The sequence below is a fragment of the Desmodus rotundus genome, chromosome 6 (genome assembly GCF_022682495.2).
Source record: "Desmodus rotundus isolate HL8 chromosome 6, HLdesRot8A.1, whole genome shotgun sequence".
NCBI classification, from domain to species: Eukaryota; Metazoa; Chordata; class Mammalia; order Chiroptera; family Phyllostomidae; genus Desmodus; species Desmodus rotundus.
Genome location: NC_071392.1, coordinates 25,595,319 through 26,133,165, shown reverse-complemented (window position 1 = coordinate 26,133,165; position 537,847 = coordinate 25,595,319). Strand labels below are relative to the sequence as shown.

Below are 537,847 nucleotides of genomic sequence, written 5' to 3'. Positions count from 1 at the left end.
TTCACTCCTAGGCATGTACCCAAGAGGAGTGAAGGCCTATGTCTGCTCAAAAACTTACACGTGAATGTCTGTAGCAGCATTATTCAGAATAGTCAAACGGTGGAAGTAATCCAACTGTCCCTCAGTGGATGAATACAGGAAAATATAGTATGTCTATACAATAGAATATTATTGAGCCTTGACAAAGAATGAAATCCTGGTGCATGTTGTTACTTAGATGAACCATGAAAACATTATGTTAAGTGAAAGAAGCCAGCCATAAAAATTTATATGTTATACGATTCCATTCACATGAAAGTCTAGGATGGGGAATTCTATAGAGACAGAAAGATTAGTAATTGTTTAGGGTGGGAGAGGAAAAGAGAATGTATATATACATGTAAATAAATACATAAATGTATAAATGAACATATATAGACTCTTCATCTGCATTAACACGAGACATTTAGTGGACTGTTGATAGATATTTTTATGGTCTGAATACTCCTTATGCGCTCCCCCAACGTGAGCAAGTAAGGCAGAATACCCCTCTTCCTGGGCACCATGGTGCAAATGAGAGCTCCACCGCCCAGACATATGTATAGCATCCTACTGCTCCGAAATCCTTCCCTTTTCTGTCTCATCTTTGACAGTACTCATGATTTTCTGGAGTATGATGCTAAGGTAGAGCTTTAGCTATTGTTATCATTGTATTTAAACCAATCCACATCACTATTAAAAATTAAAAGCTAAAAAGAAAAAGAGCTATACATATAAATCTATATCTCTTTAAAGCTCAGCTAATTAATAAGAAAAAAATCACTTTTCCTTCAGAGTTGCTGGGAGATTAAAATTAGATACTCTATAAGAATAAAATTAAAATAAATTATTTTTAAAATTGTTAAATTCTGTGATTTTTATTGACGATAAAAATGTAAAGAAAAGTTAAGCTAAATGTTATTGGCAAAATGAAATCACTTATTTCCTGTATTGTATGATACTTAAAGAGGAATTAGATGTACCCAAGAACATGGGCTAAGTATCTTGACCAAGTTTGGTTTAATTCTTGTAATCAGTTGTGCTCTCTGCATAGCAGAACAAAGCTTCTATTTTACCCTCAGCAGAATTAGTTATACCTTTAGGCAAATTTGTGTATGCATGTGGAAATAGAACAAATGTTTAATTAGTAGCATTACATTTTGTTAATTAAAATTAACTTCCTTTCCCTTCAAAAATAAGGCTACAATGAAGAGAGAAGGCTTATTTTATGCTAAAGAGAAAGGTAATTATTTTCACTGTCAAAGCGTCTTAGATTTCTGTATAAATAACGCAGTTCCACATCACTGTCATCCATTGGAACTTTTGCCATCTAGTGTGATCTTGCTCCTGACTAGCAACTGTGCTGGGGTTTGGGCAAACCTTAACCTAGAGTTTGTAGCTGTGTCCTGGTCTTGGCAGTCACAGGGCTCGTGACTCTTCAAAGGGTCACTGTCCAGTAAAGAACAGGACTTAACTGAAAGATTTGGATGGAACTCTATAGGTGTTGCTCTCTCTCTGTCTCTCTGTCTCTCTCTGTCTCTGTCTCCCACCCTCTCCCACTCTGCCTCCCTAAGAACTCAGGTGCAGATAATCAAAATAATTCAGGGGAGGTGTGAGTCAAATGTTTGGTTTAGGAGGCTGAATTGGGACTATAGCCCATATATTCTAATTCCTGGTCAGAGGCACTTTTCTTTTTCTCCTTTTAACTTTTTAACTAATTTGCCTTGGCAGAGACCATTACTGTATTTCACCATGTATGATGCGCAGCCACATTTTTGGCCCAAACATTCAGGGAAAAAATATTTAATTTTAATTTTTTAATTCAATTTTTATTTCTTTACATTTGGATACTTGTTTTTTATTGCACTATAAAGGAATTTTAGCATTTATTTTTAACATATTATGGTATAAAAAGTTTTATGTAACAAATAATTACAAAACACAAGAACAGATACAAGGTACAAGACATTTTATGTACAAGTAACAAATTTACAATATTTATGCATCATAGAAGGTAGATATAGAATTAGTGCTACCCATGTATAATGCACATCCTTACTTTTCCCTCAGAAATTGGGGCAAAAATGTGTGCATTTTACACAGCAAAATATGGTAATTATTTCCCAATACTTTTCCTCCATTTTTCCTACAGTAATATAAACTTCAGCTGAGTACATTGTTACACAGCAATTGGCTATATTTTCTAACTTCCTTTGCTGCAAGGTGTGCCCATGTGACCAGGTTCTGGCCAGTAGGATGGGACTGGAAGACACACATATAATTTTGGGGTCATGCCCTTGAAAGAAGCACACCTTCACCTTTGCTCTCCCCCTTTGCCGCTGGTTGGACCACTTTTGAGCATGCAGGTAAGGGCAATACTTAGGGGGTAGCAAGGAGCCTGGATCCCTGACCACCTGATCCGCTGTACTGCCCTCGTTCTCCTGAGTGTACTGTTTTATGAAAAGGAAATACGGTTCAATGTTGTTTAACCCGCTACGTCTTCCGGTATTATTATAGCCCAGCTTTTATTGTGATTAAGCCACCTGCTCCATGATGTTGGATTAGCTCTTCATTTCTCATGTTTATATTTTAAAACAATCCCTGGGTCACAGCACCATGATGGGTTTGGTATTAATGCAAACAATTGCGGGATTTGAATCTCTAGCAATTAATGCTGCAGATAAAACACCTGCTTGACACATACTACAATTTTAAAAATACATATGATGTGATCATAAAACAAAATTCTTGAAATGTAGGTATGTTGGTGATAAATCTTTCAGTTTTGTACATCTGAAAAGGTTACTTCACCTTGGTTTTGTAATATTTTTTCATTGGTAAGGAACTCTAGGTTGACGTCTTTCCAATACTTTAAAAATATAATTCCAACCTTGCTTCTATCTTGCATTGTTCCAGGCTCAAAATATGTCATTCTTATCTTTGGTCCTCTGTGTCATTCCCTCCGCTTGGCTGCTTTTTAAAGACTTCTGTCCCCCTTATCATTAATTTAAAGAAGTTCGATTATCATGTTGCTGGAGTTTGGGGAGGGGAGAGGGTTATTGAACTTGGAGCTGTGAATTTATAGTTTTAATCATCCTGTGAAAAATTTCAGCCACAAGAATAGCTACACAGTATTATAGGAGAGAAACAAAGTCAAATAACTGACATGACCTGACTTCAAGAATTACTCTCAAGCTGTGGTAATCAAGACAGTGTTGTATTGGCAAAAGAATAGACAAATAGATCAATGGAACAGAGGCAGAAATTCGATAATCATCTGCTCTTTCACAAAAAGTTAAGGCAATTCAGCAGAGAAAGGATCGGTTTTTCAACAAATGGTGAAGGAGCACCTGGACCTTCACATGCCCGAAAATGCTTCTAGACACTGACCTTATATTATACCTTCCACAAAAATTAACTCAAAATGGATTATAGGCCTAAATGTAAAATGCAAAACTACAAAACTTAGAGGGTAACATAGGAGAAAATTTAGACAATCTTGGGTTTGGTGAAGACTCTTTTGATACTACACCGAGGCACAATCTATGAAAGTAAAAATGGGTAATTGAACTTAAAAATTAAAACTTCTGTTCGGGAAAAGACACTGTCAAAGGATAAGCCACAGCCCTGGCTAGTGTGGCTCAGTGGACTGAGTGCCAGCCTGTAAACCAAAGGGTCGCTGGGTTGATTCCCAGTCAGGGCACATGCCTGGGTTGTGGGCTAGGTCCCCAGTAGGGGGCGTGTGAGAGACAACCACACATTGATGTCTCTCTCCCTCTCTTTCTCCCTCCCTTCCCCTCTCTCTAAAAATAAAAAAATAAAATCTTAAAAAAAAGATAAACCACAGACTGGGAGAAAATACTTTCAGGAAATTTATCTGATAAAGAACTTTATCTAAAATATAATCTTTAAGAAATTATTGTTTTCTAAAATATACATCTTTCAGAAATCTTAAAACTCAATAATCAGAAAATGAACAACCCAATTAATAAATGGGCAAAATTCTGGGCAAACACCTTACTAGAGATGACATACAGATGGGAAATAATATAAAAATGTGCTTCATATCATATCATTAAGGAATTGCAAATTGAAACAATGAGATACCGCTGTGTACCTATTTGAATGGCTCAAATCAAAAACATTGAAAACACCAAATACTGATGAGGATGGAGAGCAAAAGGAATGTTCATTTACTGCTGGTGGGAATGCAAAAGGTCCAGCTCTTACTGTACGATCCTGCAATTGCAATTCCTGGCATTTACCCAAGTGAGTTAAAAGCATGTCAACCCAAAAACATGCACACAAATATTTATAGCTGCACATAAATATTTATGGCAGCTTTTTTAACAATTGCCCAGAATTGGGAGCAACCACGATGTCCTTCAACAAGTAAATAGATAAACTGGTGCATCCACACAGTGGAATATTAATCAATGTTAAAAAGAAATTTGCTATTAAGCCATGAAAAGACATAGAGGAAGCTTAAAAGTATATTGGTAAGTGAAAGCCAGTCTAAAAGTAACGTAAAGTGTGATTCCAGGTATGTGACATCCCGGAAAAGGCAAAATGAGAGAGACAATAAAAGAAATCAGGTGTCAGCGGCTTGAGTGGAGGGAAAGAAGGATAAATATTATTTCCTAGTGTCCAATATTTTGAGTTGTATTTTGTTTTATTTATTTTAAGTGGGAGCATACATTTGGCGCCTGTTATTTCATCTTAATAAGAAGTAGAAGTCCCTCCATTAATGAATTAATAGTAACCTTGCATTTTTTATTTTCTTGATTAATATATATTATGTGTATTACTACTATTTAGTAGGGCGGGGAGTCTGGATATTTCTATATTAAGGGTTCTCATGAACACTCCCACTGCAATGTGGGCAAAAGTCAAGGACAGACAATTTATAAGACACTGAAATAATAAAAATTTAAAAATACAATTTTTCAATAAAAAATTTTCAACTTAAGCACTGGTTGATGTGGCTTAGTTTGTTGGAGTGTCATAACCAAAAGGTTGTGAGTTCAATTCCAAGTCCTGGCCTGTGTGGGAAGCTGCCAATCAGTGCTTCTCTCTCACATTGATGTTTTCCTCTCCCCTTCCTTTCTCTCTAAAAGCAATGAAGAGAATGTCCTCAGGTGAGGATTAAAGTTTTTCAACTTAAAAACATTTTCACCTATCGTATTGGTAAAGATGAAAAACAAAAATGCTAAAATGCTCAGAGTTAATGAGAATTTGGGAAACGGACCCTCATAAAGTGAGGATAGGACAAAAACTTTCTTTTCCAGTTTTATTGAGAAATAAGTGACACACACCACTGTATAATTTTAAGTTGTACAAAGGCGATTTGATTTACTTATATTGGGAAATGATTACCATGATAGGTTTAGTAAACATCCATCATCTCATACAGATGTAATTAAAAAAGGAAAAAATTTCTCCTTGTGATGGCTGTTCTCAGGACCTGCTCTTCCAACAACTTTCCTATAGGTCACACGGCAGCGTTAACTATCATCATCATGTCGCACATTGCATCCCGAGTAGTTAGTTCTCTTACAAAATGTGTACCTTTGATTACCTTTCTCCAACTGCCCCTCCCTCACCCCACCTCTGATAATCACTAATCCGATCTCTTTTTCTATGAGTTTGGTGTTTTTTTGTTTTTTGCTTTTTGTTATTTTAGATTACACATATAAGTGACATCACACTGTATTTGTCTTTCTCTGACTTATTTCACTTAGCATAATGCCTTCCAAGTCCATCCATGTTGTCACAAATGATAGGATTTCCTCATTAATCATGGCTAAATTACACATATGTTTATGTGTGTATGCGTGCGTATATGTATGTGCACACATGTATATCTATTATTATATATACACCACAACTTTTTTATCCATTCATCTATTGATAATGGCTTAGGTTAGAAACAAAAAATTTATGCAACTTTACATAGGGCAATTTGGCAATACATGCATAATGTTAACTGTATATACTTGTGATTCTGCATTTCCACTTTTAGGATATTTTCATGCAGAAATACTTAGGTGAGTGTACAAAAGTGAACATGCGAAAATGAGCATCATGACACTTTATAACATTAAAACTGACAGGGACCAGAGAGGAGGGAGGGGAACATGTACAAAGGACCCCTGGACAAGGACAATGGGTAGGGCGTTGTCTTTGGGAGCAAGGGTTGGACAGGGCAGGGGAGAGTAATAGGTGGAGGAGGGGAATGGGGACAACTGTAACTGAACAATAAAAAAAAATAAAACAACTTTGAAAACAATCAATTGTCCATCTCCAAGAAAGATTGTTTAACTAAATTACGGTACACTTACATATTAAACACTGATAGCTGCTAAAAAGAAATGAGGTCAAGATTTTATACAAGTGAAAAGAGCAGCTTGCACAACACAGCATGAAATATAATTCTATTTAAGTATTTTTAAAATATTTTACATTAAATTATAGGTTTCTAAAGACATTTACTAAAATGCTAACAGAGGCTGTCTCAGGGGAGTGATCTTTTTCTTTGGCTGAGTGAGGTTGGAGGTGAAGGAAGGTTGAATTTTCACTTACACTCTTTGGTAATACTTGGCTTTTTTACAGAGTACATACTGTATTTTATAATTTGCAGCTTCCCCTGCTGGTCTGGAATCTGTCTCTCTGGGGCTGTGGTTCTTCAACCTCGGTGTGCTTCAGTGTACACTCCATCTCAGGCCTAGTAGATTAACCTTCGGGTGGAGGCCAAGGATTCTGCATTTTAAGCTATCTCTTTGAGTTATTCTGATGTACGCTAAATTTTGAAAGCCAACGGATCTATGGATCCAAGAGGCTGGTGTAGCTTTGGGAAGGTAGAGAATACTAAGGAAGGGATCATGAGATCCAGATGCAAAACTCTGTAAGAAACTCTGTGTGCCCTTGAAGTAGCTTCCACTGTGGGAAAGGTGGGCACAGCACACATTCCAAGGGCAGGGAGAGGGTAAGGAGCCTCTGACTACCTGAGCCCAGCTCAAGGGTCTGCCATCAGTCACATTCTCACACTGGCCCCTCCGACAGTCCAGTCAACAGGTGTGTTTGCAGCAGCACAGCCTGTCAACCCTTGTTGCCAGTCTCGGCATGGGGCCCGCGCCAGGGAAGATGCAGTAAATACTTACTGACTTACATTGAGGAAATACTCCTTTTTCTTCTCATTTTCTGTCTTTCCTCCCCTCCTCATTCTGACCTCTTCCCATCTGTTATCTTTTTTCCTTAGTTTGTGGGTTTGTGGTCTACTCTTGAAGAAACATCCATCTAAAACAGACCTAGATGCCAAAAAAGAAAAAAAATCCTATATCTGAAATCGTATCAGTATCACTTCAATCCCCCAATTCATCAGGTTGTTCCGATACCACAGTTGATCATTTACTTGGGTTAACTATTTTCCCTGTTATGTGTGATTGTATTTGGCCCATCTTTAGTTTCATGACTGTGCTTTTATTTGCAAACGTTTACTTCCACTTCCTAGCATTGTGATACATTGAGGCATCGTCTGCCTTTGATTTCAGATAAACTGTTCTTTCTGCACAGCACACAGTAAAATATGTTGGGTTGGTAAGAACGCAGAAGTATGGATCATTGGCTTTTCATTTTTGGTATTTTCTGTCTTAAAGAAACTCGTGAATTGCTCATTGATTTTTATGTTAAGTCAGTATTGAATAAAGCATTAGCTTCAGCAGTACTTGAAGTCAGTAGAATCTTAAAACAGAACTTAAAAAGGTTAATTATGATAAAAGAGGGCAAATTGATTAATCTTTTTACAAAACCTTTGCTTAAAACTGCAGTCACATGTACAGCTCTTTGTTCCTTTCCTCCCACCCCCTTCTCCCAGAGACAAGTTGTGTTCTCTACTGGGATTCGAAAGGGACTAACTGCAATGGCTAGATAAGAGCTTTAAAATTACCTGTACCATCTCTACCTCTGTTTAAACACTCTTACTTCTCCCATGAATTTTGGTGATTGCCCCTCCCCCCTGAGCTACCCTCCCAATCCATTCTCTAGCCTGAGGCTTTGGCAATCTTTCTACAGGACAAATTTAATTATTTCTCTCGATTTGCTTATCACCTGTTGGTCCCCTGTGCAGTGGTTATCTGTTGTTCTGGCCACCCGGAACAACTGCTTTATTTATGGAAATGAGATTCTTAAATTTAATATTGGAGGGAGCATTTCCTTCCTGGGAGTGGAAGCTAAAGGAGGAGAAGTTCAAGAGCTGTCAATGGCCATGTTTTCACCGTGTGCTGGAACCCAGTCGACAGTGAGAAAGCACATAGCCAACCCATGGGGAGAAGCATGGATGAGAGACAGGGAGCAACCGGCTGGTGGTACTAGAAGCCCTGGTTCGAGTTGTCCCTAAACCTTGGCTGTAGTCTGTCTTTACACAAGTTGTTTGTTCCACATTTCCTTGCACCACATGGGATACTCCAGTACATTCTTATAATGTCTCCCCTTTCACCTAAGCCAGCTGGAAATAGGTGTTTGTCACAAGCAAACAAAAGGGCCTTGATTTAGAATAGCTTGTAAGGCCCTTCATGCTATGACCCCCGCTTATCAATTCAGTCTTCGTATAACCCTTCGGGAGATGCCCAGCTGCAAGTGCAGAACACTGGCAAACAGACTTATGTAATAAAGACATTTCATTCTCTCACACACCAAGAAGTGTAGACCGAGATAGTTCCAGGGATAGTTTATTAGCTCAACTAAAGGCTAGTGCCTTGGTCAGCTCTTCGCAATTCTTTGAGTCTTTTCCTTGATCACAAGGTGGCTGTAGCAGCTTCTTCTAGGCCATTTATTTCTAAGGCTTATGTGAGCATTCCAGACAGAGAAAGGGGCGACAGCTTTCTCTTTGGGAGAGTCTGATCTTAGCCCAAAAACGTTCGGCTGACTTCAGGGAAACTTCAACTGACTTCTTAGAGCTAATTGGCCAAAAACTCTGATGCTAATTAAAGTGAACTTACCTTCATTCATTCCCTAGAATTCCTTAAATCAATGGATCTGTGCCAACTTTCTGAGATTCTGTTATTTGAGAAAGGGAATTGGGCAAGAAACCGTGTCCACCACATATATGTTTCCATTATTCTCTCACTACTGCCGTCACCACTGCCCCAACTCTAAGAGCCACACTTACTGAGCTGCCTTTGGTACCCAGGCACACTACGCTCTCTGGTTTCTGGGTCTTCACGCATAACGCTTGCCCTGCCCAGAACACACGCTCTTTCCTTCATGTTCTAGCTTCTTGATCAGTGTGGCTCCTACTTCCTTTTCCCTTTAGGCCTCAGCTTAGATATCACTTTCTTCGGAAAGTTTTCCTGATCCACAAGACCACAGCACCTTCTTGTAAGTCCTGTCTTAGAACATATCAAACTACACTGTAATTTTCTGACTGCTTATTTGTAGCCCCTACTAGACCGTATATTGTGATGGCTTATTGCCTATGGTTTCACACAGAACCTACATGTGGTAGATAATCAATAAACACTTGCAGAAATGAAGCCCTTTTTTGGGTGCACTCAGAATCAACTTATGATAAAATCACTGAAAAAAGTTTCATAGGAACATAGGTGTTTATTTATTTCTGATTTTTGCTAAAGGGAATAGACAAAAGAGTGATTTGTTTAGAAAAAATTCTTTTTTTTCTTTTTTTGTTTTAACTTAATTTTATTTTTTAAATATATTTTATTGATTATGCTATTACAGTTGTCCCATTTCCCCCCTTTTATTCCTCTCTGCCCTGCACACCCACATTCCCTCCCTTTAGTTCATGTCCATGGGTCGTACATATAAGTTCTTTGGCTTCTTCTACATTTCCTATACTATTTCTAACTCTCCCCCTGTCTATTCCCTGTCTATTATGCTACTTATTCCCTGTCATTTATGCTACTTATTCTCTGTACCTTTTCCCCCTCCCCCCCACTCCCCTGCTAATAACCCTTCATGTGATCTCCATTTCTGTGATTCTGTTCCTGGTCTAGTTGTTTGCTTAGTTTGTTTTTGTTTTTGTTTTTAGGTTCGGTTAACAGCTGTGAGTTTGTTGTCATTTTACTGTTCATATTTTTGATCTTCTTTTTCCTAGATAAGTCCCTTTAACATTTCATATAACAAGGGTTTGGTGATGATGAACTCCTTTAACTTGACCTTATCTGGGAAGCACTTTATCTGCCCTTCCATTCTAAATGATAGCTTTGCTGGATAGAGTAATCTGGGATGTAGGTCCTTGCTTTTCATCACTTGGAATACTTTCCAGCTCCTTCTTGCCTGTAAGGTTTCTTTAGAGAAATCAGCTGATAGTCTTATGGGCATGCCTTTGTAGGTAACTGTTTCCTTTTCTCTTGCTGCTTTTAAGATTCTCTCCTTATTTTTAATCTTGTGTGATGTAATTATGATGTGCCTTGGTGTGTTCCTCTTTGGGTCCAACTTCTTTGGGACTCTCTGAGCTTCCTGGACTTCCTGGAAGTCTATTTCTTTTGCCAGATTGGGGAAGTTCTGCTTCATTATTTGTTCAAATAAGTTTTCAATTTCTTGCTCTTCCTCTTCTCCTTTTGGCACCCTTATGATTCGGATGTTGGAACATTTAAAGATGTCCTGGAGGTTCCTAAGCATCTCATTTTTTTTGAATTCTTGTTTCTTCATTCTGTTCTGGTTGAATGTTTCTTTCTTCCTTCTGCTCCAAACTGTTGATTTGAGTCCTGGTTTCTTTCCCATCACTGTTGGTTCCCTGTTCATTTTCCTTTATTTCACTTTTCATAGCCTTCATTTTTTCCTCTAGTTTGTGACCATATTCAACCAATTCTGTGAGCATCCTGATTGCCAGTGTTTTGAATTGTGCATCTGATAGGTTGGCTATCTCTTCGTTGCTTAGTTGTATTTTTTCTGGAGCTTTGATCTGTTCTTTCATTTGGGCCATGGTTTTTTTTGTTTTTGTTTTTGTTTTTTTTTTATCTTGGTGTGCCTGTTTCATAGTAAGGGGTGGAGCCTTAGGTTTTCACCAGGGCAGGGCAACCCACGTTGCTGCGTTGTGATGCTGTATGTGCAGGAGCAGTCTGAAAGGGAACAGTGCTGCTTGCTCCACTCTCTGCTGGCTTTCAGTCACTTCCTCCGCTACCCACAATCAAATTGGGCCCTTCTGGTGCTGATTCCCAGGTAGGTGGGCTTTAGTACATTCTGGGACCCTGTGGGTCTCTCCAATGAACTCTCCTGTGAGGCTGGGAGTTTCTCCCACTGCTGCCTCAACCCCCAAGGTGTTGTTAAATTTTTTTTCTGATAGACATTTTACATTTGAAAGTCTTGGCTAAGATGGCCTCCAAAGAACTTAGCAAAGGATGATTTCCTGCTTAGGCGAGGCAATCTTTATTCTGCTTGTCTCACACAAGAGCTACACATTCTAAGAGCTTTTGAATTGTCCTTAAATAGTTTTACAAATATGGCAGATTTCTGCATATAGATTCATAACATAGTAAATGTAGCTAAGTGATGAACTCACCTGAGTATTATAAAATTCTGTCTTATTCTGCAACTTCTTGCTACCATTTTTTATTAAGGAAAAGCAATAATGAGACATAATAGAACACTTTCAATCCCTTCTCTAAGTAGATGGGGTTTAAATAAGGAATGAATGAATGAATGAATGAAATTAATTGGGTGAAATATAATCACCAAATTTGATTACTATAATAGAGTGGCACTTTGACATTTTAGCACTTTGATGTTAAAAATACTGAGTTTATAATTTATATGAGGCAATGAAACATTCATCCACAAAGTTTTAAATGAGAATTTCCAGGCATAGTGAGTTGAGGCCTCTTTGGATCTTAGATGTGGTAAGATATTGCCACTTTTGGGTGTCATATACTGACTTTTTCTGGGCAGCCACCCAATAGCTGCCAGTTTGGAGTGGGGCCCAAAGTGGGCAGGGGCTCTGCAGCTGGCCCTTGTGCAGGGCAGGCAGCTCCACCCGGGCCGTTCGCTCACGGGTCCAGTGCTGCTGGAATTGTCTGGGGCCCATCTGACATGGAGCCCGTGACAAGCCCCAACGAGAAAATGCAAAGGCCCCTTTAGCAGATGACCCTTGATTTTGAGAAATGACTCCTGGCTTGCGGCTAGTCTCACACAGGGACAGAATCATCAACCATATGGCATAAGGTGTCCACGTTACCTTGATAACTCCCATAAAGCAGTGTTGTCTCCGACACTTAGCCATAAAGCCAGGCATTCCCAGCTGTCATCCACATCCAGTGGAGGGAGAAGGAGGAGGGATGTTTGAAGGCCGAGCCTATGAGAAGCCTGAAGACTCAGGTAAACTGAATGAGCACACAGCTGCACTCCTATATTACTTTCCTTCTTGTGCCTTGAACCATGACGAGTGGATCAGGGATAGAGTAACTTCAACCTGGTGTACAGATGGCTGTGCATGATGTGCTGGCACCAGGCAGACGAGAGGAAGTATTCCTGTGTTTCAGGGTGGCCCTGAACTACAATTGAGAAGGAAAATGCTTACAATGTTAAATTTTGAGAAGTAATTGCATTGTCCACTTTGGAAGGAAGGAAACATTTTATTGTCTATTTCACTAGGATCAGGATCTACACCAATTCTGGAGCTCATTATTTGGCACAGAGGTGCTATCCAAATCTGTAACAAGTAAGGCAATTGGAATCTAGCGCTGAACACCCCTTGTTGTGCCAGACATTAACTCTTTCATTGCTGGATTAGGGGGAGGTTAGAGATGTCTCTGAGGGAGGGACCAGGGTGACCTGGGCGATGGTGTGTATTCTGGGGCAAGGAGCTTGGTAGGGACAGGGGCAATGTCGTAGAGATGGAGAAGCCTGAATCAGCACATATGAGGTAATTTCAGTCCTGGCCTGACTAGATCGTCAGGGGCTTAGAAGGATCAAGACTGGAGAATTGATGATTAGGAGGTTTTAGAGAAGGGTGGATGGACTATTGAGAATAGTCCCAGACCATGAGAATATCTGTGTTTATGTGAGTGCACGTTAAGAGACCATCACTGTAGAAGAGGCTCTTAGTAACTAGGAAAAAAATGATTCCTTCTATAGGAGTCAGTCACTCTCCTTCTCCAGCTAGTCTGTTGGTTCATGGACCTAACAACTATGATGGACAGAATGGAGGTGGTGCTTGGACTCAACAATACAATCGAGACTGATTCCTATACTGTTAGCAACAGCGACCAGCAATGTACTTCTAGGGCACCTGGTCTACTACTCTGTGGCAGATCAGTTATTTTGAGTTGGGAATGCCCCTTTATCATGAAGGAGCAGCAACTTATCATCATGAATAGTTTTTATGGGTTTGGATTTGCTTTCTCTGCTTATGTGCCTCTAAAGCAGGGATGTCCAACCCGTAGCCCGCAGGCCACATGCAGCCCAATATGGCTATGAATGTGGCCCAACACAAAATAGTAAATTTACTTAAAGCACTACTTAATTTTACTACTAAGTTTTATACTACGTTAGATATGTACATTTACTATATTAGTGATCACAAATTTGGGACCTGCTTGACGATTTTAAAAGATTATCAAGAGGGCCGCTGCATAATTAGGGTTATTATGTGAGGACTTTTTTGCTTCTCTGTGGTGGCGGATATCATGAAAGTTATGCATGGACCTTTTTTTTGCTCATCAGTTTTTGCTAGTGTTTGTGTATTTAATGGGTGGCCCAAGACAACTCTTCTTCTTCCAGTGTGGCCCAGAGATGCCAAAAGCTTGGACACCCCTGCAAGCATTGCAGGATTCCATGCATGGCTTCTGAATGATGAACTTACTGCATCGCGACACAGGCAAGGCAGTCGGCTACTGACTGCCTGGCCTTACTGTTTATAATATCCAATCATCCTCATGACGTCAGGCTTCACTGGAATGAAGCCACACTGGAAATTAGCCACAACACCATCTAAGATGTATTGTGATATTGGTGTGCTTTGCTGTAGAACACAAAACATGAGCGAAACCAGTGACCGACACATTTAATATTGTTTTCACAGAATGGAATGCAACCTAGGACCTAGAGGTGAAGACACCTCTTGCAATTACACTTATTCCTTCACTCTCAGAAGTTTTGCTTTAACTCTTTAAAAATACTTAACTCTTGTAGCCTAAAGAATTCCATCCTCAGTGGAGAAATGCTTCTTCCAATGGTTAAAAAAATGCAGGGTTTATTGAATTGGTAGCTAAGACTGCCACCTGGACTTGCTGGATTCTTTGTGCAGTCAGGGCAAAGATCCCTGGCAAGCTGGGGTACTGGCTGGAAGCCAGAAGAGCTCGGAAGAAACAACGAAGGAATCTCTCACATGTCAGCAGCAGTCTCGTGAATGCCTGCAGAACAGAGGGCAGTAGCTTGCACCAACACTTCTTGACTAAGTACACTACTGATTCTCATGTTTCCTTTTTAGATGAGAATTATAATAATAACTTTTTTCCTTCTCTTTTTTCAGGAGTATATAATGTTATCCAAGTAATGGTTGAATTGGTCATGTAGTCCCTAGGCTGGGGAATATTGAGATGGGGTTATGACAGAACTGAAGAGGAATGACTATGAACCAGAGGTCCTGCACTTGAAGGCCAATATCTCACCTCCGAGTGCGATGGCTGGAAATGACTTTGGTTGTTTCCCACTGCTGTTGTGTGAGGGTGGGTGGATCATGTGTTATGGCCATTTATTTTGGATACAGAAAGGGGAAGGTATGTGGTGTGTGTGTGTGTGTGTGTGTGTGTGTGAGTGTGTGAGCATGCTGGGCAGCCAGAGGGTGCATTGTAACTGGTGGCATTTTGGTAGCTATATGGTAAATGGTGATTTCAATTTTCTCAGAGAGATTATTCCTTTGAACACAGAAGATCATGTAGGCTCTGAAGATCACATCTGTGCTATGTGATATCATGTGACTCTATGTGGCCATAGATACCTGTCTGGGAGTTCCTACCTGACCATGTACTGCATCCTTATGAATAACATTTGGAATAGTGAGACAGAGAGATGAGAAGCCACTTCATCCAAGTCGCATTCACAGCAAATTCTAGAGAGAGATCTGTAAGCTCCTCAAGGCCCTGGAGCCTTCCCACTTCTTGGCATTATGAGCCTTTGTCCTTCACTCTTTCCTTAGAATCCATGAAATGTTCTGGAATCCTTCTCATAATCTTCCATTTTTGTCTAAGTTAGCCAGAGTTGTTTTATGTTCCTTGCAACCAAAGAATATTAGTTAACAACTATAGCAATTGAAGATTCCCTACGTTCAGGTTTCCCTTGCTGTCCGAAAGTAGAGCATCCCATGAAAACTTCCATAAACTGAAATGGCATAAAGCAAAGAAGCAATTACCATTAATTAATATGGAATAATTTTTGAGCATTTCTAGGCCCAAAATTCAAAACACACACAATGCCTTTATTTTGTTAACCTTGATGAAAATGCTGAATTGCATCCAGTTTTATGCCAAGGGTAACACTCTTAGGAACTCTCTCAGGCTTTTCTGGCACCTGGGGACACATTTTGCTATTGGATGCACAAAATAAAGCACAGATGTTCACAGACTCAGTTCAAAGCTATGGGGGCTTGATGCTGAGGTGCTGAGTGTAGTTCTTGGGAAGTAGCTTGGCGGGGCCACTCTAGCTGCCTCTACACCAGTTCACTGCAAAACACGAAAGGCTATTTTCACTTTTCACCTTTTTTTTGTAAGAGTGAAAATCCTCTTAGGATTTCTTTCAGTTAGTGAAAGCAAGTATTTCATAAAGGCAAGGTGGCATAATGCGAACTTTCAAAAGCAGGGCATACCTGTATATGGCGATCCTGGATGGGGCTGCTCAATTTTAACTAAAAAATCACCAAGTAGTTGTGAAGAAGAAAGTTACAAGAAGAAAAGAAGACTTCCAGGTGAACCTCTTCCTCCATGGGGTACACTGCTCTTCCCCTTTCCTTAATTCTTTGGTGGAAAAACTCAGCATGAATTACTGCAATAATGATATTAATTTTTCTAAAGTTACAATTTGGATCTATAGAGGGTGGCATGGGGAAGGATAAAAAACAGCTGTCAGAAATGATTCATTTTTATAGGTAGCCGGGCATAGTTGGTCTAATGAGGGAATGGGTCAGATGGACAGGGTGTGAAGATACTTGGACTTGGAATTACAGCAATCAGGGCGTCACAGCAAATGTCCACACGGGAGCCAGACGGAGCCCTCCTGTGCTTCCTCATATCCACACTGTTTTACTCATCTTGCTGCAGCTGCCACAAAGACAGATGTTCTGGTGGCAGTGGGTACAGGGCTTAAAGAAACTTGCCAAATAAGCTGAATTCCATATTGGTGGCTTTAGGTATATTACTTAATGTCACCTCTTCCTGTTTGTTTTCATCCACTGGTCTAGAATCTCCTCATTGAAATCTAATACCCTCTGCTATGTATTAACGCAGTGGTTCTTAAACTTTGGTAATCCTAACCATTACTTAGGGGTGCTTGTTAAAATGCCTATTCCTGGGCCTGCCCTTCTGAGGTCCTAATTTATGAGGTTTGAGGTAGGACCCCAGTAGCTCTACTTTTTTTCAACATTTATTTATTTATTTAGAGGGGAAGGGAGGGAGAGAGGAAGAGAAACATCAATGTGAGAGAGAAATGTCTGTTGATTGCCTTCTGACCAGGGACCAAAACTGCAACCCAGGCATGTGCCTTGACCAGGAAGCTAACCTTTTGGTTAGTGGGATGACACCCAACCAACTGAGCCACAGCAGCCAGGGCATCAGGTAGCTCTGGTTTTAATAGCCAGAATTTTCAAATGCATTTAGTCACTGGATAGTGACCAGATCAATTATGTATATTTAAAACCAGGACACTTTAAAAGTGAAATATGTTGCTACTAATAAATACTCTGGAATGACAGACGCCAAGCAGCACCGTCCCAGGCAAACGGTGACACGGCCAGTCATTGATCACGGTTGAGAAGCACTGCTAAGTGAAAGGAAGCTTCAGTCATAACAGCTCAGGGAATTCACATTTAAACTGCTGTGGCATTAAAGCCCTTACTGTATATGAGAAACTTTAGGCCTCAAGAAAACAGGTGGAAGTCCACTTGTGTTACAAGCGGGGGACTGCTGGCCTACTGTGCCTCAGACAATTTGTATAACCTTCGGTTGGCTTGTTTTGCTCAGAGATTTTTGAGCTAATTCAAGTACTTTTAAATCACAAAATTCTGGCCTTGCAGACCCACCACCGCCTCGCACCTTCCCTCACTCAGCCGTGGTCAACCCCACCGGGCTCTTCGACATCGCTGCTGATGGCAAGCCTTTGGGCCATGTCTCTTTCAAGCTGTTTGCAGACAAAGTGCCGAAGACAGCAGAAAACTTTCCTGCTCTGAGCACTGGGCACAAAGGGTTTGGTTATAAAGGCTCCTGCTTTCACAGAGTTATTCCGGGATTTATGTGCCAGGGTGGTGACATCACATGCCACAGTGGCACAGGTGGCAAGTCCATCTACGGGGAGAAATTTGATGATGAGAATTTCATCATGAAGCACACAGGTCCTGGCATCTTGTCCATGGCAAATGCCAGACCCAACACAAGTGGTTCCCAGCTTTTTATCTGCATCATGAAGACCGAGTGGCTGGTCGGCAAGCAGGTGGTCTTCCACCAGGTGAAAGACTGCATGGATGTTGTGACAGCCATGGAGCGCTATGGGCCCAGGAATGGCAGGACTAGCAAGAAGATCACCATTACTGGCTGTGGGCAATGCTAATACATTTGGCTTGTGCTTTATCTTAACCACCAGACCATCCTTCTGTAGCTTGGGAGAGCACCCCTTCACCCCCATCTGCTTGGGATGTTCTAGAATCTTCACGCTGTCAACTCAGTTCATGGGGTTTCATGTTTTCCTGACCCCTTCCAAGTCTAGCTGGTTTGCAGAGTTAAGTTTGTGATTATGAAATAAAACTAAACAATTGTCAAAACCCCCCCGCAAAATTCCTTCCCTTCTTCCATCCGTCCCTCTGTCCCTCCCCTCCATCAGGCATCTATTTATTGGATAGTCACTGGCAATCCAGAAGACTGAGAAAGTCAGAGGCTGGGAGAATACAACCACAGATCCTCATTCCTCTTACTACTTAAAAAATGCAGAGACGGTCGAGCTCTGCAGCTGGTGGGATTAGGTGTGGTTCTGCTCAGCTGTTTAGAACCAAAAAGAAACATGCATTTTGCTTTAATGCTAGTTTTGCAGTTACCCAGAAACACTTTAACCTTGAACATTCAAAGGACTAGTTGCTTCAAAGCATTTGTAAGTGATGTTAGACCTAGACTGTAAGTGTAAAATGAGGTCCCTTTTGTCTGGCATGATTGTCAGCGTGTTTAGAATCACCCTGGTTGGTGGAGATAAGGTTTCATTTTGTTCCTTTATAGTCAATTTTGAGTTTGCACTGTAGAGACCAGATCAAGTGTGGCAGAAAAGTAGGCACCTGCCAGGTACGAGGAAAGCATTAACCATTTCAGGCCACTAATAAAATACGGTGTTTACTGTAAATGTAAATTAGCAAATTATACTCATGGAGACATAGATACATTAATATTCCTTTAAAAAGATTGAATTAGTTGCCTCATAAAAATGATTTCCTTACCCCGGCCGGTGGCTCAGTTGGTTGGGCATCTTCCCACAAACTGAAAGGTCTCCAGTTCAATTCTGGGTCGGTGCCCATGGCTAGGTTGTGGGTTCGGGTCTATGTTTCTCTCTCACACAGATGTTTCTCTCCCTCTCTTTCTCCCTCCCTTTCCCTCTCTTTCTCCCTCCCTTTCCCTCTCTTTCTCCCTCCCTTTCCCTCTCTCTAAAATCAAAAAGAAAAAAAAGATCCCACTCCCTGATTTTTAAAGCTAAGAGTTCTGGTGAGCTTAGAAGAACTCTATGATGTTTACTTTTTCTCTCTTTTATATAAAAAAAAAAGAGTGGGGATTTACTTAGGAAGATAATATCATTCTTTGATCTTTGTTGATACTGTGTCATCTTATAGATTGTTTGAAAAGACTTGGAACAACATGAAGCACTTTGATGGAGAGATACATATTATTTAAATGTTATTTTTTCTTCTTTGACCTTTCATCTCTCATAGACTAATTACTGTAAACACAATTTAAAAACCGTAAGTTGAAAATCTTTATTTAGATTTAGCTCTCCTTAAGGAATTCAACAAAAAGCAAATGTCAACTCTAAACAAATCTTTCTTATGCATAGGCCAGATGATGATGCGTGTATTTTCTATAAAATAAATGTCACTTTCAGCTGTTAACCCACATTTCTCCAGGAAATTTCCTAATGGTAGTTTGGACATTTTCTCTTTCTGTAAATCTATTATTGTGAAGCTAATTCCTTCCTGACTTCCTGTTATGTTTCTCTGCTATTGCATTATTAGTTTTTATTGTGTTGGAATGCTCTGTCTTTATAAATTAACTTTGTCTTTATTTTAAATATTTTCAGTGTTCTTGATTTTTTCAACTTATACTAGCATTTTTATTATTTGCAAAATTTAATTAAAATTCCCTCCTTTCTCTATACTTTAAAGCTGTAACTATTCTTGGATTTTAATATTTCCTATTAGTTCTAATTAATAATGGAGTATAAAGATATTCATACGTTGATCTAAATGATTTTCCTTGACTTTCCCACCTTTCCAGCAACTATTTGAACATTATTTATTTTATAATCTTTTGGATCCCTTGAACATATAAACACGTTCCTCTATATATACACATACTTATATATCCTACATTGTGTTATTTTCCCTGTGATCATTCAGCCAGATATTTACTGAGCACCTTTTATGGGTTGGACACTGAATTAAGTTATGTTTATTTATTACTGTTTCCTTCCATTTGCCATTTTTTGGATTATATTGCTAAGGCTGCCCACAAAAAGTAAGCTTACAGCAGACTTTTTTGTTCTGACTTGAACCTTATTTTCTGGCACAGTTGATTGAACTTTACTATATTTATAGATTTGAGAGACATGACTACTGAATACACTAATAGTTCTGGTAACTCTAACTAGTGAAACCTATTCGTACGGTCTTTGTTCATGTATAAAATTTCACTGAGATCTGTTAAAAATACAGAAAACTTGATGATCTTTATCGGCAATAACTTTATTTAAAATGGCAAGTTAAACACAAGTAAATGTTATAACTTAATATCATTTATTATGCACCAACTTGGTCAAATCAATAATTTTATCCAACATAGAAAAAGCTAGACACATGAAAAGATGTTGGCAGTCATGTTAAAATTGTTACATTTACTAAATATTGACCTTCTTCAAATAAATTTTTGTTTTTAGATCTTTATAGATTACTCTGTAAGGAAAGAATCAGGAGAAAGAGGAAATAAATAAAAAATGGACACTTTGCTCAGTCAATGTAATTAACTGGAAGCCATTGCTGTTAAGCCGGCTCTGTTCTGTCAGGTTTGGCAGAACAGAAGGTTCGGTCTAGAACAAATGAATGCACCCGGAACTGCTCGCTGTGACAGCAATTCCTTTGGCTTCTGCTGCCCCCGGTGCTCACATTTTGCCTGATTGGACCCAAGTCAGGTGAGTATTTTATGACTTTATGCTGATTTATAAGAAATATACATTTGGTCTTTGTTCCTTTTCTGAACAGAGCTCCTAAAATACATGGAATTTCCCAAGTGGAGAGAACCAAAAAGGCATCTTTTGTTATGTTAGTGAGGCAACACTCAGCCCCACCCCCCAATCTCCAGGAGGAGGATTTGTTGGATCAGTCAGTCAGGCTGATGTAATGAAGAAGCCTCCATAAAAACCAAAATGACAGATTCAAAGAGCTTCTGGTCTGGTGAACACGTGCAGATTTGGGAAGAGTGGTGTTGGGAACTGCCCTGACTGGTTTCAGAAGCTGTAAACCCCCTTGGCTAAGGCTGAGTGAGAGACCTTGGGACCCTAAGCCACTAAGGAGACAAAGCTTATCTCCCTAACAGGGGCGCTGCCTCTGCCCCCCTTACTTTATCCTGCTTGGCCCTGAGCCTGACCAGTTAGCCAATGATGGGTAAAATTCCTCAAGGGAGGGACGACCTAAGATAGGCATGGTCACAAAGAGGCCCTCAGGGAAGGACTTGGGGGCCTATAGAAAAAGGGGGTGATGGACCCTTGCCCCTCAGCTTTGACATAGCCTGAGTCCTCATTCTGTCTGCAAGAAGTCTCCTAATCTCTTGGCTGCCTTACTTCCCCTGCCTGATTTAAGCCTGAAACAATGACAGAGGGCGGTGCAGTCCTGTGCTAGAAATGGCAGATTCCCCGGAGCTATCAGGCCTGAGAAGAATACATAAAACCCTGTGAAACCTGCTTTGCTAAGAATGCCCTTGATTCTCTGATAAGGGTCTGAGCATGAAATGTGTTTGTTTCCCAAAGTTTTATGGTCCTTTAGCTAACTGACCCTGACTCAGAATAAGCCCTCCTAGTTCTTTGAATGTTATCTATTGTTTGATCCTTACTGCCTGACAATGATTGATGAGCTTTACCTGTATTCCTGTGCAAATTGAACCCAATAAAAGCCCATTGAGGAAAAGGCTCTTGGCCCTTCTCCTTTGAGAGATCAGCTACCTTTCCTCCCCAAGCAGATCATGTCTTGGTAGACTTATTCTCATCCATGGTGGCTGGGGGTGGGGATGGGGATGGGGGCCCTGCAGGCAGAGCCCCCCATAGAGTGGTGCACCTGGAATGGGCCCTATGCATCTCTTCACTGTGGCTATTTCTGAGTTGTATCCCTTTATAATAAACCAATAATCTAGTAAGTTTGTGTTCTATGAGCCACTCAAGTAAAATGTTTGTGTTCTATGAGCCGCTCTACCAAATTAATCAAGCTCAATGGCTTATGAGAACCTCAGAAGCACATGAACTTGCAACTGGTATCTGAATTGAAGGAGGGGTGGGGTGTCCTGTAGACCGAGCTCCTTCACTGGTGGAATTTGATGCTATCTTTGGGTAGGTAGTGTCAGAATTGAGTAAAATTGTAGAACACCCAGCTGGTGTCCTGAACATTGTTTGGTGGTATCGGGGGAAACCCCCCACCATACAAGTATGTTGGCATCAGGCGGTTGACATAAGACATGTCCAAACCCGTAGAGACTTTTATGAGTTTATTTGAGCCAAACTGGAGCATTTGCCAGGAAGCAAAATTTCAAGGGATTGAGAAAATGCTCTGGGAAATGGCAGTTTCACCACTCATTTTATGCATTGGAATCAGAGGAGGATATGGAAGGAAGTTACATGGAATTCATTGGTGGCGTATTAGGGAGGCAGGAGAAAGCAAAGCAGGGGAATCTCTGAGATCAGATAAAGAGTAAAATGAAGAGACAATCTTCTTTTACATAGGTGGGTGCAGGGTAGGTAACAGGATAACAATAAAAATGAGGGGCTCTGGGCCTCTGCCCCAGGGCAGTGATTGTGCCCTGAGGGGCCTGGAAAACAGAAATTGCTCTAATCTTCCAAAGGTATGTAATTGTAGACGCAAAAAGACAACAGAAGGGCTCGATTAAGGTAAAGGTTAACTTTTGTCAGGGAAGGTACCAGCCCAGGACAAGAGTACCCACCATGACTCACTTTTAGTTAGGAAGTTTTAATTTCAGACCATCCTATGTGGTTAATTTAGGTCTCTGAGTTTGTAAGGCCCACCACGCAGGCCTCCCCCGAGCTTGTCAGGTTTAGCATGTGGCCCCTTTCTTGTCCACCGGGCTCAGAACCACTTTAGACTCATATGTTTAAAAGCCTCATTATAGGTTACTCCTGAGAGGTTTCTTTATGCAAGAACAAGATATCCTCCCTAGTTACCTAAAGATGCACCGATTTGATGAGACGTGAATTAAATGTCACAGAGAAAAGCTGTCAATTAATCACAGATGCTGGACCCAAAAGGTCAAATGGACTTGAGAACTGAAGTCTGCATTTAGACTGTTTCAAGTTGGCGTTCTGAGAAGTATCTGCTTCCCAGCAGAGGAAGCCATCCTATGTGGGGTGGGTGGTGGGGGTTAGGGGTGGGAAGCTGGATAAAAGAAGAAGAATGGAGCTGATAAGCAAGAGAAAAAGGAAAGAGAAGAGAAGAGAGAGACTATTTAGCTTATCATGACTAACTTCATTTTTGCCCTTCCTGGGGGCTTGTTTTATAGCTTTTCTCCCCTTTCCCCTGCTTTAATTTTAGTGACTCTACTCCATGAGTTCAGGAGACCCTAAGTAGAACTTCTACATAGAATCTTGATCAGTACTTCTGACACTACATGGAGAGAAATTTAATCTATTCCCTTCTCACATGGCAGCCTCAACCAATGGAGAAGGTGATTCTAGCCACTCCCTCCCCCCACCATGAGAGGAGATACTTGGGAGAGGTTTTTCTTTTTCTTCTCTAATCATATGCTAAGGTCAATGGTCTGATCTGGTGGGTTAGACTCTCATGTTAATTGAGCCACCTTTTTACTACTGGGCAGGGTCTCTACAATAGGCCATAGTTCATTTTTGGTGTTCAGTGTTTACTCTCTTCTACTGGCTAACATATGCTCTGGTCCGGTAAGAGAGCCAGAGCCCTTCCTCCCTGTGGGGGAAGTAGCCCCGCCATGACGTCTCTGCATTTGCTGCTGGCACACAAACCAGCCATCGTATTGGCTACTTTTCATCTGACATCCTACCAAGGCAGTGGTGCCAGCAGCTGCCCTTCGAGCTTCTCTATGGCACCCAAGGCCGACAAGAAGAAAGACTCCTGAAAGTCAGCCAATACTCTTGTTTGACAAAGCAACAAATGACAGACTCTGGAAGGAAGTTCCCAACTCTGAGCTTCTAACCCCAGCTGTGGTCTCTGAGGGACTGTAGATCCATGATCCCCCAGCCAGGGCAGGCCTTGAGGAGCTCCTTAGTAAAGAACCGATTCAAGTAGCTTGAAGGACAGAGCTCAAGTCATTTACACCAGAAATGCCAAAGGGGCGGTGCCCCAGCTGCTGGTGGGGATACATGAGCAACCATCCCAGCAGCTGCACGTCTTTAAAAATAAAACTTTATTAAATAATTTTAAAAAGAGTATTGGTTCATTCCCAGGATTTCTCAAGCTGTGTTTTATTTCCTAGCCGCACTGGTCTGTTTGCTCTCTTAGTGGGAAATACTGGAGGGAGGCAGAGGAGTGGCGTCCGGCTTCACAATTAGCTTTTATTTCATTATCGCAAATAGAATTTAGATTGAAATGATATTTAAAAATTATTTTAGTATTTAGATGTTGGATCTTCTGTTTTAATAATGTGACAAACTATCACTGAGACTTTTTTAAAATAAAGTCTATTTTATTAGTTTATTTTTTATTAGAGAAACACACACACACACACACACACACACTAAAAAGTCACACTTGATTCCAAAATCCTGTGATACACGATCATCTGAACAAACTTCTAGTCCAGTTCGGCCTCCTCCATTGAACAAATATTTACAGAACACCTGTTCTGGGCCTGGCAGAAAGCTGGGGACGCAGGTGACTCACCTGAGTCATGAGCAAGGGCTCAGCCATATTTACACTAGGTTTAAGGTTTGTGGGGCTCTGGGAAACACTTTGAAACTCTGTTACCAGCTCAATAGGATGAAATACAATTCTGAGCATTGTTCAAACACTTGACAGACTGTGTTTTCCAATGCTTATTTCCTAAAATCCAGAGAAGTTGCACAATCTCAAAGAGGCCGCAGGCTCTGCTCCCACGTCCCATCACCTTTCTCCTTCGTTGGATCTCTTGACTATCTCTCTTCTGATAGGAAATTCCATCTTCTCCTTTCAGTCTACAACTCTCGTCTAAACTAGGTGTATACATCTTTGTCGTAACCTGTGTTCCTGGGACTTAATATTTTATTATTGAAAGTATAACTTTTTTATGAGACTTATTTTTCACTTGCATTTCCAGCCTTTATTGTTGAAAGTACCTACAAAATTTGTAGGTTAGATCTTTTTTTTCTTTAGTTGTTTGCCTCCCCAAAATATACAGGTTATAAAGTCACTTGCAACAGAGGCTAAATTAGTTTTGTTTCTAATCTCATACCTAAAATAGTGTCCCAGCTCTCTACAGACTGTTGGTATTAGTTTTCTCAGTTTGATTCATGTGGCTTTGGTTTGGTAGAACTTGAGAGTCTTGTTCCATAAAAGTACCTGATACAAACAACTCATCATTGAGCAGGATGAAATGACTGGTTGTGGTTATCAGTGTGGTGTTTTGTGGACTTGCTCAGGAAGAATCAAGGCACTTATAGCTCAACATCCTGAAGACTTCAGCCTGTAAGTAGGAAAAGCTACTTCTCACCGAATGGAGTTTAAAAACTCTGACAGACAGCCTATTCTAAATCAGATAGTCTAATATGGGAGCTTTTTTCCCCTAGAAAATAAAAAATGAGAAAATAATGGACATAAATATGACATGATATATACCTGTCATTTCCTACTCAAACAGGTTTTATTATGAAGAGAATTGTTATATGTCTAGTCCTGTGACAGCTGCTGTGGACCCATTTCCATTGGCATCATAAGTGGATGGCCCACGTCGGTGGACTTGGATGCTGAGCAGAACAAACAGCACGCCTTTTGACTGTGGCCCCCATTACAGAATTTGTTCTTAATGAAGCCTATTTCTAGTTGGATATATTTGGATTAAGTCTGATGCTTGCTAAGTGTTCAAGACATGATTATTAGAATGAATATACAAATGAATGAACAAATGAACTTGAAAGTAGAAAAATAAAGCTAACTCTGTGCTTGCCTCTAAGAATAATTTATAGAAAGAGATGATTTAAATTACCCGCAGACACTGAATCTCATAGGAACAGGGGTGAGGTTTAGGCAAATCCAGAACAATGCATCTAGGGTGAGGGTGAGGAATTAAAAACATACGGTGATTTATTGGGGACTTAGAATGTACCCACATTATGTTACAAACTTCCACAGATGTTACCTTCTTTAAATTCCATAATAATGTTGTAGACCAGGCGTTACTACTCTTATTTTGCAAAGAAGGATAGATGGGCTCCAAAAGTTAGGTAACTACCGAAGATTACACAACCTAGAAGTGATGGAAACCAGATTTAAACTTCCAACGCCATAGCTGGTGATCTTATGATGATGGTCTTGTCTGGATTTCAATGTTCTGCACAGTGGAATCCCCACAGTTATAAGGTGAGAAGAAAGTAAAAAAAACCTGTATAAAGATTTCATTCATAGGGATTTAGGAATGCAAACTGGCCTAAGAGATACAAATTCCAGAGCAAGTTATTTCACTTATTTGTTAATGATTTATTTATTTATCCAGTAAATAATGATTTGGTACCTTCCAGATACTATGGGCCCACTCTGCTCACACCTGGCATGGGCCTTGGGCACCTCTCGGGTACCATGCTGCATTTTATTTGGCTTTGCAAAGTGAAATCTACATTTGCAGGTTCTATCTTTGGCTTTACACACTGAAGCTCACATGGTGCTGTGTTTTGCTGTGGTTAATGTGCCCCCGTGCTTTTTGTGAGCATTATATATGGGATTATCATACCCATGGTATGTAGTCATACCCATGTACAATACACATCCTTATTTTCCCCTCAAAAATTTGAGCAAAAAGTGCGCATTATACATGGCAAAATGTGGTAATTTTCCTCTTGATTTGCAGCAAGGGGCTTCTTCATTTGTGAGAGAGGCTGATATAATGGAGAGTGAAAATCTAAAAGATCCATTTCTGCTGCTAAGGCCACCCAAGCAAGTTTTCCTGAGGCTACAGTAATCTGGCAAGCTGCCTTTCATTTATCATCCACAGAATCTAGAAGCTTTGGACATATTGCAAAGATAAGCTAATGAGCATATATTACCCAATAACAGCGGCTGAACTATCTAATCTTTCCTTGATTTTGGAAGGTGGCCTAGGAACACCCAGGTGTGAGAGACAGGCTTCTTTGTCACTTGTCTAGCCAGTTGCCTGTACACTAAGTGCATGAGATAACAGGTGAATACCTAAGCCAGGTTAAAAAAGTTAACTAGTTAGCTGTGAGTACAACAGACGTAAAGTGAGCTTTGAAAATTCCAAAATGCTGTAGCATTCTTGTTGCTATTATGAGTCCTTTATGATGGACTTCAATGGACTGGTTATGTCACCATTAGCAGGTATTAAATTCTCACGAAGACTTTCTTATGGATGGCTGAGTGGCGTAAGGCCATACTGCTCTAACTTTAATATGCGTATGAATCCCTTGGGGCTCTTGTTTAATGCAGGTTCTGATTCAGCAGGTCTGGGGTGAGGCTGGAGATTCTACATTTCTTAAAAGCTCCAAGATACTGTTGATGCTGCCAGCTCATGGGTCACACTTCGAGTAGCGTGGATGTAAAATTAAGGGTATTATCATCTGTCAATTCACAGGAATTTATGAAACATTCTGTCATATATATATTAATAAACAGAAACCTCATTTAAAACGGAGTTGGGAGGCTAAAAGAGAGAACTCTTGCACGTGTCACTCAGCACATACTACTGATCTGAATGGGAAGATGTACCTTGTATCTCTGACAGGAAGTGATACATACCTCAGCAGGAGAAAGAAAAGATTCCTCCTTGCCTAGTAACAGTTCAGCCAATAGGAGACTTATAACTCAACCAATGAAGTCCTGCGGTAGATTTTCACTACCCTTTAGAATTTCAGTTTCTGTCAGTGGACTCTTCATTTACAGCAGTTCTTCCCAAGTGCATAGAAGCATTCCTCTTCTTTGTTTCTCCGAACTTAGACTACATGTCCCGAGTTGCAATTCTTTGTTTTTCCCAAATAAACCCATTTTTCTGGAGCAATATCTGGCTGTTTATTTGTTAAATGTCAATAATATATAAAATGTACCATGGTATAACTGCAAATCATCTTTATTTTCATCTTTCCTGCCCATTTAAAATTCACTCAGTAATCATTTGTACCCCTGGATAAAAATTTCCCCAGATCCCATCATTTTTCTGTTTATACTTAAGTAATAGATCATCTGACTGTCAATCAAGATCACGAACCAGGCTCAATTCAGTAATTACATTTTGGGGCCCAAGGTATGAACTAAGCCCTGAACTTGACTTAATAGGCAAACCTCCCTTGGCCCAGGGTGGGCCTACTTCCACTGCAAGTCTACGCTGGGAAGGGGCCCTCGTTAGCTTTTCTCTATCTGCCTATTTTGGACCTTTCGGTGTAGAGCTGATTTTTCTCTCCCGGGGCGCATTTGTGGAGCCTGTGTGATTCCAGGTGCTGGAGGCCTCCCTCCTGCAGTTTCCTGGTCTGGTAGAGCCATTTGGTCTCCAGGCAGCCACTTGCTCCTCCTGCTTTGAGTCCTAGGAATCTGGCCTCACTTTTAGCTTCTTGCCGCCCCTCCCTAGGATCCCTGCTGGGCCAGACCCATGCGGGCCCTCTCTCATCTGCTGCCCACCTTTGGTCCACAGGAAACTGTCTAGTGTCCTGCGCCATGAAAAACTCTGGGAATGCTGATGTGTCTGCCCCTGGAGCAGGTATTCACCCACCCCTGGCCCTCTAAGTTTCCAGGCAGGAGGCAGATGGCAGGCCTGAGGTGCCCAAAGTTCAGGAATGCACCACACCCCTTCTGAAGGCCGAATGGACCCATCTGAGGCCCTCTCAACAGAGTGGAGGTGGTGGAGACTGTTAACAAGGCGACAGCTCTCTTCAGAGTGTTCTCTTCACAAATGTTCCCTCTTCCTCTCTCACATCCTTTCGTATTCTCAAAAGGGGTCAGAGGGTTTAGAAGTCATGGGATAGATTTTCAGAAATTTCCTTTGAAAAATTTTTTTTACAAGGAACAAATTTTTTTTATTGTTAAAATATAGTTAACATACACTATTGTATTAGGTTCATGCATGAACATACTGAACTTATTCAACATTTGTAGACCCAACAAAATGATCACTGCAATAAACCACCATACATAGTTATTACAATATTATTGAATGTATCCCTTATGTGGTACAATACATCCTGTGACTTATTTATTTTCAGACACCTTGTTTTAAAACTGGCAAAAGGTAATGATAGATAAAGAGTTCTTAGGGCTGCCAGGGAAAAAGACAATAACCTACGAAGGAAACCCATCAGATTACAATTAGATTTTTCAGTAAACACCTTACAGAACAGGAAAGAGTGGAATGATATATTAAAAATATTGAAAGAGAGAGAACATCAGCCAAGTATAATATATCCATCAATGTTATCCTTTAGATATAAGGAGAAATATAGGCTTTTTTAGACAAACACAAGCCGAGGGACTTGACCGCCACAGGACCTAATTAGAAAACATGCTGAAAGGACCTGATCTGCCCTAAATTCTTTACATAAAAATTTGGTTCCTCACTTTCAAATGTCTCCTGTCACTATCATTGTAACAGAGAGTCGGCAACCTAAGTTTAGCAAGAACAGCATACCAGGAGGAAGGCATGGTAAATTTCCCCATTCGACAAGCGAAGAAACCGAAGCACAGGGAGAGTAAGTAAAAAATGCCGGATGTGAAGCTACTACGTTTTGCTCCTGAGTCTGTCATCGTAAGCACTCTGCTAGGCCTCTGGTAGAAAAATTCCAAATATTTGAAGGCAATATAATGATGTGTCTGAAAGAGAATATTAAAAAGCAAGTGGTATGTTAGACCTGCAGAATAAAGTCTTTGAGTAACTTTTCTTTTGTGGTGATTGTTCTAGGTCTTAATTATTGTTGCCTTAAAGAGCCATCCTGGGGTCGCACTTTCTGAAGGGTGTTCCGCGAAACATTAGGCCCACGGTCCCTTCAACCACTCAGCACATTCACCGCACGCCACACCGGGAAGTCTGTCCCTCTTGGAGACCTGCAATCTATTACCATGTTCTAGATTCTGAGAAATCCTGTGAAAAAGAAAAGTATGTTTAACCCCAAATTATTTCACATTGGATATTTTTTCGTTTGACTTTTTTGTTGTTGTTGTTAACACCAATAAGATTCTGTGGAAGTTCCAAAGAATTGGCTTTTGGGAATTTTGGAAAGGATCCGTTGATTAATATAGAGATGAGTGAAGGTGCATCTACTAATTGTGTATTTTCCTTCCTTGGGCTATATAAAAATGTTGAGTTTTCAGTCACCTTTTTCCTTAACTTAGATTTTTCCCAACACATTTTGAACTTAACTCAGAACTAAACCCCTTTATAAGCAACACTGACAATGACAAAGCAGTAACGTGTTAATACCCGTGGGTGTGCGATGTGGGGTTTGATGCAGTGACTGATTCTCCGCCTCGTCTGCACACCAGAACCACCTGGGAAGCTTTGCAGTGTCTTCTGTTCAGGCTGCAGTCCAGGTCAATTCAAACAGTGTCCTCTGGGGGGTAGGCTCCAAGGACCTCATCCAGGCTCTGATTTGACCCTTCCACACAGTTCATATGATAAATCCCTGCCCACTTAGGAGAATCCAAACTACTTCTGAAAAGGTAGATCAAATGATTTGACAGTAACACATTTAGTGTGGCTGAAATAAAGTGTTCAAACATGTAAGATTTTCTTTATTAAAAAATGCACACTACTTAACCTTTCTACATTATAGCAATTATCGAGACTGTTCCTCGATTGAGGTTTTGTAATTTATGACCTTTTGTGTTAAGCCCCCTTTTCTCACTTGGCTTGCATTTGTCAATTTTATATTTCCAAACTGCACTCCACTAAAAATAACGAAATTAGATCAATGTAGTTATGTTAATGGATGTAATATGCGGCTCATTTGAAAGAGAATGGCAATACATATTTTCCTAAGTTCTACATTACTCGACTCAATGACCAGAAGTGTTTTAATGATATAATGCTGGTATTTTGAATGACTGAGAATTCCGTTGATGGCACCTTAGAGATAAAAAGCTACTTAACGTGCATGAAATTGGAATGAATGTCAGCAATGAATATATTTAGATGACCTTTAATGTCCTGTTTTTAGCAGCAAATTTTATTCAAACTCTACAATTATTAGTCTTAGGACTTAAATAAATCAACTATGCATTCTTGTTCATTTTGGCTCACACAATTCTTTGTCATTTTGTTTGAATAGCAAAATCACGGAGCTATAAAAAAGCATGATGCCGAAATCACGTGATTTAATAAGAACGAGTCGGGAGTAAATTTCTATGTGGAGTGTTCCTTCTTCAGATGTGGGTTGCACACACTTCTTTGCTCTTCCTTTTGGCCCTTGCTCTTGTCATGTATTGTTTCTTGGTTTGAGATTTCCGTTTGTGATGGGAAAAGGAATACTGGTTTCTACAAAGTAGGGAACTTACAAGATGTCTTTGTAATATCTTTAGGAAATAGAAATCTATGTGATGTTTTCTCCATCAGAAGGCAGATGTTGTGAGACTAGGCAGGAGGAAATAGGAAAGTAAAAGAGTTGCTTGTTGGAATATTTGATGAGGGTGGGGATGCCTCAAGTGTCTTGTTGGAGAGAAGATGGATTTGTATCAATGGAAAACTACTTGCTTATCTATAGAGAGAAGCCGAATGACTAACAACAAAAGATATTAACATTTAATCTTTATACTTATCAAGAAATAGAGAAACTAAGGAATCAAATAATCCTGAGTACATCTATACAGTGAAAAAGTCGTTTGTAAATTTTAGGTAGGAACTGCCTCTAGGGGCTACTGTTTAAATACTGTCTACCTAAAAAGAATACATTTCATTGGACTTTCGTTGGCAAGTTCTTCTTCACTTCCTTTCCCTTCATGAAAATCTGTTTCATCTGGCAATACCCAAGAGTGTGGCATTTTAAGAAGGGAAGAAAAATGAGCAAACACTATTGCCTGGATCCGAGCCCTGTGATACAGACAAATGTTTTGATACAATTCTTCCTAGTTGTAGTTTACTAACCAAAAGAGCTTCATTGAACTTGTTTCTTTTTTTTTTTTTTAATAAAAATACATGAAGCAGAGAAAGCACTAGAAAGGGAGTTCAAATATGCTAGACTGAGTCCTAAGTTCTCTGTAAATACGTAGGAACTAACTGGAGGCGTGGTTTCAAGAACCGTCCAGGAGGAATGCCATCTAATCTCTCTGGGACCTAAAATTGTATGAATTAGCCAAGAGCATATTTGCTTAAACCAATGGTGACACCTGGTGGCTAGATATGCTAATGACGGCTTTAGATCTCTCCAGGCTTTCCCAGGGCTAGGTTAGAGCTTGCCTCTTAAAAACGGCTGTCTTTTCCATTTGACAATGTTCCAAAGGCCCGTTGGAAGTTCTGTTGTTCAGATTTGGTCTCTGTAATTTATTGTTTGTGAGTTGGAAAAAATTATGATTAGGTAGGTGAATGAATGTGTTTTTTAGTGAATGGCAATGTGATCATCTTTATTGATGAGAGAGAGAAAGAGAAACAGTGATTGCTTGTGTCCATTACACACCCCAACTGGGGATCTAACCAGCAACCTTTTGGTGTACGGGATGATGCTGCAATCCATGGATGTCAGCAATGAATATATGTAAATGATCTTTACTGTCCTGTCTGCCAGGGAGATAATCCTTTTCTTTTAAATGCAACATTATACAACAAAGCTCCAACTTCCTCTGGCCCTGGAGCTACTGCTCTACAGCAGATTATGCTGATGAATGCAATTGCTTGGATTGGTCGGTCCAGGCTGTTTGAAGATAAACCGAGGCATGTTAAAAAGTTATTTGAGCAAAAGTCAATTTGAATAGATTTTGGCCAGAACAACAGTAACTATTCCTGGCAGTATTAAACCACCCCTAAGGGTGCAAAAAGGCTTCCTTAGAGAAGGTGCAACAGACACTACCCCGAGACCCTGAGCCACTCCCAAAGATGACCAGAAGAAATAAAGACAGACAATTGTGAGAGTCTACAACCGTCATAGGACCTTAGCTGCAAGTGGGGTGCAAACCACATTTCTGTGCGGCCATAGTTTGGGGCACCCCACCTGACGGTTGCCAAGCCACATTCTCAGGATGGAAATGAGATAAACAAGATGGTGTTCGTGGTCCCTGGGACAGAAAGGGCCAACATCAATGGGTACCCAAAAGCCAATTCAGGAGCACAATTCAAAACTCTAATTCTTACCATTTTTTTCTTTTTCTTTTTGGCCTGCTGACCAGAATTTGGAAATTTTATTTTCCTCTCTGGACCAGGCACCACATACACAGATCTGGGAAAGCTGATGTTGGTAACAATTCCCACCCTTTCCCCGCTTCTGCCTGTTTTCCCAGGATCCTGTCTGCAGGCTCTGGGCTGGATCTCACCTGGTCATCAGAAAGCTAGAAGAGGGAAAATTTAGTTTCCCTCTACCCTTTACAGCGAATGCTTCACCGAGACCCCTTTTTCTCTAGGGCACCTCTTAGGTGCATAAGCTTATCTAGGTTAGAAGTAGAAGTTCTCCACTGTGGCTACTGTAATTCAAGATGATTTTTGGTAAGGTTAAGCTGCTTGTTCAGCCTTATAACACAATTCTATTCACCTGTGGCCTCAGTCCATCTTAAGTCAAACCCATAAGAACCCCAGAAGGGTCTGGTTCCTCAGCCAGAGTCAGTCAGTCCTGGACCCAGCCCGGTTCCCCGTCGGAACCAGTCTGTCCTTGGATCCAGTCTTTTTTCCAGGTTGGACTCGGTCAGACTCTGGCCAGTTTCAGGACTCAGCCCAGGAAAAGAAAAGTTCAAACGAGGTCAGAAAGCTGGGACCTGAGAGGGGCTTACCCACCTTCTCCCGTCTCCCGAGGCATGAGGAGCTCCTTAACAGGTACCTTGGGCTGGTTGCTGCGGCTCCTGGGAGTGGCTGGGGTGTCCTTCAGTTTGTTCTTCTGACCCCAGAACTGTTAAAAGATAAACTGAGGCATATTAAAAATTCTAAGAGTTATTTGAGCGAAAATTGATTTGAGTTGGGCAGCATCCAATCTAGCAGCTAGAAGCTCTGAAGAGCTGTACAAAATGAAAGACATAGGCAGAAGGGAGAGGGAACAAGGGAGTTTTTTCTAAGGGAAAAAGTGGGGTGGTTACTGCAAGGTCTGTTTTTTTTTTTAGAGGATCACTAGTTAGCAGATGGCTTAACCAGTGTTGACCCTGTGATTCCTGATGGACTGGTTTGATTCCATTTCCAGGAACGACAAAACTATAACTAAGTCACATTTGGTGATGTGGGGCTTAGCATAAGCAACTCCATTTTGGGCCTGTTGTCTTTTTCTTTTTTAATTCAATAAGGCTTAACCTGAAAAATAACTTGTGTATTATTAACTCCTATTCCTGTGTCATCCTCTGTGCTAGACCAAACACAAAAGCGCACCCCTCAGCGACTGAAGCCTGTGGAACGAGCAGCACACCGACCTGGCTTTGAGCTCCTTTTGTACACATAGACGGCAGAAGGGTGAGTTTCAATTTTCACTTTGTCGTTATTCCCTGCTTTGCTCTTCATGGTTGTGAGACCTGCACTCCTGCCCTCTGAACCCCAGCTGTCCTCCTCTCAGACGGCTCTTTCCTTCTAAGCACACTCTTCTGGAATGCTGACTACTTCCTCCACCTTTAGTATTGGCAATGCGAGATGTGTAGAGTCTTGACATCCCCTGACTTCAGCTCAGGCAGTCCCCAAACTGTCGGCTGACTCAGGGTTCCGCGGTCTCAGTCTCTTGGCCACAGTGCTCTATTTAATCTTTTTCCACAGCATTCAACATTGTCTATCTGTTGTTGGTTCCCCCCCACCCCCCGTACAATGTAAGATGGGGAACCCGAGTCTCAGCGCAGTTACAACAGTTTCCCTGAGACCTGAGTAAGGGGCAAAGTGAGGGACCTCACTGAGGTCTTTAGGCTTCGTGGTCTGGAGTCTTTACCATCCACCGCAACTGCATTAACTCCCGGAAGGGTGAGACCCTCCCCATTCAGTTCCCTCTTTTTATGCTTCCTTCTTCCACTATCTGTACTTTGTGGGATGTCTGTGGGAAAGAAAGTAGATCCAACAAGAGCGGATGTGGAGAGAGCCCCTGTATCCTCTATGTTTGTTCCCCGTGGCTTGGGAAACAGGAAGGGAAGCCATAAGCAGGCATACTATATTCAGTTTAGTCTTCCCTGGAACAGTAACAGGTGGTTCAAACAGAAATCTGAATTATTTATAAATGACTTTAGGCAAATATTTACTCTGGGAACTCTTACTATTTTATGCTGAACTCATTTATTGTCTCTATTATGTAGAGTTGCAGTTGGCCTTATCATTTATTTATTTGTACACTGAGTCAATGAGCCTTCATTCAGCGGCTACTATTGTGATGACCCCAGTATTTTGGAAAACATTGCTCCTTCACTCGTGTTTGCCTAGATAGTCTGGGGGAGGATGAATTCTCCACGGATGTGAGGTGAACACACACCCGTGACGTAGGGGATGGCCTGTTACCTCCCCGAACTCTGAGGCGTGCATTGGTCAGCCCCTGACAGTGACCGGCATATGGTAGATGTTCTGCGTGGAATTGTTAACTGACTGCCTGAATTAAGATGATGATGACGCCATCTTTCTGCTTAGAATCCTGGGCTTCCTGTTGTACATACAACGAATTCCCATCTTTGACTCTGACCTTCAAGCTCTGTGTACTTTTCTAACCTCACTCATGGAGCCCCAACTGCACTGGTCTTTTTAAACTCTCTCGTATCCAAGGACTTTTGCATATGTTTTCCCCTCTGCTTGAAACACTCTTTTCTCTGTCCTTCAGGTCCCCCTTAAAATGTACTGGTCTCAGAAAGGCGTTCCCTGACTCCCTGTTTACATGGGTTCCCCTAATACTCTCTATTTCAACACCTTGTTTGTTGCCTTTGTAGCACTTATTTAAATTTTTAATTAAAAAAATATTTAAATTCCTATTTGCCTTTGTTCCCCCAGACAACTCCTGCCTATAGCAGATACTACTGGGATAGCAATACAGAGACAGGGCAGTGAATAAGTGAGCATAAGTGAGGTTGCTGTGTGTCTTTTTCAAACATCTGGAGAGAATATGCAGGTAAAACAATTTTTTTTCTTGTCATACAGACCTCTGATTTTCTCTTATCTTCTGGTATTAAAGTTTCTTTAATCTTCTAAAGGGTTAAGACAATTTCTTCTTGGTCTATGGGTCATATAATTCCAGTTTCCTATTTTGTAGATAATCTGTCTGCTATTAGAAGCTTCGTTTTGTAGAAGCAAAAGTACTGGTACTTAGTTACAGCAATTTGAACAGAGTAAGACACCAACATTCTCACCTCTCCCACCATCCTCCCTGATTCTAGGTCCCCATCATCTCTGGCCTGGACCGTTCCTGCCCTCCTATATTCTGTCTGCCACATTGCAACCAGACTGGATTTTTAAACATAGGTCAGTTATATAGCTTGTCCTGGCTCTACATATCCAAGCGTCTGGGATGATGTTATGAAATCTCTCTGGTCCCCAGTTTCCTTATCTGTAACACAGAGACAGTAACAGCATCTATCTCATAGAAATAATTAAGTGAATTCATGTTTGTAAAGCAATTCATGTTAGGCCAGTCCAAGGACAGAGTCAGCGCTATGTTCAAACTTTTCAAATGTAATAACTAAAACTCCCATGGCTTCTCATTACACTTAAACTCCAGACTCCTTACTGTGAGCCTCTAAGGAGCCTTATCCTGTTTCCTGCCTCTCTCTTCAAACTGACTGCTTATGATTCTTGCTCATTATTCAGCCACTTTGGCCTTGTCCAGCCTTTGGGTTTTAAAACCTGCTTTTATCAAAGCCTAGAACCCTCTTCCTCTGGGTCTGTGTTTAGTTCTTTCCTCACCAATTCAGGTGTCTGTTAAAACACCTCCTCCAGGAAGCCTTTCCTGACCACCTTATCCCTCACCTCTCCCCCTGTTGTACTCTATTCCTGTATTCTGTTGGGTTTTTCCCTTAACAGTTGCCATAACCTGCAATTATCTTGTATATTGAGTTATTTCCTTATTTTCTATTTCTAAGATAATTCCGCGATATGAAGTACTTTATCTGCTTGGTTTACCTTTGTATCCCCAGGATATAGAACAGTACCTGGCACCTAGGAGATGCTCCATAAATATTTGTTGATTAAATTGCAAACAGTCTTATAAGTGCACTTTGCCATATGGTAGGATTATTGTCATTTCATGCTCCTTGGCTAATGCATAAAATCTATAGTGTCATTTAATTTCCTTGAATTAACTACAAGCACTTAGTTGGGATTAAACCCATTCTAAACTTACATGATTATAGTGCAAGGAATTGTTTTGACCTCTCATAGTTGCATGTTTCAGGGGTTTTAAATGTATTTTCAGTGCCCTGAATTATTTAAACAGGTCTGCCGTGTAATTTTTTTTCAGTCAGTACCACTTTTATGAAAGCATTATGTAAGAATGCGATCTCTGGTCTGTCCTGACAGATGAAATTTAAATTCTTTGGAGTAGCTGAAGAAGACAAAGAAGGAAACAGGCTGGTTGGAGCATTATCCTAAGACTTAGAGCCCAACTGGCCTGGAGGAATGTGTATTCTGATTCAGGCCCATCTTATCAGCTCGGTGAGAATGGAGAGCAGCGGCAACCCACTGCAGTGTCGCAGATGCGATTGTAAAGGAATGTGGAGGATGGAGGCATTCACCTTGACTGGACAGAATACTGGTGGGATTAAGTAGAATGAATGAGATAAGCATAATTTCTCCTCATTGAAAACTATAGGGCCGTTCTGGGAGGGCACTGCTAGCATTGTGTACTTTCTCAAAGGGTGACTACAGCAAACCTTATGTGTCTGGGGGAAAATTTAGTGCCTATAAATACTCATAACCTTCTAGAGTGTTGCTTTGGTTCTAACAGCCTGGTTCTATAAACACGCTGTGTTGGCCTGTACAGCCAGGCATCTGTCAGAAGTTGTCCCAAGGCGATGTGAACCAAGAGCTGCGTAGAGCATTCTCAAAGGCTCCCCTCGGTCAGGACATTCGATCACGTAAACATGACCCCTCTCCTCAGCTCTAGCCCATAATAAGAATACTTCCTGGTTGCATGTGAGTTCTTAATGCCTTCAGGCCTGGTTTTTATATGTTTTCCAGCATTTTTTTTAAAGAGTGGCATATTGTGTTGGGAATATTTCCTTTACTGGATCCATCGAATGGATCATTGTTCGCTATTTACCTAGAACGATGTGCAATGTAAAATAGAATATAGAACATTTTGACAAACCCTCCAGAACACCCTCTGTGTTCTATCTCCAACTCCTAACTAGGTGCTAGAAGCTTTGAGTTTCTAGCTTATTTATTGCTGTAATGGTTGGATTTTTAATAAAAAAACAGATTATATTTATACTCATGACAAAACACATAGTTAATTTAATCAAACATTAAATAATGTGGTGGACAGAGCCAAAGGTGTCCCCCAAAGTTTTCAACTTCCTGGTGTCCACACTTTTCTGTGATACCTTCCCTTAGAGTGTGGGTGCCTGCGACTTGCTAATGGGTAGAATATACCAGAGGTGATGGAATGTCCCCCCTGTGATTATGTTATATGGTGACAAATTATTCTACATGGGCCATACTTAATCAGATGAAAAGACATTCTAAGAGAGACTGAGCCTTCTCTGAGGTGAGAGACTGTTTTGCTGGACTTGAGGAAGCAGGCTCTTAGGACGTGACCTGCTTTTTGGAGAGGGCCACCTGGTGGAGGACACACAGTCCTACAACCACAAGGAACTAAATCCTAGCAGTAACCCGGTGTGTTTGGAAGAATATCCCGAGCTTCAGAGAGGAACACTTTGATTGCAGCTTTGTAGAGAGGACCCAGCTAAGCTATGCTCAGACTCCTAAAACAAGAACCAATTTTGTTCACACACACACAAAACATCATTGTAAATGAGTCTTGTGAGGTGAAATATAATGTGACTACCTTATATGTGAGATTTATTATGTAAGAAGTATTCTAAACTTAATGTGGGGAATATTATGATATGATACAGGGTGGGTGAGGGCAAGGTATCTGCAAAATAAAGTCAAAGACAAATTCCTAATTCCCATCCTTTACTTCCAACCGCCCAGCACACCTCCCTTCAATAAACAGGCACCTCAGTAAGGCTGGCTTGGCAATTATTACCCCTTCCGTAAAGAACTGCTTCAAGGTGGCCTGTGGCTGTGACTCATTGTGGCCAGTTATGCCTTGGAGGGCAGGTACCCACAGACCAGACCTGGCTGGAGAAACAGTAAGTGCCCTTCTCTTTACCTGGCAGTTAAATGCCAGCCCTTTAAATCTTTAACAAAGGAGCTTTCATACAGTTCCAGGTATAACTGAGAGCCCTAATAAGACCATTGGAAATCCAGCTGAGGATTTCCGGTGCGTCTGAAACTGAGACTAGGAGATATACTCTGCCCTGATACCTTCTTTCTCCTCCCTCACTTGGGGGGAGGGGGAGGGGTTGGTAGAAACCTGATCAAATGAGGCTGGCCTAATAAGAAGGAAACATTGCAGAAATGCAAAGGAGTCCAGTGCAGCTTCTCACATGCAAAATAGGACAAATTGCCATAATTAAATGACTAAAAAATTTAAATAAAAATGAATGATTATTCAGTGCAGATCATTCAAGACATAGGTCAATATTCAGAGGATGATTGAAATTCCATTTAGAATCATTATCTTAGAAACGCCTGCTTCTAAGATATTCATATGTGGCAAGCATACGAATCCTTAAAAGGTGGAACTTAACCTCAGCCCATCCCTCAGTTTATTCTTGGCCTCACATCATCTTCAACCTCAGACCCTGAATCCTGGAGATGGAATGAAGCTCATCACTGAGTAGAAAACGAAAGGTGGAAATCTGATGGTGTTTTTAGGTGGTGTTGCAATGTTCCTGCTTCCAAGAGTACCCTAAGATTGGTCTCATCATGCTATCTTGGCGTCCAAATGTCTGCATCTAAGCAGTTTCGTCCATGATCACATACTCAAAATAGAAAACAGGCGCATTACCTCAACACAAGAGTAGTTGTTACACCATCTGCTCTCTCGAACATGTCTCGCTGACATCCACGGTAATTAAATCAAGTCGATTAGAAGTCAGCAATGACCTAATTCCACGTCTAGCACATAACATCTGCTTGTTTATGTCACTTATCAGAACAGGGCTGCGAAGCTGTAAAAAGTAATTTAGGTGGCACTTTATAAACAATGAAGATCAGTTTAAAGTGGATTTACTGTGGTACCTGACTCATGGTGGAATAATGAGATCAAACTTGTAGTAAATAATGTCTGTGAAGAGAAGAGAAAGTGACAAGGGTAAAATATCTGAACTGAGTTACTAAAATTTTTCAGATGAACCCATTCAGTTAGCAACTATTTATTGAGTGCCTACTACGTACCAGGCATTAGGGGCACAGCAGTGAACAAAATGGAGAGAAATTTCCTTACCTTCAAGGAGGTCTCATTTGTGTGAGAAGGGCAATAAATGCATTGAAAATTAAACATGTAGTATATTAGAAAATAGTAAGTGCTTTGAACAAAAATAGTGCAAGAAAGGAACATTTCACCTCTAATCCAGCAGCAAATTCCGATAGTTTTACTTTCCACATGTGTTCAGAACCCAATCACTTTTCCTACTTTTTCTACCTGGGCCAAGCTGCCAATTTGTCTGAGGCAGAATAACACAGTCGCCTCCAGACTGGTACCCTGTTTTAACCTGAACCCTTTCAGTTTATCCTTAATACAGCCTCCAGGGCATCCTGCTTTAAAAAAGGCCAGATCATTTCTTTGTCTCCTCTAAGCCCTCCTGTGGCCTCGCAGAGTAAGAACTCAAGTCTCTGTAACAGTCGTCAAAGCTCCGCATCATCTGCCTTTGTTTTCTGTGCTCAGGTCTTCTTGCCCTTCTCTCTGCTCCGACCTGCTGCCCTGCTTGCGTTCCGTGGATATTGCGCATCTCTGGCCTCAGGGCCTTTGCTCTTCCCAGAAATCATCCAGTTTGTTTGTTTATTTATTGTTGCTGCGGGTGTCACCAGCTCTCAAATCACCTCTGGTGTCTGCTGTACTGATGGTTTCTTCACAAAGCAGGACAAGCATGGATCTGATCCCTATTGTCACCTTTTACTGGCTTTGCCTGTCACACTATCAAGCACCATGTGGTGTTGTCACCATATTAAAAGGGTGACACATCTTACCTTGTTCTGTTCATCATTCCCACCCAGTTAATTACTAGAATTTTCTCATTTCCCCCTCACCTTACCCATCGGACCTATGCTGTTATCTTCCTGGATTATACTCCGGGCGCCACCACACGAGGTCCCTGCCCGTCTGTCTGGTGATGTGCACTTGACCTGCCTGACAATGCACCTTCCTTCCGATTCAGATCCAGGGAGCGTTTCCGACGTCACCAAGCTCAGCCATGCCTCATATATAGGGGGCAGGATTTGAACATCACTGGCTTGAGAAGGCAACGTCATTTTAATGTTAGTAATACCTAGGAAAATGGGGTGCAACATACATAATTTTACCTTTGAGCTGGTAATGGCCCTCAGGGTGGAGTGGCAGTTCTTTACTCAGCTCTTTATTCTAGAAAAAGCTTCCTTTTTCTCATCCCCTCCTCACTTTGGAAGAGGAGGGAATATAATTTTGATTGGATCATTAATCAGGCCACTCATTCTTTCATGAATTCTGTGTTCCAAAATCTCGTAGGCCCTTGTTCAAAAAATTGTGGCTCTTATTCTGACATACAATTCTAGTAGGAGTGCATGTGATGTTAGTCAGCGGATGGCAGATTATAAGCAGCCGGTTAGACACTCAAGGCTTTCTGCTGCAGGCAGGTGGATCGATAGGGCAGGGACTGTCAGATTTGTACTGGGGCTTCAGATTTATTTTTAATCATTTAGAGGAAGTATATAAATCATCACTGCAACTCAGAAAGAACAGCAGTGTGAACTGTTGAATGTAAGAATGACCAGATCAACACAACTCATTAGCCTTTTAAGATAGGGAACTATGGGAGGGGGTTGATTTGATGTACTAGTTAAGGACACAGGTTTTGTGGGGAGACAGTCAGGCTCTCATTTCTAGGCCTATAACTTAACAGCTGTAGAGCTGACTTATTGGACCTACCTCTAGGCTCTTTTTTTTTTTTGGATGGGAGGGGGAGAGTAAATGAGGTAATGTCTGTAGAGCACAATGTGGACGGTAAGAGCTGATAAACAATCAGACCATCTCTGAGAGTCCACTGATGACCCTGAGTTATAAAGAGAAGGGCACGTCATAATACATGTACTCGCTTACCTAGAGAAACTAGGAAATGTGCCATAAATGTTATGAAGATTAAAATTACAAAGATTATAAAGTAAAACATTTGTATCAGACACGGTCCCGATGGGAACCAGTCCATTGGAGTTGGGGAATTTGGAGAGTTCTGCAGGTAGGTGGCAGGGTATAGGGAAACCACGGGGTATAATGAAGTAGAGAACAGGGCAGGAAGTTGTGAGCACCCCTAGGTCTAAGGGCGAGGGCCCAGGGTTACCAGGCCTTAGACACAGTGAGGCTATGTGAAGAGGGCTGCTAAGACCTTTGGAGGAAAGATGCAGAATTTTTAGTGCCCTTACTTGGCATTTCCTTAATTTCTTCCTGGCTGGATGTTTACCACTAGTCCATTTACCGAGTCTAACAACCTGTGCCTGGAGGAAGGAGTGGAGGTTATAGACTGAGGGCTGGCCCCATCACAGTCTTCAATAAATGCAGAGGGTGGAAATCAAATAACATTTGTTTAGAACCTTATATCCACCAAGTTCTCTTATAGATATGGTCTCGCTACTATCCATCGCCACCTAGATGGAGGGTTAATGTTGTCCCAGTTTTATACTTTGAGAAACGGAGGCCCCGAGAGGGTCATGTGGCTCATGTCAGACAGCTAATGAAGAGAGGGAGCTGGACTTTGGACCAGGGTTCATCTGGCTCTTTGCCCCAGACCTCACTATCTTTATTTTAACATACTCTAACTTTTGAATTAATTCTTAGAAGCTCACAACACTTTTTATTAGAATGTCACAAATATTTCACAGACCGTGATGTCTCTAACCTCAAGGAATGCCCGAGTCACACAAAAATGCAGACGGAATGTATTTCCTACTCTCTCAGAACCTTAAAAGAGTTAGGACTGGTGCCGATGTTTTCTTGAATGACCTAGAAAGTGAAAGGACATGATGGAATCCATTGAGGAGAAATTCACCTTCTACTTTCTCTCAATTTCTTTTTCCTTTGAGAGGCTGAATTTGTGGGGTTATTTTGGTTATGATCAATAAACTTTGATTTTTTTTGTGGTGTGTGTGATAAATTTTTGACATGAGAAGGGTAAGGCAGGCAAAGGAGAGTTTCAACTTTAACTGGGGAGAGATTCATTCCGGTTGGCCTGAAAGCGAGTCTCTCCAAATGTTTCGATATTCGAGTCCTGAGTGCCCACTTTGTGTTGACCACCATGCAGACAGACCCTCCGGAAGACACCAAGGGAAATAAAAATATGGCCCGTGCCCTCGGGCTGTCTAATTCCAGGCAGGACTTAAGCTAATGCATATGAACATTCTCAATTTTCTTTTTTTGTAACCGTGGTATAAAAAACAAATAACAAGAAACTATATTGAAGATTATTAGACAAGAGGAAAGGGTAGTAAACTGGATGATATAGGATGTTGAGGTTTTTTTCTTTTCTTTTTAAAAAATTGTGAAATATAGCACATACGGGAAAAGGCCTAAAGCATAAACATATAGCTTAAAGTAATATTCATGTAAAAACTGCCCACGTCAAAAAAGAATGCTGTCTCTAGGAAGTGACGGCATGCCTTTTTGCTATCAAACCCTTTACCTTGCTCCAGAGGAGATCCTTATCCTGATTTTTGTAGATAGGACTCCCTTGCTTTCTTCTGCTTTATGGTTTTATCTACAGAGGATGCATTGCTCAAGGCTTGTTTATTTATTTAAACCACTTTTGAGCTTTACATGTACAGAATCAAACAGCACGTACTCTTCGATTAGTTTTATTCCTTAGGTAATTGATATTTTTGTTGCTATTTGCAATCATCATTTGGGTTGCTGTAAATACATATTCTTAGCAACGGACGGCATCCAAACAGAGAAGTGCACATAATACAAGTACCCAACGGAATGACTGATCACAAACAGCCCTGGTTCCCACTGTGTGGGGCTCGAAGCAGAACGTGACCCACACCCCGAAGCCATTCTCATACCCTTCCCAATTACGATATCCTCTCTTCCCCAGAGGTATTCTCTGATCTGGCTTCTAATGTTACAGTTTTACATGTTTTTTTTTTAAGTGTCAGATAAGCAGAAGTGTGCAGTATGCATTCTTTTTTATTTGGCTTTGCCTCAACAATGTATTTTTGGTATTCATCCATGTTCTCACATGCAGCAGTGGCTTGTTCATTTTCATGGCTGGTAGTTCAGACTTACCCTACTTAAAGACTGCTTAGTTAATAACTCTTCATTTATGTGGCATAAACATGTGTTCCATTTAAACATGTGTTCCATTTTTTGAGAGTGATTCCTTTTTATTCAATACAGTGACTTTTTCAACCATAAAACATGTTAAGTGAATATGCTATAGGAAGTGACGTTTTAGCATTATGATTTTAGGCAGACGCATTCACCGAAATTCTTGTTCCTAGTCCAAGATAATCATGTGGAATGAATTCCGATTGCGTGCTATAGTTGCACGAACCCAAAGTGTGTAGCTTTGCCTGTGCCCACCAGAAGTGAGGCATCGTCCCCGAGCCTTCAGACTGCTGTGTGAATGTTGCATTTCTCCTTCCTTTCCAGGGCTCTCGCGTTCACCTTTATTTTGCTCTGTATTTTGTTTTACTACTTTGCTTGTAGCAGCAATTTCAGTGCAAAAAACTGTAACTCCCCAAAGGTGAAAAAGTTGTTATAAAAAATGGTGCAGAAAGAGGAATAAGAATGAATACGATAAACCTTTTATCACATTACATTTTATGTGCAAATTACTTACTTTTAAACTGTTGTTTATTGTTTATATGAACATATAAACTTGTTTTCATTATTCAATTGATATTTTCTATCTGTGAATATTATTTGGGTCTTTGTGACTGGAATAAAGTGCATTAGTTCTTTTCATTAAAAGTAACAGATGTTTTTCTTTGAATGTTTTTGACTTAGTGGCTGAGATACTGTGATTTATAATAAGAAATATGTATTCTTCTTCCACTGTTCCTGGCACAGAGCTCCTAAACCCGTGGCTTTTCCTAAGCGATTAGAACCATTGAGGTGTCTTTTGTTATGTGGAGCAGGTGAGTTTTGGATTTCGTCTAAGGTTTCTGGGAGAGCCAATCATGTGGCTGGAAGGTAGGAACTTAAAGTCCCATCCTCCTGACCTCCAGAGAGAGGAGCTGGAAGTTGGCTCCAGGGCCAAGGGCCAGTCATGCTTATGTAATGAAGCCTCCATAAAACCCCAAAGGAAGCAGGGTTCTTGGAGAGCTTCCAGGTGGGCGATCACGTGGAGACTGGGGGAGGGGGCATAGAAGCTCTGCGCCCTTTCCCCATCCTTTGCCCTGTGTATCTCTTGCATCTGGCTGTTCCTGAGTTATATCCTTTTACAATGAACTGGTAATCCAGTAAGTAAAATGTTTCCCTGAGTTCTGAGAGTCACTCTAGCAAGTTAATTGAACCCAAGGAGAGGGTCATTGGAACCTCTAATCTACATATAAAGCTAGTCAGAAGCATAGGTAATAACCTGGGTTGGCAACTCGTGTGTGACCTTTCCATGATTGAGATGTATGTGTGTAGTCTTAGAGGACTGAGCCCTTAACCTGTGGATCTCACGCTCCTTCCAGGTAAATAGTGTCAGCATTGAGTTGACTTGTGGGACACCCAGCTGGTGCCTGAGAGTTGCTTGGTGTGAGGTAACACCCTCCACACATTGGAACTGGTAATTGAGTCACTAGTGGTACTGTTTTCAGGAATGAATTAAAGGCTCTGAGCAAAAGATGGTATATTCCATCTTATAACTGTACCCAAACTTATTTATCCATTGTTTTATTGGTGGATATTTTGGCTGTTTTCTGATTTCTGGTGATTGAGAATAATGGGGAAAAAGAACGATGTTCCTGTAAATACCCTGTACATCCTGTACAAATTGCTTGTGTATATCTGCTCACACTTTTCTTGGGTATGAGGTGAGAAGTGGTTTTAATGGGTCACAAGCATAGGTTTAACTCTGATAGATAATACCGAGGAGTTTGCAAAACTGCTTGTACCATATTACGTTACCACAGACAAAGCCTGAGAGTTACTCTTGCTCTAACCTTTGCAAACACTAGGTATTGCCAGTCTTTTGAATTCTATCCATTCCAGCAGATGTGTAGTGATACCCCACTGTGGTTCTAACTTGCATTAAAAAGTCGAGCATCATTTCACATGTCTACAGGTCATCTGGACATTCTCTTGTGAGGTGTCCATTCAAGCCTTTTGTGCAGTTGCATAGCATGGAAATTGACTGGTGGGCATTACTTACGAATTCTACATACTGCCCTTTGTTATCGGTGTTACAAATATATTCTCTTATCCTGTGACTTGCCTTTCTACTCTTATCAGTGGTGTCTTTGATAAGCAGGAATGGTTAGTTTCATTGAGGTCCAGTGTATCAATCTTCCCTTCACAGTTAGTGTTTGTGTGTGTGTGTATGCGTGTGTTGTTAAATAAATCTTTGCCTACCTCAAGGTCACAAAGTTGATTTCCTATGTTATCTTTAGGATGCTTGATTGATTCACCTTTTACATTTAGATCTGCAGTCTACCTAGAATTGATTTTTTTGTATGATGTGAAGTAAGGGTCAAGTTTTATTGTTTTCCTTTTTTAAAATATTTTATGTATTTTATTTTTAGACAAAGGGGAAGGGAGGGAGAAAGAGAGGGAGAGAAACATCAATGGTTACCTATTGTGTGCCCCCTGCTGCAGACCTGGCCCACAACCCAGGCATGTGCCCTGATGGGGAATCGAACCAGCGGCCCTTTGGTCCTCAGGCCTGTACTCAGTCCACTGAGCCACGCCAGCCAGGGAAAGTTTTACTGTTTTCCATGAGGATATCCAATTGACCCAGCCCCATTGTAAATATGACCCTTTCCCATGGCTGTACCAGTGTCACACTGGTTATAAATCAAGTGACTGCGTACATGTTTTTTCTGTGCTCTTTATCCCATCACAACCTATTTGTCTGTTATTGAATGAGTAGCACACTGGCTTTCTTCCTGTAGTTTTATGATAAGCCCTAACAATAGGTAGAGTAAATTCTTTAACTTTGTCTTCTTTATGCTTGCCTTGGCTGTTCTTTTCTGTTGCATTTTATAAATGTTTAGTGTCAAGTGGTCAACTCTCTCTCTCTCTCTCTCTCACACACACACACACACACACACTGCTAGAACTTTGATTGGGATTACACAGAAAATATAGTTCAATTTAATTTGGGGAGAATTAATATGGTATATCCCTTTATTTAGATATTTAATTTCTTTCAACAACACTTTATCATTTTATGTGTAGAAGTCTTCTTTATCTTTTATTAGATTTATCTCTAAATATTTGACATGTAGATGCTGTTGTTTCAAAACCTTCATTTTTCAGCTGTTTGATACTAACGTAGAGAACTGCAATGGACTTTGGTGTCATATCCAGTGACCTTGCTAAATTTGCTTATTAGTTCTAATAATTTATTCGTAGATTCTTTAGATTTTTCTGCATTCTGGATTATATTGTTCATGAATAATGGTAGCTTATTTCTTTGGGATTCTTCTTATTCCAAGGGTGGAGCCTTTTGAGGTGTCAGCCTAAAGCAGAGGGTAGGTTAACAAGCCCCCCAGCTTCGAAGGGCCTTGGGCTTTCATCTTTTGCCTCCTCAGACCCTCTCCAAAGAGACAAATGCTGGTAGGCAAAGGCAGCCCACCACATCTGGGTTCTTTCCCACTTGGCCTGGTTATTCCTCACGCTCTTGTTAGCTCCGTGATGCTTTTAAGAAGTTGTTTTAAAACTCTTTTGTCCAACATTTTCTAGTTTGTTTTCAGTGGAAAGATTGTTATTGATTATTGAATTTGCTATTATTAAAAGCAGAGGTTTATTTGATGTTTCTCCTTAGGAGAAAAAGGGTGTCGAGACTGAGGACTAAATTTTGATGTCTGTCTGGGAGCAGAGGAATGAGTCATGGCCGAAGGGGACAGTCAGAGGCAGGTCACAATGACCTGCTGGCTTTGGCTGTGATCTGGATTTGCAATGATCGCGGACAAAACCGAAAGTGTAGAACTCTGTCTTGGGGATGGATGGGTGTCTTGGGCATAGGTACAAACGGAAACTTGTTTCTTATCTATGCTAAACACAGTGATTGGAGTTTACCCAAAGCTTCTTCTCCCTCAAACAGCCATATTATTTTAATTCCTGGGACTGTAATAGAAATAGAGTTCTAAATTGGATAGCTTGGACAAGTAGGTTTGGTCATGATAGAGACTGTCTTTTACATGTTCAGATACCAGGGATGTCATTTATTTGTGTTTAGAGAATTTGCTAAGTCAGATTCACAGTAGTTGGCATATCGACAAGCTCTGTTCTATTGAGACCTTACTTGAAATGGTATTCACTATAGTGGATTGTAACTATGGTAATTCTGGGCTGGATTTTCCCTGTATAATATGCATTCCAACAAGACTAGCTGAAAATATATAAAACCTTGAGCAAAGTAGCCCACCCTTACAGAGGCCGAACCTGGATGTGCACTGTTACTGAGCCTTTTTGAAATGTTGTTTCTCCCCTTGCCTTCCATGTTTAACCTGTTTGGAAAATGCTTTATTTCATTAAGAAGCATTACCTCTTTAACATTTTTTTCTACAAAAAAAAAGATAAGAAATCCATCCTTCTCTGCTCATGGAGCTGAAGGATCAGCAATCAATTTAAATTTTCATATGAAAATGGCTGAAGGCCTCTGGGAGTCTCTGAGTCCAACACACATTCAGCTTTGGTTGATTCAGGGACACTCGAGCACTGGAGAGCCTGCTCTTTCTCTTTCTTTGCTCCCCAGGAGTCTAGGACTTTGTACATCCTTGATTTGCTGTTATAAAAATACAGTTCTTATCTACATAAGCATTTCCCATGAAGTGGTGTTTTGCAGTGTTATTTGAGGCAGCATTTTAAGGAAAATGAATATTTGTAAGAAAATTGCTGTGAAGTCAGAACCAGTCTGGCTTAGGTTATCACTAATCCTATCACTAATCAATAATCCCACATGACAAAAATATCTGGATGAACTGCCACAGCTAATACTTTTTCAATGAGATTCAAGCTAAAGACTGTCTGTCCTATTAGGGCTCTTTTGACAAGAACCTACACTTTGTACCCGAATTTTGGAAACAAACCTTTAATCAATAGCTATCAATACAATATAAAGTAGTATCTCCTGAATGCAGAAAATTCCTTTCAGGCCATGAGAACAATTTTAATAAAATCAAACCATCAGGTGTGAGAAGGAATAAATAACAACAATAGCAGCAGCAACCACAAAAGCCTCAGATAAACACCACCCATGTACATACTTGTGAAAAGACTTCTTTTCCTTCCCCCACAAAATTAATTTAATTAAATGGGTAAACCTTAAATGAAATTGATCTTGTATACCATTGCCTAAGAAAACCTCCTCTGTTTTATATGGTGAACACACATAAATAATAAGTAGGCCAGAGCAGAACAGAACGCGTTTATATTTCTAGTTGGTTTAAAAGGGTTTATAAATTTTGTGGGCTTGAAAAATAGTGAAGAGTCTATGCTATTGGCCTGATATTTCAATGTCAATTGAAAAATCCTGTATGTACTTTTTGTTTTCTACTACTATTTAAAGAATATTCCCAAATAATGGTTTTCAACAGGGAAGACTGAACTAAGGCCATCAGAAAGAAGGGAGACATGATTCTCAGATTAAAGTGCCTTAAATGGTAATGAAAACAATAGAAGCATTGGTGTAGCACCTTGAGAATCAATTAATAGAGAAATGTGGATAAGGAACAAAGTGGTGGTAAAAATCACAAATTATAATTTCTTTGCAGTAATACTACATGCAGTGTCAAAATATGACAGGTATTACTGTTTTGCTATATGGAGATACCTTGAAGAAATATGTTGAGATAGCATTCTTTTTTATTGAAGCCAGATTTTTGAAGTTTACAGCCCCTGTAATGTATAGAGACATAGCACATGATTAAATCAGCTCTATTTGGAGGGAGTGGAAAGGGAGGAATGAGCATGGATGAGCATAGGTGTTAATGGGAAAGAATGGGTAATGTTATTTAAATGTGCCTAATGGATATAGAGCCTTGGAAAAGATGTTCCCATGACTTCTTGTTGTAGTACCGGTGTTCACACCTCTCCCAGATCCTCCGATCTCTGATCAGGGCCCTGAGGATTGCATCTGAAATAAGTGAAATTCAAAAATCATTGTTTTACTTCCTTAAGATATCAGTTAATCCTTGTTTGTAAGCTTTCCATCCAGTGGCTTTGCTTCCCAAATCATTGAATCTGGTGGGAACATATTGACATTATGCTTTGAGAACATGTAGACTAGAGGTTGATATGTGCTTACATTTCATACTCTCATTTAGTCCTCACATCTGTCCTACAAGATGACAGTGTTTTTCCAATTCCAGAGTTGATGAAATGGGAGATCAGAGAGGTTAAGTGACTTACTCAGATCTGCACAGCTAGTAAGAGATGGTGCCAGCACCAAAAAATGCAAATCTTTTGATTTATTGGCAGTATCCTTTCTACTACACTACACAGACATGGGTGTGCATGTGTGCGTTGATTTAGTGAGAGAGAAGGAGAGGAAGGCAGAGGACATATAGTAGAGAAAAGGAATGTAAAGCAAAGTTCAATAAAAATCAGGGAGTGGGGAACTGACAATTTCTTTGCTTTCAGATGCTTCATTTATGTGTTTCAGGCATTCATCCTTTCGTTCTGTCCACCTTTTCTCAGAGATCCTTAGACTCTCAAAATTTCAGTGAAATGCCACTTGATGTATCCACACAGGTTGTCACTAAAAGGTCCAGCAGACGGGGGAGGTAATGGAGCCCAGAAATCTACTGTACTATGGTCAAGCACAGCACCAGAGTTACAATTTCCTTGCTGGTAATGAGCTGAACTTGCTTTATGGTCTAAAACAGACCCCTGGTACAATGCTGCTTGAGGCAAATGACAGCAACCGTGAATGGCATAAATGTGAGGCTGACTTAGCTGGGGATCCGCTGCGGCACAAGCATCACTAATTAGAGTTTGAGTCTCCGTTTCAGAGGCACTGGTGATAAGGTACAGGACATGGGTAGAACTCTCAGCACCGCTGGGATGACAGTTCCTTCCACGGTCAGGTTCGGGTGCCAGCTGAAGTGCCTGAATTTTCACAGCGCAGTGCTGAATTCTTACCAAGTCGCACAGACACCAGACCCTTTCAGGTAGGGCTCTCCTCCAGCTCTTCTGTGCTTTTCAGAAGATATTTATTTCTGCTGATTGAGCATCGTTGACCAAGGATTAAGTGGTTATTGTTCTGTCTCTGGAGAGGAACAAAGTGGCAGCTGGACATACCTACAAAGCTCAATGACACCTTTCCCTGGTTGTCTTGCTTAACCATGGCTGTTCAAAGAAAGCTAATTAATTAGTTCCTTCCAGAATTATCCATCTAAATCTGCACTAGCCGAATCAAAATACCTTCGTAAGACAGCTTTCCAGGTGCAGAGGGAACACGATCCTAATGTCTCTTTCCTCTGGGATGCCGTGATTTGAAAACAGGAAATGCCGTTTCTGTCAAGTATAAAAAATAAATTAAAAAAAAAGTCTGTCAAAGTATTAAATGCATAAGTAATAGCAAAATAGTTAAAACTCTGCGCTTACAGCAGACTCAGGGTCATTACTTTTGATGAATGTTTTCCTTTCTAAGAGGCATAGCTAATATAAATAGACCAAAGAGGACATTTAAAATATATCCATATATTGCCTTTTGTTAAGATCTTTAACCCTGGAAAATCATGTCCATAATCGTAGCTCATTATCTTAATTAGATCTGTCCTACATTATTTCACAATTTATTCTCATTACTTCATAGGTGATCAGCCTTTTGAACAAAATGTGAGCAGAAATTTCTGATTTGTATTGTGATAGTGTCTGTCTTCTCTTTCAAACTCTGTTTAGATCTTTGGGGTGTTATAATGGTGATGGTATATTTAATTAAAAATTACATTAGGAAGATATTAATATTCATTCTGATGAATGAACACAGGATTAACTCAAGAATTAAAATCTCTATAATGGCTAATGAAGTGAACTATGCTGGGAAGCCCATAAAAACAGAGATGAATCATAAAAATGGGTAAAAGTCTAAGGCTTTTCTCCCTATTTTCATGCTCTGTGTATAGGCAGCAGGCCTCTTCAGTAACAAGTCACTTCAACATCTTCTTGACCCCAAGAGTGTGATGACACCTGACGTTCTTGCCCCACCAACGACCTTCAACCTCCAGCCCTTAGAAGAGATCAAGATTATTTTGCCAGAAAGCTATACCTTCTCTCTTTCTCTATCCCTCTCATTCAATTTAAAAACACAAGGAATAGCTGTGCTTCTAATGGTTTGTCTGTTAAAATGAGTTTTGAGGTGGGAATAAGTACTGTGCTTCCAACCTTCTGCATTGTAATATAGATTGTGGAGAAAAACTAGAGTTGAGGAAGGCAGAATTGTAGCTACTTATGCAAAATAGGAGGGCAGAATTGCAAAATTAAGGTTATACTAGCAACTGTTTGTGAGGACAGTTCTCTCAAGACCATAAAATACGGACATTGTTAGGCAAATGATGGGACCCGCTGGTTGGTTCTCTGGGGACAGTCATGTGACAGGGCAGATAATGAGATTATGAGAGTTCACTGTGGGAGAGGGGTTGGGCATGTACTCATGGGAAACAGGGTAGTCCCAGTCCGGCGGGACAGGGCCCCAGTGAGGGGACCTAAGAGGCTAAGTCTTCATTGACTCTTTTGGTGAATATCTAGATAATTGTTTTATAGCAAATGTGGTGGATGAAAAAAAATGGAGAGCAAAACCATATTTTGTTGTATCCTAAAAGTGTCCTTGGAAGAGAGGTTAATACAGTGTGGCGGGAAGACCTCTGAGCTGAATCAGAAGTAATTTCTAGTCGTCCTTTGCCTATGAGAAATTAGTCAAATTGCATAGCCTTTCTGGGACTCAGATTTCTTCTCTCTGATGTTACAGGGTTGGAATAGACAATGGTCATTAAGATCCTTCTGACTTTAGAGTTCTGGGAAACTCATGGAGAGTATCACCAAGTTTCCCCCATGCAAATGGCGTCATGATAAAAGCAATAACCCAGACATGATGGATTGATTGTCAAAATGGCTCAGTCATTTCCCTCTAAGTGTCTGCCTCCTTCTCCATTGACTTTGTAGATTTTCCTATCAAGAGGTGGAGTCTGTCTGTACCCCTTAAATATGACCTGACTTGTGATTTGCTCTGACCTATGTAAAGGGGTAGAATTGATGGTGTTCCAGATCTGAGTCTAGGACTCAGGAAGTTTTTTTTTTATTTTTTGTTCTCTCTCCCTTGGACCCTTGCCTCCATTATAAGGGCAAACCTAGGTTAATTCACTGGGGGGATGTGAGAAACATGTGGAGGAAAGCTGAGTCATCTCAGCTAAGCCCACCTAGTTCAGCAGATCCCCAGCTAACCTGTTAGCTGACACAGACACATGAGTGAGCTCAGATGGGATAAACCCAGCCCAGTCCACATCATCAGCGCTGCCTAATCCACCTCGACTTGTGAGAAATAATTAATGATTATTATATTATGTCAATAAGTTTTGGAGTATTTTTATACAATAAAAGCTAACTGATACATGACATATCCTTGACTCTATTCTCTACTCATTTACCCAAGAATTAAGTTACTGGTAAAGTTCTCTCTCTCCAGCTCTATTTCTTGGGGTCCCTTGGCAGTGTTTCATAAGTGCTCATGAAGTCTCGTGATCAGCTAATGGCAGCTGATCCCACCCCCCTTTCTGCTGGATGCTGCGGTTCCAGCTGAGTGTTGACACTCATGGCAGCCATGGCTCCTACCTTCTGCGAGCTGCTACTCTGGCTTCAACAAGTGCTGCAAGGTGCCAAAGCCTTGTCATGGGGAGAGTGGCAAAGTTGTAGAAATGCCTTGCTCCTCATTTTTTGTTATTCTCTGTTACATGGTGATCAAAGCTATGTCAATATACCTAATGTTTTGAAGAAGTTTAAATTAAATAAAATTTAGGTATTATTTATAGCCTTCTGTCTTCCCAGGGCTTAGAAACTGGGCCAGGGAAAGAAGTGAGTGAAGATGCCATGTCAGGTGAGACTACTTCTCTCCAAAGATTAAGGCTTTGCTGTTGGGTGAACTTTGTCATGCCGAACTCTTTCCTTCCTAAGGATGAATTCTTCCCAAGGAGGCTCCTTTGTACTCCCAGTGAACATACTTAGGTAAGTTTGCTGTACCATTATATGAAATATAACCAGTTGTGTGAAAATGTTGGCCTGGGATGCAGCCGGGATATCCCATTGCAACTGTTTTGAAATCTGCTCTGTTGAGAGAAGAGCATTGGGAGCCATCAGGGAAAGGAAAATACAGGAGAAGGTTTAGGTGGGAAGTACCTTATCCCTTTTGCTCATCTTCTACTGGCATGATCTAGTCACACAATTCCATTTACACAGGTGTATGGGGGCTTGGAAATGTAGGAAAACACTTGAATATTAGGTAGGCTTTTACAGTCTCTCTTCACTGTCTGCCTTTCTAGTCATCAAGTTTCCAATTACTCCCTTCTTCATACACATAATACATCTCAACCCAGGCTTAGGGGATGCATCCCAAAGTCCAGTCAATTTACTACATAAAACTATATGGTAAGTGGACCTGGTATGCATGAAGCTCTTCTTGTTTGGATGAACTATGAACTAAAAGGGAAATGATCTGAACTTCTTTCCTCCACTGGATATACATTGGTAGAAAGGATAACCTTGGTACCCACTCCTACTTGAATAAGATTGGGAATACACTGCAATGATGAAATCCCACTGGAAAAACATAGTAATCCTGAATTAGACCTTAGTTCTGAAACTTGAGAGTTCTTTCATCCACTGTCCTCCTGGGCTGCAAGCTGCACCCTCTGAGATGTTCTTTCTTATCCACTATTCTCTTCAGAAACCTCTAAAGTGGGTATCAGGGAACATGGTTTCTTTGGGAGCTGTACAGTTTTCTCAGTGAACTTCTTTGTTGGGGAACCCTGGGGACCCGAGAGTTGCAAGTCTCAAATGCCAATGTCTTTCTTTTTTTTTTTTTAATTACAGACTCATGATTTCCTCATCAGCACAGTTCTCTCACAAATACAGTAGGCTTTTGATGTATTTGCTTAAGATCCATGTGCTAGTAATCACACCTAAGGTTCTTTTTTGGACAGAATTCTAAAATCTGCTCTTTGCTTCATGGCATCTTACTTCCATGCGCTTCTCTGTCCACTTTATGGCGACTACCTGGAAGATGTCTGAATTAAGGTGAGCAATTCACACACTGAATCCGATCGTTGTCCACTGAATCTTTTCATCCAGTGGGGGAGTTTCACTGTGATCCATTGCACACTGTTTTGAGATCCCAAGTTTTATTGTTTGGGCTCTAGAAGCAGTCACTTCAGTTTGAGAGTCTCTAAATTTCTGAACTATGATTCTGCATCCTTTTTATTTCTGTTTTTGGACCAGCCAGGGTTTTCCTGAGTTTATTTCATCCTTGTAATCTTTTGTCAAACACAACCAACATTCACTTTCACCATTCTTTCCCTAAACTAGTGGGCTAGGAGCACATGCTCACCTCCCAGATTCCCACGGGCAATAATCTGACCAAATGCTTTCCCACTGCACGTAGTGGATTGCCATTTTCCAGGCCTCCAAATCAGATTCCTCATTGCTCTCTAATTGCTAAGCCATTGCTATACATTTTAGGTTTCTTTGTTATGGACTCTTTTCACTGGTGCAATTTTTAAATTTGTTAGGATAAGCTAGACTATGCTGTGGAAACAAGTATTCCCATCCCAACCTAGTTGTTGAACACAGTGAAGTTTTATTTCTTTTTCATGCAAAACCTCCAGGGTTCTGTCCCATTCCATGATAGACCATGGTTATAAACTACCATCCGATCACATGGGTATAAATTATGAGGAAAGTGGGGAAGGAAGTTCAAGGTGCCATTTTGCTTAGCAAACTGGGATTACATGCCAGTATTATTGGTTTAGGCATACTTATTTATGTTTATTCAATGTGATTAAGAAAGTTTATAGTGCCTGAATCATTGGTTTCCCTCCATTGAGAAGAGCAATTGGCAAGAATAGGAAGACAAAAGTAGTTTATCAGATTTACCAGAATGAAAATTAGCAGAAAGCTTGTGCTAGTGGACATACAAAATAAAATCTCCTCTGAGTAATAACCATATTTAATTTTTCTTTGCATGGGAAACTAAATGACTGCTGCACTTTCTTCTGGTGGTTTATTGCTAGAAAACAAACACAGATGTTTTTAGTTGTTTTATGTTATACAGCAGTGCTTTTAGAAACCTTGGGAGGTAGGCATAGCTGGTATAATTATTACCTTCACTTAATGATGTGAAAACAGAGTAACCTGCCACATTTCCTGGCACATTGGGGGTCTTAAATAAATGTTGTTGAATGAATGCACCAGTGAATAAAAGACTGAATGAGTAAATAAAGCAGATTATACAACTAGTACTGGACTGGTTAGTAAGTGGCAAAATCTAACCAAGTTTTCTAATGTTCTGTTAACCCTGCCTCAAAACAGCTTCAGAATGCAAGCTTACAGTTCTGCTATAAATATTTTATTTAGAGTTTTGCTGATGAATTGAAGTTTCATAACAAAAAGAAAGCAGATGGCTTTTGGGAGGAGCTCATTATTGCTCTTTGAACTGTGTTTCTGTTTTGCTTGTTTATGCAGAGTGTGCATGAAGGTTGCCAGAGCCTTAATTTCAAATCGCGTCATTTAATAAAATACAATGAGGAGAATTAAGAAAAAAGGTTGCAGGGGAACATACTGCTTATTATTTCTGTAATGAGAGGGCTATTTTTTCCTCCCATCAGTGCCAGTGATGGGTTTTTTTGTTTCCTTTCGTCTGGGCACGATTGTGATATTCGATGAGAAGAGTGGGAAGTGCCACTTTGAAGCCAAACATTCAATTCCTCCTAATTCACAAGGGAGAGAAGGATCAAGTTGTGCAGCTGGGAGGTGATGTTTCTTCCCAGCAGCTGTCATTGAAGAGACACGTGCAAACCATAGAAGTCATTTGTCACAAGAACCCATCCAGAATTTGCTATGTGCGTCTCGCTTGCTAACGTGACATGAAATAGTGAAGCCTTCAAAATCAAGCCCGGAGACCTCGTTGTGTTGACATGGGCAAAATGAAATGGAGAGCTGAGGCAATTAGGTGCATAAGTCAGGCTAAAAATATCCAGCCATTGAGGGAAAGAGTTTCTTTATCTCGAATTATTCAAAGCGACTGTCCGTGTTCATCAGTTTATCAGGATAATGAATTTTATCCTATACTTTACGTTGTCACTCCAGATATATCTTTAGTCTATGCATTTGAATGACTGTGATATTTTATTTCACTGTAAATTATAATAGGAGTTGAATGAGCAAGTGCTATGTTAAAAGATTGCTACTGTAGCCATGAAAATAGCCCAAGAGAATTTAAACTTCATTATTCAGTAGTTAGCAGATAAGGCTATTGGAACAGGGGTAGAGAGGGAGGTGGGAACTCTGTTGAGAATCAAATGCTTCTAACTAATCTGTCTCTGCCATTTAGCATCCCATTATCCTAAAATACCTTGTTCTGCAGCTCCTGGCTGCTTTCCTGGTCATTTGATAACTGGTTAAATGAGCCTGAAGACTTCAGCAGGTTTTATATAAGTAATAATATATTATTATGTTATATGCACAGGTGTATCCCTTTGTGTGTTTTTAATACCCTTTATTTATATACAAACACGTGAAGGATAAGCAAGGTCAGTTCCTATGTCCACTTGTGCCTTGGCATTGAGCTTCCTACCTGGAATCCTCAGCATGCTCCATCTTTAACTATTCTTCCTGTTTCTTTATGCTTCCACAGCCACCAAAATCATGGTCTGGAGGCCCAGTGTCTCCCAGGGGATGGAGGGAGAACTTCTGAGCACCTAGGTATTACCTTGGGTGGTCTGGTCCTGCTAGTCTCCCATATATCAGGGACAACTAAGTCACTCAGAAGTTACAAATCATGAACACGTGCATTGAAGTAATAGAATTCTATATAACAATTAAGTGCTTAATATTGACAAACATTTTTATCTTTATCATAAAATTATAACATGAGAAAAGGCCCAGAAAAATGATTCCCTGCTTCCAGTGACAGTAATATTGTAAAATTTTGCATGTGCTTGTAAAAGCAGTACATTGTATAAAATTATTATAAAATATAAAAGAGAAAATAAAAATCAATTAGAATTCAATTGTCCAAAGACAACCTCCTTTAATGGACTAAATGTTCAGACACCCCTCCCCCCTTAATTCATAGGTTGAAGCCCTAACCCCAATGTGATGGTATTTGAAGATGGGGCCGTTGGGAGGGAATATAGTTAAAGCCCTAACCCAACAGGGCTGATGCCCTTATAAAAAAAGGAAGAGACATCAGAGCTCTCTCTCTCGCTCTCTCTGTCTCTGTGCCATGTGAGGACACAGCAAGAATGAGGCCATTCACCAGCCAGGAAGAAAGCTCACCAGAAACTACATTGGCACCTTCATCTTGGATGTCTAGCCTCCAGAAGTGTGAGAAGACACATTTCTGTTACTTATGCCATGTAGTCTATTGTATTGTTATGGCAGCTCAAACATACTGATACAGACTAATATTTTATATACTTTTAAACTTTTATACATGTAGACTAAAACTATATACAAATACATACATATACACATATGGCACTACAGCCAATGGCTTAGTGAACTCCTGTCCAACAGAAATATATTGCAAATCACATACATAATTTAAAAATGTAGTGGCCATGTTAAAAATATTTAGCAGGGTGAAATTAATAATATTTTTAGTTAGTTCAGTATATACAGAATATTGTCATTTCAACATGTAATCAATTGAAAAATTACTCGATACATGTTACATACTTTTTACATTCTAAGTCTTTGAAACCTGGCGAATATCTTGCACTTTCCACCGGCTGCCTTTCAAGTGCTGTGGCCACCCTATTGGATGGAGCAGGTTTTGAGTTGGGACTGGGTTTGAGTTGCAACTGGGTTTGAGTTAGGACTCTGTGCCTTATTTACCACATGGCTTTAGGCAATTTAACTAACCTTATAAGCACTGGATTCCTCGTGTTTGAAATGGAACTTAGCAAAGTGTCTATATCAGAGGGTTGTCATGAGGCCTGATTGATAGGATATGTAGAACATACACGCCGCATGATGATAGCACTCAATAAATCTGACAAAAAACCTCGTGTACTCAAGAATATAAATTTTTACCTTATAATAAATGCTAATTTGTATATTTGAAACCATTTTCTTAACTAATAATATCTTTCCATAAAGTGTAAATGTATAGGCATGTGCCAGCGAGTGAAATGTGTTACCATCAAAGCTCATGGCCTCTCTTTGCACTGTGTGTGCGTGTGTGTGTTTCTGCCCACAGTCTGGGAAGAGTACAAAGGTGAGAACACACTATAACAAAAGTCTTCCAGGGGCGAGATGTACCTTCACTGCACTGGATTCCGCAGTATAATGGGTTGCCTCCCGGGGAGAGTTCAGGCAATATTTATCATGGTGGTGAATGATGAAGCGTCTTTTAATTTCTTGTTGACTGGTATCATATTACCCCAACCACTGCCGAATTACATGGCCGTTTTTATTTATTGACAATCTCAGCAAAAAGGCTAGAAAATCAATTCTGAACATGAATTATAGCATTTCTTTGGATATCAACCATTTCTAAGTTTCTAAAATCTGCCCCATGGTATCCTCTCTCTCTGAGTGGTAGTTATTAATGAATTCTGGTTGCACCTTTTTCCGTGCTTGTTATAATTTTTGTCAGAAAGATAATAGCAGTTCCTGACAGAATAACCTTTCCAACACTCTGTAAGTTGATTTGCTGACAATTCCTATCCTCAATTCTCGTAACTGGAGGAGAAGAGGTGAAGTGGAAGGGTCAGTGAAGGGACAGAGATTATCAAGAAAGTTCAAATAACTAAATCATTAAAATGCTGATATCTTCCCACATGACAAAGGTATTAACAAGAAGAGGAAATAGTGTAATATGAAAGCATTTTTCTTGAAATGAATATAATGGGATAGGAGAGAGGAAATTATACCAACCAACTTGCATTCATTATAGTCTGAATATTGGCCTTTCTTACTCATCTTCATGTGTCCCGGTTCCTGTTCTCATCTTCTCTCAAGAATAGAAAATCAATACGGCATTTTTGTGAGGACCTGAACTGGCCTGACAACTATGTTCTTTTAAAAATAAAACAGTTTTTTAAAAATTATACTTTATTGTTTATGCTATTGTAGTTGTCCCCTCTTTTTTCCCCTTTGCCCACCTCTACCCACCCCCCTGCACACCGTTGTCTGTGTCCATGGTCATGCATATATGTTCTTTTGCTAATCACTTCGCCTTCTTTCACACTTGTCATTTTTAAACGTATCCAGTGGAAGCTGATTTCAAAGTGATTTGATATCTACCACCATCCACTTAAAATGACTAGAACCACACAGGCCAGGCAGCTCAGCTGGCTAGAGTGCTGTCCTTATATGGCAACATTGCAGGTTCGATGCCCAGTCAGGGCCACACAAGCATCAATCAACGAACACATAAATAAGTGGAGCACCAAATCAATGTTTCCCTCTCTCTCCACTCTACTTTCTCTCTCTCTCTGTGTCTCAAATCAATAAATAAAACTTGAAAATAAAATTACTAGAACAGACTCCAACATTTTACATTGTTCTCTTTTCTCACATCCCCCACAGAATTTTATCCCAGTGAAATAAGTAAAATTTTGACAGTTTTTTGGTCACCCTATAATATTTCTCTGCTACTAAAATAATTTATAAATTGGAATTATTTTTTCCTAATTTTGCGAGGCTCTGTGAATTAAAATGTTTATCTCTATTGAGTTCTACCTTTTTTTAAATTAATTACTAATTTGTAAAACTAAAGTAAACATATTAAAATTTTGTTACATTATTATTTCAAACCGTTAAAAAGGATTAAAAGCTCATTTCTTAATGAGACAAATTTTTTAAAATTTTTATTGTTATTCATAATGAGAAGAATGTTTTCTCTCTGTGTGTCTGATGGGAAGGGGAGCTTAGGGGGTCTCAATGAGAGAGGGCTTCTCGGAGAGCAATACTTCATATTATCTCCTGAGGCAGTACACCATGAGGCGGTGAGGTCTGAGTGGGAGGGCGCTCTTCTTTTGTAAAATGGAAAAGAAGAGCTGCAAGGGGCGTGGGGTGGGGAAAGGAGCCCCCAGAGATATCACTGCAGATGTATTCTCCCACAGATCAGTTTTAGGGAAGAATGTACTGTATGTGGCAGCTGAGGGTTTGAGGAGGAATTTGAGTTTCTTAAAATGTCTGTGCCCACTTTTTTGGAATAATCTTGAACCCCAGACGCGAGCAATCCCTTTTGGAAGACTTGGAGCGTAACTTTCCCATGATTCCTAGTAGGACATTGATGAGTGGAAAGGGTTTGAAGAGAAAACCACTTTCACGCTCTCCGTCATCCAGTGTTTTGAACGCAGGGCAGCGTTTGGCAAAGGGCAAGCGCGGTCAGAGTGGTGTAGTGGGAAGACCCTGGGTTTGCGGGGCCGACTTCGAATTTTTTTGGTTTTGCTGCTCATTAACAAACTGCCATTGTTGTCATTAGTGAATTGGGGCAATCTATAAATAGAGGTTATAGAATTGCTGTAAAGATTCAATAAAATAACACCGTTAAAGCACCTGGGCCTTAAAACATATTGTAGGTGCTCAGTAAAATAACACTAAGTTTACCCAGGTTAACTCAGGGATAGTCTCACTTGTCATTTTTTTGGAGAAAATATGAAGAAATAACAACCCACTGCTCCCCTAAACGCTGCTTGAGAAATTGTTGGAATTTTCTCAGCCATCTGTGAGCACAAGACGACAAATGCAGAAGCCACTGAGAGAGAAGGCCTCTTATTCTAGACACTTATCAGCTGAATACAATGCCCAACAAACAGCTAGAAGGTTTCATTTCACCAGGGAAGAGCTCTTGCTTTGAAATGTTTTCAAAGTTTCTATGACAAAATATTCTTTCACAGTCTCTGCATCAGTGAGCTGCTTTGTATTTCTAGCGCAGCTAAGCAATTAAAAGAAGATGAATAGATGTATCCCGGCACGTGCAATAACAAATGGCATACTTAAGGTGACAAGGTTTTCTGTGTTAACTGGCTTTGCAGTCACCCGCAAGTGTTGAAAAATATTCTCTTTTATTGAAGTTTTCCCTGCTTAGCTCAACTTAAAAGCTATTTTTTCTCAAAGCAAATGGGGGGAGGACTTTTCAAGTCATCTTTGACGGGACAAAATATATGTACATATTCCCTCTGTGCAAAGGAGCTGCTGCTTTTTTTTTTTTTTTGACAGCTCAAAATTGACTAAAGTTTTACGCATCAAGCTGCTCACCATTACAAAAGATGCTTGCTCATCTTGGCTTAGAATGATGAGATTTCTGCAGGAAATTGAGGTGGTCCGTTTAAATCGCTTTTCTATGGCTCATCCTTTTTGCTAAGGTCGGTGCAGACTAGGAAGGCTATCAAGCATCTTGGACTCAAGATATTTTTGGATCTAGACCATTCCCAGGAGCAGGGAATAATGGGAATTTAGATAACCATTTTGGTTGCAAATTGACGGAAAGAGAAGCAGATGGTATTAAAGCCCCTTTAATTTAATCTTCAGTCTCATCGAGCTTGTCTTATTTTTTCTTGCTCTTTTGGAAAATTTACCTACCCTAGCCTTCAGTTAGGATCGCTAGTTCTTTGAGTTTATGTTTATTAAATTGGGTCATTAGAATCACAGGGAATACTAACCTCCTGCTTATTTATGTGCTTTTTTTTGCAGCTTCAGGAAAAAGTGTGGTGTAAGGTAACATATGCCAACTTGGAGGAAAATGAACCTGGGTTCAGGTTCTGACTCCGATAGTTTTGGCTCTGGCGCCATGGGAAAGTCACTTGACCTTGTTTAGGTGCCAGTTGTGAAGGTAAAATGAAGCCCTGGGGTTGATCGCATTTCCTGGGCATGGTAACATTGCCTAGTGGGTAGAAACCTGCTTTGCCCCCAGACAGACCTGGATTTGACAGACCACTTCCCCTACGTAATGGTGAAATCTTGAGAATTCTATTTAATCATCCTAGACTTGCTAATTTCCTTACTTTAAAAGTCATTGAAATGTTAAAATAATAATAATTTCCTTAGGTGGTTGTGAGGATTAAAAATGATAATACATGTGCTTGATAAAGCGTAGTTCATATTAGCTGAGAACTCATTCTAAAAACCATTTCTGTACTGAAAAAAAAAATCTCGACCATTGTAAGGTCATTAACAAAGACTCAAATCATAGAACATTGGGACTCAGGTGATCTAGTCTAAACTCCTGATTTTATAGATTGAAAAAAACAAAACAAAACAAAAGCCAAGTGGAAGTTAAGTGGCATGCTCCAAATCCCGCACCGATATCCCAAACCCGACTCCACCTCCATCACACTGAGTACCTGAGACACTTCCAACAGACATATATGCTGTTCACTTCAAGAAACTCCAAACATGTCACCCCCAAATCAGTGAACTCTCCAAAAGAGATCTTTATGATCACTGTATTCTCTTTTCTGCCTAAAATGTCATATTTTCAAAGAAATGGACAGATAGAGGGTTCACCTTCAGCAGAAGAGTTAAGACTTTTACTAAGGTAGAGACCTTTGAGAATCCATCTGTGCCTTGACATAGATGAAAAAATATCTGCAGACCACTCATCAGAATTGTGATGAAATTTTACACCGAATGGTTAAATTTTGTGTTGCAGTTTCTATCCTTGCCATAGAAGCTGTTCCCAAACTTCTCAAAGCACAATTCCTTCAAGAATTATTTTTATTGTGCTTTCGCAGAAACATTTGTCCTTTAGTTCCACTTTAGACGCTTCCCTTCATTCAGCTGAAACTAACTAGGGTTCCTAGCGGAGAAAAGGGAAAATGTGAACATTTCATCATAAAACAAATATGTATTTTATGACCTGCACTTTGTGACGTTACCAGGCTGGCTGTGTATTCTGGCTAAATGATGCCTTTAGACATAATGAATCTTACGGTCTGCCAGACCGCTTGAAGAGGTCAGAGTGCATTAAACCTCTCAAGTGGGAGCATTCAATGACAGGTTGCCTTCCAGCGTCGTTACGGCTTGCCTGGCAAACGCATCTTGCCATTTCACAGTTCTGGGCATGGTGTCTTTTAAAGATATCCCTTTCACTGCTGTCCTCACTCCCCACTCTTTCCTCCTGCACTGGAAAAGAGCCTGTGCAAAGGCACAGAGAACAAATACTGTACAGGATTTATCTACAAAGCACATTGAGGCTGGAGCCGTAATGTTTACCCATATTCTCCAATCTCCATCTGAATAAATAAAGTGGCATCGCGAGATAGGCTGCTCTACAGATAACGAGTTTTAAACTCATTCATCCTGAGAAATTTCAGCTGATAGAGTTTGCCTATCAAATGGATTTAAAATTGTGTTGTCACTGCACTGCTTTCCATGGTGATTGCTTCTGCTCTGAGGTGCCATGCCTCAATAGACAGTTTGATTGTGTGTATCTGTTGCTTTGTTCATATGATTGTGTTTGTAATGGTCTGTAATGTACAACCTTGCTCTCTAGTAATAAAGCTGAGCACCGCCCCTTCCGTCGTTTTAACTAAGGAGTTCATCTGTTTCTAGTGCTATTTTCTGATGACTCTTTTTTTTCTTTTGGTTTTTCTTTCCCTTCCTTGCCCCCCTCCCTCCTTTCATTTCTTCCTTTCTTTCTTTGGTATGTGTATTTTGCTTTCACAGTTTAGGTTGATGAATATTTCTGCTGAATTTTTGTGGAGAGAAGATACATTATCGATGCATTTTCTCCATAGTTAATGGCTTCGGTAGCCTATCATTTATTATCTGAGCACTGTGTGCCTTGAACAGGCGGTGGAGTACTTGAAGCAGGCTTTCACTTGGAGATCTGCCCCCAACTGTCACGGAATAGTCTTGGATTTTTGATTGAAATCAAGGACTGTCATTGCCTCATACTTCACTGGTTCTAGGAAGGGGGCCAGGATGTTTTCCCTTGGAAAGCGAATCAGCTATATTTTCTTCAAATGCCTAGATTCCACTCCCAGGCTCAATTATCTATAAAAAGAGCTTTTATTGCAAAGAGACTTTACTACAGAGAAATGATGTTACGTCAAATGGAATATAAAGAAAACCATATTCCAAACTCTCTCTGATAAGTAATTTAATATTAACTGAAATCTGCAGTTGCAGAATATAAAAAAGAAATAAAAAATAACAGCTGCTTTCTCAAGGGAAAGATTACTAAGCTGTCTTGCTGAAGTTGGCTCCTATGTCCTTTCCACAAAATCACCCTCTTAACCACTCTTTCTGACTCAAATACTTAAAACATCAGGGTAGGTATTACAATTTCATTAAATGTGATGCTGACTCAAAATGACTAAATGTAGGACATCATTGAATTTCAAACTGACCTTGACATGTGGAAGAAAATGGGCAGCTATAAGCAGGTTGAAGTGGTTTAGTCTAGATGCAAGGTGAGGCAGGAAGACTGTGTGTAGAAACCAGGGGGCCAGAGCCTCAGGTGCACCGAGCAGAAAGCAGGTCAGGAGCTACTTCTTTCCAGAGCCTTAAATATTACCTCCTCAGACAAGACTTCTCTGACCACCCATTCCGTAGAGAACCCAATTAAAAACAGATCACTCTTCATCCCTCATACACTTCCTTTTCCTGATACATATTACTATATGTTGAATGTACATTATAAATGCATATATTTACAAATGTGATTATATGTGAATTTTGACTCCTATAAGCTCAGTGGATGCAATAACTTTGGTTTATCTCTGTAGGCTCACAACCTAGAACAGTACTTGATAGAAATTAAATATTTGTTGAAACAATGAATAAAACAAGGAAACCATAAATTGGCTATATTACACTGTAGCTGGAAGGTTTCATTAGGAGCACTGATTGTTGGTAATTCCCTCAGTCACTCAGTGTTTTAGGCTTTATACATGATGGTGTGATGTTGGAAACTTGTTGCAGATCTTGAAAAGATAGATGCAAAGTACATGTAATTCAGTCTTTATGAGAATTTCCTATGGAGTCTATTACATTTGGGGAAGTCAAGGTGGATTACCTCTGGGAGGAAAATATTAGTGAATATTTGTAGAAATATCTAATATTTAGTGAACAACAATAACATTTCTAGAGTGCCAGATAATATTTTAACTCCTTTACACTTATGAGCTCTTTTAATCTTTAAAAACAGCCCTTTGAGGCAAGTTTTGTCATTGGGCCCTATTGTATAATGAAGGCTTCACTGCCATGTCTTCCTGAGTCATGGGAGGGAGCCTCTCAATCCTTGGATTTTCTATAGAAACGTCCTTGTTATTTATGGTGGGTCCTGGTTGTTCATGCCGGTGAGATGACTATGGCAGGTCCCTGGAAAGGCAGTTTTGGAAAAGGGGCTGACTGCACTTGAAAGCAGTTGGAGTGTTGGGGCTTTGAGCCGTGCCATATCAGCTCATTCTCCTGGGCTGGGAGTAGGGCTGGAGATGGAGCTCAATCGTATGGTCAGTGATTCGGCCAATCATGCCCACATAATGCAACCCTACTGCAAACTCTGGGCACCGAAGCTTGGGTGAGTTGGATGACGTGTCCTGACTCCGCATGGTGAAGACATGAAGTTTTGCATTTGGGACCCTCCCAGACCCTGCCCTCTATGTCTCTTCACTGTTTCTGAGTTGTATTCTTTTTCTTTAATACAGCTGTAATAGTACGGCACTTTCTTGAGTTCTGTAAGTTGTGTTAGAAAATTATGAAACCTATTAATGGGAACCTCAAATATATAGCCAGTCAGTCAGAAGTGCAGGAGGCTGGGAATCCTTGAGCTTATAGCTAGAGTTTGAAGTAAGGGCAGTCTTGTGTAGGCCTGAGCCCTGGACCTGTGAAATTTCACCTAATTCCAAGTTGTTAGTGTCAGTATTGTATCGTAGCCTCACTTTAAAGGTGGAGAAGTGGAGGCATGCAGAGGTCAAATAATTTGTGCAAAATCTGACAGTTAATGATAGGCAGCATCAGGAATTAAATCCAAGTTATCTACCAGCAAAAAAGAAATCTACTCGTAATCATTATGCTATTGTCTATTTTAATCAAAGAGCTCTTTTCAGTTTTCAATAGATGTAAGATTGGACAGGATCGATTAGAATGTATCACCCTGTCCACACTTTGATTTTGAACTTCTGGCATCCAGATCGGTGAGAGAATAAATTTCTGTTGTTCTAAGCCACCCAGTTTGTGACAATTTGTTGCAATAGGAGTGGGAAACTAATACAGTATCTCCAACTTAATACAACAAATATGATCTATCCATATCTAAAACCTGCTTCCCCTTAGTTTTGCTTTTTCAGCAAATGACAACCTTATTCATCCAGTTGCCAAAATCAGAATCTGAGGAGTCTTCCCTGATTTCTCTTTCCCTTGCCTCCCACCTCTAACACCTTGTCAATGACCTACATGTTGCCTTTATCTTCATAACAGATAAGCCTTTTCCACCCCCATTTTTCTCCAGCTCCATTGTTACTACCTTGGCTAGAACCACCGTCATCTCTGATTTGAACTCTGTAACACCTTCTTCCCTGGTTTTTCTCTCTGTGTCCTTGCCTCATCACACTTGGAATAAAATCCAGACTTCTTTCTCTGGCTCACAAAACCGTACCTGATCCGACAGGTGCCTACTTATGTGAATTTACTGTGCCTCACTTTTACTCACTGTGCTTTCACCAGATAGAAACTCCTTATGTTTCTCAGATAGACCTCCTCGTGCTTCCTGCAGGCCTTTGCACTCACTAGTTGTTTCCCCTGCCGGGAAAGTACTTCCCCTGCTCCTTGCTCTTGATGCAACAACTCTCCTTTGGTAGAGTAAATCTCTACGTTAGAGTTACTTCCTCTAAGAGGCCCCTTTTTTCCCCTGATCACCTCATTTAACTAGCTTCCAGAATTTATTATCTGTCTTGTTGGCCTATTAAAACTCTTTGCATTACACTTTATCATCGTCTAACTTGTTATTTGTCTATCTGCCCTTACTAGAATTTAAGCTCTATGAAAATAGGGAACTTGCTTGACTGGGTGACCATTGCATTGCTAATGCCAGAGCAGTCCTTGGTGTACAACAGGAATCCGGTAAATATTTGCTAAAGGAATAATGCCCATTTTCCCTGCCCCTTGCAAATAATATTGACACAGGTGTTCAAGCAGAGGGCCTTGAAAGCTTGGGCAAATCCGTAAGAGAAGGGTGAACAATCATCCAACGTGTTCCTTTACTTTCTGTGTAAGAGTTCTTTGTGCACTTTGCGACACATGCTGACCACCTAATTGGGATAACTACACGTCAAGGAAAGAAATACATATTTATTTCAAGAAAAACATATGGGAGCTCTAAGTTAGTACTGGGGGCTCATTCTGTAAAATAAATGAGTAAATATGGTGTTCCATGACACCTGTGACCCATTAAGACCCTAATTTAATCACTTAGTGAAAATAATTTACCTATAGCTTTAGAAATTTTTATTTCCACTAAAAATCAATGAAAAATAAATCAGTAAATTTCTGAGTAAATACAATTTCCTTGTATTTGGAAAGTCTTGCCATTCAGTGTAAGACGTGAACTGCAATAGCACGTATTTCTAGAGCTGATTAGTAAAACTATTCTTCCCTAGACTACAGGGGAGCAGGGGACGTCTTTGTTACGGCATCTATTTACATTCAGGTGTACTGTTCAGTCAAACGTGTGTTCAGAAGTTCTTGGTGCTCTGACGCTGGGAAGAATGAGGAAGTTCCTGAGCAAGTAGGAAGTTCTCTCTTTCACTCCCCATCCAACTCAATGAGATACTTATTATTTCTATCAGAGGGGAGGCAACAGAACTGCAGACAGATTAGGCAATTTGTCTGAGACACCGGAAAACATTGTAAATTCCTGTGCTTTTTTTGGAGTCAGGTTTATATAGTAGTGAAAGATATAGACAACACTTTTACAGCTAGCATAGTGCTGAACAAAGGCAGGGACAAAACCTAAAGATGGTTCAGACCCAGCAGGGGAAATCTCTCAAGGATGTCCGTGCCAGAACAAATTCTCAGCCTGTATTGTTTCTCTCCACACCCAAGTCTAAGAGATTCCTGGATGTGTTCCAGGTTTAACATGGCCGAGGGCTGAGCACCGGGGCATTGGAGTGGAAGGAATCAGAATGGAGTCTCTCCTCTGGCAAATATATTTCAATGGATCACAGACACCATACCAACTTCCAAATTTTAAAAAAATCTCAAAATAGACTTGGTGAAGGCCTCTAAAGTGTACTAATATCAGGAAGAACAGCTTGGGTGCTGAGAGAAGCTCTGAAGTCTGACCTTTCTCAGCTGTACTGTGATGACCCCTTCTATTCCAGGTAGAGGATAACTTCAGATAAAGATCCATGCTTTTGGTGCACGGAGCTCATATATGGCCTTACAAATGCACATGCTGCCCGAGCGGAGAGCAGCCAGGTTTATGTGGGTCCTGACAGTCACTTCTGCAGCTCCAGCTGGAAAGGCAATTCAAAAGATAAAGGTCTAGATGGCAGCCTTTGCCAGTGTTAGAAGGAAATGCCTCCTTCCTCTGGTCTCAGCTGTACTCGTGTATATGAAATGATGTATTTATACACACACATTTTTTTTCCTTTCTCTGAAGAATTTGAGAGCTAGTTGCAGTCTTGCAGAATCCATGACACTTCCCCTTCTGCCTGTGTCTTCTGAGGAATGAACATGCTTTGATACAACCAAACATTATTGTCACACTGAAGACATCTAAACAACATAACACTACGCTCTAATACACTCTGTATATCCAAAACTTCACAATTGGCACAATAATGCCTTTTATAGGATTAAAAGGTCTTTTTTTTTTCTTCAAAATTTAAAAATCCAGGGTCTAGTTAAGATTAAACACTGCATTTACTTGTCATGCTTCTTTAGAACCTTTTTAGGACAGTTCCTGACCCTTTTGGGGCATATTTGAAGAGTCCAGGTTAATCATTTTTGCAGCTCACCCTTTAATTGGGATTTATCTGTTTTCTTGTGGTTCAGGTTCAACTTTTTTTTTTTTTTTTGCAGGAATACAAAGAGGTGATGTGCCTTTCTCAGTATATCTAATTAAGAGACATGTTCAGAGGTGTCCAACTTGCAGCCCATGGCCGCAGGCAGCCCAGGATGGCTGCAACACAGAATCATTGGGCCATCAATATGGCCCAACACAAAATCATAAGTTTACTTAAAACATTATGAGATTATTTTGTGATTACGTGTCACAATGTATTTAATGTGCGGCCCAAGACAACTCTTCTTCCACTGTGGTGCAGAGATGCCAAAAGGTTGGACACCCCTGTGTGAGTTAGATCATTATGTCCTATAATGGGTGAGCTTAAGTTTGATTGCTTAATTAAGGTAGGGCTCGTCAGGTTTCCCCACTCTCAAACATGCTTTTCCCTCTTTGAAATTAATAAATAATCCATAGAGTTACACTTTCAGGCTGTATGGATATTCTCTTCTCCAACAATCCTTCACCCATGTTTTGGTATCTATGGTTGATTGTTACCAGAATCAGTTATTACTACGGTGGTTTGCCAATGTGCTTTTGTAACTTGATTGACCCTTCTACACTTATTAATTAGACTTCCTCTATAAAGAAGAGCTTTTCTTTTTCCACCTCACTTAAAAATCATATTTATTTATAATTGTACATTCATATGCATAAATAAATACATATAAGATGTATTTTACATCTGTATGGACTGATGGATTTAAAAAAGCTCATTGAGTTATATTGGTTTCTGCCGTTCTTTATTATGATATTCACATTAGAATCAGTTTAATTTAGATCCACACTGACTTAGTCCTGCTGCTGAAATCTGTGTAATTGTGGATCTAACCTGGACCAGAGCTCTCCTGAGAAATATGAGATTGTGGCCCTTAAGAGCTGGAAGAGATCTTAAGCATTACCTTCTCATGGACAGTAGGAGTCGTCTATACAATGTCTTGTATCCATCTGTGACAAGTGTCCACACTGCATACTGGCTTTCTCTGGAATGCCTGTATTCCCCACCAGGATGTCCTTATGCATCTGATTCATCACACATCTTCTGCCACCTGGTGGCAGGTCACTGAGCCAACAAGAGGAGACCAGGCACCCACAGCCCTGTGCTAAATTAACCCTCATGAAGTTCATGAGGTAGACCCTATTGGTTAAATATTCTGTCAATGTCAGGCGGCTTGTAAGTGGTGGAGCCAAATCTGAACCAGACTTAACTAACTTTGAAGCCTGTGTTAGTGTGTTCATCTGTGTGTGTGTGTCTGTGTGTACGAGACAGAGAGAGAGAGAGAGAGAGAGAGAGAACTAATTTTTAATGAAATTAGTACTTAAGTTACATCAAGTGGGAGATGATGAAATTGAAGTTAGAATAAGCAGGATTTACTTGCATAAAGTCAAACAGAGAGTAAGTGGTATAATTACAATTTGACTTAATTAAATATTTTTATGATACTCTTTTATTTCTTATATTGGCTTGAGAACGATAGGTCATTTTTAAAAGATATTGATCTGGGAAAAAACATGCATACTTAACTTATAGTTTACTTAGAATCAATATTATATAACTTCCCATATAATATAATAATTATACTTCCATTTTCCCCCTTTTAGCCTTTGAACTATATTTGTCATACACTTTATTTATACGTATGTTATAAACCCTATGATATATTGCCAGTAGTTTTGTTTAAATAGCAAATTCTATTTTAAAATGATCAAAAAAATAAAAACAAAATCTTATATCTTCATTCATGTAGGCCCCTTTCCTAGTAGCCGGCATTCCTTTGCATGGACCCTATTTCCATCTCATATCATTTGCATTCTGCCTCAGGGATTTCCTTTAACAGTTTTTCCTAGTGCACGTCTTCTGGTGATAAATTCTTTCAGCTTTTGCATGTCTCAAAAAAAAAAAACCCATTATTTTGTCTTTAGTTTTTGCAAAATATTTTTTTTTGGTATAGAATTCTAGGTCAACAGCTCATTTTGTTTTGTTTTACCCTTTTGGCATTTTAAAGATGCCGCTCCCTCGTCTTCTTGCTTGCTTTGCTTTGTCTGGGAAATTTAGTCTCATGCTTATTTATTTGTTTTAATGTAACATGTCCTCCCTCTTCCCACTCCCACCCACCTTCTCCTGGCTGCTCCGAAGATGTCCTCTTTATTACTGGTTTTGACCAGCCTGATTACGGTGTATTTTGACAGTTCAAGTCATATATCTCGTTCATGGGGTTTGTTGAGCTTCCTGGATCTATGAGTTTATGGTGTTCCTCATACAATTTTTTTGCAGTTCAAAAAAATTGGGGCTGTCTTTTCTTCTATCACTTTTTGGGTTCCTCCTTCCCAGACCCTCTGTTTCAAGGATTTTAATTACGTAAATATTAGGCCACATGTAGTTGGCCCACTACTCACTGAGGCTCTGTTCATTTTTGTTAATTCTTTTCTCGTTTTGTGTTTCATTCTTGATAATTTTTATTGTTATTTCTTCAAGTTCACTATTCTTTTCCTCTGAAATATCTAATCTCTTGTTTTTCCCACCCATTGTAGTTCTCATCACAGCCATGGCAGTTTTTGTATCTTATAGTTTGATCGCCCTAGATTTCTGGCTTCAGAGAAACTCTCTTTAAAAAAATATTTCTTGTCTCTATTTAATATATTTTTAAAGATTTTATTTACTTATTTTTAGCGGGGGGAGGGACGGAGAAAGAGAGGGAGAGAAACATCAGTGTATGGTTGCCTCTTGAGCCCCCACTGGGTACCTGGCCTACAACCCAGGCATGTGCCCTGACTGGGGATCGAAGCTGTGACCCTTTGATTCACAGGCCAGGGCTCAATCCACCGAGCCACACCAGCCAGGGCTCTATTTATTATTTTGAACACATAGAATATAGTTATAATAATTATTTTGGTGCTCTTGTCTGTTAATTATAATGTTGGTCTTAGATTGGGCCAGTTTCAACGGACTGATTTTCCTCCTTTTTAAGTGTTGTATAGCCTGACTTCTTTGTATTCCTGGTGAATGTGGATTGAATGCCAGACATTGTGAATTTATCTGGTTGGGTGCTGAATGCTTTTATATTTCTATAAATATTTTTGTCGTTGTTTCTGTGATGCAGTCAAGTTTCTTGGAAATCATTTGAAACTTTGGGGGCTTGCTTTTCCAATTTGGTGGATGTGACCAGAGCATCATTTAGTCTAGGGATAATTACTCCTCGTGTCTAATGCAATACTGTCTGAATACTTTACCCAACACCCTGTGAAAAATGCGGCCTATCATCAGGTTGTGATAATGGGCACCGATTCTTGTCTTGTGTGACCACTGGCTACTGTTCCCTTTAATTCCTTGGCCTCTGGTAATTTCCTCCAATGAATGTGCAGAATACGTGAGGGATCTCTGGGGACATTTCCATGCTTCAATTTGTGCAACTGTCTCCTTTCCAGTACTCTGTCCTTCAAACACCATTTGCCTTGTTTTCCTTAAACTCTAAGCTTCATATTCTCAATTCAGAAAGCCTGATGGTCTCTTCCTGGTTTCTCCTTCCCTGCTAGTGGCCCGGAAACTCTCAAACCAGGAAGCTGAGGCAGTCATGAGGCTCATCTTACTTATTTCCTGTCTCTCAGGGATCATTTTCCTTTGCCGATTAACGTCCAGTGTCTTGAAAACCACTGTTGCATATACTTTGTGTTTTTTCCTTTTTCTTATTTTAGATTATTTGTTCCTCTTGGCTGGAAGCAAGTAGTCCCTTCTAGCACTTTAAAGATCTGTCTCGTTGTCTTTTGGCCACTATTGCTTTTGATGAGAAGTCGCAGTCATCCCTGTTATTGTTCCCGTAGGTATGGCAATTTCCTCCCTTTGGCTGCTATGAAAATATTTCTGTATTTTTGGTGTTTGTCTGTTTTACTATCATGCGCCCAACTATGTTCTTCTTTGTATTTGTAATGTTTTTGGTTTGCTCATCTTCTTTGACCTGTGGGTTGATGTTTTATACCAAATTTGGGGAAATCTAAACCATTAATTTTTCAAGTATTCTTGTGCCCTGATCTCTCTCCTATTTTTGTGAGACTGATTGTATGTCTGTTAAATATGAGGTCTGTCTGGAAAAAGTCCAGCCATTGTTCCTATAATGAGAACAGTTTGTGTGACATCGATGTAACCTGGCAGCCAAGGAGAGTGGGCTGGTATGCACGTGTGTGAACAATGATGACTTCACTGTACTAGTCAGTGGGGGTGGCAGGTGCCATGGACTGAGCATGTGTACTGTGTGGCCATCTCATTCAAAATGACTGAGTGAGTAGAGCAGCGAATCTGCATCAGATTTTACATTAAGCTTGAACATTCCTCTGCGGAAACCGTTTGATTGATTCAGAAGTCTGCTGCTATGGGAAACTGGTGATTGGCAGCTTCATCGCGACAACGTGCCCATTCACACATCACATGTCGTGCAGAGTGTTTGTGAAACATCAAATCACCCAGGTGGCTCAGGCCCCTACAGCGCGAATTTGGTGCTCTGCGACTTCTGGCATTTTCCAAAACCGAAATCACATTTGAAAGGGAAGAAATTTCAGACCATCAGTGAAATTCAGGACAGTATGGTGGGGCAGCTGATGGTGATTGGGAGAACTATGTGAGGTTCCAAGGGGCCTGCTTTGAAGGGCACTGAGGCGTCATTGTCCTGTGTACAATGTTTCTTGTATCTTGTATCTTCTCATTTTCATATCTCATGGCTGGATACCTTCTGGACAGATCTCGTGTCTTCCTACTGTCCCACAGGACACTGAGGTGCTGTTTATTTTTAAAAGTCACTTTTATCTTTGTTCTTCAGTTTGGGTAATTTCTGTTGACTTATTTTTAAGCTCACTAATTCTTTTGTTTCCATTGTTCAATTTTCTGTTAAGCCCATCCAGTGAGCTTTTTATTTTATCTATTTTATATTTTAGTTCTGAATTTAGTTCTTGAATTTCTATCTGGTTCTTTTTCTGTAGTTTTCATGCCTCAACTGATATTCTCTGTATATTGACTTATTCTATCCATAATTTTCTTTAAGTCATTGAACATATTTATAAGAGTTTTTAAGAGTATTTCTCTGATAATTTCAACACCTGCATAATCCTGGGGGACTACTTTTATCAACTATTTTTCCGTTTGACTTTAGGTCATAATTTTTTACCTATTTGTATGTATAGTGATTTCTAAAAGTGTATGCTGGATATTATGGACAAGAAATGATTTATGGATTACGATACTTTCTTTAAAGAATGATGAGGTTTTTTGGGTGACAGTTCATTCAGGGTGATCACACAGATCTTGCAGAGTGGTGGTGGTTTTCAGCCAGGCAGAATTTTGCTTCCACACCCAGGAGACATTCGCAGTGCATGGTGGTATTTTGGTTGCCACATTTGGGGGTGGTGATGGCATACAGTGTGCAGAGGATGGGAATGCTGCTAAACATATCACAGTTCACGAGAAAAGCACTCTACAACTATTTCAATAGTGCTGAAGTTGCCAAACCCTACTGCAGATGTTTTAGATATTGTTAGAAAGGATCTATTTCAGTTCCCCACCCCCCTAGAGCACATCCCTCATTTTAGGCCATAATACTTATTCCCAATGTGTAGCCTTCCTGGGGTCTTAACAAAATGCCCAGAGTACAAACTGATGTCTTTTTATTCCACTCTGACTGGCTGGAACTGCCAAGTCTCCCAGCACTTTGCACCTTTCGGTACATTCTTTCAGAAATCACTCCCCAGCAGCCAGTCTCCGGTGCTCTCGCCGAGTCTCACCCTGCACAGGTGCAGTCCGATGCTCGGCCAAGGTCCTCTATGCTGAGCTCTGGGGGCTCCACCTTTTATATCTTCCCCATCTCAAGTAGTGTTCCCTATAGATCGTAGCCTCCCAAGCAGCCCTAAATTCCAAACTCTGCCTCCTCTGCCTAATGAGACTGCCAGTTGCTGTACTTCACTTCTGAAAGTGCCTTAGATGGAAATGTGGGGTCAGCTTACCTCACATGGTTCCCTCTGTCAGGGGTCACAGCTGCGTTCAGTTTGTTGGCCAGTGCTTGACAGCAACCGCCTCACACATTTTGTACTGTTTTATAGCTTGTAATAAGAGTGTAATTCCCATAGCCGCCATTCCATCGGGACCAAACGCAGATATCTCGGTACTGGAACTTAAATTCAACTCTAAATCTTAGGTTTCTCCAGCATTCTTTGAGAGAAACAAGATATTCTTTTAATCACAAGTAATTCTTTGATAATATAGGAAGATTAAAATGCAGTTTTCTTCTAGAAAATACTATAGTGGAACATTTTTCCTAGACCTACCTTATTATCCTATTCTCCAAGGTCATTTTAATGCCTAATATAACCATACAAATGATGCCTTCTCTCTACCAATGATAATAGCTATTTTCTATCACATCCTTTCTATTGCCAGGCACGGTGCAAATAGATTTACATACATTTTATTTTACTTAATGCTCTCAGCTGCCCGATTTTTCCTGTTTTACTTACAAGGAAACTGAGGCTCCAAGAGATTAAGCAACTTGCTAAAGTTTTTACTAATGAAGTGACCGAGCTGAAACAAAGATCTAAGTCTCTGACTTTAAAGCCTCACATGTGTATCCGTCAGGGTAGGCTAACTGCTGTACCCAAAAAACCCCGAATCTCAGTGGCTGAACACAGTAACAGCTTATGAAAATGTTCTTCTCATTTGTATCACATTCCAGCACGGGATGGTAGAAATTCCTGCCTGTCACAGTCTTTCCCTCTAGTGGCTCCATTTCCCCCTGGGGCCTTGGACTTCCCTTCTCCTTTACTTCACCAGAAGGCAAACAAGAGAGTGTGGAGATTCAAGCTGGAAGCTTCTCAGGGTGATGAGGGGAGAACATCACTTGTGACCACATTCAGTTGGGCAGAAGTACTTACAGAACACCTCCTAACTACTGTGAGAGTGGGAAATAGTCTGGCTATGTACTCAGGAGGAAAGAGAATGGGTGTTGATGAACAGTAAGCTGGTCCCAGCTGCACCATAGTAAGCCAAATTCTCCCCTAAGTTTCTCACTGGAAAATAGTTACACATTTTCTAAATGCAGCTTTCCTAGGCTGCGGACCTGGTTTAGTGCCACAGATAATTCTCTAGCTGGTGAAAGGTAACACAAATCATATTCCTGAGTAGATTTGCATCTTAGGTTCATGTACCCTCCTCCTCCTCCATTTTAAACAGTACATTTGTATACTTAATTTTGGACACTTTCATCTACGGGTGGTATCAACATTATTTTCATTAAGACTCTGTACGTGTTCTTCCTCTTGTCTTCCTGTTGTGTGCCAGACCTGGGCCACCATGGACACAACGTCTGTTTTTTTGGCCTTTATCTTGTCCCTGCTCTGGGCTTTCAGAACAGTGTTTTCCAGTGGAAGCTCTGAGTCTGTAAACACAGATGAGGGCCGGGAACTTTCCAACTACCCTGAGGACACTATCAGTGTGAAATTAATAGTGACAGTATAATCACAGTCACTTCTTGGCTTTTTGGCTAAGATCAGGTGTCATCTTTTCTTATCAATTTAATATCTAATACATCCTCTATCTGAGAACGATGTATTAAGTGGAGTTTTGGAGCAAGGAAATGGAATAGAAGCTTGTTCCGTACACTGCATGCAGCGAGCTGGGATTGCCATGCTTCCAGGAAGGATGCGCCCCCTTGGGGAGCAAAATAATCACAAGTGTGAGGGAGGCACTTCCATAAAAGGCTGCTTAGGTGCCTCTGGGGAATTGTGGTGACACCTGGCAGATCAACAGGTAACTTAGAAAGAGGCAAATCTGCAAAGCGCGTTAGTCAGGTTGCTTTGTTCAGCCTACCCGAGCCTTCCTTTTGATCTGAGTGTGTCTCAACCATCATTTTGTTTGGAGTGTTGCACAAATTTTCCAAGTTTCATTCCAACTGTGTCTGTCCTCATCCAGGACCTCCCTTGTCTTCCTTAGGACATTTCCAAATTTTTCCTGTCTTTTCAATATCTTCCTAACTGCTCCCACAGAGACTGCCATTATCTTCAGAGAGTGCAGTTCACATTCTGTCTTACTCTTGCTCCGCCACCGTTGGTGCCTTTCCCTCTCCGTCTCCATATCACCGCTCCACCTCATGCCTCTAACTTTGGCTCTGGTTTCTCCCTCACCCATGCCCTGATCCAACCAGACGGGTGCCCATTGTGTGCCTGTGTTCCATGCTCTTCCGGGTGAAGATCCCTGTGCCTGGGTACCTTCTCATCCCCATATCTACTCTTCAAAGTCCTACCCAGTTTTCAGGGCCCAAGTGAAAATCAATCTCTTCTATGATGCTGGTACCCATGTTTCTGGTTAAGCAAACCTCTCTCTTGCTTGTGCTTGTACAGCACTTTGTATAGTCGCAGTCTGCTTTGTGTCCCCCCTTCCCGACAGGTCCCAAGCTCCTGGGGAGTTAGTGTCTTGTGAACCTCCCTGTCCATCTCCCACAGAGCCCAGCACTGTTCCCTGAAGATGCTTAAAACACTGATTGGTCAAAATCAAAAGCAGGATGTGACATCAACTAAAAGAAGCTTCCTGTTATATCCCACCTATGAGTGAAATCATATGGTTCTTAACTCTTTCTGAGTTATTTTGCCTAGTGTGATATTCTCAAGATCCATGCATGTTGTCACGAATGGCAGTATTTTATCTTTCCTTATGGCTGAGCAGTGTTCCCTTGTATATATGCACCCCATCCTCGCTATCCAATCATCCATCAAATGGCATTAAACTGAAAGCAATGAATAGACAAAGAAGAAAAATTGAAAAGAAAACCTCACAGCCACAGACAACAGTACGGTGGTTCCCAGAGGGAAGGGAGTGGGAGGTAGTAAAGGGTAAAGGGGGTCAAATACATGGTGAGGGAAGGAGATTTGTCTTTGGGTGGTGAACACACAATGCGGTACACAGGTGATGCATCATAGAATTGCACACTCAAGACCTATATAATTTTATTAATATCGCCCCAATAAATTTAATTAAATAAAAGGTTAAAGTGTATAGATAATGGTAAAAAAGAAAGAAAAAGAAAGAAAAGAACTATACCCTGAATGAATCCGGAACTAATAACAGGCTGTCCTCAAAATGATTTGATAATATGACTGAGATAATCTACATATGTACAACCTAGAAGTGTGCATTTAAATGGCCTTTTGTAAAAAAAGATACAATTCCTTCAAACTGTTAACTTTTAAATATATCTGTAATATCTTTCCATGGTCTGCATTTTCTAAAAGATAATAAATATTGGGTGCACCAATTAGGTCAGAAGGAAGGTTGGAATTATCCCTGTACAATGTATTCTGATGATCAGTTTCCACAAGGCATCTTAAATAGTAGGTACTGAGGGGGCCTGGAATCTGCCCCTGGGGGTGGTGTCTTCAGCATGTCCCAGGTACAGTTTTGCAGTGGAATGGCTTTGCGTCAGGGCAGCACATTTTGGTGGGAAAGCACAAGGTCTACTGTGTGTGTGCAAGGCCTTCAGAGAGACTGGGCATCTTCTTCACAATTCTAAATGCGTTGAAGCTGTCATTCGAAGAGTTAACATCTGGGAAACATAAAAAATGCAATGGAGAGGTTTCAGGCAAAGCATGGGGAGACTGATAAAATTATCAGTGAATTAAATTCAGACAGATGGCTTTGGAAGGGAACAAAGTACGCAAACCTTATGTAGAGTATAATGACTCTCAACTCACTCTGACAGGGGCTTTGTCAACAGGGTAAGCCTTTAAAAAAAAAATCTGTATTTTAAAGCAGTTGAAAAGAAAATTTTTTTTTCTGAAGGTGTGGCTTAGTACTCAAAGCAACAAAAATGACAATAGCATCTAAAGCTCCCTGGCCAGCCTGAGACTGTACAGCGCCCAGTGTAGGTGCCCAGCTCGGTGGAGGACACATGGTGGGCCTCGTGCTTGCTGCTGCTCCTCGCTGCCCTCGCGGTCACTGCACACATCAGTGCAGTTGTTCAGGTATTTCCACAGAACACAGGCCAGCCATTAGCTGTGCTGCTAACAGTGGGGTGACGACAAGGGAAGCTTCCAGCCATCAAATACGTGCAGGCTCATGTGCCCACACCCAGAATAAAGGCACAGATAGACTGATTTCTGCTGTTTCAATTTTCAGTTTTTATTGTTGGTCTCATTAAAAAATAGAGCTCCTACTTTCTAAAAATAGAAACTATCCTAGTTGATAGTATCCCCTTACATTTAGAAAAAAAAAAAGATGAGAAAATAATGCGTTATTTGTCTCTCAGGATTTCTTTTTCCTTGTGGTTTCTGTTATCTTCACTTATTTTGCTTCAGGAACCCCTCTTTCAGGTGATGGGCCCCTGCACATTCACGCTTGGATGCAGATGGCCAGGCTGCTGCTTAGTGATGGACTTTGCCTTTGTTCCAGACCAGATGTTCTGTTTCTCCCTGGTAACAATTTGCATTGTGGTACCTTATTATACGGGCGCGCTCTCTGGAACTGGTGCCAGAGTAGCCTCTGAATCAGCCAAGAGCAGCGCTGAATCAATGAGACAGCTGGCGGCCTCCCTGGGGAGGGAGCGTTTTTTTACCTTTTTGATTCACGCAGTCTCCGCTAGTTCAGATCCAGGATGCCATGAATGATTTTTCTTAGCGACAGGTGAGAACAAAAAAGCTTTGTAAACCTAATTCAATAGAAGCTGGAGACTCAGCGTGCTATTGATTACAAGGAGAAGAAGGGGAAGAAGAGGTGTACACACAGTCTGGTTGCATTTTCTCCATCATCAACTTCTGTACTTCTGCCTGTGTTGGAGTTGTCAGGTTTGCTGGGAGGAAAAGCTTGGAAATCAAGAGTATAGTGTTTATTGACCTAGGATTAGGATTTTAATCATGTCTCTGAGACTGCGTGTTATCTACAAACACAAGACAATGACTCCTTCCTTAGTATTTTTAGCTATAAAATTCACTGATCTATTGCTAACTTTGCTAAAAATTCAAGGTGACTTTAATAGGATTACTCATATCATCTAGGTTTCAATGTTTGGGATGTGCTTATTTACTAGGGATATGGATTTGGGTAAAAATCATCCATGTTTACACGCAAGCAAAGGATCACAGCTCAGTGTGGGCCTTGCCCTAGGTCATGCCCTTGTCAGCATACTTTCTGAGTCAGCAAGAGTGCCAGACCAGCACTTCCTGGTTTCCCACTGCTCTGTGAAAGCAAGCCCGTGCTTGAGCCACTGTAGTTAGAGGACCATTATGAGACAAGCTGGCACAACACCTGGGAGCTCCAGTCCTTGTGTGGCTGAGAGGCAAAAATGTGACAGTAACAGAAGTCAGGGACCCCGCAGTGCATCATCTCCATCAATCACAGCAGACGTATTGGCAACATGATGGATGATACCCAACCCTGACCTTGGTGGGTTAGCCTTTGTCACATAAGTAACAGAATAAGTCAAAGCAGTGGGTCTACCTACCATCCAACAGGAGTGATAAGCTGTGACAGCAGCAGAGGGAAAATGAACATTAGTGTCAAATGTTGTTTATATTTCTGAGCCTGGAAGAGCAGGTATCTTACTGTTCAACCATTGAGTGAGATGGGTTTTTTTCAGGAAGGGGGAAAACTAAGTGTCGTCATTGCATGATTATAGCAGTATGAGTTTCTCTCTCTCAATTCAGGTATAACTCAGACTAGAGAGTAGTGGGTCTGCGGAGCAGACACCCTCACCAGGTGATAACTTACAGCATGGATTTCCTTACACTTGAAAACACTTACCTAACCAATGAGCAAATCCCATCAAAACTAATGTCTCCACTCCATTTGAAAAACACGGGCTCATATGCATACAGTTTAACATTCAGTTGGTGACAGGGGGGTGGCGTGGTTCGGGAATAGAAATAAACGAGTCTTGAATTCCTGGTGATTTTCTCACGTTGGTGCTAGGACCTGTCTCTCGGTCCATCTCCCAAAGCTTCACAGTTACAAATGACTTATCCCAAGTCCCTTTTCTGAGTTTAAATATTACTTGGTTGGTCATAAAACATAAGGAGGAATTCTCAGTAAGATGTCTCAATAATAAACAGTGGGATCTCTGGAGGGCTGGATGGCTAAGAGGATCAAGGAAACAGAGAAAAAGATAGTGATCAACTTGCTTTTCATAAAAAAATGAGATTAGAACAGACTGAAGCAAGATCTGCTCATTTATTTTCCAGTCGGCTTTATGCCAAGTGGTAAAGACTATGGTCAGCTTTATCAAAGAAGAGAGTTAGCACCCCTAACCATGCCCTTAATCCAATGAAATCACTGAAGATCTTGTCTTATCTCTTTTGGAATCAATATTGAAAAAGCAAGAGGCCCAGGTATCACGTGCTTCTCACCCTGTCCACGCCCAAACATTCACGCTGGAATCCTAAGGCACCCGGTGGTGCACTTACATTGAGGGGTCAGACCCTACATATTTACAATTCAGCCAATTTCGAGTTGGTAGACATTTTCCCCAAGTATCTTGTGTGTGCTTACCCCTGTGCCAGCCACATGTAAAGGGCTTGTTTTAAAGCAGACACAGGAGACATTATTTATCATAGCAGACTTTATAAGCTCTAAGAATTTCAAGAGATGGATATAAGCTGAAAAATGCATTTGGGTCAGGAAGGATTTAGGGGGAAAAGAGCAATATCATATACCTACTAGCTTTGTTAAGGAAAGGAAATCTAGAGATGTTTCTAAGTCAACTTTCCCCCTTTTGAGAATGGTGTTGGGGAGGATGAACTTCTCTCTCCAAGGATGGCCTGATGATGTAAGCCATTTGTCTGATCCAGCAAGACACTTCTTATGTTCCCTAGTTCTTGTGATGAGACTAGACACCAAGAAGTCAAAGCATCTGGATGTGCTGTGTTTGGCTGTGTGGACTGGCGTCTAGAGAGAGGAGCTAAGGTGTAAGCCCTGACAGTATCTTGGATGTGTTTCTTTCCTCTCTGGATGAATGCCTAAGATGCTGCTAGACTGAAAACCGAATTAGTTCTCTTGGTAATCTTTCCCATTCTTCTGGACTGCAGGATTTATAAACCATTTCTCTTTGGGTCTATGTATCACTTGGAGATCACATCATGATAACTCTATCATGTGTGTGTGCAGGGCAAAGTTGCAAGGGAATTACTCAGCAGGGCGGGGGAAAGAAGCAATTACCAGAGCTCGCATTAGCGCCGCTTGTCAGAGCGAGCATCCCTCCGGCACAAGGGATGCATCAACTTGGGCAGTGTCCCTTTTTGGAGGCTTAATTTAGTTTTTTCTTCCTTTTAATTGTGTGATTCCAGTATTTTAGCTACAATCCCTGGACTGTAAGAACCTTTAAACAGCTCTTTATTATGAGGCAAGACATGGGCTTTTGACGAGATTAAACAGAGAACTGCATAATTTATAGGAAAACTGCACGATGGACTTTTTCTTCACAAGGAACATTGGGGTTACATTGGCACAAGCCAAATACCTTTTTAATGAATAGTCAGTAATCAGCAGCAGCTACTGTAAGTGCTTACCTTTTTTTTCTCTCCTGTGCTAGGAGTGCATAAATTAAGCATCTGATTCTGATTGCTGCGTGAATGCATAGGCCCATTGCTGCCCGCCCCCACTGCTCCCATCCCCTGCATCAGCTCTTGCTCAGTTTAGAGCATTATGGAAAATGGAAGGCAAGTCTCTTTGAATGTGTTCCATTTCCATCCACTTTAAACACGTGGGGAAAATGTTGGCAATACATTCCACTTGCCGTTTTGGATCTAGACCACAGTTTGTGTTTGAAGACAGTGGCTTCATGTTCCAGAATGTAAGAAAAAGAGTTTCTACCAAGCCATTAAAATAAACTGAATTGCCAAGGTGTCTTTTTTTTTTTTTTAAAATTTTAGCAGAGCTTTATCAAAATTGTAGGCTTTCAACAGGCTCATTCCTCTAAGATTTTGAACATACTACTTTCATCACTTGCAATGTATTCCTTCTCCCCCACCCCCCACATTTTCTGCTTCTCAATATTTCTAATTGTAACAAAAACCCAAACAAAATACTTCAGGAAATTAATTCTTTTCTAATTTCATCTGCAGCCAGATCCTACTTACTCCCCCATTCAGTGGTTCCTTTGTTTCTGTGAAGTTAGTATGGATAGCTATTAATTTATAATTAAGATGCTTTCAAAAAGTTTAAGAGTTTTTAAAAATCTAGACATATTTTATCATTGGAACAATGTTGTATATTGTAGTTCTAGCTCCAAGCCAAGCCACAAATCTATTTAACCCGAAGTGTGGATTAAGTACAAATATTTAAATTTAAAAAGTAGCATCAGAAAATACTGTTGCAATATTGACAATAAAATAAAATATTAGAGTTCTATGTATGCCAGCACTGTTTTAAATCCTTGAGAAGCATTAGTTAATTGGCTTCTATCAGTTTTTCTGCAAGGCATGTACTATGATTCTGCTAATTTTACAGGGGAGGAAACTGAGGCACACAGCAGTTTCAGCAATTTCTGAAATTCGCTTAGATAGGTTGGGAAGAGCTGAAATTAGAGTCTAAGGAACTTCAACAAACAAATGAAAACCCTATGACTTTAACTGAAGTGTTAATTTTGTTCAAGTTTAAAAATTTTTTTTCTTTGATAATTGAGTTATAGTAGAAAGAAAGCTTAGAAGACAACTTTAGGAGACATATTCAGAAGATAACTTTGAGACATTGTTAGGTGCTTTAGATGTTGGCCAAACAATGCTGTTGAAGTCCAGCCAGTGGCTGCTTTCTTATCAAGGTTTTTTGGCTTATGCAATAGAGAGAAAATGGTGTAAAGAAAGCAGGAGAAAGCAAGTGGAAAATTTTCTATATGAATTTGGTAAGAATTCAAAACAGACAGAAAAGAGGAAGGGAATCAAAGAGAATTTATGAGAAACAGATTTGAAAAACCTAAACAATGAGCATTAAAAGAGAAAAACATGGAATTGTAACATGTCCAAGTTCTCTTTAACTGATCCAAGAAAGAAGAAATCTTCATAAATGTGGGATCTGATGGTTTTCTCACAGGCCCACAGGGGGGCAGTGTTGTCTGAGACAACTTTGTGACTGCAACTACTTAGCCAGGGCCTACCTAGGGTTTGCATGGGAAGTAAGGTGATAAATATGTATGGGATGTTTATTATCCAATTGTTACAACTTGGAGAAGGCCTTATTAATGATGGTTACTTGTTATTATGTTTGAACTTTTTGAGTCTCTTTATGTGTTCCATTACTTCAGTGAATTATAGTATTTTAGGGACAGAGAATATTGTACCTTTCCACGGCTCCTGCAGTTGCATTTCTCACATTTGGAGAAATGGCAGAAGTCATTCCTACAGAGTGCAAGAGCTAAACCTTTCCTTGGGAGAATCACCTTCCTGATCAAGGTGTTACTTCACCCAGTAAGTTTCTTACCTGGTAGTATCTGAACATGATATTCACCCAAACCTAATATTGTAGAATAAATGTCATCCAGCGTTCAGAATCTTGATTTTTCTATCTGTTGTGTCATTCCATCAGATGAAAGCAGTGAGTTTTGCTGCTTTCTTTTGTATTTCACTGTTATTTCCCTGAGGAGGCCACCCTGGCGCAGGGGAAGAGTCCTTGAAGGTCCTTCTGAGCGCTGTAAGTATAAGGGAAGTATGAGAAGGGAAGTTGGAGAAGGCAGTTTTGTATCGAGGTGAACTGCTGGTCCCCTGGCTTATGCGGGGCAGGCAGGGATGGAGCTGGGGACTGGGGGAAGCTACAAGAGTGGGAACTGGGTGGAGGGTGGGACGGGAGACACTGAGTGGAGGAAACCCAAGGGATGATTTGGGTAGAATGTAAACACTGTGGAGAAGTGAAACGTTTAGCTTTGCATTAGGTAAGCAGAATTCCAGCAAGTCAGGATCAGCACATTTGTGCGATGTAAGCCACTTCCCTTCTGCGGCCCACTCATTAATTTTCTGAAGCCTGACAGAATGGCTAAAAGGATGATCAATTTCAAGTGTCACTCCTGGGGTGTTTTTAGCCTTATGCAAAAGGAGTTCTTGACAAGTACTCTTAGTGCCCTCAAAATGTCTCCTATTATTAAATATTGGGAATAAGCTGAAATAATGAAACTGCCTTTCTCCCGTCACGAGTGATTGGTTTGGAAGATATGGGATTAGGGTCTGGTACTGACTTTCAGGGGCCTTCAGCAGCCAAAACAGCAAAACCTTGAGAGAAATGGACACATTTTTGGAGAACTACTTTTCCTTAGTGGAATTGTGTTGAAAAATGGGATATCTTGACTCATTTCCAAGTGATTTCATAACATTGTTACCTAGTAGGTAAAAATCCTCTCTCCTCCTACTCCCTATCCACTCTTATTCTAATGTGTTGCTTCAATCCTGGGCAGGTTTCTGGTGTCACTGAGCTGCCTCTGTGAGAGCGGTGGGTGGCACTGTGGATGTCTCTACCAGAAGGACAGTGTGTCTTTCCTTCCTTGTGTCTCCTCTCTTTCTCCTCACTCACTCATTTTTCCAGTCTTCCCTGGATGTCACATTTCCTCCTTTTCCTTTCAATAACATCTTCCACCATTAAGTCTTTTCGCCAAATCATAGGCAATGCCTGGATATTTGGCTGTCTCTTGGAACTAGAGCATTTGCTGATGTTGGCCTTAATTTCTTTTATATTGAATATTTGATAAGTTCAGTTTCAAGTCCCTTTATATCCTAATATTTGACAAAATGATACTATTCCCAGTGTGCTTGGTGCGAAAAAGAGATGGTTATCGTAGAACCAAGTTACAGAGTATCTGCCACCAAGATGTGGAAAAGGGAGAGCCTTAAGGTCAGACCCCGCATGGCCCTACAGAGGATAAGTGATGGCAAATGTGTGTGCTGCTCACAGGGGCCAGGCGGTTGAAGGAGGTTAGTCAATGGCACAGGCCCTGCACGGTGGGGAAGGATGGGAGACCTGTTCGTCTTTTCAGAGGGGCTGCAGCTGCTCCACTCCGTCTGCCCTTCAGAGTGTGAGATCTACGTGAATTTACTTGGTTCAATGCTAACTAATCAAAAAAGTATCCATTGTCTGGAGAGAGGGAGAGGGAGAGAGAGAAAGAGAGAGAGAGATGTGAAAAGAAAGAAAAAGAAAAGGAGAGACAAGAAGAGGCCTAGAGGCAGCTTGTTTGTGACTCCTCCCAGAAATACTATAAATGCTGGAGATAGAGAATTGTAATTTTGTTACACCTGGGAATCTTAATGCTACCACAGTGTTCTGACAGAAGGCTGAACACAAACACTTTTCTAGCTGAATGTTCATCCACTCATTTGAAACTCTTAACTCATGAGAATGTGAAATTCTGAACTAAGGCTAGAAACAATAAACTAATTAAATATCACCTACTGTTAAAACACAAAGAGCCCTTAATATATAAATTGATTGCATTGGATCCAGCTAAACTGAAACCAGAGTTACGTTCTAATGGCTCTTTTACTGTAGCAAATATCAAAGACCATGAAATGATATTTTCTGGTGACAATCTAACAAGCCATGCAGGTCTTCGGCAGAAGCCTGTCGCAGAACAGTGGCGTTTGCAGGAGTCAAGGCCAGCTTCACGGAACTGACTGAGTGCGTTAGGGGACGAGGGTTTGCAAAGGGCTGTTAAAAACACATCCTTCACTCCGCATTCATTGCTACTGCTAATCTCATAATGTGTTTCAATAAATGTTTTCTGGAATGTCCCTTGAAGTATATATTTTACAAGTTGTGTTTCATTCTTTGCAGCAGTTACGAATTGTTTCTTTTGTCGGAATAGAGCTGTCAGGCTGTTGATAATCACGTTGGCTTTGATGTCTTTCAAGAGTAGTCACACAAAGAGAAGGTTGGGAGACCTGACTGACACGGCACTCCCCCACTGATGCAAAGTGACTGACTTAACCGAGTGGAAGAGCACGTCCAGACAACGTGACATGGGGCAGAGGACGCACAGTTTCCTATTCTGAAGGCCCGCTGATGTCTGAGCACTGCACTGTGAGCACTTCCGTTCGGAGGGGTTTGTCACCTATTTGCTTTCAAGGTGGGCCTCAGATCTCAGGTGCCCGTCCTTTCATAATCCGAGTTGAAACAGCCTCATATGGACCGCGCCTCATTTCAGTTTTCCTCATCAGTGAGTTTCCTCTAGCTTTTACCCAAAGCCTTGAAGCTGTGCGGCCTGCTGAGCTTCCTGGGAGTCGGGAGTGCACCCTCGCATCCTCAGTTCCCCACAGTCCTGAGGGGAAGCATCAGCTGCCGTGTAGAGCTCTGCATGGAGGATTGTCAGAATGCTAATCCCCACGCACTGCGGGCTCTCAGTGAAGCTAAATGTCACCCAGGGTGGTGCTGAGTACTTACACAGGACTCTGGGGCCTGACGGGTCAGGGCTGTGTCTTCTGGGCAGTGACTGGCCTCTGGTGGCTGACTGGGAGTCCTGAGTCCTGTCCCTGCTGGTCCCCTGCCTGGGGACCCAGGCTGTGCAGGGCACCTCCACTTTTGCAGCTGCCCGCCGCTGCTGGCCCTGATCGTACACCTCTCAGGGTGGGTGACTTTCACCTTCTTAGGCTCTGTTGGTTGTGCATGTGGCCCAGTGAGCTTTCCTTCACATCTCTCTACTGGGTACCCGTTTACACGCGCACACTGTGTCAGACCCCTCGCTGTGTCTTTTGCCTGCCTTGTGTCAAGCACAGCTTGTCAGCAACCTGTCACCCACAGTTCAAAACTGATGCTCCTGCTCATTGTTCCCCGTATTCACCTCCACTCTGTCTGGCATTGGACGGAGGCTCAGTGCCCGGCTCAGTGCTCGTGTGGTGCGCAGTGGAAGGTGGGGTCAGGAGGAGCTCTGAACTCTTGTCATCTGTCCAATATTACGTCTTTATGAGGCAGTTTCAGCTAGGCTTTGCTACATGTTGCTTTTCCCTGCATCCTTCCCACTCTACTTATCACGTATCCCCTGCCCACACGTGAGAAATTTTGGTCAATATGAAGTGGGATTTTAAACTGGACAACTTTAGGACTTGAAAGGTGAAGGTCAGAGACAATACCGATGCAGTGAATGGGAACTAAAAGAGATGGCAATTAAACTGTCGCCAGTACACCTCCGCGGGGAAGGTGCTAAAGAAAAAGTGGGCTTGGAAGAAACACCCGTAAAGGACTCCTTTAAGGTTTTGCACAAGACATGAAATAATCGATTTGGATTTAAATATAGGTGGATTGCCTCTGAAGCCTAATGGTCTTCTCGTGGGACCACACTTGAAATATTTCATCTGTCTCTTTTTTCCTGACTAGAGTTAGAAACATACTTCCTACCTTAATGGCACTAAAGTCACTCAAGCTGAATTTCCTCGGCGGTAAAACAGCCATGTAACCACAATATGTGTGTGACGGGCGTGTATGCCATCCCTGGACTCGTCTCTCTGTGAGCAGTGAGTGTGAACGCACACGCACACGGCGCACGACAGCCTCTGCCCTGTCTTTGCCTAGATAGGTAACGTCTTCCGTGCGTGGTCTGCAGTGAACTCTATCACCTTGGCAGCCCTCTGCAATTCTTTTTCTCAGTGCCATTGTGTACTGAGTTAGCACAAGATCAAAATTTTTCCAACAATTTTTATTCCTTAATCTGTTAACCCATTTCCAGACTGGGACATTTAAAAATCTTCCCTTATTCCTTTGAAATCTTGTCTTTTCCTTCAACTGAAAAACTGTATGATTAGGTGGTATGATAACATCGGTAAAATTAAAAAGAGTTTCTCAAGATTTAACCCATTATGTGCTACCTTCAGGTAGAAACTGGCAAGGTGCTGGAGAATGCATGGCCCGTGCATTTATGTTTGAATTGCATTTTTTTTTCAGTAATTGAAGTAATGGTTCGTGTGCAGACACAGATTATATAAAGTTCTGTAAGAGTTTCCAGTTTGTTCACATTTTCATCCTTGTCGCCAGCCTCTGCTTTATTTCCCAGCTGCAGCGGCGATACTCTCTAGAAGCTGTATGAGAATTTCACCTTCTCTCTTCTAGAGGACACAGAAAGATCGACAGATGAGGCTCTAGGGGGGTCATTTTGTTATGTTCCCATGTCCCAGTCAAGCAGTGCATTCTGCCCTATTTAAGTTTTATAAGTCACACAGGGAGAAGACACCGTTTTGTCTTTTCTACCTCAGGTGTGTATGCCAACAGGTATGTGGGTGCTTCATACTCCGAGAGGAATTCTCAGTGCTCATTGCAGAGAACTTCTTTGTAAAAATGTCCTGGGAATAGGATTTTTATTATAGTTTAGTCTGGAAACACAAGCTTTGCTCTGGTTCTTCATTGTCTTCTTTTTTTTTTTTAATGTGTATGGAGCCAAAGAAAGTCTGCAGAAGTCAGAAGCCGTGTCTTCCCATTGCCTTGTTGGGGGCCAGTTGTAGAGGTTTCTTATTGTAGGTTGTGCATTTGGCATCATCGTTACAAGCGTGACAGACGTTTCCACTTAGTTACAAGATGTGTTTCTGAAGAAAAATTAGATCTTTACTACTGAGAGCAGAGAGAATTTTTTTTCAGCCAGAAAAGATCTCATTAGCTTATGTTATTAACAGAATCCCCTGTGTTACCGCAGAGCTTTCTCACTGTGCATCTCCTGAAATGCTGCTCCTGTGACTGGGGACAGGGTGCAGTCAGGAAGCTGGTGGTGTGATTAAATATAGCCTTGTACTACGTTGGGACAGCCTGGAGCCAGAATCTTCAGAAAATACGTGTAAACCTGCTCACATTGCTGTCATTTGAAGTAAACAGTGTAACACACATACATTTCCCAGAATTGGGTACCCCACCCACCCCCTAAATGTCCTCTAAATATTGTTGTAGGTATGTTAAATTCTCATGATTGATCAGAAATTCTAAATAAACATACACTGATTGCTAGAAAAATAGTTTTGTTAAAGGATCCAGAGGGTGAGGTTGAACCAGGGGCCAGTGAAAGGCCTGGGCTTGGTGGCTCATAGGTTGGGCGCCCAGAGACAGACTCTGAGATGGGGATCAGGGTGTGAGTGATTTTCCAAAGACACACTCCCTGGACAAACAGAAAGGAGTGAGGGAACCTGGGGTGTCATTCCCTGCTAGGTCTGTCTGAGCATTTAGTGGCCTTTGGATATTAAAATTCAGCAACAACTTTTAAAATGCAATGTCATGAAGCCCTGTTTGAGGGCTGGAAGGGTCGCTTCAGTGCCTTTAGCAGCCCCTGAGGTGCCATGACCAGGCTCCAGGCCCTGGCCAATGAAGTGACAAAAATTATCCTGAAAGGCCTGATTCACTTTCCCTCTCTCATCCCAGAAAGGTAACAAGTCCTATTTTAAAATTTGGTAGCTGAAAATTTGAAAGCTCAAGTACGGTAGGCAGAATAATGTCTCTCCCACTCCCCACCCCTCAAAAGATGTCCCTGTCCTAATTTCTGAAATCTGAATATTTTATTTTGCATAGCAAAAGGGACTTTGCAGACACGATTGAGTTAAGGATCTGGGGGGGGTGGGAAATTTTCCTGGATCATCTGAATTGGCCTAATGTCATCTATCACAAAGGTCCTTATAAGATAGAGTCTGGAGGGCAGAGTCAGAGAAGGGGTGGAGATATGGGGGAGAGGAAGGGGTTGTAACACAAAGAAGGAAGGTGGTCTCTAGAATCTGGAAAAGGCAAAAGCGTCCCCCAGGGTCTTTGGAAGGAGCTCAGCTCTGCCAAGACCAGTGTTAAACTTTGAACTTCAGAACTGTGAGATAATACATTGGCGTGGTTTTAAGCACTACATTTGTGGTTCCTTGTTGCAGCAGCAATAGAAATGAACACACCTAGGGTCTAGGTGTGTCTCTCATTTGGAGGTACCCTTTACATTTCCTTTTTCATTGAGCTGTTTAGAGGTTTCCATGAGCTGAACAGGGACAGTAAGAAATGCTACTCCAGAGAGGAACGCCACATGAGACTCATAGATGCTCAGAGAACTTTTCTGTGTTGATTTATTTACCCGAACAGGGTTTTTTTTTCTTTTTTTTTAATTAGAAAGGATTTTATTCTAACTCAGCTCACAAAAACACTAACAGTTTCTGGTATATAGAGTGTTTTCAAATTTTATCTTCCTGCTAACTTGATTTTTACAAGATGAGTATTTTCTATTATAAATGAATTAGGTATTCATTATAGAAAATTAGGAACAGACATAGAAGAAAAAAAAGCATTCATTTTTCTATTATCAGAGAAAGCCACTCAACACTTTTATATATTTCCTTCCAGTGCTTTCTGTGCAGTTTTTAAATAATTATTGCACTCATTTATGTATATAACATTATGCATCTTGCTTTTTTCACTTAATATTATATAAATACTCACTGTATGCTTGTGAACTTATTGTAACTATACATTTTTTTTCTCTTCTTTAATTTGGATTCTTGGATAAACCCAAGCCTATAAGGGTTCTTGCACGCAAACGTACATTATCAACTCTGGCTGATGAAAACAGAAGTCATTGTATTTGACTACAGAGTATTGTATTTGAACAGAAGACAGAGTATTCAGGTGGCTTACGGAACAGATGGGAAGACTGAAGACTCAAGAGAGACAAGGTGTAGCTGAGACCACACTGCTCAGTGTGCTTGGGGTCCCGGTCAGGGCTCTCTCTCTGACTGTGCCGTCCTTAAATGTTGCCTCGATACCCAAAACAGTCCAGGAAGCATTGTGCCCTTCTTTGTGGTAAGAGGCTCCTCACATAGCAACTTGTCCTTCACCTTGGAGGGAATATTCTGACATCGGCTCCCATAAAATTCCTTACATTGGCAGGTCTGTATATTTTTAGGGATTTATATGCCGCTCTGTGTCATGCAGTTTTTATCCCAAGGTTTCTTGGATAATGTCCACTCTACCTTGATTCCCAGATCATATCACATTATCTATATAGGGGACAGACATGATGATAGGGGAGAGATGATTTGAATATGGTTCATCCATTCCAGTATTCTTATTTCATGAGCTCTTTATGTATGTTCCTGTTTATTATACAGGAAGTGTTTTTTTTCTCAGCCTCATTTAGTGTTGTCCACTGTTAGCGTCCAAGTGTCAGGAAAACTGTCCAAACACCAATTAAAACAAGCTGTAGTTGCTTGAATTAGTTTATCAAACCCCAGATCTCTGGTGAACGTACTCATGCTGACTACTGCTTGTTCGAGCACCTTCAGAATTCATTTCCACACTTACTTCCCTGATTCTTGTGATCTAAAATTACAGAGTGCAGCCATTCTTTTGCTGTATAAATCTCCACATGTATTTGACTTGGCAATCATATTCCCAAAACATGCTGGGATCTGACTCTAGCAATAAGACCAGTGGTGGAGAGAAGTGAAGTGTAAAGCAGATTGGCTTTTTTTTTTTTTTTTTTTTTGCAAAGCAACTGCTTCATTTGAGGTTACCAGAGGGCCATCAAATACACTAGGATAGCTTCATCAGACAAGGGTGACAGGTTCAAGGTGCTTAGAGGTCTCCAAATCTTCCCGGTTGTCTTAGTCAGCTGAGGCTGCTGTAGCAAAATCCTGTAGACTGAGTGGCTTACATAACAGGAATTTATTTCGTACAGTTCTGGAGGCTGGGAATCAAAGACTAAAGTGCTGATTCAGTTCCCAGGTGAGGGCTCTCTTCCTGAATTTCAGACAGCTGCCTTCTGTGTCCTCATATGGCAGAACCAGCAACCTCTCTGGCGTCTCTTCTTATGAGGGCACTAATGCCATCATGCGGCCCTCACCCTTATGACTTCAACTAAACGTAATTACATCCCAAAGACCCCACCTCCAAATCCATCACATTAAAGATTGCAGCTTCAACATACACATTTTTGGAGGAAAACAATTCAGTCCATAGCACCTTGTATCCTCAGTATAATCCTTAAAATCCAACTGTATTCCTATTAATGTCCTACTTTTCACGTGTGATGCTTGGTGAACCTATGAATTCAAATGATGTTGCAGTTCAGTAATGTCCAGGGTAAACATCCTCAATTATTGTTATTTCCTATTGTCCCCTGGTTCCTTGTTTCACTCTTTCAATACGAAAAATTCCAAATGGCCGACCGAGCCGATGTTGCAGGCACCTGCTGGGGGTTGTTGTCCACTGTGGGAGGTGCGGCCCTGAATTCTTTCCCTCTTGGGATTTCCCGTAAATTAGAAGGGTGTCCGTGTGTTGCATAGCCAAAACCCCGATTCTTCACTATAAAGATGTTCAGATATCTTTTTCCCATTTTCTTGACATTTTAAATGCCACTGATAAATAGCAAGGTTTTCAGTTATTTCCTAGGATGGGTCTCCAAAGTAAAGTTTTGGTGTAAAAGGTTTTATACACATTTTTAGGATGTGTAATAAATACTGTCAGATTTCTTTTAAATTGTTTTTGTACCAACAGCCTCTCCCCAGCGATGTCCGTGCGACCCTGTGACACTCTGTCCCCACCGACCCCATGATGCAAGACATCTCTTTTTCTGTCAACAGTCTAGTGTATTTTCTTGAAAACACCAACTTTTTGCCTTTTAAAGAAACAGTATTTTCTCATGCCAAAAGGAAAAAAAAATCCTCCTCAATCCTATAACCCTCATGCAGAATTACTCTGAGCTACTCAGAGCATCACACTAATTTAAGTATTTCTACATTTTTCAGATTGTGCCCAATGGGCAGCAGCCCCCCATCTCTTTATGGCTTACTCGGTCCATTAGTTCTCTGGTAATCACAGGCTCTGAGGGGTGCTCTCTTTTGGATTGCACGCTTTGGGTCTCTGCGGTGCTGCCTGTGTTCCGCGATGAGGGGTGGGCACCTGCTCCGTGTACAGTGATATAATGGAAGACACGGCAATGACGGGCTTTGGCCCAGGAAGGGCTTTTATTTCCAGATTTGCTCTTCATCGCCCCGTTTTACTGACAATCTTTCTTCACCTGTGTATGGTGGGCTTGTTGATTTTTCTTAAGCCTGTGTCCAAGGCTTATTTAAACTGCTAGGGACCTTTCTAAAATTATGCAGTGAAACTCCCCACTCAGCAGCCTTTCTCTGCTACCCATCATGCTCTCCTGTCCCCCAGCCCGTCCTCATCCCGCCAGACCCAACCACCTTCGCACAGCTCCTCGCGTTTCCCAGAAAGCGGATGAAAGTCCCCATGCAGCATATTTGATTATTTTTCTTACTTTCTCCTAACCTTCTTTCTCTGAAAAAAAAAAAAAATCACAGACAGTTACCACTGTGGGGAACTCTCATGCACTTTGTTGCCGACCTATCACGTTCATTTGTCTCAGCCATGCTTCTGGGTTGCTCCTGCTTTCCCTTGCCTGCCTCCTGGCGTGGACGCACGTGGCCGGGATCAAGGTGCTTGCTGGCCTCTCCTGCCTCAGGAGAACATGCTCACTGATGAAACTTCTTGATGGTGCTTGTATGCCCGTGGACATCATTATCACTGTAAGATAGCTGGTCCGGATGAGTTTTGCTCTCTGCCCTTCAGTAAATGTACAGCGGCCTTCGCACCCAGCGAGCGTGGCCCGTGGATCACTGTGTCAGCAGTTCCAGGCGGGCTTGTAAAGTGCACCTTCATTTGGCTCCTGTCAAACCTACGGTTGAGCCAGAATCACTGAACTCGTGAAGAAATCGTTGCTTGTTTGGACTCTCTTCACTCTTCTTGCATCCTTGATTGAAATATTTTTTGAAAATATAATTGAAAACTAAAAAAGAATGTTTACTCAGAATTTGAAGAAAATGTTTGATGGCAAGAATTTCCTGGGAGCGCTTTCTTCCTAGACCTGTGACTGTAATTGGCGAGATAGAAAGTTTGAATCTACACTCCTGGGCATGTAGGAATATGGGGTGCTTCGATCCTTCTGCAACCAAAGGTCACAAAGCAAATAAGTAGAAATGCTAGGAAGTGATGGAGGCAACAAGTGTAATTGAAAATAAAAATAGAGACCTGGCTATTCTTAAAGAAAGAAACCTGTGCTCCTTCCCCAGGCCCACAAGCTCTGCCCTTCCGCTACAGCCACACCTCCTGCTGGTCTCACTCCAGCCCACCAAGCTTTGGCCACCTTGAACAATGCCAAGTTCTTTCCCATTGATCCCTTTTCTTTGTCTTTGCTGCTTCCTCTGCCTGAAGCACTCTTCCTCCAACTTCAAAAGCCCAGCTAATACAAAGGAAAAGCCACTGGGGAGTGAAACCAGCACAGAGGGAAGTAAGCAAAGCCAAGAGGTCAGGAGAGACAATTCCTACTGATGTCATACAGCACCCAGGCTATCAGCTGCATGAGAGTGGAGACCTCTGCCTGCTGTACTTCCTGCCACACCTGGTGTCTGGGACTGGCCCGGCCCGCTGGATGCTGGCCTTTTTCCTGCAAAACCACATTCATTACTGTTGGGAGTTCCCGTAATTAAGTCCAAGTACTACATCACTACATACTTCTCAAACTGGAGAATGCACAGCCTCAATTCTCTGCAAAGAGGATAAAAAGCAGAGTGTCCAATACATCTTTTTGGAGCATCAGGTTTATGACAAAATTTAGAAGAACAAAATACTTTAGTAAGAACCCCCCCAAACATGGAAGAAGAGCAGGGAAGGGGAGAAGGGCCTCAGGAAAATAGTCTCTGAAGTTTCATTCAGGTGAGGGCTGAGCGGCGGACCCACAGCTAGGGCAGTCTCTCCTCTTGGCCCTCTGGGGATCCAGGCTGTCCTCTAAGCTAAGCAGGTACTTGTTTTGGATAAGATGTTTCTGAAGACCATGGAGGTGCTGGACACCCTCCTGACGTGAGTCCCTTGTGGAGAACACCATGGCAGTTGGCACACTTCCATCATCTGTCACCTTAAATACTCCAAGAGATGTAATCCAGAATGAGTATGACACACATTTTATGAACAAAATCTTTTTGGAAGGCTGGCAATATTATAGCCTTCGCCCATCCAAATGAGGCAGCAAGTAGAATGGGACAACTTGATGTTGGGCGGAGCTATGGCAGGAGAGGCAGTGGGAAACCACCTGCTCCTGACTCTCACCAGGGAGTGGAGAGGAGTGCATTGTCCATGTTTTGGGGCTATCATCCCTCCTCAGTCAGTATCAGAGATTAGCTGTATCAGCCACTAATGGGGTCCACAGCACAGGGTGTGGGATTGTAGGGATCCTGAAGGAGAACATACATTTACACTTTCGAGATCCAATGAGAACAAGGGAGCAGAAGAAGGAGTAAAGGCAGAAGAAATAAGTGGTTGACTTGGAGAAATATGGCAGATCAAGGCCATTGGAGATGGGAGGTTTGGCTCCTCAGAATGGCTTAGTAAAAAATAAAAGAGACGGAGTATGAAAATAGGTGAAGAGGGGTATAAGGAACAAAAGACATTTAATTAGTAGAACCGAAAACAGTAGAGAGGAAATGGCTGCAGTAAATCAAAGTAACAGAGGGAGAGAGAGAGGGGAGAGAGATGCATGTGCACACACACAGGGCAGACACACTTGTTACCCTCCGCTCACTCCTGCCCCGGGGTCAGTCCTGCAGGAAGCACTGCCTAATCTCTCCAGGCAGAGCTGACACCTCTCCTGTCCTCCCCGCCTCCCCCCACATCCACCGCAGCCTCCTCACGTGCATGCAATTGTTCACTTGTCTGTCTGCCTCTTTAGCGTGTTCATTCCTTGGAAGCAGGGGCCTTGGCTCTTTGTATCAGTGTCTAATTCAAAGTAGATTCTCAGTGAAGAAATGTTTTATTTTAATTAACTATTTTTTCCATGAAATGAAGGTGAATAATAAGTCCAGAAAAGTCAAATACAGAGTGAAGTAGTTATGGCTGAAAACACACCAAAGCATAATAAAAATATGAAATTTTTATTAAAAATACAAATTCTTTGTTTTCATACCAAGAGATAACTTTCTTTTTAAATTTAGTTTAATTTTATGCTTCTTACATATTTTTATTTCTAATAAAGTAGATATCTTTTTTTAATATTCCACATAAACAAAAGTCTTTATGGATGTCCTTTTTCCTTTCCTTTCCATTCCATTCCATTCCATTCCATTCTTCTTCTCTTCTCCTTTCTTTTTCTCTTTCCCTCTCCTCTCCTTTCTTCTCCCTCCCTCCATCCCTTTCCTCCCTTCCTTCCTTCTTTCCTTCCCTCCTTTTCTTTCTTTCTTGTAAAGAGGTCTTGAGACCAAAACATGAGAAAACCTCTCTGGTTTCTCTCTAGCAGGGATTGATCCATTTCTTGCTCTGACCTCATAGGCAGCCATTGTGATGGAATTACAGGCACCTCCTAGGTAAGGCCCTGGCTGGGCTGAGCTTTTTGTTCTTTACAGCCCAGGAAACTTGAAGGCAGGATTCAAGGTAGGGCAAATGTAAGGTATTGAAACACTACATGTTTGAAAGGATATGAGCTAAGGAAAATTTGCAAATACGGTCAGAAAGGGCTTCCAGATTGTGTGAGCACTTTTATAGGACACCTCTTCTGTACCACTTTTCATTTTAGTTATTTAGGTAGCTTCTCACAGGTGGCACCTGGTAGCACCTAACCTCAGGTGCTGCATCTACCTTTCTTCCTGCCCCTGAGCTTCTCTAGTGCTAAGATCTTGATCTCTATGCATGTGCATTCTGCAAATGCATCCGTGGAGTCACCCTTGACCATTGGAGATGGAAGGCAATGGACAAAGTGCATCTGTTTCCCTTTTGTCCCCTCAGTGGGCAGTTCTGACATTGCTAAGGCTACTCAGAAGGTTGCAGCAGAATCAGGTAAGAGTCACCTGTGGTAGTGGCGAACTCAGCAATACATCTTTGTATTGTTCTCTCCCTCTAGTTCACTCTCATTGATCCCTCACTGCTGCTTCCCAGATCATATTCCCCAAGTAAACTACCTGTACCAAAGACTTTCTCTCAATCTCCGCTCTCAGGGGAATGGCAGACTGAGACATCATGAGAAATTGTAGTGCATAGGCTTAATAATGCCACGCTTCTCTTTTTCCACTGTAGGAATGTTGGGCCCCTTATTAAAGTACCAGAAACATATTTCTTTTCCTTTCTCCCTCCTCACATAGTCTCTCTTCATTGTTTTAGTCAACAAATACTCACTCCAGGGGTGCCCAACCTGCAGCCCATGGGCTGCATGCAGCCCAGGATGGCTATGAATGTGGCCCAGCACAAAATTGTCAATTTACTTAGAATATTAGGAGATTTTTTTTTGTGATTATGTGTTGCAATGTGTTTAATGTGTGGCCCAAGACAACTCTTCTTTCACTGTGGCCCAGAGATGCCAAAAGGTTGGATACCCCTGAAAGCAATCACATGTACTCAGCATTATGCTACAATTTTGGAATATATCAATGAATAAAACAGACAAATGTTCCTGTCTTTGTAAAGCTTATACTTCAGTGGAAGGGGCCGGGCAATAAGCAGTAAATTCCCATGTGCTAAGTAAACCACATGGTCTGTTGGAAGGTGATAAAGCTAAGAGAAAAATAAAAATTGAAGGAGGGTAAGGGGAACTCAAGCATTCTAAGTGTTGGATGGCAGTTGCAAATTTAACTAGGATGGTCAGGATAGGCTTATAGGGAAGATGACAGTTGATTAAAGACTTGAGGGAGAGGAGGAAGTTACCTGCGCAGATAACGAGAGGAAGAACTTTCCATCAGAAGCAATTGCTGTGGACAGGCTAAGAGAAATAAGCCGTCAAACAAAGACAAATGCTGCATGATGCCACTTACAGGCAGTACCTAGAGCAGTCACATTCATACAGACAGAGTAGAAGGGTAGTGGGCAGGGCCAGGGGCAGAGGAGAACAAAGAGTTGTTTAATGGGTATAGAGTTTCAAACTTGCAAGCTGAAAAGAGTTACAGAGATTGGTTGCACAGCAATGTGAATGTATTTAACTATGGAACTGTATATTTAAAATGGTTAAGATAGTAAATTTTGTCTATCTCACCACAATATAAAAACATGTAGTATCACTAGAAGTTTCAAAAGGCTTTGATAACCGGTTTACGGATGTTACTTAGAGAATCAACAGGAGAGAGCAATTATCTGAATCCATGACCCTGTTGCCAATTTGTTAATCCAGAAGCTAGACTGTGTAAGGGTCTTCTGGCCATCCAGGAACTGTGCTAGTGAAAATAAAACAGGGGGAGAGGGAAAGTTAACCCAAGGCTCAGGTGATCGGTTGAGTCTTGGGGTTCCTTTCAGGCCGGCAGCTCAGATCTATGGAGGAATTCATAAGCTAAACTGTGTCCTGGTCCCGGATCCCTTTCAAGTGGTAATGGATTCCAAGGACCCAGGGAGAAACTCCGGGGCCAGATTCTCCCCAAATTGGAAGATGTAATGATCACACTAACAGAGGCTGGGTTCTTGTTGAGGGTACAGATTCTACATTTTAGAAATGGAACAATGAGCACTCTCACCAGGTCAGCATGGTTGCACAGTGACCAGTGTTTATAATGTGGCACACAGTGTGGTCGTGTAGGGTTGTGCAGTTTGCACACGGCCAGAGGTGCAGCTGGAGAATGACTGGGGGCTGAAACCCAGCCCACACTATGCACCAGAACTTAGTCTTGTTGCAGGGCTCCACCTACCTAGAGGAAGCAGCAACCTTTATCTTGCACAAAAGTGTTAACTGCTTGCCAAACCCGGCTTGAGGATTCTCATCTTCGCATCTTAATAGAAGGACCTTTTCTAATTCATCTGTCCAGATAGGGAACTTTAAAAAATATATTCAAACATATTATAGACTAACATTGACTCTCATTCCAAAAGCAGGTTATCAGATTAAGTGATTTGGCTAAGATTCAATTCAAACTGAAAATCCAAAAGTGTTTTTCAGACCTTGGGCAGGATGTGGGGGAATGGGGAGAGGGAAGGAGGGAGGCTGAGATGGTTACTAGTTGAAGGTGATGGAGCAGCAAGGGGAGGAGTGGGGGAGGGTGGCCAGTGTACCAACAAAATACTTAGTTGACATATGTCTTCATGAGCATGGCTGTGTTCATATCCTATCATTTCTATGGTACCATGTGGGCTGAGCTTTTTAATGGGTGCAGACATGCTTTGAAATGCTCACACATTTTGAGTAGCATTTTTATCATTCCCTCTATACCAAGGCTGCCTAACTGGGTCCTCAAATTGTACCCCAGAGTTAGAGAGTATGTAATTATATGTGTTATTTTTTTGGGGGGAGGAGAGTCCATATATTAATCAAATTTTCAAAAGGATTCAAGACCCAAGACAGGTCAAAAACTTGTCTCCTGGAACTCTGACGGGTGCACTCCCATGTCCAGTGCCCTTCCAGCTCTCACGGAGGCCACGTCGTTAGCAAAGTGGGTACAGTGATTCTTCCCTTTCTACCGTGTTGGTCTTCAAGAGTTTCTGCTGGCATTTTTCCAAAATCTTTAAAAAAATTGTTTACAACCTCACATCTAAAAATGGATATATAAATTTTATGTCAAGTTTAAGTAGTTTCAAAAGATATATTTTGGGCATATTACATATTATATTTGCATCAAAATTTTTGAGTCTCAAACATAGCTCATTCAGCTGATTCAGTTGTCCAACATAAAATTTAATTAGCATAGTCAGTCCTTGACTTTGAACCTATCAGCCAAATCAAAGTTATTTTCTGCCAGAGAAATGTTAGATTTTCTTTTTTAAAAAATACAAATCAGTGTATTACCACACTCCTGGGGTGACCTTCTCAGTCTAAATTAAAATTGTTAGGATGGTAAGTATATTGGAGTAATTAAGAAAGTAAGACTGGGGCTGGAGTACCTGGAGAGAGAGAAAGGGAGGGAGGGGGAGAGAGAGAGGGAGGAAGAGAGGAGGAGGCTCTGGTCATCATTTCTTTCTGTGCTCTCTCCGCTTTCTTCCCTCTGCTCCTACTGGACTCACCCTCGAAGGCGTTTCACATTTGTTGTGCTCTGCAGGTGGTTTTACAGTTTTACACTCGGGCAATTTTCCACAGCAAAATTAAGTATGAGGAAGAAGCGTGTTTTCTTTTGTCAGCTGGGAAAAGGGTCAGTGTGAAAGGTGAAGAAAGAAAAAGAAAACTGTCTGAAGGAGAAGCACTCTTAAGCAGACCCACTAAAATTTTTGTTTTATTTGGGAGTAACTTTAGATTTATAGAAGAGTAGCAAAAACAATCCAGAGAGGTTGCATATTTCACCCAGCACGAGAATGCTGAGCTCTCTTTCTGGCTCCTCTGCCTATGACTCCGGAGTCCTGTCTCACTGTGGGCTTCAATTTTGCTCTGAAAGAGAGATGGCTAAGGGATCCATAAGTCCTGTCAGGAAATTAGGGCGTCCCTGTTCCCAACAGAATGGGTGACTAGCAATCAGAGAACTATTTCTAGGCCAGGTCAGAGAGGAAATTCTCCCCACTACGGGAAGCCCATATAGACGTGAACAGCCTGAATCTATTCTAAACCAATAATTGACCTCTAGGCACCTGCTGTTATATACTTCTGCTACTTTCTGAGCAGATCACTGCCCTGTAACCCACCCACCATCGCAAAGGGAACAAAGGAAAGGAGGTATTGGTTCAGCCATCGGGTAATACAGTGCTACAGCTATTCCCCTAAGTGACTTAATCTTAGGGCAAGCATAACATCTAGGATAGTCTTTGTAAGATTTCTCATCTGACCATCACCCCCACCCTAGTTTCTGGTTTCTTGTCTCTTTATGGTAACTGGTTCCTACAATTGTATAAGCATTATTATTTCCAATGAAAATAAGGGTGTGTCTTCATCAAAAAAATCTGCAGCTCCTGCTAATGTTAATATCTACCACCACTGTGGTACATTTATCAACACCAGGACATTCACATGGGTACAGACTTTATAGACCTTACAGACCGGTACACATTTCACCAGTTTTTCCTTGTGTCTTCTTAAACTCTTCAATCTCTGACAGTGTCTTAGTCTTTCCTTGTCTTTCATGACCTTGGCACTTAGGAAGCATACTTGTCAGGTATTTTGTAGCATAATCTATGAGTTTGGGTCTGTCTGATGCTTTTTCATGGTTAGACTGGGGTTATGCATTTTTATTAAGGACACCCCAGAGGTGAAGGGCTCTCATCTCATTGCATTATAGTGGGGTACTTGATTATCAAGCTGACCTGCTGTAAACTCGATCACTCTGATAAGTGCTGGATGTCAGGTTTCTCCATAGTAAAGTTACTATTTTTCCCTTTTCATTTTCTGTTTGATAGAAGAGACTCGCTAAGTCAGCCCACACTAATGAGGAGAGAAATTAAGCTCCACCTCCTGGAGAGAGGAGTATCAGAGAAGGTGGATGTACGTTAAAGCCACCACAGTAAATAATACAGGGTCCGGCAGAAGTGACGCCTGCTTGAGTGTGGTTGGAAGGGTAATAATGTGAGTGTAAAATTTATAGTTTTAATTTGAACATTAACCTAAAATGTCATATAGTGTGCTTGTGCATGATATTATCATGTTACAGAATGACATGCTTATGATTTTGTTAAAAAGAAGGGGTGTTCTTTGTGCCGGGCCCTGCATTTTGGAGGAGATTCTTTGAGGCTATTCACCTATCCCATTTCTCATTAAAGTTCTGCCCACTAATTTTAGCATTAGTTAGTGGATCTTATCTGCAGCAGTTTTTACTGTGACATTATAATGATAATTTTCTATTTCACTCCTTCCTTCTTGGCTTTACTCATAGCCAAGTAACTATAAAAGGAAAACTTGTCCTCCACTTATTTATTTATTCAATCATTTTTTTTTTGTATCACTACAAATTCACGTATCTTTATTTTATTCTTTGGATTATAAACCAATGCCATTGTTATTTCTTTCATTGAGCAATTTCTTCTAGGTTTGGCTTCTTGAGAACTCTTTTAGGTTGTCTTTTTGTGATATATTCCTATTTTCTCTCCCTCTCTCCTTTTCTCCCTGCCTCCCTCCTCTTTCCCCCTTCCACTTCCTTATTTTCTGGCACTAAAAATTATTCCAGACTCATCTGGTATTTTCTCTGCCCCATCCCTAGAACAACTCTTTTCTTAAAGGGGCCTGGGTCCTTTTATTGGAGGACCCAGTGATGTTTAGAAACCAAGATCTGAGTGCTAGCTGAGCAAATAGGTTTTAAGAAAGAATATATGTGGAAGTTGAGGATCTTGAAATGGATTCCTTTAAAGCTATTTATACCCACATATGCTTAAATATTCATATGTGTTGAACATTAGGTATGTAGGAGACTTAAAGATGTAATGTGAGTAGTACAGTCTAAATATCTGAGAGGTAAGTTTTATAAAATGTTAACAGCAAAGACATTTTCACAACCTATGTTCTATGTGATGGCTACCGTGCTTTGTTAGAAATAAGAGCAATGGCAGATCAAAGCTGGGGAGGAAAAATGAAGCCCGCTAACTAAATGCCATGGATTAACCCCATTTCTTTGTTCATAAGATTCCTTAAAGCTAATCAAGCTCAAATCCATAATTAATTAAGTGGCATTTCACATCTTGAATGCTTGCTCTGAACCCATTAGTCTCTGTTGCAGGGCCTTTCGGTAGGTATTAAAGTCTCTGCGTCTTTGCCTGGTACCCTCTCACGCTTCCTCTCTTCTTTCAAATACGTCGCGTTAGCAATTTCCTGCTTCACTGCTCCTCCCAATAAAACAAGCTGTAAGGTTTCGCAGTCTTACAGCAGAGCCGAGTAACAGCACTTCCATTTCTCTTTATAAAAATTAGCCTTCTTCTTCTTGCCTGGTGTCTGCCTTAGCACGGTCACTCAGGCTTTGAGGGTATTTAAATGGTAGCAAAGGAATCCAAGAAAACCACCCATTAGCTGATACTAGCGTAGCACCCCTCTTCGTCCTCTCGACCCTACACTGACTACACGTGCCCCAGGTCTGTGCTGTGGCAAGTGTCTGAGATCCGTGGGCCAGACTGGATATACACATGTAGAAACCGTGGGAGTGATTGGGCTTTGCTGGCCTTCACGCCAAATTCTGTGGGCTTAAAGAAAAATTTGGCTCTGTAGGAGGAAGCCACTCATTTTTTAATTTTTAGATTGTTACGGCATTCCTCATCGAAAAACAACAGTACCTGAACTTCTCAGAAAGGGCTAAGATAATTAAAAGTTTTACCCAATGCAGAACACAAGCTAAATGAGGATCATCTGCATGACATTTGGTTTACTATGCTCAGTAACTGCTTACCTTGCCTAACAGCACCAAATTTACAGGTGAGCTCTGACACCTGTTGAAGACATTTCTAACATTTTTGAATATAAAGAAACATTTTTAATGCCTCCCAATGTCTAAATATCCCAAAGATAGCAGCTATATTTTTAGGATCCTTTGAGAAAACACTTACTACAAAAGCTGTTATGAATTGAGCAACATTTAAAAATAAATGTGTATTTTTCATAACAATGAGTACAGACATTGGAAAAATGGGTTACACAATATTTATTTAATCTATAAGTAACTCTTGGTTCACATACTGATTCTGGGACTCCTTACAACAAGCTGGGGGCCAGGGTCAGAGCATGGTAGTCCAGCAGTTGTCAACAGTAGTTAACTTACATAACTGATCTTGCCAAGAGTTTTTACTTAATTAAGGGGTGGCGAGCAGACCAAGATTAAGCCATAGGGGCAGAGGCATATTCCCTCAGAAGACTTGTTAAAAAGAACAATACCTTACAATATCCAGTGACACACACTTTTTCACTGTTTAATCAGATTCTTAAACAGAGAGCTTAACTCTGTCTTTTTTTAGTCCTTGCCAGAGGACATGCTTATTGATTTTTAGAGAGAGGGGAAGGGAGGGGGGAAGAGAGGGAGAGAAACATCAATCAGTCGCTTCTCTTAGACTGGGACCAAACCTGCAACCCAGGCATGTGCCCTGACTGGGAATCGAACCTATGACCTTTAGGTTTATGGGACAATGCTCCAACCAACCGAGCCACACCAGCCAGGGCAGAGCTCCACTCTTTTTGAAATCACTTACTACTTGAAAGTATAGGGAGTTGAGTGAATTAAGTTGTGGTTGGTCATAATAAGAACAAGACTCAGTTCTAATTGCCATTTGTGGAATAGAGATTGCTCTTAAACAGCGATATTAAAAAGTGGCAGTGAAATAACCCCTCTGATAATATTTCAGAGAATAAAATTAGTACAATTTCCTATGTTAGCAATTTGGCAAAAGGCTTTGAAAACCTTAAACACCTTGGCCCAATAATTCTATCTCCTGGAGATACAAAATAAATTTCAGTATTTTTTATGTTGGTAAAGAAGGTAAAACTATCTACATCTTCAACAATACAGACATAGTTAAGCTGGTTATGGTTTATTGACTAAGGCTAGTAAGCAGTCACTAAAAATGAAATTTATAGAGTATTCATTAGGTATACAAATACACAGATGTTATTTAAGCAAAAAATGGTCTACCAAAAACTGTACATATAGTATAAAATGACTACTTAAATACATTTTCCAAGATTTTATAATAAATTTGATTATCTTTTATAATGAAAACTCACTACATTTGTTACTTTCAAACTGTGTATTATAAACTAGTTACCCTTTTTCTAAATAATGTTGGAAAGCCGTATGTAAAATAGCAAGATCATTGCCTTTCAAACCAGGCTGACTTGGGTTCAAATTCCAGCTGCAGACTTGGCTGATGTGTCACTTGGGAAAAGTAATTTAAAAAATCTGATTTCAGTCCCCTTATCTATATAATGGATTGTCACGGAGGCAAGATGTAATAAGACACATGTAAATTGGCTGATGTAAAAAATCGTAGCTATAGGGTTAACAATGCAGAAATTGCTGTGCATGTATCCTGGAGCTGAGCAAGTGAGTTGATAGGTGGTGGGCGCTGGAAGCCAGGTTTTCCACTGTTAGAAACGGGAGTTTTAGATAAGCAAGGAGCCGGCACAGGGGGCTGGAATGAACCACGTGATACTGAATGAAGTAGGGACAGAGCCATCGGTGTGAAACTGTGTTTCACTTACTGCAGATAAAGATGGTAGATACAGAAGTAATTATAGATATGTATAATCCACACACATGGGCTGGTACACACATATACCTATATATCTAGTTCTGTCTGCTGAGAGGGCTTAAAAAGCAGTGATACTCCAGTAGCAACAAGCATGCTCAGAGCACAGATCTTGGATTCTAAAACTATTTTCTAATGAAAGGAACCATGGCTCCTAGGATTGGGGATGGAGCACGGAGCATCTTGTTGTAACAGAAAGTAAAAAGTGCTAAAAATAACCCCCCAAAAACCAAACCCCACAACACACCTAAAAGATAAGACCATGTCTCAGAGACACAAAAGGCAACCCGAAAGAGTAGCGCCTGGCCAAAGCTGGGAGGATCTGAACGTCGAAAAGAGCAATGGTAATGCTGGATTGTAACCCAAGAACAAAGTACTATGCATGAGTCTGTACTGACATAAATGATTGGCTGGACAGACAAATAAATAGGAGAAGAGACAACTCTTCCTTACAGAAGAGCTCTAAGTAATTTTTGTAGATACTTCCTCCTACAGGACCGGTGCTCACGTCCTCCCGCCCCCAGTACGGGCCATGCTTTCGAAGAGTGGGTATGGGAAGGGGGAAAAAGTAACTATAGGGAGATGGCCAGCAGACACTGCCTCAGCCAGGTGGCCAATGTTACTAATATTATTACTCAAGAGTTATAAGTCATATTAATAACATGGACCCTTGATATAAGGTTATTAGATATGACACTTGACCTCTGTGGTCTTTCTCCCCCAAACCCATAACCCCAGTCTAACCATGAGGAAAACTACAATTTTTGAACTGACAAGTTCAAATAGAAGGACATGTTACAGTAGATTCCAAAACAGTCAAGGGCATCAAAAACAAGGGAAGCCTGAGAAACTGTTACAGTCAAGAGGTGCCTAAGCAGTCAGGACAGCAAGGTGCTATCTAGTACCCAGAATGGGGCCCTGCCACAGAAACAGGACCCTAATGGCAGCGCTGGAGAGTCAGAACAAGGCGTGTTAGGTTCACAGCAATGCATGAGGTTAGTTAGGGTGTCACCTTTGCTGTGGTTTCAACCCTAGCAGATGGTTGAAAGTTTTTTCTTGAATCTTCCCACCCCCAAATTGTGGGAGTCTGTTTCAGCTTTGGTTAGATCTGAAGATTAGATTATCCCCTCCTCAGTCTCCTTCATCTATCCAGTTCCCACTAATCCTACACCTTCAGTCCCCAGGCCAGGGCGTTAAGGTACCTCAGTGGTGACAAGGAATGTGGCCTCTGTTTTCTGGGGCTGATTTGAAAGTGCATTTGTACAATGAACAGACACCTATTTCCACAAGTGTGGCCCTCTCTTTGGTGCCACAAAATATATGGAAAATCAAAATTATCTCCAAATTTATGAATAAAATGACCATGCTTCCCCTGGGCTTCCTCTGGACAAAATGCCTTCTTTTTTTTTTCAATGTTTTCTGAAATACATAGTTTCGGATTCCTTCTAAATCCTGTTTATCTTCCAGTTTTTTCATATTCTGCTTGGGAAATGAAGTTCACAATAATTACAGTGGTTATTATCTACCTTTGCTCTTAGTTGTGTGACAGACTTTCATGGAGAGTTTAGTCTTGATAACCTCAAAAGTTGCTGTCACCTCCTGTTACTGAGGAGAAATTAGTACTTTGGTCAAGGGCATTAATTCATTCTGCAGGTAGTTATTGTGGAATGGCTTTGTACCAGGCACTCCTGAAGGTGATGGGATTAAAACAGTGAACAAAGCAGATTAAGCCCCTGCCTAAGGGAGCTTATTGTTCTAGAGCAGGGGTTGGCCAAGAACCGGCCACCGGCCAAATCCAGCACCGGCTACCTGATTTTGTCAGGTTGTGCTGGAACAGCCACTCCCCTGTGTTTACATATTGCCCATGACTTCTTTCCTTATAAGGGCAGAGTGGAAAAGTTGTGCCAGTTGAAGAGTTATGTCCCACAAAGCTGTAAATATTTACTGTCTGGCCCTCGTAGGGGTGTCCAGCCTTTTGGGGTATCTGGGCCACACAGGAAGAAGAATTGTTGTCTTGGGCCACACATTAAATACACAAACCCTAATGAAAACTGATGAGCCAGAAAAAGGTTTTAAGTAAATTTATGATTTTGTGTTGGGCTGCATTCATAGCCATCCTGGGCTGCATGCAGCCTGTGGGTTGTGGGTTGGACACCCCTGTATCTAGAGGGTTTGAAGGAGTTGGGTGGCTAGGCATGGAGGGAGATAAAAATAAAGAGTTACGCATGGCGTCAGACGGTGATGGTGGAATGGAGCACAATGAAGCAGGGTGAGAGGGACAGCGAGTGCAGCAGCGGGGTCAGTGGGTGTGTATGAGATAATTAGGGTTAGAGAGGACCTCCCCGGAGTGGTGGCCAGAAGTACAGTCCTGAAGTCACTGAAGGAGTAGACTGCGAGGGTATTTAGGAGACGCACGGGCCAGTCGGCAGGAACTGGAAAGAAGACCCTGGGGCCCAGGCAGAGAGTATTCCCAGGTTTGAGAAGCAGTGCTTGAGAAAAGAACTGGAGGGAGGAGGAGAGTGGAAGGAGGTGAGGGCAGAGTGGAGAGGGCAAACCGAGGTGGTGCCAGGCCTGCATGCCTGCCGGTCAGTTTACTTCTCTGGCTTCCAGCCGGCTGACTTGGGAAGGTGTGAGAAGGTTAGGGCGAAGGAGCGGAGAGACCAAAGGATCGCTCTGGCTGCTGCACTGAGGACAGAGAGGAAGGGCAAGAGCAGAAGCAATCCGTGGCTATGGCAGGGATGCAGGCGGTGGGACATGGTGGCTGAGACCACAGTCGGACTGGGTGACGGGCAAAGCAGACCTGCGGTCCCAGTTCTGCCTCCCCCAGAACCCATGCTCTGTCAAACACCGATTCTAATCACCGAACTGATCCTTCAGGCCTGGGTCACGCAAGGCAGCAATTACCTGCAGTTCTATTTCCTAGGTCATATAAGGCAGCACTTATCTGCCAAAGATCTAACCTTCTCAGGTGTCCTTTCAGGAGAACTGGCCACTCTGATGGATTCACCCATAATAACAAGAAAATTGGAGGGGCCAGTTGAATCCTGTGGGCAGTGCTCCTCAGCTCTTTTGTTAGAGCAGAGGCACTCTTGAGCATCTAATTAAAGCTGCAAAACACACTTTCCAGAGGGGGTAAAAAAGAAGTTACATATATATTCACAATGTTTTGCATGCATTTTTCAAGGGGGTTTATGACCTCTGCCTCTGGGAGTTAACATAGAGAACCTGTTCCTTTGGGGTTATCTAAATCAGAGCACTGTCTTTAAAGTTGAGAATTTGAGGTTCAGCAGAAGGGAAGATGGGGGGAGTGAGTGAGGGGGGAGACACAGAGGCACATGTGAACATTATGGTGTCCTTGACGTCAGATGGAGCAAATCACCTGTAGGGAAGACCTATTTTAGCTTGGGTGTATCTCCTATTGTAGCGAAATAAAATGGTATATTTACTAATCATTTGTTAATGTTATAAAATATTGTAAATTTTCTTTGGTACAAAAGTCACATGTCCCTTTTGAGATATTTAGAAACTGAGTACAAAGTGATTTCCTAACTCCCCTTGAGTACAAAAGGCCTTTATTACCTTTCTGTGCTCATTCGTATTTTGTAAATGAAGAAATTGAAGCAGTTTTACAAGGATCCCCAGAATCTTCTCCCTTCATTGGCTCGGCGGGAAGTGGGAGGAAAGGCCACGCAGGCCTGTATGATGCGCTCTCTCCTTCCTCCTTTGTTCCCTGCCTGGAGCTGCACTGCACAATGTTGGCTTTTTCACGAGCAGACTAAGCTGGTTTACCCTGCTGCACGCCTGGGTTTGAAAGATCCAGGCTGCAATTCTATTTCCCTATACAATGCATTTTATCTGACCCAATCCAAGCACTTATCCAGAAGCAAAGACATTTTTCTGGTCGTTGGATTGCTTTGCAAAGAGACTGGAGAAAGAGAAAACCAGGACAAGAATAACAGGATATTTCCTCACGGCACACACAGGCCCTCTCACTCCCATGTGTGTTCAGGGACAATGGAGTGTATTTTTTTCTTCGTGGTGTTACGCTGTGACGTACCTAACATTCGATACTTGGAGGGGGTCCTTTTTTTTAACATCACCTTTCTTCTACCAAAAAATTATTTTCAGTAATTATCATAAAAAATTAGAGATCTTAGCTCTTATCCATGAGAATAATGCCTAAAGCTTTACCTTTAAGAGGCCCTCTGTCCAGGTTGCCTGGTGCTGATCGTAACATAACAAAGTTCTGACTCCAGGAGGTTGCACATCTGCCTCTTTCATGGGAGGTAGTTTTTTGAGCAATGAAGGGAGCTGGGAGTTTGTTAAATGTACAGAGTAGTTCTGTCCCTGCTTGCTATGGAATATTAATGCCTGTATGTGTGGCATAGTTTTATCTGGGGCAAGCTTTCATTATAATTCTTGGTGATGAGGATGTGGGGAGTAGCAGCAGCTGCCACCTGCCTTAACCTTCTTTGGTGACCACTGTTTCTACTAACAAGAACTTGAGAGTGTCTTCAACCGATTTTAAAGGAGCTCACACAAACTGGGTACTCAGTGGTCGTACTCTGTTTCCAGGTTTCCTGGGCTGTTTCTGTGAACTCAGCACTTACATGTGTAGGTCTGCCACTCTGAAATGCTCAGATGAATCAATTATAAAGTGACTCACCTTTTAGCAAAAACAGGGTCCACCTCACAACTGTATCAGGTTGCCAGGAAGCAATGATCATTAGGCATTTATGAATGGGAATGAACCCCAAAGATGTCAAAGACTTCCAGTTCAACAAAAACGAGAAGAGCCATTCAACAATTTAAAACTACTAAAAGGATAGAAAATATTTTGACCATAAGATTTCAAAATCCCCCTATGAATTCTTCCTGTTTCCTTTTATTTAGGGCATACGATGCCTTTGTAAGAATGTGTTACTTTGGTTCATAGGTGAGCTGGGCTACAGCAGCATGTGGAACACTAGGTGGCGTTGCAGGACTGTAATAATTGCCCACAGCTGGAGCCCTTTCCAAATCACATCATTGTCAGAATGAAGAAGAGCACGAAATTTTACATTAAAAATGATGTGGCTAATCAGACTTCTTTCTCTTTTTAGTAGGGTTTCACTCACCAAAAAGTTCAAGTGCAGTTTTTTCCTGAGTGCTCACTGCTTACCCTGACAAAGAGAATTTTACTGGAGAACAAACACCCCTTTGGTGGGGCGCTCCCATTTTCAGATTCTGTTGGTCCTCAAAGTCACGGTCTTAGTTTGGTGAGTAGTCGTCAACTCATTGTGGACCACCCACAGGAACATATGCTTGAAGGTCATCTCTCCAGTGACTGACAGCTTCCTTGTTTTGTGCGGCGTTTTAAAAAATTATCAAATTTAAAGGGTCACTGTAAATCTTGGATCACATGTAGCAGAAGCAGAAACGATGGTGAAAGATGAAGGCTGTGCCTTCATCCTCCATTTGCTCATGTTGTAAAAAAAGAGTGAAAAATCTCTCCTGAACAAGCCGGTCTTTTTAGTGTTTTATCTTCACTCTTCAACGGAAAAATCCATTTCATAATCCATCATTTCACTGACGGTTCTTTTAAAAAAAATTTGGTTTGTTTTAGTAGAAAGGTATCCACTTTCTGGAAGTCACTTAGGATTTGACAGGAGAGAAAATAGTACGCAAGGATAATTATCATTACATTTCTATTCTCTTTTTGAAAATGGTAAAAGAAAGCGGGTATCTGGTTTTTCAATCAGCTTGTCAAATACCTCTCTGTTTCATGTGGAAAGGTTCCATTCTCATTAATTAATTCTGAAACCTGAGACACAAGGTAGAAGCTAAAATTCAAAATCTCTACATTGCAGATTTATCATTTATCATGAAAGCAACCAAAAAACATTTAGCATTAAATAAGATGATAAAATAATTACTAATATACAGTTAAATTTATGAAATTATTTCAATTTTATATTTATTTATCAAAAATAATTTAAAAATTAAAAAATAGCAGTTTGGTTTTATATACAGCTCCTCTGAAGATCTCAGTGTAACCTCAGGTTTTGGGACAGGTGATTTTAGGGTACATCCTACAGACTAAGGGCACCCTGGGGGGGTGCTTGGGACACTGAGTGAACTCCTTGGATGCCTTAACTAGTTGTTCCTTATTATAAGAGAATATATTTCCTTTATAGCATCAAATGTTGCCATATGACTTTCACCTTTTAGGAACTATGATCAAAAGTAAGGCAGAAGGATTGCCAGAATTTTGTTGTTAACCTTGAAGTATTCAAATATATACCTGTTACAAAATTATTTACTCTAATCTCTAATGGTGCCCCAGCGACCTAAGGGGGTTAAGAAAGCTTTCAAAATTCACAAGTGTTTCCATACTGAGGAAATAAACAACATCTTTATAAAGTATGTCTGAGGTGTGGAGTTCATATAGGCTCAATAAACTATGTTGTGTTCTCTTAAAGTCAGAAATCTGAGAGGAGTATCTTGTGGCAGAAAGAAATCTACTCTGAAGAGGAATTTTAGTCTCAGAGAACACCTGTATCTGATTTTCAGAAACTCAAACTTGTAAACCATTCCTGTTTGAGTCAACGGTAGTCGGAAAAGTCTTTTTAGACGTAAAGGATCGAGAGCAAAGAGAGTTATTAAGGAAACTTGCGCTTTATTTTGTTGACATTTTAGGTTAAATAATCAAATTAATTGTAAGGCTAATAGTTCATATGTATTAAAGAGAGAAAAAATAGAATTTAAGAACTATCATTTCATTGAAAAATAAATTAAGCAAAACCTCATCAATTCTAAGTGAAAAGTCTTGGAAATAACTTCGAATTAGGTTTTCAGTGATTTTGTATTTTTATCCAGGAAGCAACTAAAGTGGAAAGAGGAAAGGGCTGGATTCTAGAGTCAGAGATTTAGGCTCCAATGTCCTGGAATAACCTTGGGCAGGTCAACTTGTTTAAGCCTGATTTCATTATAATCTTATAAAGTGTTTACCACCCATGTTCTGTGAGTCCTGAGAAGACTGAAGAAGATAATGTTTGATGTACAAAATAACTATGCAATAAGAAGCCCTTTTAATCTACCTATCCATCCATCCATCTACCCCTCCATCCATTTATATATCCATCTATCATTCATAATATATTCATTCTATCATATATTGATCCTTCGTTATGTCTTCATGTGTGGTAATGTTTTGTTTCTCATTTGATTTTTTATTGATCCTGGAAGTGTTATTTGTTGGATAGAATAAATAGAAAGCTAAAAGTGCTAAGCTTGGTCTGAGATACTTTTTAAAGTGGAAGGTATATAAAAATAGAGGTTTTGAACCCTATAGCTAGTACGAGAAAGACCATGTTATTGAGGTACAGATGGTAAGCCTAAGATCTAGAGAACTATATATATTATAGCAAAGAGCACCAAAAGGTGAGATTAGGGGTTTTTCTTGGTTAGTTTTTGAAATTACAACAACAACAACAACAACAAAAGAACACCCTTGAGTTAGAGGAGAAATTTCCAGACAGAAAATATAATTAAGATGACAGAACAAAGAAGCAGCCTCTTTACAGGAAATGGTCAGTAACTACCCTAACTACAGCCAAGGGCGATATAAGAAAATCCAAAAAGAAACATTTTGGGTAGGCCGATTTTAAGAAGGACCTTAAAGGTCAAATTGAAGAGCAGGAATTTGACCTACAGGCTGTTTAAAATTATCATCAGGCAAAGAGTTAGAAAAGGGGGCAAACACTATCATTAGAGAAATACGTATTTAGTTCATCATGTATTTTTGAAAACTTATTCTAGGCACAGAATTTTGCAAAGCACTGAGGGGAGTGTTGCAGTGTAAGATTCATTTTAAAGAAGACATAAACATAATGAGGAGTTAAGTATTATTGAGAATAAAATGGTGAAATGCTAAAATGAGCAGATTGCTGCTGGATGGTATAGACTCAGGGAGAAGGAAATTGAGTGAATGGAAGATTATCTTGAAACAGTGGTCTGTACTCATTGTGTATATGTTCTCTCTCTTTACATTTCTTCCTTGAATCTACTACATTCAGCTTCTCTCTCAGCTATCCATTGAAACCGCTCTTGTCAATGTCACCAAAGACTTCAGCATTTCTAAACTTAGTGGTCATTCCTAATCTTTCTTAAATTATCAAAGCATTTGACTGCATTGCCTACTCCCCTTCCTTGGCTCCTCCTACATCAGTAAGTGCTTCTTCTCAGCCTCTTTTGTTGGGTCTACCCTACTCCTGACCCCACTCCTGACCACAGCGAAGTGTTCAAGGTCTCTTCTTTAGCCACACTGATTCCCTTGGTGATCTCCTGTTTTTAAATACTATCTATATACTAATATCTAAGCATTGTCTAAATTTATATTTTCAGCCCAAATATTTTCCCTGAATTTTTTGACTCATAATACTCAACATATCCACATGGATGTCTAACACACCTCTCAAACATGTCACCATATGTCAAACTCAGCTGATTTTTCCTCTCCTTCCCTCTACCTTCTCCTCTCACAATCTTCCTCATATTAATCAGGGAACTCAGAGCAAAACTTTGGAAACAACAGTGTCTCTCACACTCTACATTCAACTCAACAGCAAATTATTTCCTCTTCCTTCAAAATCGATCCAGAGTTGGCTCCCGTCTACCACTGTCCACGCAGCAAGTCATCATCATGTCTTGCTTGGATTATTGCAACAACCTTGTAACTGTTCTTCCTGCTTCTGCTCTTTCCCCCAGAATGATCCTGTTCAAATTTAGTCAGACACGTCGCTCCTTTGCTCAGGGTAAGGACTTACGAAGTCAAGTCCTTCCAATGCCTTTCAGATGCTATTCAGTCAGTGATCTCTGACCGCATCGCTTCGCCACCTCCTCCTGGCTCACTCTCCTCCAGACACATTGACATTCACACCGTCTCTGTAACACATGAGAGTACTCCTGTCTCAGCTTCTATTACTTGCCATTCCTTCTTCCTGGAAAGCGCTTACTTGAAATACCCACAGGAATTACTCCCTCATCTCTTTTAATTTTCACTCAGTTGTCTTCTTCTCATGAGGCCTTCCCAACTATGATATTTAAAATTGTTTTTACATTTTCACTCTTGTCATTCTCTAGCTCTCTTTTATTTTGTATTTTCTTCATGGAACAACTTATCCCTATCTAACTTACTATAGGTTTGACTTTTAATTTATTTACTGTCAACCTCCCTTCATGAGCCTATAAACTCCCTGAGGACAAGGATTTGCATTTATTTGTTCACTGCTGTACTCATAGAACCTAGAACCATGACTTACTCAATAAATTTTTATTGAATGAATCGATGGATGGATAGATGGATAGATGGATGGATGGATGGATGGATGGATGGATGGATGGTTGGTTGGAAGGAAGGATGGATGGATGGGAAAGCATCAAGGAGGAAGACCTTGATCTAGGTAAAGAATAATGATTGGATTTGGAGAGATTCAGACAAAGAGAAAGTACATAGAGAAGGGCTCCAGTTAGGGGGAGCAGCACAAGAAAGAACTTAAGGTTTGAATTAAGCCTACTATGACTGGGGAGTCATAGGGAAATAAACTGTAGCAAATGTTCCTGGGAACATTGTGATATTAAATCTCGATGAGTGAGATAAATATTACACTTTGACAGACCTTAATTGCCACCATTAGAGGTTCAGAAGACATCCTGTGAGATAAGGTTTTTAAATTGCAATCTACCACCTTCTCACATAAGGTTTCTCAAAGTGTATTCTTCTGACAGTGTTCGTTGGGGTCACCTGAATGCTTGTTAACATGCATTCTTTTCAGGGTCAAAGCCCAGACCAATAAATCACAATTGAAAATGGAGCCTGGTAATGTACATTTTAATAAACCCTCCAGGTAAAAATTAAGTAAACCGAGGCTTGGAAACTACTGTGTTAGGGTATCCTAAACAGTTACTATCTAAAAGATTGCTTGGGGATGGGACAGAGGAAAGGAGGTGGGTGGAGAAGGCAATAGGTGTGAATTTAAACATTACAGCCCAGATTCAAGAAGATGAGGTTTGTGTTTCTATATTACCTACCGTGCTTTTGAATGAGGGTTCTCTTAAAGAATAGGTTTCTTGGAAAAAATAAATGCATAAAACAGCCCTGCTATAGACATGAGAAGATAAAAGAACTTTTGTTTGTTTTTTGCAATGGAATAACAGGGCAAATGTGTTATTTAAAAATAATCTGGAGGTGGCATAAGGAATTGATCAATGCATCAGGCAAATATTTTTGGGGCATCTACTATATGCTAGGTACCATAATAGGTGCTGAGAGTACAAAGATGAATAAGACATAGTCCTTACAATCATGGTACTCACAGTAGTGAGATTAATGGGAACCGGGAAGCCAGTGAGAAGGTAGCTGTGATGAATATGAGATGATGGAGACCTGGGCTTTATAGGAGGCCAGACGAACTGTCAAAAAGGTAAAGGAAGAAACCTGGGAATTACGGTTTTGTGAAGAATTGATATGAAAATTGAGAAAGGCCATTGAATTCAGGTAAATTAGGCTACTGGTCCAGGTTACTGTAGAGACCTGTCAATGGAGGGATGGAAATGCAGTTCAGGGCCAGTTAGTGGGCCCCTTGGAGAGCATGAAGCAGCAGTCATTGTGTGTATTGTCAGAGGACTTTAACTGTGGTAGGAAAAAGCGCTAGTGTTTTTCCTTGACCAAGGACCTCACAGTTATCCTTTCTGCCAAAAAAGCTTCATTCAGAGGCCCAGAGCCATAAGGCCTAGTGTCCTGTTTTTCTGTGGGTGTGGTAACCCCATTAACCAGGTCCAGAGTTGGTGGTAGTTTTAATGGTGTTCATGTTTCTTTCTTGAGCTCCCCTCTCTCCATCCCCTTCCCTCTTCCATCTGTTCTTGGAGGCAGAGGGAATAAGGTGGGGCCTGATTACGATAAGTCTTTGGATGAGATACTAATAAGGGATGAAACAACAGAAATTTGCAGAATAAAACTATAACAGGAGCACATCTGGGGACATTTTGATACGAAGGTATGCTTGGCACTAGAAGTGAGAGGCTTAATGAGTCAGTCACTGAGAAACCCGTTCAGACTAAATTTCTCATTCAGTGCCTGATTCTGAGCAGAGTCTTTGAGGGTGTTTGGGGTGAGGGAGCTTATGCCTTCTGGCCTAAGCATCCCACTCTGGTCCTGTTTCTTTTGCTCATTTCACCCAGCCTGAAAACTTCTTGCAAGTCTGCACTATTTAAGCATGTCATAGGTGAAGACTTGCTATTCCAAAGTGTCTGGTATGCTTCCTTGCAAAAGGTGCGCTAGGCAGTTCTCTGGACACTGTGCTTCTAAGTGTGGCTGAATGTTCAGCTCAATCTAGCCCAAGGCAAGGCAAGCATTACAAAACTGAATATAAAAATCTAGACAATATTTATATATTATCAGATATAGATGGTATTTAAAAATAGGGGATCATCAAAGGAATCAGTATAGATAAGGAAGAAACCTTGAGCACTTCATGGTGGTCAGGAGTGGGGTCAGGAGTGGGGTAGACCCGGCAAAAGAGACTGAGAAGAGGCACTTACTGATGTAGGAGGAAGCCAAGGAAGAGGGGTAGGGAACACATCAAATGCTTTGAAAAGTTAAATAAGGTTGGAAACGGCCACTAAATTTAGTGGAGATTCTAGTAGAGTCTAGTGGAGAAGACAAGTGTATAAACAGCATGGTGTAAATAACTTAGTATTGTGTTTTAGTGCAGAAATCTCTGAGAAAATTCATTGACAGGACTCTGAGCAGAAATTTATAGGCAGAATAGTAGTTCACCATGAGTTTGAGTTGAGAGGATTCAAAGTAAAGGAAAGAAGGTGTAGAGAACCCACGCTGAGACATGCAGTCGTGTGTTGGGAGCCCTAGGGGTCTCGTGCCTGAGGGATGTGGAGTGTGTGGCCAAGCGAGGGCCAGGAGGCAGGAGATGGAGATGGACAGTTAGAAGCCAGCTCGAAAGCTGCCTTCTGTGCTGAGTTAAGGAGTTTGACTCGATTGTGTGAGCAATGGGAAGTTGTGGAGAGATTTCAACAAGTGTGTAATGTGGACATATTTTTGTTTTAGTTCGTCATCCAGGTGGCACTGCGGAGGGCATTGGTGTGGAGGTAGAAGCTGAAAGGGGAAGACCAGTTAGAAGGCCATTGCCATGGACCCGGTGACCAAGGATATGAGCAGGAACAGAAGAGAGAGGAGAGATAGGACAAGTACTTAGGTGAAAAATTGACAGGTGTTAGAAGTTTTACTTTTGATGTGTAATTGTATATTTTAATGTGGGGGGGGTACGAGGGAATCTGGTAGGTAGGTTTTCCAGAGTGGTAGTAGTGTCACTAATTAGTCGCCTCTGGCCATGTTAATGCTGCAAAACAACCCCCAAATGTCACGATGGTTAAACAGTCAACATTTATTTCTCATTTCTGCATCTGCAGGACGGCAAGTCAGCTTTGGTGGCTGTGCTCCAGATCACAGGCCAGATTCTGGGCAACTTCATGTATTTTCTCATTTCGGGACCGATGCCTAAGGGTTCAGCTGCTACCTGATGTGTGCCGTCGTCCTGGTGGCTAGAGGAACGAGTGGAGACATGCTCTACCTCTTGAAGGCTCTGATTAGGATTGAGAGGAAGCCCAAGGAAGGACTTCCTAGGAAGTGAGAAAGAAAGAAATTCAGTACTTTCACATATATGGGGCGGTATACTTCCTTACTGTGAGGTCACTTGGCAAAGGGCATGGGCTTAATCTTATTACAAGTCGAGAACTCCAGAATCTCTCACACCAGCTAACAGAATGTGTGTGTACTGTAAAGATGTAATGTGTTCAGTTTTAGACATATTAATTTTAGGTATCTCTGGAACATCTGAAGATGTTCTAGATGGACATAAAGACAATCAAATAGTTGAGCCAAGAGAAATATCAGAGTTGGACTTAAGAACCTGTTGGTCATTGGATGTAAGTAATAAATAAAACCATAGAAATGACAGGATTTCCTAGTTAGAATAAAATGAGAAAAAGAAAGTTACTGATGAAGCCCTGAGAAGCACCAATGTTTTTTGTATGAAGATGAGTCAATAGAAAATCTGAGAAGGAACATTTAAAGGGTTAGCTGAAAAACGTAGAGGGATTGACAGAACTGAAAATAGAAGAGAGTTCCAAGAAGGAGGAAGTGGAAGTGAACGGTCCAGTGACTTTCAGATTTAAGTTGGCCTTGATGGAGAACTAATGTGAAGAAGGTGGTTTTATCTAATCTGAGATTTCCTTTAAAACAAAATTTCAGATTGCTGCTCTAGCATCACTGTGGAGACAGTGGGGTAATGTAAATAAAACCCAGGATATGCTTCCTGACATGTTCCTGGCACTCAGTAAATGGTAGTCATTATTATCCTATTGAAAACTGGGGAACACTGACAAATTACCACCAGCTTAATAAAAAATTTGCTGTTATGCCATTTTTGCTTTGAATTGTGTCAAAAGCATTTTATTATTAGATTCAGAAAAGGCAGAAAAATGTAATGTTATGTGATTTTTATGGCACAACCCTTGAAATTAACTGGAGTGAAATTCTGGGGGTAGTTTTCATTAAGTTGATGTTAAAAAGGGAAATTGAGAGGGTTGTTGCATCCTCGTGGTATCTGTTATTCAAAAGGTGTCTCATCCCAGGCATTCTTATCAGTCTACTATTTGGGGTGAAGTGGCCATTTGTTCCCCACATATATAAATCATCTTGTTTTAAAGTTCTGTCTTCATATTGCCAAATCAGGATGAAAGCCAGAAAAGCATGTGTGTTTCAAAATACCCAGGTACTTTAAGTCATGGAGATGACATATGCATTGGCAGACTCGCTTTCACTTCTCAGATAACCGCAGAGCTTGTCGGGCCTTTGTCCTCATGGTTTCTTCCATCCCCACGTGGTTCAGCGTCCCAGTGTGCTTTCTGGCTGAAAGCAGATACTATATGTCGCTTTGGTAACAGAACAGTAGTTATCAAGTTCTTTGTTTTTAGTGATTCTGCTTTAGGGGTGTCAATTAATAATCCCTGGAGGGACTACCATGAAGAATTTCTGTAATTAGATTATAATACAAAGGTTTGCTTATTCACAATATTTAAAAAGTTTTTAATTATGATTTCTGGGCAATGACTCCAATCTTCCCATCTTTTACATTCAGCTGTCTTTTTAATGCTGACTTTCTTCAATTTTTCTTATTGTTTTCATTCTCCTTTTAAAGTTTGTGAGTATAATTGAAACTGCCCTACCTTTGAGAACCCTCTGTCCTCATATAGCAGAATAAATGAAATATGGATACAAAGACTGAGCATATAAATTACCTCTGAAAAAGAAAATGCTTTCCACATAAAGCTTTTTGATTCCCCTTTACCTTTTTTTTAATTCCCGAGCTTGACGGCTATTTTTTCTCTCTAGCCCAGTGATCTTGTTATTAAAGCATTCTTGTAAAGGTAATTTAGCACACATGCCTTACAGTTATTAACCAAGTTCTATGCTCAAATACCAAATTTCTTTGCAGATGATACTTCCTTCTTTCCACTAGCAAAATAGCTTGGGGTGTGGAGGGGCCAGGGGCTTTATTAGTTGTTCTGAGTGACATTTAAGAATTCTGCAAGAGTAGTGAAAATGGCTTTGGGTCTTCTTAAATAAGTATTCATAAATAAGTATGCCACTCCGAGCGTAGATTTTCATAAACCAATGACATTAAAAACATTTGCAGAATGACTTATATCAAAAAATGATATAATTAATACACTTGAGTCAACCCTTGACCTGGAAGAAAGGTTATGAGGGTGGAAAAGAGAAGAAATGCATATAAAAGGCCTTCGTGCAAAACCGCAAACACAGTTCTCTTAAAATCTTTGAAATGCACTGAACAAAATATCGTTTTTTAATTACAATATCTCTGAGAATGATAATGCAGTGTGCAGTTGTTATTTGTGAAGTAAGTTCTTAAAGCCAGAGATGACTTCAGGTTCAATCATACAAAAACAGAATAAAGGAATTTTAGAACTGGAAGGCACTTGGCCATCAGCTAACTCTACTTCCTGGTTTTACGAGTGCAGGCGGCAGACCCGAGGCCAGGGGAACCTTCTGGCACTGGCCCAAGGTCACAAACATGCAAGTTTTGCTAAGGTCAGGGCAGAAGGACAATCTAGGCTTTGTAAGCGTTTTTTTTTTTTGTGTGTGTCACTATTTGGGAAAAATAGATACAGTGTAGTATTATATGTAGAAAGTGATATAGTTTGGCCTGAAGTTTAAGCAAGACCACAGCTGGATGATTTATAACAATAGTTTTCTGCTTTTAGTTAGATTTTAGGTAAAAGATAATGATATTCCTGCATTTTAAGACAGGGTTATCTTTGAGGCAAGCTCGCTCTTTTTCTCTTCTTTCCAGCCCCAAGATAATTCATACTTTTAACTTATGCCCTCTCTCTCCCTTTTGGAAAAAAGAGAATCATACAAATGAACCAAAGCAAATCAACCAAAACAGCTAATTACTGTTAACAGAATTATCAGTTTATTTCAGTTGAATTCTAATTTTAATTTCTTCTGGTTTTCAGGAAAATTGTTTAATATAATCATTTTCAGGTCAATTCCTTTACATTCTTTTAAAAATATATATTTTCTGGAGAGAAATATATTATTGCTTTATACTATTTATCCCAGAACAGATCAGGTAGCCTTCAGGAAGAGCACTATTCTCCTTAAGGATAATCACACTTTTGTCCTATCCCAACAGTAGGGCTGATCGCGGATGTGTTCTAAGAGTGCATTTTAGAGTAGGGTGATGCTTTAAACAGAAGCGTGTAGGAGACTCATGTCCTTATTGGTTTTAGTTCTTTTTAAAGCAAATGATAGGAAAGGAGCAGGGTGACTGAGCCATCCTTGTCTTCCTATCCCCCCAATATTATGCCATTAAAATTATATTTAGCAGAAAAGTGATTAAGTTTCTTTATGTTACTTGGCTTAGTGTCCTTTTCTGATTGACCACTACAGGAAATGAAGACTGCTGCAGAAATACACACACACACACAATGATATTCTGCTGCTGTTTTATATCTTCGGCCAAGTGTCTCACAGGATACAGTAAGAGTTGCATGTCTGGGCAGAAGGGCAGAAGGTCTCAGGTCATTACCATAAAAGCCCTTTGGCACCCGGTGTCATAGAACAAAGAGTCAGACCAGTTCCCATTACCAGGTGCCTGTGGTGCTTTTCTTAAATAATCAGTCGCATTCAGGCAGAGACTTTAAGGTCCTTGATTGTCTTTCAATTTCACAAGCAGTAATTTTTTAAGGCTAAATGGCACTAGATGTAGAATGTTTTTGAAGTCAGGTTAGAAGAGAACTTGGTATATTCCAAAGCTGGCCTGATTCTTTCTCGTTTTTCCCAAAGGCCTGATGCAAGTTAAGATCTGATAGAATGCACTTGGGCATCTGGGTAGAGGCAGGCAACGTTGACTCCTGCTCCCCTGTCCGCCTGAGAGGGCCTGGGAGCTCATACAAGTGGAGATCAATTTTAGGGTGGCCTCCTACACCCCAGAGGGCGAACAGACAAGGCTTGCCTTGCCTTACTTTGACCCTTCAGCCTCAGATAGGAGTGCCCTGAGACATTTATATTTCTTCTTTATATGCTTTAAGAGCACGAAAAACCTGGTAAGTGAAGAGATCCAAGATACCATTGCAAGTATGCTATATATAAATGTGTATTTTTTCTAAAGTGCATTCATTTTTCAGAGTCCCAATTAGAAAATGTGCTTCACGGCCTTACTTTGCATATGCCCCAATGAATTCCAAGGGGTCGTGGTGGTAAAGTACAACTTTGAGATTAGAAGAGCTTGCTCTTTAAAGAGCTATTTTTAGCTGGAAGGGAGAGTGTGGGCCTCAAAGTGCCTGGCAGCTGGGTCCTACAGAGGGAATCTAAATTGGAGGTGTGATTCTAGGGAAAGGTCTTTGTGGGACTTCCCTGTTTGCTCCAGAAAAGGGTGATTATACTGATAGTTATTGCTATGTTGGGGGTGGGAGGTTACAAGGGTTCCCCAAGGGAACTCAACCAGTGGTCCCCAGGACCTGTTGTGTGGCGCATACTTTGTGTCTAGGCCCTGCACTGATGGGAGCGGAAACCAGAAACCCTAGAGCCTAAGATGTCATAGCCACATTGGAAGAAAGGACTCCATAAAACCCCTTAAAAACCATGATTCTATTCTGATGCCACCTATTTGGGCTCCTGAGATACATTTCAACCCAACTACAGATTAATATCAAATTGTCATCCTGAGAAGTGTACATCATTCCGGGCCAGGCTCTGGTGAAGAGCAGCCTTACAGTAGTAACTGGAGAGGTTGTGTGTGTGTGTGTGTGTGTCGGGGGTGGTGTGGAGAAACACGCCCTCAGCTGAGCTGGGACTGTGGACTGAGTGTGAGCACGCTGAGGAGGCTCTGGCCTCCCACAAGCACCAACCGGAAGGGTCTGGTCCCGGGATCTCACCAGATAACCGGCGAGCAGTGTGCTGGAGAGGACAAAGGGAAGAAGAAAGGGACGAGGTCTGAGAGGGAATGGCAGGGGTGAGGATGAGACGGACTTACAGAGATGGAGAGACTCAGAAATCCTGAGAGAGACACGCAGAGATAGTCGCGGAAGACAGTCTTGGAGTTCAAGAAAGACAGAGAAAGAAGGTAGAAAATATGCTGAGAGGCAAAAACAGCAAGGGAGAGATTGAGAGAGACAGAGACAGACAGCAGAGAGACCAAGACTGGGAGACGATGGCTGAATAGGAGGTGTCAGGAGCGAGACAGGTGGCAAAGTATCCCTCTTCGTACCCCCTCCACCAGCGTGTCGCCCCCACCCCCACCCTACTCCTCCTCTTGCTTTGCCCAGCCCGCGGAGAGGCGTCAACCCACAAGGTCGCCTAGTCCTCTCGGCTGTTGCGTGCTGAATGGCTGGCGGTCCGCAGCGCCTCCGCCTCGGCCGGGCAGCCACAGGTCCGCGGTGCCCTGCGTTGGTGCCGGAGGCCGGCGAGGGAGACTTGCACTGCCCTGCGCCCATCCCTGCCTTCGGTACTGCCCCGCTCGGCTCCCCGCTGCTCCTCTGGCGGCAGCAGTCCCCTACTCACGCCCCCCCGGGGAGGGGGCGCTGTGGCCACCAGAGACAGCACAGGAGCCAGTTCTCCCTGCGGGCCAGACCCGCTGAGAGCCTGGGTGCGGGATCTATTTACACGAGGTACCAATTAATCTCTGAGGCATCGTTTACCCACGTGCCAATGTGATTGCCGGTCTCCGGGAGTAGGCGCGCGGAACCACGGACCTACAAACAAGCTCCACCCGGGCTGCGCCCCGAATCACAGCGCACTCAGGAGCGTCCCTCAGTGGCTGGGCAGGACCACAGACAGCACCTGCGACTCCGCTCCGGAGTCGCTCCAGAGCTTCGCAGTGTCGCGCGGCGCAGGGGTACAGCTGCTCCCTGCGTCAGGAGCCTCCAGGTTCTGCCACCCTACCCCTCTTTCAGAAATTCTGTCTGCTTGCAACTGCCGTGTGGCTTTTTTTCTGCGGAAAGGCCAGTGTCTTATCAGGTTCAAGTTCCGAGGACTTGCTCAGATTCCTCCCCTTAAGTCATTTCTACGATCCTCCGGCAGCCTTGGGAAGCTGACAGCCGTGGACTGCTCGTCCCAGAGCCAGCACTGGCATCTCAGGCGGTCCAGCGTTGTATCCCAGCGCATTTGCCTCTCTCCTCCCCTCTTCCTCCCTCCTTCCCTCTGTTTCTTCCTATACTACCCTCTTCCTCTCTTGCCTCTTAAGTTTCCTGCGCCGTGAATTCAGCGGTGCCAAGCCTCGGGTCTCGTGGAACCCACCCTGAGCGCCACCCGGGCACTGGGACGCCGACTCTGCCGAGGCAGGACGCGGCAACCGTACGGGTCCACACCGGAGCATGGAGACCAAGCGCCAGGGAGGGCATGTCCGGGGCGCCGGAGACGCCAGGCCCGAGTAGCTCCTCCATGGAGCCTGCCCAGAGCGGTCCCTGCTCACCGGATTCGCCCCCAGTCCAGTGCGGTACGTTACGTACTCTTAGCCTCCACAGTCCCGGAGGGGATACCTTCGGGCGGGATGGCGGGGCACTGGGAAGGGGCGGCGGGGAGGGCCCCTGGTTGGCGGACAGAGTGCTCTAGATGGGCGACTCTCACGGACCCCGGCAGACTTCCGCTCTAGAAGTTAGCACTGGCTGTGCCCCTTGCTCTAATAAAGTAGAGCCAGAGGGGTGTGTGTGTGTCTCTCTGGAGGTGCAGGGCGCTCAAAAGGATAAACTGAGCCTGGCTTTCCTGTTTGCAAATTTTACACTCCCTTTCCCCACCCCCATCCACCGAATGTGTGGAGATACCCAGCACCTAATCTTGGTCAGCTCTATCTACCCATTCCTCTTCCTGCGCCCCCCTCGCTCAGTCTCTTTCGCTTGCTCTCCCTCTCGCTTTTTCTCTCCATCTCTCTCTCCTGGTGTGTACGTGTGTGAGCACTGCCAGGGCTGGCAAAGAACCAGCCACCGCGTTTAGTCTGAGCCGCCCCGCCATCAAACACTAGGGCAAGTCTCGCTGCCAGAGACGCTTGGGCTCCGAACCAGCCCGCACGCGGCTCTGTGCCCTGCCACCTCGCGTCTCCACAGCCCGGAACTCGCACCCGAGGAGCACAGGGTGCCAGGAGCCCTTCCTCTTCCCAACCTCCTGCCCGCCCGCCTGCGGACCTAGCGCTCGCTGGTTTCAGGCTCTGGATTTACTTGCTTTTCAATTTTTTCTGTCCCCGCCTCCGTGGTTTTTTATTTATTTATTTATTTTGTTCACCCCTCCCCGCCACGACCCCCTTTCCCCGCTTGGTCGCCAAGCCTAACCTTGCCCGCGTGGTCATGGGATGTCTAATTTCATTTGTATCTAGGCTGCTGAGAGCGCTCCCTGCTCTGTAAAGTGGATGTCAGGTGGATCTATGTTTTTGAAGGAACAAAGACTCAGCGAAGGCACCGCCAAGGAAGTTTGAGACGCGGGAGGATGCAGGCTGCGTGTTGGTGCGTGGTTCTCCTCCTGCAGCCCACAGTCTACTTGGTAAGTCGCCGCTGATCCCAAGCCCCCACCCCCGCAACCCCACCATGACCGCTAGGCCCGGCAACTGGGGGTGCGCGGGAGGAGGGGGAGACCATCAGTTCAGCGAGAGCAGCGTTCCTAAAGACTGTGTTGGAGCAACTTTGGCAAGCTGGTCTCCGGATTCCTGCGAGATTTTCCGGGGATCCCATCCCCATTTCCTTCTCCAGTCCCCCCTCTCCTGCGCATGATTCGGAACTGTGCCTTAGGGCACCCTAGACACCCAGAAACCGAGGAGACAGATAGTGGGACAGGATGATTTATTACAGGAGAGGGCAGAGAGAAGGGGTGGGAGGCAGGAACTGTCACTGATTCATCCACAGAGTTTAAACAAAAGGAAAGAGGTGGAGAGTGGGGAACTCGAATCTGCTCTGTGACTTGTAAAGTCAATCCACCCACTTAGCACTCCACCACTCCATGAGTTAGGAGCATCACAAGCAGATCAGACAGAGTTAGATCAGAGATACTCTGGCAAACATGTAGCAAGCAGCTCCCTCTCCTTTTCGTAACTCACCTTTTCACCAAATAACCAAATCCAAACCCCAGTTCCAGGGCCGAGACCCTTAGTAGGGAATAGCACAGGTCGTCTGGGGGAGAATTTTAGCTAAAGCCCCCGTCCCAGTTCTCCCAGAGCTGTTTCTGGGGGACTGGACTTTGTACACTGTTGTAGGGGGGCGGGGGCGGGGTGGCGAGAAGCGCTTTATTGTGGTGGCTGTGGATTGGTAGCTGTGGGCACCGCGCGGAACTGAGACGCACGCAGAGTGCTATTTCTCGGTCTAGCTTCAGGGAGGGCTATGCGCACTCACGCCCTGCTGGTGAAGTTGCGCTCACTGCCCTGACCCCCGTTTGCCGGTCTGTGGGCCACGAGGGTGCACTGAGGGCTCCGTGTGTTCCACTTAGGGACTAGGAGTGCTGGAGCCGCCCGAGATCTCTGACGGGGCTGCATAAATGGGATGGGGGGCAATGCTGCTCCGTAATCCCGAGAGCTTCAGAACCGACACGTCTGGGAGCAAAGGAGTTGCCACCCCTGCAACTGAGAACATTTCTCAGCCATTGCCCTAGTGCATGTGACAACAGGGCTGCTAGTTGTGTGAACTCTGTGCAGATGAGTGTGTAATACGTTGTGTGAATATGTATGTGAGGGTGTGTGCATTTAATGGGCGTCCCCTTCAATCCAAGAACCCTGAATGTTGCCCGTCTTCGCACTTTTATCGCCTGACCGTGGCAGCTGCAGACGCCAGAGGGCGCTGCGCATCAGTGTCCTCGCCTACAGGACACCTTGGGGTAAACAGGTGAAAGCCGGGGCAGCCAATCCAAAAGAACAGCCTTTCTGACTGTCACCGGAGTCTGTGCCGGCTCTGGCTGGAACGCAGAGGCAATGCAAAAAGTGTCCTTCCCACTTCCCATCTTCAATCGTTCTTGCCCCGACCTGTGTCCTGTAAACCCACTGACATTGACAGCCCGGAGACCGAGGGCAGAAAGTTTGGCCCGAGGAAATACAGAAATTATTTATTGAAAGAAAGGAGAGGGACCGCAAAGTAAAAGCTACAGAGGGGGAACACTAACCATTCCCTCGATCGTGGAAACCCTCTTGCGTCTCTCCTCGGCGTCCCTTTACACTTGACCTGAGTGAGTCTCAGGCCGTTCTTACGCCCTGGACTGTGCTCTCTCACACACACAGAGGGACACGCGGCAAAGGCTCGCGGTCGCGGTTCAGTTTATTGCTTGGGGCAAGTTTTTTGATATTCTGGAAAATAATCTATCAAAAGCAGAAGTGAAATCAATACGTTGTGTTAAATTTTAAATGTGTTTGTTGGCAGTTAAACCGTTTTCCACTCATTACAACAACAGTGCTGGATTTATTCTAATGCGCTGCGTTCTCAACAACAAGCGCATTAATTCTCCTTTAATTGTAAACTGGGAGCATTTGAAAACCGTTCAGTGTGCAAATTATGCTGATTCAATTACTGTTTAGTTACAGACTTCATTACCTGAATGCCTTTGGCAATACAGAGAAAGGAGACAATTTTTCCAGTTTCACTCAAAACAATACCAAATGTGAACAATAAAATAGAGAAGGTGATTTACAAGTTCATTCTTTTCTTTCTGATCTTAAGTCGTTTTGTGTGTTGGGGATTAGAATCCACACCCACCACAAAAACCAAAGACTGGTGGCTCTGACCCAGGGCACTATTTCCAGGGATTGTCATCCCAAAGTTATTTGCCAGCAGAATCCTGAGCTGTTTTCTTGGAGGAGCTGGAAGCTGAATTTTATCATGGAAATTAATTTAAATGGGTGAATTGGGCAGTCAGGACAGTTTGGTTTTAGGCAACTAACGAAGTGAAGAGCCCTGATTAAAGCTCTAGGGCAATGAGACAGCCTGAGAAGTGGCCAAAGCTGCTCTCTCCATCTATTTCACTAAACATCAGATACAGTAACTGAATTTAGCATTTATTGGTGGCTGCACCCTGGAACATCCAGACCTTTGCGAGCAACTGCAATAGATGCATGCATGCTGTCAGGAGCTCATTCAAGTTATGCTTCAGGAAGGAAGGAGTGGCAAATCATTACAGCATTTTATTCTGCCCCCCACCCCTTGAATTGACATAAGCAAGGGAGGAGTTTAAGGAGTAATTTTTTTTTTTTTGTCTTTGTGAGCTCACACCACACGTTTGGTGACAGGGACACTCTGTTTATGCACTGCCTCCTAGCCGGTACCACAGCACACCCTTCCCTTTAAGCTCCTGGAATCCCAGTTATGTTTTCCAGGGAGTACTCACCACATTATGCATAGGGAGCAAGATTTATTTAGGCATCCCCTATATAAAAGTCTTTAGGCTTCTGCTTATAGAGAAATACAGTAAATACTCCCAAATTTGGGAGGCACTTTTTATGAAAAACGACTCTCTATCCAGCACATCAGTGCTCCATATTTAAGCCACAATTGTCTGCCTGTGTGTTTGGGTGAATGTTCTCAAGATATGTTTCTTGGCCTTGGGTTCTTTGAATGCTTGTACTAAGTTGAGGATTTTGAGTATTTTTTGTGTGTGTGCTTATTGAGAAATGGGTCTGTCCTATTTCAAACTAGAAGCTTATTTTTACTACTGTGATGGGAAGTTAATTAGAAATATATCTGCAAAGTTGCCTTCTAAAGCATATTAGGATACTCAAAAAATTACCATAGTGTTTATTCCAGTCATAAATGCAGAGAAGTGGGAAGTTATTTTTTAAAAATAAAGAGAAGGGCGTCTTCTGTTTATTGAATGTTGTGTATTCCAGGTTTAAAAATCTGAATTCAGCAGGAGAGACACCTATGGCATAAAAATACTTGTTAAAAATAAAAAAGTCCTGCAATTTTTATCCTTCTGTCAGTTCTGGACTGATGCCAGGATATTTTCAATATGATTTCATGGGGTAACAGGACTGTAGCCTTTTAACTGAATTGAAGCACACACCGGATGAACTAGGGAAATGTGTTTCTGGCTCTAAGGACTGGGCATCCTAAATTGAGTTATTCTTCATGGGTCAAGCTAAAGGATAGGCCAGAGCACACGGGGAGAGCATCTCCCTGCCAAAATCAAGGTGTTGTGTTTGGGGGCTCACCTGTGGCAATTTTCAGAGCCCAGAATTGAGTCTAATGAGGGCTTCCTGGGCATGTCAACCAAAAAGTTACTCAGAAATTGAGTCCAGAGAATCTGCCAAGGGGTTGAATGATGTTACTGTGGCCACATCGCAGTACTCTTCTAATGAGAAGAGATGTTCACCCTCTAATTTGGGTGCTACCAGCCAGTTCTGCTAGGAATTAAAATTGCTAATAATCTGGTTGTTGTTGTTGTTGTTGTTTAGCCGATATGAGCAAGAGTAGAAACTTCTTTCTAAACCTTGTGCTTGAAAAACATTTTAAATCATCTATTCCCTGAAATTTAGGGTATCCTTAAAATGTGAATTCCACAGCAATTGTTTCATAGAGATCAAAGAGTGATTAGTATATCCATGGAATACTATCTCTGCACCATTGAAAACCAGACCCTCTGGGTGAATTCACTGGTTATGAAGGTGGCTGTTAAAAAACGTGGGATCTGGGGCAAAAGCAGCAGGACAGAGAGACCAGTAGTATCTATCCTTTGGACTAGGTATGTGTGCTTCCCATCCTTTGCCAATTAAGCCAGCTGCCAATTAAAAACTAATCAATTTGAGCTTATACCTGAAACACACACACAAATTAACTACCTAACAGTGGCTACGCAGTGTTCCCTATTAAGTACTGCAATTCTTGGAGGCAGTACTAAAATTCCCCCACCCAACTGCATTCCCTTACTCTTGTGCCTCATGTCAGCCTTCCTGCCATAGGATTAAAGCTAGAGTTTTGAACCAGCCTATGCCCCAGCAGCACATGAGAAATCATCAGTCCCAAGATATATTCCAGGGCTCTGTGAGAGAAGTTGCATTTTCCTAAAATGCTCATCTCTTCACTGACCAGGAGAGCAGCTCTCTGGGTGTGTGGCAAGCCCTTGGGCAGGTTACTCTTCTGCCTCAGTCCCAGGAGGATTATCATGGTCTGGATCCTTCTGGTGATAGCTTGGGAGGGGGTACTGTCTTCAGTATTAGAAGGGCTGAATCAGAATTGCCCAGACTGTCTCAGCCCATACTTTCCCCGGAAAGCCATTAAGTTCGTGGTTCCTCTTTGTGCGAAGTTGATTTCTATTTGGCATTGAATTGTTGGCGGCTATTTCCTCCTTAATGAAAGCGTTGTCTGGGTGAAAAATATATTGGGTGGCAGAGAAATTGGTTTATTTTTTTTTTGAGGTAGGTGCCCAATGGCCTCCTTTTCTATCTGCAGGAAGATTTTCTGCAGACTACAGAAATTGACAGCATTGTCCAGGTAATAACCACATCGACAATATTTTCAAAAGGACATTTGAGTGATGAAAGCATTTGGGTATTGCCTTTTCAAATAAACAATTTTCTGTTTTGGGGATTCTTTGATTTTATAGGGGGTGGGGAGAAGGGGTCACGTTTTGGCAAAGGGATGGCTTCCCCATTGGGCCCAGACCTAAAATACCCAGGTGCTTGTCAGCTTCGCTTGGAATTCGGAGGTCTGAAGCTTCAGCCCTCCGTGAGTGCGGCTGTCCCAGCGTTGATGTTAAGGGTCAAAAGGGAATCCCAAGAATAAGGAATAATGCTCCACTCGCGCTCCTCCGTGCATAAAGAAGGCCACTGTAAGCTCTGAAAGTCTGTCTGTTGTAGGGTGGCAATTTAGGAAGTGTGCATTATTTCTGTTTTTTTTTTTTTTTTTTCCTTTAAAGAAAGTGCCTAGCTTTGATTCGATTCAGGAAAAGTTCTCTTAAAGCAACCACATCCTTTAGGAGCTTCAGATCTCATTCAAAGATCCTTACAGTCCTCCTCGTTTTGATTATTGTAATAGAAGGAGGCGGGCCAGTCTACTGTCCGGGGAGCCGAGGGGTCAGCAGGTTCCCAGAGCAGCAGGCGGCTAAGTGGGGCTGCTCGCTAGCCATCCCTTACGTTCTCCTAGCCACCCTTCGTCTAGACCCGCCTCACGTTCGCAGGAATTTGCGGGCTTGATTTATCGGCTACTTAAGCTCGCGACCAGCTCTGTTTCTCTGTGTCAGCACTAACTCCTCCCGGAGCTTGGGAAACACGGCGCGCGCATTTTTCTGCTGCCGATTGGCATGTTGACGACGCCGCTTGAAGGAATGTGACAATAAAGTGAGAAACCAAAGCTTGGCAAGCACTTAATCAAGGATAAAAAGGTTCTGCTGTAAGGATGTCACTCAATTTATTGTGAAAGTCGAATGAATTACGTTTAATGAAAGTGCTCCCCAGATGAATATTACCAGCAATTTCCTGAGTTGGCTCTGTCAGCTCGAGATGAGGAAGTGCCAACCCAGATCAGAAAAGAGCGCCCGTCTCAATTACTATGCAAGCTTTCCAAGAGCGGCTTTTTATTGAGATGATATATATTGGCGGCTTCTTCAGGCCCCTCCGCGCACCCAGAAGTGCGATTGCGCATTTTCCAAGTTTGACGTCTACGCTCGCGGGTTGCTGGCTGTTGTTTAAACTTCTGATGAGCGCGCAGCGTTTTTGCTTCGGGCTGAAAACCTAATTACCTCCTCTGTAAACAGCTCTCCCTAGTTCGGAGGTGGGGACTGGCGGGGGGTGGGTGGGGGTAGGGCAGGAAGAATTCCCTTGCTCGGGTTCTCTTTGTCCTAGAAAGTTCCTTCAGCGTCTAGTGAGGGGTTCCAGAGGATGGGAAGCGGGTGGCGCCTGCAGCGGGGGCGCTGGCACAGCGCACACGGCGGAGTTCCAGGAGCCTGGAGAGTGCAGCAAGTGCTTGCTTCTGCGTCTGCGGCTACAGAAAGACCTTTTCGCGCTCCTACTTCCTTTAAATCAATGAGGGTACTTTACTTGTTCAAGACGGAAATACGATGGGGAGGGGGATGCAGAGGCCGCAGTCTGAGCGCATCGCCTCATCTGCATGAGAATGAAGGACCAGACGCTTTTCTTGTATTGTTCCTTCCTCCCACAATAAGACAAATTGCTGCTTAGAAAAACCGAGTGTTTCCTTAGGAACTGGCTCCTGGGAGCTCAGCGCACCTTTGCTGAACCTGACTCTGGCAGGGCCTCGCCCAACACCTCGCCACCCTAGTGGATCCTGGCGGGAAGGATCCGAGGCTGCGGCGGCAAAGGGTGCAAAGGGAGGTTGGGCACCCTCGCCCTACCCGAGGGAGGGGCCGTCTCGCCCCCTGTCCCAGACCCACTCTCCACCCATTGGCTTAAAGGCCATTGCAGGTCGTCTTCTGCAGGTAGGAGCGAGAAACTTTCTTCGACATAGACTTCACACCCTCGACTCAGAAACTCGGTCCTCTGACCGAAGCTGCGGAGTGTTCGGGCCCAGGGAAGTTTCCCAGCAGGAGTCGCTGCCTCCACAGCTGCGCGCTCTATCGTCTGCTTTAAGCCTCAGGTGACTTCGAGCAGTCCCTACTGATTGATGAAAGCACAGGTGCAGCCCTCTCGTTTCTGGACCCAAGCCCTCACACCAAAGCGTTGCTTCTGGGGAACTTCTCGTCGACGCCGCCAAGCTTCGGTGCTCCGGACGCAGCAGGCAAAGTTGCAACAGTTCTTCGGATGGAGGCCGCCGGCTGGCATCGAGGTTGAGTGGGGCAGTGGCTGGCTCCTGGGCCAGCCGGGTTTCGCGGAGCGGTTCTTCAGCACCACGGACAGCACCGAAGCTCCGCGGGGTCTGGGTGTCCGCAGCCCCACCCATTCCCGGCGCCGCTCAGACGCTTTAGAGGTGGAGTAGGTGCTCTCCGCAGACACATCCTTACAGTCCAGTCGTGACTGTAGGACCCGACTCCCCCACCCCGTCATCTGGGAGCACGAGCTCCTACCGCCTCTGGTTTGCACCCCTGTCCCCACCCACTGCGGGGCTGCGGCGTCACGTGATCACCACTGAATGCAGCCTGCGCCAAGGTGAATTCTCCTCTCCCCCACTTTCATCTCCCCTGCTCCCAGTCCTTCGCACAGTTCCCAGACAGAAACGTGCATCCTGTAATGCAGAGCTGTCCGCGTCCTTAACAGCCTAAAGGCCTCCTTTGGCAGATAAGGAAACGGAGGCACGGAGAGCGGGATCAACTTTCTCGCCAGAGTAAAACCAGGTGGGGAGGAGTAACTCCTGCTCTGTCTCCCGCCTGCGCAGAACTCGGCTGGAGCCACTGAGAGGCCCACCACGACTGGGCGCCTTTAAAAAGTGGCGCGTGTGGGGCTGTGTGGTGTGTGTGGGGGGTTCCTAATTGTTATGAATTTCTAAAGGAGCAGTAATTATTCACGGGGAGCAGGACAAACCACTGCCTGGGTAAGGGAATCGATGTATTTGCTATCGAAAGTGCCTGGCTCGCCTGTAATGCAGACGAATAGGAATGCAGACTCATTATTTTTCATGGTTAAACTCCCCAGCGTGGGGCCTGATGCAGCGCGGAATCTATCATCCTTAGGCCGGAGATGGGGTGGGGAAGTTTCTATTTATTTACTTACCAAAACGAACACCCCCAAAGCCCTAAACAACCCCCCAAACACACAAGCGCAGCCATTGTCCTGCCTCCCCGGCCCCTCCCCCACCCCCGGCAGCCGCTGCGGCGGCCCACTCCCCGGAGCATCGCTGAGCGCTCCTGGGCAGGCACTGCGGTTACTTAGAAGGCGCGCAGTGCCTCCTAGGCGGCGGTCACTCGTGTGGTTGGGTCCAGAAATAAACCAGCGAGTACCGAGCATCGGCGCTAGGGGTTCTCTGTGTCAAAGGCGAGGACTGTCTGGGAAGTTTCGTCCGTTTTTCTCGCCTTATTTAAGAGTCAGTCCTTTCAGGACACCGGGTTCTAAGCATCCGGCAGTACTGAAAGGAGCAGGGGTCTGGCAGGGAGTGCTCCATCACCCCGCGTGAGACGCCACTCGGAGAAAGGAAAGCCCTCGAGGAGAGAAGGAATCTGGATGTGAAGCGAGGTGGGGAATTGAACAGGAAGGGAGGGAAAGGCTTAGGTGCGTCGCCACCAGGGTATTATTCTCTGAGGCCCCGGTGACATCGGCCTGCTGCTTTCTCCAGGCGAGACGCCTTCGGGCCAGCCCGGCGCTGTTTCACAGGACTGTGAATACGCCCCGCCTCCACCCGTCGAAGGCGGTGCACTGTTCAGGGTCTGCTTACTGGATATCGCAGCATCCCTCCTTACCCCCACCCCCCTGTCTTCAGCCTTCCGCAGCCCGCACTCCTGGCACAGCCTTTCTCATTCTTAGAAGTTGTCTGACGCCCCCGGTGGGCAGCTGTTGGGACGAAATGTGTACTCTTGGACGGGTGTCTTCCCTGCTGTCTATAACGCCATAGTTCTTCTGGCCAACAGAGGTGTGTGTGAGTGTGCGTGCGTGTGTATGTGTATTTTTGAGTGCTTGGCGTCCATCTGGCAGGTTCCTCCCTCATTATAGCAGATCAATTATTGCAGAGAAGACAGGGCGTGGCACTTAAAAAAGAACTTTTTAATTGCAGTCAAGTTAATTATAATTATAATAACAATAATGAGAGCAAAATTAAAAATTGTGGACTTGCAGGCACTAAGGCAGTAATAAGGTCCTTCTCCCCTTGAATTTTCTTTTCCTCAGCCCAGACTTTCATGGTGTGTTGTGATTCCCTGAGTGTCTTTGTTTCCTTGCCTTCAGAGACAGCCAGCCAACACAGTACCAGGACTGTATGACCTACTGGAATCATTTCCTCCTGCCATGTTCATTTTTAGAGGCTTTATAATTAAACTCTGTGAGATATATGTAGCATACATCCAGTGGAGAGTCTTTTTATTTTTATTTATGTAGCATGCTGAGAAAGGAAAATTAAGGAAATGCTTATATTGAAGTAGTATGCTTGCTTTGACATTAACAGAAATGTTCTTTTAATTTACTTTTTTTTTAAAGTCTAAAAGACTCTTCCTGTGAGACCATACCCCAGAGTCATGCCTTTTCCAGGAGTGATCCTGATCGAGTGAAAAAGACATATATTAACTTGTATTAACTCCGTGGAACAAAAGGCCAAGCTAGCCACTCACTGGAAATGCACACAAGGCTTAGCATGGCAAAGTTGCAGTATGATGCGGGAAGCTGAGCATAAAGAGCTGGCTGGAAATGGCTGCAAGCCCCCCCATTTTTCTGCCTCTTCCTGCCCCTAACCACATCACAGTGCACACGATGACACACAGGGTCTTCCAGAGCCAGCACAAAGACACCGTGCTGCAAACCAGCGAGAATCCTAATAAAACTGAACTTCACAGACTCCAAGGCAGAAGGCACAGATGTCCTTCTTTAAGAGAGGTTATTGCCAGAAAAAAATTATACTAGAAAGTGTTGGAGAATGTTTCCTGGCTTAGAAGAGCTTTTTTCATTGTTAGGTTAAACACACATACCCACAACAGACCAAGACTGGATATGTATTTGTACGTCTACTCTTTGAAGGATTCTATGGAAAATTTTAGGAAGGGAATCTTTTGTTTTCATAAATTGTTGGCCTTGACATTCCAACTTGGGTTTGACAGTACCGTTTCCTTGATAGGAATCTGGTACCAGACACTGTACGGTTGTCCTATTTATGTCACTATTTTCAGGTCTAGAATGAAAGCAATTTTGGTAGAACTACTGGCAACATAGTGAGAATTTTAGTTATGTATACATATGCCAGCCTCTCCGACTGAACTTTAGAAAATGATACTTATCCTTGTAACCTTGTAGCTGAACATTATTAGAGGCCCACAGGTACATAAAACAGCTTATATAAAATTAATGGACTGCTTTACATTCGCAATCTATCTCTTACTTGTAAAGCCCTTGTAGAGTATCACATCTGTTTAAAATAAGAAGAATATAAAATCAGGTTTTGTGTGCAATCAATAGTTGTAAATGGTTTGGTGAAATATTTGTTTTGAGTGAGTTTGATAACTTGATGAAAATTTATTGTCTGCCATTGTTCACTGATGTGCTAATCATAAGGCTGCCCCTTATTTTATGTACTCAACCAGTTTTTAAACTAATTGTCAGATTCCCAGGCAACTTCAAAGCATGCAGTCAAATTTTCAGGACAGATGCATCTATTGACTTACCAGATTCCAAACAGATCCATGGGTCACTGTGAAGCCACAAATGAGGAGGAAATAAAAAACCCTCCAACATTGTTTTATTATTTTTAAATGACTAACAACAAATTTATTGGAGTTGTATACTATGAGTATTTAATATGCATTTTTGAAAAAAGAAAAATGAATAAAGGTTTTAGTTTAGTATCAAACTTCATGAAGTGAAATTTTCTGAATATAGTGAAATTATGAAAATAAGTCTCTTCTTGTTTTCCATAGATGTGGGCAAAATTTAAAAATTGGAGGTCCTTATTCTTTTCTTCCTCAGAACATATATTAAAGGGTACACTTCTCTATATTCTGTTATTTGGCTTATGGATCTCTAAGACATGACATAAGCCCTACTAAGAATTCCATTGTCCTTACAGTGCATTTTCATTTGGGGAATGTATCATTTTTTCCCTCCTGTTTTATTGGACTGAGAATTATCCATGGTTCAAAAGCATAGTGACATTTTCAAAAACTTTGTCCCCCTTCCCCCTATTTCACTTGAAGGTTACCTAGTATAGACATAAAGTTCTCTTTTTTTTCCTCCTTGTAAAGATGGCCACTAGACTATTGTGTTAACACCTGCTCTAAATAAGGAACAATGCCCTAACTTACCAACCAGCTACATACGTTGCTCCTGCTGCTCAATACTCAATGGAAAACTCTTAAAGACATGGACTGGATTATGTGAGATTCATTGTACTCTCTGTTTGAGAAGTTTTCAATGAAAATGCCATAATTAATCCCAGGTTTGATCTGAAACCTATTTGGAGAATGAAGAATTGTGATTTGCTGTGGGAGCAGCTGTGGTGTTTGTAATAGGGCTTGTCTCTGGAATTGAAAATATAAAATACCTTTACTCACTTATGTTCTTCATTTTGTGTGTGTGTGTGTGTGTGTGTGTGTGTGTGTGTGAATAGTTTCTTGCACCAGGGCACCATCATTTATTGTTTTACAGAATGAAATGCAGAGAAAGATGCAAACCACTGCGTATGAAAGGAAGTTATTCATGCGCAGTCAGTGTAGTATTTCTCTGGTCTTGATGTGAAACTTAATTGCTATTGATGTGGAGATTTTGCAGAACATGGCAGAGTTTTTGCCTCTTTCACAAGAAATATGTAATTGAATGATGAGTGCCTCATGCTAGATTTTCAACCTTATTTCTTTCAGTTTAACGAGGCAGAGTTATGAACAGCTGCACCAAGGGGGAGCCACAGCCTTTAACCATTACCAAGCTAATGCAGATGAGCTGAGCTACCACTTTTCAACCTGCAGCTCCACTCTCACGCTGAAACGCTCTGGAGTGAAGAGGCGTGAAAAGTGAATGATTTGACCCAGGGTGTTTAATCCTGCCTTGCATTCTTGACTGAGATCTTTCACAATTAGAATGGATGTAATTAATGTGTGGCTAGATACATTATGCATCTCCCAGATTGATGGATTCCCCCCTCCCACACACACTCCCCTTACACAAGTGGTGAAAAGAACAAGAGGCTTTAAATGCAAATCCACTTACCAGAAGATGGTTGATATCCAGAGAAAGACCAGTACTCGCAGCTAGGTGGGTAGGTCATGGCTCTCGAGCAAGCGTCAACACTGATGCGTGGTAGAGATAGATGAGCTTGACGAGACAGTGGGTGACTTCTTGGCTCTCCAATCAGGACCTGGCCATAGGAGGGAGAAAACAGGTCCTTTTTAGTCATCCCCAAATCAATCAATCAATCTTTCTCTCTCTCTCTCTCTCTCTCTCTCTCTCTCTCTTCCATCCCGCTGCCCGTCCCTCCATCACTTACTTCTTAAGGGAAGCAGCATTGAAAAACACATTAGGAGAAAGGAAGAGAAGATAATGGCAAACTATTTTTTTTTATTCCGTGACCTTAGGCAAACTTTTTAACCTCTTAGACCTCAATTGCCTTATCTGTTAAAACAGGGCTAACAACCCTTACCTCACAGAGTTGCTGAGGTTTAGCTGCACTAACGTGTAACAAAGAACATAAAAAGGTGCCTGGCATGTAGCAGTGGTGAACTAGTAAAGAAAAAGTCTTGCTCCCCTCAGGGAGAAGTGTTTCTGGACCAGGGTACCCTGTTCCCAGGCCAGCCCTTAGAGATGAAATGCAAAACCTAATCCTGCCCTAGGACCATTCAATCTTTTGTTTTCCTCTTGGAGCTGGTTGATTGCTGTGTAGTTGCCCAATGTTGCCTAGAAGCCGTATATATTTAATGTGAATAGTAATCACTGAGACTCTACCAGAAGAAAGCGGCCATTTCTGCAGCAACTAGTCAAGTGCTTATAGAAACGACGAGACACGTCATCGACAGGTCCAATGAACAGATTGCCTGGTTGAGATGAGAATTCTGGTGATGTTTTAGTTTCATGTGGTGAATGCTGTGGATGTTTGTTAAGAGCTGATTTAAAACACTGATTTATTTGTGAGAGGTATTTGCTTTGAATAACTTTTAACACCTAGAATTACCTGAAAAATTTGCACACAAGGTAAGCAAAACATAGACTACTATGCTTTGAAGTCAAGGGACCTTTGGCCAGGGTATAGAGGCTATTTTCGTCACTGAAGTTTATTATAGCTGGATGTCTGGATGTAACAGCACCTTAGCTCCCTGGAGTACTAGAAAAAATACTTTGGTGGGATGAGAGCCATAGCACCTCTCTCATATTCTGCTCAAAATATCTCCTGTATGCCATTGTATACCTCCTGCCAAGGCATTACCCTGGGTACCCAAGAAAAGTTCCTATTCAGAAACACAGCATTGTCTCTTGAATTTGACAGGAGAATGGGGATGGTGTGGAGCTAATGGCAAAGGGCAAAATATTCTCTTTCCTGTTTACACCCTAAGCCATACACTGTGTCAAGACATTAGCATGATTTTTTAAAAATTTAGTTCTCATAATAACCTTATGGGATGATAGGTACTACTGATATCAGTAAGATATATTGCTAATGTTAGTGTATTAATATACCCAGCCTAGTCATATCATTACGCACATCCCATTTTACAGATGAGGAAATCGAGGCGTTGAAAGTCTGAGTGTCTGGTGCAAGGCGGCAAGGTTCCATCGCAGGCAGTCTGTCCTGCATCATACTGTAGTGCGCGCACAGGCACGCAAGTGCCAGCTTGGATGCATATAGTGGCTGGGGGAAAAGGGTGGGTCTCATTTAAAAATGTTTTTGAAAGGAGAAACTATGTTACTTTCCATTCTAATGAATAGTTCTTCTTTCTCACTCCTCTGGGTAGATCTTACTTGGGTAACTGGAGTGTGCGGTTGGTGCTGCTGTAAGTTAGTGGTTTTATTAGATTATTCTTGAGAGTCTGCCCATAAATAGGGAAGACAAGGCAGCAAATATAGGCTTGATACTGATGGTTGTGACTCTGGCTCGTGCTGATGGTGTGTGGGACACAATCTCTTTAGGAAGTCCGCATCTATTGACCTGAGCGCTATGAAAAATGATCCCTGGGCCTCAGGGTACTGTAATAAGTGAGACCGGGGCATAAAGCACAGCCCTCACAGTCATTTGTGATGGAGTTTAAAATGATCCATAACATCTGTATCTCTCCTAACAAATCACACACCTGCTTTTTGAATTACTTGTCGTGTCTGGGCAGGAGTAGGTGGGGAGAGGAGAGGAGAGTTTATTTACAAGGGGATGACTCTGTGTAAGAAGCATGACCTCTAGCTTCTTTCATGGCATTGAGTCTCCTGAGTCCAGTGATTCTCACAGCTTCCCAGATACAAAAGAGAGATGCAAATCCATATTCTTTCAAAAATAAAATCTTTGCACAATGATGCAAACTAAGAAACATTAGAAAATCTGTTTAGCTTAACACCTTCTAGTCAAAATAGTCCAAAACATTCAACTAGCTTAGCAGAGGCATTTTCACTGTAGTGTGGATATGTGACTTAAAGACAAAATAGAAAAATGAGCAAAACATTTTATAGACGTAACTCAGTCTAGGTGTTGGGTTTAGGAATTTTCTATGTCTGAAGAGTAAAAGTAGATCCAAGATACTCCTGCCCAACATGGAGGCCCTCTGGCAGGAGATGAGTGGGGAGAGTCTGGCTCCATTTCAGTCATGTACTGCATTTGACCTTGGAAGAGCTTAGTTATGCCTTGGGGCAAAAAATTAAATGTTCCATTTTGCAGCAGTGTCATCTTTCACCTTTATGTGGATTTAAAAATGTAAATAAAATTGGTTTCTGTAAATGGTATACATGAAGGTCATATTCATAGTCACTGCAAGAATTCAAAATGCCATTTGACCCATCATTGGCTCAATAGATAATACTGTTTTCTATTAGTTTCTAGGAATCTACTTTTTAAGCATTTTATGACTCAATATTTTTATGCCTAGTTCCTAGTTTGTGGAATAGGAAATCAGAAATAAACCTTTTAGCACTTCATTGTAGATTTGTTTATAGAGTATGTGCTTTCAACTTTGAACTTTTAAAAATGCCAAATCTTCCCAGAAAACAGTTTCTTTGTTATAAAACTGGTTTGGCTGAATATCTGCAATGAGAGAAGAATGTGCTTGTGAAAAACTTTGAGGGCTCAAGCTTATTTCAGTTATCACTTGTTTCCCTTTTCCTTATTATTTTTCTAGTAGATCAGTCAGAAAACAGGGTTTGGAGACCCTGATAGCAGAGTGCAACCAGTGGACTTAGAAAAGTAACTGATTTTCTCTGAGAGATAGAGATAGAGATACAGATGCTAGAGGTAGAGATGATAGAGATAGAGGTGGAGATAGAGATACAGATAGAGATATAGATGATAGAGATAGAGATACAGATAGAGATAGATAGATACAGATGATAGAGATAGAGATAGAGATGATAGAGATAGAGATAGAGGTGATAGAGATAGAGATACAGATAGAGATAGAGATACAGATGATAGAGATAGAAATACAGATGATAGAGATAGAGATAGAGATAGAGATAGATGAAAGGAAGGGAAGGGAAGGAAAGGAAAGGGGAGGGAATGGAAGGGGAAGGAAGGGAAGGGGGTTTGAATTCTTTTGGTTGGAATTTGGATAAAACCCTGAGGATCCTTTTATTTAATTGTCATGATTTTGATTGTTAAGGACTTTTGATTGCTTCTTCTGGAGGCACCTGTCAGCTGTTTCTGAGGCACAGATGGCTTTATCAGCCACAGTAGGAGTTTCTTTTTCTTACTAACCTTGATCTGAACAAATTATTTTGGGAAAGATGAGTAGACAACGACATCCCAAGTTTTTCTGTGTTTGGGTTATTATTTGGTTTGTTGAATAATGAGTTGAGATCACTCTGTTTCAAGTTGCTAGTTTTTTTTTACTGTAAAGAGTATTAATCCTCTGAGTAGATATGTAATGAATATTCAACTAAGGCCATAAAACTGAGATGATAATACATCCCTGTTTGCTTGGACAGTCCTGCGCTGTGCCTATTGTCTATACCGAAAATACCTTCTCCTATTTTCAAAAGTGTCTTAGTGTGGATAATAAATTATATACTTATCTTACATAGGACTCAGTGTTCAAATGGTTGATGAGAAAGGTTGGTTATAAGCCTTTGTGAAAGGCTGATGATTATGAATGATTGCTGAACAGGCAAGAAGAGCATTCCCATCTCCATTTTATGCTCCCTTTCTCATGAGGCATTGACGGTACTCACACACGTGGATAGCCGGTGTTCACCAGCATGATGTGCTGTGTGGAATGTATTCCACACTCTTTTGTTTAAGAATTGGTAGTTTTTAAGTTAAATATTGTGCATTACACAGTCGTGGGAGAAGCTGGTAGAAGTCTGGCAGCTCTTGCAGGGTGGTACCAGTTTGGCGAAGTTGCTTTGGTCCAGGGCTCTGAAACTGAACTTTGCCAGTGTTTCTAGAGTTAATACTGAGAAATAGACTCATTGTCAGAATATGACTTTGATAATGGCATTGTCTTATGAGAAAAATCTCTTACACACTATTTGGAGCACATTCCTTTATACACACACACACACACACACGTATATATATCTTTCTTTGAGGTAATTTCAAAAGAGACCATGGCAGAACCCAAAGTGGAGTTGAAGCTTCCTTTTTTCTGTCTTGTGTCTTCCTACCCTTTAGAGTGTGCATCATCTTACTTACTTCTCTGAATTTCTGTTTCCTGTGCTGACAAAACCATTTGGTCTTTTTTGATATCCTTTCCTTGAATGTGCCACTATCACTGACAAAATGCTAAACAGCCTTTCTTGTGGCCATATTTTTTTGTTGATGTTATTAGATCCCCTCGAGGTTGTTTGGCTCTCATATGGGTTCTTAATGGGCTGGAGCTTCACTGACACCCTTAACTCTACCATGTTTCACATTTCTTTTTTTCGGGCTCTCTAAGGCCTTGAGACTAGTAAAATAAACACATGATGTTAATTTAATAGGTTTCTTGTTCACATCTCAAGGATTATTAATGATGGATAATTCAAACAGACTCCTAGGCAAAACCATTTTATGTGTGGTGGCAGGAGGGAAGAAGAAAGCATTTTCCATGCCTCTGTTCAAATGCTTGATCTGTTTTCTGTTTGTTCATTTGTTTTATAGTAGGCGTCCTGTAGACATGTCCTGGTTTCTCTAAATTTCTTGAGATTATAGAATTTGATACCTGGTAAAGCATTAAAAAGAGTAGGGGGTGGAGTGAGTGGCTATGGGATTGGCAATAGAGCTGTTTCACAAATTCTGCTGTGTGTCGCAAATGCCCTGGCAAAAATGAACTGGATCCTCCCTGGGAGGGGGCATAAAGGCGGATAGCTCCTTCTGAAAGCTCAGGGGATGGGTTGCAGCCTGCTTAGCTTTTCTGGGAAAATCTCATGAGGAACTGTTCCCTAGGGATCTAATTTGTGCAGGTCTCTGGCAAGGATAGAGGTTGTGGTTTTCCCCCCTCACCTGGGGATTTTTTTTATTGCTTTTAGAGAGGGAGGGGCAGAGAGAGAGAGAGAAGAGAAACATCCATTCAAGACAGAAACATCAATTGGTTGTCTCCCTGCCTCTGTTCCATGTACAACCAGGGACTGAACCCACAACCGAGGCATTTGCCCCGACTGGGGATTGAGCCTGCAGTTCTGCAATCTTTTGGTTCACAGGATGACACTCCAACCAACTGAGCCATACCGGCCAGGGCAAGGATAGAGGTTTTAAAAAATTTATTTATTTTTATATTTAATTGTAGTAAAATATGCATAACATAAATCCATTTTAACCAGTCTTAAGTGTAATAAGTTCATTTCAGTGGTGTTAAGTACATTCACATTGTTGTTCAACCAGATTCCAGAACTTTTTCATCTTGTAAAACTGCAGTTCTGTACCTATTAAACGGCAGCTCCCTATTTGCCCCTCCCCCCAGGCCCTGGCGACTACCGTTACTTACTGTCTTTGAATGTGACTGCTCCAGACACCTCCTGCAAGTGGGATCATGCAGTGTATGTCCTTTTGTGACTGGCTCATTTCTCTTAGAACAAGGTTCCCAAGGTTCATCCATGTTGTAGCATGTGCCAGAGTTTCCTTCCTTTTGAATTTAAGATATGGTCATATTTATCAGTCTTTTTATAGCCTGCTGATTTGGAGTCATAGTTAGAAAACTTTAGCCTATACATGGTTAATACAGGAATTCATCCATACATATATGTGGTTTTATTTTTTCACATTTATAACCCTTATCCACTTGGAATTTATATCTTGTGCGTGGTGTGAAGTATAGTCTTATTTTATTTTTTCAAATGGCTAAACAGATATCCTAGTACCATTTATTTAAAATCCTACACTTGCTTCAGTGATCTGAGATGACGCTTTTCTCATATACTAAATATCCTTGCATCTATTTCTATTCGATTGTTCTGTTGGCCTCTGTGTGTACCAGTGCCACCCTGGGTTAGTTGTAAAGGCACTCTAGCTTTATTTAATATCTGCTGGAGCTGGTTCCCTCTCAGAGCTTTTCTCCAGCTTCATTGAAATATAATTGATAAATAACATTATGTAAGTTTAAAGTGTCCAATGTGACGATTTGGTACACATATCTAGGGAAATACTTAACAGAATAAGGTTAGTTAACATTCCTCTCACTTCACATATTTACTGTTGTTATGCTGAGAAAATTAGAGCTCTCCTCTCTTAGCAGCTCTCTGGTATGCAACACAACATCGTTGACTGTTGTCACCATATAGATCCCCAGAACTTACTACCTCGACAACGGAAAGTTTGGGCCCTTTGACCAATACCTCCCCATTTCCCCCACCCCTCAGCCCCTGGCAACAGCCATTCTACTCTCTGTTCCTTGAGTCTGATATTTTTAGGTTCCACAGATCAGTGAGATGATACAGCACTTTTCTTTCTGACTTATTTCACTTAGCACAAGGCCCTCAAAGTTTATCCATGTTTTTGCAAAGGGCAGGGTTTTCTTTTTTTAGTGGCTGAATAATACTCCCATTTTATATATGTCACATCCTCCTAATCCATGCATCTGATGATCTACACTTAGGTTGTTTCCATATCTTGGTTATTGGAAATAATGCTGCAATGAACATGGACATGCACGTATCTTTTCAAGTTAGTGTTCTTTGTGTCTTTCAGAGATATACACAGAAGTGGGATGGCTGGATCATGTGGTGATTCTATTTTTAATTTTTTGAGGTATCTCCATACTATTTTTTATAACAGTTATACCAATATACATTCCCACCAACACACTTCCCCCTTTTCCACATTCTCACAGTATTTATCTCTATTCTTTCTGATAAGACCCATTCTAACATGTGTGAGGTGATATCTCATTGTGATTTTGATTTACATTTATGTCCCTGATGATTAGTGATATTGAGTGCATTTTCATGTACCTGTTGGCCATTTGTAATCCTTATTTGGGGAAATGTCTCTCCAAGTCACCTGCTCATTTTAAAATCAGATTTTTTTTGCTATTAAGTTTTATGAGTTCCTTTTACATTTTGAATATTAACTCCTTATCTGATACATGGTTTGTAAATATATTCTTCCCTTCCACAGATTGCCTTTTAATTTTGATGGTTTCTGTTGCTGTGCAGAAGCTTATAATTCAGTGCAGTCATAGTCCCACCTATTGATTTTTGCTTTTGTTTCTTGTGCTTTGGAGTCAAATCCAAAAAATCATTGCAAGACCAATATCAAGAAGGAAGGAAAAAGTTAATATACTATGCCAGGAATTTTGTTCCAGCCTGGAAACTAAAATGGACTAGAAGATAGAAATGATCAGGTTTCTTTTCAAAGATAATTTTTTCTTTCTATAGAGTTGAGGGGGAGAAAGAGGGAGAGGGAGAGAGGGGGAGAGAGAGAGAGAGAAAGGAGAAAGGAGGAGGAGGAGGAGGAGAGAAAAACATTTAGTATTTGCATCTATTCTGTGTTTAGAAACTATTACCCTAAAATATTATCCTTTCCAATGAGCTGAACAGTTAACATGAGATCCTGCCTTCTTAGCCATTTAACATGTGAAAATGATTCTAAATATTTTTAAAAGATTTTATTTATTTATTTTGAGAGAGGGGAAGGGAGGGAGAAAGAGAGGGAGAGAAACATCAATGTGTGGTTGCCTCTCATGCACCCCCTATTGGAGACCTTGCCCAGAACCTAGGCATGTGCCCTGACTGGGAATCAAAATGGTGACCCTTTGATTCACAGGCCGGCACTCAACCACTGAGCCACACTAGCTAGGGCTGATTCTAAATATTTTAATCCACAAGAAAGAGACCAAAGGAACCTCCCCTCAACAAAACAAAAATCATGCGCAACCACCGAAAATGTTATGGAAATGTCTCATTGGTTTTGGAGATGGGTGTATGTCCCAAACAGGGCATTCTGCAGTGAGGTTGTTTTTCAAAATATAGTAAACAGGCAAATATACTCTTAAGAGCTGTAAAGAACCATTTGCTTTAAAAAAAGTCAGTGTTTTTTATTTACTAAACTTTCTTGGATGAGGAACTCCTGGATTGTGCATGGTAGAGTTGTTCTGAAGACGACCGTGATACTGATACCAGTGAGTTCCAAAAGTGCATGCCTTTTCTCACACATGCCTTATACCAAATTTTGCAGAAAAACAAAAGAGGACTGGCTTTGGGCCTGGTGGATTGCCAGTGAACAATGAGATATGGCTGAAATAATAGATGATTTTCTATGTCTTAGTGTTTAGAGTTTAGAGAAGATGATCAGTTTTAACTACTACAAGGTTTTGGACAAAGCATTTCTCCCCTGCATTGTGTCCCACACTTCCCTTGCGACCCGATTCTTCATCTTTTCCCAGCTCTTAGTTCTTTTCCACTTTTGGCTTCTAATGACTCGGAAGGTGGGAGAATTAAGACCGTTCATGGAGCAGAATGTGGGGGATCCTCTGATGATGCGTTTTGGCCACTAGCTCCTCTTTCTGACCCATACTTTATCTCTCCTCACTCTATCTGGGATATACTCAAAATTAAGAATGAATGCAAAGGGTTGCATTTACAAAAGATAACATGGTTCTAGAGAAACTTTGCTGGTTCATGGTAAAGGTAGAAAGGATGAGCCAATTTTTCTAGCAATCAGCATTCACTGGAATCCCAATATTGGAACCAGAGTTCACATCCCTATTGAGTGATATAATAGTTTTTGTCAATCATGAATTTCTCCATTCTCAGGGGCTATCACAACTAGACATTCATCTTTCCTAGGAGTCACTGCATTATATTTATGTGCTCACGGTAAGCTGTGTTTGAGAGACAAGAAATGGAGATATGAAGAGATTATATAGAAATCTGTTTTCTTTGGTAAATGCAAAAGACAGGACATTAAAAAAAATCGAGTCCAGAAATCTAACTTACGCTACTAATTTCATCATTTGAATTGCCATGCCCTACAGGACGCGTGAATCATGGGCCACAGGGGCTGGGCATCTGTGTCTTAGAGCATCAGAGGTACCTTCACAATGGTATGCCACGCCATTACTTACCATAATACTCCAAATGAATCAGTGAATTATTTCATGAATTATATTGTTGGTCTCCTATATGTAAATTTAACAAAAGAGGACTAAAACTGTGTTTGCAGAACTGTAGCATGGGCCTGAAAAGAAAATGAATTGGCTTAAAATAAAGATCAGCTCATGGTCACTTTAAAAGACTAATCCTGACACTAATCAGCTGGCATAATATTCCATGCCTGAAGAAAACTGATGAACTGTATATTGTGTCTTGGTGAGTAATCTGTGGTCCTGTTTTTCTTTGTGGTGCCATTGAAAAAGGAAATGAGTGGGTCTTTCAATGGAAATCAGGGCTGTTACAGCTTTAGCAGAAGGGTAAAAGGTAAAGCTTTATTTCCAAGCCAGGGCATTTGCGCCCACAATGAGAACAGGCTTCCCTTTTTCTGCACACCATCTGCACAGCCCTGTGGCCTGAGTTGCCATTTCCTGTCTGGAGAGAATGGCGCTTCTCAGAAAGGATCCAAACTTGAGCGATGTTCCAGCCTAAGATTTTAACATTCACAAGCCGTTTGCAAGCACAAGTTGGGAGGAAATTGCCTGATTCTTATCAAAATCCACTTTTTGTCACTTCTCCCAAAAGTGTTTGGGCCAATATTCAATATCAGATGCTGTTGGAAGCCACTAACCTATAAAATATTAAGTGGTTTGTTACAATGCATATTGGTGTGCCTTTTATTCATTCAAATGAAATATGAGATGCAGGGTTTTTTCCCATGTGTCCTAAGGGCTATTTCATGCTAATTGTTGATTTGCTGACCTCTACAGAACTGACAGTTCTTTGGAATGGTACACATCATTCTTGTGAAATCCTCAGGCACTTTTCTAGACATAACTTGTGCTCTGAAATGGGAAGGGAGGGAAGCCAGGTGCTGGTAAGTGATGAAGCTGAGGCACAGGATAGTTAAATGTCTTACCTGAGTCACACATGTGGAGTTAGAATGCTATTGGCTTTTCTTGCCAGCAAAAGAAATTAAGAGCCACGGGATTTCATACTATTTTTATCACCTTCTCTATATATAAGGGTGAAAGTCTAACATATTGAGTTAGGGGATCTTAACCTAAACGCATGTTTGTAAGGGAGATAAAGAATTCTCTTCATCCTGGTGGTAGCTGATTAACTCATTGATCCCTGGCTTGGGAACAATAAATAATGAGTAATTGTTGTGATCGCTCATTATTATTTCTTAATGCCAAGGTCGCTGTAGTTTGGGCAGTTTCATGAAATAATCTGCCTGCCTCTTTAGAATTCACAGAGGCTGTGGGACCTTGAGTCTGGTCCAAGTGGCTGTGTGTGCTCAGCATGTGACAAAAATGATGAATGGAGATGCAGGTTCAAGGAAACAGGGGTCTTATTGGAATGACATCTGCTTCTCTTCCAGGCCAGACATGGCATACCAGGGATCAGTGAGTCATGGTGGAAGAGGAAATCGACAGGCTTGAAAACATGACTTTCTTTCTGGTCTATTTGATTTTGAGCAGGAAAAAAGTCAACAAAAACAAAAGTAGTTTATTTTCCCAAACTTTGTACATCCAAATCCATAAGGCTATATTATATTAGCTGTAAAAGGAAATAATTTTTTGTCTTTAGGAGACTTATAATTTAAGCCATGGTTACCCTTTTATATGTATTCATTTATTAAGGCCCAGCTTGGTGAAAGCAACATTTTCTTTTGATTTGTATTTTCAATTTATTTCTTTGCCAATGATTTCTAACTCTCTATTTACACCACTCTCCCTATTATTGTCTAAATACACTCTCAAAACATTTTAAAATTATATTTTATTGATTATGCTATTACAATTGTCCCAATTTTCCCCCTTTCCCCCCTCCACCCAGAACCCACACTCCCTCAGGCCATCCCAAGCCATTGTTCATGCCCATGGGTCATGCACATAAAGTTCTTTACCTGCTCCATTTCCTCCTCTGTAATTCACATCCCCATGGCTACTCTGTAACTGCCTATTTGTACTCCTTAGAAGTTCAAACCATATTAAATTGTCAAAATGGTGGCGTATTATCCTAAGTACACTTCCAGTTACTATACTCACATCTATAACAGAGAACCTCTTATTTCTACAAAGCTCAATTGCATATTGATGCTCAACAGGTAGACTTTGAAAAACTCTTTGTGGAACAGTGGATTGGATTCTGAATATATTTTGAAGGTAGAGTTAGTAGGATTTACTGACACACCAGACAAAGGAATAAAGAAGGAGATGAGAAAATAATTTTACTAGGAATTTGAGGTTAAGCAATTGGATGACAGGAGTCGGGGCCGTAATTCAGTCACTATAAATGTATATCATTGTAATGACCAAATCAAGCAAATCATTTCTGAAAAGTGTGCTAAAATTACTTAATAATCTGTATCTGTTAGAAAGTATCAGTCAGGATCTGCGGAGTGTATGATTGACAAAGAAAAACGAATTATATCTGGGTGAAGAATATGATAATTATACCACTAAATTTTTCCAGTTTTAACTGTGACATAATAAATAGATCATTTACTTTGCCTTTGAAGTTTAGGCTAGGAATATAAATGTCATTAATAATAATTATTATATTCTCAGTAAACTAGATTACTGTATACACATGTAAAAATTACAAATATTTAAACAGAAAAATAATGCGATATTTTTGTTAATATTGTATATTTATCACCCAGTATTATAGAATATTCATCTGTATATACTTTAAAATTTTTTTCCAGCATAGTCTTTTATTATCTGTCCATATAATCACAGATTTGAAACATCATTTTCTACTGGGTGAATATAAAGATAATTTGATCTTTCTCTAGTTAGTTAATCAAATCTTATATTTTATACTTGAGAATTTAGAATTACTTTGTTTGTTCATAACCAGCAGAGGTTTTAAGTCCCACTGTGATAAATAACAGTATCAAAATAATACCATAGCCCCACTACGAATAATAAAATAGTTTTGGCATTATAAAAATACTTTGTGGGAGCTATGAGCTTTTTCATTTTAAATAGCTTTTCAGAGGTATTTTCAAACTCTTTGCTTATGGAAGAGGCATCACTTCTTGGTGTTTCCACTTGATTTCTGGTGGGATTAAAGAAACGCTCTTTACTGTGCAACCATTTTACAACAGTTGGCAGCTGATGCAAATGAAACAAACCTCTGCTTCTCTGGCCTGCTTAGTTTATTTCTCTTAGGCAGTCAGAGCCTCTTCCTGAACAGGGGAAAGAAGCAACCCACAGAAGCAATCTGTGACTAGTAGATGCTGGATCAGAAGTGGTACACCAACGGAGTAAACGTTCGTCAAGCTACATGCAACTTAGAATCTTGGAGCCCATGGCAGCTCAGCCTAGAGGCCCTCATTTCTCAGCATAGTTGAGAAGCGGAGGGCCTAGTCACACACCGTAGTTTTCATTGGTAGGATGCTTTTCATTGCCTTAATTCCCGCCAAGTTTTCTTTAAAAAAAATTAAAAAAGCATTGAAAGGGAAACTGAGAAGGCAGGTAAGCCAATTTCATTGGCCCATTAGGCCTCATAGCTACTGGCATTGTTCCCCATTGTTCGCACTTAGGTTTTCCTCAGCATCTCATCATCTGTTTGGATTCAGCTCTTGGTGAGGGGCTGGTGAAGTAGTCCCATACCTGTGCGTTGCTTCTCAGCCTGCTGGCAAACACTAAGCGTGGACTGTTTTCGACACCCCCACCTGTGTGTGCGTGTGTGTGTGTCTTTGAGACTAAGACAGCCATTTCTATCATCTTTGCTGCCATCGATTAAAATACTTTTTAAAATTTTAGAGCTATAAAAATTTAAAAGTTATTAGACCAATTCCAGTTCACTCACTTGCTTGCATTCGGATGGTAGCCCAAGGTCTGAGCTGGGTCCCAGAGCAGTTCTTAAGGATGTTATACTAAATGTTTTTATTTAATTCTTTGAGGCCTCTTTGAATTGAATCAATATATTTTTAAAAATATAAAAATAAGTGCTGGTCCACAAAAATAATAATAGTGGTCCTAGTGAATTGGTGTCTAATGAGGTTGTTCTTTTTCTTTCATGGTCTGTAGGACCATGCCCATAGGAAAAGATAAAGGTGTTCCAGGAGGCATGGAGGATCTTTTATTTTTGGGTTTATTGAGTTGAGCAGTGGAGAAAGGACCAGATGAGTAATCGAAAACCTAATTCTGATTCTCTCAGTCGTGGGCAAGGCTTAGAAGTTAGAGTTTGAAACATACCTTAGAGTTAATTAACACTAGCACCTAATCTTAATGCTAAGGGAAATGAACTGAGGAATAAAGGAACTAATTCAGGATCACATAGTTAGTTACCGGAGGAAAAAGGAATAGAATCCTGAACTCCTGATTTCAAATCCCTCAGTATTTCTCCTATGCTAAACTGTTCTCAAAGTTACACAGCTTCTCCAAATCTCAGTTTTCTCATCTGTGAAGTGATGACTGTAATACTTGCTTCAGTATTTGGTAGGGCTGGAGAAAAGAATGACATGCAATAAATGAGACAGAAAGGGAGGAGGAGGGAGGAAAGAGGGAGAATGTTACCATAATTTAGTAGAATAGGAGTTATGAGTGAAACATTGCAAATTTAGCAGGTTGAAATAATCTTGATGGAAAGGATCAAGTTACATGACTTTTTGAAGACACAGTGTCTGGCCTAAGGATGGAATTTGGGGGCAGGTTTGAGGAGCAAATCTCAATTTCTTTTCTTAAACTAGATTTATAAATTAATTATTGTCTGGGGGAAGTTCTTATCCATAAACTGATAATTACATAAAACAGCCTTCTTACCTTATAGTAGCTTTATGATGCTGATCTATTAAGGAGTTTTCTTTGACTTTTTTTTTTTTTTTTGAAACAGAAGGAGTTAATTTAATGAACATCTTGGGTTGTCTCTGTGGTCTAATAATTTAATGCTTATCTAAGAATTTTAGCATTTTTCAGGCAAAGTGGTTAACGAGCACATAAAATTATTCATTTTTACCTGAATTCTAGATGAAATGATATGAGAGAAGGATAATTAATTTTATCAATCACACAGAGGCTTTACTGGATTTTACAAATTAAAGCCAAATACCCTTCACAAAAGTTCTTGGAGATGTGGCAAACCAATTTATATTCCATTAATTTAAATGTCTTTAGGCAGAATCATGGACTTTTGTAATAAAACATACAATTAATCAAATTGCTCAATAGTTTAATTACAGTTTCATCAACACTGAAAACAGTTGAAAACAACTTTGAGGAGCAGAGTTGTGAAATGTTAAACTGCATTTTTCAGTTCAACTTGGGAAAATGTGTAATTGTGCGCTGCCCTGACATCTTCTGCCTTCTAGAAATATTGACGCAAACACACACTACTTGCCCCTGTTATTGCCTTCAGCTTTGATTCCAGGTTTTAAAACTTGTCTACTGCAGGTTCTAAAGGCTGAAAGAAACTGTGGGGTTAGGGAGTCAAAAAAACATCCAAATAGAATGGAAAAGTAAGGGAAATTTAAGGGGAGAGAGTAAGGACGTGTAGTAGATATGAATCCCATTGTGCAGTCTGTGTGTCTGTGAAGAGAATGACAGAAAGCAAGGAAGACCTAGATAGGCAAGAAATACTTATTACATGAATGAGTTCACGAATGAATGATATAGTGCTGGAGACCCCTTGAAAATCAAGGCAACTATGAGGTACACAAAATATGGAAGCTTACCCAGATTGAGCAATTCTGGGATGACCCACAGAGTTTAATAAAATGAGTGGCTTTCCTTAGGATTACAGTTCAAGGTGTGACATTTCTGGTTTTCACAATAAGTCCACTGTTACTTTTGTTCAGGTTAGTAAATCAGATCTTTGCGGATAAGAGGAACTTAATAATATATCATTGTTTACCCAGCCTCAATTTTTAAAGTTAAATGTTTATTAATTTTTTTTATCATTTATCAGTTTTGCATCTCTGTTCTTTTTTATTTATTCTCCCTAATGGCCACAGACTTCCCCATTCCAAAGGAAGATGGAAGTGAAGAGAAGCTCTCTTTATATCTTTTCTTGTCCCCCTAATTGTTATTTTGATCTTGATTCTATGAAGGATCAATTTTTAAAAAATGAAGCAGCAGTGTACAAATCTAGGTATTTGAGCCTTGATAGCAAAATTGATTCCTCTTTGAATGAAACTTTGTTTAGGAGTTTCCTAAAGCAGATCTGTTATGTTGCTAATAAAATAGGATTAAAAGGAAGGTGTTCAGTGGGAAGGCTAACTTTCAGACCTTGCATTGACCGTGGGACATGCCTGGCACTGATCTTTCCAGATGAAAGTTTTGAATGGATTTTACTTCTTGCACTCAATTTTTTTTGGCCTCCTGGCATAATGGGAAGTGGAAAGCAAAACAGTATGAGCCCTGGCCGGGTGACTCGGCTGGAATGTTGTCCCATACACCAAAAGGTTGCAGGTTCTGTCCTGGTCGAGTTGCGTGGGAGAGGCAACCAATGTTTTTCTCTCACATCGAGGTTTCTCTCTCTCTTCCTCTTCTTCTTTCGCTAAAATAAATAAGAAACATATCCTCAGGTTAGGATAAAAAAAGAGAGAGAAAAAAGGGTAAATGAAATTAATTAAGGAAACCAGAAGACACTGGAAGGCCTTAGAGAGACTCTGGAAATAGTATCATTAATTTGAAGTAGATAGTATTATCTAGGTCACTGAATCCGCCCCATCCAAATAGCTTTATTTTTTGCTGACTTTAAGAATAACACAGACGGACTCTCTCTTTCATGCATATGCTTTCATGTGCAAATAGAACAATACGGCAAATTCTTAGATGTGGAATTGGCCAGAAAGCATGTACATTTAAAATGATGATATTTACAAATTGTCCTCCAAAAATGTTGGCCCAAGTTATATCTCTACAAACAAAGTATGAGAGAGAACTATTTATCACATCCTTACCACGTTTTTGATCATTAGCATTTTCATAGATAAAAATAGTAACTTTTTATTATTTGCGTTTATTTAATTTTGACTTGGTTTGACTATCTTTCATGTGGTGAGAGCCAATTGAATTTCCCTTTCTATGGACTGTTTATGTCCTTTTTAGGGGTTAGTCACTTCAGCTTTTTTAAACTTCAGTTTCCTCATCTGTAAACTGAGTGTTTTCAGGACTAAATGAGAATCTAAGGTGGTCTTGCACAGTACCTGGCAGAAACTAAGCAATTAATGAAGGTTGACTGTTATTATTGTTTTATTATTTCCACATATCAGCATCTTTTATTATCAGTACATATCAGCATCTTTTTTTCTCTGTCACTTGGATTTATTCTGGAGTTCCAGATTCATATTTTTATCCCTCTCTTTTGCTTAAAATGGTATATCCCCAGAAACTTTTCTTCTCTACCTTAGTGGCTAATTCATGCTCCTACATAATCAGGTTTGACCATTCTCAGAGCTTTTCTTCACTCTTCCCTTTTTCTCCTTCCCATGTTGAATCAGGTACCAAGTCTTATCAATTCTATCTCAATAATCAATCTATTAGTCTCCTTCTTTCTTAGCTCTCTCTAGACATTTCCTTTAGGCCCATTGATAGAACTTTTTTTTACCTTCCTTAACTGTGACCTCTTGCTTCTTCAATGCATTCTACTCACTGTTTCGGTAGTTTTTCTTTGTATAAAACAAATCAATTATTATGCATCTTTAAAAAATTATTTGATAACTGTCTGTTGTCCACAAGTTCAGCCTGGCCTTCAAAGTACTTTTCAATTTCAGTCTTCCTGTCTTCCTGGTACTTAACCATACTAATTGCTCTGTTCTCTCACCCCTGAACTTGCTCAAACTGTTGCCCTCTACACCTACCACTGTCTGTTGAAGCCTTATTCGTCCCTTACCCTTAAGGGACAATTCAAATGACAGGCCTTCCTGTAATCCCCTCTCCTCACTGTCCCCTCCCCCCTCCCCCTTGCCAGGGGGAGGGGGGAGGTGGGGGAGGTGGGGGAGGGAGGGGGGTTCGGCTGGGGTGGGGTGGAGGGATGGGGAGAAAAGGCACACAACTGTAATTGAATAACAATAAAAAATTAAAAAACAACAACAACAAATGCCAGGCCTTTAAGTGGTATTCTCACATGTTTGTGGCCAGAACTGGTTTTCTTTATGTGAAAACAGTACTTTGCACCCATTGAGACCTTTTAAAATAATGTGACTTGTTTTATGATAGGAGTGAAGCAGATCTAGGTTTAAACCATAATTTTGTTAAGATGACCTGGAAAAGTTATTGAAACTGAATTTCATCATTTATTAAAATCTAGAATAAAAATAGTGAAATGATGATTGTCAAAGAGTTTAGTAGAGTGAGAGGCACTCAGTGGATCTGTAAGGCATGCAGTTTTCTTATCCTTGAAGACTGTCCTTGACAGCTCAGGCGGACGTCTCCTGAGAATTCAGATGGTGAGCGTGCTGCTCCTTAGGCTGGAACCATTTGTTGCCAAGCATTCATATGCACATGCTGGGAGGGCCTTAAAGTTAGACCAAGTAGTTTAGACTTTGGACTGTTGATGTTTTTTGAGTACAGGAGGGACATGATCGAAGTATACTTTGGAAAATTAATTTGGTGGTATGATGTAGGCCAGATGGGAGAGGAGACACAGAGACCAATTAAATGGCAGATGTAGATGCTAGAATGGGTGACAGAGGGGGAGAGGGAAGGGAAAGAAGCTCTCACTGGAGGAATGCTGGCACTTATAACAGGAAAAGATAGAGAAGCAAAGTTTTCAATTGCACAAGGTTTTTGTTTGATGGAAAAACATGAGTGAAATCCGATGAATGCATCCAGAGGATTATAATGGCATCCATACAGAAATACAGGTTTTCCTTTAGAAATTCTCATATAGCCTTGTTTCAATGTGATCTATGTAAGGAATTTAGAAGAGTGGAATTTCCTACTTACTCTTCTGCTCAGGTGACATTGGGGATTGTTTCTCCTGGAGGATTAATTACTATAAAAGGCCTCTCACCCCTGAAAGCCTTCCTTTTAGGTCATGGTCCAGCTCAGCCCGGGTCGAGCCGGGCAGGCTTGTATATGGGATGCCTGCAGTGGCCCTGACAAGTAGATAGATGAGCTCTCATCTCCCGTATTGTGCTATTAGAGTCCCGAGCCAGTGTAGCGCGGGATACCAGGGAAGTATTGCAAAGCGGGGGGCATTGTCACAGTGCCTTTCCAGCTGTTGGCTGTTAGCAACAACATCCATTCTGCTGCTGACACCCTGCTCTCTCCAGTGGCGCTTATGCTTAGGAATTATTTAAACTACTTAAAGACAGTAGAATATTTAAAAGTCAAAATGCCTGCTTTCTAATTATTCCCTAGACCTCACTTAGCAATAGCTGGCTTCATGTCACACACTGTGACTCTCGTGGGGATTTCAGCAGCCCCCCGAGGAGAAGTGATGGTGTGGCACACTATTAACAAAACTGGAGACTGTTCTGCTCTCAGCCTTGAGGAGGAAGGTGAGATGCCCCTTGCCCTTCCCCATGCACTCCAAAGTCTCATCGAGTGGACAGGGCAACCTCAATGGGCTGTTTTAGGTGTTCAGGGGAAATCTCGATTTGCTTCACTGCACTCAGTTCATTGCTAATGAAATGATCTGTGAAAAATGGGAACCAGTGAAACAGGATTTGGTACTGTTGGCCTCTCTTGACCTTCCCTGACTTTCGTGGGCATCTTGAAAAGTGGTAACAAAATACAAAGGAATCAATGAGTTAAAGGAAATCAAGACCAGGACCATCACATTGTCAGGAAGTTTGTTGAATGGTTTTTTGAATTTGCTTTGTTACCTCTTGAAAATGGCATTAAGCAGCTAATGGGGTTGATATATTAAATACAACCCTAGTCCAATACAAAATGGACATGAGCTAATTAGTGATTTGGTACATCAATTGATATGGGAAAGATGAGCTCTTTTTATTAGGTCAGCAGAACCAGTGATGTATGGAGGCACTAAAACAGGGGAACAGATTAGGCTGCTCTTTGCAATTTTAATTATGAATGCTTATGAATAGAAAAATAAAACGTAGACTGGGAGAATAAAGGTGTACACGATGCTTGCTGGAGTTCTGATCTCTTTATGTTTCATTTTTCTTTAGATAAAGATTCGAAAGGACATTATGAATTCACATATTCTTAGTTTTTAATGTATTATTAGGAAGACGAGGTGTGAAAATCCTTTTATCTGATTTTCTGTGATATTACTCATATTATCCATTAAAAAAAAGTTTTACACCTAGTAAAAACTTAGGAGATGCTGAATCCTGGTCCTTTGTTCCCCAGTCCATTTGTTTCCCCAGGTATGTGTGCAGGAGGCAGTGCAGAGTAGTGGTAATGAGCTCAGGATCTGGAGTCGTCAGGGCTGATGTAAATCTGGGCTTTCCCACTATGTCACCTGGGACCCTTTCCTTAATCTTTCTCAACTGTAGTCGTTTCTACATTGGTAAAATGGAGATAATAGCTCCCCGAGGGCTGTTTTGAGGATGAAAAACTATAAATGAGAGAAATATAAAACCTTCAGCACACTGCCTGACACTTAGCATTGTGTGACTGTTTTTTATTATTTGGGTATGAGTCCTGCAAAATCCTCCTATTGTGTAGTCGTTTTTCTATATGGAAGTTTGTTACTACTTTGGGCCTTTTCCAGTACGGGCAAGTTTAACTCAAATCTGGTTTAAAAGGTCAGTGTATTTTATAGGTCTATGAAAGGGTATTAGTAACTAAAAACTGGTAAGTGAGGACCTATAGAAGCATCAGGTGATGAGGCCTCTTCCAGAGTCTCCCGAAGGCAATATCATGTAATTTGCATATAATTGGCATATGATTTACAGACGCTTCCTATCTGTTCTGAGATATTTTCAATTTAGGCTTTTATTATAGCTCCCCTTAGGACACTAATTTCCTGAGTTTCCCTAATCTTCTTGCAGACCTTCTTATGTCTTTTGTTCTTGATGTTAGTTTTCTAAAAGCATGAGCCTAAGACAGGAGATATATAAGCGAAGTGAGGGGTAGAGTGGGGGGCCAGCATAAACCTTGGCCAGGGCATTTTAGCCTATGTCTGAAAGTGTTGAATTTTCAGTCTAGCATCTTTAGTGTTGCTAGGGCATCTTGGAAGTTCATGGATATCAGGTTGTAATTAGGACCAGTTGGTTAATATGGTGATCAGTAACAAGATTTGCAACCATTCTCAATTTAGAACTTTTTGATTTAAAGTGATTAATCTTAAATAGACATTTTCTTAGAAGAAAGGAGTTACTGGGCATTCTGCCTCTTCTCTTCTAGACATTTATTACCAAGCACTGCAATTTATTTTGAGTCCAATTCCAAGTTTTTTCAGGCATCTCATGTAATCAACATTATTGATTGCACTTTTTAGGGATGTCTGTAATTTGTATGCAGTTAATTAATAAAGTTTATTGAGCATTTACTTGTGAAATAAGTTGCACAAAAACAAAAAAGATAAAAGAAATTGTGATTTGTCTATACCCTATTTAAATGAAGCAGAAAAAATAGGAAAGGAAAGTGCTTTGTACCATGTTTTAACATGCTTCCACTAAAGTGTGTAAAACAAGCACACAGGTTAAAGACAAATGATTAACATAAACCCTTCCAGACTATAATATATAGGATGCTGTTTGAAATCACATCTTGAAGTTGGCTAGAGCATTACAAATAAAATTGGACAAATGTCTTAGCAAATGGCCAACAAAGAATAATATTATTTTAGAGTTTCTTCTGACGTGGTTATGCAGATGAGTTTAGAGAAGTTGAAGAGGATTTGAAATCAGTTCAAAAATTAAAAATCCATTTGCATTTTATTTTTAAAAGCCTCATCTTTGAAAATGCTGACCACCAGATAAAAGCCGTGCTTGTCACAATCTGCATGTATTTTCTTTCTTTTTTTAACTTAAAAATGTTTATTTTACTTTATTTTTAATTGTGATGAAATACCCATAAAAGTTGTCACCATAATCATTTGTAAATGTACAATTCAATGGCACTCAGTACATTCATATTGTTATGCAACCATCACGATCACCCATCCCCAGAACTCTCTCATCTTGCAAAACTGACACTCTGTATCCATTCAGCAAGTCCCCCATTCCCCTCCCTCTGCCCCACCATTCCACTTCCTGTCTCCATGAATTCCACTACTCTAGGTGCCTCACACAAGTGGAATCACACTGTTTTTATCCTTTTGTGACTAGCTTATTTCACTTACCATAAATGTCTTGAGGTTCATCCATGTAGCATATTGTAGAACTTCTTTTCCTTTCATTTTTAACTTTTAAGCTTTATTGAAGTATAATTGACAAGTAAAACAGTTAAAACTTTCTATTGTTTTTCTATTACAGTTGTTCCAATTTCCCCCCAAATTTTTCCACCTTTGTCTTCCTCCACCCAGCTCCCTCTCCTGCTCCCACAGTAAATCTACACACCATTGTCCATGTCCATGGGTTATTCATACATGTCCTCTGACTAGTCCCTTTCCTGTCTTTCCACCATTATCCCCCTCCCTTCCCCCCCACTGGCCACTGTCAGTCTGCTCCATGTTTCCATGACTCTGGTTGTATTTTGCTCATCAGTTTGTTTTGTTCATTAGATTCCTCTTATAAGTGAGATCATATGGTATTTGTTTTTCACCGACTGGCTTATTTCACTTAACATAAAACTCTCTAGTTTCATCCATTCTGTTGCAAAAGGTAGGAGCGCCCTCTTCCTTTTCATCACATAGAATTCCATTGTGTAAATGCACCACAGTTTTTTGGTGCACTCATCTGCTGATGGACACTTAGGTTGCTTCCAGCACTTGGCTATTGTAAATTGTGCTGCTATGAACATAGGGGTACATAGGTTCTTTTGAATTGGTGTTTCAGGGTTCTTAGGGTATATTCCCAACAGTGGAATTGTCAGGTCAAAATGCAGTTTCATCTTTAATTTTTTGAGGAGACTCCATACTGTTTTCCATAATGGCTGCACCAGTCTGCATTCCCACCAAGAGTGCACTAGGGTTCCCTCTTCTCCACATCCTCACCAGCAGATCACAATACCTGGTATCAAACTATACTATAAGGCCTCTGTAATCTAAACAGTCTGGTACTGGCAAAAGAACAGACACATACATCAATGAAACAGAATAGAGAGCTCAGAAATAAACCCAAGTCTTTATAATCAATTAATATTTGACAAAGAGGGCAGGAGCATACAATGGGGTAAAAATAGCCTCTTCAATAAATGGTGTTGGGAGAACTGGCCTGGTACATGCAAAAAAAATGAAACTAGAACACCAACTTATATCATATACCATAATGACTCAAGATGGATAAAAGACTTAAATATAAGTCATGATACCATAAAAGTTCTAGAGGAAAACATAGGCAGTAAAATTTCAGATATCCCACGTAACAATATTTTTGCTGATATCTTTATTTTTGAAATAAAGGAAAAAATAAACAAATGAGACTGCATCAAATTAAAAAGCTTCTGCGTGGCTAAAGAAACCATCATCAAAATAAAAAGGGAACCAACTGTATGGGAGAACATATTTGTCAATGACACATTGGGCAGCAGTTTAATCTCCAAAACATGTTAAGAACTCAGATGACTCACCAGGAAGACAAACAATCCAATTAAAAAATGGGCAAAGGACCTGAACAGACACTTCTCCAAGGAGGACATACAACTGGCCCTTAGACATATGAAAGGAAGCTCAACATCACTAGCCATCAGAGATGCAAATTAAAACCACAATGAGATCACCTCACACCTGCCAGAATGGGCATCATTAATAAATCTTCATGTATTTTCATGTTCTCATTCTATCTATGAGATTTAGTCCATGAATAGAAAATCTTTTGCTTGGGTTTTGATCTTGAACTTGTGTTGTGTCACCTAAGATGTGTCCCGCCTCCTACTCCTCATCATTACTCAGCACTGATCAGGGCACTGTGGCCTCGGATGCTCCTCCACACTGACTGTCCTGCACTTTCCCTGGAAGCCTCTGCGATAATGCTGGCTTTAGAAGGTTCAAAGCTTTGGGTTAGGTTTCCTTGTTGCTTGCAGGTGATCAACAGCTGCTAAGATACTTTTTGTCTCTTTCTTTGTTAAGCCTTTCCCTGGTAATTATGTCATCCTGATAACTTTGGTTCTTAGATTTGAGCTATAATTCTAACTGTGTTAGTGTGAAAAATTGCCTGAGATAAAATTCTGGAAAGGTGGTTTCATGTAGAAAAATTTATCTCATTTCTTTCTATTTTTGGGAAAACACGTAAGGCAATTAATCACTTTTTAAAGATTGTTACATTTTATCTGTGGTTTTAAGACTATTTCTCTTGCATGATATTATTATAATAATTTTGTTTTTAACTAAATGCTTACGTTGAAGTGCTTATTTTTAAAATTTATAAATTCAAACCTCACCTAAGAGTAAATGTTTAAGTCACAAGTATCTTTAAGATGTAGACAAAAGAAATATAAAAATCATGTCAGTTTCCTTAGGAGTTTCATGTCATACAAAAAAAAAGGAGAACACCTTAAAATTTTTTAAAGGTATAGTATAAATTTTTGACATCAGCAATCTCTAAAATTTTAAGACCTGGGGTTTCCTAGACTTGCACGCTGAATTTATATAGACTTTTGAGAATGACTTCTCTTACTCTGACCAGTTTACTGTCCGTGATAATAGTCACATGAACACAAACATAATTTTTATTTGTCAATGCATTTATATTGAGTACTTAGCAGGTGCCACACCCTGTGCTGAGTGTAGCTCTAGCCCAGTAGCTCTCGGTTTTGTGAGGACAATCGTGTAACACATAACGATACAGAGAGACAAATATGTTTTTGGGTTCTCAGCTGTTTCTTTTCCGAGTCCTGTTTCTCCCAGTAATGTATCCTTCTGTCTCTCTCTCCTTAATCTTTCATGAAGCTATTGGTCTTTCATCTTTCTTTTTCAAAGTGTGGTCACAGGAAGCAATCAGTCAGATAATTAGATAATTACATCTAATCTTGAATAAATTAACTATGAATAAGTAAAATAAGTGCCCTATGAAGGCTCACAGGATCTTTACACTTTACTTCTAATTGTAGATTGAAATGCACACTGTGGCGAGGATAAATTATACCCAGTTACTCTTATTGCTAGCTATAGAAGTCCCTTGTATGTGTATAGCTTCTAGTATAGGCTAGCCATTATGGTGAGCATTTTTATATATTATCTCAAACCCATGCAAACACTTCTGTGAAATATCATTATCATGACTCTAATTTTATATGAGGAAGCCGAACTTCAGTGATACTGGGCTTGTTCAAGTCCATGTGGCCTATGATTGGCAGAACTCCAATTCCATCCAAGTTCTGAACTGCTTCCAAAGCCAATGCCCCTCACACTCTACTACCTGGCCTCTGAATATATCTTAATTTTGAAAATATTACATAGTGTGGATTGTATGTTGTCTGTATAAAGTGCATGTTATAGAAATAAAGTGCATTATAGAAAGCCAGCTCAAGTGCAGTCAGATTGATTGAAAGTATTTTGGGGCTGAGTTTAGCTTAAGAATCTAGAGTTAGCCATGGCGCAAGGTGCTAGACTTACGGAAAAGACTCTGTTTGCCATTTATGCTGTACTTGCATTGCCAGACAGATCACGGGGAGATCTCCATTGACCACTAGAATGGTTACATGTAGATTTCAACCGTTTGGTGCATGTGTAAGTGATGTTATTCAATAACATATAACATCTAAGAATGAGAGGGATTTAAGGGGTTAAGCTTTTTATAAGTGGTCAAGACTTACAGCCTAACATTCCTAACAAATCCTGAATTGGGTAATAATTTTCCTACAAGGGAAAACATTTCACTTTATTCAATGTGTGTTGTTTCTAAAATTCTCAGAAAATTTATAGTTTCTTTAAAGCTGAACCACGTTTAAATATTAGACCATGTAAGCCCGACTTCAGCTTTGTAGGGAAACATGCAGAGCTGGAGATAGCTCTCGGGGAGGGAGACCCAGTACCTGGCTGGGTCAGTGCGGAAGGGGCAGACCTGTCCTGCAGCTGGTCAGGGGTGCATACAAAGCAGGCATCCACTCTTAAGATCCTTGTGGATGCATTTCACAGTCTTGTTTTCCTAGGGATTTTTATAATGGCTCTTCATCAAGTTTTTTCAAATATCCTTTAATAACCATAAAAACCTTGTTGCAAGGTGCTGCTTTTGTACAATGCTTTCAGCGCCAATGATTGTGAACCCTGCTTCTCTGGGATGATGAAAAAAGATCTTTTTAATAAAAAAGAAGGAAATAGCAAGATGGCTTGGTCATGGTGAGGGGTCTTACAAAATTCTGTGGCTCAGAAAGTTAACTAGAGGTTAAGACAGGGGCAGGAAAGGGAATAACTACTTGGAATCTCTCGGGTTTCCTTTTGGGCCATCAGACAGAGGGAAGATGCAAACTGATGGTATCTGCACTTCCTGTGGGTGTGTATCTGAAAATCAGAGCTACTTCAGCAGGCCTGGTTTTATCCAAATTGAATCTGAATGATTTGCATGTAACTGCCAACTTTAACATCTCAGAATTAAAGAGAACAAGCAATGAGACATGATCATTGAATTTCACTCTTTCAGGTGAATTTCAGGCCACTGAAGCAGCACTCTGTAGTAAGGGTTGCATTTAAGGAAATTTAAGTAGAATGAGCCCTCCCTCTTAGAGGAAGGATATGTGAGGAATAAAAACTCTGGGTCACAGGTATCATTAACATAAAAGATATTCTCACAAAACTGACCTTTCCTTCAAAAGAAGGACGAAAGGACAGAGAGGGTTGAGGAAGACAAATATTAAAAGTTATGGTATCTCAGTTTTGCAACTCAGGGTAGTATCTGCTGAGTCAGTGACTGCTTTGTAACTAGATTTTAAATGCAACAGGAGTCACTTCTCTTAGGAACTCATTTTGCTGCTTACTACAGAACAGATCTTGACTTGGCATGCGACATTAGCAGGATGGGTTTGTTCCTGGCCTTCAACTAACTGGAGAAACCACTTTTAAGTTTTTCATTCTTGAACTACCTACATTTATTCTTCTGTTCCTTGGAGAATAGATCAAGAATTTTATGGGGGCTTCCTTTTCTTATGAAACCAAGCTCCTTATTACTATTTCATATTTCTCATTAACATGGTTCACAGACATAACTTTGTTGGAAGATATAAAATAATTTTAATTCTTACTCAAAATAGCAGGTTACAAAACAATATATAGACTATAATCTCATGGTAAATGGTATTTACCATAATGTTAACGCTGATATTTTTCTTGAGAGAAATAATGGGAAAGTCTTACTCATTTATTTATTTTTTGCTATCTAGAGTGTGGTCATAAAAACTGAAATATAAAATACTATTTTATCAAGTTTAAATGTAATAACAATTAGCCATTTATTATGTATTCTAGGCTTGGTGGCCTCTCTGATTATTTCCCTTTATTTCTATAGGTGATGTGTCTTCTTTCTGTGCTAAGAAGAAAGAAAAATAAGTTATTAACATGTTTTCAGTCACATTGGAATTGTACTAACTTTTTAATAACTGTGCTTTGACTTGTATAGAAGCTCTGCTCCTGTTTGACTTTGTTCCAGTCATTCAATCGCTTGGGGACTGTTTCCTCATCTGTATAATAAGGGACTGTACTTACTGATCTCTGTGATTTTAAGAGCGACCATTTTTCAAAGTACTTTTATATTCATGACTTCCTTTGATTCCCTGACCTCCCAGTGAGGGAGATTAGGATCATTGCTGTTTTACAGATGAGGGGCTGAGCCACAGAGCAGTTGATTGGTTTGTCCAAAGTCACCCTGGATCAGTATCAGAATCTGTGTGAGGCTGTGGCTGTCCTTCTCTGGGTCCCTGTTTCTTTTTTTTTTTTATTTTAAAGATTTTATTTATTTATTTATTTTTAGAGAGATGGGAAGGGAGGGAGAAAGAGAGAGAGAGAGAGAGAGAGAGAGAGAGAGAGAAACTTTGGTGTGTGTGAGATACATTGACTGGTTGCCTCTCACATGCCCCTAACCAGGGACCTGGCCCGCAACCCAGGCATGTGCCCTGACTGGGAATCGAACTAGCGACCTTTTGGTTCACAGGCTGGTGCTCGATCCACTGAGCCACACCAACCAGGGCTGGGTCCCTGTTTCTGTCACCAGGCTGCCTGCCTCGTTGCCTCTAATGTTCTCAGAAGCACTGGCGTCTGGAAATACTGTGGATGCATTCCTCCTGGGTGGGACCAACTGCCTGGTAGGAAAGAGACTCTGGCTGGGACACTACATCCCAAGAGTGCCCCCATGGCAGGAGAAGAGATAGAGGAAATCACCAGGCCACGGTAGAGGAGCTGTTGATTGCAAATCATCCCTCTCCGCCTAATAAAAAGTGAAACTAGGCTGAGAACTGAACAAGCTCCTTAACCATGATAGATTCCATTTGCCTACTGGAGGCAGAAGGCTTGAATACAAGGATCTGGACTGAAAGGGGGGAACCTCAGGTGGTTTTAGAACCTACTCTGGGCCTTCCCACAGGTTTCTAAGAAGTTGGAAAGACCATTACCGCTCTGATGTTCCAATTTCCCATTAGTTCAACAACAGAGCTAATTGACCTCCTCACCGAAACACCACCTTGCAGAACTTACATAACAGGTGTTGATTACTATTTGTTTTATGTGTTGTCCTCCAATTCTAGAAGCAGAGAATGATCCATGGGTAAGAGCCACTTGTCTAGTTAGGGTGTTCAGACATGGTGTAATGATGACCCTTTCCATTCTTTCTTACGACTACCATAGTTGGAATTTTCAGGGAACACCTTTGGTTTAATTATTCAACATAGGCACATGGCCACTGTCACGTGCTTAGAACTGTAAATGCTTTAGCAGTGCAACTGTTCCTATCCAAGGCTTGCAAATCATGATGCAGACCGAAGCAGGCTGCATCATCTAAGGTAGTTGTTTCCATGCATCACACCCAGGCTGTGCTATCCATCATAAATGTACTAGAAAGCCTCTTTCCCACAGCTATTGATTTTCTTATGGTGACTAATTTGTCTGCACTCTTGACAGGATGACAGTTGGCTGACATTGCTAAGCTCTGGTGTCCTTTTATACCTCCTGCTGTTTAAACCTGGTGCGTGGGTGGGAAGATTCAGATTAAAACCCACTTAAACAATTGCTCCTGTTTTGGATTTTCCTCCCCTATCACTTATTGTGTTGTACTGTCAGTTCCAACATCTTGTCTTCCTCTGCCAGACTTTAGTTCTATTTTTTCAGTAGTCCCTTTTCCTTATGCTGTGTTTTCTATATAAATAAGCGTATATTGCCATTTACTAGATTCCAAGGCAGTCGACAGTGACTTGAGGTAAATACGAAAGTGCCATGTTTTTCTAGGAGAGAAGGCAAGCTGCCACACTCCAGCAATGAGAGACCTTCCTTTTAGCTAACTTCTCAGAACAATTTGACTAGTCTCGATAAACCTGCCCCAACAGAACAGACGTTGCCAGCTTGGGTGGGACGTCACTTCCCTTTATAGGCTACTCAGATTTCATTTTCCACTTGGACTGCGGCAGGTTTCCTGCTCTCCCTTCAAGTTACCCAGGGGCTTGATGAATAGCTGGATTCACCAGTGAGTGGACAGCTCATTAGCCAGTCTTGGAGGGCCTGCTGTGACTGTTCTGAATCAAAAAGCCAGGTTTCTAATGGTGGATAACCAATTAACAGCAAAATGTACCCTCATGAATTTTAACTGTTGCCTTGTCGGAAGTCTGTTTGATGTTCTGTTTCATAATGTTTTGTGATGTTCTCTTTCATGATGTTTATTTTTCTTACTGAAATTGAAAACATGCGAGGACTTGGTTAGAATTAAGAATCAGGTGGTAAAGACAATTTTAGGATTGTGATGATTGTTATACATGCTTTGTGTTATTTTGTTCTTTTTCTTCAAAATTGTCGGTGCAAACAATTTTGATCACAAGTTTTCATGTGATGGGTTCTGGGAGAAAGGATATGGAAAGAGAACTAGTAGCAAAACTTCCTTGTTTTTATTAATTATTCTTATTATTGTATGCATGGTACAAAATTGGAAAATATAGAGAAGTGTAAAAATGAGAAAAATCACCCATAATTCCATTACACAAAATCAACGCATGCTTGCTTGCTTTCTTTTCTTCCTTCCTCTCTCCCTCCCTCCCTCCCTTCCTTCCTTCCTTAATTAATTAATTAATTTTTGCTACATTTGCTTGTCTCTTGACCTTTATCTCTAGTCCCATCTCTTTTTCACACACATCTCATATAATACATATACAAGTATAGTAAATTCTACATGTTTAGACATATTCACAAAAGTATGTAGATACTCTGCAAACTATCTGTAACCGGCTTTTATAGTTGACCATATTGTGAACATCTCCCTCATATCATTACATATATTAGGAAAATATATGATTTCAATAGTTGAATAGTAGCTCATAGGGTTTTACCTAATCCAGCCCTAATTATTGTTCTTTTTTTTCATCAGTTCACTTCATCTAAGCCTTTTCATTTTTATTTTTTCCAACCTCACTTTCATGCTCCATCCCACTGGCCACTTCCCACTGGCATTTTCTTCCTTCTCAGTTGGAGTTCAAGGTGAAGACAGTATGAAGTTGTGGCCACACTGGTTCTTCCATGACCTTCTCCCAAGGTGAGCAGAATAAATGCAGCTGAGGCATGAATATGAGGATAGATGCATCTGTGAGAGCAGGGATGCCACTGGCCAAGTCCTGGAAGTCACCCCTACTTTTGGAAGGTCATCCTTGGCCATGCTCTCTGATTTGAAGGGCGATTAGGCATGGCTTTCCTGCAGCGTGTTATCCTCTTTGCTTTTGCTGTCACCTTCTTAGACTCCTTCTTCAGAAATCCCTGAACTTTAGTTGTTTACATTTTGTGCAGAGAGCTCTGGGGTGTGAGGCCTGATTCTCATTCTGGCCTGTCCCCCATGGGCTCCATCTAAGCTCTTCTGCTTGGTCTCCTTAGAGGGAAACTCAGGAACTTTATGCTTTTTCCAATGTTTCCCCTTTATTTTATTTTTTTTAAATAGATTTTATTTATTTACTTTCAGAGAGAGGAAAGGGAGGGAAGGATATGTGAAAGAAACATCAGTTGGTTACCTCTTGTTCACCCACAAACGGGGACCCGGCCCACAACTCAGGTGCGTGTCTGGACAGGGGATTGAGATGGTGACCTCTTGTTCACAGGCTGGTGCTCAATCCACTGAGCCACACCAGCCAGGGCTGATGTTTCCTTTTAATAGGAGCTTTCCTGTTCTATAGCCAAACTATAAAGTTATGCCATTTATCTTTGCTTGAAAAGTAATAGGTCATCTGGGAATATTTGGCATTAGGTATATGGAGCAAATTTGGATGTGATTGACAGTTATATCATGATTACAGAACACCATGGCCTGGAGATACTTTATAAGAAATAGCAATAAGCCCACTGAAAAACCAGCTAGACCAGAATATAACCCTTTATGAATCACGTGAAGCTGATGGCTACATGTGCCGCTGCCCTCTGCTGTTAGAGTGTGGTAATCAGGGCTGGTTATGGGGAACATTTTAGTGCGTGAGGTTTTTCTTTTTCGGTGGGAAGCTCTTTCAGGGCCTTAATGCTAGCATTTTCCAATATTTTTATTCTTTACTTCTCCACCCCTCTTTCCTTACCTCTTTTCCCCAATTAAAATAAAGAGGATCTGATATCACATATATAATTATGGGTTAGGGACTGTTAAACAATTTGACTGAAGTAAAAGTTACGGTAAAATGGTGTCTCAAACCGACATTTGGATCTTTGATCTGTATTTCTAATTTTTATTCCAGATAATGGGCATACCATTCACCCCTGTCCAACCTCTCCAACTACTCACCTTGCCAAAAGGGATATTTTAGTTTGTTTTTAGGTCAATGGAAATCTGAACTGATACATTACTCTGTTATTCTGTAAGTAATTTACATTCTCCTATGGCAAGTTTCTCAATATTTTTGTCCCTTATCTGAATATGAAAATATTCACAGATTCTTATTTTCTTAAAAAAGATTTATTTATTTATTTTTAGAGAGAGAGGAAGGGAGAAAGAGAGGGATAGAAACATCAATGTGTGGTTGCCTCTTGCACACCCCCAACTGGAGACCTGGCCTGCAACCCAGGCACATGCCCTGACTGGGAATCGAACTGGAGACCCTCTGGTTCACAGGCTGGCACTCTATCCACTGAGCCACAACAGCCAGAGCTGGATTCCTCATTTTAAAGAATTTGTATTGCCTTCTCCCATTATTTATGCATGTAAAGGAAGTTTACGAACCCTTGTCTATGGCACCTATTTTTATCATCACTTTGAGTGGTGTCAATGAATGTGAGAAAAGCATGGTTCTTTCTCTATAAGCTGATCATTTTCTTTCCTGAAACACTTGACCTACTTTATGTAACTCTTTTCTATTCTTTCAGGCCTGAGTTGGTGTCTTCATATCCCCAGCTCTGATGTGCCCTTTGGCTCTCTTCCTACAGAACCTTATTTCCTTAAATCATTTCTTATCTGAGATCAAACTGAATTCATTGTCTCCCCTTTCAACGTTATTCAAATCTTAGCTTGTTTTCTTTGCCTCGAGACTCCTAGATTCATATTTGATGTTATTTGACACATACAACATTATTTTGGTATTTAATGATATTTTTACACTCTACTTCCTCTGCTCTGACATCCTTAAATGCAACTCGGCTTTAGTTGTTTTCTCTACCTACGCTATGAAGTGTGTCAACAAAAGGCGTGCTTTCTTTTAACAAGTATATTCACATGTTTCACGCTAAAAGACCACGAATCTGTCATTGCATTTAAAATCTAACAGCACTGCAGAACTGTTCTCAGAGCTGGCTTCTAGAGCAGATTACAAATGTTCCTCCCTTCTTACACCCACCCCCGAATTTATTCCAAACTGAAGATTGGCTGGGATTTTAGCTAAAGGAAGGTATCTAAGTTCACATGTGGTCACATTTTTGTGAGACTTGGAGCCTGTCTATCTTAAATCTTACCCCAGAATGCATTGTGTCTACATAGTTGGGAGAGCGAGCAGAGAATTCCTCCTCTCCTTCTTCTTGGTTCTAAAATGGAGACAACAGTCTGAGGCACAACTCTAAAACGATACTAATAAAGAACACTTTGCTGCCTGGCAGATGACCTGGGGCAGCAAACTCCCATAGTTCCCCTTAAGCAACAGCAACAGTAAAAATCTGGTCTGCCCCAAGATGTCTCCACTTTGATTGTTTACCTTTCTCATTTCTTTATAATTATGTTAGAGGGCAGGTGACGGATGACTCTAGGTTCTCACGTCAGCTGGATAAGTGTCTATCTCCGTGAAGATGAGGACGACTGGGAAACAGCAGTAAATCTCTTTTCTCTAGCTTTTCACCGAGAAGCACATATTAATGTGCTGTAGGACAGAGTGAACGATATAATTAAAAAAAGGAATATGTAAATGTGCCTATATTTATCACATCTTTAATGGGCTCTTTAATGTAATTCTAGGGTTAGTGGCAATTTAGTGTTTGAATTAGACCAATGATCCTTAGTAGGAATCATTTCCTGCTGCAGGGGTGGTGGTGGGGAGGATGGCTGTATCATGAGGAGAACTGTTTGATGTGCTGCCTTAAGGGAACGTTTTCTGAGCTGAACAGTCATCACTGCCTCTTTAACCTTTTGCCTGTTGATGTTCTACCCCTCATGTATGTTATGGCAGAAAGAGTTGAGGACCAAGGAGGTATATTATCTTCAAGGACTTTATTGTAATTACTTGTTTGATTTTCGGATTCCCCTAATAGGTTGGAAATCTGTACAGGCATACCTTGGAAACATTGCAGGTTCCACACCACTACAATACAGCGAGTATTGAGATATAGTGAGTGATAGCCTTTTTGCTGGTGGGGAGTCTTGCCTTCAATTTGTATAATGTGCAAAGTTTGTGAAGCACGAAGAAGTACAATAAAATGAGGTGTGCCTGTAATGGCCTGGATGATATCTGTTTAATAATCATCTTGTTAATCATTAATAATCTTATTAATAATTTGATCCCATTGTCATACATGTAGTAGGTGCTCATTAAACATTTGCGGAAGGAAGAAAAGAATGAAAGCATGATACCTGGGGAGATATTGAAGATAGAGATTTCTCTGAGGTTTAAGTTGGATTGTTTAGTTAGAAGTTAGTTTGCATTGGGCACTGGTAAACACTTATCACTTCTTCCTATCCCTCCAAAAAACTGCCAGAAAAATAGTTAAAAAATAACATCAAAACTGATATTTAAATTATACATGTAATTTAAAAATAAGTGAAAACGTTAAGAAAATGGCTTGATACATGGATCAATCAAATTAAAATGAAACATACTTGGAAATGAGGGGATATAATGCAGGAAAGAATCAGAAATAAAAAAATCAGCTCAGAACTAAAGACTAAAGTAGAATTAACACAAAAATGAATCAACAGAACAGATGCTTTAGAAGAAATATAAGGTAAAAAAGAGGATGATTTTAAAGATCAAAAGAAATGAACAAAGAAATAAAAACTTTGAAAGAAAAAAGATCCAACATAAGTATACTAGGAATTCCTGAAGAAGTAAATCAAGAGAACAGAGCAGAACAAATTCTAAAAACTAATTCAGAAAAATTTTCCTGAATTTTAAAAAAGACTTAAAACTGTACAAGAACAGATGTATTTGAGATGGTCACTCCAGAACAACTAATGTCAAGACGTATTCAAGTGAAATTTGCTGAAAAAATCATTTGAGTGTCTTGACAAAACAGAAAGTGACTTATAAGGGAAATAAAATTAGATTACCATCAGACGCCTTTATTTTTGACAACAACGCTTTCTGTGAGAAGCAAATAAAATAAAATCTTTAAGAGATTCAAAGAAAGAAAATACAAGCCAAAATTTTTTATAGCTAGAAAAACTGACCTTCAATTGTAAAGAATACAGGTTGTCATTAATGTATAATGACCCAAAGATGATGGTTCCCAGGAGATTCCTTCTGAGGAATTTACAAGAGAATGAACTTCAGATAGTGAAAATAACTAGAGAGACATTGTCATTAGGAGTGGTGATGAATATTGCACATATACTTACTTGTGGGACAAAGAAGAACTGAGGCCTAATGGAGCAAGTATTTATAAAATAGCAATATGCTGTAAAATGTAGATAATAAATAACTGCAAAATTGGGGAAGTCATATGCATATGCAAATAAATGTTTAAAAACTATTCTCATCAATTGTATTGGCATTGGTACTAGTAATTAGCATTGTTATTTGGAGACAATTGTGCAAGTAATATAAGAAAAAGTAAATGAGAATTTATGTGATTTTCTAATTCTATCTTCTTATGTGTTTTGAGAATTATAATTTTTGGTTGGAAGAAAGGAGAGGTAGAAGTAATCTTGAAATGATTAACTAAAAATCTCCTTATTCTTGAATTAGAAATATCAGTATGAACTTATGAAGTTTTGTATGTGTAAATATATGAATGTACGTCTATGTCCTAGCTCTGCCTGCTGAAGAGTTCTAGAAGCAATGAGCAAACCAATAGCAAAGAGCACACCTAACATCCATATTGAGGTGGCTTTGAAATATCATTTTCCATAAAAAGAAACTAGAACTTGGAGAATTGGCTAATTCTAGGTCTGGGGCCAGAAATGCACAATATTAATTTGGCACGTCTTGTCATACCATACAGCTAGGAAGCTTTCAGTATCTACTGGGGTAATGTCTAAAGAACTCAGGAACCAACTTTAAGAGCTTCACATTAAGACAATTTAAGCTTCAAAACAGATAGTAATTTTAATTGAATGAAACTTATAAATTATGCTTAAATTCATGAGTACATAACTGTAGGTTAAAAATGTAGCCATCTTCAAAAGATTCTAAAGAACCAATTCATTTTCTTGAAAATGGGTCATTAAAGCAAAAGAATCAAAGATTTATCCTGCTTTTCCAATACGAACCACTAGGAAACCAAATAGTAGATGAGGGGAAGCATTTATTGACAAAAATATTTTAACTAATGAAAGAAAAAGAATGGATGAAATTTAACTATCACCATTTTACAAACCCTAAATGAATTACTAGATTTAGGCATTAGGCCTCAACAGCTGCTAACAGGAAAACACAGAACCAGACATTAAGTGCTTTTTGATGAAAGATCACACTTATTAAAATCTTTGCAAAGGGGTGGGACCCCAAACAAGTCAAAGTTTTGGATCTGGCTGCCAGTTTGCAGGAAATACACAGGGCACAGGGCCTACATTGTACCACGTCTGCCAGCAGTACCTGCACTGTGAGAAACTCTGCAGGTGAAATGCTCCAGATCTTTGGACCAATAAATTGTAAACAACAACAACAACAACAAAAGAAAAACAAAAAACAAAAAACAAAAGAGGGGGAGACTTAAAAATATGTCACATTTAATAAGATGGGCAAGACTAAAATATTATGTCCAGGAACGTGTACTTATATGATAAAACTATGAAGAAGTGATTGCAAGTTAGGAGAGTGGTTAATTTTGGGAGGAAGTGGGGCTTGACATATGAAAGGTGAGGTGCATCTTAGGTGGCTGTCAGAGGTCTTTATCATGACTTAGTGATGGTTGCAGGGTGTCTGCCTCGTATTAACTCATTAAGTTACACATGAGTTTTGTGTGGGTTTTTGTGTTTTTTTTATAATTAAAATGTTAAAAACAAAAAGGAAAATAAGATTGGATGGGATTCTTTTTTGTTCTTGCAAGTAAATTCTGTGATTCTTTCTCTGCTCCTATATGTGGTCTGAGATCCTATTAAAGCCAAAAGTCCAAAGACTCTTAAAGTGGAGGTCGAATCCATCTTTATGTGAGAGTATGCCCAATGATCCAGAGAATCGACATGGTTCAAAACAGACATATTTTCCTTTTGGAATCCAGCATTTTTCTCCATTTTATTTGCCTCCAGGGAAAACAATGTGACTTTAAAGTCTTGTCATCAGTGAGAATAGCGTCGGGGAGCTGGGCAATAAATCTCAGCAGACTAAACCACTGCCCTAAGTGGCTTAGCACTCCCTGAATAGCCGCTGACAATGATTTCGAGCTGTACTTTCCAGAAGCTGGAGTTGATCTGTATTTAATCTATCCATCCATTGTGTGAACTTGTCCACCTGAGAATTGTAAGAAGAAAAATGAGTCACCAAGACTCATGCGTTGTGGAAGGCAGACTCTCCCTCCCCCGAGAAGTCCTAGAACTTAAATCTTTTTTTCCTTAGTGATTCACTAAGTGTTTGCAATCATGGTCCACACATTTAGTTTTTGTCAAGATGGATGTTTCTAAAAGAATTATTTTTTTCATTTCATGGTGAGATTCTTTCTATCTTCCCGACACTTCAATTACTGGCAGAAACTGGACATGAGAGGCTCAAGTAGCGAGGTTTCGTTTGTACATCAGTGCTCAGGGGGGAGGCCACACGCATGCGGGGTTGAGTCCCCCGCCTGATGAGCCACAGCAGCCTCTTTCGTGACGGGGGTTTCTGAAACTCCATTCAGGGTCTATTCAGTCAATACCTTAAACAATGAAAGAAATACTCAGCGATGATTACCCCAGTCAACTAATTTTTTTCTTCTTTACAGAACTCGTAAAATAAACTGCTTCGTAAATAAGGACCAGAGTGCCTGGGGAGGGCTGAAGGCAAATTATTTGCTTTAGGCCATGGAGCATGTATATCAGAGGGGCGTGTGCAAAGGTACAACCTTTTCCGTTGCAGCGGTGATCAGATGGGTGTAGAAACATCTAGAGAGAGGAAAAAAATTCCATTAAAACATTTGTTGGTGGTTGGGAGAGATTTCTTGATCTGAGGGTTTCAGAGATTGGGAAATAAAATAAATACTGTGAAATTAAACACAGCGGTCCGAGGTGAAATACTGGGCTCATATGCATTATCTTCAGAATCTTTTGTAATTTAGAGATATTTTACCGAGAAGAAGAAAGTATGCAGAGTAAGTTGTGTAACTTACAAAGCTGAAAGACCAAGCCTCCGCTTCCAGAACAACGCTTTCTCTTGCTTCGATGACTGCTTTTTAAAATGGATCCTGAGGACCTCCGTTTCAGGAGCCCCGTGGAGGTTTTGCACAGGCCAGACTCCGTGCCAGCAGAACAGGCTGACCAGGAGCCGGGGCCCCCTTTGGTCTGCTTCATTTTGGCCTGTGGAGCCCTGTTGACTTTTTACAGAGCTCACTGTAAGACTGGCTGGGGAGGCCCTGAGCATCTGGCCGATGTAGCAGAATCCGTGGGCTGGGACTATGCAGAAGTTTTGGCCCAACAGAGTGAAACTGCTGAACTTCAGCTTTTTCACCAGTTTGCTTCACTTTAAAGAGCAGTCTCAGCTTGAACAGCTGGGGCTAAATTGCAGGGGAGAGTGTTTCCGTGAGCGGTGCCGGCTTTCCCAAGTAAGTGTGTGGAACCTGGCCACTGTCAGCAGTGCCCAAACACAACCGTCTAATTGTGCCTTGGTGAAATGAGGGTGGTTTTATTTCCCTTTTTAAAGTCCATTTCCCACACAATCAAACCTCCTCTCGTCAGGCCCACTTACTTCTGTTTTTAGCAGGGAGCTGTTTAGGCGAGGGAACTATCTGGAAGCACTTATTGCTCATATGACTTTGGGGGGTCTTTAGGTCCCCTTCTGGGCTTCCTAAGCCTAAACTGGCAGATAATGTGACTTAAAGTGAAAGTTAGCTTGCACTAGCTCAGGACCTAAGTCTTAGCGTTCCAGACTTTTTTTCCTCTACTGAACTTCTGGCCTTTTAAATCACGATGGTGATGATTTGCCATCTACGCCTCTATTTCTCTTTTCCTTTTTTCCATTCCATTGCTCATGATCACTGAGTCCTTTCTGCTAAATCTGTACTTGATTTCAGAATACTTATTAATATGGCCAATTGATGAGTCAGCTATGTGTCAAATCCTCTTTCCTTTCCTTGGTCAGTGGTGTTTGAGTGACAGTGGAGTGGAGTGACCCACGAGTCTGGTGGGCTGTCCTTGCCCCAGCATTGGAATCAACAGTCTTGGATAGAATGGTTAGAAGTGTGTTCTTGTTTCCGCTCTGCCATTTATCAGTTAACTACAACTATACAGGGTATGGCAGAAGTAAGGATTACTTGAGTGTGGTTGGTGGATTACGTTAACGTCATGCATGAGATGGACAGCAATTTGAACATATCACTTAAATTGTCATACGATGTGCTTGAGTGTGATATTGTTATGTTATAGAATTACATGCTTATGATTTTGTAATAAAAAAGGGGTGTTGTTTGTGCTGGACCTTGTATTTGATCTCTTCAAAACATAGTTTTCCTCATTGGAATAAATGGAATCCCTGCTCCAATACTTTGAAGTTTGTTGTAACTCTGTAGGAATAAACAAATGGATGTGGATGTCTTTCACAAACAGCCTCGTGTGACATACATAAAAATTGTAACATAGTATATTGCAAATTTCTGCTTCCCTACCTCCTAGACTCACCATAGCTGTTAGGTGCTAGTTTCTCTAACTAAATACCTAAAATTTCCAGTATTGATAGTGCTGCGGAGCAAGCAGTATAATGGTTCTGAGCATAATTGGGTTTTTGTCTATATTCTATAACTAATTGCTTACAAAATTTTGGGTGTTTAGGTCCTACATCCATATTTGTAAGTTAGAAGGTTAAATTACATAAGTAGGTATAAAGCATTGTTTTTAGCACTTGAAATCACTTTGTAATAAAGTGCTATGAAACCATAATATATAAATGAGCTATATAAAAGGAGTTGTGCTGAATCACAAGGGGGGGGGGTGTCCAGATGCCTGACTATATTTCACCTCTGCAAGTGTCCCAGAGGCACCCTGGTGGTACCCTAGGGTCCCCTGGAACATAATCTCAAAACCAGTAGACCAGGTGTTCTACAAGGTCCATTCTAATCTTTAACATTCTGTGATTCCCTCTGAGCAAAGGCGAATATTCTCTCAACGCCTTGATCAACTTTCTTATAATCCTGTAGAAACATCTGGAAATTTCTAGCCATGCCTATGCAAGCCCAGCCAGCAGTTAGATTAAATGACACAGCCATTCCTTTGTTTTCTTTTAAAAAGTAGACTGTAGAGGACATCTGAATTGTCTCTTACTGTCTGTGGAGCTGGCTGTTTCATCAAGCCTTGAATTCTCTATACTCTCTCCTGCAGCAAACTCAGGTCCACAGGAAGGTGGTTCGTGTCATCCATGTGCCAGGTAGGGTGCTGACACTAGCATTACAAAGGTCACTAAAACACAGCTCCACCTCAAGGCTCTCACACAATCATAAAAGCTTAAAAATTGTGCTCAACAAATTATAGCTGAAACTTCATATCTTGGGTCTTATGTACCAAGATTTTATTTGGTTTTGAAGGGTTGGTGCAACAAAATAGTTTGATTTTTGTACTTGAAATATTTGGTCGGCTTTGTTTGCTGTAGCCTGTCCAGGTGTACACCACGAAGCAGGCTGATGGAATGAATGCCTGTGGCCGAGGCTCCAGGGATGGCTGCTGCCCAGGAAGAGGTTTGGGCCCTGTGTGTGATTTCTGCAAACATCTTGGACCTCCTTTTTAACAAAAATAAGAAAAAATTAAGTTCAATATTTTAAAAATGTTTTAAAAAAATTTCTAGAAATTACAGAAATAATGAAATTAGTCCCAAAACAATATTTAATCTCTGTCCTATGTGACTTCCAAACTGTGTAAGCTTCTGACCAAAGGAATAAAGAGACAGGTGAGGTCATTGTGAGCATGAACTGTAGCAACCCCAAAACTGAGATCGAACTACATGACAACCTGCGAACTCTTCCTTCAGAGCGTCCTATTCGTGGAGATCTCAGATGTTCCTGTGAGAGGAACTTGTGATTTCTCATTACCTTTGTTTGTTCCACAGAAGGAAGACACAAAGAACTGCCCTATTCCCCAGGCCCCGTGAGATTCCACTTTCTTTCAGGAGGTGGGGAGGGGGGAACGTGGGGGAGTGGCTCAAAAGACACAACTTTCCGCTTGGCAGCCATTTCCTGTGGTTTAAATATAGTGTTAAAGAAAGGAAACCTATTTTCCATCTTCAGGCTAATACATTTCAAGGGATACATCAGAGATAGAGTGCGAGAGGCAATAACTACAAATTATTTTTCTGACGAGAGCCTTTTTGGATTCAGGTATTGATTAAGACCCTCTGTAAAAATGAGAGGAAGCTAGGACTGACGAGCTCAAATCAATGTCATAAAAACAGGAACGGTAGCTGCCAGAACCATTTGCGGGTTATACTCCACCGGTGTTCATCTGACATTGACTCAGATCATAAAGATCGCTTTCAACCTACCGGGTTTTCCTTTTCCAGCTCGACTAGTTAGGATAACGTGCTTAGAAGAAGTTAGTCCTTAGATTTAAAAAACATATTATAAAAGTTGAAATGCCCCATAAATATCACTTATTCCCCACCTGAGTTTGGATCAGCTGAGACAAGATGTGTCAGGAAGATAAGTCCAAAAACTTATCTTTATTTCTGATAAAACTGATTGTGGAGAGTGTGGCTTATATCTGCCTGCAAGTGTGCTTTTCTCATTTTGAAGGCAGAAATAAGCAGCATTCTCATCAGTTTAAGGTGGCAAAATGGCATCGTATGGCTCCTGCTGTAAGACAGGGAAGCACACAGCCAGGAGCCCACGGAGAGTCCGCTCTCCCACTGAGCTGTGTGGGAACTCAGATAATTAATGAATGTTCTGAATCTTTGCTTCCTCACCTGTAAGGTACACAATAAAGACCTATCTCTTTCACTTAACTGATGGATAGAATAAGCTAGATCTACACTGTCTACCTCTCCAAAACTCACCTCGGTCTGTCCCCACTGCTATTCTCAGTGTTCCAGCTTCACAATCTTTCTTTCAGCCCTTGCACACCTTAGGGTCTCTGTTGCCTCCTGATGTTTGGTAAGCAGTTATCTCTACCTGGATAGGCCCTCCCAGCTTTCCCGATTCTGGTTGATTCCCACTTATTCATTAGTTCTCAGACTCATTAATTCAGCCTTTCCTGACCTCCTGTTATTACCTGCCTTTTATTACTTTTCCCGTATAGCTCTTATAATTCAGAATTTATACTTATTTAAATGATTATTTGTTTAATGTCTATTTTCCCTGACTGGATATTATGCAAATGAAAATGGGTTTATATTGGTTACTACTGTATATTGGGAGCTTTGCAGAGAACCTGACATATAATAGTTACTCAATAAATATATATTGAATGAATATGTTAAGTGCCTAGCATGCAGTGTTCCATAAACATTAGTTTCCTTTTATTCCTCCTCAAAAATCATCAGCTCACTGGTTTACGTGATGGTATTACTGAAAAGCTTTTTCCTTGTCTATTCATTTTATATCTCTACCTCCGTAAGTAGGGTACTTATGAATTAGTACTGTATCTCTTTAATCACTGTGGAAGACTTTAAGTTTCTTGAAATATAAATCTTTTTATTTCACTTTACTCCCAAGCTTGTCCTGGAATAAGTAACTCTCTACAGAATAGAAAATCTTAGAGAATAAAATTTTGGAATTCACTTAACAAAGGAAACTTCCCTATCTGATGTGAGACATGGGAATTTGGGACAATGTGGGACAATAGAGAGACTTAGTATCAGATGTGATTCTGAGTCCTTCTTCCAACACTGAATCACATGATTAAATCATTTAAACTTGACAAATCTTAATTTCCTCATCTGTAGAATATCAAGGGCCACAGGAAATAACATATGTTAAAAAACACCATAAGGAGCTATCATAAGGCTTATAGGGGTCACCAGTTGTAGCTTGGTGGGATTAGGTATTTATCAAGTCTACTAACACCTTTAGCATTTTATGTCTCACAGTGTCTGTTCATTTGTTTAATGTTAATAACAATATCTAACTTATAAGACTGATGAAAATACTGCATGGGAAACATCAGCCTATTTTAGGTGCTTCTGCTATTTCTTTTCTACCATACTATGCTCTGGTACTCCATAAATATTATTACTAAATATTTATGTACTATCAGTTATAATGTGACATCAGTTTACAAATTATTCATAATTATAATAACAAGCTTAAAAAAAGTAATGACTTTCCCTCTTAATACTTATTACATTTGGCCATTTAGTGAGTGGTTAACTCTAAAGATTAAACTGATTAAGTGATTTTCCCCAAAGCATAAAGCAAATCTCATAGAAATCCAAATGACCAAAACCCAGGCCTGGCATCTCTTAGTTTTGTGTTCTTTCTTCCAACTGTGGCCACTTATGGTGCTCCCAGAAGGTACATGATTTGTCTTTTACTTATAATCCTATTTTGTGTCTTTTATTCTAATTTAGATTATTTTGACCTTCTGACAGTTAACAGAGGACCTCTCTTTCATATAACCTTTCCCTTTGGCATCTCTAACTAGGGCAATTGCCTACTAGCTGTGAGACCTGACGCAAGTGACTTAACCTTTTCCAAACTGACTTTCCTCATCTGTGAAATGGGCAGATGGCAGGACTAACCTTAAAGCTGATGAAGGTTATGTGAGGTCATCTATGCCTCACACATTGTGTAGTTTCTAGTGGACCGTAAGAGCTCAGTAAATAACAGCTGTTGATTCTGCTATGAAATTGTCCATCAAGCTATCTTTGAATATCCTATCGGACCTCAGTAACTGTCCTAAATTCTGTAGTAAGTCTTTCTCATCTCAATGTTGGTTCTGATAGAGGGCTTCAGACTCAAACCTTTCAGAGGCATTTTATTGAGTTCCTTGAATTTGCAAATCATACCATATGGAGCTCTGAAGGATAGGACCTGGATATAGAATTCCTGCTTAAGGGGATTTCAGGTGATTGGCAGCCTCATTACCAAAGGCTGAAATGTGAGGGTAACATCCCAGTGACATCTGCCTCCCCATGTGCTAGGGTGGATTTGGCCTGTCTGCTTGTGGGATGTTCTCTTCTCCCCTCAGTTCTCCATATGGGATCTCTGGAAGGTGAGTGGCCTTTCCAGATGGACGACAACTCTTCTGCATTCAAGGGTGAGTTTTTATGATGTCAGTAGTCATCTGTTCCAGTTCCAGAAAATTCTGGTGCTGTAGTCCAGGGCATTGAACCACTAACCATCAAAATGAAGAAGGAGGAAGGGATTAAAATTTACTGAGTGTAAAATTTACATGACGAGCTTGGGTGATTTAGAGCTATTCTCACAGTGCCTACAATAGCTCTAGAGGTCTAGCAGGGGCTCATGGTTGAGTGGGTGGCACTGTTACTGTATCTGAAGATCGATTCATTCATGAGTCCCTGGGCTGTGCAGTGGAAACACTCTCTTAGCTAGCAGTGGCCCCTCCAAAAATGGTTGTCTGTCAAATATCAGGAGTTCCCAATTTAGGATGAAAAACTGAAAATTTCTGCCTTGGGATTCTGATCTACAAAGTCACTTAGACTAGAGGCTTGCTAGTGTTATGAGTGGCTTGTTGAAAGGGCCTAGCACGACATTCTCTTGGTTCCCTAGCTGGACACTCAGTCTCAATTCTTCCCTCTATGTTGAGGGACCAGTTTAATGATTGGAGGATTTCTCTGAATCTCAAGAGTGTGGCTGGATCCTAGTTTGAATTAATGTCTGATTCAGGGTGATTAGAATTTTGATGTAATTAAGCAGAATTCCCCCTCGTTCTCTGAGCCTGTACCTTGGTTCCTCCAGCTCTCACGTCCTGTTGCATCCTCACTGGTAAAGCCAGGAGCTCTCAACCCTGAGGCCCAGCCTTAAGAGGCGTTCCTTCTGAGTTACTACTGACCTAATCTGACCTACTGACCATTTTTCTGAAGGTAAACTCATTCAAATTTCATAAATCTCTGAACATTAATATTACAACATTAATATTAATATTCTCTTCTACTAATGAAAAGGGCCTTCGTGAATGGTTGCTTCCAGAGAAATTAACCAAATCACTCTGGTGGCTCTTCAGGTTAAGAGTAAATAACAAAAATAGATCAAGAGAAAAGAAAGGAATCCATGGATGCTATTCTAATGAGCACAGCCATTGCTGGACTGACTTTTCAGTTCACTTACTCCCGTGTTCCAGCAGGAGGTTGGGGGCGGGGAGTAATGGTGTTTGTCCTCACATATGCCCGGGTTGTTCTTCCGACACACGTGACTCACCAACCGCAACTTGTAAACAGACTTTCTGCTTGGTACTTCACGGAAAGCGCCCGATGTTTCATTTTTCTCAGCCCTGCGCGAGTGGGGAAATGTGGAAGTGATGATTCATCATGTGGGGTGTCACACCGCCGGGAGAGGTCTGCTGCCTGTGAGGCAGATTGGTGCCAACATTTGTGAGAACACCTTGACGACCACTGTTTACTAGTATAAAAACCTGGGTTAAAAATGTGAGAATCATTGTTTTCTATGTGAGATGTCAACAGTTTTATAATGGCGATAAATACTTAAGGGAGGAAGGAGGCACGGTGTTTAAGTTATTCTAAAGCTTGACATCTCGAGCTATATAATTTAATCACAATGGCTCCACCCTCCAGTTCTTCAATATTTTACCAAATACATTTCATGAATAAATATTAGCCAAGTACTTCTGGAGTTTGTGATTAAATATTAACAGCGTTATTTTTACAAAGTGCACAGGAACATTTTATAGGATTGTGTCTATGAATTTATCATCATCAAAAGGTGTGATTTTTACCAGGGCAATGAATAGTAAAACATTTTGTAATTTATCCTAATAAGCTTGAATGGGAATCTACTTGCTTTGGCCATTTCTAGCCAGGCATAATTTATCCCCATCCTTGGCTGTGAAACAGTGTGGATCTTCTTAACTGAGTCCCTGACAGATGGTTTCAGCATTTTCAGGACTCCATTTCCAATCATTTTGCCCATATTGCAAAATTGGCCTTGAAAAAGGGTAAAGAGTTGTTATGCTGCATTAACATCCCTTCAGAATTGCCTGCTGTGAAGGGCATGAAGAAATGAAGGAAATCAAGAGACTAATGCTGGAAAAATATGCTTCTGGAAGTTAGAAATGTTAGTGACATATTGATGGTCCCCGATTACATCACAATCTCCATTTAATTTCGATTATAAATCTCAGACACATTAAATGCAATAATAAAAACACAAATACTCAGTTCATGTGGCTCATAAGACATCCTGATGGCTTCCATAATGTGAAAAGTTAGAAAGGACTCTAGTTAAGGCTGGCTTCCTGTCATCTTAAATCCTGCTGATAGGTACCCCCAAGGACTATTAGGTGAACAGAGATTCTCATAGTACCGTTCAAGCCTTGCCACCGCAAGCACTCAATATCTACATTCATTTTCCAAGAAACATGAATTGATCACAATGAGCATGCCGAATTTTCATTTTCTTTTGCAGCTTTAGCTGACTGACTTCTTCATATAAAGTGCCGTTTCTTTCTTTTCGTCGCCTTTTAGTTTATGATCAAAATCAATGAGGACTGAAGCTTTCCACAGCCATCTATAAAATGCAATTACTGTATACAACACACAGTAAAACTCCTGTGGTGTGTATGTGGAGACATAATTTATGCCACTTACCTCCAGAGAGGTATCGATCTTTTTCTGTGAATGTTTTACAAAAGGGTCTCTTGAGTGCAAGTGCAAGGAAATATGTGGCTACTGGGGCTGATCTATAATTTGATTAATAATGACCAATCTCTTGAACTTGACTCCTCACTGCACTTTTATTGTGATCTGACCTTAGATTGTTTTGTTCTTTTGCAGTTCTTTTCAGAGGCATGGCTAATTCCTACATTTTGACATGTTAGTCTTGTCACTTGCTTTCTCCGTGATATAGCTCTCATTAAGTTTATTGGGGGGTGAATACTAAATTTGTTGTCAGGAGACCTGAGTTTGTTTTCTGACTCAGCCTGTTAATAGTCTGTACCTTGGGCACACTACTTACTTCCCTGAGTTTTCAGTTTTATCCTCGGCAGCATGGAACCAATAAGGCACTTCATGGGACCTTGTTCGCCGAAGATTAAATGAGATATTTAATTTATTTATTCAACAAATGTTAAACCTATCGGGTACTTTGGCAGGTGTTGGCAGACATGACGGTAAATAAAACAAACAGGATTCCTGCCCTCATGGAGCTTACATAATCAACTAGCATGTAACTACGTTACACCCATGGAAGGTGACATCAACATCATCATTCCTGTGTGTTGTTGTTGTTGTCACTCCTGAGGGTGGAAAGCAAAATGATGCTGATGCTGTTCCCGACAGTCGGTCCCATTGGTGGAGGGAGCCGTTAGAGCTAATGACTTGGAAATTGTTATAAAACTGCACGATGAGCCTTCTTAATGCTCCAGAGCTTGGCATTTACTAGTTTATCCCCTTACATTTGTCTGGAGGCTCTATTTATTACTTCCCTTGTAGTCCGAGTATTGTAAGTGAAAGAGACAGAAAGAAAAAGAAGAAAAGGCCTTTTCTTTATATTGTAAGATGTAATCTGTCAGAGTCAATGTGCATGGGAAGTTCATTTTCAAAGAATAAACCTTCCTGTTTCAGCCATGATCCCTCAGGGTCTTCTCTTGACTTACCCTGTGATGGATAATCCACTGTCATCTCAACTGCCTTCATGAAGCAGGACGGATCTGTGGTTAAGGGTCATGGGCCTTTGAACTAGAAAATTTCTGTCATCGTCAGGGCTATATGATAGAATTTTATATTTCCCAAATAATGTGGGGATGATGGTTAGCTCACTTGGGGGGAGGTCCCCTCCTGAGCCTTCACTACTAGTCATGGAAGAATATGCGCTTTAAGTTACTTGCAGTTTTAACTGTACAGCCCTGGCTATTTCAACACTGCAAAATGAAAGAAAGGTGGGGTTCAAACCCAGTGCTTGGCTGGCATAAACAATGGCAGCATATAAGTAAATGAAAAATGGTCAGACCCCCTTATGTATTGACTTTGCTTACTGCTCTTCCCAGAACTTCCTATTCTCCTGGAATAGTTGTCTGTACCATGTGAAGAAAGAACATTTTGTTCTGATAGAATGAGGGAACAGTTCAGGCTAATTTCCCTTGAAGGAACCTGGAGAGTAGTATAAACTTCATTGTTATATGACTACAATATATTTTCTCACCTTGACCTGGAGTTAACTGTCCACTTTTGGGATTAGAGGAAAATTAATTGCCTCTTTTCGGCTCACTGAGGTCAGCAGTATAATAAAATGCTCATATATATATGCAATTGGAAAGATTATATGGTCAAGGAAACTTTCCAGCGAGGTCAAGGTCTACCTTTTGGCTTATGAAGAGAAGTCTGGGAGGAGCCACTTCTAGTCAGGTGAGATCCTCATATGTAAATGAAAGTGAGCTCACTCTCTTTTTTTAAGTTGAGAGAATTTCCTGCATGCTCGAGGTCTCAGGAATAACGTGAGGATACTGCTGGGTAACATCCATAGAATGGGACATGTCGTTTGCTTAAATAAGAGTGAGGGTGCACCAGTAAAACGAAGGAAAGCACAGGGAGCAGAGTTGATTTTTAGAATCATTTTCATGTTGGGAAGGGTCATAGCTGTGAATCCTGGATTCCTTACTGTCTGCAGCGTTGGAGGCCCTTACTGAGACTTGGGAAGTCAGCAGGCACGCAGCAGGTACGTAATGGCACGCTTTGTTGTCGATTTCTTTCTTGAATTTTCACAGCAAAATACAGTTTTTAGGCAGAGAAGTATAATTTCTCTAGGCAGATATTTATTTCTACAAAGAGAAAAAGGAACTAATATTTCTTGAATACATAGATTGTGTTAACCTGTGATAACCACTTTTATATATATTCTTCAATTTTTCTCTTTGGAACAAATTTTGAGGTAGGTATCATTTTATTATTAACTATCATTTTACTGCTGAGAGATTATTTTACTTTATTGTGCAACCTTACATGACACCTGGAGCCTCAGTTGCTTATTTATTAAATGAAGCTAATAATACCTTCTTCACAGATGTTTAACAGTATAATGCATAAAGAGTGAAGATCACACATAGTAAAGATTTTGGAAAATGATTACTTAATTTTTTTTTTACTATTTTTACATGCATATTTCCTCCCCAATTGCTTTGACAAGGCAAACAAAATGTAGTCAATCATCTGAATGGTTTGTCTTCGTGAAGTGCCAACCAATTGGTTCAATCAAGTAGACAGAATTATCTTGAGCTTAGATTGCTGAATTAACTGTTCTTGTTCTAGGCATGTGTAATTTCATGGATGAGTCCACATGTGAGATACAACTGATTTAGTGGTTCAGCCTTGTGGGCATGTGGTGACACTTCCGGTGGTGAGAACATGGTCCCTGCCATCACAGAGACCTGTTCAGATCCCAGGGCTACGTCCTGACCACACCTTCACTGGAAGCTACCTCCTTGGTTAAGTTTATACTTTTATTTCCTTATCTCTAAATTGGAAAGTCTAGCTTTTTGTGAGGTTTGAAAGGGATGTTAAAACAGAATTTCAACCAATGTCATGTATTTGTCAGGGTTTTCCAGAGAAACAGAGTCAATAGAATGGAGATATATCTATATATCTATATAGACATATAATCTATAGATGTGTATATCGCTATATATGTGTATATCTATATGTGTATATCTATACACATCTATAGATTATATGTCTATATAGATATATAGATATATCTATAGATACCTGTATACCATAGATAGATATCAAATTTTGAAGTAGATATTATTATTAATTATTACTTTACTGCTTTGACATATTTATCTTATCTATCTAAATATATATATATATATAGAGAGAGAGAGAGAGAGACAGAGACAGAGAGACAGAGAGAGAGAGAGACAGAGAGAGATTGATTTACAGATACTGATTTTAAAGAGTTGGCTCACATGGTTGTGGGTGTGGGGACTGGTAAATCTGGAGTTTGTAGGGTAGGCCAGCAGGCTGAGTTGCTGATGCAGGAGTTAATGTTCCAGTCCTGAGTCCCAGGGGCAGTATGGAGGCAGGATTCCTTTCTTCTTGGGAAAGCTTACTTAGTCTTACTCTTAAGGCCTTCAACTGATTGGATGAGGCCTACCCACATTATGAGGGTGATCTGCTTTACTCAAAGGCTACTGATTTAACTCTTGGTCACATGTAAAAATATACCTCTGCAGCAATATCAAGGCTAGTGATTGAACAACTAGACAGCATAGCCTGCACAAGTTGACACACAAAATTAACCATTATACATTATGATACAATGTTTGCGAAATTCCAAAGCTAGGTTGAATTCACAGGATAAATGATCTAGAGCCAGTTTCACACTTTTGTAACCTTTTCACACTCTGAAAATACGAACAGGTCCAGGGATAAAGAGGAGGAGGCAAGATTTGTGGGGAGATGTAATTGAAGAGAGGTACAGTGTGTTGTGGCTCCATACTCCCTCTCACCCTCCTTACCTCAAGGAAGGGGGTGGGTGTTACCTCCTTTGCCACAAGCTTTGTGAGGAGATTTCCATAGGTCTACTCGGAGAACTTGAATGTATTTCTTGCAGTTGGGAGATGACCCAGAGGACCAGGACTTACACATGTGTGAGAATATAAGTGGCCTGTGGCAGCAGCATAAAAGTGACTGCATGGGATTGGTGTGAATTCCTGGAATTTTTTTGAGAAGGTGTGATAGTGTTTCTGGTGAACCACAGGAGAGAAAGATTTATGTGGGTGGTCGTGGTCTCAACAGTAAGGCCCCCTGCAGAGACAAAAAGAAAAAAACATGGCAAGAAACTTGAGGATGGTCACTAGATTTCTAGGAGCTGAGGAGGGAAGAGTTGGCAGTTAGTCAGAAGAGATACATATCAGAGGACTCACAGTATGGAGATTCTCCAAATCATCCACTAAAGCACCCACTGGAGGAGAGTCAGCTTCAAACTCTGCCTGACTGAGAGTGTGTGAAGGTCGTTACACACAGTACCAGTTCATGCAAGGTCTCTCTTCATCCTTTATCTTTCTTTTCTCCACTCCTAAGACTTTTTCCATCAACCATAGAGATGCTGCTATGTGGGCTAGGGGGGAGCACAAGGCAAAGAAAACAAAAGCCAGCCATGCCCCTCTTTCGCGTTCTGCTGCCTTTAAGACAAAAACCTACAGAGAAAAGGAGGAGGAATTTTAGCATTAAGTTCACAGTTTTGATTAAGCTCATAACCTGGACATTCTACTTTCTAAATTGAGATTATGTTTATAATTTCGAGCAATTATACCTGCAATTTCGAAGAACCCAATGATGAGCAGAAAAGCCTTGGGACCTGCTCGTTTTCATCTGGGGTCAGTGGGAGTCAGAAGAGAACCACGTCTCAAGTCCCTGACAAGTGGTTCTCAGGGTGTGGTCCCCATCCAGATCCTTCACTTCGCTGTTGCCTGGGAAGTGTTAGAAACACAAAACAACCCCGCCCCCCACCGCACCTCTGCTCTCACTGACTGACTCCGAAACTCTGGGCAGTGGGGTTCAACGGCCTTAAGCCCTTCGAGTGATTATGATGCATGCTAACCATTGAATTTTGTTCAGAATTCTGTACTAGGATAAATGTCTGGCGATAGCACAAGAAAAAGTAGAGTCCTCCTACCAGGCTCAGGTAGATCTACTTAATGGCCAATGTCTCTCACAGCAAACATCAAGGAGATACGTAAACAACAAAGGACTTCACCTGTTTCCTTACAGCAGTACTGTTACCACTGATGTTTCTTCTTCTATAGGAGATAACCGTCTCTGCTCTACTGACTTTGTGAGAATATTGTATGCAATCAGCTAATATATTTGAAAATGCTTTTTAAACTGTACATATGCAAGTTATTATTATTACAAGTACTTTATTTCCATGGACATCAACTTCATTTTGAAAGTGATATCCCTGGGGTTTGCTGGTCATTTTGCTTTCATTATCACACCTGTCAACCAGTTCCTACCACTAACCAATTAGGTATCAAGCGGAAGAACCAAATCAGAGGGGAAAATTTGTCAAACCATGGCTGAATGCTTTAATTTGAGTGAGGAGGAAAAAAGTAGAGTTGATGAGTTTTGTCAAAGCTGAAATTGGATATTTAGAATAACTTAATGACTACTGGTTTATCAATCCCTATTTTTGTTCTACCCTCCCCACACCACTCCACTTTCAAAAATGTTTCTGCCCATCATACAGACCCAGTCTTGGGTGAGGTGAATTATTATAACATTTGCAAACCCAAAGGAATTTAAGGATGAAATTGACCCTTTTTGAAGTTCAATTTGTGAAAAGTTTTGTCCATATTGAAAATAGTCTCTTACTTTGCTTATTCTTATTGGAACAACTTTTTTTCAAGTTCTATTGGGGAATTCGCACACAGCAGAATTTTGCTTTTATACATCCTGGTAATTGTGAGTCATGAACTTCAGTATTGCTGGCAGCCAATGATCACACTATTTTGAAAAGCTGTTTTGCGCCAAGTCCTAGGGAAGCTATCAAATGTGGTAGTTGCTCCACGTTGTTCTTAGAGCTCAGCTAGATTTGGACTCAGGGATAGGAAATGTGATGTCAGGCAAGAGAGTGGTATGAACCAATAGAGTCCAGGTTAGGACTGGAAAAATGATGCGTGGGCGTGGGTGACCTCATTGAGAATTTGGGGTTTCATTATTTATTTATTTATTTGAATCACTTACTTTTTAAAAAGATTTTATCTATTTACTTTTAGAGAGAGAGGAAGGGAGGGAGAAAGACAGGGAGAGAAACTTCAATGTGAGGGAGAAATATTGATCAGTTGCCTCTCACATGTGCCCTGTCTGGGGGACCAAACCTGCAACCTAGACATGTGCCCTGCCCCGGAATCAAACTGGCAACTTTTTGCTTTGTGGGATGATGCCCAAGCAACTGAGCCACACAGGTCGGGTGAGAATTTGGGATTTTAGCTCTGATTAGGTGGTATACATTGTGTTTAACATGGTGGTTGGAATACCAGCAGCTTGGACTTGTGACTACTTAGCACGAAGTACACAGATTCTACACAGTGTAAACCTCATATGAGGCAAGGTGAGAGGAAGCAGTAATGCCAGTGGGAACCACAACACTACAGCCAGGGTGATGCTTAATGAGGAGAGACTGGAAAGTATCTTTGGGCTGAGTCAGGGGAGGCTTCTTTTTTAGATCCTACATCAGGCAGGAAGAGGCATTCTTACAGACCCTTACCATCCCCACTACAAAAGGGAACAAGGTGAGTGTCAGAACGCTCCTTCCAGCTGAGACAGCTCAGATGGGATGCTCAGGAGATGGGGGTTCACAGTAAACAGCCAGTACTCCAACACTGCTCTTGCGTTAAATGCCCAGGCGAAGACCGAGACTTGGTAATAAGGGCCTTGATATGAACAGCATAGATTTCAGCTGAGCTACGCCAGCCCACTAAGGCAAGAATGAAACTTGGATTCAGTTTAAGTTACTTGCAATTTGGTGAACTATTGAGCTGCTAAAGGAAGGAAACAGTGTGAAGATAAGGATACAGTGAGTGAGTGGGCACAGCACCTTCCCCGGGCCTCTCAGTTCTGCATAGAGATAGATGTCCCCAAGTTTTATAGTTGATGCTTATGCCTGGGGGTAAACTGGGTCAGAACAGCAAAAGCTGGGCTCCTTGTGAGACCAGGCTGGGGAAAGGCCGAATCAGCCCTCAAAGGTCTGTTCTGGGCATCGTCACTCTCCAAACCGTAGCTGCAGACTTCTGAGTGTGGGCCTGCGCAGCTGGCCTAGCCAAGCTCCTGCACCATCCCAGGCGTCTCTGGAGAGGGAAGGACTGGACCAGCAAAACAACTCCTTCTGCAACCAGTTAGTTCTAGCTAATCTCCACTTCCATTATGAGCAAGAACCATAGACAGAAAACTCTCCACATTTTGGGTGAAGTCAGTGAATTATAAAATAAAGTGAATGATGTTTTTATAGTAGAGTGTGGGTTTCCACATTCTGAACAAAATTTTCTGTCATTTCCACATATATTAGTTAAAATGCTGCATCCAGGTATTGTTATGTACAGACTTGCACTAGCAGAAGTTTCCTGACCATTAAGGTCAAGATTCTGGAACCAAAATAAGACAAAACAAGGCAAGGCTTTTTTAGTGTCTGTGTGTGTGTGTGTGAACTTAAAAAGATGGCAAAAGGCTGTGTGTTCTTGAGTAATGGTCATTTTTGCATTTTAAATCTTGATTTTGCTTCGACAGCATCAATTCCCATCTGTCAAATAGTCCCTGATAGTAACAGCATTGGATTTGGTATTTGAATTTTTATTTATAGTTTCTCTGTAAAACTTATGACTCTATAAAACGTATGACTCATTGATTTGCAGAAAGAATTCCTGATTGGGAATTTTTTTAAGTTTGGTGAGCTGGGGAGAGGCAGTATATCATGGCAATTAAGAGGACAGACTTTAGAATTGGACTGCTTGAGCTTGAATCCCAGTCTGGCATTTCCTAGCTGTGCGACCTTGAGTGGGCTGCTAACCTTTCTGTGCTTCCGAGATGGTACCTGCCCATTAGCCTGTTGTGAGGATTGAGTAAGCTTCTGTGCTTTGAGCCTTAATAAGAGTGCCTAACATGTAAATGTGTGCTATTCCAAACACAGGCCTCCTCTTTTGTGAAGGGCCCCATGTTGTCTAGACTGCTCAGGGTTTTTCCTGCTGCCGCAATGTAGAATTTTTGAAAGAAACTTGTTTCTTAACTAGAATGATAATAACACTGTCTATAGCCATCGGAACCAGCTCATGTATTATCCATAATCCTGATAGCAAAATAAAAATTCAACACATTTTACTTTTTTAACCTCACCTTTCACAGAATCATAAAATTTTGATGCAGACCTTCTCCAGTCGGATCTCCTCATTTTTCAGACAGATGACCAAAGGTTAAGTACAATAAATACGAACAGTCCCCTAGCTCACAGTTACAGAGTCCGAATGTGAGTACTAGTCTCAGTGCCCTTATCTCTAAGAAGTCTCCAATAAAACAGCGTTCAAAGGCAAATACCACAAGTGAGGTCTCTGTAACTCTAATTAGGTCTGTGATCGTGGAAGGTGTCCTATTAAATCCTGTAATGATACATATTTTTGAGTTGCAATCTGCAGCATATAATTTCAGTTTTTTGCTTTCAGAGCTTTCAAAAAATCTGTCAGCTGTCACGGATATGATTTCTGTCGTCTGGCTCTTTCAAGCACTGAGGACCTGTCGTGTCTAAATTCCATAATAGAATGTGGCTATCAGTTCTCACTACTGAACTGAAGTGGGGCTATTCATGTACACAATGCAAAGATGAGAAACTGTAATTTGTTATCAAGTAGTGAAATGGCAAATCATCGGTTCCCAGAAGCTTTTAGGACTTGTGAGATCCAAGATATGGCTGTAAAACAATGAGCCCAAGTGCCGGGAAACAGTGGTTCTTACACTCAGCCGCGCAGCCCCCGGCTCCCAAAACCTTTTAAAATCCAGATTCCGGGGCTCATTCAAGCCCTTGGAATTAGTATGTCTAGTAGGTGAAACTGTTAAAAAACACCCTCCATGGTGATTCTGATGAACTACTTTCCCAAATGATACATTAAAACAGTCTTAAAACTTTGGCCTCATATTTCAAATATTAGAATCAAATCACGTGGGGGTTGGTAAAAATTTAATGTAACATGCAGTGTAATTCTACATTTTATAGGTAAACAAAGTAAGATTGAGAATGGCTTACCACTTTTAGGATGCTGGAGGTTTAGAGGAGGAAGAAGCTCATAAATAATCTATGTCATTAACATTTTAGAGATGAAGAGACAGAGCCAGAAGGGCTGAGTGCCTGGCCCCAGATCGTAGTCAGAGGGGTAGGCTGAGATCTGCCAGAGCCCCCAGCACAGAGATAAGGGAGCTGTAACAGGGCACATTCAGCATTCTTCCAAGGTCATGGACACATAGGCAATGAGGACAGGAATCAGAGGGAAAGGTCCAAGGCCTATGTACCCGTCAAGTTGGTCTGCATAAATCTTCTAAACTTTTTTTCAGTATTTCACATTTGGAGGAAAAAAATAATTTAAGATGTCATTTGAGGTTGGATCAATCTTGATCATTATTTTGGGGGAGTTAACAGTGGAGAAAAAAGGTGCTCGGTTGAGAACGGTGAGATCGGTGAGATCTGAGGTTTGTCCCCACACTCATCGCCAATTAGCGCTGTGGGATGGTAGGCGCGTCACTTGACCTCTTCTAGTGTCATTCCCCTACATCAGAAACCAGAGGGGCAGGGTCTTCCCCAAGTGCTTTACAGGATCACTAGGAATATAAAATTTTAAAATGCACAAGAAAAAACTTTCAGAAGTATAACATTTTGTACATTTTAACCTTGTTATATGGGAAGCTGTTTAAATAGAAATGCCTTTTTATGAAATTGGGGTATGTTAGTAAACAACTTTGATTTATCATCCAGCCAGTGCTAATATTTCCTACCAATTAAAACACTAAGATATATGTACTTTCACTATATATTTGTTTTTAATATCAATTATTTAATGTAAGTCCCTCATCTTTACCTAGTATGGCAGGCAATAGGTTTTATTATACTGGATACTACATTTAATGGCAAAAACTGTGATAAAATAGAAGGAAAACAAATAGTTTCTCTTTTCCCAATGATGCCAAGTCATAGGGGACATGGATATGATGCTAGATCTGAAACTACATTATTTCTTTCTTTTCTGGCTCTCATATTAGAAGATTACTATAATAAATATATTAAGAGTACTTATTATATATAAGGCATTGTTTTATACTTAACAAATAAGATTTTATTAATCATTCTACATCAGTCAAGTTCCAACTAGGAGACAGAAACCACAGTAATTTATTATTTTATTTTATTTTATTTTTTTAAATTCTTACCCAAGGAAATGTTTATTGATTTTAGAGAGAGAGGAAAGGAGGGGGGAAGAGAGAGAAACATCGATTGGGTTGCCTCCCATACCAGCCCTGACCAGTAATCGAACCCACAACCTAAGTATCTGCTCTGACAGGAAATCGAACCCACAACCTTTTGGTGTATGGGACAATGTTCCAACCGAGCCATCTAGCCAGGGCAGAAACCATGGTAATTTAAATAGTGCAAGTAAAACATAGATCATTAATAACCATAATGTGGGATCAGGGTAATAATGAAAGATTGGCTAGTAAGCAGTAGAGAGTACTCTCATAAATATAGCAGTAGCAAATACAGGAGCAGCCACAACCCTAGGCTGAGATAGAGCTCCCAGGGAAGAAGCAGACCTGAAAGTGGTCCCCCAACTACCCAGGATTAAGATCCTGGTCTCAATGGAGAAGGTGTGGCCATTGCCACTGGAAGGCAGAGGAGAAGCCAAGGTGCTGCTCTGGTGGAATCTGAGGGAATTCATCCTCTGGGGGTGGGGGCTGGGGAGAAAAGAGTTATGTGTGAATCTCAGAACTTGCTCAAGGAAGTCCTGGGGTTGGGGGGAGGCTGCTGGGTGCTGGGTGCTGCCGTCTGCTGCATGCTGCAGAAGCTGGGCACTTGCATTCCCTGCAAGATACTGGAAAGACCATGAGCTCCAGGGGCCTGCCAAACTGGGAGAGAAACCCCTTCCTCCTCCAATGTTTCTGCAGTGACCTCTAATGATGATGTGTAGTTATCATGCTACTTAGCAAAGGAGAAATACTTAAAGGTCCCTGCTATAATTTTGCAGAGCAGGTAACTAAGGTTGAGTTTAGAGCTTTGGGGGAATAAATTTCTAACTGGAGCACACCTTCCGACAGTTCTGTGAAATAGGTACTACTACTACCACCACTTTATAGACAAGGACACTGAGACACAACAACGTGCCCAGGAAAGGTCACGTGGGTAGTGAGTGGCAGAGCCAGGTTTAAACCCTAGCAATCTGGCTCTGGCATCTACTCTATGTTACTCTCCTGTGAGGAGTACAGAAAACAGCCTCTGTGTGTATTTTCTTGCCTGTGGTGGACTTTCGGTGTTCTCCCGTGGCTTCGTGTGCAAGCCTCACTCCTGTCCCACTTGATGATGGGTTTCTACACTTATGGATCACTAGATACAATTCTTAAACTTGGGCACAAAGTTTTCTTGTTGCTTTTTCTTTTTAACTATTCTTGTTTTCCATATTTCTTCAATTTTTTCCTAAAATCGTATATACAAACCAAATCTCAAACCTATTCTCTCTTAACATTTCCTGTTGTGTATGAGGGAGGAACTGTGGAGGAGCAGGCTGTGGGTGCTCTGTGTAACATTTTTGTATCCATACGTTCTCTATCTATACATTCTCTTCTGTACAGTCTATATCTGTACATTTCTGTATCTGCTTATGCTTTCCTTCTCACTGCACTAGTGCAGACCAGGAGAGCCATACCCGCAGACCCACAGTGCCTCTTACTCGACTGTGAACACAGCCTGTCTGCCACCAATCAGAGGTCTAGTTCGCCTTGAACACCATCACCACACTAGCCTTCGTGAAGAGGAGTCCTGGTCATGTCTCCATCCTCCTCCATCATCTCCAGTGGCTCCCCATTCACTACCCCATTAAAGCACATTCTCTCCATTCAGCCTGCCATGCCCTCTATGTTGTGATCCCGACTGAAACACTTTCCAGCCCTAACTCCCCTCTCTTCTCCTAACTGCCACTCTCCTAGCTGAAGTGGCTCCTCGGAGTCCCTCCAACATTGCTTCCTGCCCCCACCCTCTGTTTCAGGTATGCATTTTGCTGGAGGCTTTTCCGCTCAGCTGCATAGGTCAAGTTTCACCTCATCTCAGAATCCCCACCTTCCACAAAGCCTGTTGTATTTTCAAATAATCTTTTTCTCTTTCGAGGCTCCACAGCGCTATATTTTCTCATATTATATCTTTTTGGAATAGCAATATTATTCTTGACCATTATTGAACCACAAATTCCTTGAAGGACTGACCTTCCTTCCTTCCTTCCTTCCTTCCATCATCCTCCATCCACCCATCCATCTATATCCATCTATCTTTCTACCTACTCACTTAAATGATTGATTATAGTTTCTTACATAAAGAGACCACTAACACAGGTTTCCAAGTCTGGATCATCAATCAAGTTCACAAGACTCCATTAGACTTCCTTAGCCTCGAGTTTACTTTGGGAGGATGTAAAACAGGCAACACAACTGTGTCCAGCAGCAGCGTCACAGAGGCTGTGGACATTCAGATACAGTTTCTGTCTCACAGCCAGTGCTGAGACATGCTTCTATCAGGATCAGTAGTAAATGAATGAAAGCAAGTTGTGTCAGAGAGATCACTGGTTCTTCTCTGCTACCTACATAGCCCTGAAAGTATAAAGAACATTCTGTAGCATGGTACCCTGAACACAGCAGGAGATTTAAATTAAAAAAAAAATTTGATTTTCTGTCATTTTGGATTAAATATTTTGATTTGCTCTGCACTGAGGAATCAACGTTTTCCTCCGTATCAACAGAATGCTGAGCCTCTGACCCTCCGCTGGCTCAGCTTCTGTCTCTACCTACCTGTTTCTATATAATTCCTCACCTCGTTCACACCTACAATTTGATATTCAAAACTTCTCTGATGACCTGGGCTCATTTTCAAGGCTGACAACCTGCTTGATTCTTAAAGGTTTGCTCCAGCTTCCTAACCAGTTCTAGGTCCTTAATGTCTATAATTTTCCCCAGAGTGACCTGAGTAGATGAAGCTGTCATTTATGAGCCCTGCGCCATTAGAGAGCCTGTCTCTAGGAAGGAACATCAGAGCTCAGCATTGCAGATTGGCTTCGCGAGCCACTCAGCAGAAGTCCCTGGTGGAAGCAGTGTAAGAAAAATAGTAAAATCATATTTTACATTAGCAAACTCTAGAGATACATAACCATGTATACTTATTAGATGATTTTCATAAAACTTTTTGTAAAACTTGCCCTTTCTGTGCCCATAGGTTTCCCGCGTGACTGAAGATTTCAGTGCGCACTAAAGTTTTGCATACACTAAACGTTTAATAGCTGTTTGTTGAGTAACCGTGTAAGACACACAGGGTTTTGTTCTCAGTTATTGGAAATTTCATTGTTTGCTAGAAAACTAACTTTGAAGAGCAGGCAGATGTCTCCCTGTAAGGTCCTACCAGGTGATCAGCCTTCTCCTTGAGGACGCCTGCCTGCTCAAAGCGCTCTTGCTGCACAGAGATCACTGGTTCCGAACTTCGATGCGCTTAGAAGCCACTTTCCATGCAAATTAAAAATGTAGGTTTCTGGGACCTCATCCCCAACCATTTTGTCAGTAGGTCTGGAAACGGGCCCAAGCACCTGCATTTTTAGAGCATCCAGTGTGGTTCTCATGCATGTAGTGTGATGACTACACTTCCTGAAGCACTAAATTTGTGTCTGGGGAAAGTGAGCACAGTTTTAGAGGGGCTTTCTGTGTTGAACTCCAAAAGAAGACTGAGGACATTGTGGTGATTTTCAAAAGTAATTTTACTGAAGTATAACTTACATGCCATACATTTCACCTACTTTAGTGGACAATCCAATATTTTTAGTATACTTGACGAGTTGTGCAATTATTATTGTGATGATTGGTACCTTCCCTCCTTTGCCCGGGTTGATATTCAACCCAGCCCCACTATGCCAATGGGTGACAACATACACTACAATGTGGCTTCTTATTTGGAAAGCAGCAAAGTGTTTTTGGGGGACCAGAGAGTCAAAAGACTCAATTTGAGCCTTGGCAATGGACGTGGCCCTTATGAATATTAATCACCTCACTTATAAAATTGGGATAATATTAATATCTCTTCTATAGGGCTCTTGTGAGAATTAAATGGGAAAAATGATTTGGAGTGCAATTTGTAAGTGTATTAAATTTTTCAATTAGTAAGTACCTACCTGGGGTTGCTCAATTACTGATCTAGGAAGCAGAGATGCATGAGTGAGTAACAGACCTATCTCTGCTTACCCAGAACAGACAGTAGATAAAATGAGCATGGCCCTATGGGGGTTATAACAGAGAAATTTGACTTGAGTGGGGAGAGGGGAGCCTGTGTGAAAAGTTAGGAAAGTTTTACCCAAGGGAGAAATATTTGAGATGAGAGCTGACAGATGGACTGGCTTTAACTAGGCAAGGGGGTGATGGTGCCAGCATTCCAGGTGGAAGGAGTGGGGGACGGCATTGCAGAGGCTACATGGTACATTGGAAGGATGTGAACAAATGCTGTAGTAGCTGGAGGGCAAAGCTCAAGGGAGAAGGTCCACTAGGGAGCGGACATCAGACTTTGCATACTCTGTAACCCAAGTGAAGTTTCAGTGCCTAAACCTTGAAGGGTGTCCAGTGTATGGACAGGTGTGTGTGTGACATGACTAGATGTGCATTTCCGGTGCCCACTCTGGGAAGATGAGTGGGGAGTAGTGGGAGGGCGGAGGATGCCAGAAGGCCAACTGGGAAGCTGTTGCTGCAGTTCAGGTGACAGATGATGGGCTAAGGTAGCAGATGCTGGTGCATTTGAAATAGATTTAGGGGATGAAGTTGATTGGATTTGGCTATGGGTTATATTTGGAGGGTATGGAGAGGGTGGTATATGGGTAACTTTTAGATTTCTGGCTTTTGTAATCAAATAGTGGTGGTTCATTCATTAGGATATGGAACATTACAAAGACAAAGAGCTAAAAGGTGAAGAGGGAGATCATGAATAGAGCTCATCTAAAGCCCCAAGAACAGCCTGGCTGATCAATGAGTGGGTGGAACAAGGGTGGTGGCGATGGTTTCAAGATGCCGTCGAAGCTCTAGTGGGTATCTTGAGCTGTAAGGAGCTATACAAACACTGGCTATAAGTATTATTTTAGTCATAAAATGTGTCAAGCAATATCTTAATTAAAGTTTTAATTTAACTTATACTTCAAAATCACTGATAGCATTAATCGCTTCCCCAATGGTATGAAAGTAGGATTTTTACTGTATTAAATTGGAGCCCTTGTTTCATAATCTTCCAAGTTTATTGATTGAAGCTGAAAGCTTCAACTGGATCATTCCTCAAAGCTCCTCTAGGGAGTGTTACATCAGAAAGATAACAGCAGGCTTGTAAATTAGTACAGTTTACCAACCCACAAACATTTGTCACACTCCCCCCTCCTTGAAAAAGAGCAGAAGGAGAATAAGCAGTCTTTCCTCAGTGCCTCCTACCTCATGATTTGTTTGGCATAAATTGCTACCTGCCTTGTGGCTGGGCAGTTAGCTAATTTAAAGGCTGAATGAGAAAGCTCTGAAAACAGCCAAAAGTGGTCTATTGAAGTAAGTAGCCAGACAATAGGGAAAAAGGGGGATAAGCTGGTTAATGATGAAGTCAGGAACACACTTGGAAATAATCCTTATGCTTTGCCAAACTGGTATAAGTAGATATCATATCACTGGTCACCTAGTGCCCATCCACTGTTTCTGATTTCAACTTTAGACAATTGCCAGTTTAATCATTATTAAATCATGGCTGATATTTTTCAGTGCAATAATACTCAGGTAATTGTGACTTGGCTTTTATTTTTCTATGATAAATTTTGTTGTCTATCTGAGAAACAAAATCATAATTAGATGAATATTTACATAGTTATAGCTGTATTTCAACCCAGTGGAATATTTCAATGCTTTTGCCTAATAAACTTAGATAGGTTGCTAAGGGAACATGGAGTTAGTGGTTCTTTGGTGTCTGTCTGATTTAGGTTAGTATTCTGATGGCTTCATTAGTTGTGTGGCATTTTCTATGTTGAGTTACCTCCCTAAGCTTTGCTGTTCTCATCTATAAAATAGAAATGATATTATCTTCCCTCCCTCATAGGGTAATTGCTAGAATTAAATGGAGCAAATATCTGTTGTAAATATCTGCAAAATGCTTTGAACAGTGGCTACCACATAAGTGTTTTAGCCCATCGAGGATGCTATAACAGAATACAGTAGCCTGGGTGGCTTACAAAGAACATATTTCTCTCAGTTTCGGGGGCTGAGAAGTCCAAGATCAAGACACTAGCAGATTCAAGCTCCGATGAGGACCCACTTGCTTGCTATTTCATTGATGACTCTTCCTGCTGTGTCCTCACATTGTGGGAGGGGTGAAGCAGCTCTCTGGGCTCTCTTTTATTTATTTACTTGTTTATTTAAAGATTTTATTTATTTATTTTTATTTTTTCCCATACCCCAATATACTCTATTTTTTATTGTTGCTCAATTACAGTTGTCCCCATTTTTCCTCCCATTGCTCTCCCCTGCCCTGTCTACCCCCTACTCCTACAGTCAATCCCCTCCCCACCCCATTGTCCTTGTCCATGGGTCCTTTACACATGTTCCTTGACTTGACCCTTCCCTTTCTTTCCCCTGTTATCCGTCTCCTCTGCTATTTATTTATTTTTAGAGAGAGGTGAAATCCATTGCCTATCACACATCTCCAGCTGGGAACCTGGCCCACAACCCAGACATGTGCCCTGACAGGGAATTGAACTGGCGACCTTTTGGTTCGCAGTCTGGCACTCAATCCACTGAGCCATACCAGCCAGTGCTGGGGTCTCTTTTATAAAGGCACTAATTGTATTCATGAGGACTCCACCTTCATGATCTAATCACCTCTCAAAGGCTACCCCTCCAAATATTATCACATTGGGGATTGGGTTCAACATATGAATTATAAGGGACATAAACATTCAATTGATTGTGATATGCATTCATTTGGCGAGGGCTGTGCTTAGTGTTGGAGTCTCTTTCTAGTGCAACATGGAGAGAGAGAATGCAAGTGTTTTTCTATTGTTGGTTGAGCATTGTGGATAGAGTATGAGCCAGACCAAAAGAAATTGCCTTTCTACTTATGAGATCTCATATTTGCTCAGCATCTTTTTTTCTGTCTACAATGTGGATCCTGGGGGACAGAAGTTTCATCTGTTTTTCTTTATAACTGCCGCGTCTGGCCCCATGCACTGTATAGTGTCAATCAATGTATGTCGCATAAATGAATACAGAGCACAGTGATCCTTAGGCTTTTCATCGGTCCTCAGTGTCTGTGGAAGGGAGAAGTCAGGGTCTTCTAAAAAGAGAAGAATCAATCCGAGGCTGTCATTACCATTCCTGTGGCCACTGGGGAAGTGGAAGGCAGTACAGAAAATGGGACTGGACCCACGGCAAATAGAAAGCTGGTTCTTGCAACACGATTTCTTATTATTGTCCCAACAAGTGATATTTGTAAAAACAACCTCACACTTGTGGTTATTTCCTCATGTTAGATGATCAGATTTGCCTGAAGTAGGCAGGAAGCATCATGAAGCAAACATTCCCACACTTTGCATAATTCTGATATCTTTATTGAACGAAATTATCCATTAGTGCATGGCTGCTGGGTCCACTGTTTACCAGCCTGAGAGGAGCTGCAAAACTTACATATATTATTTAAAAATTAAAATGTTGGTTACACCAACTTATTGAAAAATCCAAGTCATGCTGATTTAATATTGTAAGGTGGAATTAATTTCAGAAAGCATTTGTATAATTTGAGTAGCTTGATTCCACATTAATAGATACGTTGTGGTGTCTAGGATAAACACCTAGCTTTGGAGGAGCACATTTATTTTCCAGGCAGGGTCAACTTCTGCCCAGTCATTGAGAGTAATATCATCATATGTAGATGTCGTTTTCTTTCTTTCTTTCTCTTTTTTTCACTTTTCTGTCTCGGAGGACAAGCATCTTCATTCACTAAGGGTCTACAATGTCAGAGTCACCCTGAGAAAAATGGTAGCGAGTCTGATTCTCCCTCTCTGTCGTGTTCTCCCCACTTTTCCTGTCTGGGAGGGTTTGTAAGGGAGCTGGCAAGGGTCTGCTGTGGGCAGAGGCTTGCGTTTTATCTGAGGGAGAGGAGAGCAGTAAAAGAGGGCTGGGGAAGTTCAGCGTAACTGGGAAACTCAGTGCGACCTGAGTTTCTTTTGAGGTTTGTGACCAGGAGCTTCACGAAACTCCAGTGAAACAGTTAACTCGGCTGACAAAAGCAAAACCAACGTGGGGATGTCTCATCAATGTCTTTGTGTGGTGAGGAACAGGAAGTATGGGGGATGACATTTTATCATGTAGCTGAGAATTAGCAATGATTATTTCTTCTGAAAGCATCTGCTTAATGACAGCTCTTTTAAACTTCATCAGGGAAGAGTTAGCGGAAAACTCTTAGTTATCAATCTTCCATTGAAGGGGTATATTTAGATGTTTACTGTTTCAGAATCACTAGCTCTGAGCTAATCCCAAACTTGAGAATGTTGAGTGCAGACCCAGACACACTAAGTGCCAGGCACCACTCTAAAGGGTGCTCCTGCATATGGCTAACAAAGTCCTGAGGGACAGGGGGGCTGAAAGCCAGGTGTGTCAGAAGGCAAGAAACATAAACTTGACATTTTGCCTCTTCCTGGCCCTGAAATGACTGTAAGTCAGAGATGAGTGCAATCGTATCCTTCTCAGCAATTCTTAATGTGCATCACTGTAGTTAAGTGCAGTATTTCCCACAAACATTATTCATGTATTCTCACAACTACTCTGTGAGACAATTATTCTCATCTCAGAGATGACAAAATTGAGGCTCAGAGAATTTGAGACATTTGTCTGTAGTAGAATCGAGACTTGAATCCAGAAGGGTTTTGTTTGTTTATTTTCATATACTTTGCACGTACAATCCTAGCATTAGCCCCATTAAAAATATAGAGTCTCAGGGAAAGGTATAAGTTTAGAATGTTTTTGATGTTTGATGATTAAAGAAATATTACATTTTATTTTTAGGTAGAATGAGACTATGAGGACCAAAGCATGAAAAACCTCCTTTGGGAGAAATTATATAAATATATACTCATATAAAATGTAAGAATGTATAACTTTAAAATGTACTTATGTATGCATATGTTCATATGTGTATGTATTTAAATATACCCATCATTAATGTTTATTTTAAATATTTTGTTATAAGGTCAAAGTGAGGAAATAGTACAAATTTAAGGTACGTGTTACTCCTAGCTGGAGCTCTGGCCTCTCTCAATAAACAGTTGCCTTTTGGCTCCAATTTATTTAAGTTTGAACTTCTGTTCCCTTTCACTGGAAGGTTCCATTTATTTTGTCACACGATCTGGGGAAATAAATATCTGCAGTATGTGGTACTGGTTGGGTCTTTGGTTCTTTGACCTTGGATCAATAAAGGTGAGGCTGCAGTAGTTGTTCTCAGCTTTGCAAACAAACCTTATTTTCAGTAGAACAATGGGGCTTGGTTTTAACTGGAATCTGCGAAGAGTCAGACTTCAGTTACAACTATAGACAAGTGTTCTGAAGAAATAAGGCATCGCGTATGGCATAAAACAATCATTCTAGCCCTTAATGATAACAGGCAAACTGGGACATTACGAATACCTCATTTATAACTCCTTTCTGTATGACCAGGCTTTGTATTGGTGCCTTTCTGAATTAATTCCTGAAAAGCTTATCTCCTTTTCTGTAGAGGCTACAACTTTTGGGTTGGAGGCTTCAACCAAAATTTTGCATTTCCTTCCTAACTGTGGAAACTGTCCCTCCTATGACTATCGTCCTGGAGGCCCTGCATTTCAGATTTCTGCTGCAACTGGTCCTGGGCCCAGCGACATCTGGCACCCTGCCCCTTCTCTCAGGTGTGAGGCCATTGTGGGCAGTGTAGACTGATCACTCATTCAGCTAGAGACCTTGAAATGTCTCCTTCATTTTATAAAGCCTGGGGATAAGCAGCCTTATGGAGAACCGTAGGGGAAGCTGCACACTGTACCTAAAGAATGTGAGGAAGACATTCCTACCTGCACCGACCCTCCGGCTGCACGCAGAGCACGGGTGAGCTGTGTGCCACTGGCAGCAACACAGTACAGCTAATAACAGTAATTTCTGTTCTGTGCTGCATTAGATTCTTTGCTTCACATCCTCACACAGCAGGTCTGTAGACCCTGCTGAAGATTCTGGCACAATTTCAGTGCTAGTGCAGGCAGTTTCAATAAGACACGGGCCAGGGGACTGAACTGAAGGCATATTTCCTTTCATCAAGGTTGACTGAAAGAAAGTAGCCACCAGGAGGTTCTAACAGCCCAGGGATGGGCGACCCTGCCCCAGTAGCTATGGCCCTTGGAGCCCAGCCAGGCCAGACGCTAGAGATGAATTTCACCACAGCTGCAGATGCCAGGGCTCAAGAAGCATAATCCAGAGCTTGACAGCTGCCAAACTAACCCCCCGAGTGCCCAAATGAGTTGGCTGTTCTGATGGAGATGACAGGAAGGAACCAGAGGGATTGCTGTGGCGCCTCTCCAAAAACAGCATTAAAGGGAAGCCAAGAGAACATTACAATTTCCTCTGTAGTTTAAGAAGCACGAGGAATCATACAATAATTTGAACCCAGTGTCTCATTGCGCTACCTGGAGGAGTTTGTGAGATAAATCCTATATATTTTTGTGTTCCTTTTTGGTTCTTAAAAGTATTCATTCATGTAGTCATTCAACAGATGCGTATTAAGTGCCCACTACATGGAATGAAGGGAGAATAAAGAAGCTAAATAAACATATAGTAAGTTACCTTAAGGCCGTGGTTCTCAAACTTTTGGAACACAGCCCACTTAGGAGGGTCTGAAGAGTCTTGGCTCACCAACCCTGTCCTTTCCCCCCCTTTCAGTGGTGGAAAATTTGAGAGGATAATTATGATGCAGTTACTTTGGGATTAGTGATATATGTGGCTCATTTTTTAATCATAATGCATAGTCTAGTAATGTAAACACTATAAACTAAGATAATGTTTTATCCTTACTTAAGGACATGCTCACTGATTTGAGAGAGAGAGGAAGGAGGGGAAAGAGAGAGAGAGAGAGAGAGAGAGAGAGAGAGAGAGAGAGAGAGACATCAATGTGAGAGAGAAACATCCATGTGTTGCTTCTCTGCATGAGCCTTTACCAGGCGGGGGCAGAACCCATAACCTAGGCTTGTGCCCTGCTGAGGAATTCAACCTGCCACCTTTCAGCTTACGGAACTACGCTCCAACCAACTGAGCTAAACCAGTCAAGGTAGACTAAAATAATTTTGATGCAAATACACATTTCTTCACATTATAGGATGACCCAAGTAACCTAAAGTAAATTCATGATGATGAAGTTAAATTAATACTAATTTTTTACTCCTTGTAACAAATGCAAACTATATCCACTTTATAGTACTAATAATGTGTTGGTAACCCAATGTTTTTCCACATGTATAATTCTGTCTATTTGCCTGTATGTGTGCAGAGGAGGAGCTTTGCAATGTTAACCAGCACTGCACGGCAGCCAGAATTCTTAGTAGAAACTGAATTTGCATTCTAAGTACACTCTTAAAAACACTACTTTTATTCTGCCAATACTAAGTGTTAGAATCTTCTGGCACACTTGACACTAGCAAGTAGCCCTTAGTGCTACATTAAGGTGAAGGTGTATGGTATTGACCTTCATTATCCTTAAGGACCTGGAGAAAGGTATTCTTTTTGCCTGTGGAAACAGTCAATGTGAAAATTGCTGAAGGAGAGGTGTGTGTGTAGAAGGTATTGTGGAAGAATGAGGGGACAGTGTCCAAAAGCCTAGGTAATGAAGGAAGGTTTCTTGGGGTTGGTGCTCTTCGAACTGGGTTATAAACATGGCATAGGAATTTTCTAGGTGGATGAGAATACCCAAAGGGCATGCTAGGCACAGGAAACCGAATGTACAGGGATATGGAGAAATAGAAGGGTCTACAGGTCTCTTACCTGCAAGTCTGAAATCCCCATAGCTTTAAAACCTGAAGTTTTTCTTAACTCATTTGGCAACAAACTGACCTGAAGTGATGTAAGGCTACATGTAATTTTTGTTTATCCCCATTAATGTTAATATTCATACCTTTAGATGCAGAAATATTAAAGTGCTGATTATAAGGCTTATTACTATACCCCACTGGAAGTTTTGGGCAACTAGTGATTGGCAGCTTCATCATGATAATGCGCCTGCTCACACGTCATGTCTTGTGCACAGATTTTGGTGAGATATCAAATCACCCAGGTAACTTAGTCCCCTTTCAGGCCAGATGTGGCACCCTGTGATTTCTGGCTTTTTCCAAAACTAAAATCACCTTTGAAAGGGAAGAGATTATGGGCCATCATTGAGATTGAGGAAAATGCAATGGGGCAGTTGATGGCGGTTGGGAGAATTGTGTGAGGTCCCCACACAGTTCTCCTAGTTGCTGTCAACTGCCCTGTTGCATTTGAAGGGGACTGAGTCGTCATTGTCCTAGTACAATGTTTCTTGTATCTTGTATCTTCTTCAATAAAGGTTTCTATTTTCCGTAGTGCATGGCTGGATACCTTCTGGACAGATCTGGTAGATGTCATATGGTTTGCGGGACTTGCCTGTACCTTGCTCCATGCGTTAGTTCCCTAGGACTACCATAACAATGTGCCACATCCTGGGTGGCTTACAGAGGAATTTATTCTCTCACTGTTCCGGAGCTAGAGGTCTGAAATCAGGATGTCGACAGAGTTGGCCCCTTTAAGGGCTGTGAGGGGGAGTCTGTTTCACACCTCTGTCCTCGGATTTGGAAGGCTGTCTCCTCCCATGCTTTTCACATTGTCTTCCCTCTGCGCACGTCTCCGTATCCAAACTTCCCCTTTTTGTGAGGACACCAGTCAGACTAGGGCCCACCCTAATAATGACTTCATCTTAAGGTGTTTTACAAATTACATCTGTGAGATCCTCTTTCCAAACAAAGTCACATTCTGAGGTACCGGGTTAGAACTCAACACGTGAATTTTGGGGGGTATACAATTCAACTGTAGCCCTCCGCATCTTGCCTGGTCTCAGTTCCTTCTGTTTCTTTCATTACTAGACTGAAGATGTGTTGCTTCTCCCTCATGACCACACTTCCTCTTCAAGCATTTATTAAGCCTTTAATATTCACAATAATTGTACGTTAATTATTATTAACCTGATTTATAAGGAATACTCAGAGAGGTCAAGTAACATCCCTATGGTTACACAGTAAATAGTGAACTTGGGATTCAGTCTTTGGCTTTTCTACCTCTATAGGAAAATGGTTAAACCAAAAAGAAGAATCTACCCCCAGACACTACCTCAGGACGGCATATAAAACCTCACTTACCCCTCTGCTGCTCACATTATAGCTGTGAACTGTAAATATACCCTGTAAATGTTACGGGGTATATGTGTCAGATGACTAGGACCTACCGTCTCTTTGGCGTTTTACACTCTCGACTCTGATCCAGACAGACATTCTGCAAGGTGACATGTCAAAGTTTCCACTTCCACACTGTTCTGTTTTACCGGATGGATGTTCAACTCACCCCACCTCCTACCCTCCTGCTCCTCCTCTCACCTCCCTGGGCTACAAGTCAGTGTCTCACATAAAATGATGTCATACAGATTACATACTCGACAGGAAATTTACTGTCTTATTTTCCAGTGTTTTACAGGCAGTTTAATTCATATGGCCTATATGTCCTTGCCCCACACAGAAGCAGCTGCATGCTTAATCCTCTTCTCCCTTTGCAAAGACCATCAGAATAAACAGAGCATTGCAGAAAGGGCTGTGTGCACATGCAGTGAGAGCAAGGGTGAGAAAGAAAGACCGGGGAGAGGGAGGGGGAGAGGGAGAGGGAGAGAGTGGAGTGGGGGGGAGATGCTTTGTTGTTTACAAAACACTTGGCAGCTACAATGACCTTTTTTACTAGTGTCTATTCTAGCTGGGCTGAACATGTTTCCCATGGGGACTGATTTTGAGTGAGGTGAAAAGCCTGCATTTCTGGGCAGATGTGTGTCTAGGTGGGAGGTGGGATAAATAAGCGAGCAGTTCTGCAGATCTCCCACTAGTCTGTGTGATTCTGCTTCATCATCATCAGTTAATATTTATTGAGTGATAGATCATGGGGCACATGGCACTGTGCTGTTCCAAAGGGTAATATTTTATTTCCTGCCACGGGATCCTGGAGAGTTGCTACATTTCACATCTAAATGGGAGAGATTTGAACAGTTGGTTAAAGGGACTCATTCATATATTGTTTATAAAATTACTTCACAGTCATTGGAATCAAGAGAACATTTTTATAAGTATGTATCATTTTTAGCTGATTTTCATAGAGAGGAAGAAGAATGTATATATTAGAGGAAAAACTAGATTATTCCCCCCTGCTAAGAGTACAGAAATAACTTAACTCATCAACTCCATATTACTTTTCAACAATGTATTCTAAAGTGCTTTAGATAAGACCTAATATGTATTTCAAGTCATTGCTGGGAAATGTGTTTATTGTAGGTATTATCACTGTCGCCATTCAAAAGGTGGGAGAACTGAGACACTGAGCATTTTAATGACATCAGTAAACTCACATATGGAACATGGATCTGATCACATGGGCCCTCCAAACCAGGGAAAATTGAATAAAGTATACATTTTTATTTCTTGTGGCCCATGAGTTACTTATTATTCTATAGTCTTATCTCCCTCTAAATCTCCCCCTTCCTTTCTTACTCCCCCACCACAGCCCACACCCCACACTCCCCTCAGCTACTCATACACTCATGCACACATATCCGGAACTCTTGCCAAGCTAGGCTACTCACAGTGTTCCGTGTTAGCCATATATTTTGCTGCTACCAGACCTTTGCTGTTATTGCTTTCTCATCTGTAACACCATATGCTGTTACCCAAGTTCTGCTTGCTTAAATCTGGGCCTTATTTAAGGACCTGCTGGAATTCCATCAGTTCTTTGGACCATACATTCTAACTTTCTCTCTCCTCCCCAAATTTCTCATGCTCTATCTAACTGAGATTTGCTTGTTAATTCCCAAATATCTCATGTCATTTTCTGGGTGCTCTCTGGGACCATGAGGCATTGCAATGATCAATCAGTAAGGCAATAACTTAATCAATCAATCAAGAATATTTACTCAGTTGTCCACCATGAAGTAACAAAACAAATACAGATCAAAGAGCATTATAGTGAATCTCAAAGGTGTATTTAATACATTTTTTTCTGATTAGGAATTAAGTTGTTTTGTATGAAGTATCATTTGAAACATTTCTGATATTATTTGGAGCCCAGAGATGGCTTGATTCTACTGATATTTTCATGAAGTTGACCAATAAAAGTAATGTCCACCAGCCCCCCCCCCCCCCCCCGCCCCCAGCAAGGAAAGTATTTTCTTAAGATCAACACTGGAGAAGTGGAACCACTGTATTTAAGTTATTCCTGTCCTTATGTCTAATTGCCAAGAGGTGGTAGAACTTTTGAATCTTTTGCATTTAGAACTTGGAAGTAAGGAGAGAAACAGAATGAATATCTTGTCATTTATTCCCACTCAAATGGGTTCTCTGTCAAACAAAACCATGATAACTGCAGACAGGTTCAGTACCAGGGCATAGAAGGGTAGGTGGAAAAGAAAGAAGGCAGATATTTTTCCATCACGAGCCATGTTTGGCCACCATAGGGTTTTATTCCCTTTAAAGTTAAATTTCATAGGATTTGTCATTTAATATTTAAGAGAGCATGCATAAATCGATACATTATTAACAAGCATTCGTTTATTGATGGATTAATTCAATCCACAAATATTTACTGAGCACCTACTTAGTGCAAAAATCATGCGAGGCAGCAAGAGTACAACAGTGAGAAGGTAGAGGCTGCATTTGCCCTAGCCGAGCTTGTAGGCCAGCGTGCATAACAGCAATTTGGCAGTGGGCAGCAGCGGAGCGTGACCAGGCCGTTACAGGGGAATGACAGGGTGCTACAGGGGCATAGAGAGCTACCTCACCCAGATGTGGGGGCTAGTAGGAAGGTCCTGTATAAAATGGGAACCGAAGGCTATGCAGGAGTTAACTGGCCAGAATGAGGAGACAGCTGTGAGCAGAGGGAAGGGCGTGGGAAGGTCTGGGATGAAATAGAGCGTGGTGGGCTCAAAGGTCCATGCGGCTGCAGCACGGAGGCCCGGGAACACAATTCCATGCTGCCCAGATGTGAGGTTTGTGTCTGTGGGAGCCCCTCTCCTGGCCGGGGCAGAGAGAAGTGGAGTCTGAAGTGGTCATTGCACAGTGGCTTTTACGTGTGTTGCTTGAGACCTGACTCTGAGTTTGGAGCAGACCGATACACAAAGACTAAAGAGGTGCTCTGATCATTTCTCTTTAAAAAAATCACATGGCTCTGGAATGCTGTGCCCTCCCCCAAAGAGACCTCTGCCGGTATTTGTGCCTGGGCTTCTGTTTATAGGGAGAGCAGAGCAGGGCTGGGGGTGGGAGGAGGAGGAGGAATAGCATTAATTTTTTTTAATGCTCTGCTAGGGATGTTTACATGGAGGCAGACTCTAGCAATCCTTTGAGACAACGTAAAACGTGCTGGGGAGTTGGCTACAGAGATGATCCTTGACGTCTTTAAAGAACTGTTAGAAGTGAACAGAGCTGCCTGGGACTGTGTTTGCTGAACAAAACTGTATTTGAATTTGAAAGTTTCCTCTGTGTTTAATGACCTGAAGCAGTTTCTCTCCACCATTGCAGCGTTTGTCAGACACACAGATAAAAGTTAGATGGAAATAGCAATGCTTAGTGCTGAATTTAGCCGTTGTGTTGTGGGCCTCTGAAAGCCTCAGGTGTGCCCCGTCTAGATTATGACGCAGTCCTTTTGCACAGTAGGTGTGCAAAAATTTTATTGAAATGGGAAGACCACAGAGCAATATGAAATTCAAGGAAAACTCCAGATTTTCTCTCCATATGAAGAATGATTTATTTACTTCTTTGCACTACTCCTCGTCCTGAGCCGGGTACTGGGTGTGTGACATTTGTTGACATACTGAGGGGTGTCGTCCTGGTGAGAGAGGCACAGGAAACGTTTTCATTGTCCACACAGTTATCAGGGCGGCTCACTGCTTCCAAGGTGTTTTTGTGTGTGCTTGTCCTCACTCACAAGAATAAAAAAAGAGGAAAGAATGTTGATAGTAAAAACAGAGACAATTTTGTAAAATATACATTTATTTATTTATCTACAAATAGCTCTTTTAATCTATGGGTTTTAGAGCCATACAAGTTTGTGCTTAAAGCTAACTGTTTACCCCTGGGAAGAATTTGGGGAAAGTTCTTGAATTCTTTGTGTCTCTTTCCCTAGGTCCTTCTACCTGCTGACCTTCTTTTTTCCCTTTCAAAATGAAGATAATATCCATTTCATAGGATTTTGTGACAATACAACGAGATATGTATTTTTATGTAAAGCATGTAGAGGAGGGTCTGCTCAGAGGAGGTATTTCATTGTTATTGTTTTCTCTTCTCTCCATTACCTTCTCCTTGGCTCTGGAGATCCAAGCTTCAGAGCTGTATTAGTATTATCTATGTATTCTAAATTATTTATTATGTTGCCAGGGACAGACAGAGGTTTCCTTTATATACACTATAAGGGCAAGGTTTCTTAAATAGTGTCAAGAAAATTATAGGAAATGTGTTAAATACACTCAAAAATACCCAGTTTTAAATGGTGAAGCAAATGACACAGGTATTAATTAAAGCTGCCCCTTCATGTATAGATAGTCCCTAAAAGAGGCGATTAAGTATTACACAGTCTGTGATTCACTTGCTCAGATTCAGAATGCTTTACCATATTCGATTTAGTAGTAACCTTTCCTGGCATTACCAATGCTATTTTGTTTTTAGCAATGAATATATTTAAACTGAAAGCACATTTGAACTAGGGGACTCCTAGGAGAGAAAAGGAATAGACTGTTTAAAGAAAGAGCTGTAATATGAAACAAACGCATTCACCGCTTTTTGTGTTGTTGTGAAATTGAATTGTCAATGCTCCTATCTTGATAAATTACAAAAGAGCATTTTATTTGCTTCTGCTTTCTTCTCTCCCCCCATCTTTTACCTTTTCACCTTTGTGTGCATTACTTGAAAAGCCAGCTCTGAGCTGAAGAATGTTATAGTAGAGAAAACAAGAAATTGGTAAACAAAAGCTCATTGATTTTCACTGTTTTGTTAACATGAAAGAATATATATTGGTGGGCATGTACTTGCATATATATTAACATATAAGTTGAAATGGAAAGTTTATGAAAAAATATGTTAAAAACTCAATGCCACATCATCAAGCAGATATAGATACATGTGCTAGTGTTACTCCCAGCTGTCGTCATGATAATGCTTAATCATGATTATTTATATAAAAGTGTATATGGTATTCAGGGCCCAGCAGAAGTCACGCCATGGTGTGCGGCTGGCAGGGTACGTGAACGTCTCGCGCGAGATGGACAGCAATTTGAACGTTTCACCTGAAATGTCACAGGGCCTGCTTGAGTGTGGTGTTGCTCTGTTGCAGAATTTCCTGCTTATGATTTTTTAAATAAAAGATTTGGTATATGGATCACCAGCTTATAAAAAGGGGGTGTTGTTTGTGCTGTACCCTGTATGTTTTTATTATATAGAGAACTGGGAGTGTGACTGCCAAATTTAAAGTTGAGAAGCCTGGACTGAGAAGCTCCTTGGCTGTGGTGTCATGCGGCTCCGGAATCACTTTCCCTCTCTCTCTGACCCAGATGAGGTGCCGAGGAACCCCATTGCAGCGATCCGTCCTCCCCTCCGGTAGCTAGACAACCTAAAAGAAAGGGTTTTTTTTGTTTTTGTTTTTTTTTTTGCAAGTCACTATCTGACTTTTCCAGGCACTCAACATTTTTTTTTTAAGGAAAAAAAAGCAGTGTTTGTTTTCCTTCCAAGCACTTTTGTTGTACGAGTGAGATGACATGGGTTTTGGACTGCTCCCTGCAGGAGGGGAAGCCAGACGGAAGGCAGCTTTCTCTCGGTGCTGGCAATTATAACCAAGTCATAAAACCCCAGGTAAATGGGGACTCTTTAAACATTTGCAGATATAAATCCGACACAGCAGGAAAGTAACCCAAAGGGAAGTGCTTATTGATCCGTTTTCCCCCAAAGCTGTCAGTGACGAATGAACATCATCTAATTTAATATGAACAGCTCCAAGCCAGCAACCTTGCCGGTGCTCTCCCTCGCTTTTCTTGGGTGGCTGTATGACTATGACCAGCAAACTTAACCTTTTCAGGTTAAGTTATCATTTTCCCCATCTGTTAATGAGCAGAACCCTGTCTGAGCTCCGAGCCTCTCTATCTAAGGCTGCTCAGGGGAAATGTATTGTGCAATACAAACGGGTTGTATTGTATCATAAACATACTTCTTGCCAGGTTTTGTCATTTCATTTTTTCCTCGGTAGGGTCTTGTCTATCATTGTTGGTTTTATCCTGTCCCAGAGTACAGACCAGTGAAGGGAGAAATTTCAAAGTTGTGGCATTTGCGTGTGTCAATTGAGACAGCCACGAGGAAGTCTGACATCCTTGCTACATCGTTTGTCTTGTAAGCTGCACTTTTTCTGAAGCTAAGAAATGGGGCAAAGAACTATGGAGGAGACAGAACTTGATCAGATATGATGTTTTCCCCGTCGGTCTTCAGGTTAAATCTGTCAATGAACACTCTAAGGTGGTTATAGTACATACCAGGTACAGTCTAGGAGCTCTGGCAGGAAGCCAAGGATGTGCAGGATGAGTGCCTTCATCTGAAGGACCCCGGAGAGCTCAGGCAAGCCAACCCCTTGCCAAACAACTGAAGCTCTGCCTAACTTGTCATCATCACTGATGTCCCGGGCTGTCTGGGAGACCTGATGTAAACTCACTGCAGTGGAGAATACTAGGCCAGGGCTCACACACACACAGTCTTCCTGTTCTTTTGGAACATTGGGAATGATATAATTCCTAGCCTTCTTGTTGATCTGTGGTCTGTGTGACTAGTCAACTACATGTTAGTGATTGCTACTAGTCAACTACATGTTAGTGGTGTGTGTTGCTTCGATGCTGGGGCATCGAAGAACTTAGACAGCTACCTTTGTGCTCTCTCTTCCCCCCTTATGGGTTCTTTGAGGGTCAGGTATTGAGATGGCAACATCCCAGGATGGAAGGAACTTGGATCTCTGAGTCTTTGAATGATGGAGAGACCTCGATCATCCTCATTGGATTTTATGTGAGTGAAAAATGAACTTCTGAAGGATTACACAATGAAGATGGAGGGTTTCTTTTTTTAGACACCACAGCATAGTCTGGGCTATCCTGCTTAGTGTTATGTTAAACAAAACCCTAAGAATTAAACGTCAATATAAGACAATGACAAAGTAACTGTTACCAGGAGGTATAAGAATAATCACCAGATGCAAAGTAAGGCCAACACGTTTCCTCAGCACAAGGAGGGATGAGATCTGTGTTCATGGAAAGGGTTTGAAAGCTATGGAAGATCTGAATGGGAGGCGGACAGGGGCCGGAGGCGCCATGTTGCAGGAAGGCAATGCTAGCAGGCTGCTGGGAGCCAAGATGCCTCAGGCCGTGCGGGAGAGCTCAGCGGAGGATGATGGCACTGCTGCCTCGGAGAGGAAACAGGTTCTTCTCATGAAATATTAATCGCTATAAACCCAGACACATGCAGGTAGTTGTTGTTCTTAATTAAAAGACAGTGTTTCAAATTTTGGGGCTGCGATACTACTAACATTCAAGGGAGAGAGTATCAGAATTTATTATGTGGAAGAGAACAAGACAAGTTATAATTGAACAAGGACAACAAGACCTCTGGGCAGTAGGAGGCCGTTCTTGTGAAATCAATGAGGCCAGCGTGAGTCTAGCTCCATCTCTTGGGCCCCCTCTCTGCTGCACTAGCTTTCCAGAGGTCTGTGGTTTTGACAGCACCAGCATTCATTTATGACATGTGTTCAGGCCTGTAAATCAGCTAGTTCACGCCACTGAATGGGATGACTAATTATACCACAGCATTATTGAAAGTCCCATGGAAAATGGATCTAATTTGTTTTATGCTGTTAATATTATTTTATTGAGTATGCATTATTGATTTTATAGAGTAGACAATTCTTTGCGAGATATGATCATGAATTTTATCAACTCCACCATCATTCTTTTAAAGCAGGGAGGATGCTGGTGAGGGACTTAAAATTTCAGACTGCATTTTGCGATTGTTAATGTTACTCCATTGTCATCTAGATTAATTTCCTCCTAAGTTACAGAAAACAAATTTTCCCATTTAAAGTCTGCATTGCCAGCTCACGACCGGTTTTCTGCAGCCCATATCTTCCCTCAATGGCCAAAGCTGGATTCATTGCTGATCCCACCTGGGCCCGTGTGCACCCCGTTTGCCTGTGAGAGAGAGTGGTCATGCCAGGCTCTGAGCTCCAAGACCTGCAGGCTCCGCAGAGTCTGCTGGGCACCCGGGGGACTCCTGCTTGGAGAGTGTTACGAAGCGACACAGAGCAATCATTGCGTTTGGAGGCAGGCAGGCCTGGATTCAGTCTCAGCTCTGTCACGATTTAGCTGTGTCACTTTGGGCAAACCTAGCTACCTCTACTTCCTTTAATTTCCTCAACTGTAAAATGAAAATGACACAAGGATGGTAGTTGTGAAAATTATAAGAGAAGGTGTGTTTTATGTTTGAAGATAACAGGCACTCAGTACGACCACGGTATGAATGAACCTCACTGGCAGTGCTGCCAAGCTGCTCTCCCAGGACTTCCCTGTAGCCTCCCGGGGCCTGACTCAGGGTCCACCTTGAGCCTACATCTTCTGGAGTGCAGGCATAGAGCCGATCGCTGCCTCTCACTCGGGTGCCTTGTAACAAACACACCCACAGTTCCCTGACATTTGACCTCTGCGGTGTCTACCTGTGTCTTGAAGCCGGGGGCCTCCCAGCCAAGATACCACTGTATGAATTTTCTTAGTTTTTAAAAAAAATCTCAGGATTGTATGAAAATAACTGAAGAATCTGATAAACATGATGATACAATTGCCGTTTCGTGAGATTTAAGTACAATTTATTCTAGTATTTCTAAAACTGTTCCCAGGGAATACTAATTCTCTGAGATGGTTTAAGTGTTCTTAGAAGGAAAAAATAGAATTCTAAGGATTAAAAACATTTGGGGAAACTTGGGTTAGACAATTTTTTAATCCTCACCTGGATATGCTTTGTTGATTTTAGAGAGAGAGGAAGAGTGGGGAGAGAGGGAGGGAGGGAGAGAGAGAGATCGGCTGCCTCCTATATGTGCCGGGACAAGGGATCAAACTCACAGCCTTTTGGTTTATAGGATGATGCTCCAACCAACTCGGTCACCCAGCCAGGGCTTTTTTCCCTTTTAGTTCAGTATTTCTCAGAGTTTGTATATTCTAATTTGTGCCATGATGTCGAAGAGACATGACGTAGAGCAGACAGGCAGCAAATATTTGTTCCACGAGTGAATAAATAAGTGCACGGCCTAGATTGCTCTTTCTGGTCCAGTTTCGCACCTCATCAGCTTCCCTTCACCCCTCACATTTCATCCCTTCCTTACATGGGCCTGGACCTGACTTGCTCCCCTTCTCCACTAGCCACATGTTTTTGAAGCACTGTATGCCCCCGCCCTGATCCTTGGGTTGTGAGAGAAAACACCTGTGCTTCCGGTGTGTTAAACATTCAGGAAAGCTATGTCCATGCTTGATAGGTCTTCTATTGGATGTAGTGACCCTGATACTTCTCAGTCAATATTGTCGTGAGCCCTTTTCCCCCTGAGATGCTAAGCTCTTAGAAGGAGCACCTCAGGCAAGAGTTGACTCTAATAATGGCCAGTCATCAAGTCTGCTTCAGAGGCTCACCTGTCCTGTCCTTTTCCTGCTTCCTTGTACTGACTTGGCAACTGCCCTTTGGAAATCACAGAGTGGCTTGTTGGCTTGTTCCCTACTCTTTGCCCAAACAAAGGGCCCTCTGAGAAACTGAGCACTGCCTTTGCTTTAGAGAGACAATGCAGAGGTGTCCCACCACAGGTAAATGTATTGGATCACATGGGCTATCACAGCTTTTAATTCCTGTTCTTCTAATACCAGCCAGAAATGCTACTGTTACCGAGCAAACCAGGACTCTGCCACCTGGCACCTTGGTATATGACCCAACAGTCAGTGTTAAAGGAAACAGGATTTTACTAACAGGCTTCCAGCCTCAGGGGGGCTGAGAGTACTCCTGCTCAAAGCCCTCCTTTTCCATGAGACCCAGAGTCTCCCTTGCTCCCCAAAAGTGTAAGTCAGAACCATGCCCAGAAGTTCCCCATTTCCTTATCTGTCCTTAAGCCGGTCGTGCAACAGGTCTCCACCCTCACTGGAACAGGTACTTGTGGGTGTCAGAGCCACCATACTCTTGCAGCCGCTCTCTCCTTCAGGATCTGGGGTGTGCTGTTCTCAGCCTCCATGTAGTGGTCCAGAAAATCATGTGCATGTAACACTGGATTGTGGTGGAGTCCAGGGAGGCACATGTCTCGAGAGTGGTGTCTTCACACGTCCTTCAGAGAAGCAGAAGGACGTACTTCCTCTCCCATTCTAGACTGCATGGCTTCTCCCCTCTCTTACTCCAGACTGTGTGGCTTTTCTCTCTTCTTTTTCAGTACACACTCATTTTAAATGCTCGGCCTGGAACTTCCTGAATGATCTCATATCTGGCCTTTACTATGGTGTGTTAGTGTATGCCATTTTTGCCAGTTCCCCCATATCTTTTACCTTCTCTTCACTGCCATCTTTATCAGGGCAAAAGTTCCCAGCAAGGCAGGGACATCCAGGGTGGGCATGTGCCCCCTGCCTTTGGTAGCAGGTGTAATCCCCCCTCCTCCCACCCCTGCTATGTCACAGGTCCCTGAACATTGTCACAGTCAGTACACAATTTGCCCTGGGGGGCAGCTCTCTTTCCTTCAGGAAGGCATGGCTATTACTTTGCCATTGTTATGCAATGTATCTTAAATGCTGATTCATTGTATCATTCACTCTTCCCTTCCCCCAGTCAAGGATTGTGAAGGATATGCTCAGCACCTTGTTACACTATGATGATAATATCTCATGAGGAATTTCTTCAGAGTTATTTCCCAATAGAACTTCCAAAAGAAAATGCACAGAATCTTTCTGCTACCTGACAACCCTCTCCTCTCTCATTATGAGCTGGAGAAATACAGCCACTGGGTAGGAGAAGGTGAAGCTTCTATTCTGCAGAGATTCTGGTTGGGGTTATTGTTGTCAGGGCTCATATATTGACCTGCCACCTCATGTGCAGAGCACCAAGGACCAAAAGCCCAATCCATGCAAGATGATGGGGCAAGAGACAGGGAGGAGGAGGCTCCTGAGGAGGAAGATCAGGTGGTCTCTGAATTGTCGCCAGGACCTTTTCTTCAGCAAATTCATTTGGTATTCCTGCTTAACATTCTGTCCTTTTAGATAAAAGTAACAATTCTCCTCATTAGAAAAATGACAATAAGTGTGGCTTTGACAAATTAAAAGAGAAGACGAGCCAAGTCCACACAATCAGAAGGACGTTAGTTCAGACCAGGTCTTAATCATTATAAGTTTGGCGTGAATAGTATACAGGTGGTCCATATTTTTGAATGCGATTCTTCTCTGATCCCCCGAATGTATATATTTTCATGAGGACCATCTCTGGCAAGGAGAGAAATTGACTGGTTGGATTTGCCGAATCTTTGACATGTCCTCCAAACGGCTCATTCATCCAGGATCCAACCCCAAATCATTGAACAGACACTTCTCCCTCCATAAGAGGCCTAGCTGCAGAGATTTAGCATGACAAGAAGATACACACAATGTGATGCACTTTTTAGTTAGGGAAAAGAAGGAGCACGGGATGTGGGAATTGACTGAATGGATTTTGATTCACTATTAATGGCCCATGGCACGCTAACTACCTATTCCTAACTGTTTAGTGCACAGAGTTTCCTGGGGAAGAGGCTCCCCACTGTAGACTATTTTCTTTGCTTCATCTTCACATTGTAGCTGACAGAACTCACAAGGGTGGTTTTCTGACCCGGCTCCAAGAGCACAGTAACTGGAGCTTTGAATGAGACAGGAGCGGTGGTGTGCAGGAGCAGTTTCATTTATAGAAAACAGAGGTGAGAGGGGAGCAGGAAACAAAGGCTTCGCTTGCAAAGGGCCCTTCCTCCCCTGAAGGGTGAGCTTGGAGGCCTGAGGCCGCGCCCAGCACCAGCAGTACAGACTGTGCCCTCCTCGCAGTGCCTGGGCTGCCTGCCGTGCAGACGGCTCTGTGGGGAGCTGGTGTGGGCCAGTGCGCCACCCCCAGCCTGGGGCTACAGGCTGCACACCTTTCAGGAGGATGTGGTTGGATTTAGTCATGACTTTGGATTACAGAAATGCTCTCGTTTTTCCAACAGATTGTATCCCACAAGTAAACAACGTGCACAAACACATGATTTGTTTTAACATGGAATCTGCGCAGATGAAGTGCAAGGCAGGGACCATATTGAGTTGTCTTTGTTTTAAGACTCTTTGTCTGGAATGATGCCTTATTTGCATATGAGAAATATGTTCGTTTTTTTGCAGTGGTCTCTTCCCTTTCATTTTTCTTTCAAGAAACAGCTCCGGTTTTCCATTGAGAAGCATAAAATAGAGTAGAGTAGAGAAGAGTAGGGTAGAGGTAGTGGCTGAAAGGGGAGACATCGGGGAAAATTGCACATACTTGTTTAAGGGTGAAGGGGGTCAAATATACGGTAATGGAAGATTTGTTTTGGGGTGGTGAACACACAGTATAGTATACAGATAATGTATTATAGAATCGTACACTTGAAACCTATATAACTTTGTTGGCCAATGTCACTGAAATAAATTTAATAAATTTAATAAAATTAAACAAAAAGTTGAGCTATCTGTTTTCTTATTTCAGGGGGACCCTGAAAGAAGAGTAGGAGCTTCCAAGACAGAAAGGGGTGTATTTATTTTTATTGCTGCCATCCTAATTACTATAAATTTAACAGTTTAAAACCACAGCCGTGTATTATATCGTAGGTCAGCAGCTCAGCAGGACATGGTTGGGTCCTTTGGTTAGGGCCTTTCCACCCTAAAGTCAAGCTGTCAGCTGGGGCTGCAGTTCTTATTTGAGATTCAGGGTTCTGTTCCATGTTCTCTGGTTGTTGGCAGAATTCAGCCCCTGACAGCTATAAGACTGGCTCCTATTTCCTTGACACATGGCTCCTTCATCACTAAGTCAACTGTGCTATGTTGAAACCTTCTCAAGCTTTGTATGGCTCTGACTTTCCTCCCTGTTGCATCTGTCTGACTTCCTTCCCTGCCCTTCTACAACATGCAAGATTTGTTTGGCCACAGGAGGTAACATATTCATGGGTGTGGCTGGGTTGGGGGAATGGGGCAAAATTCTGCCTGCCATGGTGAGGGAGGAGGAGATTCAAGGCAGGAGGCACAGCATGAATAAAGGTATGGGCCTGGCATACATATATATGTATGTAAAGGGAGACATTATTAGTATTTTCAGTGTTTTTATAATCATTAGTATGGTTGTATTTTGGAAAGAACACTGGAGATAAGATTACTAAAGAGTTATGATGGGGATCTACCATTGGCCAGACCCATTATTCATGTTGGCAAGGAAGGGCTCCCCTACTAGAACAGTGTAACGGGTAAGTGCAAACTGACAGAGCAGATGTCTGGTGTTCAAGTTTTGCTTGGCTTTTCCATTTATTCAATTTACTACCTTGGTAAAATTATTTAATTCTGCTAAGCTTGAATTTTCTCACACACATGATGAAGATAATAATACCTAGTTTATAGACATGTGGTAAGGATAAATGAGCTAGGAATATCCTGGCATATAATCAGTGGTCAGTACATGTTTGTAATTTTTTTATTGCCTCCTTCTTTTCCTGTATCAGAAAAAAATGGTTCAGAGTAATTCACATCAAGTTGGCAATGATTTGGATTTATTTTTTCTGTTTTTTTCTCTTCCATTAGCTGTGTGACCCTCCCTTCTTCGTGTCACTGTTTTATCACTTTTAAAATGAAGGTGAGGTTAATTACGCTAATCATGTCAAAAGTAAGTTGGCGATGTCACAGCACTTTGAAATAATCACTGGTTATTTATGAAATGTGTATATTATCTAGAGAAAAGCAATCCTGATTTCTTTGAGTTCATTCTTTATTAGTCACCCTACAATGAACAGAACAGGTCCAGAAAATTTCCTGTCATTCAATCAGATGTAGAGAAAACCAATCACCATGAAGAACATGTTGGAAATGGACACCCCCCATGGGTAGGCAGAGTAACTGTCTGGTTAAGGGATATGAGTTGAATGTGAGTTGAGAGGTGCAAAAACGTCAAGTGTGCCTCCCCCACCCTACAAGTTCTTCTGTCAATCTTCTATCAAATGCCCCAAATACTGATTTCAGAGATTTTTTTTTTTTTTTTTACCGAGAGCAAGAAATCTTCATTCTAGTTTGGTTCTAGGACTAATTAACCATAAATCACGTATCCTTGCTGGGTCCCATTTGTGAATGACAAATGCTGGTCTAGGATGATCTCTGGGGTCCTTTCTTTAAGATTCTATGAACTAGACAGCTGAAGTGGTGGATTTGTAAAATTTTTTATCTTCGTGCATAAAAGTTGGACAATCAGTCTGGTGAGCAACACGTGCTCCAGAAGGACTACTCTGAGGGGCAGGCAGGAAAGGAGGCTGTTGTAGGGTTTCTGCAGGCAACAGTAGGGACTGACCTGGATAGGGTTGGAGTTCAAGGGGCATGAAGGGGAGAGGTGATCAATGGAGGAGATGGTCTCACGGGAGACAATGGAGGAAGGGATGCCATTCGGGCCATTGCCCACTTTCCCAGCCTTGCTGACAACCTCTGACTGGATCATCTATTTACTGAATTCTGTTGGTGAAAGCTTCATCTATACATGAGGCTAATGCTAAATTCTTTGTCTGAAGGCTGGAGGGGGGTGTCAAGGTAAATAGCTCTCTGTTTATTTATCTATGAGATAAATTTATTTCAGGATGTACATGATCTCATTTGCCTCACCACAAGAAGACAAAGAATTTAATCTAATATTTCATAGGTCAGGATTTAAGGAAAAATAGGATAGAGATCAGAAAACCTGACTTTAGTGTGCGCTCTGACAGTAACCAGAGACGATGAGAATATAGGCACCTATAACTCATCTGGGTGCTGTCCATTATTAGGGATGTGGAAATAGTAATAACATCTGTCCTACCAGCCCATAAGGCTATGTGAAGTGGTCTGCACAGTGCTTGCATTTAGTAAATGTTCCATAATTATTAGCTCTTATTGTATATTTCTAGTCCTAGTACAGTACTTGGAAGACTTGAAACAGTCAAGAAGAGTTATTGAATGAATGAATGAATGAGTGAATGGAGAAAGATGTGTGGAAAAAAAGAAAACAGATGTGAAGTTCAAAGTAAGTCAAATAAGTTCAAAATAAGTGCCCAGTAAGAACGTTATCCTCTATTTGTTGACCAAGCAACAGTTTTCACACACACACAGCAACATTGTAGAAAAATCCTCAAGTTTTACACATCTCTCCCTACCTGAGTGAGGTAGATGGCATATTGCTAGTGTGTCACGCTATATCAGTGATACCTTCTTTGACTGCCCCATCTAATATAGAACTCCCTCCCGTTACTCTCTACCCTTTATCTTGCCTTTCTCCCATCTCAGCTCACACTATCACTTGGCAAGTCTATTTTTGTTTGTTATTTGACTCGCCATGCTGGACTGTGAGATCTGGGAAAGCAGGTCCTTTGCCTGTTCTTGTCTTTTCTCCCTGGTGCCAACTGCATTTGTAGAACAGTGCACGGCACATAGTACGCACACAAAAAAGATGGTGGGTTAATAATACTTTTCAGGAATTCTTCAGCAATGAAAAGAACTTTTCTTAAATGATCAAGCCCTTTTCCCTCTACCCACCATTACTCAAAGTCTATAATATATCACATCCAGTTTTAAGGCAAGAAAAGCAGTTATCCTTTTGGGAGGCTATAGTGGGAATCCCTGCATATGGATGGGTCTTATGAGCAGGACCTGGACGTTGTTTGTATATGATCGTTTATCTCCTTAGAGATGGTTAGGAAAATTGCTTCCCAAATAGAGGTGCCCTCAGTCCTGACAGCTACAGAAGTGTGTTAGTTAGGAGCAACACCAATAATTCTGCTCGGTGCCCCATAAAAAATTAATGGCCATTAAAGTCAAATTGGCTTCCTCACTAGCAAATGAACTTTACTACCCGCTTTAGCTTACAGACTCTTAGTAACCAATATGTAAAAAATACCAACCAGGGAAAGATATTTTCCTGCTTTATAGGCTTTAAAAAAACCATTTAATTCAATCTGGCACCCAGGCTGAATGTAAAATAGTTGCAAAGCAGTATTGATGGGACAACACGTGATATAATTAAATCTATGTATCAATCCGTCAAATGTAAGATAGAAATCAATCACATGCAAACAGACACCTTCAGGCGGGAAAAAAGGGCAGGCATTTGCTACAGCCTTGTTCCTACACTGTAGCCTGTTGGTCTTTTCTTGGATGTTATTCTCACCAGCTGTAAGATTATTTTTTGGTATTTTCTGAGCTCTTGCTTTGTGCAAGGCTCGGAATAAAATCTGAATTTCTGAGTTTACATGGAGGTTTTAACGTTAACCATTTCTGGAAAAAACGACTAAGTGACTTTCCCTCGTAGATCGCCATGAAGCAAAAGGCAAAGAGCTGGAGCCTAAAACCCACCTGGGGAAGTCGGTAAACTTGTGGATTTAATTCTGATTATATTTAGGGTGGTCCCAAACCCTGGGTGAGAATCCAGGCTCCATCATGCACAAATCCTGTGGCCTTGAGCAAGATAATGGATCGTTTTCTAAACCTCAATTTTCTCACTTGTAATTGAAGCTTATGGATGATTAAAGTGTGCGGGATACATTCTCATTTAATCCTGCTTTATAGGATGGTGTAGGAGTAAATGAGGCAATATATATAAAACACTTACCTCAGAGTCTGATAAATATTGCACTATTGCTACTGCCAGCAGCTAAGATGTACTGCTTACCGTCTGAGGGGCCTATTATAAGTGCGTTACGTTTATTCACTTTTTCCCCTTTATTTTTATTGTTGACACTGTTACAGATCTACTCCCATGTATCCCCCTTTGCCCGCCTCTGTCCATCCCCTGCTCCCCTTCTCTCTGGCCTTCACCATGCTGTTTTGTCTGTATCTATGAGTTGTGCTTATATACTCTTTGCCTGCATCCCAGGTAAGTACTGCTTTATGCCCATTTTATATGATTGAGGAAACAGAGGCACCAGGAAATTACGTAACCTGTTTTAGGTCACACAGCAGGAAGGTGGTAGAGCACAGACAAGAATCCAGGTTAGTGAGATGTTGGACTCCACATGCCTTATCGGCTATTACTACTTCTTGTCGGCTGGAGCCCACCTGTCTGTTCTTTTTCTAGCTTTACAACTCGCCATGGTCAGTCCCACCTTAGTTTTGTCTTCCTGGTTCATCTTGTTGTTCCTCTAGATGTTCTGGCGTAAATACATTTATTAGTGAAAGGGAGCTTTTGACATATACGTTGTAAAATAAAAATGTACATCATAGAACTTAAGAATTGCAAAAATCTGCTATTCCAAATATATGTACATGTGGATAAAACCAGCATTAGGTGACATATCACAATAATCAGCATAGATATTTTTAGTTCAGGGTTATATAAATCCTTAAGAGAAATTGGTGAGAAAATATTTAAAAACCATATTGAAAATTTAGTAGTGTTTATGGCTAACGATGGGATTGTGAGTCATTTCTTTACTTCTTTAGAATTTTGGCCTTTTCTGAGTTTTGTGCCACAATGAACTTATATTACTTTTGTAGTCATAAAAAAATGCTTTCTTCCAATAAAAGGCAAATTGATTGCAAATAGAAGATCACAGCATCAGTCTTGTTCATTGTAAATAGAAGCTCTCAGCATTATTCTCGTATTGCTTCAGGCTCCTGCTCACTCCTAGGCACGCATCCCAGTCACCTCCATGGGACCATGAGAGAAAAGCTGATCAGTATTTTGGTGCCAAGGGGAGGGGGTGGTGAGAAAGGGAATGTTTAATAACCCTGCGAGCTCTGTTAGAAGTATGCCTCAGTTCACTGACCTTGAAAATTAACCTAGGGTAACCAGAGGACTAAGCCCCAGAATAAACAAACAAGAAAGAAAATTCATCTCCAGTTTTGACCAAATGTTAACAACATGTTGTGTTTCCACAATGCTGAAACTTACTAATCTAATGAAAAACATCAGTCAAGCCATTGGAAACACTCAAAAATCAATATGGGTGTCATTTTATAGATTAAGCTATGATTTTATAGATAGAATTTCTTGTCTGTTCAGGTGTTTGTTTAGCTATCACCTGACATAGTTAGAGGTCACACTGGATTCTGAACGGATACTGGTGTCTGAAAGAGAATAATTATAAAAATGCCAAGGTGCAAAAGGAAATACACTGAAAAAGGATCTTGTACCTTTCAGGGCCATAAAAGACCCATCGAAACATTTCACTTTCTAACAGAGTGATTACTAATTTTTTATTTTATTTTTTTGATAGCACAGTGCAATCCATTTACTACTAGGTTGGAAACCTTTGGATATAAAGAAATTGTAGATTATATGGAACAATACTCCACACCAGTAATAATCTCCCAGCTACATCGATCCATTAAAACTACTTATAATAAGAGTTGCATAGTAGCTACTGGGAAAAGCGGCTCTGGAACTAAGGCATTTCATAATCTTTTCTATGAAAGCAGAGTTTCTGAAGTGGGGAGAGACGTTATTGTTAAGTTCTTGAGAATGTGGAGAGGAAAAGGCTATTATTTGTGTACGCCAAAGAGGAGATACCATACAGTAATGGGGTCTTACATTGAGAAATTATAATACTCTCAACTCTTTGACATGTTTTCAGATCTATTTTGTCACTTTATTCCTGTCACAACTCTGTACCGTGAAGAAACTGAAGTACGGTTAAATCATTTGCTCAAAGTTACTGACAGAATGAAACTTACAACCCAGACCACTATACCCACTAAGTTGGGGCTTACACACTGTAATCATCTGTCTTGAGAATTTGTTGTTATGGCACAAAAATATCTGTATGCAAAGTAAAAGCAAATAAGCAAACAAACAAACAGAAAACCACCACCCGGTTTGCTTTGTCTGAATAACATTTACTATAGAGACATGCCCAAATCAATGAATGTGAAGTGCGGTGTTTTAAAAAGTTTGGGTAATTGACTACTATTTTCCTTCTTATCCAGATGCTTTGACACCATTTATGCCCAGCTGATGTTAAGATATGGCTAGACATTGAGACACAAAGCAAAGATTAATGGGATCAAATTATGTATTCTATACTAGTTGTGATTTAGGTTTGAATACACCTAGATGATTGTCACCTTTGAGGTTGTTTGCCAAAAAAACAATCGGTGGAAATAATGAGGACAGATTGAGAGATACATAGTAGAATCTCATGCTTCACTTGGGAAATTTGAAGTACTTTTTAAAAAAGGATTTTCCAATTTAGGTCCTTGATGATGTGTTTCTCACTACCCTTGGCTATTAACAGGAAAAGAGATTGAAAGGAGGCAACTGGGATTCCTATCATAAGGACCCGATGTGAGTCTGAGCTGAAGCTGCCTTAGTGACTGTGATTGACTGGGATGCAGCACAGAATGAACAAAAATAAGAACAAACCAAAACCCTGCTTGCAAGGCACTTAAGAGCCTAGTGGGTGAAGAAAAAGCAAATGCATGCCATTTCAGGTGGTAGTCAGTACTAGGATGGAAAATACAGGTAAGAAGAAAGAGAAGGGAGTGACTGGGCACTACTTCAGATAGGGTAGCTGGTTAGGCAGGGCCTTTTTTTCTTTGACAAGGTAAAATTCAATAATACATTTTAATTAATTTATGGTTATGTAAAAACACTGAGTTTTTCAAAGACAGTAGACAGGAAAAGATTAAGACAAAATGTGATGCAAAATCATATCCTGCTCATTTGTCTGCCCAGCTGCTGCTTCTACTGGAGCTTCTCCTTGGCTCCGCCATCCCACCCAGCTCTCCCCTTGACCCACAGAGTTCTGGTGACTTCCATCTATCTGTTCTTCAGGTCACAGCTTAGATGATCCCTTGCTCAATTCTCCCTAAATATCCTATACTTCCACTTTGGAAATAGTAATCACACTTGTAATTTTGTGTTTAATGCCAGTCTGTCCCACTGATTGAGTTACCAGAGTGTTAAGATCATGCTTCCCTGTTCAGCTTTGCATTTTCTTTTTTCTATCTCTAGAAATGTGACTTACAATAATAAAATAAGAACTTATCTTCTATTTGGGGGAATTGGGTTCCCATGTGTAAATACATACAGTAACATAGAATACTCGAAGTTCAGTTCTTACCACATATTGAGGTGCTGGTAAGTGGGTTCTGGGGTGATAAGGGAATGATTTTAGAACATTTCTGTTTTTGCATTGTGAAGATTTAACTAGCCATGAACTTTTCTGCTGTTGCTTTCTGCTCTGTAAAGAACCATATCATGTAATATATTATGGTAACTGAAGTCATGAATAGGCCTTTTGCTAGTGGTTGCAGCTGACGAGGGATGCTAGTCTCTCCTTCTTGAGTTTATCTGAAAAAGCACTGATGAGCTTAGTTTTAATAACAAAAAATGGGCTAGCATGACCATTAGTAGGCTTAACAAAAGGAGTGACATCATCTGGTTCACCTGTTTTTAATGACATTTTGCTTGCAAGGTAAAGAATGGATTGTAGTAAGAAGAGAGACTATTTAGGAAAATATATTGATAGCCCAGACAAGAGAATAGGGGGGCCTAGACTAGAGTTGTAGAAAAAAGTAATGGCTTTATTTGAGATGCATCTTGGAAGTAGCAGAATCAAGAGGATTTATTTTATGAGTTGAATATGGGAGGTGAGGTTTGCCAAGAGTAACTGGGTAAAGGGTGGTGGTACTTACTGGGATGGTGAAGCTTTGCTGGTGAGTGAGTGAAACTGAGAGTTCCATTATGGATACTTTAAATTTCAGATGCCAAATTGTACATTCATTCTCTTTTTTGGACTAAATATGCAAATAATTACATTTATTATAACATTTTAAAATAATTTCTTAACCTGCTGTTTTTTTTAAAAATTTATTTTTAGACTGTGAAATCCTTCTAAGGATAAAGGCTTTTATACTCGCTTTTATACTCACTTTTATACCCCTTGTATTTCTGGGGCCTGCCACTTAGATGAATGAATGAAAAGATGGTGGTAGAGACTTCCATGTTCTTTATCACTGGGCCTTGCCTCTTTCTCTGTCTTCCCCTCCCCACCTCCCCACCCGCCATTAACTCTCTGGGCCATATCCTGCATTCTTCCATTGAAGAAAAAGCATTGAACTGGGAATTATTACTTTTGGGCACTGGTCTCCACTAACTGAGTGACTCTGGAAGCTCCAGTGAATATTTTTCTGAGGATTTCTTCATTTGAAAATTCTGTAATTGGCATTTTTCTCTTTGAGATGTGCAAATCCAATAAGCACTTTCAAGTTTTTATAACTTTTTTAAAGAAATGTATTTTTAGAAACACAATTTAGAGATGATTCATTCAACACATGTGAAAGGTATGGATGTGGAACCCTGAGATGTGCTTCTCCACTTATGAAAGGAGATTGAAAATAATAAAATAATAATAATAGTAATAACAACAACAACATGTACATTGACAGATTCTTGTGGGACTAAAATGAGATAAAACATCAAAAATGCCTATTTAGGAATAAATCTTCCAGAAATGTTTGTTCTCACAATATTGGATCATTATTGGTAGATGTCATGTGACTTGTCCAAGAATATCTGACCAGCAAGTGACCCAGCTGGGACTACATTGTTTCCTTAAGAGGCACAAGCCTTCCACCCGTAAGTGGAAACTAATCAACAAAACAAACAAACGAGCAAACAAGACCCAGAGACATAGAAATAAAGAACAAACTGACAGGGACCAGAGGAGGGGTAAGGGGATTAACAGGGGAAAGAAGGAGAACATGTACAAAGGACCTATGGACAAGGACAATGGGGAGGGGATTGTCTTTGGGAGTGGGGGATGGATGGGGTGGGGGAGAGCAACGGGGGTAAAAAAGGGGACAACTGTAATGGAAAAATACAGAAAGAAAAAGAAGAAATAAAATAAAGAAAAAAATAAGTAAAAGAATGAAAAAATAAGTAAAATAAAATCAATTAAAAAATAAAGAGGCATAAGCCTTCCATCCCTCTTCCAGGCCCTTCCTGTCTTCTCCCCCAGCAACCAGAGCTGAATATATGCTTCAGGCACTGTGAAGAGGGTGTGCTTAAGTGGCTATGGACACACCTTCAGAATACGATAAAGCAAGGGTTTGAAAGCAGGTTTTCGTAGCCTGTGCCTGTGTGATATTGGGCAACTTGATGAACGTTCCTGAATCTCAGTCTCCTCATCTGTAATATAGGGATCATAATAATAGGTGCCAGTCTCAAAGAGATGAGGAGAGACTAAATGATGTAGTATATATCAAGTGCTTGTCAGTGTTCATGGCATGGATAAAGTAAGGAAGGAAAAAATCAGGTCTCCTGATTTTTTGGGCCCCCCCGCCGCACCCGGCTCCCAACAGCTCCACCTCACTAGGTGGTGGAGTTCTCCACATTGCCTACATTGAAGTTGTTACATGTAGTCTTGAAGTAAGGTCTAGACACTGCCAGTCGCGGCCGACAAAGATATTCAATTCAAACACTGCCCTGGAAATATTGTCAGAGCAGCTCAGTCCGGATGTTGGGAGTGACAGTGCCTAAGGCCCAGCCAGTAACTGGTATGGACTGAACAGGAGGATGGAGGCCACTGGAGAAAGGTCTTCAGGAAAGAGACGAGACATCTGTTAGATTATCCAATGTAAATATGAAAAATATTATTGCTGTTTGGCAGATGTGTGGAAGCATTTAGAAAATATTAGTGATACTTCATGTAAATCTAAGTAAATGAGACAAGTAACTTTAAGAAAATATGGATAGTAAAGACAATGTCATCATTGTATATCATTGGCTCGATGAACAATATTATATGGTTAAAATCATTTAAGCACTGTGTACTCCAAAGTAGTAAATGTGTTCTAGTGGGAAAGGATTGAGGGTGGTGGTGAGTAAGAAGAGCTAAATTCTCTTCTAAAATGACAAGAGTCAAAGGATAATATCTAAGCTTAATAAATAAGGCAGCAGTATGTACTTAGATGCAAACTTAAAGTATTGCTAGTGTTGGATATAAAGCTTATATTGATTATACTATAAATAAGCTTATATTAATACATGACCAAGTCTATATTTTCAAACAAAATGTTGTTTGCAAATTTTTTATAGATAGATGTCATGATAATACATAATAACACTTCTTATTCTTTTACTATACTTTTAGCTTGTGAAGGGCAGGAACTGAATCTTTCTATTTTTGATAACTCTCAGAACCCAACATTGAATGGATGAATTATACATTTCATTAGTTACTTTAATTACATGGCACTTCTTCTTATGAATTTATGCAAAACAGCAAACCTTTATAATGATTTACTTAGTCAAAAAGATGATTTTGATAGGCTTGTTTGGTGTTTTATACTTTTCAGAAAAATATAACATCTTATCACACATTAATTTTATATTATTTGTTTCTATAATCTTAAAAACAATATATTAGTTAATTTTATTTGGAGAAATCAGCAAGTGATGTCACAGTGCAATCAAGTCACATGGGAAGTAATTTGAGAAATTAACTTACTTTCCACCTTGAATATTCAACATACGTCTCCAGTACCATGAGGGGCTTGGTGGGTGGTTCTCATAAGGATCTGAGAAAAGTGCTATTTGAAAATATTCCCTAGGTTGTTCTAGTAAGACATTACTGAGAACTACACTGTAAACTCAATCTGTCATTTCCATGGTTGTAATAAGAGCTGGCATTCTCATAGAAGGCTTAAAAATACTACTAATGAGAGGAAGTCAAATTATTTTTAGGCATGACAATATCTTTAAAGTAAGTCACTTGAACTGAGACTTCTGCTTTCAGTAAAAATTAAGTAGCAGGGGCCAAATGTATACTTCTACCTCAAACAACCAAAGATGGACAAAATGTGTGAAACAAGTTTGAAGAGGTTGCAGATCATGTTCCAGACCACAAAATATCTGCATAAATTTAAAAGCATTCAAGTCACACAAAGCGTATTTTCCAACCACAATGGAAATAAACTAGAAATCAACAAAGTTGTAGTTCATTTAAAAAGTAACAAATGGAATTATTCATACTATGCAACAATTCAAGTGAAAATATTTTGGGGTTTTAGAGGGAAAAGGCCTCTCATTTCTCACCCCTCAAAAGAAAAAAAAATCATGTTGGAGTACATACAAATGGCCAACTTAGGAATATCATTTTGTTCATAAATTTACACTGGCAAAACAGTGTGTGTACTAGAGGAAAATGCTTATGCGGCCATAAATATGTGCTCTTGAGAAATGCAATGAATCAGGAGACTCTGAGATCTAGAAGGTGTAATGCAGGGGATATTTGTATTTTCTTCTTGCATTGCATATCTGGCCAAAATTCAGTGAGACCCATTTCCATCAGATAGCATTTAAATAGGATTTGAAGTTTCTGAACGATTTCTTTTTCATGATGGTTGTCCTTTGGGGGAATAGACACTTTCAAATTGGTTCTACCATACACGTTTGCAGCTAACTCACGTTATCAATTATTTCTGCTCCCCATGAAGACTGTTGTTTTGGGACTCTTCATCGACTTGCACTTACCTCCCATCCACTCCCACTTCTGTGCTGTTGCTCATGTTGCAACTCCACGTGAGTGCCTGTCCTGGCTTTCCACAGCCTGTCTATTTAAGCTCCCATCTTACCTGCTGTGGACTTCCCTTCTACTCTTCTGACCCATCTGTAATGTTCCTTACTCTGAATCTTACAGAGTTTCATATATAATCAACACCATGAAGTATAATACAGACTCCCTTATTGATAAATTTTTAATTCGGTGGGTTTTAAACTATAGTATACATCATAACCACTTGAGAATGATGATAGTAATACAGGTTTTGAGCCAAACCCTCAGAAATCCCAAATCCACTATGACTAGGGGATCATGAATTTGTGTTTTACCAAAATTGCCAGGCTATCCTGAGGTGCTGGTTTGCATATTACCCTTTGGATACAACCCTCCCCATTTTAATAGATTTCAATTATTTAACCTGGTTCACTCATAGAGATGCAGTGTTTAATTTTTCTTTTATATCTTTATATTAACAAGTCACAGTGCTAAGAATATAATGGATGCTCAAGAAATGCTCATAAATTTATTGAAGCCATATAGTTCCACATTTAATGTATGTACTCTTGAGTTACTTTTGCTTTTAGTGATTGCATAGCCAGGTATCTTAATTTAAATTTTTTTTTCCTAAACTTGTGATTTGACTTCTCATTTGAATCATTGAATTTTAGAACTGAAAGGGATTTCTAGAATTAACTTAACTTGGTTCTTTCATTTGTTGATGGAGCAGCTGAGGGCATGAGAGGTTAAGTGACTTACCCAAGTTCACACAGCTAATTACTGAGAGAGCCATACCTACAGGAGCCAAATCTCCAGCCTGCTCAGCCTAGTGTTCTTGCTGCTGCACATGTTACCCCTTACTAAGGAATTTGCTTGTAACTACTGGTGGTGATGCAAGTGATACGTTTAAACATGCATTTCTTCATAAGTTAAGTGAATGAAAACTTCATATCTTTCTAAAGAACTTATGGCGGCTGTTGGCTTTCGCTGATTTGGCCTGGATAATTTTGGGTCAGATAATTCCTTGTCTTGGGCCTGTCCTATGCATAGTAGCAATTTTAGCAGGATCCCTAGCCTCTAATCACTAGTTGCCAACAACATCCTTTTTATTCCAGTTTGGCCAATAAAAAAGTGTCTCTAGAAATTGTCAGATATTCCCCAGGAAACAAAATCACTCCCAGTTGAAAACCTCTGATTTATATGAAAACATAGATTTTTGTGTTCTTGGATTCTTGGAGTGTTGGAAAGACTCATAAGAGGTCTTTCAAGATCCTTTCAAGACAGAGATTTGTGCAGCGGAGGATGCTTTGCATTTGAAGCGATCACTCTCTGAAGATATCATACACATGTTGGAAACAAAAGGGTAGTGATGTTAATTAAGAGTGCAGTGCAGTGTTATAAAGTATTGGAGAATGTACTAAGGCATGTGATGATAGGATTTAGATGCATTTTTATGACTTTTTTATTTATACGAATTTTTATTTTGCTTCCTTTTATTCTCAGTGCTATGGCGCTTATTATTTCTTTAAGTGGTATGTTATGGTATGGTATGAAGAATGGTTTACATGTATAAATGATGGAGTTGGACTAGATGATCTTGTCTAAGCCTGTATTGCACATTTATAGTACAAATTCCAATTATTATGTGCTCAGAATAAAATAGTTTTCAGCAGAAAGAAGAAAAAGAGTGCTAGAGAAATGTTCCATGTAATAATGTCAACTTCATCAGGAAAACTGTCCTGTTCTAGAGTCGAACATGGGATTTTACTTAGAGGACATATGCCCATAGAGACCTCATACACAATAGTTCTAATTAAAATAAAATACTAACCTCCAATGACTTTCTTGCTCTATGACTAAAACAAAATGCTGCATTTGCTCTGAGCAATATTCTGCTCAATTAGGTCCATTAAGGGTTTAACACTTAAAGGAAATAATACTCAGCATTTAAAATATTGATGATTTTCATAATTAAAATATAGAAATTACAAATATCAACTGCTTAGACTCCAATTAGCTTATTAGCATGCAGTAGGGAATACACACTTGCATTACTGATACCACTTTTCTTACTCAGTCCATGGCAACGAAACACTGTCAGCTCTTAACAGGACTACGTCAAGCCCTCATACAAGCTAGCTCCTGGCCGAAGTCTGACACAGGCAATCGATAGCTGGTTTTAATTATGTGGACGAGCAAAAAAAGTCACCTTTTTGTAGGTAGGCTAAATGCTCACTGTGTGTAGGGAGCCCGCAGTTGTACTTCTGATTTCACCCTAAAGATTGCAACAAAAGGTCAGGGAGCTTTTGATGCGAACGAATGAAAATATTAATGATACGTGTACCTTGTAAGCTTATTCTGGGATCAGGGTGTGAGTGTAAAGCAGAATTTCTTGTTCATGTATGTTGTGACTGTACCCTTTAGGGGTAAGGATTACCCCGAAGGATTAGGGGTTAGGAGTAAGGATTTAGATGTGTGAGTGCCAAGAAAATGGACACTGTTAGCCTTTGTAAGAAGAGTCAGGCAAACATCCCTGCAGTTGTTTCTTCCCCCCTTGACAAAATTGAGTACATTAATGTCTGTTCCTCCTAGTCATGCCAAAGGGCATTAGAGTTTGAGAAAGAACATTGCAAGCATGGAGAAAAGTAGGCTCCATCACGTCATTATTGAAACCAGGCAGGGATATTCTTCACTGAGGGTATCAGGCCTCTAGTCAGGTATCTGTGGATAGCCCAGCTGAATTAATTGAATTAGCTTTCTTAGAAATTTTTCTTCTTAGAGCAAGGTGTGTTCTATGGACTCCCTACCTTAGAGTCACCTAAATTTCTTAAAATGCATACATCCTGGCTTCACAGCCAGATATTGTTTCCACAGGTCTGGGATAGAGCTCAGAAATATATCTACATTTCTAACAAAATGTCCAGGTGATTCTGATACTTTATTATTATTTGCAGATGACATGATACTGTATATAGAGAACCCTAAAGATTCCACCAAAAATTGCTAGAATTGATACATGAATTTAGTAAACTAGAAGGATACAAAATAAATATCCAGAAATGAGTTGCATTTTTATAAACCAATAATGAACTATAAAAATGGGAAACTAAGAAAACAATCCCATTCACAATTGCTTCAAAAAGAATAAAATGTCTAGAAACACATTTAACCAAAGATGTAAAAGACCTGTATTTGAAAATTATGACACTGAAGAAATAAATTTAGGAAAATACAAATAAGTGGAAGCATATACTGTGTTCATGGACAGGAAGAATTAACATCATTATAATGTCCATACTACCCAAAACAATCTATAGATTCAATTCAATTCCTATCAAGATACAAATAGTGTGTTTCATAGAATTAGAACAAATATTCCAAAAATGTATATGGAACCACAAAAGATCCTAAATAGCCACAGCAATCTTGAGAAAGAAGAACAAAATTGGAGGAATCATGCTTCCTGATATCAAGCTATACTGCAAAGCCATAGTAATCAAAATAGCATGGTACTGGCATAATATATATATATATATATATATATATATATATATATATATATATGTCAATGGAACAGAATAGAGAACCCAGAAATGAACCCACACCTTATGGTCAATTAATATCTGACAAAGGAGGCAAGTACATACAATGGGGGAAAGATAGTCTAATCAGTACATGATGTTGGGAAAATTGGACAGATACATGTAAAAAATGAAACTAGACTACCTGCTTATACCATACACAAAAATAAGCTCAAAATGGATTAAAGACTTAAATGTTAGACTTGGAACCATAAAAATCCTTGAAGAAAATATAGGCACTAAAATCTTGGGCATTTCTTGTAGTAATATTTTTTATGGTATATCTCCTAGGGCAAGGAAAACAAAAGGAAAAAAAAATAAACAAATGAGACCAAATCAAACTAAAAAGTTTTTGCACAGCAAAGGAAACCATCAACAAAATGAAAAGACAGCCCAGTGAATGGGAGAACATATTTGCTGATACATTGGATAAGGGGTTAATATCCAAAATTTATAAAGAACTTATAAAATGCAACACCAAAAAAATCAAACAGTCCAATTAAAAAATGGGCTAAGGACTTGAATAGATACTTCTCCAAAGAGGTCTTGTAGATGGCTAATAGATATATGAAAAGATGTTCAATGTCACTAATCATCAGAGAAATGGAAGTTAAAACCACAATGAGATATCGCCTCACACCTATCAGAATGGCGACCTTCAATAAATCAATAAACAAGTATTGCTGGTGATGTGGAGAAAAGGGAACCCTAGTGCACTATTGGAGGGGATGCAGACTGGTGCAGCCACTGTGGAAAACAGTGTGGAGTTTTCTCACAAAATTAAAAATGGAACTGCCTTATGACCCAGCCATTCCACTTCTGGGAATATATGTGAAGAAACCTGAAACACTAATTTGAAAGAATATATGCACTCCTATGTTCAATTCAGTGTTACTTATAATAGCCAAAATTTGGAAGCAGCCCAAGTTCCCATCAGTAGATGAATAGATAAAAAAGCAGTGGTACATTTACACAATGAAATACTACTCAGCCATAAAAAAGAAGAGAATTTTACTGGTTTTGACAGTATGGATGGACCTGGAAAGTATTATGCTAAGTGATATAAGCCAGAGAAAGACAAGTAGCATATGATTTCACTTATATGTGGAATCTCATGGACAAAAAACTAACATTATAGAAACATACTGATAGATTCAGAGAAGAGACTGACAGCTCTCACAGGGGAAAGGGATTGGGGCTGGGTGAGAAAGGTGAAGCCATTAAGCAAACAAAAAAAACCCTCATAGACACAGACAACAGTGTGGGGATTACCAGAGGGAAAGGGGGAGGGGAAGGTAGAAGAAGGTAAGGAGGGGACAAACGGTGATGAAAGGAGACTGACTTGGCATGGTGAATACACAATACAATAGACAGATATAGAATTGTACACCTGAAACCTATATGATTTTATTAATATATGTTACCCCAATTAAATTTCTAAAAGTTAAAAAATAAACAACATATTAAAAAAAAAGCTCTCGAAACTTTAACTTAGGTAGCAGGAGGCAGAACTCAGGTAGGGCAAATATTTTGCTTTTTGCTCATCTGCTTTTTTGCTTATTCACATCCCAGTGACCCCTCATCCCTCATTCATCCCCTACCATCAGCTCATCTAGGTTTCAGTGAACTGTCAACTAATGCCTGCTAATGAGACCTGGAGGTATTAGACCAGAGAGTTGGTATTTCTATTCTAATTAACAATAATAATAATTATACATGGCTCTATGCATTATAAACCTTGTGTCTCTCTACCCTTTACCCATATACTTCCTGTGTCAGAGACTGCAAGACATTTCCATGTTGCAAAATGACCTTGGCCCTGGACTTCTGTGTGATCACTGTAGATGACTGTGCACATTGGGACAGAGGAGTGCTCCTGGACATCCTCTGGAACTGAGATAGTTAGCAATAACTTAGGTGCACGTGGGAGTGACTGTGAGCCGCAAAAATATATCCCATGAATCTCCAACCAAATGTAACAATTTACAACTCGTTTCCTGGTAGGTGGGTGCCCAACATCCCTCAGTCACTCCAAAGTCACAGTATGAGAGGGGAGAAGTGTGAGAGGGAAGAGCTCAGGGGAGACTGATAGTGGCCTTAACTGATTATGTTAAAGTAGCTTCTTTTGCAAAGTTTTGAGAAATATATGATTATTGGAGCACATTGTTGTCCTCTGCCAGCCATTCCCTTGAAGAGGCCCAAGTGAGTGAGGGGCCCTGCAACCCAAGCTTCACTAGCTTCTCAGTAAACTCACTTCTGCCCATACCAAGCTCAGTGATAGACACCTTGCAGCTAGCTGTACAAAACAGACACAGAATGAATGAATGCATGAATGAATGAATGAAGGGAAAAGGTATAAATCTTATTCTCCCAACATTTTAGATGGGGAATTTAGCAACACTTTTGAAGTCACATAATTTAATAAAATGATATTTATATTAAAAGGCAAGTTTCCTGTTTGTGAACTTTGCCATATGCCTCAGTGATCAATACTTCTTGTATAGTCCATTGTTGCTGAGGTGCCCATGCTTAGCATTGCCCTGGTTCAGGGAGCAAGCTGGGCAGTAATAGTCTCTCTCCAAGAAAATCTCCATGTGCATAAAGCCCATTTTTTCTTTTTTCTTTTATTTTTTAAAAGAAATTTTATTTATTTATTTTCAGAGAGAGGAGAAGGGAGGGAGAAAGACAGGGAGAGAAACGTTGATGTGTGAGAGAAACATCCATTGGTTGCCTCTTGCTTGCCCCCAACTGGGGACCTGGCTCGCAACTCAGGCATGTGCCCTGACAGGGAACTGAACCAGCGACCTTTGGGTTCTCAGGCCAGTGCTCAATCCACTGAGCTACACCAACCAGGCCCATTTTTTTCTTAAAAGGAATTCAGAAGGATATGATGCCTAACTACTAGGTTAGTTTTTTCCAGATGTCAAAATTCTATGACATAGTTAACTTGTGTGTTCTTAAGAAAGCTCTTGAGTGGTTGTAAAGATGCTGGGAGATAGAAAGGAGATTTAATTTTTTCTGATGCCTCTGATGCTGCCTTTGACAGGAGAAGGACGTCCCGTGTCTAGTCACTAGAGTCAGCCTTTTGTTGGGGTTTAGAGTATGGTTTCTGGAGTTAGAGCCCCTGGGCCCTCTGCTTACTGTATGACCTTTGACCAGTTGCTTAATCCTATTGTGCCAGCCCATTTTCATCCTCTGTTAAATGGGACTGTTTTCAGGATTGAATGAATTAATATTGTGATTCACAGAAGCTCAATGAATACTAACAATTGTGTCATTATGCTTCATCTTGTCTTCAACACTAACTGCCTCTTGGCATTGGCAAGCACGTTTTATCGGTGACACTCAGTAGTGACATTATAGTTAGGGTTAGCCTTGGATCCGTACATACCACACTTGTGAAAAATTATTTTGAAGTCAAAGTTGTGAAACTCTTTTGTTAAATAATTGAAAGATAAAGGCCCACTTATTCTCTAGCATATTAAAAAACAAATGAAAGAAATCAACAAGTTGGCCTTTTTCTTTCTCTTTGGAAATAAGGATATTGAAGAGCCAGCGTTGGTGCCTAATGAACCAAGAATCCAAACCTTGGATTTCATTACTATTATGATGCCAGATCCCACTAGAGTCTCTTATCACATGTAGCCTCATTAAGTGCAAAAGACTATGCACTTTTCCATTAAATTGTGCTGAGCTACCTTGTGGCTGACATTTCACAACAATGAAACGTAATGATTTGAAACCTCTTCCTGTAGTTGCACATGACAAGCACATATAAACAAATGCAAAACAACTTGAGAACCCTCATTCATCTAGACTCCATTCTGAGTAAGTATACTGAATATCAAGCCCATTTAATGAGGCGCTGTCAATAAAAACTAAGTATAAAACAACTCCATTGTGTTATCTTCTTTTGAATAAGTCACCTCAAAGACTAATTCAATAGATACGTTTTTGTTCCTCCATTGAAGATAACTGTTTATAAACAGATTAGAGTGTAATCTATACATTTTGGTAGCTAAGAATTTTGTAAACATATTTATAGCCTTGGAAAAAGGAATGACACATTGCTTTCTAATAATAATTGCTAACACTTGCTCTATACCAGACATGGTTTTACATGCTGTGTATGTGTTAACTAACTCATCTAATCTGTTGGTAGCAGAGGAAATAGAAGAACAGAGAGACTGTGCCATTTATTCAAGACCCTAGAGCTAGTGAGTGGTAGAGCTGAATTCACATCCAGGGAGTCCAGTTTGGGTCTGTGGTTTTAACCACTAAACTACTATTATTTCTCACATTTCTCCTTAATTATATTGGTTTCCTCAAGGCAGGCAGACACACTAAGCACTGAATGGTGAGATTGAAACCATAGAATGCAAGTTTGGACTTGGCCATATTTATGTCTTATTTTGTTTCTCAGTGCGGGAGAATATGATATGAAATGCAACCCAATTTTGAAACAGGAGAATCAGCTGAGAGGTGGCTATAAAACTTGCCCGAGGTGATCTGGAGGCACAAGAGAGAGCAGGAAGAGGGATAGCGTCTGACCGACTGTTTCTTAGCTAAAGCCACTAGAGAATGTGTCTTCCAGTGAGAATCATCAGTGGCTGTAGGGGATAGAAATAACTGGGAGACAATTAGTGATTCCAGAGGGAAGTGATACAACATGAAATGCTGGGGGGCAAAAGGAGGGTTGCAGGGATCTGGCTTGTGGTAATAACTTCATTGCCACCCTCAACTTAATACAAGATTAATGATACCTTTTACAATGGCATTCCAAAAGGATCTTACTATTCCAGTGCTTCCAAGCAGCCATGTTATGCAGTTAGCCCATATTTCTAATCCCTGAAATATTTTTTCAGAGGCAAATACACATGGGCAATCCCACAAACTCTTCCCGAGTCCTACCGGGAAGCATAGTGCTTCTGTATTTTCTTGATTTTGAAAGTATAGTATTAATTTATATCAGAACTAATGGCTCTTAAATAGGCCTATTATGTGCAAACAAACTAAAAAACCAACACAGATTGGAAAATAAAAATCATTTATAATCCCGCTATTCAGAAACTATCATTTAACATTGTCCCTATGCATATTTGTAGTTCTAACAACTTTGGGATCACATGCATCTATAATTTTGAATGTTGTATTTCACTTTATATGACTATTTCTCCAGATCATTACATATTTTTAAAATTCGGGTTTGAAAACACCACTGAATGAGTGAATAATAACTTGCACATTGTAGCATAACTTAATGTACTCCTCTTCCTGGATGATTAGGTTGTTTATAGATGTTTGTTATTTTGAATAAAAGGTCTTTTTATGCATGGATCATTGTCTGAATTTTCAAAATTATTTTCTAAAGATAGTCCTCTTTATGATAGGCATTCCTTTTCAAAGACTGTGCAGTTTAAAACAAAATCTTTAATATACATTATAATTTTTTACAGAAATTTCTTACTGATTTTTTTTTGTTTTATCAGTTCCATAAAAGGATGTTTGTCTCACTAACTCCTCTCCTCATAAATGATTATCTATATTTAAATGCTGGAGCATTATTATTAAAAGTGTGTAATTAATTTGATAGGCCAACCATCCTATCCTATTTAATTCCCATTTCTTAAATGTTTGTCATCTATGTTTCTTCTTTTGCAAATGAAATGCCTGCTTACACCCTTTGTCTTAGATCTAACATGTTAAAAAAGTGTTTGCTAATTTATGTTATGAACAAAATGTTGGAAATTCTGGACAAATTTGTTGAAAACAAAACATGCTAAATGCCAATCAAACCACTACACAAGAGTTTAACAGTTTTTCTTTATCAGTGCTCAAGACTGGTTTTTGTGAAATGTGTGCAGAGATGTAGTCCACACAAGTAGCATGTTTATAATATCTCCTATAGGGCAGAATTATAGTGTAGAATTTTGGAAGAAAGGAAAACCATTCTGTGTATACGCATACATTCCTGAGCCTTATTTACTACTCTAAGTGTAGAATTCATTGCTTCTGCATTCCTACAATGCATCACAACCATTTGAAAGAGAAAACAAATGAGCGAGAAAACAGAGTTGTCAAAGCATTGTCAGATGTCTTTTCCCCTGTGCAAGCCCCATCGGTTAAAGCGCCTAATGACTTCTTCGGCCCTGTTCACCAAATTAGCTTTCAGTGTGTTCGAGTAGATCTGTAGCTTTGGAGATGTGCATTTTGTTTGTACATTTTCCCTTTTAACCTTCTGGTGTTTCTTTTTCTTAAACAAAGGACACAGTTTGCTTAGCTGCAACATTTCATCTATATTTTTCAGGAATTAATATGATTCTTCCTAAGTCTGAGAACAGTATTCCTTTTGGCTTAGCTCCAGTGGTCTTCAGAAAGGAAAAAAAAAAAAAAAAAAAAGCATGAACTGTAAAGAGAGTAATGATTTGCAGAAACCTGCAGGAGGCCTTGGTCCTTGGTCCAGGAGCGGTACTGCTGACAATTACACAAATGGTGTTCCTATGCAATTATCCCAGCAATAACCGATAGCAAGCAAAAATTAGAGAGGCCCGATGCGATTTAGGCCCAGAGGTTTCTATGTAGCACTTTGTTTGAATCAAAACTGCTATCTTTATTTTTTTCTGTTCTTTGAAGAAAAGGATTAGTCAACTCCTTAGGAGAATATAATTTTCTACCATCTAGTTTTAAATGGCATTAGTGCAGCAATCAGACGTCAAGTTGAAAGATAAACAGGCCTGTTTCTCAGTGCATAAGTGTTGAAAATATCAGGGAATATGGGTTCCATCTTCCTAGCTTTTGCATTTTGAATAACGTTAACCTTGTACAGTATCGAGTTTTGTTTTCTTAAACTGTCTTCTGTCTACAATGGGCAATCAGTTCCATGATTTAAAAATATACTGCATGCTGTCAAGTTTTCCAATTGGATTTGAGTGCATAGAAAAAAATTCAATTTGTTTTGTTTTTCATTGTTGCATGATTACTGCATTGTGTTTATTTCCACAACTCCCTCAATGTCACCATTCAACTACTCTTAACTGAAAACCGCTTGTGTTTACTCTTTGCCCAGGATATTACATTTCAGGACATATGTGGTACATTTTAAGCAAATCAGATTGGACGAATAAAATATTCACTTTTTAAAGATGTAGGTGTTGAAGGTCATGTGTGAAGTGTGGTGAAAAGTGATAACCTCCAGGCCCATATAAGGTCTCTGGCAGCCACCTTAACAAAAACCAAGTGCAGCCGCCAAGGAGAAGAGGGGGAAAGACACGAGCACAAACCCCCGTCAAACGAACACTTCTGTCAAAAATGACTAAAGACCGAAAGACAGTTTTCGTGAAGCTGCCTTTGGAAATTGTGCAGACTGTTTGGCTGAAAAGGAAACAACAGAAATGGACAAACAAACCTGTGTCTCTGCCCTTATTGCTCTGAATGGAAAAATGGATTCTAGTGGACAAATAAGTTATCTCCTCACTGGAGTTTAAAAAGACAACATCCCAAATGATTGGAAACTTGGTAGTGTTTTAGACAATGGTTCATTTATTTTTTTCCTGAGAGAGGTGTTGGGAATTTTCTGTTGCTTATTTTATCTATTAGAAAAACAGAAACAATGTAATAATTTTCTATATTTAAATGCCGAGGTCGAGATTGCCTGGTATATGGTTATTGCTAAGTAAATGCTTGTTAGATGAAATATTATTTGGCATAGTCTTGGCCTGAAGCCTGGACCAGTTTCATGACTATTTGACTTATTGGGACTACACCCAGGTTTCAGTCCTCATCCAGGATGGGTCTTCAAGGGGTGGAGGAGCTGCTCAGCAAAGTTTCTAAAGGTGCTAGTTTAACATATACAATTAGCCCTCTGTAGCCACAGGTCACATACCTGTGGGTTCAATCAATCGCAGATAAAACATGTTGAAAGAAAATGTTACCTTGTTGCTGATGTGTATTATGCAGTCGGGCCAAGATGATTGTGTCTGTACTGAAAGTGTATGGAGTTTCTATTTTCTTGTTGTTATTCCCTAAATAGTACAACATACCACTATTTACATAGTATTTACATTGTATTAGGTATTATAAGTAATGTAGAAATGACCTAAAGTATATGGGAGCGTGTGTGAATGTTATATGCAAATACTTTGGCATTGTATATAATGGACTTGAGCATCCAAGGATTTTGGTGTCTGAGGGTGTCCTGGAGCCAATTCCCTTCAGATACTGAGGAACAACTGTGTGTAGCAGTCCAGCTGAAAGTTGATCTATACGCCTAGTATTCTCGTTGTCCTTCAGTCTTTCAAGTAGCTTATGTCCCTGGATTTAATGAGTGAGCAAGAACCACCAGCTAACATGTTCAAAGAAGGGAATCAATCCTCTTGAGCTGGGATCATCTTAATCATTGGTTCTGTTTGATAAAGACTACGGAGTGTATAGGTCATCTGCAGTGGAGACATATTACTAATTCCTATCACCACAGTTCTCTGGTTGGTGTTGGGAGTTGCTGTGGCAGTGGGAAAACTTTTCAGTTATGTTTCCAAGCATATTCTTTAGAGGAAAATCTTTGTTTAAGTCTGGAATTTAGTATTAAATCTCTTTAGTATGAAAAGATCATATTAATAGCCAGGATGTGATTTTAATGCATACAGCCTTAAGAGATACACAAAGTAGTCAGGGTGGGAACTAAAGTTGTTAAGAGCTAAAATCTTGGTCCCAATAGGATGTGGGACCCAGGGAGCTTATAACATGAAGGAAGAAAAAAGAAACGTATAAATGTTTGCTTAGTGTCAGTGTTTATGTGTTAGCCTTCTGGCGTTGAGGATGATACTGAAGTTGTCTGAGAATACTATAATAGCCAGGGCAGTCTTCCAGTCCAATGAGATATTTGTGATCCAAACCTGGAGATGATGTACTCCACTGACGTACTCCTCCTCAGTGGAGGAGAGAGGTGGACCCCGTGGTGTGAGATCAGCTCCCGTCCATCAGGATGAGCCCGTTGGTGCCCTATGGATTTGAAGCTGGGGGTGTTGTGTTTATGGGATTGCACATGTGCTTGGGTGTATGTGTGTAGTAAGTGAGCGGCAGTCCTCAGCAACCTGAATGGCGATACATAAATACACTTAAAGTAGAAGGGTTCTTTTCCTATTAGTGTATGTTATTTACATTTCCTTCATTCTTCCACATCCTTTTTCTTTTTCACAATTCAGGAAAAACAAAGTAGTATTTGGGAAGAAAATAGGGTTTAGAAATATCTGTTTTGATATTAAAAATACACAGAACATGGCTGATCTATTTTCTGGATTCTTTAGGCTTTTTCAGTTTGAGGTCCTCCTATTCCCTAGAAAGGCCCTGTGCTTAAAATGATATAGTCTGATCACCAGAACAATAGCATTTATAACAGTATGGAAAGGGGGATTTTTAGGATTTTTTTAAAAGAGAGAAATAGTAAGGCCTCAGCTTTTCTAATTGCAGTTTAAAGTTCTACTTGATTCCATCGAAATTCCAGAGGGGAACCTAAAACTGGTGGGAAATGGCCGTGATTTCCTGATTTACATGGGCTTTTAAGTCCCTTTTGGATCAGGACGCATCTCAATGCCATTTTCTGCCAAGTGGGCCAGTAGGGAAGGATAGCTGTGGAGTGGCAGTGTGTTAGGGCCCTACAGTTGGGCTTTGTTTCTGAAGAGGGTAGGTCCTCGATGAAAGGCATTGAATGAAAAGATAGCATGCAACCCAGACACGCTGGTGTTAAGAACCTGTGGTTTGAACGGTCAGGAGTGAGTGCAGTCCACTGGCTGGGGAAAACTGATACACACTACCAGACTAGAGTCCAGTGGGAGCTATTTTCTGCTCAGCACTCATTGGTGGCTGCATTTGTGAATCAACTAAGAGCAGCTTTTATTGATATGGTCACCTTGCTTTTAGTTCCCATTTTGAAGTCTGTCTCTTTGATAGATGTGTAAGGAATCCGCTTAGACACCTCTGACAGAAGATACCAGGCAGAAGATACAACCGGATTTTGAGGAATCCTCATTCCACAAAAGCGATGACACAGACTGCTGAGTAAAACACAGCAAGCCAGTTTGTAAAGAGACCCAGCATTCTGTGACAGAAGCACCTAAGTCACTGTTCAGCCTGCTTGTCTTTGAGGGCTGGAGAGAAGGCTTCTGTCTGAAAGGGGAAAGGAAAAACTTTCCCAAGGCCAAAGCACAGCAGGTTGTCAAAGCTTCCAGTGGAAATTTATTGACCCCTTGTCTCGGTGTCCCCAACCTCATTTCTTTGTTCTTCTTGGCAAGGACCCTCTGCTGAAATTTAGGCAGTCTCCTTCAAGGGTTTTATCTATGACTTGTTCATCACTAGTTTTGAAATTTTGCATACACCATTGGTCCTGGCTGTGTACTCCCTGGTTAGCTTTTTATCTGTATTTGGAAGAAATGGAACTGGCTGTAATTTGAACCCGTTACACTGGGGTTAGGTATTTGGTAGCTGTGTGCTTTGGTTACTTATACACATGGGTAGTCATTCTCCCCAGCTGTACTGTTGTGGCCTGAGGGAAGGAACATATTTACTTCTGCAATGTATTGTTTCCCCCTCCCTCATCCAGGACAGACCAATGGTTGGCAAACAGCAGACACTATGCACATGTTATGGTTATAAATCTTAACAGAAAAAATATCTTTATGATGGACCCGCTTAGAGAAGGTAAGCACCAGGGAAGTGGAAAAAAAAAAAGAGTGATTATATAAAATGCTGTGTTCTGGGAATCTACTGCCCTGTAAGAAATGATGCCAAAATATTGTGACTTGACACAATGATAATCTGTCATTTAAGCAGGATTTCAAAGGAACTGCTTAACTCTGCTCCAAATAGTGTTAGATAGGCTCTCTTGATGGGGCCTGGAGGGCTTACTTCCTGGACTGCTCACTCATCTATCAGGCAAGTTGGCTGTGGTTGTCGACCGAGAGTTCAGCTGCAAATGTTGGCTGGGGGCCTTGGTTACTCTCCATGTGAGTACCTCCATGAGGTTACTTGTACTTCCTTATAGCACGGTGTTCCAAAATGCAGGATGCAAAGCTAACAGGCCAGTTAAGGTCTACATCTAGAGCTGGGATAGCCTTGCTTCATCAGAAACAAATTCTGCCTCTTTAATGGGGCATGGCGTGATCATATTGTGGAAGACCACATGTGATGGGAGATATTATTTATTTTAACCATATTTTGAAAATACAGTCTGCCAAATACTGCTTTATAATGAAACTACACAGTCACATTACATAAAGGGGGAGGGACCCCTTGATAGTGAATTCTTCTCAATACTAATGATGATAGCTAACATGTATTGATTTTTTATTTTATGCCAGGTGGTAGGCGAAAAGGTGTATGCATGATTGCTCATTTGGTTCTCACAAAGGATGAGTTGGATCTTTCTTACTATTCCCATTTTACAGATGAAGAAATTGAGATGCGAGGAAGTGATGTAGTTTGCTCAAGGTCAAAACTACAAAATAGCAAAGGCAGGGTGTTAATCGAAGTGGTCTAACCTTAGAACTCACACTCCTCTGTCTCCTGCTCAGTTACTATAGAGAGACATTGTAATGTAGCACAGAGACACAAGGAAGTACCAGCGGTCAGTAGTCCAGGAGCTAAGAACCTGGGTTTGGAAGAGTAGGGTGGGAGAAATGTTGGAGATGAAAGGAGACTTAATAGGAAAAAAAAATACAAAAAAGAACTTGGGTCTGGGTTCCTGTGTTCATAAGGGTGCTGGAAGCCTCTTATTATTGCACAGCATGACTATGTGTATGTGTCCTTTGCTTTCATCAGTCTGAAAACATATGCATTGTAAACTTTTACATCTCTAAAAATATAATTTGTTCCTCCATTTCTAAGGCAGCCTGACTCTCAAATATCCTACGAGATCACTTAACTTCTTCCTTTAAAACCTCCAGAAAGAGGCATGCAAGGCATACCGGGGCCTGTGGTTTGGTAAAAAATCCCAGTCACTATTTTGTGATCCTTAGAATATTGTGTAAATTACTGACCGCTCCCCTCAGGGCCCAGTTTCCTGGTTTGTACAACAGGGCTAATGACCTTTAAGGGTTGGGAGGACAAAATAATATACTGTGGGTAATGGACCCAGCAGTAATAGGTTTTCATTGGTGTAATTTCCTTTAAAGGTATTTTGAGTGTCGCACAGAACTGGTGCACTAAAAACATTTCCTTCTCGAGTAGCTGTTACCCTCTAAAGGCAGAACAAATCTCCAAAGAAGTCCATACAGCAAATCTCTTACACGTGGCTACATAAATGGCCCAGCTTACGTTTCAGTATTCAATAGCATGCTAGGCTCCATGTTTTCCTTCTTTGTGTGAAAACATCCTGCAGACATAGTACCAAGTGAAGGGATACTGAAAATTAATTCAGGCAATTGCCTCTTTACTCTCTGACCAGTTCTTCCCAGTTTATTCCCGGCTTCTAATGCACTTTCCTCTGTGTAGACAGTAACCACCCATCGTCCCTTACCCTGCCCAGTCCTATTATAAAAAGAAAGGCTCAAAGTGCTTCCAAAAATGCTCGCTCTTGACATTTCTCTCCTGTCTTCCCTAATTTGCTCTTTTCTTAATAAAATCTGAGAGAGATTTTCATTTGAAATTTATATCTCAACAACACTTTAATTTTAAATTCTTATAATGACTTAGGCTTTCAAGGGTTTCTTTATTAAGGCAGAATTTTATCTGTGTTTTTAAAGAACAACATGAACATGTGGGAGGCAGGAGCTTCTGTATATTATGGAGGTGGAATTGGTAATTCTTCTAGAGTGACCACCTGGACATCCTTCTAGATTTGAGGAATTAGAGCAGCTGCGGTTTAAGAATGGTTAATGAAAGGTTAAGCATGAAATAGGCTTTGATTTTATCTTTTTAATTTTTAGTGTCTGGGAGACAGGAGAGCCAATAAAACTTGGTTACTATTTGGAACGACATATATTAATAATGCTTCCAGTTTGGTCTCTTTCTTCTTGGGCACCTTTCCTAGCGATAGGTTCACTTCTTCAAGATTTTGAAGATGTCTAAGCTGGATTCTTACATGTCTAGACTCAAGGCACCTATGATGCCAACCCTTTCCTCTTATGTGCTTGTTACTGATATTTAAAAACTCACTTCTCTGTGTTATTTTTTAAGTTTCATCAACATACAGCAGAATTCAAGTTATTTTATAGTTAGAATTGATTATTTGAACTGCCTAGCTGTCTTACTTGATTTTCCTGTTAATTGTTTCAGTAATAACTGCCATCCTTTGTGTTGATTCCCTATTTTCCTATCATTTTGCTGTTGTTGTTTGGCTGGTTTTGGAGGTATAGTGAACCAGAGAAAAAAAGTAAGACGCTGGAAAATTGATCACATCCTAATAATTTGTACATTAATACAAACATTAAATTTTTTTCATGTGATTAAAAACTGTGTCTTTTCTTTCTCCCGTCAACTCCTTGGTGGCTTAGGAGATCTTTATTTGCAATTTTCCACAGATAATTAAGCCGTGCTTTTATTTTATGTGTTTTCACTGAAAATCAAAACCAGATAAACTCATTTGGATCTCAAAATTTAATGAAAATATAAATACTTATGATTCCTACTTCTTTCTAATCCTTCAAGACATAGTGATTGACTTATGCTGAGAATCCTCACTTTTGTCTCTTAGCCAAGCTCCCTAAAACTTTCAGCAGTTAAGTACATAGGTGCATGAGTTTGTTTGCTTGTTTTTCTCATTTAGATGTAATTAGTCCATTCAGTGTTGATAGAGAGCTAAGGCTGGTTCTGGTGGCCAAGCAGAGACAGGTGTAGCCCCTATTAATTTATGTCTGTATATTTTATCTCATATTGTTTCACTCATACTCTACCACTCTGTTCTACAACTAGAGAAGTAGACTGCAGTCACAGACACACAAATATTTCAATGAATCCACAATGTCACCAACTTGAAGTGAGCATGACATCCAGGCCCATTTCTCAACTTGCTTGCCGACTCTGATCCATTTGCAGAGGCTGCTGGGAGCATTGCTTTTCTGTGATCACAACCAGGCTGAAATGAAAGACTGCCAGGACTGATAGCTCCCTCCATGTCTTTCCTGAAGAAAAGCATGGTAATTAAGAACCACATATCTGCCGTCTTTATTTTACACATTCATTATTTATTCAGAAAACAAAGAGAGGCTCATTTTCATTTCATTTAGATGCCTCAGCTACAAAACAAGATTCTACTTGGAAAGTTAACATGACTCATTTCTGAACATGTTAACACTCACTGTACTTCAATCTATATAGTCAGGTCATATAAAAAAATAACAGCATCTGTAGCAGTTTATCATTATCAAAAGATTATAGGTTGTGAAGTTTGATTTCTCAGATGCAATCTTCTCATTTTATGAAACTAGAGATTGTCACAGACGTGCTTTACTCCTTGGTAGTACATACTTCAAAGACTGCTGACATTTGAAAACCAGAGAAGCTGAACGCCGAGTCTCTAAAGAACACACTCTAATTCTAGCAGAAAAGATGATCAGATATGTATGACTGTATTTGATGTGATATCTGGCAAGGGAGTACATTTTGTGGTCACAGATATGCTGTCATTTTGGAAGCAGCCCCTTATTTAAACCCTTATTATCCTCCAATGGTAGGTTGTTGGCAAGTATTTCTTACCCTTTCTGCACTGTGAAGTTAAATTCCTTTTCCAAGGCAGTGGAGCCCTGAGGGAATGGAAAGGGGGAGAGGGAGATGAGTTTGGGATGAGCTGTCTGGTTCTATAACTTCCTTCCGGGCCATTAGTTGATCCATTAGATCAGATTTTCTCAACTGTGTGGGTAACGTCCCAGGCCAAGCACCTGAATACGGACAGCCACTTTCAGCAAGCTGTGCAGGTCAGGGGCTTCTCTTTGGCATGTAGCTCCCACATACTTAAACAAAATCTCAATTTGCTAAGATTTTTAACACCAGAAGTTTTCCCCCCTTTCCGTTTTTATTTATACCACATCTGGCTGCAGGTTATGGCATTTTGGCTGCGTTTCACCAGGCTAACCTCTGTTCTCTCTCCTAGGGTTTAGGAAACAATCCCCCTTGGATTGAAATATTAATGATCATAAGTACAACAGCAACCCCTCTGCTTTTGGAGTAATGCATTTCTAAGCCGAAGGGCAGCAGCTCCAATTATAACTACAGGAATCTTATATACTCTCCCAGTAGGATACACAGATGCGCACACAGGGACTCGATGCTTTCCTGTGCTTTGGTGTACTGAGGCTCTAAAAGAGAAAAATGATTCCAGCAAGGAGGTTTGGTTGGTGAGGGAGAGCCATTCACAACTGCTGAGCTAGCTGTGTAAGAGATTGCCCTTAGGTGGGGTCCCTCCTGTCTTCCTCTAACTCTCATTTGTGGAGATGAGGGAAGCCTGTGTCTCTCTGTCTGTCTGTCTCTCAGTTTCTCCTCACTCTTCTGGGCTGTTTTCAGTATTTAGAATAGTGTACCAGAAAATGTAGTAATAGATTTTATTTTCAGCTCAATTACTACCTGAGAGACAGGTCCTTTGAGCCCAAGGACATTCAGCCCAACGGTGAAAACAAATGAGTGAAGATTATAAAGTGGGCCGAGTCATGTGGTATAGGGAGCCTGTTGTCAGGAACAGGTCCATGGAGGGAATCTTACAAGACTGACTTTTCTGCTAGACTGTTCCTTAACTCTAGGCAGACAGTCAAAAGCCTTAGACTATTAGAGAGCATAAAGGTCCACGAGTTCTCAACAGTAAGAAAAGAGAAAGAAAATGGAGAACAGAGTACCGGCTAAGGAAAGATTGAGGTATTTATATCAAAAGAGTGTTGTGCCAAAATAGGAAAACTAAAAAACATTTTTAAAAAAGGGAAAACACAAATAAATGCTAATAAACAAAAAAGAAAACAATATGTGAAATGAGAGTTAGAGATAATGATATTTAGCATTTATTGAATACCCGTAGTGTTCCAAGAGCCATTGAAAATGCTTTATATATATTGACTTATGACTCCTATGACAATGTTATCAGCAAGGGAATATTTTTACTCCCAGTTTACAGATGAAGAATTGGAAGTATGCAAAGTTTAAATAACTTGCTCAAGATTAACATTTTACTTTTAACCATTATACTCTAGCTTCCTTCCAAGAGATGAAAGAGCTTTTTAAAGAAAAGGTTGTAGCAGCCAGTTAGATGGGGAAGACTGGTCCTCAAAATTGGTAGAATTGAGCCAGGCAGATGGGTAGTATTAACAAAAATACTCTAGCGAAAGGATGTCTCCACACAAGAGGACATGTTTTTTAAAGGTTGGTTAATTTCCTTAAAGTAATTGATGAAATTACTTTCTTTTGCTTCCAAAACTTTGTATTCAGCTCTGGGTACAGTGAAATAATGAGTTTTTCCTTTCTTTAAACCTTCAATTTCTTGAATGTGTTTTTTACAGATACTCTTTAATGGCTACTATTTTGGGCTTTTGAGGAATGTTAACTGGAAACTTTAATTAAAAAATAAATACAGTTGATATAGTAATACTGGGATAATATATAACATAATTGGGAATGCTCATGATATACAAATAGTACTTTTAGAATCAGCCCAATTTTTTAAAAAAGTGTATATATGTATGTGCACATATTCTAAAAGACTGGAAAGAAATACCTCCAGTTACCTCTGAGAATTTAGAGGAACTCATATGCTTTTCTTTTTGCTCTCCTGAATTTCCCAGTTTTTAAAAGTGACATGTGTTACCTCTATAAGCAGCAAAATGCTATTAAAGGTGAAAATAAATATAGTTCCAGCATCACGTTTTAGAATTGGCTCCAGCAGATACTTAATCAAGTTATGAATCCTGACCAGCCATCATACAGCTATCTTTGCTTTTTATTTGGATTAAATCTTCTGACTTTATAATCCCGGTAGAACACTGACTTCTGAATCTCAAACAGGATTAGTCAAGCTTCAGAAGCTCAGAATGGAACCAATTCTCTATCACACGTTGCAAAGAAAACTGTCAGCTCTCATTCTAAACTTTAGGTCCTTGGAATTTTTTGTGGCTTTCTTAGTGTACAGCACAATTTAGTTAGGGGAAGAAAAACAATGTTGTGTGTTAAAAAAGAAAACTATATCTCGAGGTGAAAATCAGCCTCGTTTTATGTAAGCTATATTTAGCTATTGCGTATGAATTCATGGAGCTCTTGGAGGCTGCCCATTCATTAGGAATTTGGGTACATATGCTCCTACTTAGCTACTGGCATGGACAGTGGAATCAGTGTACAGTATCTGGAGACCAGAGAGCTAAACTTATGAAAGTATTATGTGTTAATGTTACTATTTTCATTAATAGCACAAGAAGGGAGGAAGCAAAGGAGATTGAGATGAGACTTTAGGAAGCACTTTCTGATCAGTAAGGGGCAGGAAAAACATTGAGATGTAATATGAGGGCTGGTAAAGGGAAAGGATTTCAGAAGAAGTAAAATCTTGAGACAATTCTGGTTGAGGAAGGAGTTACCCTCTTGGAAATTCCTGTTTCTCATAGATTGAAACAAACGTCACCAGTAAATGCTTTATCTCTTTGCCTGAAGTTCAAGGCCACTGTGTTCTTCTAGTAATGCATGCAGAAATTCCATAGGAGTGCCGCTTATCCTTGTTAACTGGCCTGTCCGAACTATAAATCCTGGAGAGAGCTTATTTAAAAATTGATGGTCCATTGAAATTAAAAGAGCAAAACAAATAGCCGCAAAACCAATGAATAAGTGATGCTTCCTCAGTTAGCTAATGCCAGACCTGCTCGCTGCCAGACAGAACTTGTGCAAAGGAAAGGGGAAATGTCCATCCAGTTCTGCTGCATGGAAGTAAGAGCCTCTCAATTCTTCCTGCTGCATGCAGGGCACAAACACTCATAGATTTGGCTCACACTGTGCCTAACTGCTCGCTCCTTGGGCCGGAATCCCAATAACCTTGCCAAACACTTGCTCTGATGGGGCCGTGTAGTCTTCCCTTATTCGTTTTCTGCTCCCCACCCTAGTCTTTTCTAGCAAGACAGATTCATGCCAACTGCAAAGATAATAAAAAGTAAATATTTTAAACCAGTGTAGCAATAAATTAATTTCATGCCTCTTCTAAATGGCCCTGTTAATAAAAATAGAGCTCTACAGCTTGGGAATGACTATAGGAGAAGATGTGACTTTGGGATGTGGCATGGCTCACAGCTCTTCCCAACTGCTGCCAGAGGCTGTGTCGGTTGTTGGTGGTGGGTGCTGAGCAGCCATCTGGAAGAAGAGTTGGTACCACCTACCAGTAGGCGTATCTCAAATCGAGGGATAGTGGCTGCCATCTCAGTTAGTAAACCCTGTAGCTTCCCTGCTGGGTTGAACATCTACTCCAAAGTCCTGATGGGAGGAGAAAATCCAGAAGGAGGGTAGGGGCATAAACGTCAGCTGAAAGCCTTGCTGACTGGAGATTCACTAGGGCAGGATGATTTTCTTTTATTCCAGAACCCAGTGCTCGTCAAGTGTGGCCTATTTTTGTTCTTAATCTCATTAGATGGAAGTAGTCAATGGCTGTCAGTGCTGAGAAAAAGCCAGAGTTTGACACAGTCTTGGCTGGAAATAAGTGATGGAGCAGGAGGCATAGGGTTATTTTGTTCCTTGTTTACTTGACACTACAGTGTCAGGTATGGAAGACCTGGGTAGTCCTTCTATGGAACCTTCTATTATTTGCTGGACTGTGTCCTCCCAGGAAGTGGACTTCAAAAGTCCCCTTAAAACTTTGGATAAGAGGTAGCAAGTAGTAGAGATAAAATAGGAACATTTTGTTGAAAACGCTTTCCAGCCTGATTACCTCTGGCTTATAAAACAGTACTCAAAGCAGATGTGACCTGGTGCACTGTTTTCTCGTGGTGGTTCGCACTGGTTTCAGGCTTGTTCCCAGAAACCTGGAGAGCGAAGATGGATAGGTTCCAGCCCACTGTCACCGTAGGTGGTTCCTTTCAAAACAAGCAAAGTGTGCTTCTGCTGTCATTAGAGCATTCATTTCTCTCCTCAAGAGTATTTCCCAGGAAAATGGCCAGAATCTTTGTCTTATACCCAGCTTTTAAGCATGCACGCAATATAAGATCTTGGCATTTTTAAAGTCAAAAGTACCAACGAGGGCATGAGCCAACAGAAAAATCGAAGGGTAGAATCCAGATTTTCTGCTTAAATCTGATTAAAGAGCTTCGGGTCCACGGCTGTATTTAGGTGCTCCCATCACATATTTTTGGAATAAGCTGACATTGTATCTTGGCACTGTGTTAAATTACTGGTACTTAACACTGACACTGTGTTAAATTTTACCAGTGTTTTGGGAAAAACAGCTTTACAATAGATTTACATTTCTAAGGCCATGACCTTGTGAATTGTAGGGTCACAAAATAAATGGCAAAAAAATGTTCTTTTGGTTCAGTCTTTTCCCACAAATCTCACTATAGCAGAACTTTTTTCTTTGGATTAAGGATGAAAGTTTCCTTGTGTGCCTAAAACATTGACATTACTCTTGAAATTTCCATTGGCTTTGACCATTCCTAACTAGAAGGGGTGATACCAGTTAAGACTTCAACTGTCAGGATAATCCAGTCTTTGTTGCTTCTTCCTTGTTCACTTTGGTTTCCCAGAAAGCACAGCATCGTGGTGTCTGAGTTTCCCACAGACATCAGTTAAGGAGTTTGACTCTCTAGTTCTTTGGCACCATCTCTTCTCCTGGTGACTTAGGCACTTGTCCCTATGACATCATTGGAAACCTCTATGTGACTGCACTGTGATACCTTCCTTTGTATGAACATGAAATTATTCCCAAACTAAAATCTTTTCCTTAATTTCAGTTGAATGGCTAGAGACCCATCACTTACTCAGATTATTTCAAGCAAAAGTGTATTTAGAGTAAGGATTCCCATGTCCCGAATTTCAGTGGGGACATCGTGAGAATTCTAGGTCTCTCTGTTGACTAGCTGGCTGCTGCTTCTTGCCGTGCACAGATTTCTCTGATGGAAGTCTTGCTTTTCTCTTACCTCCACCACCTCTTCTCTACTAACTGGTTTCTTTACTGATCGTCTCTGGACTCTCATACTTTGAGCTTACTTCGTACGATTCCAACTCTAACTGGAGCTCTAATCCTCTCAAGTAATTGTTAAAGGTCTTTTGGGTTTTCCAGAAACTATTTCCTGAAAAACCCTGTTTCATTTTTAAGTATCCAGTCCTTTCATAGGTCAGTTGCTAAGTTTCAATTACGTGCCATTGGTTTATATTTCCAATTCTGGTCAAATCATCTTTGAGCAGGGGTCTTAGAGTAAATACTGTGTCTGGGACTTGTGAGTGGGACACTGCTCTGCGCAAAAGGTTGTGAGCAGCACCTACAGTGACCAACACCTGTGTGCCTAATATACCATCCTCAGGGTGGATCTGTATTTATAGAATCACTATGAGTCAGACATATTTTTTTTAATTTTTATTGTTATTCAATTACAGTTGTATGCCTTTTCTCCCCATCCCTCCACCCCACCCCAGCTGAACCCACCTCCCTCCCCCACCTCCACCCTCCCCCCCGATTATGTCCATGTGTCCTTTATAATAGTTCCTGCAATCCCCTCTTCCCACTGTCCCCACCCCACTCCCCCCTGGCCACTGCTAGACTGTTCCCAACCTCAATGTCTCTGGTTGTATTTTGTTTGCTTTTTTCTTCTATTGATTATGTTCCAGTTAAGGGTGAGATCATATGGTATTTGTCCCTCACCGCCTGGCTTATTTCACTTAGCATAATGCTCTCCAGTTCCATCCATGCTGTTGCAAAGGGTATAAGCTCCTTCTTTCTCTCTGCTGCGTAGAATTCCATTGTGTAAATATACCATAGTTTTTGGATCCACTCGTTTGCTAATGGGCACTTAGGTTGCTTCCAGTACTTGGCTATTGTAAATTGTGCTGCTATGAACATTGGGGTGCACAGGTTCTTTTGGATTGGCGTTTCAGGGTTCTTAGGATATAATCCCAGCAGCGGAATTGCTGGGTCAAAGGGCAGTTCCATTTTTAGTTTTCTGAGGAAATTCCATACTGTTTTCCACAGTGGCCTCACCAGTCTGCATTCCCACCAACAGTGCATTAGGGTTCCCTTTTCTCCGCATCCTCTCCAACATTTGTTTGTGGATTTGTTTATGCTGGCCACTCTGACTGGTGTGAGATGGTACCTCATTGTGGTTTTAATTTGCATCTCTCTGATGGCTAGTGATGCTTAGCATCTTTTCATATGTCTCTGGGCCCTCTGTATGTCTTCCTTGGAGAAGTGTCTGTTCAAGTCCTTTGCCCATTTTTTAATTGGGTTGTTTGTTTTCCTGGAGTGCAGTCGTGTGAGTTCTTTATATATTTTGGAGATCAGGCCCTTGTCTGAGGTATCATTGGCAAATATGTTTTCCCATACTGTTGGTTCTCTTTGTAATTTGGTGCTGTTTTCTTTAGCCATGCAGAAGCTTTTTATTTTGATGAGGTCCCATTTGTTTATTCTTTCCTTTATGTCCCTTGCTTTAGGGGACATGTCTGTGAGGATGTTGCTGCGTGGAATGAGTCAGACATATTTTTAAAGATAAAGGAGGTACAAATTTTATTTTATTCTGATCTTGAACATTTTAATCTGTTATATTTCGAATGACTCTTAAAGGAAAAAATGTGAAACTATGAAACAGAATATCAAAATATTGTGATGTACACTACATCTTTTCGAAGTCTATTATTTTCTTTGTCTTGGGTATTCAGTGTCTCTGGATAGCAACCTGTACAGTTCTCTGAGGTCAACTGTATTTGGTGCTCACTGAGGTTAGTTTTCTGCTAGGGAGGCTATGCGGATAGAGTGTGATGTTCATAATAGATCTAAACAGTTGAGTTCAAGGAGAACATATGGTCTTTTGGTGTTGCTCTGGACATTATTTTACTGGACTACTTTCACTTGTGTAGATTTTTTGTGTGTATAGCACTTACTAAAATCATAGATGGTTGAGCCAGGAGTGAACTTACACCACCTAGTCTAATCTTTTTATATTTTATAGGAAAGAAGTTTTTCAAAACCAGATAATCAGTGTTGATGTGGAACTTAGTAGTTAATTTTATTGAATTGTAGGGCAAGGTTCTTTCCAATGACCCATGCCAAGGATGGATAAAACATATGGCTTTTGAAATGATGCTCATCACAAAGGCTTCAGAGCAGATTATGCAGATACTTACTGAAAATTTCCTGAGAATGGTAGAGACCACCATCCCCTGTGACCGGTTTTGAATCCAGGCGCCAGGCTTTAATTTCCTCAGATACTTTCAGCATTTAAAATTTCCTTTGTGTGTTTCTTTTTGAGACCCAATATCCTTTGCCAATGAATAGGCAAACAAGAACTAATAATGTACATTTATTAGCTATGTTCTCCTTCATGATACTATGAAATTTTATCTGATGCTCTGTGTAAATATTTTAGATGGTCATTTTTACATAGTGCACAGCACAGCAGCTTATCATGTAGATAACATTAAAAATGTTGTAGAGTAGGCTCTGTTAATGCAGGAGGATACTTTTTAATTTAAGTTTCTCTTCACAGTACTATGACCCATTAAGTATGGTTCTATTTATTTTGTGTGTAGATCTCCACATCTGATATTTTGAACAAGCAACAGGTACTCAAATATCTTCCATAATACATAAAAGAGAATTCACAAAATAATAGTTTTAACAGGATAAATGTTTATTGAATCAGTGCCAAAATGTTCTATAAAAAAAACCAAAGTACACTGGTATTTGTGGTCGATGTCAACTATAATTTGATGGAGGACTTTTACACTTGTCCTGATATGAACTACAATTTCTAAGATGAGGGGCCTTCACCTGGCTCCAAGGCCACATTGAATGCAGTGCTTGATATCTTTGCACATGTACCCTGACCCGTTTGCTGAGTGACTGGACAAGGGGCTGAAAATCACTAAAAATTCCAATTTGCAAGTGCCAAGGAATTATAGAATTAGAAATAATTATCATTTTATAAACTGAACATATTGGCCCTTGAAAATGGAAGTTAATGACTTCTAGAGTTATTCTGATAGAATTTATTGGAGCTCCGAGTACCAATGGATGAGACTGATGGTTCCTAAACCCGCCGATGAATCTTCATCTCAGTGCACTTATGGATCCCAGACATTGTGTGCATCCCGATTGGTGCTGTCGGACGTACACCTCCCCACCTCTGGAGATTTTCACCAAAAGTAATTGAAGCTGTATCTAATTAAGCCCCTAGACACAGCTACCAGTTCTTCAACAAGTAAATGGCATGAGAAAAAGGAATAGAAGATGCACTGTTATGGATTAAAATAAACTTAACAACATCTATAACAGACCCAGTGGGTAGACATTGCTAGGACCCTAATTCACACAAGTCGCTGTGGTACGAAGACATTCTTTGAGATCCGGGAAAACCAAGCATGGGCTGGATATTAGACTGACTGGACATTTATCAATTTTGTTGTGTGTGACAGTTGTCCTGTGGCTCTTTAAAGACACATATTAGAGATACATGGTAACAAATCTACAAGTGAAATAATATGATACTTCGGACTTTAAAATAGTTCAGTGCTAAACAAAACATGGGAGGGTAGATGAAATCAAGAATGGTGTATTTCTGATAATTTTTGAAGCTGGGTGATGGGTTCATGGGAGATTGCTATGCTTTTGTCTTTATTTCTGCGTATGTTTCAATTCTTTAAAAATAAAAAATTATAAATTCAGCTAACAAAAAGAGCTTTGACTTCTTTCTAGAATATGAAAGATTTTTAAAACCAGAAATCAGTTTAGACTGGGTAACAAAAATAGATATTCTGTAAGGTCTTACACCGCTCCACACTGAAGGCTGACGACATGTCTCTTAGGACAGGGCTGCATTAGCTGCTACTTTCCTACATTATTGATTGTGTGCCCGTGGGCATTAACCCCTAATGAGCCAGAGAGCTAGCATTTGTATTGTGAAAATAGTAGGACCCCCAGTACATGTTTATAATGCAATGTAAATATGACATTACATGTAGGCACCTGGTACAGTGCCCAGCCCGTGTTCACTCAATAAATGGAGCTGTTGCTATCTGCTTCATTTAACAAAGACCAGTTAAGTGTCATGTTTGTGCCAAACCTGTGCTAAATCCAGGAAATTTCTATGGAGAAAAAGATATGGCATCTGCCCATAAAGAGCTCTTAACTTATTGGAAAAGTTGAATCATAGGAGACTGCTGCTTTCTAGATTTAACGGAGTCAGATGTCAGCAGTTTTATATGGTTCAACCTGGTAACTGAAGTGACATTTAATCGGAGAGGTAGTGTGGTATAATGTTAATGTGGTAGATGCTGGTATCACACTGTCTGGGTTTGACACTTGGCTCTGGCATGAGCAAACTGGGTGCTCCTGTGTAAGGTCACCTTCCGTGCCTCGGTTTGTCGTCTGTGAAGTGGGGATATCACAGCACTGGCCTTATAGGATTGTTGGAATGATTACATGTAAAACACATGGCGCAGTACTTAGTACATAATCAACCCTGTATATTATAGTCGTCAGTGATGTACAGAGTGATACACGAGGATACCCTATTGTGTGAGGCACACATTATTTTATTAGGTGCTGGGGGTTGGTGCTAGGGGATGGTAGAGAGTTAACTCATACACACATCTTTATACTCAGTTTGGAGAGACAAGGCAGGACACGCTTGCTGGGAGAATTGTGCTCTGATTTTTTCCCCTGTGCTTATGGTAAAACTACTGGTTTGAGTACTTATTTCTTATTTGTTATTCCTCGCCCGAGGAAGACATGTTCATTGATTTGAGGGGGGGGGGGAGAGAGAGGGTGAGAGAGAGAGAGAGCTATCAATTTGTTGCCTCCTGGGATTGAACCTCCAACCTAGGCATGTGCCCTGACTGGGAATCAAACTCACAACATTTTGGTGTACTGGATTATGCTTTAACCAACTGAGCAACTCGGACAGGGCTGCTGCCTTATTTTTTTTAAACTGCTGCGTACATTTTAGCCCCTTGTCCCATAACATTAATCCAGACAAACAAGATTGAGGATATTTTAGTCAAAGGGCCTGGAATGTATAAAGGCCCAGAAGAAGGAGAGGAGAGTTTCAGGAGCACAAAGAAGTAGAGTAGGGTTGGAGTTTAGAACATGGGTCTGAGGAATGGGGAGGAACCTGGCATGAAGCTATCACGGCAGCCTGGGCAGTTACATCTCCTTGGCAATTTAATAGACAAAAAGGATCATACAAAATTTTTACCCAGAATAGTGACAGCAATGTTGCGATTAGTTGGTATGAAAGGAAGACTTGCTGGCAATCTATAAAAATAAGCAAAAACCTTACTATTCAAAGTGTGGTCCTTGAACCAGCAGCATCAGTGTCACCAAGAATCTGTTAGAAATGGGACTTCCTGGGCCCCACCCCATCCATGGACTCAGAACATGCATTTCAACAAAATCTGCAGGTGATTCAGGAGCTCACTGAAGCTTGAGAAAGTCTGGTCGGGAGACAGCCCAGGCAAACCTGGGCTAAGGCAGAGATGGCAGATGGAAAGGGAAAATGGGGGCCACTAACACACATTTAAGAGGTGAAACTGAAAAGGTTTGACTGACGTGGTATGGGGGTCAAGGAGGGGGTGGTGGAAGAGGATACACTGAAAAGAAATCTGTGATTCCTCACTAGAATTTCTGGATGGATGGTGGAAAACACAGAAAGGGGGAAGTTTGGAGGAATAAAGGTAAGAAAAAGAATGCATTTTATGGCAAAGTGATTTTAAGCAGCCCATGGAACATGGAAGAAGATCCATTAAAAAAGGACTGAGGGAAATGGAATCACATTATTGAGAAGAAAATCTGAAGAAAGTAGTTATCTTATCATCAAGGACGAATCGAACAATAACACATGCTAGACACATCCTCTCTACTGTTCTGCTATGAATGAGCAAGAGCACGTTAGAATTGGCTCTTTAGTGTGCATTAAATACTCTGAAAGATTTTCGAGATTGTAAAGTCAACACTTCTGGCTCCTCTGTTAAGTAAGAACATATAAAAATAAACCGGTACAGCCCAACAGCGCTTGACGATTTGTACGCAGTTTCCCGGTATAGACTCGGCGAGATCGCAGGCTCGAATTTGGAGGGTTAGACAGTCCTGGTGATTCTGTGCCATCGATGCCAGTGGCTTTTCTTTTTTTATCCCTGGGTTCAGAAGGATGTGGAGCATTCAGATATCTGACTTCACTGCCTGTGGAGTTTAAATGAAATGCTACCCAGGGATGCATTTGAGAGGTTTTTCAGCCAGATGGTGGAACCTCTAAGTATGCAATCATTCTATCAGCCAGAGTTGTCAGATTTAACAAATAAAACTTCAGGACCCACAGTCAAATTGGAATCTCAGGTAAACCAATAATTTTTTAGAAAGAAATATTATAACAAATATTACATGGCATATACATATACTAAAAAAAAAAAGAATCACTATCTGAAACTCAAATTTAACCAGGTGTCATGTATTTTATGTATAACTCTCTTCAATGCCCTAATTATAACCAAGATGATAAATGTATATGTAATTATAGCAATAATAACATTTAAAGGATAATCTGAGAATTTTGTAAGATGGCATGAAAATCTATAACATAAATTCTACAATTTGGAGGAAAAAATCAGAACATGGTTGCTGGGAGAATTGTGCTATGATTTTTCCTCCTGTACCTGTAGTAAAATTACTGGTTTATTTCTTAACCCCTGCGTACATTTCAGCACCTTGTTTCATAATGTTAATACAGCATTTAGTGGGAAGACAGTCTATAATTAAGGCATAAGTTTTCAAACAAACTGCAGATGTAGAACTAGGAGAGTGGGCTTGGTGCTTGGCTTGTGACGGAGACTCTCATGCTAAACAGATGTGCTTCTACTGAACAAGGCAATGGGGAAAAGAAAGCTGTATTTCAGGGAGTATCTTATATATATATATATATATAGAAACCTCCTCTTCAACTGGGCCTGCTTTTAGAAATTTTAAGACATAAATCTATGTTAGGTCTTGTTTTTCAATTCATCAAGTATATCGTGCAGAAAATGTGATTAACAAATAGTTGGAAATACAAAGTATTATGGGATCACAGAGAAATAAGGAATTAATTTCATCAAGGGTCATGTGGGAAGGTTTCACAGATGGTGGCTTGTGAACATCTACCTAAAATATAGGACTTTTAAAAACCTTTTCAGTGTGTTCGTTTTCTGATAATTAGGGTAGTATGTGCAGAACTGTTGTAAAGCAGAGGAGACCTTATAGAAGCAGCAGAAAACAATTACGCCAAAGTTCAAGGCCTAGAAATGCCAATATTATTTTGATATATTTTCTTTTAGTTTTTAAAAGATTTTTACATAATTAAGATAATATTATGTACATGCACTTTTCTGTCCTGCTATTTCACTTAACATATGCCTTGTCATTAAAAGATCTTATCATTTAAATAGCTAACCAATAACCCATTATATGGATGAATAATGATTTTTAATATAATTCTTTAAGTTTGGGCTCATAGTTACCTCCAGGGTTTTAAATTTCTTTGTTGTATGTTTTTAAAAATCTGTAGCTCTGATTATTTCTAAGTCTAGAAGTAGAATTACTGGGTTAAAGGTATAAAATAATAACATTAATGATCTCAGCACATCTTAGCAAACTGCCTTCTTAATCAATTGTCCCAATTTAGACTTGAAGAATTGACAAAAAGGGTGAAAGGGGAGCATTGGAGGACAGAGATGGGAAAGGGTGGTACATAGTCAGTGACAAGGAATAGTCAGACCTGTTTGGAATGTAAAGGGATGGGTGACGGAAAGGTGAAATCAGACTAGAAGGGTAGGTTAGAACCAGTTTATGGAAAATCTTAGTTGTCAAACTATTGCAATGAGCCTCCTCTCTGTAGGGAGTTGTGAACCATGGAAGGCTTCTGGGTAGGAGAATGCCATGATTTTAGAACTTTCTTCCAGTTAATTATAGGTTATTAAATGTCTCTGAACTTTTGGATTATGCCCAAATAATGTTTAAGGTCATTTGACTATCAAAATTTGAATGTCTAGAAATAAACCATGCCATTGGCTCATCATGTTTAAAGATATCATTGACATTTACCTTATTGAACATAAATTGATTTTTATACACTCCTGTCAGTGACTGCACAAAGCACCTGGAAGGTAGAAATTGCTGGGTCAACTCTATGTCACGGGAACCTTTTAATGTGTACTCTGGTGGAATATAGAGCTGTGAGTGTTATAATGATTTATTGAGGATTTAAGAGGTTTCTAGGACCTTCTTGTTTAATGATGTGCCCTGTAACCATTCCTGCCTCAGAGCAGAACCAGAAGAGCAAAAATGCTATAAAAAAGTCCATTCAGTTACATGTTGTCTATTTAAAGTCAGGAAGCACTGCACTTCCCCTGCCCCCAGTGATTCTGTTACTCTATGACACCAAGTATTTACATGGAAAGTTAAAGAAACTATCTTAATATCCAGATTTATTTTACATCTTGTAGGCAAAGCTGGGTATTCTTATGTTCTCCTATTATATAGATGCTTTCATGAAGCAAGCATAGACTCAGATTAACATTGCTCAGTATGATCAATGGAGACTGTCTCTTTCTGAAGGAAAACTGTGGAGTATGTTTCCTTCATTTATATGAGTGCATGCCCACAAAAAGAAATACAAGGCACTAACTCTAACAATCACATGATTCTCATCATGGGTGGTTTTCCTGGAATCCTGTGTTACGTTATCCGTGTCAGCTGGGGCTGGGAGAACGCAAGCTTCCAATTTGGAATCTATTTGAACACTGTGTGTTCTGAGTTTCAGATTCAGCTTGATCTTTTCAGCCTTTGGATTCTGTCTCCTGCCATCATAACGTCACTTCTCGACTCAAAGGGGAAAAAAGAGATTCATAGCAACTCAGACAGGACTTCTCTGGCATGGCCATGCAGTGTAAATGGATCAGAAAACCAAGTGTTAACTTTTGCTTGAAATAGATGACTTTAAAAAATAGGGATGAAATTGCATTGATGGTTTGAAATAGCTATTTAAGTACTTTATGGTGCCTACCACCGGATATGCTTGGCTGAGTGTGAGGCACACCTTCCCTGTTACCGTGGCCACTGGAGACATTTGGTTAAATCCAAAGTGTAAATAGCCTCTCCCTCTCATGCAATGCTTGACTCTGGCATTAATGCTGTACCATTTAAGTGATTCAAAGAGTAGTTCTGATCAGCCTTTCTAATTTCGCCATAAAACTTTGCCCAGAATGAATTTTTACTTAAAGGCCAACCATCTAATATACTTTTCTTGTGGCCAATTTAAAGCAAATAAATCAGGTCAGTTCTTTTTATGACACAAAAGGGAAAAATGGTAAGTTTTCTTATTTCAGACTTTTTATTTTTAAATTTCTACAACTGAAGTGTCTCTTTTCTTTTTTAAGTACACTCTGACAGGTCATTAATCCTTAATGTAGATTGGTACCTCTGGGTATTTTGGGGAGAAACCTCATTAAAATTCTTTTGTTTTATATGTAACGGTCCTAATAGAAATTTGGAGTTCATGTTTAGAATTCGTTAAAATGAATAAAAAGCATAAAAAGTCTATTGAAAAGAGTTGAAGTACACGAAACTACTTCTACCCGTAGCCAATGCTGTCATTCTATTCCTGAATGTCTGCTGCTAACTTTTTCACGGAAAGACACAAGTTCTGAACATTTCATATTTTCAGTGTGAATATATTCATTCCATTTGTATTGTCTCAGTGGGTCTTATGCACTTAACTGAACTTTCTATAATGCTTTTCTGTATTTCTGAGAAGCATTAGATTTTTCTTTAATCCTACTGAAAAGTGAGAGATTAGGCAATCATTCTGCTTTTATTTTTAAGGGAATGGGCTCTTTTTTGGTGACGGCTTCCTAGCAGTGGTTATATGTGGGCAGTGGAGAATGTTTTGATACCAGTGAAGCTATTCTGCATGCTGTTACCACATCATATTTTCTCCTTACTTTCCCTTCCTCCCTTTCTTTCCCTCTCCTGTCTGTTGAATGTGTGAAGGGCTCCTAAATGGAAAAGAACTGTCACCCACAAACTTACATTTCAAGCCTCAATGGAAAGATTTTATTATTGGTAAAAACCTCCCAACTAAATTTTATTCTAGCCATCGAGAGTAACAAAAGAATTCACCAAGAGACACATTGTGCTTCTGCTTTTTACTTTCCTTTTCTTAAATAAGTGCACCAAAGTCTTCCACGGTCTAAGCTACATTCTAGGTTTGCATTCAAAATCTTCATTATTCAATCCTTCCACACATAGCGAACATCAGCTGTGTGTTGAGCTGGGTGGTGGGCACTGGAAACACAATAATGAACAGAAATAGTCACTGTCTGTGCCCTTGGGGTAGGAGCGGGGGAGAATTGGAGGTCAATGGTGCTCAATTTGTCTCACAGGGAGTAAAAATGACCATTGTTATAAGACCTCCCAAGGAGATACTTAGTGTTACAAGGTGTGGAATAGGAAGAACTAATTTCTACGAGGCCTGTCCACTGATGAGGGCCTCCCTGAAGACGTTACTTTTAAGAAAAAAGGTAAAGAAGTACCTTCTAGACAAGGTAGCCCACAGAAGAAAGTCGTAAGAGAATGTGTCTTCTAAAACTGAAAGACACTGGAGCACAGTGTGAGGAGGGGTTTGTCAGCTGACAGGGGAGAGTGTTATTTGGATGGTTCATACACAACTGTGCAGGCTATGTTAGAAACTTTAATCTGTAGTCCATGTTCAAGATGTAAGAAGCCACAGAAAACCTTTGGAGGGGAGAGACATGATAGATCTTTGCTTTTTTAAAGGCCAGTCTGATTATTAAGGGGTGTACAGATTCGGAGTTAGAGCATGTGTTGAAATGTGTGTGTGGCACTGTTGAGATGGCCCGAGGTGGTAGCAGAAGGAGAATGGACCCAGGGCGTAGGGATTAGATAAGGGAGGTGGAGGAAAGGGAGGTGTTTGGGGTAACTAGCAGGTTTCTGACTTGCATTCTTTGTGAATGGCAGTTGCTCTTCATTGAAACACTGTCCTACTCTCTTGGGTTTGTTACATTACACACCCCTAAAGGGTCGGAGCTATGTTTCTGGAGTGAACAAATAATCTTGAATATTAAAGTAATCAATTCCAGTCTACAGTGTTCCCTTCTTACCGTGAGTGGCCTTTACTGTTTCATGTAATTTACAAATATTTACTCAAGCATTCAGAAATTCTTTAAAAAAAACAGTGTCAAAGAAAATCTTATTATTAGAACTTTGAAATGATAATTATAGTAATGCTGGTATTAGGCAAGAATTCTTAAAGCTCAAATCCCCCCTGTATTGTTCAATGTATTTGCAGAATATTCATGAAGGTAGCTAAATTATGAATTTCCATAAGAAGGATAAGGCGAAAAATATCAACATTAGTAGTGTCTAAGCTTCTCACCATTAAATTTTGTAATGTATTGAAATAAAAAGTCCATTTATTTATACATTTTGTTCTCGGCTATGTTTGAGGGCTAAGGGGAAGTGAGACTGAGTTTAGAAACTTGAGAATTACTCTGGGGACACATGTCCTTTCTCACTCTTAATGTATCACTATCTCTTCTGCATTTCCCCCCCAAACCATTAGCCAAAATCTTTGCTGTGGTGATTGGGAACTAATATGCATGTAGTGTCATTTCCTGCATCAGTATTACTGATTTTTCTTTGCTAGAGTCAGAAACGGTGTAACATCCACTCCTTGGCCCTCCCTTTCATTGCTCCATCCATGATTCCAGCCATAGGTCCTGCCAAACATTTACTTTAGAGTGCATTCTGTGCATGAAGCACTGTTCTAGTGACTCTTGACAGACAGAAAGCCAATACTAGTGACAGGCTGTGGAAGCCAATACTGATGGCCCCCAGGGTTCCTTGACTCCTGGCACTTACTCTCCATGCAGTCTCCCCCGCAGGAGTCAGGGCTTGTCTGTGCGACTGACTGGGGATGGTGGAGGTGATGCTGTGTGATTGCCAAGACTCCCTCCGTTCAGTGCGGATTTGTCAGCTGTATGAGTGAGCAGACTAGGGACCTCCCAGCCCCACTCATCCCTTCAGATCACCGCATCCCCACCGACGTCTTGCTGCAGCCTCACGAGAGACCGGAGACAGTGACACCCAGCCAAGTCATGCCCAAATTTTTCCCCACAAAAACTGGGAAAGATAATAATTATTTCTTCTAGTTTTAGACACTAAGTTTTGGGGTAATTGGTTATACTGCAAAAGATGCTACTACAGATCCCTGCAATCATGTACTTTCTTCTCTAGCAGAGGAGGGTAGTGTTCACATCTCTGACAGGTGCCAACCAATGATAAAGAAAGCTCAGCCATGGCTTCAGCGCATAGAGACTTAGTTACAATTTAAGATCTTTTGGAATTCAAAACATACGTTAAATAATAGTGACAACTGAGAATTTTATAGCAATTTGCAATTTACTTTTGCAGTTTACAAGATGCTTTCCCACAATATATTATAACCATAGCCCATTGAAACTAGTGAGGATTTAAGAAGAGGAGCTAGTTACTAAGTCTGTATTGAGTCTCTACCATATGCCAGTCAGGGAGCCAGGAATGAGAGTCACAGCAGAGACCGAGGCAGACAAAAGCCTCGGTTCTCACTGAAGAGGGCAGAAGCACTTACAGGATTGCGAGAGTCCTGCTTGCTGCCAGGATCCAAGAACCAGTCACTGTGAAAACATAACATAGAAGAAAGCCAAAGTAAATGAGGGTAAAGGGAGTCTTCTCTGAAAATGCCCTAGTTCAGTTGTGACTTACAAGACTGAGGAAATTATTTAAGGGAAAGATGTGGTAGGTGAAGGTGAGACCAAATATTCTAGGTATATACAGCCCTGAGTCAGGGGTAGAGCATACTCTGTTTGAAAAACTGAAGAAGTCAGGTATGGATGAGTAGCACAAGGAAAGGGACAAATGGTGCTAGATGATGCTAGAGAAGTAGGCAGGAGCCCGGCATTTATTACCCTGGACCAAGTAGTGGGTAGTACACGGTTGCAAGAGTTAAGGGGAAATACTTGAAGTTGAAGGTTGTGTGTGGCTGAACTACAACTTGAACTCAGGTTTTCTTTCTACTCCTTTCACTTTATAGCATTTACTATTTCTGTATTACAGGATCCTCGGCAGATAGACAGTAAGCAACCACATAACTGCTTTAAATGAGAGGAAGGAACCTAGGATTCAGTGAAGGCAAGGAAAGCCATTTAAAAACTCATCTGTGGTAGAGCCAGGAACTTGGATGTTGGTCTAATGCTCATGGAATTCAAGTTTTAGGACTCAAAATTCAGTATGTAATTCACTTTATTCACTTGATTTCATTTGACCCACAAGATTGCCCCACCTGATTGCTAGGAGTGTCTTTACCGTGTGCCGCAGAGGATGGATCCCTGGTGGCTGTTAGAAAACCCCGAGGCTTGTCTGCTCCAGCCAGCCCTGTCAAACCCCTTGGGGCCTCCAGGGACCATCTAGAAGGGAGTCAAGCATTTGTCAGCTTTCAATGCCCCTGGCTTCAGTACCTATAGAGACTGGAAGCAAAGTCTTTACTAAGAAAAACGACTTCTGTATTTGTCATCAGGAGCAGTGAATAGAGACAGCTGGGAAGAGTCTATGCTATTTCACAACTGTTTTGGCCAAGAACTGAAAAGTGTGAAATGGGTGGTGGCTGCTAGGTAAGGAGTATGAAACAGGCTGATTCTCTGTGACCTGCCTCATGGGGGGACAGGGACATACCAGAATATGGACTGGGCTTGTGACTGGCCACACCAGAGAACAGGAAAGTGCATGAGGATCCCTGGGCATTGCTAGAGTGGTGATATGGGGGGAAGGTAGTGGTGATTGAATAGGGAGTTTAGGGGAGATAGCCACAGACTGCTATTATTGAGACATATACTTTCACTGGCTATGATACCTGGAAAGATTGAAGAGCCAGAGAAGGAGAAAAAGAGGGTTTTACATGAATTCTTGCATTTAACTAACATTCACTGACTTATTCCCGGCAGAAAGAGATTAGGAAGCCAAGGATTCTTGAATTACTAACCAGAGACTGCTCCCCTAGGCAAGGAGAAGCTATTACTTTGCTTTGAGATTAGGGGCCGAGAACAGGAAAAGGGCTGATCCTTGGAAAATTGCAAAGCTGCTAAAGCGGTAGCAGCTGAACATATTTTCTTTTTATTTTTGAATGTTGCGATGTCTGGAAAAAAAAAAGATATCAGTCATCGTACTGACTGGCAGTGATCCAGCCAAACCCCTGGATAGCTGAAAATTCCAGTGATTGGCATTTCAAGTTCTCTGACATCCAAGCTGAATCTGCTCTATTCGTGCAGGCTGACCTGTGTGGTCATATTTTTTTTACTTCTTGTGGAGAGGGAGACAAGTGCCCTGTTAGGCTTCTCAACAAATTAAATTCCTTCCAGACCATTTAAGAACCTCCTTCCTTCAAGCTTCAGACCTATCAGTGAAATAGTTTATATTCTGGCACTTGGCAGATGGAATCAGCCTTACTTTCTTAACATTTTCCTTTATATTTGGAGATTATCAATCCATCCAGTGCTCTGGGGTTTCTGAATGTATCTCTACTCCTGAGAAATGCCCAACCCCTGAGCAGGGAAAGAAGTTGTGCTCAAGGACCAGGTGGGAGTCCACTCATTCACCTGTCACCTCTGCAATCATGAAGGTCGTTGATTTAAAACCCTACAATGCTTGAGGCTTACTGACATCTCCACAGAGGGGTTAGGATAAAAGAAGAGGAAGCAAGCATTTTATACTTTTTCTTTCTCACATCCTCTCTTTCTTCCTTTTCATAGATACTTATTCAAGACATATTTGTATCATGCAGTGGGAGAAACAATAGTAAGCAGGCCATATTTCCAGTCTTCAAAGAGCTTAGAGTCTAGAAAGAAAGAGCTGTGAAACAGCCCATTACAGTCCAGTGTGTCTGAGGGTCTTACTAAGAAACTGTAGAAACTAGAGGACAACGCAGTGACACTCAACTCTTTTGGAAGGAAGATTGGGGGGGGTAAAAAAAAACTTTCCAGAGAAATGTCTTTTAAACTAAGTAATACTGAGTAAGGTGAAATGGAGCTAGACAGAGTATTTTAATCCCAGTGACCAGCTAGTTGAAAAGATGCAGAATACAGAGATGACGGGATTGTGACCCGTTTAAGGCTTTGGGAGAAACTGGTGTGGGTGGGGTGAAGTCCATGGTCATGATGTTGGGAGAGGATGTTACTGAGGGTGGGGATGGAGATGGTGAGAATTAACTCTGGGGAGATAAGTAGGGCCAGTCTATGAAGAGGGCGAAAGTCAGGTTTAAGGATCTTTTCAAGTATAGGCTAGAGGCTCGCTTACCCACAGGGTATAATGACTCCTGCACCGACTTCTATTTTGTCTGTCACTGCCCAGATTCATTATGGCTTCACAGTATGAGTACAGAGGCCTGGCGTTTACAGAGCACCTGCTGCATTGCTCTGGTTTATAGACTCTGGCATTATAATGTCTGAGTTTGTGCATTTATTAGCCATGTGGCCTCGGGCAAGTTTCGTGACCTGTCTGCACCTCGGTTTCCTTATCTACATGTAAATCTTAGATACTTATATCGTAAGATTCTGTGAATTTTAAGTGATACAAAGTCAGTGCTCAATAGATTCTCAGCATTCAGTACATTGCAATTGTTCTTGTTATTTCCCCATTTTACAGATGGAGAAATTGGGCTGCAAGGGGTTTCTGGAGTGTGTTGTACAACACTTAGTGACAGAATGGAGGCTTGCATTACTTGGGTGAGGGATACTGCACTTTTCTCTCCTGAAAGAGGGAGTGGACATTGAGCCAAGGAGTGGGCGCGCAAGTCCCGGAGGGCTCCAGAGCTGCAAGCCCAATGACAGTGCTTCAGAGAGGTTTGTCTGACGGTCAGAGCTTCAGGCCTGATGAAAGAGAGGGCTCCCTCTTCATCTCCTGTTGGATCTCCTCTAAGAGGTGGGGGAGAGTTATTCTTTCACACTACACAGCCTGGTCATGGACCTCTTGCAGAGATGGGAAGATGGGAAGGTGCTCAAGCTTTCATAGGCTAATCACGGGCAGTCAGAATGCAGTTCTTGTGATGAATCTAACACATCTGAGGCCCTCAGTTCCCTCGAACTCTCAGTTAGCTAATAAGCTAACTTTCCTTCAGATATTACTCTACATTAGACACTCTTTCATGTACTTTACATGTATAAATTCAGTGCATATCACGCATCTGTGAGGTAGTTACTATTGTTATCCTCATTTCACATATGATTAAACTGCGGCACAGACAAGTTTAACTACTTGCTGAAACTCATACAGCTAAGAAGTGGGGCCAAGTTTGACCCCACGGTCAGACTCTAGAGCTTGCACTCTTAACCTTCAGACTTAGAGGCTTTCTGGTTGTGAAAATTAGAACATAGTATTGAAGCATCAATAAAATTGTGCTCCAATCACTGTTGGAGCTCAGAATAGGTTAGGTTTCCTTCTTTCCCTTCAGACTTTCTCCCTAGCAAGACAAAGGAGTTTTTCCTGATTTAATAAATATGTGTTCATATTTTTATTGTGTAAATTATTACTTTAGGTTCCATTGGGGGATTAAAGATGAACAAGATGTCTTGCAAGAGGTCAAGATCCACTTAGCCAAGCTTTCATACAAAGGGACAGGCACACACTTGTAATTCAACCCAAGACAAAGTATCAGTTGCCACCACAGAGGTTAGAGTGACATGGAAATATGATCGATATTATGGGTTTGAGGACTTGTTCAAAAGGCTCACGTGACTTATTAAATCCCTAACCACTGCTTCTAAATAGTACCCGTGTGATCAGATTGGAGACTGTCCTTAAGGTTGGAAGCTGCTTGTGACCATTTTTTTAATATCTAGTTTATTTCCCAATCCTATGGTGGCCCAGGTAGCCTACTCCGGGTTACTGTCTGTCTCGGTGACCTGTTGTCATTATTCACAATCGTGTTTCTTCACATTGAGGATCCTGAAATATTTCTCTGGTTCATTTTAGTCTCTGTAGACTGACCATATAGGAATTGCTCAGGTAAAGGCCATCTGGAGATAACATGGTGTTCAGCCTAAGAAATGTTATTTTGCATTTTGTTTGCTTTTTGACAGCTGAGATGCCAGTAGTGTTAAAGTTTGGAGAATAGATTTACCAGGTGTTTTCATAGATTCCTTTTGTTGGCACATTTCGATAATTTGTGGGAATTTCTCTAAAATCATCCATTCTATTTCTACAATATCTGGTAATCTCACACACTTCATCTACAGTGCTCATATTTTGATAAGCCCCTTTCTTTTGTATTTTTAAACTATAAGAGATGCATGCCTCTCCAATTTATTGGTGTCTTTCTATCAGGAATGTACTCCGTTGAGAGGTGCCCATCTGTACTTGTAGTGTCCAATGAGACCTGCGTACTCTGCGTGGGGCTAGGGAGATCACTGGGCTTGTGTTCCTGCTACAAGCCTTCTTTCATTAGGGATCTTGAACTAGGGTTTTCATACAACACAGAATTTCTTACAGGGTAACTCGGTTCTTTCGGTAAAACTTGATATGCTCACTCATGGGTATATCGTAACCAGAGTTATGGATAGTACAGTCAAGTGTAGTGCAAGAGTCTTAGGAACCAGGAGACCACGCTCCAGCTTTGCCACTCTTACATCTACGGGGCTCATATCTAGCCTTAAATCTTAAATTAGTTTTGTGAATGCATTTTCATTCTCACCCTCCATTTGGCAGTGTGATATGCTTTGGCTGGATTGTTTTATTTCAAGAAGCTCCTTTTGTGTTTTAAAAATAAAAGGATGAGTATGCATCACATATGTTGGAACATTTGCAATTCCTTGGTGTTACTCTAAGTGATTGGGTAGGGAAGGCAGGCTGCCAGCCTTGGCAATCTCTTCAGATCCTTTTTCATGCTAATTTGCAGTCTGTGACAGCGCCATGTTTTTGTCAGGAGGGTTTTACTGAGCTTTGGAAATGACTAGTTCTTGATCTGACTAGGTGGCTATTTGGCTAGAGTCATAAAACTGATTCTTTTTCAGAATATTTTTCCATGGAGATATTTGGGGTAATATTAACAATCAGGAAGCTCCGTGTGGAGTAGACATGGTCCCATTACCAGTTACGATGAAGGGATCTGGACAAAAGAGATTGCAAAATAGTGGCACAGGGAGTCTGAATGAACACACTACCTTTGTTGATAAGGTTAGAATGGAACTGGTTGACTAAAATGAAACAAAATTTTCCTTCCCCAAACACTGAGGAACCTGAAACAGTGAAAATTCAAATCCAACAACACTCTGGGAAACAGTACTACAACCCCAGAGGATGAGAGTGGAAGGGGAGGAAATTATGGAGGGAGACTGTGGTGAAATGAGTTTAAGAGTTGATTCTGACCTCCAAGAGTAGATAGTTTGGAATTCAGGACTGATTCATAGAAACTTAATAAGATCTCTTGTCATATGCTCAGGGGCCAATTGCAGTGCTGGAATGCGAGTAAGGACCATGAGATATGAGAGGAAATGAGGTCTCAGAGTACTGAGATGTAGGTTTTGTTTAGTTTTGAAAGGTAGAAGCAAGTCAGAAAGGTGGAAAATGGACCAAGCCAGAGCATGACCAAAAATTCCAGGAGTAGGAATGGCATATTTAGAAAACAATGAAGAGATACACATTGAGCAAAAGCTTTGCATACTATAAAATAAGTTGAAGATTTGTCTTCGAGTGAAAGCAGTCATTTTCAAACTTTTTTTAGCCTGTTGTATCCCTGTTGGGTTTGTTTTCATCCCTTGCTTTTATGTATTCACATAGAAGCTGTACTGATATGTCTGGGGTAAGGTATTTAAATTGATTCGATAATTTAATTTGTAAGACTACGAAGGAAAAATAAAACATCATGTAATCATGTGGCCCTTGGAAACAAAGGCCACCATTGACACTAGGTAAATGTTCAGGCAGTTCTCTATGCACGTGTAAAAATGGGTGAATAGATAGCCGATAGATCATCAGAACTAATTTTATAAAAAGAGGATCATGCTGTACATGCTTTGAGAATTCTATTTTTTATTATTTTTAGTGGTAAAGAATTTTAAACTACAACTAAACATTTGCACATCAGAGAATTCAAAATGACATTTCTTTTCATTGGCTATTCATATTTCAAGCACTGTGTTTTTCATAAACTTTAATATATATGTGATATTTATTTGAGGATAGTTATTATGGGATTTTTAATTTTCAATTTTCTGGGTTTGTGTATGTAATTCCAGTTCTTATCCAGAATGTTGCATTTACCCATGGGTAGATATTTTTAATATTAAAAATATAGTATCAATTGATACTGTTGGACTCAAATAGCAGAAACACAACTTGAACTAACTTGGAGAAGATGGAACTGTACTGGGTCCTCTAGTGTAAAGCAAGAAGGACAGGGGAAGATAGACCCCAGGACTGGGGAGAATAAGGAATTGACTCTCTGCTTGTCTCCACAGGTTGGCCTCCCTTTGCTCAGCCAACCACACATCCACATGTAGGCAGGGAACATGGTTGCTCAAGGCTACTGGGCCTGATATCTCACAGCCCTCCAGAGAAGGGCTCTTCCCTTAGTTCTAGCTTGAAAGGTTTGGAGGAAAGTCTGATTTGTTTGGCTTGGGTCAGGTGCCCAATTAATTTTGGATGTGGTCACCTGGTAATGTGTGGCAATTAAGAGCTCATTCCTATGTATTTGGTGTGTTCCAAAATGAAGAAGCTGAGCAGCCTTCTTCCCCTAATTGGTGTCAAAAAACTACACTTGGCTGAAAATTTAGAGAAACAAGGGAGGGACAGTTAAAACGTTGAGAACACTCTAGAAGTTCATTGTTAACAGTTATAGAAATAATATTTGATTAATGTACAATTTATTTATATGCATGCTATCATCTTTCTTTTTTTGCCCCTTTATACTTTCACATTATATAGAAACTCATGGGAGAAATATGTAGTCTGTGAAAGTTTATAATCTAAGAATAAAGCACTGTGTTCTTATCAGCACAGAAAAAAAGATTCAAAACAAGTTTCTGGGGGAAAGTTTGCCTGCTTTCACACCTGGCTAACTGACCTTTAGAAAAAGAAAATTTAACTTCTGAAATATTTTTCCTCTGCTCTGGGCTGTGGAAGCAGACTATAGATGAACAATCAAAGAGGGAGATGAATCTTAAAGAATAAGATGAAAATAAACACCTAAAATAGGAATCTGGGAATCAGAGAATTTGAGGTGGAGCTGAACTCTCTTTGTTTGGCAGGCCTGGCCACTTCTATTATATTAAACCACAGGGTGTAAGATTTAAGAGCTTCTGGAAATTATAATATTTATTCGGTGCAATATTGATGCCTAGAGTGTTACTGTGTTCACCAGTAGCCAGGAGAAGACAGCTGAGGACTGTGTGGATGCAATCTTGCTAAAGACGGGAGCTGGTGGCAGAGTGGTTTTTGAGCAAGCACAAGTCGGTACCCGATCAGCCCACAGCCAGCAAAGGTGAGGGTGATAAGATCAGCTCAGACGCTGTACTCCAGGGATGGGAGATGGCATGTGGACCACACAAACAACAAAGAGAGCAGGTCAGTAAGTCAGTAAACAAACCAACAAACACGAAAGGTGACCTGAAAAGAAGTTGGTGAATAAGTATTGCATCTGGAAACAAAAATGAAACTGAGCCCAGTTGGTGGCTGTTAAAGAACATGTTCATGGGCGCTGGGTGGGTGGCTCAGTTGGTTGGAGAGTCATTCCGTACACCAAAAGGCTGTGGGTTCGATTCCTGATCCGGACACATATTTAGGTGTGGATTTGATCCCTGATTGGGGTGTGTGAGGTTCTGATCCTCACTTGGGGTGCATGAAGGAGGGAACCGATCAATCTCTCTCTCTCTGTCTGTCTCTCTCCCTCCATCTCTCTCTAAAATCAATACATATCCTCAAGTGAGGATTGAAAAAAAAACGAGTTCATGGAAAGGACAAATAAATCAGATGCCACTGTCCAGTAAGTAGCCACTGGACACATGTGTCTACTGAATTTACTGAAATTAAGTAAAATAAAAATGCAGTTCCTGTTTCACTAGTGCTCAATAGCTAGAGGCTATTATTGGGCAGTGCAGGTACAGAACATTTCCATTGTAGCAGGAAGCTCTATTGGATAGCACTAAGACTCTGACAGACAGTGAGCCTGGTGTGACAGAGAACCTGGAGGCTTGACCAAATCATGGCTTCACTTTCCCTTCTTTTCATAGTTGCTGGAGACTGACCATTGTGGGAAACATACTAGGATCCTAAAACTAGAATGACATTTGGGGGCAACTGAGACTTGCTCTGTCACATCACTAGAGAGACAAATGCTGGCATGGGTTTAGACCTGTACCTCTGCACCCAGAGTCCTCTACCCCTTCCTTCCAAAAATGTCTATGCCTCTCTGAAGGCCCCCAGGCTAAGTCTTGTGTTAGTTATGGTTAGCAGAACCACAGAGCAAGGAGCCCCCTGCTTCCAGGCAAGACAGGTGACTAACCAGGCTATTTTTTGATGGTGCCTCATTTCCCAAGAGAAAGTCTCCCTATGTCTGGAATTTAGTGGAGAAAGCCAGTTCTTAAGCTATGTCAGGTAGATACTTTTCCAAGTGCCCTTTCATACACACACAGCCCTAGCTCATTCCAAGAATGCAGCTGTTTAAGATAGTGAAACTAAAGCCTATATTTTCCTGCAAAAACTTAATCTGTTCATAGGGGGAAAAAGATGTTAAAAATATGGATTCCACATTTTGCCATTTGGAAACATTAACTCTTTGACTTTGTTTATTTTAAGATCTTCTTTGCCCTAATCAATGATTTTTCTTAGGGAGATAAGCCGCTTTCCCCAGTAATTGACTCCAATTTTGTTAAATTGGTGAGCAATTTGGATTTGTAAGTTTACTTATTTTTTTTGCTAGATTATGCTCTTTTTAAAAGGGTGTTGAGGAAGAATGTCAAGGCAACTCATAGGAGCTCATTCTCTCAATCTCCCAATGGTTTCTGTTTTTAACTCAATATTTTTTTTGTTTTGTTTAAATTGCAGCAGCTTTCTGAGGCTATTAGGCTACTACTCAATTAGGTATTGCTGCTGTGTACACAATGGCACCCCAGGAGTTTTAAAGTACTCATGCAGTTTCAGAAATGTTTCATTTGCTACCAGGGAATGGCTCAGATCAGAATAGCCTGAGGAAAGCAGAAAGGAGAAAACAGGGCACTGTTTCCCACATTTGTAGAGATGAAGCAAAGTTAATAAGAACACGGAAAGCATCAATTATTGAGCTACTACCAAGAGACAAGCATTGTGTTTGTCTTCATGTGTTTTATCTTATTTGACCTTCTCAAGAATGGTTTGAGGTGGGTAATGCCGTTATTCCCATTTTGCTGATGAGAAAGCTGAGGCTTGGAGAGATAACTGAGGCTGGTAAGTGATGGATTTAGGGTTTGTACTCAAACTGATCTGATTCTCGAAACCACATTTTTAACCGCCACTTTAGCTTAGTTGACTGAGGTGGCGAACAAGGTACTGAGCACATTCTGTACCTTCCCACAAGCGTCTTTCCTCAGGCTATGCTGAAAACACCCTGCTCCTCTTAAGTGCCTTTTGAAGTTCCACCTTGCTTTAAGAGCTAGGTTAAATCTCATCTTCTCCAAGAAGACTTTCCATATGTCTCCAGCCAAAATTAACATTCTTCTCCTCTCTTAATCCTATAACACTTTCCGTTTCCATTATTATCATTTTCCAAGTCCACCTCGTATTAGGATCGTGCATCTGTCCTGTGAGCTTCTGGAGAGTCAGCACTTTAGCTTACACGAGGTATTTTCCCCCTGTACCTGGAATAGTGTCTTGAATATAGTAGGTGCTCCAAATCACTAACAACTTAATGAGTATTGTAGTTTTTGATTCTCTGTTGAAAAAAGGGTGAAAGGCTGTTTCCTTTTTGACAGTCTTCATGGCACTTCGTTATGTTTGAGGCCAAGCTCTTTAAAAGTGACCTCCAGGGTTATAAGCATTTATTTACCAGATACTAATTGTCAAGTTCCACTCTCTTGGGAGCTAGGCATATAATGCTAACAGAGGCAAACTGCATCACTCTTTGTCTGGAGTTTAGAACCTAAAAAGGAAGACAGATAACCATAAGCAAGCTGCCATGGAAATATATAACAACAAATACACTGTGAAGGAAAAAGAAGATGCTAGAATGGGGTACTTGAGGAAACAATAGTTAAGCAAAGAGTTAATGAATGGAGGAGGGAGCCCTGAGATGAACAGAAAGAAGAGTGTTCTCAGCAGATGGGAGGGGCATCATGTGGGAGAGTCCTGAGATGGAAAAGAGCTTGAAGAATTGAATCACCGTCCACCCAAATGTCATGGATACAGCCACCATGACTTCTGGCGGTCAGTTCTCCATCGTGCATGCGTGACAGGCTCTCTGCGTATTGATTGCATGGTTGGAGGTTGGACCATGACAACATCTCAAAGTTTTAGGAGCCTTAATTGTCCAATTACTTAATGAGTAAGGCATGCCTATTGTAGCCTTGTGTACCTTTGAAGCTGTACATTTGGTTCAAATTGTAGATCTTGCAAACAGTCCTATTATGTGCCATTTATTCAGAGCTTATATGCCAGGTTCTGTGTTAACCATTTTATTCCTATTATGTATTTATTGTAATTCTCAGCAACAGGGTTCTTGGCAAATTTTCCTGTAAAGGGCCAGATAGTAAATGTTTCAAGCTCTGTAGACCACACGGCCTCTGTTGCTTTGCTATTTTAATGCGAAAGTAGCTATACAAGATATGTAAGTAAATGGGTGTGGCTGTGTTTTGATAAAACTACTTCTGGACACTGAAATTTGATATTTATATAATTTTCAAATATTAGAATATATGTATTTTAAAAAACTGATTTAACCATTTGAAAATGTAGAAACCATTCTTAGTTCACAGGTCATGTAAAAACAGGTGTTGGGCAGGATTGGGCCCAGGGACTGTAGCTTGTGATCCCTGTCGTCGTCGTCCCCATTTAGCTGACAAGGAACTGAGGTCAGTGAGAAATAATTTATCACCAGAATGGAAATCCGGGCCTGGGAGGTTCCAAGACCCATGTCTTTAATGCCAATGCTTCACAGCATTAACAGTTCTGTTGGGTTCATGGAATGATTTCCTACTTGTGTCTGGTGTATAAATCCCATTCCCCAATCAGACTGCATGTTTCTCAGAGGAAGAGACCCTTTCTTCTCTTCTCCTTATTTGCCATCGTGGCAACGATGGATTTGTAGCAGGCATTCAAAAGTGGCTCAATTGTCCTTCCGTTTCTCTGAAAGTGCTTTGGAACTGTAAGATTTTGGGGAATACACCACAATCGTATTTCTATCGTCAACATAATTTAGTTTCCTAAAATGCGGCCCTGAAGACTGATTAGAAATATGATTAAAATTCCAGGTGCAACTCTCCTGTCACATTTGTAGAATTAGTGTCAGATTACCCGTTTTCACATGCAAATCTCGTAAAACACAAAACACTTGATTTCTCTTTCTTTGTGGAATAAATTGCCCGCCAGTTCCCTGAACCATGGGGAATTCTTTAATTTCTTGTTTTGAAATTGTGCCTGTGGAGTCAATTAAAGGTGAAGAGCTTTTAAAACCTAAAAAATGAGTCAATAAATGATAAGTGCTTGAAAAGTTTCATAATCATTAATAATATGTGGGCAGATTATCTCTGTCTTGCTGTCTCCCTGTTTCTTTATCTCTCTCCCTAGTTACCTTAAAATTAAAATTCAGAGTGACAAAGTTGTCAATTGGATTTATTAATATCTAAAAAATGGCTGATTGTTTTGAAAATGAGACCTGGTTTGTTATTATTTTTTGTCACTTCTTTTTATTAAGTTACAAGTTGAGATGTTGACTTTGTCATTTAAGGTACTGGCTATGCAGATATGATCTATGAATGGAAAGATCTAAAATATATAGTATTGAGGTTTTGCCAGAAAAAATATCTGAAGTCTGTCCAGAAAAAGTCCAGCCATTGTTAATATAATGAGAACAGTTTGTGCGACATCAGTGTAATCCGGCAGCTAAGGAGAGTGGACGGGAATGTGCATGTGTGAACAACAATGATTTCAATAGATGCCACTGAGTGAGCATGGGCACTGTGCAGCCTTCGCATTCAAAAAGACTGAGCAAGTAAAGCAACAGATCTGCGTCAAATTTCGCATTAAGCTTGGACATTTCTCTGCGGAAAACATTCCGATGATTTGGAAGGCTTTGGGGATAATGCAATGAGTGCAGCACAAATAAAAGTGTGGCACAAATGCCTCAAAGATGATCAAGAATCTGTTGAAAATGATCCATGTTCTGGAAGGCCTGCAAGAACAGACCACCTGAGAACGCTGAACGTGTCCAGGCCGTAATCAACAAAGATAGGCACTGGCAGTGCGAGAACCGGAAGCTGGTCTGGGGATTCCAAAAACTACTGTGTCTGAGATTTTGGCGCAGGATCTTGGCATGAAATATGTTATGGCAAAATTCATTCTGCAGCTTCTGCTACCAGAGCAGAGGGACCATCGTGCTGCAGTTGCTAATGACTTGATTCAAACCGCTACCAATGAACCAGATTTCCTCAGGAAGGTCATAACTGGAGATGAATCGTGGGTTTGCAGCTACAGGTACGATCCAGAAACAAAGGCCCAGTCATCCCAATGGAAGTTGCCTGGTTCTCCACGCCTTAAGAAGGTGCAACAAAGTTACAGCAAGACCAAGACCATGTGAGCTGTGTTTTTGGATTGGAAAGGTGTTGTTCATCACAAGCATGCCCCTCCAGGCCAAACAATTAATAAGGAGTACTACCTCAATGTTCTTCATTGGTGGAGGGATGCAATATGACAAAAATGGCCACAGCTATGGGTAGCTGGTGATTGGCAGCTACATCATGACAATGTGCCAAAATTGTGCAGAGTTTTTGGTGAGGCATCAAATCACCCAGGTGACCCAGCCCCTCTCCAGACCAGATTTGGCGCCCTATGACTTCTGGCTTTTCCCCAAACTAAAATCACCTTTGAGAGGGAAGAGATTTCAGACTGTTGATGAGATTCAGGAAAATGCGACAGGGCAGCTCATGGCTATTCTAGCAAAGGATTTTGCAGAATGTTTTGAACAGTGGAAGAGATGCTGGGAGAACAGTGTAAGGTCCCAAGGTGCCTACTTTGAAGGGGACTGAGGCACCATTGTCCTATGTACAATGTTTCTTGTATCTTGTATCTTCAATAAATGTCTCTATTTTTCATATTATGTGACTGGATACTTTCTGGACAGTAGTTATTGTACAGATATACAATATGTCAACATGCCAGAATACATTTGTTTTACAAACATTTCAGCTTATGTTAAAAATTTAAGGTGTCAACTTAAAAATGTGTGAGTACAGTATTAAAAGTTTTTCTGGAAGATATGGTAGTCATACATTTTGAAGACCACTGATTTAGAGAATTTCCTCTAAAATGGTTTCTCTGAAAGCCAGGCTTCTTCAAGATCCTTAATAATTATCTGCCCTTACAGGCATATGTTTTCCTGGACCATCCTACTTGGTCCCCACATTTCCTTGAATGGTGAATGTAATAGGGTAGAGAGTTGTCCTGGTGGTTGTGGCTCAGTGGATTGAGCACTGGCCTGTGAATGGAAAGGTCACCGGTTTGATTCTCAGTTCGGGCACGTGCCTGGGTTACTGGTCAGTGTTTCTCTCCCTCTCTTTCTCCCTCCTTCCCCCTATTCCTAAAAATAAATAAAATCTTTAAAAAAAAAAGAGGATGGAGAGGTAATGACATGCACACCAGCTACAGTAGTTTTGAAATAAGTTGCTTGTACCTTCCAGTATTTGCCGGAAGAGGAAATGTTTTGATGTTTACTCTGGATAGGTACATGAAAGGACTGTTTTGAAGTTTCACATATTTTAGACATGCAGAAGTATGTCATTGTTTAAAATGGTAAACAGCTGGAGAAGATGACTGCCTTGAGCAGCTGCGGAAGAGAGTTAACATTACCCTGTTTGGAAGTCTGGCAACAGAGAAAGCATATTTTCTTAACTACAGAGTACATTAGCAACATAGATGCACAGTGTATGTGCCTAGAGAGCAGCCATTCAAGCTTAAAAGTATGTTTCTCTTTGCTGGTTTGCGGCACAAAGCTATGAAAATAAAATAAATTAAATGAGTAGGTTCTGATTTCAGCAGCTGATTTCCACAAAATGATAGTGAGGATGAAGGGGAAGAGGAAAGAAGTTTGGCCTCAGTGGAGTCTTCTCAAGGGAGAGTTGGTGGCAGGTTACATATCTTTGGACGTCTGCTTAACTTTACTATGGTCCAGTGAAGGAAGATTGCGTCTAACGGAGTCCTGGCGTCCCCAAAGAATCAGTGCTGCTTCCAGTTGGCATGTTCAAAGTTAAACAAATTATTGTCTTGTGGAGGCACAGCCTTTTCATTAGGTTTTCATGGGGAATAAACTTCCTGCATTTGCTGCAGGCTGAGTAAGTATTTCCATTAATCAGCAAGGGAGGAAGCAAAGAAGCCAAAAGATGAGCCAGCCTAGGTAAGATGCAAGCGTTCTTGTACCTGACTAAAAGGTACTTAAGTCGACACAATGAGGTTTTAATGTCCTATGCTGTTAATAGAACCTGAAGGTCATCCTGGTGAATTATTTGTTCTCAATTTTTAAGTTGCATCATCATCATCACGATCTCCTTTGGAAACATATTTTGTCTGCAGTTTAAAAAGTGATAGTAAGTTTTCTGTGGTATAAAGAAGGAATGTAACACATTAAGCATTTAATTTTATATATTTAGGCTCATCTCATTCTGAGGAACACTAATGAAAGAAAATATAAAATAAAGACAACAAATATGGGTTTATAAAAGGTGTGGCCAGAATTTTAGAACATTTTAAATGTAATTGGATATACAAATGATAATGTATTTCTGACTAAATAAAAAAATGAATGGTAAAGTCATGTTTACCACAAGTTGAAAAGCTGACAACCATTTGGAAATAACTTGATGAGTTTGTAAAAAATTCAAAAAATTGTATATATATTTCATAATTTGACCTATATTGCTTAGATGCATTAGACACTGTAAATATAAATTAGCAATTGGAGATATGCTATTGACTTAATATACTAAGCATTTTTGAGAGATGTTTGATAAAATTAAATTTTTAATGCTATGACTTCCCACAATTTGTGAAAGCATAACTCGCATCATAGACTCCAGAGTGTTCAGAGTACATTTTGATGGAACCTAATTTTGTTGTTATTTGTGTTTGTTTGAGGGGCTGCTTTTCATTTGGATTTTAGAGCTTTGTGTCCTGATGGAAATAACGCTGCACAAAGACCGTCCTTTCTGCCACTGTTAGTGGGTCACATACCTATTTGTGGCTCAATTTTATAACGTGTTGTTTATTCTTCAGAGGTTATTATGAAGGCAGGTAAATAATTGATTTAATGATTTTTAGGGCACTGAGATGAATTAATTTATAAATTAATATTTTTATTAACACTCAAACACTTTTAAACTCAGTATATAAGTTTGATATGGTTCTGGTGTGCATGTCACAGAAAAAACAAATGGTATACGTGTTCACTTATACATTATGGGTTTTTTCCTCCTGAGGATCTTGCATTATTCCTTGTTAAAATGATATAACATTACATAAGATTAAGAACTAGTGAAATTGTGATTTTTTTCCCCAAGGTGAGCAGGGAAGCTGAGATTGGGAAGTTATTTCCTGCTCTGTAAGTAAGTAAGCTCATTAGCTCTTTCTGACTCACCTGGGGAAGTTCTGTTCAGGACAAGAAAGACAGCTTTGTTACAGAAATAAAACCCTAGAAAAGATGAGTGTGCTTGAGAATCAAAGTTGGAAAAGACACAGCATAACATTACTGGAAGAAGTTAATGAAGACATTCAGGTATTGAGTCTCTTGAAGAATGTTTCCTGCTAAAATGGCCCACAGAACCTAGCATCAGCCACTGCTAGATGCTAGATTGTTTTTAGTGAAGTGAACTTTATTATTATTTCTTTCAGTCCAGTTCAATTATTATGTGCAGGTCTTTATCATGTGTCCATTGGAGATTAGGAATGCCATTGACTTTTCAATCTGATAAATAGCATTCATTACACATTTACTATGCTTTCCAGAAAATCAGATTTTAAAATCCTTACATCTCCCTAAGGTCCGTATTGTCATGATCCTCATTTTACAGTTGAGGACAGAGTCACGGAGAGGTTGGGTAACTTGCTCAAGGTCACAGAGAAAGGAGTGGTGCCGGGATTTGAACTCAGGGAGCAACAAAGCTCATGCTTCTCATCACCGCTTTACTTCAGGAGAAGCACTTGAAAGCTCACTGTTTAGCAGAGTACAGGAAAAATGTGATTTTCATAGGATAGGATAAATGCAATAAAAAAACTATGTGTTACAAAAAAGGGACTGTGAATATTGTTTGTGCGGGTAGTCTTAGCAAAGGGGCTTTAGAACCAGTAATACTTAGGCAAAGTATTGAGGATAAAGAGAAGCTTTCTAAGTGGGCAAAGTGGGGATGGCCCTTCGTGGCTGAGGAAGAGTATAGGCAATGAAGGAGACCTGGCCCTACAACATGAGTTTGTTTGTGTAACTACAAGTACTTTAGTAATGATACCTGTTGAATGGGGTGGGAATGGGTGGAGTATATAAGAGATGAGAATAAAGAGTTTGGCAACAATGGGGAGAGGGGTATTTTCAGCAAGAGAGAGGGGCTTCAGTCATTAAAGGGTCAGATTTGTTAATTATCTAAATTGCTTATGTGGACAAATTTGTGGTGGACAGATAGGATGCATGGGAGACAATTAAGGGGATAGTGCAGGAATTAACCCAGGGCAATCCCAGGGCTGGGATGGGCAAGTAGGTGGATGGTGGAGTGCCTGTGTTTGAGAATACGAGAGCAAGAGCAACAGCAGACTTGGGAAAGACAGTGAGTTTGACAGGGCTATACTAGATGAGTCACTTGGTAATATTTTATACTTTCCTTTTTGTCTAGAATTTTCTTTAATGCAAATTTGCATACACAGATGTCTTAAATATTGACTCCAAGTGATTTATTTTGTGAAAATAGATACTCAGGGGAGCCAGCATTAAAAAACAAACAGCTTCTCTTTGTTTGCTCATCCAGACTTCAGAGTTATCTGAAGAAGAATAAGAACACTGAGAAAAAATGTCTCCAGCTTTCCTCATACAGTTATATCCAAGATAGAAAAGGAGGGAGCAGGGAAGGGTAAATGGTAGCTATAACATTTATATTTGGCAACATGCCCTCCTACTCTGGAGACCATTTATTCTTTAGCTTCTGTTAATGCTGATTATACAGAAAATTGCACAACACTTCACTTTGATTTGGCCAATTGAAATGCCCTTTTAAGAAACAAGTGGCATTACTAAATTGGTCAATCCCTGGATCAATGCAAATCCAAAAGTTCTTTTGCCGCGGAGAGTGGGTCCTATCATTTCAGTGTAGTTAATTAGCAGAGTTGATACGAAAATGTCTATCTCTGCTATAAGATACAAATAGGCTGTGGATGATTATTAAGTAGTTTTCTCATGTGTTTCTTCCTTGATGGAGTTAAAGGCATTTGGATTTGTTTTTTGTTTGTTTTGTTTTTCAGAATCAAGCTAATTTTATTTTTATTTTTGCATTTTTTAAAGAATATATTTTATTGATTATGTTATTACAGTTGTCCCAATTTTTCCTCCTTAGTCTCCCTCTGCCAGGAACCCCTCTTCCCTCCAGCATCCCTCCGACTTAGTTCATGTCCATGAGTCGTGCATATAGGTTCTTTGGCTTCCCCATTTCTGATACTGTTCTTGACAACCCCCTGTCTATTTTGTACCTACCAATTATGCTCTTAATCCCTACACCATTTTCCCCATTCTCTCCTTTCTCCCTCCCAGCTGATAACCCTCCAAATGATCTACAAGTCTATGATTCTGTTCCTCTTCTAGTGGTTTGCTTAGTTTTTTTAGATTCAGTTGTTGATGTGAATTTGTTGCTCTTTTAATGCTCATAGTTTTGATCTTCTTTTTCTTTAGTAAGTGCCATTAACAATTCATATAATAAGGGCTTGGTGATGATGAACTCCTTTAGCTTTACTTTGTCTGGGAAACACTTTATCTGCCCTTCCATTCTAAATGATAGCTTTGCTGGATAGAGTAATCTAGGTTGTAGGTCCTTGCTTTTCGTCACTTTGAATACTTCTTGCCAGTCCCTTCTTGCATGCAAAGTTTCTTTGGAGAAATCACCTGATAGTCTTATGGGAATTCCTTTGTAGGTAATTTTCTGTTTTTCCCTTGTTACTTTTAAGATTCTCTCTTTATTTTTAACCTTTGGCATTTTAATTATGATGTATCTTGGTGTGGTCCTCTTTGGGTCCAACTAGTTTGGGATTCTTTGTGCTTCCTGGACTTGTATGTCTATTTCCTTCACCAAATAGGGAAGCATTCTTTCATTATTTTTTCAAATAAGTTTTCAATTTCTTGTTCTTCCTCTTCTCCTTCTGGCACCCCTATAATACAGATGTTGGTATATTTAAAGATCTCCCAGAGTTTCCTAAGTCTACCCTCATTTTTAAAAAATTATTTTTTCTTCCTGCTGTTCTGATTGAATGCTTTTTCCTTCCTTGTGTTCCAAATCATTGATTTGATTCTCAGCTTCATCCTCTCTACTGTTGGTTCCCTGTGGATTTTTCTTTATTTCATTTAGTGTAACCCTCATTTCTTTCCCTGTGTTGTTGCCATACTCAGTGAGTTCTTTGAGCATCCTGATCACCAGTGTTTTGAACTCTGCATCTGATAGGTTGGTTATCTCCATTTCATTTAGTTCTCTTTCTGGGGTTTTGTTCTGTTCTTTCATTTTGGCATAGTTCTTTGTCTCCTCAATTTGGCAGCCTCCCTGTGTTTGTTTCTGTGTATTAGGTAGAGCTTCTTTGACTCTGTCTTAGAAAAGGCACTTGTAAATTGTGTGGTCCAGAGCCTTAGGTAATCTCCAGAGGCAACCTGCTTCACCATTTTGTGGCTCTGTGTTGGTGAGGGCTCAGAGAGGGGACAGTGCTGCTGCCTGGCTTCTGGAGGTTTGCCCTGCACTTGTCCAATATCCAGTCACTTTACCCACTCCCCATATGCAACTGACACCGTTTCAGCTGTTGCCTTTGTGGTGAATCCCAGACTGGGTAGGTTTACATATTTTCTAAGTCCATGTGGGCCCTTTAAACAGATTCTCCTGAAAATCTGGCAGTTTCTTCTGCCACTCCACTCCCACTGGTTTTTACAGACAGAAGTTATGGGAATCTGTCTTCCTGGTGCTGGAACCTTGGGCTGTGCAGTCTGGGTTGGGGCTGTCATTGCTTGCTCTCAAGGTGTCCCTTCTGATATTTATCCACTCCATGTGAATGTGGGACCACCCATTCTCCTACTGCCACAACTGTCTCTCCACACCACACTGTGTCTCCATGACTCTGCCCCTCCTGCCTGTCTGGATGAATGTGACTTCTTTAAACTCTTGGTTGTTGGACTTCCATACAGTTCAATTTTCTGACAGTTCTGGTTATTTGTATTGAGATATAATTGTCATTCTCTCTGTGGTTGTGGATGGAGACAGAGCTTGTCTACCTATGCCTCCATCTTGACTGGAAGCAGGCATTAGGATTTGAATCCTGCCCATGCTCACTATATAAAACACATGTCATTCTCTCCATTTTTATTGGTATTCATATTGAGGTCAATTATAAGCTGCTGTTTAATGTCACCATGAAATTGTTCAATTATCGTCTCTCAGCATCTAAGCAGCTATCCTCAAAAGGGTTTAGGAGGAGTGGTATTACTACTGAGAAATTCTTAGGAAGCCAGTAGCCCTAGATAACTCCCCTATTGTGTTTTACCCTTTCTCAGTTATGATACCCAAAATACCTGTTAAGTTGTTAATGAGTAACTTACTGTTCAATCTTCTCTTTGGTTAATATTGGGGAAGAGACATAGTTCCTTTTCTTGGTGGTGAAGTCATAATTAAAGGATGACAGCTGTTATTGCTGCCCCTTTTCCCCTACCTCATTACTAGAGTCCTCTGGGCCCCAAGGGCTTGTGTTTATTTCTACTAGGTAACCACTGGGGTGTGTTTTCCTTTTCCATTTCAGAGTTGGAATGAAGGAAGGGGAGATATAAAAACGATTTTATTTTTGCAGTGAATCACAGGTATCTTTGTATGATTCCAGTATTTATCTGTTTGCAATTTACAAATAAAATGCCCTTGATCTACTACTGTTGTCATGATTTGCAGGGAGGTGTACAGAGAAATCTTTCTATAAAGAAACAAATATCAGTGCTTACCTAGAAATGCCTCATGTTCCAGTTGCTCCTTTTTTCTCTGTAGCCTAATTAAAGTCTTCTGAAGTTAGTCCGATTGCCTCTCATCATTTTATGCATGATCTTGGCTCTGCAATTTGCTTATCTTTGTAGCAATGCAAAACCAGCAAAGTGTTTCTTTGAGGCATTTCATTTTCTTCATTTATTCATCCAAACTATTACATGCAAGGTACTGTGCTAGATGTTCTTGGGTGAAGGGGAATGACTGCATGGGTCAGCTAAGGGCTCTGTCTCAAGGAGTTTGTGGTATAATGAAGGCAGTACACCACTTAGTCTAATATGAAGCAGAATGAACTCAGTGTTATAAGAGAATCAAACAAAAGGCTGTGGGAGAACAGATGAAGGAACAGTTCTCAAAGAGATAACTTCGTGGAAGGAGAAACATTAAACTGAACCTTGAGACTGAGAAGAATTTTTATAGGCAGCTTGGACAGTCACAAATGGCATTGAACTCTACGATTTCATCTTCTTAACCATTCCCTGCCACTGCTTTTGTCCTGGTCTTCAGGACCCTTCTCTTTCCTATGGTTGTTCCACTTTTTCAGTCTCATTCATTATTTCAAATCTCATTCTTTATATTGCTACCACAGGTAGCAATAACTCACAAGTCCCATCCTGCTTGGCCAGTACAATCATATTCCATTGTCCCCAATCAAAGAGTAAGATTCCTGCCTTGGTGTGTGAAGACTGCCGTGACCTGGTACATACCTGTGCCTGCCATGTCATGTCTTTCTGCAGAATTACCCATTTGGCAAGCATACACGTATACCTATTTGTCTTTTTGCTTTTAATGTCCTCCTCTTTCATCTGCAGGTCAAACACTACGTACAATCACTTCTATCTCTGCTAGAGTTAGCAATAAAGACCTGGTTTACTCAACTAGTACTGCAGGGTAGCATGAATGGAGCAGATGAGTAGCACCATTGTAGAGTGCCATTTAACCAAGCTTATTCATATTTGGTTGTGCCCATATAGTAGGGGGTTTTGTGGAGGAGGGGTTTTTGATGTTAGTTTATTAGTAAATACAATTTTCAGCTCTAGTGCTTATTTATGTATCATTTAGACATATTGTGATAATTAAGCAGATACTAGAATAGCTTAATTTTGAAGAGTTTCAGAAATGAAAGAACAAAGGAGTAGGGGAACAAGAAGTATCTGAGGGTAATATGAGTAGCTGAAGACGAGCTGGCATGATGGAGGGTGTTTTTCAATGATACAAAATATGTATTTATATGGTCTTGGTCTTCAGATGAAAAGTGGGATCATTCATTCATTCAGTAAATAATTACTGAAATAGACTAATTGCAAGATACCAGGTACATGCTTGATCTGGGACCTCTGACTATTTGTTTTGTTTTGCTTTTGTTTCTCTGTCTTGACTCTTTTTAATGGATTCTGGTAAACCATGCCAGTGGTTGAAAAGAACCATGTATAAAACTAATTTGAAACACTGGAATCCAGCTCAAGGGATTTTGCAAGTCTCAGTTTATTTCCTCTTTATGCTTCAGCTCACTCAGTGCTTGACCCACTTGGCTTCTTGCGTTGGCTCTCCTTTCTGATGTATTTAAACTTGGTTACTTGGGCTTCATATTGCATTCTGTGCCCTTTATTTGATAGGTGGGAGATTCACTGTTCTGAGCTAGAGTGGTTCGAGACGCTGATGTCTGTACCTGTAGCAGCTTCTAGGCTCTGTCTTCCTAGGGGAGGGTGGGAAAAATCAGACACATGTTCAGAGAAGATCTGTGAACTGTCTGGTATGACCAAACGATCCAAGTCTTGACCTTTAAGCCACTTGCTTTCATTGAACTTTCTCTCTGCCCTACTAAGGATTTATGCTTGACCTTTGGTTTGAGAAGCATATTTAAATTTTGTTGCATAATATAAATGGACAGCTTTCTCCTTAGGAGACTTCATACAAATGCAACAACCTCATTTGTTAAAGGAAAGTGTATATATATATTTCTGATCTAGAGATCACAAACTTTTCTGAAGCTTATGTAATGTTACCATCATTGCTCCTCTTTGGGTGTTTTGTTTTTTTTTTAATCTCACATTAAAGTAATCAAACTTCTTTTTTAGTATATAACTTTTAAACCACAATGGTGTTAGGTCAGAGGGGAATCACAATAAAAGGAAGTAAAATAGGAGAATTTTTTTTTTCCCCAAATCATGTTTTAGTATGTTAAGGGGTAAGAACTAAAACAATGCCAACAAAGTCGTGTATCCAGTGACCCCGCGGTTACCGAAGTTCTTGGTGTGCTATTTCTGTTCTTCAGGATGGTACCTCCCAGAAAAAGCCCCTTCACTATTTTTCCTTTTCTCTTTCACAGGGAGAACAAGTGATATTGTACCAGGGAGGGGAAGTGGTGCTGATTCTTGCCCTCACGAATGTTATATCTAGATGGCTTTTAATTAAAAATGGGGAAAGGGACATGTAGTCACGCTGGTATATACCATGTCAGGACTTGATTCCCTAAAATACAGGCAGTCAGTGTGCCCTTTCGTCTTCCTGCTTTATGATGAGAAGCTCCTTCACTTCCCAGATCTGTGACCCAACTGGTTTTTCTTCCTGTAACTCAAGGAGTAACAGTGCTATTCTTGGCCCAGACTGCAGAATATTCAGGGAAGTGCCATCATTTGCTGCCTGCTGGAAATATTTGGCTTTAAACCAATTTCAGTAAAAGTCCTGACCAAAGACCCATGGCTGCATTTTGGCTTAATTGATTCTGAAAGTTAAATACTTATATGGCTTCCAACTTCTATTTAATAAATAATAAATTTATATTGCTGGATGTAGTATATCAAAAAAAGTATACAACTTGCTTTAAAAATACAAACACCATTCATGTTTGCTCTCAAACATTTAGAAAATATCAATAAGCCAAGAGACACTTACCTGTTATCATTAAAAAATTACATTTTTTGTGACTATTTTGTTATGAGTTCTTTTAGTCATTTCTATTTAAAATAATTTTGCAAATTGTTCAGAAATGCTTTCCAAAATTTTCTTTCTGAACCAGAGGTCTGATCACATTTGTGCTTAACTCAAAAAATTTTACATGCCATACAGAATAGACTCAAGTTCCTTGGCCTGTCTTTTAAGACTTCATAGGTCCTCTCTCCCTTAAACTTTTTGATCCATTCTTTGGTCTCTGTCATTTGAGTAGGTGCTGTTTTGGGTACTTGGTCCCTTTGTCTCAAATGCCCTTCCCCCATCATTATCCATTGTGTTAAGCCCATTCAAATCCTCCTTCACTCAGAATGCCCTCAGCTAGAATTAATGACCTGCTTCACTCTGTTGCAAAACTCATTTCTCTCTATTAAGCATATCTCTCAGTCAGCCTTACCTTTGCTCTATGTTTGCATGCTTTCTTTCTCCCCTACATTTTAAGTCTGGAGTGAAGGGTTTATCATTCTCATAATTTCTTGGATAGTAGGATGTTTAATGTCAGTTTCTCCCACTCTGTGATAATCCAAATAAAGACAGGGGCCACCTTCATAGCTCCAACATCGTGCTCCTACTGGTTGGGGATATAACAGTATAAACTCACCAATATTTGAGTCCCACTTACTCTTGTGTAGTGTCCAGCTCCTAGCATAATGCCTAGGACATGGTAATACATAGAGATGTTGATTGAATTGAATTATTTGTTATTGACCACAAGTAACACCAAAGGCTTTGACTTGTCCAAATTCTTTGGAACACTTTCAAAGGAAATAAGCTCATTACTTAGAAAGTTATTCACAAGTATATAGCATTTTAAATAGAAGTTCAGCAAGTAAATATTATTCCAGGCTGCAGTGATATTACAGGGTGTTCTTAGTGACCTCAATAGCCACTATAACCTTTTGGAACATTATTGCTCTTACTATTTTTGTTTTCTGTTCAGCTGGCCACATCGTCATTAAGACTGGATCAATAATTGTGTCCTCAGCTACATTCCAGGAGGAGTACTATCCATTTACTTAAGATCACTCAAGTCTGCCTTCATTATTTTGGGTTTTGTTACTCATCGTTGTGATTTGCTTAGCTCCTCCACAATTCATGGTACTTTTTTCAGATTTTAGCTACTATAGTTAGAATTACTTTTCTAAGTCCACTTTTAAATAGAAAATGATTTTACTTTATTCAATTGCTCTCTAAGTGACATTGCAAGGTACATAACTTTTCTCATTCTTTCTAGGATCCTAATAGGAAATAGTACATATATTTCTCATCAAACTGCATAGTCTCCTCAGTCCCACTTCCTTTATTTGTTGGGGTTTTCTTTCAATTTAAAAAAATCACACCTGGTTATGTTTTTACCATATTCATCATTCTTACTTCATTTACTTTCTGGCAAACTAATTGAGTAAAATTAGTCTTCAATTCTAACTGAAAAAAAAAAGAATCCTTATTAAAATCTATTCTTTTACATTAAAATAAATGCCCCAAATCATTGTTCTCTTGTGGGGGACAAATATGCAATGATAGAGTGGTAGCTACATTGTATAAGCAATAGTTCATGTAATTGAGGGAAAAAAAGGAAAAAAAGTATGGGGATTCTGCCCTTTCTTTTAAAGACTGAACTGGAAGCTGCCCTCAATCTTGGTCCCAATTTATTAAGGGATCCTGTCTTGGTCAGGATCATGTGCTACTTAATAAATTCGGAATTTTAGTTCTAATTGGTGTGGCTCAGTGGGTTGGGCATCAGTCTGGCAAATGGAAAGGTTACTGGTTCGATTCCTAATCAGAGCAGCTGCTCGGATGGCAGGCCAGGCTCCTGATTGGGGGTGTTTCTTCAGAAAGAAACTGATGGATGTTTCTTTCTCACATCAATGTTCCTGTCCCTTTCTCTCTCCCTGTCTTCCCCTCCCTCTATAAATAAATAAATAAATAAATAAATAAATAAATAAATAAATGAAATCTTTAAAGATATTCAGAATTTTATATAATAAGTGATTTGGATTTATTTGTTAAAAACACCATGCATTTTTTTTAAAAAAATGTTCATTGATTCAACATTTTCTACAACCATTTCTAATGTAGCCTGGTACTTTAATTTCCAGTATCTTCTGCAAATATTTCTTGAGTCCCTTACAACATCCCCAAACTGAAGTAGGCTCTCTGAAGGAAACAAATGGAGTATAAGGTATTGCAATTAGAGAAAACATTAAATTTTAATTTGCATTTTCTCTTTAGTTGCACTGTTCCTGCTTTCTTACTATATGATTGCCTTTTTCCTTTCCATAGCAGACTGCTTTTCTCTCACAGATTTTTTTATTCAAATTGACTTATGCAAAAGGGGCTTTGAAATAAACAACATAGGAAATACAGTTTGCAGTCAAAATTTGAGCTTCATGTTTATAATCTTTGTCTTTGCATTTTGGAATCTAATGTATTATCCCATACGACATATATCTGTATATCTACATACCCTATTTGTAATTAGAATTTATATTGAATCCTTTTGTGAAAAAGGTGTTATGGTCAGGTTCATAAACTACTGCTAACAATAGCATAATCAAATATATCTTTGGCTTTGTTAATACAAATTCCTTACCAATTTGTGGCTGGTCAAAATGCTGACATTCTGATAAAGTAAAAGTCTGTGGCCTGAAAAAAGACTGATTCTACTTATTCATTTCACAGAAGAGATGGATAAGGTGTTTCCAAATAATTTACATTCCATGGAAATAATACTACTAGTCATTTTTCCCATTTTAGATTGATGCTTAAATGTCATGTTATGTCTTACTGCTAATTTTTAGAACTGTGTAGCATATGCCATCTCTATTTCTAAGGCTTTATACTAGTACTTTAAGCTTTGAAATAACATCAGTTGAGTTCATTTAGATTCACTCTTAATTACTAGACTGCAGGAAGACTGTTTAAGGAATGCCTTACCTTTTGTGTGTGGGAAATGAAAGGTGATATAAAATGCAGTACTGCAGGGTAGCTGCTGTGTAATTTTGGCTCAGTGGAATGCCAGTTGGGGAATGGCAAAGGCTAATACTCAACAGATGGTAAAGTCCTTAAACCTATAATAATGGTTGCAGTTATTTTCATTACTGTCATTTGATGACACGTACAATAGTGTGAAAAGGCTTGAACTGGGTAATCACAGTAAATATACTCAAAGGGACCAGATGCATTTCAAACAATCAAAATGGTGATGGATATTCAGACTGAGTGCCACTTCTGCATATATTCTAGGTGCATTTATTGCTAGGAATTAGAAGCGACAAAATAACAAGCAACAAAAATTGGCATCTGTTGTAACACAGACAGATTATTTCACATTCTTTATGATTGTGTGTCTTTATCATGCATATAAACTTGGTTTGCAGATGTTCAACGTCAGAGATCAAAATATCAATTTTTGCCTACAAAGGAGTTGCAATGTATACCAAAAACCCAAGCCCTTTGAAAATAAATAACTTAAACCTTTTAGAGTGAGGACAATAAAAGTCAAATGATAGTAGGACCAAAAGCATCAAAAGGCGTCAGAGAGGGATGTGTGGAAGTTTCAGAAGATACTAATATTTTTATTTCCAGCTTTTTATGAGCACCCATTCTTGATTTTAATCTCCATAGACTGTGGTTTGTGATATCTTTGTTATTTTCTTCAATACAATGACTAAAATGAGGCCATATTTTTTCCCTGAAAGACAAAATCTGTCATTCTAGAACAATAGTTAGATCATATTTGAATAGTCGTAATTCTTCCCGTGTCTAATATATAAAAGTAGTTCTTGGTGATTGCTGGTGGGGGGGGTGGTAGGGTAATGATAACCCACAATCACACCTTAAACACTGTACAACAGATACATTTATCTTTGGATGTGTTCAATACTCATTTTAACATCACTGTTCTCTATGTATTTTACTCTGTTAATTTTAAGAGATATGATAGACAATATGAGGGATAGTTTTCATGTGTTGTGGTATAATGTAAAATGTCTTGGAATACAAAAATAATGATGTTGTATGGAAAACACTTCATTTCCCCACTCTCAGGCTACCCTAAACCAAAACAACTTCAACCAAAGGGAGGAAAAAAAACCAGTCATATATTTTAACAATCTTGTGCCTGCCTCAAATATACAATGTGGATATATTTTGCATTTGCCGCTGGGAATTTATCACTCACCGTTAAAACATTTCCCACTGTGACATTTTTTAAAACTGTCTCTTTCCTCTGCTGAGGTAACAACTTAATAGGAATCCAGAAAACAGTCTGGAACAAGCACAGCACACACCCCCTGCCAGGCATTGGAAGTGAAGGCATGGTTTTTGAACCACTTTTGTAATGGGCAAAGATACAGGGCTGTTGCCCTCTCAACACTCTGCCTTTTCGAAAGCTTGTTAAATGAGCCCTGGCTGGTGTAGCTCAGTGGATTGAGTGCCAGTCTGTGAACCAAAGGGTTACTGGTTTGATTCCCAGGAAGGGCACATGCCTGGGTTGCGGGTCAGGTCTCCAGTAGGGAGTGCATGAGAGGCAACCACACACTGATATTTCTCTCCCTCTCTTTCTCCTTCCTTTCCCCTCTCTTTAAAAGTAAATAAACAAAAGTCTTAAAAACCAAAAAACCTTGTGAAAGGAATTGGCTCCATAATAATGTAAATTTGAAATATTTATGCAGGGTCCTTAGTTCAAATTTAGGTATATATCCTCTTAATATCAGTGAATATGGATAGAAAAACATATGCAAACCAAGGAATGATACTGACGACAATATCTGAAGAACTATAAGGGCATAAAGTTAGTAGGAAGCTGTTATTAAATGAAAACAAGTAGCTCCTTGGATACTGAAAAATAACTTCTTTTTTTTTGAGATATTTTTCTATCTTGAGAAGTAAAGTGCTAAGCTTAATGATTGTGTATTTTTTGGTGTTTTTTGGAGATAATATATTCTTAGGAAATTTGATAATCTAAGGACATCTTTTATTGAGCAAGTTTTCTTGGGGCTTTGATTCTGGTTTGTTCTGGGACCAAGAAGTTTAAGGATATAGTAAATATTAATAAAATTAAATCAAGAAGTTTAAACCTGAGGAGTGTGAAATCACATTAGATTGTTTTAAATTTAGTAACAATATTTGACCTGTTCATAATTCATACAGGGCTTACATGTATTATTGCTTAAATAGGTATTTAAATTTTACATGCTCTGGATAATTTTAGCTAAATGAGTTAAAAGCACAATTTAATTAAGACCATTGAGATGCTGAAAAAATACATTTTGCTTCATACTTTGCCTGGATGGTCTCTGTCTATACAGTACTCATTTACCAGTAGCAAATAAAAAAGTCAATGAATCCCTGTTTCTATCAACTAGACTAATGAACTTCATTAGTTGATCATGTTATCAGTATAATTGCTCCAGACTACATTTTGCCCTTGGTTATTAATGCAGCAGACTTCTGCAACTTATTCTTAGGAGAGTTGCCTAGGCAGACAAGAAATCACTTTAGCTTTGGAAATAACCCTGGCTTTTTCCGCCCCCTGAACTCATCATTACACCCTGCTGGACGAACTTAGAATATTCCATGTAGTGCCCAGCTGCAATGGTTTGACACTGCTCTTGGGCACTATTGTGCCTGACACCGTTGTTTTGTTATAGCTTGCTATGCCTTTATGGGATAGTGTTACGGGTTGAACTGTGTGTCCTAAAAGATGTGTTCTAACCCCTGGTTCCTATAAATCTGACCTTATTTGAACATAGGGTCTTTGTAGGTGTAAATTAAGATGAAGCCATACTAGAGCAGTAGGGTGAACCTTTCGCCCAATAGAACTCATTTCCTTGTAAGAGGAGAGGAGACACGGGGCAGCTGCCAGGGGTGACAGAAGCAGGGACTGGAGTGATGCAGCTGTAAGCCAAGGAGTGCTGAGGGCTGACAGTGACCGCCGGCAGCTTGGAAGAGGTAAGGAAGGATTCACCAGAGTCCCAGAGGGAGCCTACACTTTGATTTTGGACTTCTCAATACCATACTGTGAGAGACTAAATTTCTGTTGTTTTAACCCACCCAATTTGTGGTACTTTGTTATTGCAGCACAAGGAAACTAATAGATGGATTTTAACCATAATAACTTAACTACTAAGTTAGTCAGGAGGTCTGGATCACCTGTTCTCAGGATTAAATAAATGGGAGGCTCAGAAGTCAACACGTTGTTCATTAGGACAAACTCTCAAACATGTAGTGACATTTTTAACAGGGGAATAGGAATAGCAAAGGGGGTAGTGGCAAGGAAAGGGTAAGAGATGGAAAGAGAGAAGATAGAAATAAAATGCAGAATTGGAGGGAGTCACCTAAATGAAAGAGTGCTTCTGTGCCTTTGAAACATAGGGGGGTTTGGGCATCCTTTTTGAGATGTCACTTTGAAAACTTTGAAGGTTTTTGTGCATTACCTGTCTCTAATGACAAAACTGTGTCACCAAGGTACTACCACAAACCTCAGATACAATAAACCCCAAACAAAAATTTGCTTTTGATGGGATATGAATGGCAAATGATTACATGATTACAAGTAATTTTAATAATTTATATGTAAATCCTTTGTGTCATGTGATTGACAGCTATAATATGGGGAGTTTTGGGTCATATTTAAAAATCATTTGTATAAGTAGGTACAACATTAAAAAGAGCACCAGGGAGATTTTATATATATATAACATTTACATATCTATATCTGTAAAATTTTACTATATATTAGGTCCAAAGAGATAATCATCTATGTTAGCTAAACCAGAGAAAACTATGGAACTTATATATATAAGCAACTGAGAACCAAAAACATCACACTTGATGATTCTTCAAACTTCTACTCCAAAACTATAGCAGGCATCATAAAAAAGATCCTTCCAGTCCTTCTCTACTCTTCATTCATGGAGAATATGAAAAGCCAGAAAACAGTCTTAGAGATTGTTTACGGAAGGGAGACAGAAGAAGCACAAGCCTTAGCTAATTCAGGAATTGTTTCAAATAACAAGCAACTGGTGTTACACAGATTTTATGAGAGGAAGAGATTGGGATTGAGACTGTGAAGTACCCTGAGATACTCTCATAAGGGTTCAGGGACAAACATATTCCTTGGTACAAAGAATGTTGTTATTCATGAGTGTTTTTACACAGTTATCTTTGAACTGATATTACAAAGAAAAATCCTTATCACCTGTGTTACCATCTATTGTGTATCTGTATTTCAGTGGTCTCATAATTTTACGTGAAAAAAATAAGATTTCAACGTGGTACAATTTTAGTACTTTTTTGCCAAGCTCTTAGAACAATTTTTTTTCTATTAATTTCAATGTGACAGAGATGGTAGTTTTCTTATTCTGCAGTTCCAAGGGAGAACTAACTTTGTCTTTTATTTTCTGCTAGGGAAAGGAAAAACATTTGTACAGTTAAAATAAACGAGGATGATTTTTTTTGCCATTTAGATTTTCAAATCCCCTGGTGAAGAAGGTAGTGCATTCATTATTAAAGTTTTTGATTTAGAGGTATTGCTATTGGATGTGGTAAGAGTTTTGAACTTTAATTTTGAATTATTTGCCAGGTAGAGTGATAGCTTTGAAGAATTCTTAACATTTTATTTTAACTGGAAAAATGCTAAAAAAAAATAACTGCACTTTATAACCCAAGACAGTTTTGGTTTCAACTTCACACTTGGCTGTCAGCATTAAGAGATAATTCCAATGAAGGGAGGTGGCAACTGTTTCCCTTTGAACTTTCACTGTAATTTTTTTAAACATTTTTTATTGTTGTTCGAATGCAGTTGTCTCCATTTTCCAATCTTTGAATTTTCTAAAAAAGTGCTGAGTGCCTTTCTGCAAACCAAAATGTAGATCGACATATTATATACAGCCCTATGTAATCCAAGAACTTTCCATCGCCCAGGAAACTGGAATTAGCTAGGCATTTCCATTTCAATGCCATTCCATACACCTCTCCTCAGTCTCCCTTCTGTTTTCATTTTATTACTATTTTCATACCTTCATTCCCATAATCATGTCACACTTGATGTGTTAATAAAAGTACAGCCAATATAGTTTATGACTTTTTAAAACTGAAGGCCAGGCAGCTACGGACGTGATATGATTTGATGGGTTCTGTGAAGTCCCTCTTATCCTAAAGCTTGCTCTCCCAGCTAGCCCTAGGGCATGTAGTTATCTCCACATCCCTTTGGGTGAAACCATTGTCTTCAGAAAGTATCTTAGAAAATAAATGTGTTAGTGAAACAGACCATCATCCTACACAGATTATCAGCCAGAGATGAACCTTCTGAAGAAATGGACAGAAAACAAGAATCTTGGCAGAGGAAAGGGGAGAGCATGGCTTGAACTGTGGATTGCCGTAGTAGCACTCAGGTGATGGAATCACCATGGCGGGCTCTGAGCCACCAGTGCACATTGCGAGAATCCTAAAAGCTTGGTGGAAGGAAGGACGGCATGAAAAAAGCGAAAGTAAAATGAGGAGGATGTTCTGTGCAGGAAATCCTTGTGGTGCATCTGACAAATGCCTTTCCGATAAGTCCAAGGGATCTCTTGGTATGTTGGAGTTTATAATTTTGCTGAATTTAAATCGGGTTTGTGGTGAGGTAGGGGCGAGGGCCTTGGTTAGCTGGCCAACCCCTCAGCATCTGCTTCTCAACAGGGCTTTGCTGTTTGTACTGGTGCCACGAAATCTCCAGTAACAGTGCCATGGAGAGTTATTTAAAATGGTGTCATCAGTGGAACTTTAGGTAGTGAATTTGTGGTGCCAGGAAATTCCCAGCACACGTGTAACTCTGGCAGAAAATGGACTTTTAGAATAAGCCAGATGTACTTGTAAACATTGCAAAGCTGTGAATTTCTTGAAGTTTTCAAGTTAATAAAGAATACTAAGAATTGACTCCCAGGGAATCCAGAGTGTCAAAAGGTAAATGAGTATGTGAAGTTTATTTTATAGGCATGTTCAATACTAGAGTTTTTTAATCTCTATTTCTTTTTACCTTCTCTTTCCTTTCTTTTTATCTTGCCCATTTATATCCTTCCTTTCCTTTCCTTCCTTCCTTCCTTCCTTCTTTCTTCCTTTCCTTCCTTCTTTCCTTCCTCCCTTCCTTCCCTTTCTCTTCCCTTTCCTCTCCCCCTCCTTTCCTCCCTTTCTTTATTCCTTTATTTTCTTTTTTGAATATTTATGGTGATCTAATCAACCAGCTCAGGAAATTAAGCTGCAATAAAGGTATTGTTTTTGGTGAATATTTGCTTCTCTCTCTCTTCACTTTCTCAAAAATACTTGTCAAATAAGAGATTAAGGGCTAGTAGGAATGCTGAACAGAAATTGGACTTACCTTGTAATTGCATAAACATTCTCATGCTATCACATTAGATCTATGAAAGTATTGACGTGGCCAATTTTGCCCAGAGTGAATTAATAGGCATTTATATCTCTTAGGTTAAAAAATAACCTAATCAGATCTGCAGTATGACAGTGCTTCTTATTTCAGATTGAAGCGGATATTTAAGGTATTCTGTGTTGATGTTCTGATTTTGTGATGTTAGATGACTACTCATTTTGCTAGCATTCTGTCTTCACAGTATGTCTCATTCTTTCGTCTATCCCTGTTCCCAGCCTGGTATCATTAACCTTGTTTTGTAGATAAAGAGACACAGAGGTCAACAGTCTTGGCAAGTGTTTCGTCCACTCACTGCTCCTGCTGCTATTAGATAACAGCGTTGAAAAAAGTGCAGCTTTAGATCCTTGTTTATCTTGCATGAAGTTAGGTCTCAAGTGTGCACCTGGGGATTATATATTCATAAACGGAATAAACCATAATAAAGGTGATCAGTGTGTTGCCAGCCTATGGCTATATACAATGTATCTACATTTACATAACCATATGTTTGCTTTTTTATGCCACTTTGACCTTCCATTTGTTTGGGTGATTCAGAGAGCATGATCCTGCTTCTTCCTTAGTATATGGAATTCAGAAGCTTTTTTTCATCATTAGCTCCATTACTTTTACTCAGATACTTTTAATAATTATAGTTGTGTTTTAAAGTATGTGCACATTCCCCCTCCAGCCAGATAAACTTCATTTTAAATGCTATTAAACCCAGTTACTTAAAAGCTTTTGAATGTAGTGTACTGTCCAGGGCCTTTGTGGTACATTTCAGCAAAGGGAATCTCCATGCTCACTCAGTTTGCAAACATCTGGAGGAAAATAATGTGATAATTAAGAGGCAACATGGGTTCATCAAAAACAAATCATGCCAAACTAACTTAATTTCTGTCTTTGATTTCTTTACAAGCTGAGTGGGAACACAGTGGGTATTTTTATTACAGAAAGGCACTTGATGTAACTTCTGAATATTCTTAAAAGGCCTGTGCTAAGGGAGGTAAGCCAGGCGGTGAAAGACAAATACCATATGATCTAACCTATAAGTGGAATCTAATCAACAAAACAAATAAGCAAGCAAAATAGAACCAGAGAGACAGAAATAAAGACCAAGCTGACAGTGACCAGAGGGGAAGGGGAGGGGATGATGGAGAAAAAAGAAGGGTCAAGTCAAAGGACAAGTATAAAGGGCCCACGGACAAGGACAATGGGAGCAGGGGAGGATTGAATGTGGGAGCAGGCGGTTGGGCAGGGCAGGGGAGAGTAATGGGGAAAAATGGGGACAACTGTACTTGAACAACAATAAAATAGTTTTTAAAAAAGCCTAGGAAAAATGCAGATTTAGGTAAAATGGCTACCTAATGGAGGATATCTTTGTAAAAAGGAGTAAGGATCCATTATTTATCTATGGTTTAATATATAACTAGGAGAGACCATTGGGTATATTTTATTTTATTACTTGTACTTCATTAAATATGTTAAACTTTTGACTTTGGTTATATACATTTTAGTTTTCATAGTTTAAAAAATCTATAGGGATTTGATTTTTAAAAATTAATGTTGGTAGTTTCTTTCTAGGAAGAAACATACCTTGGTCAATTAGTTTTCTCTTTTTTAAAAAAAGATTTTATTTATTTATTTTTAGAGACAGGGAAGGAAGTATAGAGAGGGAGAGAAACATCGATGTGTGAGAGAAACATTGATAGGTTCCCTCCTGCACACCCCTTACTGGGGACCTGGCCTGCAACCCAGGCATGTGCCCTGACCTGGAATCGAACCGGTAACCCTTCAGTTTGCAGGATGATGCCCAACCCACTGAGCCACACCAGTCAGGGATTCACCAATTAGTTTTCATTGGGAAATTGTAAAAATTCTACACACATACATATGTATATATACACATATCATACATGCACATGTGATTAACACACACGCATATATTTCACAATACCAGTTTCCATATACAGCTATTACTTTTACAGTTGTTCCTCCACACTTCTGTTCATAATATCTATATTTTTACAAAGGTGGAAATATACTGTGCTGACTATTTTAAAACTGATTTGTTTTCACTTAATAATAGGCTGTTCAACATCGTCCCAAGTCTACAACTGTGCTTCTACCACATCATTTCTAATGGCTGCATACTGTTTCACTACCTGGGTTGCCATAATGTATGGACTGATTATCTCTTGTTAGATGGGTTACGTCCTTGTTGTTGTTGTTGTTAACATAAACCATCCCAGGATAACTATACTTGTAGTCAAGTTTTTCTGTATTGTCATAAAATAAATGCCTAGACGTTGTACTATTGCATCATAATATGACATTATAAGAATTTGATATATGCTCCCTATATATGCTTCCAGAAGGTTGAACCAGTTTACTTTATATATATATGTATATACATATATATGTATATATAGTATCTATAGATGTATATACATGTCTCTCTCTCTTTCCCACTCAGTCTGTCTCTCCCTCCCTCTTTTTTAAGAGAAAAGTTCCTCAGGAAAAATAAAATTCACTGGAAATATTTAAATGATGAATAATTCCATAAATATTTTAGAAACTTCATATTTCATTATACAGCTATGATGAGAGAATTCCAAAATTATAGCCTTAAATTGACTTTTTTCCAATTTCTCTCTAAAAATTTATCAAAATGAGATATTCATCTTTGTGGCATTGTTCTTATTGAACATCCTGAAATAAAAATTATTCTATGCCTCAAAGTGACATCAAACTGTTTTCTTTGTTAACATATTAAACAAACCAAAGTCCTTTAAATGAGATTAAAGATTCTGTTGGTGCTTTAAGACTACAGCAAATACAATTTCTTAGATTCTAATGTTAGGTGCCTCTGATTTCCCATTTTCTTTCCTTCCTCCTTTTTGCTTGTTGTGCCTCATTAAAATTTCAGATGAAACTGTATGACACTGATTGGAACTGTTTCTGTTGGGGGGAAATGTACACACTGGATGTGCAGCAGAAATTCAACTGCATTTGAACCTGCTATTTGTTTGACACAATGGATTTTCAGGAATGCAATTGCAGGAGCTAAATCTTTAATAAAATTGCTATTGACTATCCCTGCGGGAAGCAGTGTGCATGGTGCTAAACAGGAAGGCTAGAACCCTCAGCTCTGCAGTTTATTGGCTATGTAACTAACCTCTATAAGTACATATACTCATCTGAAAAATGTAATAATGACAACCCCCTAAGGCTATCGAGAAGATTCAACAAGATTCTTTAACTAAAGTGCCTGGGACCTAGTAATCTCTCAATAAATGTTAACTTTTACTGTTATCTCTTGGTGATCCACACTTCCCTTGGATGGTAGGGTCTAAACATTCTTATATTCTTTGCAAAAATTTCTACTCTGCCCCACAATTACATCATTTTGGAGCAATTATATTAGAATTGTTAAAATAACTCTTCTATCAATATTTTCCTCCCCTCCCCTCCCCTCCCCTCCCTTCCCTTCCCTTCCCTTCCCTTCCCTTCCCTTCCCTTCCCTTCCCTTCCCTTCCCTTCCCTTCCCTTCCCTTCCCTTCCCTTCCCTTCCCTAGTATTAATTGTGCACCAACAATGTTCTATACTTTGCTAGGCTTTGGAAAAGGAAAAACTGATTGGATCCCTTTCCTGAAGTAACTTATAGGCCAGTGAAGAAGACAAAGATTAATCATGTAATAACACAAATAAATATAAAATTTCAAAGATGCCAGGTGCTACATTAATGACAGATGCATGGGTTGTAAGCCCATATAGGTGGTTGGGAAGACTTGCCAGAGGAGATAAAGCAGGGATATTAAGAAAGTATGAAAGTTAAATAGGTGATGCAGTAGACTGCTCTCTAGCCTCCCAATTTCTGCCATTGCCCTCTTATAGCTTATTCTTGACCTGGCAGTCAGAGTGATCCCATTAAAATAAAAGTCAGATTATGTTAGACCTCTGGTCATGACTTCCCGTCTCGTGTCTCATTCAGAGCAAATCTCATGTCCTCGCCTCAGTTGGTAGAGCCCCATGTGATCGGTTTCCTGTTACCTGTATGACCTCTTCTTCCTCTACTCTTTTCTTATGGACTCATGTCCCGCCACACTGGCTTCCTTGCTGTTTCCTGAACACTCAGGCAAACTTGGCCTCAGAGTCTTTGCTCTTGCTGTTCTCTTTGCCCAAAACACTCTTACCTCTCAATCAGCGAGATCTTTCTGGATGGCCCTATGTACAATGGCAACTCTCTCTCCATCAGCACTGCACCTCACCCTTACACTGCCTTTACCACCACTCACATTTCATATATTTACCTTTTTTTTCTTATTCTCTATCTCTACTCAACTTATTGAAAACTCCATGAAGTTGTGGGTTTATGTGTAACTGCTGAAGTCCCAGCTCCCAGAAAGGTGCTGGGAAGGTACTGGGCACTCGTTCAATAATTGGGGAATAATAAAAGATGAAGAGATGTAGGGGTAAGAGCTTTTGAGGCTGCAGGAGAAGCATGTGTGAAGGGCCTGAGGCAGGTGGAAGCATGCCAGCTAAGGGGAGCTGAGGGAAAGGCAGAGATGCTGTTGAACACAGTGAACACAAGAGAGTGTGGAGTGATAGAGTCTAAAAGGAAAGGACTGGGCCATGCAGTTATTAAGAATTTTTCTCTAAAAGCAAATGGAACTTACCAAAGTGTTTTAAACAGGGAATGGGGTGATCTGACCAAGCTTATGTTACAAAAAACCCCACTCTGTCTAGTGAGCGCATATAAGATTGGAGAGGGCAAAGTGGATGTGGGTAGATCAGTTAGGAGTCTGTTATAGTGGCAGTGTGTGCTGAGAAATGGTAGCAATGTAAGCCAGTGACTTCTATGGATCAGGAGAGGAATGGATAGTTTGAGACCAGTGTTTCTCACCAGAGACAATTTTGCTTCCCAAGGGATATTTGGCAATATCCAGAGGCATTTTATTTAAAGATTTTATTTATGTATTTGTAGAGAGAGGGGAAAGGAGGGAGAAAGAGAAGGAGAGAAAGATCAATGTGTGGTTGCCTCTCATGCACCCCTAACTGTGGACCTGGCCCACAGCACAGGCATGTGCCCTGACTGAGAATCCAACCCATGACCCTCTGGTTCACAGATCAGCACTCAATCCGGTGAGCTACACCAGCCAGGGCTGGAGGCATTTTTTGTCATCTAAAATTGGTAGGGGGGAAGAGGGGGAGGTTGCTAAAAGCATCTAGCGAGTAGAGACCAGTGTGCTGCAAAATAATCAACAATGCACAGGACAGTGTCCATGACAAAGAATTAATTTTGGCCCCATCATCACTGGTGCTGAGATTGAGAAGCTCTTTTATAGGCACATGAGTTAAAAACTCAGAACTTGGCACTGGAGTAGATAAGGGAGTTAAAAAAGGGAGGTATCATCGGTAACTCCTATATTGGGGGCTTCTGTAACTAAATGGGTAACAGTGTCATTCACTGAAGAATTATAACAGTTCGAGGTTTTTCTGCCCATATGGAATCAGTGGGTGTTCCATGTCTTGTCTTTTCACAGACAGTGACAACACCAACTGAGAAGGTAGAGTGGTGAGTCATGTTGGTACTTAGTGATTGGGATGGGGGCCTTGTGGGGCATATTTTGTGGCAGCGATATGCCAGTTAGGAATGATGACATTTGGTTTGATAGTTCTCTCAACTAAGTTACTGAGTCACTGTATTCAGACTGTATTCAGACTGTGATCTGCATAGCACTGAGTCTCAGAGCTGGCTTTATCAAAACAGCTGTTCAATCCATCCTTGAGAACATTAGCACACTATTAATGCTTGGATGTCCAGCTAATGAGTGACTATGTAAAGAAAAGTAAACATTTTATTAACTTCCTATAAAAAGCAACACTTTACATACATTTTTCCTTCATGCTCTTTATGTCCTTGTAGTGACAAGAAGAAGCCAAATTGGACGTATTGTATTATGGAATGAACTCTGAGATACGGAGATATCTGTGACACTCACATTTCACTGGCAAATGAGGAGAGAAACCGGGAGCGGGGAGGCAGGATTGAGCCTTTTGCTAACGTATTGATGTTCCCGGAAGTGTAACCACTGAATCATTTTGAGGACCTCCCGAGATTATACAAGATATTTAATCCAACATCTGTATATGTTGAATCTGTCTAAGAATAGCTGATTGTGTTCTTCCTGTGCATTTTTGTATATTCGTTTATACTAGACACACTATCCAGAATTCCAGTGATATCTAATTGGGTGGGTCTCATTAAACTTAACTGATCCCCAGTTCCTTTGCTTCTGCCACTGCATATTTCACAGACGGAATCTGGTAGAAGAGGAAAATTGCAAAATTCAAATCTCTTCCTTTTGTGTCTTGCTATTTTTAAGCAGAAAAGCTTAGTATGAACAAAAGGGGGGATGTCAACACATTCCTGTGGTGTCAGTTCATTGTTTGCTCTTTTTGAAAAGAAAGTTGAGAACTCATTAAGCTTGATTTTTGGGATTGTGGCTGCCTCTGTGAACATTTCCACACATGCTATGTATTCATGCCATAGTTCTGAGATGACATTCATTTTGGGGGAGCGCTGCTTTTGTTTGGAAAACATTAGGCCCTCGGTCGAGTCAGCAGTCCATGTTTGATCTCCTTGTTCAGATTGCCCTCTCTAAATCTTCTGTTTTCTTCACTTAATGTCTATAATTTGCTTCTATCCTCTTATTAACATTTGTTAATAATGCCTGCTTAGAGCATGACGCTTAGCATTGTCTTTCATTATGAACACTTACGGTTTTGGTTAATCCTCTTTTATTTTGTTTATGTTTGCTTAGGCAAAGGATGCTCAGTGCTCTTTAAAGTAATGGAATCAATAATTTAAGCCTTAATAAGTGTGTATCCTGGCTGACTTTACCAACATGGGCCTGTAGTGTTCCTTGTCTTTATGTTGAGCAAACTCATTGATCCCTGTGGATTCATTCAGCTATGAAGCAGAATCAGATAATAGTGTAAATTCAATGTAAGAAAGTATCTAGAGATCTCCTGTCTTCCAAATTATATTTCAAATGGGAAACTGAGTCCCATAACATGGGGATAATGGCTCACATTTGTATAACATTCTAGGGTTTGCAAAGTATACCAATAGGCCTTATTTTATGTGATTTTTCTTCAGCAATTCTGAGAGCATTATTATCATTGTATTATTATTATTATTGTCCCTATTTTACCAACGAGGAAACTAAGGTACAGAGAAATTGAAACTTGCCTCAAGTATTTACAGCAAGTGGGTGGTGAATCTAGATCGATAAGCCAGGACTTGAGAGTTCACTTGACCAGGTGGTCTTTCCGCAATGTCACGCTGCTTCCTGGATGGAGCTTCTCCACCCACATGCTGCTGTCATGTGCTGTGTTGAGACACTCTCCCAGCACTCGTTGTGACATAGGACTACTATTATTTTCTATATATCAAGACATTAGAAAAGCTTGGAAGCACAGTCATTGCATACAATGGAAGAGGAGAGACCTACTTAAGTCATTGAATGAGTTTATTGAAAGATTACTATATGCATAACAGTCTGTGAGCCTCGGAAGTGTTTCCCCAGGGGGCACCTACCCACTGACACCTGCATCCATTTCCCTCTAAGGAACGTCCCCTCCCCTCTCTCAGTCTGTGTGGTTCCAGGAAGCCAACTAACCACACCTCTGGCCCGGGCTGGTGGGAGGGTGCAGCAGGTCTGTGAGCTGGCTCCTCTTGTCATGCTGATTGACTCAAGGATCGTCATGACAGTCAACAAGAGTTAACTGCGTCTTACAGACTTTCTCTGTGACTTTTGGGAAAGAGAATATTGCTCCTTTTCTGGAGCTGAACAAGGAGACATGCAGGCCAGAGCTCTGCCTCCATCTTGACTTCTCCTGAAGCTAGCACTGGTGCTGAGGAGGGCTGAGAAATTCACCGAGCACTGCTGATGTCTTTTGATATTAAGCAGAACAAAACAGCCAAAACCAATTCTGCACTGTAGAATGATATGAACCAATAAATTTCCCCTTTCCTTAAAATAATTGGGTTAGGTTGTTGTCACTTGAAGTCTGAAGAAGTCTAATATATATTCAGTGAAAGCAAAAAGAAATCATGTGCACACTTTCACAAATGGTTTGTGAAACACTCTGATTTGTGACATTAAAGGCCTTGTAGAGACAGGAGAGATTTAGAAATGAATGTTCTAATCTGATCTGAATGTTCTAATTTGATCTGAGCTTAAGTATGTTTTTCTACCTTTGAAAAGATGATTCATAACCTATGAATAAAAGCTGTCACCATATAAAGTTTCACATAATCTATGAGTTTCTAGAAGGTGCTTTTGTCATGGTCAATTACAGTAACCAATATTAATTCAACAAATAGTTATTGTGAAGATACCAAAGTAGGCCAGAGAATAAGATATCATCTCTGCTTTTAAAAAATTTATAATTTGGTTGGTTAGAAGAACATGATTGTGGAAAGAATATGAGTGTCACTGGAAAGGTCAAGGGAGGACAAGGCCATCAAAGACTGAAAAAAAGACAGTCTTTATGAAGGATATGGGGATGGAGTCAGCTCTTTAGGATTGGGATGGGCGGAGGGGAAGAAGGCTCTCCAGGAGCTATAGCACAGCCCAAGTACTTGGGTACAGGGAAGAAGTGTGATCTGGCAAGGTAGCTACTCAGCAGGATGGGTGGCAGCAGAAGAGGAGGGTGAGGAAAAAAGTAGCTCTGGAATTTTTGTCTATTACTTTGAGAACAACTTTGGATCAAAGAGTTTATAAACCCTAAACTCTTTGCTTAGGGTTTATACTGAGAAACAATAACACCATAATAAGTCTTTATTGAGCATTTACTATAGCATATGGCATTAGGTGAAGCACTTCACATGGACCGTCCTACTGCATAGTACCTTGCAGTAGATGTTATTGTTGCCTACATCTTATACAGAGTTGCATGCATTTACCAAGCCTGTACATGGTTGGGGCAGAACCAGCCAAGGCCACTCTGCCTCTGAAACTCATGTAGCTGCTCTGACCATGAAAGTCCCTCTCCCCTTTAAGATAAACAGAGCAGTACTGACAACTTCATTAAAGCTAGAGATTGTGTTAATGTACTTGTACCATTATGATTTTATTGTTCCTCAACAAAGTGAGGCAAAGTTGTCCTTATTCCCATTGTATAGACAATAAAACTGAGATCAAAGTATTTAAGTAGCCTCTGTAAGGGCATGTAGTTAGCGTGAGCAGACCTGTGACTTAAAGAGACTCTAAGTCCAGCTCTTTCCTGCTAGTTTAGGCCACCAGTGGCTGGCGTGTACATTTCTGACATTTTATGTTTGGTTTTATTACTGGTTAGTAAGAAAATACAAAATAATTATTAAATGTTAGAAATGATTTGACAGAGGTTAAACCTCTTTTAAACTTTGGATTTCTCATTTGGTTATTTTTTTTCCCCATGATCCATCAATGAGCCAGATAACAAATATTTATTGAGCACCTATTATTGGGTGAAATTAAACAAATTGCCTGACACCTACACTAATGAAATTTAAAATATGGTTGATGGGCAAAGTTATACATCAGTACATGATAAGTTATATAGTATAAGTGATGAGTAATCTATGAGAAAACATTAAATGACTATTTGGAGGCAATGCATCACTAATTGCCAAATGAATACTATTACATGGACACTACGGAGGATGAGTTCAGAGGGAGAACATAGTTGTGGGCACTGGAGTGGTCTGGAAAAGCTTCATTTAAACTAATCCTTGGAGGCAGGACTTGAACAGGTGAGAGCATCCTGAAATCAGAAAGAGTAAAGGCAGAGAGACGGGGAAGTGTGTGACTACTCCAGAGGGCAATGTGGCTGAAACCTAAGTTTAAATAGGGGAATAGTTAGGGATAACAGCAGGTGTGGGTCAGGACCAGCTTGAGGAGGTCTTAAAGGAAAACTAAGAGGCCTGGGTTTTATGATGCAGGAGGAATGGTGGTTGGGAAGGGTTGGAACAGGGGGTGGGAACAGGGAGAACTTTAGTAGAGAAATTAAAAGTGAAGAGAGTAAAGATTTATTTGGTGTATAAAAGACTGGGAAAAATTAGATGAAATAAAGAGGACCAATTAGTAAGTGATTGGAACAGGTCAAGCCTCTACAGTTATAAGGGAAAGGGTAAAAGATAAATGGCATTTTCAAGGAAATAATCAAATTTGTTATTTGACATTCTCTTAGACAAAAGAAACTATTGTGAAAAATTTACAGATGGGAGTAAAATAAAAAGGTGGCCAAAGAAGTAAAATAATAAAATACAACTACAGCTTGTGAACTGTGATTGAATGATTATTTTTTAAACGGCCATAAAAGTCATTGGACAGTCAGAGGGAATATTTGAACGTGGACTGGTCTTTTAGATAATATTGTGGATTATTGTCAATTTGCAGCTGTGATAATAATATTGTGGTAATGTAAGAAAAAGTTCTTATTGTTTTTCACCTCATTTTTAAATTTGTATTGAAAAACATTTTAAAATTACAGTTTATATCCAATGTTATTTTGTGTTAGCTACAGGTGTTTAGACAGTCAAATACATCACAAAGTGATCTCCCTGATATTTCAAGTGCCCACCTGGCACCACACACAGTTATTACAATGTTATTGACTGTATTCCCTATGCTGTACTTTTCATCTTCATGACTATTTTGTAGCTACCAAACTGTACTTATTACTCCCTTCACCTATCTCCTGACCCAACTCCCCCCCGCCCCACCCCTCTGGCAACCATCTTTCTGTTTCCTGTATCTGTGAGTCTGTTTTCACTTTGCTTGTTTGGTTCTTTAGAGTGCACATATGAGTGAAATCATATGGTATTTGTCTTTCTCTGTCTGACTTATTTGACTTACTATGATACCCTCTAGGGTCCATCTAGGCTGTTGGAAAGGGTACCATTTCCTTCTTTTTTTATGACTAATATTCTGTTGTATGTATGTACCACTGTGTTTTATCTGCTGGACTGTTGATAAGCACTTGGGTTGCTTCCATATCTTGAGTTATTATAATAACACTGCTATGGACATAGGGGTACATATATTCTTTCAAATTAGTGTTTTGGGTTCCTTTGGTTATACACCTAGATGTGGAATCACTGGGTAGTAAGACAGTTCCATTTTCATTTTTTGAGGAATCTCCATACTATTTTCCATAGCAGCTTCACCAATCTGCATTCCCACCAATAGTGAACAAGGGTTCCCTTTTCTCTGCATCCTCATCAGCACTTGTTGTTTGGTGATTTACTGATGAGAGCCATCCTGACAGGTGTGAGGTGATACTTCCTTATGGTTTTACTTTGCATCTCTCTGATGACTGGTGATGTTGAGCATCTTCTCACAGGTCTATTGGCCCTCTGTATGGCCTCTTCACAGCAGCGTCTATTCAGGTCCTCTGCCCAGAAATTTCTTATTCCTAAGAGATGTGTGATGTATGCTGAAAATTTTCATGATTTCTACTCCTTATTTTCAAACTTTCCAGAGAATATATGTATATGGATGTGTATATCTGTATCATACCTGGATCTACATCTTGTCTATGTCTATGTTTTTATCTATATTCATATGTATACCTAACCCCATACTTATCCCTATCTGGATCCTTATAGCTAGATCCAGATATACATATAGAAAAATAAAATACATTATAAATTATTAAATATAGTTTGTGATTATGCACATGAACACTGTGTTATTCCTTCAATTTTTCTTTTTTTTAAAAGATTTTTATAATAATAATTGAGCCACAGGGAAGAGGAAGAAATAGGTCAGGCCTTGGAGCCTTAAGCAGAAGCATTATGCGTGGAAAAGAAGGAGCAGATGTGCAGGGATAATTGCTAACTTTGGGGTATTAGTTTAACCCAAAGCATCACAGGACTCGCTTAAACATGTGTCTTGGCATTAAGGCTTTGCCGAATGCATGTGGTCACATTTTGTATTCAGATAGGAAAGTCTTCAGAGGAAGTAGGCTGGGGAAAGAGTAGATAATCAGTTTCAGAAGGGGTTAGTTTCAAGTGAACCTGAGCTTCCCAGTTGAACTCTTACTGGAGGAAGATGGTCCAAGCTCTGAGGCGACCTGGGCTAGAGATGCCACTTAGTCATTCAGTCACAGAGGTGCTGGCTGAAACTGGAATCGAATGAACATTACAAGTGAAGAAGAATATGGAAGGAAAACTGAGAAAAGCCTGGAGAAATGCCCATTTTTAGGGGGTAGGAAGAAAAAGTGGTGCCTGCAAAGCAGACAGAGCAGAGCCAGTCAGAAAGAATAGGTTAGTGTCACTAGAGAAACTGAGGGAAGACATGGCGCACAGGAGGCACTCCATAAATCTTTTCTGAACAAATGAGTGAAAGGAGTTTTACAAAGGAATGAAGGTCATCAAAGTAAAAAGATACAGTCATCAAGAAAATGAGGAAGTGAAAGCAAGGCATATGGGATTGGCAGGGCAGAGGTTGAAGAGATTATTTTTAGCTCAGACTGGAAGTTTATGAGTGGACATTGCAATGGGTCATTGGGGAAGCACCAGTCGGCATCGGGAAGAGGAGCGGCTGAGTTGAGGATGACTCCTCAGTGGAGCCTGGAGCTAGAAAAACCTGGACCTATGCCATGGCTCACAAAAGACTTCTCAGGGCTTCAATTTTTATTTTCGTAAAAAAGCATTTGGACTAAGTGATGTCTGATGTTTCTTCCAGTGCTCACATTCTATTGGCCCTTCTATTAAAAAGAACACATATTTAGACAGTTCTAAGTTCCATATTATAGTGTCATTTGAGGATCCTTTGTGTCACGTTGCATTGACCATTGAGACCATATGTAGCATTAGAAACATTTTCCTCTCTTGTTTTGCATCCTCACTGATTTACAATCAGGAACTGAAATGGTCCATAATGTACCCACACAACATTTTGAAATAAAATGTGGCTTGGTTGAATAACAAAACTTTCAATTGTTTACTTCTAATGTCAAAGATTTCTTTTTAAGAGCGAAGGCACTATCATAATTGCTAGCTATGCATTAGTAGCTATTTCTAGTAGAAAGTTAAGGGGAAGACCTACTCAAAACTCTGTACCTTTCCTTATTCTATAAGAAACATTTCTAAGTCCTATTAGGTCCAAATACACAGAAAAGAATCACGCAGACGGTACCATTCTGCTCAAATGACAAACCCGGAATGACAAACGCCGTCCCTGGCCAATTACCCTCTGCCAGGGCGCTCAGCGACTAAAAGAAATGCTGTGGAACACAGCGTAGATCAGACTATAAAATATAGGAATTACAGATCTTTTTAAGAGGGTGGTGTTGCATTAGAAATCTACCACCCCCTTTTAACTCTACAGCTCCGATTTCTCAGAACATTTACCAGAGGCTTGAGAAGAAACTGGCTCCTAACCAGTTTTCTTAACAAAGCCTTCAGATCTTTGTTTTCACAGAAAGAGATAAAAAGTCCCAAATCCTCCTTATGATTCAGGCATCATCTGTTATCCTAGATCAATGTCAAGCTAAAGATTTTTGGGAAGGATTCTGGCAAAGTGAAATTGTAGCTTAACCCACAGCATTCCATTAGATAAGTGACATAATGAGGGATTTCAAACAATGAGTCAGAGGCCTGGGATCTAATCTTGAGACGACTGATTTTGCTCTATGACCTTCAGTTATGTAGTTGCATCATTTTCATTTGGTCTGTGAGTCAGTTATCTTATCTGCAGTAAATGGACACTGTTTTTCTGTTTGTTGCTTTAGGAGTATAGGAGATGCCAGGTGCTGTTATCACATTGTGGGGTGAACCGTACTTCACCTTTCGAGTAAGGGACCTCTTTTTGTTTAAGCATAGTAGACTTCACTGATGAGGAAAGTCAGTTCTGAGGGAGAAACTTTTGGTAAGGAGAGTGCTGGCAACCACATCATAACGGGAGTGATGTAGCCTGGTGGGACATGCCTAATGGGTTATGCATCTTTGGGTCTTAGTCTCTGTGGCGACCGACAATTTTGCTAAATTTCATGGACCATAAGTCTGACATTTCAAAAGACTAAAATCATTGCCATGCAGTCTACTTTCTTCTTGACAACTTGAAATGCTCTCCCTACTCCAGGTCCTTGTTTCTGCTGAGGGTAACCTGACACCCAGTTTGGACCCAAGTCTCTTTCACTGCCCTGGAGGGTCCCTGAGCAAGCACCTGAGTTTCCATCATTTTCATTTAAATGGCTCTTTACAATGACTGATAAAGACAGGCTTCATTAGCACACTTTGCCTGTACTTTGTGTTAATACTACACTCCAGTTTGTGGCTTCAGGTCATTCAAAACTAAAGTGTTCTTTAATTTCCCATTTTGCAAGTTCAAATGCTGCATATGGCGCTTCATGATCTGGTTCATGATAATGTCTTCTATTCTTCATACTGGCATAACCACTCAGATTTTATGCTTGAATAACAGCAAACTAGTAATTTCCCAGATGCAATGTGGTGTTTATCATCTCTAAGCCATTATTCATGCTTCCCTTATTCTTGGGATGCTTTTTCCCACATTCTGTCTACTTAACTCCTACTCATTCAATCTCCCTCTGCTCAGACTTTCTTTTTCTAAATTTATCTTTCCTGATGTCCTCCCTCTCTTTCTCAAGGGGGCTAAAGGCCTCTCTGCACATTCTCTGAATATTCTGCACTGCCTCTGCCTATAAACTTCCCATTTTGTTTAAATTTCACTTACATATGCTATCTTTATTACACAATCTCCTTGAAAACAAGACTAGGATTTTCTTGATCATTGTATTCCAATACAGAACTCAGGGCTTGGCACACAGCAAATGATTGATACATGTCTATATGAATTGACCTACTTGGGATGAAGAATAAATTGTAGATTCATGCAAGTTTTCATGTACACTTGGTATCCCAGCAGCTATTATGCGGGTAGCTGGGCATTTGTGTGACCTTGGGTAAGGTAGCAAGAATATTCATTGGATAAAATAAAGCAGGATTAAAAAAAAAAACACTTGTTATTTTAGAAATAAAGCCCATATATACATAGGCAAGTCTATATGGGAGAGGAAAATAGATTCAGGGAAAGCTGGTGATGAAATAAGCTTCTTAATTATGCAATATACATTCTTTATCTAATATCTTATATGAAACAAACACTTCCAGGTTTTCAGTGTTCCAAATTGCCATGGCAGCAGCACCATCATTCCTGGGTCTTTGAGTAGTGGGGTTGCAGGGGAGAATGGTCTGAAGCTAATAGGCAGATTGCCAAGGGGCTGGGAGAAGTTACTGAAGCATTTTATTACTGACACTGAAGAAATGATTATAGATAGGTCTTGAAGCAGGAGAACCTACCATACCGTGGCAATGAGATTCATTGGTTTCCAGAGAGTTGCATTTTGACTTTTAAAAGGAGATTTTAATAAATGATAGTCAAATGTACTTCAATGGATTAAAAAGAATAACCATTTTAAAAGCAGAAGGGTAGAAGCTGCTAGAGAGTGTATTCAAATCCATGCTTCTTAGCAACCAGACCAGATTTCACTCATAAAAGAAAGCTAGAGAAAAAAAAAAAGCTTCTTTGGTTCTCTAGAGAATATAAAGGCATATTAGAGAAAAAGAACCACTTTGAGATTTTTAGATGAAAGGCACAGCATGGGCATAAAGTATTTTTCATAAAAGGAGAAGGACAAGGAAGAAGTGATGCCTGGACTGAATTGGTTATCTTGGTATATATGAAAGCAATCACCAAAGTGAAAATGAGAGAATATCATGTCAACTAGAATCATTAGAGCATTCAGAAGTTATTACTATTTTTTATCATAATAGATACAATATTTTCTCCCGAATCAAAGTAAGGGAAATGGAGAGGGAGAATATGTGGATGACTTGGTAACTTGAGAATATGTTCTCAAAAAGTTTTCATAGTGAAGAGAAATGAAAAGGTGCAAATGAAAACATCACTAATGTGTGACAAAGTTAGCTATCTGTCTTCAGACAAACTTTCAGTGAAATTTTGTAGAAGTACTTGGTTCTTAGTGATTCAGCTAGGTAGGGACACTTATGCATAGGTCTTTGATAATTTAAGGTCAGAAGAATCATAAACAAAACAGAAAACAAAACAAAAAAGAAAAAAAAACCCATACCCAACAACAACAAAAAAACATTTTTTTAAAGAGAAAGTCAATGGCAAGAATATAATTTCTGGTGATACAATTGAAAAAAAATTTACTAAACTGGTTTTCATTTCCTCTGGATTAAATGAAGCCTTTTTGTGTATATGTAACAAAAGAGAACTATGGGCATGCAAAAAAAATGATTCTATTCATATTCCAAAATAAGGCATAGATTGTCTTCAGGAAGATTCCAGTATGCTCTTGAGTGGTATACAAAAAGATTGATGTATTTGAAAGAAAAGAAATGCAAATTAGTCTTTTCTGGATAAACAAAGAATCTAAATTTGGAGCTAGAATGTGAAAATTTAGCAGAGATTTGATGCATTGGCTTGAACAGACTGCGGTACAGTTGTTATCTGCTGAGGTTATTTCACGAGGGCTGCATTTTCCCTTGAAGCCAGACCCCATATGGGGTGGAATGACGAAAGCCTCATATATCTCACTATCATTAGGCTAATGAGATTGGTCAAGGCCACGTGCATTCTAATTCTTGGCAAAATTTAAGATAAATCTAGTAATCTGTTCTAATGGCTTTGTGCTGTTTTTGAAAAGAGGGAGTAAAAGAACTAAGAAATGAGTAAAAACAAAGCTTCAAGTATACGAAATCGTATTTTAAAATACTGTTACATTATCAAAATCATTCTAAGAAAGATTATTATTTATCCATTAGTTTGTGGTTACAGAAAAAATTTAATCAGATATTTATGAAAATCCAATATGGAAAGAAAAAAAATTATATAGTATTTGTTTCATAAGCATTCATTTTATACACAAAATTTTTCAGCTTTTAAAGTTAAGAGTTTAGAAAATTATGGTACATGGATATTGAAAATAGGCTAGCTTGGTTCTGGAAAGTTCTTGAACTGAGACCAACTTTTGGAATTTATAGCCAATTTATAATTGCTGAAAAAGTTGAATTGGTAGGAGCCATAATAAATGCTTTCTGATCTAAGGCTTGCAATGACTTATGTGCAGTTGGGGGAGATAGCATTTTATTCAAAATCTTTGAATAGGTTTTCATAGCTAGTTAAAAGTAGAAATGAATAAAATCATTTTAACTTTGCTGTGTTAAAATAATATTACAAGCTGTTATGTGGGCAATTCATTAAAATTACTGAAATTGTTCTTTATGTTAGTATGTAATAACTACATAGTATTGTCTATTAAGTAGAGCCCACTGGTGAAAAATGTTCAGATTGCTGTCCAAAGGCTGAAGTTATGATACAGTGCCGAGCAACCCCCAGTAATAAATGGAAGTACCATCTGCAGTATATTACAAATGAGTCAATTTAGAGCCGTGTGTGGGACTCTCTAAACACAGTTGTAGCTACAGAGGCAAAGCAAAGTGGAGAGCTTAGAAATTATCTAGTTACATTTATCAGCTTAGGCAGTCACTGTGGAAAATTTAAATTCTACAAATCTTCTCTTCTCTGAGAATTAGGTATTCTTGGCCCAAATATCCTCTGTAAAGGTTTTAAATTTTTATACTTCTTTGCCTGATTTGGGTGTCCTGTGCTGAGATAACCAAGATGGGTGGGTTGATGAATATTTCCCTCCCCCACATTCCACCCCTAAGTCTTAGAAAAAAATATAATATTAACTGTGCCAGAACAACTCATGTTATAAGGCCTTCTGATGGTAGTTCGGTAGCATCGCATTGACATAATATTATTATAATAGATTCAATTAAAGAGTGACGTTATACCACCGGGTCCTGTGCTCATTAAGAGATTTCACATAGAAAGTAATTCCTAATAAGAATTTTTTTTAATTATAAGGGTTGAGTTAAATTCAATCCAATGCTGAATAAAAAGCCAATTGAAGGATTAAAGTTGTACAGTGTTTAGTAATTACTCACTATTCTCAAGATGTTTAATGCTGCATTTTGCACCTGGTAGTGAATGTTGTTCCAAATGCAGTGCATCCCCATGTGGGATCCTGGATTTGGCCAAAGAAAAATCATAACAAATGAATATTTTGAAAAAAAATAATGCAAGCAGAGTGAGACATTTTGGCATAATATTTATAAAAATATTTTATAAACATAGGTAATAAAACCTGTTAGCATTCTCAATAAGTTGACTTTTAACTAGCAATAGAGATATGCCAACTAATTAAAAATATTGAGCTAATTTTTATGTCTTAAATTTTCCAGTTCTCTTTCTGCCTGTGATATTAATGAGCCAAAGAAAGTCAAACTATTGAAGATTGTTATGCATAATTTGACTTCATTTTGTTCTTTGAAAGTCCAAATACAGGAATTTTTTCCAGCGTGCCATTATTAATGGAATTAGCACTGTTTCAACATTTTTACTTCCATTATTTTGATATTTTGTGTTGTTAGTAGTGTGCCCATGAAATTACCACTCATAAGCACTTAACAATTTTGAGTCACCCCAACATTTAAGTTGTTCACAAATACTGTGGTCAACAACCACAGGGCCAGGGGTTATGGGATATTCCAGGTATTAACTCATTCTAGTTTTAGGCCATTGTTTTTCAGTGTTCTTTTGTTAGAAACAAGTTATACCTTATAACTCTTATCAGGACATGAATTTGAAACCATAATTCTTATTTTAATGTGTCTTTACAACATTTCAAATGCATTTGATGAAGACTGATATTGCATCATTCATAGTGCAAATGTCCCCAGTACCCTGGTCTGACAGAGGACACTGTTACATAATGTGGGTTATAGGATGCTCTTCAGTGCACCCCGAGATACCTACATACTGAAAAAGAGCTAGAGACTCATGCTGCCATTTGGGGACCAGCCCATCAGATGGCTGTGCCAAATTTGAAATTGACTTTACGTCTCTCCAGGGACTAGTGACTGGAGAGCAGAGATTCACTCATAATTGAATTTTCTGTCTTTTAATTAATCTCTTTATTTAAAATAAATATATTGAATTAGGAAAGTGTGTTTGTGGTGACTAAGCTGAATTTTAGCTTGAAGCAAGATTTAAGACATAGAATATCTCACAGGTCATCCCATAGTATTGTCTCTGAGTGTTTTTATCTCTTCAGATTGCTATTTACTTCAATATCGGTGTTCTTGACTCTGCTGTTCACCTCTTTATATGTAGGTCTGTCTATAACTCCCCATCTTTGTCTTTGCCGTTTTCTCCGAATGCCTCAGCTCTGGCTGCTTTGAGGCTTGTCAGAGGTGAGTGGGTTATCAGTCACTTTCAGGTACTAGTCTTTGATTTTTCTCACTTATATCCATAGTGTCAAGTCTCCATGTTTCCCAAATGTATCAGCTAGAACAGTGACTGGGGCATGAAATTTCTCTGTTCTTGACTCCTCATCATTCTTTTGAACTAGAAAACACTCTTCTCAAAGATGGTAGCTGTGTGACCAGCTTTCTTCTTGTAAGTTGATATCATTTCAACTCACTGTCTTTAAAAAAATTTTTTAAGTATATTTTATTGATTATGCTGTTATAGTTGTCCCATTTTTCCCCCTTTATCCCCCTCTGCCCTGAACTCCCCCTCTCAGCAGCATTCTCCCCACTTAGTTCACGTCCATGGGTTGTACGTACATATAAGTTCTTCGGCTTCTCCACTTCCGGTGCTATTCTTAACCTCCCCCTATCTATTTTTGTACCTACTAATTATGCTTCTTATTCTCTGTACTCTTTCCCCCATTCTCCCACCTCCTCCTTCCTGATGATAACCTTCATGTGATCTCCATTTCTGTATTTCTGTTCCTGTTCTAGTTGTTTGCTTAGTTTTTGCTTTTGTTTTTTAGGTTCACTTGCTGATGGTTGTGAATTTGTTGCCATTTTAACGTTCATAGTTTTGATCTTCCTTTTCTTAGATAAGTCCCTTTAACATTTCATAAAATAAGGGCTTGGTGATGATGAACTCCTTTAACTTGACCTTGTCTGGGAAGCACTTTATCTGCCCTTCCATTCTAAATGACAGCTTTGCTGGATTGAGTAATCTTGAATGTAGGCTCTTGCTTTTCATGACTTGGAATACTTCTTGCCAGTCCCTTCTTGCCTGCAAGGTTTCTTTTGAGAAATCAGCTGATAGTCTTGTGGGAACTCCTTTGTAGGTAAGTGTCTCCTTTTCTCTTGCTGCTTTGAAGATTCTCTCCTTATCTTTCCTCTTGGGTAATGTAATTCTGATGTGCCTTGGTGTGTACTTCCATGGGTGCAACTTGTTTGGGGCTCTCTGAGCTTCCTGGACTTCCTGGAAGTTTATTTCCTTCCCCAGACAGGGGAAGTTCTCCTTCATTATTTTTTCAGATAAGTTTTCAATTTGTTCTTTCTCTTCTTCTTCTGGCAACACTATGATTTGGATGTTGGAAAGTTTAAAGTTGTTCTGGAGGTTCCTAAGCCTCTCCTCATTTTTTTTGAATTCTTATTTCTTCATTCTGTTCCAGTTGAATGTTTATTTCTTCCTTCTGCTTCAAATAGTTGATTTGAGTCCCAGTATACTTCCCATCACTCTTGCTTCCCTTCCTTTATTTCACTTTATATTGCCTTCACTTTTTTCTGTATTTTGCGTCCATACACAATCATTTCTGTGAGCATCCTGATTACCAGTGTTTTGAACTCTGCATCTGATAGGTTGCCTTTCTCCTCGTCGCTTAGTTCTTTTTCTGGAATTTTGATCTGTTCTTTCATTTGGGCCATATGTCTTTGTCTCGGCATGCCTGTTATGTTGGAATAGGTGGAAACTTAGGTATTTGCCAGGGTGAGGCAGGCCACTTCACTGTGTTGTGGGGGATGGGTCTGAGAGGGAACAATGCCACTTGTTCGTCTCTCACCCCACTTTCAGTCACTTCCTCTGCTACTCACAAGCAAATTGGGCCCTTCTGGTGCTGATTCCTGGGTGGGTGGGTTTGTGTCTGTTCTAGGACCCTGTGGGTCTCTCCAATGACCTCTCCTATGAGGCTTGGAGTGTCTCATGCCACCGCAACCCCCACAGATTTTTACCCAGAGATTTTGAGGCTTTAGTTTCCTACACTGGAACTCTGGGTTGCACAGTCTGTTTTGCTCCCCAGTTGTTCCTCCCAGCTTATCCACACACAAAGTTGGACCACCCAGTCTGCCAGCCACTGCCTTGCCTATCTGGTCCTCCAGCTGCTACCTGGCCGTGTGTCCTTTCCACCCTGGCTGCCCATCTCTGCTCTTCCTACCAGTCTGGATGAATGTTTCTTCTTTAACTCCTTGGTTGTTGGACTTCCATACAGTTTGATTTTCTGGCAGTTCTGGTTGTTTTTTTATTTTGTTATTGTCCTTCTTTTGGTTGTGCAAGGAAGCAAAGTATACGTACCTATGACTCCATCTTGGCCAGAAGTCTCAACTCATTCTCAAATCACCCTCCCCAACATGAGAAGGGCTTCCATGGACTAGAGAAAGGAGGTCCCTGAAGTCTCCTAGAAATCTTCTAATATGTTAAAAGATTTTTAATATAGCTTTCTGGAATTTTTGTGTCATTTTATTTAGATGAGTGTTCTAGTAGGTCAATTATCTAATGATGAAAAGGAAACATGGCAGATACATTTTGGAGAAGATTTTGTTCTGTGCAGTATGGCATCACTTTGGCTATGATTCTTTTTATCAGATTGCCAGGGATTCATGTGTCTAGTGTGTGGATGAACAGTTCATGGAATTTTACAGACATTTTCAATAAGGAATCTATGCACGTCCACATGAAACCAAATAACTCACATGAACTCTAATAATGATGATGTTACTATAACCATAAAGTATTATTAAAATAAGAATAACAGCAAGTAAATGCTGCACTTACCTTAAGACATTCTTGTTGATATTCTGACAACAAAGCATCCTTCCCTAAAATTGTGGGAAGGTAGAGCACACATATTATTTCCCAGTGTTGTGTGACAACCAACTTTCTTAATAGAATTCTTAATTTCATCCTCAGTGAGCTCTGGTAATGCACCAACATTTGTTTATGAAGCCCAACTTAAGAAACATTTAATAAACAATTCAAAAAGTTATTAGTAGCCTTCAATAATTTATAAAAAGAAATTTCCAGCCAATTATTCACAAAGACTGAGGAAAGGACTTGAAATTTTTATTCAGGCTGTGGTTCATCAAGCTGGCCTGGATAAACATGGTGTAAGCTGACAACAATGTGCATATTTGACAATTACTGTTTCAGTTAACTCTGCCCCTCCCTTTTCTTTTTTTGCAGAAGAAAAGATGGAAGTGGCTTGTCAGGTTGTACTAATGATAGAGATATATATATATTTGAGTGTGAAATATTTGCTTAAGAATCTGAACTACAAAGTTATATGCTGTGCCTGGTTTTCTTATTTATTAAAAAACCTTTGCTTAAGAACATCTGTAAATGGGAATTTCTCCCCATAACGGAATCATTTATTTCATTATAGGGCAATTCTGATTGCTTGAAAGTTGAGTTTGATATTAGGCTGAAATCTGCCTCATGGTAACTCCTATTTATTTTTTCATTTCCTGGATAACGATAAAGTTTGTTTTGTTCGGCTATCATACTTGTCTGAGCATCTCAGGCCCATGATATAGCCACATGTGCATTAATTTACAAAGTAATACGAGTGGAATTCTGTGGAGTCAAATTTTTCTTCTGCAGTTATCTGCATTATAGAGATTGTGCAGAAGATTTCTGTCCAAAAAAAGCTGCCTCCACTTCCGTTTTTGATTTACTTTATGATGGAAATGGCCCAGGAAATGATAGGGCTTATATTTATTTGTTTACCTAATAAGAAAGCAACAAGACATAAACAGTTCATCTCTTGCCCAAATCTCTGATAATTTTTCCAAGAGTAAGTATTGAGAACTCCAGAATTCGAAAGTTTTAATTCCTTTACCAGGCATTTTTCAAGTTCCTGAATACCTGATAGTTTCTATACAACCTTCCATCATGTGTAGAAATAACTCTTTTGCTTTCTATCATCAACATATAACTGAAAGCACAAACAATATTTTGAGGACATAGTTATAATATTGGGAATATGTTAAATAGTGATCTGTAATCATTTTTGTTAAAAGCTGTCTAGAAGTCTTATCTGTCTGAAGCAGTCAACCAGTAGGCAGTTTTTCAAGAGGCAAACTAAAGTGCTGAATAAGACTTGTAAACAGAAAAAGAAAAAAAAAAGAGCTATGTCATTGAGGTAGAGGTAAACTTGGATTTTTTCAAAGGTTATGGGAATGACAGCTATTAGCAAGCTGAAGGTACAATTCTTTAAGAACTAATACACAGCAGTTTTTTCTGTCTTTTGCCCTAAAAGCTCACATCACATTCTATTTAGTTAGACAGCCATTGAACTCAAAAGAACTTTAGAGTTTCTTTCAAGTTTCTTTTTCTGCCTTTCTCTTTTCGGCATTGTAAATACATTGAATCTCATGGGCACAGTTTGAATTATTCTATTAAATTCTACAAGATCTTAGTAATTGGTTTCCGAGACTTCCCGCATTATCAAGACCATGGTTAAATCTTAAGGGCAATGCGATGGTCATAGAGAAAAGAAAAGAAAGGCATTTCAAGACATAATTTGGATGCAGAAACATTGCTTAATCATTTGCTAGAATGTTGGTGACAATGGCAACTAAGCATATGAAAATTTTTTCAAAAATCTTCACCATTTGGAAATCATCTTTCATTCTCCTGAATAGTTTTTTTTGGAAGCATTTGCCTGAGTCTTTAACTATGGAAGGATAGAACATTTTTTTTTAACAACTAAAATAATTGGTCCATCTAAATTTAGAATATACACAATTGCAACTGATCAGCTTGCCCAATTGTTTCAATTAACTGGTAGAGTTATAAAATGTGTATTAATATTACCTTCTATTTATTAAAGTGTATTACTCTTTGAGAGAGAGCAAATCCAAGGAATATGATGCTTGAAAGTAATCAAGCTTCTTACTTACACCCATTGAAGGTCACTTTATCCAAGGGTAAAGCTTTTCTTTCTCCCTTTTATTTCTTATTGAAGTTGGACTGAAGCCTGCATAGACTTGCTTTTTCCTTTAAAGATATCGTTTTCTGCCTAATTGTGCCCAGCTTCATTTATACCCTGAAAAGGATTGTGTTTGAGCTTATAGACTCAGGAGACTCTTTTACTCAATAGCTGAACTCCAGCCACAGCCCTTTGGGATATCTGAGTAAATGTAAGTGAAAGCTCCCTGTGTTTGTCTCTGTTTTCGCTTTAAACAAAAGTTTAACTCAGGACACTATGGGAATATTTAAAGAAATTTATCTGTGGAACTGTCTTCCAGATAAGATCCAAAAAACACTTTTTGGCCTGCAAAAGTGTTCATCGGTCAGCAGAATTTCCGATAGTGCCTCTGATGTTTGCGAGCCACCTTCCCCCCATGTTAATAGGTAAAGAAACAACATCTGCCTACAGAAGATAATGGCATTTCTTTAAAATTTTCCATAAAAACCTAACAGCAATGGATTAAAAAGGAAAGGGCAAATCAAGGATAGAAAATTGATTTTGCTTCCATTGGAATGCCAATTCCAATCAATTAGTGACTGTGGCGTCGAGTACAGGCTAAGGCCGACAATGAGAATGTATTTTCATTCAGGGGGAAAGCATGCTGGGATGGACCTTTGATGTCTGCCACAGCTGTGGGAGAACAAGCCCCTTAGTTGAGCATATGTTCAAATGTTGACGTCCGCCACCTCTGGCTTAAATCCTCAACATTGAATTTGTTTAGGCTTTCCATTATAGTGACCTGTTTGTTAATCTTCTCTTAGCTTGGGCTGCTCAGGCCCAAGTGAAGTCTCCATTCTTCAGACTGGAAAGCCATTGGACCGACCCCTCAATAAGTGCAGTTAGAAACAAGTGAAGGTTCAGTAACAGGCCAGCTTCACTCAGTTGGTCCTCAAGTTCAAGCGCTAGGGGTATGGCTTTGATTCCATGACCATGACCTTTCTTTGTATGACAGTTCTAATTGAACCCCCTGGGTTGCTCTCCCTGGGGACCCTGTGTATGGTATTCCAGTGTTTTTGTGTACTACTTTGTTCTACCCTCTCTGTCCAGGGAGTAGCTATCACAGGTGTGTGGTCAGATTTTACACACAAACCAAAGAATTTCCAGGACCTCTGCCTTTTGTGCAGCTACAACACCTGAAAACCATGCCCTCCCCCCACTGACCTTATGCTCCTCATCTTGCCTGGTGCTGGGACTAACTCATTTCCTGGTCTGGCCGGTGAGGCTGGACTGTTCCTGGTTAGCCTGCTTCTACCACAGACTAACCTGCTGCTCTAACAGCTCCTTTTGTGAATGTTATCTTTTAGCTTTTATTAATTTGTGGAATGAACTCACGACACTTCCCTTGCTCTTTCAGCTTAATTGAATTTGTTGCTAACATCGAGATTGGTATTTCTATTGGGTATGTGGTTGAAGACAGGAAATAAATAAGTTACCCAACTGGGTAAATATATTGATAAGAGGAACTCCAGTGACATGCTATAAAGCAAACCAAAGGAATTTATTTTAAATGTGGTAATGGGTTTAAAAAATGCACTGAACAAGCTAATCCCTCACCTGAAATAGAAATTCCATTCTAGACTATGAAATTAAATAAGACAAACCTCCCCAAAATGAAAAGTCTGCTGAAGAAAATTGGAGAATTGAATATAAAAATGGATAAGGTGCAGGGGGCCATTGCTTTGAAAAGAAAATACTCCAACTTCCAGCGACGAAGATGAAGAACGTGGAGAGGAGAATGCTGCTGATCTGGTGAAGCAGATGGCCCAAACAAACACTAGCTAGGAAAACAAAGTGGACGATCTGGGAGGAGAGCCAGCATCTACGATGGACTAATAAAAGTGAACAAACACCTCGGTAACCATGTCAGACAGCTAGGAACCCAAACTGGCACTGCTGAGCTCATTGTCTTGAGCGTATCAGGAAAAGCAGAAGGACCACCCATCTGTAGATGCTCACATTCACTGTGGACCAGCAGCCACTGAAGGGAATTAGAGCCATCCCAGTGCCAGGAAGACTCTTCAGATTTGCATATTAGGTATGGCTGGTGCTATTTTTTCTTTCAAATATATCAGCAAACCAAGAAATTATGTAAAATATTATATTAAGAAGTTGTAATCTACAGTAGAAACCTTGGAAGAAAAAGAATGGGGAAAAAATCAATGAATGGCTTATTTAGGGATTATTATCTCCTATTTTCATAAATAGTTGTGTTTTTGGATAGATAACAATCACATTGAGGGGTTTTAAGAGGGGGGGGGAAGAGCACATTAACCCCCCCGGCTCTGTCTGTACAGCACTGCACTTACTAATTCAGTGGATATTTCTTTTAAATGTTTTAATAGGATGATTTTTAACAATAGATCCTATAGTTTATTCTATGCAATAAAAATCCATGATATAACCAGTCTTGACTGCATTATTCTTTACCTTTGCAAATGATTTATTGCTCATATTTTACAATCATAACTTAGGGGTTGGGATCTTTGGAGATAGTCAGATCTGGGCACAAATTACCCGCTAACCTACATGTGACTTGGGGCAAGTTACTTAGTCTCTCTAAACCTCATCTCCAAACTGGATAGTAATATGAGGGTAATAAACCTCGTAAACATATTAAAAGTATGAAATGAAATGTATGTAAAGTGCTTAGTATGGTTTCCGGTGTGAAGCAAGTAGTCGGTAATAACTGAGAGCTACTGTCACTCTTTTTTCTGTCAGCGCTGCATATACATAAAAATGACCACATAATTGTCAAAATATTTCATAGAAACTAAAATGAAACTCCAGTAATTCATTACTGATGTCATGACTATTCTGACTTGTCTAATATCACATGATCAAACTTTGGATCTTGTTTAATTTGGAAAAGGAACAGGCTGAGAGCTGCAGCTCCACAGGCAGATGGAGATGTGAGGAGTGGCCTGGCGAGTTAGACTCTGAGTGGTGAACCTGATGCTTGCACTGGGACCCCAGACACGACGACAGAAAGCATGAGCATTCTTTTTAGACAGACTTTGGTAAATTGTCATCCAAAAGATTGTACCGGTTTGTATTACTAGCAGCAGTGACAAAAAAGACTGTTTTTCAACTTAAAAAAATATTTTTTTGAAAATTGATTGGGTGGCTAAAAGTGATCTCTTCATTGTTTTCATGGACATTTTTCTGATTTTTAGTGAGGTAAAGCATCTTTATTATACGTTATTGGCTATGTAGGTTCTGTGAATTGATCTTATGCTTTTACCACTTTTCAATTATTTGTGTATTTGTCACTGATTTATAGGAACTCTTCTTATATAGCTATTGACTCATAATATATAAAGCAAATTCTTATTTTTAATGTTACTTGCCTTCTAATTTTTGATTATGTCATATTTTAGTCCATAGAGAATATTACTGTTTATGTCAGGGTAACTCTTTTCCTTTGAGGCATCTGAGTTTTATGTCTGACTTAGGAAGATCTTTTTAACTCCAAATATAAAGAAAAAAATTTAATTTAAATGCTTTTAAAGTTTTAAATAATATCTAGATTTTTATCTGAAACTTATTTTTAATATTATATAAAACAACAATCTAAATTAATAATTCAACTTAATATTTTCCCTGTAAAAATATTTATCATTCATCATGTAATTTTTGAGTAATCCATTTTCTTCCACTGAATTTAATATTACATTTATTAGTCTATTTGTATATTTCTGTGCCCTATGTCAATAACATAGTCTTTTAATAAATATGGCTTTATTATGTAATTTAAGAGTATGACAAGTATTTTTACATGATAACCTTATATAATTTAATCTTTTAGATTAAATTCAGTAACTGCTTATAAAATTCTATTTAAAAGCCTATTTAGATTAAGCTTTCTGTTAATTAAAAAATTAATTATGAAGCTTTGGCATTTTAATTATATGAGGTCTTCCATGTAAAAACAAAGGTTTTTTTTTGCCTTTCACAATCTTTACTTATTTTTTTTTTTAAGTTTCTTGATGTGGATCATTAACACTAATTACATCTATTCCCAGACTTATTATAATTTTATTATTTATAATGATGGGATCATTTTTATTATGTTTCTTTTTATTTTAAGGTGTTGTGCCAACTAATCTATATAAATATTTGACTATTATTTTAAAAGTAATACATGTACAGAATTTTACCATCACAATAAAACCCAAATATTCTTGGATCTAGAGCTCTGATGTGTAGAAGCCCATTTGTGTGGGTCTTTCCCCTAATCTGTGTTCAAGGACAACACAGAGCTTTGGTAGCATTAAATCAACTGTGGTGGCATTATTTCCACTGAATGAGTCAACATATGCTACAAATCAGAGTTTTGTGTTTTTTTCAGAGACCAAATTTTAAACACATACCAGTTTATCACTGGATCAACACTACTTCCCTCCAATTCATACCTCCAGAAACAACAATTTTCAACATTTTTAGTAGTTTCTTTGACCCTCTATGTATGTTGCTAAATATCATGCTTTACTGGTAAGGGTTTGTTTTTTCTTTATTTTTTTTAGACATTGTTTATGGTATTTACTTGTGACTCTGGGTGATGAGATTTTCACTTTCCTATACCATCACTCCCTTTCCCACCTTATTATAGTTACATCACATATTAAGTTAATTCATTATTCAAGCACGTTATCATAACTATGCTAATATTTTTCACATAAGTTATATTATGTACTACAATTTTGTCTCCATCTTATACAACCCTTTCATCCTTGCTTTAGTTAATAATCATCTGTCTTTTCTCTGCCCAGTGGTCTATGAACTCCTACCCTCTGAACCAAATATATGAAACTCCTCTCTATTAAGTCAAACACATTTGGTAGTAAGTATCACTTTTATTTCCTCCCCTTTGGGAACATTCTGGGGCCCTCCATCTTCCTGTTCCACTTTGCTCTCTAGGTCTATCGTGCAGATGTGCCCTCATCATTCCCCCTGGGCTATTCCTTTATATTGAAGCAGTCTCAATTAGCTTCCTTAAAAAAGTACGTAGGAGGTACATTTTTTTTTTCTGGAGGACTTTGCATGACTGAATATATCTCTATTCTTGCCCCATGTTTGGTTGATAATTGAACTGAGGATAGCATTCAATTTTAAAATTATTTTTCTCTCAGAAGCTTAAAGGCATTGCTATTCTTATAATTTCCAATGTTGCTGTTATTGTCTGGAGCCATTCTCATTTCACATCGTTTGTAGCTGGCCCCTTTTATTCTCTGTGGAAACTTTTAACATTTCCCTTTCTCTCTCTCTCTCTCTTTTATTTATCCTGGTCATTCTTACATGAAAATGATATGCCTTAGGTGGCATTTTATCCTCCATTTAGTAGGGTTTTTGAAAATGGGAATACATGACTGGTTCCCTCTGGGATTTATTAATATTTTTCAATACATAGAAAACCTTTTTTTTAGTATTATGTTTTAGTTGGCCACTTAATAGAACTTTTTTATTCTAATGTTTTCCATTGATTTTCTTGAATATTGTAGGTATTCAATATTATCATAAAAAATGACTTTTTTCCTCTTATAGTCCTGTATTCTTTTATTTTTTTTCTTGTCTTATTTCATTGGCTAGGACACTTAGAAGTCTCATAGAGGATAGTAACTGTAGTAGCAGATAGCTTTTTCTTTTTATGACTTTAATAGGAATGTTTCTAATATACTGCTGTTGATATCTGGGGAATATATGTTTCAAGTTAAGAAATTTGCCTTTTCTTATTTGCTTAATATGATCAGCACTATAAAATGTTTTAAATTTTTGCTATTTTTTTGCATTAATTTTTAACATATATACCATATTTTTTGGACTATAAGATGAACCTAGGTTTTAGAGGAGGAAAATAGGAAAAAAATAGGAAAAAAAACCCTACTCTACCACTGCGCCCCCCCCCCCCAAGGAGCCAGGTAAGCTACATTTGGACTATAAAATGCATCCCCATTTTCCTCCCAAATTTGGGGGGGGGAGTGTGTCTTATAGTCTGAAAAATACAGTATATAATTTTGTATTTTGGATAATTCATATGAGTCTATGATGAATTGCTTTTTAAAAAAGAAACTGCTGGATTATTGCTAATGTACTTTTTAGGAATTTTACATAAATATTCACAAAATATAGGTTTGGTGATTATCTTTATCATGCTTTTTTCCTTTTGTTTTGTAATCTGGTTATCATAGTTTTTAGAAATTTTCTAGCTAGCATTTTGTTGTTAATTTGAGAATTTGGCTGATTTTTAAAATATCACTCATATGAATGCATGAGGTTTTTAAATTTGCCTAATACATGGTCAGATTTTATAATTATTGTAAGGAACAGTTGAAAGCATGTGTAATTTCTGCCATATACAAGGTTTGTCTGAACATCTACTTATTGTAAACTTATTATTATTAAAATCACTAAAATTTTATTTCTGGGTACTTACTATTTTTGTATAGAGGTATATTAATATACCCCACTGTGGTTATAACTTTTAACAGTATCTTCTTATATAAATGAGTTTTAACTTTGAATACTATATTATTTGATCTACAAAATTTAAAACTCTTTATATGTTATGCCTTTTATCAATGTAGATATATATTGTTTTATTTTATGTCTTTGGTCTTGTATTGGTATTATATTTTATCTGAGGATAATAGTGTATGTTCATAGAAGCTTTCTTTGAGGTTCATGGGTAACAAAGATCTTGGGATAGGGAAGCTTGATATGTTTCACTTCTGAGCCTCAATCACTATGCAGTTGTCTTCTAATCCTTTATGGAAATTTGTTTTGCTTATCCCTCTGGCCTGGATATCTAGGATAAGAGCTATCTCAGAGAATATTCTTCTTTGTTTGGAAAGTAATTCTTAAGGTTTCACCCTGGGAAGCAAATGTCATTACTTCTTGCTGCTTTGTTTTCTGTCTTGGAGAAGGAGGGCCAATATTGGCACACTTGCTGCTGTTTCGCTGATGGTCTGTTAATTAATTGTCCCGATGATTGCCCTGTTCTTTGAATTTGCTGACTCTGAGCTTGGAGTTTCTCTGGAGCTCCTTTGGGAAGGAAAATTCTCACCTTGGAATAGCCTTGTCGCAGGTCATTTGGGTTAAAGTTTTCACATTTGGTTCGTTAGTTTGGTCCATCTTTATTTTCTCTTCTAGAAATCCTTCTATATTTCTGGTTTATTTATGGCATCCCTTCAATCTTGATGATTACAGTTATTGTTGAATTATTTTCTTAGAATCTGTTTTTTTTTGCTAGGTTGGGATTTATAAGAACATTTGTGCTCAGTCTACTGTCTTGAATTGACCTTGTCACATTCCTTAAAAGACTGGGATTTTAAAATTTAATATAAATTATCTAAAATATCTACAAGAAATAAGATGATAATTGCCACCCAGTTTAAGACCTAGAAGATTATAATGACCATTGGATCTTACTGTCTATTACTACCCAACACACCTCAATCCCTTTCTTCAAGTGACAACCTCTATCTTAAATTTTGTGCAAATTGTTTCTTGCTTTTAATAATGACTTTACTCTATGTTTATATCTCTAAACAGTATATTTAGTTTTGCACAGTTTTGTACTTTACATAAATGGAGTGTCATCTTTATAGTTTCAGGGTTTTGCTTTATAAATTGTTTATGAGACTCATCCCTGTTGATGAATGCAGTTCTAATTTATTTGTCATTTTTATAGTTGTAGAGTATTCTACTGAATGTAGTGTTCACTAATTTATGAAGATGAAGGAAGTCTATTCTATATCAAGTCTGAGTTGTTTTTTTTGATCTTTAATATCAATTTAATTTTTTTGTATGTTTTTCTTAATCCATTAAGATGATCATATGATTTTTCTTATTAGATGTATTAATATAATGCAATTTATTAATAAACTTCAAAAAATTTATTTTTGTTCAATTACAGTTTTCCCCATGTACTAATAAATTTTATACTGGTAAATCAATCTTTACATTTGGAATAAACCCAATTTGATTATTATTGTGTACGTGTTTTGGTTTGGGTATTTGTGCCTATATTCATGAGTTGATTTGAAATACTTTTGTCTGGTTTTAATATCTTTAAATAATTCGGTGATTGTTTTTTTATCTTTTAGTCCTTCATTACATTTTGTATAATATTAGAATTATGTGTTCCTTTAACTTTAGTAAAATTTCCATTAGGTATAGTATTTTTCTTATGTGGATATTTATAACCATTGATTACACTTTCTTAAATATTTAGGTCTCTTTTTCTTTTTGCATCACTTTTGGTAAGTTATTTCTTTTTAAGTACTTTGGACACTTCATTTATTCGTGGCCCATTGGTTACCTACAACTGTGTTTAAATATTCTAATATGTGGGTTTTTGAAGTTATCTTCTTCTTATTAAATCCTATCTTAATTTAATTTTGGTCAAAGTAAGTACATGGCCTATATGAAACTCTTGGAACTTCCTCTATTCCTTTTCATTGTCAATTTACATACATTGCTCATATGTACTTCAGAAGAATGTTTATTCTCTTATTTTTTGGAGCAGAATTTTCTATATGTTTATTAGATCAAGTGTGTTAATTGCCGTGGAGACATATGAACCTCATTTGTTTTTCTTTTATTTACTGAATCTATCAATTACTGAGAGAGGACACCACTTAAAAAGCCAATACTCTGACAATAGATCTGTCAATTTCTTATATTTCTATTAATTTTTACTTTATGTATGTATGAAACTATGTTGATAAATACATGTAAGCATCAAATTTATATGTCCTTGCCTTAGACTAAAATATTATGGTAAGGAAACTTTTCACCACTATACTTTATTTTTGCCTTAAAATCTGTCTTTTGTGATATATAATATTTATACCTCTTTGCTTTTCATAATATGAGTTGATATATATTCTACTCTTTTTCTTTCAATCTTTATTTGCATCTTTTTAAAACAACACAAATCAGGATTTAAAAAATTAAAATTCTGTCTACATATCTTTGACTTTTAACTGGAAAGTTTAGTCTGTTTATGTTCATTGTGATTACCAATATACTTAAATTTATTTTTATTTTTTGTGCTTCCTAGTTTTCATGTGATTTTTAAAAAGATTTTATTTATTTATTTTTAGAGGAGGGGAAGGAAGGGAGAAAGAGAGGGAGAGAAACATCAATGTGTGGTTGCCTCTTGCACACCCCCCAACAGGGACCCAGTGCACAACCCAGGCATGTGCCCTGACTGGGAGTCAACCCAGTGACCCTTTGGTTCGCAGTCTGGCACTCAGTCCACAGAGCCACACCAGCGGGGGCTGTCATGTGGTTTTTACATTAAAAAGTATTTTATTTTAGTATTTGGTGTTTTTTCTTATTCTATTTTTCTACTTTGTTTTAGAATTTGCACTCATCCCTCCTATTTCACATAGACAAAACCTACCATGCCTCTCCACAACCAGACCAGGGAAATGCTTCCTTACCATATCCCTTCCGAGGGTGGATTTTAAAAAATTTTCTTTTTCACTGACTGTGTAGCCCTTTAGAAGACGGGTTTTTCCAGCTTTATGTGTCTAGGTTCCAAGTCTATTGCAAGTGGGCCAAGGCTTTGTTTCTTGTCCTCATTGGCTATTATTAGAAATTAGATTTGTTGGGTTAGCAGACACCCTTGTAATAGAATAGGCTTTAGCTTACTGTTTACAATTTCCTACTTTACTCCTGCTTTATTATTGTATTTTCCTTACTTTCTATTTTTTTCAAAATCAGCTATACATTTTAAAAGACAATTTTTAAAAAATCCAACAGTTTTGGTGCTTGGTAGTAGGAATGTTCAGGGAATACCTAGGAGCCTAAAGTGTTCTTTTACTCTCTGTCCCTTTCCACGCTATTACCTGGACAAGTAAATAAGGCTCACATTGAAGAGGGGCTGAGAAGCTCGATGTATGGTGAGGGACCAGGCACTGCACAGTAATACTTGGTAAAATCCATCTACCTGTGGGTCTGTCTTCATCACTCAGGAGCTATGTTGCTGGTGTTTTAAAACAGCTATACAAGTAGAATACAGGGAACAGTTGTTATTGAAATTTCTTTTGATTTAAATAACAAGATACAGTCATTGAGTCATATAGAAAAAATTTTATCCAGGGTCTTTTGTTCTTCATTTGAGATTAAAATCAATTGGAAACTTCCAAGTCTCCAAGTTATTTTTTACTTCCTAATGAACTATTAGCTAAAAATATGACAAATTAAAAGATTGCTTAAAGGAATATTAAGGTTTACAAGGTGATTTTCATCTACATAAAAGAACATATTCAGTTAAGGAAGACTCAATCATGTGTATTCTTTAGAAATTTTTTGTAGTCCTTACCCAATGATATGTTTATTGATTTGAAAGAGAGAGGGAGAGAGGGGGCGGAAAGAGAGAGAGAGATAGAGAAACATCTACCGGCTGCCCCCTATTTGCACCCAACCGGGATTGGATCTGCAATCCATGTACGTGCCCTGACTGGGAATTGGACCCACAACATTTTGGTATGTGGGATGACACTCCAACCCACTGAGTCACCTGGCCAGGGCTGTTTATCTTTTTTTTTTTAATATAAAATTTAAAATGTCTTGTGATCTAAAGACTCAGTCTGTTTGAGCAAAAACTAATCAGGAAGACAGGCAGTCTGAGTTTTAATATCATCTTGGTCCCCGATGCAGTTTTGTTAGTTTCTTTGTTTCTGGTTTGTCTTCTACTGGTGCCTACCTAACCCAACTCCAAGAGATGTGAGAATGTAGTGGGGTTCTTGCAGCCCTCTTCTTTTTAAGTTTAACTTTCAAACTGCTTGCCTGTCTCTACTTTATAATACAATATGCTCCCTTTGACATTTAATAAATATTTCTAGTTGCCACATGACAATACTCCCTTCCAGCCCTCAGTTCAGTTTGGACAACATGCCTGTCATTCTTCATTAGTGTATAGGGGATGATTACAAAAAGGGAGATGAGAATTCTGCCACCATTAAGGTGGAAGCCATTATGATGAGCCAAAGCAGCAAATACTTACCCTTAATCAGACACTCATTGTACTGATTATGAGTTCAACTGTGAAGAAAATGAACAAAATTAAACTGCATGGATGAAGTGTTGGAAACATATCATTGAAGATTTATCCAGAAGAAGAGATTTAATTTGGGACAGTATAATTTTAAGTTGTCAAATAGAATTCCTCTGTACCTGCAAGCTTTTTTGGATGACTGACTTTAGAACATTTAACTTTGGTCCATTTCAAGTTCATATTTTGTCTTTATTACATATTGTGATACTTGAAGGAAAATGTATCAAAACAGTTTCAAATCAGTGTGAGCATGCTAGAACTATTTTTAAATACATTTTTAGCAAATGTCATCATGGGTAGTTCATGGTTAAAATACTTATCTAGTCCTCTTTTTTATGTAGTCTATGCATTGCTGAGAACAAGTGTAAGTTTCTTTTGAAGACTCGCTTCTACTCAATTGTATTATTTTCTGGTACAGAGAACAATATGGAGTTGTTTATCTTTGCACCTCCCACTCTATTCCCTGCTTTTCCTGCCCTTGTCTCTATTTATCTATCTCTATCTCAGAGGGTTTTTAATTTTTTTTACCACCAATTTATAAAGGACTTTTTTACTTTCTGGAGCTTCTAGCTTCAGTATCAACTTTTAATTCACCAAATCAATCTTCCATGTAAGCACATATTTGGCCAAGCTTCCTTTAAAAGTGATTTTAAAACTCCACAAGCAATAAATTGTTATTGTAAAACATAAGAAAAATCTATAAAAATCCCCTACATCTTCACTACCCAGAAATAACCAATGTTACACTTTGGTGTATATTCCTCAGAATATTTATATGTAAGTATAGCTGCTATTTTCTTTATCTTATATAGATAAAAAATGGAATCATATGTGGCTTATGGTTTTATAGTCTCTTTTTATTCATTCAACAAAGAGAGCAACCTACCTCATGGGTGTTTCATTATATCAATGAATATACCTCTAAAACTTATTTTACGTCTTCAAAATTCAGTTTCATGGATATGCCAAGACTTACTCAACTTATCCTCAATTATTAGAAATTCAGGAGATTTCTAAAAACAAGTGATTAACACATATTTGGGCATCTACTTTGTGCCAGGGCCTATTCCAGGTTCTGAGTTTTCAGTAAACAAGACAAATAAGTTTCTGCTCATATGGAATTTATTTTTGGATAGTAGCATTCAAATAATCCCTCTTTTTTGGTAGTAAGCTACTCTCCCTCATGAACACATAGGTACTTTAGTTTGTTTTCTACAGATGATTCTTTTTATACAAGCTAAAGGAAGAATACCTCTCTACCCTTAACAAGTAACTGTTAGGCTTCTGTGCTTTTGTTTGGAGACTTTGGTGGTAATGAGAAATGTGTGTTCTTGTAGAAATCTAAAACCAGAGCTGGAATTATCAGTATTTATTGACTTCAGGGTCATCTTTTAATGTCACTCGTTATAAATAAATTCTCCTAGGGGAACCCATTTTAGTGTATATAAATTACATTATAATTTTATCTGACTCATAGGCTGTATACATTTTAGTAGTTGTTTCGGTGGCAGAATTTTAAAAGGCACCTTGTACTCTACTACTGCTGTGTATGACATTGCTCTATATCCTCAACCATAAAACAAAGAGTTTGACTGGATGATTTCGACAGTGCCTGGACAGAGAGGCATTGCACAATCATAAAATAGTTTTTATAGCTTTGGATTAAATGACTTCAAACCTTTTTGGTATACACATAACAGACAATCTCTCAGCTTCTGGTTCTGATTTCCCTTAAATACATTATATTGTTTTTCTCAATATAGGAATGGCAGGGTTTTCAGTTAAATGCTGTCTATACTAACAACCCCCAAGTGATTTATCCCTTCTCAGTTCGGGGGAACATTTGCCCTCTCAAGTGCACAAGAACAACCCATCTACCTCCTCAGAGAATTTTCCTAACTGTTAAGTTAGTCCCTTGCTGATTGATCTTTTCAGGAGATGTTTCATTTCTTTTATTTTCTTTTTTTCCATTGTCTTTTAGCCTCCTTATACTCCCTCCCCACCCACAATCACCATGCTGTTGTCCATGTACATGAGTCCTTTTACCATTTTGGTAAAAAATAAGTGGTAATATTAACATAACAGTTAGTTAACCTTGTTTGGATTCAATGTGTGCAAGGTCAGAGATGGAGAATTAATTGGGCTTTTCATTGTAGTTTTGCTTTTTTCATCTCTCGATATACAAATGTATTTTCAGAGGGTAGAATACCAGAAGGACTATAGGAATCAAAGATATCTCTAGCCTTTAACTCTTGGCAAACTCTTCATATTACTTTTGGATATTTCCTATTTCTTCTGCCATTTCTCCTGGGAAAATTCCGAATTAGCATTCCAGAATTTTTTTTTTCTTTTTGACAAAAACAAACTCTATTAGATTTTTTTCAAGTACTTACTGCAGATTTCATAAGGTCAGATTCCAACTACTATTTACTTTTTTTAATTGACATTCAGAAAGAATTTTTAGCTGGAGTTAAAGACAAAGAGGCAGAAGCACTTATTATAGCTCAACTGATCTGAAAATGATCTGATTTGTAAACGTCCACAAAATGACTTAATTGTTTTATTATTCCTAATCTGAATTTATACCATTAGAACCATTTCTACTGAAGGAATACAAGTTTATTAACAAGTAGTATCACATAGAGGGATTCAGGTACAAAGGAAATACTCGCTCCTTTGAGAGCTGGCCCACCCCCCAGCTTTGACAGAAGAGTTTGGCCTATAAAACATCCCATGAGCCGTGGCAATAGTCACAGCGATAGGGCTGTAAGATTCAGGTATCATTTAAAATTAGCAGCCTGGCAGCATGAGACATCAAAGATAACACCAATATCATAACCTTCAGAAATTAAGTTTCTTGGCCTTAGTAATAAAGAAACTGTTGGGAAAGCAGTAGTTTTTTGAAGGAAAAAACAAACTCAGTGAAATGCAATAATTCAAAATTAATTTCACTTGACGAGTGTTTTCAAAGAAGTATTTAGCGACTTTAGAAATACAGCACTTTGAATAGATACATTCATATGTACTTTTCACATAAATTTTGAATCATTAGTTCTAATACTTATATGTTCACAGTTATCTTAAGTGCCTAAATTATGTATTCCTAATGCTATGTTTTATTCATCATTTTATCCTTGGTACTTACCATAGTGTCTAACTTATACTAAGTACCCAATAAATGTTTGATTAATGAACAAATTTCTATTTAACATATTATGAGTGTGAAGCATTTAAGAAATTCTTTCTTGAGTGTCAATTTGTTTATTATATCAGAACACATTGTAACCACTGCCACAATAAGTCTAACACGCTACGAAGCACATAGCATCAAGGGCACTTAGCTTTACCCTGACTGCTGGTTATGAACTGGTTTTGAGAATTTTAAAAATCATGTAGGTTAAATGTGGCTTCATTCAGATTTTTTAAAAAATGAGCCCCTTTATCATCCTTGTCCTTGATTTGTACAGTATACAATCAAGTAAGGTTAAAGCAGTCACCTGAAATCCACCCTGGCCCTATATTACCACTTACAAAAAATGTATTGCTAGCCAGCTCTCTCTAAGATGTCTATTATTTTATAATATTAGATACGGTTCTGCTCTCCAGGTGCTTACACTCTAGTAGGGAAGAAAAGGTCAACCAATTTAGGTTACATATTAGCAAATAAAGTAACATAGAATAATATATCTATATAACAGTGTAAGACAGAATTCTTTAAATTATATTAGAATATTTTAGGGGAAGGTAGATTAGTCTTGAACAGTTTAAAAGAAATGATGAATTATATGGGTAAGAATTGTTACACATCCTTAGTATTTGAAAGCTGTGGCTCATGATAAAGGGAAATGATAATGATAAAGGGAAAGTTAGCATGAGAATAAATTTTTTATGTGTGGCTGAAATAGAAAAGTTTGAATTGGATCAACTGTCAAATGGGATTCTTTTATGGCCCGCTGCCAAATGACAGGTGGCTTTGTGTAGCTCTGCTTTTGAGCCCTACTCCAAGTGCTGTAGGAGAACCCTGGCAGTTTTGAAGGCTAATTAACATAGTTAAAAAGGGAGACTACCTGAGTGCCCCTGACAAGAATAAGGCAGAGATAAAATGGAATTTAAACAGTTTTCTTAATCCAGACAACTTTACTATCTAGAAAAACTTCAGGTGCCCCCAGTACTAGGAATTATTACTTCTTAGACCCTTTATTAAGTAAAGGAAAGGTAGCCTTTAAAAAGAAGTGGGTTAATATAAGTTAGTAATAAATGCATTGATTTATTTATTCAATCAACTCAAAAATTATTGTTTATTGTGAAGTTGCCTGAGGATGCACAGTCACTCAGTCTCAGCCTGGACGAAGTCCTCAGGCAACTCATCCTGTGCTAGTGATGTGTGAGTAGTTGCACAGACGAGCAAGTCTGGACATCCCCAGTACAGAGAAGTGCTGGGGTGGGAGAGGCGTAGGCTCTTTTGGAAACACGTAGGAGTGGCATAATCCTGCTTGGAAAAAATACCAGTGTAGTTTCCTTCCTCTTGCAATAGTACTTTAGATTAATTCAAACTGATAATGATATAATAATGTTAATGGAGGAACATTAGCATTAATGCTAATGAAAATGCTTAATGTGTATCATCTCGTCTTCTCAAAACTGCCCTACTCAAATAGGCACCGCTTTGTTTCGTTGTGGTTACTATTTTACTGATAAGGAAAGCAAGACTTAAAAAAGTTGAGTAACTGTCTGATGGTCACAAAACTAATCCGGAGTAGACATGGGCACAAATTAACCCTATACGTTAATTTTCACAAGCACACGTGCACAATTTCTGAGAGGAGACATGAAGCAGAAACAGGTGCGTGTAACTACCAAAAGTACTCTGTATTAAGAACAAGCCCTCCCACCTGCAAGTCACTGCACATTTTTTAAATTACAAACTTGTTGAACTTTTTAGATCAATAAGGCTTAGATGTAACTTCTTGGTGTCTGGACGGGAAATGTACATTTGAAGTGAATTGGACAGCAGGGAAGCCACTCGCTGGAGCAGAAATCCTTCTCAGTAATAACAGTGGAAGGTTTCTTTGGCACAAGCATAATTGTGAAACGTTTATGTACAAATGAAGCAGCAGTGCAAGGAAAAGATTCACAATCCTTCCAAATAATCGATTTGGAAATAGGCAAACATCTTTTGTAATGCAGCATAAGAACCAGTTTAAAGTCATTTTTGAAGGTTAAGTGTTTGGTTTTTCACTGTCCTCTTTGTCTTCTACAAGTTTAAATTTTCCAGCTTAAAAATGGTTAATTGTACAAATGAGAAATGCCAATTACATGAAAACCAGAGGACATAAATGCTATATCAGTCCCTTATAGAAAAGAATGGCTAAGACCGTTCATAGCGTTGGATGGAATGATCTCTTCTTCAGGTCATCTCTTCTGATGAAGAAGCCACTCAGTGGCACTGAAACAGACAACAGCAACTGTTCCCTCTCCAAATCACGTCTGAATAACAAGTAGTCGAAGCAAGAAAAACTTGGAATATTGAGGTGTCTTCATATTCTGACCTCAGTGCATTTCAATAATGGTTTTATCCTCAAAATACAGATTTGAAACTTTTAGTCGTCTTAAAGTGGCAGCACACAGATCAATACTAATGGAGAACAGCTGGGACTTAGGATGGGTTATAAAAGGACATCTTTTCATCCTGAGTAATACCAGTATCAAAGTGATCATCTTCTAAAGCTACTGCTTCTTAAATAACAATTGGGCTCATCAAATCCAGACTTATCAAAAGACAAGTCTCCCTCAGTCTAGTTGGATCTTACAGCTGCCTGGAGCAATAACTAATAGATAAAGAGGGCCGATGTTACAAAGGCATTGTAAAACAAAGACAGACCAAAATGTAAATGGAGTTACTTTTACCCAATTAAATCCAAGATCTGTAGTAACTACAAGAAATAATGAGGTTGAGATAATTTTTCAAGTATAAAAATATTGCTAAATATTTAATATCCTGAATATTGAGAAGGCCTAGGTCCTCTACACTATGAGAAATAACCCATTGCACGTGTTTCCAAAAATGAACCACCAAGTATAAGTGATGCGTAGAATTATGCATTCTAAAGCTGAAGAAAACTTACAATTATTTGATACATGCCAAGTACAAAAAACAATGAACGTGAAGTTGTGAATTAAATTACATGCCGAGTGAATAAAAATAAAAAGACTTTTCAGGCAGCCTCCAACTAAAAATGTGCTCAGAAGCCTGACAGTGACTTTATCAGTGTCTTATGCCTTGGCCCATAGTTCCAGTTGAAATGATTATTGCCCACTGTAAAGTATAATGCATATCGCCTATGTACATCTCCAGAGGAGATGCATAGTTCACATTTGTTTCCATGTTTGATCCAACACTGCTGTATAAATTTGTAAGTGGTGCTAAATGATGGTAATATTTGTGATTTCCATAAATGAGAAAGGCAGGCTGTTGCTTGTCATTGAACTCAGTTTACAGCTGTTAGAATGGGCTCCCTCAGTCTTTGAGATAAGTTTGGCTTAAGTGGCTCAATCTTACTCATGAGTTTCTTTAACCAGAATGAGAAAGTTTACTGTGATATCTTCAAACAGTATTATGATTTTATTTCTTAAATGGGAATTGTGAAAAATTTAAAATTTTACCTATATGGAGATATATTTGTAAAGTTTGAGAAGGAAAGGCTTGTAATTCTTCAACTCTGGGTCACAGGTCAGCATTACCATATTGCCCCTTTGCAAATGACACTATTGGAAAGCAGAGTGATTTGCCTAATGTCAGACAGAAAGTAGGTGTTAGGGTCAGGGCTTACACTGTGGCCATTTGAATTCAGGCTCAGTATTTTTTGCACTAAAACACAACTAATGTTTGAAATCTATTCAATATTGCTGTATTATTTATAAGCCATAATTTGTGATGTTTGTGCTGCTGCCATTGCTGTTACCCAAATAGTCACAGATATGTGTGATCATAGTCACATGCCACGTATGGACATTTCAGTCAAATGACAAACCAAATATATGATGGTGGTCCCACAAGGTTATAATGAAGCTGAAGAATTCCTGGTGGCATCTTAGCTGTCCTGACATCAGAGCCCAATGCTCTGCGTTACTCACCTGTTTGTGGTGATGCTCTCCAGTTGTATAGAAGTATAGCACACAACATTATGTAGAGTACCGTAGTCAATTTATGTTACTGGTTTATGTATTTAGCTATACCATATTTTTATTATTATGTTAAAGTGTACTCTTTCTACTTTTTACAAAAAGTTGGTGTAAAACAGTGTGTCATGTTACAAAGGCAGGGGGCTCATACGTCTTGTGTTTACTATGTCCCTTGATTGCATCATGTTCTCTTATGCTTGACTTAATCTTGTGTTGTTTTGTGCCATGTGGCCGAGGGGCATAGTGGGCTATACCATCTAGGTTTGCATAAATGCATGTGTTATGACATTCGAATATTCTAATGATGCATTTCTCAGAACGTATCCCCATCACCAAGCAGCATGACTGTATTAAATATTTCAAAGATGCAACAAAAAAGTTATGCCTTATTTTCTGGCTTTATTGGGCTTTAATTGATAAATAAAAAAATGTATGTATTTAAGATGTCCATATGATGGTTTGATATACATCCGCATTGTAAAATGATTATAATGATTATAATGACTTATAATCAAGCTAATAACACTTCATTACCTCACAGAGTTACTTTTATTTTTGGTGTGGTGAGATCACTTAAGATCTACTCTCTTAACAAATTTCAAGTAATGTACAGTATTATCAACTATAGTCACCACGCTGTATGTTAGATCCCCAAACTGATTCATCTTATAACTAAAAGTTTGTATGTGTCCTTGGCTGACATCTGCCCATTGTCCCATGTCCCAGTCCCTGTAACCACCATTGTGCTCTGGTTCTGAGTCTGACTTTTTTAGGTTCTACACTTGCGTGAGGTCATTTGACATTCTCTGTCCGGCTTATTTCACTTAGCATAGTGTCCTTGAGTTTCTTCCATATTATTGCAAATGGCAGGCTTTCTTTCATTTTATGGCAAAATAATATTCCATTGTGTATTTGTATTATGTTTTATTTATCCATTCACTGGTTGACAGACACTCAGGTTGTTTCCCTGTCTTGGCTATTGTGGATACTGCTGTAGGTACATATGAGGGTGCAGCTGTCTCCTCAAGATTCTACTGTACTTCCTTTGCACATGTGCGCAGCAGCAGGATTCCTTGATCGTCAGATAGTTTTAGTTTTACTTTTTTGAGAAACCTCCATACAGGTGCTGCACTTTTAAACAAGGGAAGCCATTTCTAAATTAGATCATCTACGTTACCTGTTATCTCTATTGAGATGTTCTGTGGTTATAACACAGTAAGTGCTGAAGTATGGAAGGAATGGGTGCAGTACTCTGATGTGATACGGGTGTAGCATTTCTGTGTGTCGGGAGATGGAATGGCTGTCTCCAAAGGACTGACAACCAGTCAGAGGAGGTCAAGAGAAAGAACTCTGGGCTAAAATTGGGACCTGGGGATCATTTAATGTACATGGAATCATAAACATAAAATATTATTACTTGTAAAAATGAGGGGATTGGTAGAGAATAGTGTTCCCCAGGGTGTCTGCTGCCTGCTTCCTCTTTCCTTTCCCTTTAATGGGCATAATGTGCACAATTTTCCTTTTTAAATCCTTTAGGAGGAACGCACACTTGACATTTCACCATGGGTCCCATCCCTCTCTCTAATCCTAACAATCTGTCTGGTTCATACATTTTTTTTTTACTTATCTGGCCCCAATGTAGATGAAGTCCAAGGTCCCTTTCTACTAAAAAATTCTGTGGCTTTTTTTAATGTATAATTGGCTGAGTGTACATCATTGCACTCAAATATAGCTAAGGTCTGCTTTTGCTACAGACCATGCTGTTTTGGGGCTAAAGGACCTGTTTTAAATTTGTTCCAATTTCCTCAGTTGCCAAGAAAATACAGGTATCCCTTACAAAATTAAAAAGGTAACATAATATATGGAAATTCTTAAGGAGTACATTAATTATTGGACTCATCAGCCAGGTGAGCCACCGGTAGCTTTCTGAAGGGAATGCAATCCTGCAACACACAGAAACAATCAGCTTCTCAGTGTCTGATGGTCACGATTCAGGAAGATAGATTCCCACTTAGGAAGAGAGCTAGCCATCCTTTTATTTCTGATTACGTCTGGCTACCTGGGTCTATTATTCCACTATCTTTTTACTGAACTTGGACATCCTGTATCATGCTGTAACTTTCCATCTTGGGCACATTGTCTCTATCGAAGTTCTTATTCATTCCTTTCTTTTTGTCTCCTATCGCAGAAGAAAAGAAGGCTAATCCCATCTTATCTACCTGAAGTTTTCTCTCTTTCATCTTTCTCTCTGCTCTCTCCTTTCACACTGCCAGAACCAAGAAAACCCCCATACCTGATGCTCCCTGGGACAGCTGCCCTCTTTCTTCCCCCGTGTCATTGCTAAACTTGTTAAACAAGTATTCTGCACTAAATTCACTTTCCACGCGCCTCAACTTCTCTGGCAGTTGATAATGTTCTACTGCCCATTTAAAATCACTTCTCCCTTTCCTTGGCTGGCATTTATTTTCATTCTGATTTTAAAAGTGCAATCTAGTCATTATAAAAACCTAAAAAGATATAAAAAAGAAAAGGAACACCTTTAATTCCATTCTCCAGAGGTAGATATAACCACAGCTAATATTTGATAACTTATGATTTTATATGCTAATATTGGTGATTTTTCTTTCAGTCTTTATCTATAGTTATGCATATATTGTCTATGAATATGTGGTTTGTGCATATATATAATATATACAAGCATATATTGATATATGCATGTATACTCTGATATATATGACATACATAAAAAGCATATATATAGAAAATTATACATATACTGTTGTGAAATTCCCTTAATATTAATAGATATATATTTTTTGCATATTTGTAGCATGAAAACTACCTTAGCTCATTTATTATTTGAAAATGTGATTTTTAATGATTGTTTAGTATCTTATTATGTACCCTAACTTCAGGACTTAATCTTCAGTTGTTAAGTACTTTGGATGTTTTCCATAATAAATAAATACTGGAATTGCCCTCTTCAAAGTTATCAACGACTGCTAATCATCCAGCTCAATGACGTCTTCTGGCGTTTGGAGTGGCTGCTACGTCCCTGAGAGGAACTTCCCTTGGCCTCTGATCCTCGTTCTCTTGCTCTGATTCTTTATTCTTTTTCCTCTTCCTAAATGTAGATGGTCCTCAAGGCAGTGTTCTCGGCTTTCTTACTGCAATGAACTCCCATCTGGAAAATCCACTTTTCCCAAGTCTACCTTTCGAGCCTAGAAACGTATCTCAACTACTATCACCTCTTTTCTTAATAAACATTTCTACCTAAAACCAATGTTTAAAAACAATTTGGACTTATCCACCCTTACATAATATTGAACTTTACTGACCTAATTCAGGACTTTCATGACCTTCAGATTTCTTTTCTTAAGTATATTTAATTGATTATGCTATTACAGTTGTCCCATTGTTTTTTCTCCTTTATTCCCCTCTGCCCTGCACCCACCCTCCCCCCAGCATTTCTTGTCCACCTTAGCTCATGTCCATGGGTTGTACATATAAGTTCTTTGCCTTCTCCACTTCCTATACTATTCTTAACCTCCCCCTGTCTATTTTGTACCTACCATTTATGCTTCTTATTCCCTGTACTTTAACCCCATTCTTCCCCAACCCCCTTCTGGCTGATAACTCTCCATGTGATCTCCATTCCTGTGATTCTCTTCCTATTCCAGCTGCTTCCTTAGTTTGTTTTTGTTTTTTAGGTTCAGTTGTTGATAGTTGTGAGTTTGTTGTCATTTTACTGTTTATAGTTTTGATCTTCTTCTTTTTCTTAGATAAGTTCCTTTAACATTTCATAAATAAGGGCTTGGTGATGAACTCCTTTAACTTGACTTTATCTGCCGTTCCATTCTAAATGATAGCATTGCTGGATTGAGTAATCTTGGATGTAGGCCCTTGCCTTTCATGACTTTGAGTACTTCTTTCCAGCCCCTTCTTGCCTGCAAGGTTTCTTATGAGAAATCAGCTGATGGTCTTATGGGAACTCCTTTGAAGGTAACTGTCTCCTTTTCTCTTGCTGCTTTGAAGATTCTCTCCTTATCTTTCCTCTTGGCTAATGTAATTCTGATGTTCCTTGGTGTATGCTTCCTTGGGTCCAACTTGTTTGGGACTTTCTGAGGTTCCTGGACTTCCTGGAAGTCTATTTCCTTTGCCAGATTGGGGAAGCTCTCCTTCATCATTTTTCCAATAAGTTTTCAATTAGTTGCTCTTCCACTTCTCCTTCTGGCACCCCTATGATTTGGATGTTGGAGTGCTTAAAGTTGTCCCAGAGGTTCCTGGTCCTGTCCATATTTTTTTGAATTCTTGTTTCTTCATTCTGTTCTGGTTGAATGTTTATTTTTCCTTCTGCTCGGAATCATTGATTTGAGTCCTGTTTTCCTTCCCTTCACTGTTGGTTCCCTGTATATTTGCCTTTATTTCACTTTGTATAGCCTCCATTTTTACCTCTGTTTTGTGACCGTACTCAGCCATTTCTTTGAGCATCCTGATTACCAGTGTTTTGAACTTTGCTTCTGATAGGTTGGCTATCTCTTCATCACTTAGTTCTTTTTTTTTTTTTTGAGTTTTGATCTGTTCTTTCACTTGATATTAACTATTATCTGAATTGTCCAATGCAAAGCTTTGCATACCAACTCTTTTTTCCCACTTTTTTCTGCCAGTATGTCCAAGTTATTTTCTTTTCTTCCTTTTCCTTTAACACCACTAAAATTAACTCTTCACTGTTTCAGTTGAACATTACTCATAGTCACTTCATTTTTAGACTGCCCTATGTCCTCATAAGAAAGAAAAAGTAGTCTTTGAAACAGTAGTCAGTGGTAAAATAAGTATGTATAAAATGTATCACAATATAATATATCACAATATAAAAGAAATTTTAACAGCTTTTTGATACTTAAAGTATCTGCATCAGAGAAGAGTATTTTCATTTTTTTTCCAACACATGGGAGATAAGGACCAGGGTGTCTTGTTCCTGTTTCTCTAATGATTTCTGACCTGGAAGATTTTCCTCTGTGTGTGTACCCCTGGGGGATTGCTTTCTATTCCTTGAGATCAATACCCAGTGTGGTAGATGCACCCAAGCTGATAGCGCCTCTGACATGGTCTGACCTACCTGTGATGTGGTTATCTCCCTGAATCACCATCATGCTCTTTCACAAGAATTCCCTCCAAAAGTGCCCTACCACGGGCTGTGGACATTGTCAAGCCTGGCATTCCAGTTTAGTGTCATTCAGTTCTAATAGAGGATGTACATTTTTTAGATCCCTTATTATAATTGCAAAAGTAGTTCTGTACAAATATGTTCAATAAATAACACATACTAGTTATGTGAGTAGTGGTGCTTATAGTGTGATTTCTATGTGAAAAATAAGCAAACTGGGTAAGTTATTATAGGAAAGTACTGTCACCTGGAGAAGACCGTATGCTTGACTAAAGCTTTTATCATATTAAGCACCTGGCTGTCTCGGGCCATGGAGGCTTTCTTGGACAGATACCTGCCGGAGCATTCTAACAGCACTGTTTAAATTGCCAATATAAAGTTTGGCTTCTGGATGATCTTTCAGACATTTTCCAGAAAGAATGAATGTACTGGTGCTCTCCTCCATTTTCAGTGAGAGAAATAGTTTAGAACATTGGAATGAGGTCCTGTGGAAGGTTGTATAATTACATTCCATTAAGGCCTTTTAAAACAGAATAGCTATTTAGATTCCTGGAGTTCTTAATGAAGTGCTTTTTTTTTTTTTTTTGTAGTGAAGGAGTTATTCTATGATGGTTTCTGAAGTCATTCTAGGTGTCATTTTGAATAGTTTTAATGTCTTAGATAAGTTTCATTCAGAAAAACACCCCTGTTTAGAAAATTGGGTGTGACATAAAGTTATTGCAAAAATCTTAATTCTTTCACCATTTCTGAGGAAGGTGTCTAAGGATGAAATAAATAATAAATATAAGCATTCTGTTGCCTGTGTAGAAAGGACCAAATGAGAAATTTAAAATCATCTTGTCTAATCGCTTTCTAATCTCTATACAGTTCAACCACTGTGACAGTTTGAGGCAATTGGTGAAAAAAAGTTTATATTTTGAAGAAATAAAAAGTAAGGACCAAAGTCAAGGAAGCAATATGGTTTCATAGAGATGAGCTAAGTGGTTTCAATTCATACCAACATTATGTACTGACTGCTGTGGATTATAAGAGGGATCTTTTCTCCCTCTCCATCTTTGGGGATTTTGTGCCATTTTCCTCCCAGAGTTCCCCCTGCCATCTCTTTATGCATTACTTTTCCCAGCCCAAGCATCTGTTTTTCCCCCTGTGCATTGTTATGGAAAGAGGGAGGCTGATGGAGTAAAAAGTGACTGCATTTTGTCTTAGACAGACCTAGGTTTATACCTTTCTTTGTCACTTAGTATCGGGATTGCCTATGTAAAGTTACACATTCTCATGTGAGAATACTGAAATAATTTATGCTTCTCAGAGCTGGTACAAAATTAGATATCTAGAAAATTTCTTAGCAAGTTGCCGATAAAATGAATTCTCAGTGATTATTAGGCATTATTGGTCTGTTTTCCTATGTCATGTAAAAATACCATTGCCAATTTGGATATAGAAATTGTATTAAACCTGACAAAAGGTATACCAATTGACTATATAAAAAGGAATACATGATAAGGTAACAGATATTTTAAAGAGTAGCCAAAAATAAAAACAAGCAAGCATTATTAACAGAGTTTCAATTGAGCTATATAGTTTTAAACCAAATGAATACTGATAGTAGCATGAAGTTCTCAAATATAATTTGATGATGGATGCTTGGGGTAATCTTCCTAAGTTGGAGGCCATTTTGGAGATATTCTTAAGAATCAAGTGTAGGTTGAGGCCGTGTGCTTGTCTGTGAAAGCTGTTTGTCACGTGGTGTATTTCAGGTTAGAGGAGCCGTCTGTCCTGGGGGTTAAGAGCACGGCGGGTTCTGGAGCCGAGTGCCAGGGTTAGCATTACACATTCATCAGTAACTATATCACATGGGCAGCTACCTAACTGTGCTTCTGGTATAACTGTGGGATATAATGGTTCTGTGCAATATAGTTTGTGTGTGTGTGTGCATGGCTATGTGACAATTAACTGAGTTAATACATGTAAAGAGATTATAGCAGTTCTAGGCAAAAAGTAAGTATTCTACATTTATTGGGTGCTATTATTATTATCATTAATAGTAGTGGTAGCTATAGGCAATAGTATAATTTGGAAATAATTATATTTGGTAAGCTTCCCAGAATTATTTTATGCCTAATATAGACTAAGAATTGAATATCTTCAATGACTAAAAAAAAAGCCAGTATTTGAGCCTCAAATAGGGAGATCAATATTATCCATACTTTATTTATTGGTGAATAAAGTTGAAGAGTGTAGCCCTGGCTGGTGTGGCTCAGTGAATTGAGCACGGGCCTGCAAACCAAAGGGTTGCCGGTTCAGTTCCCAGTCAGGGCACACGCCTAGGTTTCAGGCCAAGTCCCTGGTGGGGGGCACATAAAAGGCAACAGCACATTGATGTTTCTCTCCCTCTCTTTATCTCTTCCTTCCCATCTCTTTAAAAATAAGTAAATCTTCCTTCCCATCTCTTTAAAAATAAGTAAATAAAATCTTTAAAACAAAACAGACTTAAAAAAAATAAAGTGACAATTTTTAAAAAAAAGAGTGCTGTAGCTTGGAAAAATATTCCATATGACAGAATAAGGGCCTATTACCTATTGCATTCACAAATAAAATACAGTGTTGGGGTTGTGTCTAAATTTAAAAAATAGATTTTCTTAAAAGACATATAAACCTACTGTGAAAACATGAATCACACCTTTATTTTATTGTAAGATGCAACTTTAATCTCCAGTATACACACACATTCAATTCAATCCTTGTAGGCAGATATTAATATTTCTATTGCGCAGATGGCAAAACTGAAGATGAGAAAGACTGTGTGGCTTGCCTGAGATACACACTGAGCACGTGGGAGAATTCTCAACAGTTTAGTCTCTCTAAAAGTATATCATTTACTGTTAGGCCACTCTGTGGATCTTCGCTGTATTTGATGCTCAGAATACGTATCGTATTTAAAAAGAGAGTTCTTTTTTATAAAGCAATCTCAGCTAAGATACAAGGGTGTGTTCAGATGGAGAGCCATGGAAGGTCTGAAGTCGGCAAAAAGGGAAGTGAACTCACTAAAGGAATCTAGGACCTGGGGTTGCTCAGAAAAGCAGAAGGCCAGAGATGAGAGGCACAGGAGAAACTGGTCACGAGACATTCTGGGAAAATGTGTCTGTAGCAACAGATGTGGAATTGTAGCTGCGCTAATGAAACAGGTTCTTGTCAATTTGGGGTGAATCATGCTGACAGCCAGCAGCATGCACCGAAGAATAAATCATGCTCTATGGAGGCCCATCGCAGAAGGAATGCAGCTAACGAGAATCTGTGCATCATCACTCTGATGCGGTGTGGATGAGTGCTCATCAGGAACAATTGACCTAGAAACAGGCGAGTGTTTCAAGGGGTATCTTATAGCCAAGCCCATACCAGTCAGTGTAGGCATTTCCAGATGAAATATGTGATTTTTCCAGGCCAAGTTAGGGACAGAGCAGCCCTGACTTTTTCCTACCGTTGCTGACACAGTTTTTTGGACACGGCATGCTTAAGTAGGTCCTGAAATAGATCAAAGCAAGGGTAGACTAAATCTCCCCCATCTCGGGCGCAGGCAAGAGGATAGGAACTCTGGAGTCAGAAAGACCTAGATTTGGATTCCAGCTGTTCCACTAATTTTCTATAAAATTGGCAGGTTACTTTTTGTCTTGGTAACTTTTTTTTTCATTTCTAAAGTAAGACTAAGCATACTTATTTTGAAATGCCTAAGATAGCCTGTGTAATATCCTGGCACACACTATGTATTTAATAAATGTCGATTAATGTCAGTCCCCTTCTATTTAGTGACGAGAATTGATATGCCATGTACTACCTATCTTTTCCTGATTATAATTTCTTCACATGGTTGCTCTTTTTCTAAAGTTTGAGATTCATTCATTTATTCATCAATTAGATATTGAGCACTCATAGTGTGCCAGGACCTGGGCCAGCTAGTGGGGTTATACTGTTCACTGCAGAGTTTATGGACAACTTCAATGCAATGTGATGAGTACAGGATGCTAAGGGAGCACCATGGACAGGCAGGGTGATAGGTTGTCTCCGGAGCCTTCTGAAGTATGAGTATGGGGTACTCAGGGAAAGGAGGGTGAGGGTAATGGTATATTCCCTGAAAAGCATAACATTTACAAAGACATGAAGGCCTTGCATGGACAACCATTGGTCTCTTTCTGGTAATTTAAAGGCTATTTCTAAGATTTAAATGGCTTCCAATAAGTTAGTCAATCTAACTCCAGCCAAGGACACACAATTCCATTACCCCCTTTGTTACTCATCGCCACGCTTTGTTCCATCATACTTAACTTTCAGAAGATTTCTGTGCTTCTTGGCTCTGCGAACTAACCCAGCTCCAAGGCTTGGCCTCAGAATTGTAGGCACCAGCTTGGATATTTTTCTAAACAATTTAATAATTTGACCCTTGTGGTCAGTGCCACAAATGTTTTAGTTTAAAAAATGTATAAAGTTTTATTGGATATTAACATCTCAAAGCAGGTTTTTCTATAGTTTATGTATAGCCTTGAAAAAGGGTATTATAGATGGAATAACCAATAAGAATTATGAATTCTTTTTCTTAAGATGTGTGTTATCCTAAGCTTCTATTGTGTGTTGTAAGAGAATGAGCTTTAAAAACATTACATTTTGTCCAAAATATTCTGTCAGAGCTGAGGCTAGAGTCCTGGAGCCCGGACCTTACTTGGGTTGAGCAAGCGGAAGTGAGTAGCAACAAACAAGCAATTTGCGTGAAGATCCACCTGAGCTTCCCCAGTCAGTCTCTCCCTATGCACCTGTGAATTTTATTAACTAGGGAAAAAAGTTAGAAAAGACTTTTCAGACACAAAGGGCTTTTTCTTTGTATATTATTGGAATGTATTCTTTAAAATGTTGCTGTGCCTAGCCAAGTCTAAGCACAGGGAAATGCGTGAATCTACAGAGAAAATTCTGAGCACGTTAATAGAAAAGAAGTGGTGGCTGGTAACTCCAGAATTCAGGGGGTGCTTATTTATTTATATAGAGCTCGGCTGTGCCTGTAGAGTTCCCAGTGCTTGTGACATATTGCTTAACTGGGTGCAAGACTAGCAATTCAAATAAATCTGATACTTCATGATATACAGAACTAAAAGTCCGGAAGTAAACATACTGATGAACCTGTAGTTTTATATTCTATTATTTAAATCTCATTATTTATCAAGAACTGGAAAAAGCCAACTGAAATGATTCAGAGGGAAAGAGACTCTGAACCCAGTGAGAGAATGTGAACCCTTATCATTCTGAAGGATACTGGTCACTGTGGAAAAGCTAACCCAGGCACAGATTTATGTTCTTGAACAAATATCGGGCGTCTGTATTTGGTTTGTTTCCAGTGCCCCGTTTGACTTACAGTGTCCGAGAGAGTATTACCGATCGAACGTGGTGTCCATCTCCGATGTCCTGTCTGATAGGTCAGAGCGGACGTGATGACAGAGAACAATAAGTTTAAAGGTGTATTTGATCCTTAGGAATCTGGTGTTGAGACCTAAGGAAACAAAGGGAATGGTTAATAAGGGCATTTTGAAAAACAAAATTTCCCATGCTACATTTAACCGGGTTGATAATGGCAAAATTGGGGAGTTAAAACTAAAATATTGCTAAACTTATATTTATATCAGAATTTTTGGACTCTTTAGGTGTGTCTTAGTTCTATTCCATTTAAGGACAAGGTTAACATAGGGTGAATATAAAAACTGTGTAGATTTTTAATGGAAAAATATTTAGAAGTGCATTTAAGAAACGAGAGACTGAAGAGAAAGTGCTAGCTTGCTAACAGGAACTGTGGATAGTAAATGCATTATTTGCTAAAACCCATACAAGGAAAAGCAGGGGACAGATGCCAGCAACAGACATGATGTTCCCCGGAGAGGTGAGAAGGACTACGGTAGCACAACACCAGATGATCACAGTTTTGGAATGCGCGGTCGGACACAGGCTCCGGGAGACATGGAGCCCGGCCAGTAACTCTGAGATGGAGACAGGAAGAGATAAGCCTTTGTCCCCATCCTCAGTTTCCAAAGGCACAAGACGTGTTGAAAGAAAATGCAAATGTATTTAATTTAGAATAAGAAACCAGAGATAAATTTACCTGCGAAAACAAGATAATTTTTCCTGATGATAAAATCATGCAGTTCAGGCTTCAATTAATAAAGGTTTGATGCTTATAAAATGAAATGGTAAAAGGTACCCTCAACTTGTGTCTGAGGTGTCCTCAGTGTGATTAGGTTACAGTATCAATCAGTTGTCCAAAAAATTGTGCATAACTGATATAGATTATATGAGGTTTTAAAAAATAATCTGTAGTATCAGAACATATAAGGGTCTCAGTTTTATATGGTACTAATGAAAAATGAATAATTAGAATGAGTTAAAGTGTGGTGGAGCTGGAGGAAATTTCGGAGCTAATTTGCAGAGCAGGAGGAAGAAATTCATCCTTATTCTAAGCACTCTCTAAAGAAAGTGTTTTTCCTGTTTCTTAGATTACTAGTATTATTGTCTATGGGACTCATCAGGTTATGGGTGCAGAGGAAGGTTATACCGGTAATTAGCTCAAAGGCTCAGTAAAACCCTGGTTGGGTGATTGGTCTAACTGCTGATTTTGAAGTTCACACCTCTCCCCTGCTGTAGAGTAACTTTTCCCCTTGTTTTGGCTTTTGCTCAGAACCTCGGACTTTGGCTTTTGCCTCTCTGAGGTACCTTCCCCAATTCCAGAATAACTCTGTGGGAGTTGCTCTGTACGGTCTCTGCAGTTCAGAGTGGTATTTCTCCAGGTGCATCTAAACTTCCTCTGGTTGTTGCTTCCTGACACCTGCACTGGACCTGCTTGCACCAATGGGCAGCGCTGCTAGTATTCAGGAACAAAGGCCTCCCCTGGCTCCCCAGCTCCTATGGCTCTCCCTGCACTATTCTCAGCCAAGTCACAGACTCACAGGTCCCGTAGGGCCTGCTGGGTAACGAGTCACTTTGTATGGGTTGCTGCTTCTGCCATTTGCAACTCTAGGCTGTCAACCACTGCCTCCAAGTTTGTGGTCTGCACAGAAACTACTCATAATAAGGTATTCTTTTTCTCACTTTTTGTTGGCCTTTTGTTTAGTGAGAGTGGACCCACGGCAGACTCTTAATATTGGGACTCTTAATATTACATCTGTTCCATTCTCTCAGTCCTCTCTGCCCTTCCTTTTGGCTCGTCTTTCTAGATTGATCTCTGTTTTACTCAACTCACCATGATACCTTAGCACCCCCTAACACGTTAAGAAATATTCACATTTAAATGTAATTCATTATAGTTTTCAACTTTATGAGCTAGGCAAATGTATTCTCAAGGTAATGAGGTACCAGATATCTTCATGAAATAGAACCTGCACTTTATTTATCTGTGTATTTCACATATTGGGCAGAATTTTACCTTAATCAATTTAAAGTGTTTATTTGATAAACAATTATCAGGTAGAGCAAAGGGCACTCCAGTCACAGAAAAAATATTATTAGAATCCTATTTTCAATTTTCTGTATTAATTCTCACTTGTCATAAATTAATTCTTGACATTATTTTTGGTGTGAGCTGAAGGTCCTTTGATTAGGAATGAATGTTTACCTGAGCAGATGTGTCTGAATTGGGTGAAAGATTGTTTCTTGGCGGACATAATCACCCAGGTCTATTTGTTATAATCACTTCATTAAGATTTAAGCTAAATTAGCCGTTTGCAAAATCTGTTATTTTTTCGGATGTGGGGTCGTATTTATGGTAGCATGACTCTCACATCATTGGAAACCTTTCTTTCAGTGCCCACTTGGTAATTGTACCAAAGAAGGTAAATTCATTTCAAACATTTCCTGCTTAAGGTACCGTGACACTGGAGACATGGAGGTGCATTAACCACGGCGAGGCTGTGGTGGTGGGGAACAGGGCAGAGGGAGAGTTTTCATTGGGTAGAGGGAACGGCACATGCAGAAAGCACAGAGTATGGGAAATACCATGGGCTGTGTGACTTCAGATGAACGGTCAGCCCAGAAAAGGTTGCAAAAATAGGGAGTCTGTGTCTCTAGACCAAATAATCTAAGATGGTAGATTGTACTCTGAGAAAAGCACCTCATGTCTTATAGGTTTATTTCCCCAAATGATTCAAGAGTAAATGTTAGGTAGTACACACGGATGCTTAAGGAAAACTCATTTGGTGACAGGAAAGCATTTAAAAACAAAACAAAAACAAAAACATGGTCCTGGTAGAATGAGGAAGCTGGTGTAGGTATGCTTCAAAAAGTGAAGTACTTTGCTAAAAGACCTACTAGAGACCGGAAAATTGCAGAATTATCATGCAGTAATCAAAGGAGGAAATTCCCATAATACAGGAGGAGATCACTGGGAGAGTTGTTGATATGAAGGCAGCACCTGGAGCGCTAATGAGCTAGCGCCAGGCAGAAATACCTGCTATCAGCACATTTTGTAAGCAAGGCAGTGCTGAGACAGCTCCCACGTACCCCACGAGGGAAGTTTCTAGTAACAGTGTTAGTGCTGGGAAAGGATCACTGTGCTCTGAAGCTACCAGAAACCTTCCGAATACTCCAGCTGGGTGGGCCTGAAGAGAGTATCTTGTTCAACCCCTTGTTTGGTTTTTTAAAAAATTTTTTTCACATTTTTTAATTGTTCAAGTACAGTTATCTCCATTTTCCCCCAACTACTCCCCCCCCAGCCCAGCCATCCCCACTTCCCACCTTTGATCCTACCCCCCTTTGGCTTTGTCCATGTGTCCTTTGTACATGTTCCTGAAAACCCTTCCCCCTTTTCTCCTCTCACCTCCCCTCGGGTTACTGTCAGTTTGTTCTTAATTTCAATGTCTCTAGTTCTATTTTCTTGCTTATTTGATTTGTTGATTAGGTTCCACTTATAGGTGAGGTCATATGGTATTTGTCTTTCGCCACCTGGCTTATTTCACTTAGCATAATGCTCTCCAGATCCCTCCAAGCTGTTGCAAATGGGCAAACTGAGGTTCAGGAGGTAAAGTGAGTTGCTCTAAGTCACTAGCTGGTTAGCAATAGAGATGGTCCTAATATCCAGTGAAGTGCTTGTCCCATGCATTTTGCTGAGGTCCCTTTATATTATAGTAAAAAACCAAAATAAAGCCAATATACAAACAAAAATAAAAAATCCTCTTTTTCTGTACTTTTAATACTTCTGACACCAAATGTATGAGTTTTCCACACATTGCAATTCTAACACTGCCTGGCGTTAGCTCGGACTCCACAGGTTAAGTAGGTCTTGTTGGGCTGACCCCCACTTTAGATGCCAGGCACAAGCCCCAGCTGTCACCTCTACTTCTGATCAGCATATTATATAAACCAGGAGTTCCCACGACCCCCTCCTACTTTCTTTAATTTACTAGAATGGCTCACAGAACTTAGGCAAGTGCTTTACTTACTATCACTGGTTACTAAAAAGGATACAACTCAGGAACTGCCAAATGGAAGAGAACATAGTACCAGGTATGTGGGAGGGGTGCGGAGCTTCCAGGCCCTCCCCCAGAATAGGCCAGGAAGCTCCGCACAGGCCTTCCTGTGTTTAGCAATTTGTTGGAGTTTGCAAATGGTCAAACTGAGGTTCAGAGAGGTAAAGTTTAGCTTTGATGGAGGTTCCATTACTTAAGCAGGATTGATTAAATCATTGGCCACTGGGGGTTGAACTCAGTCTCTAGCCCCTCTGCTCTTCCTGCAGGTCTGGGAGGAGGGCTGAAAGGTCCAACCCTCTAATCACAGGAACAAAGTTTGTTCCTCTGGCAACAAAAGCTGCCATCGCCAAAAGTCATTCATTAACATAAACTCAGGCGAGGTTGAAAAAGACTCGCTATATATCAACACAGGACATTCCTATCACTTCTATCATTCAGGACATTCCAATGGTCCTAGAAGCTCTGTACCAGGAACCAGGGATGATGAAAAAAATATTATATCATATATTAGGTAGATTGATAAATAGATATATATGGGAGAATTAAGTGTCCTTTCCACGTCATTTAATTTCAGAGCTATAATAATAATAATCTAGCCCTTTCACTTTAAGATTTGAGATCTTTCTGTCATACCCCACAATGTTTTGTGAATAAGTACTTATTTTGTGATACAGGTTATATATGATAAATACCACATTAAACTGGAACTGACTTATATTTCTTTCTGAAAAAGTTAAGTGATCTTGAGACATTTGGGGATAATTTTACCAGTAAATTTTTCCAGAGATGAAGGGACTTTGTGTTTATAACAATATATATGTATGACCTATGATTTGGTACATAATTTAATAAAACTAGTCGGAGTGGGAAAGGCCCATTGGGTAGGCTGGTACCACTGTCCTTCCCTGCACTGGGCCGTGAGTGTCCATGGCTGGACAGTAGTAAGGTTGCAGGGCTCCTGAGAGGACAATTACATTCGGTGAGGCATTTCTTCCGTTTTACAGCCATGTGTGTAAGTTTTGATATCATGATGTAACATGCATGGAAACATGCCATCTTTATTTTACTACATTAAGAAGTTGGTGATTTTTACTACAGGGAGGTCACAATCCTTGAGAAACGTGAGTACCAAGTCCTAGACGGTTCGGAGACATAGCCTGTTGGCCCACCCGATCCGTTTTTGTCCAGTACTGGGGCTGGAGGAACTTGATTGGCTCTTACGTGCCCAGCTGGTTGCACTGAGATTGGTGGAAGTCATGACTGTTTTCTAGAAGTCTGAAAGTTGAGGTGCAGAACCAGAAGACTCCTGGGGATGGTTATCAGGACCCGGGGGAGGAGGAAGCAGGAGAGGAAAGAAGCAGGAGAAGAGTGGAAGCGATGGGTGGGCAGGAAGGCAGGCAGAAGGGTGATCTGGATGAGTCCTGGGGGTAGAGGCCCTTGATCACCTTCAGCAGTACACATGGGGGAGGCTACACCATGGAAAGGATGAGCAAGGGGCTCAGCCTTTAGTGAGGGTGGGTGGGGATTGCTCAGCATCCTGGCGCAAGGCTGAGGTCAGAGCCTAAGGCCTAAACCAAACACAGGGACAGAGAAACCCCTAGGGTACTTTGGGTGGGCTTGAGAGAATACAGAGCTCCCAGCCAGGGTAGCTAGGGCAGCAAGAGCAGAATCTGAGTGGACCTACAAAGGTGGGAAGAGAATTCAGACATTCGTTAGAGGCATAGGCCTTTTGAGAAGTGATTTCTTAACCTAGCTGTGTGTCAGAAGGTCCCTGGGGTCAGAGTCCCAGGCTGGTGGTCAGGAGATGCATTCTGATCACAGGTCTTTAGTCAGGATCAAGAACCGGTGTTTTTAAAGACATCCTAAAAGATTCTCACATACAACTGGATATGAGGTTATATTCCGCTGGAAATCCTTTACAGTACAAACAAAATGATCCAATGCTTATATTTTAATGTTTAGCATAGTATCTGCAACACCTATAAGAGATTACCTTCACCTTACCAAATTTCTCTGGCTCATATAAAGATCATAAAAATAAGAGGCAAGACTCTCCTCTCCTATTTTTATCTCATTGGGGCAAAATATGTCTATGTATCACTTGAAATAGTCATCAGTGGGATCAACATACAGACACAAAATTGAAACATAATCTCACGTCCCCAGTGCTTAATGGAAAAGAATACCCAGCGACTAGATTCTGGGTATGAATAAACTGAAGTATTCACCACCAGTCTGAAGAAGTCACTGTAGCATTTTACAAAGGATGAATGATGCCTCTTCAGAAATGGAGCACAAAATATGCCATTTAAAGGAATGAACACATTGTTAACCTTTTTATAGTTCAAGTCATTAATGATGTTGAATATGTTCAGGTAACAGAGAAGATGGATTTACCTTGAGGTGGAACAAAAAGAGCTCTGATTTCAGTTCAAGAAATCTGGGTTTTACCCCTCATTTAGCTACTGACCCAGTGTCTCAGAAGGAAAGAGTGGGTCTTCCTCTGCACAGACAGACATGGGTCGGGTGTCTGTAGTCCAGGAGTGGTCCGCAGAGAGAAAAAGTATCAATCCATTTACAAGCTCCCAATATGAGGTCACAATTGACAAGATCATTTCTGGGTTTGCCAGTTATATTCCCTAAATTCTTAAAGGGCATTAAATTATTTTTGTAAATGACAAGCCACTTTTTTTTCTGGTTCCTTGATCTATTTTCTTTTTGTGGACCATTCTAACTTGTCATCCATTCATTTATCCACTCATTTAACAATTATTGACACATACTACGTGCAAGACACTGGTACTTATGAAAAATCTACTCCCCAAGGAATGTAAAGATTAATAGAGATGATAAGAAATATCCAGTATTCTAAAAAAGTAGAAGCACTGTTAGAAAATGATGATTATCATCAGAGTTCAGACTAGGAGAGCCTCTTTCTGGGGTGACTCATACTTACAGATATTTCATGTGAGTTGCACCCTAAAGTTCTGGTAGGGTTTGGAAAGAGAAATTTGCTGGGGAACAGCATGTCAGGAGGCACAGAGATGAAAGAATCGGCTCATATTTAGGGTGCAGTGAATAATTGAGCTTGGTGTACAGGGTACAGGGCATACGAAGTAGCGCCCTGGAAAATGAGCCGAACAGACAAGTTAGCTTAGTAATGGTGAAGAGCGTCTCGTGAGGCTCACAGGTTTGACTTTTCAGGAGGCAATTTTCTCCAGATCAAGCCATTTCTGGGCTGGTTAATTTCTTATTTCTGCCTTTAGGGCACCGTTGCCTTTAGCTGTGACCACCATGAGGGGGCGTGGTGTCTCCTCACGCCAGTGCTTGTTTTCAAGAAGGCATTTGACTGGAATCCTGGCTTTGCATGTTGGACTTTGAAATGAGGCTGGGATGCTGAGGGTCAGGTGCAGTCTTTCCACTTGTCTGGTTTCTCTCAGGCCACACTCTCATCTTTATTAATTCTTAATCTTGAAACATCTTGTGTATTTCCGGATGGGATGTATGTTAGAAGAAGAGACTGCTGCTTGAAATGAAAGAGAAAATTTAGGCCCCCTGGTTCTCAGCACTGGTGATCCCTAGTTGTTCAGAGATTCATTATTGCCTTACAAACAACCAGCGTACTTACAGACGTGTCACTGGGAGAAGAGAGTGTATGTGTCTGAGGAAGCTTTACTTTAAAGCACAGTCCAGATATAATCATTAATTGTATCCTAAAACCTACTTTTGACACCATGAGAAGAAAATTCCAAGTCACTTCTGCCAGTATCTGCTATTTCCATGCTGTTTATCATATTCCTCTGGAACCATTTTGCCTACCTCTTTTAATCTATTAATTTTGCTCCCTAAGTGATATTTAGAATCTTCCATGTATTTACTGTGTTAATTGTCTAGACATTTTTTAAATGGGCTTGATGTGGAGTGTAGGTAACCTGGAATGTGAGGTTTAAAAGCGCTCACATGCACTGTGTTCTTTGGCTAACTGCATTATGTGCTTCTGGGGGGCTGCTTCTGGGAAGAACTGGAAGCAGGGAAACTTTATCTTCTGATTCCTTTGCCTTCTCCTTTGTCCCTTCCCTCTCTTGCCAGTGGCCCAGGCTTTTCTCACAGGAGCAGCTTCTGCCTGTTCCCTTTAAAACCTTTTCTTTGGCAATGCTCCCTTAAACTCCTTCATACTGAGGTTTAATAAATTGATAACTCTCAGCGCTTTTCCTTTATCATGCTTTCAATAACTTATATTATAATATCCTAAGCCAAAGAAGTTCTTTTCTAATGGGATGTATGAGATAGAGAGGTGTTCTGGGCTTCTTAAAATAAATAATGCATCTTGCACCCCCTCACATCCCAATCAAAAAGAGCCATTTTTAAAAACTTAAGTATTTCATTAGGTACTACTAAAGCTCCTTGCTAGGTATGACCTTAATTTTAGCAAGTATGCCTGATGTTTTATACCTACAAGCTTCCTGCTTCTAGTTTGCATTTAGAATGTGTTCTGTTCCTCAAGTGTTGGGTGATTTCTGCTTTTATCTAATGAAAATTTCTGTACTGCTGTCAAAATTCAGAAAGCACAGTTATCATTTTACTGTGGTAGGTCACGAAAATTTAAATTAGGTTTGTACTCTTCAAAATCCTACTCTGTTTAGGTGTAAGCAAATTACATGCAAATAATGTAGAGAATACCAGGTGAATTTATTATACTTGGATATGGCCTTTGAAAAATTAATATTGGAGAGTGCCTGGCTGTGTGCACAATAGGGCTAATGGCACAGTCGGGCAAAATGGATGGTCATCTGTACACAGAAAACTATACTTCTTAATGCGATTGCTCATATGAGAGTTAGATTCCTGCTCTGATAAGCTAGGGAAAATCCAAGAAAGCTAGCCCCATGTATGTGCTAAAGACAAAGGGACAAGTGACATTATTTCACTTGCCTAGGTGCTAATATTGTTAAATCAGGGAGAAGAGAGAATAACATTAAAAATGCTGGGTCAGCAATGTGGCATGCAACTCGAATCTAGATTTCTTCAAATCAGCTTAATTTTATGATAACCTTGCTGTCATTCACATCATTATTGTGCTTGCGGCCAAGAAAGCTGCATGGTATTCTGACCTACACATTATGGTATACATATTTTTTGCCTAGTAAGAAGTTTTTTTTAGCCCTGGCCTGGTAGCTCCGTTCATTAGAGCATCATCCTCATGCACGGAGATTGTGGGTTTGATCCTTGGTCAGGGCACATACAAGAAGCAACCAACGAATGCGTACATAAGTGGAACAACAAATTGATGTTCCTCTCTCTCTCTCCCTCTTCCTCTGCCTTTCTAAGATCAATAAATACAATTTTAAAAAAGTTACTTTAAGGAAAAAAGCAGGCAGGAAGTTGCACTGTGACAAGATAGGTGTTCCAGGAAGACAAAGTAAATCACTTTCCGTATAATATTGTTTGGGAAGTGTTAAAAAAAGCTCTCTTAGTCTCAGAAAAGAAAACGTCCCTCTCTCTGACTTACAGCTGTGCTCCACATCATAGCCATCCTTCACCGCACTGTTTCTTTAGGAAGGTTCCACAGCACGTGGCCCACCAGTGGGCTCAGGCTCTGCGGATGCCGTGCTGAGGACTGTAATGAGGTGGGGCTGGTGGTGGCGTATAAGGCTGGGTGTGGATTTTGGAAGACTGCGCATTGCCTGAGTGAGCTAACACACAGGTGAGGGAAGCTCTTGTGTAGCTAGAGAAGTAAGGAGAAAGGGACTCCAAAAAAAGTGAAGAACTAAAATGTAGAGACAGAGAATCAAAATTTTATTAAATCTTTTAATCGAGTCTAGGAAGACTAGTTTTACATCTAGTGTTGTTTACTTACTTATTTATTTATTTATTTTCATAAGATATATAGTGGGAAAAATCAACATGATGATACTTGGTTGGGAAAAATATTACACTGAAACTTCATTTTTACCTAATTTTTCTAAACATGGTTCCTCTTTCTGTTCAATTTACATTTCTGTGTTTTTTGCCCCTCAGAATGTCTGGACACAGAATGAGAGAGAAATGGGTTTAAATACTGGCATTGCTACTTAGGAGTGACCTTAGGCAACTACAGTAACTTTATTCACTAAAGTGGGTAAATAATTTTTTTTGCATAGATGAAGTAAAATAACAACAACAATGACACTCTCTCAGGCCACTTCCTGGCAGGAAACAGGCAACACTCAAATGGGAGACTGAGGGGAGAGACGGTTATAAAGGTATGGGCGAGGTTAGGGGGCATCTGCAAGGTATCAGGGGGTAGCCGGGGCTGGCGGCAGATGGGCCATTGCTATGACTAGGTCTGCATGGGAAAGGGGTGAAGAGTTCACAGAGCCCAGAAATAGTGCTGTGCTGTGGGGGACAGCCATCTGCAGCTGTGGCATTTGGTAGAGGGACGAGACGGGGGAATAAATATCCTGACTTCTCTTTATCCCCACATGCTTGCTAGGGCGTCCGAGTCACTCAGGAGAAACCCACTAGTGCCGTTCATACAGGTCAGCCTCTGGGAACAGAGCAGGGTGGAATAGAGGGGACAGTTTCTCTCTCTGTGTTTGTAGGTCTATGGATACACCACGGGCATAGTGCTTGCTACCTAACACACAGACAAATGTAATTTATTGTCTAAACTGCAACATTTTTGATAATAAAAGGGGGCACCACTATTAATAATTAATTACACTTGGACAACAGACATAGAATATGAATTGCGCCAAACAAATTGGGACTTACTGTTACGTTACTAATGGAGCATAATGAGCATAGGTAGATGTGAGTTCCTTCCCTTCCTTTATCATGTTTCTCAGATTTTTTTCCTCTTGTGGTGATGTGGCTATTTTGAGAAAGAAGGTTGAATTATTTTAATAAAGCAATCTAGACTCATCCCCCTGTGGCAGGCTTTCCAAGTTGGTAATTATTACTAAGTCCCTTGCTAAAGTCTGTCAGAAGAATGTGAAGGATTTAGGTTGTTCTTTCAACTTAAGACCTGATTATCTTGTTCAGTAGCGTGCTCTGCTTGGAAGCCTTGTTTGAACACAGAAGAAGTAGAGGCAACAAAGAGTCTATTTCTGAGTAAATGGATGTACTTACTATGCACAGGGGAATTTGGGGAGCTATTTATTCTTCTGTGGCCTGTCTTATTTTTATCTTAAAACCAATTACTGCACACTTTGGTTGCTTTGATTTGGAAGACACCTGTGATTAATATTTTTAGCCTGTGTAAATACTGGCAATTGACCAGGAGTGTTTTTTTTTTAATGTCATTGTATATAATACAGAACAAGAAAAAGGAGAATACTAATGAATGCAGGGAATTTGGAGATAACAAACATTTCAGATATACTGATAGGTTCATATAAGTTCAAAGACAAAAATAGTTTTAGCCAAGAAGCATCGATATGATCAAATGTGACAGAGTGGATTTGGAACACAGGAAGTTCTAATTGTGAAAATTGTTTGTGGTGTTACTTCCTACATATGTACTGGCTGGAATTTTGGACCACATGCTTGGGAAATAAATAACTTTGGTTATTTCTGTTTATTGATATTGTAGCTTTTATATGTATGTTTTTGCTGCCCTATTTATGGCAGCTCTGTGAATGTAGAGATTTGATGCTTTCCTGAGAGTTTTACTGAGATCACGGGCAGTGTGAACTTGAACCCACCTCCAGCACTCTTGCTTGGAACGTACTGACTTTCCGGAAGGTATTACCTCTGCCCAGCTTGGAAGAGTGTCTGTGCTCATAGGCTGTTGCACTGCTCCTCTGCAATCCATCCAGATTTGAACAAGGTCTCCTCAAGGAGTGACTGACTTCTTTCCTCCAGAGACTTCTTTTTAGTTAAGTACTGGGAAAATCACTTGACTGTGACCCTAATTGGTTAGGGTGACATATGGCCTACTCAGCCCTAGTGTTTTTTTCAACCTTGTTGGAAGACACAGTATTTTCTTTAAGGAAATGCCTGCTACCTTTCCACTGAGTGTTATTTTTAAAATTAAACATTTTATTGGCAAGCAAGCATTTAATATGGACACTCAACCTACTCTGCGCTTTCAATGAAATCTTAGCTCTCTAGACTTAAGGTGTCCTAACCATATATTATATTAAATTGCTCAATGGGGGCGGATACAACAACATTCTAGAGGTAGGATTTTGTGTCCCTTAATTGATACGCTATCAGAAAGCCTCCTAAACCAATGTTGACCACAGTCCCAGTTAAGAATCAGGTCTTCCTAAAACTGCAGATTATGCGCATTGCTGATTTGAAAACATAAGTTCAGGCAATGATTCACAGTTACCGTCAGTTCTTTCTGTAACTTTCTGAAGTCACCCCAACAAGAAACAGTCCAGGAACTTGCATATTTTGACATTGATAAACATACTTTCAAAAGGTCGTAAGTAATTTTAATAAAATATTTTTACACCAAATATAAAGTCAGAAAGTGGAAACTGAAAATTTTCATTCCCTACAGTTATCATACAAAGGTAAAGCAGGTATTCGTAAATAACTTGGCTGACTTGTTTATTTATTTGTTGACCAAATGCTTTCTGAGTCGTGTTGTGTAGCGGGCGTTCATCTAGATGTGGGGGTGTGACAGTGGGAAAGATGGGTGCATCCTTTACTCTGATGGGGTTCACACTGTCATGTGGGGAGAAGGGCAATAAACAACTACAAAACAAGTGAATTAAAAAAAACACGAGAAAGTATTAAGTGCTGTGTGGAGATTCCTATGTAAGGGCCTGACAGAGTAGATGCCCTGTAGGTTAAAAAATGACTTCAGAGAAGGTGACTTTCATCCATGGGTCTAGTGACAAGGGGCACCAGTGAAGCCACCACCTGGGGAGACACTCTTCCAGTCAGTAGGAATAGTGGGCACAATAGCTGTGGGGTGCGAATCAGCTGGGCACATTCGGGGCACTGAAAGAGGGTCAGGGAGACTTGAGTGGGCAAGGAGGAGAGTGCCATGAGAGGCAGAAAGTGCCTGCAATGTCTCGTGGTTTGTAAGGCAATACAAGCAGTTCGGATTTTACTCAAAGTGCTGTGGGATGTAATGAAGGGGTATTACATAAAAGAGTGATATGATAGGATGAGCTTATTTAAATGACACTCTGGATGGTGGTTGGAGAATTAACTATACAGAAGCAAGAATGTAAGTCTGGAGACCACCAAAAACTTATTGCACCAACAATGAGAGGTGGCGGTGACTTGCACTAAGGTGCTAGTAACAGGGGTGGAGAGAAGTAGACAGAACGAGGAAGTCTTGCTTTGCAAATATTTGATTTCAGCCCTGGCTGGGTACTCGGTTGGTTAGAGTGTCATCCCGACACACCAAGGTTGTGGGTTCGATCCCCAGTCAGGGCACATGCAAAAATCAACCAATGAATGCATAAATAAGTGGAACAACCAATCGATGTCTCTCTCTCTCTCTCAAATTAATAAAATAAAAAACTTTGATCTTAGAATAAAGTCTGTGGAAATATAAAAATCAATACTGGCATTAGAGGATTGTTTGTTTTTTATTAACAGAACAAGATTTCCTGAGTAAGAACTCAAGAAGGATTTATATATGCCTTGCTGTACTGCCTCTTCCTTCACTAGTTTTCTTGGCCTCTTGTCTAAAAGAGTGCCGCTGAAATTTTATACAGTGCTGTGAGAATATTCCCCATAGCTGGCCCTCAGTCTGCTCATACTGACGGAGAGCTTTGTATTAGCCTAACTGTCCACATCATTTGGGTACACAGTATAGTTTATAGGTTTTCATACTGCATAGAAGAGGGTTATGATAAATTCCCAAGTCAAGAGAAGGGCAAGTATCATAGAAAGAGATGCTGTAGATAAGTTGATTTGGAGGATGAAATGATTCATGCTGAATGAATTTGATAAGAAAGAAGGGGATTTGAACAAACTACCTTTAGACAAAACACAGCCCATTAAGTGATGGGAAGGGTAAATTAGGGAAGTTCCTTACTAGCAAGTAAAGGGTTTGGATGAGCCCAGGTCTGACATTTGATTGAATGTTTAGAAGGAGCTCGAAGGAGAAAAAAAAGGCAAGTGAGAGGTCAGGAAGAGAAAAGTTTAGCTTGGGAACTGAGCTTAAGCGAGTCAAGGTAAGAAGAGGGGAAGAGTTTCACTCCCCAATGCCCTCAAAATCCCCCAAACCAAACCAACCAAACAAACAAAACCTCAGTGTCTGAACAGGCCAAGTCAGTATTTTGGTAGAAAGGACACTGACTTCAGAGTTTGAATGCACACTTCACATTGCATGTGAATCCTTTAACAGCACACAGTCTCCTGTCTCAGTTTCCTCACTTATAAAGTAGGGATATAATGCCTAAATCATAAGAACCTCGGAAAAAATGTAATGAGTTGGCACAGTGTTTGAATCCAAGTTCCATCTTTCTTTTTAAACTTTATTTTTCAATTACGGTTTGAATTCAACATTATTTTGTGTTAGTTTCCGGTGAACAGCATAGTGGCTGGACAACCGTATACTTTATAAAGCATTCCCTCTGATACTTCAGGTGCCCACCTGGCACCGTCCACAGTTATGACAGTATTGTTGACTACAGTCTGCATGCTGCACTTTATGCCTTTTTACCTAAGTGTTGTAGGCAAGAGACTTAACCTTTTAAAACTTTGGTTTCCTTGTCTGTAAAGTGGGACTAATATTTATGTCACAGATTGTTGTCACTACTGTACGTATCGTTGTTGGAGTTTTTATTGTTTAAAAGTTTGGCTCAAAGCAGGCAATTGATACATATTATTTTTTCTATTTTGTTTTCTTCAAGTCTTATATCTTATTACTACTCCTTCATCATGGAAAATTTCCCTGCCCCCACCACAATGATCAAGTTTTAGTCTTTAAGTTTGCATAAATGTATATGCTTGTTTTAAACTATTTTCCTTTTAAGATAACGACATGAATTCTTCCTTTCTGTTTGGCATTGTTATTAATCATTTCCCTCTTTGCTCTCAAATGTCCTGGTTTGGACAAATTATATGGTCACATTACTTACGGTTCTTGTTACTCACGTGGTCCTTCAATATGTAATTGGTAATCAAATTGCTCAAATATATTTTCCAAATACATCTTTGGAAAATTCAGTGCTCTATGAAAGAAAGTTCAAGTCCAGAAAATGACCTCCTGAAAAACATAGTATCTTGTTTACCAATATGCAGTAAGTCCGCCAGTAAGCCCTGATATAGGGGGATGCCCATTATGACCTTTTCGCTCCTGGGACGTTCTGGGGCCGGTTGGTTAGATGCACTCTTGTCTGGTTAGATGCACCCTTGTGGGCAGTGTCCTCAAACTGCCCGCCACAACACTGAGCGGGAATGTTTCCCGCTTAGGATGCGGGAAAACATTCATGGCTCCACTCTCTTCCCAGCACTAGTGAACAGTTGTCTCTGTGACCCAGGCGTCTCGTCATGTGCACCTGGGGGGAAGGTGCAATCGTCCCTTGCCACCCAAGTCATGTGTGGTTGTCAAAGAGCCTCTGCTTCCTCTGAGAAGATGAGCTTTCAATGTCCCAGCAAACAGAAGTGCTGGGGCACCACTGGAATGACATTTTTCTAGGATGGTGATTTCATTCCTTGACCTGTCTGTGTGGTGGAGAAAAAAGCTCTTTGAGAATTTAGTCTGGAGCTACTCCTAGCAGCTTGTCAGATTGGAGAAACCGTGAAACTGTGAATTCTGAATATTTCATTTCTACTTAACCAGTTATAATAACACATCTATTTTCTTCATAGGGTGATACTTGATTCAATTGATTATTACACATTCTAGCAGGAAAGCAAAGGCATTCACAATGTTATAATTTACAAATATCAGTCACTTTTAACATTCATCTCACACCCTTCCCTGTACCAACCCGTTGCCCACCACAAAGTACCCAGGAATTCACATAACGCAGTCTCACAAAATAGCTCCTGCTAACTCTTAGAGGTATACACACAAAAAAAGTTGAAGAAAATGAGTATATGGCATGAAATCTTAGGCTAAATTAAGTTAAAAAAGAAACCTTTGGAACAGGATTTGGGGTCATACTGATTAATCAGTCCATCTAGCAAAGAAAATTTCTGAATACCTTATTACTTTGAAAAACCAAATATTAGATGGTTCAGACTTTTAAAAGCATAGGACATAATTTGAGATGTCTGGCAGAACTAGGGTATCAAGTTTTATTAAAACACTTCTTTTAGAAAAAACATGAAATATTCATTGTTAATATTAAACCAAACGTGCTTTTATATTAAATCTGAAATTAGAGTAAGGTACTTTTAATTTTTGCAGTGGTGGGTGCCTTACCCTGTAACGATAACAGCCGCAGTTTAAGAGCTTTGTGGGTGCTGGGTCTGTGATGTGCACTGTCTCATGTGATGCTCCCAAGTCTTTTTAAGCGTTAGGTATTATCATCTCCACGTCACAGATGGTGAAACTGAGCTTAGTACAATACCTTGGTCAAAGTCACCCAGTGAGTTATTGATGGAGACAGGTTTCAAAGTCAGGCCTTATCATTACTCACTTCTTTACGGAATGCAGTTTGTTTACCAGAGTTGTTATTATTATGTTTTCATCAATTCAGTGGAAGTCAATTTACTGCTGACTTAAATGCTTGTTGAACACCTTTTCATCCCTTACTTGCCAGGTTGTCATCATCAGACTTCCCTGCGTTGTTATTTCTGTGACCCCTACCTCTGTGTTTCCTGAGAGATAGGCAGCAACAAGACCACATACAAAGTCCAAAATTGGGAATTAGTTTGATGAGTTGTAGGATGAGCAAGAGAGCCTGTGTGTGTGTGGAGCATGAAGCAAGGAGCGCACTGGTAGAAATGAGATCATAGAGGTTGGCTACAGGCAGGACGGTTCAGGGCCTGAGGACATGCAAAAGGGTTTGGACTGTTTTCTAAGTGTGACAGGAAACCATTCATAGGCGTAGTCCAAGTAACAGCCTGATTAACATTTTTTAAAGGATCACTCTGGCTGTCCTGCAAAGAATTGCTGCAGAGAGGGTGGAACAGGGAGCAAGAGTTGAAGAGGAGGGAAAAGACTATTAGTGGCAGGGATGGGACACATCTTTCAGTGTGTGGGTGAGTTCTACACAATCACACATCTTCCCACCCATATTCCACGTGATCCTTGAACACCCAGTTGGAGAGTCATGGAGGTGGAAACCTATTTACAGTTACATATTATACATAATATATAATTTTTGTACGCAGTTTTAGTTTATACTGAGTTTTCTAGGAAAGCAAACTTTGTGCATATTGAAGAAAATAGTGCACTTGTCTCACTCACAACTATGCAAATAGCTGTTCACCAGTTTGGAAAATCAAGTCATTGATGACAATGCCACCTGTAGTATTTAGGTGGCCAGGACCTGACATCCACATCTATCTGCATTTGTTGTTGTCATCTTATCGATGGCTCTGTGTATAGGTACAAGCATCTGATACCAACATGTCTTAGAATAGTATCGATACATTTACAGATTGAAATACATCTTATGGGACTCTATACTGATATTTTGAAAAAGTGTGTAACTTACATACTGATTACTTTTTATTTCAGAGTGATAAACTATTGTTTCATCAAGGGAGCCCATGGCTCTGATAAATTGAGAGCCACAGATCTAGGTAATGATAGATAACCTGGAAAGCTTAGGTTTCTGGTGATGACTAATGTTCAGCTAGATAGAATTAGACCCAATAGGCTCTTAAATTAATGTAATTTTCCCAAGAACACATAGCTAATTATCCACAGAGGCCGGTTTTGAATCTAGCTCAGAATGTCTCCATAGCCCGTATTAATTGCATCATACTCATCAGTGTAAGAATTTATTTTCAGAAGTTTATTCATTATGGTAGAATGTCCTGCTAAAATTCTTGGCCTGAGGAAGGTATTTTAAAGCTGTGTCTCTACTGGTAATAAAATAAAGTTGTTAATTCAGCCAATTCAGTGATTAAATTAATTGAATTTAGAGGGTAAGGACAGATATAATAATTATTTGGTTGGTTATCTGAAGGACAAATTCAGATTGTGGCTTTTATTCACTTCTTGGGGTGTCTTGTAAAAAAAAGGCTAGATTTTATCATGGTTTCTAATTTCAACTTGAAAATATGTTTCTATTTGTTTTTAATTATCTTCTTCTTATTGTAAGCTTCTCTCGTATTTATTAGGTAAATGTTTCGTGTCTATTACCAATAGAAAACACATATAGATTCTTACTTTAAGATTTTTAAAATGAATACTTATTTGCTGGAAAAGGTGTTCAGTTTTTATCTTTAATATTTCCTTTGCAGAAATTTACCTAGTAAAATTTTCTTTTTAGTGTCAATCTGTTGTCTTATGAAGCACCACCAATATTACTGTTCTGGCCGAGGGATACTGGGGATTTAACTTGGCAGTAATCCTCATGTAAAAAAGTAATCTTAAACCAATATGACAGTTTGTGACCTCTAGTTCTAAGGACTATCACCAAAGCACTTTAATTTTAATGTTGTAAGAATTTCCAACATTTAAGAAACATATAAATAGTTGTGCGGGAACATATCAGCAATGCTGTGTTACTATCCCAAAGGATTTTTTGATAGGGTTTTGACAATGAGGAGAACAGAAGTTAAAATACTAAGCCTGTTTTCTTCTGTTTGGCCCAGTTTATGTTGGAAATTGACATGGTATTAAACGATTGAGTTTTAACATTCCCCTTTTATTGTGAGGTAATGAATAGCCTGGATTCACAACATCAGAAGAGATTTCTTAATCTTCATGTCGCACCTTGCTTTTCACAGCGATTTGTGTCTGGCTTTGTCTTATGGATAGAAAGGGAAGATCCACTTACTGTGTTGAAGATATAAAAGAAATTAATTACACTGCCTGTGGTTACTATCTGCACAGAATCAAATTACTTGGTTTAGGAAATATTTCATCTGTTAAAAATCCAGCGTAGACTGGAAATACGATGCTTCAACCAAATGAATGGTGAAAGCTCAAGATGAATGTACTTCTCACTGCTCTGCCTGCAAAGGCAGGACAGACCTGTCTGAGGCTCCCCTGTGAGGCATTGGCGGCTCTGCCACCCTTTCTTTACCAGACTGAATTGTAAATATTCCTCTTTAGAGCCGTTTATGAGGGGGTTGAATATTACTTAACAAGCATAATGTTGTGGAGTAGTGGTACTTAACCGCCTGAGAAGGAGGTTTCTATGACTTCCGTGTATCTTCTCCATCAGTGTTTGACAGGTAACAAATGAAATTCCTTTTCTAAAATTAAATCCAGCTTCATTTCTGTCTCTCACCCATAAAGGATGAGTCATTGTTTGTGTCTTGGACAGTTCCTACACTCCATCATCTTTCGTTACTTTTATAAGCTCTGTCATAAATGCTTTAGCTCTTTGGCCTTGGCTTCTAACTGCCTATTATAGAGATAAGTGTCTGGGTTTGAGAATATAAAATCCTCAAATGTTGCTTTACCTGCAATTAAAAAGTACTTTTAAAGCAGCCTTAGGCTATTATATGGTCTCTCATTTTCTATTGCATTTGCCTTCTCACAGTTTTGGTCCTTTATGGCTGTGAAGAACTGTATCTCTAGAGCATTGGGGACAGCTCCTTTTCCTGAGGTCCAGACCTGAATAGCTGCCTTCCCAACATCCTCACCTGGATGTCCCACAGCACCTTACACTTAACCTGAATGCTGTTTCTTCTCATGTTTTTTCTATTGTAGAAATTTGCAAATTATTGTCTTTGGGACAAAACTAGCCCATTGAATATCTTTGCATGGGGTTTCAGAAAGGTGAGAATGGTTTTTATACCTGTAAAAAAAATGAGAAGACTATTATTTCATGACATGTGAAAATTAGGCGAAATTCAGATTTTGGTGTCCGTAGACGATGTTTTCTTGGAATACAACCACACTTGTTCGTGTATTACCCACGGCTGCTTGTGTGCACAATAGCAGAACTGTGTCGTTGTGAGGAAGACTGTCTGGCTCTCAAAGGCTAACATAGCCTAAGATCTGGACCTTTACAGAAAACGTTTACTGACGCCTCTATCTAGAGAAAGGTTTCACCAATCTCTCAACCCTTGGTCTCCCAATGTCAAAACTCTGAATCATCTTCCAACCTTTCCCCTTATTCAGAGGCACATCCTACTGACGTACATGAGGAGTATCTGCAGACCACAATCCTCTTCTTTACTCTCGCTTCCATGACTTTTAGCATACAGTTCCTCCTGTCTGCTACCTGGACGACTCCGATAGTTCTCCTTAGCCCCAGATTCTCTCTAATAAAATTCAAAGTCCATACGAGTATCCAAGCTGTAGTGTGAAAAATTAATAGATTATTTTACTATGCTATTAAAGATGTCATTGGGACTCTGCTTCCCACAGAAGCAAGTCCAGACTCCCTAGCATGGTAACAAATTCTTTCATTCATTGGCCCTGACTGCTTCTCCAGGGTCGTCTCTTTTGGCTGCCTGTATGTTCCACTCCCACCCTTGCATGCTAAATCCCTGCAGCACAGTGCTTCTCGTTGTCCCCCTAATATGCTGCTGTCTTTCATGACTCTCTTCCTTTGCAGTGCAGCTGCCTTTTTCTTTACTGCCCTTTTACTACTTTCTAAATTGCAAACTTGATTTAACTTTTTGAGATTCAGCGTAAATGTCACATTCGAGAATCCTTTCCCAGAGCCTTCAGGTAAAGTCAATTGTTCTCCCACTGCATCTCAGCACTTCCTGGGGTTGTATTCGTCTGTGTGGGTATTGGAGCTCTCCCTCATTTTTGTGTCCTCAGAGCCTGTGTTTTCTACAAAGGAAACAGTGAATATTTGTTGGCTGAAGGAATGACTGCTCATGTACTGTTAGGGAGATTGTTCAGTTTGACTCAGCAGAGCTAAAATTCTGAAGTAATAATCATCCAGTCTGTTAATTATGTCTGGTTTGAAATGAAATTCTGAATCTTTGTAGGTAAATACCCAGAAGCCTCTGATAGGCATTTCTAAGTGTTATAGTCTTTATTATTTAATTTTGTGGTTTCCTAACTGGCAAAGTTATTGAATCAAATGCTGCAATTTATCTGTTAGCTACTCCCTTCCCAAATAATTATTCATGACCTCAGTGTAAACAACAGAAGAGAGCCCTTTGTATTCCAAATTTTGTTATTTGTTTTATGTTGGCTTACTATTTATTTATACAGTTTCTGTAGGTAATCATCAAATTTTAAAATTCAGCTTTCCAGAGGAACCAGCTATGTATAAATGATTTGTGTGTATGTTTCCATTTTTCCAACTGGCCATTCATTTAGAGAATTAGCTAAGCTCCTGTTATTCTATTATTCTTCCAGGTACTGCCCTTGGATTTGCATTACTGCTTGTTCGCATCTCCATAAAGGCGAGCGACATGGAGCTTGCTGAGCTATTTTGCATGTGCCCTGCAAAGCCTGGTTAGGTGGGAAAGAATATAAAACTGTCTAAAAGAAGATTTTAAGATTTTCTATGCGTTTCATTCATCTATTATTTTCCTGGCTCCATTTAGTATGGATAATAATAGTGAGACAAGCTTATGATTATGTAGTACTCTATACTTATTCCAAGTGCGTTCACCTACATTACGCCTCCTGTGAGGAAGGCATGGGTGGTATTGTTATAGTGGTTTTTTAAAGTGAAACATGCTCAGGAAGGCAAAATTGCCTATAAAGTTCTTACAGCTCATTAGAGATGTGGCTGAGACTAAAGCCTAGTTCCTAACCCCATATCATTTTTCTGTGCTTTTGTTTTCTTCATGTGAAATACACACTGGTAATCAAGCATTGTCTCTTGGCTGTAAAGCTACCCTTCCATACTCTGATTTGTGGCTCTGGAGCTAGGACTCTGTTGATTTCTGTTCCTTACCAGGTGGCTTCTTGTTAGGCTCTACCAAGTGGGGGTACGTGAGGCAGACTAGATATTAGGAGGGTAATATCCTGCGTTCTGTTCTTGTCAGCAAATACCTAGCAATACAAGTTGAATAGAAGCTTCCTTGGGCCTTCCCTGAACCATCATACATTTTCCGAACCACCGCACCAGGAAGGCAGTGCCTCTGTCAGAGCTCTGAGACACAGTCTCCCTGCAGCCTCTAGGTTCTGATACCCACGTTCCTCTCCTGTACTTCTCTAGCCTCAGAGGTGGTAGCTACTTTTTATAACTATTATGTCCCTGTTACCTAGGGTTCCCTATGTGCTTTTTCAGCCCTTCAACACCTATGAAACCAGTTCCTTATGCTATCTTCTCTCTGTTGGAATACTTGGTTTGGCTTCTGTTTTCTTGAAAGAGTGCTGGATGACCACATCTTTAGTACCAGGAGTGGTCCATGGAAACACACTCTCAAAGATGGCACTCTGGCCTGGGCTTGGTTATACTATACTTGAAAGCAGTGCTGAACTCCTTGCATGTGGTATGCAGTGGCATGCGTTTACACTATTATCTGTGGTTGATTGAAAGGGAGTGTCTACTGAAGCAATGTGTGGGGGACCCAATGGATGCTTATCTTGACTTGTATGGTAATTATAATGACTATAGAGACTATGGGGAGGGATGTCTTTTTATGAGAACACTGGGAAGCTTATACAAAGGAAAGAACAAACTCATGTTTTAAACCTTTGTTTTAAATTACTGTTAGAGAACTGGAGAGTATTCATGGCAGCTCTAAAAGATTCCCTATTTCTTTTTGCTTTAACCTCACTAAAAATAGACACCATGTTCCTGTAATTAGTTAACCTGGGGCACTAGCCATGTAAGTGGATGCCCATTCTTCCCAAGACCCATTCCAAATAGCTCCTATTGCTTCTAGGCCATAACTATAACCAGATCTCAGAGTAATCCAGGGAAAAAAGTATAAAGTCTGATACAGGATGAGATAGCTTATATTCCAGAATAATTGTGACATTTTGCTAATTGATATTGAATAATATTGAATGGTTCCTAGGAGTTTTAGATTAAAGAGTGAAAACATATAACTGAATAATGCTGTGCTTATTGATATGGTAAACTTGGTAGAAATTTATGACTTAGTGTTTTAGTTTGTGCAGTTAAAGTAGTTCTAAAAGTGTCCTTGGTGAGTTAACCAAAACTTAGACTTAATGGTAGCCTATATTCAATGAGGTTGAAATTCCAGAACTGTTGCGCAATAATAAGAAAAGTTATCCAAAGCATATGGAAGTAATAGATATTTCTGAGGTTGATTATCTTATATGTCTGTTACAATGAATCTTCTCCCAGCCATTACCACTGCTATCACCACCACCATCACCACGCATGCACACCATACTCCCAAATTCCAAAGGACATTTCTTTCATCAGGCATTGGAAGTACATTAACAAGTAGAATACCCCTGAGACTGTGTCTTCTATAAGCCTGCATTCACCACGGACTTTGGAATTACGGAGGCGCAAAGTTGAAGTTAGAGTTAAGGTAAGAATATTAGTAGAAGGCTGCAGGGACAAATTAGTATGAAGCATTTTCTTAGCTGCATGGATTTCTTCTGGTTGTAGATAATTACCAAGATATTCATAGGAGCAAAGATATGGGCACCTTGGACCCAGTGCACAGCTATTGACCCAAAAGATGGTTTTGTCTTTATAACAGTTTGCAAAGATCACCAGCAGCAGGAGCAACCTAGCAGGATCAACATGCATCTTCACAGTCATCCCTTTGGGTTCTGTCAGCGCTCCACTCTGCCTTACTTTGTCCTCAGAGAGCACGGTGGCACAGAGTTTAGTGACCCTGCTAGGTTGACTGTTACTATTAAGTTAGAAACCTGTTTGTGTCTTTGATTTCCATCTCTTTCTAGCTTTTCCCTCTCTCCTGTCCCATATTTCCTATAGTAAAAAGGAACTTAGCATTACTCAACATATTATTCTCTTCCACACGCTTGTGCTCCTGGCAGACCCAGCTTTTCTGTGTTACCTAGCCAAAGGTACATCCAACATTCAAAACTCAGCTCAAGTGTCACCCCCTTTAATTCCTGACAACATTTTTATGCATTTGTAGTGTAATTCTTCTCAGGCTTCTATTACAAGGTCATATTATAAGTACATGTTCACACCTACTAAGCTGGGCATCCCACGTGGGGCTAGCAATGCTATCCACTATTGCACGCTGCCTTGCAGGGCCCAAGTCCATGACTAACACATAATGGTTCTCGATACATATCCAGTGAGTGAATGAGGTACACTCCTCTTCCCGTTTTTCCTATTGTCGCCACAGTACCAATCACAATAATGTTAGAGTCTGCAGGTCAACTGGAATAATGGTAATAAAGCTGTGTGTGGGAGATAAACATTGGTCTCACAATCAACCTCTGGGATTTGTTAACTTTCTTAAGGGACCTTAAGAAAGTTCCTTAACCTCCCTGAGCCTCAATCTCACTTTCTCTAAAAGGAGACTGATTATTTTTTACTTTAAATAGTTTTGTATTTTTCAGTTACAGTCAGCATACAATATTGTATTAGTTGCAGGTGTCCAACCGAGTGATTAGACATTATATAACTTACTAAGTAATCACCCCAATAAATCTAGTACCTCTCTGGTGCCATACATGGTTATTACAATACAGGGGTAGGCAAACATAGGTTTACAGTTGTTCATATGGAAAAGAATACAATAATTAATAAATAATAATGCAAGAATAAACTCTGTTTTGCATACTCACAACTGTAAACCAACTTTTGCTCTCCGCGTACTATTAACTATCTTCCCTATGCTGTACTTTACTTTTCCATGACTATTCTATAACTACCAACTTGAACTTCTTAATCCCTTTACCTTTTTCACCCATAGATATGTATTTATTGCCATTTTATTGTTTATCTTTTTATCTTTTTTTCCTTCTTATTTACAAGCCATTTCTTGTACTACTGGCTTGGTGGTGATGAACTAAAAAGGAGACTTCCTTTACCTTCATAATAGTACTGTTTCATAATTCACTTTGAAATAAAATAAATTATTTTAGAAACAAATTACTCTTAAATATTTTCTTTTTATTCTTTATTTTTTACATAGTTTAGAACAATTATTTAATTATCACTGGTAAAAGCATTTTTCTTTTGGCGATGACCAGTGCTGAAGTGTCACTCCAATAAAAAACATAAATCTTTAAATAATTTAATATTTATTCATATGTATTACTATGCAAATTTTCATGGTAGTAATTTTAAACTGAAAATACTTATAACATGCTATTACAAAGGATTTGTCCTACATTTTGAATCATGGTAGTGACAAACAACCAAATCATAGTCTAGAAAGAATTCTTAATTATTTTCTTCACTCAGAAAAATCATCAGACATGAGGGACTTAATGCCTGTTAATTTTTTCATTCAGCTGCTATAGAGGAAAATAGGCTTTTCACCCCTTGCTTATTTAGGTGTTTTAAATTTTGCCCTTGGGCCAAAGTAGACATTAAGAGATAAGGTGTGCCTGGGATGCATGTTTTTATACTCCACATCCAAAATTACCTTTACAGGGCTACGTTTACTGAATTGATACCCTGCATCAGCACACTATGAGGAGTGCTACAGGAAGTTGGGCTCATTATTGATGGATTGCTAGCAAGATATCCTTAATAGGCTTTATATCTTGCTATTCAACATGCTGTCCAGAAACCGGCACATTGGCAATACCCGGGAGCTTATTGGAAATTCAGAATCACAGGCCCCAACTGTAGATGCACTGGGTCACAGCCTGCCTTTAGTCCGGCCCCCAGATGACCCATGTGCACGTTCCAGCGTGAGGCCCACTGGGCAGCACCACCAATGGTGTCCTTTCTATGCGGGTCCTCATCAAATTAACTTACCATAAACGTATTTATCATGAAACAATAAAACTATTATGACTATACATAATCAAGAAAAAAGCCTGTGTTTCTCCAAAACAAGGGTTTTTTTTTTTGCTGTTGTTATAGTTGTTTTTTAATCTTTTGAACACTGAATTGTGGTTGATCCTGCTTCTCCCTGCCTTGGTCACAACTTGCGGCCATGTTGGATCTGAGTACCAGGCTGAGTACCACATGGCAGGCTTTTTTAAAGGTACTTTACTTACGCTTTTACTTGTTCATTGGGGTGTCATCCACATTTTCATTTCACCCAATACTTTCAATTAAAAAAAAGCTGTTGTGTGGTGCATTGGATGCCTTCAATTTTTGTGAAATGAGATGAAGCATAAAGAAATAAAACCAACATAAACAGCCTAAATATTTCCAGGATTTGGAACGTGATTTGAGCATTGAGAACCTAGACCCTTCCCTCTTTGCCATCTACCCTTCTGAGCATCATCATTAACGTTTAGTATGAAGATGTTGAGGCACTCTGGGGGTTACAGTTATCAGAGAAGTATTAATTATATCAGCACACTATACTGGACTCACTGGGCCAGAAACATGGGCTAATGTGTTTTATAAAGATTTGAAACAAGAGTGGAAAACCCAAAAGATTTCTAACTAAATCAGAACATTCAACTTCAATCAAAACATCTCATTTCAAGAGAATACTGGTAAATACGAGGGTTTAAGTTCTTTCTGGACAAATTATTTTTCTATTCTTTTTTTTTTACAAGGTACAATACTCTCCTGGGAATTTAGAAATCATTTAGATTAAACATGTACTGATAAAACAAGTAGCAGGTAAATTCTGAGCTAATGTCAGGCTATATGTCTTTAACAGCAGGCAGCCAAATAGTTGAACTTATTGCCTCAGGAGGCCATTGAACCAACTATGGTGGCTGCATAATTTTATAACCAGTAATAAGGCTCACATGTTATACATGTTAAGAGAGGGGTAATCAAATCTTATGCTTCAGGGCATAAATTAATCACTGCAGGGGTCAGAAAAGAATCTCCTTTGCCCCATGAACAGAATTGAATAATTAGGCAGTGGCTGTATTGATATTTTAAAAGTCTTCTTCATAAGAATGATCATTGGTTTTAAGAACAATTTTGAGTCTTCATGGGGGTGTTTGAGCTCTTGATTGGAAGAGGAGGGGGGCTGCAAGTTGAGCAGCTTATTCTGGCAGACAGTCACGTTGGGCAGCTTCTGGGTACCACACTGTTCAACCTGATTTTCATTAAAAGCTCAAAGTGCCTGCTATTAAAAAGTCTCCAGGCAGCTAGAGCAAATGGGCCTCCATGCCCATCTGGAAGTCTTGTGGTGGATTTTTATCTTTTAATCAAGACTCCTTATAAGGGGGGGAGAGTAGTTTACTAATGTGTGAGATTCATTCTCTTTTTTCTGAAATTCACAGTCTACATTTTAAAAAGGCATATTTCCCTAGGATTGGGAGAATTAAACCTTGAGTTCTTTTACAGTAAAACAGGCTCAAGAGGAAGCCTGCTAATCAAATGGCATTGAAGGCCAAGTGTAATCAACCGCCAACATAAATCTTTTCTGGTTTACCTGTGTGGCTATTCAATGGAGCATGTCAAACATGGTTTTGTGATAATGCAAGGATACTGTATTCCATGGAAAATGAATTTTATTTCCCACTCCCTTCTGCTACACCTCGATACTCAGCAGTTTTTAATTTAGATAAAGCAAAATGACTTTCAAGTCATATCCCAGGAGTGTTCCTAGTAAAAAGGAAAACTGAAGAATAAATTATTTCGAAATAATAACTCTATCTGAGTGGCCTAGATATTCATTCAAGACTCCTAGGTATGAAAACAAAACCTTCATTGACATACCTATTTATTGACCCCAGTGCCCTTCCAGATGTTTGTAAAGTTGTTTTTCTTTGCCTTTTCTCTGTTTTCACTTTGAAATCAATCAAATATTAGTTTGTGGCTGGTATAGCCATGGGTGAGACATACTTACTTTTAGTGCAAAATAGTATGGTTTTTCATCAAAGTATTTACTGTATCCTTCTATGAGACCATCACTGAGGCAGGTATGGAAGTTGAAAATGAAAGCAGCAACTTTCTCTTCCTTTAGAGGCTCATAATCTGGTTGGGGAGTTGGACATTCCAACTAAATATGGCTTAGACACACTGCGAGCAGTGTCAGAATAAGAGGTGTCAGAGAGGCCTGTGTGGGCTCAGAAAAAGGGCAGTCAGCATGGCCTGGCAGGGTTCTGGGCTGGAGGCAAGACTGTTGCTGGGCTGAGGAGTTCACATGATCTGTAGGAAACAGGGGTATGCTGTGAGGGCATGAGAGAGAGTGTGTGTGCATATGTAGCACATTTGGGGACTCGCACATGGTGGGGACGCAGATTGTGGTGGCACAAATGAGGACCTGATTTCAAGAAAGAGCTGAGAATCAACTGAGAAGAACTGAGGATACGTTTTAATGATACTAGGGAACAGGATTAGGTAAAGAGAAGCCTGATCCTTGAGGAACTTGAATGCCAGGCTAAGAAATGTGCTACAGGGATTAGGAAAACCATTGACTGTTTTGAGTAGACAAGTGGCATGTTGAAAGACTGGTTTTAGAAGAATGATACGGTTACCCTATGGAAGGTGGGCTAATGCAGAGAGGAACTGGGGTGGGGGATACTGGTTCGAATGCCATCCAATTGTGAGACAATTGTGTGTCTATTACCTGCCATTGACTTTCTGCCTTCACAACCAGAAATTCTACTTGATCATATTGTTTTCTTCTTTTGTTTGTTTGTTTCCTGAAAGTTCAAGGTTGTTCCTTGTCAAAAGAAAGATGTGAGGTGGGTTTTGATTTATTGGGTGTTTGCTGTCGTGACCATAGTACTGGTATTGCGTCTGAGGTCCTGAATTCAAGGTACTGGATTCTATGTTAGATTGACAGTGAACACAATTAGGCATGCTCAATTTCAGGATTAGTTCTCTCTCATCTTTTTAAAGTAAAATATCCAACATTTTTATGAGGCTGATTTCCTGAATTAAATTACCTTCAATATCTCATCTAGATAATACATCTTTGTGTCAGCAACTGTTGTTCTCCCTCCAGGTTTCATATGGCCCCACGTCATGGCACTCTAAGATAGCAAAGTAAATCAACTGCTCCAACAAATGAGCAGTTCAAACTCCCTTGAAAAGTCAGTCAGTGTTGTAAGAGCACCCACTGAATGAAGAATTCTTCCCTCTGTGACTTGGGGAGATGCAACAATGAGATGACTGGTTTGCCCTTGGTAAGACTGCAGTAGAATGAGTAGAATAATTTGGTTAAATTAAGCATTTCACTAAAACCTAAGAAGACCCCTAAAATAGTAACAGCTCTGAATCAAATAATTACTCTGTAGCAGACACTTCACAAACATCATCTCATTTACTTCTTGTATGCCCCCTATGGATTATATTTTTAGCATCTCCAATTTTGCAGATGAGGAATCTGAAGCTCAGAGAGGCTGGCTGTCTTGCTCACGGTCACACAATGGCAGAGCCAGAATCGGAACTGTGGCTCTCTAACTTCTGAGCCAGGTCTCCTTTAAGGCTGCAAAAATCAGTTATAAAAAGGACCCCTTACCAAAAGAAAAAAAAGCCAAAGTTACTGTTTAATTCCAAGTCAAATGATTTGGGAAGGTTACATAGATTCATGATTCGAAGGCAACTGGAGTTTTAGAAAAAAAGTAACACATTAGATAAGCATCTTCAGGAGAACATTTTTAAAAAAATGATTTTATTTATTTCTTTCTAGAGAGAAGGGAAAGGAAGGAGAAAGAGAGGGAGAGAAACATCAGTGTGTGCTTGCCTCTTGCACGCCCTCAGTTGGGAATGTGGCCTACAACTTAGGCATGTGCCCTGACTGGGAATCGAACCAGCAGCCCTTTGATTCACAGGCTGGCACTCAATCCACGGAGCCACACCAGTCAGGGCAGAAGAACATTTTAGATCATGAAAATGGCAGATTCATAAACTGAACATAGTGGACAGTAGGAGTGAGGCAGTAAACAGGAATAGTCCGTTGAGGTGAGAGATGAAGGAAGATGTGCCCCCAAATTAGGAGCATGACGAAGCCTTGCGGTCCGAGTGCTGGGCACATGTAATGCGAGCGACAATGCACATTGCGATGATGGTGCCTGTGGCGCCGAGTGCTGACGGGGGTTCACATGGTCGAGACCGCAAAGAGGGAGAGCAGACAGGGAGAAGGATCGGCATCTCTAGGTGGTAAAAAAAAAACCCTCAAAATATTCTTTAAAACTCTCTACAGTAGTGAAGCAATACGAGCGTCGTGTAAACTTCAGCCCCCTCATTTCAGCAGCAGCCCTCCCCACCCCCAACAAACTTCAGGAAGCCCTGTCATGTCATATCCCCTCCAAGGCAGCCTGGAGTCTGACTTTCATCTAAACTTCTTTGTAAAAAGTATTAGGGAAGGAATTTAGCTTATATAAATTTTCTAAACCTTGGACCCTGGGGCTAGGATTAATGGATCAATGGGGGAAAAAATCACCAACGTTGTTTCATAACCTCATACAAGGGTCTACTTAATAAAATATTGACTAATAAAATTTATAATTAGTACAGTAGATTTTGGTCCAATTTATTATATCACCAATAATTCAAAGGAATTCTACCTATACACTACAGAAGAGTAAATATTAAAGACTTTAAGGGTTTGTAAAAAGTACGAAAAGTATGTTTCTGTGCTTTCAATTGCCTTTCAGCTATTTTGAATTCCTTGGCTTTTGGAGTTAAATGGGTATTATTGAGATACATTTGTGTTGCTAGGCGGATGAACAGGGAAAGGTAACTGATGAAGAACAGGGTGGGTGTTTGGCTAATACGCACCAGTGATAAAATATTTAAATGTGCATGTACTAGCTGGCTAATAGCCACTGCCTGGGCCATCGGAGTACCCCCTCACCCTGCCCTAGCCCTGCTGCTATGATGCAGACTTGGGCCAGTCAGGCCTCTGGCCTGCCCCCAGGACAATGTCCTTACCTACCTGTGGTCTGGCATCTAAGAAGATGACAAGCACGGCAGGAAGGCTCCAGAACCAGCACCCATCCTCTGTGTGTACAGCTATTAACCATTTAACATGCCAAAGTAACTGGTTGAATGTGATTGGAAATGTATCCATTTCTTCTCTTACTCAGCTTGCCTGATTCTTTCATCTTTCTTCTACTTTTCTTTCCTTTATAGGTTCCCAAAGGAGCATAAAAGCACAACTCTGTAGATGATGCACCCTTTCCCTTGAATTAAGCATGCCTCTGAGCATGCTGATTTCCTAACTTCTTGCTCTATTTTGTGTTACCACTTGTGATTAATGTAGAATAATGACAAACATTTTGTTTTATACATTTGTCTAGTTTTAAATTACTTTTAGAGTAATGAATTGTAGATTTCTCTAATAAATATTAAGCCATAAATTTAAAAAATGGGGTAGTGTGTGTGTGTATATATATATATGTGTGTGTGTGTATATATATGTATATGTGTGTATGTAAATACACAAAAAGCATATATTTGTGTGTGTACACACATGGACATCTATACAGTCATTTTGGCTTGATGATTCAGGGTTTAAAAAGTCATAACTGTTAATATATTCCTGACACAATATTTCTTTAGATGCTTATAACCTTCCTTATGATGTGGCACTGTTCTTTCTTTGCATTGCTCCTTGAAATGCATTTGCTTCTCTCAAAATAGTATTTATGCAGTCATACTTAATGTGAAAAAGAGATCTTTCTTTGCACATATTATATGTAAAGTAGGCTTGAACTCAGCTTTTGATTAAAACGTACTTGTGTGGCCTTCTAGCTCAGCTTTAATTGCATTTAAAATTCCTTTCTGTGCCTGTGAAGATTGCAAACCAATATTAATAAAGTGGGCTTAGAGTAGTGTAGCACCTGAGCAATAGGTTCTTGACAAAAGTTATTTACTTAACTAGAGTTTCATTTCTAAGTTAACATGTCTCTGTGCTACTTGAATAAAGCACTCGTCTGAAAACTGTTAGACATTTTAACCCAATTTAATTTATTCCCTGAAAGTTTAATCTGCTGCTGAAGAGAGTAGTTGCAAATTTTCCAGAGTCACAACCCACTGAAGTGAAAAATGTTTAATGACATCATAGGTACTGAGCTTCAAGAGTTTAGTTAAAAATCTTCCTCAAAATGTAAAACAGGGGGCAAGAGTTAATAGGATATTTTATATAGTTACGTTTCAATCCTATTCCAAATCTTTCTAAAGACACTTGCATCTCTACCATTAAAGCTGTATGAAATGAGTTACTTAGACAACTCAGGAAGTAGGGGGGAAAAACACTTAAATTTTAAACCATAAAAGCAAATCTCTTTTGAGCTTTGGCATTTAAGTGGTTCATTCACTCATTCTCCATTTATAAAACTCTCTTTATAATCACATCAAGCAAACAAAACAAATATTAGGTGCCGAGCATCCCTGGCGTTCTACCCAACTATGAGGAAATGGATCACAGTGCAGAGCACAGGGTGCTTTGGCTTCCATGTAACACCAACCCAAACTACGGTTAATTGTGCAACAGAAGCCTATTTGTTGGTTATTGAAATATTTTTGGTCTGACTGCCAGAGAGTGAGGATAAAAACTGGGGAGGAGGGAAAATAAAATCTGAATTGACTTTGTTTTTGGCACAGTAGAAGGCATTTTGGTCCTCTTTATAGTCTCCTAAAAATCGAATTATTCATTTGGCAGCTATACCTCTATAGCACAACTAAATAGTTGTTTTAAAACATGCAAAGCACAGATTTCAGATTTAATAGGAGATAATGACCACTTTAGAGCCTGTCAGGTCATGGCCTACTGGGCCTGCTTACAGAGATATTGCTTCCTGGTTCAGTGCTCGAGAGCTGATGATGGCTCAAGGCCAGCAAAGGTGTCGTTGACATAATAGAAAGTAAGGGTTTCTATGGAACTCTAATGGGGTCCTCTGTAAAGAATAGATCAAAAATGTCATGGCTGGGATAGTACCACTCTGACGGGAACATTTCTCTCTCCTGTTTTGTTTTCTGAAAAAAAGAAAGAAAACTAATGCAAAAGTCTATGGTTTGAATCAGGCTTCTTTGTAAAGTAATAATTTTATATTCTAAAACTAGGATTATTAGCGAAAATAATATTATGCTTGGGATACTGCCACTACAAAAGTTAATAGTTCTCTGGTTGCCAGAATGACTTGGAAAGTCACCGTTTAGGCAATACCCATGGCCACGGGCATCTGCCTTAAGAGCTGGGACATGAGCCCATGGCCTTGCTCCAGGGTCTGTGCTCTCTCTCACCACTATGCCAAGATACTTAAAACATGCACTTTTTCTACACAAATTTAAATTGTGGAAATTAAATTCTTTCATGTAAAGTTAACTGCGTGAATCAATACAGTCCTCTTGATGAGTCAAATTAAACCAAATTAAAGCAAGTATTATTAATATCTACTATTCACTGAGAAGAAACATTCACATGCATTGTCTCTAATTCTCAAAATAATGCTGTGGCAAGGGTATTACTATCTCTAGTATTTAGTGAGGTATAAATTGAGGTTTAAGAGATTATGGCTTTAAAATTGTTATTTGGCCATGAAGCACCTGCCGGATACACAGTTGTGTGCCTGTATACCTGAGCACCTGGTATATAATGGACAGTGTGATATGCCAGTCAGCTATATTTGGGAAGTGATGATTCAAGTTACATTTGAACTCGAAGTTCTACTTCCAGAGTTGAAGCGTGATGATACCTCTACTTGGTCAAGGTGAATTGGCTCATGACTATTAAGAGACTGAATCACCATGTATACTCTGGTTAGACAGAAAGAGACATACGACCTACCACCTTTCTTTTGGTAACAGCAGGACAGCAAGTCCTGGGATTTGAAGTCAGAACCTGAGTGTTGCTTCCTGAACGTGTGATTCTAATGAAGTCTCTTTGCCCCTGGGCCTTAGTTTCCCGTACTCTGTGTTTGAGTTATTGGTGTCTGCATTCCAGGAACGTGGTTGGAGATCAATCCGCTCATACAACATGTTAATATACATGAAAATGATAAATACTATGCAAATATTATTTAAAAAATCTTTCTGATTAAAACAAATTTGTCAGCCTCAGATGGGTACATTTGGTCAATCCAGGAAATAGTTTTCTTTTAAAAAATATTAACTTTCATTTAAACAAAATATGTAATGAGAGAGGCTAAAGAATTTAATGAGTTTATTATTGAAAATAGTAAAACAATTATATATAATGTAAATTAATTACCTATGAAATTATATTAAATAGTCTGACTTATAAGGCTATGATTTCGCACAGTGCAGTAATATTTTTTCTCTCAACATCTACTCCAAGCATTGCTTTCTTCCCTCTCAAATCAAGGAACAGTCTTTCCTCTCAATCATCTTTGTCAATCAAAAGCTCTAGACTTTTCTCATAAAATTATTTTCAGGGCACATCAGACAAACCCAAACTGAAGAACATTATACAAATTAACTGGCCTGTAATCTTTACAGTTTACACAAATATAAAGGGCAAAAAAACAGAAAGAAAGGCTGCTGAAGGGCCATGACAGGTTAACGCAATGCGTGACACAGGATTAACTCCTGGGTGAGAAAAATTAGTCAGTATAAGAGGTATTATTGGGATTGAAGGTGACATTTGATATTGACTCTAGATTGAATTATAGTATGTATGAAGATTACAATTCCTGACTTTATAGCTATACTATGGTTATGGGAGAGAATGCAATTTTTCTTAGGAACAACTCCAGAACCTCTTTAAGGGTAAGTGGGCACGATGTGTATCCAACTTACTTTGGAAATGAAAAAGTCTTTATAGACATATACATACATACATACATGCGTAAATAAGAGAAAAAGGGAGCAATAAAGCAACATATGATCAAATGGAATTAATTGGTGAATGTGAATAAAGGGTGTGTATATATGTTCCTTGTAATGTTCTATAAGATGGGAATTATATCAAAGTTTAAAATTACAAAAATATATAAACAGAAATACTATTTTCTGGGCAGATTCAAATTAACATGCATCACCCTTGCAGCCTATCTGAGAACCAAGATTACTTAGCAGAAGATCATTTCACTTAGAAATGCATTTCTTGACTGTTTAAAACTAACTGCCACTTTGAGAAAAACATAAATCTCACACCTTCCTTTAATATTATGTCAAACTGTGACATAAATATTTTGACTAGAAGCAAATCCATGATACCCATGGAATATGCTGTTTGACACTGAACACATCCCGACACCCCCAATGTCAACGCCAACATGGTTCTCGGCACCTGCTACAGCTCACTTCGCTCTGGCTTTCCCGCAGCCTCTATGAGAATCACTGTCTTCCCAGGCTCACAGCAGGAGGGTGGCTCCAAAGTACTGGGACCTTTACCCAGTAGAGTAAGAAGCACCCATGTAAGTTTTCTAGAATGAATGGGCATGCAGACGGATGTGAAGTAAGTAAAATGACTTCCCTGGGGCAATTTTTGAAAAACTTAAAAATCCTAATTATGGAACAAGTACTTGCTGATGGATTTATAGAAGAGATAACCTGACAGCCTTTTGCTTCAACTTTGCTTTTTTGTTTAAAAAAAATAAGTCTTCTGAAAATAGGAACAAACAAGGCTTTTAGAAACAAATCCAAAGCTCTGTCTCCTTTAGAGGCTGAAGAATAATTCCCTCTGTGTTATAGCTTGCTTACCTGAAAACCTGTGGCAGCGTGTTCCTCATTTTCATCCTCTGGTCCTGCAGAGCAGTTATCATGCCGACTGAAGTCTCCACAGGTCTGAGTACAGTTCGGGGGACCCGGGCAACGTGGGGGACCCTGCGACGCATTGTTAGTGCTGCCGCGTTAGCATTGGCAAGTGCTGCCAAATTTCCATATCCCCTTTCTCCGCAGAATTAAAAGACTCTCTAGCGAAGATAAGCCAGTTTGTTATTTTGAAGTTGACACCCTAATTTCCAGAGTTTTGGTGAACTCTGAAGTAGACATAAAGCATCAGCTGTCGATAAAAGGGAACTTTGGAACACGAGAGGATGCTAGAAAACCTTCAGTGCAGTTTTAACTCTGCCCCAAGCCGTCTTAGGGATTTTAGGTGAATTACTTCAGCTCTGTGGGACTCAGCTTCCTAAAGTATAAAATAATTTCTAAGGTCCCTTTCAGCTTCAGACGTTTTGTGATTCTAACTCAAAACAGCCGTGGGCTTCTACTATACAGGCACAAAGCAGAAATGTCACAGCCATTCTGTATTTATCTACGCTCGATCCCACTAGAGGAAGGCCAAAAATGCCTTCAAGACTCATATTTCTAATAACAGTTACACTTGTGCTGTTAACGGTCACTTTTACAGCTCAATTCCTAGCCTTCGCAAACACATCCATAAAATTGGTTGTATTGCTTTACATTTACAAAACCCCACTGCATTTTCCAAACAAGTGGGCAGTTTTGCAAAGAAATAGGGTAGAATAGGCCCAACTGCCTGTTACAAAGCAATTATTATCTGTGAATACAAATATCCACTTGAATAGTGTGAAGAAAATGCCCCCGGAAGTTCTGGCAGTCTCTGGTGGGATGCTTATGGGTATCTGTTTTTGACACTCATAAGCATTTTCTTTCATTATAGTTTTAGGATTAAATTTCTGGAAATTCAAGAAAGACAATCCAGAGGGCAGCACCAACTTTTTTGGCACCATGGAGACCACACTCATCATTTCATTAAGCATTTTTGATGTTTGTCAAACCTCCAAAGTACAGTTATGTTCCTCTAGGCATTATTATTCTTGTTCCCTTTTTATTTTTATTTAAGTGGAAATACTCCCATTTATTTGGAGAGTTTTGATGAGACATTCCTGACTGGTTATAATGGCTCGTAGCAGTTGTTCACTTGTACTTTCCTAGAAAAATGTCCCCTTTTCTCTTGCATCACTGCATATGTTTACAGAATTACACAAAGCCCGCATGAAGGCTTACAATTTAAACACATTTATCTATGCAAGAAAACGAGCTGTTTATCTGTACATGAAGCAAACTCATCTACAGAGGGATATCATTATATATGGGTAGATGATCCATTCCAACATGCATTTATTCATTCTACCGATATTTATGGAGCACCAACATGGAACCTGGGATTTAATAAAGTGTGATAAGCAAAAATCATGACCAACGTACTAGACGGATCCACCGTGCAGACAACAGCTTTGGGGAAATAATGTAGATAGATAGATGGTAAGTAGAGATAGAGATAGTCTTACTTATATGAACAAATAGTACAGGTTACTCTGAGAAGACCAATCATCCCTGTGGAAAGGAGGTCCAAGCTGGGCTAGAGAATGAGCAGGAATTAGCTGAGCAAATGGGTAGAAAGGATTCCAGGACAGGGACACAGCCTGTGCAAAGGCCCTGAAGTTGAAAGAAAGAGAATGCACAAAGTCTGCTGTGAACTGAACTTGGATGCCAAAGGGAAGAGTAGCCAATGTGAGGCTGGAGATGTAGAAACATGTTGCATTGACCTAGACTAGTTTGTAAATACATAAATTTAAACACCTTATCACTGAACACCTCCTCTCTTAGGAATCGAAGCCTCAACAGCAGCTGCTTTCGTTGGCAATGGCTTCTGTAGCAGTTCCTTGAGCAACAGCAGTTTCTTCCTGGTCCCTGCAGCCCAGAGTGGAAGTGGCTCCCAGGGTCCTCATCAGTCAGCAGGAGCCACAAAGGTTGCTGGCCCATCTTATTTTGAAGAGTTCTGGGACCCTTAGTAACACAATTTTGTCTGACTTCAGAACCACAAATAGACAGCTGTCAGATGTCCTACCTGTGCCCTCTAGTGGCAGCTGGAGTATGACCCAGCTCTTTGGAGAAGGGTAATTAAACTTCTCCGAGTTTGCAAGCAAGTGTAGAGACAAGCCAAGGGAGGAAAGACTACCCTAACAGCTTGTCCTCTCCCAGTTCTCCAGGATAGCTTCTATCCACAGTGTTCACAGAAGGGCAAACTACTGATACTGTGGTAAATCATTTTAAAGCCCATTCAAGACCAAGGGGATCTCAGGGCTCTGACTACACACACGTTTTCACCCAACCTCTCTCTGGTGACCGACTTCTCCGACACCCTCTTCAGGCAGTTTCAGTCTGTCTGTTTCTCTCCTTCATGACCCATCTCCTCCTGTAGTATAACCATTGGGTGAACATCCTTCTTTGATTCAGTGAAACTGTTCATTTAATTCCCTTGGTAACAAAAAGAGAAGTTTTTTTCCTTTTGGGGCTCCAGGAGCACCACTCAATATCTGATGAACTTAAAGCCACAGCACCTAAATCCCAAAGACATCTTTTTGCTTGTATATGAGATCTTTCTGCCTACACATCCTTTTTCCTTGACACCTGGCTCTTTGATGTGAGATTCCACATACCATGCTTTAAGAAATGAGGAATAGGGGAGGGTTGCATTAAGACCAAAATGAAATTGCCCCGACTAGTGGACAGCAGGCGCATCTGGTTCCGAAGCTGGCAGTCACTGGATAAGAGATCTGTGGATGAGAGTGTTTACCCAGTGCTAGGAATCCTGCAAGGAAGAAACAGAAGGTCAAAGGATAGGTGCCAGTCTTCTTACGGGAGGGGTATTAGTAAGAACAGGTTGGCTTAAGAGCTTTCAAGGGAATTGTTTTCTCATGGACATTGTGGCCTTTGAAGTCCCCTTGGCACATCAGTTGTGTCTTCTCTGAGCTGTGCTTAAGAGCCATGTGGGGCCTGGTGCTCTAGGTTGGATGTGCTTTTTATCACATCTTTCTCTGGCCAGGGCATGAGCCCAAAATATTGGGGTCCAGCCTCAGCAGCCTTTGGTGAGGGGGTGAGGGGGTTCATTCACTGTGCTAGATTTTGTCTCTTCTCAGAACATGGGAGATTCCTAGTCCACGCACTTGGACAGGAGTGTGGTGGAACTGTATTCCCAGGATGTTTGCCCTTTCCTGTTTCTGGTTGACTGGCTTGTTGTCCACGCGCACCTGGGAAGCTCTGGGCAGTGTCCACTTGATGGGAGAGACCCTAGGAGAACTTTTGAACAAATTTCAGGATCTAAATGGTATAGGGGTGATATCCCCCTGCAAACTCTTATCACTTCATTTATATAATTTCTTCCCTTGTCATCTATTGAAAGATTTCCAGATCCACCTCTGGATAGCCAGGGGATATCAAGTATATTGTCTCCAAAAATTTCAAAGTTGTAGTTTCCTCAGGAATTTGAGCTCTTACTGGAGTGGTTATACTACTATTACTACTCAGTATGTTCTTATACACCATTGCTGTGAATGAGAACGTATGTTCATATAGGTTGCTGAAAACAGGGTTGGATGGTGAGTCAATCATTCCTCATTTGGTCCATTCTAGAAAGGTACCTGCTTTGTTTGACTTATAGAAGCTATAAACTTCCATTAGCATCTATATAACAAGCTTTATTATGGATAATCACTGATATTTACCTCTAATTCAGAAGGAAAGACCCTGGATCTAACCCAGCTATTCTTTCATATACCACTTTTCTCTTTCCCTCAAAGAACATCTAAATTTACTGATATTCAAATCTCTTCATCAGCAATTAAAAAATGATGCTCAAGTGGCTTTTTTCAACCAAGAAATAGTGTTTCACATTATTTTAGATATTTTTTTCATTATTATAACTACATACCCAGGGGCCATCATATGAGATACTCATACATTTTAAGTGGAAGTAATATAAAATACTAACAAAAGAAGCAACGTTTGTAATGCAAACCTGGGTAATCTGTAATTATGTTTTGAGAGAATGGATTAAGTGGGACTATGTGGAATAGTAATTCTTAATTTCTCATCAATGTTAATGTGTCTGTATGTCAAAATGTATGCGTATATTTATATGTTTACACAGTGAGCATGAGGGAAGGGACAATATTTTCATAGACTGAAAAGTTCTATTTCTTAGTGGCAGAAACAATAGTTCGTGGCTCTTCATAAGGCATATTTTTCCTCCTGTGGTTAAAAAACCATGAACAATTTTACAAGCGTACCTACAAGAAAAGGAGACAAGGGAAAGCTAATTATTGTGGTTCTAGAAACTTGTGGGAAGCTCAATTACCCAGGACTCAGAACCAGTGTCCAGCACAATGATGTAGGTAACAGTTGGACCCTTGTGTTAGAGGTGAGCCATCCTTCCTGAGATCAGGAGAACTCATGGGACAAACACCTAAAATTCTTAGCCGTTGGAGGATTCTTCAAACTGGTGGGAACATACCATCTTTCTAGTTCCTGAGGATGGCATGCAATGTCTACGCCGTTCAGAATGTCTTCTCCTGAAGTTATGTTAGAGATAAGTTATTGCCTATACTTTCCAATACTAAATCATAACATAATCAGTATGGTCTCCTACCACCACCTACTGCAAAAGATGGCCACAGCGTTTTTTCAATTATACTAATGTCTGCCTCAGTTTGTTTGAACCACTTGAGCAGACATAACGTCACCAGGCAGAAGTCAGGAATGGAATAGCAACGTGCAATCTGAAAGCCATGTTTTCTCCCCACCCCCCCGGCCACAGGATTTCATAACCTAGCTAAGCACAATAGCTTTCATGTGTTGAACTCATATATTTTCCATACTTTCTATGTAAAACTTTTAACTTCATGAAAATTCAGTGAGTGAAGTATCATCCCTACTCTGTAACTGGAGAAAGCGTGGCTGTAAGTGGTTATTAGTGATAGAGTAGCAGATTTTGGATTTAGCCCCGTGGTCTCTAATGCAAAGCCCATGCTCTTCGTTTCTATGCAATACAGCCTGCCAGCACCGACGGAGTTGAGGGAGAGGCATGGAGTTTCTTTTCTGCTTTTCCGTTCTTCATGCAGCACAGCTGTTCCTGGTGCATTGCTCTGTAGCAGATGGACATGATGTATTTTGATGTATTAAAACACTAACCCATTTCCTCTGGCCCATCATAGATAATACAGGCACTCCAGGTATTGCCAGTGAAGTGCAGCCTCTAAACGTGTAAGAGAAATCTCGGAGGGCCACATGTCCTCCCCTCCAAATCTTGATAGTGATTAAAGAATCAATGAACCTGCACTATTGAAATAGATGTGCTAAGACTATAAACTATACAGGCAATTTATTGAGTGCTTACTCTCTGCTAGGTGCTCCCTTCCTCAAGTTAAAAAATGGAGACAACTGTACTTGAACAACAATAAAAAAAAAAATTAAAAAAGAATCCCTCAAAGAGTTTGTAGTCATTTGGGGGAAACTTTATAAAGAAGAGCCTAATGTATTTAGATATATCTGCATGCTTTCCTCTACACTAGTTAAGAAAGGGGCTAGAGAAAGCAAGGGCATGCGTAGCCCACCCTGTAAGGTTTTACAATGCCTGAAATAGAGGAAATCCTAAAACTGCAGCGAGAGAAATATAAAACAGAACCTTGTGAATGAAGAGAGGACTGGATATCATAGCCAGTGTAAGCTTATGGCCAATAAAGACATTTTTAGGCATGAACAACTCATATAGTTGGTCCCCTATGAACTTTTTCTAAGAGAATCACATAAATCTGTATACCCATAAAAATGAAAATCCAACTCAAGGGGGGGGTTGAGGTGTATGAAACAACAGTAAGCAGAAAAATCAATGGAATCAGGCTAAAAAATAACTGTAGGAAACCTGGCTGTGAAGCAATGTGATGATTAAGTAGCTACCACAAAGGCACACAAAAATTAGAAATATGGTACGTTCCTATTCTAGAACGCTATATCCCCATTTAGTAAAGATGTTGTTGATTGGAAACACATAAAATACAATTCACTACATATGACACTTTTTATGCAAAATATTTATATATGAAAATGTACTGAAAATATTTAGGAATAAAGACTCGACAGGTTTTACTTTAGGAGAGAGAGGTGGGTTTACAAGGGAGCAGGGGCTGATGATGAAGACAGGCTTTTAATTTTTACTTTGTATCCTATAATATTTTGATGAGTATGTACGAATGTCCAACTGCATGATTAAAATGATTTTTCAAAATAAAGGATGCCCCCTGTGGAGTAAGTAAGAAGTATTTCTTTCACTGGCCAGCAGTGATATTTGACAAGCTCTTTTTGAGCTTTCGTGTTGGCGTATGTAAGCTGAGGGCAAACATATTGACCTTAAAGGTTTTAAGTTTGTGTGTGTGTGTACATATGTGAGGAGGAGAGAGACAGAGCATGAGCACACTGTGTGTGTGATTTAAAATAAAATCAGAGCCATATGTAAAATGCTAATTACAATGTCTGGCATATAGTGTGCCCTTAACCAGTAGCAGTTAATAGTATGCAACATATATTCAACATAGTGAATCATAAAACTGCCAAAATGATGCTGTAATCACAGAGCAAGGCCATTTTGTTGATTAGTTATTCACTGATGAAAGATATTACTTAAGCATCAGGTTGTTTAAAATTTTTGTTTGGCTTCAAGTATTCATACAGTTGATGAAGTAAATACATGATTTTCAAAGCAATTTGAGATTATTTATATTGAACAGTAATAGATCAACAGTAAAATGTGCAGGTTGTTAGAAATTAGAAGGCATCTTATTGCTCTTTTATATAAAGAGGTACACAAACATCAGAGGGTACCTCTAGTTGGAGATAGTATATGTAAAGGGATATAGTCTTTGTAGAAAATCTCATGAGGCCAGGAACATCATAGAGGTTGCAATAAAGTTGGGGAGTGGTTAATATCCAAAAGTGCTGTCTTCCAACAATATTTTAAAAGCTAAGGTATTGATGTTATGATTATAAACCTATACTAAAAAGATATTAGAGATAGCAATGTGAAAGTATGGCCCTAAGACATATAAAGGAGTTTGATCAAACTGTGGCAACTCTCTACGTGCTAACACTTCCAACATCCAGCATAGGTCGTCTTTTCCTCCCTCGTCCTTTACAGAGGTTCTACCCCAGACACACAAGCTCCCTTCATGTTAGACCCTGTTTTTGTTTATGGTTAAAAGGAAGGACCATTCTCTTTACACCCATTTAGCAATGTTTTCAAAATAAGCATATAATTTAAAGTTCATACACCTCATCATGTTAACAATCTTTATTATTCTCCGTGTTTCTAAAACAATGAGACAAACGACACATATAATTTACAGAAATGGTATCATTGGGTCAGTAAGCCAGCTCCTTTCAAATGGGCATTGGCCACTTTTGACATGGCAAATTATATTCAGTTGGGAAGTACAGTATATTTGGTGTTTTCATTGTTATAAAAGATGTTTAATTGTAGAAAAAGGTTCACAACCCTTTGCCCTTTTGGAATTGCATTAACCTGAAGTCGCCTGGCTTTTCTTCGTGCTCATCTTCATGTCACGCCCTCCCCACTTCTGTGAGCACTCAGATGTGCTGACATCAAGGGATCTTTAGGTGGCTTTTAGAAAGAAACTCTTTTAATATGCTTATGAATGGTAGAGGATGTTCTGGGCACAGGTTTTCTTTTACAATGATGATGTTCAGTAGGGCTCAAAATCTCTTTCTATTTGGTGTACATGTTTATGTGTTTCAAAGATGAAAGTCTGTAAGACAAAAAGCAGAATGATAGAATGAGAAAGGCGATGATTTCTGATTGCATCTGGATGTATTAAGCTAGTTCTTCTTTCTCATCTTGCATTATCTCTTTACCACTATCCAAAGTAGCTTTAGTAAGGTGGATTTCAAAAGTCAAGGGGCTTGTTTTTAAGTGCGTTTACTATTAGACTTTTACTTGGAATTTAAATTTTGCCCATGCCTGCCTTTTCTCCTCCCCTCTTCCCTTGCTTTTTCTTCAGTAATCCTCTTTTGTTTCTACCTGGCCTGGCTCCTCTTCTGCCTGTCCTCAAAGCCTGGACATTTGTTACATATTGCCACCAGCCTTCTTTTCTATCACCATGCAGGATCTGCAGAGTACCATCCACTCATACTACAAAATCAGCATCACCACCTCCTCATTTTCCCAGACCTTCAGATCCATCTAACAAACGTTCTTTAAAATAGTCTTATCAGCGCCGAAGGGTGTGGCTCAATGGATTGGGTGTTGTCCTGCAGAGGGAAAGGTGGCCATTTGGATTCCTGGTCAGGGCACATGCCTGGGTTATGGGCCAGGTCCCCAGTTGGGTGTGTGCAAGAGGCAACCGATCAATGTTTCTCTCACAGATTGATATTTCTCTTCCTCTCTTTCTCCCTTCCTTCCTCTTTCTGAAAAATAAATAAAAATTAAATCTTAAAAAATAAGAGCAAATAAATAAACAAATAGCCTCATCAGAACAACTTGCAGGCACTCAATGTCCAATGTCCCTATGAGATTTAATTTTATTTTCCAGCTAATTTGTTACTCCTGTATCCCTTACAGTGTAAACAAACTCATTAACTTTTTCATGTTCCTGCTTAGCCAATAATAAATCATCGAGTTGAGTTAATCCTACCTCTGAAATGTCTCATATATCTATTTTTTCTTTCTCTTTTTCTCTGTCACTGCCTTGGTTAAGGATCATTGACTTTCTCAAATAAAGTATTGCAATTAGTTATTTAACTAGTCATTCTTTCTTCAAGGTCTCTCCCTGACAATGCACCCTCTAAGGTCCAATCAGTGACTCTTCTAGAGCCAGGGTGACCTACTTAAAAAACAAAACAGAACAAAATTTAGTGGTTTCCCATTACCTATAAAACTAAGTTTAACTGACTTTGCAGAATATTTACAATTTGACTATAGCATACTTTGTTCAAGTTCTATTGACTTCTTGCAAGTTCTTTGTTTGTTTCTCTTCCATATCAATGCCCCCCAAGGCTCAGAAGTAAAGAACTATTTTCCGGTCTTACATTTGGCAGCCCTTGTCTGTTCTTTTGCACTGTTTGTTCCGTATGCTTAGAAGAAGTCCTCTTGTCTAATCTGCTCAACCTCTAAACCTCTTTCATCTCCCAGATCTGAGGATCATCTCTTCTGCTAACATCTTCTCTATGTTTAACTTTGACTACACCTGTACGCAGTATTGGCCACATCACACTGTTCTTTGCTTAATTGATTCATCCATTAGACTGTGAACATCTTGAGGGCAAAGACTGTGTCTCATTTATCTTTGTATTCCTATTATTTAACTCAATATTAGCAGGTTGTTTATACTTAAAGAGCTGGCAACTTCCCTAAGGACTCTCCCTGGTTTTTCATGGTTCATGATTGATATTCTCTTTCAGACATTGCCCTGCCCCTCTCCTAGTCTAAGTGAAAGGGGAGGGAAGAGAGAATAGGAATATTCAAGACAGCCCAGGCTGGGTGGCTCAGTTGGTTGGAGTGTCAGTCATCACATGCACCAAAGAGGTTGCGGGTTTGATCCGCAGTTGGTACATGTATGGGAGGCAACTGATTGATGTTTCTCTCTTACATGAATATTTCTCTGTCTCTCCCCCTTCTTCTGTCTCTAAACTGAGTGAACATATCCTCAGGTGAAGATTAAAAAAATAAAGAATATTCAAGACAGTGTTGATGATGGACAATTACAGCTGAAATCTGCTTTGATTCTGCACCCAAACTGAGATGTTCCTGTGGGCCACATGGGTCCCAGGATGGCTGTGAATGAGGCCCAATTCAAAATTGTATATTTACTTAAAACATAAACAGATATTTTTTGTGATTATGTGTCGCAATGCATTTAATGTGCGGCCCAAGACAACTCTTCTACCAGTGTGGTCCAGAGATGCCAAAAGTTTGGACACCCCTGTTCCAGAGTGTTTTCTTGAGGGTCAGCACCACTGGAAGGAAGTTCTTCATGTCATGCCACTGAAGGCAAATGAATTCATTGCATCTTAGATAGTTAAACAGTTTAATGGCTGAACTTATGCTAATCCTTTGTTAAGTTTTACTATCTACTCAACCCACTGTATGTATATATATATTCATAGCAGCACTTTCAAGAATATATGCTTTGCCATGGCTGGTGTGGCTCAGTTGGTTGGAGCATCGTCCTGTAGATGGAAAGGTTGCAGGTTCCATCCCCGGTCAAGGTGTGTACCTGGGTGGGGATGGGTATGAGAAGGCAATGGATGGATGCTTATGTCTGACATCAGTGTTTCTATCTCTCTCTCTGTCCCCTCTGTCTAAAAGCAATAAAAAATTTCCTCAGGTGAGACTAAAAAAAAAAAGAATATAAGCTTTCTTTTTAATTGTTTAGGTTTGGGTTATGTAAAGGAAATTTTTTTTTGAAAAATACTTTTGCTTTCAAATCCCATTGTAAGTAATTCATTTACACAAAATATTAGCCAGTGGGATTCAGAGGATGATAGTACAATAGTTAGTAATACTGATGTTGAACACTCAACATAGTGCAGATACTGTCTTGGTGCCTTAAGTGGAGTATCCCGTTTAATTCTCACAACAGCTCTGGGAAGGGATGGGAATTATTCTCCTATTTTACAGAAGAGCAGTGGAAACAAGCTGAACAACTTGCCAGCACCATCCAGCTGTTAAAGATCACAGCCTGGACTGGGATCCAGGCAGTCCGACTCTGGAGCTCCCATTCATAATTATAACAGCTGTGGAGGGCATAATTTAGAACTAAATTTGTGTTCTACCTGAAAATCAGAGGTTTACCTGCCTGCCATAGTCTTATAATCCTTTTAAATATATTGTATCTTTTTCCTTGAAATATCTCCTACTTCCACGTTTTTTCCCCTCTTACCACCCTCTCCCTCCCCATGCCACTGGGAAACTTCACTTTAATTCCCTTTGGCCTCCTTCTATGGGACAATTTCATTACTGCTTCACAAGCCAGTGCACTGTGGATGTGTCTCATTACAGCCCCTCTCCTTAGTCAAGTGCGTTCATGCTGAGATACAAGTGTTCAGCTGATACCAAGTGTACGCTGCAGTTCTTTTTGCTACCCAGAGAATGGGAAACTGTGTAATTCCAGACAAAAATGAGAGAATAGGATATGCATTTATTTTCTAATTTCCTTTTAGATTAGGGCATAAATATATAGGCTGCATTAAGGACAATGCGTATTTAATTAGGCAAGTAAAGGTTTGGATGTTTGACCGAATCAATTAGATTTCAGTGAAACAAAACAAAACAAAGGCACACACACAACGATAAACACCAAATCCGGAAGATCTGTGGTATTCTTTTCACCAGTGTTCACTTTCAATTTTATATTATGCATACCCTGTGTTATAGAAAAAAGATATATTTTGAAATGCACTTCTCTCGGTAAATTTGTAGAAAACTTTAGTTTTTTCTGTTTTGTGATTATAATGATTATTACATATCAACTATGGAACTATGAAGGGTTATGGTTTTGATATTACAATAAACATTGTCCTAGAAGACTGGCTTTATTATCAGACAGAGAGGATTGGTGGAAAGCTTTGTGTTTTTCTCTTTAAGAAAATATTATGTTTTTATGCATTGGCCCCTTCTCCAAAGAGTATTTCCCTTTCAGTATTATCCTTTTAAGACTTAATATTTAATTCTTGTTGAAAATGGATTTAGATAAAACAACCATTTTGATATTATTAGTCATATGGTCCTCGAGTGTGATCCATTTCATGAATGATGTTTTGGCATGAAAAGAATCTGTAAACAGGAAAGAGTTCAGGTGCTGGGGAAAAGAGCAGAGGCCGATTAAAGAGTTGTGCAGGAGCAAAGGGGAGATATCTAGAGCTAAAATAGCTGACAGCAAAGACACCCTTCTCTCAATTCCCAATATCTGCCCCAAGATCAATAATGGCTCATCTGATAACCATTTCTGACTCCATGCAAGGGAATTTGTCCGATCTGGTTCGGTGATATTTTTAGGAGCCCTGAAAGTGACTGCACAAAGCAGATCTGTGCTTCCCTTAGATGTGACCCCATCCCCACCATAATCTGTCCATTGTTTCTGTGCCTCATCCTGTCCCTAGGGTCTGTGCTGCTGGTGGTCATGTTTGTGTTTCCTCCACTAACTTCTGTGCACCATAGCCTGTGGATCTTTCCAAGAGGGCATTGCTATTGCCTTGGGCATCACAGCATCTGCAATGGGGCCCAGGCTGGGAGCCCAAAATAGTTGACATGGCTTTTTGTACTAGCCTCCTAATCTTTTAGTTTTGGTGTTTCAGGGTGCAGTCGTGAGACATAAACCCACGATAAACCTCATTTTCTCTCAGCTGCAATGCATTTATGTGGGGCTAAACTTACAGGATTTCTTGAGCTCAGCATTAATGGAAGAGAGCAGCCTTGGCTAGTGTTTTTTTCCCAGGTGGGACTTACCACTCACATTGCCTCAGTTTGAACTGGGGAGAGAAGAGACTATTTGCTAGCTGGTAGCTGGTAGTGAAGAGCTCAATGACCCTAGAGGATTTCTGAAAAGGCAAGATTACAAGAGCTAAGTGACTTTGTTCTAGCTTAGGTTGCCAAATTCCCCTGCATGCAGGAACCATCCCATGCAGGTTGTGAGTACTTGGCTGTATTCCAGAACAAAACTACTCTTAGGCCAGACCTCCATGTGTACCATTTGGTTGCCTTCCTCTAATTGTCTTCACATATCAGCTTGGGATGCATAAGAATAGCTAAATTTAATTGAGCTGCTTCTATGTGCCAGCCACAGTTCTAAAGGTTTTACATGTCTTAGGTCACTCAGTGCTCACAGCGACGCTATGAGGTAGGCATCATTATTACCCTCACTTGGCCAAAGGCGTGCAACTTGGAAGTGGCAGAGCTAAGTGCAGATCTCAGGGAGGCTGGCTCTAAAGGTCATGCTGTCACTCCCTAGGGGTGAGGGTAGTGTCCTCTCAGCCCAAGTGACTGAGTAAAAGTCTCGTCTCAGGCCAGGGTTGTATGCTAAGAAGAGGCCCCTAGAATGCAGATTAATTCATACTGAGCCTGAATTTAAAATGCTCTCCAGGAATGGCCTCTCATTTTGAGACCAGTTTGGAAGGGGACTAGAGAGTCCAGTGAGGCTGCTGAGTGGTAGCGAGGCTCAGGTCTGAGGCAGGATTCAGAATTGGTTCTGAAGGGGCCTGGCAGTAGAGGTTTATTGTTAAACCTGGCTTTTTAAAGCTTACAGGAGTTTTGAAGTAGAAAAATAACATCATGAATTACAAAGTTTTATTTTAAAAGTTTTTAGATTTTGGTGCTGAGAAATAATTAGTTTGATTTATGTTTGAATTCAATTTGCTTCATTCATGGTAGATGGCCTTTCACTCATCAAAGTCAGTGTTTCTACAGTCTTTCAGTCATATTTAAGTAGGGTTTTGTAATGCACCTACACCTCCTCTCTCCCTTCATTATGTAAAAATAGAAGTGGTATTTTGTTACATACTAATAAATATTGGCCAGATGCTGAAGGTACTTTAAGAAGTGTCATCACTTAATTGAGTCTCTTTGAAACGGCTTTGATCTGTGTGTGGAATGTTCCCAGGTACAGAGATGTAAATGCCATTTTCTGTTCTGTTTTCAGGTCACATGTGCCAATTTAACAAATGGTGGAAAATCGGAACTTCTAAGATCAGGAAGCAGCAAATCCACACTAAAGCACATATGGACAGAAAGCAGCAAAGACTTGTCTATCAGCCGACTCCTGTCACAGACTTTTCGTGGCAAAGAAAATGACACAGATTTAGACCTGCGATATGACACCCCAGAACCTTATTCTGAGCAAGACCTCTGGGACTGGCTGAGGAACTCCACGGACCTTCAAGAGCCCCGGCCCAGGGCCAAGCGAAGGCCCATTGTTAAGACGGGCAAGTTTAAGAAAATGTTTGGATGGGGTGACTTTCATTCCAACATCAAAACAGTGAAGCTAAACCTGTTGATAACTGGAAAAATTGTAGATCATGGCAATGGGACGTTTAGTGTTTATTTCAGACATAATTCCACTGGCCAAGGGAATGTATCCGTCAGCTTGGTGCCCCCGACGAAAATAGTGGAATTCGACTTGGCACAACAAACCGTGATTGATGCCAAAGATTCCAAGTCCTTTAACTGCCGCATTGAATATGAAAAGGTCGACAAGGCTACCAAGAACACACTCTGCAATTACGATCCTTCAAAAACCTGTTACCAGGAGCAGACCCAAAGTCACGTGTCCTGGCTCTGCTCCAAGCCCTTCAAGGTGATCTGTATTTACATTTCTTTTTATAGTACAGATTATAAACTAGTACAGAAAGTGTGCCCCGACTACAACTACCACAGCGACACACCTTACTTCCCCTCCGGATGAGGACGAACATGAGTTTGAGACTGAAGCCTGAGGAATTACAGGTCACATGACAGGGCCGTTACCTCAAAGAAGAAGGTCATATCTGTTGCCTGGAATGTGTCTACCCTGCTGCTCTTGTCAACCGGCTGCAAACACGCTAGTGGAAAACAATCTGATGTAACTCTGCCCAGTCAGCTCCATCTCTCAGTAGAGTTGTAGGTCACCACAGGTTTTAAAGCCACACTCGAAGACATGCTTTCACACACAGATGTACACAAACACACACGTATACACATTTCAGCTTGCATCTGTCATGCTTCCCGTCGACAGGGCTTTCATTGTCTGACTCATCATGGTTCAGGATAAAAATACCATCGAGCGAAAGGATTAACGAGACAGTGAATGGTTTCTAACCCTTGCTGTTGTGGAAATCTCTTAAAGTCTTGAGTACATGCTAATCGATAGTCCCCACTCATGCATTCCCACTGCTTGGAGTAGCTGTGCTGGTCAATACTACTGTAGGAGTATCTGCTTGTTCACATGGAAACAATATGTCTTTAGAGTTCAGTATCCTTTCTTTTATGAACAACAACAAAGTGTAGTAACTTTTTTCCAGCATACAGTAGGCACATTCAAGGTGATACAAGATGGCTCTTTTTTCTATGGAGGGAGCCCGTTCTCAGCAAAGGGGAGCAAACATTTGGAATTTCATGTGGGCAGACACTGGATTAAAGCACTCATCACCAACCCTGGGACTTTGGCACCGCTGAGACCAGCGAAGGCTGCGTGAAACAAGTTCTGATCATTATGTAAGAAGGGAAATGCCTGACAGACACCATGTAAGTTAGAAGTGTCTGTCTTATCTTTACTACACATATTGTAACAAATTCAATATCCTAGTCTTCATTTGTATGAACAGTTTGTATTGTACATAGTTTAACCAAGTGTTATTTGAGCTGCTTATTAATATTAACTCGTATTTGTCTCTCTGCCTGTTATTGGTTAAAAAAGAAAAAAGGATATGAGGAATCCATTTTATCAATGTAGCTGTGCATTCCATTAAAAGAAGAAACTTAATGTACAAAGCATTTATTCAGCTCAAGTATTGTTGAAAGCTATACATATACAACATTACAGTCTGTCTGTATTTAGATATTTTATTTCTGGACAAAATGAAATGTACATAAAAATAAAATGCTTAAAGTTGAGTTTCAATATGTATTTGTGTAAGATGATGATTTGAATGGTTCAGACAAGAAGAATGTGTTGGAAATACATTCACGATTTTGCATCTCATATCTCTAGATTTGTACAGAACTCTCTAAATTTCTATTAGTTGCCTGGTCAAAACACCTTAGGAGTTTCAATCTCCATTCTGGAAAACAGTTATGGCATAAGCATTGCACACAGTTGTGGTTTACTGTCAGGCCAGTTACTCAAGAACGCCAGAAATCAATGAACATAAGAAGATAATCGAGGTCTCCTAAATTAATTGTAACTAGTTGGATATTTTTTTCTCGCATAGAGTCTTTATTTAGTAGGGGGATTGAGAGGAAGGTGATTTTTTTTTCTTTAAAAATAAGTCAAGGTGTCTGAAGATTATGGCTGACATTCTACTGTAATAACTCAACTGAGAAAATTACAGTAACAGTGGAAGGCGTCTGTGCTCAACTTACCTGCACCAAGTGAGACAGACTTCTCTATACAGCACTGTTTATGGACATTAAGCCTTCTTTGAAAAAGTAATTACTGTGCACTATCCCAGCAAAATAAACAGAAGAAGAAATATGTAAGGTATCTGATTTTTAAGCGTGCAAATTGGGGATTAGGATCTGAAGACTTTCGAAGGTCAACTAAAGAAGCCAAAAAAAGAACACTGACACGTTCTCATCTCCCCTTCATGCTGCATGGGGGATACATATGTTTTCTTGCGGAAAATGAGAGTAGGTACTACAGGGAACCCCACACCACAGAGTTTTTAAAGTGAGAACTCTGATTTAACTAACGAGAGCCTTCACCAACAAATCAGACACATCATCCTGTTAAATGTCCATCTCTCAAAATCCTCCAATGTAACTAGACAACCATTTATATCAATGTATTAATTAATTTACCATGGGACTTAGAAGCAAAGTTAAAACAAGCTCTCCAGCACAACAGGCAGTGAAAGCTTCACGAGTTCCATCTGTTGGGCATATTGTCCACAGATAAACCTTGTTATTCTGGGATTTATTTATCGGAATGATAACTTAATTCTCTCTTAGCAAAAAGGGGAAAAGCTGAGAGGGGAAAATAATTTTGGGGGGATCATTTGTTCGGTGGACCATGATTTTCATTAGGCAGTCAAATGTTAATCCAAAATTCAAGATGAGATAAAATCTGCTTTAATCTCCACTTGTCTACACTGCTCTCCAACCTCCTCGTGAAGTTTATTTTAAATGTTTACAGACATTCAGAACATGGGTAACTAGCTAACATTCAATGAACTGAACTATTTTTCTGTAGTTTTTTCTTTAGAAGAAAAATAAAAAGAAAACACAGCAAACTTCCAATAAAGTTTTCAATTTTTAAAAGTCCAAACTTTCGGGACTTTTTTTCTGGGTCTGTACACACTTACCCTACACTCCTCTGTATCAACACCTCCGTCTGTGATACAGGAAAGCCATGACGATGCAGAACTTCGATTCAAAAGGCAGTTTATTTGTATCCAGTATACTCTTCCTGGTTTAGACAAGGCAATGGGTGAAGGAAGATGATGAATAGGAAGGTTCAAAGGTCTAGATTAAGAATTTTATTAGAGCAACTTGTTGTTTCAAGAAACTGTTAAGTTTTAAGTATGCTAGAAAATTATTTGTTATTTGGCCAGAGGAAACTCTACACTGCACTAAGGAAATCACCTTCTCTAGAATCTCAAATATGATTTCACACCTTAGCTAAGATACAGAAAACATCTTAAAGGTGGAAAGAAATGACATCTGATGTGAACATGGGTTTGTCATTGCCTATTGTTTGTTTTAGAAACATTTTAGTAAGATTGAAACTATGAATAAATGATTATTACAGCTTTTTTTCTCATGGAAGAAAAATTATACAGGTTATTGGTTTATTTATGATAAAAACAATGAATTGTCATGGTATAGCTATAACGGGCGTTTCGGGGTCCACTGCACTTGTGAGAACTTCTCTGCATGAGTAAAAACGATACAAACTGTTAATAGTTCAGCACTGAGGTTCTGAAAGTTACTACTCTGCAAGTGATTGACATACTTGTTATATTTAAGATGCGGACTAGGAATCTTCAGGTTCCTACATTTTAGCAATAAACTGTAAGCCATATTTTTGCACAGAATAGATTAAAAAATCATGAGAAGAAGCCTGAGAAAGTGTTTGTCTTTTCCCTTTTCTCCATTGCTTTACATGTAAGAAGAGCTTAACCCACAGAAAGAGCTCTTTGGAAAAGCATGTGCGTCTCCACCACCAACTTTGAGTGCCAAGTTTTAGCCGAAGCAAATTCCAATGGCTGTATTTAGAAAACTTTGAAAGACTTGACTGATGTACCAGTTTCGGACATTTATTCATATTTATTCAATTATCTATTTTATATTTATCTTGTTCATTTTATTAAATAAAAGGCAAATCATTTGATGCATTCGAAAAGTAAAAATTTAAAACCACTTCATTTGCATAAAAATAATTACTCTTTGCCTGGTTTGTAAGTAACAAAAATTGAGAACCTTAGTAGCCAGAACTGAATCCTGAAAAACTGCGAGGTCAAGCTTTTCTCAGGAGTCCCATGCCTATGGAATGATTTCGGGGGTTGGTAGCATAGGGAAAACAATCTTTCTTAATAAAAAATTGCAGTGTGGCATTGTTTTTATGTTGGATTCTACCAGACATATTTTTAAGTAACAAATTTATAATCATTTCTCTTTTTACTAGGATGGCAAAGAACAGAAATCCCATGAGAGAGTTCTAGTTTCAATTTGTTTGTGTGAGCAAGGTCTAGAGAGACAGCCTAAAATTAGGAGCAGCTGGCCAAGTCCTAAGTGTGATCAAAAGCACTTTAATATTCATAGCTCTGCATTTGCAGGAATTTGCCTTTTATCCTTGATGGACTGGAGAAGGGCTGTAAAGATCCCAGAAGTGATGGATGCAGATTTACAGACCTTCTATCAGTGGCTGTAGTGGTTCTTGCCACTGCCGTTTCTATTGGAGGTGCCAGGTGTTGGTTCTCCCGAATTCTAACGGGTTAAGTAGACGTACAGCTAAAGATCTGCTCGCATCATACACCCCTGGCGGGTGCTAGCCTTCTAGTTTCTAATTCTATGTCAGGCTTCCACAGAGACAACTAGAATGCTACTGCTTTCCGATGTTGAATTCCTTGACTCAAATACAGAAGTTAAATATATTTGTATTTAAAGAAATAACACAAGAAAGTTGTTAGAATGCTACTATTCCCAAATAAGTATTTTAAAAAATAATTTATTTTTGTTACTGCTTAAGTTCACTTCATCAATTTTCTGAAAAGCAATTTTATTATTAAAATTTTTTTTTGCATTTGATAAAAAAAGTTTTAAGTAGAAAACATAGTCAAGTGATGTATCCTAAACAGGTTGAAAATATTTCATGGAATTTAAAAAAATTTAGTTTAATTGACTTATAACACTGTATTAGTCTCAGGTATACTTGAACATAATGATTAAATATTATGTATTATGAAATGATTGCCACGGTAAGACTAGTTAACTTCTGTTGCCATACACAGTTAGGAAAGTTTTTTCTTGTGATGAGAACCTTTAAGGTTACTCTCTTAGCAAGTTTCAAATATGCAATGCACTGCTATTAACTATAATCACCATACTGCATATTACATTCCCAGGACACTTTATAACTGGGTTTGTGCCCTTTGACCTGCATTCACCAATCTGTTTTCTATATCTATGAACTTGTTTTGGTTTTTAGATTCCACACCTAAGTGAGATCGTGTAATATTTCTCTTTTTGACTTATTTTACTTATCATAATACCTTCAAGTTCCATCCACCAATACAAGGAAACTGTCCTTTCAACAGAGAGAAAACTAAATTCTAGTTTTGCACAGTATACTTTTGATATTAAAACTTCTTTTTACAAGCTAATTTTAGCAATACCACCCAGACATAGAAAAATATCACATATCTATAATATGCAGATACAGACACACACTAACATACAGAGAGATGCAAACAAAAACCTTATAGTTTTCATTCTCAAATTTCAGCCATGAGTCAGGCATAATGCAAAACTCACTAGTTTATGTAAGAACAGTTGGAGCAAAATTGTGTTTCTGGCAGATGGACAAAGTTAAGGTAACCTGTTCAGATGGCCAAAGATTTTTATTAAAAAAATTTTATTTGCATGCCATAAAGATTGATTTTGAGCTATTTTCTTTCCTTCTTTTTAATTTTTTTTTAGGGGAAAGAAAGAAATGTGGTTTTATTGAACATTTTAATCCAGTTCCTGGGGGTTGATAAAATATAATTTTATGAACTCTTGAAATTGGTTGACATTTTTTGAGCTATTTTTCAAATCATTTTGCCTTTTAGAAGCTTCTGCATACCAATGATCGCTTTCCATCGCCACTGAGAGCTTTGAGAGCCACTCTTGTTAAGAATGCTCCTTCAGGTGGACTTAGATCTAAGTTAGTTTCCCCACAGTGGCCACTACAATTCCAAATTACCCATAAATTTAATCGTTTTCCAAAAAGGCACAAGATCCTGTCCACAGTGGGTATACATATGGGGAGGAGGAGTTCTTTGAGGGAAGTAAAGAGTTTTAGACCAGGTGGAACCCACCTTTGCCTAGATTCACTAATAACTTTGAAGTATGAGCTGTTTTGTGTATGGTGTGTGTGTGTGTGTGTGTGTGTGTGTGTGTGTGTGTGTGTCTTTTTCTCATTCTCTCTCTTGGATCACTTACTCTGGGAGAAGCCAGCTACCATATATTGAGGACCCCCACCTCAGGCAGCCTATAGTGAGGCCCAATTGGTTGTCCCACTGACACTTTTAGCCAATAATAGTCAGAGAGGAATGAGCTGTTTCTTAACAGCTGTTCCCAAACAGGGATTCACCTTCCCCTCTTTTGAATAGAAGAGAGTTACTTACCAAGAAGCTTCAACAAAAAATATGGGTATGCACAATCAAGTCAGAAAACTCAAAACTCAAAGAGGGTGGAGTTCAGATCCAAGAGTGATTTGCTCTCAAATTCCAGAGTCAGTGAGGAAGCAGTGAACTCAATGGACTCCCTGGGTTCCAGCACCCTTTTGCTCACTGGCGTCAGAGTTGTTGGGGTCTTCTTTGGATCTTATTTTTGATGCCATGAACTGTCAAAAGTTTAGAAATTATGCAAACAAAACCAATGCATCACAGAAATCAGTGATTAACAAAAGTATCTTGTGCAGATACCAAAAAGAGCTTGTAAAACTGGGATCACTCAAACCAAATGAGACTTATGGGTATATTGCCATAAAACAGCTTATACAGTGGGAAAGCAGTGGCTGTTTATTCTTTACAGTGGTTGGCTATTATATTCAAATTTTCTTAAATGACAGGGAGTTGGGTAGTGGTTACCTCCTATCCATTTTGGGAAAGTTTGTTTTGTTTATGACTACTGGAGGCACATGCAAGAGATGATGCAGGTCGAGTCAGACTTGTAAAAATAAACTAAATTAAGCTTTGTATGACTAAACTAGTTTTGTCTGCTCAAGAAATTTTCAAGGTTGGTTTCCATTTTTGGTTTTTTGTCTGTGTGTATGTTTTTAATTTTAATGAGTCAAAAAAACAAAGATGGCACCTGTTGTCACCTTCAGCATGGCAGAAAGAATGTGTGAAGTGGTATCCACCAGCACCTGTTCCCCAGCAGGCCCCTGCTCCTCAGCCCCATGTTTTAAAATTAGCTAAAAAGCTTCTTTCACGTGAGTCTGGGGGCCTTTTCAAAGGGCTGCTTCTCAGCTGGGTCTTTGGTCAAGTAGGCCTGTGCTAGCCCTTTAAAAGCCCATCCTTAGTTCCCCACAATTCTGCACGGGTCTTGTGGAAGGAGCAGCCCTGCAGGCTTTCAAAGCTAGGTGTCTGGGGGCTCAGCTCTTAGGTGCAGGTCTTAAAAGTTGGGGTGTCTGATGTGGTATATGTACCCTTTGCTCCTCAGCAAGCCACTCCTGGTTTTGAGGGAGTCTCCTTCTGACCGTGGTTGGAGTTCAAGGCAAGGCTGTGCCTCAGCCTCTCCTACTCACTTCCACGTGGGTTCCCTCTTGTTTGCCCAATGGAAGGAGGGCCTCTGCTAGTTTTTAGCTTTTTTTCAGAGGAAATTTCCCTGAATGTAGTTAATACATTTGCTTGGAAGGAGGTGACCTCAGGATCTTTCTGCATTGCCATCTGAACTAGAACTTCCTCGTGACCTTCTTAAAAAGAGGTAAGCAATTATTATTTTCTCTTACTACTCCCTTCACCCCAAAGAGAGAGGGGTGCAAGTCCTTTATAGCGGCTAATGTTTACTGAACACTGAAGGACGAGCCCTTTAACTGTGCTGAGCGCTTTAGTGCGTGCCCCCGTTTGGGCGGCACAGCTTTATGCGATAAATGCTCTTCTGACCCTGTTGCAAACAGGAGGCTCCCGCTTGGGGACGGAAAGTGACTTACCCAACACAACCCCTCTCTTAAGTAACACATCTAGGAGTCAAATCCCAACTCTGGAGCTCTAGAATCTGACTTGTCACACTGTACCTCTCTTGTATTGCTCTAATTTATTATTTTTCAAATTGCATTCGAAGAGCTTATAGACAAAATTAGCACATTTTATGTGAACATATGCATAGTATCATTATATGGAGAAGACATGAATAATTCATTTATCCCATTTGTTTTTTCTCAGCTGTTTGTTTTTCTCTAATTTGTTAAGAACCCCTCAGAGTCTTGTGGCAAATTCATTCCTGGCCCCAGCTTGGGCATAACTCAGCTCCTCTGCCCAGAACTGCTCACGCCAGACTACTACTGTGACAGTCAGTATTGTTCCCCAAACCGCTCTTTGTGAAATCATTTTGACTGGGAGCCAGAAGTGTCTTTGAGCGTGATGAGAATGAAAAGTTGTAGGTCAGGGGATGAATAGAACTATGATGTAATTTTGAATTACCCAGTCCCTGCATAGGAGTCTTGTTTCAAGGTAATCCTACTGTGTGTTTAAGACAGTTTCAACAAAGGGACTTCAGTTTTTTTTCCTTCTCAAAAACAATTCAAGTAACTTTAATATAGTTTTCAGTCAACTCTTTCCATATCATTTCACGTGTTCTTCTGCTGTTCTGCTACACACTTTGAATTTTTTTTTCTGCAGAGGGGAAACAAAAATGCATGGTGGTGTTTTATGCATAGATTTTAAGTGGGTGGGAAAATTTGGGAGGATTGCTCAATTCCTTTTTTTTCCTGACATGTTGTTTGTTTGTTTGTTTCTTTTTTTTTTTTGCCACATCTTATTCTTAAACACACCAAAAAATTTTAACCGTATTCTTGCTTTACTTCCTCAAGTTTTTCAGAGACTCGATCTGTATACAAAAACATGGATTAGAATACTTAGTACTTTTGCCTGTCGTAACCTGGCCCTGTGAATGTAACAGTGGCACTTGTTCCATTTCTTCTTCCTAGTAGTGTTCAAAATTAACTTTCTTTAAGAGAAACCGTAAATATGAAGGCAAGTTAAACTCCAGTGGTTTAACTAGAATCATGCTCAAAATATTTTCACGTATAAATAACTTAGGAGCTCTCCCTTCATTGTCAACTGATCTTCTTCACCTTTTCATTTCCCCTAAATTTTAGGAAAAATTGAGCTTATTAAAATCACACCTGTGTTCAAGTCTGAACTATTTATAATATATTATTCCACATAAATTATAAAAACTAAGGGATTAGCTGAGTTTATAAATGTAGCTTTTCATTTTCTTTAATTTGGTTTTTCTTTCTTCTTTTTTTTGGTCAGATATTATTCCTGCATGGCCTTTTGAATTACATACATGTTCCCAAACCTTCCCAACCCCTCTATACACACATTTCCTTCTTTGGGCCGTGTGAGCTTCCTCTGACTTGGGCGACTCCATCTTTCCACACTGAGGCCTCTGCTACACCTGCAAATGTGTTTTTGAAAATTTAGCAGAGCTAATGGCTTTGATCAAGGAAGTTTCTTTTTGCTATTTTTTTTAGCTTGAGTTATATATCAAGAGGGGGAGACCTTACAGTAGTAGGGCACAAGTTCTACATCATATCTAATAGAGTTTGTCAGAAAAAGTTAAGGTCATACAGATCCAGTCCTTCCTCATTCATTTCCCTACTCGGAACCAGTGCTCCTTGTTCACACCATGAAAAAAAGAAATTCAGTAATGCAGGGAAGATTACAAATCACAGCATGTCTCTGGGGTTTTCCCAGAGGGGAAAAAAATGCCTTGGGCTCCTGGGCTTGGGGATCTGAGAGCAGAAGGCACTGCTTTGGGAAGGAATCTGGGGAAGTGGCAGGCCTGGCGGTGGAGTTGAGATGGCTGTATGAAGTATCTAGGCCATTGGGGATGGGGTATAAAAAGTGTCATGAGAAAGCAGAAAGTTTTCTATTTTATCCAAGAGTGACATAAGCTTGACAGAATCCAATGTACTCACGAGGACTTGGAGCTGGGATAAGGCATACCAGGTGCAGTCCCCTGGACCTGACTACTGGAGTCCAGGTGGGATGTTGTCTCTGGGGAGACCAGAGTGGGCTGATGTGAATGAGAATGGGGTGCTTCCTCCTGTCAACACCATAGAATTCTGTATGCCTTGTGAAAGTTTTGTGGGACCTTGGGAACAGGTGGGGAGAACCCCTAGACAGACTGAAATTGGCCTCAATTGGCTGAGATTTTAGAGTTCTCCATATGGTGGAATTTGGGCTTAAGATAAAAATTGAGTTATAGAAAGGTAAAATTACATTTATTCCACAATTGATTATGTGACTTGAAATTAATATGTGCTAGATATTATTTCATTCATGTGATAGAATTGGATGATATCTGTTTTGGGGAAGGGGCTGTGTTAGCACAATGAAACAAATTTTAATAAACAGATACCTATAGTGAAGGACAAAGTAATCTATTAAAATGCAGAAAGGATTTTGTGACCTTTATGATGTTTTCTCTCCAATATAAATCCTTAATTTTATATTGGCTTAAATAATCTTATAAATAATGGTTTTGTATTAAAGGGATAAGTATAGAGGTCTGGAAGAGATGGGTACAAGGTAAGTAAACTTTTTAACTCACACCTTCAATCATTCTTTTTCCCTTTCACTTTCAGTCACATTTTTAGAACTTATGGATAAACGTAGAACTCAGTTCCCGACACACTGAAAGAAATAGAATGTTTGGGATATCTCAGAGGGCCCCATCAAGGAAAATGCCCTGTGGTGAAAACAGAACTCAACCTAACTCAGCAGGCTTCAAATCTAACACTCTGTCCACTGCAGTTCAGTTATACCTTCCCCACGCTCCCTGGGAGTTCTCACTTACACGTTTATAAGGTACTATTTCTAGATTAAGTCATGGTTTGTAAGTATGTTCCAGGAACTTCTAAGTTTCCAACAAAGTGCCTCTGGGGTCTGCAGTGGGCCATGAAGGAGGCCAAGAGGAGGTGGTACTGACTCATAGGCACTACTTTCACCTGAGGAGTCACATATTCAGAACACAAGGAATGCCTACCATATGTCGCGCACTGGTGTAGCACTAAGGATACAGCAGTAAACAGTACAGACAAGGTTCCTCTCCTCATATAGCCTAGAATCCAGTGGAAGAAGATGGCACTTGCCAAAGAAATGCATTGTATGTCTGGTCTTAATCAGTGCTGTGAAGACAAAGGAAAGAGCGAGAATGTTGAGGGGTTTATTCATATTTTTTTAAAATGGTGGTTTAGAGAAAGCTTTCTATGGTGACATTTGAAGAAAGTAAGGAAGCTAGATACATAGGGCAAGAGCATTCCTTCCATGGACAGAGCAAAGCAATCATAATTTCCTGATGAATGATGTCATGGGTACTAGATTAATTGGTATGATCACTAGGTACCATATCCAATCACTGGGGCATATACCTGAAACAAACACGATATTGTATGTCAACTATAATCGAAAAATAAAAATGATTTAAATTAAAAAAACAATAAATAAATGTCAGAATCAAGGGCTTTTAAGGAAAGGCAAAATGCCTAGAGCGGCTGGAACAGGGCAAGCACTGGCGAAAACCTTACCAGATGATGTACAAGAGGAGGCAGGAGTTCGACTTTACCTATGAATGGAGAAAGAACCTGTAGAGATTTTAGAGCGGATGAGTTCTATGAGGTGACATGTTTTTAAAGGACCACCGAGACTGCACTGTTGAGAGTGGGAGATAAGGGGGTAAGGTGGAAGCAGGGAGACCAGGTAGGAAGCTCCTGTAATAATGCAGGTGGGAGCCGATGATGGCTCCGATTCAGACACAGTGGTGGCAGTGTTGACAGTGGGGGATCAGGAGATCCTGGGTATATTCTAAAGAAGGAGCCTAGGACTGACGGATGGACTGGTTGTGATGTGTGAGAGAAAGGAGTCAATTATGCCTTATTTATATTTTATATTCAGGTTACATATACAGATGCTTTATAAAAACAAATGTATTTTAACACCTGCTTTGAAATGAATGGGAAGTTACAGATACACCTGCACCTTCTGATTTCTATTAACTAATAAGTTTGCTCCATCTCTTTGCAACCCATGGAAGGAAAAATGATTAATTTTATATTTTAAAAAGTTTGTATATCTCCTTTGGGTTCATTCTGACAGTCACTTTATTGCTTTTTAAAGCATTGTAAGATTTGCTTAGTTTCTTTCTGTAAGTATTGCTTTAAAAAGTGTATAAATAACTCTTTCATAGTATAAGACGTACTTCCTATTGATCCACTGTTGAAAAGTGGACAGAAAACTTGCTTTGTAAGTTGGAAGAAACAAGTAAATAGAAATATGTACTATGTAAATCTCCTCATGTTCATCTTTAAGCCCGTGATATCTGATTCATGGTAGGCAGATCTGTGTATGATCTACAGGCAGGAAGGGGTTCCAGAGCCCACATTTATGGATGCCCAGAAACTCCCAGCATTGTATGCACACAGTGGGGCAAAAGAAGGTTTACAGTTGTTCATATGGAACATAATAGAATAATTATAGAAGAATAAACTGTTTAATGTACTCACAACTGTAAACCTACCTTTGCCCCACCCTGTACATACCATTTTCTTGGAAGAGGAATTCTATTTCCCATCATATTTGCAAAAGGGTTTTTAAAGTAAGTTAATACAGGGACAATAAAATGAACTTTGAATTCTTAGGTGTTGTTCTTTTTCTGTAAGGTAGCAGATCCTGCCTAGTCCCCTTACCGCTGCAGTCCATACTAGCTCAACTTCCATCTACCAGCACCTGCATCTCTTTTCCCAAAGGCTCTCTGTCCACTGGAGCCTGCTTTGCAACCCGTTCAGCAGGTAAGAAGTGCCCAGGAAATAATGCTCTTTGGGTGCCCAGGGGACAGGCTTTCAACACTGACCAGAGGATCCCTCCACCAGTAATGTGCAGGTAGGATAACCCTGATGTGTGTGTGTTCTACAGTGGTTCACCAAACCCCACAGTAGTGACGCACGTACTTCATGGGCCACACTTCATTGACTTTCTTCTCTTGCCTGCCTCACTTCTTCAGGCCATTTCTGATGCCTCCTATAATCTCATTCAGTATTAACTACTTTCATTCAGATCTTTGTCTCAGGAAACTCCGCTGGGGAATTCACGTTCAGACAAATGTGGATTGCAAAACATTTTGTGATCATGCTGGTTGCTCTTAGTCATAATTGTAAAATAATATCTTTTATGAATATAGATTTTAAAATCACCTTTATGGAGGTATAAATTTACATATAATAAAGTGCGGTCATTGTCATTGTCGCTGTGTAGGTTAGTAAGTTTGTACACAACTGTGTAAGTGCCACCGTCACCATCAAGATATAGAACATCTCCATACATGCTGTAACAAGTTCCCCATGCTGCCTCGTAGTCAGTCTCCTACCACACTCAGACTTCCCTTTCTCACTTGAGTTTTTCTTACTCTAGAATTTCACATAAAAGGAATCATTATGTACTCTGTTTGTCTGGCTTCCTTTGCTCCGTGTTATCTTTTGTTTTTTTGGATTCATTTATCGTGTGTTCTATGAATCAATAGATTTTTAATTGCCAAGTAGTATTTGACTATGTAGAAATACTACAATGTATTTATCCATTCACATATTGATGGACACTTGAGTTGCTTCTAGTGTGGGGCTACTGTGAATAAAGCTGCTTTGAACACTTGTGAAGAAGACTTTGTGTGGACTTATGTTTCTATTTCTCTTAGGGTGGATACCCAACAGTGCAATTGCTAGGCTGTTTGTGGAGGCATGCTTACCTTTAAGAAAGGAAAACTGGGTTACAAAGTGCCTTTACACCTTTTACATTCCTACCACCGGGAATGGGAGTTACATTTGCCCTGTGTCTCCCCTGACACTAGGTATTGTCAGTCCTTTTAATCTTAGCGATTCTAGTGGGTTTGCAGTAGTATCTCATTAAGGCTGTGATTTGTTTGCACGTTCCTCGTGATCTTTCATGAGGTTGGACATCTTTTCGGGTGCATACTGCTATATACTTATCTTTTTTGGTAAAATATCTGTTAACATATTTGACTACTGAAAATATTTGAGTAAGTAGCAGAAGTTCTTTATATAGTGTGGGGCAAAAGTAAATAACAACACGAGAATAAACTCTGTGTTTCATAGACTCACAACTGTAAACCTACCTTTGTCCCACCCTGTATTCTGGGTATGAATCCTTTGTCTGATATACAGGAGTGGGCAAATTAGGTTCACGGTTGCACTGTGACATTCTTTTGTTTAATAAAGCTATTGTAATAATCGTAACCTGCATGTCTTCTTCCATATGAACAATGGCCTGCAAACCTACTTGGGCTCATCCTTGTATATACTACAAATAATTTCCATCAGTCTTAGCTTGCCTTTCATTTTCTAAATAGTGTCCTTAGAAGAGTGGAGTCCAATTTATTATTTTTTTATGTTTTGTGCTTTTCTGGTGTTTTGCCTAAGAAATCTTCCTCTACTCTTTATTTTCTTTCAGAGGTTTTGGAATTTTACCTTTTTTTTTTTTCTTTGTTTTGATCTATGCAGCGTTTGAAGTCAGCTTTTGTGTTGTGTGAGTTACGGGTTGAACTATTATTTCAAATGGACGCAACATTTGTTGAAAAGACTGACTTTTTCCCATTTACTTATTTTGACAATTTTACAAAAATTAATCAGAAATATACATATGGCCTGCTATTATATACTGTTCTGTGTATAATAGAATTTGTCGTAATATAATTCTGTGTAATGTAATTCGTTGGCACGATGTGTTTTGATTTCACATTTCAGTATGTATTCCTGGCTTCCTGGTCATTTTTTAGGAACCATGGTATATTCAGAAATATGCTATTTAATTTCCAAATATGTATGGAGTTTTCAGATGTCTTTTTGTTTTGGATATTTACTTTAATCCAATCATGGTCAGAGAATACACTGTACGCGATTTTAGTCTCTCTAGGTTCACTGAGATTTATCTTACGGTTCAGCACATGGTCTGTTTCAGTGGAGGAGGATATCACTGTCCTGAATGTCAAGTGTGCTCCGCCCATTCATCTCTTCTCCTCCCCAACTCCCAGTAACCGCCGGTATTTTTACTGCCTGCATAGTTTGACCTTCTTACCATTATATTTTTGAAAGATCATGGAACAAATTATTGAGCACCTGTGATGTTCCAGGCATCACAGTAGCTGCTGAGAACACTAAGGTAGCTGTTTTAAGAGCTGACACATTGTGGAGGGGAAAAAGCAATTAATATTATATGATTGGTAATATAATATGAGAAAATTTACATTATTCAAAATAAATATTTTAGACATATTTCCGCTTACTAGATTGATGAGTTAGTTGGGAGTTATGCACAAAGGACCGAATGACAATGTTTCGTGCCAAATGGTTTTCTTGATTCTGAATCCAGTCTATTTCGTTGGCTATGAGATAAGTCGCTGAGGTGTCACCAATTTTTAGAAAATCTTGGGTTGATGTGAGTAGAAGAATATCACTCTCCTTTAAATATATTAGAAAAAGTTTTCTTTCACTTGGTATTTGCAGGCGAAGTGTCATGGATACATTTTTCCACTGACGTAGATTAGAAGCTGCTATATAGGAAGTTCTCTATTGAAAACTGTGAAGAAAGTAAACATGAACTTGATCCCGATTTCTGAAATGCCATATTTTTGGGAAACAGGAATGGGATAACTTGATAATTCAACCTCTCTAAAGAATGATTTTATAATTTCAGTCATAAAAGCTTCATCTTTGACTCATTTGCAGGACATTTTATGGGTAAAAGTCCCTGTAACCTGAAGCTGGGTTGGTGAAACAATTAGCCTGAAGGAGAGATTCTTACTTTTGAACATTTTTTAAAAATACCAGCTGACATTAAAAGATACCACTGTTTTCGACCCTTCCCCTCAATCTTGTCTTTCTTTTTTTTTCTGTAATGAGTGTTTTTCTCAAGGTTGATACTTCTAGTAGCTGAAAATTATATGGAAATAGTTGAGATTTAAGTCTGTTTCTGAGATGATTTATGTCCAATAAGTCCTATAAATCATCATCCCAAAGCATATTTATGGCTCAAATAGTGCTGTGTTTCCACTGCTCTTTGGCAGGCAGGAAGCATCTCATTTTGGATTCAAGTCCTCCCAGAGGGAGAGAAAGTAGTTAATGTTTTTGAAGATATTTTCTTAAAGTTTGCTCTCACTATTGATATCTTTTTGAGGCCAAAAATACAGACAATTGTGTCTGCATTTAATTCTTTGTATTACTGAGTTGAGGAGGTCAGTTCCCACACTCTGAAATGTGTAGACTTCACGATCAGTAGATATAAAACCAGATGAGTTTTTGTTTGGGAAATTGGAGGTAGGGTTGGAAAGTAGCAGCATTTGGGAAAGGCTCTGTACACGGATTTGCTTTTTAAGCTGTTTTGGTTTCACTTAGTGCAAATCGTTTTATCTCCCTTGAGTCTCAGATTCCTAGCCTGTGAAATAAGAGGTAATAACACTTCCCTCTGAGGGTTCTAAGGATTAAATAAAATGAAGTTTATCAAGTATCTTTGCATGGTGCTTTACACACAGACACTTCATGAATGCTAGATGGTATTATTGACTTTAGTGCAGGATATCTTTTAACCTGAGAATTCAAGTGTAATGTTAGTGGCAACACAGTGTTGTTTCTGTTCCACAGAAGCAAGCAAATAGGCTTCTGAAGGTCTTTGAGCCAACGTTGTTCATAAATGACTGTTGTTTTCACTACCTATGTTCATGTGTCCTTAAATGTATATATTTGTTCTAAACCAGTAGCTCTATACAATTTGTCTATTAGATTTGACAAGGGAGCTACAGAGCTTTAAAAATGAATATAGATCCTCAGATCCCCACCTCACACCATTTAAATTGGTACCTTCAGGGTGGAGCCTATGCATCAGTAGTTTTAAAAAGCTCCTCAAATGAGGTGCAGCCATAGATGAGAACCTTTGGCTTACTGACCCCTGGCTCCAAGACTGATTCCTCATTTGCATCCATTGTTTTCAATAAGACAATCAACTTATTAAGGAAATGAGTGGCATCTTAGCCTGTAAAGTCTGATCATACTTCCTAATCTGGGTTATGAGAATATTAGAAACTAACAATAAACTCAAGTTTAGAACATTTGCTTGTAGGCTGGTGGCAAGTACAAGAACTATAAGCAGACACAAGAATTGTCAGTTTGGAGAAACACTGAAAATAGTAGATTACTGACACAGGAAAGTCCTCCATTTTGCTTTGTTTAAAAAAAAGTTGTGATCAATGTTCAACTAAGGCTGATCTCAGAGAATGTTAACTGGTGAGAATAGCAAGCCCCGGGGCTTTTATATGGCTGGCTGATCTTTTGTTTGTTTTGTTTTGCTTTGTTTTGTTTTGGGTAATGCAGCCAACATTTGCTTTGACTCTGAACCCTAGATTTAATCCATGTTTGTGATCTTCCATGTTAACATTCCCTGGCAGTCAGAAATAGTGGTGTTCCTTTACGGCATCCATCTCTCTGCCTGTGTTGGAGTTATAAATCTGGACATTCTTAGGACTTTCTATGAACAGTCATTTCAATATGGGTAATAAGAGATTTTTTTTTTGTTTCCATGTGGTTTAGATGGTTGTCATTTTGTATAAAACTTGTATACCCTTGATGAAAGGAAGAACCCATCTCTTTACGTGAACAGGTATTGCAGTGAATGTATACATGGGCACATTTAGATAGCCTGTGTAGATAGTATGCCTCTCTCTGTTTCTAGAAAGCATAAAACTATAATTAATATACATCACACTACCTTCTTATCCCCTCTGCAAAGCTGTACATTGGTCACAATATTAGTAAGAATATATTATGCTCTAACTATCTAGTCACTGAAAGTGTTAGTGCCTAAAGAAAAGACATGGCATCATCTGGGATAGCAGATACGTTATGCAGATCCTATGAGGAGAATGACACACATACAACAGAAAATGTTTTCCAAAATTATGAAACATTGCATTAAGAAACTCTTAATTTTTGGATAATTTGGATTGACTCTCATACTAAAAAATATGCAAATTATCTGGTTTCTCTGCTCCTTGTTCTTTATATCTGACTGCACCCTTTCTTTTGACATACAGTTTAACATGGCTGAGCCCCTTCTTGTGAGTGCAGTCCCATCTCACCAGCCTGCATTCTCCTCTGATGGCTCCCCATAGAACAGCGACTCTCCCTCCCCACTGAGGCAAAAGTTGGTTAAATTACTAGCCATCAGTACCTAAAAGATAAATCATACGTAAGGATATGAAATAATAACAATAATAATAATGACATAATACAAGTAAATAATGCAATAATTAATACATAATAGGAAGATAAACTCTGTTTTGTGTAATCATAACTATAAACCCACTTTTGCCCACCCCTGTCTCTTACATGCTTAATGAATTTGAATTGAGTTGAATTATGCCATTCAATGTTGCTCTCAGTAAATAGTAGTTTCCTGGCTGTTAATTTCTTTAAAAAGAAAGCTTGTTTTCTTTTAACAATGTATGCTCTTACATAGAGTTGTGTCCTAGAGATGATAGAAGTGTTTCAAACATTTTAAAGATACAATCAAGTTGCTTACTATAATAAATTATATTAGGCAGCATAATTTTGTCCATGAAGATCAAGGTAGCTTAGTTTTATTATATAGACTTTTGAAGAATAATTTTATTTAAAAAATGTTATATCTACCTTGGAAGAAATGAAATACACACTGTAACTGTAACTTACCTCTGTTATTTTTTTTGTAAGATTTGTTATTTATTACTATGTAAAACATTATAAAATATTTTCTAAAGGTTATCCACCCACAAAACAACTATATTAAAATAATATGCATATTTAAACAAATATCCCACCATTGCCACCACACATGAATATCTTAAGTAACCATTAAAAAATCTCATTGTTTTCTCTGGGAAAAGGGAGTCACACCACAAGCAGAAGGAATTTGAACAAGAATTCAGAAAAAAAGTCACTACTATGAGTAAATGAGTCACTTGGAATGTCTTTATAATCATAGTCAATTTAACGAAGAAAAGACACAGAGGATCTACGAGTTTAAAAGTGACATTTTTGGCTCACACTGGTCTTTGCACAGGTTTCCAGTGAAAATCAGCCAAATAGTCTATGGCCATACCATACCATACCTGGTCTCATCTGTTCTTAATGAACTTCAAAACAAAACACAACAAAATTGTGCATAAGGAAGCATCTTTTGGTCTATTTTTATTTTTAAAAATTAAAGAAATTCTTATTATTTTTAAAAATATTGTTGCATCAAATTGCCTCATGAGCAGTCAGTAAAAATGATTCAGGCACACTGTACGCTGTGTATTTCCTTTTTTCGGTACGAACTTCTGAAATGCTGATAGTGGAGTATTAATAACTATTAGTTAAATTGCTACTTTCACCTACTCTTTCTATCTTTGCAAGCTATTGTCTGTTTTACAACAGAACAAGGAGAGTAAATTAGCATAAATTTTTTGAAGGCTAGTTTGGAAGTCTTTACTGAAAACCTTTATAATGCTCATAAATGTTGGCTCGGAAATTCTTCATAACAATTTATCCTTAGGTGATAATCAAAATTCCATGGAAAGATTAATGTACAAGGACCTTTATTACATCTTTTAACATGCAAGAAAATCATGTAAAATGAAAAAGGGAAAAGGTTAAATGTCTAACACCAGAACTGTTAAATAAATTATGGTATATCCATACTGTGGGATATTATATGCTTTTAAAATTCATATTATCAAAGAATGTTTAATGGCATGAGGGAGCCTCATAGTACAATGTTTCCTGAAAAAGTCAGGATGCAGGCTGTTTGTATAACGTGGTCCTGGTTGTTGCGAGGTGGCAGGAGGGGCAGCACAGTGAGTGTGGTGTCCTGTGTCTCATTATATCTGGAAGGAAATGTACTGACTGTTAGAGATTATTGCTAGCTGGTGGCACAACAAATAATTAAACATTTCTTCCTCATACCTGTCTATATTTTTTCTGTATTTTCATAGTTAAATGTTTAATTGTGCTATTAGAAAAATGTTATAAATGGAAACGGTCACTCTCTAGCTAACAAAGATAATAACAAACCCCAAAGACCATCGTTTTAAAAGCACAATTTTTGTTAGTAACTAGGGAAACACAGCCTGCAAGGTGACAGCTCCATAACCGAGAGAGAAAGATCACCCCAGTCAAACAGCAAAAGATGAAAGGTACTCAGAAGCCCCATTGACCCCATTGCATGCCAACTCAAAGGCTTTGGGTCAGCTCTGTTCTTCTCAACTTCAACAGCCTTGGTAACAGCAAATAGTTGATTCAGGTCCAACAACAGAAAGCTGATGTAGTAAAGGTAAAACACCATAGTGTGAAAAAATGATATAAACTTTTTAGAAGCAATTGGTAATACATATCATAAGACTTAAATAGGTTCAGATTTGTGGATTTATTCATTTCAATTCTGAAGATAAATCTTACAGTAACAATCTTACATATTGAACACATGTTATATATGAATATATTTAGAGAAATATTATTTTCAATGGAAAAATATTAGATGGGAGTCAAATATCTAATAAGAGAATCATTAAATTGATTATATTATTGTATATTTATTGATGGACTACTGTAAAGATTTTAAAAATATGACAATGATTTTGAAAATGCTTGATATGTTAAGTGAAAAAGCAAGATGTATCAATGAACTTACATAAAATGTTTTAATAACTTTGCATAGAGGATCCCTGTATAGAAAAAAGAATGGAATAAGATATGCCCAAATGATTATGTAACCGGACGCAGGTCCGGCTACCTGCTAATACAAAAGCCAATACCCAAGGGAAGTGGTTTATTTTCAGGTGCCGGCCACCTGGAAGATGGGGGACTCATGTCACAAAGCCCGTCTCCTCTGCCTCTCAGTGGAGGCAGAGGTTTTTATAAGGAGGGAGAGGGGAACAGAACACAGAGATCAAGGATAAGGCAAGTGATGGTCTGGTGTGCGGCATCCTGGCTTCATGTCATCCCGTTTCATGTCATCCAGAATTTACATCATCCTGGCTCCACAGTTACAGGTCAGCAAATTTCCTGGGACTGGAATTCCCAAAGGTCAGAGTCTGTATCTTTTGAAGTTGTCCCTAGGATTCTTATACAATCATGCCGCTCACCTACAAGCTACATGTTAGTTAGAGTGAGCACTTACAGAAACAATGTCAAAAGAATGGTGGTGGGGTGGGTCACAATCTCCCATCATTACAATTTTCCACTGTTAACATGAGAATGGTTCTATTTAGAGGTAGGCCAATGAGTAAGTTTTTCTTTTACTTTTCTCTATATTCCATTTTTCCCTCTGAGTTTCCTTTTATAAGGCAAAATAAAAATGGCTGGAAAAAGGTGATGTTAGAAAATTTTTGAGCGTGTGATTTTAGAATGGAATATTTCCAAAAGAATTGGGTCCTTTAAAGAATGCCCTCAAATGTTTCAGGTCACCTTAAACATGACTCAGTCCTTGCAATGGGTCCACATCCATTAGCCCCAAGACAGATACAAACCTATCTTCAAACAAGGCTCATCATGCACCCAGAAGTACACCAGACCCTCGCCCTCAAGGCCCTGGGTCACCATCTATCTGCAGGTGGTGTGGGAAATAGCATGAGAAAGGGTTGGATTTAGAACACCATTCAACAAGAAAAAACTCTGATTGAAAATGAGTTTGGCTGAGAATTTTTTATTTGAATTTTCACAGACAACTATGAAGAAAAATCACTCCAATCTCTATGTAAGAAGTAAATAGCAAGACAGGAGAGAGCGATGTGATGAGAACACAGGAATCTGTGAAGAGAATGACCAATTACACTTCCCCTGTAGTAGGGTAGCCAAAGGAATTTTAAGAGCTGAGATACAGAGTATTCAGTTCTTGTTTGTTCGTTCTGCTGTGATTTAACCTCATCCATTGACTCAGATTTCTAGTAAAAGGAAACTGCAGACATAGCTTTTTATCAGTGACTGTGTTGGGGAATGAAAGAATCAGGATGCTTTCCACTACAGAGTGGCTTGGTGAATGAAAGGGACAGTATATATGGAACAGGAAGATGAACTGAACTAAATAAGAGGAAAGAAGAACTTGAAGCCAGCGATGACGAGGAGGTATATAAATCCCCAAGAATTCCAAGAGACATTGAGAGAGACCTCTTCACATTTGATTGGCAAGACCCAATTTTATTTGCATTTCAAAGGGCAAGGTGATACCAGTTAGCATAATATTTATAGTTGTAAAGGGTAGAATTTATTGTATGAGCCTGGGAATTCAATAATGATCCTACTGATATTGAGTAAAATTATAGCGGCCAACCTCCCTTGCCTAAGCCCATTTTTGTTCTAAGAGAAGAGCTTTGTAACATCACAGAGGTAGGGGAACTTACTTTCTAAAGTTAATTCATTCACTCAACAATACTTAACGCTGTACAGCAGACACTGTTGCAGGCAGTAGGGTTACACTGATTAACACAACGTAGGAAAAGCCCTGCTCTCATAGGTCTTACAGCTACTCTAAAACCTCAGAGAAAAAAATAATCAACTACAAAAACAGGGGAATGTAAACAGACAAATTCATTGCACTTAAATGCCCATCCAGTTGTATTCTACAAGAGTAATTCTTTTGAAACACCATTACAAGGACTCTACCAGGTGTGGGGAGATAAGAATGTTATTTTTGTGCAGCTTCAAATTATGTTGGGATTTGCTACTGAGTGACTTAATATTGGGAGTTCTAGAGGTTTAAGGCCAAGATAGAGTCACGTCATTTTTTCTTGCACAGGTAACCCACAGAATGGCTGGACTGAGAATAATTCTTAGAAAGAACTTACTCCACATTCATGTTGGGAAAAAAATGGAAGTCAATATGGGTAAGAGATGAGCTATGAAGCTAAACAATGAAAATGCTGGTTAGGATAGATGTCATAAAAATTTTGGTATTTTTCTTTAACATTATTGACTTTGTTTCCGAGCCAAATGGTCAGACTACAAGTCTCTTCACATTATGGTGAGAATTGGGTCACACTGAACCACTGAAGTATAGCAACTGAAGAGAAATAAAACACATACCCACAGAAGCAAAATCCGATGAAATACCATAGAGATTGTATGTTTCCATGACTATTTGGCTACTAGTACTTAATATGGCTTTTATTAGGGAAATGTAAAGTAGTGATCTTATGATGCTTCTGGAAAAAAAAAGTTTCAGTGGTCAAATGAGTTTGGAAAACCATTTCCATCAAGGAGGTTCACAATGCATTTTGTTTCAATAAGGTCTCTAAGACATGCAACAGTAAAGAAACCTCTTTACCTTCGCTTTCTCAGAGTTTTCTGAAATTATTTGACCATGGAATCTAGTTTATTTATTTTGATATTTTCTTGTTTCAAAAGACATCAATTATCATCCCATGAATATACTTTAAAAATATTACTCTTAAATGGTATATGTTTTATATTTAAAAGATAATTGTGTGAAGAAGAAAATTTGAAGCTCATAAATGGTGAATAAAGCTGTATTTGGTAAGCATTAACAAACCTGAAAAATTTTGAGGACTTTGTGATTGTTTTTTTCTTTCAAAAATCAAAATGATTTGAAAGTAGCAAATTGGTTTCTAGGTTGTACGTGGCTGATAGCAATTTGTTGCACAAATTTGCGCTGGTAGATAATCGAATTTTTATCACTCATTACAAGCTGATTACCCTCTTTGAAGATGTTCTACTTTATCCCAACTTTGCATCTGAGGCCCACATTAGCCGGACAATTGCTTGCAGTTTTTGTTTTCCATTCTGTAGCTTTTAATGCCATCTGAAGATCCAAAAACTTTCAAGAAGCAGCAAAGCAAGAAAGTGCTATCCTGCTTGCTAAAAGAAAATAAAACCATTTTCAAGGTATGCTTATTCCTCCAATTTCATGGATGCTAAAATCCACGAATGGGCTCCATCTCAAGGCCATCTTGAACAGAATTGCACTGCTTTGCATCTAATGTAGCAAAAGACTCCACCTGGGAGTCTTTTTTCCTGGGCGAGCATTCCTTATTTCAGATGAGCAGCAGAATTTCCTGGGATTAGAAAATCTCTGTAATGACTTGGGTTTTAGACACTGGACAGGATACGCAAATACAACGAAAGCTGCCTCTCTGAGAGAGTGACAGCATCGCATAGGCAAAATAAAACAGGCTTTGCCTTTTTACTTCTGCTGCTAATTAAAATGTTATAATTATAAAGCTAATAAGTAGATACTCTGTCCTGTGTAGAATTATCTTTTATTAAAATATTAACATTTAAAACCTATTTATATCTCATTTGTACAGAAAGCTTGTTCTAGACTAAAAAGTTCAGATGAATGACTAGATTGTGAACATTCATATCAATCATATACTTTATTTCTACAAATACTCCAGTGAGCCATGGCTGGTGTAGCTCAGCACAGGTCTGCAAACCAAAGGGTCACCGGTTTGCTTCCCAGTCAAGGAACATGCCTGGTTGTGGGCCAGGTCCCCAGTAGGGGGTGTATGAGATGTGATCACACATTGATGTTTCTATCCCTCTCTTTCTCCTTCCCTTCCCCTCTCTCTAAAAGTAAATAAATAAAATCTTAAAAAAAAAATCCAATAAAAGTCAGCCTGAAGAAGTGACCCAAACAGCTCTTAGCTAAATTTTAATCCTGTTAAATAGGAGACCCAAAGTGAACTTATTAGAGGTATCATCTATCATCAAAGCCACACAGCAATTAATTAAATTAATATCTATTAAACTGACATGTATTGATCTTGTATTATGGGCTGGCCATTATGATAGATGTTGGGAAGATAGAAAGCAAAGTCATACTCCCTTTCTCAAAGAGGTTACAGTCAAGGAAAGGAGAAAGTACCGTAAATCGGTAATTAGGCCTTGCCCAGTCTTAGAGAGTAGGGAGGGAATGGCAGTGGCTATTTGTTTTCAGAGGAAGTAAATCTGAGTTTTTAAAGGTGACTGGTAGTCAGATCTGGTTAGCTGAAGGAATAGGACACTCCAGGTAGAATGTAAAATATGTGCAATGGGACAGGGTGAGGAGGGAGTACATTGAGTTAAAACAAGGCCAGAGTGACAGGGAGTGGAAGGGGATGGGGCTTGAGAAGTGCGAAGGGCCGTATCACAAGGGACCATGTATGCCAGGCTAAAGAATTGAGATTTTTATCCTGTAGGCAATGAGGGTCATTGATAAACCTCATTCGGGGACCTCATTGGTTGGATCCTACTGGGCACATAGTTGTGATTAGAGTGGGTGGCATTCAACACATCATAAGGTGGTGTGTGTGAGTGAGTAAGAGAGGGAGGGGGAGAGAGAGAGAGAGAGAGGTAGAGGGGGAGAGAGAGAGAGAGGGTGATTATAGAACTCAGTGATGGAGAGAGATTTATGGGGCTTGGTTTTTCAGCAGAGGTAGTGTTAGAGAAGGATGTTGGAGTTTGACAGGCAAACTATAATATTAGTAGATCCAGGTAACATTCCTTTTTGCCATTTGGAATAATTCACCATATACAGCCAAAGGTCAGAGGTTTTCTCTGCTTGTTCAAGGAAAGAGTGGTGATTCTGCTTGTGGTGAGGCAAGAGCGTGGGTGCCCCAGGGATCCAGGCTTTACTCTGGGTGGTACATGTGCCTCCTCATCTGCTCATGTCAGTCTTCCCTCCTCGATAGAATTGTTTTACTTTTTAAATTGTTTATCTCTTTTATGTCTTTCCAATTTAATTTCTTTCCATAATATAATTTTCCCCAAATTGAAATGTGCATCTGATTATGAAATCAAAACTAAAGACTCCTTGTGCTGAGAGTATGTCAGTTTTATTAACAAATGTCCAGACATTTCTCCCCAATTCATCCCTCATAGACCAGTCACTTTCTTTTCCTTTAAAACACCTTTTTCAACCTTCCATATATACAGAATAAAGTCTTCAGTGGCCTTTTACTTTATATATGTGATACAGTGTCATTTCCTGACATATGGCAATAGTTTATTATTTTTTTAAATCGTGAATTCTGATTGGACCCAAGTATTTTTAGTCCTCTAGTCATGAATTTTGGGATACCACGTGTTCTTAAGATAGAGTGAACAGAACTCAACTTGCTTAAAAAATAAAGAGAAAAGGAAGGGGATTCTTTTTAAAGGGTCAGGAGTTAGACTGCAAGGTCATGAATCATCGGCAGACACTGTGAGCAACAAGAACCAGGTATTAGAAAGCTAGTGTGCTGACTCTTTCTCCAGCAGCGTGGTCTCTTAGCTGCTCCTCACCATGTACCTGTTTCAATTCTCGTGTCTAAAGATTGGCTCTGTTTGCGTGTGAACTGGAGGTCCCAATCCAGACTGGAGGCAATTTCTGCAGTCAAGACCCTTAGAAAAATAGCTAATGTTTGTGTGATACTGTTGTAAATCACAAGAAAGAAATCCTCGTAGGTTCATCTTGAGGTGACTATTATTCCACTCCCATCATTTAAGGTCATAGTCCTAGGTTACCTGGACCAGTGCCCAGGCAGTGGGGGCATAAAGCATGGTGTCTTAGAAGAAAAAATGGAGAGTTTTTCCAGGTTGGGAATGTGGGGGCAGGAAGAGAATAACTGGTGCAGCTGAACCTTATTCCTGAACCTGCTGCTACTTTCCCACCTTTTTTTCCCCTCTCAAAGCATCTAACAAATCTCAACTCTTTAATTTAGATGCTAATGGACAGTGAAATGACCAAACCATGGACACGAATAAGGAACAGGTAGAGAACAAGGTCTAAGGGGAAACTCGTGAAGAAGATATTGCCCCCTTAAGTAATCCAGCATTACCTGGCTTATGTTTGACCTACTATCGCCAGTGCAAGAGCACTCACTCTTCCTCCCAAACTACTGCTGTGGTTGCAGGGACCTGAAATCTTTCCTGCCAACCTAGGACAAGCTGAATTAGTTCTATGAATCTTTCTTGAGAACTGCTTGGCACTTAACCTCTCTTCACCTTCTGCCAGCAATCAGGAGTGGTTATTTGTCTTGTTTCTATTTGTGCTGTTTATTCCTTTCTTTTCACAAACTGTACCTTAAGTCTATTGCTTTACCTCCTGAAAAATAAGAGTATAAGTGTCTCTAGGAACAAATCACGTAAAATTTAACCCTCCATGCCTTTTCATGGGGATAAAAGCTTCCTGGAATTTCTTTCCTACTTTTAGTATGTGAGTAAGGATGAGGATTATAGACACAGGAATGTTTTCTTTCCCCTGTGAGTGATCCGAGACCATAACTGAGCATGAAGAATAATGGTCTTGCCCTGACCAGCATGGCTCAGTGGGTTGGGCATTGGTTCCACAAAGCGAAAGGGTAGCTGGTTCAATTCCTAGTTAGGGCACGTGCCTGGGTTGCAGGCCAGGTCCCAGGTTGGGGGCATGTGAGAGGCAACCTATTGATGTTTCTATGGCACATCAACATTTCCCTCCTGCTCCGTCTCCTTCCCTCCCCCTCTTTCAAAAGTAAATAAATGCAATCTTTTTGAAAAATAGAATAATGGTCTCCTACTCATACCACTTTAGCTTTGGGCGAAATAGCAGTAGAGCTGCAGGGCGGCACAACAGTTTCAATTCTGAAGTAGTGGTTCAGCGATGAAAATATGCAAACTAGTTTTCAGTGGGTTTATATAATTGTGGCTTGACATATCATCTCATTTCAGGAGCTACCTTCCCTAAACAATGCCCTCTCCACTGAACAGTTGTCTGCTTTGACACTGGCAGAAAAATAAGGAGAGGGAATTTAATTTTTTAAAGAGACTAACTTAAACCAAGGTTTTTCAAACCCTTGATGTCCGGGGTTTCCTACCTCAGACAGAGAGGTATGTCTGAAGCATCAGAGAATACAAAACTGGAGTTGATTTGCCATTCCCTTTGAACTAAAGGAGCTCCTTAATCTTGAGAGTTTTTGTGACTGTTCTATATGGAAGGTAGATGAGTATTTTTCCCTTGTCAGTTCATTGACCTCATCATTTTCAGTTTATCGCCTCTCTCTTTACCTCAACAACATACTTCCATAGTCATATCTTGCCCCATAAGTGCTGCATCCTATAACTACTAATTCAGGACTACAACTTTCTGACCCAAATGTCCTCCCTTCCCAGCTTACTTGTTCAGTAACTCTCATGATGCCTATGTTTAAGTCTTTTCAGCTCTTCCATTCCTTGCCTCATTTCCCAGCTCACAGCTCCCTCCTTTCTTCTCTGTCCTCATAACTCACTTTAAATGCCAATGCCCATCACATCAAAAATCCCTCACTAATATCGTAATTTCCTTTCTCCTTTCCTTTTGTGGCACCTTTCTGGCAGAACCCTAATCCTGGATAACCCACCTATTTGCTTTATTTGTACATGTGTCCAAGTAGCCCAAAGAGAAAATATTACAATAAAACAGACTTCTGCTCCTACTAATTCATGACTTTTAACTTCAAATTGACTCTTAGTATTGTTCAGCAATCCTAGTTACGTTGCTCTGGCCAACCCTCCCACTCTCCACTCTTCTCAAATCTCTAACATCCACGTCCATCTCCTAACTTGACTCTCTCAGTGTCAGAATGTTATGTTAATTTCTATTTTTAGAGACAAAAAAGATAGGAATAGACAAGAGAGAACTCATTCTCAAACTTGTACTTCTACACATTATCCTCTCCTCCTATTACAATGGAAGAGCTAGCCCTCCCAAGTTCTCCTGGCTGAGTCTGAAGTAACTCTGTCTTCTTAGAAACTGAATGTTATTATTTCTTTATTCTTCTTTTTAAATTACTTCTAATTTCCCCTCTACTGGATTATTCACAGTGACAATTAAGCATATTCAAATCACCACAAAACATCAACAAATTAATCTTTTGTAGCATATCTTCTGAAAGGAATTGTTCATACTCATTGTTCAACACTCAGTAAGTAGTGTTGAATAAATGAAGAAATTATTTGAAAATATTTGATAATTTAGCAAAACGTTTTATTTTGAAAAAGATTATTCCTGCACAAAAGAGTTAAAACCACTGAATAAATATTTATGAAGGTCCAACTGCACTGTCATGTTGGGGTACAGGGTGTGTAGCAGGGTTCTCTCTCCATTCTGATGGGCTTTTAGTCTAGGAGGGAAACCTAGCAACTAGACAAATATTAAAACAGAATTTGATACATACTATGTGCAGGTGACTGGGACTATGGAAGCATATCCATGTGCAACTGAAGATTTAAAATGGAAGCACAACATAGTTTTTTTAGAGAGAGTATAAAATTATGACAAATGTGTTATTAAGTTAAAATAGAAAAAGTTCTAAAAAATATTTAGCATAGCATGTGTTCTGTCCACAAACTTTACATAAATTTCACATTGTAAGATCTTCTAGTTTGGGTCAGATATTGCAAAGGGACTTGAATTGCAAGTAATACACTACTTCGACATTCTCTGTTTAACCATGAAATCTTTCCAATATTTAAATGAAGTCTTTTTTTAAATTACTGCTATTTCTTCCTTCTAATGTGAGTCCCTGGTTTGACTCACAGTTCATAAACTCCTTTTCAGTTTACCTGGTTTGTTGTATTTTCTTGTATAAGAACAAACTTCCTAGGAAGAACAATTAATAACACTGTACTGAAAAATAATCTGAAGCCCTTGAGAGATTTACCAAATTACATAGTACTTATGATCAGAAAGAGTAAATGTGTTGATCAAATTAAATATATAATGAATGATCAGAATAAAAAAATAATATCTTGTGGAGTTTATATATGCATACATACAGATGTGTTTGTGCCTTTGTATGTGAAGTAGTACTATTTAAAATTTAAATGATCAATTATTGCATTAAATATAAATGCACTAAATACTGCAAGCAAAAAATATTGCCATAATAAATAAAAAGATTAAAATCATTTAGATATTGTTTACAAGAGGGAAAGCTTAAATTTAAAGTCATGAAAAGCTCGAAGCAAAATGTAAGATACACTAATCAAAAAAGGTTAATATTATAATCCAATATTATAAAAAGTAGATTTTTAGGCTAAGACATATTCTAGATATAGAAGGAGAATTTATAATAATAGAAAGTTAATATATCAGGAAGACATATTATTCTATATTTGTGTACCTACTAACGTATCTTAAAACCATGTGAAGCAGTAACATGTAGAGAGAGTTAGCCAAATCCGTAATCATAGTCAGATTTGAATGTATTTCTCTCAATAAATGATAAAACAAGAAGACAAAAGATAAGTATGAAGAGATTTGAAGAATATAATGACCAGTATATAGTTATATTAAATACAAGTTTATATAATATATACAAGTAGACTTGTATATATTATATGCTTGTATATATTGTACAAAATACATATAATTATATAAATATATACACACATAAACACAAAATATGTGTGTATTTTATATTATCAAAAATTGCAAAACATGTAAGTTTTTCAAGGGCACTTGGAAAACTTGTCAAAATTGAGCGCATGATGCTACATATAGCAAGGTTAACTTTTGATAATTCATTATATTTATTATATCACAAAAGTAATGGATGCAGGACAGCCTTTCAATAATTTCTTCATTCAGTCATGATAATAACTCAGAAAATAAGGAATGAAAGAAAGCTTTTTTTAATTTGGTAGAATATACACAATGTAAAGACTAAAGCAAAAATTACTTCTAGTGTAGACTCTTGACATTAAACAAAACTTAATAAAATGAAGGAATATAGTAGATTCTTGGAATTAGTAGATTGGAAATCTCCACATTGTACAAATGTCAGTTCTCCTTAAATTGATTCATAGATTTAATGCAATCCTAATAAAAATATTAAAATTTCTTTTTGTAAAATAAACAAGATTTAACTTAAAGTTTAAATAGTAATACATATGAAAATAGCCAAGGCAAACTTGAAGACAAAAACTAAACCTGTAAGACATATGACAAGATTTAAGATATTGTAAGTTATATTAATCAAAATGTATATTAATTATTCAAGGAGAGAAAAATAGACCAATTTATCAGAAAAGCTGATCAGAATAAAGAATATCACATATGCAAATACTTGATTTGTGACAAAGGCAGAATTTCAGGGCAGCAGGCAAAGAATAGGCTTTTCAGTGAGTGCTGCTGAGTCAACTGAAAATCCACATCAAAAATGAATTATAAACCTATGTCACACCATGTACAGAACTCACTTCCAGAAGATTATAGATAAGGATGTGGGAAGTAAAGCTTCAGAATATCATCCTAAGATAGTAGATTCATGGCTTTGGGTGTACAAAGATGTCCTAAATAGAATTAAAAAATACCCCACCTAAACATTTAGAAAAAGAAACCTATATTACAGTTTTACAACACTAAAACATTTTCTTTTTTTTACTAAAAGTCACCATTATTTTGGTTTTAAAAATCCACAGAGTTGAAGAAGATCATTACAATATTATAGCTAAAAAAGGGAGCTCTTATCTAGAATATATAATGGTATCCTATATGAATCAGTAAGGAAAAGATGGAAAAATAACAGAAAATTGGGTAAAATCCTTTTCAAGGATATTACAAAAAAGGATATTCAAATGGCCAAAGTAAGATGAAGGGCGCTCAACCTCATTAGGCTTCAACTGAATACAAATTAAATCTCTGAGCTCCCACTGCACATTTCCCAGAATGGCTAAAACTAAATGACTGATATTATTGGGATCAGCAAGGCTGTGGAGTATGGGGAACTCTCACAGATTTTGGGGGGAGTGCAAGTTGGAGCAACCTCTTTGGAGAATTGTTATATGAACCTAGCCAGACCCTATGATTCAATACTATCATATGTGGTGTATAATTATTAGAAATGCATGCATGTTGATTAAAATAAAACAACGATGGTCATGGCATGAATAATCATGGACAAAAACTGGAATCTACTCCGATGTTCACCAAAGGCAGAATGGATAAATATATTGTGATATATTAATACGGGGAGGGCAAAAGTAGGTTTACAGTTGTGAGTACATGGAGCAGTTTATTCTTGTATTATTATTTATTATATTATTTTCCATACAAACAACTGTAAACCTACTTTTGCCCACCCCTGAATAATGGAATGCTATATGGCAGTAAATAAAATGAATTATTTCTGTACCCAATAGAAGGACATACCTCACAATCATAGTTTTTAGTGAAAGAAGGCTGGAACATAAGTATACAAACTGCTCTAGGAGTCCAGACACTGGTTACTGTCATGGGGGGGAGAGAGTGAAGAGAGGGATGGAAGGAGGTTTCTGAATTGACAGCAGTGGTTTACTTGGTTGGGTGGAGTTGGATGGATGTATTCGCCATATTTACCATAAATTGAGCTGTACAATTATGACGTGTGTGCTTGTCTATGTAAATCTCATACGTGAATATCCACCTCCCTTAAAATCTCTGGACATGCCTACAGTTTGAAGTACCTAGAGTTACAGGGATTAAATGTGAAAATAATTTGTTTTAAGTAAGGCAAAATTTTTCATTAAAAAGCAAGATGGCATAATAAAAGACCAAGGACTTTGGGAACTGGAGGTTTTGAGTTTGAATCCTAAATTGACTGCTCACTAGTTTTATGGCCTTGACTACATTACTTAATTCACCTAATCTTCAGTTTCTAAACAAATGCCTTTAAAGAATATGTAGTAAGTGTTAATAGACCTGAAGCTGTTTTTTTACCTGGAACTTTCTGTGTTTAGCACTGCTGGGAAAGTAAAGACACCATACTCCTAGGATGGTCTACAGCCAGTACATGCGGCTTTGGTGGTTTCTGCCATTACTCATTTAGAAAAAATTGAGGCACTTCTTACACACAAGCCGTAATTACTTTCCTTTGCAACCCTTGCTCTTTCCTGGTTAGCTCCTAGGCAGGCTAAAATACGGCAGCAGTACACAGAATAACCATTTTCCTATACTGAAGCCTCAGTCAGGAAACGCATTAATCTCATCTGTGCCAAAAGCAAGTATCTTCACAGTCCTCCCTGCTTTGCATTTTCGGTGACTCAGAACACCTGGTTGCCAATTGCTAGCTGACGATAATTAGCTTTCAATTATCACCAGTTACATTTTCACCTGTTCAATTTGCAAATTCCTGAATTTCTGGCTTGCCCTATTAACAAGTTCTGATCTCTTCTGTCTTCGGTACACCTGCTCTGGGCGAGCAGGGGAACTTCATGTCACCGGGGAATTCCCCTTCATCTGCCATCCTGTCCGCTTTCATACATCTCACACTAGATGGGACTCGCTCTGCAAGGGAGCATTTGGAGCAACCTGGGTTCTTAGTCTCAGTTTTCCCGGAAGTGTTTCTGTGGCTTTTGTCACTTTGTTCGAAAATAGCCAAATAATCTTTTATTTCTGTAAATTAACTTTCTTAAGAGATAAACAAAACAATAGCCAGACAATATAAGGAACGAGTGAATTTTTTGAAGGCATTTATGTCAATTAAATAGTGTATATTCACTAAGAGTCTGATAGTCTAGATATGTTTATAAATTAAAGTGGAATCCTCTCCATATTATAACACTCTGCACAAGACAATATCACAAAATAAGATATTAAACCTAGTATCAAGTGAATACATGACACTGATTTATATACCAAATAAGATGAGCATAGCTCATATATAAGGAGTTTTAAAATGTAATTGAAAAACCACGTATAACAGAAAATTATTTATTGTATCATATAGTTTTCTTCACTTCCTCTTTAAAATCATTGTTTAAAATATAAAACAATAACAAAACCACAACATTGAGTTTTAAAAAGATAAAAAACACATAGCACTTCTCTATAACTTTGTAAATATTTAATTTTGCATATTTTATCGTCTTTACCAACATATCTTTTATGTCATTGTAGACATAGTTTACAATAAATATGTTTCTATTTTAACAGTATATTAAATGTTTTTCTATGTTTCTGTAACTTATGCTACTTTAATGGATACAGATTATTTACTTACTTTGGGACATTTGTCGTGCATCCATTTCTTAAATTATTGTTAGTAACATTGCAATGGACATTCTTCTGTTTTTATACATTTTAGTATGTTTGTGAGGAGTTGTTTTTTATTAGTCATTATATTTATGTCAGAGGGTACAATCTAATTTATGGCCTTGATATATTACCAAGTTGCCTTTTCAAATACTATTAACTTGTGTTTTTCAGTTACAACTATGCATTACTAAAATGACTATGTTTTTAACTCCTTTTATTTGTTTTGTCAGACAGGATATACTTTTATCTTATTATTATTACAAAATAATTTATGCTTAATGAAGAAAACCTTTACAATTAGGATGTTACAGAGAAAAACAAAACCAAAATTGTTAAATCAGAATTTTACAGGAGCATATTTTAAAATCCCATTATAATGTTGATGCTTTCCGAAAACAATCAGCACTTCACAGCATAATCTCCCCAATCACATCTTGAGTATTTACACATAAGCATCACGCTCTGTTTACTTTGAATATACATAGTGCAATTCATGGTTCTATCATATGGAAGATATTCAAACTCTCGAAAACTTGTTGAGGTCCACTGTTTTCCTGGAAGCAGGCATTTATATTTAAAAAAATCCAATTTGTTGGTACTGTGGATTTATTTTAATATTATAAGTGTGTGCTATCTCCCAAATATGATTGATTTTTATATCTATTCATTCACTCAAGGGGCATTTATGAAGAGACAAGGAGAACACATAGAAGGGTATGGTCATTGCATTAAGATGGGACATAGACTAACCAGAAAAGGCTTCAATGCATGAGTAAAACTTCACCTGAATATTGAAGGACAAATAGGTCTTCATGAGGCTCAGGTAGGCAAGAGAAAGAAGAACATTTCTGGAGGAATGCTCTGTGTGAGAAAAACTCACACATATGAGAGAACCACGACACTGACTGTAGCTTGATGGGAGGACGAAGTGAAGAAATGAGCCTGGAGGAATGAGCAGGGCCCAGATCAGAGCAGACACGATGTGTCATGCTAAGGTTAGGTGTCAAATGCACTAACTACACAGCAGGTATTGACTTAGTAATGGAAAAATACCTAACCACATGCAATTAAGTGAGGTATTTATTAAATCAGTTGCCAAATATCCAATGTCTCAGAAAATGTGTTTTATCTAACTAGTCAGGATAAACGAGTATATATGGAAATTACTTCTTTTTTAATTAAATTTATTGGGGTAACATTGGCTGATAAAATATAACAGTATAGCACTAAAACACTATAGATCTACATCATCTATAAATATGACTTCTTAGAAATCATTGTTTTACAGATATGCTCACAATCTAAGCGATGAAAGTAGTATGTTTCATGAACATCCCCCTCTTACAGTAAATGGGTGAAAAGGCAGTTTTTGGCTTCATCTCAACTAAAATTTAACATCCGTGTCTCTAAACATCATTGAATACCATCACATGTCTTAAAACAGCAGATTCTAATTTTACGAATACATACACTATAATACAACCTATTTCTATGCAAACCCTCATACCTTGAACCTAGCACTTTGATCTTTAAAAAAATGCAGTTAACATAAAGACAAAGGATGGACTATATTACTCAGGGGTGATAACTAAACCGAGCTGCCATGGACAGTCAGAGACAAATATATACACACACACTAAGTGCATACTGAGCAATTTTAAGGGAAGTAGGTTTGTCGAACCAAAGGATACACTCTGAGCAAACATGAAAATATACACAATTGATGTCATTTGACCCACAATGAGCATCAATGCTGAGTGCAAGATCAAATACAGTGGAATTCAGCATATTCCATTTGTATTTAAGCATCTGTGAGGGTTAACAAATAGCATGTCTGAAGCCTCTGCAGGATTTCCTCTTTCGAGATTTGTCTCATTTTATTTCAGCTGCCAAGAGATGTTTTGTAATGGGCACTATAAGGTAATACTACAGCTTTCTCATCCCTCAGACTTCTCCAGGAAATCTGTGCAGGATAAAAAAGAATTTATATTAATGACTACCTTTTGCAGTCTGGTTTTGATTTCTGAGCCTCAGCTAAGAAAAACTGAGTTAGAAATGGATTTGATTAGTACTTATTCTTATCTACTTTATCTTGATATCAGCATGTTCATTTTCACTGCAAGATTGTAGTCTCTAGATTTTTATGCACTTGTACACCAATGAAGTTTTTCATGCAAATACTCCTAAGAAATGTAGTCAACAAGAAAGAGGTTTGGGAACCTTAAACATCTGACGTATACCAGTGAGTTTGCTATCTCTCTTTTTTGGATAGTCAGTAACTGTTTGCATCAGTAAGCCATTTATATATTAACTTCTGGCTTCAGTGGTTCACCAATTCTGTGTCATTTATATTTGAACAATTTGGCACATATTATGTAGAAAATATACCCTATTGTATTCTTGGATTGCCCGGGACTTTCTAAGTGATATGATTTGTAATACCTTTATTCACCTGATGAAAATGAAATGTGTTGATGATTTAATCTATAAACTATATATATCTAGGTTTTAAAAATCACTGTCACTGTGGCTTCTCATTTCCTGATAGTTGATGAATTTATATAAAAGCCGCCTGTACTTGTGCTCTCAAAAATTAAAAAAAAAAAAAGGTCCTAGAGCTGAGATGGCATCTAAAAGTTGAATAGCAGGGAATTGATTTATTAAAATTACAGTGTTTATGTTCTATGGAATGCAACCCACCTATTACAAATGTAGAATATTTCATAAAGTGTGGCTTCCACATTCTTCCTTTAGATATGGGAATGTTGACAATGTTTCAGCTTTCAACAAATCTATAACTACCAGCTTTGCCTCTTCCCAAAGGGTAGATATGTGGAATAATTTTGGTTAGTTAGATGTGAAAAGAAGTTCCAGGTAGAAGCAGACTCATCTGTCTCTTCCTTTCATTTTCAGGAACATAGATACAAAGATGAAGGTAGAACAACCATTTGCTTTAACAAGATAACAATAAAAGTAAGAATGATATCATTTTTAAGGATACTATATTCATGTTGACATCTTGGTCCTGCATAACAGAATTGTATTACCTACCTTTGATCTACTTATGTATAAAAAGAATCCCTTTTTGGTTAAATCACTATAGTTCAGGTTATCTTTCATTTTAGCCAAGTTCAATCTCTAACTCATATAAGAGATAAAAATATTTACTATATATAATGCTGAACTAGAAAGAAAAAGAATGTGAACTTTTGCTTCTGAACATAAGGAAATAGCTGGTATGGGAGTTACCCTCTCCACAGAAAAAAATGGAAACAAAGTAAAGCCACTCCTTTTAGACATTGGACATCAGGCAGCACAGAATTGAGATCCCTAAGAGAAGAGAAACAAATAACTGGGCCTACTTTTTACAGGCTTATGGTCTGGACGTAGTTTCTGGATGGCAGCACAAGAAAAGAAAATCCATGAAAAGTCTGTGAGCATTGCTGATTTAAGGAGTCAAGGAGTTGTTCAATCATTCAATCGGAAATTGTAGATATATGAATATATGTGACCCACAATCAAAAAAAAATCAGTCAGTAGAAATGGTTGAAAAAATGACTAGCATGATGGAATTTGTCAGGCAAAATTATTGAAAAGCTATCATGCTCAAGATACGCAAAGATTTTTTTAAAAATGAAACTATAAAAAGTATTGGGTTGGCCAACAAGTCTATTACATGTTTTCCATATGATGGCTGTAGTAGTGCTTAGTTGTCTTTAACTTCATTTGAAACAATTTCGTAAGATTGTATTATGACAGCTGTCATATCAGCATGCCTTTAAAAAAACTTATAAAATTGGTGAATTTTTGTGCAGTCATTTTAACATTGAAGATGAAAGAAGATACACAACATTTTTGGTGTATTATGCTTTATCATTTCAAGAAAGGCAAAAATGTAACTGAAATGCAAGAAGAAAAGAATTGTGCAGTGTATGGAGAAGGTGCTGTGACTGATCGAACATGTCAAAAGTGGTTTGTGAAACTTCTTGGTACTATTGACATGTTGGCCAAATAATTCTTTGCTGTGGGGCTGTCTTATGCATTACAAGCTGTTTAGCAGCACCCCTGGCCTCTACCTGCTAGAATCCAATAGCAGGAGATAGCCAAATTACTCCAAATATCCAAATCAATAAAGTTATTGGTGAAAATGAAAAATATGTCTTTTATTTTTTGGAAAAAAACATAGTGGACTTTTGGCCAACCCAATAAATTGGAACTGCTAGAGATGAAATATACAACATTCAAACTTCAAATTTCACAGGGTGGGGTAAATAACAGATTACATGCTCTAGAATAAAGAATTAGTGAACATTAAAACATAGCATAGAAATCATCTAAGATGCAGCAGAATAAGGAGAGTGAAAAAAATTTAACAGCATCTCGGTGACCTGTGGGACACTATCATATTCCCCCTCCCATTTCATTATTTATTTATTTATTTATATTTTATATATTTTTTATTTTTTCCCATTTTTAATTGTTGTTCAAGTACAGTTGTCTCCATTTTCTTCCTATGACCCCACCCTCCCACCCCAGCCATCCTCACTTCCCACAGGTTATTAATTAATTATTTATTTATTTATTTAATTGTTCTTCAAGTACAGTTGTCTCCATTTTCCCACCACCACTTTCCCCCACCCCACCCACCCCCAGCTCCCACCCTCAATCCTTCTCCCCTTGGCTTTGTCCATGGGTCCTTTATACATGTTCCTTGATGACCTTTTCCCTTCTTCCCCCCACTGTCCCCCTTTCCCTACCCTTCTGATTGCTGTCAGTTTGTTCTTTACCTCAATGTCTTCAAAGTATATTTTACTTGCTTGTTTGTTTTGTTGATTAGGTTCAACTTATATGTTAACATATGTGAAATTGGAATCTCAGAGATGATGACCAGGAAGAAGTATTTTAGTAATAATATTAATAAAGTTCTACAACATTACAATTTGATGAAAAAAGTATCACAGACTCAAGAAACTCAATAAATCCAAACAGGATATACACATATAGTATAGTATATCAAAATCAAATGAATTAAAACCAGTAATCAAAGATAAAATAGTAAAAAGCAACCAGAAAAAAAAACACACAACTTGCAGGAATGTCAGAGATTTCTCATCAGAAACTATACAATACTTAAGACAATGGAATGACATCTTTAAGTGTTTAAAGAAAAAAAAAAAGACTTTCAATTTAGAATTCTGTCAAAATTTCTGTCTAAAATAAAGAATAAGTACTTTCTAGCTCTGTTTTTATATCATGACTTTAATTTTTAGTGCATACTTAAATTCATAGCAAAATTGAGGGGGGTTGTGGAATACAGAGATTTCACTCTCCCCAACCCCAGTCCCCCCATTATCAATATCCCGGACCAGAATGCTATATTTGGTATGTAGTTGATGAACCTACATTGACACATCACAATCACCCAAAGTCCACAGTCTACACTGTGGTTTACTTTTGGTGTTGTATAGTCTATGAGTTTGGATAAATGTATAATGACATATATCCATTATTATGGTATTATAGAATATTTTTGTTGCTTTAATAATCCTATTTGTCCTGTTTATTTCAACCTCCACCTCAACCTCTGCCAACCATGATCTTTTATGTCTCCATAGCTCTCTTTATTCCAGAATGTCACATAGTTAGAATTATGGTGGGTAACCTTTTCAGATTGGCTTCTTTTACTTAGCAATATGCATTTAAGATTCCTCCATGTGTTCTCATGGCTTTGTAGCTCCTTTCTTTTTTATTGCTGGATAAAATTTCATTGTTTGGATGTACCACAGTTTATCCATTCAGCTACTGAAGAACATCTTGGTTGCTTCCAAGTTTTGGCAGTTATGAATAAGGTTGCTATAAATGTCTGTGTGCAGGTTTTTCTGTAGACATAAGTTTTCAGCTCCTTTGAGTAAATACCAAGGAGAGCGACTGCTGGATTGTTTGGCAAGAACATATTCATATTTGTAAGAAACTACTAATTTGTCTTCCAGAGTGTCTGATTTTTGCAACTCGCCAAAAATGAGTGGGAGTTCCTGTTACTCCATATCCTCACCAGCATTTGGTGCTGTCGGTCTTAAAGATTTTGGTTATTCTAATAGATGTGTGGTGATATCACATTATTGTTTTAGTTTGCATTTTTCTTAGGACCTAGGATGTAGAACATTTTTTCAGATGCTTATTTGTCATCTGTTTGTATTCTTTGATGAAGTATTTGTTAAGGTCTTTGGCCCATTTTTTAATTGAGTTTTTTTCATATCGTTGAGTTTTAAGGGTTTTTTTTTTGTATCCTTTGGATAACAGTAATTTAGCACATGAGTCTTTTGGAAATATTTTCTTTTTAATAATAATTGTATTTTTTCAGTATTTTTTATTTTCTGTATTTTTCAAATAAACCATGTTTACATTATGAGTACAAAAAGTATTAAAAGAGAAAGAGCTGGGTTTCCAAGGCTGAAATATACACATTATGGTTTGACCTATTAGGCAGGTTTATTAAGATGAATCCAGGCTATTTCCTGTAGTATTTTATATGGAAATCGTGACCACTTATAAAAATTAAACTTTGTTTCTTCAGTCCTGAGCAATCTGTTAAGACATTATAAATTTTTTATAATGTCTAAATGACAGCAATGTTTCAACTTACCAGTAAATATAAATACGCCTTAATATGATTTAACAAAATGATAGTGATTAGAAAAATTATATATTTATGTATCCCAATCTCAGTACCTAGTGTTTTCAGAAAATCATCTATAGAGAATATATTGTAATTCATTTCACACTGTGTTAATTGTGTCACACATTGTAACCATTATTTTTTACCAAATACAATTACTCTTCTAATGAAAACTGATAAATTTAACAAGAAATTATTAGATATATTTGATCTGTGCATGAACAAGTGGTTGACTAGAAATGCTTCCTAGTGAATATTTTATTTCCTTTACCACTCCCTCCTTCAATTTTAATTGAATTACATACATCAATTCTGTTAAAAAAAGAAATAATAACTTAAAACACTTGTGTACAAACTACCATAATAGGTAACATTAGCTGTAAGGAATAGTCTCTCTCTTTCAGACTGGAGAAGATATTGCTCTCCTGACTGCTTCTGCCATTTGCTTTTTATTCATCTTATATATGAAGGCAACTATTTGGAAGTTATTTAAAGTTTTTTTTCTTTCTCATTTTTCTGCCTCCCATATATCTTTGAAATATATTTATATATTCTCTTCTATGTCACTGTCTATGCAAACCACCATTATTTCTGCAATCCCAATTTGCTGCATCCATTTCTTCTCTCCAATTTGTCTTCCAATTTTCCTATCAGAAACCTCTTTAACATGCGTGAATTCCATTGCCCGAAGTGTAAGGTACTAACACCTTAGAATAGTGTAAGACCTGTGGGACCCGCTTCTCAATGTTATCTTCCCTGTGGCATCCAGTATTTCAGTAACACTGGGCAATTTGTTTGTCTTCAAGCATTTTTCGGTGTTCTTGTAGGCTTACCTTTAAATAGTTAGTTTTCTCTGCTTGAATAGACCCTAGACTTTCTCTGCCCTCTATTCTACTTATTAAATTTTCATTTATCCTTCAGGAAGCAAATTTAAACATTTTTTCTCCATATGAGTCTGAGGTGTCAAAGGGTTTCTTAAGCATAAACTGCATTCCAACAACACTGGAAAATGATCTATATTTTTTAACCCATCCTGCACATCAATTTTCTATTTGTATACCTCTACCATATTTACAGAGCCTTACAAGAATTTAAAATTAAGAGGAGTGCAAATGAATACCCAACCCACATGTACTTCTTACCTCTTCAAGGGACATCAGAAATGAAGAATAATTAATAAAACTCTGGGAGCAGCCCTCAACCCGTTATGGAGGAAAGTTGATGTATAAATAGCACAACTTCTTTGTCCATGGGTTGGGGTATATCTCAGGTGTTTCTCAAAGGATTAAGATCTAGTTACTTGTGGTAGAAACTGCCAGGTAATTCACACTTGATAGACCCTCTTCCCCTCCCTCACACTGCCCATCTCCAAAATAAACTACTTGCACCAAAATCTTTGTCTAATAGTTTACTGGGTGACACATACAGAGAAAGACATTGGTATAAAAGCACTTCTGCATTAAATTGTTTTGTCACATTGTAATCTGTTAATGCTAAGCTTTGCATTAGAGGGTGTACATCCTATACACATCTCAGGGTACCTGGAGACAGGGCACTGCACAGTAATGCTGCTGCTGATCAGCACCGGCACTGACACATCAGATGTGATTATTATCTTAACTCTATAATTACAGATATTTTCATTTAGTGAGAAATTACTCATCTGTCCTTAGAACCAGCTTTGGTAGCTGACTCTACAAACTAGAGTCGAGTAAATACACTGGACAGATTTATTAGCTTCTACAGGAAAAAACTCATTGATTAAAATAAAGCTTGTCATTAATGCAATGTAATCCCTCTCTTGTCCTAGAATAAAATGATTTTTAAAGTTTATATAACATTGAGAAAGGAAATTACAACACATATGCATTTAGATTATAAAATTGAGAAAAAATTGCTGTTTGGTACACTGTGGAAATTATTTTAGTACCTTTTTCATGTAGCATCACACGAATTCTACAACCACATTTGGAGAGGACTGATGCCTCAAATTGTTCAACCTTGAAAAATCAAAGCAACAAATGACAGTTTTGATAATTTGGCTTATTATAAATTAAATAATTTACAGTCAACCCCCAAAAAGGCACATACACAAATTTAGAAGGGAAGTCAGGGTAGAAATTTGCAATGTGTGGACCTCCAGAGCATGATGACCCAGAATATACAAAGATTCTTATATTCAGCAAGAGGTAACACTAAAGAAAAGTGGACAAGAAATATGAAATCTCAATCCAAAGTAAAGGAAAACTGTCCAATTAACATGTGAAAACTTGTGTTTTCTCAATAGTAACAGGAAAATGAAAGCAGGACATCAGTGAAGAACTTTTTCAACTCCAATAAAAGAGTCTGACAGTTTCAAATGTTTACGAGCACGTGAAAAAAGAGGTCTCATATACTGTGTCAATATAAATTAATACATCCCCAGTGGAAAGGCATTTGGCATTATCTGATATAGTTGAGAGGGCAGGCAACATTCAATCTGGTAATTCTACCCCTGGTCATACATTCTGGAGAAAATCTTTCAAAAACAAACCACCAACACATGAAAGGGTCCAATGCTTGGGTCCTCTCATATCTGTCTGATATGTGAATGTAACTATCACACAAATCAGATCAGGAAAATTGTGAGAATTAACAAATATGGCTTCAAGCCACTTAAGTGTGGATTAATTTGTTTCACATAAAAAAGGTTTGCATATCCACTCATTTCTCTATTATATATATGGGTTGGCAAAAGTAGGTTTATAGCCATGAGTAGGTGAAACAGTGTATGCCTGTATCATTACTTATTAATTATTATATTTATTTGTATTACAACTATAAACCTATTTGCCCACTCCTGTATGATTATAAATACAAATGCAGTGGAAAAATAGGATCATATCACCACATGGAACAATAATTAGAATAATATTTTTTCCATATGGAGTAAGATATTTGTTTTTGTTATTCTCTCCATGGCAGGAGAAAACCAGAAAAGTAAATAAAGACAGAAATATATTTCCCTCCCCACTCCAAAAAAGTAGCTGAACACTTTGTGCCTTGAGTCTGACCTCTCCTGCATCAATGATCTTTGAGGACCTTGGCATCTGCAGTAACAAAGAGGATTTGCTTTGTCTTTATCTGTTAAGAGAGGCTAGTTCGTCCTAGCTGAGTGCCCAGATCTAGAAGGAAAAGAAAATTGTGTTAGTTTAGGTCATTCCAGAAGCAGACACAGAGAAAAGGGTTCCAGTGCCAGAGACTCATTTGGGAAGTGCAGAACCCCTAACAATGAAGGAGGGGAGAAGTGATGCAGGAAAGGGAAGGAGACAAAAGGGCTTCCCTCAGCCTGCTCCCAGAGGGCAACTGGAGGTCAGTCCTGTAAGGAAACTGAAACGTACACACCTGACTCAGTTGTCTGTGCACCGCCTTCTCACCTCCCAGGCTGGGAGGGTGCGGAGGCGGAGGTGGAGGAGGGGAGAGGGGGAGCTGGAATATTTACAAACCAACTCCAATGAGTTGAAGCCTCTTCTGGTAGGAGGTTGCTGTTACTTCCCTGGAGTTTCCAGGGGGCTGTATTGGAGAAAGGCATTTCTTGGCTCTGGGAATTAAAAAAGTCAAAAATTCCCGCAAGCCTAGAGAGTTCATCAGAGTGTAATGAAAAGTCCAAGAGATAGGGGCGGGGCCGATGCTGTCTGCTCCAGGGATGTTTCCTATAATTAGGCAAAGGAGAAGGAATGTTGATTTGGAAAATTCTGAGACTGCTCTACTTGCCAGAGGGTGCAAAGTGGGAACTGGGGTAGGTCCAGTTGCCATGGTTACTTTGATTGGATACCCTGAGGGCAGAGTAGATAAAGGTCTATTTGCTCTGTTGGTCCCTCAGATGACCAGCTCTCCAGGGTTCTGTTGCAGAGAGCATGCCCCAGGGTAGCCAGGTACAGCAGAAGGAGAAACAGCAGTTTCTGCTTTGTAAGCCCTGGGAGACTTGTGTGTTGTAGGGAGTGAGATGCCCACTGCCAAGTATAATTAAGGTAAGGTTTTTGCCTGCTTGTTAAGTGGGGCATGGGTGATGGGGCATGGGCATGAGTGATTTAGAAAAATAAAATCATATACATTACCTCCACTTAAGTGATACAGAACAAATTAATACTTGCAATGTGTAATGTTAATATATTTTGTATTATCATGGTATAACCATGCTCCTATTTTTGAGCATCAATGGATTATATATAAAATCAAGATGATTATCCTTGAATTTTATCTATGTCTGAGAATTTCCTCAGGAAAAAAACCCCAAATGTGGAATTCTGGATCAAAAGGCTTGCATAGTTTGAGTTTTAAAATGTATTGTAAAATTGTCTTTCAGCATGGATATATTGATTTACACATAGTTCCACAGTGTACTTGGGGTTTTAATGATGTGTAAGTGCCATTTCAAAGCAAATCTTTTAGCTACATGTGACTATTCTTAATTTCCCTGTCTTAATATTCTCTAAGTTCACAAGAGAAAGTCATGAGTTATCAGCAAAAAAGTATCAATGTCAAATTGTTTTCAATTAGACTAGTTGATATTCTTCCCACTTTTGTAATATTTCTGGAAACTTTGAAAGAAATTTTTCTTTGATGTTTAAGGCATCCATACCCATTTGCTGAAATGACTTACCTTTGTCTAATATTAAATTGGCTTGATTAAAAGTAAGGGAGTTACTGTAATTTTATTTCTGTGACTCATTCTTTTCCAACTTTGTTTTTGTTATCTTATTATTTATTTCGTTTGCATGACACAGAACTGATAAACAAAATTCCATGTATATTTATGAATACCAGTTAGTTGATTTACAATGCTGGAAATTCCCAATAAGTAAAAGGAAATGAGAGAGATTGCATCTTTGGTAAGATTAGAGTCTCATCTGAAAGTAATATTAAAATTGGCTTTCAGAGTATAATCAAGCATTTGTCCAGTTATCTTTAATTGATCTGCTATAAAAATGAAGGTGCAAATTGTAGATGAGATTGCAATACCTTACAAATCAAAGAGGAAGATAAAATAAAGCAAAAAAATAAGATGGGGATTTTTCCTTTTTTTAAATCTGGGCACTCATGGGCTCCTTAGTATTTTCCTTTTTTTTTTATTGTTGTTCAAGTACAGTTGTCTCCATTTTCCTGCCACCACTTTCCCCCACCCCATCCACCCCCACCTCCCACCCTCAATCATTCCCCCCTTTGGCTTTGCCCATGTGTCCTTCATATGTGTTCCTTGATGACCCTTCCCCTTCTTTCCCCTATTATCCCCCCCTCTCTCCCCCCTGGTTACTGTTAGTTTGTTCTATATTTCCATGTCTCTGGTTCTATTTTGTTTCCTTGTTTGTTTTGTTGATATGGTTCTACTTACAGGTGAGATCACGTGGTATTTGTCCTATACCACCTGGCTTACTTCACTTAGCATAATACTCTCCAGTTCCATCCATGCTGCCACGAAGGGTAGGAGCTCCTTCTTTTTTTATGCTGCATAGTACTCCATTGTGTAAATGTACCATAGTTTTTTGATCCACTCATTTGCTGATGGGCACTTAGGTTGCTTCTAGCACTTGGCTATTGTAAATTGTGCTGCTATGAACATTGGGGTGCATAGGGAGGAAAATCTCAGATATTCCATGTAGCAATATTTTCACCAGTTCTCCTAGAGCAAGAAACAAAGGAAAGAATAAACAAATGGGACTTCATCACAATAAAAAACTTCTGCACAGCTAAATAAAACATCAGCAAAATGAAAAGGGAACCAACCATATGGGAAAATATATTTGCAAATGACACCTCAGACCAGGATTTGCTCTTCAAAGTATATAAAGAACTCACATGATTCCACACCAGGAAGACAAACCAATTAAAAATGGGCAAAGGACCTGAACAGACACTTCTCCAAGGAGGACATACAGAGGGCGCAGAGACATATGAAAGGATGCTCAGCGTCACTAGCCATCAGAGAGATGCAAATTAAAACCACAGTGAGATATCACTTCACACAGTTCGGAATGGCCATCATAACCAAATAACAAACAACAAGTGCTGGTGAGGTTGTGGAGAAAAGGGCACCCTAGTGCACTGTTGGTGGGAATGCAGACTGGTGCAACCCCTGTGGAAACCAGTGTGGAATTTCCTCAGAAATCTAAAAATGGAACTGCCTTTTGACCCAGCAATTCCACTGCTGAGATTATACCCTAAGAATCCTGAAACTCCAATTCAAAAGATCCTTAGTATTTTTCTATATTGCTAATGAGGGAAAAAAATTCCAGTAACTTAAAATTAACCTGGAATTTAAAATGATATAAAAAGAAGTTCTCACAATTTTGGGTTACTTTTCATTCAAAAAGGGAGTTCTTTGATAGGCTGCATGCTACTGGCTTATCTAATAGCCTGGAGAAACTATGCAGGAAGCTGGGATGCAGAGCTAATTACGGCAAGGAGGGGAGAGGGGATAGAAATGAACATCCTAACTCCCCCCAGTGCTGTTACTCCCTTACTGCCTGTGACTAAGTTTGGCTTGTACAAATGCCACTCCCCACTTTTTGTAGCTAGAAATGCTCAGAGACATGAATAAGACCATAGACTTGGGCATCGCAGAGATGGAACCTCATCCACCTCTTCCTAGATAAATTGCAAATTCTTTAATCTCCCTGAACTTCAGTTTCCTTGTCTATATAATGGGGAAAATAATAGCAATCTCATTAAGTAACTGTGAATATAAACAAAGACAAAAACGTGTCCATTGTGTAGGTTTGTATGTGGCATTCATTAACTCTCAAAAGATAACTATATTATTTTAATTTGCTCTTTTAGCTATTATTCCTACTACTGCTGTAATCATTATTGTGATGATTTACTTTTTTGGTTGGGGATTATGTCATTTGTTAGAAATGTAGCATTCCATTGGATTCAACTTTCCCATAAATTACACTTAAAAATAAATTCCAAATGATTCTTTTTACTCTTGTCAGTAGAATAGACTTTCTCTTAGGTCTGTTGAAGGGGGATTCTTACTAAGAATTCTTATTAAGATACTTATAAGTCTTTGTAATATATTGTCCAGAAACTTAGTATACAAATATGAGCATTTATGTATTTCATTCTTGGGAATAGCTGTAATTAAAATAGTTCAATGGTTACTGAAAGTAGATGATGGTCAGAATTTCCTTGGGGAATTTTAAGACATTCAAAAACTGAGGTCCCATTCCGACCACCTTCTTTAGGGTTCCCAGACAGGCTGTTATGTGTGTGATAGGGAGCGTTTCTGATGGTCAGACCAATGTGGCAACTGTTTCTGTATTGGCAGATTAATTTTTAGAAATGTTACTCCTTCAGTGAAATGGAGTAAAGACGCTCTCCCCCCTCTTATGGTACTTACCATGTGCCAGATTGGAGGATTACTCTTTAGCAATGCTGGGAGGGGTGCATGTGCTTTCCCCCTTTTCTTTTACCCCCCTAAGAATGCAGACCTTGAAGTTACTGTTGTCTGGTTTCCTCTGTGTGTGAGGATGCCGGCCCTCTGGGCTGTGTCAGCAAAGGGAGAACATATCAGTAGAGGGATGCATCTCATCCGGTTCACAGAAATCTCTCCTCTTGGGGCTAAAAGACAGCTTTTTATTTTTTTTTATGTTCACAGAAATTTGGGGAGATAATTCTTTGACATGCTTCTGTGCTTACACTTGGAATTATCTGTTATTTAATAGCTGACAGTTTGTACTACATTTTTGGAAATAAAACGCAGCTGTGCTTTGTGGAAGAGGAATGTGAGAGAAGTTCAATCACTTTTACACCGATTGAGTTCTCCTTATCCAAATGGGCATAGCTCTTTCTTTGCTCCAGGTTTGTAAAATCAAATGCCTGCAAGCACCAAGCAGGTGGAGACTGTTGGAAAATGGTTTCCTTAATTGAGTAAGTTATGTTCTTTCTGTATCATTTTATTTGCAGGTTATATATGTGGTGATAGTCTTCTCGGGCATATATATTCTTCCCATTTTCTTGAAAGCCATGCCATGTTTTTTATGGAGCGATGGATACAAATATTTCAGTTTTTCTCTTAACTCTGCTTTTAATAAAACGGGCTGTGCAGGTGTGATGCTAAATGGCAGCTGACAGGGTTTTAGTGTCTGGAGACACCAGGGAGTAGTGAGGATGATGATGAATGGAAGATTCATTCACTGTCTCAGGTCACAGTATTCAAATAAAGACTCATTGCTTCTGGATCTGATATCTTTTTGATTAAAATGTCTCCATATTTTTAAGAGGTGAAAATTAATTTAAAACTATTAAAAACATATTGTTGGTTTACATAGCTCAAGGCAGTCAAAACATGTCCATTTTGTACCTTCCAGTAACCTCCATTCTAGACCTTTGATTATTTCAAACAAAACAACAACCACGGATCCTTGGGATTAACCCCTCATGATGACGTGCACTATTTTTCTCTGTTTAATCAAAAACAAGATTTTAAATTTTGAATTCTATGCAGCTCTTAAATTATACTTTTCTAACATTTGGATAAAATATTCCCACTCCTGTGGTGTCACAGGATGTCAGCTGGAAGGGTTCTTAGAGAAATGTTATCCGTTCATTTTGCAGGTGAAGAAACTGAAACTGAGAAGGGAATGAAGTTGCTGAGAGTCGTGCATCTAAGTTAGTGGTAGAATCAGGATCCCTATCACTTTAATACTTGCTCTGCCCTTTTACCATTGTGCCTTCGATGTGTTTATTAGTTAGTTTGTTTAGTATAAGGACTAGGAAATAAGATTGAATACACACAACTTCTTTATGCATTTTTCCCACTGATCTTTTTCATAAGGCAGGACACCAGTGTATTTGGCACTTTAGCAAAATTTAAAATGACCTCCTAAATGTGTGCTTTGTTATAATACTTTAACATAACTTGGATTTAGTGACAGCAGAAGTAAACTGGGAAACTGGTACCTTAGTCTATATACTGCTAAATGACTAGTTTTCCATTTAATTTGATTACTGGTCATATTTTTAGCATCGGATAGTAAAGCCTTAGGGACTGGGAATGCACTGTGCTACTTTCATTATTTTTAATTTTCTTCTGGAATTCGTGATGAGTACGTTTTCCTAGAGTATTGTTTTGGTGCCTTTATTTTGAGTTTGTTCAGCACATTTATTATAACTAGTAAACTCCAGATCATTTCCCAATAGAATTCAGATCTTCTAACTCAACCGTATTTAGGAAATAGCAGGTGATAATGCACTTATCTAGTTTCTGTTCAGAATTTGCTATTTCTTGCTGCTGAAAGATGCAGCCACAATCCCATTTGCAGTGTTTATTACCTCTCAGAATCAGTGAGCAAGCATCTTTCCTGGTCCTTTTATTTGTCTGTCCTGTCTATTGGCTCTCCATTTTCTATTGTTGTCCCAGGTTGGCTGCCAATGGTATATTTCTCAGCCACTTAATAACTTTACTTAGACAGATTTATAAGAAGCCAAGTGCTGTCAAGTCCGTGAGATGTATAGATTGAGGCTTTCTTCGTCTCCTCTACCCCTTCCAGCTTTACAGTACGTCTGTCTCCTTAATAGCACTTTGGTCTTAATAGAGTGTGTCTTTCAGGACCCAGCTTCAGCTGCATTATTGGAGCAAGGCTTATGCTCATCTCTTCTGAGCTGGACTGCAGTTAAATAGGAGCAATTTATTTCTGCTGTTGTCAATATCACATTTCATGAACCTGAAACTCATTACATTTTTTTTTTCAAATTACCTTGCTTGGCTTTGTAAGGGCATTTCGTATTTGCCACAGATCATTCTTTTAGATTTGGAAAGAAACTTTTTGTTACCCTTCTGATTGGTATAATAGGGTGCCATCTAGGCTTAGGGCGGGCAGGAGGAGAAAAGCGCACCTTTTGACCACAGAAACTATTCTTGCCTTGCTCGGCCGCAGGGATAGTGGTTGTGGAGCGTCTGGCTCATGATACAAGGGAATGAAAAAAGCCTCTTCCATTGGGAAGTCTGTCGTAATATATCATGAAGCTGGAAATGATTTTTTTTAAGGAATTTAAGAAATAACTGAGGGGCAGCTATAAGTATTATAAAGGACAATGGCTTAGTGGATATTGCAGCACTGGACCCCAATAAAATGTTTCCTTTTTTAAATACGCATTTTGTATTGCATTACACCCTTTACCATTTTTATCTGTAGGTTCCTCTAGAGCAGGAGTTGACAAACTCTGGTTCCCACCTATTTATGTATGGTTCCTGATCTAAGGCTCACTTTTACATTTTTAAATGATTAAAAAAAACTTTTCATGACATGTAAGCATTAAAATTCAAATTTTAGTCCCTGTAAATAAAGTTTTATTGGAACATGGCTACACTCTTGTTTGTGTATTAGGTGTGTGGCAGCTGTCCTGCTACAACAGCAGTATTGAGTAGTTGTTACAGCGACTTTTTAGCCCACAAAACTGAAAATACACTCTCTGGCCCTGACCAGGTGGCCCAGGTAGTGGGAACATCATCCCATAAACCAAAGGGACACACATACATAATTCCCATTCAGGGAGTGTATGGGAGGCAGTCAATCAACGTTTTCCCCTCACACCAATGTTTCTCAAATCAATGAACATATACTTGGGTGAGAATTTAAACAAAATTATACTCTCTGGTTCTGTGCAGAAAAGATTTGCCTGTTCCAGTTCTAGAGCACAGAGCTAGGCAGCCAGGCACACTTTTTTTTTTCTTCCCCTGATACTGCTATTTACCAGCAACACTGGTAACAGGAGCTACAGAGTCAGGGCTGGCTCTCTGCCCAGATGGAGTCTCATAAATGAAATGATTTCAGGATACAGCAGAAATTCCTCTCCCACCAATATCTCACTCAGTGTTCTGTCAAGATGCAACCCTTCTATTTTCATCTGGTTTGAGTCATGCCTTGAGCTCAACGATCCAAAGGGGACGGAGAGGGTCATTTTTCTAGAGGGCTACAGAAAATCATTTTAGAATAGAAAAAGTCCTAGACTGAGATTCAAGAAAATTGGGACCTAACTGGGATTCACCAAATACTGACTCAGCTTCATGCATTTCGGCAAAGCCCCTGAGCTTTCTGCAGATTTCTTGTCTGTACGGATGATGAGCCACTTGCTCTGTAAGGCCTGTTTTAACCTGGAAGTTCTGATTGTGCATTTCTTGATACATAAGAGGGAAACTCAGTGCTTTATTTGCATTTCTCTTATTACTATGATTGAATTTACTTTCTAAATAAATTGATGCTATGGGAAGATGTAGATATTTTATCCTTTAGTGCATATTATTCACCATTGTATCACGAATGGGATAATCTGATCAGACCATGCATAGACTATCTGCACCACGTGCCCTAGGGCCTGGGGGCTCCCCTTGTTACTGGATACTGTTTTTGTTATTTATCTTCTTATTTATAACCATACCTATACTTGTGAACTGGGAATGAATATACCCTTCTGCTATCCTTCTCACAACCATGGCCTAGATTCCCAGATGGCCTTATGCAGGCTTTGCGTACCCAGAACTAACAAATCCATCAGTTCAGCTGGTACACTGGATCCGTGGCAGAATTCCACCTGCCAGGCAGGCTGAAATCCTACAAGTGGGAGCTAGAAACCTTACAGGGCTGAGAAGTAGCCTTAGAACACTGAGTCAGCGGAGGAAGTGTCTAGTATTTTTTGTGCTAACCCAACAATTAGACAACTTGAGTAGTAAATTTTATACTTCTCAAATTTCCCCAGACCTAGTTCTTCATTAAATGTCAGAGTACTGATGGATATATCTTGGCTTTGTAGGTTTTTGCACTTTATGCACTAGAAGCTTCTGAAGCTCTAGTTTTTTTCCATTTTCAGAGGCATCCTTATTTCTGAACAATTGCTGAGCATATTTAAGGAAGCAAAATACAGAGTCTTTGTCATTAAGAAGTTCATAATTTTAATAGAGATAATAAATAAAATAGAGAATATTTAGAAATGAACTTTGCAATGAGAGTGTTTGCCTTAGGAAAGGAACTATTGTAAAGGGACCTCCTTTATCATAGGTTTTTTTTTTTTTTTTTTTTTTTTTTGCACTCTGTAGTGGCACTACCTTCAAATATCGGGTTTCTAAAGATCTAGAAAGCTAGAAAAAGCATTAATATTTTTTGATCTAATACCTAATTTCACTTAATTATGAGAATTTAATAAAGATGCTTCTTAGCCAAGTAACTATAGCATCTCATAAATACAATGAAGTAAGTACAAATATTTGCATTTATCCTCTTTGCCCTGTGGTTAAAGAGGCAATAACTATGAGGAGATGACGGTTATTACAAGAGTAGAGTGAGCAAAGAAAAAAACAAAACAATTTAAAGAACACCTGTAATTATTGTCTCCCAAGCCAAATGATATATCAATATAATCTGTAATCATATCGTTCTCTGCTAAAATTCACATTTGTTGATCAGAATAAATTGTTAACTATTTGTTTATTGTCATTGTGTATCTAACATTTTATGTTACAGACTCATTGATCAGTGATTATAAAATATAAGGAACAACTTTAGGTCTCCCTATAACTAAAAATCCCAATTTCTGGAGTGGAGTTGGGAAGGCTGAGGTGAAGATAAAGGGGGAAAGATAATATCTCATCCAGATGGTTATTTCTTTGCTTACTCTGATTATTTTTTCACCCAAATCAAAATGCCTTTACGTGTCTTCATACATGTAGAAGCCAAGGCAAGGAGATCTGGTTGCATTTTTCAGTCAATCTTTGATTAATCTGATTTTAAAGAGGAGACATTTCTTAACTTTCTCCATAAAATTTGCGTCAGCAACTGGTAGGTAACTTTTTCCCTTTCCACATTTAAATGTTCTAGTTCTTTTGAAAAATATGTAAAATGACATTTTATTTTTTAAAATATAATCTTTATTGTATTTTTTTCCATTACCATTTAGTCCCCTTATACCACCCCTCCCCCCCAGCAATCACCTCACTGTTGTCCTTGTCTATGAGTCCACTTTCCCTTTTTGCCCAGTCCCTCCACCCCCCGTTTCTTAACCCAATTTCAATGTTTAAAGCCAAGGTGGAGTGAAATAATATGATGGTGTCTTTTATTTTGATATCTTTATATTATGATACCAACATAATTATGCTTATTATGTATACACTGATACCATTATGAATGATAAATAAGTATTTTCCTCAGAACATTATAATAATGGCAATTGTTTATTGAGAACTTCAATATGCCAGTAATAGCTCTAAGTAATTTGTAAGTTATAACATTTATTTTCCAAATAGTCCTGTGAAATAGTACTCACATTCCTTTACTTTACCCATGAGAAAAATGAGTGTCTCAGCAACTTACCCAAAGTGACACATCCAGTAAGTGACAGAGCCGGAATCCAAACCCAGAATCCAAACCCAGGCAGTCTGATGCCCAAGTCCTCTGGGCCACCTAATTAGTTTATTTTCAGACATATTTCAAAACTTACCGTGTTTGTCACAAAAAATATTATTAATTTACTAGAATCCATTATTGCCTCTTCCAAAATCTGTTACCTGGAACAAAAGTCTCATAGGGTCGTGACTCAGAAAGGGGACCTTGTTGGCCTGCTGTGCTGAGGAAGTGGCGGCTGAAACAGTCTGGGGGCTGCCACCGCGCACGCGCACATGTAGTGCTGCCCCCAGACGAGGGGAGCACGCAGCACTTTCCTCTCGCCATCACCCTTTGAGAAATACTCGCCCTCACTGTGTGTTTAGCTTACAGACCTGCACTAACACAGCAGCCAGTAGCCAACGGCGACTGTTTAAATTTCAGTTAATTAAAATTTCATTAATTAGTTCCATTAGTCACGTGTTAAGTGTTTCATAACCACACGTGGCTAATGGCTACTGTGTTGAACAGTGCAAAAGTACATTTCCACCCGCACAGGTGTATCTATGAGACGGCACTGCCGTGGGCTTTTCCGCATGCATTTTGGGCTAGAGGGAAGTATAGAGCCTTGGAGCTTACTCCATTATGCAGAAAGGTACTTCTGACCCTGGAAGTGACAGAAAAATACACCTTTTGATTGACTTTATTTCACTTTTCTATTGAAAATAAATCTTTTGATTACAATAGAATTTCTATTTAGATTAAAATAGAAATATAGTGAACTAATTCCTTATATCTATGGCAAAATTCAAAAGATTTATTAGACCTGAAGTTATAAAATTCAATATACACAGCAAAATAAAATAGAAGAAAGCAACCCTTGAGGAAAGTATACAAGTAATTGATCCTGAGAGCAAGAAGCCGGATACAGAGATTCCTCTTCTGTGTGCTAGATAAATAAAGCAGATCTAATTGTAAGATGTAACTGGCACTTTTACGCTTCAAACTCCAGAGAACTCAGGATTGTGATATTTAGCCTGGTAAAGCTAATGGTAGAGAAGGGCTCTCCTATCACACTTCCCTGAATGAGGGGAAAGGTGATAAAATAGACCTGGGGTTACTTTTAGATACTTGGCCAGGAATTCTGAAAGCAATGTTCTTTAGGGATCCGACAGGTCAGGTAAACCACGTGACTGTGAGAGGGAGCAGAGGTAGGACAGAGGGTGGGTGGGAAGGTGGGAATCATGCAGTAGGACTTGCCTCAAAGCAGTACTTCTGATGCTGCTTTCCAATAAATCCTAATTGCTCTGTAGTAAATTGAAGTCAAAACCATATTCATTAAGGTAAACATGGAAACGCTTTTAAGTTAGGGAACAAGGTATATATTTATGTTGCCAAACTTGGGTAACCAGAAGGCAAGATTTCGCCACCATCTGGAGGTCGCTGCTTTGAATCGCAAGTACACCGTATCAGAAATAAACCCAGTTTTGAAAGTTTGTTAAGTAAATACCTACGAAACTCTATCATGTTACGTGGTGTTAAATACTAGCCACATTAATGATATTTTAAAATGTGAAGACTGAAGATTCAGAGATATAAGCAAAATTGTGATCAACTAGAGAACAGGGACGATGTTATTTTAAATTATTCTTATTTGTAACAAAGTAATGTGTATTAATTGTATCTTACATATTGTAATTGTACACATATAATTATAACATGTGTATCATATTTTACTCTAAAGGAAAATAGATACTTGCTGTAGTCATCAATATTTCAAAGACCCCTTTCTCAAATTTGCAACTTTCTATGGCTAAAGAGTATTCTTCTCTTCATACTTCTTATTCATCAATTTTGGAGGTAAAATTGACTTACTATTAGAGAAGATAAAGATAGCCCAGTTCCGTCCAGTTGTTTAAATCAATATTCATCATTCACATTATCTTGGCTGTGTAAGAATTGTTTCCTGCTCAAACATATATTATAGGTTACATTTCTGTTTTTTTCTTTAGTGTCCTGTAATTAATTATTGCTTTTCTCTTTGCCCAGGTTTCTTTGTTATAACCACTTATTTTTACCAAATTTTCCATCAAAATCATAAAATATCTTACACAAGTCTCCCTACCCCTTTCCTTGGAGTCATTTCTCTGAAGTCCCTTCACATTTCTGCTCTATTCTAGACCAGATGTTTTCCGATTCTGAGAGTTGTCATTCTCAGACTTCCCTATTCAATTCCCATGGTTGGAGGGAACTCTTGTGTTTGTATGTTGGCTATTCAGTTTTCCTCATTGCTGCTATATATCTTCATTTGGTACAGATGCACATCTTTCTATGGTTTCCAGAGAAAGAGGAAATAGGATTTTGCATGTCTAAAAGATCTTTATTTCATTCCTCAGTTCATTTTGAGTGGGTGAACATTTCCACGTGAAATATGACTTCATGGATTGCTATTGCGGGACACAATAGTATTTTGCCTTTCAACTCTTGTATAAATAATTTTTTCCATGAAATTCTTAATAGTTTTTTTAGAGGTAAAATGTTACAGTGATGTGACCTAGAGTAGGTCTATTTTTATTTATTGTTTTTAATGTTGGGTAAGAATTCTTCATTTTTTCCCTTCAGTTCTGGGAAACTTTCTTCTTCTAATATTATTTACAGTATACATTTCTACTTCCCTTTGTTCTCACTTGAGGAAATTCTAACAGATTAAACCTTCTGGATTGTTATTTTCTTATTTATTCTCATCTGTTTTCCACTTTTTTCCTTTCAATTTTCTGGAAGATTTTCTTCAATTTTATTTCTAGTATTTTTACTTACCATTTATTGCTGGAATTGTTTTGGATCTTTTGACAATATTTGCTAAGTACAGAAATACATGAATCATTACTATACAGCCTAAAGAATCATCACAAAGTAAAGACAACATGTTATCATTAACCAAGTCAACAAATGAAATGCCCTTCACCTCTTCCCTCACTGCTAAAGATAATTACCTTCCTAACTTCTAACACCATAAACTAGCTTTTTAAATAAAACTTCATATTAGATTTCAGATGCTCTCCCCCCCGCCACACACACACAACCCAGGTAACCATGTGAGGAGATGGATATGTTAATCAGCTTGACACTACTTATTACTTCACTATAAATATGCATAGCAAAACAACCTGTTGTACGCCTTAAAGATATACTTTTTAATAAAAAATGAATAAAAATATTTTATACCAAAAATTAATTTCAGAATCATGGAGTCATATAGCTTTATAATTTTTTTTGGTCTGATTTCTTTCACCTCAAAATTGTATTTGTGAGATATATTCATTGTTATTTTGTCTAGCAGTAGCTTGTTCATGTTCTTTGTGGCCTAATACTAAAATACATGTTGTACAAATATACTATAATTTATACATCCATCCTACAGTTGAGTGGGAACATCCAGTGTCCTACTCTTGGGTGGTGTTCCCCTGTTTGAAATTGTGGATAAGGCTGCTATGAATATTCTTGTTGTCTATACATTTTTGTGCATATATCATACATTTCTAAGAGTGGAATTGCTGGGTCCAAATGTGTGTGTTTGTTTTGTGGGAATATTACCAAGGTGTTTCCCAAATGGTTATTCAAGTTCCCACTCTCACCAGTAATACATGAGAAGTTCAGAGGCATCCCACCCTTTTAAACACGTGGTGTCGATCATTTACATTTTAGCCTTCTTTTTTTAGTGCGTTGTGCTCTCCTACAATGTTTTTAAATTTTTGTACGCCAGATGACTGATGGAGTTGAAACTATTCATATATTTATGAACTTATTCATGTGTTTATTGGCCATTTGATTATCTTCTCACTTGACATGGCAGTTCGATTTTCATTCTTTTCCCATGTTTCTATTGGATTAATTGTCCTTTCTTAATATGTAAGAAGTTTTACATGTTCTCAGTGAGAATTTTATCCATTAAATGTAGTGCAATTTTCTTCTCTCACTCCGATTTGTTTTTCTCCTCTCTTAATGGAGAATTCTGTTGAACAGAAGTTCTTAATTTCAGTGTAGTCAAATTTGTCATCTATTTCTACTAAGTCCAGTGCTATTTCAGAAGATTTCCTAACATTTTTTCCCTCTAGGTCATGTTCTTTACAGTGGAGACTTTCTCAAAGCATATGATGACTTGTTGTGACTACTCATGTTTGAGAGCACTATACTATATTCCTACTTAAAAATTCTTTTTGTGGGGTTGGGGCCTTAGAACTATTTAATTTTATTCAAGGGATACCAGCTGCTTGGTGTATGTATGTGTGTACACCTGGGGCCGGGGGAAAATTCTGGAGTATACTGCTTATTGAATATCCGATAAGTTGATCATGTTTACGGAGCCATGCAGTGCTAGTGGATTGGAGATTTTGTCACTTAAATATATTCATTTTCATTTTATCTCCCAATTTTTAGAGGAGCTATCTCCTACCCTTCGCCCTCTTCAGGTGTGCTTGGTATTTCCAGATCTTGAAATTCTTGATTACATTTTTCACAAAGAAAGCCTATGTTTTTCTGATGGTATAAGGAAGGGTTTTAGTATGGCTTCTTAACAGGTGAATGGGAAACAAGAGGGTCCAGCAGCTCCTTGTACAAAGGTTCAACCAGTCTTTTCATTTTCAACTTTATGCCTCACCAATACACTGAGCTTTCAGTGTTTCTAACATGAATTAGCAGCTTTTTACTTTGGGGGTATGGAAAAAGACAGAGACAAAATTAATGCATTTGGTACAGCAAATTTTTGCAGAATTCAAATGTGTTACTTTTATTTGGTGTTCACCACCCAGCCTAGTTCTTGCTATGTGTTGGATAGTTGTTTGGTTGACTAAACAACTCTGGAAACTTGGAAGTGTTTTTTTTTTGGTGAGTATATTAAACAAGAATATCATTAAGAATTAAAATCATATATTTGCATAAACTCTTGCCGTCTATCACCCTATATAATAAATACTGTAAGGTTAATTTTAGGGACTATTTAAGATATAACCATTTCACTGGGTACAACATGAGTCTTCACTTCCACGAGCAAAAAATCTGACAATGCTAAAAATGGTTCTGGACTCTGTGAAAAAATTAGTGTAGGTAAATCTTGGAGAATATTAATAAGGATAAATATTTGGCTATTTAAATGATTCAAAAATCCACTCTACCGACCAGTGATAGAAGTATTACCTCATAGAGACGTTAGAGAGCGTATCCATGGAGGAAGTAGAGTCAAAAATGTAAAGACTTGAAACATAATGGTGCACAGGACAATATCAGTTACTTCACGGTCCAAGACAAAGTGCGTCAGGGTTCCGTGTTTTAGTTTATCGCCACAAATTTTGTAACTGAGATTAATGACATCACCCTTTTTATTTAGTTATTTTTTAGATGTCATTGAACAAAGATATTAAAATAGTCTCAGTCCTTGAAAAGAGTAACAACTGTCCAGTTTGAAATCTTATCCTACCATGAACCCTGTGTAGGTGGGACTGGGATCAAATACAACAATGAGAACACTGGCTAACCAATACTTTCCCGGCAGAACATTGGTGAGACCTTGAGTTGAGGTGGAAAGAACCTGAGCTCCGAAGTCAGGCTGGCTTAGGTTCAAATGCTGGTTGGACCACTTACTAGTTCTATCATCTCAACCATTTTGGGCTTAGCATTGAAGTAGAATAATGTCAACTTCAGAACAAGAAATAATTTACAAAATCAATTTAGAACATAGTATTAAGTAAAAGTTAGCAGCTGTGATTTTTCGGCCCATGCTTTTTACTTTAGCTTCTTCTCTTGCCACTCTCTTTATACCTAGCATACTCTCCTGCATGCAGAGTTCTAAAATTTCACCAATATTCTCTAAGTATTTTTCGCCTGTGGGTTGCTTGTCCCTTTCCTGCATGTAACCTTACCTGGTTAAATCCTACTATTCCTCGAGGTCTCATTTTAGATACCAATTTCTCTGATAGCCTTCTCTAAACCTCCAGGTAAAGTTCAATGTCCCTTCTCTATATGTTCTCATATGACCCAATCCAGCGCTTACCACACCATGTAAAACTGAATATTTACTTAAGTTTCTTACTACATTGTAAAGGTGTAGGGACTGTGTCTGTTTCATTGTTAAATCCCTAGTTCCTGTTGCTAAGAGGGGGACTCTATAAAACTTATAGAGTATTTAAATGACTGAATGTGTACTGGGAATTCATCCGTAAACATGAAATAACTGATACATAAGATTTTGGCTTAATGGACATTGCATTCTAGAGGAGGAATACATTACACAAGTACAGATGCTCCTCAACTTGGGATGGGGTGACAATTGTAACCCCATTGTAAGTTGAATGTATTATGTTAAAAATGCACTTAATACACCTGATCCACCAAACATCATAGCTTAGCCCAGCCCACCTCAAACATGGTTAGAGAACTTACATTAGCCTACAGTTGGGCAATTATATTGAGTTTCATCTCAAGAGCAACTGCCTTCCTCCTCTTCTCACTGGAAGCGGGAAACACAGGTGAGCGTTTTGTGATGTAATGAGATGCTAAAACACAATATCCAAAAATGCTGGCAACACAGTATACTGTAGAGTGTCGGTTGTTTACGCCTGTGATCGTGAGCCTGCTGGGAGCTGCAGCTCACTGCAGATAACCAGCATCATGCGGGATTCTCGTACCACATACTGCTAGCCCAGGAAAAGATCAAAACCCAAAGTAAGGTTTCTACTGAATGAACATCGCTTTTCTACCATCATCAAGTTGAAAAGTCACAAGGCGAACTATCATAAATTGGGCCTGTTTACAATTATAAAAAGGGCCATTGAATTATAATTATTATGAGTGTTACAAGATAATATTATGAATAGAAGTTTGTAACAGGATCTTGACCAAGTTGTGAACAGAGACTTATAAACCTGTAATGGTTAATCTTACGTGTTAACTTGGCTAGGCCACAGTACCCAAATATTTGGCCAAATGTGAATCTAGCTGTTGCTTTGCAGGTATCCTTTAGATAAGATTAAATTTAAATCAGCATATTTTGAGTAAAGCAGATTAACCTCCATATACAGGTCCACTCCATCCAGTCAGTTGAAGATCTTGAGAGACAAAGACAAGTATCCAAGAAAGGATGCCTTGTGTCTCCAGACAGCCTTTGAACTCAAAGCCACACATCAAGTCTTCAGCCGACCAGTCTGCCTTGAGAATTTTGCACTTGTGAGCCCCCACTACAGTGTGGGCCAATTCCTTACAATAAGTCACTTTCATTATGTACATATCCTCTTGGTTCTGTTTCTCCGGAGAACCTAACTAATATACAGCCACCAAAAGACAACACTGAAGAACTGATGTTTGGTTTGAGCTCTGAAAGAGGAGAAGGAATTAATACATGAAAGAGGAGAGAGTAGGAACATCATTCCAGCAGAAGGAAAACATATCCAAGAACCTTCAGGGGAAGACATATTGCATTTTAAAGAATAAATGGAGAGAAAATGAGGAAATGCCATGAAATGTATTGGGTAAGTCAAGCAAAGTCTGATTGTACAGAATATGGTCATTTTATTTGAAGAAAATTCATGGAAGACCATCGTTATTTATTCTTAATTGTAGTGATTAAAGTACTTCATAAGATTATATCTATGTAGCATTGGCATTAGCCATAATTTAAATAATCTGTACCCTTTTCTTCTCCACATTAAAATGGGATGGTCAAGAGTGAACAGCTAACTGTTTTTTACCGCTCAAACTCAGGCACATTCTAGGAAAAGTAATGGAAGCAAATCCCAATGCGCTCAAATGGATGTTTGAAAGCGTGAGAAAAGTTCGAGTATCTGCTACATTGAATCAAAACATCAGTAAAACATTAGCAGAGCTTGAGTGAGCCTGACAAAAGTTCACAAAACAATTCACTCGAGATAATGAGAAGGAAGTTGGAGTGTGAGGCAGGCAGAATGAGATTCATATTGTTTAATATTCCTTAGTTATTGTACTTAAAAAATGCAATTTGGCCTTATCCTAAAATGTCAGTGCACATTTTTTGTAAACTTCACTGCACATCTATTCATTGTGTAGCTTCTTTTAGACCTTTACTGCACGTCCTCAGGATTCTCAGATATTTCTGAAGCCACACGTGTAGTAGTCTTAAGTATTAGGGAAAAGGCAAAAGAAAAAATTTGAAATAGTTCTATTATAGATTCTTTTACAGTAATACAAATTTAAAAAACCAATATATTTTAAAGTAAGGGATATAATAACAAGTGAACACATTAAATGTATCTCCTATACCTTCTTGAGTCAGTGTTTTATAATTAAAATGTTGGGTGGGAGAATGACTTCATTACAATTTGAGCTGAACGCAAGTTACTATTTTTCTAAGGACACAGAGAGTAACTGGACAGGAAGTACATTAATTTCCACATATTGCGAAGGATCCTGAACAGGCAGGGGTGACAGCAGCGAGGACTGGGTGGTGATGGCCAAGCCTGGCCATTAGGCAAGTGGCCTGTACTTAGGGAGCAGGAATGGCTGACCCTACCTGGGTGGTAAACTGAGTCTGTAACAAATGGGATGTTCTTTTTCAGTCCGTGGTGCTTAGGGTGATGGAGTTAACTTAATTAAAGGGCATTTTATTTTCTAGATCTACTGAGACATAATTGACAGATAACTATAAATTTAAGATGTACAACATGATGACTGATATACACATATTGTGGAGTGATTATTACAGTGAAGTTAGTAACCACATCCATCAGTTCTGTTACATTTTGTGGTATGCGTGCGGTAAGAACACTTACAATCTACCCCTTTAGCAAATTCCAAGGATACAACATGGTTAATTCTAGTCACCATTCTGTATATTAGATCCTTAGAAATGATTCATCTTACAACTAAAAGTGTGTACCCTTTGACTCAAATCCCCCCGTTTCCCTCACCCCCCTCCATACCCTGGAAACCATCAGTCCATTCTGTTTCCATGAATTTAACTTTTTAGATTCCACATATCAGTGAGATCATACAGTATTTGCTTTTCTCTTTCTTATTTCACTTATTATAAAGCCCTAAAAGTTCATTCATGTAGTTGCAATTGGCAGGATTTTCTTTTTTATGGCCAAGTAATATTCCATTGTGTATTTGCACCTGGCCTTTTCCATTCATTCATTGATAAACACTTAAATTGTTTCTGTAACTTGGCTATTGTGAATAATGTGGCAATGAACATGGGGAAGCAGATATTTCTTCGAGATACTGATTTTGTCTCTTTGGACATCTACCCAATAATGGGATTGCTGAATCATATGATAGTTCTGTTTTTAAGTTTTTGAGGAACTACCATATTGTTTTCTATAGTGGCTGCACCAATTTACATTTCCACCAAAATGCACAAGTTTCCTTTTCTCTGTACTCTCATCATTTCTTATCTCTTGTCTTTTTAATAATAGCCTTTCTAAAAGGTGTGATTTGCATTTTCCTGATGCTTAGTGATGTTGAGCATCTTTTCATGAATCTGTTGGCTCTTTGTCTTCTTTTGAAAATGTCTATTTAGTTCTTTGCCATTATTTAATTGGATTATTGTTATTTTTCTATTGAGTTGTATGAGTTCTTTATATATTTTGGTTTTCTAATATTTTTCTCTCATTCTGTAGATTGCCTTTTCATTTTCTTGATTGTTTTTCTGTGAAGAAGCATGTTAGTTTGATATGGCCTGTTTGTTGATTTTTTTTTCCTTTTCTTGCCCAGACTGATGTTACAGAGCTTTTTGCTATGTTTTCTTCTAGGAATTTTATGGTTTCATGTTTTACTTTTTTCTTGTCTTTAATCAATTTTGAGTTAACCCATGTGAGTATTGTAAAATGGGGGTACAGTTTTATTCTTTTGCATATGGATATCACCCTGTAATTTTCTTTTTTTTCTTTTTCTTCTTTGTTTTTATATAAAAATTTTTCTTTTTATATAGCTTTAGTATCAGGGAAATGCTGGTTTAGTGAAATAAGTTGGGAAGTGTTTTGTCTTCTATTTTTTGAAAGAGAAGAATTGGTGTTAATTCTTCTTTAAATGTTTGGTAAAGTTCATTGATGCAATCATCTGGTGCTTGGCTTCTTTTGATCACACTTTTAATCTCCTTGCTTCTTAATGATCTGTTCAGATTTTCTATTTCCCTATGATCCAGTCTTGGTAGATCATATATTTTTATCAATTTGTTCATTTTTCTAAGTTATCCAATTGTTTGGCATAGAATTGCTCACAGTCATCTCTTATAATCCTTTGTTTTTTGGGGATATCAGTATCTAATCTGTATTATTTTCTTCCTTCTGCTAATTATGTGCTTAATTTATTCATATATATATATATGTATATATACACACACAGATAGAGATAGAGATAGAGAGATAGAGAGATAGAGAGAGAGAGAGAGAGAGAGAGAGAGAGAGAGAATAACCACAGAATCTTTGGCTTCCCACAACTGTCCACCTTCTGCTAGGAAAATATGAAGTAAGGGATTCTTATTCTTAGAGAGAGCATTGCTGTGGTGCTAAGGAGATGCTAACTTTAAACTCATCTGTCAGATGATTCATCATTGTACAAGCCTCATTAGAGGCACTGAAAATGACCAACAGAATGGCTTATGGGAATAAAAGTATGTAACTTCTGGGCCACGGATATTGTTCAAGGTCCAAGAAATTGTCTTATTTCATAGGACTGTGTTGTTCTGGAGTCCCTTGTAATTAATATTGTTGGTTGATCCCTTGCTTTCATAGCCACTTCCAGTTTGCATTTCGGAATAATATTATGTCATAGAATGCATATTTATAAGTATTGAGAAAATGTGAAATTAGATCACCAGGGACATGACTAAATTAGTTATTAGGGTAAGATCCTAGAGTTAAAGACCTAAATCCTAAGGAAATAAAGGAGCTCCTGTTCAACCCTGAGACCACTTCTGGGTTTGAGTCCACTTTAGTCCGTTTGTTGTGCATCCCTCCATCACCCACCGATACCATCTTCACTGTGTAGTAACCACATGTCTTACTGCCACTAAAGCCAAGCTTCTCTCAGCCTGGCACTTCTCACTGTTTCACACTCTTTCTTGCCCTTCAGAAGAGAACAAAAATCAATATGAATACAACTCATCAACTTAAATCACTACCACTCTTCCTCGTTTTCCTCTGTGCTGCACACCCACCAGCTTGGGAAATTAGTACCTGAGCTTTAGTGGTAGATTTTCTTATCAGCACTATTTGCCGTGCGACTATATAAAGGTACTGTATGCTTGTTTACTTACTAAAATTCCCTTTCTTCATCCAGAAATGGATAAGCTGCAACTACTGATTAATTGTATTAGAGAACAAGCAATTACTGAGAGGCAATTCTGTTTAAACAATTAAGCTATGGGGGTGGGGGTGCTTTGATTAAACCTCATGAAGTAATAAATCAGCCACAATGTCCAGATAGAACAGGGCTGATTTTTGTTTTTTTGTGGGCAGGTATGCTTTGGGATTAGATATAAGATATTATACTCACAGGAGATTAGTAAATGGCAAATTTTAAATTATAATAGTTCTTTGTTGCATGGAGAACATTTAAAAAATGTGGGGTTTTTGGTCCAAATAACATTGCTTCCTGAAAATGACAAAAATGAAAGAACAAGCTATCTCTTAATTTCAAGCAGTGTTATCTTGAGCAACAATAGTTCAATGATTTTCTTCTTTTTAATGACCTAAGCCTGGGGCAAATGATTGATAATGTTTGCTTCATAGCCATACCAGTAAAATCTCATCATGAAATGATCTCTTCATTTTTCATGATAGATTAGTTTGAATAAAATAATATTTAGGCAATATCCAATATTTACCAGCCTTTCCCAGACATTCTAAATCACAACAAACAGTAGGCTCCTCTGGCTTTGAATTGCTATATTTCCACATCAGAAATTTATCTTCCTTCTTTCTTATAGCCTGTACTCAATGGTATGGGTAAATAATTCTAGGGATAATGATGTCATCATAAAATTATGTGGATTATTCTTGCATAAACCCAATCAATTTCTGGAAATAGATATGAATTGACTTTTGCTGTAGAAATATCATAATAACTTTAATTTAGTCATATATACACATTTATATGTGCATATATAATATACAAATTTATACAGTTGAAAGTGACTTTGAAACCCTATGTATTTTATAGGCCTACAATACTGCAGTTGCTGTTAGTATTTAAATTTTAAATATAGCTTTATGAATGAAAACAAAATAAAATAAAATCTTATTTGGAGACTTTCAATCTGAAATCCAAAATTCATGTACTCTACGATATGGTCTGGAGAATTTGAATGTATTATGTAACATAAATTAGTATCAATTTTGCATAAGTTTTGTGTTCTGTTAATTCTAAATCATTTTCAAAGAAAATACAATGTATAAAATAAGATTTTTGGACATTGAGCCTCTGTGACAATTACTTCACAAAGTGATTTTTGAGACTTTGTTAAACTTCAGTTTCTTTATTAAAAAATAAAAGGCTGAGTTGTTTCTAGGGATTTTATTTCTGGTATTAATATTCTATAAATAAGTTTTGTGGAAACAAGACGTTGTTTTGTTATGTTACATACACCAGTTTGGGCACCTTACTGAATCTGGCAGCTTTGATGTTGATTACTTGGTATAATGAATTTAGCTACAAATTTGATTTGGTTCAGGTACAGATTTATAATTCCATAGAATGCCATTTTGAAATACTTTACAAGTAGAATATAAAACTCTTTCCTGCAGAAAAAACCATAGAAAAATAAAGAGAGGACCATAAGCAAGAACTGATAGAACATTAAAAACGATTGATATCATGAGGTCTCAAGTCCCTTAATTAGTGTTGGTTCCAGTGCAGACTGATGTTGACAGAAGACTGTTATTATTCCTCTGTAATCATACTGTAGACGTGAGTGCCTCTCAAAGCTTCCAAACCATGCACTGTTTTGCATGATTTGCATGGTGTCCAAAGCCACAATGTGGAGAGGAAGGCGGTCATCTACATGTAGGCATTCAAGCACACTTATTTTGATGTACATTTGCTTATATTTTCTTACTCTGGGCTAATTTCTTTTTAGAGAGGTGTCACCCAGCCTGGCATGCAAAGAAGAAAAGGAACCCACATAAACAGATGAAATATGCATAAGCAAATTGAAGTAATTAGGAAAAAACCAGGCTTTATCCCTTTTTCTAGGATTTAATATGACTTTGATAGTACATAGCTGTGGGAACAATGTGGAAAATAAAAGAATGGTATTCTAGTTTGAATGTATAAAAAAGATTAAGTCTTCTCAATGTAATAATAAATTCAGCAAAATAATGAAATTCTCTCTAATGTTAATATACAAGCACCAGGGGGGCTCCAGGAAAAATAAAACAATAAAATCTAGTTTCACATTAATTATGCCATTTGACAAACTGAACATTGAGCTACTTATGTCCAATAGCCCTTATATAGGCTAGATCACAGACATAGCCCGAGATATTAAAATGCTGGAAATCTGTCTTCCCAGGAGGATTTTTGCCAATTAGTTTGGGACTAAAGAATCCTGCCAGGCATGAGGCTGCCCAGCAAGGTAGAGGATCAGAGACAGGGGAAAAAAAGAAATATTTTATAAGAGAGAGCTGAAAAATCAGCAACTCAGCTGGCAGCACAAAACTATGCTTGAAAGCAACTTTAGGATTTAGGAGCTTTCATAGTGGATTGCATTATAATTTTAGAGGTCTGTTTGGGGAGATTTGCTATATTTCTGGCATTAGATAATTGTGTAAAGATTATATGATGTGCTTACTCATTATGATAGCCTACACATAATGAAGAGTTTTATCAACTGCTCTGCATATATTACAGAGCCATTGATGAGACCATGATGGGCCAGTTTTATCCTTTAAAATAAAGGAAACATTCCTGGATATTTAAATATCTGTAAAAACTGATTAGATGGATATTTATTTTCTAAGTCCTTATTTGAAGATGAAGTATAGAAAAAAGACTTCTACTACTCAGTAAAAACAAATCCCAAATATAGCATTTAAGTTAATATAGTATGACTTAGTTAATATAATATAACTAAGCAGATCTAACAAATGAAAAGAACTAGGGTATGGGCTTTATCCTAAGGCCTGAGTGAGCCACATGACTTCTACACTTGATCTGAGCCAAAAGGCCGAGAAGTGATGCTACATGATTCTAAAAAAAAAAAAAAAAAAAAGAAAATATATTTTCTGTTCATTCTTTTTCATCCTCTTATTTCTAAACTCTTTCTCCATGATTTTATCCCAAAATATCAGAAGCCTATGCTTGTTGGATAGAGGATGGCATTCCAGCTACTCTTTGAAAACCTGTAAGAGTTTGCTTGCTTTTTTGCTTTTATTAGGTCTTTTGTGACATAATTTAAAAAAAGTGATTAAATGACAGGAGGAGTAACTGAATGACAAAGCTAGGAGAATAGACAAACCATGAATTCACTCTACAATCCTAAATAAACTCTCCTGGCTGTACTTGACCCAAAAGTCTATACTCCTTCAGCCTGTGTGATACCACACTTGTCCAGTTTCCCTATGTCTATAGGGGATAAGAAACAGATAATATCCTCACTATTCTCCAAAAACTTTCCTAATACTGCTGAAGACCTTGTAAATATGCAAATAGTTCCTATGGGGTGATTAGCAAACTGTAGAAAGGTGGCCAATTACTGCGGACAAAACCAATAATGATCAAGCAAGGAATCGCCTTACTAGAAATTTCTAGTACAGTGATCTATTTTATGAAATGAAGGTCCAGAATATTTAAGTTTTGGGGTATGTATCAGTCAGGGAGCAAGCACAGAAACAATCAGTGGGAGACATATGTTAACATATTTATTCCAAAGGATTGTCTTACAGGATTGTGAGTGCTGGCTAGGTGAGTCTCAAATCCACAGGCAAGGCTCTCAGGGAGGGCATGCTGGAGCAGTCCCGCGTGGGCTGGGCTGACGCTGCTGGCCATGGCAGAATTCTTACTTCATCAGGGAAGCCTCAGCTCTGCTCTTAAGGCATGCCAGCTGAATGAATCAGGCCCACAGAAATTATCTGGGATAATCGCCCTTACTTACAGGCAACGAATTATGGGCTTTATAATACCTTCCCAGCAATACCTAGATCATGTTTGAGTAAACAACTGAGGACTGTAACCTCGCCAAGTTAATGCATGGAACTGACACGTGGGTAATTTTCAGAGGACTGTCTGGTATAGAAAAAGGATAACTTCAGAGCTAGTACAGTTTGGTCATTATCTCAAATTCACCTGTTATTACCTGTGGGATCCTGAGTAAATTACAAAACCTTACTGTGCTTTTTTTATTTCCAAAATTTGACCTGTTCTTATTAATGACTTTTATCTTTACCAAAATGGAGGTAGTATTAGTTTGACATACTTCCTGGAATATAGTCAGTACTCAATGAGTATTAGCTCCTTTTACCCTTAGAAATCACGTTTGTGGTTAGTACAGTATGTTTCTAAACAATAGTGCTTTGTATATTTTATACAAGTAAAAATTTGTAGCAAGAGCAATGATACAAAGGTGGTGACATATATTGAAGTTTCTATGAGGTATACATCCTTGAGGTTGTTGGAGTGAGGCCTAAACTTGAGTGTTGTCTTAATTAGTGAACAATCGTGAAACCCTACTGCATCATTTAATCATATTGAACCTCAGCTTACTCACCTATAAAATGGGGAAATACATACTTGTTCTACTTACTTTATAGGATAAGTGTGAAGAACAAATAAAAAGGTATATGAGTGGACTCTGTAAACTACGAAAATATTATTATATTGGATTCCTATCCTCCCTGTATTGAGTGGATATAAGGAAACATTTTCATCCTTAAAAGATTTAAAAGATGATAGTGTTTTCTTTTTAAGATACTAAAAGGAGGGGGGGGGGCAAAACCTCTTAGCTCTTTATTATTGTAAAAACTAATTTATTTGGGTTGAGAGAGAAAATAAGTAATTACTAAGATATGGTGTTTGGCCAGGCTTTACAAAAATCATTTAAAAATAATTTATCTTAGGAAATGGTGCAGCTAAGTAAGTTTAGAATTCTATTGCAGCATAGGCCTTAGTCTGTAGAGGTTATGATATTTTGCAGTTATCAGCAATTTACTTCTATGTTAGTATAATTAAAGAGCGGCCTTCCTGCACTTTATGAAAAGGAAATTTATACACACACACACACACACACAACATTTGTGCATATTCCCGTTATCTACTGCTGGGTAGTAGTAAGTCATCTTAACACCTAGTGGCATCAGAGACAACCAGTTTTGTATGCTCATGGATTCTGTGGAACAGGGACTCAGGCACAGCATAGTGATGATATCATCTCACTTCTCCATAATATTTGCGATCTCACCTGGGAGCTCCCATCGCGATCACCTTTTATGATCTGGTCTCAGCACTCACAAATTATAACTTCAGCTATATCTGTTCGTCAAAGAAATCACAGCCTATTCAGATAGAAGGAAAAAGGATTTAGAATACAAATTGTAATGGGTCAAGTAGTTTTAATTTTTAAATTTAGTATTTAGTTCTATGATACATTTCAAATCAGATTTGCATGATGAGATATGAGAGTGGGATGAGATATTGGTTGAGGTTCCTTTTTTTTCCATGGGGGCATCCAATTTTTCCAGCTCCATCTATTAAATGAATTATCATTTCCCACAGTATTAAATATACATATGAAGATTTATACAAATATATAATACTTTTATATTATACATAAATACAGCCAGTCCCATGTATCCATGGGTTCTGTATCTGCAATTTCAACCAGCCATGGATAAAAAATATACAGAAATTAATTGTTACTTGTTGGTAACGTGTACTATGTCTTTGATGGCTGCATCTGTACTGAACATATATAGACTTCTTTCTTGTCATTATTTCTAAATGATATAGTATAACAACTATTTACATAACATTGTGTTGTATTCAGTATTATAAGTCATCTGGAGAGGATTTAACATATCCAGAGGATATGCATAGGGCGTATGCAAATACTATGACATGTTATATAAGGGACTTGAGCACACACAGATTTTGGTATCCTTGGAGATCCCGAAACTAGTCCCCCAAAGATATCAAGGGATGATTGTACATTCATGTATACAAAGTTTCCTGCATAAATTAGATAATTAGTAAATATGGGGATATTTTTAAGATTATTGCTACTCTATATCATATGATCCAGAGAGTTACAGGAAATAAATCAAACTCAGAGTCAGAATCTGGTGTATTTTCTCTCAGAACATAATATTTTCTTGGTGGCCTGGAAGACTAAGCAAATGTGCAAAGCTATGTACACACTCAGGAGAGACTGGAGAGGGTCTCAGTCATCTACTTGTCTCTGGCTGATTGTGCAACTTTGTAAACCAGACAGTAAAAGCTGGGGCGGGCTGTAAACTGTTTAAAGTTGGAAAGCATTTCCCAGCCCACACACAGGTCTATTAACCATGGATCAAACTTAACTGCCTCAAGGAGTTTAAGCACATCCTCTTAAACCAGTTATTGGCTGACCACTAAGCTATGTTGATCTATGTGTAAAGCCTAAGAAGTCAGGCTTAAAAATAAACACACTACAACATCACAAATGAGACAGGCTTTACTGTATTAATCCTGCTAAGTAAATAGACAACTAAACATACAACCCCAAAACAAAACAGCAACAGCAGAGGGATCAGAATCCAGAGTGCTACACTGTAGTATCTAATAGGTTGTTTCAAAATAATTATGAGACAGAGAAAGAAATAGGAAAGAGTAACCCGTACATAGGAAAAAGGTAGGAAAATATTGTTAAACAATTTAAAGAAAGTATGATAATAATGACTCATCAAATAGAAAATATCAATAAAGAGTGTAAAACTATAATAAGAACTAAATGGAAATTCTGAAAGTAGGCACAATCATTGAAGTAAAACTCTCAGAAGAGAAGCTCAAAGCAGATTTATTCAGAAAAAAAGTCTGAAAACATGAAAATAGATCAATTAAAGGAAAGAAAGAAAAAAAGAATCAGTAAGAATGAATAGGCCCTCAGAGACCTATGTATACCATCAAGAATATCAGTATTTTCATAAGTTTTCAGGAGGAAATGGGAGAGAGAAAAATACAGACAAATATTTGAAGATACCATAGTTGATGGCTTCTTAAGTTTGAGGAAAATATTAACTTACACATCCAAAAATTTCAATGTGATCCAAATAAGAGCACACAATAAGATCCACACCTAAACATACCAAAATCAACCTGTTGAATGCCAAAGACAATGCAAGAATCTTGAAAGCAGCAAGAAAATCAAATCATCACATATTGGGAAAAAAACACATTAAGATGAATAGTTAACTTCTCATCAGAAACAAAGGAGGCTGGGAGAAAGTAGTATGACATATATAAAGTTCTGGAATTCAGTATTCGGGAAGACTATCATTCAAAAGGCAAGTTAAAAAAGACATTTCCACAGAAACAGAAACAGATTTTATTGCTAGTAGAACTAACTACAGGAAATACTCAAGGAAGTCTTTCAGTCTGAAAGAAAATGATAACAATGTAACTTGAGTCCACAAAAAATAGCATTGGTAAATGTAATTATGTAGGTAAATATGATATAAACATAATTTATCTTATTTTAACTGATTTTTAAAAACGATTGCACAAAAACAATAATTATAAAGTAACATTGTTAGTTTTATTAAATAAAGGCATAGTAACACAAAGGGAGGAATCTAGCTATAACAGAATGAAGTCTCTATGTTTTTAAATTAATATTAATCTGAGGTAGATTTTTCTCAGATTAATGCATATTGTAATCACTAGAGCAACTACTAAGAAAATAACTTTAAAAAGTACAAAACCAAAAAACAAAAAGGAATTAAAATTGAACACTAGAGAATATTATACACACAAAAGAAGGACGTATAACAGGAAAAGATGAAAAAGAAAACATTAGACATGTACCAGAGAGGCATAAAATTCTCTTCCCCTTTCTTGTCCTATACCCCTTCCTCTCTCCCTCCCCTTCTATCTTCCTTTTGCATCTTTTTTTCCATCCTCTCCACTTTCTTTTTGTTACTTAGTGCATTGGCTAACATTTCCAGTACAATATTGTGTAGATGTAATATAATAAACTGACAGACATGAGCAGAGTAGGAACCATAGCCAGGTACAGAAGGTCGCCAAGGCAGAAAGCCCTGGGTGCTTAGCAATGGACATTTGTAAGGTGGGACCTTGCCCCCAGGGTGACTTTTTCAGCTCTAGCATATCACTGGTCATTCGGTTTAGAAAACTTGACCTTTCATATCTGTGGTCATGTGGTTCGGACCCTCCCCTGACCTTTTGTCCCCTGGCATGTTACTAGTCACATGTAGACCCCCTAAATGGAGGAACAAGGGGGCCAGAGAATAGCCTTATATGACTCTCATACTGGCCCTTGCACGACCATTCCCTAAGCATTAAGCTCTCAGGACAGTGACATTCTGACCACCTGAAAAAGTCGTAGGAACAAAGCCTTGGGTCTGTTGACCACAGAGGCAGAGCCCTTTGGTCAAATGAGAGATGACATCTAGGCCTTAGGTGTGTTTCCATTCGAGGCCCAGAAAAGCAACAAAACCAGTGATGTCAGGACCAGATGCAATGACTAAGGAACTCCTCAACCAACCAGTAGAGACCACAACCCTGACCATGTAGACACACCTGGAAAGCTGATGAATATTCTATTGACATCCTCCCCCAAGACCTCCTTTAAAATCCCTGCCTTTGGAAACAGATAAAACCCTGAAGACAAAAGACCCTATAAGCTCTTGTGCTGTCTCTCCCTCTCTCTCCCTCTCTCTCCCCACCCCCCCTCTCTCCCCGACCCCCTCTCCCTCAATGCTCATATCTTTGCTCTCTTTCTCCAAAGCTCCTAGGACCCTTCTTTTACCTCTGTAATTGTTTCCTGAGCTTACACAGCCCAGCTGGAACTCACTTGTACCTCTACGACTTATTTTTAAATGCATATTTCACTTCATTTTTTGTATTGTTCTATTACAATTGTCCCACATTCTCCCCCCATCCTCCCCACCCCCCGTTGCTGTCCCCTGCCAGGCTCCCCCACCCCGACTCCCACAGTCAATCCCCACCCTGCTGTGCATGCCCATGGGTCTTCTGTACATGTTCCTTGACTTGCTAAATGAACTTTCATTTGGATTTGAGTTCCTTGGCTCTGAATTTTTTTCTTAGCCGTACTCACGTACCAAGGTCTAACACCTGGTGCCATTTGCTGTTAACAGAAGTAGTGAGAGAGACTAGACATTTTGCCATATTTTTTATCTTATAACCAAAGCATCCAGTATTTTACCATTAGGTGTAATCCTAACTGTAGATTTTTCATACTGGACATTTGTAAATGAAGTTGAAGTTTTATCGTGTTGCTAATTTTCTAAGAGTTTCTATTACCAATTAGCTTTAAATCTTGTTAAATGTTATTTTCACCCATTTTATTCTGCTAATGTGGTTATTTCTATTGATTGACTTTCAAATGTCCTAAACTTGCCACCTGGGGACACGCCTACTGGCTTGTGCTCCATGGTCCTTTTTATAGACATTATTAATTTTTGTGGAGAATTTTTAGATCTGTGGTCATGAGGGCTATCAGTCTATACTACTCTTACCTTGTAAACTCTTTGTCAAGTTTTCGTATCAGTTGTTTCTGATTCCAAATAATTTAGGAATTATTCTTTCAAACTATATTCTCTATTTTCTAAAATTGTTTATATAAATTGATAATAATTCTTCCTTTAGCATTTAATAGAACTCACTAGTAAAATCTTTTGGACCTTAGGAATTTTGAGTGAGATATTTAAAAAGTTTTAATTTGGGGATAGGTTTAGATATATAGAAAAGTTGCACAAATAAAACAGAGGGGTTTTTATAATGTACCTTTAATCCACATTCCCCTATTGTTAACATACTCAGGGTACCTCTATCAAATTTCAGAAATTAACATTTGTAAATTACTTTCAATTAAATTGCAAAGTTTATTCATATGTTACCAGTTTTATAAACAATGCCCTGGTTCCTTTCAAGGATACAATTCTGGAGAGCATGTTGCATTAAGCAGCATTATTTCTCAGTCTCTGCCAGTCTGTGACTTACTCTCGGTCTTTTCTTGTTCTTAATAACCTTGACACTTTCCAGCAGTGTTGGCCAGGCATTTTGCTGAATGCCCCTCAGTGTAGGTTTGGCATGTGGCCTCCAATGATTGGACATGGGTTCTGAGTTTGGGGGAAACCGCAGAGGTAAATTACCCTTCTCATTACGTTGTATCAGGAGATTAATAATATCAGCATGCCTCATTATCGGTGTTGCTAACCTCGATCAGTTGGTTAAGGTCATGTTTTCCAGATGTATCCATAGTAAACTTACTAATTTTCTCCCTTTGGGGACTTTTAAATTGAAATCTTTAACCAATATAGAGCCGTTTATGTTTTCTGTTTTTTTTTCATGAATTCGTTTTGGTAAATTCTGTTTTACAAAAACATTGCCTATTTTTATGTTGTTAAATTTATTGTTAAATTTATTGGTATCTAACATTTATTGATTTCCACATTAATTCCATAACAATCAGAGAACAAATTTTGTAAGAAATCAGTTATTTGATATTTATTGAGATATATTTTGTATAGACAGCATGTGGTCCATCTTGAGAATGATTCATGTGCACTGAAAAAAGAAAGGGTTTATTGCAATTGAGTTGTTAACAGATGTTTTGTGGTTTGTTCTTTTTACTAATTTTAATGCTTTGTTATTAAATGCATACACTCTTAGAATCTTTGTTTTCCTGGTAATTTTTCCTTAAACATTACTTACCCTCCTGTAACATTCTTTGCCTTGAAGTCTGTTTGACAGTAGTTTAGACATTTCAACTTTCTTACAGTTACTGTTTGCATGTTATAACTTTTTCATCATTTGCTTTTAACCTATCTTTGTCTTTGCCTTTAGCACACATTTCCTGCAGACAGCACACAGCTTTGTAATAATTTGATTTTCTAAGAAACCTAAACTGTAAATGAAGGACCTGCTGTAAACCCATGAGAAGTGAACTTGTTTTTAGGAATTGTTTCAAGATTTCTTTTCATTGTTGAAATGAATCAGAAATGGGAAAGTTGCTTTGGCAGTATATTAAATAGTAGATTGGGAAGAAAACAAGTGTCATGACAGCTCGATCAAATTTACTGGAAGTAGTGATAAGAGTTTATGGTCAGAGATATGGAATTTGGGGACAACTGTCATTCTCCCAACTCCATGGAACTGTCCATAGTAGTTGGGGGCATTGGATGCACCTCAATGGATTTTGTTAATTAATTATAATATATTTTGTTCAAGTAGGTATAGTAAGTAGTATTGTTTATACTTTGATTTCCTATACAAGCACTTATTTTTTACTTTGGCTCATTTAAGAATTAGTGTTTTTACGTTGAAAAGTCATGAGAAAGCATAGCTGTCATATTCACAAGCTTTTTCATCTTAGGGACTGGGCATTATTCTAAAGTAAATTATTTTACTTACTCTTTATTTTTGCCAAGTGATCCTGTTAAACTAAGAATCTTTCAAATATTAATTATAGTTTATTTTTTAAAGGCCCATTATTAGACATAAGTATAAAAGTATGGTTTCTGATTTATTTTTCTCATTTCATTTGTCACTGATTTTCCTACTGTGTAAGGCATATAACACTCTAACTCAAAAAAAAAAAAATAGGAGGGGGAAGCAATTAGTAGAACAGACAGGTCTTAAGGATCATTCTATTAACATTAATTAATTTTGAGGTGTCATATAAAACTTTGTTCATTTGACCAAGTTTAATATTCAGTGAAATGAAGTTTTAGTTCCTTAATAGGAAAAAAAAATCTCTAAGCACCATTCTTATCTTATTAATGAGGGCTTTTCAGATTAAAGCATTACTTGTTATGTGCTAACTTGTCCTTGGCACAACTTCAATTCAGCGGCAACTGTGAGGTTGTCTAGCACATAGTGAATATGTGGGATGTCATCAGTCAACACACAGAAGCCAGCACACACACTCAGGTTTCTTCCTTGTTCCCTTCGTTGCCACTACTTGGTGCATGAATTACACCTCAGGGCAAAATAATGGCAGCTGGAATCACAGAAAGGACTTGGGTGTCAGCACACATCCTAGAAGTATTTAACTTGTTGGAGGTAGATCAGTAAGTTGGACTACTTAATTTCTCAACAAAGACTAAAAACTAAACAAAGAACATTCTTGATGTAGTCTAGAGTAGGAGAAATTAAAAGATGTTTTAAAGAGTGCTACTTATCTATTGTATTAGTTTACATTATTTGGGCTATTTTTTAAATGGTTTCACAGACACCTTTGGACACCTTGGGAGAGATTTGGTTGAATTACCTTAACCATGCGTGGGTATTGCCCTAATATAACTACTAAAAATGTGAATTTTAGAAAAATTCATGTCTAGCAGAGTCAATTTTTAACTACTTGTTAATTAACTGGTGAATTGGCTGGACTTTTACCAATTCAGGACATATCAGTCTAGAGTAAGAATTCTTCATTATGATATACAGATGCTTAGGTATGTAACAAAGCAAGTATAAAAATATTATTTATAGAATCTAGGTGAGAGATATATAGATGTACAATGTACAATCCTTTCAACTTCTCTGAATATTTAAATTTTCTTATTAAATGGAAAACAATTGGGTCTCATTTCTTGCAAACCCCCCAAATATTACAGCAACAAACTATCTACAAAACTCCATTTCTGTGCATCTAATACCTCTAGAAATCTTACTTAAAAAGTAAAGATATTTAATTCTCATGTCTAGTATTTGTCATTTTTGTCTAATGAGTATATGGTGCCAGGAAATAATTATTTTTACCATTACAAAGTAAAACATCCTTGAATACACATTAACCACCATAAATATACAATTATTGGGTTGTTTGGGAAGAGGTATATACTTTGTATTACCAATTGTTACTTGATTAATAAATAATAAGCAGGGTGTATTACTCACAGACTAGTGATGTAAAGGGTTCTCCCCTCCTTTCTATTCAGTTGCATACAGGCTGACATTTTGGTTGAATCCTATATTTACGTTCCTTTTTCTAAATGTTCATTTTTTACCATATAATATTTTGAGTTTAATCAAAAGTCAACTTAGAAAGGCCATTCTGCCTAAGAGATATTTTTCTATTAAATATTATGACATAGTGGTGGCCTTGAGGGATTATTGGTTTTTGAAGGAATATTAACAGCTGGAAATTTGCATTTTAATGCAGTTCTCCTCAGCTACTCAAGCAATTTTATTTTTAAGACCTGTGACAGGTTTCAAAGTGATAGTTCTAAAGCAATATAGTAAGTACAGATAACATAATTTTATTATAAATAACTAAGTTTCTAATAGTTTTCTCTTTTTTTCTCCTTAAATTTTAGTTTGAGATGTCAGGAAAATCAACACCCAAATTTTATATCTGCACTAGAAGCAGACTTGATAATTGGAAAAGTGGAGAATTCTTTTTAAGCCTCTACTTTCAAAAATTGAAGAAAAAGAAAACAGCACATCTAATTAGATTTCTCTGATTAGAAGTTAAAAACGAAGTTGATGAAGAGCAACCATTCACGACAGTAGTTTCAGTCTGGGGGGTTGTCTCTGGGGGAAGTGGTTGGTGGGATGGCAGAAGACAACGCTGGGAAATGGAATAGAGACCATCCCACTTGATCCTGGTATTAAATACACACTCAGAATTGCTATTGAAATTAATTGAGGATTTTGAGTCAGAATGAAGTGACTTATCACTTAAAATGGTTACCTTCACAATTACGAATGGATCTTTCTTCTAAAATTGACTAAGTGGCTAAACACTTCAGGATGGTGTAAGAGGACACACCTACTTCCACTTTTCATTTTCAGTCTCCAATTAAAATTTGATTTTTTTCATCAAATCTGGATATCTGAAATGACAGGAGGACAACAGGGACAATCATTCATTTGCTAATGACTGACTTCATTCATCGCCATCTTATTTCCTGAACACACTGTAGTATGTGCAAAGGCGTCCAGGAAGAATGGAGGACTGAAGAAGGAAAAGCAAGGAAAAGGCACTGAATTTCTAGCAAATGAGTGAGTGCAATTCTTACAATATTCAGTTAGCATTATCACTATTATAAATGCGTTTTCAAGAAATTCCTACTTAGCAAATCTTGTTACCTCATAAATCACAAAATTCTAATCCTGCAGTGTTTTTGAAGTTCACCCATATTTAGATATTTTCTTTAGTATTTAACTCAATTTCAAGACAGAAAAATATATATAAACAATGTTAGCCCTGGTAAACTAAGAGGTTTTCTTCTTCTGGTAACTTTGATTTCTCTTAACTTTCATGAATATTTTGTTTGCATATTGAAACCATGTAAAATGGGTAGGAATAGATTTTACCCATGTTTTGAGTGGTTCCTACAGTATTGCTTTTACTAGGTGATATTTAAGAAAACAATGTACCAAAGAGTGAGAATTCTATTAAAAAACACAAGATAATTGAAATAGATTATTGCTTTCTAGATACAGAGTAATAATTACTTCCCAACATATTTCTTGTCAGAGTGAGGGCTGGGTCTAAGTTGTATGACTGCCTAGCTCTCTCACCTGCATTTATTGTTTAGAGGATCTGGCAGTGATGACTATTGAAGACATAATTTTCATTAACACTGTTGAATATAAAATCCAAAACCTATATATGTAGGACAAGAATTTTATTTGCTTATGGGATATTCATTTACAATACTTGAGTTTTAGACCGCCACATAACCTGTGGCGTTATGCATTGGACTATGACTCTGAGTATCTACAACAGAATTTTGGTTTATTAGATAAAGCATGTGTCTTGGAATTATATATAACTAGGTTTATAATCTGTTTATATTCTTGTAACACTCTGTGATGATCAATAGGTAATTTAATTTCTGAGCCTCAGTTTATTCATCTCTAAAATAGTGATTGCTCCTGCTCTTCTCTTAAGAGGAAAATCAAGACAGGATTGAATAAGATAAAGATAACATAACACTTTGTAATTTGGCAGAGAAAATGTGCTTAGTGCCCTGGCTGGTGCATCTCAGTGGATTGAGTGCTGGCTTGTGAACCAAAGGATCACCAATTTGGTTCCCAGTCAGGGCACATGCCTGGGATGCAGGCCAGGTCCCTAGTAGGGGTGTGCAAGAGGCAACCACATATTGATGTTTCTCTCCCTCTTTTTCTCCCTCCCTTCCCCTCTCTCTAAAAATAAATAAATACAAATTTAGAAGAGAAAATGTGCTTAGTAAATACTAGTTGTTCACTTCCCTCTGCATCCAGGAAATATATCTTTATTTTTTTCACAGTTCCTCAAAGACAAAGGATATTTATATAATACTGATTTACTTGTAAAAACACTTGGGTGAAAGGTCTGCATCTTTGACTAGGAGGAGACAAGCACTGTTTGCTCCAAGGAAATTGAAGGGATAAGAAAAAACAGAACTCTAATAGTGCTTTTAAATTTAAACTCCAGCAATTGCCCTAGCTTCCTCCTGCCCCAAGTCAAAGCAAAATCTGTCCCATCAACCCATGGTTTCTGAGTCTCTTGATTTTGTATTTCCCTTGTTTCTTTCCTTTCTGGTTGATCTTGGAGGAAATGGGAGCCTGAAGTCTTGATAGTGCTGGTTCAGACTGTAGTAAGGAAAGAAACTAGAATCAAACCGTGGAGACTACTTGTGTCAGGTGCTGTGGTAGGTCCTGGGTATAAATTAGTGAATGAAACAGATTCTAATCTCTTACATTTTAGGGTTCTACTCAGTGGGGAGACATATTTTAAACAAATAAACATGCCAATAAATATGTAATTCTGATGAGGAAAAAGAACATTCTTTCAGAGAAGTGGCATTAAATCGAGAATTGAGAGGTACGTGAATGCTAGTCAGGTGAAAAGGAACTTGGGTGGGGTTTGAACAGGTGTAATGGCAGGACATTCTAGGAGGAGAGAAAATACAGGCATGAAGACAGTGGAGGGGAAGACCATGGCTTACTCTAGAATCAGAATGAGAGCCACTTTTGCTATAACACAAAACATACACATAGCCCAAGAGAATGTGAACAGCACTGGCTTTTCCACCATTGTACCCACCAGTGCCTAGGATAGCACCTGACCCTGGAATTATTTATTGAACAAATGAATACTTAATGGCCTTCTAAGAGGTGACAGAATCTTTAGCAAGCTTCTGTTTCAGGTTTTACTATTTGATTCCAAGCCCTAAATTCTCGAAGTATTTAAAGATATTTTTCACGGTAATTTCAGCAGATATTTTGCTTGGCATTCATTTCTCTTTGAGTATATGGATGTATGTATGTATATACTTCTTTTAAAGACGTGGAGAATTTTGTCCCTTAGCATTAGTGTTAGGACAAGCATATAATCCATTTGATTATGTTTATAAGTTCCAATATAAAGTATTTTAAAGAGTCCCAAATAGCTTTTTAAAAAAATATGTTTAAGTCCTATGTCTGATGTATATAATAGACAAAAAGATGACTTTCTTCCCTTGGGCAGTAGTGAGGGGAACGCTAGGTAGGTATCAGGGAGAGCCGAGTCTGGTCCCTACTTTGCCCATAGTAGTTATGCAAGCCTTGGGAAATTAATTAACCATTGCTGTGGCCCAGCTTCCTCACCTACGAAATAAGTCTAAACATAATAAATATTAATGAAAATTTGAATGAATTCAATCTGAGACATGTCAAAAATTGCCAGTTAGGAAGGCCACTGAGAAGCCCCAAGAGTAATAGCAAGGCAGGTGCATAGAAAGTGATTACACAGTTGTATTTAAATCCAGAGGTCACCTGTGTGGTTTCCATGTGCATACTAAACTAGATATTCATAGCACATGTCGCTATAGGTACAAGTAATGTGACAGCAGAGATAGAAGAGAAAAATAAAATAAGGCCTCAGAAAATAAAACAGACTTGGGAATGCATGAAGTAGAAAGGGAAAATATCTTAGGTTTCTCCATAAGCTCCAAGGACAGCTGTGTATAATAATTAATTATACTTAATGAAAACTCTAGCGATTCAACAATCACTCAATCTAAAAATATAAAAACTTTGTGTCTGACAGAAGTTCTCAGCTTAGTGGGAGAAAGAAATATTTAAGACATTTTCTTAGGAAGTTAAGAGATTTTTAGGTTCATGCAAACCAAGGAGAAGAATAAAATGTGCTTCATCTTACTTAGAGAGTTCAGAGATGGCTTTTGGAGCAGGTGACATTTGTGCCAGATTGGATGTGTTCTCCTTTGAGAGACTGCTGAGAGATCACCCATGATACGCCTGACAAAGTACTTCTCCACTGTGATTGGTTTATCCAGCTAAGCTCCTCAGGTATGCCCTAAGTTTTCCTCAGTCTTCACGTATCCTTTTGAATCCTTTCACTCTCTAAAATCTTATGGGGTAATAAGGCATTTACAAAACATGCTTGGCATGTTTGGGCTAAAATGCATTTATAAGAGCAAAACATGCCATAACAATCCTATTTTATTTGTTTCTTATATTCTTATTACCTTCTTTTCAATGACCTCAACCAACTTGCTATTGAGAAAAAATTTGCTGTCAATGTAAAGATCAAAAAGAAATCTCTGTCACAATATTCTAGTTTTTTCTCTAAATTTTTAGGTTAAAAAGTAAGATGAAATAGAGTTGGCATCAAAGAACTAGTCCATTTGCAAGTTGATATAAAAACACTAGACCTGATTGCAGAAGCAATGTCATTTTAAGTGTCAAAACCCTTTCTATGAAATGAGCCTTTCTAAAAAGTGAATACTGGTTCATTATTTAATAGCAGTACCAAGTTAGCAGATTAATGGAAAGGAATGGAGGAGAACTTGAGACATGGGACAGGACTTACGGTGGAAGTAAAAGGGAAAAAAACCCCCTGAAATTCATAACATTGTCCTTACATTGTACCTCGTGAGTCAAGAACTCAGAGGCGTTCTATTATTATTATTTTTTATCCTTAGCTGAGGACATTTTTTCATTTCTTTTAGAGAGAGGGAGAGAGGAAGGGAGAGAAACATCCATGCATAGAATGAGAGAGAGACAGAGAGAGAGAGACAGAGACAGGGAGACAGAGACAGAGAGAGAGACAGAGACAGAGAGACAGCGAGAGAGAGAGATTGGTTTCCTTCCATACACACCTGGACCAGGAAATCATATACACCTGGACTAGGGATCAAACCCACATCCTAGGTATGTGACCTGACCAGGAATCAAACCCACAGCATTTCAGGTACAGGAAGGTGCTCCAACCAACTGAGCCACAGTGGCCTGGCCTCAGAGGTATTATTAACCAGACAGTTTCATACTGGTTCTAGGTACCACTTAGTGAAAATAAGGAGTGTTAAAGTTTCATTTTATATATATATCTATGGAATCAATGTGCATTTACAGTTTACATACTAAGGATTTTTCTATGTATAAAATGCTTTCACACCTTTGATTTCCATTTTAACTTCCAACGATCTTGTAGCATAATAACTAGACTCACTTTCTAGACAAGGACCCTGACTCTTAGAAAGAGTGAAATGCTTCTGTGTCATACCAGGCCAAAGGTATGTGTCACACATACATATATGTAGGGAATGGCTGTCATTACTACAGTGATGAAAGTAGACAATGTCCATGTTCTTATGGACCTTGTATTTGAATGTGTTCTTATGGCGCAGAAAGAAAAGAACTCAAGTGAGTAAACAGGTAATTTACTGTAGTGATAAATGCTGTGGGAGGGAGGTGGTCTTTGTGTAATTGTGGCCAGGGAAGTCTTCTCTCAGCAAGTGGCATTTGAACCGGGAACAGTATAATGAAAATGAGACAGCCAAGATCAGAACAGAAATGTTCCGAGGGGAAATTCGTATGAGGAGACACTGCAGCATTCTTCTCATGCCAAGTAGACTGTGACATAGAGAAAGGGCTTGGTCTGAGTTCCCCACAGCACACAGCTGTTTTTGAATGTTTGGGGAAAGCACCGCCTTTTCAAAATGTGTTTGTCCGGTTATTTCCTATACACATGCTGCTTAGTATTCAAGAATGTCCCTGCAACTCTGACAAAAATTCTAATGGCAAGTTTAGGTCCAGGCTGTGCTTTCTTTCTTTAAAAAAAAAATCTTATATTCTCTGGCAGCTGTAATATACCATGAATATTAAATTAAAATCAATTGCACACTTACTTATCCTACTCTAGGGATAAAAAGCGTAAGCTAACCAAGAATTAACTTCCACTTTAAAAACATGACTTCATTTCAAAAGCTTAGGGTACTACTATCTGAGAAAGTTTGATGTCCTCGTGTCTCTTCATTAGAATTCTTATGCGACTAGTGTGGGTAGAAATAGGAAGGAACAGTATTAAAATGTACATCAAGCAGATATGAGATCAACTCGGGTTTTTTTCCTGGGAACCTTAGTACCTTCAGATTATATAGTAGATTGGAATCAGATCTCCTCCAGACATACCGGTATGTGTCCACTCCCACTGAGTAAGAAACCATGTTTCTTAACTAGGGAGAATCTTAATACTCTGCTAGTAATACTCTTCAAGGGATGACTGCTACGGAGAGGGAAGGTGCACTTATGAAGTTGCAGAGGAACCGCAAATATGAGCGAGTACGATCCCGGCTATGGCTTTCACTGAGACCCAGGAGCTCGGGCTGACCGTAGAATGCCTTCCGATCTGTCCTCAGATTTAAGCACAGAGGAAGGCATCCCAGGATATTTACAGTCCTGATAGAGTCCTACTTACAATGTTACATCTGTGATTGGGTGGAAGGTTAGGGAGAAAGGGGAACTATAATATATGCCTTAGGCAAGGACCAACTGAAAAATGAGAACATTTTATCAAGATGAAGGAATATGGGGCAGAGTTAATTACAACACAAAGTGACTGGCTATATATGATTTTGTAGGTCAGAATGGATATTTATGGATATTTGAGATTGGGATATAAGTTAAGTCATTAGCAAAGGTATGGTACTCAAGTATAGGATGATTGGTATCATTTAGGAAGAACATACAAAGATGGGAAGGAACTGATGAACCATGTGCTAACTAGTTCTCACATTTAAAGACAAGGTAAAGGAGATGATCTGAGTGTAAAAGGTGAGCAAATCGGATGTAAAAAAAGACTAGGATATTTTTCTGTCATGGAAGCCAAGGGGAAGTGTGTTTCAAAAAGTTATGAGGTCAATTATCTTTCATCATGCTGAGAGATATGAAGAATGAGAACAGAAAAGCCTCATTTAGGTTCAGCATCCAATAGGTTTAGCAAAAAGAGCTTACTGGTGATCTTGCCTAACACAGTTCAGGTACACCATCAGTGAGGAAGAAACCGTATTGGAGTAGGTTTATGTGACAGGCTTTATATTCAAGGGTCTTCTTCAGGTAGTTGAAATGTGAACCTGGAATGGATATGTATTGACAGTAGTTGGCCTGGGAACACAGGAGTTGATGAACGTTTTGTCTGAGAGGTGGTACAGATTTCAAAATGGGTCAAATCCATTACAGAAAGAAAAATGTAGGAGACAGGAGTGAGAGTCCAGGTGGAAGACTCACCTTTAACTTGAAGAGAACCATGTGCACCTAACTGGACTGAAGGAAAACGTGGATAGAGGAACTAGAAGAGAAATGGCAGGGAGCTGATAAGTTTCTGTTCTCTGACATAGTAAGAGAGAGGTAGAAAGCTGTTAAGTACATGCAGACATTTCAGATGCAGCACTAAAACCATCAGAATTCTACTCCATTGGCTTCTCCCTGTGGCTTTTCTGAGTCTTATGTCACACTCCAATTTACTGACTATATTTAGAGAATGTAGCAATTCCAAGAGGGCTACTCTAAACTAGATAGTCTGGGGTTTTTTTTTTTCTACCCATTTCTAAGGAATGTGAAGGTTTTCAAGGCATTGTAAATTTGGCCAGTTATAAAAATATGATGGAAAAAACCCTACCACATAATGAATACCATGTGTGGGTCAGCCATTTCCATTTGAGTCCTTTAACTTTATGGGAAGGAAGGATTCTAATTTAGCAATTTGAAACCTTAAGAAACTAAAAGTTATATAGTCAGTAAACAGCAGAGTAAAGTTACCCCTCTTTTCCTTTAGGAGAAGGATCATGATATAAGTCAACCCAAAATGGTTTATTCTGCTAAGTTACAGCAAATTGCATAACATTTCATAGTTCTGGAAACTTGAAGTCTCTCCATTAGATTTATTTAAAACATTATTTTTGTTGCCAAATGATTTAAGCATGCCCCCATGCAGAGGACTGTGCTCATATCTAGAATTTCCTATTGTAACACATGTCTCTGCTTTACAAAATCAATCTAGTTAAGATACATTTAAACATCTAAGCACTAACAAGCATAAATGAATAGTAGAGGGATGACCGATGAGTCATGTTGCTGTATCAATATTCAGAGAATGATATTTAAAATCAATCATTTCTCAAATGATTAAGAAACAATGACCAAATCTCTGCTCTCTCCCTAAATACTCATAACTATATTTCAACACCCACTTTTAAATGATTGAACTGTCTACAGAAAGAATTGTTTTGAATAGTATTTTTTCTACATGGAGCCTAATTGTGTTGCCTAGCATTGAATAAACAAAAAATTAATATTGGTTGGTTGGATAAGTGAACAAATGGGAAGCAACTGCAGTGCCACAGTACCTATTATTACTAAATAATGCCCCTGACATCTTTGGAAGTGATGCTTAGTCAGCGAGATGCATAATTTTAAAGATTAGTTTCATCCATCCTGACTCATCCTTTGATTATGACTCCATAATTTACTCACTTTTTATGGCATTTAAGGGAAAAATAAAGTTACTGTGTTTACAACTTAGCCCAAATTGATAAAGAAGCTTCCAAAATAAGCAAAGGAATGTTTATAAATGAGTCTACCATTTTTTATCTTTTACTTCAAGTCAAGGCTAAATGACTCATAGCCTTCCGTATACATGAAAGTTTCACTATTACAAGTTTATTTAACAATCAGTATTGTACCCATTCCTATCAAGAAAAGCATATTTTACACTGACCATTCTTGTGAATGGAGTCATCAGTGTCATTCAATCCACTTGGAAGCGTGAACAGCAGTCCCATTAAGCTGATGGGTTTGCTATTGGCAGGTACATGGAACACGTTCTCCCAGGGCTCTGGCAACTCTTCCAAGCATTCAGTTGAACTCCTTTGTGCTGGTAATAGGATATAGTACTTAAAATGGATTTCTTGTTGCTTCTCATTTATTTCTTTTAGGTTCTGGAGTGCTGATAAATTCAACGACAGTGCCACTCCTTACTGTTTTTTAGATTAATTTATTTTTCAGTTATTTCATTATAAATGCATGACAAGAAGTATAATAATCACCGTTAGTAAATTAACAACTGGATGAATGGACTAACCACATTTGTTATTTCCTGTTAATGTTGGTTGTTTCTAGTTTGTCAAAGTACATTAAAAACATATTATGATATTATGTGAATGCTAAAATTAACATATTTTAATACACATACCTATTTTTGTCTTCCGTCCCAGATTGAAATCCATTACTAAGACTGATGTTTTATTCCTTATGTGCTTGGAATTGAATTCTTCATCAGCATAGATACTAAATACGTATTTGAGAAAATTAGAATTCCACCAAACAGAAGAGGATTTCTCCTCTTTGTTAAGTTACTTGTCACGCTGAAATGCTGTATTTTGCTCTGGCTTTATTTCCAATTTTTTTTGACATAGGAACACTTACCATGCCATTGAATTATTATAACTAAACTAAAAGTGAAACCCTAAGATTTCTTTACTTTGGTAACTGCTTGCCAGGAACTATTTTTTTCATTGTCACATTTTCAGCCTTGCCACCTTCTCTGGTAACTGGTAACCGGGCACAGGATTCTATTACCAAGGAGTATTTTTTTCTTAATATCCCTTGGAGCTCACATCAGATTTCCACTTAGGAATTACCAGGACAACATGTATTCTAATTATGCTCTATCAGCTGAAGTAAAACTCATTATATTTTTACATATTTTCAAGGGATGCTGGTATATCCTTTTCTTGTGTGAAAAGATCAGACAGAATGAAAGTCAGGTAGCAACACTAGACGAAATATTAGCTTCTTTTTTAAGATGCTTACAAAATCTAAATTGTTCCAAGAGATTTATTTTTAAAAGGGCAGTTCTATTTCTCCATTACAGATGAACAACACTTTGTTTTTATTTTGTAATGTTATTATAATTTTACACACACACATAAAGAAAATAGGACAATACATTTCTGAGCACACCATTTTCAGAAACTCAATGTCCTGACATTGTAGAAGTGGTTAACCTAAGTGAATTAATGACTGGGTTCACAAAGAAGTAAAAAGTTACCTGATGGACCTTATGCCTGAAAAAGCCCATGGCGTTTTTCCAGCCTTTTTTCTCTTTTCAACTGGCATAACACTTGGTGAGGAAGTCTGAGATTTAAGCAATTTCACATTTATATACACTTTGTGCCTACCCTAAAAAATCTCGTCTATTTATTGGAGAAGAGAATGGAAAGATATTATATTTGTATTAGTCCAAGCTAGACTCCAGTTACTATCTATAAATAGAGAAGAGCTATTAACATATTAATTAGGATCATATTTACATTTCTATTGTCATAAAAAGAAATCTGTGTTCTAATTTAGATCTCCCTGTTATATTACTCTCTTTACTGTCTCTCAGTAAGAAATAGTCAGGAACAATTTCTTGAAATTGACATGAGTATGTGAATAATACGGACTTACATTTTGGTGGAAGGGACTGATTTTGGTCAATATTTCACAGCATGACAATTCTCCAACATGATAGGGTTGCGGTCAGATTATTAGAGAGTTATGCTTTACAATATAGCCATTAATAAAAGAAACAGCAATGATGAACTTAGCTTATGGCTTTTTCATGTATTTGGACATTAAGGTGTTTGTTCTTTATCCCAGAAAATGACACGCAGATACATTTATGTATAAAATATATGTGTGTACTCGCAAAGAGAGAGAAGAGAAGTCTTACAAATGTATAGGTCAGTGCCTGGCTGTGCTGACAATGGCTCACAAGTAAATTTTACAATGAAACATAAGGCATAGAAGGGGCAGAACTGGTGACTGGAAAGGGGATGTAAGACTACCATTGGCAGGGGCAATAAGAACAAGTACTCAGGAATGGAAAAGTAATGGAGACTGCAAAGAGGCTGGGAATTGAACTATCCTGAGATGTTTTTTGAGTGGTTGTATCCAGAAAGTACTAAAAATCTAGAACTAGACTTTCATATTTTTTAACAATGAAGCATTTGGAAAACTTTTGAAATACTATTATAGATACTATCCGCAAACATTAGTAAACATAATGAGTAACGGGTTGTAGAACAATGGCTAATTTCTCTCATGCTACAGGTAGCTGAACATGCCTATCTATGCTGAACTTGTTGGAAATAAAGCAATAGCATAGATGGGCCATGCTTTTATCTGTCTATGTGTATTTAATAATTATACACTCATAATTTTCCAATAAAATGTGTCCTTTCACAGCGATTATTTAACAATTACAAATTTGGGCCATTTGGTGATGAATTAAGGGAACATGACTGATTTACTTTATAATATTAAAAGAAAGAATTTCATTGGTCTGATTTTGTAATCCTCTAAGGGAGGAGGAAACCCTTGAGTTTAGCATATCATCCAGCACATAAATACTTGTTGAATTGAAATATTCAGCAGAAAAACAAGGCTGATTTGATGGTGAAATTCAGCTCCCAGCTGGGATCAGAATCCATCATTTTGAGGAAGATCCTCTCTGTTAATAACAAATGTGAAGATGGGTTTGCTTATTCAGCAGAGTACACAGTGTTAACTGTTTTGCTTCGATACACTTATTCTTATTAAAGCTCCAATTATTGTGGAGAGCCCTTTTTTGATTAATGTTTCTATTTCTATGTGATGGGTTTTCCTCAAGGTTATTACTGTTTTGTAGAACGTAATGCAGTTTAAGCTTGTTAGATCAATCAACTCCCATATCAGATAGTCATAAACATTTACAAATACCTTTTAATCTAAAAGTTAAATGATAATGTATTTCAGATGTCTTTAGTATAACTCATACTAACCAGCCATCCATGTATCTGAAATGGTTTATTTTTTATAAAAATATTTGAATAGGAAAAGTGATATAGCAGCTTATAGGATGTTAAAAAATTACATGGTGGATAGATTAGTATATTATTGACTTCTATGTGAGGCCTTTCATGATTTTTGAGAAAATAAAAGGTACTGAATAGTAAACATGCTCAAAACATTATTATTTTGTTGTACAATACAGATACTACATGACTTTGGTGTTCAAAAATAAGTGGGAATGCAATCAAACACAGACAACTGAAGGTCATTAGCAATCTGTACATATTTATGCAGCTAGCACTTCTTGGAACCTAAAGAGGGACTGATATTTGGTGAGACACATTTTGGTGTCCAAGCAGCTTTACTTTTCTGATGGATGATTTTATTTTGTCCATGGCTGAGGAAGAAAGATGTCAGAAATTCAAAGAGGAGCTGTGAGCACTATTGATACTGGCTTGTACAAATCAGTATAAATACTCTGTAATTAATGCAGAAACTGACTGCTAAAAACAAAAATGTAGCCAAATATGAATGATCAACTACTCCTGCATAGAAACTTTGTCAGTATATGTAGTACTTTTTGTATCATATTAATTACATGAGTCAGATTGTCAATAAATAAAGCATTACCATATTTCACAAAGGAAATAAAAGATGGATCTAAGATTTTCCATCCTCCAGAAAGGAAAAGCAAGACAAAAGTTTAATATGCTTCCTGGGTGCAGAACCCTCTGTTGACTTGGGGAAAATCAGTGTCATTATTACTTTCTGCCAGCGTCCCATGGTTTAATTGGTAGTGTATGTTAGATAGCAAAGAAAAAGAGTCTCTTTCGGAAGAGCCACATGACTTGATAGAACAATGTTCATGTTGATTTTAAGTATGACTGGCTATTTCCTCACACAATGGTGATTTTGAAAATATCAGGGCTGAACAATACAGATGAACTCAGTAGGGGTTCAATAGTGATTGTAGTAGGATCAATCAGAACTCCATGATTTTTTGTCCATAATACACAAAATAATACTCTTCAGAGAACTGGATATACAGTTCTATATACTGGACTGGGGCGAGGAGAATCCTGGAGCTGCGTATCTGATAATTAAGCCTTTGTGTGAAATGAAAGGAAGTGCCATCGTCTGAACAAAATTAACTATTTATTCTCATATTGTCAACTGGTAGAAAATTCAGCAAAGCAGTAGCATATTCAAGTAGCTTTCTTCTTTTTTCTTAAATATTTTCATGTTTATGCTTCTAATGTCCCAATGTTTTCCCCTTAGCCCCCTCCACCCAGCCAGCCTCCCTCTTCCACAGTCAGTACCTTCCCTGTTGTCGCTGTCTGTGGGTCCTTCCCACTTTTTCTTTGACTAATGCCTCCACTTTCTAGTTTCTTAAATCCTTATACCACTTGAAATATTTATGACACTTTCCTTGAGATAATTTACATGAAATAAAGATAGAGTAATTAAATATAAGGAAATATAGGCCACATTAAGTGTAGGTATTCTTATTTTATCACTAATTACTCATATATGTCTATGGGGATACACATACCTAAATTATGCACACTTCTTTTTACATTTGTGAATACATATGTACATGTATACATGCACAAAGCAGTTATAAATTATTAGAAATTGTTTTGAAATAATTTTGCATTTATAATTCTAACATAAAGTACAATTTAATATGTATGATGTACATATATCACATATGTTTGATCACTTTCACATTGGAGCGTCCGATTCATCCCAGGTGTTCTTGTAGCAGTCAGGGCTTTGGCCTGAATCAAGGGCTCTAATACCACATGCACCATTAGCTTGTTGGACCGTGATTGCAAATGATTTTAAATCCTTTTTACAAATTATTTGGGGAAACAATAATTCTTGCATCTCTCTCCTGCATCATTAATTTTTCTACCAAACTGATAATTTGTATTAGTAATGAAATATGATGTTATAGCTCCTGTTATAAACAATAACAATCACAACAAACGTCTTTAGATTGTACTGTTTTCTTTCACCTGCCACTCTGATACAGTACTTCCCTTTATTGCCAAAGTTCTCTGACAATTTATGTTGGTGATCTTCAGTTCTTTTCTTTGTGTCTTAAATCTGTACATATCTGCCTTTCTCTCAGAACAGCCGTGGAACTTGCTACTGCCAAGGCCACAGTGATTCACACTGTGAAGTGGGATGGTTCACTGTCAGCTCGTATCTCACTTGACCTATCAGTTTCTCCACTTGGATTTTCATGTGCTTTCTGTCCTTCTCCTATCTTGTTGTCACCTTTTTTTCAGACTCCATTGCTTAGTCTTCCTTTCTGTTCAATCCCTGAATGTTGGAGAGCCCAGAACTCAATCACTGCACCTCCTTTCTTACAACCACCCTCTACTTCTTTTAGATTTATGTCTTTAAATACCACTGTATCACTCAAAATCAAATTAGGATACAGAACCATATAGTGATTCGAAGAGTGAAAGTTTAATATAAATTATTATGCAGAACAGAGGATTGCCTACTGAGGGGAAAGGAGAAATCTGAAGAATACTGGAATACAAATGTGAGCAGTAGCCACTATCCCTAGGGCTAAGTCAGAAACTAATATGGAAAATAATTTCTTTCCCCGGGGAATGAGGTCCAGATATTCTTGGAGAGGGTGTGTATCACTTCTTGGCCTTTTGGCTAAGATCAAGTGTCATTGGAGAGGGTGTGGACATGCCACCTGGATGGCGGAAAAGCCACTGAGATACTTCCCCTTGGAACTCTCTGGGAAGCTGTCTGTGGGACAGTGGTCTGGAGAGCTACCTTCTGGGGTCCCAGAGAAAGCTGCCCATGGGAAGGTGCTGCGTGTTCCCTATTGCCGCACTGCAGAAGCCTGCCCAGGGCAGCACATTTCCAGGAAGGAGAACTCCTCCTCCTCTGTTGTCCCTCCAGAACCTGCCACTCAGGAAGTGTTTCCTGGTTCCAGCCGGCAAGGGGCAGGTATGCTAGCATCACAAGCAGAATAAATAAATATAGCTGTGAAGGCAAGAGGTAACAGAGAATCCACTTTTTTGATGCTGTGTATTGTAATGTGTGTTTCCGGCCAGGCTCCATGTCAAATAAACCATACTCATAAATAAATCGGTATTTTAGAGTAGAGAAACAACTATTTTGTGCATCTTTGGAAATTTTTACTTACTTTCATTTCTCTAACTCTGACACTGACCCTAATGTATCTTTAATAATTAAAAAAAGTAGGACTGTGTTATAGGTATAAATCTACCATGCTCAGTACACTGATTATAAAAAGTGTTTAAATACTATTGTTATAAAGTATACATAAAGAACATAAAATGAATATTGTTTCATATGTAATGATTATTTAATTTTAAATTTATTATAATTTTGTTCACCTTTATTTAGAATACCTTTCTATAGCTTAATTTAGATGCCATAGATCTTTTTTTAAAGTCACAGCAATTAAAATCATTATCCCTTTTCCTTCTTGATATGTTTCTTCAGCGAAAGCTAAGGGATTTCAGTCACCCCACTGACCACCCACAAACATTCATTGTAGCACATACAAAAATTATCGTCAATAATGATGATATTTCTTCTACTATGAGTAATTTAAGAAAATATGATCGAAGGTATCTCTTAGCTATGTTATCTTCTATATCCTGTGGGTGTGTCTACTCATGAGCAATGCTGCAAAACCCCCAGAGTTTGGTTAAATTGCTCCCAGCTTTTACTGAGTCGGTAAAACAGGAGCATTTCACACATCATTGGAAAGCCAGGGAAACTATTTTCAGGTCATTATTACAAACTGAAGGATTGCTCACAGGATTGCTTGCTTAGCATTAATATTGTCTTCTCTGAGAAGGCTTCAGTGAGCACCTTATTATCAACCTTCCCAAAGAATCCTTGATCAACCACCCTCCTGTGCTAACGCAACACTGTGTCCTCTATTGACACTTTTCATCTTTTATAATAATTAGAGCACAGTCTCCGGCTTATAGCTACATAAAATTTCTCATCGAATATATATGAGTGTGAATCTATATATGAATCAATGGGCATATTATCATAGAAACCAATTTTCTTTCTATATTTTCAAATATCTTATTAGTATACCATAAAATGTTCAGATTTAGGTAATTTTCAGTATTCTGAAATAAAATCAACTAGGAAGATTTGATTCTTCTTAGTCTATCCTTTCTGTCGTACTAAACACAAAATCTAAATAATGACTAAATATCTTGTGTATCTTTGTTATTCATGGCTTATAAAAGCGAGTGCTTGTAGTTCAAAGAATACGAGTCCATTTTTCAGCCAATGTTCTCAGAAAAGATGCTGATCGCAAAGTGAGTTCTTGATTACCAAGCTTTCCATGTGCTGCACTTTCCATGTGGTTGCCAGTGTGCGTCTCACGCAGCCTTGTGTGTGTGTCCATGCGTGTCGCCCAACAACCTGCCGTGTCCACTTCATCTCTACCAGTCTGTGGCCTGTCATGCTGATTGACACAGGAGAGACAGTTAAATGCTGATTTAACTCATTCGAAGCACAGTTTATTTGGAGTTTTTGTTCTAGATGTGGAAAAGTAGCTTTTTAAAAAAGATTTTATTTATTCATTTTTAGAGAAAGGGGAAAGGAGGGAGAAAGAGAGAAACATCAAAGTGTGAGAGATACATTGATCAGTTGCCTCTTACAGGCTCCTAACTGGCCACAACCCAGGCATCTGCACTGACTGGGAATTGAACCAGTGACCTTTTGGTTTGCAGGCCAGAACTCAATCCACTGAGCCACACCAGCCAGGGCAAAAAGTAGCTTTTAATCAGGCTATCTCATCTAGAGGTAACAATTACAATCTCTGGTAAAAATATTAAAATAGCAATGTGAAGACATTGAAAAGTAATGAAAGCAAGCATAAACTAGAGCATATATAACCTTTGCAAAAAGGAAAGACCATTGAATGAGATACATGTTGATATGGCTTTCTGTCAGAAACAGTCCCAATGTTGTGCGCATGGAAAGCTAGAACTTAAGGAGAAATCTTGATGTATCATAGTACGAAGTTCAGGGATGCAAAGGAAGCTATCAATTAAGAGAGAAACTTAGGAAAAGGAAAAATTCACAGAAGGGGACACCAAATATCTGTAATATCCTCTTCTCAAATCCTATATACATCCAGCAGGGACATCAAAACTCCAAGGAAAAACAAGAGCTGAATTGTTTAAAAGTTGAACATGAATTTGACTATCTTCCCACTGCAAGGTAGACAGAATCCGCAGTTTGAATTCTCCTGTGTATGAGGTATTTGGTAATAAATACTGTGGGTTTTGCATTGAAACCCAAGAATACCTACACTTTATGATTAGTGATTAAATTTTATGACTAAAAAGATTGCCCCAGAATAAGACCCAAACCAAAACATATGTCTTCTAAAAAATTATAAAGGCAAGATGCATCATTAATTGAACTGGTTGCTGGAAGGAAAATCCATAGACTTCAAAGAAAGATAAGAACCCCAAACCCCTATAATGTTTGATTTACAATCTAGTACCCAATAAGGAACTCGAAACAAATCAATGTTCCATGCAAAGACATGGGAAAGAATGACTTATGGTTTAGGGAACAAGTAGACAAAGAGTCAGACCACAAGGTGACTCAAATGTTGGATTTAGTATGCAGAATTATTGAAACACTACTACATCCATTAACTTATATATCATTTATGGCTATTTTTGTGCTTTATCTATTTATCTATCTATCTATCTATCTATCTATCTATCTATCTATATGATTATGCTAAAGGACTTAATGAAAGGATAGTCATAATGAGTAAATATATGGGTAATATGAGAAGAATAGAAACTATAAACATGGGCATCTTAAATTTAAAACTATAATTTTTGAAATAGAAAATTTAATATTTAGACTTAATAATGAATTTAAGATTAAAAAGAATGGGTCAGTGAATACCAGGATAGATTGATAAATATTACCCAATCTGAAGACAAAAGGATAAAATAAAAAATAATAACAGTACCCCAGTGACCTATGTGATGGTACCAAGATGTTTAAAATATGTTTAATTGGAGTCCCAGGAGGATAGAGGGGAAGAAAATAAAACACAGAATTTTTGGAAGAACTAATGACTAAAATTTTCTAAATTGTGATGAAAAATGTTAAAATATAGATCCAAGTATATTAGCAAAGAGCAAGCATGATAAATACAAGGAATAATGTACCTAGTTTATGATTATATATTCAGCAAAAATAATCTTCAAGGTAAATATGTTTTGCCTTCAAAACTAAAGGTAATATAAAAACTATTTCAGAGAGAATAAAAAGGCAAGACAACATTTCATCAGCAGATGTACAGTGTATGAAAGGTTGAAAGAAGTTCTTTAGGCTAAAGGGAAATGACCACAGATAAAAATTTCAATTTACCAAAAGGTATGAGGGTTCCATAATTGGTAAATACATGTGTAAAGATGAGAGGCTTTCTTGTTTTTGCCTTTTCTTAACTACTTCAAAAGACAACAGATTATTTAACTAAAATATGATGACTTTTTATGTTTAAAATATGTGCATAGTTCAAATATGTCACTCAGTATCACGAGGAATGGATTTAGGTGGTGTAAATAAAATGGCATTGCTTCAGAGCTCTTACATTTTGTGTGAAATGATACAATAACAACTCTCAGTATCTATGATAACTTGAGAATGTACCTTTAACCCTTAGCTCTAAGTAATACAAAGAGGTATGAAGAACAACTGATAGAGCATCTGCTGCCTGCAAGAGACCCGCCTCAGAACAAAGGACCTACACAGACTGTAAGTGAAAGGTTGGCAAAAAATACTCCAAGCAAATGGACAGGAAAACAAAGCTGGGGTAGCAATACTTATATCAGACAAACTAGACTTCAAAACAACGGCTGTAAAAAGAGACCCAGAAGGACACTTCATAGTACTCAAGGAAAAATCCATCAAGAAGACATAAATATTACAAACATGTATGTATCCAGCATAGGAGCACCCAGATATATAAGGAAAATCTTAGAGGACTTCAAGAAAGATATAGACAACGATACACTTATACTAGGGATTTTAACACCCCACTACCAAAAATAGATAGATCTTCCAAACAAAATATCAACAAGAATATTGTGGCATTGAACAATGCCCTGGATCAAATGGACTTAACCGATATATATAGAACCTTTCATCCCAAAGAAGCAAAATACATATTCTTTTTCTAATAGAACAATTTAAATAGAATATGAAAAGATACTCAGTTAACCCAAAGGAAAGCAGGATAAGAGAAAGAAACAAAAACATGTGGTTTAAGCAGTAGAAAAATAACAAAATAGTAAACTGAGCGTAACAACATTCATAATTACATGAAATGTCAATGGACTAAATAATTAGAAGACAGAGATTGTAGGACCAGATCTGAAGTTGGCAAACTGGTCTATGGGCCAGCCACCTGTTTTGATAAATTAAGTTTTATTTGAATACTACTAAAACTGTTAACTTACATATTGTCTATGGCTATTTATGTCTTGTAATAGCAGAATTGAGTGTTCGCAACATATGACTCTTGAAAATACTAAAATATTAGGTGGGTGGCCTTTTAAGAATATGTTTGCCAACCACGGACTAGAATCAATACTCTTTGGCTCTTTCTCATAAATTTGAACATATGCCTATCTAATTTATTTGAATTATATACCCAAGAGCAATAAAGACATATATTCAGCAGTATTACTTACTGGTAGTCTTAAACCGCAAACACATTATCTATCTATCAGCCAGACAATGGAGAAGCAAACTTCTCCATTGTGTTTTGTTCACAGAGTGAAATGCTACTCACTGATGCAAAGAGTGAGGCAACCACATGGGTGACTCTTAGAAACTTTGTGTTGAGTAAAAAACCAGAGAGGGGAACAGTACATACTGAACAAATCCACTTATATGAAGTTTTAAAGGATGCAAAATTAATCTGTGTTTAATGGAATTAGAAGAGTGGTCATCTACATTTTTGGTAGTTGAGACAACTCTCTGCTGTGATGGAAATATTAGGTATTTTGATTGTGTGGTTACGTAGTATATATATACACACATCGAAAGTCAGACAGTTCCATAATTACGATCTATGTATTGAGCACAATTATATGAAAGGACAATTAAATATACTTTTTGTTTGTAAATTGCAAAAAACCCTCACAAAAACAAAAAGCCAATGGGAAAATATTTTATTCCTGAAATTTGAAATCCATACTACTTTTGACCATGTAATTTTTTTGGTTCAGTACAATGTTAATTTTTTTTGAATACTGGTATAAAAGGAGTTGATAAATTCCCCTTTAGCCAATTACCTAAATGATTGTGTTTATTTAATTTTAGAAAGTATTTTTCTGTTAATAGTTTCATTTACTGACTTCAAAATAATATAAATTAAATGAGAAAGGATAGTATATCCCACTCATCTGTTGGCCAGTTGCATTGAATCCAGATTTTTTTGTTCTTTTGATATTCAATCCATTCAAACTGTTAAGCCTTTAGAAGAGCCTTTTAGGATACACATTGATTTCATTACCAAGCATGTATTTGATCTTTGTTTCTAAATTTTCTCAATAGCCTTGCAAAGTGTTATTTAAATTTTAAACATTTGTGAGTAAATTGTAGGATGCTATGAACTTTATAGAATTTAATTACGTCTATAATAAAGAGCTGCTAATAAGGCTTATAACATAAAATTATAATAATGTACTATGAAAAAATAATAATTACTCTTGGAGAGTTGGGGATGATTTGAAACAAAACACTGAGGAAAGTGACAAATCTCTAGCAGTATCTATGAGTGAGAAAGAGAAAGATCATTTATTTGTATATAAGGACTTAAGGTAACTTCTTTGTATTAAGGACTTCCAAAAAGCTAGAATTGAAGAAGAAACTGCCAAATAAAATAAATGACAATGTCACGAAAGTGGTACTTGTACAACTTCCGGGCTATGTTTAAAAAGACTTGTATCCAATTTAAACTATACTTTACTTCTCTTTCTACCAGAGCTAGTGACTTTGAGTAACTATGGACCACTCGTACGAAAGTGGGAATATGCCAATGTTGACCTCCCTACTTCACCTTAGCATTGCACTGCTGAGCAGACTCTAGCCACAGTTCTAAGACAAACACATCGGGAAAGAAGTAGGGCTGGCAGGCGGGGAAATGTGGACCTGGCATGTTTCTTGCATAACTGGCTCCGTGTTTCCATTTGCTGTTCTCCCTTAGGTTACACGCAGCTCTACACTATAAAAAGAAAAGCAACCTACTGTTTAAAATGCATTTAGAGGCTACCAAGATCACAACTGAAGTGTGAATTTATTTTAGTTGGTTTGAGTTTCAATCCTAAATGCTTTTACTTTACTGTGTAAAATCTCTCTCTTGCTGTTTTGAAAATTGCACCTGTACAGAGAAAGGTCTCATTTAATTCAATATTACTTTTATATATAGTCTTTCTTTAAAATCATGTTCCAAAGGCTAAGTTAAAATAATACTGCTTCAAAGTGAAAATTAAAAAAATAAAGTCAGGGAAAGGAATAGCTGGTGTCCAGGAAAACGGTGAAACATGAAGATTAATAATTTTTTTATCCTTGTCCATAGGGCCATATACTTGGAGGAATTTTTCTTATTGTTATACCAGTATAGGAAGAGCCATAGCTAAAGAAATATCTGCAGTGTTGATATAGAATGTCTCCTCTGTTCTTTCCCCCAAAGTTTCAGGCCCCTTCTCTGGAGTTCCCATATTTAGCAAAAAAACAAACAAAAAAACCCCCAACATAATATCAGGTAAAATTTGAATTTCAGATATACAGTGAATGCTTTGTTTATGTAAGCATTTCCCATGCAATATCTAAGACACACTTATCCTTAAAAGCATATTTATTTATTTTAACCTGATGTCCTATGTTTTACTCGCGTCCCACCTTTCTCACACTCACACACTCAAGAGGAAACTACGGGCACTCTTTCTGCGGATGAAGGGCTAGAAGAGACACTACTGTCAAGCTTTGCTTAAGACCCTGATCTTTAAATATAACTCATGGCATCATTATGATTTTATAAAGGGGCAATAAATACACATGAGAGGGCAAGGATGGCTTTACATTCTAGAACTTTTTCTGCATGACAAGTTCTTTAGAGGGAGGTTGCAAAGACATCCATGTATGTGCATGTTTGCCTTTGTCTCCCAAGATTCTAGGTACTTCCCAGATCCATAGCTCCTTGGATTGGCTGCAGGCTCATTGCGCAGACGCTGGCTTTTATTCCACGGCCTCTGAACTCCTCATCTGACCTCAGACTCCAGTCCCCAGAATCTCTATAACCTTAGAACTCCAACTATTTGCCCTTTTGTGAAACATAACAACATCATTGATAACAATATTGTTTTTGTTTTATAAATATACTTGTTCAGATTTTTTTAAATAAAAGAAGTACCATTGCCAATACATTTCACTGGATTTAAAAAAAAAAACTCTTCTTTTTAGCTGCTCATCAGACTAAAATTGATGATAAGGTATCATAGTTTTTCAGGCTGGTGATAGTTTCAGCTTTCATACAGGGTGATTAATTCAATAAAGAATGTACTTCCCTTAACAAGTAGGCTTATCATCCAGGACAGATTTACCCATCCTATTAGGGGATTAATGGTACTGTGAATACATCAGGAACTCAAAATGCAGACCTTTCCGTAGAATATTTTATCTACTCTTGATAAATCCTACTTAATTCTACCATATACCATACATTTTATTTACCTTACAACAGGATTTTCTCTCTAAATATATTACATTCCATCTTGTGAATTTATTTACCATTGAGAAAGATCAAAATAATATGTATGGTAATGACATTTAGAAAAACTGACATTTTCCAAAAGCTAGTGTCAGCTCACAGATAGCTGTGGGAAAGAAGAGCTCTGAACCCCACTGAATACAATTAATACAATGAGAAGCTTATAATTAAGAATAAGAGAGTGAATACATGTGTAATCATCCTTAATATGGGTGTGTGGCAAGCAGGCTTTTCAGGATTCATTAAAGAATTTCACTGATACTCTGTAATAGGATGTGAATAATAGGATTAATATAGCTATGGGCAGTGTTAGGCCAGCTGGCAACAGATCAATCCAGAAAGCAGAGCATATTAAAAGGATTATAGATTAGCAATTAGATGGCTTCACAAAAAATGAATAGTTCCTTGAGCATCTCTAAAGGTTAACAGAGATAGAATGTCAATTTCTTCAGTTTATAATCCAGTGGTACCTGAAGATGAGAAAAGAGATGGGATTTAGGCTATGATCCGGACTGACATAATCAAACAAAAGGATCTTTTAGCATCAGCATCTGGGTTTCAAAGGGAAGAGATGTTAGTATAAGGTGAAAGGCACCCGTGTGATATATTAATGAAGTCGTCTGAAGGACAAAGGTCTAGGTGTTAGAAATCTTACAGACGTATCATAGTCAGTTATTCAGATCTCATATTCAGCAGTAAGCTTCCAAGCATTTGTGAGATCCCGTGATATATGCAAGGTGATTCTCAATATCTGTGGATAAAAATCAACACTGTGCATTAGGACTACCGAATTCTATTGGAATTTCAGCTTGGCACATACTTTAAACTTATCAATAATACATAGCTATCTGAGTTTCTCTCTGCTTTATTGTTTTCTACTGATATATTTCCAAGTGGTGATATTATATTGCTTTTGATTATACCATTAAAAAGTCTGAGTAAGAACCTGCTCATCTTTAAGATTTGATTTTTGATGATTTACAAGTTCATGACTAAGGAATTTGCACCAGTGAGCTACTATAACTGAACTGTTCCCAGGAAACAATTTTTTTGAATACCCTCATAAAATGATATAAAATCACTACTATCTGGGATTATAGAGTATATACCACTATTTATTTGGTTTAAAAGTCTGTGTGAGAACCTGGTAAACATGCCTGCTGTGTTGCACTAAACAGGAGTGTGTGGAGTGGACCTCATGTCTCTGGCATGTTAACCCCACTGTTCTGACCTCCAGCGGCTCTGAAGTCTTTGACCTTCTTGACTAGGTAATTTGGTGCTGTAAAGAGAAAAGTTGAGTGTTTAAGAGCCAAGTTTATGTAGTGGTGCTTTCTTCATGTGTAAGCTTCTCTATGGCCTTCTGAGTTCTCTACTCATTGATTTCAACCGGAATTGAGCTCATGAATTTCCACACACAGTTGACTCTCATATTTAGGTGCATAGTCCTCATGTCTGATTTACTACATGTAATTGACAAAGGAATGCAGCCTGTAGGTAAGTGAGACAGGACAACATAAACACTTGTAGTCCTAGAGTCCTAGTTCAAGTTCATTGACCAGTTAAAATATATATATATTGAATCAACCTTTGTCTAAATTGGCATATTTTGGTTTGATGTTCAATGATGCTAACACAAGTTTTATGTTAGGCAATTATCTGAGAATACGCAATTATCTGAGAATTGTCTGTTCATTTTGAAAGGCTAGATATTCAGACTTTTGTGGAATCTTGGTGAAAGGACTTTTATGAAAAAGATGCTTGGCTTTCCAAAAGAAAGAAGAGGGACTGTGGACTCGTTTGACTCAAAAGGTTCAGAACTCATTCCCAGGTGCATGCTGTTAGCTACCTGCCACCCAGGGACTTTTCTGACAGTTCATGTACTTTTTTATAAACATTCAAATGGGGCTCTATAATGTTACAATGCCTCAAAACAATAAGTAAATAAATGAACAAATGAAACAAACATCAATAAGGAGAGGGGCAAAAGTAGGTTTACAGTTGTTCATATAGAAAATAATATGATAATTAATAAATAATAATACAAGAATAAACTCTGTTTTGCATACACCGAAGTAAACCTACTTTTGTTTCACCCTGTAAATTTATAAGTATTTATTGTATCACTCAAATGCTTGGGTATTTTAGAGTTTGGAAACTATCATGGAGATGGTGTGGCTTAAATAATAGCCATCTTTGCAGATGTGGAATTTACATTTTGGAGCCCAGAAGACACCCAAAGACTCAGGCAGTCATGCTCCAGGGTGGCTGGGAGTGAGGGGGAAGTGGGTGACGTGACTGTTGACGAACAGAGAAAGGCCCCACGAGGACAGGCACAAACTTTGAAAGTCAGAGGATCAAATGGCAGCCATGGGTTTGCTGTTCAGCTGTTATTTTCAGCAGGACAAAGGTTTTTTTGTGTGTAAAACCATAAGACAGTAATGTGGTCTGTATTTATGCTACAGAACAGGGCTTGCCATTGATAATCTTATTTTTTTAGAAAGAGTTTATAAAAAGAGAAAATAATCTGTTCTTTTAAAATTTTTTTAAAAAATTTTTATTGTTGTTCAATTACAGTTGTCTGCATTTTCTCCCCACCCCTCCACCCCACCCCAGTCGGACCCACCTCCCTCCTCCCCCTTGATTTTGTCATGTGTCCTTTATAGTAGTTCTTGAAAACCCCTCTCCCCTTTTCTTAATTACTAAAATTTTTAGGATAATTTTCTCACTTTGTAATTTCTTTATCTTTTTAGGTTTACTCTTCCTGGGTTAATTGTCTGTTAAATTTTTATATGAATAACATTGATTTCATAGAGATTTTCAGGTTTAGTTAAGAGTATAATTAAGCTTAATATTCCTTGGTGGTTTTTATAATAATTCACTTTACTGTTATTTTCTTTTTATAATTTCTTATTTTACAAATGATTTATAACTTACCTGGTTTTACTTTAGCTTCAATTTTTTTGATATTAAATTTATGATTGATTTCTTATAATGAACACACTTAAAATTTTTGGTTTATGACTACTTCAAATATAATTGTAAATTTTAATTATATTTCTATGTAATTTTATGTTTTATTCTAGATTTTATCTTTAAATTATTTTTATTTAGAGTAGCCTTTTAAAAATATCAGTAATTAGTTTTTTGTTCATATTCTGAAGGTTAGTGTCTTGTTTTATTGTATTATTATGGGAGAATATAGACTACATAATTATATTAATTTGATTTTTAAGTTTTTCTTTAATAGGGTTATGAATTGTTAACAATAAGAGGTTAATTATTTTTACCTCTCACACTTAACTATCAGTTTTGTTATCAGCTTAGAAATGCCAGTTTAAAGGTAGTTTTTATCTTATGTCAATGAGCATAATAGAAAAGGAATTCCAAGGAAATGATTTAAAAATCACCAAAATTTCCGCTTATCTACTCTTACTGGAACGTCATAACATGTTTCTCAGAGGAGAAGCTTCATAGTTCAGTTGTACATAATTGAATTGCTTTAGTCAGCGTCAGAAGCAAGGAGAGGGAAGGCCCGGCCATGGGAGAGCACACAAAGGCTCTCCGGACAGAGAGTCCCTAGGAAAGGAAGGGTCTCATAGAACCCCAGGTTTCTGGATTGGGTGACTCCGTGAATGTTGATGCTCTTTATCAAGGTGCAGATACAGACACAATGGGAGAATGAAGACTTCAGGTCCAGAATTAGCCACACAAACATGCAATCATACCATTATTTGCACTTTTGAAAGCAATATTAGTATAACATCCAATTTTCTCCTCATAGCAAAATAGTGCAAGAAATAAGGCAGTTGATATCTCCATTTTATGGATGGGGAGATTAATTGAATTCAGAGATTTGCTGAAGGTCACAGAGCAACTTAGAAGTGAGCCCAGGAATCAAATTCTGGTCCTTAATTTACAAGTCCAGTGGTTTTTCTGCTATGCTGCTAGAAATCCACATTCTAACTATTTAACATTCCCTTATGCAAATGAATTGCATACATTATTTTGAAATGAACTAGATGCTTATTCACAGCTTTTGACATGTATTCATATCTCTTTCTATCTAAAAAGGGGTGAGTTCCTGATGTAATATTAATTATATAACTTCTTTTTATAGATCCCTAATGTATTAAAAATTCCTCATTTTCAACTCAGGAAATACTACAAATGATGGCACAAAGAAAAAAAAAGTGAAATTTTCACATCACGACACTAGTTATGGAGAAAAGTTATTTCTAAAGGCAAGAATTTATCTTAACTGGTGAAATGAAATCCATTCCTTTCATTACAAATAGCTTAAATCTGTGGTCTCCTAACTCCCCCTAGGCATGAACTTCAAAGCCCTCCCAGAGCGGTCCTGAAACAGGTTTCTTATTTTTCATTTGAACTTCTTAATTGATCTTTTCCACTAGATACTATTCATGCTTTGGAACCAAAGAAATGCAAATCTGAATTTTAGCTGAATCAGACATAAACAAAAGCCAGGAGGAGCTAGAGTGAGATTTGCCATCCAGTCTAACTGTTTTCTAACTAACCCTGGAAAACTTTCTGTGCTCCATCGGCTTTATAATAAACCAGTTTGGGTTAGTCACTTGTGCTTGCTAAGAAGTTTAAACTTAAAAAAAATGAATGTATTTGTGAAAAATGCAGTAACGATATAATCTGGAACATTAAAAATTAGGTAGTGAGCTGCCACAATGGATACATAAACTTCATTCTATCTAGTCCATCTATATTCAAGAAAATACATACTTGTGATAGAGCCCAATTTATAGCGGCAGTTTATGTTTACTTTTATTTACACGAGGAACAATATACAAGAGCTAGGATTGTAAAGGGAGCAGAAAGTGGCAAAGGGTAAAATCAGTTACTAACGAGATACGAGGAGGAATGTATTTTTTAAAAATGGCTGCAGTAAATATTTCTGTTCCTGCATATTCTTCTAGGACCTTGTCAAACCGAAAAAGGCATGGAGTCGATTTTTCCTCTTTTTGGGACTGGGTGGGGCTTTGTGACTGCCTTGATGAACAGCATGTGGTGGAAGTAATACTACATACATCTGAAGGTTATGTCATAAAAGCAGGATTGAGCTTTCTGGCGCTCTCAGGAAATACGTCTGGGGAGCTATACGGCTGTGTGCAAAACTCAGGATTCCTGAAGCTTGGTGCTAGAAAGACCACACAGAGATAAAGTGAAATGCCTGAAGACCCCCAGCTGTTCAAGCCCCCACCTATTTGAGTCTTCCCACATCAACTGCCAGGTGTATAAGTGAGCAGCCTTCATATGGTTCCATCCTCGGTTTTCAAGCTGTTCCAGCTGGCACCGAGTAGAACAGAGACAAGCTGTCCCTGCTAAGCTCTGCTCAAATCTCAGATTTGTGTGGAAGCCAGATATTCATACTGTTTAAGCCGCTAAATTTTGAAGTGGTTTGTTACTCAGAATTTGATAACAAGAAAAAGATATATGTACACTTTAAGTTACATGGTATAAATATTTTCCGTCCTTGATTATTTAGGAAATAGTATCAGTTTATGCATTGTTCACACACTTTTATTCTTCATATCCCTTCTTCAGCTCATCTGTTGGATATCGCATCCCTATTAATGCTCTACTGGGACTGTGAGAAATAAAAGTAAAGGTTGTGCTGGAGTCTTTTTAAAAGCAGTAGTTGGGAAGCAGACGTGGGAAAAGCTTTTTGCAGTAGTAGAATAAAGTAAGTTATAGAAAGGACTTTACTGTGATTTTTCATGGGAGTCAGTATTACTTCGGGCAACAGACAGTAGCTACATTACACTTGAAAATCACCTGGTGATTTCCACTACCCGGAATCTTCTGAGTTTCATTAAATTTATTGTGCTGACATTTGTCTATAAAAGGATATAGGTTTCAAGTTACAGTTCTAGAATACATCATCTGTATATTTAATTGTGAGTTCACCACCTTAAGTGAAGTCTTCTTTTGTCACCATTTATTTGACCCCTTTGACCCCTCTCTGTCCCTCTACCCCCTTCCCTCTGGTAACCAACATACTGTGGTCTGAGTCCGTGAGTTTCAGTTTGTTTCATTTGCTTGTTATTTTTAGTTACATGTCACGCATATGAATGAAACCACATAGTTGTTGACTTTTTCCATCTGACTTATTTTGCTTAGCATGACATTCTCAAGTCCACTCATGTTTTTGCAAATGGCAGTATTTCATCTTTTCTTATGGCTGAGTGGTATGCCATTGTATATATGTATCACATTTTCTTTACCTAATCATCTATCAAAATGACACTTTGGTTGTTTCCATGTCTTGGCCACCATGCATAATGCTGTAGTGAACATAGGGATACATATATCTTTACAAATAAGTTTTTAAAAATTGGGGTAATATCCAGAAGAGGGATTGCTGGGTCATATGGTAACTCTATTTGTCATTTTTTGAGGAACTTCCATACTATTTTCCATAGTGGCTCTACCAGTTTACATTTCCACCAGCAGTGAATGAGGGTTCCTTATTTCCAGTGTCTCCCCGCTTGGACCACCATCTGTCATTTTCCTTGATTAGATTATAAGCATAATTCAGCTGAACAATTCTCCATGTTTCATAGAAGTCTTAAACACAAGCCCATGCAATGAGAAGATGGGATTATACTATAACAAAATGTGCAAATAGTGAACTGGGCTTGATACCTAGCATGAACACCACTAAAGCCCACTAAGCCACAGAAATGCTTTTAGATGCTTAATCTAATGGGACAAAGGCTCTGCATTTTTTTAGCTTTCTCCTCCCAAGATGTAGCAGTTTTCAAGGGGACAGAGTCAGCTGCCTTCAGACTTCAATAGCTCTTTCCAGATCTTGGCTAATGAGCAAGGACTGGGCTTCAGAACACAGGTTCATTTCTTTAAAATCAAAGCCCTAATTTTATCCTCGTTAGGGAAATTCAATTGTTTTATAATTATAATTATCAGGTACTTCCACCAACCTGGTTATACGTTTCTGGGTTGTCTCTGTGGTATTTCTCTCTGTTTCTCTCTGTGTCTCTGTTTCTTTCTCTCTCTCTGACACACAGCCCCCCCGCCCCTATTTCTTGACCCCTTGGACAAGGCATAGGTATTGGTAATATTTATAGTAATACACAACTACTCTGGAGCAAGAGTATAAGGAAAAAGGTGGGTTGAGGAAGGAGATAAAGTTCAATGTCTTCAAGTATGACTGTAGCCTGAAAGGAAAAAAAATCTATGATATTGTATAATTAAATACTAGTTTTTTTACTCTTCAGAGCCACAAAGTCACCAAGAAATTCACTTTTAGAGAAAACATAATGTTGATATTTTATTTCTAAGGCCTGGGTTATGCCAAGTTGCTAATTTCCTTAAAAAAAACCCAAATGGCTATTAAATATAAGAAAATACACTCGATCTTACTAAAAGGAAGACTAGGAAAAATACTACAAGTTATGACTTTTCTATCTATCAAATTGGCTGAAGTAAAAACCTGGTAAGGAAGTGGAGAATGGGGCACACTCATGCCTGGGGCTGGTGAGCATATAAGCTGATACCATATTCATGAAGAGCCTATTAGTTTCCTGTAACTGCTGTAACAAAGTAGTGGATACCTGGTGGCTTTGAACAACAGTAATTACTATCTCACAGTTCTGGATGCCAGAAGTCCAAAGTCAAGGTGTTGACTGGACCATGTTCTTCTGCTTCTGGCAGTTCTTCGGCATTATCAGACAACTGTGGCAGCACCACCCCAATCTTCACATGGCTGTGCGTGTGTGTGCGTGTGTGTGTGTGTGTGTGTCTGTCTCCAAATTTCCCTCTTTTAAAAGGGTCACCAGTCATGTTAGACTAGGAACCCAATCGATCCTGGCATGACTTCATCTCAGTTCAATAAAACTACAGTGATCCTCTTATCAAAAAGGTCACATCCTGAGCTACTGGGGGTACTGAATTTGGCGGGGGCAGGATAACAATTTAACCCACAACAGAAAGCAATTTACAAATATATGTTAAAATTTAAATTTTACCTGGCCAGTAAGTCAGTGCTAGGAATTTGTTCTATAGATGTGCTCATGCACACGGAAGTGCAACAAACATGACTGGAGAGTAAAGAAGATATATTCATAGAAATATTACCAAGTTATACTGTTTTGTAGAAAAAGCAAGATGTTCTACAGTGGTAGGACATTTTACTATTTATGTGAGTATGCATTGTGTGTGCGCACACACACACACACCTATGAAAGTATGTCCACATTTTACAGCTTCTCCTATGAAAAGTATGGCTATTCACCATTCCGTCAATCTGAGCTACCTTTGTGATTAGCTTTGACTAATAGCATGCAGCTGAATTGACTTTGTAAAAGCTCCAAGTCTAGGGGTCAAAGGCTTTGTATCTTCTGCTCTTGCCTTGTTGCTGTCCTGAGACCACCATATGAAGAAGCCAGGCTTGGCTCTTCTGGGATGAGAGACCATAGAGAGACAAAGTCCAGCTGCACCGCCAGCACCAACTGTCAGAAACGGAGTGAGATCACAGTGGACTTTTCAGCCCCATTTGAGCTCCTGAAGACTGCAGTATATGAGTGATCCCCAAAGACATCAGCCCACATTGCTAAGGTGCAGAGTCATGATCAAAGAAGAGGGTTGTTATTTCAAACTACTAACTTTTGGGTGTTGCATACCACAGTAGTAGGTCACCGATGAACAGAAATATATAAATGGACATGCATGGATGCGTCTGCACATGTGTGCGTGTGCACACACACTCCCAATGTATGTTTCTAAATCAGTAGAATATCCTGGATGCAGATTCAGGAAATACACAATGGGGTCTGCCCCCAGGAAAGGGAGAAGCTGTCCAGGGGACAAGAGGAGGAGTGAGGCCAGCTACCATATTTTGCCATGTATAACACGCACCCACAGTGTTTGTGCACATTGTACACGGGATTATTATACCCATTATTATACCCACGGTATGTTACCATTATACATGCATAATACTCATCCTTATTTTCCCCTCAAAACTTTGGGCAAAAAGTGCACATTATACATGGAGAGACACAGTATATTATTTGTTTTAACATGTACAATTTTTAACTCTTAAATCGTGTGTCATGTGCGTATATTATCTATTCAAAAATAAAATTAAATTCCAAAACTCAGTACTGCATTAAGATACCAAGCAACAGCATATGTTGGCAGTCTATTTGTCGATTCTGGAACAATACATACCTCTTATAAGAAAAAGGGAGCTTGCAGAGGCAGTATTGGAGAGTGAATACTGTAGAATGGCTTTGCAGTAGAGATAGTAGGATTAGTTTCTGAAGTCTTTTAATCCCCCCAAATCACACAATATTATCAGAAAGTAAGTCAGGAGTGTGGCTTATTAATGAGGACCCAAGCAGTTTTTACAGAACTCATTGATATTTTGAGCATGAACTGATAATCAAAGTGGATTGAAAAAAATGTGAAAACATCTTCTACAGTCATTTAGCAGTCCTTGTCAAAAAAAAAAGCAACCCAAAATAAAAGTCACAAATTCAAAACAATAAAAGCCAGACTTTTAGTTTTTTACTTTTCTATATTGCTTATTAGATTAATGCACATGCACGTCTTGGCCCAGAGTGAACAATTTCACACAAAAAGCACAAAGAGTGAGCTTGAGTGTGTGTGTTTCTCTCAGACTGCTCCAGTTATACAATTATTAATTTAAAATGTCTGTATCAAAGAGTTTCTCTGTGAGATGCTGCCTGATAAGGGCTGGAAAAAATAGAAAATACCACCTTTGGAAAAGTTCGAATTACTGGTGATTAGTGGAAGAAGTATAGAGAATAATTCCAAGTGCAGCAAGTAAAATATATCTGTATAATTCAGTTAATTAGGTAAGTTCTATTTGAAATGACAGAAGTGAGTTTTTTAAATTCTTCTCTAAAATCTTCCGTACAGAGGAAAACTTAATAACACACATACACAGAGACACATGCACACAGCACCTTGGTTTTGTTATAAAAATAGTAAATTGTTACCTGAGAGCATATTTTTTCCAGGTAGGCATGCATTATTATTTGAAATTCTATGCTTAACAGTCATAGATCTATACATTGGGCCAATCAATGAAAAACATAATTTTAACAAATCATAGGAATTATATTGCTGCATTTTTTGTGTTAAAAACCTCATAAAATGGAAATTATACTTATAAAAAGGAACATAGTGAGTTAAAAAATAATGAAACTATAAAACTGATGGTTTAAGTACCTACTATGTGCCACATATTTTGTAATCATTATCTTTCATCCTCAAGCCTACCATCCCTCCAATTGCTTTGGTTCTTGCCTTTCCTGACTTCAGTAATTACTGATATTTCTCCTTCAAGAATATACCACAAACTGATCTCTTTCTTTCCACATCTATTGCTTCCACCCCCTTCTGGGTCACCGAGTCTGCCACAGCTTCTAAATCCCTGTTTCTCTGTATCTTCCCTGCCATTGATTCTCCATATAGCTGCAAGCTGATTAATTACAATTAATTAAAATTCTTTAATGGCTAACCATAATCCTTAGAATAATATATAAGCTCCTCACTCTGGGATCAAGTTCTGCATGATTTGACTCTGCTCCTTGCACCTCATCTCAACCCACTCTCTCCCAGTGTCTGAACTACAAATACCCCTGTATTTTTGTATTTTCCTAAAATGCGTTCTCCAAACAAAAAGCGTTTGTTAGTGCTCTTTGCTTGGCTTACCAAGACACTTCCGTTATCCTTTGGATTTTAGTTCCTGAACCTGCTTGAATGACCCCATAATGGATGGTTCTTCCTCAAGCACAAAATGTAAAGTATTCAACAGATAGTATCCTACCCCTATATTATTCTCTCTCAGTTACTAGTGGGTAATCTCCACAGCACTTCTTCTTACAATTGCACTTATTTTTTCCATTTGTTTATTGTCTATATCTTTCCTTTTTTTTTCTTATTTTTCATAGGATTTTTTTATAGTAAAATGAGGCCTAAGATTCCCTCACCTAGAAACCTTTAAAGGTGCTTTTTGATTAAATTTATTGGGGCGACATTGGTTAAACAGGTCTCAAGTGTACAATTCTATGATACATGATCTGTATCGTGCATTGCGTGTCTACGGCCCAAAGTCAGATTATCCCGTCACCATGTATTTGACCCCCTTTACCGTTTCCTGCCCCCTCACCTCCCTTTCTTTTGGTAAAAAGAAGGGGAAAGGGGTGTTGCATGATGCATTCATTTAGTTGCCAAGACACATATGCTGGTGGATAATACAGTCTGCACTGATGAAGGAGTGAAGGAATAGACCTTTGGAAAAGCAAAGATATTCCCAGGGGAGACCCGAGTCTGCAGGCATCTTAGAACATGATAAGAGAAATCCAGGTCAGTAGAAAAGCAATGACCTGTTCAATAAATAGTGTTGGGATAATTGGCTTTTCACCATCATCTAATATAAAGTGCACTTTTTTGGCATTTAAACATCTTTGAAACCGCAGTGTATCCCAAAGGCAATGGCACTTTATAATTGCCACCTATCGGGCGACAGTTGTCATCTAAACACAGTAATGTGCTTTTTTAAATTTCTACTCATGTTGCTGCCAATCATTAAATAATGCAAATCAAGGCGGGAGACATTGGCTCATCCCCTGGAGTAGATGTAAATGTAATGAGTGTCTAGAGTGACTAGTTTGAATAGACCTATTGTTAAAGCATCAGATACCAGCAATTTCTTCTTTTCTTTGAAGAGAAGCTGCTTAACTTCTAGCAATGTGTGATTCAGTCAAAGAAAGAAACAAAACGGGGGTCTAGTCAAAAAGTAAAATGAATTGAAGTTTGTAGAAAAGGCTTCAGCTGATTAAAAGGAAATCCCAGATATGACATGTCACACACCTTTAAGGAAAGATGTATCACAATGCTAAGTGTTGGTAAGAAGCCAGGGAGGGGGTGAAATTCTCTTAAACATCTGTTAGTAATAAAAATAGTTCAAATTCTTTAGAGGACACATGAGGAATACGTGGTAAAAGTGTAATGCACGCATGCAGTAACTAGAAGTCCTTTTTCCTTTTTCTAGTTATATGCTCCACTTGTAACTTAAAGTGAGGTCCTTGGACCAGCAGCAGCATCACCTGGGGGTTGTTAGAAATGCAGCCTCTCAGACTTACGCCTGAACTTGAATCAGAACCTGAAGTTTAGCAAGATCCCCTGGTAACTCCTATTAATATTTATGAAGCATTGCTCTAGAGCAGGGGTGTTAAACTCATTTTTACCGGGGGCCACATCAGCCTCAGAGTTGCCTTCAAAGGGCTGAATCAAATTTTAGGACTGGATGAATACACTACTCCTTAACAGTTAAGCGAGAGCCTGGCGCTGCTGCCTGGTAGAAACAAGGTGCCAGGCCGGATAAAACAAGGTGGAGGGCCGGATTCAGCCCGCGGGCCTTGTGTTTGCCACCTGTGCTCTAGAGAATCTCTCACATACTTTTCAAGGAAATATGTATTAAAAATGTTCATTTATTCTTAAAGAGACAAATAGAAAATCAACACAATTGTCATTTTGTCAGAAAACAGATGAATGAAATGTGATGTGTGATGAAATATATAGCAGTTAAATATGTCAACTAGATCTATTGTTGCCACATAAAGGGATTATAATATTGAGTGAAACATGAAGTTAAGGACAATAAGTATTGTACAATAACATTTATATAAGTTAATACAACAAAACACTGTGTATACCATGTATAAGTAGAAATATATAGATAGAAAATATACATTCAAATATGTGTCCATGAATTTATGTCTGGCACAGAAACCTGAGAGAGAAACTGAGGGACTTCAATGGTATCACTGATGTTTTTATTTTTTAAATATAAGGAAATATTGAGAGATGTCACCATTATTTTTGTCTGTCTGTTTATTGGGAAAAGTATTGTTACATTTTTCACTCCTAAATATAGTTTTAGTTAAAAAATAAAGTAAAAAATTGGAAAAAGAATATAAGACAACTCGCATAAAAAGAAATATGGAAACTGCAAAGCATATTAAAAAGAACTGCTCAGTCTCCTTAGTTAAATCGATGTGTAATAATGAAATAGGTTTTCAAAAAAATATTGTTAACTATCTTAACCAAAAAGAGAATACTTTAGATAGTTTCTAGTACATTAAAAAGACGCTTACATACTGTTTGTAGCAATGTAAAGTTAAGTTTTAAGTTTAGTTTATATATATCAAGATTTTGTATGTGCAAACCTCATAGACTTAGCAATTCCGCTTCCAAGGATTCGGTGTTTGGAAGCTAACACTTGTGTATAAAGATTGTGTTCACTAATGTCGATTACAACATTGCTAATAAGAAGAAAAACTATAATAACAATGATTGGTGCACATCATAGGGGATTCATTAAAATATGGTAGGCATATCCATTCTATGAAATGCAAGAGTGGTCAAAAATATTGGAGACTTTAATTTTTACTTTATGAGACTGTTTTGTTCAATGAGAATAGTTTTATTGCTTTTATGTTTAGAAAAATCACCATTTGTTAAAATATTAAAGTCCTTTTCCTTTCTGCTCATGTAATATAAAGAATATGTTCATAATACCCTAAGTCAGTGCCTCATTCCCTCATTTCTCCTCAGGTGAGTGATCACAGAATAGCTCATTGTTGCTGTCACAGAAAAATACCCTGAAAAAAAGAAGGATGTTTTATTTGATATGTACTCGATTCTGAGAATGTAGTTAATTAACAATTCTACTATTTGTTTGTAATTCTTCCCCACTTAAAATAAAATGTGTAACATTACTATGGATGCTGCTAGTTCTTCATTGCTGACAGTGAGGGAAATAAGACCGTGGCCGCGGCGCAGGGTTGCATGTGGGTCATGCACTTTGGCATTGTTTTATGAGAAAATACAGTCATCATCTTAAGAAATTCAATAGATTATACATTTTTAGCCATGACCATGAAATTTTATGATTTATTTAACTTTTGAATCCTCATTAATAGTTAAACATTATGATTTATTTAAATTGATAAAATTTCATTAGATTTTAAAATTTAACATTAATCAAATTAAATCTAAGTCATTACATCCGGTGTTATTAGAGGAGGATCTTACAGTGTAAGGAAGGTGAGGACCGAGTACATTCCAGACTATATTTACATATATTTTACAGAAAGAACACTGACTATAGTCATTTCATTCTTTCATACAAGGGTACTTGAAATGACCAATTTCTAGAATGCAGAGGCTGGGTTTTCATGTTTTAAATTTATCTGCCACTGTCCTAAAAATTTGCGGTCAAGTGCTTAATTATTTTATCTACGACTGCTAAACTTAGGTAAGGTGTAATATACACATCTCCACATGTACATCAGGATATAAAATTGCCTTTAAAGAATTGTGGTGTTACGATATGATCACATTTGTCTGTGTTGTGTGTGGTCCCCGCGTTGTTCTGTGCTCCGTAAATGCCGCATAGACGCAGTTTGTCTATAGCCCGAATTCTTTTTCTTTACAGGGTAGAGAGTGACATGAAACAGTATGATTTCTTTCCCATGTTATTCTAGTTTCCTGACAAGTAAGAAAGTGTTGCCGTCTTCAGTTTCAGGTTCTTAGCAATGGTGATTTCATGTAATAAATATAATTTTAGTGAGTTTATCTTTTTTATTCTGTAGTCACTGACCTGGCCACAAAAATAAAATCTCATAGAGCATTTTCTTAGACAGTACTTCAAAAAATGTCATTACAGCACTAGAGAATTGGCATTTTCTGTGCCAAGATGTCATTTCTAATAATACTGTGTCTGTGGAAGAGAAGCTGGGAGAAACAGCTAGCGGGGTGGTGAAGGACAGGTTTGCCTCATGTGTAAATAACAGTGTTTTATGGGGTGAGGATCTCACCGACAGGACTTCTCTCCTCCTCTTCATTGGGATATTCCACAGGGCAGGGTGAGGCTGTCAAGGACCCCAGTGGGAACTAATGTTCAAAACTTCCTACTTTTTGTTCCCCACTTTAAAGTCATTCATGAATGTACTCTTGCACTCTCCATTGCAGAGATGGGGTTGTGATGGAACGCCTCACCTCTGTCTTTGCTGCTAAGTAGGGTGCTTTGTGCTTACTGTGTAATTCAACAGAAGACTATTTAAGGGGCTGTGGTTAAGGTTTTAAGGAGGTGGGTACTGGTGGAAGTGTCAGGGTCTGTACTCGGGGAGATTTAGTAACTTATACTATGGTTGCAACTGCCAAGCTCTTTGGAAACAGAAAAGAATGAATGAGTTTAAATTTTCTCTAGGCAGAATTGTCAAAAGGACAGCATCTATGCTCCTTTGGAATCACTTTGCATAGAACCTGCAATAGTGCCACACCGGCAATCCCCTAACAATTTCTGAAGAGAAGGAAGTGCATATCGAGAATATATTATAAAATATAGCAGCACAATTTATAATAGCCAAGTGCTGGAAGCAACCTAAGTGTCCATCAGTAGTGAATGGATCAAAAAACTATGGTACATTTACACAATGGAATACTATGCAGCAGAAAGAAGAAGGAGCTCCTACCCTTTGCAACAGCATGGATGGAACTGGAGAGGATTATCCTAAGTGAAATAAGCTAGGCCATGAGGGACAAATACCACATGATCACACCTTTAACTTGAATCTAATCAACAAAACAAACAAGCAGGAAAATATAACCCGAGACATTGAAATTAAGAACAATCTGACAGTAACCAGAGGGGAGGTGGGAAGGGATAATTGGGGGAAGAGGGGAAGGGTTTTCAAGAACAACTATAAAAGGACAGATGGATAAAAGCAAGGGGGGGTGGAAGCAAGGGAGGGAGGTGGGGATGGCTGGGGTGGGGGGAGTCGTAGGGGGTAAATACAGACAACTGTAACTGAACAATAAAATAATGTAAAAAAAAAGAGGGTATATTAAAAAAGAAAGATTAACTCTAGACCAAAAGGCAAGAACTTGCATCAAGAAAAGCAGTTTTCACTAGGGATCAAAATGTGTAATTTCAGCGGACTTAGGGACAGATAGCAAAATAGGCCTACTACATAGTTATTTCTATAGTTCTCATTAGAAATAATGTCAGAGTTATATGAAAAGTTTTTACTAAGGTAAATGTGACCCCCCCCCCAACAAATACACTGTCCTATGTCTCTCTCCATCTCTGATAATTCAGATTTTTTCATCTCCTCCTTAGATAAGTGAAGTTACTTTATATCTTCTATTTGGAACCAAGCATGATCCTTCCAAATGCCCTCCCCTCCTTTTATTTTCAGAAGAAGAAATTAGGAAGGCTAGTTAAATCTGTTTTTTAAGTAGCAGATCCAGGACATAATTCACTTCCATTTGGTGGCAAACCTATTCTTTGTTAACACTGTTGTATGGCCCCTCATTTTTTCCAAGTATAACTACTAGAAAATCAAATTAAACTTAAACAAGTCTTGTTTTCTAGTCTAAAATAAATGAAAACTCCAGAGGCAGTAAGTTAGGCAGTTAGGCACTACTACTAGTGTAATATTCAATTCCACTCTCCCATCTCCCCTCCCCCGCCATTTCTGGCTGTGTTTGAAACTTACCTACAGAGACCGTAGACTGTGCTCTGCCTGGAACTCCCGCTGCACAGGAGTCCTAAGTGTTCTATAATTGGATTGGTCTTAATGGGCCTGAACTATTTGCCTTTTCTGCTTAAACTAGCAGAGTAGGTGTTGGTCCAGGAGCACACAACCTGTGTCCATATGTCTTTACTTGAACACATCCTGGCATTTCTCTGTCCTTAACTCTACTAGTGCTTAGCATCTGGTTCAAGATGAACTTTTCCACCAAAACTTTATATGCTTACCCTTAGTCCATTTGGATGAATTCTTATAGATTTGTTGGTTGTAGGTTATTTAAGTCTCAAAACTCAGGGCTTAGACTACATTAAACAAAATCAGCAATGAGTGTAGCAATTGTCCTGTCTCACCTAACTCTTCTACGAATTTATCAGGGATAACGATGATGCTAGCTAACATTTAATGAGCAGTGTCTGACAGCCAGTTTAAATTTTTTGCATGTATGAACATATATAATTCACATAAAAACTTTATGAGATGTCAAAATCAGTATTTTACAAATGAAGAAATTGAGGCAATAAGGGGTGAGCTACTTGCAAAGTCATGGAGTTAGTGCCAGAGCCACATTTTCATAACTGTCATATTGTATTTACCAAAAGTTATGGTTCTTTAGTAAGGCTGCCATCTAATGGTTGCTTACCCAACAGGTAAAACTCAGGAAAGAAAAAGAACTTAAAATAACTTTAAAGCCATGTTAGAATGAAGTGGGACAAGAAGACATAGGACAAATGTGATAAGGAGAAAATGTAAGGTTGATATGTTTCCTGTTTTCAAGTATTATCCAGGCTGCCAAATAAGACAGGAATTAACATTTTGAATAGCTCCTCCAAGACTAGAATTAAAAGCATTAGTCACATATTCACCTAAATTTGAAAAAGCTATTTCTACCTGTCAGACCTGTCTAAAAATAATTTCCAAGAATCTTTTATGGAGAGAGCAAATTTCTCATACCTGGAAGTTTCTCCATGTTAGTTTGGTTGACATCTTCCAGTAAGAATTTGTTGATGGGATTCAAGTATCAGAAACTAATTAAAAGACACTTGTTTTAAGGGCCTAAATATTCCATGGACTCTCAGAAGAGTGTTCCTTAGCGGCTGGGGCGAGGAGGTAATAAAATACCATTGATATATATAGGGATGGAAAGCAGAGAAGTGAAACAGGAAAATAGAAAGTAGAAAGGGAAATGGGGGAAGGGGGGCAATGCCTAGGAGACGAGTGAACGTGTGAAGCTTGTCCTCTAGGTCTGTGCCCAGTGAGGCCCCACTGGGCAGGGTAGCTGCAGCGGAGAGCTGAGTCACCAGATGGCCTTTCCTCTGACCTTTCAAATGTTCCCATGTTTCGTGGGTTTAGGGCTGGCTTCAGCTTGGGGTTTTTTTTTTTTCCCCTCTGAGACAGATTGTTCCTCTTTAGTTAGGAAAGCAGAGTACTGTTGTGGAAAAAAAGCTATTAAAATAAAAATGTGGTGTATAAAATGGAGACACTTTTTTTGATCATATTTGAAAGGATTTTAAGAAAAAGACAAGAATATCAATAAATACATGGATTCCTTTACACTTTTAAAAGACAATTCTTTCCTTTCTAAAGTCTGGTTCTGGGTGTTCTTGCTATGAAATTGGTCCGTAACACCCAGATTTAATGGAAATTTACATGGTAAAAAATGAAATAGTAAACAGAAAGGAGAAGAGTTCATCTGCTTCTTTCCCTTTTATACCTTTTGACAAGTGATAATACTTGCAATATAAACCATGTAATTTTCTATTAGTATTTATTTGTTTATTTATTTATTATTTATTTTGTGAGAGGAAGCATAGAATCAAATCCTCCTCATTTATGATAATACCCAATAATATTTTGCAGATTTTTGTCTACAACAAAATAATTGTCTATGACACTGGAACTTCTTCCTCAATGTTGCTGCAACTAACAAAACCATAAAATAAATGCTGTAACATGAAATATTTTAGCAAAGAGAAGATAACAATAATAATAAAATTCCCGGCAATTTGTGAGGCCAGAACTCCATTTTAGATGCTTAGATGGGTTATTCTCAAAAGCAATCCACCTTGAAAATAAAGAATATTCTTTGCTTGAGGGGATTTTCTCCAAACCAAATTTCTTCTGAATCTACTCTCTTCACTAAATATAAAAGAGATAACTCTGCTTCTTGTAATTACTCTCTGAAATGAACTTTTGTCTTCATTTATCCACATCTTCATTTTTTTGATTCTTGCTGGGAATATTAGAACCTGTTATCCTCTCTCTCTCTCTTTCTCTCTCCCCCCCTCTCTGTCCCTCTCTCTCTCTCTCTCTCTCTCTCTCTCTCGACTTATAGCCAGACTTAATTACACTTTTTTATTTTGAGATATAGTGGCTTTATATTTACTGGTAAGATGTAAGGTAGAGAGATCCCATGTATGATTTACTGTTTACTCTAATAAGAACATTTTTCAAAACTAATATAATAACCAGTTAGTTTATCAACATTGATGGAAAGGACATAGAAAAGCTTTTCCTTACCACAGCAGTCCCTCATGGTGACATTTCTGGCCACATCCCCTTTTATTTTGCCCCCGCCTATTCCTTAATCAGTTCTCCATTTCTATAATTTTGTCATTTCAAGAATACTAAATAAATGGAATCATATAGCATTTTAGTCTCTCATGTTTCCATAGCAAAATATAATAGATTGGGTAGATTAAACAACACAAATTTATTTTCTCACCATTCTGGAAGCTGGGGAGCCCAATAACATGGTGTTGGCCAGGTCGGTTCCCGGTGAGAGTCCTCTTCCTGGAGGACACCATCTTCTGTGTCCTCATGCTGTGCAGAGCGAGTGAGAGCAAGGTCTGCGGTGTCTCTTCTTAGAAGGCCACTACTCCTATTATGAAATCTCCAGCAACATGACCTCATTTAACCCTAATCACCTCTCTAAAGCACCTTATGCAAACACCATCCAATTGGGGTTTTGAGCTTCAACACATGGATTTTGGATGGACACTAACATTTAGTCTATAATACATAATATAAAAGTTTGGGGATTTTCCTTATTCATTTGTCATAATTTTCTAAGTCATTCAAGTGTGCATCAACAGTTTGTGCATTTTTCTTGCTGAGAAGTATTCTTTGAGATGAATGTACCAGTTTAATCACTCACCTGTGTACTAATATTTTATTTATTTATATGAATGTAACTTTTCTTTGCTCTGGAGTAAATGCCCAGGAGCGCAATTGCTGGGTCATATGGAATGCATGTTTAGTTTCTAAAGAAACTGTCAAATTGTTTTCTGGAGGAACTATACTTTTTCAGATTCACACAGTGATTTTTCTATACTGTAACTGGAGTTTTTTAAATTGTTGAGTTATGGTAGTTATATATTCTATATCCTCACCTTTGTTGAATATGTGAGCTACAAATATTGTCTACCAGTTTGTAGCTTGTGTGTCTTTATCTTCTTAACAGGACCTTTAGCAAAGAAAAACTTGATAATGTTTTCTTTTTTAATTTATGTCTTTGTTGTATTTTTTTTCCCGTTATCAATTAGTCCCCTTACACCCGCCCCCCCTTCTAGCAATCACCAGACTGTTAAAACAACTATGGGCATTATACAATAAAATTCTACTCGACTGAAAAAAGAAAAAAATTTTACCCTTTGCAACAGCATGGATGGACCTAGAGAGAACATTATGCTACTTGAAATGAGCCAGTCAGAGAAAGACAAATACCATATGATCCTCACTCATATGTGGAATCTAACAAACTGATCAGACAAACAAAACAGAGACATACTCACAGAGAGCAGATTACAGCTAGTAGGGAGGGTAAGGGGGTGGAGGGGTTGAGCAAGAAGGAAAAAGAACTCACGGACATGGACAAAAGCTGATAATGTTATTGATGTCTGGTTTATCAAATATTTGTTTTATTGATCATGCCACTGGTGTCAGAGCTAAGAATTCTTTGCCTAGCTCTAAATCCCAAAGATTATTCTTTATGTTTTTTCTTAAAGTTGTATAGTTCACATTTTACATATAGACCTGTGATCCATTTTGAGTTATATTTGTATAATGTGAGTCTTAAGTTGAAGTTTGTTTATTTATTTATTTACTTACTTACTTATTGTCTAGGGATATTCAATTGTTCCATCACCATTTGTTGAAAAGGCCCTTCCATTTAATTGCATAGCCTATTTTTATTCAAACAGAAAGAGAATTCTAAATAAAGCACAGAATTAATTTCCCATCCCAAACTTATTTTATGTTTTTGGATTTTTTTTTTTTTTGTCAAATCATCCCAAACTCTACATGCCATCATATGTCCTTATAATGAGAAAGAAACACATACAAATTGTTGACAACTTTCTTATTTTTCCAATAAGTTACCTAAATTATCACTTGTATTATTAACAGGGGCATTAGCAACTCCTCCCTTTATACTTGCATGTCTTTTATATTCTAAAAGAACCAGAATCAGTTACACAGTTCAAACGGGGTCATTTGGGCTCTTCTAAGCCAATTGGCATATGATTGGTTTATTGATACTATTTTGTTTTACTGCCAAACAATGCCATTGGCCTGACCTATAAAGCCCATGCCCTGTTATATAGACTTTTTGCAAGTTTCGATCCTTGCTGGATCCACAGTGGTTTTTATGAGAGGCTGGCCTCCCTTCTTCAGTGGTCACTTATTCACAGAGCTCCATGAAGACATCCTGAAGCTGAAGCTCCAAGCTTAAGCTCTTCCAGTTAATATACAAATTACCTAACTATGTACAAGGTAGACGTGAGAGTAATAAATCAGTCCTGGTTAGGGCACCTGCTACCTAGTGTTCTTAGAGACACTTTCCCCCTACCCACTCAACTCTGTCCTAATCTGAGTTTACCCAACCAGTTGGTGAATGATCTTTGAAATTCCCAAAATACAAAGGTCTTCTGAACTCCTTTTCTAGAGAATTGAGCTACTTACTCTTAATCTGATTTTCCAAGAAAGGCTACTCTCACAGATACCAACATGATTTACTTCAAATCCACCAAGTGAAATTCATGGTCCCACTGTCATCAAATAAAAAAAGAATGAGGAGGATGGGGGGACTGGAAGAGACAAGCCAAAGGACGTATCTGCACAAACGCATGGCTCATGGCCGTGGGGCGCCGGAGGAGAGGCTTAGTGGAGGGAGGGTGAGGGGGGATAGAGGGGACATTTGTAATAGTGTCCACAATAACAATTAAATTAAAAAGAAAAAAAAGAATCTTTGACAAATACATCAAATGAAAGCCATTTTAATCTCTGAGAAAGGGATAAAATAAATATGGTTTCCATATTTATTTGACCTTGTAATCAGTTTTCACAATATTTCTTGAAGCTTGTATATTCTTAATATCTGTATAATATATTTTTTTCCTAAAGCTTAAGTTAAAAAAAAGTCAGAAATAAAAAAAAACAATTTCTAAAGCAAAGAAATGTAGAGTTAGGAAGGTAGAAATGACCCTCTACAGGTCATATCAAAAGTTCTGGCCCCGGTCTATTTGCAATTTAGCTTTAAACCGTGTTACAGACAGACCTGCAAAATAACAACTACATTCTCAGCATCGTTACACCAACAGAAAGATTTAAGGAGATCTGTAAATTTATTTTCCCTTAGATTTCCTGTTCAAGAATTTTTATTTGAAGATTAGTGAAAGAAAAAAGGAAATATAAACTTGTGTTTCATAAATATACAATATATACACTCTGGTCCCTGAGGTTTGTCTTATTTGCAAGGTCACTTGCTTGCTTTGAGTTATCTGGGCTTCCTCTTCTCAGTCACTGAAATGAATGTCTGTGTGGAAACCCAATAATTTTAGTACTGAAAGCAGTAATGTATTGTTCTAAGGATAGAAAAGTTATAAGGATAAAAGGCTTCATTTTTTTATGGCAGATATCTGAGGTGGCCTTTAGCAGAGGGGAAAAAAAAAATGCCTTTTGCTCCACAGAATGGGAAGTTAATGTCATAATAGTGTTACCAACTTTTTGAGTTGTTCCTTTTTCAAAGTCACATCTTAAAAAAAAAAACAACAGAAGGGTAGAGCAAAACTATTTTGGGGGTGAAAATATATTCATTTTCTAGTCTAAATTTCTGGCTGTTATCTGTGTAATTACTGGTTTGAGTTAACATCAATATACAGGAAATTCTTTAAAAACAGTTTTTTAAAGTTAAATTGTGACAGCTGCTTTGATTTTGACAGACATCCAGTGAAGTGTTTCCGATGCGATATGACAGTGCCAGCCATGACATTAATTGCATCTTTTGTTGGAAAATGCCACATGTAACATTTCAAACAGATTCCAATTCAAACAGAATCCAAACACCAGGATAACTATTCATTTATTTCACTTGGCAATAGGACTCTGAAATATTAGCCTTCATTTCGTCTTTTTCAGTTTCATAATTGACTATTTCAACCGTATTCTCTGATCACAATTGCCAGCATGATCGGTTAACTAGACAGTCTAATCAAGTATGTCTGTTATCAACAACATATTATACCCCATCCACTTAAAAAGATGTTAAAGTTGTAAATTGTGTTTTATTTTAAGGGTAAAATTAATTCTAGAAACCAACAAGTCAGTATCATTTTCCTTAGAAAGTTGTAAAATCTGAGACATAACTTCAGGTTTAGAAACATGGATATGAATGTATATATGAATGTGCAGAAAAGACTAAATTAATTGCTTCAATTGAAAGTAGAGTTTCTTGCGTTCTCTGTTGCCCCTTATTTTTTGATAGGAATATTTTACTCAGCCTGAGATGCAATAGTGCTATGGCTAAATTACTGCATTGTACACATTCACGTATTTATTCATATGTCGATTTAATAAATACTACAAAATCTGTTCAGTGCCCAGGGGTGAGCAAAACCTAACTGGTTGCTGCCTTCACGGGCGCTGCATGATACCAACTATTGATTTAAAATAGTGTATAGTTAGTATGATCTAGTGGCCCATGTTTTCTTGTATCTGCAATCAGTTTTACCAGTTTGCACCTTGGTCTGGGATCAGAGGTCCAAATTTTACCATGGAAGCACTACAATAATTCTTATCCTAATTCTACTTGTTCTGGCCTCAGGTTGCTCTTCTTGTTCGCCTATTGCTTGAGAGTTTTGTTTTGGTTTTTTAAATGTATATCCATTTATAAGATCACAGTGCCAACCTGTGGAAAAATTTTTTTAATTTTAAATATTTAAAATGTAGGAAATTAAAATATCCCTGTCCATTTTCTAATTTGTTAATGTCATGCAATGCACAGAAAACAAATAATGGACCTGACATAATTTAAGTTGATAACAAGAAATACTTTCCCTGAATCTACCATTGTTTTTTGGGTTCAGTATTGATGATCATTTTCTATTTCATAATAGCTGTTTCTACCCTGATAACGTCAATGCCTTTATCAGAGTTGTATGTATACCGTTGCAGTTTATAAAAATTTGCTTCCAGCAATGGATGCCATTCAATGTCCTTAGAAGCATTAGCCCAAATGTAAAAGGCCAATCTCCATTATTGATGAGGTCCCTGAAGAAAGAGACATTTAGGAATGATTAAGAATATATTGATTATCAGATGTTATTAAGATATCAAAGAGACTAAATGTCCTCAATTTGCTATTTAGAATCTTGAGACATTAATCAGGACTGAAGCAAATGATGCATTATTTACTTGATTGCATTGTTATCATGGGCTGTTTAGAAAGCATGCTTTCAGTTTGGACCCATTCCTTAAGTAGTTAAGTGACTTCAAGGCTCTGTCACCAACCCTTTTATATTTCATTTTAATACTTGCCTTGAGTAAATCTCTGTTCTTATGATTTCAAGTATTTTAATGACTCTCAAATCTGGACAACTTTCCTAAAGTTTTTAACAGCTTGTAAAGTTTGTAATTGTTTTTAACAGTTTGTCCACATTTTTATATTTTCTTTTTCATTATAGAATCTTCAAATTTTAACAGAGTGGCTCCTCTGTATTCTGTTCCACATCTTATGTTTCTCACATTGTTGTCTCTCTCAGATAGCTGGTTTCAAATATTAGTAATGACTATGTGTCCCCTCATCCTAATGTCTATCTCTAAGTTACCAAAATGGACACCTGTTTCAATCTTCTCTCATACAAGTGTTCTATGTTTCATTCCTACCATCATTTCTCTACTCAGGCCCTATTGTTTCCACACGCACGTACACCCATTTACCTATTACACTAGCTTTCCAATATATATTTTTTGGAGTTCTCATTAGAAAAATATGGAATTGGGCCTATTCATTGACTGCTAGCAAATCTTTGTTACCTCCTTGCTCCTAAACCTGATATTCAAGGCCCTTCACACATGAATCTCCTTATTGGTTTTCCTGCTCCTACTCATCCCACTTCCAAAACAGTCTAAACATGTAATTCACTTAGCATAATATTCTATAGGTCCATCCGTGCTGTTGCAAAGGGAAGATTTCGTTCATTTTTCATGGCCAAATAGTATTTCATTGTGTATGTGTGCCATTTCTTTTTTATCCACTCATCTATTGACGGCACTTGGGTTGCTTCTATACCTTGCCTATTGTAAATAATGCCACAGTGAACATAGCGGGCGTATATTCTTTTGGATTAGTATTTAGATTTTCTTCAGATATATTCCCCAAAGTAGAATCAGTGGGTCATAAGGCAATTCCATTTTTTTATTTTTTGAGGAACCTCCACATTGTTTTCCATAGCAGTTATACCAATCTGCATCCCCACCAACAGTGCACTAGGGTTCCCCTTTTTGTACGTGCTCGCCAGTACTTGTTGTTGATTTATTGATGGTAGCTATTCTGACAGGTGTGAGGTGGTATCTCACTGTGGTTTTGACTTGTTCTCTGATGATTAGTGATGCTGAGGATCTTTTCATATGTCTATTGACCATCTATATGTCTTCTTTGGAGAAGTGTCTATTCAGGTCTTTTGCCCACTCTTTAATGGGGTTATTTGTATTTTGGTATTGAGTTGTCTGAGTTGTTTATCCATTTTGTATATTTACCCCTTATCAGTTGTATCCTTGGTGAGTATCTTCTTCCATTCAGCTGGATATCTTTCCCTTTTGTTGATGGTTTCCCTTTTTTAAAAAATTGTTCAATTACAGTTGTCTCCATTTTCCCCTCACCACTCCCCACCCCTGCCCCACCCATCCCCACTGCCCACCATCGATCCTACCCCACTTTGGCTTTGTCCATGTGTCCTTTATACATGTTCCTTGATGATGGTTTCCCTTTTTGTGCAAAAACTTTTTAGTTTAATGTAGTCCCATTTGTTTGCTTGTTTTTTGTTTGTTTCCCTTTCCTGAGAAGATATGTCAGAAAAAATCTTGCTAAGAGAAATGTATAATATTTTACTGCCTGTTTTCTTCTAGGAATTTTATGGTTTTCAGTATTATGTTTAAGTGTTTAATCCATTTGAGTTTATTCTTGTATGTGGTGTAAGGTGGTGACAAAGAAAGACAATACCATATGATTTCACTTATATGTGGAATCTAAAAAACAAAACAAATAAAACAGAAATAGGTTCATGGATATAGAGAACAGACTGACAGTAGACAGAAAGGAGGGGAGTTGAGGACCAGGGTGAAAAAGGTAAAGGGATTAAGAAGTACAACTTGGTAGTTACAGAGCAGTCACAGAGATATAAGTTACAGCATAGGAATATAATTATAATATCATAATTACTATGTATGGATCCAGGTAGATACTTGAAATATTGGGGAACAACTCTATAAAGTACATTATTTCTATACCACTATGCTGTACCTCTGAAACTAGTACAGAATATCAAATGTGAATTGTAATTGGAAAATGAAAATAAAAAACAAATCAGAGAAAGCCTCAGTGCTGCCTATAACAAATATTACAAGCTTCCCATTGCTCCCAGAACACAGTCCAACCTCCATACCCCAGCTGAAGGGCTGTCTGTGATCTGACCCTGACTACCTACCTTCCCCAATTCTATTTGTGCCACTTTGTCTTTTGCTCGCTATTTTCTGGAAAATTGTTCTCAACAATCAAGAATGCATGTTTAATAAGGTATTTTTAAGTGCTAATCAGGATGGCAGAGAAAACAATGTGGCTTGCCAACTTTGAAGAAATGGTAGGAGAGAATTACATGGAGAGTAATTGCTATACATCACTTCACATTACCACTAATAAAAAAATTGAAAACAGTCTTTATCACTAGACATTTTTATTAGAATGCTCTTATTTTATCATAGAAGTCTGAGATATTGAGCTGTTATTTTTTTTACACAATTCATGAGTTTGTATGGATGCATTTATATGAATGCACAACTTTGCTCACATGACCATAGTCATTACAATTATAATGTCCAGACATTACAATTATGCAGCTTGTTTTCATAATGAGTGTTATGTTTCTATTTAAAAAGACAGAATTTTCACAATTTCAGCAGATTTTAAAATAGTCACCCTAACTTTTTAACAGTTTTAGTTTTCTTACTCAAGAATAGTTATACTACTCAAGTCATGCTTAGTACTTTTTCTTGGTGCTGTTTTTTATCTGTTTCAACCATCACCAGGATACCAGTCTCGTTACCTTATGTTTACAGACACAAGTTCTTGTTTCACAATTTAACATTTATCGGAGACCTGCTGCCATGTGGGTAACTGTGCAGTGTGTGCTACAGGAAGAGAAATAGGGAAGGTTGAGTTGCTGCAGCCAAGTTGGGAGACTCCAAAAACACTAGTGACCATCTTCTCCTGCATATTCATGTTTTTCCCTTAACTCTTCTATTTCCTTCTCCTCCCCCAAAGGCAAACCTCTTAATGAGCTTAAATAGAATCAAAAGACAATAGGTGAATCAAATGGGGAGCTTGAAGAAAATCTTTTGTGGGAAGTAGATCAACCCTTAATAAGTTTTTGTTGCATTATTTTTGTGTGTGTGTGTTTGTTTTATTGGTTGTTATAGTACTCTATGTGTTTGAAAAATTATTAAAAGGTTTTCATTTTTATGAGGGAAAAAGACTGAAATTGGAGGCCTGGCTAGCTGTGACTTGATGCATTAATGAAGGATGCACAGAACAATGTTCACTTGTCCCCTACATCCAGGAGTTGTCCTATCATGGTATAACCTTTTTTAAAACATATTTTAAAATTAAGTAAACATATCTTTGGATTACATCAAGAATCAAAATTCACTCAAATTTGTAAACTGAGTTGTGAGATGACAATTTGTGTTACTTATGGGAATACTGGAAACTTTGCATCAAAATTAAATTAAGAATTTGCCAATGGGGAATCATATTTAATTTGAAATAAATTTTTAACATAAAGTCATATTTTTGAAGAGCTTTCTTCAAGAGAATATGTAATCATTCATTTGGTTTTCTAGGATTGACTCTTCTAACTTCCAAAATTCTCTATTTTACCTGTTTATTCATTTTTATAATTACAATATTGAAGATTTTACAGAGCTGTCTGTTTTTACACTGGTGTGCTATGTTTGTGGATGGTTTAGAAACAGAGAATTAAATCTGCATGAAATCCTCACATTTCCCTAGATGTCACCATGAAATTGGTACTTTTCCCTGAAAATTTCCATGAAATTACAAAAATTATTGCATCTTCGTCTCTGGATAGCTTGCTTGGAAATAAATATAAAGGAGACCAAGTCAATCTTTCTTGTACTTCAGTTCCTGATACTTATGAATAGATATTTATTCACAAATGAGTTAATTAAACAGTAGGAGTAAAATGTATTTTGTTTATATATAATTTTTTTAGAATGTGAGTCTTATTAAGTGTCTAAATTTAGTGATCGGAGAACCACAATTCCTGTTTCTTTCCAAGGAATGCAGAGTATGGCATACACAAATTGTCCATTTTTGCCAGTTTTACAATTAATGGTAATCACTGTAACCGAATAACTCATTTTATTTTATGCATTATTGGCTAAATTGATAATTTAACCACAATGAAGGCTACTGTTTTTATTGTCTATGGAAATGCTCTTGAAAGAGTGAAAGTATGATTTGAAATAAATACTTGCTACACACACACACACACGCACATCTTCTTTTGAAGTTGGTATAGGAGATTTTCAAATATCATTCTCCTTATCTATGTTGGGATTACACCCCTCCACACTTTAAATGTCTTGTTTGGACATGTGACTTGTGTTACCCATCTTTAAAAGATGGCTATTGCTTCCTTCTCTATTGCGAACACACTTGATGTATGACTGGCGGGCCCATAGAATGTGAGCACAGGGGCTATGGGCCCCTGCTACATATAACCTTAAGAGTCACTGTATGGTTCTGCCATAGTGCTCTTTGTTCTTTTGTACAAGTGGTGGTTGTTTAGATAAGGGCCACTCCTTTCTAGGCTGCCTGGGTCCTGAAATGAAGAGGGAAGAAGCTTATTGCAGCCAGCACACATGAATATGATATGAGTGAGAAACAATTCTGTATTCTTTTAAGGTAAATCCACTGAGAATGTGAATTTGCCTGTCCTTGCAGCACAGCCTACCCAAGAGTGGACTAGTAGAGTGAGCAAGTCAAATTCTTTCAACTTCTTTATATGGAAGGACATTTATGGATATTTATGTTCTCATTTTTTGAATGAAAATAAAAGACCTATTACTATAATGAAATAACATATTATATGATATATATGGCATAACCTGATGTATATATGTGTGTACATATATATGTACCTTCAAAATTTATATAGTCCCTCCTATCATTGCTTTCAATCTATGAGTATATGCTATTATTTATTATTCCCTTTTTACAAAAGAGGAAATTATGACTTAGCAAGGTGAATCAAATGCCCAACTCACTACACATTTAGTACATAGTAGATTCAGGATCCAAGTGTAGCACTTTCCTTACAGAGCCAGCACTCTACCATTGCATTAAGCTGCATTAACCATTGCATTAAGCTACCTACCATAGAGTAGTCGCTCTATAAACATTGAAAGCAGATAAAGTACATTTAATTGAGGGAATATACATGTGCAACACAATTATAATACCAGGTTGGAGCAAAAGTAGGCTTACAGTTGTTTGTATGGAAAATAATAAAATAATTAATAAATAAAAATATAAGAATATATTGTGTCTCACATACTCATAACTGTAGACCTACTTTTGCCCCACCCTGTATAATTCAGTAGACTGTTATATAAAACACTAAATATGGAATTCTATGCAGCAGTGAGAAAGAAGGAGCTTATA

The 537,847-nt window shown here is 39.0% G+C and overlaps 2 protein-coding genes, 2 long non-coding RNA genes, 1 other non-coding gene and 1 pseudogene across 6 annotated transcripts; 4 read left to right on the top strand and 2 right to left on the bottom strand.

The window, feature by feature from the left end:
- The first annotated feature begins 2,019 nt into the window (after positions 1-2,019).
- Positions 2,020-26,929, top strand: LOC139440973 (uncharacterized). The gene is made up of 3 exons (XR_011651309.1): positions 2,020-2,384; positions 20,365-20,616; positions 25,509-26,929. It is a non-coding gene; the product is annotated as an uncharacterized lncRNA (long non-coding RNA).
- Positions 17,395-17,991, top strand: LOC112319816 (peptidyl-prolyl cis-trans isomerase A-like). Its single transcript, XM_053926649.2, has one exon. The coding sequence runs from the start codon at positions 17,473-17,475 to the stop codon at positions 17,785-17,787; it is 315 nt and encodes a 104-aa protein (XP_053782624.2). The 5' UTR covers positions 17,395-17,472; the 3' UTR covers positions 17,788-17,991.
- Positions 26,930-78,076: 51,147 nt separating the features above from the next.
- On the top strand, positions 78,077-78,265 carry LOC112319899 (U2 spliceosomal RNA). The gene has a single exon (XR_002976382.2). It is a non-coding gene; the product is annotated as a U2 spliceosomal RNA (small nuclear RNA).
- A 47,278-nt stretch (positions 78,266-125,543) lies between these two features.
- NXPH1 (neurexophilin 1) lies at positions 125,544-408,265 on the top strand. Of its 2 annotated transcripts, XM_024577245.3 has the most exons (3): positions 125,544-126,679; positions 127,550-127,713; positions 406,314-408,265. In XM_024577245.3, exons 2-3 carry the CDS (start codon positions 127,660-127,662, stop codon positions 407,073-407,075), a joined length of 816 nt encoding a protein of 271 aa, XP_024433013.1. In that variant the 5' UTR covers positions 125,544-126,679; positions 127,550-127,659; the 3' UTR covers positions 407,076-408,265. The 2 variants fall into 2 exon arrangements, 1 of the variants encoding a protein (XP_024433013.1); XR_008427100.1 differs by lacking the exons at positions 125,544-126,679; positions 127,550-127,713 and adding an exon at positions 187,917-188,140 and having other exon boundaries at positions 406,314-406,450.
- Positions 408,266-450,320: 42,055 nt separating this feature from the next.
- On the bottom strand, positions 450,321-527,399 carry LOC128781222 (uncharacterized). The gene is made up of 3 exons (XR_008427141.1): positions 527,333-527,399; positions 452,874-453,161; positions 450,321-450,666 (listed from the first exon to the last, which is right to left on the bottom strand). It is a non-coding gene; the product is annotated as an uncharacterized lncRNA (long non-coding RNA).
- LOC128781290 (U2 spliceosomal RNA) lies at positions 474,891-475,060 on the bottom strand (annotated as a pseudogene).
- Positions 527,400-537,847: the final 10,448 nt, after the last annotated feature.

Excerpts from the sequence above, each read along its gene's own strand:
- NXPH1 (XM_024577245.3), top strand. The coding sequence starts at position 127,660 with ATGCAGGCTGCGTGTTGGTGCGTGGTTCTCCTCCTGCAGCCCACAGTC. Across the intron at positions 127,714-406,313 it reads TGCAGCCCACAGTCTACTTG|GTCACATGTGCCAATTTAAC; the intron begins GTAAGTCGCCGC and ends TTCTGTTTTCAG.
- LOC112319816 (XM_053926649.2), top strand. The coding sequence starts at position 17,473 with ATGTGCCAGGGTGGTGACATCACATGCCACAGTGGCACAGGTGGCAAG.